Here is a 576,716-nt window from a genome sequence, read left to right as displayed (position 1 = left end):
CCAATCTAGTAACATTCTTTTTCCACAGGAAGACACATTTGCTGTAGCTTCCTCTCACTGCACGTTCCCTGGCCCATCAGCAGAAAATGGAAGATTGCTCAGGGTTTAAGCATGAACAGGAGACCAAGGTGTGGTACCATTAAAGCATAAAGAGTCCCTAATGGCACTTTTCCTCCTCCAATATTTTGATACATTGGCATCATAAGGTGTAGTGTGCTTCCGGCATGTGTGTAAAATGAGAATTAAAATGTATGAAACTGAAAGAACCTGGCAAGCATCAGAGCCAATGCCAGCCCTGTAAAGAAAGAAGGAGGTGACCAAACAAGGAAAAACATTTAATGAGAATGAATCAGCAGTGTCTCCTTATCAGGGGCTAAAGTGCACAGCCATCCTGTGCATTTTTCACTTTAGCAGTGTTCATGAAAGCCCAAGTTTTGTGTTTTCATGAATACTGCCAGGGCACAGGTCAGCCCTCTCTGCCTAATCTATAGGCCCCTGAGGACTAGAAGAGAAGTGGGGGGAGGCATGATCCAGCTACAGAGTGTTGTTTTAAAATAAAACACTCTGTAGCTGGATGTCTGGATTGTGCATGTCTGAGACATGTAGTTCAAGTACCATCTCCTCACACAGGCACAGTCCATTTTATTTAGCAGACATAGGCCCTCATTACAACCCTGGCGGTCGGTATTAAAGCAGCGGTAAAACTGCCAACAGGCCGGCGGAGAAGAAAATGTAATCACGACCATGGCGGAAACCGCCAACAGACAGGCGGAAGACAAGGTTCCGCCCACTGTATTACAACACACCTATCCACCACCTTTTCCGGGGAGGTACCAACGCCATCAAAAGCACAGCAGAAACAGGACTTGGAAAAGAAACCACTCACCTTTTGATACTTTACGAACAACCAGGACGCCATGGAGCCCGAACTACAGGTCCTGCCCATGCTGGTCTACCTCCTCTTGTATCAGGAGCAGCAAAGACGCAGGCGACGACCACGGTGAGTACTGCACCTAGCACACAGGGGAGGGAGGAGGAAAAAGAGAGTGACACACACACGCAACACGCAACACCCCCACCCCCACCCTCACCCACAACAGCATACACACATGTACATGCAGCAACATTACATATACATCCCGTCACTACCTGGAAGAACGCAAGGACAAAAGAAAATGATTGTAACAAGTGTAATCAATAAAAATCAGATAGGCCAAATTCAAATATCAGTATATACAAATATGTACACCAACTACACAAGTCCGGATATTAATGGAATCATTGTCCGTGGATCAGTGTCCCAAAATGCATGGGCGAAGCCCACACAAGATACCTGACTCGAAACGGAGAGAACACTGCAGGGGCATCAGATGGAAAATAAGTAGGCACCTCAGGGGTAGGGGGAGGGGGGCACCTCAGCCGGATGAATGGATGACGCCACTGCTCCACGAGGGGGCTCCATTCCCACTGATTGGTCCTGGGGAGTGCAAAGCCACAGTGTCACAAGTCTCTCCAGTGGGTGGTTTACCCACCGCTGTATCCTGGGGAGTGCAAAGCCACAGTCTCACAAGTCTCTCCAGTGGATGGTTTGCCCACTGCTGTACTCTGGGGAGTGAAAAGCCACAGTCTCACAAGTCTCTCCAGTGGGTGGTTTGCCCACTGCTGTATCCTGGGGAGTGCAAAACCACAGTCTCATAAGTCTCTCCAGTGGGTGGTTTGCCCACTGCTGTATCCTGGGGAGTGCAAAGCCACAGTCTCTCAAGTCTCTTCAGTGGGTGGTTTGCCCACTGCTTTAACCTGGGGAGTGCAAAGCCACAGTCTCTCAAGTGAATAACAGTCTCCACTGGTTCTGGAGGGGGCTTGGTGCCCTGAGTGCTTCATCCTGCCAAGGACTGGGGTAGTGGATGTGATTCTCCACTCGTTCTGGAGGGGGCTTGGTGCCCAGAGTGCTTCATCCTGCTAAGGACTGGGGTAGTGGATGTGATTTTCCACTGGCTCTGAAGGGGTCTTGGTGCCCAGAGTGTTTCACATGCAGTGTGGCTGGTCCCATTCCCTCACCTGGGTGTGTGTGCCACGAGATTGCCTGGGAACAGGTAGCATGATACTCCATGGAGGCAGAGACACACTCCACACTGCTGCGACTTCGACTGCCAACTGCTGGTACAAACAGTGCTGTGAGTCATGCCTCATGTACGCTGGGCAGGGTCCACGGCATCTCCTGCACCCTTGGACGGCTGCCCACTGGGGATGATTGCCATGTCAGCTGTGGTGGCACTGTCTGAGCACGTGGCGGGGCTGGTGGCAGTGGTTGCTGCAGTGTCTGTGGCAGACATGCTGGCGGTGGTGCATGTGTCTTCACCTGGTATGGGACACAGCAGGACGTCTCCTGCAGTCTCGGATGGCTGCCCACTGGGGATGATGCTGGGGACAGTTGGTGAGGCAGCAGACGTGCAGGTGGCGGTGTCCACCGCTGCAGTTGTTGATGTTGTGGTTGACAGAAGGGGTGACTCTGATCCCTTAGCCGGAGCCGCCGTGCCCTGTCCTGACCTGCTCTTCGGCTTGTATCGTCCCTTCACCACCTTTGATGTCGCTGGTGGTGCCTTGCCACTGTCCCCTTTTGGCTTGGAGGAGCCCTTGCTTGCTGGTAGGTGCGGCTTCTCCCTTCGGCATGTGGGCACCTTTTTCATCTTGGCAGGTGGCAGAATGGCCTGCTCCTTGGCCTCGCTAGGTGGCACATTGACAGCCCTGATGGGTGCCCCCGCGATGTGGCCGGACTTGCTGACACCACTGTGCTGGAAGATTTGGTGGCTGAGGTGCTGGGCTGGGCCCTGGAAAGCCTGGCCCTAGGGGAAGGACGGGGGGGGGAGGTGTAGGGAAGAGGTCAATGTTAGCCAGGAAGAGTTTCTTAGACACACTGGGACGGGAAGATGGAGGGGGTTTGGGAGTGGAGGAAGAGGTAGTGGCTGTAGGAGGTGTACGTTTGCGGATTTTGGGTGAAGGTGCATCGGCCAGAGGCTGTTGTGAGGTGGATGGCTGTTGGGTGGGTGTGTGCCTGCGTTTGTGTAGTTTGGGAGGAGGGCTCACAGACACACTGGGAGAGGACACAGGAGATGTGTGAATGGTAGTGAGGGTGGTGAGTGCACGTGAGCGGTGTGTGGTGATGGGCCTGCTGGTGATGGAGGTAGTGGCTGAGGATGTAGTGCATGCAGGTGCTAATGGAGATGAGACAGGGAGGGAGGAGGAGGACGTGGAGGAGGGGTACACAGTGGAGACAGTGGATGTTGGTTTGTCTGCATGGGGATGGTGCTTGTGTGAGTGCCGTGGGATGTGTGGTGCTTATGTTTGCCATGTCCACTCTTGTGTGTTGATGAGTGTGCATGCTGGTCTGATGGTGTGCTTGGGATAGGCTGAGGTACAGGGGATTGGGTGTGGGTGGAGGAAGTTGGAGTGGGGAGGCTGGACACAGGGACAATGGCTGCCATCAGTTCTGAGGCCAGAGCCTGAAATGCTCTCTGTTGGGCCACCTGGCCAGAATGAATGCCCTCAAGGTATGCATTTGTTTGCTGCAAATGCCTCTCAGCACCCTGGATGGCATTCAAAATGGTAGATTGCCCAACAGTGAGGGTTCTCAGGAGGTCAATAGCCTCCTCACTGAGGGCAGCAGGGCTGACTGGGGCAGGGGCTGAGGTGCCTGGGTCGAAGGAGGAGATACCCACCCTCCTGGGTCAGCGGGCACAGGAAATTCGATGAGGGGCTGCTGGGAGGGCAGTGCTGGTAGGGAGGGTGGTGACTGTACCTGTTGATGCGGTGGGCACAGAGGTGCCCACCACCGCAAGGGAGCTCCCATCAGAGGAGGAGTCGCTGTCGCTGGTGTCTGCTCCTGTCCCCGTCGTGGAGCTCCCCTCGCCCTCCGTCCCACAGTAGCCTTCGGACTCCTGTTACTTCACCCTCCAGGGTCATGTGGGATGCAGCTCCCTCCTGCTCCAGTGCCACTGCTCCTCCGCCAGATGATGCTAATGCACGCAAGGACAGGGTGACAAAACAAAAAGAGGGGCAAAGACAGAAGAGACACATTGTCAATGCATGCAACACCACTACCGTTGGCAGACACAACACACAGGGAGCAGCCCTATGCACTAAGCCATGCACTGACATGGCAGGGGAAAAGCACGTGCCCATAGGGGACTCTGTCGAGAACCATATTATGGACAGCTGGAAGCCATAGGAGCCTGACTAGGTGTAGAGGGCAAATACCTCCTTTGGGTTTGGACAGGGAATGAAGCTGCAAATCAATGGATCTACCTTTGCACGTCTGCCCTGGCCTAGGGGAACCCAGAGCCCACCTCCCCCACCAAGACACATCCTAATGCGCACAGAGTCAGCTGAATGAGAGTGTACTCACCCCCTTGTGGCTGTTGTGATGCCCTCAAGCTCCCATCCAACTCCGTATATGCCACCGCAAGGATCCCTTACATCAGGGGGTCATGGTGCAACATGCACCCCTTCCGTGTTGGGAGGCCATCCCCAGCTGGGCCTCCGCCGTCTTCTTAGTCCAGCGGCGCAGGTCCTCCTGCAGTGGGTGCTCCGTCTATGGTAGACCCCCAGGGTCTGCACTGCCTTGGCGATGGCACGCCAAATCCCCTTCTTCTGGTGGGTGCTGACCTAGAGGAAAAGTGAAGTTATAATGGATGTTACTCTCCTGTACAGTTATTCTCACACATTGGCCACAAACCTCCCACCCTGGCCCAGACATACATACACACACCATCCTCACATGCTGGCCAGTCCCCCCGTCTCTTCCATCCACAACACTTCATACAATCATGTGCCATCCACCAGGCACACAGTTTACTCACCTGTTTGTCTGGAGGACCGTAGAGTAGCATGTACTGGGGGGCGGGGGGGCCCCATCGACCAGTTTATCTAACTTCTCTACAGTGAAGGCAGGGGCCAATGGTCACTCGAGCCATTGTAGCTTCCAGACACAGGTGACAGCAGCACTTGCAGTGTAGGTCCTCTCCTGTTTAAGGTCAGGTATCAAGTGAGGGAACTGATAGAAAATGGGGGTCACGTCCGCGGCGGTGCGTACCGTCACCGCTGGAGTACATCGTCATTGGCTCCTGGAACCCATAGGGCCGAATGATAACCAATGCTGAATTGCGCCGCGGTCTTCGACCGCCTACCGTGACGGTGTACAACGCCAGCGCAGTTACCTCCTTTCCCCTTGTCCCACCTTACAGGTCAGACAGCCGCCATTTCAGGGTGCCAGATGGCAGGCCAAATAACTGTGTCACACCTATTTAGGCCATGACTACGGACAGACAAAGACACAGAAAGAATATTTCACTATTGTGCTAAACAGCCTTGTGAAACCTATGTGTTGTATGACCCTCTGCTCACCCTTCTCCTCCATAGGGCACGCCCGCTGGGGCAGGTGATGAGATGGTGGCATCCTCTGGTGTACAGACCCCTGGTGGACCTGTCGACAATGGAAGACAGACACATAATTATCACTTACAGACTTGATCGTTTAACAATCCAGGAACTGTGTGCCCAGTGGAGCCTGACCTGATGCTAGCTATCCGCCATCCCACAGGAATACCCCCTCTAGTGCAGGTCCTGTCTGTACTCCATTTCCTGGCCAGTGGGTCTTTTCAAACAACAGTAGCCATGGCATCAGGGGTGTCCCAGCCAATGTCCTCAAACGTGTTGTCCAGAGTGTTATCTGCCCTGCTGAAACACATGCGCAGCTACATCGTTTTCCCTCAGGTGGAGGATTTGGGCACAATGAAAGGTGACTTTTATGCCCTGGGACATATCCCCAAAATCATTGGTGCCATTGATGGCACACATGTGGCATTTGTCCCCCCATCCAGGAATGAGCAGGTATACATAACCCGGAAAAGCTACCATTCTATGAATGTGGTGTGTTTGGCAGACCAGTACATCTCCCATGTGAATGCCAAGTATCCTGGCTCAGTGCATGACGCCTACATTTTGAGGAATAGCAGTATCCCTTATGTGATAGGGGCAACTCCAGAGGCACCGTGTGTGGCTAATAGTTGAGCATAAAGTCCCCACACAGTTTCATTTGCTGTCTGGGTATGGGAGATTCCCTAATGTTTGGAGGATGTCTAACAGTTGTCCCTCAATCTTTGCAGGTGACTCTGGTTACCCTAACCTGTCATGGCTACTTACCCCAGTGAGGAATCCCTGGACAAGGGCAGAGGAATGCTACAATGAGGCACAAGGGCGAACTAGGAGGATAATAGAGCGCACCATCGGCCTCCTGAAGGCCAGATTCCGGTGCCTCCATCTGACAGGTGGATCCCTATACTACTCAATGAAGAAGGTGTGCCAGATCATCGGGCCTGCTGTATGTTGCACAACCTGGCATTGCGACACCAGGTGCCTTTTCTGCAGGAGGATGGGCCTGATGGTGGTCTTGTGGCAGCTATGGAGCCTCTGGACAGTGAAGAAGAGGAGGCAGAAGAAGAAGATGTAGACAACCGAAAAACATCATCACGCAATACTTCCAGTGAGACACAGGTAAGAGGATGGAACTGCTTCCCACATCTCATACTATTGTAGGACCTAGCATAAATCTGCCTTTTTAGCTCGGTGTATGGACCCTGACTTGTCACAAGTGAACAAGTACATTGACATTGCTATATTTCAAAGATGTTGCAATTACACATTTGTGAAAGCACAGACTGACTCCAGATTGTTTTATGATTCAAGGGTGTTTATTTCTGTGCTAATAAGTGGAGGGGGGTGTGGAATGGGCTGGGTTGATGGTGGAGGAATGTCCATGGCAGAGTCCAGTCTCCTGGTCTCACAGGTGCATTGTCCAATGGGGCATAGGAAGGGGGGCAATGGCAGTTCAAGGTGGACAGGGTGACAAAGTGGGACAGAAGGGTGACATTCAGGAGGGTCTTATTTCCTGCTGGGGGTCTTGACAATGTTCTCTGTCTCGTTCCTGGATCGCAGGGACCATTTGTGGGGTGGTTCTCCTTCTGCAGGGGGTGGGATGCTGGTGGCCTGTCGTTCCTGTGGCAGTGCCTCCTGTCCACTAGAGCCGGCGGAGTTACAGGGTTGCTCATCGTCCAGGATAGTGTCAGGGGCCCGTTTGTGTCCCACTGTGTCCCTCATGGTGTTGACAGGTCTGCCAGCACCCTGCAATGGTGACCAGGGTGGTGTTAATGGACTTCAAGTCCTCCCTGATCCCCAGGTAGTGTTCCTCTTGCAGCCGCTGCGTCTCCTGAAACTTGGCCAGTACCGTGCCCATGGTCTCCTGGGAATGGTGGTATGCTCCCATGATGTTGGAGAGTGCCTCCTGGAGTGTCGGTTCCCTGGGCCTGTTCTCCCCCTGTCGCACAACAGTCCTCCCAGCTTCCCTGTTATCCTGTGCCTCTGTCCCCTGAACTGTGTGCCCACTGCCACTGACCCCAGGTCCCTGATTTTCTTGGGTTGGTGGGCTTGCCTGGGTTCCCTGTAGTGGTGGACACACTGCTGATTGACGTGTCCTGGGGACAGAGGGATGTGCCTGCTGGGTGGGTGCTGTGGTGGTGTTTCCTGAGGGGGGGGTCTGTGGTGGCTTGGGACAGTGGCAGGGGAACCAACTGTCCAGAGGTCCCTGATGGGCCAGGCTGGTCAACCTGATCCAGGCGTGCAGAGCAGCTGTCATCATTGTGGACCTCTTCTGTGGGGGGAGTGGATATGTCTGGGACCTCCTGTCCGGTGACATTGGGTATGGGTTCTGCTGGGGTGTAAATGCATAGTTTTAGTATCTGTGTGTGCCATCTTGTGCATTGGGTGAGGTACCCTCTACTCCTGTGCTTGCATCATTGTGTTTGCCCTTTTGTGATAGTTGGTTTGGGGTCTGTGTGGGTATCTGTACTGGACATGCTTTATTGACGGTGGTCCATGCATAGGTGTTGAATGCAGGGCCTTGGTATTGAGATGTGTGGGTTGTGATAGTGGGACATATGTAAGATGATGGAGTGATGGGAGTGAGAGTAAGGGCGGGGTATGTGATGCCATGCAGGTGGGGTGGGGGGATATGGTAATAAAGATTTGACTTACCAGAGTCCAGTCCTCCTGCTACTCCTGCGAGGCCCTCAGGATGCAGTATTGCCAAGACTTGCTCCTCCCATGTTGTTAGTTGTGGGGGAGGAAGTGGGAGTCCACCGCCAGTCCTCTGTACAGCAATCTGGTGTCTTGATACCACAGAACGCACCTTCCCCTGTAAGTCGTTCCACCTCTTCCTGATGTCATCCTGTGTTCTTGGATGCTGTCCCACTGCATTGATCCTGTCGACGATTCTCCGCCATAGCTCCATCTTCCTTGCAATGGAGGTGTGCTGCACCTGTGATCCGAAAAGCTGTGGCTCTACCCCGGATGATTTCCTCCACCATGACCCTGAGCTCCTCCTCTGAAAACCTGGGGTGTCTTTGAGGTGCCTTGATGTGGTGTGGGTGATGTGTGAGGTGCTGTCTGTTGTGATGTGTGGGGGGATGTGTTGGTGTGTGTTGTTTGAGGTGTGTGGATGTTGTATGGGTGATGGTGTTGTGTGTCTGTGGATGCTGGTGTTGTGTTTGCTAATCTCTCTCTCTGGGCTTCTTCCAAATTTGTTCATTGTAAGGGTTTGTGGGTAATGTGGGTGTGTGTTTTATAGTGTTGTGGGTGTGTGGGTGTGGTGTGTGTATGTGAATCAGGTGTTTATATTTGGAATTGTCCAATGTGGTTGTGTTTTGTAAATGTGTGTGTATTTTGAGCGCGGCGGTGTGTATCGCCAATGGATTACCACGGTTGACAGACCGCCGCGTTGATTCGTGGGTCGTGATAGTGTGGGTGTATTCTTGTTGGCGTGATGGTATAGGTTTTGGTATCGCCAGTTTATCACTGACCTTTGGTGTGGCGGACTTGTGTGGGTGTATGTATTGTGGCAGATTCCGAGATGTGGGTTATAATACCTGTAACGGAATTCCGCCGGCGAAACAGTATGTTTGCGGTCTTCAGTAAATTGGATTTACCGCCGGGGTTGAAATGAGGGCCATACTGTGCATACCTCAGGCAGCACAGTAGAACTGATAAAATGTGGCTGTCAAGGCGCACATCAAAGTTTCCTTGAAGCTAATGAAAATTCACAGTGGCAGCAGGGTCCGAAGCACTCTTCCAGCTTCTTTTAAGGCTGTGCTTCCAGTCCTATCATGAAGATGTGTGAGAGCTTATGTTGGGTCTTCCTCTTTTCCATCCTGCCCTTGCTGCTACATCTGGCTCTTCATTGGGAATTGTAGGTGCTGGTTCCAATGCCCAGCACCAGATTTCTGATCTGCGACTGTCATGTAGCCTCTGAGTTGCCAGCTAAGTAAGCAAAGTAAGTAAAAAAATGTATTTCTTTATGCATGTGTGTATATGTTTGTGAGTGATTGAGAGTGAATGGAATTGAGTGGAAGTGTGTGTGAGTGTTTGAAAGTGTCAATGAGAGTGAAAGTGAGTGAGAATTTAAGTTTGTAGGAATGAGTGAAAGTGAGTACGAGGAAGTGAGTGAAGGAGTATGAGTGTGTTTGAATGAGTTACTGATTGGAGGTTTTGAGTGGGAGTGGAAGTGAGTCGGGGTGTAGCTATCAATGGTGCAGCAGGTGCAGTTGCACCAGGGGCAGAGTCAGTAAGTTTATGTGTATGTAAGTCTGCTAGTAACTGAAAATGAGAACCAGTGAGTATGAGTAACGTTTTTTGTGAGTAACAGGTAGTGGGAGTGAGAATGAATGTGAATGAGCAAGTGAGAGAATGTGAGTTAGAGTGAATGAGGGCAAAGAGAACAAATGTGAGCAGGACTGAGTGCAAGTAAGGCAAATAAAAAAAAAAATGGAGTGAACTCCTGGCTGGTTTTACACCGACCACTTTCAAAGATCACCAGCCTCCACTAGAACAAATCCCACAGCAAGAAGTACTCCCCTATATATGAGATGGCCCAACTACTGCTGACCATTCAGAGAAATTTAAATCTTGGTCAACGTTGTAAAGAATGACTCCGGTATAGAGACAAGAACAATGTTTAATGAGAACAGCCCAAAGTTAGAGACCCTACCACAGAGAAGCAGAAGGCCAACTGCTGCAGATCATATAGAACAATTAACACCAAAGAAAGAATGACAAGATGTTTCATGTCAAGAGCGATGAAAGAAGCAAGCTCTGACTGGAGATGTTTAAGAGATGTCAGCATACAAAGATGCATTCAGAAGTACATTCCTCAACCATGGCTAAGGGTGACGCAATGGGGTCAACATCTCTACATAGCCTGAAACAAACAACCACAGCTGTAACCCAGAATGGAGTTTTGCTGTAACTTAGCATGGGGTGATACCAGGCACCCACTGATTTCAGCTGTTTGTGTCACATTTTTAGAATGGAGCTTCAAGCTGATGCTAAGTGAGAAGATTAAATTAGGACAATTGTGATAAATCTTCACGTTCTTTTTCATGCCGTTCGCTATAAAATATGTACATAATTTGCACTATTTATTAACCATCATCCCTGAGAACAGAGACGTTTGAAAGCATGGGCAAAATGAGCAATTACCCAGGCCCCCTATCTTCCAAGGGCTCCACCACCCCATAACGTGAGAGGGACAATCAAAATTCCTGGCATAGTAATGTTGCTCATAAATCAAAACAGCTTTCTTTTCTACTTTAACAGAAGAGACATTTAAGAGCAGATTTTCTAAGGGTTTGCGCTGGGGGCAAAGTCATGCAAAGTGACACAAAGTATTACAAACTCTTGCAGTGGTATTTACATAACAATGCAAAAGCACCCTTTTCTCAGTAAAAATAACTCTTTGTGCTTCTTTGCGCCACTTCATCCCAGTGCTAACCAGGTATTACAGCAGTGGATTAGGGCAAGCACCCATATGACATAAAGCTGAATCTACTAAGATATTTAGACCAGACTTTGGGTCACAAAATAATGCCTACTTAAAATAGTCGCTAGCATAGATAAATTCATTTCTACAAACATATCAATCAATCAATCTAGATTTGTGAAGCGCACCTTGTCACCCAAGGTTCTGAGACTGTAGCTGCCTAGCTTAGTCTAACAGACAGGTCTTGAGTCCTTTCCTGAATTTCAAAAGGGTGGAGGAGATTCTCAGGTGAAGTGGAGGTCGTTCCATGATCTTGTCACCAGGAAGGAGAAAGAATGTCCTCTGCTGTTGCTCCAGCTGTTGCTCCAGCGCATGCGGGGGATATGTGTGAGGGCAAGGGATGCAGAGCACAGGAGTCTGGGGGATTAGTGGAATTTCAGGCAGTGGTTGAGGTGTGCTGGTCCCTGGTTGTGAAGAGCTCTGTAGGTGTGGATCATCATCTTGAATTGGCATCTCTTCTGGACAGGGTGCCAATGGGGCTTCCTGGGGTGGGAGGTGATGTAGGTCAGTTTAGGGAGGTTGAGGATGATTCTAGCCGCTGAGTTCTGTATGGTTTGTAGTCTCTTCAGCTGTGTGGAGATTCTGATGTAGAGTGTGTTTCCGTAGTCTAGTCGGCTTGTAACCAGGACGTGGGTGACGTTTCATCTAGTGTTGATGGGGAGCCAAATGAACATTTTACAGGGCATGCAAAGCTTTAGGAAGCAGGCAGTGGAGACTACAGTGATCTGGTTTTCATGGGGAGCTTGTTATGCAGTATGATGCCGAGGTTGTGAGCGTGGTCAGTTGAGGAGGGTGCAGGTCCAAGTTTTGTAGGCCACAAGGAATCTTTTCAAGGGGGTGTGCTGTTTCCAAAGATCAGCACTTCCAACTTGTCCATACTGAATTTTAGACAGTTGCTTTTCATCCATTTGGCCATGTCTGTCATTATTTCATACATTTCAAGTGTGCTGCTCTGTACAACACATATACAGTGAGTGGAATGTCCAAGTATTTGTCTAGGCATAGGATTTAGTACTGGATGATAGGCTTCCAGTACAAATCCTATGGTAGACAGCACACAAACAATACTGCACCATAAGGCAAATGTTGTGAACGGTGACAGGTAGCCTGATTGTGCACCAGCACAGGGGTAATGTGCAGCAGCAGACCATTTGTTTATTATATTTCTTTATTAAATTACAAATCCAACCAGTCTATCTATAGGATCTGTCAATTGCCCAGTATAACAGAAACAATCTCAGGTGCAGCGGTATAGAATTATAGCCTTTGGATAGTATGAAAACCAATAAACCAATAAACAATAAATCATATTCCATGCACAGGTACATTCAATAACTGATACATGTATGTATCATGTATCATGTAATGGCCTAATACAAACCTCCTGAGCCAATAAGGACCTCAAAAAGCTATAATAAAGTAAAGCAAATGTAATTAAGTGGCCAGACCTTGAATCGTAGACCACAGTTATCAGACCGCGGGGTGTGCCACTTTTAATAAATGTGGTGCTGTACAAATTTTTCCCTCTTGTACAACTCAGTGCAGCTTGGTCTGCCCATCAGTAACCCTTGCACTCTCAACTAGTTGGTACCATTCAAATGCTTTCTTCACCTCTTCTACCTTAATCCGCTCTCTTACTCTCTGCTTTTCTATGTAACTTCATCCTCTCTCTAACATAATCCCTTCTTCCTTGTGTATCTTCATCCTCTCTCTAGCTCAACTCTCTCAGCCTCATCTTATTTAACCTCACCTCTCTCTCTTAACATACCCAATATACCTCACTAAACTTCATCCCTCACTGTCTCGCATCTCATTACCCTGCCCTCCCCTCTAGCGCTCCATGTGCCTACATTTATACCTATTACTATCAATCATCTTTTTCTTTTTCAACTCTCTGGCTACCTCATACTCACTCTGTATCTCACTGCAATCATTCCATCTGACCTCCCCGTATTTCTCTTCACTTTTCACCCACCCTCACTTCTATCTTTACCTCACCTATCTATCTCTATCTCTCCATGTCTCTACTACTTTACTTCTCTCCACCTCTCTCTCAGTCCTTTCTCTAACTCACAACTTGCCCTCACCTGTATATCTAATTTCTCTCCCTACGTCACATCTCCCTCACTACCTCACCTCTCTGTACTCATTGTTCCTATCTCTCAATACCTACCCCTGGTCCTGGGGGGTTGTGGTTCCTGGGGCCCTAAAAGACTAAGGGAGGGGGCTGACTGGGGTCCCTCTCCTTCATCTCCTGAGAATAGTGTCCCCAGGGCCTATTAAGGTTCAAGGAAGTGGGGCGCATGTCCCCTTCCCTTAATTTACAGAACTGTTCAAGGGGAAAGGGGTCCTGTGGCCTCTTCGAGCCTGGGGAGGGGGGACCACATGCCCCCTCCAAAAAAAGAGCATTTTTTGTCATTGCTCCTGCCCCTCAGGCCTTGGCTCACCCCACCAGCAGGTAGAGGGTCAGGGTATCCCTACCCTGCCCTCTTATGTTTTTTAAAAACTTTTTTTCTAGGACTCTAGCTGAAGTCCGAATCCTAAGATGGCTGCTTCCACATCCTTGCTGATGTGGTGGCAGGCTATTAGACCTCACCATGAGATTTGTTGGCCCTGCGGATCTTCCGTAGTGTGATAAATACAAACTATTTGAGCATTAATTGCTCACAAACTTCTGACCAGGTTTTCAGCAAATCAACAAAAGCACTCTTTCTAAACCAAGATCTAGCTTTCTGCCAAATTTGGTGTAAATCCTTTCAGTGATTTGAGCTGCAGCTGTCTCTAAAGTTATTATGGAAAAAGGATAGGAGAAAACATGTTTTGGAACCCCCTTTTTTTGCCCCCCCCCGCTTAAAGGATCACCGCAAAACTTCCAGGAAGGAGTTAATGTGAATTTTGTTTGGATAGTATTCTAAAGATTCATTAGACGTATCATAGATATAAGCAAACCAAAAAATGCATTTCCTATGGAAAAATGATCCTAACTATAACTACCTAGTGGAAACTGCCACTGAGTAACATAGATATACATATTGTTTTAAACAATTGATACTCAAATTACTGAGTGAGAGTCGCAAGCGGCCCTCCTGCTTTCACCTGCAGTGCCCTGGTCAACAGTAGCAATGGACTGCTGTTTGCTCGACTCAGCACTACAATAAAAATATGTTAAATGAACAGGCAAGCATCTTTTTTAAAGGTTAATTGGTATTAAAGAAAGAAAGTAACTAGGGAGTCCTGCACTGCTTAACTTGAGCAACACCTTCATTATTAAAGACATTTTGCAGGAAAAGTGCAAAAATATAACAAAGTCTTTTCAAAATTAAAAAAATGTTTAATTAACATGCAGAACCTTTTCACCTTAGTACAGCAGATTACCTAAGTGCATTGGGAAGTATTAAGATATAGATTAAAATTGTTAGTTTTCAAACATTAATTTAGAAACATTAATACTTGCTCCCACCCTGACAACAAGGCCAATATTGAACTGAAGAGGCAAGTCAAGTACTATGTGCACTCACGGTGGCTTTGGTTACTATCACACATAAACATTATAGTTTAATAAATTAAACACAGGAGAAGGTTTTGTACAGCTTACATCCTAAAGTCATGTATTTCATGTTTCTCCTATATGAGATAAAGGAAGAAAATGGAGGGAAAGTGAATTAGAGTTTGGTAAAGTGAGGAAGCGGGGATTAATCCAAGGCTTTTAGGTTTCACATTGTTCAATTCAGCCACCAGATGTATATGCTTCACTTACTCTACTCCCACTTTACCACCACCCTGCTGGCATCAATGCGGCCTTCGGGTACATCACAAATGGAAACTTTTGGCCTCAGGGAAAATGTTTGGAAGTACCCATGTTTTAAATGAACAAAACAACTTAAATCCTTCAGTTATAACGCTCTCAAGTAACTATTACTTGTGCCCTAAAGTGACTATTGCTTGCACACCCATGATACACAGTTTTACCATCCATTATGTTATTTCAAAGGTTACAGTGATGATATCAGTGATGACATAAAACATATCATAAGGGATGTAATATGGGAAGTAATTAGCGGACCATGGTGCAGGCACAAATTATTGTAACTTTAGGGCACAAGTTGTAGTTACTTGAGTGAATGTAAGTGGTTTTGTTAGTTTCAAATGGTATGTTTTAACTGACATTTTCACCTAACTATAACGTCCTTTTAACCTTTAACCTTTGTTTTTTCAGTGAATTTCTGTAGTTTTTTTTAAATGAAAAGTAAGATATTATTACCATACCAAACTAAAACATGACTATAATCTTCATTTTTTAGGGAATTTCTAGGTTTTATTTAACGTAAATTTATATTTTCTTACCATATGTAGTGCCAACCCTACTCCATATATGGCTTTGGCACTCCCTGTGGCATGCATGGCCAACTATAAGGGGTGGCATTTTAAATAAGGCAGAGCTACTGACTTTGCCAAGTTTCAGAACAAAATATACAATGTGGGGCCACTGGCTTTATGAAGGGGTTAGAATATCAATATAAATAAGGCATATATATTGTCTTTGTAAAAAAATAAACAATAATTATTAGGAAATGTACATATCATTAACTCACACAGTTCAATATTTAATAAAAGTGGCTGTTATTAAAAAATGTAATAAAACTTTAATAAAGCAATGAACACGTCTTTGAGTCTTTTTTAAACATTTATCAAGCTACAAAACATAGAGCTCCAGACAGGAGTGGTTTAAAATAGGGTAAGCAGTCCTCGAGTCATGGATTTAATGATCCAGGAGACGTAATGCTTTTTGTAATGTTTCGGGGGGCTGCTGCACTACCTGCAGCCCTCCACGGCATTAAGAAAATGTGTGGTGTTGCCCCTGCACCTCCTAGGACCACTACCATTTTCATTTTTTGAAATTTATATTTATAGACACCAATATCTTCATTTATTTGTTAAGGGCTGAGGGAGGAGCCCCAGGGCCGCAACAGATTTTCCAGCTCACATACCAGCACCCATCTTGGATGCCAACAGGCTCTGGCAATTATTATTATTTATATTTTTTAATATTGTATAGGGGGTATATGCCCCCTCTCTGGGAGCCAGTACTTACCATGGGGACCACATCTACCAGGCCGTATTCTTTTTCAAGGGGAGGGAGTGAGCAAACTCTCTCCCCAAGCCAATACTAACCCCAGGGACCTAATCCATCTGGGCCTAAAGTGAGTGCCTCAGGGCCCCCGTGGGCTCTCCAGTTCTCCTGCATGCACCCATCATGTTTATGAGGGAGCAGCTTTGCTCCCACCCAGCAGGAGCAGGTTATTTCCTTGGTTCCTGCTGGGGAAACAAAATCTAAGTTTCCCACCCCACAAGCATGGCTAGGGAAAAATGTGTGAACCCAACTGGCCAGAGCATTTTTGCAGCTCCCACTAGATGCATTAGGGAAACATAATTTCGCTGGCTGTGCTCTCCTGGGCAGTGAAACAGTGCCCCTGGGTTGGGATCCCTGGGACACAGCAATGGAGCCAGCCCCACGGGATGATGTCCCCCGGGCCTCAGAGAGGCTTGGGGATGCCAGCTACTCACTCCCACTCCCCAGCAAATAAATATTGTCCTGGGGATGGAGTCCCCAAGTCCTTGGTGAGGCTTGGGAAGGGGGTAGAACACCCCTACCTTTTAAAGGAATTCTGATCCTATGGGAAGGGGGCCCCAGGGCTTTTGGGGACCAAGGAGGGCCTGCATGCCGCCCTCCCCTTTAATTTGGCATTGGCCCTGGGGGATTGGGTACTTGGGGCCCCAGAGAAGCTTGGAGAAGGAGGGCAGTGTGGCCCCTTCCCCATTATTTTAGCTCTGTCTTGGGGGCTCAGTTCCCCGGGGCTTCAGAGAGGCTTGGGGAGAGGGACCACTCACCACCCTCCCCTATGAACGTATTTCCAACTGTCCCCCAGGCCCACCCCAGAGAGAGGTATTTATTTGAAGTACTTTCTTAAAAAACAAATTCCACAAAATCATGGCTTCAATTACTACAGATTATTTCACTGAAAAAAACATTTTTGACCCCAGGGTGGGTCCCTCTGGGACCCCCTGCCACTCTTACCCTGGTTCTTATATCTTTTTTCTAATTTTTTTTTAAGACAGGGACTGAGTCCAGAGTCCTAAGATGACTGCCGCCACATTATGAGCTCTGTTGGCTCTGTGGATATCTATATATCTATCCAGCTCACGGCCTAAACTAACTATAACTTGTGCCCCTGCCATACATATTTTTTCTTCAAAGATTTGACTTCTAATGTTTCATTTACATTTTTAGTGACGTTATAAAAGTTGACATGAGTGCTGTAATATCGGGGGTAATTAGCAGTGCATAGCAAGGGCGTGAGTTATATTTACCTTAGGCCGTAAGTTATAGTTACTTGAAATAACTCTAACTATAACTGCTGAATTTCTCTGGTTTTGTCCGAGTAAATTCAGAACCTAACTATAACATCCCTGTAACCTTTGTTTTCTTAAGTGAATTTCTATTTTATAACTATAAAGTCCATGTAACCTTTGGTTCCCGGGGCCCGGGGGGCCGTGCGGCCCCACCACATACTATTTGATTTAAGCACTAGGGAGGTAGCGTTCCCCAGGGCATAAATAAGCCCAGTATGGGGACCGCCCCATGTGCTCCCTCTTTTATTTTTGATATGCCCCCTGGACCTGGCCCACCCATGGGATTTAGTAAAACAAGCGCTGGACATCGTGCTTGTTTTTTTTTTTTTATTGCAGTGCATCAGCAGCATCGTCCCAAATTCGCAGCAAAATTTTGTTTTAAAAAGTGCTTTTTTGCTGTGGTGGGATCCCTCTGAGACCCCGGCACCAGAACTGAAGCTGGTTGAAGTGTTGGCAGCCAATCAGATCTCTGCACGAGTATCTGCGAAGCCTTCACACCTCTAGATATCTATATTTATTTTTCTTTTAATATCTCAAAAACTACTGAACTGATTTATAACAAACAACAAAAAGGCTTCCATTCTGCCAAATTCAGTGTAATTCCGTTCAGCAGTTCGGGCTATAGTTGTGCTCAAAATCCCTGAGGAAATTATAATGGGAAAAACACTTTCTTTTAACCCTACCTTTTTCTTGACCCCTGCTTGATGGATCACCCTGAAACATCTCATGTACAACAAGATTCTCAGGAACACTTTTTTTTTGAAAATTTTATGAAGAGTCGCCAAATGGCACCAAAGATATAGGCAAATCATAAAACACTTTTACAATGGAAAAATGCCATAACTATAACTAACTACTTGCGACCCCCAGTAGATAATGTATATTTTTTAAATTAAAACACCAAAGATTTAAGATAGGTTATAGTTAGGAAACCATAAAACCTAATATATTATTTCTATACAAAACCAACTTGACCTACATAAGCATTAGAAACTCAAACGTTACACTCATAACTTTATATTTATAACTTACAGTTATACGTTACGCCCCACCAAAAACATAATATAACTCACACACCTCCATACAGAGTGATGTCAACTTGAAGGCAAGAAAAAATTAAATATAACTCAGCCCTCTACCATGCACAGTCTTCTCATAAATAATGTCATTTGAGATGTTATGAGTGTTGTTCTGAATGCTATGATTTAACATGTTATAAGTGATGTAATATGAAAGAATATAAGCAATGCATGTGGAAGGTGTGATGTCTGGCTAGCAATATAACATTCTGGGCTTCATTACGAGTTTGGTGGTCTGACGTTAAGACCGCCGCAGTGGCGGCCGCCAAAAATCTGCCTTGTTGGGGGGTCATCCGACTGCCGTATTAAGAGATACACAGCTCAGACCGCCAAAAAACAACCAATTTCCCGAAACCTCCAGGACTCTGGCAGACGGAGAAAAGGCAGTCCGACCAACAACACTGCCAGCCCGAGAAAAATCTACCGATCTAATGACGATACAACAAATCACAAGAGCGGTTCTTCCATGGGCGAAAACCATTGGCGGTTCAAACTGCGGTGGTCTGAACTCACATCCGTCAGAACTTCTACACTACATTGGATAGTATTAATACCCCACACATTCACACACCCGACACACCTAAACACTGCGCTATAAAACACACCCCTACCCAACCCACAATCCTTTGCAACCAGAATGCCACTCACAGCCAGAGAGTAGACAAAAAAAAACAAGCTAAACAATCAATAGGCACCCCTCACATTTCACTCTGCACTCATCCCACACTTGCACAACATACACAATTTTCCAACCCACACAATACCCAACAACCATCACCCACTCACATCACAGCACCCACACCTCATCACTAACATTTTTCCATCCTTTTTTCACTACTTTGCCGTCTTTACCACCACTATCATGTCCCTACAAAAACATCCACATTTCACTGATGATGATTTGAGGGTCATGGTGACCGAAATTGTCAGGGTAGAGCCATATCTATTTGGATCACAGGTCCAGCAAACATCAATAGCCAGGAAAATGGAGTTGTGGCAAAGGATTGTTGGCAGGGTGAATGCTGTAGGTAGTTGCCCACACACAAAGGAGGACATCAGGAAGAGGTGGAATGACCTCAGGGGGAAGGTACTTTCCATGGCATCCAGTCAGCAGCTGGTGGTCCTCACGACTGGCGGTGGGCCCTCACCTCCTCCCCCACTGTTCACATCATTGGAGGAGAAGGTCTTGGACATCCTGCATCCTGAGGGCCTGACAGGAGTACCTGGGGAAGTGGAGTCGGGTAAGTAACAACAACATTCATGTCACCAAACAGTTTAGTCATGCATGCTCACTGATCTCTTTTCCTCACCCTAACACCCAAACCACCCACCATCCTCTTTCCAAATCTTCAAATACTCCTCTCTGCATGCCACTTGTCAAGTGAACTCACCTTGGGCCACAGTGTTTGGGAAGGGCATGTGAAGTACTTGAAACTGCCAGCACTACAACTCCCAGAAGGCACTGTTCCACCATTAACACAACCAGAACAGTGCACCAAATTTGAAATGTCTTGTGTGTGAAACTAACAAGCAAAGTAATCCATCCTGAATGGTCCACCATTTAACAGTACATGGCAATGACAGCTGTGGAATGGCCCACTACCAGTACCCTTACAAGCAAATCATAGCTACAGCTGTGTCCCATACCAAACTGGCCTCTGAGAAAGCTACCTAATAATGTCATATACTCACCTGGGGGGGGACAACTAAATGGCAAACTGGATGCACTTGCAGTACATCCAGACAGAGGTCCAGGTCAAATTGTAACTCCTATATTGTGTGTCAGCTCTGATACCATTGTGCATCGCTCAGCTTCTAGTTCTACTAGGAGAGAAATGTACATTGTCATGTCTTCACTCAGACAAGATATGAGGGTATCAGCAGCCATCTAAACAACAACATACTCCAAGGGCTTGGAGCATGCTGTATGCAATTGCAAATCCCTGTGTCCCACATTGCACTAACTCCGAATTAGTAGCAGTTGTCATTGTCATTTCAGGGGATCATGTAATGGCAATGTGTGTATCTCACATACCAGGTTTAGTTGCCTAATGTATACATCACTAGTTGCATCACTTAGCTGTGTGTTCCACCTCTCCTACACGTAACCTTGCCATCCCCAGCATGGAGAGGACACCAGAGACTGACACTACACCTCTGGATGAAGGCCCCAGTGAGGAAAACACTCCTGGATGTTTTGACACTGAGGAAAAAGCTGGCCCATCAAGGACACCAGGTCAGTCAACAACTGTCAGCCTCACCCTACCCACAACGACTCCTCCCAGCCCTGTTGCAACCACAACACAGGCAACCATCGCCCCCAAACCTGTGTCCCAAGGACATTCTCTTCCATTGTGTGCCCCAGTACAGGTATCTGAGTCTCCTAATGTCACCCCTGACAATGACGGTCCTGCCAACAGTGGGAGCAGGTTGCCTGGGAGGGATGGTGTGGGCCAGAAGATGGGGGCTTCAAGGGTCACAACTGACCAGAAGACAATCTTCCAAGTCTTGGGAGCCTACCACAATTTGCAAGGCATGATGGGCCAGATGTTGGCCATGATGAGGGAGATCCAACAGCTGCAGAAGGACAACCACCAGGGAACCATGCAGCAGTGGCAGGCCCAAAATGCCATCCTAGCATCCACTGCTGGGGTGCTGAGGGACATGAACACTACTCTGAGTAGGTGTGGCCCCCAACATTAGGTCCCTTCCAATAGCAATGAGACATCAGGCCCTTCTACATCTGTGGCTGCCAGTGGATTTGGGGTCCTGCCAGGTGAAGGGATTGCCTCAGGCACCCACCCTCTGTAGCAGATGAACCCCCCCTCAAACGTGGACGTCCACCAAGTCATCCAGGAGGCGCAGATGCCAAGACCAAAGCCACTGCCAGGAAGTGAATCTCTCCTGATTGGTTCCCCTTGTGTCACTGATACACCCTGTTGAGTGTTTTGAAACCTAACTCCATTTTCCTTTGGTGCAAGGACACTGGACTTGTGTTTCCAAATGATGTAGCAGCTACCCTGATGATTTCATCCACCATGACTGAACCCTTCACTATTAACTTTATGTTATTTCTGTTTGAAATCACTCATTTTGTTGTGCGCTCCACAATAAATACCACTTAATCACATATCCTGTATCAGCCATATACAACTGTCATGTATGATAACTATTATAGCAAAATGTTACTCTCAAATGTTAAACCTTTGTCATGGTCAATACACACGTACTGGATAACCAAGATACATATTGCATTGGGATTGTAACATAGACATGACACAAATCACCTGTATTGTACATCTCCACATATTTATTTTTGAGAATGGCAATCAGCACATAGCGAAGTACTGCGGTGGAAATCAGTATTTCTGCTTAGGTGTCATTCACTACCAACCCACAGAATACAGAAGTTATGGACATGTCAGTCATTCACCATCCCAGGAGGCAGACAGACTGGTTCCATTTATCATCAGCTAAAGCCTTATCACATACCCACACCTTAGCTTCAAAATAACCATAGCCCATGAAACAGACAGAGGTCAGTACTAATCTCCCCAGTCATGGAACCTTACAATTACCATGGTTTGGTATCTGTAGGCTTGCCACTCCCGTATGTCAGTCTTCAGACACATGCACATTGGTCTGCAATGAGGAAATACACCGACATCTATGCACAAGTTAGTACACATACAACACAAATCATAATGATGGTTGAGAGTGTAGATACCACATCATGGCATGTATTAGACATAAATGGGCATACACATGCCACCATTAGAGCCACCTGCAATACCTAACGGGTCTTTTTTGTGAGAAAGGACACTTCCATCCCACTGTCCTGACAGTCTGGCCATAGAACACACACACCACAAATCTCATGCTAAACACTACCTGTGTAATCCATGTCCACTTCTCATGTCAGTCTGCAAATCTCATCTGCCTGTCTGAGATTGCCAAATGAGGATGAGCCAAACAGCCAATCTGAAAATCTGTGATTGACTAAGATTAGGTATAGACCAGAGTGGAACACATGCATCACATTGTCAATGCATAACTACAAATGTGACTTTGAATGTGCATTTACAAAACAATAGACTCTATAAATAACAGTTCTGTACACAACTCCAAGTAACAATCTGCATTTATATCTGAGTCATGGGTTTTTGAGCCTCTTAAGACCTCACTGATGGTGGTAAATAGAACATTACCTGGCATGCATAACCTAAACAACACTCCAAGGAATCACATTTGTAATATCTTATCACATACCTTGAGTCAGTTAGAGTTCTGATTGATGACATCTGCCCTGATGTCTCCAGCTTTACGCTCACCATGCTCATCCTTACTTGGCAAATCTGCATTCCCACTCACAGGATCTGATGGCTCCCCCTTATATGCTATTAATGGTATCTGTCAGCAGGCAACAATTATTTGACATACCTTGTAGGGTAAGTAGTGGAGGTCTCCTCCAGACTTGTCTATGCTGCAAAATCTTGCCTTCAGGAGCCCAAAAGTCCGCTCCACAACACGCCTTGTCCTCCTTTTGGCCTCACTGAAGCGGACTCCACCTGGCGTGGTTGGGTATCTCACTAGTGTCAATAACCAAGGACGATTTGGGTAGCCAGAGTCCCCTGTAAGGTAGAGTTACACCAAACAAACTTAAATCTTGGACATCCAACTATATGGTTGCAGGACAAAAGGTACAAACACACATGACAGATACGACTTACCAACAAGTCAGGCCCTCTCTGTGTATAGTGGTGTCATCAGCAGTGGGATATTGCTGTTACACATGATGAATTGTGGACTGATCCTGCATAGCTTGCACAAACTTATGAAATGTGTAGGTCAGCCAAACATTACACTTGGATGTTTATGGAGTGGAAGTTTTTCCTGTTCCTATAACTGTTCATTAGCACTTGGGGGATCCAAGGCTACATGTGTGCCATCTATGGCTCCAACCACATGTGGAATGTGTCCAAAAGCATAAAAATCTGCCTTCACATGGGCCAAATCCTCACATTGGGGGAAGTCTGATGTAGCTGTCCAGATGTTTCAACAATGCAGAAAGCACACCCTTCACAACCAGACTGGACATGGGCTAAGACATCCCTGTAGTTAGGGCCACTGTATTCTAAAAGGACGCAGTTGCCAGGAAGTGCAGCCTTGACATGACTTGAACAATGGGAGTTATGCTTTTGGGACTGTGAATGGCAGGCATCAGATCTGGCTCCAACTGACGACATAGATCCATAATTGTATGCCTATTCAAGCAATATATTTGGATAACATGTCTCTCCTCCATGTTCTGCAGATCTCCTAGTGGACTGTACACTGGAGGTTGTCTTGGTCTCCTCAGGACAGGGTAACTATGTGGGGCAACACCAGAATGTATGTGAATGGAACGCACCAGGAACCGTGGTGGCTTTCGGTTGAGGTCACCAGCTCCTTGAGACCCTCACGGGTGCGTAGCTGCGCTTTATGAGCATTGATTGATGCATTGATTGAATGACTCAGTCCATACATCATAAGTATGATCACACCAACGCCACACATATATCTAAATCATGTCTTGAAACAGTGAATATGTGGTACTCAGCACATAGCTAGGCAAAATATGAAGGTGTGCTGTATTCAAATCCCCTAAACTGTTGCATGTTCTCTAAATGGAAATACATGTTACTGACAGTGAAAGTTACATCAACGTAGTTGACATGTAACACATATTTGTTGCACCTATACTGTCTTCAGATTGACATTAGTATGGTGACAACACTGTTGCTTGTACAAGACCCAAAATACCTCATTTTACTTCCTGTACTAATGACATGCACACTGATACTTGTAAACAGTAAGTCAGCACTTAACATATTATTATAGATATGCGTTTTCAGTAAATGTTGTAACTTTCATTACTTCATCGTACATATATGAGCCCTAAAATGGCAGCTGCCTGACCTACTGTACAGGACATCAGGAAGTGACCTGACTCCGATGTTGTCATGGCAGTAGGCGGTTACAACCGAGGTGGACATTGCCTTTGGAACACATTGCTGCTTTGGTGGATTAGGGCCAATGGTGATGTCTGCCGGCAGTGATGGTCCTGCATGTGGCGGATGTCACCGCCATCTTCTGCAAAATTCCTCACTTGACTCCTGACACTGTTGCCAGCAAAACCTCCACTACCTGTGCTACTTTGTACTGCCTCTGGGATCAATCATGCCACATCCTGCAGGTGATAAGGCCCATACCTTCTGCCGGAAGAGCTAAACAGGCTTGTGGAGGAGGTCTTACCCGGGTATATAGACAGCTGTTTGGTGCACCGGAGGAGCAGGTGAGTCCAATACAATACCAATGGGTGAAAGGTAGAATGTATGATGATGTAGACGAAATGTGCAGGAATGGAGGATTGAGCTATCATGTGTGGGTAGATGGACATGTGCACATGTGCATAGAAAGACTGTTACCTCTAATACATAGTAGGTAGTGTGTGATGTATGTACCCTGATCCACAAATGTTCATTACAACAGTAACATCAATGTCGGTGTGACAAATAGTTGTAGAGATATACCATTTTAAGGGCATTCTTGTGGCCTAGTCATAGGTTTTTAGCCAAAACCTGGTACTGGTTATGCATGTTGTATGCCAAATTCACTTCACACATGGCCTGACTGCACATGGTGACTTGAAAAAGATGTTGAAGTCTGAGGAAGGGTATGTTTGGCTACTTGCACTAACTTGACTTTTCCCCCTACTTGTTTTGGGATGGAACATGTGGACATCACTTTCTCCTCTTGTCTGTGTCATCCATGCAGGACAATGCCCATCAGAAAAAGGGGATCTGGCGTTCCATCGGCAAGAAATTGCAGACCCTGGGGGTCCACAGCCAGCAGAGCACCCACTGTAGGAAGCGGTGGGAAGACCTGAGACGCTGGGCCCGGAAGACTGCAGAGGCCCAGCTGGGGATGTTCTCCCAAGGAGGTGCCTGTCGGACCTTGACCCCCCTAATGGCCTGCATATTTGCAGTGGCCTATGCTGAGTTGGACGGGCGATTGAGGGCAGCACAGCAGCCACAAGGGATTAAGTACTGACTACACTCATTTACATCCCTCTGCCAGGTCAGTGTGTGATGTGAAAGACTGAGCTGTGACAATGTGGTAAGTGCAAAAGGTAAAATGTCTCCTAGGAACACCTAGATGACCAGTCCTCAACATTGATACATAGGTGTGCACACAGTATTGTGCATAGGACATATTACTCACCTACAGCATCCCCTCTGTATGGCAGCATATGATGATGCACATGGGACTGTGTCATATGTGTACCACTATGCTGCTCTTCATACCCTGCTGGTTGATCCTTGCCACCTACAAATCCATATTCCCAATATCCTGATGGTAAGTTGTCCTGGTCTTTGCCCTCTGTCCATTTCAGTGCCCCTTGATCCATCTCTATGTGCAAGATAGAGTCTGACAAGTTGAAAACAGTCCTACTATTCCTGAGGTTTCCAATGAGTGTCAACTTATTGTGTGGCTGCGATCTCAATCTGACATTTCACATGCCACACTTACTCAGACCCGTTAGGAGGTGTCCCCATTAGTAAATGAGGAGTATACATTGGCACCTGTGAGGTTTCATCAGAATGGACATCCTGCATGTAGGAAACCATGGTGATATAACTAGACTCCTAGTGCAACCCACATCATTGATATGAGAGCTCAGAATATTTGTACCATGTACATATTCTATGGGTGCTCAGTAGCTTCCTATTCCAATGTGTTGTGGACATACTAAATAGGGCCCAACATCTTATTAATAGGTACCATCTACACTGGTTTTTGCCAACATCGTGTGTACATTGTTAGGTTCTGCCATATGCCAACATTGTGATGCACTTTAAACATACTTGCTTTTGCTATTGTGGAGATGTTCTGAGGGCTTTTGTATGGACTCCTATTGTTTGTACTGACTTAATTGTGTTGCAGGTGTGGTAGTACACCTTCACATGTTGGTGGAATGGTATGTGTAGTCAGTCATTTGGCTTGCCTCAAAGTATATGTCTCTATCATGTTAAGGTCAGAAGTGTGTTATGGCATTCTAATATTCATATTCAGGTGTCAGATTGCTCATGTCTGAAGTGTGGTAAGTGATGTTTCAATTTAAACAATAGGCTTTTGATGTTGGCACTCATCATGATTAGTTGTACTGTGTGTGGCCTTCATCCACATGACAGGTGTCCATTGTATTTAAGGTGTTGGTATGGTGCCTGGGGTTGGCGGTGGGTAAATCGTGTGGGCTAAGTAGTCCCCTATTAGTGTACATGACTTTGTTTACAGGTGGAGAGTGACTAAGATGAGTAGATCAACAAAGTATGTATCATCATTTCCTACATGACCATTGGGACATGTGTTGATGATGTGTTAAGACTCTATCATACTCCAATTTGTGAAAAGGCAAATATAGTTGGTGCATGTTTACAAATGTCTATTGTGAAGGTTGTGGACCCTGTGACATGAAATTATTTTGGCTTGTATGCAACATGCTGTCTTGAGTTTGACTTATGATACGGTTCCTTTCCTGATACAGTACATTGGCTAATAATGTAGGTATGTGTGGATTTTGTGTATTTGATATGTTGAAATGATTGTTTCCAGTATTTCCCATAGCTTGGTTGTTGGTTGACTACATTGCTGTGGATGGGGACTCAGACTCATGTTTGCAAGTCAGGTTGTCATGGACTGGTTATCGTGATAGCTCTACTGATATGATGGTATAGTAGGTGTGCGATAGGTGGCTTAGCTGGTGTGTGACATTGTAATGTAGGGGTGTAGATGGTATCTAGTAGTGACATGATGTTGGCACTTACCTGATTCTACCTTGGGTGTAGTATAAGTGGTTGTAATGTGATTGATGTGTACAGTGTGATGTTAGTGTTTAAAAAGAGTATGATGATCCTACCATTCTTTTTGTTTTCCAGCATCTGCATCAACAGGCAAAGGAGATGGGGCGCAGCCAAGTGGGAAAACTGATGGCAATGGGATCTCATGTCATGATACCACCGACACCGAGGGACCCAGTTGTCCAGAGGGCAAGGGGAGTGCCACGGGGGAGACAGGATCCATGTCATCATCTTAGGAATCGTCCTCCAGTGGACATTTGCTAGCGGTGACGGACCCATCTAGGACCACCCCAGCACCATCTCTGTCCACCCCCCCACTTTCTACCACCGCCCTCCCTGTAGCTCCCCACCCAGTTGGCCTTGCCTGCTCAACCATGAGGATGGGTGTCTCCTTTGCTGCAGGCACCTCTGCCCCAGCCCCTGTTATCCCTGCTACCCTCAGTGGGGGGGCTATTGACCTCCTGAGATCTATCTCTGTGGGTCAGTCGACCATTGTGAATGCCATCCAGGGACTGGCAACTCAAATCCAACAGAGTATTGCATTCCCAGAGGGCATTCACTGCGCACTGGTTGGCCTACAGAGATTCTTTTAGGCTCCGACCTCTACACTGATGGGAGCCAGTCACCCTTTGTCTACAGCCCCACCTCCACCTTTCTCTTCCCAATTCCAAACCCCTCTTCCCATATCCAGCCAAATCACACAAACAGACAGCCATGCATCCACCTCAACGTCCAAGGGTAGCTCAGACAGGCATAAGCACCACAAAACACACCACCTGTATGCACACAAGCAACATTCAGATGAACACTCAGCAACAGTCACAATGACCCTGACACCCCCACTGCCCCCAGCATCACAGACAGCACACCTGACACACCTGCAGACACCACACCAACAGCCACAGATCCAGCCACTACACCTATCCTACCCACAGACAGACCCACAGCAGACCCTCAGACATCCACCCCAGTCACCACACCAGCAGACACCACAACCACTGACACTCCTACATGCAGCACATCCTCCATACCCGCAGTCACCACTCCAACAGACAGTCACACACCTGCACTGCATCTCCCAGCACCTCCACCCCACCTCATCACAAGTCACATAAATGCCCTCACTCACCCACTCAACAGACACCCAGTATCCACAAGCATACCTCCCACAAACATGCACCCAAGACATCCACACCAACACCACATACAACCCTTTTGCTATGACTGTCTCCATCTGTCTAAAAAAGCTTTCCTTCAGAGTTTCCCCTTTTCCCTACTCCTCTCCCCATTGAGACCCTTAAACAATCAGTTTCCCTCCCCAAGTCTGTCCCTGCCACCTTCAAAGGCTCCCCTACCCCCCCCTGCAAGAACCCATGCCCCTCCCCTGCCAAGAAGTCTACCCCTCCCAAGAAAAGCCAACCCTCCCCCAAGCCCAAACCTAAAGCCCCCTCCCATACCACATCCCAAAGGCTCCCCTTCCAAACCTAAGCCGAAACCCCCCAACACCCTCCCCAGATAATCCCTGAGGTGCCTGCTTGCCCCCTTGATTTCCCTACCTGTGGAGGTTACATGGCAGTCAGGAGTCAAGTTCGGGGCACCCTTATGTGCATTGTGTGCAAATATGCTTTTGACTATGGACTGGCTTCTGGCCTCTGACTTTACCATTACAAAAGTATTGATATATATTAACCAACCTGTTGTTGGTTTTGAGGTTACATCTTTGTCATGCATTTCTTTTCCTAGTGTAGAGTTGTTCCTGGCTGACCTTGGTTGTGTGTCAGTATTTGTGTGTGTGTGGTGCATGTGCTACCTGTATTGTTTGGGCAGTATGTGAGGTTGAGCGCAGTGCATTCGTCCCCCAGTGATAGGGTGTGTGTTGTGTCATGGGCATGTGTCTGTTCGAAGCAATTTGTTGTCATGCTTTTGAGTGGTGTTTTTGTTGACATGTGTTTGTTGCTGTGTGGGGTAGTTTTGTATGCTTTGACTGTGTGCGTGTGTGTGTTCGTGCATGGTATGATAGATATGATGTGCTGTGTGTGATGTGTATGTGGATTGGTAACTTGTATGCTTGTGTGATAGTGTGTGTTTGTTCCCTGTTGGTTGTGGGCTGTGTTGTATGTGTGATGTGTCCCTGGGTAGTGTCTACTGTGAGTGCTTGCCAACGTATTGACGACAGAGTGGTTATGGCGTTATTGTGGTGTGTTATAGTGTTATGTGTTATTGTGTGTGACTGGGCCTGTGCTGTGTTTCCGTGCGTAAGTGTGTGCTTTTGATTTGTGTGTGTGTTGGCTGTAGTGTGTACTGTGTATGTGCGGGTGTGTGTGTGGCTGTATGTGAGTGTGCGTCAGTGTGTAGTAGCGTGTGGTTGTCGCCCTCACACCCCCTTCCCGATGGTATATTGTGTGAGTGGACAACATACAACAGTTATAGGTAAGTGTGTGAACTTATGGTTGCTGTTGGCGGCGGCTAAGACTCCGTAGTCTTTGTGCATGCTAGAGCAGCGGCATGACGTCTAGTTCTGGTTCCATAGTGGCTCCGGACGAGTATGGCTTCCAGAAGGTGAGTGTCTCCTTTTATGCAGTTTGTTTCTGCCTGGGATTCCATGGTGGTGCAACCATGGCGGAAACCTTGTCAGTGTGCTCCCTCGTAATCTGTCCGGCGGAAATAGGGTCTCTGCTGCCCTGCAAGTGCCTTCCGTTGTCTGTTGCAGTCTGATGGCAGTGGCGGTGCCGGCTGTGCTTTGGCCTTATTCTGTTAGGAATACTGCCATGGTCATAATTTGGTGGTTTTCTCCGCCAGCCTGTTGGCGGTATGACTGTCACCACCAACATGGTGGTCCTGGGACCACCAAACTTGTAATGAGGCCCTAAATTGTTTGGCGCTGTTCTTTTCCTAAGTGAGCGTTCTTCCCGGCTGTAACTGAATGGAAGATTATACATTGTTCATTGTTTAATGGCAAGCCACTGCGACTTATTTTGCTGCATCGCATAGGGTCTGGCAGTTATGTGGTATCGGTCCGATATATATATATAACTAGATAGATAGATAGATAGAAGTATATATATACATATATATATATATATATATATATATATATATATATATATATATATATATATATATATATATTCCAAACCAAATTGCTCGTAGCGGGGCGAAATACCGGTGGGGGGTGGAGCGCCAACCGACAGAACTAGTCAGTAAACAATAGTCAAAATTCCGTATTTCCAACAATATGAGAGGAGCACTGACTCGGATGGTGCGGTAGTGAAGATTTTAATACAAAGATACCGTGTTTCGGCCTTGTTCACATGATTTGTAAACTTCATTCCCAGTGATTTAAATGTTACATAAACATAAAAAGTGGACAATACAAAACATAAATGATGGACAAAACATGGCCATGACAGAATGGTAAAGCTCTATTCAATATGATCGATGCTATAGCATTTTTTCCTGTATGTTTATTAGATATGATAAATACTATCATTTTTACATATATATCAGACCTTTTGTATGAGCGTGACATTAGTGTGGAGCTTATACATATGTATTGATATTATCCTGCCTATTGCACTAAGTTCAAACGTTACATAGTTAACTCGTCAATGAGAAATACTGGTACTGCATAAAATTTATAGTCACATGGTGGGCCTCATATTGGTACCAATGTCGCATGTGCTAAGAATTCATTAGCAGACTACCCTCAAGGGGCCATACACCATATGTTAATAACTTTGCTGTATCCTCACAAATCCAGCCCATACCCCATAATGGTACCAGTCTATAATGGTATGAACCCACAAATATATACATGAATACATAAACTGTACACTCCTATTGCATTAGAGTTCAATGATTCTCTACATTCTACAAATTTCTAGGGTTACATGATTTTAGTCCACCTACTGTTACTCTACAGAGTCCTAGAAGGTAATTCCTCCATCCACTCATTGTGTTAGATTAATGTCTTTCTCATAGATCGAGTCAAACTACCAGAATTACCACTTTTGTTACATAGAACAGTTACTATATAGCCACGCTGCATGTCTTTCCCATCTTTTTAAATCCATAAATACATCCAAATATGTTATTAACAGTGATCTAAACCAAACACAAAGTGTAACTTCAATGAAGTGTAGTGATACATTTACAAATACTATCATCAAAAAAACTTATGAGGCAATGGAAGGAAACAACAAGGGAGGGGGAAGGAGAGAAGGAGAGAGGAAAGGGAGGAAGAAATCTAAAAAAATATATCTGTTGGCAAATCTAATACATCATAATCACATCTTATTTCTGTAAATGTACACTTAATTCCTCGTCCATATTGAGACCTCTAGGTCTCTTAGTTTCCAACGTATTAGTTGCCATAAATGCCTGGACCGCTTACGACGCCCGATGCGGAAAGTTCACTCACCCGGAAAGTTTAGGTCACTACTGCTCTGAATACTAGTATTGCCGGCAGGGGGAACGTGTCTATTATGGCGAGGGGTGGCTGTGTTTTCGAGAATGTTTTCAAGGTGGATTTGGTTTATGACTTCATCAATTCGTTATTAACTCATAATTTTGTGATGATGGAAGATATTGACAATTTGTGCAAAGCATCTGCACAAGCTTTGTTTAATGTGAACTGCACTGGGGCAGTGGGACAGTCTAAATTGACCAGTGATAGACACGATTTGCATGAGCTGTTAAGAAAACTGGAAAAAGTAGGCAGAGCAGAAATATCAAATAGGTGGGAGGCAACTTGACTTCAAATTTACATCAAGAAAGGAGTGGTTCTTAGTGGTTTATGAATATACATCATGACTTCCTATGAACCCCATATGGGTTCTCAACAAAGCGGTCAAACGTGTTTCTAGTATAAATAGGGAAACCATTCTTTTGGATAATAAAACACTGACAGTGGATATTACTAAAAGAGTTATCACTACATATAATGGCAACTCAAAGGAGATCAGACGGATACTGACTAAACATTGGGGAATTCTCAAAAGTGATCCCACTATTGGGAAGGAAGTTGTTCTTCTGTCTCTCTGGCCTCTTTGGGTTCTTGAAGTTTCACTGGTTGAGATTGTATGTAGAGAAATTCCAGTGAATTCTTCTAACTATGATGAGAGGGAACAGGTACACCTACCTTTGGAGAACCCATTTCTCGGTTCTTGGTGGAGGGTTTTGACCGAGGACCCTTTGAAAAGAGGGATTAAGAGTTAATGGTCCATAGTTACTAGAAATGAGTCGCAATCTACAAGTGTAGTTGAAAATGGCAGCAGCCCTAGTGTACAGCAATGGCTTTGTTTATAATGTGCAAGTTGCACTGTACAATGGGGTTTGATGCAAATGTCACTAGCGCCCATATACCATATTGCTGCTTTTGAGATAACATGGGCCCTAGTCCTGTGGACCTTGCATCTACAGCTCACTATGCTTCTTTGGTTGGCTCAAAGTATCCTAATATCATCTCTTCAGGCAGCTTATCTCTGTTGGCTTGGAAAGACTCTTTTTGGAATTCAACCCACTGCCATCGGTGTTACGTACTGCGCTGGACTTCTCACCTCTGGATACCGGGTTGGCGAATACACCAAGTCTTCTACAGGTTCTGGATACTCCCAGATAAGGGCGACCCCTTCTAGTAGCCAGGGTGCCGCTTGACAGGCTATGCCAAAGCAGACCGTACCCTCCAGAAGGAGTCCCAGAGGGAAAAAAAAAGAACACTGGGGAAAAAAACTCAAACAGGAACTCCTGAAGAAAAACAAGAAAGAACAGGACTAAACAACAGGAAACAAAAATAGGCAAAAATCCCCCAAGGCAAAAAGCAGGAACAAAGAACAGGCAAAAATCTCCCATGGCAAAAAGCAGGAACAAAGAACAGGCAAAAATCTCCCAAGGCAAAAAGCAGGAACAAAGAACAGGAGCCAACAGCACAACCAGAAGGAAGTGTTTACAACGCAAGGTGGAACAAGACTGACTGACTTATATACTGAGAAAAGGGAAGTGACATCACAGGAAAAGGAAAGAACACCATCTTGAATTGGGAAGAGCCCATAGACCAGTATAGGAAAAAGAAAGTAGTATAAAAGAAAAACAGAGCATGCTGGGACAAAAACACAAAGAAGACAAGATGGACACAACATGGACAGAGACAGGTAAAAAGACCAGACAAACCCACCAACCACAAAAAGAAGAAAAAAAAAAGGCTACAGGTAAGTGTAGCGCGACCGGGAGCGAAATATATGCTTCCCAGAATGTGTAGTCAAAAAACGCGGGGAACGGCGCTCCGAATATCGGTAGCGTGTATCATCCGCGAGGACAGAAAGAGACGCCGCGTCTGAGCGCGGCGTTACAATGGGACTCTGGATTTGTCACTTCTCTCAGTTGCTCTGTTGGCACTTCAGTTCCTAGTAATACAGTTGTGGCTCTCTTAATGTCAACCACTTTGGTTGGGTAAGGAGTGATCTGTTGAGATGAGAATTTGTTCCCAATAAAGCTAATTTATTAGGAAACATGGGCCACGGATTGTGTGTATAGGCAAGGTTTTTTTTCCTTCACTAAAAATGCCATGCAGTCTTCTATGGGCAGGGCAATAGGGGGTTTATGCACCTGGGTCAAGATGACTGAGGTGGGCAAAGTAAAGGAGATCGCTGTTGACTCCCGTGACATTTTGGCAATAACAATACTGCCAAACTCGGGCACTCCCGTGTTATGTATTAACATCTACAATAGACCAGGCCCTTCTAATTATCAGTCAGCTACCATAGATCTCCTGCACAATCTCGTATTTGACTTTCTCTCTAAATATCGTATTATCATTGCAGGCGATCTTAATGCGCAAATTGAATTTGACTTGGCTTTTGCCGAGTCAACAAAGGTCGAAGACGAAGTGTGGAATATTCCTCCTTTTTTAATCCAATCAGCGTCGTCTATTGCTTCTTGCAGGGTGATGCAGATAACAGATCTTGCAGTAATCCATGTCCTTCGCTTCGGAAACGGCCGATTTCCTGCTGACAATCCTGCTAGACCAACTTTTTTTAGGGGCCTCTACAGCAGTATTTTGGACTATGTCATTTTTGACCTATGGGTTTGGCATTATATAATTGACGTGGACCATGCCCCTCTACAAATTGTATTTAATGCAACTCTTTTTGCAGGACCTCCGCCGCTTTTTGCTTCTAACGCTCACGATCTTTTGAAATTGTCTAGTAATAGGCGCTCCGTGAGATGGGCTTCGTTTCAGAAGTCCAATCTGTTAAACGACAAACTGCGCGCCTTAGTGTCTAGGCATCAGCTTTCAATGATTATATTGTATTATCCCCACCGGAAGTCATGTCTTCCCATGTGGCTCTTTTCGTGGCTCTTAAGGAGCTTTTTATTAAATCTGCTATGAATCGAAGGAACTCCTCTATTGCACCTAACTGCAAATGGTTTGATAAGAGATGTCGTGAGGCCAAGAGCCTCTTGACTAAAGCGCTAAAGACAAAGAATCAGGAAGCCATTGTAAGTGCAAGAAGAATTTATGTCTCCACTTGCAAATTATGCAAACGCAAGCATGAGGAAAGTCTATGGGAAGATCTGGTTGAGGCGGCCAGGACCCGTGATTTTAAACTCTTTTGGCTCTTGGTTTCACGCAGAGACCCAGACCTTCCACTAACTCCAGAGTGCCATATTTCTGCTGACACCTGGCTTACTCATTTTAAGGAACTGTATGGCTCTTCGCCGGAAATTGTTGACACCAACTCTGTAGATTTTTCAATGTGTCGCTCTGTGGTGCCTCCCTTTACTTTAAAAGAAACAGAGTTGGCAATTTGTGCCCAAAAATCAGGGAAGGCTCCTGGACCAGACGGTATCCCTTCGGACTTGTACAAATCAGACTTGCCCACATGGTCCCGGTATATCAATAGGATATCGAACATTGCCTTGGCGACTAGGTCTTATCCGGATTCCTGGAAGGAGGCAACAATTATGCCCATTCATAAGAAAGGAGAGAAAAGTCTCCCAGGAAATTATAGACCCATTAGCTTACTAGATAATTTGCAAAAAATATTCTGCTCTCAGCTGCTAGGCAGACTGAAACTCTAGATAGCGAAAAATCAGGCATTAAGCCATCTTCAGGCAGGATTCAGGTACAAGGTCAGTACCATCGACCAGGTCTTCCGCTTTATTACTATAAAGTGGAAGATCGTAGATGTAGACCACGGCCACATATTTGTGGCCTTTGTCGATTTGAAATCCTCTTTTGACCTTGTCCCGCACCCCAAGCTGTGGGAGATTATGAGCAATGCTGGAGTCCCGGGCTCCATGATTAATATAATTAAAGATCTTTACTCTGGCAACTGTGCCAAAGTATGATGGGGCCCGGCAGGTGATCTGACTCCAGCATTCCCCACAGCCCGTGGTGTGAGGCAGGGTTGAGTTCTTGCGCCTATCCTGTTTCTTCTATTTATTAATGCTTGTATTCCATATCTTTTAGATTGTCCTGGTGATACCCCCAGTATGGGTGGGCAGAAGTTCCCATGCCTTTTATTTGCCAATGACACATTGCTACTTTCTCGATCAGCTATGGGTCTTTCAAGTCTGCTTTCAAGGTTCTTGGAGTTCTGCAAGGGCCACGGTTTGGAAATCAACTCAGCAAAAATGAAATACATGGTGTTTGGGGACAAAAAGAAGAAAATAAAGAGAGCTGTATATTTAGAAGGAGTTTCCTTGGATAGAGTGGGCACTTTTGATTATCTAGGCATAAAACTAGAAGACTCACATTTCTGGCATGCTCATCATCAGAAATCACTAATGTGCCTGAAGCAAAGGGCGGGTGGCATTGTGAGATGTGCTAGCAGTTCCCCCAGTGTTGCTATGACTCCTGCTCTCAAAAGATATAAATCCCAAGCCGGGGGGGGGGGGGCTCTGTATGGTGCGGAGCTGTGGGGCCATTGCAACTTGGTAAATTTGGCTAGGGTGGAAAATCAGTTTTTGAAGAGGTTGTTAAAAGTTCCTTCTAGCACTCCATCTTTGCGCATTCGAATGGACTTAAATCTTTTTTCAATTAATCAGATTGCTGCCTTAAGGCCTCTCTTGTTTTGGATTCGGTTATGGTCATCAGATGCCCTCATTCCATTCAGATGTGGGCTTCACAATTTGATCGCCCCCTACCCCAATACTAAAATCAACTGTTGTGTGTATGTTGAACGGTCCCTAACGCACCTTGGTTTGGGGTCCTATTGGAAGGATCCCTCTTCCATTCCCAAAAACGCGTGCAGTCATTGAAGGACGCTTTTTGTCTCAAAGTTCAAACTGCCCAATTTGCTGAGGTTGTACCGTTGTCTATGTCTGATAGCTACTTGCAATATAAATGTCACTATGAGTTTGAGCCCTTCATGGATGCTGCACTTTCTCCATCTGCGCGCGTCCTTTTTATCAGATTTAGAATAGGGTCCCTCCCTCTGTGTTCTTTAACTTACAAATGGCCTAATTCCATTAATGGGTCTAAATTATGTCCGATGGGATGCAAGAATGAAGAGTCTGTTTTACATGTTCTTTTTCAATGTCGTGCATATGACAAACAGAGGGCTTCTTGGATCAATCCTCTATGCAAACAAATGGGTTTTAGGAGTTGTTTACATGCCGAGAGAATTTTTAAATCTGATCCATCTGTACACATAGCCTATCCAGTGGCAAAATTCCTTGAATCAATTTGGCGTATCAGATTAGCGACTTTAAAGAATAAGACTGGGTAGCGGCCTTTTAGACTTAGATCTTTTTATGTATATTTATTGTACTTTGGCGTATGATATTAGTTGACATTCTGTGGTACTAGAGGCGTTGTTTTTATATTATCAGTTACAATTGGTCTTTGGGAATTGTTTATCTGCCAAGAGAACCTCTCCATACTTGATTTATCTGCTTATATAGTCCATCACGTGGTAAAAAATAAAATTGGGATCTACTATGACACTTTAGATTAGTGATTCAAAAATAAGATTGGATGGCTGTTTTTTAGATTCTGACTTCCTCAAGTATATTTATTGTACCCTGGTGTATGATATCAGCTGACACTTTATGGGTTCAGAGGTGTTGTTTTTTATTTTATCGGAGAAAGAAACATTTTATATTTATTCTGCTATGGTTTTAACTTCTTTTCTAAAAAACTTTTTTACTTATCTTACTGTGGTTTTTTTATAATCTCTTTTATATATTGTTATGTATTGTACTTTTATGGTATGTTTTTCTTACTGAAATAAAGTAAATGAATGAATGAATGAAGCTAATTTATTGTTTCAGGAATCTGCATTTTTTTTGTTCACTGTGAGGTTACTGTGGATAAGTTGTTGAAACAGGTTCCTCAGACAAAAGTGATGGTCTTCGATTAATACTCATGAATCAGGATATCATCATTCCAATTTATCACAGTGCCCATCCCTGCGAACACTTAATGTGTTTTCAAAAACCTCATCAGCTTTATTGGGTGGGCCTGTGCCCCCTTTTGTGGAGTGAACAGCTTTGACAAAGTTGCTTCCTGCAGGACCCACACCAGCTCCCTTTGGTGGGTCAGTTACCTCCATGCTGGAAGCTGCCACTGCACTGCTCACAGGTTTTTCCTTTTACTTCTTGTCCCATGGTCTTGGTATTCAGCTCCTTTTTGGCTATTGTGTCTACAGTCCCCTCCTTAATTGGCTTGGAAAAAGCCATTTTCATATGGTCGCTTAAGCTTCAGATGGTTTCAGGGTAGCAAAATAGTATCATGAGAAGAAAGTGAATCAAACACTAGGCTAGGAAGAAAATTGTATCTTATTGTATTAGGCACTTATAGAGCACATAGCTACCATAGGGCATCCCAGCGCTATAGTGTACTACACATTACACAGTGTTGAGGATGTTAAACATCTGCCATCAGAGCATGGCGATCAACAAGATTGTGCGAACAGCCAAGTCTTTAGCTGTTTGTGGAATGGCAATTCCAGTTCTGTAGTCCGCAAGATAGAGGGCATAGAATTTCATAGATTGGAAACATTACACCGTAAAGATCGGCTGCGCCTTCTCATTCTGTGGATTGGTGAAACCATAGCTAGGCAGGCGTTGGAAGAACGCAAGCGTTTTGTAAGGATATAAGAAGTGATCCATGCATTCCCAATCTTAGGACCCATCTGGGTGAGTGATCTGCGAGCAATGAACAGGGATTTAAATTTGATTCTTATTGCATTGTATGAGGCACTTATAGAGCACATAACTACCATTGCTTACATTGCACCACTTTGTAAACCCTTGCACCACATTATGCCTGCGCCATGCATAATGTATGCAAGGGAAGCGTTCCAATGCAGGAAGGCCTGAAAAAATGGCACAGTGAAATTTACAATATTTCACTGCACCATTTTTTCCATCATTTTTTATGCCTGCTCAGAGCAGGCGTTAAAATGGCGCACCCATTTTGGTAAATGGGCCTCCCTTTGCTTTGCTGCACTAGCATCAACATTTTTGATGACAGTGCAGCAAAGTGCCACAATATCTTCAAAAATGTTGACGCTATTGTCTTAACGACCCCCATGGTGTGCTGTGTTGTAAATATGGCACATCCATGGTGTCGTAAGGTGGGGCATGGCGACGCAAGAAAAGTGGTGCATCGGGACTGATGCACCACTTTCTTGTACATATGCCTCTAAGAAACCTATGAGCTTGATTTTATTATTTGTCAACCAAGAATGGGCTTCTTTAAGAATGGGGGCTTGCTCTCAGATTCAGTACGTCCGTTTGCATTCATTTCTAAGATTCTGTGTATCCATTTACTTTTATTGGAGTTAATGCTACAATAACCAATGACAACAACCACGCTGGTGGAGGCTTCTTGCCAGACAAAATTGGTAATTGAATTATCTTAGTACCATAATGCTGAAATTTACAAGGATTAAAACTAAAGAAAAAGTGGTAGCATTTAATTTTAGAGTCACGTATAGCATTGTCATCATGTTCATTCAATCGAACATGCGTGCAAGCAACCTCATTTGGGCCTCATTTACGAGGCCCTGGTGCCACACTGCGCCACCAGAGCTTCATTTTGTTTTTTTCTCCGGTGGCGCAGTGTACCAGCCCAAATTTACAAGGCCTGGCAAAGCCAGTTAGCGTGGCTTTTCATGGCCTGGTAAATATGAATCCCTTTCACGAATAACACTGCGTGAAAGGGTCGTTCTATGGGTATTGCTGGGGTGGTGGTAGGGGGATGCTAAGGGACGCAGGAAAATCTGCCTCTATGTGCCATGGAGAACTGTTTTGTAAGTCCAATACTTCCATGGCGTTGTTAGAGGGGCACAGGGCAGCGTGAGAAAACTGATGCATCGATAACGATGTGGCAGTTTCTTGTAAATGAGGCTGTATGTGTGCTGCATCCTGCAGCACACACAGAAAGAGGAAAACACCTTGTGTGATTGTTTTTGTGCAGGAAGCTGTCCCTTCCTGCACAAAAACAAGCATCCCTGCAATGCAGGCATCCTTGCATCGTCGTGTAAGAGTACCTGCGTTAGTGCTAGGCAGCAATTTGTGCACCAGTGCAGGGGGAAAGGACAAAAATGCGCCGCATCTTGTGTGTACAGTGTATTTCTGCACTTTCCTGGTGGTGCAGGGTTGTGCAGCAGGGCACTTGCTGTGCCGCCCTGCACCACGGGCCTTGTAAATGAGGACCCAAGTGTGTGACTACAAGAAAGTGCCCTCCCAGGCCAGCCCAGACCACATAAGCTCGAATCCACCCTAAGTCAGAGTAAATTTAGAAGTATGAATGTTTTATGCATCAGCATGTTTGCATGTAATGATAGATATGTGATGAAATTTGACTTGGATGGTGTGGGTACACTAAAAGTGTACTGTTTGGTTTTGCATTATTCAGGAGTGTGGGGTGATTGCACCGTATATCTTTATAACAAGTTACTATTTTTGTAAAAACCAAATTAAATAGTATCACGATTCAAGTTAATTTTAGTGTGTGTTCCTTGTCCATTACATTTCTCCGGAAGGTTATCCAAAAGAAGCAATTTAATAGGTAAGAGAGCTTTAGGTTGCATGTGTGTGCATGGCATGAGTGTTATAACCAAGCAGGGAGTGCAGTAGCCATGTACAAGTGTGCTGACTTATATGGGCTTTTAAAGTGGTGGAAATATGTTGGCTTAAATTCTTTAGATTGATGAATCATTGAATTTCATCCAGGTTCCACATTCTTTCTGTTTTTACCTATATCCAAGATACTCAATAAATAAAGTTAGTTCTTGTGAGTACACCCTGAAATATGTTTATTTTTACTCTCGATCTTTGCTTAAACCCAGTATATATTTATCTAAGAACTTCCAATAGTGGTTGAGTCCACAAGTGTGGTATCCACATACCCCGGTGTGGCCAGGTCACCTTTAATGAAGTGTGACATGATCATTTGTGGGTCAGATGACCTTTCCAAAATCTTTGATTTTCTGCTGGATAAAAACTTAACAAGACCAAATAGGTCTCCCCTTGACACCTTTTTTAACCTCGTCATTGGCTGTGTGTTTTCATACAATTAAGAAGATATGCTTAGGTTTCTTTCCTCTTTCTCTCCCTATCTGAATTTAGTTCGGGGACTGGTCTAATGTTAGGGTGTCTGAGTGATTTTCCTGTTTCTCATAGCACTAGCTGCCTTAACCTTTCAGAGACACAGCTCTGTTTAAATTGTGTTTGTATCTCATTAGCTTCCTCGGGCAAGGTACATGTGCTAGCAAGCTCTTGGAGATGTGTGGAATTCATGCATGGATTCTTCCTAGTTTCTATTTGGCTTGTCGGAAAAGAAAATCCTCGTAAACAGCATTGGTGAGGGAGTGAAGTAAGCATCCAGGAACGCTACCTGGATATCAAGAGTTAAAGGAGGCTCTACCTTAACTATGCTATGGGACAGCTTATAAAAGTGCTCACCGGCTAGATGCAGAAACATGCCTGTTTGTCTTTCAGGAGGGATGGCAGGTGCTTGCAAAGTACATTCTGCGCATGTCTAGCTACAGTCTTCTTTTTGCCACCTGCGATGATGTGGTGCCCAGTAGTTCAAAAGGAGAAACAGTTGGTGTGGAGGAGATAGTGGAGATATGTGAGAGCTGTGGTGGGAGGGGAATGAGCATCTTGCCAGCATTATAGCTGTGGTCCTTAGGAATCCTCTGCGAGCGTTCATGTGTTTAACCTACTGAAGTACCAGAAAGGCTGAACTGATCCTGGGGTGATGCTCTGCTCTTAGTGGTGCGTAGCGGAAACCATGCTTGTGACTTGCCAGCATTTTTTCCCTTCAGGCCGTAGCTCATTCTTCTGCCTATATGAGTGTCAATTTAGGGCAGCCATGCCAAGGCAGAGATTTATTTGGTAGCTGGCAGCGCATTGCTGATGACACTAGTTGGGCCATACATGGTGGGTGACAGGGAGCCAGGTTCCTTGGTGCTTATTGGTGGCGAGAGCAGGCTCGGTACTGGAGTCTTGTCGGGGTGCCAGCATGAGGCACCCCATCCTGGTTGCTAGTGTGATGTCGGTCAGCTCCTGTTCCTTAGCATGGGTGCAAGCAATGCAGCGGAATACAATTTAGAAGGGGCTCGCTCTCAGGTCACAGTGTTCAGCTTGCCAAGACTGAACACCTTCCAGATCTCGAACAGTCCTTTTTATTATTTTTATTTTCTCCACGTCATTAGACGCAACCAATGGTCATTACTGTCATTGGGGAGCATAGGGTAAAGGTGGGCATGTCTGTGTTGTCTCTGGTATGTGACACCACACGCCGCATCATGTTTATTATTCGCCTATGTTGCACCATTCTTAGATGTGGGACAGTCCGTACAGACCGCCCTACAAGAGACCAGCCATGGTAAAAGCATCAATCAAATTGAGCACAACAGGACAACTGTTTATTAGCTGTTCAGAGGTGGTGTGTTCTTAAATACAGAAAATGGCGTTTTCATTAGGATTCTCGATATTTTAGTCAAAAGAGAGAAGAGACACCTGTATTTTTTAACTTCTTGAGACAGGAAGGTGAGACTTTTATTCGCAACAACGGCCTGCAACTGCGCTTGCCACTTGAGCTGGTGAGAATCAATGTACATTAAAATGCAGTTTGAAGTTAAGCAACACACAATGATGCCTCAGGGAGGAGCACTGCAAATACAAATAAGGATGCTGAGAGAAGACGTGGCGTGCTGTGTGTAAACGTGAATCATCTTTTCCAAATTATCGGTCTGCTCTTTGTACCCGTCAGTGTTGCACTGAATATTTTGCCAGTTTCTTTCACGATTAAAAATTCTTCAGAAGGTCGTGGCTAATTGGATGACTGATGCTCCAGCCATAGCATTATTAACAGAAGACAGGTGAAGGGAAGTATTTGTTTTTTAGGAACACAGAGGGTTCTGCCCCCCCATCTGCCATTACTGCAGACCTAGCCCTGAACGTATCCACTTAGTACTAATTTAACCCTAAAATTCCCACCTCCTTCCAGGCCATTGCAGACATTGTCTCCAGTCCTGGAATATTGTGTGATAGTCCATTGCATTGTTGGCGTCCTAGCCCTCTCTTACTTCCATTAAACTAACTAGAATAACACACCTGAAATTACATATTTAGAGATGAAAAGTTCAGGCCTGGAACCAGTGTCTATAATAACCTGGAGTTTAGTCACTCGAACTCTAATCAGCGCTTGCCTTTAATTTTACCATACCTACCTATTTTTCCTTTAACTTTACCCAAACCCTCATAGCTACCACTGACTCTTTCCTACCTTCATTTGAGGTGATGGTGTTGACGAAAAGGTAAGTGATAACGTGACGGTCAAACAATGTAATGTAAATTTACCGCAAAGAAGCACTCTGGCTCACTGAACAGCTCTGCAGGTTGAAGCTAAAAAGGACACTGGACCCTCACCCAGTCATAGTGGTGATGCTTCATCATAGCGCCTGGCCATCATCCAAGACCCTCACCCAAGACCAAAGTCCATGAGGCTTCTGTTCGTGTGTATGAGCTCCCTGACATTGTCTCTCCTTGGAATTGGCTAAATCCTGATGATGCTAATGGTCTCTTGGTACCAAAGATTTAAAATATATTGTGGTAGGCAAATTGATCATTTTATTGTTATCTCCGTAATACATGAGTAAATCCCACAAGGATTGCCAGAATCCTCAGTGTTTTAGGGCTGTAGTCGGCATGTTTCTGATTTAACTATATCATGGCTATTCCTTAAGACTGGGGCCCCTCCGTATTCCAAATTCTGTCGGCTCTGACATAGGCAATATTATGAGGGTGGGGAAAGCAGAGAAACAAAATCAATGCTCCTGTTGCTAGAGTAAACAGGTAGTGTTCTCCAGATCAGTTAACCAGTAATGCTAAGTCAGGCTGCATGTGAGAGGCAACAGAGGGGATGTGACAGCGACAGAATTGCCTGGTATGACTCATTCCTCCCAGTGTCTCGTCTCTCTTATAGAGGTAGAAGACTTTGGTAATGTTGGTCGTGAATGGGGCCACAGCGAGGCTTAAGGTAATGAGTTTTCTCTGGTTTATTCACTTAGTTGTAGGCATTTATTGAAGGACAAGAAGATTGAATTCTTGGACTGTACTGACACCATGCACCAGGGGTGGCAAACAAATTGCACTGCAGAGCTTGGGTCTAGAAAGAGCTGAAGATGGTGCAGTGCTTTATACAACATTGCAGAAGACGGATATTAGTTCGATGAAGGTCCATAGAGGTGCTGATAACGCAATCTCAAACTTCACTTTGGTCTCCGCGGTAGTGATTCAGTCATGGAAATATGCGTTTTTTGCCCAGGTGCCGGCAGAACCACACCAATGGGAATGGTTCTGACATCTAATACAGTGAGATAGTGATTTGAATTTAATTCACTAACTCTTAATAGTCGTGTCCTTTGGTTTTATGTGGCAGAGAGCAGGAGTGTGCTTTTGGTTTTCCTTTCTGTCACTTTTGTTTAATCTCCGAATCTAGAAAGGATCGCATTGGTTGACGGTAGTTGTGACTTGACCTCTCAGGTGGGCTAAAATATTCGTTTGTGTTGCCAGTGGTGGGTGATTCTTGGCTGTGAGAATTTTCATTAGTCTATCTTGGTTGATTATTTTCCAATTTCTGCCCAGATGGTTACCTGTGGACGTTGTAATGTTGAGGCTCTGACAGCCTCAACACTTTATTGCGCGGTGCGCGACACTCAATAAACTCACGCAACACAGTTGGTTATCTGTTGGTGTCGGCGTGGTCAGATGAGGCCGCACACACTCGCTCGTCAGCCGCACGGATCCCTGTGCCTAGCTGCAAGCGTCTCCGTCTGCCCATCGACCACGCCCACGGTTTATTTATAGCTCCGGGGCGAAGCCTCGGAGCAAACCAAAACACTTCAATCAAGAGGTGGAATCCCTCCGGAACATTTGGGGATTCCACCACAAAACTACATGCACTAAACAACTCCCCCTAGCATTGAACATGGTGTCGAAAGGTCGGTTCCGTCACCGACCCGCGACACCACATTCCTCCCCAAAAATGAAAAACACCAGAAAATTCAAAACAAACTGTTCACTAGTCACACAAGCAAAATAGATGGGGAAGGATTACTGCACAAATTATATCGGGCAGACCCTGAACGACTAGACAACAAATCCGGATCACGTCCCCAGCTACCGGCTCATCCAGAACAGAAACCGGATAATCTTCACGTCGCTCCTGAGACCTAGAAACAGGGCTGTCCGTTCCGGGCACCACAGACAACAGACCACCAGCATCAGCATCACGAAAGTCCTCTCCAACACTGTCTCCAGAAGGGTAGAATCATTTAAACAAAGATACGTTGCAAGTCACGGTCTCATTCCCACATCGGGCCACCACAGCCGACCCATTTCGTTGTACGACCAACCATGGGTCAGTACCAAACGGCGTGCGAAACTTGCTTCCTGGCAGAACTTGTTTCAGTAACACTTGATCACCCACTCGAAGATCCGACGGGACAGCTTGATGAGCACGACTGGCCCTTTGATTAGACATACGCCTTTTCTCCTGTACCACGTCACGAGACACAGCGGGAGGAACCCACGAAAAGTGATGAGGAATGGCATCTATAGACGCTCTCCCAAACGCAAGAAGAGTAGGTGCCCTGTTCGTGGTGGACTGTGGCGTTTGCCTATAATTCCTCAAAAATGAAAATATAGCATAATCCACAGTCTGACCACCAGCCACAGCGATCCGGATCACCTTGTTCAGAGTCCTCATGAATCTTTCTACCTCACCGTTAGCTTGTGGCCAACGTGGGGTAATACGGCGGTGTCGTGTGCCAGCTAAATTAAAATACTCAGTGAGCTCCTTACTTTGGAATGGAGGTCCATTGTCGGTCTTTATTTCCGATATGAGACCATGGGTAGCCATGGCTTTCTCTAAACCAGAAATCACAACCTCAGCCGTTAGGGCAGGAATAATCTCCACTTCAGGATACTTTGAAAAATCATCGATAAGAACCATGGTGTGGCGACCATCGGGCAAACTTCCGAAATCCAGACTAGCTGAAACCCATGGCCCAACTGGGGATGGCTCAGTTTCAATTGGATTGGGTCTACTCGGTTCACCAGTGGCCTGACACCACCTGCAAGACTTCACCACAGACTCCACTTGTTCATCTATAAGAGGAAACCCCACTTTCGATCGGAGACGACTCTTTGTTTTGACCATTCCTTGGTGACCATTATGGGCCAACTCAATCGCTCTGGCAGTAAGGGAGGACGTAATGACCAATCGATTTCCTCTCAAAATGCACCCCTCAGGATCAGTGGTAAGCTCATCCCTCACATTGTACAGACTTCCAATTATGCGCTGGGAATCGTTGGTCAATAGAGACAGTTGTCCCTTAAGGCGGAGCCACTAGTTGTTCTCCATGGCCACCAGAACTTTCTGTAGACACTCATCATTCTTGGTTGCTTGTACAATTTCACTCACAGTCATCGGTATCGGCCTGGACCTGTCTGTCACATATCTAACGTATTCCTCGGTCTCTTGTGCCTCCTCAATTTCTACAGCAGATGCAGGGCGGGGATGTCTTGACAAATAGTCCGCCGGATTTTCAGACCCCGGACGGTATTCCAACTGGCATCGATAATCTTGTAGTTGTAGCATCCACTTCTCGATCCGGGGCAGAGGTTTGGAAGCAGTGCCATTGAAGAGAGGGAGCAGTGGCTTGTGGTCGGTAGTTACAAGAAAAGGACGACCATATACATAGATATGAAAATGCTTGCCGCCCCAGTGCACCGCTATCACTTCCTTTTCTATCTGCGAATAACGCTGTTCAGTCTCAGTCAACGATCGGCTGGCATAGGCAACCGGGAACCACATCCTGCCGGGGTTTTCTTGTAGCAATACAGCCCCCAATCCTTTCGGCCCAGCGTCCACAGCGATTTTAGTACTTCGTTTTGGATCGAAATATTTCAAAATAGTGTCACTGGAAAGTGCATCTTTGATGGCCTCAAATGCACATTGCTCAGGGACCTCCCACCGCCATGGCTCAGAGGCTTTGGTGAGATTCCTTAACGGCTGCGTGAGATTAGACAAATCCTTAATGAACCGGCCACAGTAATTTACCATTCCTAGAAAGCTCCTCACTTCTGTAATATTAGTGGGAGGGGCCGCCTTCTTAATGTCATTGACTTTGGCCGGATCTGGAGCTACTCCACTCGCGGAGAACGTGTAACCAAAAAATTGGATCTTGTCCTTTAGAAACTCACACTTGTCACGGTGAAGTGTGAGTCCCGACTCCCTGGTACGTTGTAGGACCTTCTGTAGTCGTGAATGGTGTTCGGCAATGGTGGGTGCATTTACTAAGATGTCGTCACTGACATTAATAGTTCCAGGCAATCCAATTAGCAGTTCCTGAATCACGTTTTGGAAAATCTCGGCAGCACTGGACAACCCGAAGCTCAGCCTTTTATACCTCCGGAGCCCCACATGTGTAGAGAAAGTTGTGATGTACCGGGATTCTTTGGCCAACACCAATTGGTGGTATCCGGACCTGAGATCCAGTTTGGAGAACCAGCGTGACTCACTGAGTTCCCCCAGAATGTCGTCAATCGTCAGTGTGAAATGCCTCTCCCGTTTGATGGCAGCATTAGGGAGGCGCATGTCCACACAGATTCTCACTTCGCCCGGCTGTTTGGGCTTCCTCGCTACCACAATGGGGGAAACCCAAGGAGTGGGTCCGGATACCTTCTCGATGATCCCAGCTCTATCTAAATTTTCCAATTCTCTCTCCACTTGGGGTCAAAGGTGGAACGCCACTCATCGATGATGAAGAGCTACCGGTTGTACCGTGTTATCAATGTGGAGCTTAATTTCTCGGCCCCGGAGGCACCCAATTCCTTTGAATACATCTTCATACCGTGCCACCAGCTCAGATATTGACTCTTGATGAATGCTGAACGCAAATGTTACAATTGCCAATTCTTCTGCAGCTTTACAGCCTAACAGCATCCCGGTTCCTCCCTCAGTCACATAGATTTTCGCTGAGGTGGACTGCGATCCATGGGTGAGAGTAGTTCGGAACATACCTCTCAAAGCCAAAGGAGTGCTCTGCCCATAAGCGTATACCTTGATGTTTGTCTTGATTAGTGCGGGAGTCGGCACCATCCGATAGTATTCCTCGGTAGCTAACAGGTTTATGGACGCTCCCGTGTCCACTACTGCAACAACCTCGTGTTCGCCCATCATGATTTGGCACTTTGGAAGTGAAGCTTGTTGAGGGTTAGTAGGTTTGACAACAAACAGGGAGTGGACAACATGAACCATTGTTTCATCATCATCCATGTCACTCCCCCGCTCCAATTTCTCTGTAGAAGTCTCTTCGACCGTGACGTTGACGGACACACTGGCAGCTCCCCTAGATCGGCAAACCTTTGCGAAATGATTCATCTTTCCGCAGCCAGAGCATACCTTTCCTCTTGCTGGACACTCAGATGACCTGTGTGGCACCCCCCACAGTACCCACATTGCCTCGTTCGGGCTTTATTAAGCCTTGGTCTGGGTCTGTTCACAGGTGCAGTGACTGCATTGATCACTTCTTCCTTTATGGGTCGTTGCAAGGCAGCCTCCATGTGCGACGCCCTGGCTCTCAACAGCTCTTTCGTGCGCCCTAATTGTAATATACCGGGCAGAGATTTTCCATATTCCTCTAGGATGCGCTCTCTAAGCCTTAGGGATGCACGCCCTTGGATCAACTGTCCTCTCACCTCTTCCGTTTCATCATTAAATCTGCACGTGCTTGCCAATTCTCTTAGTCTCTGGTGGAATGCATCCAACGACTCTTCTATTTGTTGCCTCGCTTGTCTGAATATGAACCTTTCATAGTCAGTGTTGACCATAGGATCGAAATGCCTATTGAGTGCCGCTATCAGCGTTGCATGTGTGTTGGGTGCGGTTTCCACCAAGTTTTTTGATATCTTGTACATATCTTTCCCTCCTATATGAATGTGCAGTGCACGCTTCTGGTCATCTTCTACTTTGGTGGCCTCAAAAAATAGGAGTACTCTTTCCACCCATTCTTTCCACTTAGGGGCTTGGGTGGATGGGGCTCCTTCCACAATGAATGGCTCTACTGGAGGTATTGCAGACATAATGTTTAGTTGTGCTGAGGGGCAATGTTTACCTTCCTACTGTTGTGTAGGTAACAAACAAGAATAGTCTGGTGACAGAGTTTACAGGGCACAGCTTGTAATCTACTCCCTCTTTTCGTGTTGCTTGAGGCTGCACGATTATTTTTTTCTTTATTTTTGTTATTTTAGTTTTAAAAAAAAATTATTTTTCTTTTTTTTTTGTTTTTGACCTTTGTCTTCAGCCCAGAGGGGGTTTTTCTTGTGTCTGTGATCCAGTGCTCACCTGGATCACTCTCTGAGCAACTGGTAAGAAGCAGAAACGGCACGAGCACCGTGTAATCCATGTCCGCCGCTCTGTTGCACCTGTTGGAGGCACAAATCTAGTTGCTTGTGTCTTTATTTAGTTTGCCTGGACACGTGCACCCGCCGCATGAGCACCGCGTTCTGACGCGCGGCTGCCGCGGGCACACCCAGGGGCGTGGGGCGACACACCCTCATCGCCAATGTAATGTTGAGGCTCTGACAGCCTCAACACTTTATTGCGCGGTGCGCGAGGCTCAATAAACTCACGCGACACAGTTGGTTATCTGTTGGTGTCGGCATGGTCAGATGAGGCCGCACGCACTCGCTCGTCAGCCGCACGGATCCCTGTGCCTAGCTGCGAGCGTCTCTGTCTGCCCATCGACCACGCCCATGGTTTATTTATAGCTCTGGGGCGAAGCCTCGGAGCAAACCAAAACACTTCAATCAAGAGGTGGAATCCCTCCGGAACATCCGGGGATTCCACCACAAAACTACATGCACTAAACAACTCCCCCTAGCATTGAACATGGTGTCGAAAGGTCGGTTCCGTCACCGACCCGCGACACCACAGATGTGAGGAAAAATAACGATAACAAAAGAAAGGAATTAAAAAATAGATTTGGTATGTCCATTCCATAGTTCGCCTGCGGTGTCAGTTGCTCACAGTTAGGCCCATATTTATACTTTTTTTGCGCCACATCTGCTGATTTTTTTATGCAAAAGCGGCGCAAACGTACAAAGTACAATTATATTTTGTAAGTTTGTGCCGCTTTTGCGTCAAAAAAATGACGTAAAGGTGGCGCTAACTTTTGATAAATCAGACCCTTAGTATTTTTCGCTCAAGATTTTTAATTCTTTTAGTGATGATAAGGAGAGCATTTTACCAGTAATTCCAGCTGTGGTCAATTTTACTTGATGCAGTAAACTCTGACCACTACATCTGCCCGGGAAGTAAAAATGAGGTAAAGCAATGTCGTAGCCAGTAGGTCTCACTTTTCAGATAAATCAGCTTTGCCAATGTTGTTAGCAATATGTCACCGTATATTCATTGTATATTTTATTTTTTCTAAAACTTGTAAACTGCCTTTGCTTTGCTGCAGATTTTGTGATGTAATTCAAATTGACAATATTAAATATTGATAGAGCCTAGAGGTCTCATCTCTGAAAGGCTAAACTATTGGGACTACCAATGCTTGTATGGTACATGTGAGCTAAGGCTCATTTAAGTGACCGGGTGAGTTATGGTTCTTGCAGGGTGTTCATAATGGGGCATGATTGAAAGCTCTGGAGCTGAGTCTCAAGGCAGTGTGAGTCAGTGGACCAGAATAGTGTTCAAATTATATGCCCATTCAATCCTTGGTGCCTCTCTCGCGCAGTGAAGGTCAACAACAAACTCATTATTATTTTTTAATGTTCAGCTAACAACAAACACTCACAAAGCCAACAGGTCTAGCTTGTTTGAGGCATATGTTTGTTGTTGTGTGATATGTCTGGATGCAATAGCAGAAATCTCACAAAAATACATTTGAACTCTGGTCAGACAGCAAGATATGTGAAGCACAGGATTATAGTTCACATGTTTCAATCCAGCTCCTTAATTACTTAGGCAATGGCCCTATTCATTGTTTTTCCACTTGAAGAACTGTGATCCACAAGAGGCTCTTGCCTACAGGTAGCTAAGAAGAGTTTAGTAGGTGAGACCTAAAAGGTGTGATGTTGTAAAACTGTGGAGTAAAAACTCAAATTTATGTAGCAGAAAGGAGTTACTGTTTAGCTCTTCTGAAGCACTTACTCTACGGCAGCTCTGGGAGGGCAGGAGCACATCTGGTGCTACATATCAGACGGGTGGTGGGTTCACATGCATTTCAGTGAAAGAAAGCCAAGGTTCTGACCTCCACCACTGTCATACCTCAGGCCATGAAGTAGGTTCCCTGGGCTCCTGATGCCACTTACCCCTTTAGACCTGGTGCTGCAGTAGTTGTTTTTATTAGTTTTTTTCTTTCTTCATTTTATAAGTCTTATTTAGCACAAACTCGACTCGAAGGTATTGGAGTGCTTTACACAAGCACCAGTTACATTATACAAGGTCATATTCATTTTCTTTTGGCATGGGCAGATATTAAGTGATTTGCCCAGAATCAAAGGATGTTGAGCCAGCGCTGAGACTTGAATCTGGTTTCCCAGTTCCAAAGTTGGCAGTTCTCACCGCAACACCCACATCCTTCCCCTGCAAAGTTGATCCAAAAGTCCAGCAGGTCGTTTGCTCCCAAAGGACCAAGGAAGCTATCCAGATAGCCTCAGCTCCTCTGGGAGTAAATTACCATGGATGGCGGACAAAATTTGTGAAAGCTTGTATTGAACTCAGAGCCTTGAGAATTTTTAGTAATCACTCTGCCAACAGACTACATGCCCTGCACTCTGTGTTCTCTCTCAAAGGACATAATTAAAGCAAGCAAAATGCATGAGTTTCACAGTGTGTGGAAGGAGATTGTTTTTCTTTAGTACATCTGCATGTGTGCAGCAGCTAGGTTAGAAATTGCTTGCTGTTACTAAGGTATACAAAAAAGTGACAGCTGGGATGTTTGAATTAATCTCAGCCACTGGTAGTTGCTCTGGGCTGCATTCGGGTCCATCTTTATTTTGCACAAGATGCTACCTCAGTTTAGACCCAGCCATGTGTAAATCAGTCTTGACCCTGTTGCAATGGGAACTGTCCAGTCCAAACTGCCAGGCCAGGTCCTGCCTGAACGGGTACACAAGCAACTCAGGACCCATTTTACCCTAGTTAGGGCACAATAGCTAGATATAGCTTGATTCCATTGACACAATATGCGCTGGATCCATGTCTGGGAATACCCATCTCGCTTAGTGTGACAAACTAAATTATACATAAATGCGATTGATGTATGCTTGAATTAATCTCAGCTGCTGATAATTACACATCCCAGGGTCACATCTCAATCTATCATTATTTTGCACAGCATGCCACCAACGTTTGGACCCAGCCATATGCAAATCCATTTTGTCCCTGCTCTAATGGGAACAGTCCAGACTGACAGTCAGGCCAGGTTCTCACTGAACCAGAGCACAAGTAACTCAGAACCAGTTCCTCCCTAGTTAGAGCTCATCAGCCAGGTATAGCTTGGTTCCAGTGACACAGTGTGCACTGGACCAGCACCTGGGCTTACCCGTCCTAATTAGGGCAGCACACTAAAATATACAAGAAAGGTTGTGGGGTTGAAACAAGACAGCAGGCACAGGGAGCAAAGTGAGGGAAGGAAAGGGGGAAAGGGAGAAACACAGGAAAGAGGTAGCAATGTAGAGTGTAGGAGCAGAAGCTATACAGAGGGCAGGAGGGCTGAATCAAAAAGGAAGTGGAGTAGTGGATGCAACAGTAAGGCAGACGCAGCAACACAGTGGTGCGGGTGGACGAACCAACATGGAGGACATGGGGCAAAATCATGGTGGACGAGGATAGGGGAATAAACAGGTGGGCAATAGGAAGAAACATGGGCTCTTGTGTGGGGAGAAGCAAACTAACAGGGAGAATAATGTAGAGCTTGGTGGGGCACGGAAAGTAAACATGCAAGAGAGCAATGTGGAGCAGGGGAAGGAAAAGCGCACTGGTCAGAAAGCAACATGGGGGAGGAAGTACATGAGGGTGAGTGTATCACAGAGAGGAATAGGAAGAAGTGCACAAGCAAGAGAAAGCAACATGGAGCACAGTGTAGAGGACAGGAGTACTTAAGGGAGACAGCTGGAAAACATATGCACATTTGTGGAGTACCTAAACAAAAAGTAAAAAATGGCACCTGAAAAATGAGCAGTGGAAGGACACAATTAATGCGTCCATGTTCCGGGAGAGGAACAAAAGCAAGAAGAGGAAGTAAAGCCCCCGTAAGCTAATGAATAAGACGCAAGAAATGACAGTGGCAATAAAGTTAACCTGTGGTACGCACTGAGTGGACTCTGCTCACTGTAAGCTGACAGTACATCTTGCAATAGACTGTGCATGCACTGTCTAGAAGGCAAGCATAAAAAGTAGTATGCAGCAGTGTCCAAAGTATTAAAAGGACAAGTACATGAGTGTTGCCTGTTGTGCACCTTTGCGAAACAATGCACTGCTTTATGCATTACATTAGTTTCCCATAGTCGGATGCTGCATTCTGCTTTAGAGGCAATGTGCATCATCCACAGAGCTGTCCAGAGGAAAGGCCCACAGTTCCTACAAGTTCAATATTACAGATTCTCTTAAAACACAACACTACCATCAATACTAGAACCTCGTCTTATTATTCCTTATTACAGGAAATAGAGCACTGGTGGAAAAACATTCCGAGTACAGCCACCAAAACGTTTGAATTCCTTTCCAGTTAAGACACAAAGCATGCAATTTCAACTGAAGTTCAGAAAGAAATACAGAGCTCTTCCCTTCACAAAGATGTATAATTTACCTGGTACCCTTGCATCATATTCAAAACCATTCGTGGTCAGAACAGTACTCCAAAATGTTACAGGAAGGACCACAAGTGGACATTGCCAGAGCTAGCTGTAATCAGTTCCAGACTAGGCAACATTTACTCACTTAGTCCTAATAAAACAATCTGTCTTGGCTGCCTGTACCCTTGCTTTTTCTACTGATTGCTGCCTGTACCCCTTGCTTCTTTTATTGATTGCTTCTTGAACCTGCAATCAATAACCCACAGGACACAATTATAGTTTAAGGAAGCCACCACCAACCTACCTACAACCAGCCTCTCGACACCAAAGAGGACATACATCCAATGCATGATGAGAGCTACAATATTAATCCTAATATCTTGGATGAATTTAATGCAGCCCATCCCTTCAGTTCTTGGCAGTGTACAAGAGCTACAGAGTAGGTGTCTTAACTGCTATATCTAGCCCAGGGCGTGGGTTGATGGAACAGTAATCCCGAAAAACTCCATAGGAGACCAGTAAAATAACTCGTAAGAGCAGAATAATGTAAATTGCACATACTCAATCTTTTGCCTATTCTCCATTATCCTGGTAAGGCATGACAGGATAAGGGCACCACTCTAGTAGCTTCCACATGAGACCAAAATGATTTCCATATCATCCATGGTGTACCATGCTACTCAGATATATGAATGCTCATATATATGAATGTATGTATGTGGTGTTTCTACAGTGCCTATCTAGCCAATAGGTAGTGGAACACTGTAGATGTTCAAAGACAATTAAACATTCAACAAATCATAGGTTGATAGGCGGCTGGTTCCTGGATGGTTAATGCATTGTGATGTAGTTTTCTTTCAACAGTGCATTTTTCATTATTTTCTAAATTGGAGTACCATGATGAGGGGGGCATGATTGATACGCAGATGTTGTTCCAGATCCATGGTGTATTAATGGAAAAAGCTTGCTCCTTTGTTGTATTCTTTTTTATAGTTCTTAGTCTGCAGTTTTTTCATATTTCTTCAGACCTTTAATGAGACATGCATCATTGTGTGGGATGCCCTTAAGGCGTGCCAATGCAGAATCTGAGAGGCCCTCGATCAGTGCATTACCAGCATCCAGATGCCAAAGCAAAAGGGCTTGAACAGCAGTTCTGGAATTGTTTTTGTTCTAGGAGGAACGGTTTTACTTCATCTAAAAGAAAGAGCTGGTACCAAGTCAGTGTTATTTTCTTGCAATGTGTTTCTGGAGGTTGGTATCTAATGTGGAATTAGGTAGTTTGCTATTCAGTGAAAGTTGGGGTGTGAAGCCATCAAAGATCATGACAAGTTTGCTCTATGATCTGTTTGTTTTTCTTGGCAAATAACAATAATTCTGTCTTGTGTGAGTTGAGCTTCATGTAGCCACTGGACAGGTAGGTCTAGATGATGTGCAGGCAGTGTTTGTGGAATCAGATTTCTGAAGCAGAGGCGACTTTCAAGTAGTTGAGTATCATCAGTATATTGGTGAATTTTGATGTTGGTATCTGTAATTAGAGACTCAAGTGGCTCCACAGAGAGGCTGAAGATGACAAGCAGTATGAGACCGTGAGGGTCTCTGCAAGTGATATGGTTCTTTTGAGACCTGGAGGTTCCAATGTGAACAACTAGTGTTGGTTAGAAAGGTAGGAGATGAATCAATTAAAGTAATTACACTGTGAAAGAGACACTGGTGGCAAGTAGGTACTGGCTATGTAGTTTTTTCATTCATATTTCAATTTCTCTAGCTTAGCTGTGCTTGATTTTTCATAAGTGTGTTGAAAAATACTTCAGTTGAGAAAATTCAACAAAACTGCAAAATGATATGTAGTAGCAACAGGTCGGCTGTCTGGCTGAAGGGAGAAGTCCTGGGTATCTTTTTTGTTTTCTGGAACGTGTTAGTGAAACAGCAGCAGTTCACAGAAACCAATTCCACGCCCACCGTGCCATAAATCAATGAGGCTTTTATTTCATACAGGTGTTGGCCCAAGCTTTCAGATGAGAGGACGACCATCATTGCAAAAAATCTCACTGTGAGACTTTTTTAATGGTAAAATGAGCAGCAGCATGTGGGAAGACTGTTTTAATATTCCACCTGCAGGGCAATCAAATTCTGCACACAGCCTAATATAACCTCTAAATGATTACCCATTTGACTAGATGGTCATGAGTGGAGTTGACAGGAACAGAGTCTCCTTGATCTTAGATGGAATCCACAAGGGAAAGAAACAATAATGTCTCGCTGGGAATATTGCGTCAGTGCATTCTCATAGGGCCACTATGCAGAAGAGAAAACATTGGCACTGGTCTTGGGTTACTTAGCTGAGAACGATGATCTTTAGCTCCTTCCCAAATTCTGGGAGGGGGCAGCTCCACGGGAAGGGCCTGCCATGGAACTGTAGCCAAAGCCCAAAGGAAGAAAGACTGGCAACTGTGTATTTTGCTATTGGGACATCAGATATGCAGGAGAACTCTTTTGAACTGTGGAAGCTCCTGGAGGTAAGGTTACCCTGGGCCTGATAGTGTAGATTATTGTAAGTATTACTTACAATACTTACCACCTTGAACAGAATATGGTCAGCCACAGGGCTTCAGTGCAAGGATCGCCATATTGTGACATGATCTTGTCATTTCAGCACTGGGATTGCCATAACTAAAACATTTTCTTACCTGGAACAAACAATGTATCTTTGAATTGGGTGTAATATATAGCATTCTGGGTCGAAACATGATGTATGATTCACTTATCATTAAAATCTGATTGGTGGTTGTTATTGTTAAGAGACTAAAATGGATTTTTGCTAACGTACTTGGAAAAAGCAGCAACTAACTACTGACACTTTCTTGGTGGTCGTTTTTATCTCAGTCAAAAAACATTCCTTTTTTTTAGTAGCAGCGGTGAATTGGAGACCAGAAATCTGCGAGCTTAAGAGAAATAGGGCAGATTTTATTCAAGGTGGGTGGACTGCTATTCCACCATAGGGATGAAGTGAATTACTCTGTCCCCATGGTGGAGAAGCCTCATACCTAATTTATAAATGACTACCAAGAAGGCAGTCATTTATAAATGCATTGCCAGGAACAGCTATGATGGCAGTTGCTGTCAATGCATATTACTCTGTGCCATAGGGATGTGGCAGCAGGCCGCATCCCTAAAGAACAGAGCAATCCCTGTTTCTTTTCAAAACGAAAGTCCTGAAACTGGATTTTCATTTGAAAAGAAAAGATTCTCCCCTCACCATGGGAGTCTTCACACGTGGTGCAAGGAGCACTATAATAATTTTACTGTTCCTTACCTCCAGGTATTACCTGGCACTAGGAAATAGTAAAGAAATCACTACGGCCCATATTTATACTTTTTGACGCTAAACTGCGCTAACGCAGTTTAGCGTCAAAAAATTTAGCGCCGTCTAACGCCATTCTGAAGCGCCATGCGGGCGCCGTATTTATGGAATGGCGTTAGCCGGCGCAAGCAGACCGGCGCTGCCTGGTGTGCGTGGAAAAAAACCACGTAGACCAGGCAGCGCCGGCGTAGGGGGAAAATGACGTTAGGGCGTCTTAAAATGGGGCAAGTCAGGTTGCGTCGAAAAAATCGTCGTAACCCGACTTGCGCCATTTTTTTACGACGCCCATCCCCCATCAACATGACTCCTATCATTGTAAAGATAGGAGTCATGCCCCCTTGCCCAATGGCCATGCCCAGGGGACTTATGTCCCCTGGGCATGGTCATTGGGCATAGTGGCATGTAGGGGGGCACAAATCAGGCCCCCCTATGCCACAAAAAATAAAAATAAAAATACTTACCTGAACTTACCTTAATGTCCATGGGATGGGTCCCTCCGTCCTTGGGTGTCCTCCTGGGGTGGGCAAGGGTGGCAGGGGGGGTCCCTGGGGGCAGGGGAGGGCACTCTGGGCTCATTTTGAGCCCACTTGTCCCTTAACGCCATCCCTGACCCAGGCGTTAAAAAGCGGCGCAAATGCGCCGTTTTTGGCCACGCCCACTCCCGGGCGTCTCTTTTGCCCGGGAGTATAAATACCACGTAAAGGCCTGGGAGTCATTTTTTAAGACGGGAACGCCTCCCTTGCATATCATTAACGCAAGGAAGGGGTTCACGCTAAAAAATGACGCACACTCCGGGCACTTTGGCGCCCGAAGCGTCTAACGCCAGAGTATAAATATGGCGTTAGTTGGCGTTAGTTCTGCGTCAAATTTGCGTCGAAAAAAACGACGCAAATTCGGCGCAACCAGAGTATAAATATGGCCCTACATGTCCACCCATTCAAATGTGACAGACAGGCATGTAGACTTTTCTCTGACGGCACTTAGGGCCATATGTACTAAAGCATCTTCCCATAGACACAGAATGGGTAAAGTCCTTTGATACAGCTGTCCCTTAATTCCCAGGGTCATCGGAATAGTCTGGCCACAGCGGAGACTGAAGTTCCACCCGAATTTAAATCGGGTGGGTGGGCCTTCACATTGGCAGTATGTATACTTCATCGCCATTGCAACAGAGTATGAACACATTACTTTACATATCTGGCCCATAGTTTTGGATCTGCCCTTGGCTTTAAAATGATGAGTTCAATTTTGGAATTGTTAAATAGCACAAAATATTCAGTCATCTATTGCTGGATCATAGGCAGAGTTATCTAAATCTCTACAAGGAGAAAGATCCTCTAAAAATGACACTTAGAACTCAATGTCATCAGCATAGGAGGGAGCACGCATTTAAGTATCCTCTATTTGTGGGCTCAGGGGAACACCCATTCTGCACCCACGGAATGTCTACCACCAAGAAATGTAACACAACGCAGTGCAAGCTGCCACATTGCGTTACATGTCTTCACAAAGCCACACAAGGCCACACAAATCAGGTCTTGCATAAATTGTAAATCGCAAGCAAGCCTTTGTGATGCTGTGAGTCACCTTGTGTGACGCAAGGGCTTAGTAAATCTACTCCATAATCTGTACATCGTTCGTTTACGCCCCTCTATATGTTCTGGATATGCCTCCACTATGTAAAATGCTGGTCTTTTAAGTGCTGTACAAAAACTATTGAATAAATAAATTAGAAATAAATAGTAATTTACGTATTTGAACTTTGTCTATGTGATTCATGCAGCAGTACAAAAAATACTTTTTCATGGGAAATTATGTGAACATTGGAGATACGTTTATTCACAGATTTTCTAGGGCCGCAACGTTTCTGTCTTTGATGTGAATGCACAAGTGAGTAGTATTGTTCAAAGAGAATGGTCTACAGTGATATCACAAACGCAGGTGCACTCTAACAAATGAGCATATCATTGACCTATGAAATTTAATTTGGGCAATGGTGATGTCCTCTAACCACACTAATCACAGGCTCATACTTCATAGTAAATCTCAAAGGGATGATCAACAGTTTTCTCATAGGCACAGGTATGTATGATGTTTCACTGGCTCTGGCCCATCCTTTTGGCATTTCTGTCCTACTGTTTCATTTGATAATCTTCTAATTTCTCTATAGGCCAAACTGCTTTATTTATTTTATTTATTTGCAGATTTATGTAGCTCAAACTTGGCCCAAAGACATTGGAGCACTTTACAACAGTACAAGATTACGTTACAAAAAGTCATATTCACATTTTTTGGGCACAGGGAAATTAAATGGCATATTTGTGAGCCTCTCGCACTGCCAGAGCATCACTTTTTGTGATGCTCTGGTGGCGCAGACTACAAAATCAAAACTAGGTGGCCATGCAAAGCCACTTTGCGTGCCCTTGACTTGCCTCATAGATCTGGATTAAGGCAAGGAAGCGTAAATCGCTGTGTTGCTTTACTCTGCACTTGGGAGGAGTTCCATGGGCGTTGCGGTGGATGTTCCCACACAACACCCATGGTTTTTTATGCTTCCCCACATTCTTGCCCTTTCACTTTGGCATAGGACAATGCCAAAACCCCATAAATGAGGGCCTAAATGACTTGCCCAGAATCGCAGAATGTTGAACCAGCACCAGGTCTCGAACTAGTTCCAAAGTCAGCATCTCTGGCTATTAGGCCACATCTGCTTGGCCGGCTCTGTCAAACTCCATCAAATGCACCACGAGCACTCTTGAGTTCTTTATAGGTCAAGGAGGGCACATGATTTCTTGTTACTTGGCACTAGCTACTTGGCAGTGCATTTGTCTGTCTCATTTCCAAGTCTCCCACTTTATTGAATCTTATTTAAATGCATCTTTGCTAAAAGCAAGATGCCTACTGCGCCCTCGGAGTGCTGTCTGGGATCCCAGTTCTGTCGTCTTTGTTCCTTGTAGCACTGAGCAGACCAGACTAATGCATCTGAATTACATTCCCTTCCCAGCCTGACTGGACGAATGGGGAGAGGCACAATTTTTCCTTAACCAGGTTACCTGTGCGGGATCTTGTTCATGATGCAGAATTACAAGTTTAGCTATACAGGTTTTATTAGTTAAAAGGTTAACAACACTATGGGCCAGATTACGACCTTGATGGAGGGGATTACTCCGTCCCAAATGTGATGGATACCCTGTCCGCCGTGTTACAAGTTCCATAGGATATAAAGGAACTTGTAATACGGCATGCAGGATTTCCATCACATTTGTGCTGGAGTAATCCCCTCCGCCAAGGTCGTAATCAGACCCTATATTTTATGTATTGGCATCTGTACCTCCTTTTCTTGCTGCATTGTGTGTTAGCCAGATAAAAAGACTGAAATATCCCTTGGATTTTGAAAATCACTAAGGACTCAGTTGACCATGCACTGGAACAAAGCCGAGGACTGAGGGCCATATTTATAGGCCCCTTAGCACCACAGGAGCGTCACTTTTTGTGATGCTCCTGTGCGCTAAGCCCAGTGGTGTATTTACAAGGTGGCATTAAGCCACTTTTTCTGGCTTAACGCCACCTTGTAAATACAGTCCCTTCCCACGCAGCACTGTGGCACTTCATGGAAGTGGCGTGCAATGGGTGTTGCTGTGGGCGTGCCACAGCAGCACCCATTGCATTTTGACGCTGCGTCAGAATTATGAAATTTCGTAAACCTGAGGCAGCGCCAAGAGACATGCATCCACAGGGAAAGTGACTGCTGGTCTCTAGAACTGACATGGGCACGAACTGGGGATAACAGGTGCAGGTTTGCAAAGGTTTTTTACTCTCATTCCTTAAGTGATGCTTCATGGCACAGACTGCAGCGTCAATCACTTGTAAAGCTTGAATAGCATTTTGGTCTCAAACTTGTGAGTTCAGACATGCTTAATGTGTAAAAATAAAGTGAGTGTCAGGGTCCAATGTAATTCTCAAGAGTCCATTATTGCATGCACAATCTACTGCCTCTGCTGCCAAATTGCATTGCCAGATACTAACTATGACTCTCCTAAGGGTGCAACAATTTGGACTACTCCAGCACCCTCTACCCAAAGTTGTAAGAATAGTTTGCACACCCTGGTATCATTCATTTTAACATATATTTGTTAAACACTCTGCTAATCTGTTCACTTGAAAAATAAACAGTCCATCCATGTAGTTGCATTACCGAGCGCCAAGATGATAGGACAGGACTGTGAATAGTATTTATACCTCTAGATGTCTGTAAATCTAGATCTACTAAATTAACAATGTATAACTTTACATGGTTTTGCTCGTTAAATGAAGCTTTGTGAAAGTTAATGGCAAGGCAGAATATCTCATGATTATCCCACATGTGAAACATACAATTTTCTTGCAATTACACATTTTGTGTTGTTTAGGCTTGAAGGATTGGCATTGCATACAAATTTGTACTTGAGCGTATATCTGTTGCAAGACACTGTTTGCTTGCCTTTGCGCCTGTGCTATAACACATACCAACCTATCAAAACTGTATTTTTGTATGAGTGTGCAACCAGGGGCAGTTCCTTTCTTAGGGTGTCACTTCCCTGATATTTTTGACACCTCTAGCCCTAAATTATTTTAAGTAGATGTGACTACAAATGTTTAGTTAGCCCGCTGCTGTCAGCTGTTAGCCGTGGGCCAGTTCCTCCTTCCAAGCCTCAGTGCATGCCGCAGACCTGAGGGGAGAGGGCTCAGAATAGGATTGACACAGCACAGAGGAGACAGAGCTCTGCTCAGCAACAGGCAGTCCATAACGAAGTGCTCATGTTGGGCTGGACTGCTGCCTTTTCCTGGGCAGCCCAACATGCGCACTGTCAATAAGTCTCAACTACACAGTTAATGGAGCCTGGGGGATCAAAGCCGTAGTCCCCCGGTCTCCAAATGAGCGGTGCGTTCGCTTGCCTAGGCCAAGCCTGGTGCTGCTCTCATGCTGTGTTGACAGCAATGGAGCAGCGGCTGGATTGGCTAAAAGTCAGGTAACTAGGGACTATGGTTCAGATTGCAGAGGCAGCATGGGGGGTAGGAGGCTCAGTTTGTGGAAGGGAGCAATGGGAACATTGATGACAAATCACTGTATAGATTTATTATGAAGCCATGCAGTGATTGGATATTCTGCCCTTGCTGTTCAGTCTCTCTCTCCCTCCTCTCTTCGTGCGCCTTGCCAGTAAGAGCATTCCAGATAAGGGAGCATGGAGAGGGAGTCAAGACATACGTCGACAAGAGACCACACCTCAAGACCTCGTGGACTTATCTTTCAAGCCTGAGTCAAGCGAGGCCTCCTCGAGGCTGGGCCTCGCACAGTCAGTCACAACTACTAACAATTGATTTAAATTGCCTTGCTGCTGGTGATCAGTGTCTGGTGAGTATAATTTGTGACAATTTAAATTAATTAGCTTTAAAAAAATTGCTGTAGCTCGGCTATGATTATATAATGCACTAGAGCGCTCCCTGAGTTAATCCGGACGATGGGCCATGCCCGCCTGCATTTTGGAACTGCTAGAAAGAGTTAGAGAGGTGTCCACTCTGAATTTGGTGTATTTCCACTGTTACTGAGGGGGCACACAATGTCTAGAACACCTATGAGTGGGAGCGGGCACTTTGGTCACCTCAAATGGGCCTATGTGAGTTTTCAACCACTTGTTTGAGATCATCATCTCAAACATGTAAATTAATTTTGTCTGTTTTGTTTAGGTTTACCCACTGATATTCCAACCCCTAAGTGAGAGGCCTATATACGTGGTGTAGGAAACCACATACATGAAAATATTTGGTACTTTGACCCAGAATTAAGAGGGCATAGCGCCATTGCAATGCCACATTAGCGTCATTTTTTGTGTTAATGTGGTGTTGGAAGGTCATAACTGCCACGCCGTCTTTACAAAGTAGCACAATGCCAGGCATAATGTATTTAAGGAGGGGGTGTTCCGGCACTAGGGGGGTGAAAAAATGGCACCAAGAAATCTAACAGATTACTTTGCGTCATTTTTATCACCATTTTTAATGCCTGCTATGAGCAGGCATTAAAGGAAGGCTCCCATTGTTTTCAATGGGCCTCTGGGGGCTTTGCTGGATTAGCGTCAACATTTTTTACTCTAATCTTGCAAAGCGCCGAACTAGCATAAAAAATTATGACACTAGTACCACTGACTATCCCCATGGTGCGCCGTATTTTAAATATGGCGCACACATGGTGGCGTTAGGGGGGCACTAAGGGCTGCAAAAAAAGTGGTGCTGCACTAAATGCAGCGCCACTTTTCATAAATCTGCCCCTTATTATTTTACAAATTAAGAAGAACTGGTGTAAATGTCTACTCACATTGTTGATTCTGTGAACCAGGATTGCGACATCTGCCTTGAAGTTATCTATTTTGTGCACCCACCTTTCATGTAGGTGTGCATAAAGACTTTGTGAATCATGCACGTGTCATTGGGAACATATTAGATTTTTTTTTTGCAGTGGCTGTCCTGTGCCCCGTAGTGGGAGCTTTTTCTGTGGGGGAGGGAAATGTGCAACAACAGGGGGGCCATCAGAGGACTGGGAGCTCGAGCTACTGGGCAGGGGGAACAGGACCTTCCTTTTCCAGAACATGGTGTGGAGCAGGAGGAGGCATCCGGAATGCCAGTCCCTGGATGGCATTCAATATGCTTGACTGCCCTACAAAGATGGATCTCAGTGAGGGCAGCAGGGCTGACTGGGGCAGTGGCTGAGGTGCCTGTGGCAAAGGAGACACCCACCCTCCTGGGTTAGCAGGCACGGGCAACTGGGTGGGGGGCTACTGGGAGGGCGGTGCTGATACGGGGTTGCGGAAGATAATGTAGCTGGGGTGGTCCCAGAGGGGTCCGCTACCACCACGGAGCTTCCATCGGAGGAGGAATCAGAGACTGTTGTTGTAGCTCCTGTCTCCTCTGTGGTTCTCCCCTTGCCCTCCAACCCACTGGTCCCCTCGGCGTTGGTGGACACTGCATTTCCCCAACTCGCCAGTGCCCCTGCTTCTTCGCCAGATGATGCTAATGCACACAAGGACAGGATGAGAAAAGGAGAGAGGGGGAGAAAGAAAGGAAGCACAGGGTCAATTACAGCAATAACAGCACATATGGCATACACACCACAATGACTCACTGGAATCAACACTGTGCAGTAACAACCACAATACCAAGCCATTGCCTGGGAGCAACAGCAGAAATTAACTCAGACACTGCTATCTCCACACTTACTGGGACTCACTAAGCCATGTCTGCCATGAGATATCAGCTACTTGCCAATACCAAATGTACATACCACGCACTATTAATAAGCAGGACTCTACAAGATTAGCTACATGGGCCTATTGGGCCATACACTGACTAGAACCTTGCACCCAAACACCATGCAGGCATCAGGAAATAATTCCATACAGTGTGTACTCATCCTCTTCTGGCTGCTGTGCTGCCTTCAAGCTCCCATCTAACTCCGGTTTGGCAAACTAGCAGTATGCCTGCCATTAGGGGTGTCAGGGTCCGACAGGCACCCCTTCCTCGTTGGGAGGACATCCCCAGCTGGGCCTCCGCAGTCTTCCAGGCCCAGCGTCACAGGTTCTCCCACCACTTTCTGCAGTGGATGCTCCACCGGATATGTACCCACAGGGTCTGCACGTCCTTGGTGATGGCACGCCATAACCCTTTCTTCTGATGAGCACTGACTTGCATAGGGAACACAGACAAAAGGACACCATGAACTCCACACCACATTCTGTTACAGCAATGGTTACATACTGCATAGATCTCACATTAACCTTACACATTACTCATACCTCTGTGTACACATTGCATGCAGCAAAAACTAAACTTACTGAATGACACACTGCCTGCACACACATACATCTACATACAGCCATGTTGCATCTAAAGTACCCAGAAGGTGCTCACCTGTTGATCTGGAGGCCCATACAACTGTCCATACAAGGGTAGGACCCCGTCCACAAGCTTCTCCAGTTACTCAGATGTGAAGGCTGGGGCTCTATCCCCTGTAGCACGGGCCATTGTGGGTTCCAGACACAGGACACAGCAGCACATGCAGTGGAGGTGTTGATGTGGTGAAAGTTATTAATCAAGTGAAGTGAGATACAGAAAATGTCAGTCACGTCCACGCTGGTGAACACCGTCACCGCCAGCAGTGGTCATAATTGGCCCTTGTGCTCCATAGACTTCAATGTTGACCATTGAGGAGCTGAATGGCAGTGCAGACCACCCTCTGCATTGGTGGTAAATGCCGGCGGAGTGAGGTCACTTCCACCTGTCCCTGCATGCAGGACAGGTGGTTGACATGTCCTGATGCAGGTACTCATGGTGGTCAATTTAATGTGCGTCGTAGATACTGAAGGTCAACACCAAGACAATTCCAGTCTGCTACATACTTTGTTTTGGTTGTAGACTATGGCACACCAATTAGATCTCATACCAGTGCTCTGTTTGCAGATTAGTAGTTGACAGAACATGTACAATGGGATGCAACAAATCATGACACACGAGTCCGACTACATCTGTGAGACACAATGGCAAATGAAAAGTATGTATTTTTGAGGAAGTCTATTTGCATGTAGAGGACACCAGTTCAAATTACAATCATCGTTTGCGTGAATTGGATGTGACTGCTCTGTGTACTGTGATATTGTGTGTCCTTCCTTTCTGTTGTCACACACTTCTGATGTTTGGTTTACTTAGATACCAACCACTGCGGAGGAGGAGGCAAGCACCTGTGTGCAGACCCCTATTCGACTTGGCTACACTGGACAAATGCCACATTATAATCACCTATCGTCTGGACAGGACCACAGTTACTGAACTGTGTCAACAATTGGAGCCAGATCTAATTCCTGCTACTCATAGCACCACAGCAATACCCCATGAAGTACAGGTAATGTCAGTGCTCCACTTCCTAGCCAGTGACTGTGGGCTTGGCTGCAGGTATGTCACAGCCAATGTTTTCAAATGTGCTGTTAAGAGTTTTGCCTGCCTTGCTGAAACACCTGAGCAGCTATATCTCACTCCCCCACAGTGATGATTTGCCCACTGTGAAGGCTGCATTCTACACCATAGGACACATACCACATGTGATTGGGCCCGTTGACGGGACCCATGTTGCCTTAGTCCCTCTCAGGACAAATGAACAGGTCTACACAAATAGGAAGAGTTACCATTCAAAAACTTTCCAGATGGTGTGCCTTGCTGATCAGTTCACTTCCCATGTTGCTGCCAAGATTCCAGGATCTGCCCATGATGCCTATGTATTGAGGAATAGCAGAGCCCCACAGGTAATGGCACATCTACAGAAAGAGAGAAAGAGAGAGAGAGAGAGAGAGCGAGAGAGAGAGAGAGAGAGAGAGAGGCTCATAGGTGAGCTTGAGGTTTCAGGGGCTTATGTTGCTCTACTTCCTTTACTTCTCAATTTAATGTCACTAATGGCTTCCCTTTTTGAAGATCTTGGTGTGGTCACTACTGTGAGCTCATGTGATGCCTACAGACTGCTTTCACACAGTTTGGTGGATGGTGACTTGTGGCATGCTCTCACACTGGTTATGTGTACCCCAAACTGACTGTCCATTGGATGGCTTCACACTTTACATAACATTTGCACAGGATAATAAAGGTCAAGACATTGCATTTTGTTGCAATTATATCACAGAACCTTCAATTGTGTTTAAGTGGGTTTATAGAATTGACAAAAAGGAAGGGATGGTGCAATAGAGTGGGGTGATGGTGGACAACATCTTCAGTGTAGTGGCCCAGTTGGTTTGTAGCACAGGTCCAGTATGCATGGGGCCATAGGAAAAGGTGCAATGGCAGTCCAAAGTAAACAAGGTGTCTCAGTGGAACACAAGGGAGACATTTAGGAGGGTCTCACTTCCTGACAGTGATGTGGGTCTTGGCTACAGTCTCTGGTGTCTGTCTTGGTTGCAGGGAATGTTTGCTGGGTGGTTCTTCTGCTGCAGAGGCAGGGGTGCTGGTGGCCTGCGAGTCCTGTGACAGGTCCTCCTCTCCCCTAACTGCAGCAGATGGGGAGGGCAGGTCAGTACACTGGATAGTGGAAGGAGCCCACTGGTGTGTTGTGTACTCACACATGATGTTAGCCATGTAGCTCAGCACCCCTGCAATGGAGGCCATGTTGGCATTTAAGATCTGCAACTGCTGCAAGACCTCCTGGTGGTGTTCCCCCTGCAGCCTCTGGTTCTCCTGCAAGATGGTAAACACCTGGCTCATCCTGTCCGGGGATTTCTGGTACACTCCCAGGACATGTGAGAGTGCCTCCTGGGCAGTTGGTTCCCTGGTTTGGCCTACCCCTTGGAGCACAGGTATCCTCCCACTGGCCCTGGCCCCCTCTGCATGTGTCCTCTGAACTGTGTGCCCACTCCCACTGACACCAGGACCTTTATCGTCTTGCCTCTGTGGTGTTGACTCTGTCCCTGTATAGGTGGGCAACCTGTTGAATGTTGTGTCCTAGGGACAGAGGTTTGGGGACGTTAGGTGTCTGCTGTGGTATTGTAGTCCAATGTGGGGTGCCCTGTGGTAGACTGGGTGTTGGCTGTGGTGTTGATTGACCAGTGGTCCCAGATGCGCCAGGGAGATTATCCAGACATCCAGAGTTGTTGTCATCACTGGAGCCTTCTTCTGGTGGGGGACTGGATTGATGTGGCACATGCTGGCCGCTGACATTAGCTGGGGTACCTGTGGACATGTATAAGATTTGTTACAGTCATTGTCAGTTACATATTCAGCATTTCTGGCTTTCCCTGTGGGATGGGTGTTGTCCTTTCACCTTTGGTTTGTGTATGATGACGGATTGTGCTACATGCTGCCCATGCATTACTGTTGTGTGTACATGCTGAGCTTGGAGGGGTGTGCTTGCAGTGAGTAGGACATGAAGGGGTACACAGTTGAGAGTGGCTATGGGGGTGGTTCTCTATTTGGGATGGAGTGGGGTGAAGGTGGTCAGGGTGACAGGGTGACATGCCATGCAGGTATTGGTGGTGGTGGGGTAATAATGGTGACTTACCAGTGTCTAGCCCTCCAGTGATCCCAGTGAGGCCCTCGGGATGCAGGATAGCCAAGACTTTCTCCTCCCATGTTGTCAACTGTGGAGGGAGGAGGTGGGGGTCCACCGCCAGTCTTCATGATGGCAATGTGGTGCCTGGATGCCATTGCACGCACGTTCCCCCGTAGGTCGTTCCACCTCTTTCTTATGTCATCCCTTGTGCATGGATAAGTCCCCACAGAGTTCACCTTGTCTACGATTCTCTGCCATAGCTCCATCTTCCGGGAAATGGATATCTGCTGAACCTGTGCACCGAACAGCTGTGGCTCTACCCTTGCGATTTCTTCCACCATCACCCACAACTCCTCATCAGTGAAACAGGGGTTCTTTTGTGGAGACATGGCTGTTGTGTAGTGTTTATGTTCTGTAGAGAGTGTTAGGTGTTGGGGTGTGGTGTTTCCGGTGTGTGATGCGTTACGGGTGTATTAGTGGATGTGGTTTGTGTGTGCAGTTATGTAAATGTTTGGGCTGGCAACGTATAGCTAGATTTTGGCATTTGCAAAGAATTGGGATTGTGTGGGGGGTGTTTTATAGTGCTGTTGGTGTGTGTATGCGGTGTGTGTATGTGTGTCAGGTGTGGGTTTTTCAACCTGGCCAATGTTGGGTTACGTTGGTGTGGCCAAATCGACCGCAACAGTCCACCCCGCCAATGGGTAACCACCATTGAGTGACCGCTATGGTGATTCGTGGTCATTATTTGGAGGGTGGTGTGTTGCAGGTGTGGCGGGGAGGGTGGAGGGACTGACTGTTTTTCACCTTTGTTCGATCTGGCGGGATTGTTGTTTTGGCTGCTTTCTGATGGTTTTGTGTTTGTGTTATAAAATGGTTAGGTGGATTGCTGCCTCTGCGGCGGTCTGTTGACGGCGTCACCACGGCGTTCTTCTGAAAAGACAGCCAAAGTCATAATGAGGGCGTAAGTGATTTGCTCAGAATTACAGGATGTTGAGCCGGCGCTGAGACTTGAACTTGGTTCCCCAGCTCCAAAGTCTGCAGCTATGGCCAGTGCCCAGTGGCCATTACGCCACACCCTCTCCCAGAATTAGTCTTACTTTGTAATGATCTGTGATAAAGTACATGCATCGAATGAAACAAATCCATCAGAATGTTATTAGAAGTTTGTTAAAAAGGTGAAATAATTCATAGCAATGCTAAAATGTTATTCTTTCCTTCTCAGTTATGGATGATCTCCCTTTACGTTGGGCGCTAAACCCCATGCCAAAATGCACACCTTTTCCTGGAGAAACAATTTTAATAGCTGTAAGCCTTTCAACATCAGCTTCTGAGTGAGTGTCAATTAAAGAAAGGTTAGCAAAGTGTGTTTATTTCAACTGAATGATATTTAATTCACCTGCTAAACTTTCAACATGACCCAGGCAGGAAAGGAAATTTGTCTCAGCTACCTCAAAAAACCTTCTCCAAAATATTGTCACTCAACATAATTGTCTCATGGCAACAACAGTATTATTGAAATCGTGCCAATATGGTCTTACTTAGGAACCCACTGTAAATGTTATGAGGTAGTTCTGCTGTCCTTTTTTATGTATAGCAATTCACTATTGCAATTCATTATTGGGTTTTGAGGAAGCATAAAATAAATGTTTGTCAAAATATTTTTATGATATCTTTAACGGGCAAATCCCACGTATTGTAGTAATTGCAAGGTAAGGCTGGGTAAATGAAAAACAGACTTATGAAGGGACCACTGAGTAATTTACCAATCATTGTCTTTCCTTTCTTTCTCTGTCTTGATAATTGGTTTGAAATTCTATCAAAACAAGCTCGCGAGGTGAGCTATTGCTCTTGTATTTCATTTGCAATAAACAAGAAAAAAGCCCCTTTTAACAGGGACCAACCAAAAGGAAGGTCCTTTTTTGCAGTTTTTACGTGACAAGATCTTATCTCGAATTTCTACCATACAATCAAAACTTCGCTGCAGGCAGAAGTGTTAAGTTATCTGATTACAGTCTGAGCATTACCTGCCTCAACTCCCAACTCTTAAACCTCTCCTGCTCCCCAACCCTTCTAGCTCCCCCGGCTCCTGCAACTCTCCTGCTCTGTACCACTCCCTCCAGGCCCCCCAGCCCCAGCCCCCCACCTGCTCGCTACCCCTTCAGCCTTTTACACCTCAGCCTGCATCAAACATGATGATGATGATTTTGCTGGCTCAGCGAGATAATGCAGAAACTAGAGGGAAGGTGATGGAAAAGACGAGGGGGTAAGTAGACAAGGGAGAGTGAACAGAAAAGAGAGTGGCTACATGGATCATAAAGGGAGAGGAGAAAATACAGAGAGGAGAGGAGGAAGCAAACTGGGAGAGAAACATTAGAGGTGAACAGGATGAGGGAGAGCTGAGGAAAGGGACAAGAAAAGGGCAAGAAAGTGAGACATTGGATGGAGAAAGAGGGGGAAACTGGTGTTGCTACATCTGTAGTTTTGTAAAGGTTTGACAACACTTGTCAACTCATAAATCATGAAAAGGAAGCCATATTGAAGTGAACTGGAATACTGCTGCAAGTAACTCTCAAATACATTATGTCCCTCTTTTTTTCACTACTTCCTTATGTCATCTGGAAGTTGCCTGTCTTATTTTGTGTGACACATATATTTACTGCCGATTGCATCGCCCTGAAGTTATTAGACCCATTCTCAATAATCTGAGTACTGCTCATCATCTTGATGTTATGCGTCTTGCTCTGCGGCATGTATGCACCTTCTATCAGCCCTCAGAATGTGTCCTTATCTCTGATAACTGTGTGCTCTACATACCCTAATGACTTGTGCCCTGCTTTCAGTTGCATGCACTGTGTCCTACCCTGATGCCGCATGCTTCCAGTGTGCAGTATATGTGTATAATTTCCCTGACTTTGGCCCTCCTGCATATGTTGCAGTCTTTCACTATAATGTTGGGTGTCCTGATTGACCCTATTCCTGCACGGTTTATTCTCCTGATGTCTTGGGCTCTACACTGTCTTATGGTAAATGGGTTCTTTTAACCACTGTGAGCACTGAGATCATTTCGGTCTGTGGGTGTGTGCACTTCATGTGCTTTCTATTACTCCAACGTCATTTGCCCTGCTCTACTGTACATGAGTACTGTTAATACGATGATGCAATTTTTTCTGCCACCATGCCTATGTTTATGCTGATGTTGTTTGTCCATATCTTCGTTTTATAAGCCTTGCAGGATTTCTTGCATATCCAACAGTTTTCAGGACACAAAAAAGTGCCAAGATAATGCTGACAATCAAAGTACCTGGTGGAGAGAGATCAGGGTTTTGTCTGGTGGCAGTTTTAACTCATCTAAGGTAGCGCAGAGGGCTAATACATCTGCTGCAAAGAACGTGCACTCTGCAGATCAAAGAGCAGTGTTTTATGTTGCTTAGTGTCTCCTCTCATTGTGTCTAGCCAGATAGATCACAATAACTTGTATTTCATTTGTAAAGGTATATCAATAAATAGAGAAATCTGTGAGATATTCATCAGTTATCTTAAAGTTGGTTATAAAGTTCTGTGGTTATACTGAATAATCAGCTATCTACATTATTTTCATATAAAATCTATGTATTGTCATAACTACACATTTGACAATTGCCTTATTAACCTTCTTGCTTCCTCAAATTTGCTTGAAAATGCACCATTTGCCCATTATTTTTTTAAGTTTTCACGAGAGGGAAACCCCCCAATCCCTCTCTTATGATGGTTGGACTCATTCACTTCGCTCACTCGCCACAGATCACTCATCTCAAACTTTTCTGCCCTACCGCTTTCAAATGTCACCAGCCGCCACTGTGAAACGTTTTATATATAAGGCACTACATATTTTTTCTCCTTACAGCACTTCAGAATTTTCAAACACTGAGCTGCATGATTTTCAATAAATGTCGACAGCAGTGTTCAGAGGTGAAGGCGCTGCTAATATCTTACCTGATTTCAACAACAGCCCCTGTCTCACAACTTCAGAATGCAAAATGAATCGCTTATTTTTAGCATTTTCAGATTATCAATGATTGTCTTTTCCTTACAAAGGAGATTGCATTTACGAAGATGGATTCTGACAAGCTCATGAGATTTTTTTCCAATGTTGCTCTCTTTACTAAGGGAGCAAATCTTAAAACTATATAGCAGGCGAGAAGTCTGGTTTAAGTACTCTTTTCAGGTTGAGCAAAAATCAGAAAAACCTACCTATTTTTAGAAGAATTCTCCTGCATCGCAGTTTTTGCTGGAAAAAGGTTTGCCTGCATATGAAGTTTTGCGAAGGTGATAATCTTTGCAACTTCATGAAACTTGACATTGAAAATTACAATTTTGATAACACTTACACATACAAAACTGAAGCTGGCCCAAGTGAGACAATTTGACTTCTGGGCTCTTAACTTATAAATCATGGTCTGTATTTATTTTATTTCCGGAGAAATGCAGATGTGAGGAGCAGAGTGGGTGTGACTGTGAGATTATCAGCGTTTATGGGATATTCAGCACGAAAGATTGAGAAGGAGAGGTGTGGGAGCAGGGAAAGGACAATTAAAGATCATGTATTTATTTGCAAGTGAACCATTGCTGTCAGGAAAATAATATGGAAGCTACGTAGACTACAACAGTCAAGAGTTATTGTGGGTGATATATGTTGGCTGGCACCGGGACTCGAACCTGGATCCTCAGTTGCAAAGTCGGGAGTCGCTGCCTGAACGCGATAGCATGAGGATTTTTAATGTGGAAATCATGTACTAACTCTAGTAGGATGCGATGTACTACCATATGGCCTTAGGTAAATGTGATGGTGCAGTGCTAAATATAGCAGGTTTCACAAGGCAGGCAGCTCGTTTTGGAGGGGCCCGCGGAGATGAGATGCGCTCTAGTCTCCGTGGGCATATTCGGGACAGAAGGGAAGTGACATGGGGGAGTAGGGCAGGATATTAGGTAAGCGGGGTGGGTCTTAGGTAGGGAATAAAAGGTGGCGCGGGGGAGGGCTCTGCCTCTTCCGTGCCAAAACTAGTTAGGGAAAGTTTGGTGTAGGGAGTTTCTTTTGGGCAAGGAGTCGCAACCTGGCGGTAAAGGCCCGTTTTTGCTGCAGGCTACCTTGGCTGACGCGGTTGCGCACCCAGCAACTAACTGGAGCACGGTGAGTGTAGCAGGGGGGGCCCGTGTCAGGGCCTCGGCGTCAGGCGTTTTTGAATTTAGGTAAGCGGCGCCCGCGCCGCTTCCGCGTCAGCGCCATGGCAACAAGCCATGACGCTGAGGCTGTTCGGGCCGCGCTTCGCCTGCTCGGTGAAGCCGGCCGTGCCGACCTCCTCAGGCCTGGCGTGCTCGACCAGGCCTGGGTTGGCATGGTGCGGCCGACGCGTAAAGCGGCGAGCCGGGTAGCGGCTGCAGTTGCCGCGTGTTCTTCGACCGAAACGTCCCCCGAGAGGGGGGGGGCAAAAAGAGTAAAAAAGGCGGCGGGGTAGGGCGTGCAGCGTGCCCAGTACCACGGCAACCCAGGCAAGGGTTAGCGCTGAGAGGATGACGGAGGAGACGGAGAAGGCGGGGCAAGGGGAAGTGAGAGAGGGTGGGGAGGAACAGGCCCAAGAGGGCCTCACAAATGTGGCAGAGAGCACGGGGCAGGGCCCAATGATGGTTACTGGGGAGGGGACATCCGCTGATAAGGATCAGGACTGGGCCCCTCTGGACCTGTCATTCCAAGGGGAGGGGTCCGAGCACAGTCAGGGCCCTGGGGCCCCATGGAAAAAAAAAGGTGAAGACAAAAGCCAGGTTAAAAAGCTGGCAGAGCAGGCTAAAAGGGGCGAACAGACAGGCCAGGAAAGGGAAATTCGGGGCCAAGATGGGCATACTGGGGCAAAAGAAAAAGGGAGAGGCACAGCAGGCCAGATGGGACCAGAGTGGGATGACTGAGTTAGAAGCCAGGATAAAAGAGCAGCGCCGAGTAGTGGCGGAAACAGAGGAGCGGTGGGCCCAGTTGTGTAGGGACAGGGAGGAGGCAGGGAGGCGAGTGAGGCAGTGGGGGGAGACAGCAGTGGGGATGGAGGCCAAGAGCCCACAGTATACAGACAGGGGGCCCGGCAGTTGGGTTTGGGTGCCACAGGCAGGTGCAGGAAGGGGGCAGGAGGCTAAGGCGGCCGAAGGGAGTTATGGCACGGAAGGCCCCATGGCGCACACGGTCACACCGGGCAAGGACATACAATGCCAGTAGCAGAGGCTGGCGGAAAAATGCCGAAGCCGGCGGGGCGCAGCACGGCCCCAGAACGCTGGTCAGAAGCACTAGAGGGGTCACCGGCGGCCTTCTCTACACCGAAGGAACGAAGAGAACGCAAAGGTGGTATGCGCCATAAGGAACGGGAAGATTTTTCCACGAATATGATGCGTTTGAATGAGAATACGGGCCGCACAGGGGAAATGACTGAAGGGGAAGTGCTGGAATTTGATTATGAGGAGGATGTAAAGGAATGGGAAGAGGGAGAAATCCGCGATTTAGAGGCGCACAGAACACAGGGGAGAGTACAAGGGCGCAAGTGCGGCGCAACCCCTGTTTCTGCTTCTGTTTTAGAGGATCCCATGAAAGGTGGCAGCCAACGGGAGACACAGCGCGGCTCGGCCCGAGGCCGGGGGGCAAGAAATGTGGCCAGGCCCCTGGCGGGGCTAGGCGGAGGTAAGGGGCAATGGTGGTCGGTGTGGGGGAATAATCCAGGACAGGGCGAGACACACACGAGCAAGTCCATAGGAGTGGGGGACTTTTCAGTGCATGACAAGGTGGAAGGGACAGAGAAAAAGGGAGGTGAGGAAGGTTCAGCAAAAGCATTCTTGACGTCAGCGGCCAAGGAGACTGGCAAGGAGACGGCAGAGGGGGCCACTGGGGTGGAAGACAAAGAGGGGGGGGAAGCCACAAGAAGAGGCTTCCGTACATGGGCCTTGCCATGCCTTTGGGATCACACATAGCAGAAAAAACAAAGGCCAAAATTTGGAGACACAAATACGTAGACGTTTTCAAGCTGCTACATAGGGATATTCAGGTGAAAGAGGGCTCAAAAGAGGAGGAATAGGAGCTAGCGCACAGACCCAGTGTGCCAATAACGATGGACAATTGGACATCAGCCTTTCTGATTTTCGCTAGCATATACTGCGAGAAGTTCCCGGACAGGGCCATTGCACTTTTCAAATATATGGATATCATAAGGAAGGCTCAGATGCACTTTGGGGGCTTCGCGTGGCTCAGCTACGACGAAGAATTCAGGGCCAGGGTGAGCATTAATCCAGACAAGCCCTGGGGGGACGTGGACCCAGAATTGTGGATGCAGTGGATGGCATCCGCACAGTCCACGGCATCTACGCACACCGCAAGTGGCTTGCCGGTAATATATAAGCCTTTTCAGGCACGTCCCGCCCAGGGAGGGGCGGGAGGGGGGCAGCGACCCCCGGTATCCACAACAGGTGCGTGTTGGAACTACAATAAAGGTTTCTGTTCCAGACAGCTCTGTAAATTCAAACATGACTGCTCCAAGTGCGGGGGTCGTCATCCGGTCACACAATGTTTTACGCTCTCCAGCCCAGCCGAGCAATGGAGAGTGTCCAAAGGCAGAGGCATGCAGGGCAATCCTGCGACAAAGGGCTCCTACTCCAATTAGGCTGAGGGCTCTCTTGCCATGGTTAAAAAGATATCCGGATACCGACGCAGCTTGCAAGCTAGAGTGGGGTTTTAAGAAGGGCTTTCCGGTAGGTTACCAAGGCCCGCGTTCAAGGAGATGGGCAGATAACCTGCGGTCTGCCAAGGAGATGCCACGAATGGTGCGCATGAAAGTGGATAAAGAAGTGGCATTGGGCAGAATTGCCGGGCCTTACTATGAGTGGCCAAGTGCACGGCTGATGATATCACCTTTGGGAGTGGTGCCCAAAAAGGCACCTGGTGAGTTTCGATTGATACACCATTTATCCTGGCCAGAGGGTACCTCCGTTAAGGATTTCATTGCGCCCGAGGACACGAGAGTGGTGTATGCCTCGGTGGATGATGCCATCAAATTGGTCAGAGGGTGCGGCAGGCACGCCGAACTGGCGAAGTGCGATATTCAATCAGCTTTTAGGTTGCTGCCAATACATCCGGATGATTTTGATTTACTAGGAATGCAATTCGAGGGCACCATATATGTAGACAGGGTGCTTCCCATGGGGTGTGCAGTGTCCTGTGCACTTTTTGAAACCTTTAGTACCTTCATTCAGTGGGTCTTTGTTAAGCTGAGCGGTCACCGGACAGTGACGCACTATTTGGACGATTTCCTTTTTGTAGGAAATGCCACTTCAGGTGACTGCGCAAGGGCACTCACACTGTTTCAAAACCTGGCAGAGGATTTTGGGGTGCCCCTGGCTCCGGAAAAAACGGAAGGGCCACAGTCAGTTTTAACCTTTTTAGGCATAGAACTGGACACTGACACCATGGTGGCGAGATTGCCGAGACCCAAGGTGCAAGAGATGCTGGAATTTTTGGGCGCAATAAAAGTACTCCACAAGATCGACCTACGGTCAGCACAGAAGCTGTTAGGCTATCTTAATTTTGCGTGCAGGGTCGTCAGGGGAGGCAGGACTTTTTGCAGGCGTTTAGGGCTAGCCATGTCAGGGGCGGTGCTGCCGCACCACAGGATACGCGTCTCAGTAGGTGTGAGGGAGGATATTAAAGTCTGAGAAACATTTTTGGCAGATTTCAACGGCGTGCCCATGTTTTTCTGCAACACCAACACGGTTTGGCAAGTGCTAATTTTTTCAGATGCGGCAGGGGCCTCTGGTTTCGGGCTTTTCTGGGACGGGAGGTGGTGTGCCGAAACATGGCCGACACAGTGGATGCAACAGGGGAGGAGCATTGCGTTTCTGGAGTTTTTCCCCCTCTTGGTGGCCTTGGCGGTGTGGGGACACGAGTTAGCAAATAGAACAGTGCTGTTCCAGGTAGACAACATGACTGTAGTGGAGTTAGTGAACAGGCAGAAGGCGAGGGATCTCAGGGTTTTGCGTTTGTTGCGTCAGTTCATGCTCCTTTGCCTATCGCTGAATGTAATGTTTAAAGCGGCGCACATACCTGGGGTGTACAATGAGATTGCGGATTCCCTGTCTCGTTCACAGTGGCAGCAGTTTCGCACTTTGGCGCCAGGAGCAGAGCGGAGCAAGACCAAGGTCCCAGCAGACATTTGGGAGTGGGGGGCGTGATGATCACGGGACTGGTTGAGATGTCCCTAGCGGAATCCACCCGGCGGAGTTACAGGCTGGCATGGTTGGATTTTCAATCCTTTGTGTCCTGTCACGGTCATTTTTGGTCTCAGAGAGCGGAGGCGTTAGAGTTACGCGCGTTGCGTTTTGTTTTAGCACTAATCGAGAGAGGTTTATCACCGGCAACCATAGGTGCCAAACTGGCGGGGGTGTCCTTTTATGGGAATCTCTTTTTTGGGTGTGACCCAGCTCGTAACGATTTGTTGGGGAAAATGTTAAAAGGATGGGGAAAGGTTAGGTTGAGTACAACTAGACCAGCTAGAGAACCTATCACTTTTGAATTGTTACTAGAGCTGCTACATGTGTTGCCGGTCTGTTGTACTGACGACTGGGAGCTGGCTTTATTTAGACTATGCATGGTTTGGATGTTTTTTGGGGCTTTTAGAGTTTCTGAGTTGTTGGGGGTAGGTAAGGACGTTGAAGTGAAAGTTAATGAGGTATATCTGCACAGGCACCGTGTGGGGATCTGGCTCAGGCGCTCAAAGACAGATCAGTTAGGTAGGGGAAAATGGGTATGGTTGGACAGAGGCGGCAATCAGGCCGCATGTCCCGTAACAGAGTGGAGGCAATTTCAAGGGGTACGGCGTTCGAAGGAAGAGAATGGGGTTTTCAGGCACGAGTCAGGGGCGAAGCTTACTAGTTTTCAACTGCTTCAGGTGTTGCATATGGCGCTTAGGCGAACAGGGCGGCAGGCTATGGATTTTGGCACTCACTCGTTCAGGATTGGGGCGGCGATGGCTGCGGCGCACCTGGGTTGGGACTGGGCTAAAATCAAGGCCATAGGGAGATGGAAGTCTAGGTGCTGCGAACGTTACGTGAGGCCTTAGTGATTGTTAGGAGTAGGTTACATACAGGAGGGCAATTAAAAGAAGGAGGGTTGAGGGGGGGGGTTTGGCAGAGAAGAGATGTTTTTTGTTACAGCTCTTTTTCTTTTCAGGGTGCGTGTATGGACCACAGAGGGACAAGGCGACCACATGGCTGGTTGGACACTCATTTATACATTGGGCGGCAAAGTTCACGGAAAGACAGATTTACGGACGGGCTTTAGGGCTGCCAAGTGATAAACACGAAGTTATCTGGTGGGGAAAAAGCGGCATGAGATGGGGGAATCTGCTGCCGTTCATCACGTCAACCATGCCGAGCTGGGGCTGTCCAGACTTACTGTTGATTCATCTCGGGCGAATGACCTCGTGAAATTGTCAGGAATTGTTTTGTTGCAGCACATGCAGAGAGATCTGGAACTACTTAAGCAGAAGCTGCACGGTACTTGCCTGGTTTGGACTGAATTTGTGCCCAGAAGGGCTAGGAGAGGGGCATGGAGCCATAGAGCGGGCTCGCAAAAAGCTCAATAGGGCCATGAGGGTTTTCTGCTGGTCACAGGGTATAAAGGTGTTGAAGCATGGGGACATCAAAGAACAGGAGGTGGGTCTTTTCCGTGATGACGGAGTGCATCTATCACAGTTGGGGAGTGCTTATTATTTGACGGAATTGAGACTTCTGGTAGGAGATCTGTGGGGAGGAGAGATGTAGTTAGAGGGGCAGAGGAAAGTTTAAAAAAAAAAAAAAGAGAGAAAGGGGACACGAAGAAAACAAATGAGTGTGGGGCAGCACAACGCCAAATGGGTTGTGCTGGATGGCAGTAGATAGGGGAGGGTGGAGAGTCAGGTGCGGGCTTGGCCACCCTTCCAGGAGAAAAAGAACAAGGAAAAGGATCACAGCGTGGGGGATGCACGAAACAACTAGGGCATGAAAAGAAAAGGGGAGTGCTTAGCGGAAAAAGGGGGGGGTTTGAAGTAGAAAGATGAGCGGGAAAGGTTTAAAGGGGGGATCTGTTAAAGTTGGGGTATGCGTTTAAAGTTTAAAGATGTTATTTGTTACAATCCTGTCCTAATGAATGACCTTTTACACTTACGACTGGTGTCACTGGTATATGTCCCGATATCGCAGCGCTGGGTTATGTGAATTTTAATAAATCGGACTCTGAGGCAAAAGTCAGTACTGGCGAGACCCTGCCGCGATTCTAATAACTGCGTCAAAATTGCCGGTAATGGTGATATTATCGCAGATGTAGCTGTAAATGGGACACATATTTACTCATTAAAAGTGCGAACTTATTATCTGTGTGGTGCTGGTGAAAACTGGCTAAGATGCGTGCAGCGAAGTGGCATTCCAGCTTGTCGAGAAGCAAAAATAGAACTGCTTTTCTATAAAAAGAAAACATCGTGTTAAATGTGTGGATACCCACTTAAACCACATCTGCACATTTTTTTACACAAGACAATCTCTAGATATTGGCCCTAGTATTTAAATAAGGTGTACATTTGTAAGTAAGGATATGCAGAAATGTCAGTGCATGACAGGTTGTGACCGAACTCGCAAGTGTCTTAGGGCCATGAGTGAGTAGGTAATCCACTTTACGGTTTTGCTTTACTTTATGTGACGCACAGTCCTGATGTATGTAATGGGGTTAAAAAAGGACTACAAGTCCCAGAATGCAGGAAACATGAGCGCGCCGTTGTCAGGGATCTGCATAGTTACTTTACCCGGAAATAAATGGGATAGCACGGGGTTTAGGAGAGGAGGGCCACTCTGTTGTAGTTATGGTCAGACCGAGAAGCAAAGGTCGAAGTGGGCGGGATCTATTGGGAATGACCTTCCAGAGCTTTTTAATTTTGCAAAACCAGTTCCCATACCTTTTGTTACAAAAAAAAACGCTCCTGTACGATTAAAGTTGTCCCAGGGGTGATGTTGGTGGGTGGGTGGGGGCTTCTCCTAGAAGCGGAAGGACAGAGAATTAAATTACAACATGACTTCTCACCTGGTTGCCTGTTACCTGAAAGAAATAGAATCGTGTGAATTGATTACTCAGCAAATGTAAAGGCTGCTTACATATTTACAGGGTTTTCTATCTCAGCTGAGGCCCCAACCACTATATATAAACGTCACTATTGCCTTGTACAACAACTAGGGTTCAATCCTCTGACTCTTTGGTTGAGCACACAGACATCTGCAGTGAACCAGCTGAGCTTTCGTAATGTAAAAGAGCGCATTACCTACCGATTAGTTTAACTTGATTTTATATTTAAGGTGAGTGTGTTATATGTTATTTGTAGGTACCTGAAGGTGAAAGCCCAACAAAATTGTTGCATAATAGTTTGTACTTTTTAGCCAAATCTTTGAATGTGACCCTATACCCAGTGACTCGTCTTCATTGCCTCAAGATCACAGCCCCCATACTTTTTACGTGCACCCTCAGCCTTAGCTTTCAAGGCAGTTTTTGAATACTGAAAGAGAAGCTGTAACCCATTGATCCAAAAAATAGGAACAGCATGTAGATGGAGTATAATAAATGTGTGAACATTTCTTTAGTGGCTAGTGCTTTCTTATATTTAAAGACGTACAGAAAGCTGAATTGGATGGCAAGATAGTGGAGCACAATTAAGTTAGAAACCCATGCTCCAGGAAGCAAAGTGGCCAGTGAGGAAAACCAGAGGCAGGCCAGTTTCTCTGAAAATCCACTAGAGCTTCCTGTCTTGTTCCTTGACAGTTAAGGATGTGCAGGAGACAAACCCCTTCTGAATATCAGCCTCTGAGGATTTTGACTTAGGAGGAAGACTAAGGACCAGATTTACAAGGCCCTATCGCCACCGGAGTATCACTTTTTGCGACCCTCCAATGGTGCTAACCACTGCTCCATACTTACAAGGAGGTGTAACGCCACTTTTTGTGGCGTTACACCTCCTTGTAAATATAGGCCCCTCCAACGCTGTTTTCTGCATCAGAGGGGCATGCAATGGGCGTTACAGTGGGCATTCTATCTCAACACCCATTGTTTTTGACGCTGTCCCAAATTTACGAGAAATCACAAATCTGTGGCAGCACCGAAAACTAACGCAACCCTCGGGGTGGCGTTACCATGGCAAAACGAGGAGGAATGCTTTTATTCTTCCTTGTTGTTTCGCTATTGATATGTGTGCTGCATTATGCATCACACATAGAAGAAACAAAATACCATGAATGATTGTTTATATGCAGGAAGGTGCCCCTTCCAGCACATAAACAATCATTAAAAAATGACACTTTAGTACTTCTACGTATGGTGCATTCTGGAGCACATATAGAAGTGCCAAATCGCCATTGTAGATTGTTTATGTCCAGGAAGAGATACCATCTTGAACATAAACAATCACTCCCCTCAACGCAGACACCCTTTGACTATGGTAGAAGGATGCCTGCATTGCCCCAGGCACCTTAATTTAGAGTGGCACAGGGGGAAACATAGGGTTGCGCTGTATTTTAGTGAATATGGCGCAGCCCTGCATTTCAAAGCGTGACGCTACTGATTTTGTCGCCACAGTACGCTGCGCCAGTTTCTTGTAAATCTGGCCCTAGGATTGACCAAATAAGATCTGCCACACCTTTGTCTTGCTCTTCTCTGTGCAAAACAAACAACAGGGTAAGTCTTCTTTCATCACATTGTCTCTTTTTCACCCTGACATCTATCACTACTAAAAATGAAAATGGAAGTTGTCTGGGAGGAGTTCCTAGGTCTGAAGGATGCCTCCTTCTGTCAACTAGAAAGAGCAAGGATCTTTAAGATCTAGGAAAAGTATTGGCTTGCATGGAGGAGTGAGGATATATGGATAACATGACCTGCTCGTATGTTATCATGGCAGCAACTGACAAAGCACTTTCTCTCACGCCTCAAAATGTGTAGGGTGCCAGTCTGGCTAAGGTCTGAGTCACTACCCATGTCACTCTGACAGTTGGCGACAATTACAAAATAATCACTGGCAATGCTAAAAGGCCTGGCTTTAAAGGAATGTTGCATGGTAATGTGCTAGATTACAAGCAAATAGCATGGGAATAGATATTTATTTGAGTGCAAGCAAAGAACTGTATGATAATATTTGTGTTGGGTAAAAGGTCAGGTAACAGTTGTACTTACAAGCCAGACCTGACTATCCATGTAGGTTAATGACTGCTCTCCTCAGACCCATGCTGCTTCCAGAGAAAAAACACTTAAATTATCTAGTTATCTTAGACATTTGAATAGCATTCCAATGCCTCGTGTGTACGACTGAAAGTTAAAGCTGATTCAGATGGATAAACAAAATGATCACAACTACGTTGAGGGCAAGCACATTTTTGTGAAAGCACACAACTCTGCCCAATCAAAAGATGTATTACCCAATATGTGGGCCCTCTCTAGTGATCTTCTCATAAATGGCTGGTGACAGCTGCATTCTACAGCCAGACTACAAAAGGTTGTCTAACAACTCTATCCTTAATTCATGACTTTTGCCTCAGCCTTCGTTCTTGACTTGTCTTGCAACCTATAACTCCATCTCTATGTTCCTGACACTTTCCATTTTGTTGCTAGGTGAGGTAACTGACTTTTACAGCCTCACCTATGTCTATCTCTTCTCTCTCTCTCTCTCTCTCTCTCTCTTTATATATATATATATATATATCTGTTTCTCTCTCTTTCTCTCACTCGCTCTCTCTATCCCTCTCTCAACTCACCTTTCTCTCTTCCTTGTCTCTCTTTACCTCTCTCTCAGTCTCAGCATTATCTCTACCTCACATCCCTCTCTCTCTCTGCCCCGTTTTTCTGCCTCATATCTCTCTCTATCTCGTTTGTCTAATCCATCTGTCTCTCTCTTAGTTTACCTTACCATTTTTGGTAATTTACTTTCCTCTCTTTCTATCAGTTGTTCCAGCTACCTCAGCTCTCTCATTACCTTACTTCTTTCTTGCTACCTCTCCTTACCTATTTCTACCTCGGTTTCTTTATGTCATTGCCACCTCTCCACCCTAATTTATCTTTGCACTTCTTTCCCTATTCTAACTCACCCTCTCTACCTCTCTACAACTCACCTGCTCTTCCACTGTGTGTTAGCATCCCCTCTGTTTCTGCATCACCTCCTTCTACTTCACCTCTTTTATCTCAACGTTGTATCTCTCCCATCTAACTTGAACGCCTCTCACATCACCTTTCTTGCCCCCTTAATGCTCTGTTTACCATATTTGCTTTTTCTTCTGATTCCCCCCTTCTCTCTAGCTCAAAGCTCTCCTTCTGTACATTGCCTCTCGTTGTAGTTCTGTTGCTACCTCAACTCTTCAAATGTCTACCTCTAGTTCACTCTGTCTGTCTTTAACTCGCTTCTTTGTACCTTACTTCTCTCCACCTCGCCTATCTCGTCACTTCATCTCGATCTCCCTTCTCCCTGTGCTTCATCTGAATAGCGGTACTGTTCCCTTTAACACTCCATCCTTCTCATGTCCCCTTTCCTAGCAGAGAAGAGGACTCACAGAAAATAGAAAGGATTGTCACACGTCAGCAGACGAAAATGCAACATGAAATATTGTTGTAGCAAGAAAAAACATCTATATTCAAGAAGTGACTTTGCCAATGCTTGTTCGTTTTTCTGTGCTCCTGTTCACAAATGTTGAAAAAGTTAATTTATGTTTTTTGGTATTTCAAGCGCTTGAATAGCTGAGAATGGGTAATGCATTTTTTCCAAATAAGGAGCCCCAAAATATGTTTTGCCCCACTCCCCAAAAATCTTTAACATGGCACTGCTCATTTGTGGGACACACAACCTCCCATCTGTGCTAGGTTAAGGGACCTCATTCAATTCTTCTTTAGGAGTAGCTCCTGCTGCCTAGATCATGTAAAGCCACCCGTTCTTCTGTAATTAAACCAAGACCTTTATGAGTATTAACATTTATTGTAACTTGCTGTTATCCAGGCGGCTACTTACTGTTCCAGAGCCTTGAAGCTGCCTTTTGAATTTTGCATTGGACATATGGGAAGAGAACTCGCAGCCACCTGGTTCCAAGAGATGCAAGCATACAGAGGGGAGGTGCCAACATGCCCCTAGTCCTGGAACTGAATGAAAGCATCAGCCTGACTGGCAACAATTTCAGAAAACAGCAAGTAACTTATTTAAAAACATGAAGACCACAAAGAACAATACATTGGTCCATGTGACCCTAATATATGAATATCCCCATCGGATAGTTTCTGCCTCCTCAATGCTTGGGCTAGTTTTGATTAACTCTATGGGTGAAATTCAGTTTATTTAGGCAGAAATAAACAAATTATTTGACTGATCAACCAAAATACAAATCACAATAGCCCATAAGTATATGCTTTAGTTCCCTTTAAGAACATGTAACCTGTGTGCTGTCGGATCGGGGTTTTGAGTGGAAATCATAGCTTTGTCATTTGATTGTGTATATTGTTTGTTTCTCTGTTGATCAACCACCTGGATAGAACTTGTAAGCACATTTATAAATAAAGCAGCTCTTATCTGCCTTTTGCATTTGCTCCTGTGCGCCCAAAGCCCTTCTTGCATTTCGCACATTTTAGCTAACATTTGCAATTAAGCTGCATCATTCAAATGTAGCGTGCCTGACCCTTCTAGCTGTACAGGTAATGCCCCACTGTGGAGAAGCCACTCCTCCTTTTACCTGAACCTAGGTGCACAAGATGGGTTTCAGATGTCTTTGTCACCTACTTTACTCCTCTTATTTGGTCCTGTCTTCTGCAACCTCCTCTCATGGAGTTGCTTGTGCTGTCGTTTTCAAAAGGCTCCCTGGGTTTTAGGAATCACCAACAGAAGAAGACAATTGTCTGCAACATAATACATAAAGGGATAGCTCTGTGCTCATGATTGGGTGGCATTCTTGTCTTTGTCGATTCTCTGTTTCTTAATTCAATGGCTTCCTTCCCATTCTTGTGTTTGTCCTGCCCCTGGAGCATTGCTGCTTTATGTTACTTCTGATTGGATGAGTTCTATCGTTCCAATGCTGACATCCAGGGACTCTTTTATTTTTCTTGGAGAAGTGCTTGAGAGCATATGTCTTCTTTCTTTCCTCTCTCCCAATTTGCTTGTTCCCCTAACCAGCCCCGTCCCTCTTTTTTCTTTCTGTTTTGACCCCTCTGCTCATTTTACATTTTTAGTTTTAAACTTTAAGGGGCATATTTATGAAAAGTGGTGCATCATGTCATGATGCACCACTTTTCTTGCGCCCCATTGCGCCCCCCCTAACGCCACCATGTGTGTGCCGTATTTATGATATGGCGCACCATGGTGCACGTTAGGGAACTAGCATCAGAAATGTTGACGCTAGTTTGGCACTTTGCAGGTTCAGTACCAAAAATTATGACGATAATCTTGCAAAGTGAAAGGAGGCCTGTTCAAAACAATGGAAACTTCATTTTAAGCCCTGCCTTAAGCAAGTGTTAAAATTATGCTAAATGATGCTAAAAATGACGCAGTGGAATCTCATAGATTCCACTGCGCTATTTTTCTGGGCCTCCTAATGCCGGAACGCCTCGCTTGCTTATATTATGCCTTGCGCAGGCATATTGTGGTGCAAGGGTTTACAAAGTGGTGCAATGTGTGCATTACACCACTTTGTAAATATGGCACAGCGTTTTTGCCGACCTAACGCCACATTAGCATTAAAAAAATGACGCTAATGTGGAGGAAAGTGGCGCAAGAGGCTTCTTAAATCTGGCTCTATGTGATTTTTTGTTTTAGGGCTTCCTCCCTGTGTGCTTTATCTTTCCCCTCCCCAATTGTTGGATGCTGTCTTGCTTCTACCCGTCCCACTCCCCTTTTTTAATTGTTTTATTTCTTTACTTACAGCTTAACAGCTGCAAAGTGCTACTGTGCTGCTCACTGTCTTTTCTGCATCAAAATGTCTGCCGGTTCTTCACAATGAAACCTTTTTAGGATGATCACTGTCTACACATTTACATGCGCGTGCGTCATGAAGCACCAGAAACCATTTTGCATTTTTTGTCATTACAAAATGGCTGAGAGCCATTTTAAAATGGAAATGTTAAAGCTAAAAATAAAGTGTGCAGAGTGTCTGCGGAAAAAACAATGGTAAAGCCACATGGTTGGCACTCCCCTTTAAAAAGTGACATCCAATGGCTTTGCCAGTGCTTATTTCACACAGCTCGGAAATGAGTCCTCACTTACCTGCCTCTTTCAACGTTAGGTGGGATTGTTATATAACAGGAATGGGCAGTATACTGGTAGTACATTCAGTCGTACATCTTTGCCTATTACTACTTTGCATTTTTTAAATAGTTGCATTGAACCTTGTTTGTTCTTTCCACCAACAGTGATTAGTCTTGATTCTAGAATCGAATTAGTAGTGTTTTCTTACTCCTAAACATTTACAATGCTTTTTCATTGGACTGCATTAATAGGAGTTCCGTGTTCCTAGAAAGTTGATTTTGTTGAGTAGTAAGTATAATTTTCTAATTGTATTACTATAAATAAATAAGATTGTTGGATGTACCAGTCCTCCACATGGTAATGGATGTGCTACCTGCGGAGTGCCTCACGTAGACTAATGTCTCTATTGCTGTTTTTTGTTATCATAGGCAAACACGGATCAGGCATGTGTGCCAATACATAGGCCTGTCTCATGGAATGGGGACTCATAGTGGTGGAAGGCTACTACCTTCACTAGGAGTTAAACAGCAAGAGCACGGTGGTGGCAGCATACCATGTAATGATCAGTAGGAGTGAGCAGGTCCTCTATAACCTGTGTCACTGGTGGGAGGCCAACAGGCTCACTCATTCAAAATTCTGCTGCTGTGTACTAAAGTCTTCCCATGTCCTACATCTTGGTTGATGTGAAGTCTTGCGCAGCTACGCCAGGTGTGTGCCTGGGAAGAGAGCAGTACAGGGATAATGCAGCACTGTGAAGTGCATGCCTGTTAAAATGCATGTACTGGTGTATGTCTGCCTATGAGTGATACCGTACATGAAGTATGTAGTACTATGCACTGTGTGTATGTTAAATGCATGCACTGGATGGAATGTGTGCCTGTGAGTGGTACAGTACATGAAGGATACAGTGCTGTGCAGTTTGTGTATGTTAAATGCATGTGCACGGAGTATGTGTACCTGTAAATGGTACAATACATGACAGACTCTTGGTTCGATTTTGGGAGATCCATGCCTGTATGTTGAAATATGGAGAGAAGGTACAGAAATATCCCGAGACAAATGTGTGCGTGTTGCTGCATTCCCGTAAGCAGGGTAGGGCACACTGAAGAGGGGAGAGCCAGGCTTCCCCCGTACACTTCAAATCATGCTCATTGATTCAGAAAGAAGTTACATGGAAGTGGCCTGAGTACATCTAAGGAAGTAGATGCTGCTGATAAGGGAATCAGAAAGAGCAGGGCTGAGGCCCTGCCCTAACTTATGATACACATATCACTGTGTCTGACATCCAGGTATGAACTCTTGTCACTCTCATGGTCTGTGTTGTGGGGCAGTCAGATCTGGAGTCGCTCCAGCTGAGACAGGCTGCTTTCAAAAGGAAGAGAGAGCAAAGCGGTGAGCACTTCAAAAGGAAAGCAAATCCACAACCTAAACTTCAAAGACTCAGACTATAATTCACATTTGGTGTCTGGAAATTGACTAAAAGTGGAGGTTCAGACCTCAAATATTGTCATCTGCCAAGCAGCCAGATGGGCTCTGTGAGAAGGTGAAGCTCTTTAAGACTGCTGCCTGTGACTAGGACCGGGGAACAATGCCTGCTAGTCTTCCTGCTGGGTGAGGGGACATCACCCAATGATTCCAAAACCAAGTGTCCTGGAGCCTAGAGCACCAGAGCCTACCTGCATGCCAAAACCAGTGTGCCCTGTGAGGAAGAGGAGAGCTTTGGAAGGAGCGAAGGCTAGTGGGGTGCCCTCTGGAGTGGACTCCCTTTGCAAGGTGTGAGGAGACTGCTGCTGCACTGATCGGGTTGTTGCTCACGTGCAGGATGAAGTCATCTGCCCTTGTTTGCCAGGAGGAGGGCCACCATAAAGTGAGCCATGTGCATTTCTGCACTGATTTGGGTAAAGCCCATGTGTAGTAAGGAGCCGGTGCTCCTGTATTCCAGGAGAGGCCGACGATGAGGACTACAATGTGCTGAATGTGCCAGACCTTGTACAGTTAGGCTACGGTGACCGTTATGCCAGAGGGGGTCAACAGAACCAGGAGGACATGGAACCTGGTCAGAGTCATTGCCGGAGAAGTGAGGTCGCCATGGGGACCCCTGCATACCTGCACTGGGACAAAGGATCCGTAGTGCAGCATCCATCCTCACCCCCTGCCTCCATCCTCACCCCCAACATGGGACAGACCAGAGGCTTAATTTGCATGGAGGAGCCACAGTGAACCTTGCGACTGAGTGTGAGAAACTCTGTGACCACCGTGTGCGGCCCGCTTGGACTACATGCAGTCAACTCTCCTGAATCAGCTCCTGCTGCTCCAGCACCCGCGGAAGGAGTGCGCTGAGGCACTCCTGTCATTCTGATCCTGCAGGTATGGGTAAGACTGATTTTGGGTAAGTCAGCCCCAGGAGAATATGCTTGCTAGATAACGCTGCAGCACTGGAACACTGTTGACTTTAATATGGAGTCAGATTGGACTCTTGAGACTCGGACTACTACTAGGGCTTACCTTGGATGTTGCCTATAGTGAATGGAGAATAGCCACTATTGCTATGAGTGAAGAGGGAGTGGAACACATGAAAGTGCTGTGAAACACTGGAGCCCTGACCTCAGGGGAACTGTGTAGTTGTATGTGAAAGTCATAATGTCATAATTACCTTTGTGTTATTAGTGGTAAAATAAAATACTTCTCATTTTCAATAAAAGTGTGTATTTGTGTGGGCAATCATTTATTGCTGATGCTGAGTGTATTTTGAGTTGTAAGCCTGTGTTCACCCCCCTGTATATACCCCACCTTCGAGGGACCCTTGGACTGCTTGGATCACGCTATTCCTGAGAGTCAAGTGCTGAAGGGGTACTTGACCCAGTTGCTCTAGTAGGTCAGGCCCCATGGCCTTGTGAAACAAGTTCTGACAGAGTATACTAATTAGCTAAACAACAAACAAGCAACAAGTTGAAAGTTTCCTTAGCTGTTTTCTGAAATGTGATTGTTGTAACTCCAATGGTAATTCTATATGTTGGGTTATTATGAAACTATAAGAGAATTGCTCTATATGTATGAATGTCATCATACCTCTGGCTTTAGGCAGGCTGACAGAACTCACTATTGACTCTGGCTTCGTCTTCCAGGCCAGTCTAGAGTGTAAGAGGCTGAGGAGTCTGTGCATTGTACAGGAAAAGGATCCATGCACTCTGGTTCATCTGGCCCAAAACCACAGAGATCACAGCCCACCCATCTGAAGAGAGTTCATTGTAATGGCTATAGTTCTCGTATAGGTCATGCCTTCATAGAGGACCCAGGTACTGATAGTGTTGCCTGAAGTTGTGTAAGGGCAGGGGTATACTACTTTGAATATCATCACAAGGTAGTCTAGTGAATCCACTGATTTGTTGCATAAAAGACTGATTTCATCACATCCGTTGGTGTGGTGGACTGCTGACTTCACTGTAATAATGTAGAAAGGAGGAAAAAGCTCAGAAGTAGTGCCCAAACCCTACTGTATTGTAAAGTCTGTCTTTCACAGGAGCTGCCTGTTCCTACAGAAGGTACGGAATATACAATAGTGTTTCTGAGGGCACTGCCAGAAGTGGTTCTCCTTCTTTTGCTGGTGCACCTAGAGTAAAGCCTTAAGATTGCTGCACCATCTTTGGAAGGTCTGACTAGACACCACAATGGGCACTGGTGAAGATTGACTGAGGGATGACTGAGGGGTGTCCTTGGAAGAAGGGCGTCTCCGCATGACACATTTCTCAAGGCAACCACCAGTGCCTCATTGCTGGGAAACCAGAGACCACTGACTCCCTAAAAAACGGTGTGCCATCCACAGTTTATCATCATAAATTGTTTTTTAGGAGAGCTCTGCTGCTATGACATATTGGCTTATACTTGTTCTTTGTTTTTCTTCCACCTGCCACCAGAGAGGGTACTCCGTGGAAGTCTACAGGTGTTTACTTCAATCCATATGGACTGGCAATCTACCTGAGATATTCTCAGAAAGTGACTCACACTCAGAACGCTTCTCAGTTTTTCCACAGCTCTAAGGCTCGGACTGTGTGGGACCCAGTAAGTGTTCCTGGAGAGTCATGGTTCCAACATACCCCATGTTTTATCCCACCTATGATGTCACCTTTCTGTCTTGAGCTATTACCTGAAGTTCTTCTGTCGCATCTACTCCACTTGTCAGGCTCCTCTTCCGTTACCAAAGGCCCCAACCCTAATCATTTCTCATTCCTTCAATAGAGCTAGCCTGATCTGTGATCCCAGGCACATCCTTGCTTTGGCTTCATTACTGGGCCAGAGACAAGGTTGCTCACTTCACAAGTTCAGCCTTTCATCAACTCAGCCACTGTAGATGGACCCAGACTTTACGGACTTCCTCAAATCCACTTCATGTAGTAACTTATGCTGTACTTTTCTACAAGCGACACAATTGTTGTCAACAAGGTGCTTGTGCATCAGAAAAGAAAGTGCCATGTTTTGTGGATGTTTTCCACAGGTCCACCAGTTCCACCATATTTCTTCCTTTCAGAATTCTTCTTACTAAAGTGGTTGCAGCAAGTTCCTCTCTCTCGGAAACCATTACCTTGGGTATTGAGGCTCCCTAGCTTCACACATTCAGCACCAGGATCAGAAATACCATGGGGGTTCTATTCTGACAGCATCTGAAACATGGGGATTCTGTTTTTTGGCAGGTGTCGTAAACGTAGAAGTGGAAAGGCATCTAGAACTGTCGATGGACTAGTATACAGGCCATTGCATCTGCAAAGCCAGTTTGGATGAGGCCGAGTGTTTCATGTAGGATGAAAAACTGTCCGCTGTATCATCAGTGGGAGATTTCAGAACTGAGGACTGGGAAAACCTGCCCCTGCAGTGCCAGTTGAGCCACCGTACCACCTCTAACTGACAGAGCCCAGAGGTAAGCAGCTGTGTCATCTTAAGAATTTGGGCCCCCGGGCTAGACATATTTTGAGGGCCTCTATGAGGAACAAAAGCCTGCGTGACACCAAACAATAGTAAATTATATATTAAACTTTAACAAGTTTGCAATAACAATTTAAATGCGTCCTAGGAGGGGCCCCAAAACTATTCAAGATGGTAAGGGTTAGGAGAACAGAGTCAGAGGTAGAGAGACTCAGAGAGAAGAGACGTTCAGATAGGGAAATAGAAAATGAACGTTCACTTTCGCAGAGGGCCCCTTGGAAAGTGGGGTCCATGTCTTGAAATGTCTGTGGTAAGCAGAAGGCATCCCACTTAGTGGAGACGGTGGACTCATACTGATTGCCAAGCTTCTCCAGAAATCCTCTCAGTGAAATGTATATTCCTATGTAACTTCAAGTAGCTTTAACAATCCGTAGATAAACGTTATTATTTTCACTGTAGGTTCCCATTCTTTCCTCTCCATCTCTCTTGGGTGATATCAGTTGTATAATTGTAGGACCAGGCGTAATTGCAATTACCCTGGAGTAATCAGAATAATTTCCATAGTTCTGTGTTGCTTTTTGAGGCAGACTTACCGATAATTACTTGATTACGCAAGTTATGCCCATCCCTGCATAATTGGCGATGTAACATAGCTCCAATTTTCAAAGAATATACTTTCCTCAAAGCACTTCTCTATGCCCACGTTTCACCAGTGCTTTCATCGTAGCATCATAACACTAATATTTCCATAACATTTTATTTTTTGTTTACCATTGTGTTTTTGTACTTCAGGAAGTGCAATAAAATGTGTTTATTTGTAATGGGTATGCGTCTGCTGTCACTCATTATCCCACCTCTGACAGTCATGGGAGTGCTGATAATGTATGTCTAGGACTTTAGCATTTGCTTCTGAACCTACAGTTTCACACTTCCTAACAGGTGCAAACACTCATCAAGTCTTTTGACAAAGTTAAAGGCAATATATTCAACCCATTAAAACTTGGCAATGAGAGTGAGATTGGCAAAGAGGGGTGGATAGCATGGGAAGAGATGCTACAACAGTTTATATGGTTACTTCAGGACTTGACTCTTAATTGCTAACACGTCTCAGTTCCCGGAATTGGTAATACCCACACTAGGATGTTTTTCACAGTAAGAGGTAAGACGAGCTTTGCTGAACAGGCCCCAACACTCCCTAGCAGCCTCCATCAGCCAATCAGAGCTCACCCTTGATGAAGCTGAAATGAAGGTTTTACATTTATTAGCGCATAAACGTAGTGTGAAATAATCATGTGTGACTTTAACCGAACTAATAAAGATTGTACGGGGACAAAATGTGCCCTCAGAGTAGTTTGCCAACATTTATAAGCGTGCTTTATATAACGTGGTGTATTAGAATTGCACTAATCCGACATAATCGTAAACGTGTGCTATGATTTGCTTGTTTGAACTGTTTTAGCTTAGGTTAGCGCAGGTTTCGGCCTAGTTGCCTGGTCTCACGGGTTAGATGCTCGTATTTTTCCAATGTGCTATTAAACGTGTATTTTTGCTTGAAGCTGTACTTTTCCACTGAGATCGTTCACATGCTTATCTTAAGGTTTCGTGCCAGCCTGGCATACTTCTCTCTTTACTCCAAGGTCAATCTGCAGGTGCGGACAATGGAAGCTCTGAAAGTGAGTTAATTGGTATAAAATGTTGCAACTTGCGTACTCGTCTCCAAGGATAATGTATGCTTAAGTAAAAGCTTGAGAACTGTTGTTTTTGATTGGACAATTTGAAGCTAACCTATGAACCCTCCAATGGAAGACCCTACTGGATTTGAACTGTTGTCTATTTAAACCAGGTGCACGAGAAGAAAGTAGCTATTACCAGCCCGATACCCGCCATTTTGCAGGACATTGCAGCTATTATGGCCCACTTTGCTGCGACGCCATTTTGAGAGACTTTGATGCTTTCTCTAATCGAGAGAAAGAGACTTAAATGATTCTTACCCTAGAGACTTTAACTTTGATCCCTTTGCATGAAGTAGTAGTTTTACCTTGCCGCCGTGAGGCAATTGCCCCGTCCACCCCTGCCCCTTTGCCCCGTCCCATGCTGATCGAGAAACGGTACCTGTGAGACGAAGACTTCCTTGAATGCTGATTGAAATTGGTAAATATGAAAGGAAATTGTACGATTGCATTGTGTTTCTTTTAGGTAACCAACTGCTGATTTTGATAAGAGCCCTAGTTAGGAGTTTTCTAAATTAATGTTGCTAAATTGTTTTTGCATGAAGTCCCACATGCCAATGCTAATTTGAGGTTAGATGAGGATTCCTTTTGTCGCACGATGCAATTTGAGACCTTGTTACGCTGACTAAATGTATGCAATTAGCCCATTACAGATTATAGTTTTAGTGATTTGCATTGCTATCATCGAATGCCTTGTTATTCAAATGCTGCATAGATTGCACCTGTTTCGCCGTTACGGACAGCTATTAATGTTCATATATGTTTATCATTTGGTGTTGAGACACATCTATATTGTGCTAGCTTTGTTAATATAGGGAAATAAATTCACTAACTTTGAATAAATTGGTGTGGTTATTCCTGACTGAAAGGTCAGGGTTCGCCGAAAATGTATTCTGGATTAATTGTTAAATGTTATGTTGATCAGGGCATTGCTTATGTTCGTTATTGATTATTGATTCGAGTAAATTGACTGATTAAGGGTGGAGAGGGTCCCACTTAGCCAAAAGATTCATCGGCCTAAAGAGCTTCCAAAGTACCGGTAAATTACTAGTACGGAACGCTCTATCAGTAGATGGTAGCAGAGGACGGTTTCGCCTTTTGGGACCCCGTACTCTTAAAGTACATGGTGTTGAATTAACGGTTACGCCCTTTGAGACCCCACTCGAGAAGTTGAATTAGATTTTTCTGGGGTAAAATAGATTGACAGAATGATGATGGGCTAGGTCCACCGCGACTTTCCCGGGATCTCGGAGCTTGCGAATGAAGAGAATGGAGGTGTGAGATCAGCGTTGGCGGTACTAGTGATGGTATGAGTGAAGTTAGGGTTTTGCGCTTGCACAGCTTATTGCCGCAGATTGTGTGAGAAGGTTGCGAGGATTTTAGAGAATAGCGGAGGTGCGACTCCGAGTGTAGAAGTAGGGAAGTCGTCGAACTTCATAGAAATAGCGGAGGTGCGACTCCGAGTGTGAGAGTAGGGAAGTCGTCGAACTTCATGTGCATGTGGCGCTTCGTGCATAAAAAGGTCCACGTGGTTGTTGTTGTTGAGACGGGCCCTGCGAGGTCAAGAGACTCCGGAGTATGTTGTTTTATGTTGTGGTCTGGGCGGTTTAGTAGGTTGATCGGGCGTGGTCAACAAGTCGGTACGTGTGTTAAGGGAGTGAAAGAAACTTCGACTTCGGGCTTTGACAAATTCTAAGTGCACTAGAATAGATCACTGACAAGTTGAGAGCAGAGTCTGCGGGTCAGATTTGCTTGCGAACGTGGGGACCGAGAAAGATGGAATAACTGCCGAGGCTAGTGAAAAATCCCTAAGGTCCTGAAGCGGTTGTGTTACCCTTCCTGTAGTAAACCGACAGATCTGTTTTATATTTTTGGTAGCTCGCGATACATGCAAGAAGTTGTTACGAAAAGAGCTGAGTGAAGGAGGACTAGCCGCGAGGCTTTGTCAGCCGCAGTGTGTGTGAGTGTGACGTCACTAGGAGCCGCGCTGGGATAGGTTGGTTGCAGAGAAGGGTCGTGCACGGATTGGACGCAGTCCGTGGGGCTCGATTGGAAGGGGAAAGGCAAGCGAAGAGTATTCCGGGAATTAAAGTCACCTATTGATTACAAACTTTGTGAAATAAAAGACGAGAAAATGAAATTTTTTAAAGCATTCAAGAGTGCGATGAAGGGGGAGTCTTACATTAAAGCGAGGGTAGGAGAAGAGACGCCGCCCGAAGGTACACCAGCTTACATTGTAATGGAGGAAAAGGGGGTAGCTCCGTGCCTTTGGCTAAAGCAATGGCACAAGCTGACAGAGAAACATGGGAGCGTAGCGTTCCCGATCCATGGGACATTCAATATAAGGATCCTAGAGAATTTGAGATTCGCGATGTACGACATGAAGGTGCCTCCAAGGCCAGCCCAGTTTGAGGCTCTAGCAATTTGGGAACTAATGGCTAGACAGCAACAGCAAAATAAGTTCGAGACCAGGATAAGAAAGGTAGAAAAGACACTAGCGGACGCTAGGTGGGATAATGCACAGAAGGTGTGGAGGTCAGATGTATTGCAGGGGATAAAATTGTTTCCCGCAATTACTAAGGAAGAAGAGGAGACAGGTAAGAAAGCTACCTGTAAGACAAACAGGAGGTGTTCCAAGGATAGAGAGGACGAGGAAAAGTTGAGAAGAGAAGAGGAGTTAGAGGATGAGGAGTTAATAATGCAATTGCTGAACGACCGTCCACCACCTTATGCGGAGAGTGGACAAGGTCCAAGTACCAGTTCAGCCCCTCCGGCACCGGTACAGAACAGTGAAACCCAGAGTTCAGGAGCATCATCGGGATCTAAGGACCCGAGTTTACTGTTCACCCCGCAGATACCACAGGTTAGGAGAATATATCCAGATGTGCCCATACTGAAACCAGCAGAAAATTATCAGCCGCAGATCCCAAGATACTACAGCAGTGACAACAGTACGGGAATGATTCTAGATCCAGCCGCAATGGGAGGACAGAATGGTCACAACCCAACACTGGCACAAGCTGAATCAACCCAGTTTTTGATGCCTCAAAAGCAGATGCAGGGGGGAACAGCACATGCTCAAATGACGGGGAGTCAGATGGGCATGCCGGCAATGATGACCCATAGTGTGGGAATGAACATGTCCCAGAACATGGGAAATGGACAGAACCCAGACGCGATATCACTACCCATTACTGTAGGTCCACCGGTACCTTTGTACAGTCAGCCTAACTTAGGAATGAGCGGTCAGGGATCAATGCTGCAGAGTGGGACAGAAAGGAGGTGCATAGAAAACACTCCAGGGATAACTCCGATAGCGGCTCAGCCAACCGGATCTGGGTCCTTGATGGAGTTTAGTCCCATATGTGCTCAGTCAACGCTGGTGAGGTCGAGTCCCCCACTGATAATACCTCTAACATCGAACACTGAAAAGTTGCCGCAACCATCAATGGCAGTCGATGTGAATGCTACACTGATGGGGCTGAATGCGCAACAGCTGTCACAGTGGTTCAACAGTCTGAATTCCACACAAAGTTCAGCCAATGGGAAGGGAGAAGATTATCTGAATAGGGTCAGGTTAAACATGGAAGCGCAAGAATTGGTGGAAGGGACTATGGGTGTGAATAGGTTAGAGTCCTACTCGGAAGAAGAGCTGAGGTATCTATGTCCCAGGATTACGAAGGAAGTGAACAAGGTACATAGAAGCTTGCAAGAAATAGCTGACAAAAACGGGGTTGATATAGACAAGACAAAACACTTGAGCAGGAGCTACAGATTGGATTTTGGGACCACAGACTTTGAACACATGAGGTCAGCAGGCATGAAGGCGCACCTTAGAGAATTGCTGCAGAGTGCACAAGTGTGGAGGTGTTTAGACAAGTGGGAAAGCAGGTGGGTAAAGAGAAAGGAAAAGAGGAGGGACAGTGCTACAGAGCACAATGAGAAAAGACCACAGAGTAGCGAGGCAGTAACCATGTTACCAATGAGGGAGACAGCAGGGGGAAAATTAATACATGTACCATGGCACAGAAGCGACATTCAGTCTTTTACGGATGATTTTCCCAAACTGAGAGAGAAACCGATTGAATGGTATCAACAGACTGACAGGTTTGTGAAGCTTGCAAAATGTCTTTGGGAAGACCTGAACACCCTCTTTGAGATTGTGATTCCGGCAGATTTGTGGGAGGATTGCAAAAGACCTGTAGGTTGGCCGACAAGTGAACCGGAGAGAGACAGGGATACGGGTGCACCATCACCTATGGTGATGAGCTTGTACTATAAGGTGATTGAGCATTTGAAGACGAAGGTTGCCGCGAAAAATGTGGATTGGCAGAAGATTGATCGAACTGCCCAAGAGGCTAAAGAGTCGATTCATAGCTACTATGAGAGGTTGTTGAAGGCGTTCAAGAACTACAGTGGCACGGAAACAATAGAGGCGAAGGACATGCTTCATTTTGTGTTTAGATTTGTAGAAGGGCTGAGACCAGAGATAAGTCAGATGATAAAGTCACATTTGATTTGTTGGCAGTCGAAACCTATTGATGAAGTGTTGAATTATGCGAAATACTGTAGCGACGAAATTGAAGTGAAACAGAAAAGGTTGAAAGAGAAAGTGATGATGATGCAGCTTAAGGCAGCTCAGACAGGTTTGCAAGGTCTGCAAGGGTTGCAAAGGTTCCAACAACAGGTACCGCAGCCGCAGTTGCAGGGAAATATGGCGTTTCAGCCACAGGCGAGAGGCAGAGACAGAGGAGGTTTTGTGAATAATGGTCCGGATTTGAACACTGTTGTGAATGGTGTGCAGGCATTGAAAAAGGTGATGCCGTGTCATGTGTGCGGAATTGTCGGTCATTGGAAACGCGAGTGTCCGATGGTGGTGCAGGAAGGTGCAGGTGTTGGTCAGCAAAACAATGATGTCAATGCATTTCAGACAATGAGGGGACCGAAAATGAGAGGTCCAACCCCAAATTTTCAGACCGTAAATCAGTTGCAGGGATTACAACCTATGCAGCCGCAGCAGATGCAGATGCCTCGTATGCAGGTGACGCAAATGCAGCCAATGCAACAGCAGTTTCCCATGTTACCTAATCAGCAAATGCAAATACCTTTGGCACCAATGAGTCAGCAGCAAGTGATGGTTCCTCCACAGGTCTCGGGTCAGGTAATGAGTACAAATGGCACCGTACAACAGTTCCCACTACACAGTGAGAGTGGAATAAACAATGTGTGGGAGAGTGAAAGTTCAGGAGAAGAAGGAGATTGTGTGCTTGCAGCATCCTTGGAAGTTGATCAAAAGGGTCCGTACGTGGAGGGAAGAGTAATGGGTCATCGTGTCTCATTCTTGGTTGACACTGGAGCCACACATTCAACTGTTAAGAGCATTGAAGTACCAAATTTGCCACTCTCAGGAAGGACAGTTCAAGTGGTGGGAGTAGCAAACAGGCACCTGACAAACCCAATTTCAGATCCGGTACCAGTCAGCATTGGTAACTATCAAGGGTTACACCAATTTGTGGTATGTGACTCAAGCCCGATAGCACTGTTAGGGAGAGACCTATTGTGTAAATTGGGTTGTTCGATTATGTGTTTGAACGAGGGAATAAAAATACAGACGAGCAGTGATGGGGAAGAAGAGGACAGTGTAGAGGGGGATGAGATGGAAACTGTCGATGAAGTTTATCCTCTGATTTGTCTGTTCCCGATGATAACTGAAGAAGATATTCCAGCTGAATTACGGGAAACAGTCGGAAAGGAAGTGTGCGATATGACAGGGAAAGAGGTGGGATTGATGAAAGGAGTGGAACCAATGAAAGTGACTGTAAAGCCCAATGCAACCTTTCCCCAGACCCCACAATACCACATGGCACAAGACACCCTTATGAAAGTTGCCCAACTCATTGACGAATTTGTAAAACAGGGAGTACTGAAAGAAGTGTTAAGCAGTCCATGTAATTCACCAATCATGGGACTAATAAAGCCGAGTGGAAAGGTCCGACTCGTGCAGGACTTGAGGAAAATAAATGACATCATAGTCAAATTCTGCCCTGTAGTACCAAATCCAGCTGTGATAATGTTCCAGGTCCCTTGCGATGCCGAGTGGTTCTCAGTCATCGACTTGTCACAAGCATTCTTTTCGGTGCCTCTTCATGAGGACAGCCAATTTCTCTTTTGTTTCAAATTCTTAGACAGAGTGTACATTTGGTGTCGAATTCCTCAAGGGTTTTCTGAGTCACCGTCAATATTCAATCAGATTCTAAAGAAAGACTTGGAAGCATTAGAATTGCCATTCGAGTCAACCCTAGTACAGTACATCGATGACTTACTGATTGCATCAAAGACAGAAAGTGGCTGCACAGCCGATACCATTGCTCTGTTGAACCATTTGGGAAGGAATGGACATAAGGTGTCTCCTTCCAAATTGCAGTTCTGTCAGAAGAAAGTGAAATACTTGGGTCACCAGATAGAGAAAGGGTCACGGAGAATAATGAAGGAAAGAATAACAAGTGTACCTCAAATGAGTCCACCAAAGACAAGGAGGGAGGTGAGGAAGTTTTTGGGAATGGTGGGCTATTGTCGCCAGTGGATTCCCAACTTCTCGACTCTAGCAAAGCCTTTACTGAAATTGACCCAGAAGGACGCATTGGATGAAATTGAGCTGAAATGAGACGAGATGGATGCTTTCATTGAGTTGAAAGAATGCATGTGCAGGGCTCCAGCTTTAGGTATGCCTGACTACACAAAGCCTTTCACATTGTTTTGTCATGAACGTGATGCATGTTCTTTGTCTGTCTTGACTCAAGCCCATGGTGGCATAAACAGACCAGTAGCATATTTTTCAGCTACTTTGGATCCGGTCGCAGCAGCACTTCCAGGGTGTTTGCGCGCCGTAGCAGCAGTTGGTATCAGCCTCACTCAGAGTGAAGGAATAGTGATGGGACACCCAGTAACAGTCATGGTCCCTCACTCAGTTGAGATACTTTTGACCCGCTCCCGAACGCAACACATGACTGGAGCAAGACTCACAAGGTATGAAACGATAATTCTGGGCTCACCGAATGTGCAGCTGAAAAGGTGCACTACGTTGAATCCAGCAACTTTGCTCCCTGGAGAAATTGCTGAAATTGAGAACGCTGAAGACGTCGAGCATGACTGCCTTCAGGTGACTGAATTTTGCACAAAACCTCGACCTGACATTAAGGATACTAAGCTTGATGAAAATGACCAAATTGTTTTCGTTGATGGTTCATGTCTAAGAGATGGGATGGGAATTTTGAAAGCAGGATATGCTGTATGTACTGTAACAGGTGTCTTGGAAGCGGGGTGGCTTCAAGGAGTCTATTCTGCACAAGTAGCAGAACTTGTAGCCCTTACAAGAGCATGTCAACTGTCTGCATTGATGAAAGTCACCATTTACACTGATAGTCAGTACGGGTTTGGGATTGTGCACGACTTTGGACAACTATGGTCACAGAGAGGTTTCCTGACTTCTTCAGGATCCCCAGTGAAAAATGGGGAAAGGATAAGGGAACTGTTACACGCCATTCAAATGCCAGCCGAAGTTGCAGTGGTAAAGTGTAGTGCTCATACGAAAGGACAAGACTATGTTTCTCTGGGAAATGCATATGCGGATCAAGTCGCAAGATTTTGTGCCTTGAACTGTATATTACTCAGAGATGAATGGAATTCGATAAGTGAACCAGAACTCGAACCAGCTGAAGCATTTGCCTTGAAGGTCGTAGATACAATAGATTAATTAAAAGCATTACAGAATAACGTCAGGGAGGATGAAAGAGATTCCTGGATTAAATCACAATGTATAAAGAGACCAGACGAGTTATGGGTTTCAAATGAGGGAAAATTTGTTTTGCCAGATAGTCTCTTATCACAGCTTGCGCGGTTCTATCATGGGCAAGCTCACCTAGGGAGAGATGCCATGATAAGATTGTTCAAAACTGATTGGTTTAACCCCAGATTTCGTCAAGCTGCAGAAGCAGTTTGCCATCGATGTGTCACTTGCCAGCAGATGAACCCAGGGAAGGGAACAGTTGTGAACGCGAGCCACATTGGCAGGGCCAGCGGCCCGTTTAGTCGAATGCAGATGGACTTCATTGAGATGCCTGTGCATGGAGGTCTGAAGTATGTGTTGGTGATTGTGTGCATTTTTAGTCACTGGATTGAGGCATACCCCACACGTAGAAATGACAGCCTTACAGTTGCAAAGCTATTGTTGAGGGAGTTAATACCACGTTTCGGATTCCCGATCTCTTTAGAATCAGATAGGGGAAGTCACTTCAATAACGAGGTGATAAAGTAACTTTGCGCAGCACTGAACATTGAGCAAAAACTGCATTGTAGCTATCGCCCTGAAGCCTCAGGACTGGTGGAGCAAATGAATGGTACACTGAAATCAAGAATGGCGAAAATATGTGCATCGACAAATTTGAAATGGCCTGACGCATTGCCCTTGGTGCTAATGTCAATGAGAAACACCCCTGATAGAAAGACTGGATTGTCTCCGCACGAAATTCTCATGGGCAGGGCTATGAGACTTCCTGCAGTTCCCGCAAACGCGCTTTTGAATATTACGGATGATATGGTGTTAGACTACTGCAAGGGTCTGGCTGACGTGGTTCGCTCTTTCTCTCACCAGGTGGAAGCAACCACCTTGCCACCGATCCAAGGTCCAGGACACGCACTGAAAGCAGGTGACTGGGTCGTGGTAAAGAAGCACGTGAGGAAGTCGTGTCTGGAACCCCGTTGGAAAGGCCCTTTCCAAGTGATTCTGACAACAACTACCGCTGTGAAGTGTGCGGGGGTTCCCAACTGGATTCACGCCAGTCACACAAAGAAAGTGTTGTGTCCCACAGATGAGGAAGTTGAAGCGCTGAAACTACCAGTACCTGATAAAACAGTGCTGAGCGCTGAGACAGAGCAAAATAAAACTGAAAGCGAACAGGCAGAAACGGAAGAGAGAGAGATATTCTCTGAGGACGAAGAGACCAACTCGCTTGGGGGAGACCAAGGAGAAAGTTCAGACAGCGACGAAGCAGCTGAAGGTGACAAAGAACCTGAAGCAGCTGAAGGTAGCAAAGAGCCTGAAGCAGCTGAAGGTGACAAAGAGCCTGAAGCAGCTGAAAGTGATAAAGAATGTGAAGAAAGTAACTGTGACGAAGGGCTCGAAAGAGGTGAAAAAGCAGGAGAGCCTGATCAGAGGAGGGCTTTCCCAGAAGCAGACGATAGAGAAAAAGAAAAGGAGAACGTGATTGATTCCCCAGAAGGAGGGGACAAGACAGAACAGAACAAAACAGTTCAAGTTTCCCCAGAAAAGATTGCAGGTCCATCGAATGGACATGGTGCAAAGAGGAGACTAAGTATATCACCAATAAAACAAAGGACTAAAGAAAGTTTGAACGACGGAGAAAGGCCAAAAGTGAAAGAGAAAAGAAAGGAAGTGACTGTCGTGGTACCATCCTCAACTGAAGGAAAAGACTTGGCCAAAGAGGAAAGTACCAGCGAAGCAGAGTCGAAAAGAGAAGCAAAATTGAAAAGGAAAAGGATACCGAACAGAAGGTATTCCGGTCCTGAATGGGCATATGTAGTTCATGACGATTGGACTGACGAATTTGTATCTCTTAGCCTCGAGAACGAAGAAGAAGAGATACCAATAGAAAAGAAAAGTTTTATGGACTCTGTTGATTGAAAGGGTGATAAATGACATTGCTTGCTACAATATAACGTGATACAAACAACCAGTTGAGACATTGCTAAACCAGATGAGACACTTGCTGAACTGATAAAAGACTGAGTTATTGCCGAATTGAGACAAATGCTGCTAACCGATAAGTGACTGGCCTCCTGGAGGAGACGGTGTGAACATTGCGCTCGCTCAGCTTTGTAACTGAATTGCTAAATAGTTTCTTTTACAGGTGCTTCTAGCTCTCTGATTCTATACAGATCATGACGCAAAATAGTAGAAAGAAATATTGTAAATATGCGTGTATAGGCTTGATAATTGCATGTGTACTAATAATAATGGCAATAGTGCTTACAATGCATGGAAAGGATGAGGATGAGAGAATTGATGCTTCTACTTTTGCTCCTGTTACTGTCACTGAACTAACTGCACTGAAAAGACTAGAATTAGATGAGAGACACTTGCATGATAAGAAAGAGCTTTCATATAATGTTTTCTATCGCTTGCTAACAGAATATGTTGAGACTATGGATGCGAAAGATTGTTATGTGTGTACACAGATACCGACATCGGTAAAGGAAGGGGTGACTTATCACCACATGCCTCTTACATACGGGATTACATGTAGTATAGTAATGTCTAGGTTTTATGGTCAAACTAACATACAGTATTTTTACTCAAATTATGATGTTACCTTTGCATATGTTCCTATAATAGCGCAGCTAAGCCAGATTGCTAAAGATTGGGATGCTAAAATAATGAGGGAATTTTTCGAGCCAATGCAACCTTTTGAAACGGCTCACGCTCATAGGGAAAACCTTACCTGCTCGCTCTCTGCAGTAGAAATAAGCTTTTTAGATCACACAGATGATAGAAGGGCACAAATGAATGCGAAATTAGAAAAAGAATTACATAAGAGGACTTCAGTAGACAATTATGAAAATAATTATGAGAATAGCTTTAGATGCTTGGCATGTAGGGAAATTTTGTATATATCGAGGTGAATCCTATTATGACAATATTTTCGTAGGAGCGAGTGAGTGTAAACATACGTTTATCTTTAAGGCCAAATGGACATTCATGATGAACGGACTTGACCCTGTCATTCCAGGTATATATTACATTTGTGGGTATAATGCCTATTATCGTCTTCCAAAGGGTTGGTGGGGAAGATGTTATTTGGGTATAGTGTTCCCAAAGGTTTATCAACTGGATGACCTATCGATGATTCAAAAGACATCTGGATCCCATCGTATCCAGAAAAGAGAGACCGCAGCTGCTGTGGTGGGAGATATATTTGGAGCCATGATTCCTTCATTAGGAGTTGTGTTGAATTCCATCAAAATAAGAAAATTGTCTACTATAGTGGATAACATGTTGACAAAGTTTTCAGGTGCTATAATCCTGATAGATGCTGAACTTGCAGCGGAAAGAGCTATGACTCTTCAAAATAGGCTTGCTTTAGACATTCTTTTAGCAAAGGATGGCGGCGTTTGCAAAATGCTTGGTGCACGACACTGTTGTACGTATATTCCAGACAATAGTGTGAAGATTAAAACAATGCTTGCTAATCTAACAAAAGAAAGTGCAGACTTGAAGGAACTGAAAGAACCAGGAGTGTGGGAGAAGGTTGGAAAAGGACTTGCTTCAGTGGGAAATTGGATTGGGGGAATTTGGAATGGAATATTACTGAAAATAATACAAGGAATATTAATAGTACTAATTTGCATATTTGGAATTTGGGGAATAAAAAGGGGAATAATAATGATTATGGAAAGAATTAGAAGAAGGAAGGAAGAGAAAATGATGAAAAGAATGGCAGAAGAATACAAAGCGAAAACTAGGGGAATTAAAAGGAAAAGAGAACTGACAGAATTTTAGTGGAATAAAATTTGTGGGCATGATTTGGTGTGATGACAAGTAGTCATCAGAGGAGGGATTGATGAAGCTGAAATGAAGGTTTTACATTTATTAGCGCATAAACGTAGTGTGAAATAATCATGTGTGACTTTAACCGAACTAATAAAGATTGTACGGGGACAAAATGTGCCCTCAGAGTAGTTTGCCAACATTTATAAGCGTGCTTTATATAACGTGGTGTATTAGAATTGCACTAATCCGACATAATCGTAAACGTGTGCTATGATTTGCTTGTTTGAAATGTTTTAGCTTAGCATTACTTTAGTGCAGGTTTCGGCCTAGTTGCCTGGTCTCACGGGTTAGATGCTCGTATTTTTCCAATGTGCTATTAAACGTGTATTTTTGCTTGAAGCTGTACTTTTCCACTGAGATCGTTCACATGCTTATCTTAAGGTTTCGTGCCAGCCTGGCATACTTCTCTCTTTACTCCAAGGTCAATCTGCAGGTGCGGACAATGGAAGCTCTGAAAGTGAGTTAATTGGTATAAAATGTTGCAACTTGCGTACTCGTCTCCAAGGATAATGTATGCTTAAGTAAAAGCTTGAGAACTGTTGTTTTTGATTGGACAATTGGAAGCTAACCTATGAACCCTCCAATGGAAGACCCTACTGGATTTGAACTGTTGTCTATTTAAACCAGGTGCACGAGAAGAAAGTAGCCATTACAAGCCCGATACCCGCCATTTTGCAGGACATTGCAGCTATTATGGCCCACTTTGCTGCGACGCCATTTTGAGAGACTTTGATGCTTTCTCTAATCGAGAGAAAGAGACTTAAATGATTCTTACCCTAGAGACTTTAACTTTGATCCCTTTGCATGAAGTAGTAGTTTTACCTTGCCGCCGTGAGGCAATTGCCCCGTCCACCCCTGCCCCTTTGCCCCGTCCCATGCTGATCGAGAAACGGTACCTGTGAGACGAAGACTTCCTTAAATGCTGATTGAAATTGGTAAATATGAAAGGAAATTGTACGATTGCATTGTGTTTCTTTTAGGTAACCAACTGCTGATTTTGATAAAAGCCCTAGTTAGGAGTTTTCTAAATTAATGTTGCTAAATTGTTTTTGCATGAAGTCCCACATGCCGATGCTAATTTGAGGTTAGATGAGGATTCCTTTTGTCGCACGATGCAATTTGAGACCTTGTTACGCTGACTAAATGTATGCAATTAGCCCATTACAGATTATAGTTTTAGTGATTTGCATTGCTATCATCGAATGCCTTGTTATTCAAATGCTGCATAGATTGCACCTGTTTCGCCGTTACGGACAGCTATTAATGTTCATATATGTTTATCATTTGGTGTTGAGACACATCTATATTGTGCTAGCTTTGTTAATATAGGGAAATAAATTCACTAACTTTGAATAAATTGGTGTGGTTATTCCTGACTGAAAGGTCAGGGTTCGCCGAAAATGTATTCTGGATTAATTGTTAAATGTTATGTTGATCAGGGCATTGCTTATGTTCGTTATTGATTATTGATTCAAGTAAATTGACTGATTAAGGGTGGAGAGGGTCCCACTTAGCCAAAAGATTCATCGGCCTAAAGAGCTTCCAAAGTACCGGTAAATTACTAGTACGGAACGCTCTATCACCCTATCCTCAAATTCTTCCATAGCTCATGAACACCATAGCTTGACCTAGCCCCACCTGCTCTCCTCTCTACCTAGCTACATCTTCTTTGACTCTGCTGGCAGCCTGGCCCACAATCCCTCCACTCTCTGTTCTAGACACCTTCCCCAGCACACGTCTCCAGGAGATCATGATAAACTCATTCAGCCAGTAATACGGATACTTTGATTCTTGGCACTTCAGAGCTACACAACTGTGACAGGCATGAAACTGTGGCAATTGGGTACTGAGAGCATAAATAAGAGTAGATAAAACCTCTAGCATCATATGTGAATTGTGTTCTATAATATGCTCTGAAATGACGACTGCCCCGTGCGTATAGTTCGGAGGCCTATTACTTTAGCAAACTTCAATTGCCCTCAAATTCACAAGAACATAACTCATTATAATCCGCTCACATGATGGCCCTTTGTTCAATCAAATATTTCCTCTATCGCTTTCACATCACAGCTTCTGCCCAGCATAGAAAATCAGCAACATGTGCCCACAGAAAAGTGGTACTTGTTGCAAATGACACTCTGAAAAACATTTTATTCTCAACACAACTTTAGTGAATAGTAAACACTTTCCTAATAGCCTATAAAATATATGTATCTATATATATTATATATATATTTATTGTCTCAAATGTCTGTTCTCTTTGAATTATCCCAGCCAAAGTTGTATCCTGTCATTTGGTAAAATTTTAAGTTGAATGGCCTGTAGAACTCATGTAGTCTCTGTACCACTTCCTGATCAATGTTAGGATGCGTTCTGCCTTTTGTTTTGCCCAGACAGTGGGGTTTGCTGCTTCCTTCTGCTTTTTTTAGGCATGGGAAGCCCTTTGTCTTGTTGAAATAGAAGTGTTTGTCTGTGATTATCCTCTTGAGGCCCAAGAAGTCCTGCACACGGCCAAGTTCCCCCGACGGATCCGTGATGAGTCTCTCCCCACTCACAAAGAGAATATTTCTGATAGGAATACTCAAAAGCCAGTTCTCCAGATATTTTGCATAGATACCAATCTGGATGGCACTCCATGAGGTGTTAATAAGGCCTCTAGTCCTGTTCTTGAAGGCCAGGTTCTCAAATGGGGGGATGTCGGGCCGTTTGGATAAGGTCTGGGTGTAATCTGATATTGCTCTAGTCACGGGGTCCCGAACCACCACAATAAGCCTAGTTTCATTTGACATGGCAGAGATACGAGCAGGGGCATCCTTTGTCACAAAGTAGCTTGGGGTCTTCTCCATGGTGATCTGTCCATCCAGGGTCTTTGGCATCAAGTCTCTGTTAAAAAAACAAAAACACAAAGGAACACAGTGTTAGTCTAGAATGTGAAAATAATTACAACATTCTCTTCAGTTCTGTGTGCTATAGTATTACGTTATTTCTTGAGACTTGTGTTATGTGAATTGGAGGAAATTATTTGTGGTTTAGACATAAACTACACTTTTGCATTTTGAGATCACAGATTTGACACATTTTTGAAAAACATATCTCCCAAAGTGACCCTTTAGTAATCTAGGGTGTCTGCATGTTAACCAAATTCTCAAAAGTTTGTATATCTTTCAATATCGTAAGAATATGATCAATATATAGAGGAACTGTATATCTTTCAATTTCGCAGCAGTCATCGAGACTTCATGTGACTTAGACGCCTTGGGGCAATTGAGGCTACGGATGCTGTGCATGTGATCCAGATATTCCCATTCTAGAAACATGTTGAAGGTAAGGTGAACCGAATAAACCTATTGTTTGGCAACCCTTTTGTGGTCCTCAAACTGCTCAGAAATCAAGAATTTGATGCCAGACACTTCCACTTGGTCCACTTTCTTCAGGAATGAATGACTATTCTGGCATTTCAAACCCTAGAGATATTTTAATTGGCTCTTTTAAACCTATATGAAGACAACTCTTTTCTAAATATGAAGGATATAGCAATTCATTGTGACTACTCATAGCACATTTTGCAAAATACTCATATACATTCTCAAATAGATCCTCATATATATCTATCTATCTATCTATATATATATATATATATATATATATATAGATATATATATTCTGCACTAGTATGAAATTAATAATGGGTTATGTCCATATATGTTTTGTTTATCTAGTAGCAGAAGTACTGGAGAGACATGTATGCCCTTTTAACCTTCTTCTATTTCTAAATCCTGCAAATTATGTAAATACAAACCATTCTATTGTATTATTTTTATGTTTTTAGGCACTAAAGAGATAGCATGTTATGAAAGGCCTTGCACTCATTCAGATAATTAAAAGCAGATCTCTATCAGTGTTTCAAAACACAGTAAAAACTTTACAACTTCTATACTATGGTAACTGGCTTATTAACAAGATATAAAACCAAAGCAGTGGTCTATGTATTTCATATTTGTCTATAAGCGTACATTATATTTTCAGAGCTGGGTCATATAAAATATGCACTATCACTAATCAATATAGCCCTGAGGAAAACATGAGCCCTTAACTGCATTCAAATGTGTATGTTATAATTTTCCTACATCTATTGCTTTATGGAGCTTGTCAGTAAAGAGCATGCCTTGCCCATGCCACAGCTGCATTTAAATGATTATTCTTAGAAACCCCCTAGCCATCCAGAGCTTTCTTAGAAAGAGTTGTGCTGACTCCCAAATATTCAACTCTAATTGCCCCAGCGATCCAGTCTTTCGCTACTGATTCACTGGACTGAGAAAGGAATGGAAAATAACCCCAAAATGTATTCCTGCATACATCCTAAGGCACTGATGGGGTGCCTGATCCCTTTCACCTAAAAGAGGCTCAAATCTGACAGGCAATGCGGTGTCAAAGAAACAGAATAGATCTGTGAGTTTCCCGGACATGCAGATGTCTATTAGGACCATCAATACTGATGGGAACCTTGACTGCCCCCCCACCATTTGACCTAAGTGAGTGATGTCCCCAGTGCTGGCATCAACCTAAATGTTCTAGGGTCGGTCACTATAAGCACTCCATCCCTTCGCTGAAACTCCTAGAAGAGGGACACGAAAGAATATTCCCTCTTAGTCATCCACAGGACTCCACTGACTCTCCAATGAGAATATTCATATCAAGTTGGTGGCTAAGGGAGGCAGTAAAGAATATCAGTCTAAGGCGTTATACTGTCCAATACTTTGTTGTGTGTCACTGAACCATTACAGCTAATGCATTTATCTGTGTCTCTTGAGACTCACAAAAATCCAAACTTAAACAAAATACATATGGTCCTTTAGCAGTCTCTCAAGGCCACAAGTTGCAACGGGTAGGCAGTGCTGCTTTGTAGCCACCCATCTCTTGCTTGGTCATAATTTTTTTAATGATTAGTGGGGATGTTAGCTTTCAGCAGGGCACCATTTCATTTTTAGAATGTTGGCAAATTTAACCCACCATTTCGAAGTCTCGACTTCACTGGTCTTTATGTGTGAAGCTTAAACTTTACTCAGTTCCATCAGATGGTCTGGATGACTATATTCCACAGACACAGAGGTCGTTACGAGTTGCTCAGATTCAGGACGTTTAGCACACACCTTTTATACAGCCCAGGTAGTGTAACTCAAGATCCTGCCCTGATAGGGGCAGCAATATATGCTCTCCCCTGTGGTCCTCATTCCACTTTTGGAGGGGGTGGAAATAGATGTTACTAGGGGATACATCCTTACTCTTCTATTTGGAGATTTAAACAAGGTAAGGGTGTTCTACTGTGTCAACAATTAAAAATGATGTGGTGCAATAGTGTATTTTCTGTCGATAGAAACTGTTCTCTTCCAGCTCACTTATGTCTCGCTGCCCCTAATTTTCTCTGCATACCACTGCCTCTGACCTCACGGCCCAGCAAATTGAATAAAGTGCCTCCAAACCTTGGCCCTTCACGGCATGGTTGGGGCTTCATTAGAGTAGAGAGCGCTGGAAAATAAACCACTTGGCGTGTTTCAATAATTACCCGCCAGCACAGTTTGAAGGCACCTCTCGCACAGCCAATAACATCTGGCGGGAAAAGCTGTTAAAACAGGTTGGAGGAATGAAAGTCATTCATCAAAACCGAGTGAATTGTGAGACTGCAAACGAGGTACGTTTGATTTGCTATGGTAAGGGAAAAACCAATAAGACCCTTCAAAACTCTTGCTCTTACGCATGCGCCTTGTGTGCGCATCTGTTCCTATACATGGAGGGCTGGTTGAATTGCACCGATTTTGGATCGTTTTAAAGAAAAAGCAAAGCACGCCAATAAATGATTTTTAGTTAATTTCCGCATCTTGAAAGTGTAGAGTTGAGAGACCTAAATTGAAGCTGAAATTTAATCTCAACAGGATCAAACTGCAACATATCTGTATTAAATTCTATAGTATGTTTTTTTTCACTGATAAAGAGAGAACAGTAGTATGAAACACTGAATTTCGCAGGAGGTTACTTTGCTGCCACAAATCAATAACATTAGGTAATCAAACATTAGGTAATCAGGGTACCAGCAGTGAGAATAACCTCTTCAATCTTTTGTGGGGACATTCTTCTCATTCACAGTCTTTTCTTTGTAAAATCCAGGACATCTATGGTGGTTCGTTTCCAACAGTATTTTTTTGACAGTCGAGTCCATTTGGTCTAACTGTTTTCCAATGTCTTTCTTATGGTTCATAGTTTATAAAACTGGTTACAAATCTATTTACATACATGCTGGTCAAAGTATTACTTCCTCATTATTATTCTTTGATAGAGGCCTCAGCAGTCACGAAGGAGCAGCTTCTAGCTTGCCAGGGGCTCATTCCTGCTATTTAAGAGACTCCCCATCCACAAGCAATCTATCTCAGTCATTCCAGAAGAGGGAGGCCCATTCTCAGCTCCTCTGGTAATGTCCCTCTAAGATCTCCTCAAGCTTCCCATAGTTCAGCTGCATTCTCCAGGAACACGTGCCTCCTCATAAGCAATTGTACTCAGTCCTGTCCAACCATTGAAGGAGCTTTGTGATTGGTTGTACACTATAGCATACACCACAACTACATCAAAATATTGCTACACAGAATCGACTACATCAAAATTACCACTACTGAGATTACTACTACTGAGGATGAAACTAACTCTAAAAGCTAAGGACCGGAGTTAACAGAAAATTCTGGTGCACGGCACCAAAATTTGGCAGCATTACGCACCATCACTTTCAAAAGACAGGGATGCGCCGTATTTACTAGAATATGGCACATCCCTGTATTTCCCACTGCGCCAGGGCTAAATTTAATGCCATACACCAACGCAGCAACCCTTGCACCATAGTGCAAAGAGGGCTGCATTGAGGGGGAGGTTGTTTTTGCACAGGAAGGAACACCTTACTGCACACAAACAATCTTAAATGGGGATTTGCTCTTTCTATGTCAGCTGCAGAGTGCAGTTGACATAGAAAGAGCAAAAAATGAGGAGAAATGAAAACATTTATCCTCGTTGCGCCATTCTAATGCACCCTTGGGGTAGTGTTAGATTTTAGTTGCAGCCTCAGGTTTGCAAAAACTTGTAAATCTGAGGCAGCATCAAATGCAATGGGTGTTGCTGTGGCATGCCCACAGCAACACCCATTGCACGCCCCTTCCACCTAAAGTGCTGCATCTGAAGGGGCCTTATTTACAAGGTGGTGTTATGCCACAAAAAGTGGCTTAACGCCACCTTGTAAATACGGCATAGGGCATTGCGCCAAAGGAGCGTCACCAAAATTGACGCACCCGTGGCGCTAGGGGCTCTTAAATATGCCTGCAAATGCAAGTGTGAATGTACTAATTGAAAGCCTGTCCCTAAACCTTAAACAAAAACTTACCAACCATAAATGTAACTGCAAGTCTAACGCTAAGCTTTTCCAATAACTAGCCCTACACTAAGAATAAGACTAAGGGCTAACTATAAACGTTATACAAGGCCTAAACCTAAGTGATGATTTCAAAGTAGTGGTATCTAGGTAGTGGCACACCAATCTGGTGGATTGTTAGTAGTTGGAGTGCATGGCTCTAAAGTACAAAAGAAAAGTCCCAAAGTAGGTGAGATTGTGCGGCAGACATCGAGGCGCTTACTCTGACTGCTGAAAAAAAGTAAAAGAGTCAGCAAACTCCCGGACCCCATGTTCCACCTTCGAGATTGCTTCGCACCTATGGTTTTTCTTACTGGATCTCTGCCTCTGCGTGACCTTAAAAAATGACTGCAGCATCCAGGAAGAGCAAAACGAAAAAACTTTGCAAGCACGCAAAGACCTACATGTACTGGCTCCATGAGTACAGACAGTAAACAAACATAGCAAAATAGTTTATTTAAAAAAAGAAACACTGATATTGAGAACTCACTAGCAGCTCATCTGGGTTGCTGAAATATTTTGTATTCAGAGAAATCCTGCATCCGCAAGGAATCAGAACATGTATAAAAAAATGACTTAAAGACATAATAGCAGCCACTACTACAACATATCTGATGTTAAACAAAAACAACTATACGGTAAGTCCACAAGAAGCTGAATTCCTTTCAGACTCATTGAGGAACCAGTATAGAGTAGAGGTAAATCACCCTGAAAAGTTTTGCCGCCAAAATGCACGAGTAACAGTTGCCCGGCACGGCCTATGTAAACACACCAGCCTAATCAATGATATATTTCAGTAATCAGTAACACAATGCAGATATTTATACACACAGAGATCAGCCCTGGTGTCAATTTTTCATAAGCAACCAAGTACAACCAGCCTCCAGTGCTCACCTTAAGTACGTATTTTATTTTAATTTAATTATGGTTTTGTTAAGCAGGGACTAGGCAGTAAAGTAAATAAATTGAAGATCATGAAACATTTGTATATATCTTTATATATTTCTATCTGGCGAATACTAACTCAGTTGCCATAACTTGTAGACTAGTAAATATATACCATTACATTTATCACAATGACAAAAATAACCCTTGTCCACTTTTCCTGTTCAACCTATCTGCAGCATTCAACACCGTAGAACATCCAGCATTGATCCACACTCTAAATGCCTTCCAGGGCTTCAGTTGCACAATCCTATAATGGTTCACATCCTATTTCATCAACCAACTACTCGTTCAGATAGGAGCTACCAGATCTAGGACTCTGCCTGTCACCTGCATAGTCCCCAGGACTCCATCCTGTCACTTATCATTTAAAACCTTTCTGTGCAATCCTTGTGAGCCATCCTTGCAGACTGCAACATCATGATCCAGCAATATGCTGATGACACACCAACACTATCTCTAAATTTCCTTAACCCATAATCTACAGACACTAAACCTGTCCCCAGTGCATCCAAACTTGGATGTCAACAAATTACCTGATGCAAACTACAGGAAGATCGAAGTACCCCTGTTTGCCAACAAGGACAAACATTCTCTGATTCAGTCATAGCTAACTTAAACTTAACAGCTTTCTCATCCCAATTGACAGAACAACCACAGTTCCACAAATTCATCCTCAACTTGAACCTCTCACTGCAGCCTTCACCACATATTGACCCTGCCAGTGTTGCTATTAGCATAGCAGCACAACTAATGACCATCACATTCCTACAAGTGTGACATTTCAGACTATTCCACGCCCCAAAACTATAAGAATGGCTTGGACAGCAGGTGTTAGCCATTGTAATATATATTTAATCAATAAACAACTTGTTGTTATCTCTAAGTTAGGTAGACAGCACTAGCATGTGGCAAACCACTGCCTCAAATTAAGCACTCCCCCCAGGACATGCAACAACATCCCCTCCAGCACCAACTCATTTACAAGTCTGGAAGAAACCGAAAACTCACCTTTTCAAGGAACACTAACTAAGGCTGACTCCTACTCCCTCCAGTAACTATATGTCCTCCTTCTTTCATGCAGTTCTAAAAGTGCTATACTTTCACAGTTTCAATAAGCTATAGCGCATTAAGTATCTTTATGGGCAGTCTGACTGGCTGTTACTAACTAGGCTAAATAGCTTATGCAGTATTTTATGTATATCTAATGTGCTAACGCTGACTTGATTGCAATAATGTACAATTTTCCTAAGTTCATAAGCATCAATTATGTGGCTTATGGTCCATCTTTACATCACTTAGGACATATTTCAGCATATTGCTTAGGTATGTAGAAGAAGGCGCCACTGAAATAAAAGAAAACCATTTATTTAGGTCAGCTTCATAACAGTTGCCACATTACAGTTACCAGAACCAGGGAGATGATCTGGTGGTAATCCAATGACGCTTTTCACAAGCTCACTCCCGCACTGGTATACAGAAAGAAAACAAATGTTACCTCTTGTCCCTAGGTATCAATTCCAGGGCAATCCCTAATTAACCTTCTGTTAATATTGCTAGAAAATACATATTGCTTATCTTTACCAGCACGATAAAGCATTGTTGGATTCTCAAATTAACAGACATACCAGAAGAATAATCCAAAGCAAAGGTTCCTGATACCAAACCTGCCCTATGATTCCATTTTGACAAAAAAAGTAATTTAAGAGTAATTCTTAATATTTCACTAACTCACTGTCCAAAACGATCAATTTAAAAAAGGGAGCGAGATGTTGATCTCTGGACTCAGCAGTATGCAACATATGATGCTCCAGGTAATACACATTTCAGTGACGAACAGATTGAAAATTCGGTAAACAAAAGTTGTGAAAAGTTGATCAAAAACAGATCTCATGTTAACATTTACAACGTGTGCTTAATCACACATAAGAGAGATTTTATCAAAATATAAGGCTATGCTCCATGAAAAAGCCTTTTGGACTCTGATATAGTGTAAAGGTGATTCTTCTGCATTGAAGAGGTCGAAGAAGTTGAAAATTGAGATGGCCAGTTAAGCACACCTTATGAGTAAGACTGGAGGAGTGAGTAAGAAACGACTTTTTATAAATTTAAAACATGTTCTACTAACTGTAGAAATGCCAACCTTCTTGAGAAGTTAGACTGCCGAAAAGGTACATATTGACTTCAATTGACTGGATAGTCCAGTTTCACTCAAACATTTTAACAACTTTACTAGACACCTGCAAACAGTAAAGGGCTGATTTAAGAACAGAGGTGCTGCACCCAGTGCAGTGCCACTTTCTTTGAGCTCCTTAGCGCCCCCCTACTGCCACCATGGTTGCACCATATTAAAATGGTGGAAGGTAGGGGAAATAGCATCAGAGTTCCTGACGCTACTGATGTAATCTGCAGGAGTTGCACAAAAATGTTGGCTCTATTCCTGCAGAGTACACAGGGGCCCATTGTATTCAATGGAATGCCCCCTTCTAACGCATGCTCTGAGCAGGCGTTAAAAGTGCAGAAAAAAAATGGGGCAAGGAAATCTCCTAGATTTCCTTGTCCCATTTTTTCAGCTCCCTTAATGGGAGAACACCCCCTTGCATACGTGATGCCTGGCACAGGCATGATGTAGCGCAAGGGTTTACAAAGTGGTGCAATGCATGCATTATGCCAATCTGTAAATATGACGCGCATAAAAAGCCACTTTAGCGCCACCTTAGCTGCAAAAAATGACGCTATAGTGGCGCTGAAGTGGCCCTAGGGCCTCTTAAATCAGGCCCTAGGTTTCATAGAGGACACAGTAGTTTGGAAAAGGCAGGCATGTTGGAACTTGCTGCATTGCCCAGCCATTTTGTAACACAATGGAGTCCCCTGTGCTTCCTCTGAAGAAGAGATCTCTAGCAGACACATTGTCCTTATTACGTAGCACAACATACAGACATAAGTGCTAATGAAAAGTGCTGGCATACCTTTAAAGCATATTGAACTGAGTGGAGATATGTTCTGTGGGATGTGATGGGAACTCCACCGCCTCAAGCCTACCAATTGCCATTTTGGATTTTAGCTTACAAAGTGCTATAGATATATGCTGGTAGAAACAGGCACAGTATCTGCAGCAAAGTGTAGTGAAGTACAAGTGGTGACGTTTTGGAGATTACTTTAGGGCCAGCCGCCAGTGGTGTGCTTCATTCCATTTTTTGGTGACTGGTTTAGGGCCACCCACCAATAGTATGTTTTATTCCCTTTTAAAAGCCACTTGCTTGACTACTTTGTATCAAGGGTACTCTACTTTAAAGAAACCTTGCTAGATATTTGCATCTCCTTTGAATGGATTGAGCTGCCTGACATCCAGAAAGTCTTGTAGATCTTCATGTGGAACTTCCAACCTTGGCTGACCTGCTTCTTCTAGGTAATAGTGTGCATTTACTGACCAATATTAATCTGGACAATATGCAGCTTAGTGCTTTTCCAGCTAGACAATCTGCAGGAAATGCTGTAAGATCTGCTCACCTTAGAGTCTTCCTTGGATACCACCTTTAGATTGGTATTGATGATTTTCTACATAACTCTTTATGGGTGTGTAGGTGTAGTCCTTCAGTGAAAAAAAGCTCCTCCTCAAATCTGACTGGAAGTTCAAGAATGTCTGTGTGAGAAATGGCCTCTTTTTGACATGGTTAGCCCCCACTTTTTGCCTGATGTATGATGTAGCCTAGACATTTGTAGTGACCAGGGCCCCTGCTACCCAGGTTCCCTGGACCAGAGCGCTTTCCCTAAAACTGTGGTGATGCACTGGCACAATTGGATAAATTTTTAGCTACCACTATAAATCCCTAGTAAAAGGTTTTAGGTACCCAGGGCATGGGGTGATAGGGTAGGCCTCTGACGGCAGCACCACTGATTGTGCAACCCTCTAGGGCCATGCATTCTGATGCCCCCATCACTGCCATTGGAGGCTGGGTGTCCTGGTGCAAACCTAAAACACAAACCTGACATGGCACACTGCCTGTGGGCCCTGTCCACCATACACTGCATATACTATGTGTAAGACACCCCTCTATCAAGCCTTCCAGCCCTAAGGCAGGGTACTTTATCATATGTGCGGACATAGCAGCATGAGCAATATGCCCCCACAGTGTCCTTGCTAAACCTAGGACATAGAGAGTGAACAAAGCAGCCATTTTAATACATGCGCAAGACACTGGTCAACACAAGTTTCCCAGCTACATGATGGCCACTCTGAACCCTGGGTTGTTTGGACTCAAACAACTCAGAATGATAGTCGAAACTGGTACCAGTATTGGATTTATCCTAAATGTACCCAGGGCGCACCTTAGATGTGCCCCCTTCAAAAGGTAGCTACCCTGGCATAGTTGCTGACTAGTTCTATCCAGCCTGTCACCTCCAGACACCCAATCTACAAACCTTGAGGTGGTACCCGCCTCTCTGGTTTGTAGACCAATGCCCTTCCTGGGTGGAGGTGCTAACACCCCCTCCTTCATGAATGTGCACTGCCCTAGCGGCGAGCTTCCAAGGTCTTACTGCCTTTGAAACTCGAACCCCAGGCCTGGTGCTAGCAGCAGATGGTCACGCCTTGGCACACACCCACTTTTATCCAGGGCAAAGGAGGGGAAACTACACAAATAGAAGGAGGAGTGGCCCCACCTGGCATGCACCAGCCCTAAGGTGTTGCCTGTGTGGCGCCATTTCATTTTCCTCCATCTTGGATGGTAAGAAAATAGCTAATCAGGGATAGGGAAATGACCCTTTCCACAGGAAGTGGTCACTATAGTGGGTGTAGCTACTCAAAGGTAGGTGTCCCACTGGGCACTGCCAGGTTCCCCCTAAAACACCCACTAAATTCAGTATTAAGTGGGCACCCCTAGACCAGGTAATCAGATTTGATGGACAAAAGAAGACCAGCACCAAGAAGATCCAAAGCACGAGAACTGTGGATCTGCTGCAACAAAGAAAAGGCACCAAACCCTGCTAACTGCACCCATGACCCGACAATCAGCGCTGAGGAGCTGCTGGACAACTGGAAAAACTCTAAAGGACTGCAGAGGACCTCCAGGCTTCACATATCACCAAAGAACTTCCTCCAAAGTGGAGGTACCACTGTACAACAGCAAGAAACCAGCAAGCAAGTGAGGGTCACTTCACTGGCCAGCTGCTAACTCCCAAGCCAGAAGTCACAGCTGGACCCGATGATACACCAACAACCAAAAGGACAAACCCTGCAAGTGTGCCATGTTTGGTGGCACTGTGCCTTCCAGTGGTCAAGCCATGCCAATATCCTGGGTATTGGTCAGCTGACCTTGGTGACTAAGAAAACAAGCACACCTGGGGCTGAAAAAGGACCAGGAGGAATCCCAAGTCAAGGGACTTTAGAAACATCCTGGACCTCCTACCAGATTGCCCTTGTTCTCCTGCAAAAGACCCTTGAACCATCTTACCTCCTGCTCCAGAAGGCATCTATGCTCACTGCTCCTTGCTCACCGATTCGCTCTGCACCTGGCCGTTATGTGCCCTGCAGCACAGAACCTTCTGTGCCCAAAGGGTTCCCCACCCCTTTCAACCTCAAGACTCTAAGGGGACCTGGAGTAGTCCCGGAGTAGTCCCCACAGTGGCCCTGCTGCAGCTCCAGAGACCTTTCACACCTGCTCCTTTCACAGGGAACTGCTTGAACTTCTCCAGCTGTCACCACGCTCCAGCTGGCACAGTGTGCCTACCGACAACATCGACCAACCTGCAAAAGAAGAACTCGGTAAACTAACTGTACAATTTTATATGTACTTTTAAAGGTGATAGTACGTAATAAGCACAAAAGACAATTTTTGTTAAAATTCAAAAATTAATCTCTCAAAAAGTACTTAACCAATTTTGATAATCATGGCCTTAAAAATTACATAAAAATCTGACGTATTTTTATAAATTGGTCTTGAGTTATTCTCTTGGAACCTTATGAGGCATATAACAATCACCAATCAAGGAGACTCTGCAATCTGTACCAAATTCATACTGGAAAAAGTTCCAGTGCAGAGAAACCTAGGTTTCTGGTGGCCCGGAACAAAATAGATAATCCCCCAGATGAAGAAGAAAATGATGCACATATGGTGGATGAAGATCCTGTGGATAATGGGGATGCGGGTGGTTCCTCTTTTACCAAAAGCTCTAGAGTACTCACAGAAACAGACCTGGACATTGCTAGGCTGAGCAAGAGACTGGCCTTAGAGAGTCATCTCTTGAAAATAGAGAAACAGAGATAAGAGTTGGGCCTAGGACCCATTTCTGGTGACAGCATACAAGTGTTGAGGGACAAATCTTTCAACCTTCAACTCCCAAAAGGAGTTGTCCCTTCCTTCACTGAAGGGGATGATATAGTAAAATGGTTTTCTGCCTTTGAAAGAGCCTGCTTTGGGTGGGAAATTGAGAAAAAACATTGGGGCACAGTATTGTGGGAGTTATTCTCAAAAAAATGGAGGGATAGGCTCTTGACACTGAATGAGGTAGATTTTAAAACATACGACCTCATGAAGGGTACCCGGATTGAGGGCTCTGGATTTACAATTGAAGAGTACCGAATAAAGTTCAGGGAGGCACGAAAAACCCAGAGCCAAACCTGGGTAGACGTTGTGGACTATTCAGCAAAAATGTTGGGTGGTTAACTGGAAACAAGGTACAAGATTATGTTGGCTGTATAACCTGTTCATGAAAGAGAATCTGCTGAGTAATAATTTCAGTGATAGGCTACATCAATATCTGGTAGACCTGGGTCCACTTTTCCCTTAAGAATTGGGGTGGAAGGCAGACCATTGGGTCAAAACAAGGGTGACCAAAGCTACCACTGGTGGGGCAGACCGAAAGAAAGAGGCCAAAAAGCCCCTCCCCCCCAAGGGAAAGATGGGAACCAAGGCAAAAATAACAAAGCGTCTGCTCAAGGCCCACAAAAACCTGCACAAGAGGGTAGGCCTAGAGACTTCTCACAGTCTATGGGTGGGTATAAAGTAGACACTTTGATCCCAAGAAGGCTTGGTGCCATGACTGCAAAACTAGAGGACACCAAACTAGAGACTCTAGCTGTGAAAACAAAAAGAACGTCTCTAGTCAATCTACAGCAAATGCAGTTGCCAATCTACAGATGGGATCGGAGGTGTGGCCTGTCCATGTCAGTGACCCCACAGAGGCAACATTAGTCACTGTGGATGTGGTGGAATTGACTTTGAGTAATGGGTAGAAAGTGGAAGAACTGGTGCACTCAAATCAGTTCCAGGTAGAAAAGTCCTATTCTGTCACCAATGCTGACAATGAGGCAAAGCTCCATCCATGGCTATGGTAACCTTTGATTGGGGGGGGAGTAGTAGGGCAAAAAGAGGTGGTTGTGTCCTCATCCATCCCCATTAGATTGCCTGCTTGGCAAGATTGCCTGCTTGGAAATTACCTTGTTCCTTCCCCCTGGGTTGATGTAGAACTAGAGACCCATGCAGCAAAGCTAGGGATCCCTGAGTGGACATGTGTCAAGACAAGGGCACAAAGCAAACTTCACAAAGAAAAAGGAGAGATAGATCCGGAAATAGTGGACAAGCCTCCCAAGAGAAAAGGCACGAAGACCGGACCAGCTTCAAAACAGATCCCAAAACAGGATCCCTTCTCTCAGAAGGAGGAGTCAAGCTTCATGGAGGGAACTTAGCCTGAAGATCTTGGGCCTTACCACCCAGAGCTCTTGGGGCAAGGGGGACCCTCCATGGAAGATCTGTGCCAGGGGCAGAGGACCTGCCCCACTCTTGAAGGCCTGAGCCAGCAAGCTGCACAGGAAGAGTTAGGGAATGTCAGTGGTACCCAGAGGGTTTATTGGGAGGAGGCACTCCTGTACACTGAGGCCAGAGACCTCAAACCTGGTGCAACCAGGAGGGTGGTATTGCCCCAGCAGTTCAGATAATTCCTCCTCACTCTAGCCCATAACATCCACTAGCTGGACATCTGGGCCACAATAAAACGTGGGGTAGGTGAGTTAACCACTTTTATTGGCCAAGAATGTCCCAAAAAGTGAGGACTTTTGTCAGTCCTGCCCCACCTGCCAGGCCAGTGGCAAAGCAGGGGGGGCACTTAAATGCCCGCTTTATGCCACTACCTCTGGTTGGGGTACCCTTTCAAAGGGTAGGGGTGGGCATTGTTGGCCTTGACCCTCAAACAGCATCAGGACACAGATTCATACTAGTGGTAGTGGATCATGCCACTAGGTATCCTGAGGTTATACCACTTAGGACCATTACTGCACCTGTAGTTGCCAAAGCCGTCCTGGGTATCTTCACTAAGGTAGGGTTCCCTAAGGAGGAAGTATCAGACAGAAGTTCAAACTTTATATCTACATACTTAAAACACATGTTAAAGGAATGTGGTGTGACCCATTAGTTCACCACCCCATTGCATCCTCTGGTTGGTTGAGAGATTTAACCAGACCCTCAAAGGCATGATTGGAGGACTCCCTGAAAATCTCAGAAGGAGATGGGATATCCTGCTTCCTTGCTTGCTGTTTGCCAACAGGGAAGTGCCACAAAAGGGAGTATGTTTCTCTCCATTTGAACTTTTGTTTGGGCACCCTGTTAGGGGACCACTAAGTCTTGTTAGGGAAGGCTGGGAGAAGCCTTTCAAAGAGCGCAAGCAAGATATTGTAGACTATGGCCCTCATTACAACCCTGGCGATTGGTTTAAAAGTGGCAGTAATACCACCAACAGGCTGGCGGTAATTACTGCCAAATTATGACCATGCGGATAGATCTCAGATAGACAGCCACTTTACCACATCAACTGCCAGGGCGGAAACAACAAGCACCACGGCGGTAGACGCCTACAGGCAGGCGGAAGTCAATGTTCCGCCCACTATAATATGACATGACAAACCTGCACCTTTTCCAGGGCAGTACCAATGACATCAAAAGCCTAGCGGGAACACTGCACAGAAGGGAAAGCACTCACCACTGGAGACACAGGGAACAATCACGCCGCCATGGAGCCCGAGCTGCATGTCTTCCCCAGGATCTTCTACGTGCTGCTCCACCACGAACACCAACCGGCGACAGTGAGTACAGCTGCCTAGCACACAAGAGAGGGGGGGAGGAAAAAGAGAGTGACACGCACAACACATACACACCCCCAACACCATACACACAATCAGCTGCAGTAATAAAACATATTTACCCTGTACCTCGGATGAATAATGCAAGGACAAAACGATTTTGAAAAAGCGAATGTAATGCTCAAGATAAATAATTTAGGCAAGACAATAGATATATACAAATGTACAAAAAAAAGGACACAGCCCAGTCCACAATGTTCATAGGCCACATGGCCACAGGCCAAATTCCAAGGCCACACATGGCACCAGCCTCAGCACGGAGAGAACACTGCAGGGGATTCAGTTGGGATATAGGCAGGCACCTCAGGGGGATGGGAGAATGGGGGCACCTCAGCCGGATGATGGAACTAGACCACTGGTCCTGGAGGGGGCAACATGCCCTGTGCTTGATCCTGGGGAGTGCAAGGCCACAGTCTCTCAAGTGGGTGACTTGCCCACATGCTCTGGAGGGGGCAATATGCCCTGTGCTTGATCCTGGGGAATGATAGGCCACAGTCTCTCAAGTGGGTGACTTGCCCACATGCTCTGGAGGGGGTACCATGCCCTGTGCTTGGTCCTGTGGAATGATAGGCCACAGTCTCTCAAGTGAGTGACTTTCCCACTTGCTCTGGATATGGCAGCATGCCCTGTGCTTTGTCCTGGGGAGTGCAAGGCCACAGTCACTCAAGTGGATGTCTTCCCCACTGGTTCTGGAGGGGGCATCATGCCCTGTGCTCTTGATCCTGGGGAGGCAAGGATAGGTGGGTGTCTTCACTACTGGTTCTGGAGGGGGCATCATGCCCTGTGCTCTTGATCCTGGGGAGTTCAAGGTCACAGTCTCTCAGGTGGGTGTCATACCCACTGGATTTGCAGGGGGGCAGGCCGCACAGCAGCCCATGGAGGCAGGATTACATACCGTCCACCTGCAGTGATGCTACTGCTGGTGGGGGGAGGCTCTAGCCCATCCCCTGCAGCCTCGGATGGCTGCTCAATGGTGGTGGTGGTGCTGCTGCTGCTGGTGGGGGGAGGCTCCAGCCCTTCCCCTGTAGCCTCAGACGGCTGCCCACTCATGGTGGTGGGAGGCTCCAGCCCATCCCCTGCAGCCTCGGACAGCTGCAAAACCATGGTTGGTGGTGGTGGGGGCTCCATTAGTGTTCCTGCCCCAGGCCCCAGGACCCTTGTCCTTCCTGCCTCCTGGTGCTGGCTCCTTGCTCTTCCTAGCAGTAGCTGGGGCAGGCTCCTTGGTCTTCCTGGCAGCATCTGGGGCAGGCTCCTTGGTCTTCCTTGCAGCAGCTTGGGCAGGCTCCTTACCCTTTAGGCTGCCTGGTGCAGGTTCCTTCACCCTCGGGACATGTGCCCTGGATCCTTTCTCAACATGAGTGGATGTGGTGACTACTGGGCCCGTGGACTGGGTGGCTGAGGTGCTTGGCTGGGCTTTTGCCACCCTGGCCGGACATGCAGGATGGGGGGAGGGGTAGGGAAGAGGTCAATGGTGTATAGGAAATGTTTTTTAGGGACATTGGGGCTTTAAGAGGGAGAAGGTTTGGGAGTAGGGGAAGAGGGAGTGGATGTAGGACGTGTCTGTTTGCTGATTTTGGGTGCAGGTGCATGGGCTGGATGCTGTTGTGAGGTGGATGGCTGTGCGGTGTCTGAGTGCTTGTGTTTGTGTACCTTGGGAGGGTGGGGAACAGACACAGTGGGAGAGGACAAAGGGGACGTGTGCATGGCTGTTGTGGAGGTGTCTGCCAGTGAGGTGTGTGTTCTGCTAAGTGTGGTGGTGATGCTGGTGGTGGGTGGTGATGTAGTGCATTCAGGTGTGAGTGTAGACAGAACTGGGAGGGATGTGGAGGATACCACCCTACCATGCGTAAGTTGAAATGATGGGCGCTGCATTCACCCCCTAGGGGCTGCTGTGATGCCCTCAAGTGCCCATCCAGCTCTGGATAGGCCACCACCAGTATGCGGGCCATCAGAGGGGTCAGGGTTCGACGGGCACCCCTTCCTCGTTGGGAGGCCATCCCCATCTGGGCCTCCACCGTCTTACGTGCCCAGCATTTCAGGTCCTCCCACCGTTTCCGACAGTGGGTCCTTGCCTCCTGCCATAGACCACCAAGGTATACAAGTCCTTGGCGATGGCACGCCATATGCCCTTCTTTTGATGGGCGCTGACCTGCAGAGGAAATACACACAGGAAAAAAGTATTAGTCAGACAGTCCTGTCTGTTACACTTATGGCCCACCATACCCCTTCACATCACCATTTCCACACACATGGCCCAGCACACAACCTATACGCCACCCAGGGGACATCCACCCACCCCACGAGGCCTTCACACACCACTCAATGTATTCATGCCACATGCATCTTGCCTACAGTGTACTCACCTGTTGGTCTGGAGGCCAATACAGCAGTCCGTACTGGGGTAGGACCCCATCCACCAGTCTCTCCAACTCCACCAAAGTGAAAGCAGGGGCTGTTTCCCCAGTCACACGAGCCATGGTAGGTTCCAGACACAGGTCACAGCAGCACATGCAGTGCAGGTCCTCTCCTGTTGAAGGTCAGGTAGCAAGTGAGTGGTCAGATAGAAAATGGCGGTTATTTCCACAGCGGTGCATACCGTCACTGCGGGTGTACATCACCATTGGCCACTGTAACCCATAGGGCCCAATTATAACCAATGAGGAGATGCACAGTGGTTCCCGACCGCCTCCCGCAACGGCGCACAACATCAGCTGAATTACCTCACTTCCACCTGTCCCTCCACACAGGACATGCGGATGCCATTTAAAGGGGGGTGGTGGGGATGGCCTTGGATAATTACTGCGTCACTGTTTAGATTTGGACATACAGGACAATTCTCACTGCCCATTACAAGTTGACAGCATGCATTGTACTGTTGTAGCCCCATTGTTCAGTTTGTGACCGGCTCCTCACTCTTTTGCCCCATAGATTGCTACAGCTGCAGATGAATAGGAGATGGAGACATACCCCCGTGTACAGACCCCTGGTGGACTTGGCAACAATGGAGGACAGGCACATCATCCTGACCTATAGACTGGACAGGGCCACAATCATAGAGCTGTGTGCCACTGTGTCACTCCACTGGGATCCCCCCTCTTGTGCAAGTTCTATCAGTGCTCCATTTAATGCCAACTGGTTCTTTGCAAGTGACAGTGGGCTTGGCAGCAGGAATGTCATAGCCAATGTTCTCAATAGTGCTGACTAGAGCGTTGTCTGCCTGATTAAACACATGTGCAGCTGCACTGTATTTCTCCAGGTGGAAGATTTGGCCACAGTGAAGGCTGACTTCTATGCAATGGGACATATCCCCAACATAATTGCTGCGATTGATGGAACACATATTGCATTTGCCCCGCCCTTGTCAAAATGAGCAGGTGTTTAGAAATCGTAAGTTTCCACTCAATGAATGTGCAGATGGTGTGCTTGGTGGACCAGTACATGTCCCACGTCAATGCTAAGTATCTTGGGTCGGTGCATGATGCCTTTGTCCTGAGGAACAGCAGCATCCCAAATGTGATGGGCCAACTACAGAGGCATAGGGTGTGGCTAATATGTGAGCCCTGGTTCCCACCCAGTATATGTTGGTGTATGGGTATGGTGTGGGCCATATGGGATAGTGTGTGGCTAAATGTTGTCCCTCAATATTTGCGGTTGACTCTGGTTACCCCAACCTATCTTGGCTGCTGGCCCCTGTGAGGAGTGCCAGGACAAGAGCAGAAGAACGTTACAATGAGGTACATGACCGAACCAGAAGGATCATTGAAAGAATCTTTGGCCTCTTCTAACAAGTGGATCCCTCTAGTACTCACTCAAGAAGGTCTGCCAGATAATAGTGGCATGATGCATGTTGCACAACCTTGCCCTGAGACGCCATGCACCTTTTCTGCAGGAGGAGGAGGCTGGAGATGCCCGTGTGGCAGCAGTGGACCCTGTGGACAGTGAGGATGAAGAGGCAGAGGATGAAGATGAGGGCAACAGAACAGCAGTGATCAGACAATACTTCCAATGACACACAGGTAATGCAGTGTTACTTCACATGTTATTGTTATCATTTTAAATTTCTTTGGCACTGGCATGCTCTTATTTCCCACTTCCATGCCCACTTACTGTACCATTTGGCAATTCATTTTACAGATGTTGGTGCCTCACAATAGCTCCTGGTGTGATCACTGCAGCCAGCTACAGGTCATTCATATGCGCTCATTTACTGTACAGTTGAATTGCAATGTCTGTACTTGGTTAAACTAATACATACTTTAAAAATGTGACATACTCCATAGTTTTTCCAAGGGTGATTATTGAAGTTATTGAGGGGCAAGTGCAATGGGATGGGGTGATGATGGAGGAAATTCCATGGTATAGTTCCAGTCTGTAACACAGGTGCATTGTCCATGGGGACATAGGAAGGGGTGCAATGGCAGTTCAAGGTGGACAGGGTGACAGAGTGGGACACAAGGGTGACAATCAGGAGAGTCTCATTTCCTGGCAGGGGTCTTGGCAATAGTCTCTGGTTTCTGCCTGGATCGCAGGGAACGTTAGTGGGATGGTTCCTCTTCTGCAGGGGGAGGGGTGGTAGTGGCCTGTGAGTCCTGTGGTGGGGTCCCCTGTCCACTAGCGACAGCAGAAGTGGAAGGCAGTTCAGATGTCTGTCTAGTGGCAGGGACCCGCTGTTGTGTGACTGCTTCCCTCATACTATTGACCATGTCTGCCAGCACCCCTGCTATGGCAGGGTGATGTTGATGGCCTCCAAGTCCTCCCTGATCCCCTGGTACTGTTCCTCCTGCAGCCGCCTGTTCTCCTGCACATTGTCCAGGATCTGGCCCATCGTGTCCTGGGAATGCTGGTATGCTCCCAGGATATCTTCAAGTGCCTCATGGAGAGTTGGTTCCATGGGCATGTCCTCCCCCTGACACACATCAGTCCTCTTAGTTTCCCTGTTGGCCTGTGCCAAGGTACCTGTGGGGATGTAAATGACCTGTGTGTGACATATTGTGCATCAGTGGCTTGCCGTCTTTGGTTGTATTTGCCCTGGCAGCTTTCACTTGTGTAAGTTGGTATGTGGTGGGCTAGCTGATTCTCTCTAGTGTGCATGCTTTAGTGACAGGTGTCCATGCAGGGCTGTGAGTGGTGTCCATGCAGTGGAGTGAGATGTGATGGTGGGGTGTGTGGGAGGTGGTGGAGTGATGGGAGTGAGGGTGAAGGTATGTGATGGCATGCAGGATATGTGGGGAGTAGTAGTAGAGAGTTGACTTACCAGAGTCCAGTCCTCCTCCTACTCTGACCAGGCCCTCAGGATGTATAATTGCCAAGACTTGCTCCTCCCATGCTGTTAGTTGTGGGGGAGGAGGTGTGGGTCCACCTCCAGTCCTCTGTACAGCGAGTTGGTGTCTTTCTGCAATGGAATGTACCTTCCCCCATAGGTTGTTCCACCTCTTCCTGATGTCATCCCTAGTTCTGAGGTGCTGTCCCACGGCATTGACCCTGTCTACAATCCTCTGTCATAGCTCCATCTTCCTAGCTATCGATATCTGCTGCACCTGGGCTCCAAATAGCTGAGGCTCTACCCTGATGATTTCCTCCACCATGGCCCTTAGCTCCTCCTCTGTGAATCGGGGTGTCTTTGTTGTGCCATGGGTGTTGTGTGAGGTGTGTAGGTGAGGGTGTGTTGGGTAATGTGTTGGGGTGTGTAATGTGGGGTACGTGAGTGGTTTATAGGTGTGAGTAGCGTGTGGCTCTGGTTGTGTCAGTAGTCTTGCTGTCTCTCTCTGGTGGCAATTGTTTGTATTCGTAAATGGTTGTGGGTAATGTTGTGTGTTTTATAGCGATGTGAGTGGGTGGGTGTGGTATGTGTATGGGTGTCAGGTGTGTGTTGTTTGAGTTGTCCAATGTGGTGTTGTTTTGTATGTGTGTGTGTATTTTGAGCACGGCGATGGTTTACCGCCATTGAATGTCTGCTGTGGTGATTCGTGGGTCATAATGTGATGGGCGCTGTTCTGTTGGCCTAACGGTGTGGGTTTGGATACTGCCAGTTTATCACTGACCTTTAGTGTGGCGGAATTGTGTATGTGGCTGAATAGTGACGGATTGGTGTGTGTGTGTCATAATAACGGATATCTGCTGCGGCAGTGGTATGTTGGCAGCAGTCAGTGTGGCAGTAAGAGGGATTTACCATCAATGTCATAATGAGGGCCTATGTGCTTGGCCTACATTCAAGGATGGCTGAGTACATGTAGAAAGCCAGCAAAAATCTTCAGGCCAGCTGGGAGCTGCAAAAGCTCTGGTATAACCAGAAAGCTGCTGTGGTGGAGTTCCAACCAGGGAAGAAAGTTAGGGTGTTGGAGCCTGTTGCTGCAAAGCCCTCCAGGACAAATGGTCTGGGCCCCATCCCATACTTAAGAGAAAAGGGGTGGTCACTTATCTAGTTGACCTAGGCAGTTACTACAAAAACCCAAAACGAACCATACGTCAACTGCCTAAAACCCTATTATGATAGAGCTGATGTGACCATGCTTATGGTTACGAATGAGGGACAGGAGGATGAGAGTGAGCCTCTCCCTGATCTCCTCTATATCAACCCACAAGGTGGTTCTGTGGCTGGAGTGGTGTTATCAGACACCCTCACAGAACAACAGCAAGCTGATTGAAGGCAAGTCCTCAACCGGTATGCTGAGCTGTTCTCTCTGACAGACAAACTGGTGTACCATGATATGGACACTAGTGACAGCTTGCCTGTCAAGAACAAGATTTACAGACAGTCAGACCATGTCAGAGAGAGTACTTAAGCAGAAGTTAAAAATATGCTGGATTTGGGTGTCATTGAATCCTCAGAGAGTCCCTGGGCTAGCCCAGTAGTTTTAGTCCTCAAACCTCACTCCAAAGGAGAGAAAATGGAAATTAGGTTTTGTGTGTACTAAAGAGGCCTCAATTCTGTTACAAAATCTGATGCTCACCCAATTCCAAGAGCTGATGACTGCTCATAGACAGACTAAGGGTGGCCAGATATCAGAGTACTTTTGATTTAACATCTGGGTACTGGCAGATTTCTTGACCCCAGGAGCAAAGAGAAGTCAGCATTTTCCGTTCCTAGTGTGCATCATTAGTTCACTATTATGCCCTTTTGATAAAAAAAAAACACCTTCCACCTTCCAGAGGTTGGTTTACCAAGCACTTGCTGGACTAGAAACTTTTAGTGCAGCTTGTCTATAGTTCCACCTGGCAGGACCACCTGATCCACCTAAGGAAGGTCATTGAGGCTCTGCAGAAGACAGGCCTCACTATCAAGGCCAGTAAGTGACAGATAGGGCAAGGAAAATGTGTTTACTTGGGTCACCTGGTGGATGGAGGCCAAGTACAATCCCTCCAACCCAGGATTCAGACTATTCAGGCTTGGGAAGCTCCCACAACCCAGACACAAGTCAGGGCATTCCTTGGCTTGACTGGGTACTATAGCAGATTTGCGAAGGATTATGGCAGTATAGTTGCCCCCATCACAGAACTAACAACTAAATTAGAGCATTAGGTGATTTAGTTTTTACGCCTGTAAACCAACTTGTTGTTGCCTGGACCCCTGCACATTGTGCCTAGCTTTGCACACTACATAGAGAGCCAGCCTCCTACAGTCTGCACTCATGGATGTGTATCTCTGACTCTGTTCTCTGGCGGACACTTTGAAACATTTTTCAAATGTTTAGGTTTCACATAGATACTAATGTAGCTATTTTCTCCATAGATTTCTATTGGTTTATTTTTATTATGGCTTAAAAAGTAATTATTTGTATCACTTTCTTTCATTTTAGCTTCATTGATTGTATCATATTTATCTTTTTTTCTTGAACTTGGTGTAGATCTTTAAGTTCTTTGGTTGATGCATGTCTTTCTGTTAGTCAGCAGTGTTTTACATAACACTTTGCACATTTTATTTGAGAAGCAACCTACTGCCCTAGCTTAACCAGCTATGATGAACGAAGCTACCGTCCAGGAAACCTGTTGCCTGTATGGAAAAGAGTGCTGGACATTCCCCAAAAGAACAGTATGTCACAAGACTTTAGTAGGCAGTACTGTAAGCATTGAGATGTGTGTTGCACAGTCTAACAGTAGAAATGTCAGTTTTATTGAGAAGTTATACAATTTCAAAAGGAAGCTTTCACTAGGGTAGCAAACGTGAATGTGCACAAACGCATGGCAGGGCAGGGACACTTCTCACCGGCAGAAACTAGAGCAAATTATGAAGGCGTGTTTTCATGGTTAAGTTGAATGTTAATTAAGAGCAAAATCTTCCTTATCGCTAATCAAAACCCCAGTATGGAGTCGAAAGCTTCCATAACCAAGTATTTCACCAAATGGGGAAGAAACAAATTTAATCTTTTACAAATATTTCTCTGTCATCCACGTTTTTCCGAATCCGACTGATTTTAAGTCCACAGATCCCATACCTTTTAACAACGGGATTTGTTTGAATACGGACAGCAGTTTAGAACGATTTAGAGGTCTCTCTTCCCCATATTGCTGATGTCAAAAACACTTGGGCTCTTCCTCTAATGGAGGAGTGTCCATGTCTTGAGATGTTAGTCTCAAGCCATTGGGATCATCAATTATCCTATTGATTCCAACACACTTCTGAACCAAAAACTCCTGAAGTACATATTCAAAGTTATGCTTCTCCCAGTTGCTACTATTCGCATTGAAACGGAGTTCCAACATCATAGAGACTTTAGACTGTTTAATTGTCTCATCCGCATATTGTGTTACTCTTAAATGGTGCCCTGCTTACTCATGGCAACATTCGCCTTTGCTTTGTAGCCCAACAAAGGACCCGGTCCAAGACCAGAAGGAGAGACACTCTCAGTGCTTCATTGGACCTCTTTTTGCTTTATTTATTTTTATTAATTTTTTAATCCTCTTTTCCCTTTGTTTTCTTTAACAAGAGAATTTGAAGGGTTACCATGAATAAGTAGAGGAAAGGGAATAACCGGTGCCTCCACGGAGACCACCCCTGAGTGAGCAGATACAGCGACCAGAGCAGAGCAACAGAAGGACACAGGCAGGGCTAAGACACAAGCTCAACTGCCCACTTCCGGGGCATGATCCTGCAGAGAAGGAACTGCACATAAGTAGACATCAACCTCTGAAGATCACTTGTTATAAGAAATATGTACCCACCTACCACTAGTTGAACAGGAAGATACAGACATAATTGAGTGCAGAGGCTCATCACACCTCTGGAAGATGGTGCCACTGGCAGTGCTTCCCTATTGATGGCTGCAACACTGTGACATTGTTACTTTAGTAATAAGACCCACACGTTTTAGGTAACTTACACTAGTGATCTCTGGCAACAATTAAGGCGAATCAAGCATGAAGTGGCCAGAGCCTTAAACCGGGGGAAGGCCCCAGACCAAAGTGCGCAAAATGGCCACTGCTGTCTCTTGGCTTGAAAATAACAAGAGCACAAAGGATTCATAAAGTGATGAAGAACAAGAAGCACCAAAGGAGTTCGGAAAGTGGGGAACAAGGGGCAAGGAGATGCCAAGGAAGAATGTTGAGAAAAGGGGTCATGGTCTTAATTAATGCGCAGCACATTAGTATGGTTTGAATCACCCAATCAGTGTACAACAAAGAATGGAGAAGTGCAGAAAAAATGCCACCCTCTGCCTAGAAGGCAGGAATCTTCCACTTCGAGATAATTGAATTTACCAATCACACAAACCCTTCCCCCACCACCAAACAGTGCATACAAAGAGCATGATCAGCAAGGTAGCAAGTCGCAGGGGAGCAGCAGTAAAGAGTTATGAGATGCTTCAGAAAAGAGACCCCCATGGTCATAAAAGGGCCAGCTGCAAAGGAAGAGGATGGCTTACCTCTCAAAGCAGAGCCCGCACTCTCAGCCCAAGCCTGCATTGAGGCAATTTTGTTAGATGGTGAAATGGGAGTTCATGCCTGTGAGGGCCTTGAGTGCTCGTTTAACCAGGAACATGAAAATAAATGATTAGGTTGTGCAGAAAATTCTATTTAATGCATTCCGTTCCACAACAGAATTGCTTAGAATCTGGAGTTTCCTCACACAAGCACCTCCTATACTGCCTGCAGATCACTTCCAAAAGCACACCTGAGGCATTGTTGCAGGTTATTAGCTTCTTTGCACTATTGCAATAATCCAAGAACCAGTGATAAATCCCCATCTGCCAATTCGACCTTCATAACCCAAGTACCCCTAAAACGGCTAATGACCAGCAGCGCCACTGCACAGAACCTGCTCCTCTATCAGATGCTGTGTTCACTCTGAAAAAAATGCTATCAGTGAAAATGCAAACCTTGAAACACCTCAACAGGTCATTTACATGACAAAGTGAAACACTTGTCAGCTGTATCTCCATCTTGTTTATAAGGGATAAAAAATCCCACCATACTAATACGTTGTGGAAGGCAGCTAACCACTCATAGATTCATGTTTATTCTTCTACTACCCGTGAAACTGATGATGAATAAATAAACTCGGGAGTGCTATCATCTTCTACAATAGTGCCTTACAGGTGTAACTTTCATCCTTTTTTCTTGGATGGCAGTCGGCTCCCATTGGGGCTGAAAAGAATGAACAAAGACCTCTTATTCACCACATCGTCAGACAAGTACCCCTAAGGCAATTACATATCACTGGTTAAGGGTGTATAGTGGAATGTAGGCAGCAGAAATATTGTGCTACAAGAATATTGCAGCAAACATATTATGAAAGTAGGTGCTGATTTGTAAGTATATATTTACTATTCTTAACTGTATATCTACGAAACTTGAGGATATAAATAACTTGACAATATAAATGTATCGCCCACAAGGGAGTAACCAGAAAACAAAATTCAGTCCAACGTGAGGTGGAAGGAGTTTTCCAGTGTAGGAACCTTTCTGGGAACCACCAAACTCCCTTTGAGATGTCTCAATGCTCACTTCCGGGCTGCTTCATTAATATGTGTCACTAGTGATGTCACACATACATCCTTAGGATGTCTCAGGTCCATCTAAGAATCAAACTGATTGGAGGGGGCTAAGAGCAGGTATTCTACCCCAGCTCCTCCCTAGCCATGCCTACCAGCTCGAGCCACTTTTTTCTGTAGGTGGGAGGGGGATGGCAAAGAGGATAGGAGGAACTACCTAACTCCTCCCACCCTCAATCCCACTACCCTCTACCACCTCACCAATTAAATAAACAAACCAGAAGGTGGAGTTGCAAAGAGATGCACTAGCATTATTCCTACTAAATAATCACCATTTTTGGGGGGAAACAAATGCTATAGATCTGACGTCATGTTCCGTGCAATCTTGCTCATGCAGTGAAAGAAGTGGCTCCAGAAAAGATTATTGCCTCCAACAACACACCTCTCAGGTAATGCGCAACGCATAAAGATCATAGCCTTACACTTACAGAGCCCTTATGTGGTAAGAATGATCAGCTTCAAAAACTGCAAATTGAGCAGGTGAACGCAACTGTAGAGTTGAACAAAGTACAATACGCTGCGGGGTCAGGCCACACTCACCAGATACAAATACATCTATTGTCCCTTAGAACTCAAGTGAGTGGTTCTGAAGGAGAGATACTGTTAAATACACACAAATACAGCATGAGGCAATTTTCAAGAGTGCCCCGATTATTCCCGGGGACAGGACACTTGTGAAGGTCATCACGGGGATTGACGCTATTTTTATTTTACTTATAAAGAGATATCTGAAGTGAATGAACCTTTATTGATAACGTAGGCTTAAAGGCACTACTAGATGTCACCCAAAGTGACAAAGATCTAGAAAGATTACTCACGTACCTGAAAGCAGCTGAATGGTAGACGCTGTTGGAGGAAGCCACACAAACTTCAGCCATGGTGACATCGCTAGACAGAACTTTAACCCTGGCTCTCACTAAGGAAGACTTGCTAGACTCAATAAAATAATTTAAACAAGTGCCTCAAGAGGAACTCAAAATTGATACGGAAAAAAACACTACAGTGCCCGCTTAAGGACCTAGGAGAGAAAACAAGAGGACATTAGAGATCAGGTTTGTAAACATCAACGCTCGATCCCAGCAAGCATAAAGATAATTGGAACTAGCTGTTCTAGAGCAAAGACCTGGAAAAAAAGAACCAGGATGGAAAATCTAAGTTTTAAAGTCCTAAGTGCAAAAAGAGCATTAGAGGCCTAATGAAGGAAGTGAAGGCACTGATGTGCTCTCATTCATACAGGGACTTTGTGTGTCAGTATTGAATGACTTAGATCTAAGGGTGACAATAGACTTTGCCCAATAGACATAGTAGGCACAAAGACTCCCCCAAACAGACTCTAGACCTCGAGACGTGACTGTGGAATTTCTTGTCTTCTCTGAATGAGAGGAAGTTTTTAAAGCCTCCAGATATCATTTAGAAATAGTGTTTCAAGATAGGAAATGTGACATCTTCCAAGATATCACTCAAACTACACTTCAACGATGAGAACTCAAACCCATCACAGACCGCCTATGAAAGGAGCAAACACAGATGGCTTTACCCTTCTGGCTTAGTGTTTAATTATGAAGGTAAAACATGCCAGGAGGAAATTAAGGAAGAAGCAGCTAAAATCATACAAACCGAAGAGAACAGAGATCAGACGTGAATAATCACTCTCAACAGGAGAAAGAACAATGCAACTCACCCAACACTAGGCTAACACCAAATTTTAAAATAAAGTCTTAAACAGGAACAAGGAATCCTGACAAATAAACATTACCCTCATCCAAACTATACTGCTTGCACTGAAGGTGTATTATAGCCCCTGCCAAAAGGGAGGAATACACTGCCTGTATCCAATAATTAAAACCCTTTAAGGAGCTAAGATCCAATGAGAGGTAGATGGAAACATGCTGATCTTGAAGTAGGCTGGGTGGGTATGGGTGTAGGTAATGTGTCCATACTTGAGTCAAGCACATCAGGTACCCCCTGGGAGAGATCCCAGAGCTAAACGTAGGAGACGTGGGAGGGAGGAGTTTCTCCAGAGTGACTCAGAAGTTAACATCAACTTTTAACTCAGTTAAATGTCTGTTTAAGTCTAAGTTTGGGGGGTAGGGGATTCCTGGTCAAACCATAGGTTCACACATTGTAAACTAAACACACAAGATTACTTTCATGATTTCATTTAAAAAAATGAGAGAATTAGTTCTCTAGCATCGTCATATATGAGATTCACATCACTTAATGTTAAAGGGTTGATTGTGCCTACTAAGGTATCTGCCTGTTGGTCATACCTAAGCACCTCAAAGCTAGATGTCATATGCATGTAGAAAACGCACTTAAAAAGAACTGACCAAACTAGAATGAGAAATAGACTATAACCCACTGCATATTAAGCTTCAGCACATTCTACAATATGGTGTGGATTTTTTTTATGATAAAAGAGCTCTTCTTCATAAGTGAAAACAAGGAATTAGAGGGTAGACATTTCATATTTAGAGGCTATCCAAATACTAAAGTAATAATCTTTGCTAGCATCTATGTTCCCAACATGGCACAAGATACCTTGTTGGGAATTTCCTTGAGATACCAGCTACCTTTGCAAGAGGGGGAAATTGTTCTTATGAGTGACATTAATGCTTTATGCTATCCGCAAAAAGATAGTAAGCGTTAGGCGAGTGAAGGCTTCTCCTCTCATAATAAGAAAAAATTGGACGAGATGGAGCTGCCAGATGTGTGGCGGAAACTCCAACTGGCACATTTCACTCACATGTGCATCAATCAAAATCATGTATTCACTACGCCTTGGTCAGTAATGCCTTAGCTTCAGATACGATTGCAGCAGAGATAGGCTTCATATCAGTCTCAGATCACACACTCATTCATTTAGATTTACAAATTTCCAAAGATACCCACTGATCAACGTGGAGATCCATTCGTACTGCAATATATACTTTTTAGAGAAGAGCTTACACAATATATTGAGAACTCTTTTCTACTAAAAAGAAATTCCTAGATATTAATTTACACAACAGTGTGGGATGCTTTTAAGGTGCCCACCGAAGGAAACTCATGATCGGAGAGATTTGTGAGTTAGGGAAAGAATTGAGATTAGTAGAAAAATCATATAATAGATCCCCCTTATTGGTGACAAAGCTCTGATTACTGACAATCAGATGCAATTTACGTTTGGCATATACTAATGAGCAGGCATGACTTCACTACACAAAGCCAAACGTATACAATGGCAGATAAAGAAGGGACTGCTCTAACCCAATTATTGCGTACCAAGAGAGGGAAGAATACATGGAGAAATAATGTCTATGCAGGGGGTTCCTTCCTCTGGTAGGAGATCAAGATGAGCTAGTGAAGTTCCATAAATTTTATGTGACGCTATCTAAAAAACTCAAACTTTCATCAAGCATACAACAATTTTATGTAGATGGTGCTCAGCTATTCAAGATTACTCCCCTACAGTGGGAAACTTTGATGGCCCCAATTAATGAAGAAGAAGTTAAAAAGGCAATGGCTAATTAGAAGCATATTACGGCACACCGAAGCTACATGGATTTTTAGGAATTTTTTATAAAATATTATGTTCTAAGCTTAGCCTAGAGTTAACAACCTTGTTCAATTATTGTGCTGAGAAAGGTGGAATTACAGCTCCTATGTAGGAGGCATTTATTGTAGTTGTTCCCAAACCTGGTGAAGATAAACAACACTGTGCACCATATAGACCAATCGCATTGCCTTAATATTGATGTCACGATATACTCCAAAGCCCTAGTCTCCCAGAGTGGATTTACATTAAATGGATGTATATCAAAAGAAATTAGATTTGAGGGGTGTATAAGGTAGGTTGGTCCTCTGTTAGCACGTCTGACCTTAATAAGTAAACTTACAAGGGGATGCGAATAGGTCGATGAACCTTTTGACTCGCAATTAAGATGTTCTTACTATAGCTCCAGTACATAATCAATAAGCAATATCAATAATCAACAATAATCAATAATAGTATTAATCAAGAGTCAGTAATTGTCACGCACCATGACATTTTGGTCATGAATAACCACAACTTTTAGTAAAAGTTAGAATATTTATTTGCCTATATTAGCAATGCTAAGGTCATGTAGATTAATCTCAAATCAAATGAAACACATACAAAAACAATAATGGCTGCCCAAAGCGGTGGAAGAATCGTAATCTAATCAAAACTTGAACTACAACACATTCTAAAATTATGGTGAAAATCAGTAACAAGTCAACTACGTTGAAGTAATTTCATACATTAAGTTTAGCAGAGAAATTCATCAAGCATTAATCCCTATTATCATGATTTCATTGGTAAGGATCCTTAACTAACATCAGTTTAGCATTAGCATGTTGGGCTTCATGCAAAACAATTTAGTAACACAAATTTGGAAAAACATTTAACTATGGCTCCATCAAAACAGTGCAGTTGGTACCTAGAAAGAAAAAGCAAATATGCATAATAATCAACAGACTAGGTCAAAATACCTATCCTCAGAGTGGATCAGCAAGCAGAGTCATTCTTCGTCCTCAGGACATCAGTCGATCAGCAAGGCATCAAGATTCAGCATCAAAGTTCAGGAAACGCAAAGTCTCTAAGCATTAAAGTTAAGCACGTCTCTTGTCAAGACGCCTAAGGAATATTGACATTTTGGCCAGCAAGAAAATGGGCAACGCAAAGTGCAAGAGCAGAATGTCTGTCTCTTCTCAGTGTAGTCTCATTAAGTCAAACATGCTACAACTACGTCCCAAATGCCTATTGGTCAGTTGATCGCATGTTCACACTTTGTCCAATAAAACTAAAATTCCAAATCTATGAATTCTACTATTACTCTGTTCACATGTTGTTGATTGGTTAGTCTTGGAATGTCCTCATCATCCGGCTTGTCAGGTAACAATATTGTTGCAGCTTCCACTCTAGTCAGTATCTCCATTGTTCTCCTCCTGAGAAAGTCAGTCTCATACACATTACACATAAAATGTTACATTAATAGGAACATCATCTTCTAGCAGTCGGGTCTCATGAGAAAGCTTCCATTATGAGCACATTTAAACAATACAATAGAAATCACAGTTTAACTCTCAAGGACAGACATTTTATTAAACGTTAAGAAATACAGGTTTAACATGAGGCCTGGCAAGTAGGCCAAGACACTCGCTAAAGTTAAGGCCTACAATTAATAAAGCTAGAGCAAAATGCATAACTCTTAATATGGTGCACTGCTCCATTAATCTAATGAATGCTCAATATTTCATATTATTAAATCATTGATTAGTACATTTCGTTAACATTGGTGGCCATTCTTCGTGATCACATTTTCAAATGCATGCATTATTTGTCTACGTTATTTTATTTTGTACACAAACTTATTTATTAATTAAAACACCTGCACTAGCAATCTGTCCCCGCCTGCTGTTTGCTTTAAGCATAGACTCTTTCACCTGTCATGTGCAAAGCTGTCCCGAGATTGAAGGGATCCACCTTGGGCAAGTTGAGCAAAAAATGATATAGTATGCACATGATTTACTCCAACCCCTCTGTACTCCCATAGAAGTTTCGCCTGGTGCTGACTCAAGAACTACACGAAGCTGAAGAAATAGTGGACTATAAAATACATTTGGGGGAATAGGAGATTTAAAATCTATCATTAGGTGAGAAAAAGAAGAAGAGACTGGTCGAAGAGCTTCCCTTTAGATGGACACAGAGACAGATCAAATAGTTAGGAATAAATATCAATCCTAGGATACATATCGTATTTAAAGCAAACTACCCACCCTTACTGGATACTAATAACTTCCTTGGGGGATGGTCAACACTGTTCTTATCATAGACAGAAAACAATTAAAACAACTAAGATGAACATTCTCCCAAAGCTTCCAGACCCTACGAGTCCCACTATATACTGGTAATGATGTATGTTGTTATATTTATTTATTTTTGTGATAATAATAAAATTCAATATTTAGTGTAAGTGACTTTAATATTATTTTTGCGCAAGAATAAGCAAGTATACTGAGTACTGTGATTGGTGTGTGGGTGTTCTCGCCTTTCTACAAGTATCCTGGAGGATCTTATTTGTTTACGGTCTAATTAATCCCATGCCAGAAGGGCATAGGGTGCTGACACACAGCATCACTCGTGTGAGCAATATTTGAAGACTATAGCCTGTGCATTGCATCATTATTTGCTTTATAAATGTAATTGTTTTGTTCGGGAGCTAGTGCTGATACTCTGACTGGTATTTCATTCTAAAGGACAATGGTCCCTAATAAAACAAAATCCATAAAATTATATACAAATGGTGTTTTAACCAAAGGACAACAAAATGAAAGAAGCATTGAAAACAGAGTCACAGTGGGTGCTTAGTACAGAAATGTGCTTGGTACTCTCTTATAAGTGATACAAACAAGTGATAAATCTTGATCAGTATGAGTATCAATAGAACAAGGATTGCACAGCCAGTTAATGTAATACAGAGCCAACAGGGTCAGTGTTTACAGTTGACAGCATTTCAGTCCCTGGGAGAATCTCAGGATCATCATCATCGGGGCTCCAAAAAAAGTGGAGCCCAAGGAAGAACTGAAACAATAAATAATACATAATACAGACTTGAAAATAAAGCAGAGATTTAAAAGGAGTAAAAAGACTGGAAATGAGGCATATTTTCATAGTTACATAAAGGATTGAGGTATCTTACTCCCTTGATGGCGGGTGCAAATCATACTAAATGCAGAAAAATGAAAAGACAGAAAAGTAAAATGAATAGGGTTATACACGTGCTGAAGTGATGAAGGAGAGTACCCAATAACTAGGGTGACCTTGGAGGGGAACCCAGAGAATGCGAGGAAGTAATGGTTGAAGGTCTTGCATTCCCTAGAAAGCATGCGTAAATCACACTAACATGGGAAAAGCAGAAAAACACAATAAATAAGGATATATTCATGGTGGGGGCAAGAAAGGAGATTGCCTAGGAAATTAGCTCACTTTAGAAATGGGACTCGAAGTCCCAGAGGAAATGGTGCCAGGAAGTATAACCAAGGGAGTGGCCTGTAACGAAATGGGCCAGAAAATAATCAAAATATATTACATGGAATGTCAGGAAGAAAAAAGAACAAAGCAGCAGGGGTAAAGGTTGCATACCTGTTAAGTGACCACTGAGTGTGTGGGCTGGAACAATGTGAAGCCCAGAACTGCGGAGGTCGATTGAGGAATAGATGGTCTGCTTGACAAGACGTGTGTGTTCTTGACCCAAAATCAAGCGTGTCTGGTAAGATTGAGCTCACATAAATAGAGGAAGAAGTTGGGCGGATGCATGAGCAGGGTCTTCAGGAATTAAAAATAGAAAGAACACAGGGCCAGGGCGGACATCTTAAAACATCTTGAAATAGAAGTCCAACAAGCAAGAAGCAAATTAGGTGGCCATATTGGAAGGGCAATTGAAGGTTATCCAAAGGGTGCAAGCAAGTGCAAGCAACCAAATCAAGAGGAGGTAAAAGCGACCATATTGGTGCGCATGCTCATATGAGAAATAGCAAGATGGGAAAATTGGACAGAAAGAGCATTAAAGAAAACATTTTTGTAAAAGGGAAAGAGAAGAAACAGGAGAGAGAAAAGAAAGTAACGGACCAATTGAAATCCAGTCAGACAAACTCAACCGCAGCTGAATAGCATGTACATTACAGGAAAGACAACAAAGCTATTCAAAGGGAATTATCCTGTAGTTCACTGGAGTGAATAAAAAGTGGCATTTTAATGAGGGGCCTAGAGCAAGTAAAGTCGAGAAATATATACACAGAGGCACACGTGTTGCCTAGCTAATGGAGGAGTGGCCACACTTAAATCCTTATACAAATCACACCCGGTCCTCTTGGCGGTTCAAAGTGTCCATTCTTTTTATTCACCTGAGGTTTTCTTGCTCAGTAGCTGTTCTACACTGCTCCTCATTCAGGAATCATCATGATGCAGATAACCTGTCATCCTACATCGTTCTCAGAGTGTTCATGCTCCCAGAAGTGTGCAACTAATGAGGCAGTGAGCAGCACCTTGCATCTGAGTTGGCTCCTATGTTGGCAAATCCGTAGTTTGATTTTCTCAGTTTTTTTGATCAATGTTCAGCAAGCTACGTGGCACAATATGACTTAAATTACGTTGCTGGAATTACAACCGGAAAGCAATTTAAATAGCATAGTTATGTAGAAATTACTAAATTCCTTAGTTTCAATGGAAAATTGGCACACACTACACTGTCCATATTTGTAACGACCCACCAAAGGCGGCAGTGGTCAGAAAGGGTGAGCAATTGTTTAGCTGCTGAAAGAGCAGCATGGATATGGTGATCTTTCAAATTCTTGCCCATTTGTAGGTGAACATAGGAGGTTCAAATGCAAGATCTTCAGCTGTTAAAACATACTAGTGATTCCTGATACTCTTCGAACTTAAATTTGAGCTAGGATAAAAGGTTGTTACACAAAACAGACTTTGAAATGTAGGTACACTGAGTGGTGCTAACAGGGTCCTATGGGGGCGGGGGGTTCTAACAATACCAGGCTGTTATGGCTGATCATCTCATCAGACATCTGGGGCAGTCACAATGTAATAATGTTAGGGTAAGAACCTCAGCCTAATGAAAGAAGTCTGTCTTGTGTTTGCAATTGTGTCTTAGCCTGAGAAATCAACAATAGAGTTGAACATTTCTCAGGACATGTGAGTGGTAGCTATCATATGCCAAGAGAATGTTTCGTTCAGTGGGCTTTCAATATAAAGTAGTATACAGGTTGACATCTTTAACCCTAACAAGTAAGTCTAGTGAAACAATTTCAGATTGGTAGAAATACATGATAAAGTTTAATCCATTGCAGTTCTGATTTAACGCACGTTGGCATAATAGGAGCGAGGATGAGTTGCCCTTCCAGGTCAAGACGATATTGTCAATATATTGTTTCCATAGGACAATATGTTCTCTAAAGGAATTTGAACTGCTCAAAATGATTCTCTGTTCCAGGTCGTCCATATATAGCATTCTGACATGTTCAGTTTCTGCCTTGATGTTACTGGTCACGTTGATTTGCACCCTGATTAGTGGTGCGGTCCTCTTTAATTGTCAACTTTGAATCCTGCCCATCTGGCAGGCAGTGGTACAGTTTTTCAGTACTATTGCAACAAGTAGGCAGACCCACTTTTGGGTCACCTGTGTTTAATGTTGCCAACTCACTGTGACTCTTTCCAGACATGTTGAGCATGGGAGGGGAAACGATCTATGTGGCTTATTTTAAGTAGCACAACTCCCCTCTTAATGTCAGTTTTTGTTCAACTACATAACTATGAATTGGGGTCATTTAGCTGCTGTGTATGTGCCACCGGAGGCAGGGTGGCAAATTCAGTTTTGGGATGTAGGCATACAGAAAGAACCAAATCATGCGCCACAGAAACTCAATCCAACAATAATGAAGAAGTGGTGTGTTGGTATCTGTCAATCCTGTCATCGCTTGGTAACGCTGGCCAATGAGTTGGCTTGAAAAGTTCAATTTATGTTTATGAAATCCCACAATGCTTTGCTAGAGTGACCTTTCAAACTGTGTTTGAAGCAAACTCAACTCAGCTGAAAGCTTGTGAGTGAACTGTCTTGAAATCTCAATTTTTCAAAAACACAACCTTGGGCCAACTGGAAGGGAGGCGGGAAAAGTAGGTTATTAATGATTTACGTCTGTTCTCTGCTTTGTCGGCGCTGCCTTCCTAGTCTAGGGATTTACAATGCTCGGGCTGCAGAAAGTCTGATTAAATAATTCACTTGACACGCTGGCACCACTTGAAGCAGAGGCCCGGTTGGCACATGCCACTTCATTTATACTGGGCTGGTTTTCCCAGTAAGATGACTGAAGTGTGAATAATTCCCCCGAAGGACCTCGGGGAGGGGGAATTGAGTCTGACGTGACAAGGGGGGAATAAATGCTTTCACTCCATCCACTCAATCAGTCAGAAGCAAAAGCGGATTTCAACAATATATAAATTATTTTTTTGTCTAGGTTAAGAGCTTCCAACAAGAAGAAGGCAGAAGCGTTAAGGGTGGTTCCGAGACTTGAAAAGTGAGATGTGTAAACACCTAGATACAATACAAATGTTTGCGGTTATCAGCTGTTAAGATGGTTTGCTTGACACTAATATGTCCCATGTAGACTTGATAATGGGCAACAGCCCTCCATGTGCGTTTGGCCCTGTAAATATATGTATCTCTCTTACAATACATTGTATGTGTTTGACATAAGCAGACTTGGATGCACCGCCTAAACCCCATTTGTTAGTGAAATAGAAACAAATACATAGGTATTGCATTGTAATTGTATTTATGTTCCCCCTTAATACTCCTGAAGAGTCGTTGAAGCACTTTACAAAAAGCTGCAGTTTGCATTCTACAAGCACAGCTGGGATACATTACCCACTTTTAAAGCACACACATAAAATTGAATTGTTTCTTCAATTTCTTGGGCAATTGGTGCTAATGTTACCAACTCAGTGGCACATTTATGGGTCCTGGTATAACGAAATACCAAGTCAATTCCACTGTGATTTTATATATGGCCTACAGGCTACATACTGATATCTGGTGAGTGTGCTCAACCCACAGTGCTATATTGTAGTTATTGCAATCATTTAGTATGTCTTCAAAGTAACCACTTCATATTTGTAAAAAATGGGCTTATTATTTGGGGTAGGTGACTAACCAACTCAAGGAATAATCACTGCCAGGTAGCATCTACATGAACACACCACAGATGAAGCCCGTAGGTAACGTCTTTTACTCATCAGCATGCAACATTCAACTCAACTCTTAATATCCCAATTACCGTTAAAGACCAAACCCTAACACCTCCCAGATTGATTATGTAATGTTCTCCATAGGTCTGGCCCTCGTCACAGGGTCCTAGCGCTTACAGTTCTAAGACACTACGGGGGTCATTCTAACCCTGGCGGTAAAAACCGCCAGGGCGAATGACCGCGGTAGCACCGCCAACAGGCTGGCGGTGCACCGCTGGGCATTCTGACCGCGGCGGTTCAGCCGCGGCCAGAAACGGAAAGTCGGCGGTGCACCGCCGGCTTTCCGCTGCCCTTGAGAATCCTCCATTGCGGCGGAGCGCGCTCCGCCGCCATGGGGATTCTGACACCCCCTACCGCCATCCTGTTCCTGGCGGGTCTCCCGCCAGGAACAGGATGGCGGTAGGGGGTGCCGCAGGGCCCCTGGGGGCCCCTGCAGTGCCCGTGCCAATGGCATGGGCACTGCAGGGGCCCTCGTAAGAGGGCCCCAAAAAGAATTTCAGTGTCTGCGTAGCAGACACTGAAATTCGCGACAGGTGCTACTGCACCCGTCGCACTCCAGCAACTCCGCCTGCTCCATTCGGAGCCGGCTTCATCGTTGCTGGGTCTTTCCCGCTGTGCTGGCGGGCGGCCTTTTGGCGGTCGCCCGCCAGCACAGCGGGAAAGCCAGAATGGCCGCCGCGGTCTTGTGACCGCGGTGCGGTCATTTGGCGGTAACCGCATGGCGGGCGGCGGTCGCCGCCCGCCGCGGTTAGAATCACCGCCTACATGTCCCCTCTTGTTAAATAAAAAAGATATAAACAAAAGACATGAACAAATAGAAGCATTACATTTCCTCGATCAGCTGTGTAGGTGCTTGCACAGTTCGGCCAGATCATGTGGTATGAGGTACTTGAGCTGTACCCGGGGTGGACCTCAGGTACAGATGTCAGATCAGAGTCTTCAGGTGGAACAGTTTCCTCTGAACCTGTAGGGACTGATGATCAATGAGACAGGTGTCTGAAATGGAGTAAGTCCCTTGTGATGGATTTGGCGGGAAGATGTGCCATTATAATATGTCCTTTTCATGTTACACCTTTTAAAGGTTTACCATCAAACGGAGGATCTGTCTTTCAGTTCCATTTTTGTTTGACAAGAACCATGTTACCCTCATTGAACACGATCTCGCGAGTTTGATGACGTGGATCAGCATTTGGCATAATGCCTGACTCAGATCAAGTCCCCCAATTGATGCAAGTTGAATCACTTGTTTCAAAGTCCCCATAAATCGGTCCACAACAACATTGGCTTGAGGCCACAGCAGTGTGCTTTTCTGATGTTTGATATTAAGGCCGGCTAGAAACTCCTTGAACTCCTTGCTGTTGAACGATGGACCATTGTCAGACTTGAGAATGTCCAGCATGCCCCACACTGCAAATATGTTATCTTGTTGCTCAATGACTTTGTCTTGAGTTGTGGATGACATGTCTTCTACCAGAAGGAACTGGGAATGCTTGTCAATGACCATCATTAGTGGCGTCCATTTCCCAAAGGCCCATAGAAGTTAATGGCGTTTCCTTCCCAAGCATGCCAGGTAGATTGGACATTGTCAGGGGATGCTGGGTCACCTCGGGAGACAAGCAGTTGCATAAATGGCACTCCTTTAGTTCCCTCTCCACGTCCCACTCCATGGGGTACAATACCACAATGGTCTTCATGAGTGAGTTCAAAAACTTGCTGTCACAAACTTGCAGTTATGACAATGCAGGATCCTCTTAGTACAATCCCTTCTTTAGTGACAGACAGTTCATCTTGGACATTGTGATATTTTTTTTAATTCAACATTGTCACTTAAAGATCGGACACTGTTTCCATGACTGGGTTGAAATAAGGTCTTAAAGGGCACACATGTCCTCATCACCATTGGTAGTGGCAATTATCTGCTCAGTGGGGAGAGCTGCAGGCATGCTGAATTTTACAAAGAAGTTGCTGCACTCCTCAGCAGTTTTCGATGTTGAACTGTGCCGCTGTAGGGGTACTCGAGAAAAATAACCTGCAGGGTTTTTATTCTTGTCTGGCTTGTTCACAACTGTATAGTCATACTCTTATAGACGCATCCTCCACCTTTCAATGCGAGGGGGCATCTTGGCTTTCGGATTGCCAAAAATGGTGAATACCTACTGGTGGTCAGGGATGATTGTGAAATGCTTTCCAAACAGAAAAACATGAAAAGGTTCACAGGTCCATACCACTGCCAAACTCTCCTTTTCTGTCTGAGAAAAGGCATGTTCTGTGTCAGACAAACTTAAATCATCTGAACTCAACATTTCATTTTATCAGGTCTTACATAGGGGCACTCACTGTGGCAAAGTAGTTACAAAGGTACCTCAAATAATAGTTGGCATTGCCCAAAAAGGACTGTACCATGGTGACATCTTTTGGAGGACTGGTGGCTGCCAGTGCTCAAACTTTGTCATGATCAGGAGTCATTCCTACATCAGAAAGTACATATCCAAAAAACTTCAGCTTTGTTTTGTGAAATTCACATTCACATTTTTCACCTAGTTGAGTTGAGAGATGGACCATCTAACACCTTCATGGAGGATCATATTTGGTTTGCACACCATGAAATTATTGTTTCATGCAAGTCCCTCCAGAGCTGCCTGACAAAACTCTGACCTTTTTCTTTAATTTATATGAAAATTGGGCTGTAAAACACACAATATGGCCCCATGTTTTCAAATAATTCTCAGAGGAGAGAACACCCATGAGAACATTTTGGGGCCAATTGCGACAGGGAGGCTGCTACCTTACTGGCGACCTCCCCACCAGCCCCATTACAACTTTCCAACTGGGCTGACGGACGAAAACAAAGGATTTCTGCCCGCCAAACCAGTGGGAAAATGGTGGCAGCATTGTTGCCGGCTTACAGGGAAACACCCGGAACAACGACTCCGAAACCACAAAGTCGTGAAAAATGAAAGCGAAACAGCGCTTTCGTTTTTCACTACTTCCTGGTTTTCGTACCTTAACCACGCATGTCTGAACCACGTACATGCGTGGTTAAGGTACAGAAGAAGGGAGTCGGAGTCGACGCGGTGAAGGAGAAGGTAAGTTGGGCTGGAACTGGGGCTGTTTTTTTGGGGGGGTGCGGTGGGGTGGGGGGCTCGTGGTGATTAGGGTTTAGGGGTAGGGAGGGTCAAGGTTTAGGTTTAACGGGTGGGTTGGGGTGTTTAGGTTTAAGGGGCAGAGTGGGGACTTGGGGTATTTTTAGTTTTTGCGGTGGGGTGGGGGGCTGGGTGTGATTAGGGTTTGGGGGAGGAGGGTCAGGCATTAGGTTTAAGGGGTGGGTTGGGGGGTTGGGGTGTTTTGGTTTTAGGGGTGGGGTGGGAACTCGGGGTATTTTTTGTTTTTGGGGTGGTGTGGGGGCTGGGGTGATTAGGATTTGGGGTGAGGGGGAGTCAGGGTTTAGGTTTAAGGGATGGGTTGGGGATTGGGGTGGTTTAGGTTTTAGGGGAGGGGGTTGGGGTTGTGGTCATTTTGGGGGTGGGGGGTTGGGGTAGTTGTGGGGATGGGGGGGGCCGCAGTATTTTTTGGGCGTGGGGGGCTAGGGAGGAAGCATGCTGGAACTGTGTATGCTGATCACTAATGCCTTTACCAGGAATGCGTTTACAACGAAAAATCATTGTAAACGCATTCGTGGTAAAGGCATTAGTGATAAGAATTAGGTCGTTGTTCCGACCTCGTTGTTGAGCCATGGGTGCTTGAAGCACTCGTGGTTCCGACATATAACCCGGCTTACAATCGAGCTGCCGGCAATGCTGCCGCCTGCAGGTGACACCAGCACCCACAAAATGAGCACTGTCTGCTGGGCAGGGAGACCCCTGCACTGCCCATGCCATGGGCATGGGCAATGCAGGAGCCCCCCTTGGGCCCCCTGCCCCTGTTCTCTGCCAGCCTTTTCATGGCGGAAGCTGGCAGAGAACCTGGTTGTAATCAGAAGGGTGGACTGAGTTCAGCACCACCCTGGCTGATTACAACCTGTATCCTCATCAACCCGTCGGGAACATTGTTCCCGGCGGAGACAGTGGGCGTTTGGTGGTCCGACCCCCAGGCTCTTAATTTGGAGGTCAGACCGCCAAACTGGCAGCAGTCATGACAGCCACTGCCAGTCTGTTGACTGCCAGACTCATAATGAGGCCCTTAGTCTCACTATTCTCATTCATTGACTTAAATTTCATTAAGCTATGTATGTCCACACCCAGATGGCCAGTGGCTTCCTCGTGTGACCAAGCACCATATTATTCAAATGGTATGGATCCTTTATGTTGATGGTCAAATATCAATGATGGTTAATATTGAAGTCTTCTATTGTGTGTACAATTATGTTGAAGTCTTGAATACCAGAGTAAGTATATTGTTTTTCTTTTTTTTTAACAATAACATCAACGTTTTAAATATCTACTACATTAATAATCATGGTTTTTAGCATTGTTTCAGGTGTTGGTTTTTGTAAAAATGTTTAATTTGTTGTATTATCTTATTCTTTAATAATGTTCTTTTGACATTTTCTTAATCTTTTTAATTTTGTTATTTTAATGTTTTAGTGTTGTTGCATTTTATTTGAGTTTTGAGTGGAAAGTTTTGTAAATTAATGTTTTAAATGTATTTCTATTGATCATTTTTTTCTTTTTATATGTTGATACAAGCGTAAAACATATATGTTTTTAAGTTTAATGTTATTTATTTTTGGGATGTTGGGTTTTATAGGGTTTTGAGTGAGGAGTATTAAAACATATTTTTTAATGTAGTTATATTTTAATAATACTTTCACATTTACTTGCTAGCATTCTTTTTATGTGGTCTAGGTTTTGGTTTGTTGCATTTTGTTGGAATTTTAGGTGGGCATTTTCTTTTAAATGTATACATCTAAATTTTGTTTCAGATATTTGTGTATATTTTTAATATATTTTTTCAATTTGTAATAAAACATCTTTAGTTTAAGAACTGTGTTTCTGTTTTTTTTATTTGTTTTATTTGTTTTTTTTAGCTTTTGTATGTCTTAAAAGTGTAAAATAAATTAAAAGAATGAAATTGGGTTAATCTAAATTTGTATGCCAGATGTTATTACATTTATTAAAATATTTGTAATAGGTTTTATCATTTTACATATTTAACTTTGCTATTTTTTACTTTACAAAGTAATACATTGTTATTGTTTTTTTATATAATGTTTAAAAACACATTTTCCCTTTTCCGCTTTCATTGCTTAATTTGGACTGGAAATGGGAACGGTAAATCTGACACATCACCCAAACCCCAAGAATAATTCTTTTTGTGGCTACAATCATTAGAAAACTGTATTTTTGCAAACGAAAAACACAAATAAGTTCATGTAGCAATAGAATGCTACTGGGTTGTTATATAGATTGGCAGTAAGTCATATTATTCTACTTGTTTATAATATAATGCACTGGTAATTTCTTTGGTCTATTGAAACTTTAGATTCATGCTCAGATTGATGTATGCAATTGGGAGTTTACCTGAGATAGGGACTTGGCAAACGTAAAGAGGGAACAGGCAGCAAAATCATCCTTTCCTTGACAAGTGCATCCCTTGGTTAAGTAGTTGTTAGACTAGGGGTTTTCTTTAAGGGGCAGTCTGTAGATATGGGGTGTTATTATGTTGATTTTAACCTATGTCTTGTGAGTGTTAATTGTTTAATGCAAAGTACTTTGCAGCTAAAGTTTGTGTCTGCAAATAGACGAGTTTTCAGATGTTGCTTAGGCCAGAGGATGGTTGCTCAGGCAGTGCTCAAGTGTTCTTCTAATGACCTATGTCCCCTTTTGTACTTGGTATTTTTGTGTCTTCTGATTGTTGCTCGAGGTTTGGTGCAGTTGTAGAATCTGATAGAGCTGATGTCTTTCGAAATACACATCCCTGTTTTCCTTGTAAATGTATCTGCTTTCTTCTCACTATGGGCCTCATTTACTAAGAATTGGGGCAGTGGGTGCTGTGCCAAATTTGGCAGGGCTGCACTGCATCACTTCTGAAATTCAGGGATACTGCCATGTTTAATACAATATGGCGCACCCCTTGTTTGCACACAGGCACCCTTGCATCATCGTGCAAGGGTGCCTACTTTGCAGGGACTCATTGTTTATGTGCAGGAAGGTGCCTCTTCCTGCACATAAACAATCAATAATGGTGATTTGCTAGGCCTATGTGGGCTACACAATGCAGCACATATAGGAGTAGCAAATCGTCATTATTTAATGATAGTTTAGGTGATAATTTCACATAAACAATATTAAATGTGTTTTACTCTTCCTATGTGTGGTGCAGAATGCAGCACTCATAGGAAAAGCAAAAACAAGGAGAAATAAATGTATTCCTCCTCATTGCGCCATGCTAATGCCATCCCTGGTGTGGCATTTGTTTGTGGCCCTGCCTCAGGTTACGAATCCTTGTAAATCGCAATGCATTGAGTGTTGCACTGGAATACCCAAAGCAATATCCATTGCACACCCCTTTCACACAAAGTGATGCGTGTATGCATGTGAAGGGGTCATATTTATAAAGCGTCGTTAAGTCACAGAAAGTGGCTTAACGACGCTTCGTAAATATAGGTCAGGGCATTGCGCCACTGGAACGTCAGTAAAAGTGACGTTCCGGTTGTGCAATGCCCTTGTAAATGAGGGCCTCTGTTTTCTCTTATTTTCTTACAGACCTCCAAATTTTTTGTAGTCTTACACCTTTTGTCTGACATGTGTCAGTCTAGTATTGTATGTGTTATGTTACGTTATGTTATATTGTGTTGTTGTTAGAAATTGGGTCTCTAGTTGGCAGAAGTTTGCACCCTGTCCAAGTACAGACCAGAATCCTAGTCAGGGTAAGTAAGATACACACTAAAAGTTTACCTGTGCTCACCCTTTGGTAGCTTGGCACAGAGCAGTCAGGCTAAACTAAAGAGGTCATGTATAAAGTATTTGTGCACACACACAGTAACACAGTGAAAACATCACAAAAGGATGGCACACCAATTTAAAAAACAGCCAATATTTATCTGAGTCAAACAAGACCAAAACGACAAAATCCAACATATATAAAACAAGTTATGATTTTAAAGATTAAATCAAAATGCAGTGCTTGGAAGTCAATGGAGCCGATTACGAGTTTGGCGCTCATAAGTCCTCCACACTCACATTGGCAGTCGGACGGCCACGGCTGTGGCCGTCCGACTGCCACATTACTAAGTTGGTGGGCATACCGGTCAACGTACCGCCATACCTGCCAGGATCAGTGATCCACCATGAAAAGCCTGGCGGAGAACAAGTGCAGGTGTCCCCCTCCCCAACACTTTTGAAATGAGCACTGTCTGCATTTCAAGGGTGCTGCTGCACCCTAAGTGTGACAGAATTGCCGCAGGCTCAATTATGAGCCGGGAACAATGCTGCTACACCGTTCCCACTGGGCTGACCCGCGGAAACCTTGGTTTCTGCCGGTCAGATCATTGGAAAAGTTGTATTGGAGCCGGTGGGAGACCTCCAGCACTGAGGCAGCTTCCTCATCGGGAGTTTGGCGGATGGATGTTTCCGTCCGCCAAACTCTCAATGACCCCAAACCCAAACGTTCAGCCCGACCGTGATGGAGCGTGGTCTAGGTGCAGGAGTCATGCAGGCCCACTGACAGAACCTTGGTGGCGTCGATGCTTGGGGATCCAATTAAAAGTATTGCGTTTTTCTTGAGATGTGCCGGTACTCCCCCTCTCAAAATAAAAAAGTGCTGGTACTCAGTACCGGACAGTACCGGCCCATTTAAAGCACTGGGTATCAGCATATGACCGCCACGAGGTCTGATGCATTTAATAATTAGTAGACAGATTCAGCAGATTGCTGTAGAGTTAGGTTCATTAGGGACAAGAGACAACTTGGGGTGCTGCGTTCACTTTCTTCACGCCTTAGGCTACCCCTTGCACGGATTGCCTCAGGATGCTGCCATATGAGAGTACTTGGAACATTAACTTGGTCTTCACAACTCTAACAATATATTTTACTCATTGCCTGACTGCCAAGGTCACTCACTGTATTTTGAATATTTAGCGCTGCCAACCTGTAGGCAGGAATTTGTTTCTTTCTACGCCAAAACTAGGGATGTCATGCTGCTCAACACACTGAGATAGCAATGTTCCACTTCATCCAAAATACTGATGACCTGGCAACGTGGACTGAAGCACCAGAGAACATCATGCAGTTTCCTGGAGCCACTCATCTGTCATAGAGCTAGGGCTGCCACCTGGCCCACAGAGCCTGCGGGATCTGGCCCCAGGCCTAGGGTGAGTCATGGGCCTCCTGTGCACGGGGCATGAACGTTTGGAAGAATACAGAGCTTTACAGACCGACTCCAGCAGACACAGACTTCCATTGTGTGGGCGTTCCTGGAGAACAAGCAACCACAAATATAATTATTGGAAAAAACGCATTCCATGCTGCCAGAAGAACTGACTCCATTATTTAAATCTTTGCGGCTATTTTGCATCCTGTGCAGTTAGTTGCCTGCCTCTCTTAATAAACAGGCTGGCCGTCCGAGGGATTAACGTGACTCTGCTCGTTTGTGGGCTTTCTTGCGAGTTGCTTTCTTGTCTGCGTGGTTCTCCTCCATGCAGTGAAGTGCCATGCATTCCTGGTAGTATGAAAAAGCGGGCTCCTTTCAAGAGGAGTGAAGCTTTCTTTCCACCTCAGTCGAGCAGAGTGGCCAGGTTGGCTTCTAGCCAAGTTCTTCCCCAATTTTCCCCTTCAGGGTAATTGCGGAAGACGTCTTTCCTGACATGGCCTTGCGATGCACACTTTGTGGCATCACTCAAGAGATCATTACTGTCCCCTGGGCAAGATCGTCTTCCTTTCTGAACGGCAAAGCGGTGTCTCTTTCTAGTGATTGTGGAGAGTTGATTCGATTCATTAATGGAAAATTGGACACACTATAGGAGTCTTAGCCACTGCCGGTTGGGCTGCGTGGCTCAAAGAACTAGATGAACACTGCCACCCCCTCCGCATTCCTGGACCGACTCAAAAGAAAACATAATTGGGGCTAAAAATAATAAATCTCTAAGACTGCTAACAGATTCTTGCATTCGTGGACCCAGGAAAGGAAGAGGCCTTCTCTCTGTACAGAGCACCAAGCTATGGATCCTCTTTCAGTCCATGAATTTGTTTCTCATTTGGCATCCAGTGAATCCATAAAAACTTGACTTTTCCCTCTGCGGTTTGGGACCTTTTAGCCTTGAGAATGTTCGCAGTTTGAACTTACTATAATTACACAATAAATAACTGGACAGAACAAAGCACAACATAACAGAATTAAAGGGGTGGTAGTAGTATACAGATCGCATCTCCTAATTATGATTTAATAAAGGGCAAAGTACAAGCAACAGCAGTAGGTACTGAGGTTGGTGATAATGTAGTCACAGGTATCCTACCCAATATACCATCCTTAGTGAGACCAAGCCCACTGGGTTAGAATGTCAATATTGGTACCACAGCACACATGTAAATGAGTTCACTTATCAATATAAAGGTAGTCAACACCAATTTGAGTTGATTATAGTCCAGAAATCCAAGTTTATTAGTAGTACTTCAATTATTAATATACTTCAGAGTACAATACATAATCTAGACAGGAAGTCAACATGTGTTTCATCATAACAAGTGACTTTTTCTACCCTGAAAAACTTATAGATAAGGTTTAAATACACATAAGGACTGGAATAATCTTATTATTACATATGTTTACATGTGAGAAGGTTGTAGTACTAGACCACTCATGCCAAGAAGTGAACAGAGAAAGTACTAGCAGAATACTCAATGTGGCAAGTAATATGGGAGAGCGGAAGGTGTTCACAATAAAAGTGTTATCAAGGGAAGGCCCACCACTTAATAGTGGGACCACCAAACATGAAAGACTTGTAAAGAGAGTATAATGTGCAACAAACCTAAAGACATTAGATAAACTCCAAGTGTCTATCAAGGAATATAATAGGCTTGCCTAAGAGAACCACATCATACATCCAGCACAAGTAATCTTGGTTGAGCCCTATGTGTGGATCAATTGTTGTTAAAGGTGAAAAGGGGAGAAAAACACCTAATGGAATCATATGTAGTGATTTTTTTAAAACTTTGTTTATTGACATTTTCCAAAGCATTACATCTCATGGTCAATATTCATATGGTGTAGTAATAATTTCATACACATAATCAGCATTATTAGCTCCCGGCTGTCACTGCAGTGGGATAATGCCCATAGCAGGTAAAATCAACAATTCAGGATCAATCATATAACATGTATACGCCCGCACATCATAACAGAGAGGATGCCATATCAGAGATTAAAGACACAATATTGTCCCATTTTAATGAATCAGAACTTTAAACAAAACTCTAAACATTCCGCCTGTGGGTCTTATCCTTGCAGGAGTTCATATGGTAAATCGTGTTGGGGGGAGGGTTCCAGATTGGGGAGCTATCGCTTTGTGTCAGAATAGTCTCTAGTATTAGAGAGTGTCCACTCTAGCTGGGTGTGATGGGTTTTCAAAGTCTGCACGTGTAGCTAACACACATAGCAGTAATGCACAACCGGTGGGCACCACTCATCTGTCGCCACTGTTGGACGTGCAAATGTGCACCTGTAGGGTGTCTGCTACGTGTGTCCCTCTCTTGGGGTCTCATCTACTCAGGAGTGGGGTCTAGGTCTATCAAGGGTGTTCTCACTATAGCTTCTGTTTCTCTGTCCTTATCCTACTCCCATGACTCCCACACCTCCAGCACCTCAGACCACAGAGAGGCAATGGGGCACATACACCCCGTACTTCCTCCCTTCTCAATGCACGTGCCTCTGCCTGTGCCCACTTCGTCACACCTCACTGCCAGTCCTCTAGTGCCGTGCCCTCAGGGGATTTCCGGGCAATGGCTATCCTGCGTCTGGTTAGCACCAACGCCAGGTCCAGAAACCTGTTGCCAACCTTCTGAGGGGTTGGTCTAGGGCATAATCCTAACAGACAGAGAGAGGGGCCAGTTGTCAATTGCCGATTCAAAGTATCCCCTAGTAGTCCCAGAACCTTAAGCCAGACCTACAGTACACCAGGGCACTTCCATGTCATGTGGTCAAAATCTGGGTCCGGAGCGTTGCATCTTGGGCATCCCATGGGTTCCCCTTCGTATATAGTTCTGAGCCTGTGTGGTGTTAAGTATGTCCTGTGAAAGCAGTTATGTTGGAGGTATTTAAAACATGAGTTACGAGAAACCTTGTGAGTGCAAGCAGTATTCTCTGCCACTCAGAATCTGTTATCTCCTTACCCAGGGTCACCTCCCATCTGGATCTCAACTCTCACAACAACCTCAGGGTGAGTTCGTTTAGGGCTCTATAAAGCCAGATGACTGAATGGGAACCTTCGCCCATTGACACTAGGAGCTGAAGTACTCTGTGCACGTCAGGTCCTGCATTCACTGTGTTCCACAGGCCCCGTACAGTGTGTGCCATTGCAATGTAGGTAAGGAATTGTCCAACTGGCGAGCTGGTCTCAGCAGTGAGGTCCTCAAATGGGACTAGAACACAATCCTGGAAGCAATCCCCCAATGTCACCATTTCAGTCCAGGACTTCAGCTGGCACGTCGTGAGGTACGCCCACCAACAGCAGCTCAGGCGCATATGGGACTCCTACAACAGTATGCCTCAAGCCACGTCTCCAGCAGGTCAGGGCCACTGTCAGGAGGGCACCTGGGTCCGGGATGGAAACCCCATAATTGAGCATTTTAGCTAATAGTAGGTCACCACTAATCTTCCAAGGTGGTATATCCAGGTCTGAGAGATTCCTGCCCACCAGCCATTTCGCAATCCAATGTAGCTGGGCCACCAGATAGTATAATTCGAAGTCTGGCACTCCCAGCCTGCACTCGTCGGTAGGATGACGAAGTGTGGATAGGGACATCCGCTGCCGGCTGCCGTCCCAAAGTAATTCCCTAAGGAGGGCATCAAGGTCCCTGAACCAGCATACTGGAATGGACACTAGAAGGATAGTAAAAAAAAATTATAACTGGGGTAGCATAATCATTTTAGACAGTGACACCCGAGCCATCAGGGGAAGCTTAAAGGAGAGCCAGAATGCCACAGTGGATTTCAAAGATCTGAATGCTTTACGTAAGTTACCATCCCGAAAGTCCCGGGGATCGTGGAATATTTGCATCGCCAAGTATTTAAATGTGTTGGGGCACCAGGGAATATTGGGGGGGCAGGTGGTGGGATGGACTGCATTCGCAAGCAGCAGAAACACACATGTTTTTTTCCTATTCACCTTTAAGCCAGAGGGACCTCCAAACTCCTCAAGTATTTGTAAAGCCCAGGGGTTACTTGTTGTCCCATCCCACAGGTAAACTAACAAGTCATCCGCATACAATGAGATAACATGATTAGCGTCACCGCTCAGCACCCCTCGGCCATGCCCCTGCTGTTGGAACTGTGCCGCGAGGTGCTCAATGGCTATAGCAAACAGAAGGGGGGAAAGGGGTTAGCCCTACCTAGTACGACAGAATATGCTGTAGGCCTCAGTTATCACCTTGCCTGTCCTCACCCTTGCCACTGGAGAATTAAACAGTAACTCCACCCATCACACCCATCGGTCACTTAATCACATACGGACCATCACCCCCCACAGATAGTCCCATCTCAATGAGTCAAATGCTTTATCCAAGTTGACTGCCAGGAGCATAGCATTGGGGTGCTGCAGGTTCCAGGGGACGTGCAAGAACAAGTGCAGCTGTTTAAGATTCAGTGAGGTGCTGCATGCAGGAATAAAACTATCTTAGTCGTCATGTATTAGCTGAGAGATGTGGGGGAGCAGTCGATTAGACATGATCTTGCTCAATATCTTGAAGTCGCAATTCAACATGGATAATGGCCGGAAATTGGTCACCGAAGCCTCTTTAGATTTAATTTTGGGCAAGGGGACCACCAGCGCCTCCCTCATTGTCTCTGGAAGAATGCCCCTTAGCTTGCACCCTGTTCATTGTCTCTTTCATGTATCTCCCTTTCTGGTCGGGTAAGATCTTGCTCAAGGGATCGCCGGTTTCCTTCAGTCTGGCTTATACAGTGTCCCTGTGTCACTACTTTTAAAGTCTCCCACTCTATACGCTGGGATGCAGTGGACTCACTGTTAATGGTTAAATGCTCTGTTAAGTGTAACCTGAGAGAGTCTCTAAAGGCCCCATCCTCCAGTGCCACCAGCTGGAGCTGCCAAATGGGGATTGGGGTCTATTGCTTGCGCAGCACCAGGTTAACAAAGGACTGTGGTCGGACAGTGTGCGCCCCAAATATTCGGTATGCACTACATCAGGGCTTAGAGATTTAGAGCACACAAATTAGTCTACTCTAGTGTGCAGGCAGTGGAGGCCCGAATAATAGGAGTAATCCCTATCTTCAGGGGGCTGGGTTTGCCAGATGTCCTTCATACCCCAGTGTGCTACCCGGTCTACCAGTCCCTTCGAAGTCTTGTGAGCCACAGTTCCAGGCAGAAGAGGTGTAGAGCGTTCCGTTTCAGTGTCAAGGGTACAATTAAAGTCCCCACCCAGCTGTAGCTGCCCCCCCTGGCAATCTAGCCATCTGGCCCAAGAGGGCATGTAAAAACAGGACTTGGTTGGGTGCTTAAATACATCCCAGGGTCACGTGCCTCCCATGTAATCTTCCCTCCACTAGTACATATCGGCCATCCTGGTCTACATCTGTGGTAATAACTTCGGAAGGGACCCCTGCCCGCACCCATATCAGTGTGCCCCATGCAAATGCAGAGTATGTAGTGGTGTATATCTTGCCCTTCCACCTGCGCCACAGATGGTCAGCCTTGCGCGCAGTAATGTGTGTTTCTTGGAGTAGTGCTATGTAGACCCCTCTCCTTCAAAGATATTCCAGGACCTTCTGACGTCTAGCAATGGTCCCCATTCCTCAAGTATTCCACGTCACTATTTTATAATCAACCATAATGGTGAACTGTGGTCAATGCGGGGAATATTTCCCCCAGACAGAGGCCCTCCAGCGCCAACCATACCCTCCTACTGCCTCCTACAATATTCAACCCCACAGGCGCAATCTGACAGTTCAACAACAGGACCCAACTCCCACATCCCAGGGCAAACCCGCAAGTGCCAGATGCCCAAACCATGAAGGTTAAACTGAACAGTCAAAACAAGTCATGTAGTAATCTCGCCGTCAGCTAGATGGTTTGGCAAGAATCGAGGGGGAAGGCATAGCCATCTCAGCCCGTTGATTTAAGAAAGGCCCCCTTCAAGGGCCCCTTACAGAGTCTATGATGGCGGAGTCTGGGTCATACTAATTTGTCTGCACTTTGGGGAGTCACTACCGGGATCTCCTCCGTGTGGTGCGAGTCTGAGTGAGAAGAGGGTGCCCGCCGATTGGTGTCTTCCCCGCTGGAGTGTCATCTGTCAATTTAGTGCTCTGCAGTGTTGCCGCTGCTTTCAGGGACGCGTTCCTATCCATATTGTTCTGCACTGGGGTAGGCCTTAGTCCCCGCCGTGGATGGTCCAGAGGCGATCAGTACCTCCTGCACCCTCGCCGGGACTCTTTGTCAGTTCGAGAGGTGTGGTCTGTTCCTTTCTCCACAGTTCCAGCCAGGCCCATGCCTCCTCTGGTGTTTGATAGAAGCGTGTGTGGCCTTCAACCATGACCCTTAGTCTGGTGGGAAATAGGAGCGTGTATTGAATGCCTTCCTTTCAGAATCAGAACACTCACTTCACCTCCATGTATGAGGCCCATCAGGCTTGGACGTCAGCAGAAAAGTCCAGGAACAGGGTCACCAGGCCACAGCCCACCTTCAAAGGTCCGGCTCCCCACGCACTCTGCAAGAACACATCTCTGCCTCTGTAATGCAGCAGTTTTGCCACCACTGTATGGGGCCCGGGGCCAGCGGTCTAGACAGCACTCTGTGTGCCTGCTCTAACGCAAAAAATGGAGTGAGCTGTGTCAGTGCTACTTCCATCTTCATCTACTGCTCCAGGTAGTACACAATGACAGTCCCCTCAGTGCCCTCCAGGAGGCCAATGATGTGCACATTGTTCCTTCGGTTACGGCCTTCTGCATCCTCGGCCCTGCGTTCCAGCCGATGGATGTGATCAGTAAACTGCACTAGTTGAGCTTTCATGTCTTGATGTGATGGGTTCTGGTCAGTTAGTGCAGTTTCAGTGTTCCAAACCATACCAGCTAATTTCAAGTGGTCAGCTCTCAGGAGGCCCAATTCAATGGAGATCAGGTCAATTTTGCACTGGAGTGTTGTTTTTAGTGTCCTCAATGGCCATGGATAGGGTTCCTCACATCTGACTAATCCATCCTGCTCACCTGGTGCTGACCTTGTGATTTAGCTCTTTGTCTGCCTTTGGTAGTCATCAGCGGTGAAGCCAGGAGCTCCCAAGGGGACCCCCATTCCAGCCCCCGTTGGGTCAGTTAACGTCTCTTTGCCCCCAGGACCTCCAGCCACAGGACAGCTAAGCCAAGAGCACCCAAATAAGCACTGCCGCGAACAAGGCCCCAGCGAGTCCACTGTTCCTCTCTATCACCGTCCCAACTGGTAATGACAGTTCTTGTATCCAGTATACCTGGACTCGACTATAGGGTAATGGCAATAGATGTGGTCCAGGTGCAGGCCCCCCTCGCGGACATTCGCTGACCCACCCATTTAGAAAGGAAGAATAAGGGGGAGGGCCGTCTGCCACCAATGTTGGCTGCCATGCTTGAGAATGCGTTTTTGCATTGTGGGGGGGGGGGGGGGAGTGGTCAGGTGACCACTACATCAGACGGCTCCTCGGGGCCTTAGGGTCTCCTATCGCAGTCCTGCAGCCTCTCGGTTGGTGAGTCTGTGCAGGCTATCACTCACCTGGTCACCTGCCCTCTGCCACTCTAGACTTCCCTGTCCAGTGAGGGGCCTTTGTCGCCAACCTTTCATATGACCACCTTCCTGTCCCCCGCCGCCGTCTTGAATCACAGCTGCTCACCTGTAATCCTCCTCTGGCCTGTGAATCAGGAAGGCCGCCCTCAGCCATGTGGCCCCAACTGGAGGCCCTCAGCATCACCACAGGTCTCCTTGCACACTGGTCAGGCTCCCCACTCATCCGCAGCACCACTCCCAGTATCAATGAAGGCAGCCGGGGGGAAGACGGGAGGCTCCGGTCTCCCGAAATAAGCCCTGTTGAGTCCAAACTGGGGCCCCCAGGGATGGAGCCAGGCCGCAGAACCACACGTGCCTCCATTCCACCTTGTCAGTCCAGCTCGGCCCGGCCCGTGGGAATACCCCATCGGGAGTCAGCTGGGCCCCTCAGCAAGGCCTTCGCCCTGACCCAGCCACGTTTGCCTGCCTCGCGGACCGTCCGCCCGGCCTGGCCCTCCACTCCAGCGCCGCTGTCCCTCAGTGTCTCCAGCCTCGCCCACTTCTCCACTCTCCTCTGCCTTCGAGTGGGGCCAGGATCAGAGCCCTGAGAGGGTACTAAACTAACCTTGGTGTTCCTTCTCTTACTTCTTGGAGGGCTTACTATTTTTGTTTACTTACTATGTAGAATGTTTACTCTGACTAACGATATATGTACATGTACATGGATTCTGTGATTTGGTTCTGATCTCCTCTCTCATTAAGGAACAACAGCCCCCATTATGACATTGGCGGTAAATGCCACTTACCGCCATGGTGACGGCTGCCAACATACCAGCACTGTGGCGAATATCCGTTCCCCATATTATGACACACACACACACCAATCCGACAGAATACAGCCACATACACAAATCTGCCAGCCCAAAGGTCAGTGGAAAAGTGGCAGTCCCAACACCCATACCGTTACGCCAACCAAACAACACCCATCACATTATAACCCTCGAATCACCACAGCGGACATTCAACTGCGGTAAACCATTGGCGGTACACACCGCCACGCTCAGAATGGACATCCACATACAAAACAACATTACATTGGCCAATACCAAAAACACACACCTGACATTCATACACACCCCACACCCACCCACCCACAGCACTATAAAACACACACCCACAGTACCCACAACCCATTACGAATACAAATTATTGCCAGGAAACTGACACCAAGACCACTGCGACAACTAGACACACACACACCACTTACACCCATACATCTCTCACACACTCCACATCACACACCCCACCACATTACTCAACACACTCTCACCAACACACACCACACAGCACCCATGTCCCCACAAAGGCACACCCGTTTCACTGAGGAGGAGTTAAGGGTCATGGTGGAGGAAATTGTCAGGGTAGAGCAACAGCTGTTTGGAGCACAGGTACAGCAGATATCCATTGCAAGGAAGATGGGGCTATGGCAGAGAATCGTGGACAGGCTGAACGCCGTGGGACAACAGCCAAGATGACATCAAGAAGAGATGGAATGACCTACGGGGGAAGGTACGTTCCATAGCTGCAAGGCACCAGCTCGCCATACAGAGGACTGGTGGTGGACCCCCACCTCCTCCCTCACAGCTCACAGCATGTGAAAAGCAAGTATTGGCAATCCTGCATCCTGAGGGACTCACTGGAGTAGCCGTAGGACTGGACACTGGTGAGTCAACATTTACTACTTATCACCCCCCGTACTTGCATGCCATCTCACACCCTCACCTTCACTCCCATCACTCCACTCCATCCCACACACTACACCAACGCAGATGACTAACCCCAATGCCAAGCTCTGCATGTTATACCAATACATGGACAGCCCTCCCAGCCCAGCATGGACACCCATCACAAAAGTATGCACAGCATAGGGGAACTAACAATCCCACAATACATCACCATACACAAGCAAAAGGTGGTAGGGCAACACCAACGATAGAGGGGAAGCCAGGGATGTACAATATCTCACACACATGAAGCATAATGTATCACGTACATCCCCACAGGTGCCCCAGCCAATGTCAATGGAGAGGAGGTGCCATGACTATCCAGTCATCCAACAGACGATGCCCCCAGTGATGACAGTAACTCTGGACTTCTGGATCTGGATGACCTACCTGTCCCATCAGGTCACCCAAGCCCACTTACAGTCCACCACAGAGTCTCCCCCTTTAGTGTCCAACACCACAGCACCCACCCAGCGTCCCCACACATTTGTCCCCAGGACACGTCAATCAGCAGTGTGACCACCTGTACAGGGACCCCAGGCCACACCTTGCCTCCAAGACAATCAGGGACCTTGGTTCAGTGGCAGCGGACACACTGTTCAGGGGACAGAGGCACAGGCCAACAGGGACACTGGGATGCCTGCTGTGCACCAGGGGGAGGACAGGACGAAGGAACCGACTCTCCAAGAGGCACTCACCGTCATCCTGGGAGCCTACCAACATTCCCAGGACACGATGGACCAGATCCTTGACAATGTGCAGGAGAACAGGCGGCTGCAGGAGGGACAGTATCAGTGGATCAGGGAGGACTTGCAGGCCATTAACACCACCCTGATCTCCATAGCAGGAGTGCTTGCAGACATGGCCAACATCATGATGGAGGCAACAGCACAGCAACAGGCCCCTGCCAATAGCCAATCCATTCACCAGCCCTCCACTTCTACTGCAGCTAGTGGGCAGGAGGCCCCGTCACAGGACCCACAGGCCACCAGCACCCCTCCCCCTGCAGAAGGTGAACCACCACGCAAATGTTCCCTGCGACCCAGACAGAAGCCAGAGACACTTGCCAAGACCACCACCAGGAAATTAGACTCTCCTGATTGTCCCCCTTGTGTCCAACTCAGTCACCTTGCCCACTTGGAACTACCGTTGCTCCCCTTCCTATGGCCCCTTGGACACTGCACCTGTGCTACAAACAGACTGGACAATACCCTGGACTTTCCTCCATCATCACCCCATTCCATTGCACTTTCCCCTCAATTTATGAGCACTACAATAAACACCCTTGAACACAACTTGACTACTAGTATTTTCTGTATTGAAAATGTGTATTTATGGAAACAGTCACTTCTAGTGCAAATGAACTGTACACTGTGAGAGCATAGAAATAGTGACCTGTAGCTGGCTGTAGTGAGCACACCAGTACACAGTTGTAATATCACCAACATCTGTAAAATGACAAACCATAGGTGACAGTAAGTTGAGATACAAAGGAAGTTAATGCCATCATGCTACAGCCACACAGAGTACACCAATAGTCATAGAAATGTGCAGTTGCACTGTCTCACCTGTGTGTCATTGGGAATACTGACGGATAACTGTGGTTCTGTTGTCCTCATCTTCATCCTCTGCATCTTCATCCTCACTGTCATCAGGGTCTACTGCTGCCACAGGGGCATCTCCAGTCTCCTCCTCCTGCAGAAAAGGTACATGGCGTCTGAGGGCCAATTTGTGCAACATGCAGCATCCCACTACTATCTGGCAGACCTTCTTGGGTGAGTAGCACAGGAATCCACCTGTCAGATGGAGGCACCTGAACCTGGCCTTCAGGAGGCTGGATGTCCTCTTGATGATCCGTCTGGTTTGCCCATGTGCCTCATTATAATGTTCCTCTGCCTTTGTCCTGGCATTCCTCACAGGGGTTGGCAGCCACAATATGTTTGGGTAGCCAGAGTCACCTGCAAGTATTGAGGGAGCACATTTAGCCTCACACAATCCTTTGGGGTTAACATCTAGCATACACGCGGAAAGGCACAGATTGATTCTGAAGTGAATCTCAGCCGCTCCGCCTGGGGAGATTCTCCCATCTGGAGGCGGGTCTGCAGTTTTCCAAGTAATATAACTAACAAAACGCTGCGTTAAGCAGTCTCGGTTGCTCGAATTAGACACAGAGCGGTTCCCGACTTCCAGTGGCAGACACCAGTTTTTTGTTTTAACGTGGCAGTTCTGGACATAGAACACAGATAAAACCATCAATAGAGGCGATGTAGCCCCCCGATAGTCCTGATGAGGCCCTGATTGATGAGGCCGAAACGCGTTGACATACACAGTGGCGAGATTGTGTTCTTTAATCGGGGTCAGCTTCATAAAAAATCACCTAATATGCACTACAAGGGCCCAACAAGAAACATATAGGCACTTGTAAGTTGCTTGTCCGTGAACTTTTCAATCATCGCAATTCAGTGGGTTACATCTACAAAATGTGACATTGTGACCACGAGTACTCTATAAAGAAAGGTTGATGGGCACAACCCCCTACTGACGATATGGTCAGCTTTGAGATTATTAAAAACTAGAAGCTGTCCAATGTCGATTCTAGAAGTGACTAGAATTAGATATATGTAATGTCTTTTGTTGTGTAAAAAATTGTTTCTGTAAATATTTTGGATATTTCATTGTATATATATATTTTTTGTAAATATGTCGTATTTTGTACAATACATTTATGAGCCATCGTTCTGCCTTGCACTCAACTATTTGAATTAAAATGTTGGAAAGTAAATAATCCATGAAGACAGTAATGAGCACTGTTTGTCAAAAATATTAATTTAATTCATCCATACCGTCAGACCACGTTTTGCTCATTTATTGGTATTGAACCCAGGTCAGGTGAGGGTTATCGGGTTTCCTCTTTTTTTACATAATTCCTCAGAACAAAGGCATCATGCACTGACCCAGGATACTTAGCATTGACGTGGGAGATGTAGTGGTCCGCCAGGCACACTATCTGCACATTCGGTGAGTGGAAACTCTTACGATTCCTGAACACCTGTTCATTCTGGCGGGGGGGGTACAAACGCAATATGTGTACCGTCAATCGCCCCAATAATATTAGGGATGTGTCCCATTGCATAGGGTTTGGCCTTCACAGTGGCCAATTCTTCCACCTGGGGGAAAGAAATGTAGCTGCACATGTGTTTTACCAGGGCAGACAGCACTCTTGCCAAAACGATTGAGAACATTGGCTGTGACATTCCTGCTGCCAGACCACTGTCAGTTGGCAAGAAATGGAGCACTGATAGCACTTGCACAAGAGGGGGGATCCCAGTTGGATGACGGATAGATGAGATCAGATCTGGATGCAATTGTGCACACAGGTCTCTGACTGTGGCCCTGTCCAGTCTACAGGCGAGTATAATGTGCCTGTCCTTCAGTACAGCTAAGTCTACCGGGGGTCTGTACACGGGGGTATGTCTCCACCTCCTATTCATCCACAGTGGTAGGTGTCTAAGGGACACAAGAGTAAGTAGCCTGTCACAATTTGAAAAAAGGAACCACAACTGCAGTCTACTTGGTGCACTAATGTAATGTGACAGTGTTAATGGCGAGGTATGTGCCAATCTAATCTGTCACGCAGTTAATGTCGATATGCCTGTTCCCCACCTAACCTGAAATGGCCCCCGCCTGTCCTGTATGTAGGGACAGGTGGAAGTGAGGTAACTCCGCCGAACTTGGGCATTGTGGTGGAAGGCAGTCTTGCACCGCCATACAATTCCTCATTGGATAATATGAGGCTCTATGGACGACAGAGGAAGCTGCATCCCACAGGACCTAGGAGGCAGAGTCCACTGACGCCGAGGGGACCAGCGGAACAGAGGGCGAGGGGAGCCAGGAGGTGACAACACAGACTAGGATACATCCTTCGATGGAAGCTCCCTGGTGGTGGTGGACACCTCTTTGACCACCCCAGCTGCAGGTATAGCCGCCATCCCTGTACCAGCCCAGCCCTCCCAGTAGCCCCTCAGCAAGTTGCCCGTGCCCGCTCACCCAGGAGGGTGGGCATCTCCTTTGCCCCAGGCACATCAGGCCCTGCCCCAGTGAGCCCTGCTGCCTTGAGTGAGCAGGCTATTGACCTTCTGAGATCCATCTCTGTAGGGCAATCAACCATTGTGAATGCCATTCAGGGGCTGGCATCCCAGATGCAGCAATGCAATGTATTCCTGGAGGGCATTCACGGTGGATTGGCGGCCCAACAGAGATCGATTCAGGCTCTGAGCTCCTCTCTGATGGCAGCCATTGTCCCTGTTTCTGCCACCCCACTCCAACTACCACTTCCCAGTCCCATTCTCCCCAACCCAACCCAGGCACGCATACAGACGAGCATGCACACAAGACAACACCCAAGAGTGGCACAGGCAAACACAGGCACCACACTTCATCCCACAGCACTCACGCAAACCCCATACAGTTGCAGACACAACAACATCCACTGCCTCCACTGTCTCCCCCTCCTCCTCCTCCACCTCCCTCCCAGTCACATCCACACTCAAACCTGCATGCCCTAAATCAACATGCACCACCAGCATCACCACACCAAGCAGCATACACACCTCACTAGCAGACACCTCCACAACATCCATGCACGCGTCTCCTCTGTCCTCTCCCACCCTGTCTGTCCCCCCTCCTATCGGACACAAATGCAAGCACTCATACACCCAACAGCCATCCACCTCACATCAGCACACTGCCCATGCACCTGCACCCAAATCCAGGAGACATGCACCTCCTACAACCACTCACTCAACCTCCATTCCCATCCATCCCCCTCCTCCCGCCCCACCGTCCCTTAGAAGTTTTTCCTTGCCCAACTTGACCTCTTCCCTCTCCCCTCCCCGCCTGCCTGTCACAGCAGTGTCCCAAACACTACTCGTGGTGGGAAGGATACCACACCTCCAGGCAAGAAGGGGAAGGAGCCTGCACCTCCATCCAAGAAGGGGAAGGAGCCTGCACCTCCAGGCAAGAAGGGGAAGGAGCCTGCACCTCCATCCAAGAATGGGAAGAAGCCTGTACCTCCAGGCAAGATGGGGAAGGAGCCTGCACCTCCATCCAAAAAGGGGAAGAAGCCATCAACCCCTGCCAGGAAGGGTAAGGAATCCACACCCGATGTCATGGGAGGGACGAAGCCCTCTACTCCAGCGGAGGCTGTCAGGGTGACACCTCCACCACCGCCAGCAGTCACTGGGCCCCCACCGCCAATTGAGGAAGTACAGCCATCACCACCTGCAGAGGCTGCCCAGGAGGCACCTCCATCTGCCACCACACTGCAGCCATCACCACCTCATGAGGCTGCCCAGGAGGCACCTCCATCTGACACCACACTGCAGCCATCACCACCTCCAGAGGCTGCCCAGGAGGCAACCCCATCTGCCACCAACGTGCAGCCATCACCACCAGCGGACCCCATGTAGGCCACCCTCCAGAACCAGTGGGCAAGTCACCCACCTGAGAGACTGTGGCCTTGCACTCCCCGGGACAGAGCAATGGGCATGTTTCCCCATCCAGAACCAGTGGGCAAGTCACCCACTTGAGAGACTGTGGCCTTGCACTCCCCAGGACAGAGCAATGGGCATAGAGACCCCTCCAGAACCAGTGGGCTTGTTCCCGAATCCGGCTGAGGTGCCCCCCCTCTTGAGGTGCCTGCCCACTTGCAAATTGATGCCCTTGCAGATTTCTATCCGGATCAAGTCAGGGTTCCAGTTGGGCCTTAGACTGTGCCCTGTGGCCACGTGGGCCTTTTGAACATTGGACTGGGCAGTGTCCATTTGTGTACATGTTTACATATCTGTTTCATGGACAATTCAATAATTTAATTGCTGATCATATTAATACATTCACTTTGGTGCATTCCTCTTGTCCTTGCATTATTCTGCCGTGTATCGGGTGCAAATAGTTTTTCGTGTGCAGCTGGTTGTGTGTATGGTGTGTGTGTGTCGGGTGTGTGTTGTGCGTGTGTGTGTGTGTGTCACTCTCTTTTTCCTCCCTCTCTCCCTTATGTGCTAGGCGGCTGTACTCACCATCGTCGTCTTCAACGGCGTTGGTGTTCCAGATGCAGCATAACATAGAAGATCATCGGGAAAACTTGCAGTTTGTGTTCCATGGTGGCGTTCTTCTTCCCTGTGTGTCCGATGGTGAGTCATTTCTCTTCAGTGATGTGTTTCCACCAGGCTTTTGATGGCGTTAGTACCACCCCGGAAAAGGTGGCGGTTTACTGTGTCATTATATGGTGGGCGGTACTTTGTTTCCACCTGGCTGTTGGCGCTACTTCTGTGGTGAGTGTTGTTTCCGACCTGGCGGTTGATGTGGTACTGCTGTCTATGGGAGTTATCACCGCCATAGTCATAATTTGGCGGCAGTTACCGCCAGCCTGTTGTCGGTCTTACCGCCACTTTATCACTCACCAGCAGGGTCATAATGAGGTCCAAAATCTTTTCAGTCTTTCTATTTGTACGGTTGGCTGGTAAACTTTGTGAGTCATTCTTCTGTTTTACATTTAAATCGAAAGATGGCAGCGTTGGGACTTGAACGCAGACTTGTGTGCTCCAGGTAGCTCAGGCTCACTTAAAATATAGACCTTGGTTTCCCTCTTTCATCTTTTTCTAGGGCCCTTTTTCACTAGTGCTAAGGTACCACATTGATTTAATTAATTTTGTAACGCTCACCACTACAATATGGCTGCTGGGGACACCTCTGGTGAGTCCTCTCTCTATGTCTACTGTTACATGCACATTTAAACGGTAGGCTCATCGGCCTCCTGGGGTTTACTTTGGATGTGGAAGCAGATGCAAGCGGTTTGAGACACTGCAGGTAATTTTTACAGTTGGGGAACCTATTCTATTAAGGATGGTTATATCTAATTACCTATCCTATTTTTACAGATCCAGCTTGTCAAGGCTTTTTCTAACTAATGTGGAGGCCTTTAGTCCACTACTAAGAGGTAGACTTGCTTTACATGCACTGCTGGCTCCTTAGTGTAATGGCTCTTACTTATACAGCCACTATCGCTATCTTGTTCATTTGTTACACTGTTGACCTCCCTTCGGGGGCTTTCTGCGTATTTTACACACTTTTTACTTTTGATATATCGCTAAGTGGGACATATTTAGAAGTTTGTTGCATGGCACTGTGGGCACGTGCATGAGCACGTTGAGGCATGTCTACAGCCTAATTATTACTATACCACGAACATGTCACGGCACACTTAACAAGCTGACGGCTTGGCCTCCTGCATGTTACTGCGGACATGTTTGTGACCACGTTGAGGCATTTAATCTCCACCTTATTTCTTTCTATACCACAAACATGTCTCTCTATAAGGATCCTGAATACTTATTTTACTATGCTGCGATTACTCACCATTTGTTTTATTTAATTTTGGATTACGAATTTCCGTTATTCACTAGGATCACCAAATTGCTGGTTTACAGTGCTACTCTTTACTCCAACACACTTCTTAGCACTCTATTGCACGCGCATCAGGATTACAAGCTTATTTTACTGTGTGACTTGATACAAATATTCATCCCTCCTCCTGCTTTTAAACCTAGCTAAGCTAAATAGTGTATCTTGCTTTTTAGTATCTTCAAATGACATATATTGCACTCAGCTATAACATACCGGGATTGCACTTGTTGGCACACTGTTGTGCAGGCCTCAAGACTACAGGTTTATCTTACAATGTGACTTGATATAAATTATGAATTCTGTCTTTTGCTACTAAAGCCGGTTAGGCTATTTAGTTTATCTTGCTTTTTAGTGACTTCAGCTCACATGAATTCCACTCAGCTATAACGGACACAGATTCTAGGAAGTACATTATTTTTCTAATTTAGTCTACCCTTTGACCTCAGTACCCTGCTATATTTACACAGGTTAGTTGTACCCCAATTGACTTTACCAGTGCCACCCATCACCATACTCCTTATCACTGAATACTATTACATTAGGGCCCATATTTATACTTCATTTCGCTGCATTTGCGTCATGTTTTTGACGCAAAAGCAGCGCAAACTTACAAAATACGATTATATTTTGCAAGTTTGCGCCGCTTTTGAGTAAAAAAATTACGCAAATGCGGTGGAAAAAATATATAAATATGGTGTTTTTCTCCCTTTTTCTCCTATAGTAACAATTGATCCACACGTAGGGATCAACCTATATTACTCACTATGGATGTATGACATGGTTCTCTTAGGCAAGTCTATTATATTACTTAATAAACACTAGGAGTTTATCTGATCTCTTTGGGTTTGTTGCACAATACACTCTCTTTACGAGTCTGTTATGTTTGATACTTTCACTATTTGGTGATGGACCTTCCACTGAGATCACTCTTGTTGTGAATACCTTACGCTCTCCCTTATTGCTTGGCACATTGAGTATTCTGGCAGTACATTCTCTGTTCACTTCTTGGCATGAAAAGTCTGTTACTACAGCCTTCTCCCATGTAAACTTAAGTAAAAAAAAGACCATTCCAGTCTTTATGTGAATTTAACCTTATCTATACGTTTACAGGCTTGAAAATGTCACTTGCGACAAAACACATGTTGGCTGCCTTTTCAGATGATGTATCATACTCTGAAGTACATTAAGAATCGAACTACTACTGAATAAACCTTGGATTTCTGGGCTATAATCGACTCAACTTGATGCTAACTGCCTTCTCATAGAAACGTGAACTGACTGGCATGTGTGCTGTGGTACAAATACTGAGAAGCACAACATAAAATAAAATAAAATAACATACAATAACCCCTTCTTACAATCGCTTGTCCTGCACCTGCTTGAGCCAGACAACATAGTGGACTTTGTGACTCCTCATTATGCTGTCCCCGTTGCACATGATTTGTTTCTATACAGCAATATCTTGCCTTAAGGGGTTATATTACTATTTCTGTAACAACTGGGCTTGGGAATGGCTGGTAAGGGTGGGGCACAGAAATTACATAATATTTGTTTGACTCTTTTGTAGACTTGTCAGTCTTTCGTGGGTACCAGAAATTCCTCCTTTGTGCCACAGGGTAGTTGCCTCTGTGCAACGACCATCTTGAATTGTTTCAGATCCTCATTGGAAGCCATTGCAGATGGTGGAGGATGAGAGTAATGTGCATACAGCTAATCTTCTGCCTCAATTGAAATTGGAAGAGCTCTTTTACCTGAATCTATTGATGAGCAACACAAATGCAACAGAAGTAGGTGTGCAAGTTGGAAATCCCTTTACGTGGTAACAACCATTTTTTGTCATAGTCTCAACCATGAAGGCTGTGGTTAAAAGATAAATGGGACTTTTGTATCATGGACATAGACAGGGGCTCTACTGCTGTCATTAATTATACTGCAACCTTTACTCAAGCTACTGCCAGATCTGAGATGTTTGGCATGAGGGTTCTAGACCTCTGTGTCATCGGAATGTTTATGATATTTTATATAATGTCCTTGATATCCTTGATTAACTCTAAATTAATATGTTGAATAATAAGTTAAATATCCTAGCCCAGTGGTTCCCAACCTTTTGCCTTCTGTGGACCCCCACTTTATCATTACTTGATCCCAGGGACCCCCACTGAATCATTATTGGAACCTGGGTCCCCCCCCCCTCCTACTGAGTCATTACTTGAAGGCGGGGATCCCTGCATAAACATTGTAGATAATTTGAAACACAAAACAATACACAAAAAATTGAGAAACAAGAATTCATGAAACACATACACAACTGTTAACACATTTTATTTAATTTGCAAACAAATATAAATAATAAAAATAAAAATATATATTTTTATAGGAAGATGCGAAGTTTTCTAAATTCAGTTGAAGCCACACATTGTCCATACTATTTTGATGCACCTGCACTGCTCCCATGAACCATTCTGAGGATACTAATTTAATTTTTAGCCTCCAATTTCAAATTTGTGAGATTTACAGTATGTTTTAAAATATTTCCATTGTACATTGAGCCACTTTGTTTATATACACTTTATTCATCTGTTAATATTATTTAACTTACCAAGGCATCGCAGACCCCCTGATGAGGCTTCGCAGACCCCAAGGGGTCCCCGGGCCACAGCCACAACTATCCTAGCCTATGTGGCCACAAAGGCTATAGTCCCTTTACCTCACAGAATAGTCTGTGGACCCAAACCTGAGTCCTACCCAGTAGGAAGGAAGACAAACTTTACAGGACAGGGGCCCCAAACCCTGCCAGGCACTACAGGGCATGTGCTGCTGAGTAGTGTAATAAGGCAAGTGCAGGATCCTTCTATTTGTCCATGCATTGATGAAGATCACGCACTTTACACACTGAAGCAGACCACACCCAGCCCCAAAGCCCATGTTAGTAGTATCATAGAAACCTTAAGCCTGACCACCACTCCAGAGCTGAAATGTGAGCTTTAGAATATTTTCTAAATCGAGAAGAGTGGATGTTGCATAATCATTTCTCACATTGTACATTAGAGGACAAGTCATAAATGATTTTCCAAAGCATCCCAGAACAATCCTTTTTAATTAAGTTTGCTGTACAATGATACCAGAATGTAATCCATTGTCCCAAAGGACTTTTTTCAGGAAGATATGCTGACAGTGTCAAAGTCACATATGGACATTCAATCCATGAACCCAAATGTTGGCCAAGAGCACACAGAAACACATGATGTTTCCATGATAAGCAGTGTCCCTGGTCCTGCCATTGAATAGGCAGTGAACATCAGGGCAAGACCAATTGCAATTCTAAAATGTTTTTTTAACCCACGAACTGTAGGATTCGGCTGGATGAATTCTAATGTGCAAATGTTATCCTTGCTTTGTTCATTCATTTTCCACTCAATGATAAACAACGAGAATATTGATTAGAAGATGCTGGACTTCAATGCGTATGGTGTAAGGTTTATTAATTTACCACAAAGAGACTGCCTAAGGGAACAATGATGATGCAACAATTATTCTGGAAATGATCAATGATAACAAATAGGAATACTGTTCAAATGAGGGTGCCCTGGAGTGATGATCATTGCAGGATGAAATGGAGTGGAGTGGTGAAGATGTCTGGATTAGTCAGGAAATGCTCAATGCTAACTAATAAGAACTCTGTTCAAAGGACGTTAGCATTATTCGTTAAATGATGAAGGATAACCTACACTGCTCAGAAGAGGCTGGCCTGGAGTGGTGATGTTGCTGCTATGGTTCATGAAATGCTTAATATTTACCAGTGGTAGCACTGTTCAGAGGAGAATGGACTGGAATGGTGATAATTCTGGGATTTTTCATCACATTCTGAAAGGAAGCTCACAATAGGCCGGTCTGGAGTAATGTAGGGATCGCTCATTAAATACTCAATGATAACCAGTAAGCACACAGCTCACAATAGGCTGGCTTGGAGCAGTGACGATGCTGGGATTATTATTAGATGCCCAATGATAATCATGGGAGCACTTCCCTGATATAAAAGAGGGGCTTCTTGATTCTTTTAAGGCTGTAACATGGGACACTACTCCACAGCCTCCTCGCCCCAGCTCAGCTGCAAAAGAAGGAAGGATGAGTTTCACAGCTCTGATGCTTCACACCTATTAATGCAGAGACATTGTAGCGTATTTTGCCTGTAAAAAAGTTACCTTAACTAGTATTTGTTTAGTGTGTTCACTTTTATGTGACTTGTTTTCCTCTAACTTCGTTTAAGGAGGCATTTTTTATATTAGAAGGTTCCTCACTCCCATACCGTATGCAGAGATAGGTTTGACTTCGAAAGTGCACTGGTAGAAGGATGCCAGAGTGAAATCAGAGATTAACAGCTCTCTGTCCAGAGTGCCCACACTACAACACCATTCTTGGAACCCTGAGCCCACCCCGCTGAGAAGACATTGCTCACTCCACGGAAGTGCGCAGAGAATACAATAGGATTTTTGCCAAATAACACTATTAAAACAGTATTAAGGGGACGAACTAACTAGGCAAAGTTCACATTTTAAAATAAAGTTATGTTGTACTGCCCCTTTAGCTCTGCCACCACAGTATGGCGATTCGCCCTCTCAGGTGTTCCAATAGAAGTTGGAAAATTGTTGCTTTTGTGATGCTGTGCTGAGCACACACAGTTCAAGAGGAAATACAAAAAGCCATGCAGGTCTGCAACCAGAAGAGGCAGCCAGATTTGCTTTTTTTTTTTTTTTAAAGATACTTTAAGGGAGTAAAATAACTATTTTTATTTTGACAGAGTGGGGTCAAAGTGGGGCTATCCCTCCAGGTACATCGGTTCCAGATCTCTGAGCTGGGCATCGTGGATTTTACCAAAGAGGACAGTTTGATTTGCATAAATGCCTCCATCTGTTTCAGGCACTGGTCTGCCATATTTCTGGGTCTTGGACAAAAACATTAGAAAAATGATTTAAAAATAACAAATCAATACAGTATAATGGAGCAACTTGCTATACAATTTCCATAGTTTACAGTTAAACATAAACAGTGCCATTTTCATCTAGTATTTTATTCAAGTAGTTAGAATAGGTCATAATTGGAGCCCAAGGGACCAATGCAGATTTCACTATGAGCTAATGGACATTTTGTCAGCAGACCATTGACTGAAAGTGTTCCATCACAAATAAGAAGAGATGAGTCTCAGAAATCGGCTCCGGAAGGATGACAGCTCTCAGTAGGATCCAATTTCCTTCTTCGGGGTGCACGTTTAAAACACTTTAAACAAACAAACAAAAATTAATATAAATATTTGAAAATACCGCGCAAATGCCCGGACTGTGGGTGTCCCACAATCTTCCTATCTGCACCTCAGCATGTGACCCCCTGGGCAAGGTTAGAGGAAGGACTGCCATGGCTCCATAACGCGAGCACGTGGCACAAGTCTCATCCGCCATTTCACGGCACCTCGGAGAGTTCACAGTTTATTTTCAAATCTCGGCTAGGTTTCTTTGCACAGGCTTTGCCTGATCTTGGTTTGCTTCCCTGCTCTACTACGCCTCTGTTCCATCTTGCTTTAAGTGTGACATTGCCTGATGGCTGACACATACTTTGGCCGACTGCCAGATATACATGCGGAAGAAACGAACCCGAAAACACGGATACCTTGACAGCCCTTGGTTTCTAAAGCCTTAACGATGAAGTGCAAACTCTGAGGCTTTCCCCAACTGACTTCATGTTCCACGAACAGTATTACCGCTCTTTGTTATTGTGAGTGTTTTTATAGGAGTGCCAAAGGCTAGATAGTCCCACAAAATCTGTCCAAACACGTTCACATCTAAGTGACCCCAGGCCCTTGCGTCTCTGATGTGTCTCCCTTCAACATTCTGAGTGAGTTGAAAACAATCTGGCAATTGTACTTCATATGATTGGCAACAGCGTAAAAGGTGGTACATGATGGCATCTGTAACTCCTGAATTTACAGTAGATAAAAAGTAGGCTGTCAGCAAGACTGATGAAAAGGTCTTTACAGTGTAGGGGAAATTATTTTTCCTGTCTGCCCCCTCCCCTAGGTACTAGGCTGCATTTGAAACGTGGTACAGTCTCGCACATTGTGCGGGTGGTGTCCTCAGTGTCTTGATAGAATGGCCTTAAGTTAACACCATCCCTGCATTCTGCAGGACAAGAATGTGGCAGACTGGATGCTGCAACAGCACAAAGCACGTTTTGTATTTGCAATGCATATTAATGAGAAAGGTTTCCTTTGGGATCACACCCATGAAAATTGTGCAATTAAATATGTAGTGCACAGATATGGACTTGAGGTTGGGCATAGAAAGAGGCACTTTTATTGTAATCCAATGTGTTTCTGGGCCAGGCTCAGGTCAGCATGGTGCTGAGAGACTGTTGTGATGATCTAGCACTCACAAACATTTACTTGGGGCAAAAACGTATAGTCTGGTATGTGCCCGAGGGACACAACGAAACTGTGGTTTTCCCAAGGAGAAAGAGTAGGGTGAGGGGTTATGGGGATGGGAAAATTAATGCATATTTTCCAAAGATTCCTAGAAAATGATTCATTTCAAATCATTTTTGTACATTTTAAATTCTGATACCTGAGGGTTATAAGACCAAAAATAGATACAGAATATTTTGTTCATTTTAATTGCCTGCCCCTCTACCCATACTCACTAATCCTGCCCCACTGTTCTCATGACCACAGTTTCCTTACCTTTTTGTATGCACCTCTGCTGCCCTCTCAGTTAAACCAGGGATGCCTATGAGCAGGGATGCCTTGCTGAAGGTACAAGCTGAACTTGCTGTTGAAATAAAGCCAAAATCCAGAAAAGCATGAACAGCATTCCTTTGCAACATTGTTTGTACAGCTTTTCCTATTCTCGGGCTTTGTTTCTATAGTAATTTCAGCTTGTTTTATGAGCAGGGCAGTCTTGCCCATAAAACAAGGTGAACTAACTTTAGAAACAAAGCCCAGAATCACAAACTTATGCTGCTTGGCTGGCAGAATGAACAAAAAAACAGACCTCAAGCAGCTTTATCTGCGGCAACCAGGGGTTCAAAAGGGAGCTCTGCGGGCCTCAAGGAAAGGTCTGCCGGGCTGCCAGCGGCCCGAGAGCCATACTTTGAGTACCACTGACCTAGCATGAATGTAAGCCGATCTACACAGAATGAGCATCTTGTGCAGAATCCAATACTTTTTTTCAAATATTATACAGAAACCACTATGTTTGGAAAAATATGTAAAATCAATTCACTTCCCACAGACAAACCAAACAGAATATACATTGTGCTGTTTTAACATATTGTGAAAGCTAGTCGTTACATGGAAGCTGAAGTTCCATTTATCACGTACACAACTGATGAATATCTCGTAGAGTCTGTAGAAAATACAAAGTCAATATAAATGATTTTAGTTAAATATAATTGTGAAATGAGGTGTATCTCTTCCTAGAAGAATTAATGTATTCTGATCTGTTAATCTAAGTTTGAGTGGGCCAGTTGCCAAAATGTAGATACATTTATGGTCATCCCCAATGTCCTCACCAGTTCCTTTGTTTTCCTATTGCATTTCAATTGAATTTATTTGTTTATTTATACTTTTTGTGACTTTGGTAATTACCATAAAGCAATTGGTCACTTATAACAGACACTTAGGGCCTGATTACGAGTCTGGCGGTCGGGTCACGGTGAAGAGACCACTTCGGACCACCAGACCATTTACAGGTTTTCCACTGGGGTGACTGAATCCAAGTCCAATTTCGTCACACTGGGGGGCAGTCCAGCACCATTCCGACTGTGCTGGGCAGGAGGGCCCCTGCACTGACCATGCCATGGGCATACAGACACAAATGATGGACGGAATGGAGAATTATTCAAACATTCACCCCCAGTCACAGATTTGGGTTTAATCCATCAATTCTTTTGCTCACCATGCCACCCCAGTTTGGATCCAGCCGTGTGCAAATCAGTCTTGACCCTATTCACCATGGGAACAGTCCAGCCCGAACTGCCAGGCCAGGTCGCCCCTGGACCGGAAACAAGCATCCTGGGACCGGCTTCAGCCAGACTAGCTTGAATCCAGTGGCACAGTGGGACCCACGTCTGGGCATATTCAGTGCACTTTTGGCGACAAAAGCAAACAAACACAAATGATGGACAGAATGCAGAATGGGGAACAGGGTCAAGACTGATTTGCATATGGCTGGGTCCAAACTGGAATGGCATGGTGAGCAAAAAAAAACTGATGGATTAAACCCAGATCTGTGACTGGGAGTGAATGTTTGATTTGGTCTACATTCCGTCGATCAACTGTTCTTTTTGTAATTGTTGCCCCAAGTGGGAAGGGTATGCCTAGACGTGGGTCCTGTGCTCACTATACCACCACATTCAAGCTAGCCTGCCTAAAGAGGGGTAATACTCTGAAACTGTTCCCAGGATGCTTGTTTCTGGTCCAGGGAGGACCTGGCCCGGCAGTTCAGACTGGACTGTTCCCATGGGGAACAGGGTCAAGACTGATTTGTATAAGGCTGGGTCCAAAATGGAATAGCATGGTGAGCAAAAAAAACTGATGGATTAAACCCAGATCTGTGACTGAGAGTGAATGTTTTATTTGGTCTACTTTCCATTCATCAACTGTTATTTTTGCATGCCATGGGCATAGGCAGTGCAGGAGCACCCCTGTGGCCCCAGCACACCCTTACCACCAGCCTTTCCATGTTGAGGTGACCGCAATGGAAAGGCTGGCGGTAAGGTGAGTTTTAACCAGCCAAACGGCACTGAGTTCAGTGACGCCGTGGCTGAGTACAACTCAGACTGCTATCACCCCATCGGGACAATGTTCCCAGCGGGAATTATGGTCCCCTGGCTGTCTGACTGCCAGAGTTGTAATGTGGTGGTCGGACTGCCACAGTTGCTTTGTCCGACCGTCACCACAAGTATGGCGGTCCTCAGACCACCAGACTTGTAATTGGGCCCTTAATATACATCCTGATTACGTTATCAGAGCTTAAAGTCTTTAGATGCCTTCTGAAGATGAGAACCTAAGAGAGGTGCCTCATTTGCAAGAGCAGTGAATTTGAGACAATTTATGACCGAGAGACAAAGGTTCTGCCCACCTGACAGGCTTTTCTTATCCTTGAAGCTGGAGCTGGTCTGCCTTGATATATTGTGAACGTTTTTGGAATTATATTGCATGAGATTGCCCAGCACAGGCCTAATGGTGAACGCTTAAAACAGAATCTGTCAGTGTGTGCCCTTGAATAAAATGACACACTAATGTTTGGGGACCAACTTGTATTTACTATGAAAATCTTGTCTTTTGGGGAAAATATTTGTTTTTATAACAACTACATGCTTTTTGTTTGGTTACCTAAAACTAACATTATTTGTAAGTAAAATGTGTACATTTTATGAAAGCTACAAGGTCATGTTGGAGGGACAAATTACCGAATTTCTCAAAAATATTTAAAACTGATATTGAATAATAATTTGTATGTCATATTGTTGGTTTCCTTGGTGTGAGGCAATACTTACTGCTATGGATGTTATTTTACACCCTATGTAGAGGCATTTTATTTGCCATGTTCAGACTTTGCTTGTTCGGATAAAACAAGGACATCCCAGTGAAAGATTTCTGGTCATCCTTTAACAAGAACCAACAATTTCTCATCTTTGAGTGACCACTCAAACGTGTCCACCATTATCATGTGTCTCCTGCCTCAAAGTTTCCCTGGACTTGTCCAAGTCATGCAAAAGGTTGAGCTATGGGGCTAGAATTAAATTCCTTTAAATAGTTATCTGCAGCTATTTCTTTAATGATCAGGAGTACATCAGAAGCATGCCATGCTGGGATTGGCTGAAGAGGACCACACAGGTAGAAAGTTATTCTATAGGCATCCAGGAGTATGGACAGAACTACTGAATTGCAGGATGGTCATAGCAAGGAAACCTTAAGGGGATGAAGCACACGAGTAGTAGGAGAAGGCACTGATGAGAGATGCACACAAAGGCCAAGGAATTGGCAGAGGTTCTACTCAAAAAGTGGGACCTCCCAGAGTGGCCTAGGCACTGCCATCTCCACATCAAGTGCAACGCTCATTCACAGCCAAAGCTCTGTCCACAGCACCACAATATCAATCTCATGTTCAAAATGCCCCTGCCCACACAGGCTGTTAGTGCACTAAGGGGTCCAAAGTCTATGAACAAATGAGCACTTACCCGGCAGCAAACAAAGACAGCACCAGAGTGTCTCTCTCAGAGCCGTACAGGCACCTTCACAGTCAGGGCTCCACCAAACAACAGGGCCGTTCAATGTGCCTTTGTTTACTAAAGTTCTGTGTAAAAATATCACATAAATATATTAATGGGGTACAACAAAGATTTCTTATGATTTTTTTTTTATGTGGTCTTCGGAGGGAGGCCTCCACTGGTAGATAGTATATCCTTATCTTTTTAAGGTGCTGTGTCTCATATTATAGCTCACAGTCATCATTATTGCTGGTGTCTTGGTCAGCTGTGATTAGGAACAGGCAAGGCATGATTTGTCCCCAGTTTTTGACCAGAATCCTCTGCTCTACATTCTCTTGGCAGGTTGATGGAGGTTGTTAAAATCTAGGCTGTCATTTAGTGCGAACATTATTCATTGACATTTGAAAATAATTGAAAACTCTGCTAATTTCCCAGGATTTCTAGTCCTTGTACCTTCTTCTTTTTCTGTTGGCTCCTCTGTGATTTTAATGGTCTTCTTGAAAATGCAGCTGTCATCAGACAATTATGTGAACATTGCTAGAAAGAGGCTTTGGGGCTGCCCACATGTTGGGAGCTAGTAGTACATGTTTGGATTTGGCAGAAGTTGTGTGCTTCCACAAAAAAGTGCTTACCCTCAACATAGCTGTGATAATTTTGTCTATGTATTCAGCTGTGAATGCTTGAACTTTTAGGGGCACACACATGACATTGGAATGCTATTAAAGTGCCATAGATAACTAGATAATTTCTGTTGTTTTTCTCTGGCAGCAGCACAGATGTGAGGAGGGCAGTCATTAACCCACGTGAATTTTTAGGTTTGACTGGACAGTGCAACTCTCACTTGACCTTTTAACGAACACCAATAATATTCTATTTTTTTTTTGCTTCCACACAAATACATATCTACTCCCATGCTACTTACTTGCAATGCTTAACATTACTATATAAAATTATTTTAAAGCCATACTTTTTGGCGTTGCCAGTGCTTGCTCTATCTAAGTTTCAGGTTGCAGAGATCAGACTCACCTAAACAAAAACAATCCGTAAGTAATCCTGCATAGAGAGGCTAGGCAATTTCTGACCAGTCTCAGGGTGCTGAGAGATAAAGCTGTCACGTGACGAGCCTGCCACAAGCATTCACTTTGTTTATAGCTCCACCAAAGAGTCCCTATATTACACTCTCAACCACTGAGGCGTCATCATACGTTTCCACACTTGACAGAGACATGAAGCAGTGCAAGCCTCATACATGGTAAGTAGGCATTAAAAAAGTGTCAGAAGAAGCAGACCTGCTCTGCAAATACTGCAACCCAGTTACAATTAAATCATTCATCTAAATTTTTGGTGTATCCAGCCCAAAAAAATTGTAACCCAATTCTTTGGAAAATTGTGACTAAACGCCAGCCTTTCAAGAAATTTTACAAATGGGCTTCACATCTGACGAGGTGGCATCATCATCTTTTCGCATCAATCAAGACATCTGATCGCAGTTTCAGAGCAAGTAGCACAGCCACGGCACAATTGTCGGATTATTCAATAATCAAGCAGGACCATAGGCTGATTGCCATACATGTGGAATCTATAAAATGTTGTCTTCCCTTTCCAATGTGGGTTGCATTCTCACAGCAACCACAAGCACTAACTCCTGCATGCATCCTCAATTGAATCCAGATTGTGTTCCCCTCACAGTAGCAAACCTTGTTTTCACTTAAGGTATTGCCATGACGTGCACTCACAAACTGTCTTACAAACAGTATGAGGAAAAATGTATGCCTATAGCGAAATAACTGTGTGAGTATAGTGTTGTTTAGTAATGTAGACACTGAAGAGTAGCTGAAGTTTAGTTTCTTATCCCTCACTGTCTTTCGGGAACGAAACTCCCTGAGCACTTTACCCACCCAGTTTAAGGCCTGTAACCTTCATCATTGCAAATGTGGCCCTTCCCATGTATGTTTGTATTTACGTAGCACTGCATAAAATCACAAACCTAATTAGAGAGCAGTGGAGCACCTAAGAAGAGGTGTAAGCCCTGAGGCATTATTTATTTATAACTGATTAAAGGGGAATACCTCTTTCTCCTGAGGTTTTTCATTAGATCCAGTGGTAGGGGAGAAGATTATGTGAGCAAGACTGAAACATTTCACTGAGGAGCTATGGAGTGAATAAGGGGTAGCAGGCAGAAAAAAAAGTCATTTTGAGGTCTAAGGTCATATGATGTAGGAAAAACATTCTTTGAGTTGCTTCTGATGGCCTGTCCAATGAATACCCCTAGGTAGCTACATGGCCTGCATTCCTGACATCAACCAGAAGGTGCAGAGAAGCACTTTTCACCTTCTGGAGCTGAAACAGATTCCTGGTGAAAGCCATGGAGAAAGAAAATCTGAGTACTCTGGGTATGAGGCTACAGGGAAACTAGATACCAAAATCTAAAGATTAACAAAACGCAAAGGCAAGACTGGTGGTAGAAAGTGGAGCTGGAAGTAACTGACCTTCATCACATAATTTAAGGCAGTACTCTGAGATCTGTGTCAAAAAATGTACCTGTGCTCCATGGAGGGTTATGAAATCAGACTGACTCGACGTTCTAATTTCTTGCTGTCACTTTATTGACGTCATATTTGGATAGGTCACCATCCAATAGAACACCAGTACCCCCCGAAGAAGCTATGGCCGAATAACACAACTGAACAAAACCTCGAGTTTACATTGCTCTTTCGTGCGGTTTACTAAGCACATGCTTCATCGGCAGCATAAAACTCCGCCATTGTAATTGCGCGGGAAAAGACGCGTGGTGAAAGGGAAATCTAAATGGAATTATGTTCAACTGCAAGTCCTAGTTTCCTATTTATTTGGGTTTATACTGTTATTCTTTCTTGTGTGTCTCTTTGTGAAATCTGAACACTTGTTAATTAGTTATCCAACACATGCCTGCATTTCTATATGAACCTGAACACGACTTTTTGCAATTGAGTAGTATCATGGTAAAATCTGTACTACACAGCACTACAACAGTGCTGTAAATAAGCTAATTCATATTATTGCTGTAACAGTTGCTGAAGCAGGTGTCTTAATTAGAAATTATTAATGAATGTTTGTATATTTTGGATAAATGAATTACGTAGAAAATGAAATAAACTAGAAAAATAAGGCATACATTTGAAATTGTGACCTCGGAAAATGGCCACCAATGTTCACGAAATGTACTAATTAATGATTAATACTGATGAAATATTGAAAATGTATTAGAATAATGTAGTAATATGTCATATTTAGTGTTATGAAATTATGCTCTAGCTTATTAATTGTAGGCCTTAATTTAGCAAGTGTCTTGGCCTAGTTTGCCAGGCTTCATGTACAAGCTGTGTTTCTTAGCGCGTTAGTAAAATGCTGATGGAGTGAATTAAACTGTGAAAAGTCCATTGTCTTATTAAAAGTGCTTAACCGAAGCTTTCTGTGGCAATCGACGAACAGGAGATGAAGTCTCTAATAATGTATCGACTTGTGTGTATCGACTGCGATATTGAGAGAAGAAAAGACTCAAGATTCTGCCATTGGGCTCATACTCTCTGACTGAGAGCCTGATGCTTTGCTGATCAATTGATGACCTGACAACGAAGACTGATTCTGCTTGCTGACCCATACCCTGGATAGGTAGATATGACAATGTGACTGAATTGCATTTTGTGCCTTTTCTTTCTAGGTACCAACTGCGCTGTTTTGATAGTTCCATAGCCAGATGTTTCCTAAATTTGTGTCTAAATTGTTTTGCATGAAGCCCAACATGCTGATGCTAATCTGGATTAGATGAGAGTATTCACATGACGACTGACGAATTACAGGGACTAATGTTTTGACTAAATATTTTTCTGAAATTCTATGTATGCCATATCCTTGTTACAGCTGACTCTGCTATTGATTTGCACTGTTGCCTTGGAATGTGTTGTGATTCAAGACTTTATTAGATTGCGTTTCCTTCGCTGCTTTGGTCAACCAGTATTGTTTTTTATATGTGTTTCATTTGATATTGAGATTAATCTACATGACTTTAGCATTGTTAAACTTTACTAAAGGTGTGGTTATTCATGGCTGAAAGGTTATGGTGCGTGATACTTACTGGCTCTATTGATTATTGATTTATTGATTGCTAATGATTGTTGATTATTGTGTATTGACTCTTGTTCATGAAATTGGGCTATGGCAAGAACATTTTAGACGAGTTAAAAGGTCCATCGACCTAGTCACGTCCCCTTGTAAGTTTACTTATTAAGATCAGACGCGCTAGCACAGTCATCTCAATCATGTTTTATGCTAGTTGTAAAGTAGTGTATACTGCTGAGGCCCCTCTGAAATCCCCAGAATTGTCTAAAAACCAGTAAGAATGATTTAATACCATAACTACTCAGAGATGTTTAAGGTGAAGTATTGAGTCTTCTTAAATTGTCGTCTTGGAGCAGAAACTCTACAATTAAATGTGAGTTTTATAAAGTTGCATGAGATATGAACACATATACCCATACTTCCTTGACAGAAATGTAGTGGCGTAATCCATACAAAGCAAGATTCTAAATGTGCACCCAATCGACATCATTTGTAGTAATTTAAAGGGCTGTGATTATTGTGCTTTCAATTTAAGATGTATTTACAGTATGGTGACTATTTACTTCCTTTACAAAGGTTTAAAACCTTAAATGTGCTTTGGTGAGCATATATTCTGAAGATTGTGTTGTGTATTGCTTGTTTATTGCAATACCATGCATGTCTTTACATTTATGAGGGCTTTCTAGATCTGAGTTGCCTGATGGCTACACAAAGCCCAACCTTATGTGCCAGGAGACTCTCTATGAGGTCTGTGATTCCCTTTGCACTAGCTGTAGAAAGAAGTAAGTGGTGCTTGCACATGGAAGCAATTTGTGTCGCTGATAGGGCTTTCTTAAAGAGGGGCTCATCACAGGCTCACGCTGGCCCATATCTGGAGAAAGCTATCCTAGAAGCTGGTTAGAAGAACTTGTGGGTGTCCCATGTCACTGTGAATCACCTTTAGCTAGTTAGAGTTATCATTTCAACTTGCAAATTGGATCACAGGGCTTATGACAGATACTGTGAAAAGGTAACAGCCATCTTAGTAAAATAGAAAATCGTTAAAGTAAAGTATTTTTAAGTTACAATGTTTTTTTACTTTAAAGTTAGAAAACTGGTTTACCCTCGGAATAAGGTGACAGAAGATATATTTTAGGTTTGTGAGTTTGGTCAAATTTAACAATTGCAGTTTAGGTTTTCCAATAGGTGTGGGTGGTTCCTGCAAAATATTTCAAAAGTGATTTGTCAATATACAACCTTAAATTATTTTGTGTACATATTGAGCAAATTGCCTGATCAGCTTAATAAAGATAACATTGGGGTGTTTCAGGAAATGACGCAGGTGACTGACCAAGAGTTGAGTGTGAGGAGTTTTACAAAAAGCCTTCAACAGGTTATGAAAAGTGGTAGTTTTTTGCAAAAAGACACATTCTGTTGTTTCAATCAAAAACATTTATTATAAAAAATTAAGAGACACGGAGAGAGATGTCCAGAGCTGTATGTGAGAATCTGCACCAGTGGAGCAAGAAAAGGAGACCTATATTATTAATTACTTAGGCCCTCATTACAACCCCGGCGGTCGGTGTTAAAGCAGCGGTAATACCGCCAACAGGCCGGCGGAAAAAAAATGGAATCACGACCATGGCGGAAACTGCCAACATAGACAGCCACTTTAACACTCGAACCGCCACGGCGGTAGAAACAAACTCTGCGGCGGTAACCGCCAACAGACAGGCAGAAGACAATGTACTGCCCACACTATTACAAGAGGCCTATCCGACACCTTTTCCGGGGCGGTACCAACGCGATCAAAAGCACGGCAGAAACAGGAATTGGAACAGAAACCACTCACCTGTCGACACCCAACGGGGAACCAGGACGTCATGGAGCTCGAACTACAGGTCCTGCCCATGCTGCTCTTCCTCCTCTTGTATCAGGAGCAGGAAAGACGCCGTCGACGACCACGGTGAGTACTGCACCTACAACACAGGTGAGGGTGGGAGGGAAAAGAGAGTGACACAGGCACGCAACACGCAATACCCCCACCCGCACCCTCACCCACAACACCATACATACAAATATGTGCAGCAACATTACATATACACCCCTGGAAGAACGCAAGGACAAAAGGAAATGGTTGTAACAAGTGTAATCCTGTGAGACCAAGAGACTGGACTCTGCAATGGACATTCCTCTACCAGGGTTGTAATGAGGGACTTAGTGTCTCACTATCGCATAGCTCCATGATGGCTAATGAGAACAAGGTCTTACTAGTAATAAAAGAACTGAAACAACCAGATGGATTATCAGCCAAAACTTAGTAACATCAGAACAGGAAAAACAAAAGCCAACAGATAAGAAGACCTCAGTACACCATAAAATGATATTAGCCAAATATTATAATATGGAAAGTTGTTACCAGTAAACAACTGCTTAGTATTCTCTGAAGCAAAACAAACATTTTCTCACCTCATCAGCACACATGAAAAGTAGTTACCATAAAAATAGCAAAACCATCATCCAACCAACCATTGTAGCAGCTAGCTACTAGAAGAACAACCATCTAGCAAAGTTAAATCTATCCCCACATCTTTATTTTGAAGGTGCTGATAATTGTAACAAGGATTGAAAAAGCCACTAGGGCTCTCCTTTGTGACCTGTTGGCTTTGACAACTGGTCTTAGACGCAAAGCACAGCATCTGTGATACTGTGCAGCATGGCTAAAGTTAAAAAAGAAGCCTTTGACAAAACCACCATTTTATAGGCATGTGCAAAGTGCATGCAGGAGCCTACAGAGTGGCAAAGGCATTTTTTTCTTTTAGTTAACAAATCAAGTTTGATGAGAAGGTGGGTGAGAGGAAGGAACATGGAGGAGACTGGAAGCAATGGGGAAGCAGCACACAGAGGTGTAGCTTGGACAGTAGCTTTGGAGGGTGTTAGCTTCAAATTCCCCAACATTCATGCTGGTATCTCATGGTCTAAATACATTGTATGAGAAGCAGGGCTTGAGGGGGCTTAAGGGACAGAGGAAATTGAGAGCAGTGCAGTTTAGGGTTACTTAAAAGACAATGGCCCTCATTACAACCCTGGCGGTCGGTGATAAAGTGGCGGTAATACCGCCAACAGGCTGGCGGTAACTACTGCCAAATTATGACCAGGGCGGAAACATCTCCGGAAGACAGCCAATGTACCACACTGACTGCCAGGGTGGAAACAACAGCCACCACTGTGGGAGCCGCCTACAGCCAGGCGGAAGTCAATGCTCCGTCCACCATATTATGACATGCCAACCCAACACCTTTTCCACGGCGGTACCAACGATATCAAAAGCCTGGTGGAAACAGAGCTCAGAAGTGAAAGGACTCACCATTGGAGACACAGGGAAGAACCACACCGCCATGGAGCCGGAACTGCATGTCTTTCCCATGATCTTCTACGTTCTTCTCCACCACGAACACCAACGCCGCCGAAAATGACGACAGTGAGTACAGCCGCCTAGCCCACAAGGGAGGGGGGAGGAAAACGATAGTGACACACACAAGCACCACCCCCCCAACACAATACACACAATCAGCTGCATTATAAAAACAATCTTATCCCGTAACTCAGATGAATAATGCATGGACAAAATGATTTTGAAAAAGTGAATGTAATGAGATCAACACTGCATGAAAAAAAAGATAGGCAAGATAAAAGAAATATACATCTGCACACAGCCCAGTCCACAATGTTTGTAGGCCACATGACCGCAGGCCAAAGTCCAAGGCCACACATGTCACCTGCATCAACACGGAGAAAACACTGCAGGGCCATCAGTTGGTAAGTAGGCAGGTACCTCAGGGGATGGGGGGCACCTCAGCCGGGAGATGGAATAAGACCACTGGTTCCTGGAGGGGGCAACATGCCATGTGCTTGGTCCTGGGGAGTGCAAGGCCACAGTCTCTCAAGTGGGTGACTTGCCCACTGGTTCTGGAGGGGGCAACATGCCCTGTGCTTGGTCCTGGGGAGTGCAAGGCCACAGTCTCTCAAGTGGGTGTCATACCCACTGGTTCTGGAGGGGGCTTCGTGCCCTGTGCTCTTGATCTTGGGGAATGTTGGGCATGTGGGTGTCATACCCACTGGTTCTGAAGGGGGCCTCGTGCCCTGTGCTCTTGATCTTGGGGAGTGTTGGGCATGTGGGTTTCTTACCCACTGGTTCTGGAGGGGGCCTCGTTCCCTGTGCTCTTGATCCTGGGGAGTGTTGGGCATGTAGGTGTCTTACCCACTGGTTCTGGATGGGACCTCATGCCCTGTGCTCTTGATCCTGGGGAGTGTTGGGCATGTGGGTGTCATACCCACTCGTTCTGGAGGGGGCATCCTGCCCTGTGCTCTTGATTCTGGGGAGTGCAAGGTCACAGTCTCTCAGGTGGGTGTCATACCCACTGGATTTGCAGGTGGCAGGCCGCACAGCAGCCCATAGAGGCAGGATTACATACCGTCCGCCGAAGGTGACGGCTGCTCAGTGGAGGTGGTGGTGCCGCTTGAGGGGGGGAGGCTCCTGTCCATCCCCTGCAACCTCGGACAGCTGCTCAGTGGAGGTGGTGGTGCTGCTGGGGGGGTGAGGCTCCTCCCCATCCCCTGCAACCTCAGGTGGCTGCTCAGTGGAGGTGGTGGTCCTGCTGGGAGGGAGGCTCCTGCCCCTCCCCTGCAACCTTGGATGGCTGCACAACCATGGTTGGTGGTAGGGGCTCTGTCACGGTTCCTGCCCAGGCCCCCTTGGTCTTCCTGCCTGCTGGTGCAGGGTCCTTTTGTCTTCCTGGCAGCTGGGGCAGGCTCCTTTCCCTTCTTGTCTGCTGGTGCAGGCTCCTTTGTCTTCTTGGCAGCTGGGGCAGGCTCCTTTCCCTTCTTGCCTGCTGGTGCATGCTCCTTTGTCTTTCTGCCAGCTGGGGCAGGCTCCTTTCCCTTGAGGCTGCCTGGTGCAGGCTCCTTCACCTCCTAGACATGTGGCCTGGATCCTTTTCCACCATGAGTGGGTATGGTGATGAATGGGCCCGTGGACTGGGTAGCTGAGGTGCACTGGCTGGGTTCTTCTAAACCTGTCAATACGTGTCTGTGCTCCTGGGTGAGTGGGCATGGGCAACACGATGAGGGGCTGCTGTGAGGGCGGTGCTGATACGGTGGTAGCTGTAGCTGGGGTGGTCACAGAAGTGTCCGCCACCACCAGGGAGCTTCCATCGAAGGACGTATCTGTGTCAGAACTGTCCCCTCCAGTCCCTGCAATGGTGCCCCCCTCGCCCTCTGTCCCACTGGTGCCCTCAGTGTCGGTGAACTCTGCCTCCTGGGTCCTGTAGGATGCAGCTTCCTCCGTCGCCAGTGCCTCTGCTCCTCCACCAGATGATGCTAATGCAAATAAGGACAGGATGACAAAACAAAAGGGGGGGGGAGAGACAAAGGATACACTTGGTCAATGGCTGCACCAACACCATTGTTGGCATACACAGCACCTTCACACACAGGAAACAGGCCTACACAATATGCCATAGCACTACCAGAGAAATAGTTAGCAGCCAAGGCATGGGGAGGGGCACACACCGCCAAATGAAGCACATCTGGGACCCACGCACCCCTAACCAATAGTGGATGCCTACGAGCTAAGTAGCAAGATGTGTCCTTTGAACCCTAGCCACTAGGGGGCCAATGCTGCAATAGGCGGTCAGTATGCGGGCCATGGGGGGGTCAGGGTTCGACGGGCTCGACGGGCACCCCTTCCTCATTGGAAGGTTATCCTCACCTGGGCCTCCGTGATCTTCCGTGCCCAGTGTCTCAGGTCCTCCCACCATTTGCGACAATGGGTGCTCTGCCTGCCTTAGACCTCCAGGGTCCGCACGTCCTTGGCGATGGCATGCCATATACCCTTCTTTTGATGGGCACCAACCTGCAGAGGCAATGCACAAAGGAAAATAGATTTAGACAAACAGTCCTGCCTGTTACAATTATGGCCCACCATGCCCCGCCGCATCACCACTTAGAAGCACATGGCCCAGCACACAACCTATACACCACCCAGAGGACATCCACCCACCTCCCTTACACAAGGCCTTCACACACACCACTCCATGCATTCATGTCACATGCATCGTGCCCACAGTGTATTCACCTGTTGGGCAGGAGGCCCTTACAGCAGTTGATACTGGGGTAGGACCCCATCCACCAGTCTCTCCAGCTCCTCTGAAGTGAAGGCTGGGGCCCTTTCCCAGGTCACACAGGCCATGGTAGGTTCCAGACACAGGTCACAGCAGCACATGCAGTGTAGGTCCTCTCCTGTGGAAGATCAGGTAGCAAGTGAGGGATCAGGTAGAAAATGGTAGTCACGTCTGTGGCGGTGCATACCGTCACCACTGGCGTAGATCACCATTGGCCACTGTAACCCCTAGGGCTCAATGTTAACCAATGAGGAGTAGCATGGCTGTTCCCGACAGCCTCCCGCAACAGCGCACAACATCAGCGGAATTACCTAATTTCCACCTGTCCCTCCACACAGGACAGGCAGACGCCATTTCAGGGGGTGGGGGACAGGCCCTGGAAAATTGCTGCGTCACTGGTGAAATTAAGACATACTGGAAAAATCACACTTACCCATTACAAGTTAACAGCATGCAAATTTCTGTTGTAGCTCCATTGTTCAGTTTGTGACCGGCTCCTCTCTTTTGCCCCATAGATTCCTACTGCTGCGGCTGAATAGTAGATGGAGACATCCCCTGTGTACAGAGTCCTGGTGGACTTGGCAACACTGGAGGACAGGCACATTATCCTCACCTATAGACTGGACAGGGCCACAACCACAGAGCTGTGTGCCCAATTGGAGCCTGGCCTGATATCTGCTATCTGTCACCCCACTGGGATCCCCCCTCTTATGCAAGTGCTATCAGTTCTCCATTTCCTGGCATCTGGCTCTTTCCAAGTGACAGTGGGCTTGGCAGCAGGAATGTCACAGCCAGTGTTCTCAATAGTGCTGACAAGAGTGTTGACTACCCTGATTAAACACATGTGCAGCTACATTGTATTTCCCCAGGTTGAAGATTTGGCCACAGTGAATAACGAGTTGTATGCAGTGGGACGTATCCCCAACATATTTGGGGCGATTGATGGAACACATATTGCATTTGGTCCCCCCCGTCAGAATGAACAGAAATCGTAAGCATTTCCACTCTATGAATGTACAGATGGTTTGTTTGGCGGACCTTTACATCTCCCACGTCAATGCTAAGTATCCTGGGTTGGTGCATGATGCCTTTGTCCTATGGAATAGCAGCATCCCAAATGTGATGGGCCAACTACAGAGGCACAGGGTGTGGCTAATAGGTGAGCCCTTGCTCCCACCCAGTATATGTTGGTGTGTGGCTAATAGGTGAGCCCTGGCTCCCACCCAGTATATGTTGGTGTATGGGTATGGTGCTGGCCATATAGGATAGTGTGTGGCTAAATGTTGTCCCTCAATATTTGTAAGTGACTTTGGTTACCCAAACCTATCATGGCTGCTGACCCCTGTGAGGAATGCCAGGACAAGGGCAGAAGAACGTTATAATGAGGCACATGGGTGAACCAGAAGGATAATAGAAAAAACCTTTGGCCTCCTGAAGGCCAGGTTCCGGTGCCTCCATCTCACAGGTGGATCCCTGTGCTACTCACCCAAGAAGGTCTGCCAGATAGTGGTGGCATGCTTGAAGTTGCATAACCTGGCCCTCAGACGCCATGTCCTATTCCTGCAGGAGGAGGAGGCTGGAGATGCCCGTGTGCCAGCAGTGGACAGTGTGGACAGTGAGGATGAGGAGGCAGAGGATTAGGATGAGGACAATAGAACATTAGTGATCAGACAATACTTCCAATGACACACAGGTAGGACAGTTTTACTTCACATTTCAATGACATTTGTTTGACTTTCTGTGGCACTGGATGCTGATATTTCCACTTCAATGTCCACTTACTGTTCCCTCTGGCAATTAATTTTGCAGATGTTGGTGACCTCACATATACTCCTGGTGTGATCCCTGCAGCCAGCTAAAGGTTATTAATTTATGCTCATTTTCTGTACAGTTCAAGTGCAATGTTTGTACCTGTTTCAATGAATGCATAATTGAAAATATGACATACTCCAGACTTCTTTTTTCCAAAGGTGTTTATTGAAGTGCTAAAATATAGAGGGGCAAGTGCAATGGGATGGGGTGATGATGGAGGAAAGGCCAGGGTGTTGTTCCAGTCTGTTTGTAGCACAGGTACATTGTCCATGGGGACATAAGAAGGGGAGCAATGGCAGTTCAAGGTGGACAGGGTGACAGAGTAGGACACAAGGGTGACAATCAAGTGAGTCTCATTTCCTGGCGGGGTCTTTGCAAATGTCTCTGGCTTCTGTCTGGACGCAGGGAACGTTTGCGGGGTTCTCCTTTTGCAGGTGTAGAGGTGCTGGTGGCCTATGAGTCCTCCTGGAGTGTCGGTTCCCTGGGTCTGTCCTCCCCCTGGCACACAGCACTCCTCCCAGTTTCCCTGTTGTCCTGTGCCTCTGTCTCCTGAACCGTGTGCCCACTGACCCCAGGTCCTTGATTGTCTTGGGTGCGAGTTGTGGCCTGGGGTCCATGTAGAAGTGGACCCACTGCTGATTGACGTGTCCTGGGGATAGAGGTGTGGGTACGCTGGGTGGGTGCTGTAGTGGTGTTTCCTGATGGGGGAGGCTCTGTGGTGGTGTGTGACTGGGCCTGGGTAACCAGCTGTTCAGAGGTCCCTGATGGGCCAGGTTGGTCATCCAGATCCTGAGGACCAGAGTTGCTGTCATCACTGTGGGCCTCTTCAGTTGGGGGACTGGATATTGCTGGAATTGGCTGGGATACCTGTGGGGATGTAAATGTTGTGTTATGGTTTCTGTGTCTGACATATTGTGCATCTGTGGCTCTCACTCTTTGGTTGTATTTGCCCTGGCAGCTTTCACTTGTGTTTGTTGGTGTGTGGTGGGATTGTTAGTTCTCTAAGGTGTGCATGCTTTAGTGATGAGTGTCCATCCATGGCTGAGTGGTGTCCATACATTGGTAGAGCATGCAGGGCTTGGCATTGCGATAGGTTGGGATAGGTGAGGTGTGATGGTGGGTTGTGTGGGAGGTGGCGGAGTGATGGGAGTGAGGGTGAGGGTGGGTGTATGTGATGGCATGCAGGTAGGTGGGGTAGTAGTAGTGGAGAGTTAACTTACCAGAGTCCAGTCCTCCTCCTACTCCGGCCAGGTCCTCAGGATGCAGGATTGCTAAGACTTGCTCCTCCCATGCTATTAGTTGTGGGGGAGGAGGTTGGGGTGCACCGCCAGTCCTCTGTACAGAGAGCTGGTGTCTTGTTGCAATGGAATGTACCTTTCCCCCGTAGGTTGTTCCAACTCTTGCTGCTGTCATCCCTAGTTCTTGGGTGCTGTCCCACGGCGTTGACCCTGTCCATGATTCTCCGCCATAGCTCCATCTTCCTAGCTATCGATATCTGCTGCACCTGTGCCGCAAAATAACTGTAGCTCTACCCTGATAATTTTCTCCACCATGACCCTTAGCTCCTCCTCTGTGAAGCGGGGGTGTCTTTGTGGTGCCGTGGTTGTTGTGTGAGGTGTGTAGGTGAGGGTGTGTTGGGTAAAGTGTTTGGGGTGTGTGATGTGGGGTGCATGAGTGGTGTCCAGGTGTGTTTAGTGTGTGGCTCTGGTTCTGTCTGTGGTCTTGATGTCTCTCTGCTGGCAATTGTTTGTAATGGTAAAGGGTTGTGGGTAATGTGGGTGTCTGTTTTATAGTGGTGTGTGTTTGTGGTGTGTGTGGTGTGTGTATGGGTGTCAGGTGTGTGTTGGTTGAATTGTCCAATGTGGTGTTGTTTTGTTTGTGTGTGTCCATTTTGAGCGCAGCGGTATGTACCGCTAATGGTTTACCGCCGTTGAATGTCCACTATGGTGATTCGTGGGATAATGTGATGAGTGTTGTTCTGTTGGCGTAACAGTGTGGGTTTTGATACCACCAGTTTATCACTGACATTTGGTGTGGCGAATTTGTGTCTGTTGCTGACAGATTGGTGTCTGTGTGTCATAATATGGTGAACGGGTGCCTGCTGCAGCAGTGGTAAGTTGGCGGCAGTCAGCGTGGCGTTAAGTGGGATTTACCGCCAATGTCATAATGAGGGCCAATATGTTGTAAAATAACGAACAGTTTTAAGAACTTCAAAAAAGAGAGACAGAGGGGGTCATTCTGACCCCGGCGGTCTAAGACCGCCGGGGCCAGGGTCGGCGGGAGCACCGCCGACAGGCCGGCGGTGCCCCGCAGGGCATTCTGACCGCGGCGGTTCGGCCGCGGTCAGAAGAGGCAAACCGGCGGTCTCCCGCCGGTTTACCGCTGCCCTTAGAATCCCCCATGGCGGCGCAGCTTGCTGCGCCGCCATGGGGGATTCTGACACCCCCTACCGCCATCCTGTTCCTGGCGGTTCGCCCGCCAGGAACAGGATGGCGGTAGGGGGTGCCGCGGGTGCCGCGCGGCCTGCCGTGCCGTGCCGTGCCGTGCCCGTAAGAGGGCCCCGCAAAGTATTTCAGTGTTTGCTAAGCAGACACTGAAATACGCGACGGGTGCAACTGCACCCGTCGCACCCCTGCAACTCCGCCGGCTCAATTCTGAGCCGGCGTCCTCGTTGCAGGGGCATTTCCTCTGGGCCGGCGGGCGCTCTTTTGGAGAGTGCCCGCCGGCCCAGAGGAAATGTTTAAATGGCCGCCGCGGTCTTTTGACCGCGGTGCGGTCATTCAACGGCGGTACCTTGGCGGACGGCCTCCGCCGTCCGCCATGGTCATAATCAGGCCCAGAGTGTTTGTGTTTTTGTTTGTGTGTGCATGTAAAACTCCTAGGTGAAATCTGACAGTCACTTCACCATACCCGACTGAAAGCACCTATACCCAACTATTTCCTAGAGAATCAATTTATTAGGGGTGGTGTAACACTCCAAACAGCGCCCCCCCCCCAGAAGCTACACCCCTTGCAAAACCGGGTAGCACGTGTCAAAGCAATATAGAAGGGAAGGCAAAAACAACAGGGGAGAGAGGACACAAAAGCAACAGTGGTGAGGACAAGACCGATAACAACACAGTAGTTAGAGGAAAACAACATAGAGGACACTGGCGGGGAAAGCAATGGGGAGAAGTATAAAAGCAAGAGGGAGGGGGCAAGGAGAAGCAGTGGGGAAATAGAGAGCAACACAAAGTGCAGCAATAGAGACGTACATGCAGCGTCGACTTTAGAACGGTGTTACTGGTGCATCCACTCTTGGCACTGACCTCAGGAGAGGCGCTGTGTTCAGAAATATGTTTTGGCTTTAATAGCACCTGTAACATGCACACACAAACAACAACACACACACTCTGTCTCTATTTTAGCTTATGTGTCCAACAGTTTCAGGCAACCATAAAAACGTCAAGATAACGAAGGTTATTAATGTGTCTGCTGGAGAGAACTGAAGTTTTGTCTAGTGGCAGTTTTGACTCATCAGAAGTAGTGCAGAGGGATATGCCTGCTACAAAGAACATGTACCATGCAAATTACAGAATGCTAATCCTTACTGTTTGGTATAACATTTCCTATAAAATGATTCACATGCGTAAAATTAATTTCCTCTGTATAATGCGTGTGTGGTGTAATGTGCTCTGACACCCTAGGGCTGGTATGAATAGCACCATAAAAAAAAGAAATGCATGTGAGAAAGGGGCTGTTGGGAGATGAGTGCCACTATTGAAAGGTGGTAGTGAGGGTATGCGTGGAGATGCAGTTTATTTGGAGCAGGGGTGCCAAAAACGTTTTTCACACCAGGTGCCTCTAGCTCTTAAACTGGCCCTGCATACATGAGGAAAATGCCTTGAAAACACATACAGTCAAATAGAGTGCTTAACAAAAAAAAAGGAAAAAGAAGCGCTTGAAAAGCAAGCAGTGGAAGCAACAATGCCAGCAGATTATAACAATGCAATTCTCCATGGGAGGTACAAACACAGATTGACAACATGGGACACAAATAAAAAGCAGGCAACAAGAGTAACAAGAAATGTTCATCAATGGTAAGCAATGGGCAGGCCCCAAGCTCCATTGTGTGTTTGATAATCCACCACATGCCTCATAACAAACGGTGCAATCCCTGCCTAGTTAGCTCAGCCTTAAAATGCTTAACACAAAAGAATGCCTTATGCAATCTACCCAGACAGAGTAAACTTTTACAGGCAGCGCAATTAAAATGTGTTCTGTTGCTCATCTATTAAAAATATATTTTACTAGTTTTACACATATTGCACTTTCTTTTCCTTATAAAAAACGAAAACACCATATGCATAATATCCCCACAGTGGTTCATTTGTGTCTGTGATTGCAGGTGGTGGGGACTGCCATGCATTCTTTTTAGGGTTGTGCGATCAAGCGCTCTGTCCCTATTGTAATCTTTCTTTGGGCTTTTAACCACGCCCATGTCACACCTGTTACTTTCATTGGTTTGTGGGCTTGCCTTTTAAAATCCACTTGATTTCATTAGTGAAAGGCATCCATACGTCATGCCTTTTCCAGTGTTTATCAATCATTCAATCAATCAAATAATTTCTTAAGCGCACTACTCACCCGGTAGGGTCTCAAGGCATTGGGAGGGGTGGTGGGGATGCCGATTTCTGCTCAAAAAGCCATGTTAAGGTGTTTTCTGAAGGTAAGGAGGTCCTGGGTCTTGCATTGGTTGGTGGGGAGGGAGTTCCAGGTCTTGGCGGTGAGGTGGGAAAATGATCTACCGCAGGAGTTGGTGCGTTGGATGCGGGGGACTGTAGCGAGGGCGAGGTCGGCGGAGCGGAGCTGTCAGGTTGGTATGTGGAAGTTTACTCGTACGTTGAGGCAGGCCATTCCAGTGTTGTGGAGGGCTTTGTGAGCGTGGATGAGGACTTTGAAAATGATCCTTTTGTTGATGGGCAACCAGTGTAGGGATCTGAGGTGGGTGGATATGTCTTTGTGGCGAGAGAGGTTGAGGATGAGACGTGCAGCTGCGTTCTGGATTCGCTGGAGTTTTCTTTGAATCTTGTCTGTGGTCCCTGCATGGAGGGCTTTGCCGTAGTCCAGTCTGCTGCTAATGAAAGCCTGGGTGACTGTTCTTCTTGTTTCTAAAGGAATCCATTTGAAAGTCTTGCGTAGCATGCACAGGGTGTTGAAGCAGGAGGATGATATGGCGTTGATTTGCTAGGTCATAGAGAGAGATGAGTCCAGAACGATGCCAAGGTTGCGTGGGTGGGTGGTGGATGCTGGGGGTGGTCCGAGGGTGGTCCGAGGGTGGTGGGCCACCAGGAGTCGTTCCATGCTGTCTTGTTGGGGCCGAAGATGATGATCTCTGTTCTGTTTGAGTTTAATTTGAGGTGGCTTGCTGTCATCCATTTGGCGATGTCGAGGAGTCCGGCGTGCAGGTTAATCCTGGTGGTGGCTGGGTTCTTGGTGAGGGAGATAATGAGCTGGGTGTCATCGGTGTTTGAAATGATGGTGATGCCGTGGGGGCAGAGGATGTTGGCGAGAGGAGCCATGTAGATGTTAAAGCGGGTGGGGCTGAGGGAGGATCCTTGGGGGACCCCACAGATGATCTTGGTGGCTGTAGATCAGAAAGGAGGAAGGCAAACTCTTTGGGTTCTTTCGGGGAGGAAGGAGTTGAGCCAGTCCAGGGCCTTGTGGCGAATTCCAGCGTCAAAAAGGCGTGCGTGGAGGGTTTGGTGGCATACAGTGTCAAAAGCTGCAGAGAGGTCTAGGAGGATGAGGGCGACGGTCTCGCCATTGTGCACTCTGGTCCTGATGTCGTCTGTGCAGGCGATGAGGGCGGTCTCAGTGCTGTGGTTCTTGCAGGATCCAGGCTAGGAGGCATTGAGTATGTTGTTTTCTTCTAAGAAGCGAGACAGTTGTGCGTTTTAGTATCTTCTAAGTGACCTTTGCAGGGAAAGGGAGAAGAGAGATGGGTCGGTAGTTTGTGAGGTCTTCCGGGTCTGCTTTGGGTTTTTTGAGAAGAGCATTGACTTCGGCGTGTTTCCAAATGTCTGGGAAGGTTGCGGTGTCGAAGGAACTGTTGATGATGGCACGGAGCTGGGGAGCGATGATTTGGCTGTCCTTGTGAAAATGTGGTGGGGGCAAGGGTCTGTTGGGGAGCCCGAGTGGATAGAGTTCATGGTTTTGCCAATTTCTTTGTCGTTGGTGGGGGTCCAGGTGTTTAGTTGGTTGGTGCTGCAGGGTGTTGTGGTGTTGGTTGTGTCGATGGTGGTGATGGTGAGTGCTGATGATGTGAAGCTGTTGTGTATGTCTGCAATTTTGTGGTGGATGTAGTTGGAGAGAGAGTTGCAGAGGTCCTGGGGGTGCGGGGGGTCGAGGGTGCTGGATTTGGGCTTTGTGAGTTCTTTGACAATGGCAAAGAGTTCCTTGCTGTTGTGTGTGCTGTTGTCTATGCGTTCTTTGTAGAAGGACCGTTTGGTGGTCCGGATGAGTTGGTGGTGTTTGCGCATGGCTGTTTTGAGGGCGGGGAAATTGCACATTGAGGGTTCTATGCGCCTGGCTTTCTCAATTATTTTGCATTCTTGTTTGGAAGCCTGGAGTTCTGTGGTGAACCAGGGGGCGGTCTTGATGGTGCGGGTGTTGTTGTTTGTTTTCAAAGGGGTGAGGGAGTCTGCACAGGTTACTAGCCATTGTATGAGGTTGTGGGCGGCGGTGTTGGGGTCATTGGTGATGGGAGGGGGAGCTTGTGTGAGGTTGGAGATCAGGTATTCTTTGGAGATCTTGTTCCACTTGTGGTAGGGTGTGGTGTGTTGTTGATGGTGGGTTTCATGAAGGAGAAGCGGACGCAGTGGTGGTCAGTCCAGTGGAGTTTGGTGGTGTGAGTGAAGGTGATGTGGCTGCTGGAGGTGAAAATGGCATCTAGCATGTGTCCTGCTGAGTGGGTGGGTGAGGTGACCAGTTGCTTGATGCCGAGGTTCGTGAGGTTGTCCAGTAGGGCTGTGGAGTTGCAGTTGTCGGTACTTTCCAGGTGAAAGTTGTGGTCACCAAGGAGTATGTAGTCTGTGCAGGTGAGGGAGTGGGAGCTGATGGTATCTGCGATGGAATCACAGAAAGGGGGGCAGGGGCCTGGTGGTCTGTAGATGAGGGTTCCTCTAAGGGTGGTGTTGGCGTTGATGTGTATTTGAAAGTGTAGGTGTTCTGCGTTGTCTAGGGTGTCGTTGGTGTTGGTGGAAATTTTGATGTTCTGTTTGTGTATTATGGCGAAAGCTCCGCCTGGTTTGTTGATGCGGTCTCTACGGGTGATTTTGTAACCTTCTAGGGTGGCTATGGCGATGTCAGGTTCTGATGAGGGGTTTATCCATGTTTCAGTGAGGAAGGCGATGTCAGGAGAGTTTGTGGTGAGCAGGTCCCAAAGCTCTTTAGCCCTCCTCCAGCGCACTGGCCAACTACTGAAAACACACGAGGCTCCATGTTTTCAGCCTGGTTTCTGCACTACTTTATCTTTTTATTTTCTACTCAGCGCAATCGTGCTGTGTTTTACATAGCACGATCGCGCCCGTTTTTTGGTTTTCAAGTTCAGCGTGATCTTACTGGGTTTTACATAGCACAATTGCGGTCGTTTTTTTCCTTTCAATTTATGGGGCAAGAAAAGTCCACTCAGGAGTTTACAATGCTAATAGCTCTAACTCAAGCGAATGCCAGACCCGTTGCATTGCAAATGCTTGTTTTTCATCATCCGAATTTGACCCAGACTAAGAGAGAAAAAAGGCAGAAAAGGGCAAAAGAATATGGTAGAGAAAAATAGAAAAAAGTGTGTCAAAGGTAGCGAACAGAGATGCAAAAGAACCTACATGAATGAGCTAAAGACAAGGGGTGTGCAGGGTGGTGGAGAAAAGAGACATGGAATGGGATCAACACAAGGTGGCTTTGGCATTTCGCTGCTCTGGCATCCCTCATTCCCGGTGGCTGGCTCCCAAGAAAAACCTTTGGCCTTTGAAATTCCCTTACGTTTTCTGTGATGTAATTTGGAACACATCAGTGAAACAGAGCTGCATAGCAGACCACACCATAGGTGTTTCTTGAAATTTAAATAAATGTTTTACCCCCACTTAGGAGTCAGTTTTCACATTTGGCCAAGACAGATTCAGGGCCCATTAGCGATCCTTTGTGCCTGTAAACTAAGCACACCGCCCCTATAAACAAAGGGTTTTTAAAATATGCGACATAAATGTATTCCTTTGCAGACAGGTTCATACATTCACGATAATTTTGTAAATCTAGACACTCAGGGTCGGGTGGAGGTAATGATGGCGATAGGAGGAGGCCTGCCACAGCGGCGCGCATTGTTGATGTGGGCCTCCCGGCAGGAGCGCATGTAAATACGTCTTTATCAGCGGCATCTCAGTCAGTGACATTAGCCTTGTATGTGAAGGAACAGCATGATACACGAGGTGCTGCTCCGGGGCCGTATCATCCATGGCGGCAGGCGACTCCAGGTTAATAAAAATGAAACCATCCCTTCGCTGGCAGGATTATCAGCCCTTTGCATACTGTGGCGCTGAGAGATAAAAAAAAACACATTCACTTCGCTGCAGTGAATAAACATTACAGTAAGTATTGTTTCAGGCTCTTTTCTGATTGGTTGCTTGGAGATGCAGTACTGAAAGGGGATGTTACGGTGAGGCTTGTGGCGGGGCGCGAGGGGGGCATTGTTTGAAGGAATTCAACACTTTAGCTGATACCACAATGGATTTGGCACTGGCTTCTACCTTCATGAGGTCCATACCAATGGGTATCCCAGACCCGCCAGCTTTTTAGAGCCACTGAAATCTCAGAAAGTATCCTTACTTCGGGACACATCAGTATCATCCCATGGCTTCCTGTTATGTGAAAAGTTGCCTTTCAGAATTTCGGATTTAACATGGAGGATCAGTCAAAATGTCCTGCCAGTGACGTAACGGAAGATTATGCCACCCCCAATCTTCTACCCACCCACAGAATGTGAAAGGCGCCCCTGAGTTTACCATATCTCACAGGATATTCCTCTGGTTGAATAGGGACCCCTTAAGAATTGCCCCCTTCCCCCGAAAGTTTGGACCCTCTCCGCCCCCCTTGTGCCTCATAGCTGTAGATGACTGAGTTATTTCCCTACCTTCTGTGATTTACTCCTACTGCACACACTAGGGCTGATTTTGCAGCTTCTATCTGGTGCTCTGCTGCCCCCTGCTGGTGGTGCATCTGGCTTACCTTGCCTTATGGAGGCGCAGGATCAATGTAGCTCACCACAACCAGTGGTCACAATAAGTTTGGTATTCCATGCACCCGTTAGCCTCCTGCAGCCCTTACAGGATCCTATACCAGAAGGATGGGGGAGCAGGGAAAACGAATCAAAGTCAACATCTGCCTGCTGTCGAAAAGAATCACCCAGCAGCCAAGACCAGTGAGACTAAACTCAATATGTTGACATATCTAACGACTCTTCAAGGTCAATTTCTTCATCACACGGTCTTAAATTTCCACTGGCAGGCAATCCAGTCTCGCTGCATCCAGGAAACCTCCAGCCCGCGGGCGGCATGGTACAATGACCAGATTGTTGGTGGTGTTGCCATCTTTTGGGTTCTCTGTGCGCATAAGGCGTACAGAGTCTTCTGCAGGAGTCGAGAGATTTACACCCCCGCTACCCGAAACACTCCAGGACATAACTAAAACCACACTTTTCAGTGTTTAGCATATTTCCGTAGCTCACTGACTAACTCACCCCTCCCTACAACCTCTCTTTTGCTGCAGAACTATTGGTTCTTCCTCCAACCTGCATTCTCCATGAACAAAACTCTTACTCTGCATCCCTGCGTCCCCTGATGCAAGCATATTTGCTGCTATTTACTGGCTTGGCAGCCAGCTCCATTAGTATGTAAAAGATCATAATACAATAGAAACAGTGTTTAATTTATTGTATTCGTAGGCTTGCGTGGCTGTGGCCATCCTTTGTTAATGACTCGGCCCCAACCCTAAAGTCATTTCTGATAAGGCAATCTGTTGAAAATGTACCTGAGATTTGCTCGACTGAACCCAAGCCCCACTGTTATGTGCATAAGAGGCTCCGCCCTATTTGGAAATGTCCAGATTTCCCTGAAGTCTGTGCCTTTCACATGCGTCCTTTGATTTTCCAAACGAATCAATTGGTAGGGAATCGCCTTGCGGGTTTCCCAGCAGTCTGTGATTTATTACTGTGACTGCATATGCTTTTACTATAGCACCGTAGAAACCTGAAAACACCTCTTGCACTTATGTAGTAACTTGCATATGTGACAAGGTTTGCATGAGAATGGGGGGAGATCAGCGCATATTTTAATGAAAAATTTCATACTGCCCTTTAATATCAACGTAGAGCTATAAAGATCTTAGAAATCCATGAAATCCTTGCTCTCCTATTTTGAATCTTATGAACATGTTTTGCTATGTAAATGCACTGTGTGTCATTCAATAAAGGCAGAGCCCTTTTAAGAGTGAAACAGCGCTCCAGCGGCCCTCTTTCCAAGGTTACACTCCATCAACAAATGCAATCAACCATTCATCAGAGAGACAAGATCAGCCTTCACAAAACAGCTCAAAAACACCAGCCTTCCTTTGATCCCACCACTTTCAAGCAACTTTCCGTAGTAAAACTCACACTCTTGCATCTCTTGGCGGAGCCACAGATGAAGTTAGCATCCTGCCCTCATTTATTATAAACAAATCTTTACAAAAACATTCAAAACTTTTACTTTGCTAAGTTCAGCTTCTGTCTTGAAAGTTTCGGGGTGATCCGTCAAGTGGGGGGCCGAGAAAAAGGGGGTCCCAAAATGCATTTTCCTCATTCATTTTTTTTTTTTTTTTAATAGGACCTTTAGACACCCCTACAGCCTGAACCAGTGAATGGAACTACACCAAATTTGGCACAAAGCTAGATTCTGTTCCATGGAATGCTCAGGGCCAGCTCCTGCTATGTCCTGGGGTGCCCACCCCCGGGACATAGTTGTTTGCTGTGGCTAGGCTGCAGCTTTGCAGCTGCAGCCTAGCCACAGCAAACATTCCACTGTTTGACAGCGGGACCTCTAAAGCAGGTCCCGCTTTTAAACAGCAGAGCGTTCACCTCTGTTTCCTGCATGGGTGCAGGGGACAGAGATGAAATACTTCAGGGAGCAAGGAGCTGCTGTTCAAAGCAGCTCTGTGCTTGATGAAGGAATAGCACTGCAAGGGGGGCCTTAAGGCTTCCCCCGCAGTGCCAGATAGCCCATAAGGGCTTTTTAGTTAAAAGAAATATTTAAAATAAAAATAAAATAATAAATAAATAGGGACCGTGGGGGTGCACTTGAGAGCCCAGAAAGCCCATAAAGGGATAAAACAAATATGGGAAAAACCCCAAACCATAGCTCAGTGTGAAGGTTGTAGACCTTCACACAGAGCATTGGGGGGGGGGGGGTGAGTCCAGCTGGACTCTTTATTTTTTTAACAGTTTATTATTCTTTTTAAAAATAACAAATATATTTTTGATTTTAAATTGTAAAAAAAAAAAAGTGCAATTCTAAGTATATTAGACATCAAACCCTAAAAAAACTATCTCTCTCCTTCACTTTCTCTCTTTCTGTCTTTCAGTCAATTTCTCCTACTCAGACACCCACTTGGGCACTCACACACCCACTCACAGACCCACTGAAACACTGGTGCACCCACTCACAGACCCACTCAGACCCTCAAGCACTCACTCACAGCCCCAGTCACAAACACACTCCAGCAGTAACGCATCCATTCTCACACCCAGACAGACACTCTCACTCCCAGGGTCACCCTCTCACAAGTATCCTCACACCCAGGGAGGCAGACCATTCGGCTGAGCATGGCGCGGTTGGGTAGTTATAGGGGTTGGCTGCAGGGCTATGGTCAACCCCAGCCACGTACGGCTAAAGGCCATGTGTGGCACAGGATTGGGCGGTTATCAGGGGTTGGCCACAGGACCTAGCCACAGGCCACTCCCTTCGGTCAACCCCCGACCATGCGTGGCTGTGGTTGGATTAACGTATAGTAATTAAAATTACTTTACGTTAAAAAAACACATAGAAATTCACTGAAAAAAACAAAGGTTACAGGGATGTTATAGTTAGGTTCTGAATTTACTCATACAAAACCAAAGAAATTCAGCAGTTACAGTTAGAGTTATTTGAAGTAACTATAACTTGGAGCTAAATTAACTATAACTCATGCCCTCGCCATGCACTGCTAATTTCTCCAGATATTACAGCACTCATGACAACTTCTATAACGTCATTATTAAAAATATAAATGAAACATTAGAAGTTTAATTATTGAAGAAACAATTATGCATGGTGGGGTCACAAGATATAGTTACCTCAGGGCACAAGTTGTAGTTACTTGAAATAAATTTACCTATAAGTGTTGAATTTCTATGGTTTTGTACGAGTAAATTCAGAACCTAAATATAACATCCCTGTAACCATTGTTTTTTTCAGTGAAAAAAAAAAAAAGAAATATATATATATATATTCACTGAAAAGAAATAAGTTTCAAGTGACATTATTGTTCAAGGGGACTATCTCAGTGAGGACATTAATGTGTTGAACTAAAAAAGCACATAAATTCATCAGTTATAGTGGGTAGAGCTAACAATAACTTGCGCCCCCGCCATGCACGGCTTATGACCTCACATATGGCATAATTCGTGACATATTCTATCATATCATTTGTGACATCACTTATGAAATATCAAATGACAGTATTGATACCACTGATGACATAATTGATGACATCATCCAAGCTTCTTTTGTGCACATTACTCTATAAAACACCATAACAGTAGAAGTCTGAAAGTATGTACAAAATGGCTCTGAAAAACTGAAGGATCAGTAATGCCATCACACATACAAAGTTACTACAGCTAGGAGATTTGTGTTATGGGCAGCATTGACCCTATACCATACACGTCATGGGTAGCTGCGTTCACTTTAACAACAACCACAGATAGACCCCTACTGCACATGGTGGTCGATCAGTATGACTGTTCGGAGGGAGAAAACCAAGGCCCGAATTTCAGAAAAGTGGTGCTGCACCTAGTGCAGCACCACTTTTCATGTGCCCCTTAGCTCCCGCTTACCGCCACAATGTGTGCACCGTATTTAATATACGGCGCACCATGGCGCATGGTAGGGGCAATAGTGTAAAAAATGTTGACACTGTTGATGTGCTGTGCAGTATTAGCGCCAACATTTTGGCGCTAAGCCTGCAGTGTACATAGGGGCCCATTCAAAACAATGGTATGCCCCCTTTTAATGCCTACTCATTGCAGGCATTAAAAATAGCCACTAAAATTGGTGCAGTAGAATCTCTTAGCCCTGCAGGCTTCCAACCTCATACTGTGTACTCCCTTTCATTACAAGTGGCATGGGGTTGGCCAGAGTCCTGACTCTCTGCAGGCAGTCACCTGGAGGCAGCCAACCTCACGCTGCATACTACTTTTGATCGTGCAGGGTGAAGGGTTAGCCACATGGCTTCTGCTGCAGACAGGCTCTGGTTCCAATTCCCCTCAGGCAGCCAACCCCATGCTGCGAGCAGCCACTGGCCATGCACAGCGAGGGTTGATCACAGAGCTTGGTCTGCCACCAGACTCTGTATCCAACCCTCCCACAGGCTGCCAACCCCATACTGGGCACAGCCTTTGCTGTGACCAGCATAGGGTTGGCCTTTGGGCCTCACGGCCCCCATCTCCAGAGCCAAATTTAATAAAAAGGAGAGAGGAATGCACAGCCCCTGTCCCTGGGTCACATTAGGCCACAGGTATCCCATCCCATACCCCGGGGCCATACCAACAAAAGCGGGGTGGGGGCATGTGGCCCTCTCCTCAAGTCTCATTAGGACCCAGGGACCCAATTGCCCAGGGCCTTATTATATTTTAAAGAGGACAGAGGCATGTGGTCCCCCTCTCTGAGCTTTATTAGACCCTGGGAACCCCAAACCCCAGAAATTAAGTTAAAGGGGAGGGGCTGTGTGGCTGCCCTCCCTGAGCTGTTTACAGCCCCAGGGACCCTGTCCCTTGGGGCCCAATACACTGTTTAAGGTGGGTGCCCTAGTGCCCACCCAGAGCTCAAAGTATATTGCATGGGGAGGGGCCCATGTGCCCCGGATGAGCCTTTCAGAGGCTCTGGTGACCCCATACCCCATGGATGTGTTTTTGTAAAGTGGAGGGGACTGCATGTTCTCCCTCCCAGAGCCTTATTAAGCCCTGGGGCCCCATCACCAAGGGCCAAGGCCAGCACTCCCCTGCTGTTGCATCGCTCTTTCCAGTCTGCTGCCTTGTTCTTATTACCTTCACCATTTTGCTGAGTGTTTTCTGCTTCATTTTTGCTGCATTCTCCCTCCTTTCCCCCGTTTCCCCTATTTTCCCTCCTTTCTCCCATTTTTCTGAGTGCTTTCTCCTGCTTTTTACCTCCTTTCCCTGTTAATTTCTTTTTTCCCCATTGCTGCTCCTGCCTGTCGCCCATTTTCCTGCTTCCCACCTAGCCCCGCCCACTGCCTCCAGCGCCTCTCCCTCCTCCCAGGACCTACTTAATGGAGGCCACAGAGCGACCCCTATTGAGCAGGTCCTAGGCAATCTCTCCTCTGCTGCATTGCTCTCTCCTGTTTGCTGCCTTGTTCTCAGTACCTTTTCCTCCTCTCCCGAAGCTTTCCTGAGTGCTTATTCCTGCTTTCTGCCTCATTTTCACTACTTTCTCTCTCCTTTCCCTCCATTTTCTGAGTGCTTTCTCCTGATTTCTGCCTCGTTTTCATTGCTTTCTCCCTCCTTTCCCCCATTTTCTTCGGAATGCTTTCTACTGTTTTCTGTCTCCTTTCCCTTGTTTGTCTGGGTGCTTTCTCCTGCTTTCTCCCCCCTTTCCCCAATTTGTCTGGATGCTTTTTCCTGCGTTCTGCCCCATTTTCACAGTTTTCTACCTTCTTTCCCTCCGTTTTTCTGAGTGTTTTCTCATGCGCTCTTCCTCATTTTTGCTGTTTTCTCCCTCCTTTACCCCGTTTCCCCCATTTTCCCTCCTTTCACACCTGTTTTTCTGAGTACTTTCTCCTGCTTTTTGCCTAATTTCTTTCTCTGGTTATTCCTTTTTTCCCCATTGCTGCTGCTGCCTGCCGCTCGTTTTACCACCTCCTGCCTAGCCCTGCCCACCACCTCCCACCCACAAAGATACGCCACTGCTGACCTTTGAGCCTTGGACCTTGGATGCACCAACAACCACTGCTACCGCTCATTTCCTCATACCACTAGAGGACATTCTCTTGTCAGCACTGCTGCCCCATTTTCAGCACCAAAGCAACCAAGGCATCTGACACATCAACTGAGGCCACCTCAACACAACTGCAGTACATGCTACTCAATACACATTCACTAGTTAAACATGCCCCCAAGGTCTGGGACATGATCTCACCCCGGACATCTTCTTTCTCACAGAAACCTGGCTCAACCCCCCTCCATACCAGGCATTGCCACCGCCTTCCTCGAAGGTTACAAGATATCACATCAGGACTGAACCAAAAAGCACGGAGGTGGAATCGCCATCATCTACAGGGACACCATATGCTGCACGACAAATACCCTGATGACCCGACACCAATAATGGAACACCTCAACTTCCAACTCCACATAGATGGAAAAAGAACCATTAGAAGCACCCTTGCCTACAGAGCTTCAGGACAACGCCCCAGCTTCTCCAATGCCATACTGTAACTCATCACCCAGCAAGCAATCAATGCCAAACAATATATATCCCTAGGGGACCTCAACTTCCACCTTGACGACCCCAGTGACGCCAGCTCCACTGACCTCCTGGAAAGCTCGAGCAACATCAGCCTCAAGGAGCTCATCACCTACCCTGCCCACATCGCAGGACACATGATCGACCCCATCTTCACCTCTAACCACAGAGTCAGGTGCATCCACACCACTCACCTGGTCTGACCGCCACAACGTACACTTCACCATTTCCAGACCCACATACCCCGGCACCGTGCCCACCAAATTCACACAAAGAAAATGGAAAAAGGAATCAGAAGACCAGTGGAATGACACTCTCCATTTGACCCCTGACCTGGTTTGAGGTCAGGAACCACTCTGTGCGACAAGCAGCTCCACCGGACTGCCCTCGTACTCCCGACCCGCCCTCGCTGCTAACACGAGTTTGAGGCCCTCCACCACCCACAGGCACCCGCCTGCGCCTCATCCCTTGTGCCTAGTGGTAGGCATAAGTATTGTTGGTCTTGTCTTTTTGTGTATTTTGTGACTGTTGTGCCGTTTTTCTCTACTTTTGCCTTTTAGCTTTCTCTTGTGCCTTTCTCTTGTGCCTTTTCTTGTGCCTCTTATTGTGCCTTTTCTCGTGCTCGGGCTTCTCTGCCCGTTTCTGGTCCTGCCTGATTTCTGCTGATGCGTCCCCTGCGGCCCAGCCCCCTTCGCGCCCCAATTCGCCACTCCCTCCCGCCTCCCAGCTGCTCCTCCCTCCCACCTCCCCTTCTTAATGGTGGCCGCTGCATGGCCGAGCAGCTGACGTGCCGCTGGGGCGCCAGAGGCACGCCAATTGCAAGCCCGTCTGCGCCCGTCCGTGCCTGGACCGCACCCAGCACCCGTCCCCCTGGCCCACGCACCCCCGCACCTCTAGACGCCTCTACACCTCAGCGGAGTTCCACGCTCTCAACCCCAGCCGGCCCACCGCCTGCACGCAGGCTGATCCCAGGCACACCCACGGACGCTTCGCCTGTAGCTCATGCCGCTTCTCCTGCAACCAAACCAACAACCACCACAACAACGCCAGACACCCCAACCACCTCAGCTGCATCCTACTAAACACCCGCTCCGTCCACAAGCACGCCATCGAGTACTGGGACCTGCTCACGACAGTCTCCCCTGACATCGCCTTCCTCACTGAAACATGGATGAACTCCTCATCTGAACCAGACATCCCCATAGCCGTCCCGGAGGGCTACAAGATCACCCAAAGAGACCCTATCAACAAACCAGGAGGAGGAATCGCCATGGTACACAGAAGCTCCATCGGGATCTCCACCAACACCAATGACACCCTGAATGCCGCAGACCACCTACACTTTCAGATACACATCAACGCCAACACCACCCTGAGAGGAACTGTCGTCTACAGACCACCAGGCTCCCGCCCCCAATTCTGCGACACCATCAATGACGCAATCAGCTCCCACGCCCTCGCCTTCCCGGACTACCTGCTCTTCGGGACCTACATTTCCACCTGGAGAGCTCCAGCGACCACAACTCCATTGCCTTATTGGACAACCTCGCAAACCTCGGCCTCAAGCAACTGGCCACCTCGCCCACCCACTCAGCCGGGCACACACTTGATGCCATATTCTCCTCCAGCAGCCACATCACCTTCACTCACACTACCGAACTCCATTGGACCGACCACCACTGCGTTAATTTTTCCTTCGCAAAGCCCACCACAAACAACAGCCGATACCTCCCCGCAAGTGGAACAAGATCTCCAAGGAACAACTGATCTCCATCCTCACCCAAACCCCACCACCCAAAACCATCGACCCCAACACCGCCGTCCTCAAACTCAAACGATGGCTCAACGACTGCACCAACACCCTCGCTCCACTCAAGAAAACCAACAACACCCGCATCAGCAAGAAAGCTCCCTGGTTCACTGCAGAACTTCAGGCCTCCAAAGTGAATGCCGGAAATCTGAGAAAACCTGGCGCCAAGAACAATCAGAGAGCAACTTCACCGCCCTCAAATCAGCCATGCGTAAACACCACCAGCTCATCCGGACCACCAAAAGATCCTTCTACAGAAAGCGGATAAGCAATAATGCACACAACAGCAAGGGACTATTCAACATCATCAAGGAACTCACCAACCCCAAAGAATGCTCCATCGATCCTCTCCGCTCACAGGACCTCTGCGACTCCCTCTCCATCTACTTCCACCACAAGATCGCAGACATACACAAAAGCTTTGCAACGCCGTACCCCACCATCACCACCACTGACATGGTCAACCCCATCGCACCCTACACTACCAACACACTGAGCGCCTGGACCTCCACCAATGATGAAGAAACCACCAAAACCATGAGCACCATCCACTCCGGCCCTCCCACAGACCCCTACGCTCACCACGTCTTCAATAAGGCCAGCCAAATCATCGCTCCCCAACTCCGGACCATCAGCAACAACTCCTTCGAGAACGCTATCTTTCCGGAAAGCTGGAAACACGTAGAAATCAACGCCTTGTTCAAAAAACCCAAAGCCGACCTGAAGACCTCAAACACTACCGACCTATCTCCCTACTCCCCTTCCCAGCAAAGGTCATAGAGAAGATAGCCAACAACCAATTTTCCCGCTTCATGGAGGACAACAGCCTACTCGACGTCTCCCAGTCTGGATTCGGCAAAAACCACAGCACGGAGACCGCCCTCATCGCCTGCACCGACAACATCAGGACCAGGCTTGACAAAGGTGAAACCGTGGCCCTCATCCTTTTTGACCTTTCCGCAGCATTCAACGCCATATGCCACCAAACCCTCTGCACACGCCTCTTCGACATCGGAATTCACCACAAAGCCCTGGACTGGCTCACCTCCTTCCTCTCCGAAAGAACACAAAGAGTTCGCCTCCCCCCCTTCCAGTCACAGGCCACCAAGACCATATTTTGAGTCTCCCAGGGATCCTCACTCAGCCCAACCCTCTTCAATATCTACATGACTCCGCTCGCCTGCATCATCTGACCCCATGGACTCAACATCATATCCTACGCTGACAACACCCAGCTCATCCTCTCTCTCACAAGAAACCCCACAACCGCCAAGAACAACCTCCACACCGGACTTCTCACCATCGCTAACTGGATGACAGCAAGCCACCACAAGCTGAACTCAGAAAAAAATGAAATCATCATCTTCGGACCCAAGAAGTTAGAATGGGATGACTCCTGGTGGCTAGCCACCCTGGGGCCGCCCCGACACCCACCTCCCACTCACGCAATCTTGGCTTCATTCTCGACTCTTCTCTCTCCATGACCCAGCAAGTCAATGCCATATCATCCTCATGCTTTTACACCCTTCATATGCTCCGCAAGACCTTCAGGTGGATTCCCGTAGAAACCAGAAGAACAGTCACCCACGCCCTCGTCTCCAGCAGACTGGACTACGGCAACGCCCTCTACACAGGAACTACGGCTAAGCTCCAGAGAAAACTCCAGCGCATCCAGAATGCCTCAGCACGTCTCATCCTCAACCTCCCTCGTCACGAACACATCTCAGGCCACCTCAGAGACCTCCACTGACTCCCCATCAACAAAAGGATTATCTTCAAAATACTCGCTCACAAAGCCCTCCATGACACCGGACCAGCCTACCTCAACGATCGACTTAACTTCCACATCCCGAAACGCCAGCTCCGCTCCGCCGACCTCACCCTCGCAACAGTCCCTCGCATTCGCCACACCACATCCGGCGACAGGTCCTTCTCCCACCTCGCCACCAAAACCTGGAACTCCCTCTCCACCAACCTATGCAAGACCCAGGACTTCCTGTCCTTCAGAAAGCACCTCAAGACCTGGCTCTTTGAGCAGTAGCACCCCTTCTCCCTCCCACCCCAGCGCCTTGAGACCCTACCGGGTGAGTAGCGCGCTCAACAAATTGATTGATTGATTGATCCATTCCCACCTCCCACACTCTGCACACAACCCTGAACAAGCAGCAAATAGCTTCTCTCAGTGGATTACAGAATGCTCCGATGCCATCACCCCAACCAAGAAAGCCAAGGTCAAAGAACAGAGCAAAAAAGCAAGCTGGTTCACCGAGGAACTGCACTCGTCCAAATGCAACTGCCGACAACTTGAAAGGAAGTGGTGCATCAGCAAAAAAACAGAAGACCAAACCATCTTTAGGACGGCCCGCAAACAGTACCACTGCCTCCTGAAAGAAACCAAGAAGAATGCACTAGCAGATCGCATCAAAGCAAGCACAAAACACAGCAAAGAACTCTTTGCCATCGTGAAGGAGTTCACCAATCCCACAGCCACAGAGAATGACATCACTCCCTGCCAGGAACTGTACGACACCCTTGCAGACTTCTTCCTCAACAAGATCTCAGCTATCTACAAAAACGTCAAACGCCAACCCTCTACCACAGACAGCATCAACCAGCTCACATGCACAAACACAAACCCTGAATACCTTCTCACCCACTGGGAACTTCTCGCCGTACAAGACACTATCTCCATCATGAGCTCAGTACACTCTGGAGCACCCATGGACCCTTGCCTCTACCACTTCTTTAGCTTCGGAAGCAAGACAATCAGCAATGAGCTCAGGAAGGTCCTGAATACCTCCATCATGAGGCCTCCTTCCAGGAGGTCTGGAAACACGCTGAAGTGAGGCCCCTTCCAAAAACCATCCACCGACTAAATCGAATTGAAGAACTACCAGCCCATCTCTCTGCTCCCCTATCCAGCAAAAGTCCTCAAAAAATGATCAACCAGCAACTCACCCGACAACTAGAAGATCAAACCCTTACAATCTGGATTTTGAGCTAACCACAGCACCGAGGCAGCCTTGATTGCAGCCACAGATGACATCAGAGCCCTCTTGGACTGTGGAGAAACAGCAGCTCTCATCCTCCTGGACCTGCCGCCATGTTTGACACCATCTCCCACCACATCCTGATCAACAGGCTCCACCATATTGGGATTCAAGGAAACACCCTCAAATGGATCACCTTGTACCTCATCCACAGAACCCAAAGGATCGGTCTCCCAGGGTTCACCTCAGAGTCCAAGAAGATCATGTGTGGAATTCCCCAAGATCGTCCCTCAGTCTGACCCTCTTCAACACCTACATTAATCCCCTGGCCATCATTATCAGATCACACAGATTCAACATCATCTCCTACACCAGAGGTCTTCAAACTTTTTGATGCCGAGACCTCCCTGTCAAATGTTTTTAGGGTTAAGGACCCACTTTTAGACAAAAAAATTCTAGAAACTGGTTATCATCAACAAACAAACAGTTAGCACAGTACTGTAAGACAGTGCATGTCTGCATGACTTAAAGGTGGGGTGCCCCTCTCATTAAAAAACACAAATATAGGGTTCAGTGTAGCCCAAAATGAAGTCAATGGTTGTGTACTGTCAATGAGGCATGCACCAAACTGGAGGCACAGTCAGCAATGTGAAAAAGTAACATAACTGCCTTTTTACCGCCTGGGCTGAGTGAGTTTCAGGTGTGACGAGACTGCTGCAGCCAGCGCAGCTGAGCCCTCAGGCCAGTGCCACTAGTGCCAGTTATATTGTGACAAGTGAACTGTACTCACTGAGGCTTCAGTGCAGTGTGCAGTGCAGTGCTCCAATTCTTGTCAAGGTCCCACCATCTACACAGGAATGGACAGCCAGGCCAACCAGCTGTCAAAGTGCATCAAAAAATAATGGAACTGTGTTGCTGCATGCAGTAGGGGTAGTATCAGTGAGCGTGGGGTTGGGGCCACAGGTGTGGCTAAAAACAAAATATTCTGTACATATTTTAGGTCTTTCACTGTCAGGTAGCTACATATAAAATAATAGGCAGCTTAAATGAAAAACAAATTTTAAAAAAGTCATTACTCGTTGAGAAATGCACTGTATTGCTTTATGAAAGCTCTGTAGAGATCTATGTGTAACCAGAGAGCCACAGAATTAAGTCTTGGTTGGTGCAGTGGAGAGCAGTAACTTGTGTAATTTTAGCACTACGAGGTCACAGCCTATTACATAAAGCACTTTAAATATGTAAGTCATTATGTTATACTTCCATTACACACAGTATAAAATAGAGTGCTGCAACATCCCTTAAACGTCTTACGATAAAACAATGCTTCCAAAATATAGACTTTAGTAATACCCAGACTGATCGTAGTGCAATTTCTTTTTACATAGCTGCCTTTTCACCACCTCCTCAGGGGTAGTAAGCACTATGTAAATACAATTACAATTAAAAGCAAACACTTCACTGCTCAGGTGTTAACTCTTTGAACTGCCACTCAAAAAGAATAAATCTTTGTTATCACAAAGCTTCTAGTGATTCGATCAATTAAAGCCATTAATGGCTCCCAAGAATCATTTACATTGGCAGAGTACTCTTTACATTTGCAGATTAACTCATAGCGCACATTTGCACCTCTTTCATCCAAGCAGGCACCCTGCCAGGAAGTTGTTTAGTTGTCTGCCCAGCTTTGGTTTCATATCACGGGACAACCTTTGAATGACACTTCAGATGAAGCATTTAAACTATCGGAATGAACTGTCTGGGGACGGTTGTCTTTTTCTGAAAAGTAGGGGAACAGTTTTCCATGAATCCTTTTTGCGCAGATAAAAAAGCCTGGGAATGCTGGTCCCCTTCCCATGACCCCAAGCCCCTCCTGGCAGTTGCGCCCTACAGACTGAAGACCTCTGTCCTACACCAACGACTCACAGTTCATCCTCTCACTGACCGAAGATCCCTCCACCACAAAAGCTAAGATCTATAGGTGCATGATGAACATAGCAGACTGAATGAAGGACAATTGTCTCAAACTCACCAGAAAAGCGAAAGTCCTCATCTTTTGGAGCAACATCTTGCCATGGACTGGCACATAGTAACCCACAGAGCTTGGCACACCCCATGCCCCAACAGACCACAACTGCGACCTCGGCATCATCCTGGATAGCAAGCTATCCATTAAAAAACAAGTCAACACAGTCTCATTCGTCTTCTTCCACACCCTTCGCATGCTCCAGAAGGTTTTCAGGTGGCTCCCAGCAAACACCAGAAGGACTGTCACCCTGGCCCTCATCACCAGCATACTGGACTACAGAAACACATTCTGCTGAGAAATCATAGCATGCCTTCCTGAAGAGACTCCAGACAATATAGAACTCAGTGGCAACACTCATATGCAACCCCCTATAGGATACACATCACACCCCATCTCAAAAAAACACACTGACTCCTGATTCAGAAGAAATGCCAGTTCAAGATGCTGACCTAACCTCATACGTAAATATATATATTTAGGTGACAGCACAGAGGGAGACAACAGAAAAGCACCATATCTTGCACATACAGCACATTTCTCTCCTTTCCCTGTGACACATGCCAGCATAATATGACACTTGTTGCACCTCCCTGTCCCGTGGACAGCATCATTGAGACCCTTTATGGCTAAAACACATAATTTACAACCTTGTACTGTTTATAATGTCCTAAAATAATTTCCTAAAATATTAAGTATATATATATATATATATATATATATATATATATATATATATATATATATATATATATATATATATATATATATATATATATATATAAAACTTTCAACACCTCTCTGCCCATAGCTCTGTTAATATATTTGTATCTGTATCATATACACATTTAGCACTCTTACTTCCAAACAGAGCTTGCTTTGAAATTCATAGTTTTAGTAACATAACTGATAACAGCTTCTGTTGACAGGTAAAATACTATCACAATATCATTTTGGCTGTTGTCTTTCTATAACAATGAATTCTGGGAATAAGAATGGTATATCACTCTTACTCCAAGCAACTAGTAATGGAACATAGTGTTCCTCAGCAACTTTACACTCTGCATCCACTCTTATCTGTATTAAACATATACACAAAATAAACACAAAGGCTTTTTAAAGCCACCCAATACCTCAAACACTCTTTAAATGAAAAAGAAAATCTGATTTATTTATTTTTTACATTTCAGAGTTGCGATTCTGTCTCGGATTCACAAACCAAAAGTATATATTCAATGCACAACGCCACTATATTGTTCATGTTTCTCTTTCACATTTCTTCATATCACAATACATTTCTTAAAACATCAGTGGAAGTCTAATGGAGTCTCTAAATGGATGTATGAGTGCTTGAGTGGGTCTAAAAACAGTGTGTGACATTCTGAGTGGATCTGTGAATGCATGACTGAGACTCTGACTTGGTCTGCGAGTGGATGAGGGAAAGTCTGACTAGGTTTGTGAATGGGTGTGTGAATGTCTGAGTAGGACTTTGAGTAGATGTTTGAGTGGGTCTGTGAGTGAGTGTATGAGTATGTGAGTGAATCTGTGAGTAGGTGCATAATGGTCTCAGTAGATCTGTGAATGTGTGCATCAGGGTGTGAGTGGGCCTGTAAGTGGATGCATAAATGTCTCAGTGATTCAGTCAGTGAGTGGATGATTGTGTGTGAGTGGGTACATGAGGGTTTGAGTAGTTCTGTGACTGGGTGCATCAGTGTCTGAGTGGGTGTGTTATTGGGTGCATGAGAGTCTGAGTGGGACTGTGAGTGGGTGCATCAAGATCTGAGTTGGTCTATGAGTGGGTGCATGAGGATGTCATTGGGACTCTTAATGTGTGCATAAGAGTCTGAGTGAGTCTGTGAATGGATGCATGAGGGTCTCAGTGGGCACATCACTGTGTGGGTGGGTCTCTAAGTGGCTACATGAGGATTTGAGTTGTGCTGTGAGTCATTGCATCAGCGCCTGATTGGATCTGTGATTGGGTGCATGAGGATCTGAGTGGGACTATAAGTGGGTGCATCAGGGTCTGAGTTGATCTATGAGTGGGTGCGTTGCAGTCTGAGTGGATATGGCAATGGGTGAGTGCATCAGTGTATGAGTGGGGCTATGACTGTGCATAGGAGTCTGAGTGGGTGTGTGAGTGGGTGAATCAGTGTCTGAGTGGGTGTGTGACTGAGTGCATAAAGGTCTGAGTGAGACTGTGAGTGGGTGTGTCAGTGTCTGAGTGGATCTCTGAGTGGGCGCGTAAGGGTCTGAATGGGTCTGGGAGTGGGTAGATGAGCATCTGAGTGGGTCTGTAAGTGGGTGTGTGAGAGTGTCACTCAGTCTACTAGTGAGTGTATGAGGATCTGAGTGGATGTTCGAGTGGAAGCATCAGTGTCTGAGTGTGTGAGTGGGTGCATGAGGTTTTGAGTGGATCCATGAGTGGGTGCATCAGTGTATGAGTGGATCTGTAAGTGGCTTCATGACTCTCAGAGTGGGTCTGTGAGGGGGTGTATGGGTTTCTGACTGGGTGTGTGAGTGGGTGCATTAGTGTCTGAGTATGTGTGTGAGTGAGTGCATTAGGGTCTGAGTGGGACTCTGAATCACAGCATAAAGGTGGGTGCATTAGTGTCCGAGGGGGTCGGAGAATGGCTGCATGAGGGTCTGATTGGGACTCTGAGTGACTGCATGAGGGTCTGAGTGGGTATGTGAGAAGATGCATGAGTGTCTCAGTGGGCCTGCGAGTGGGTGCATCATTGTGTGTAGAATGGGTCTGTGAGATGGTGCATGAGTGTCTCAGTGGGTCTGTGAGTGGGTGTGTGAGTGTCTGCATGGGTCTATGACTGGGTGCACGACTGTCTCAGTGGGTCTGTGAGTGGGTGTGTGAGTGTCTGACTGTTTCTTCCAGTGGCTGTATGATGTCACTGTGTCTGTGAGTGGCTGCATGAGTGTGCCAGTGGGTCAGTGAGTGTATGTATGAGTGACTCAGTGGGTCTCTGAGTGGGTGTGCAAGTGTCTGTCTGTGTCTGTGGATGGGTGTGTGAGTGTCTGAGGGGGTCTGTAAGTGACTGCATGATTGTCAGAATGGGTATTGAGTGGGTACATGAGTGGGTCGGTGAGTGGATGCATGACAGTCAGAGTGGGTCTGTGAGTGGGTGCATGACAGTCAGAGTGGGTCTGTGAGTGGATACATAAGTGTCTGAGTGGGTCTGTGAGTGGGTACACGATGGTCAGAGTGGGTCTCTGAGTGGGTGCATGAGTGTTTGAGTGTGCCTGTGAGTGGGTGAATAACAGTCACAGTGGGTCTGTGAGTGGATGTATTAGTGCCTGAGTGGGTCTTTGAGTGGGTTAGTGAGGGTCTCTGTGGGTCTCTCAGTGAGTACATGAGTGTCTGAGTGGGTCTGAGAGTGGATGCATATGGGTGTCAGTGGGTCAGTGAGTGGGTGTATGAGTGACTGAGTGGGTCTCTGAGTGGGTGTACAAGTGTCTTTCAGGGTCTGTGGATGGGTGTGTGTCGGTGGGTCTGTCAGTAGGTGCATGAGTATGTGGGTCAATGTGTTTTTTTTTTTTTTGTTTGCCCCAGGCTTCGTGACTCTGTTGCGGCCTTACATGGGGAGGCCACTCTGAGAGCCATGACGGAGTCGTGACTTTAAGATCCTGAAACTCATAAGGGGTCCCTCAGACACTCATTGGTGAACCTCATGGGTCAGAGTCCCTCTACCCTGACCCCTTCTATTATTTACAGCTCCTATTTCCATTCCCCGGCCCATGATCTGGTTCATGAGATGGTGGCTGCAACTTTCTCCACAGGTTGCGATCAGCCAATCACAATACTACCATATGTCTTTCAGAGCCACAGCGTTCCGCTCAGAGCCGCAACAGATCCGCCTCCCTATATATACAAATTTGGATTTCCTTTAATTTCTCTAAATCTACAGAACATATATACACCAAATAACAAAAAGTCCTCTTTCTGGACCAAGAGCTATCTCTCTGCAAAATCTGATGTAATTTCGTCCAGTAGTTTCAGCACTATCGCTGTTCAAAATCCCATGGAAAAATGAGTAGGTTTAGGGAACCCCCCTCTTTCTCAGCCCCGACCCGCTTGACGGATCACCCTGAAACTTTTCAGACCGCAGCTGAAGTGACCACCATTGTGTTTTTGTAAAGTTTCGAAGTTTCGTGAAGATTCATCAAATAGCGCCAAAGTTATTAGCAAAACAAAAAACGCTTTTTATATAGAAGCTATGACCTAACTATAACTACCAGTGGCGACTGCCACTAGGTTGTTTATATATATATATATATATATATATATATATAGCTATGTTTTGCTAATTACTTTGGTGCTGTCTGATGAATCTTCACAAAATTTTCAACCTAGTTTCCCACTCACTCAGCTGCTGGAACGTTTCGGGTGATTCGTCAAGGGGGGACCGAGGAAAAAAGTGGGGGTCATACTCTCCATACAATTTCCATAGGAATTTTACACATGACTACAGCCCGAACTGCTAGATGGAACTGCACCAAATGTGGCAGAAAGCTAGATCTCGGTACCAAACTATCTCTTTTTGTAATTTGGTGTGATTCTGTTCAGTAGATTTGTAGTTATTAAAGAAAAAAGATTTACATGTATCCAGAGATGCGATTCCACATGCCAACAGCAATGCTGTCATTGGCTGGCCGCAACCTGACAGAAAAGCTACAGCTCCCGTTTTGTCTATCGCCACTTGGTCTGGGCAAGAAATTGCCAAACCATTTTTCTTGGGCGCACGAAGTTCCGCTGATCCTTCCTGTGTTCAGTGTGGCCCCCCTGTGTGAATCTGTGACAGATCCATGGATACATGCGCCAATTTAAAAAATCATACTACCACTCACAGACCCACTCACACACCCATCCACACACAAACACACCCACTCACGCACTCACAAAACCACTATCACACCCAGTCACACACCCAGAAAGTAACTCACACAACCACTCACACAGCCATACAACCACTCACACACCCACTCACAGATCCACAAAACCACTTGCACACCCACTCACAGGCCCACACAGCCACTCATACACCCACTCAAACACCTACTCACACACTCACTCATACACCCACACAACTACTCATAGGCCCACAGAGTGGGGTTGGCTGCATATAGGGGGGTTGGCTGCAGGCCCTGCGACCAACCCACCCACTGCGCAGTTGGATTAAAATAATGTAGTCATATATTACTGTACATTAAAAAAAATAGAAATTCACTGAAAAAACAAAGGTTACAGTAATGTTATAGTTAGGAAACAGAATCAAAAACACCTTAGAAAATCACTAAAATATTAAGGGGTATACTTAAGAGCCCCTAGCGCCATTCCAATGCCACATTAAGGTCATTTTTTTTATGCTAATATGGCATTAGAAGGACAAAAACGCCACGCCATATTTACAAATGCATGCATTGCGTCACTTTGTAACCCTTTGTGCTACATTATGCCTGCACCAAGCATAATGTATGCAAAGGGGGGACCAAAAAATGGTGCAAGGAAATCTATGAGATATGTGAGAAAGGTGGAGATGCACAAATATGCCTCTAGAGGTTACAGGGACGTTATAATTAGCTTCAGGTACAAACATAACAGATTAGATATCTGAAGTTATGGTTATACTTATCTCAAGAAACTATAACTCGTGCCCTAAGGTAACTATGACTCACACCCTCACAATGCACTGCTGATTACCTCACATATTGCATCAGGCATGACATCTTCTATGACATCATTGATAATATCACTGCAACATTTTCTATAGAAATATTTATGAGAAAAATGTGTTTGGCAGGGGCGCAAGTTATAGTTACCTTAGGACCTGAGTTATAGTGTCTTGAGATAATTATAACTGTAACTACTGAATTTCTATGGATGTGCACATGTAACATTTTAACTATAACATCCCTGTAACCTTTGTTTTTTTAGTGAACGTATGTATGTGTATGCATATATATATGCACACACACACATATGTGTTTAAAAATATGTATATATTTTTTTTCAAAGATACGGAGATAGAGTGTTAAGAATAGTAAATCCATACTTACGTGTTTGATATTTTGTCCCTTGATATTCTATTCACAACATTGTGACTCTTTCATATTCTGCCTTGTATATTCCATACCACAATTCTACAAATGCTTCAGGCGAGACGAAAGGAAGGAAAATAATTGTTTTGGATAGTGGTAGTGGTGGGTGGGCTGAGGGGTCTTTCGTATGAATGCTTTTCAGCAGATTTAGCAAAAAAAATGCATTTGAGAAAAATGGTGCCACATGTCATCACACAAGGGAAATGGGGTTGAGCATGTTCATCTCTGTGTACTGATGAACCCAAGTACTGTGGCAGCTTCCAACCGCTGAGGGTCATTACTCCCATCCCAGCTCTGCTGATGTCCTTCACTGGACACAATAGAAGGAAATGGCCGTGAGCCCAGCATCTGCTGACCAGGCAATTCTGGTCTTAAAGGTCCTATCAGAAGGAAACTGCAGGCACATTCTTACTACATATAGTCTCAAAGTCCAAGGTAGATCTTTTGACTATGATCAGCTTGTAATCATTCAGGTAAGCTCAGCCAATTAAAAGCAGCTGTTGAAATAAATTATAAGTGAGATAGTATAGAACCCACACCATTCTCCTTATGATATACAGCTAGTTTCGAGTTTCATTTCCTCCATTTTATATGTTCTTTTGCTGTTGAGTTATACAAATACTTCAGATGTTCACCTAACAAGAAAATCTGCACGTAGTGAGCATCACGTGTGCCCTGCAGCTTTCTCTCTCTCCCTCTCACACACATACACACACACACTACCGGGGAGTAGCTTTAGGGGAGGGGGCGTATGTCAGGTATGACAAGGTGTCTGTGGAATTTCACCAGGACTTTTTACACAAAAGGCAAAAACCCACACCCATACTCCCTCTTGTTTGGAGAGACTTCAAAAATGTAAGCTATTTCACAAAATGATGCACTTTCTCTCACCTAGAACCCCTACCAGTACGCATTCCGCTCCCTTTCGGCTACCCCTTATGCCCTTATTATGCCAACATGATTGTTGGGAAATCTGAAGATCGCCCCCCACCATACTTACTGACCAACCTACGCCCCTGTACACACAAATACACACGTCTCCCTCTCTCTTCCTGTGGTGCAGCAGGTGGGGACTATGGCACTGACCAGGCAGGAGTGTGGATAGTGGGGTTTTTCGGTCCTGCAGGATTGGAGGAAACATTTTCACTCACGCCCCTACCGTTCCTGGCTGCTCACTGAGTTAGTTCCTCGTGTATGTTGGGGCCCTCACAATTTCATGATAATAAGACTAAGAGTTCAGTTGATTCGCTCGCACACCGTGACTGTTTTCAGCATATCACACAATTACACCAGCGGAAAGTTAGGGTGTGTGAAGATTTGACCCTAATCTGGCAAGCAGGGGGAACTGCCATGGTCAAAATAGGACTGTGTGGGTGTCTGGTTTGTGGAACATCACTCAACGCATAAACGCATACAGGTCTGGCTGGAGAATGGGGAGTGATAATGTTGCCTACTCATGTTGTACACCACAGATAGATTTGTTTCTCGATATTTTAAAACAGATGTTTTTATTACTTAAATCAATGGAACTTATTGCAGCGATTTCGGAGGAAAGATTGAGTACACTTCACTGACATGTCAACGTGCAACATTTAGGTTAGACACAGATCTTTGCTATGCGCAATGATCCCGCTGAGCTATCCTCCTGCCGGTAATACCGTTCATAAGCCACGGTGTCCCAGATAACATTAAAAAACAACTGAACCCCACACAGTGTGTTGAGTGCTGAGCTGGAGTTAGAAATAAGGAATAACACGGATGGAATTCAGAGCCTAAGTAAAGACAGAGGTAGTAGTAAAGAGGCAGGCCCTTAAGGACAGGCAATCTGACTCAGAAGTGAAGAGTGAGGTGAAGCAGAGATGTTGATTATGACAGACCGAAGGCCAAGCTGCTAATCAGTGGAGCTCGGTTGCCTGCCTTTATGGACTTCAAAGAGCACCTCTGTTGTCAGAGATGACTGTCCAGTAAAACCCTAAAGCGGCCTTTCGGAACGGATGGCCCACATCCATTTCTATTCCCACCTTGGAACATCCATGCATGTGCTACCTCACTACAATGTCTTAAAATGTAAACTTGAAGTGAACCATGGTACTGTTCATGATTTGATGAACCTGATACCAGCCACACATGGCATCAGCTGGCCTGTCCTGCCCACCAAGTCAAGAATAAACTACCTGCAAAGGGCCTACTCACCTCAATACATGTTCTTGATGAATACCCTGCGGCTAAGAGGAGGCAATCAGGTACAAAGCAGGAGGCAGCGCAAATATGGCAGGGATTCTTCATCGATAAGAAAGGCTGAATCCCATGCTGTGGCACCAGTCCCTTACTGCATGCCCCACTGACTGTGACTCTTACTGACCCATGGCTGGCACTTATGAAAACTGCACTGTCAATACCTGTGTTATCATGTATGTGATTGTGAATTGGAAAATGTAATAAAAGAGATTTAAGAATTTCTATCTAGGCCTTGCGCCTAAGCCCCATTGCTGCACACAACCAAAGGCCATGCACGGCGGAGGTTTGGGCGCCCACATCAAGGGTGGGTGCAAGTCTTGGCTGGAGGCCATGGCGCCCTTGCCATCTACTGCTTGTATCCTGACATATTACATCATGCATGACATGTTCAACCACTGCATTGATAACATGACATCTGAAATGACATCACTGATAACAACACTGTGCATAGCAGAGGTTTGAGTTATAGTTACTGAGTGCACACGTTTTAGTTACTGGAGATAACTATAACCAATGAATTTCCGTGATGTTTTTGCAAATTTAAAATAGTATGTTTTAACTGACATTTTCACCTAACTTTAACGTCCCTTTAAGCTTTGCTTTTTTAAGTCTAAGCCTACCAGACAGCTGTGCTGTCTGGTATGCTAACAACAAATTGGGGACATTCATAAAGCTTCCCTGGGATTGCATTCCACCTATTGCTTACCACTGGCTTTGTGATTTCTAACTCACACTTGCTTGCTTTCTATTTTCTGGCTCTATTTGTTTTAGGCTGTCGAGCTTGAGTTCACCCCTTCTGTTGCCCAAACACTATTTACTGTCTTCTTCCATCAGTACCAGATTTCTGGAAACAGGTCTTTGAATCTTGTTGTTATCTTTGTCACATTTGCTGTGCATTCAGATACAGAGATACAATATCAGTCTGCCTTCCAGGGAGCTTGGTGTTTACTTTTCTTTCTCTGACTTCAAAGTGAGAGAATTTATGTGACAATCATGCTGGCAACTGGGTGACTGCTTGAGTAAAGCTGTATGATGGCATATTTTTCTTGCACACAACAAAATTGAAATGTCTGTAAATGAACTGTGCAAATATTTCAGAATATATCAGATTTAAAAAAACATAAATAAAGCACATTTTTGGTCATTTTGAAGTGTGGTGGGAACAAATATTTGAATACGATGAAAACAAATCAATACACTAGGTGATGTCTATTCCACACATTATCATTTGTGTGCTGCATACTTTTATCAGTAAAATTGTAGGTCTGGGCAAATGTAATGGTCATTTCAATTGAAGATGTGTTGTCTGTAATGGCAGTGTGCTACAGCATCATGCATATTCCACTCTACACCACTTCACTCTATGCCTCTCTACCGCACTCTTTGCCAATGCACTCTACCCTACACTACTCTACTATGCACCACCACCCTCTTTGCCACTGCATTCTACACCACTCCACTGTGCACCACTTTACTGTGCAGCACAGCTCTCTAAGCCACTGCACTCCACTCTGTACCACTCCATTCTATGCCAGTGCACCCTATGCTAATCTGTTCTACGCCACACTAATCTACTCTGTACTCTACGCCATTGTACTCTATCATGCACCACTCCTGCCTACTCTTAAACAATCAACTCCACTGCACTCGGTGCTATTGCACTCAGTGCCACTCCACTCTGCGCCATTACACTCTACTCCACACCACACCATTCCACTCCATTGCACTCTACACCACTTTACTCAGAACTAATGCACTCTGTGCCACTGCACTCTTTGCCAATCGATTCCACATTACTGCATTCCATTCCACTATATTCTCTACTCTACAACACTTTATTCCACTTCATCCTACACCATTGTACTCTGCATCACTGCACTCTATGCCACTCTATTCTACTGTGCACCACTGTACTCTAAACCACAGCTCTCTACACAACTCTATTCTGCACCACTCTATGCCACTGCACTCTAAATCAATGCACTCTATGCTACTCTACTATACACCACTGAACTCTCTGACAGTCTACTCGGCAACACTTCACTTTCTGCCATTGAACTCTATGCCACTGAGCTCTACACCACTGCTCTGGAATACTCTACTTTGCACTACTCTGTGCCACTGCACTCTGCAAGACTACACTCACCGCCACTAAACTGAAAGTCACTCTACTGTGCACTTCTGCATTCTGTGCTACTGCACACTACAGCATTCTACACCATTGCGCTCTATGTCACTGCACTCTAGGCCACTGTCTTCTACTCTGCGCGGCTATACTCTACACTACCACTCTCTGCATCACTCTATTCTATGCCACTGCACTCTACTCTGCAGCACTGAACTCTAAGCCACTCTACTGCACTCTACACCAGTGCACTCCATGCCACTACACTCAGCATCACTCCACACCACTCTTATCTATTCTGCATCTCTGCATTTCATGCCACTGCATTCTACACCACTGTACTTTTTCCCACTGCACTCTAATCTACACCTCTGCACTCTACCCTGCACCAGTCTACTGTACCCTGAACCACTCCACTCTGTCCCACTCCACTTTATGATACACTACTCCACTAAACAATACTCCACGGCCGTCCACTCTATGACACTACTCCCTCCACAACACTCCACTCTATTCTACACCACTCTAGTCCAATCCATAACACTCCACTCCACTCTCTTTTATCCCACTGACTTTTAGCCACACTGAACAGCAGCCATGTTGGTGTACAACATGGCTAAAACATATTGGCAGATCCGATAGCTCAAGCATATGCAAGACCTATTGGGTTTGCCAATGCTTGTTCAGTGAATTGTTTTATAATGAGAGAGAGATTGTAATGTCTGTAAAAAACGTTTCAATTATTTTCTTATTACTGGTGGGTTCTAACATCAAAACTGACTTGTAGTAAAAAAAAACACTTCACTTGTAGCTTAAAATAACTTATTAAAACCAAGTACTGGCATCTAAGTGTCAGACAGCATGTAATGTGCTGTTGCTCCGATGGCATTGACAAAACTGCAGATTTCACCTAAACCCCTCCCACGACTTCCCTCCCGAGATGTCACAGCCGGACAGATCAGGGGACACCGCTGGGTAGAACCTGTGTGAAGCTGGAAGATTTCAGCATGCCACTCACCTCCCTCACCCAGCCTGCCAAGTCACTACAGCACCGGGGGTGCTAGCAACACTGCAGACAGTACATGTTGGAGCAGAAAAACGCCTGTAACATACTGCTCGCCTCCCCTTCACGGTCTACCACAACTTTGCAACATTGAAGGCGGGGCCATGATCAGATGCTGTGTGGGACCTGCCGGAAACTATTCCTAGGAAACACCACTCATCTCCTTCTCGCAGACTACATGGACAAGCGCTGCTGCTACCTATTTATTTGTTACACGTGAGCTGCTGGGCACCCTACAAAGAAAAATGCACAAAATAGATGAGGGGAAGTAGATTTTCATTCATGTCAGGTGACACCATTAAACAAACCTATATTTTAATCCTCCAACCTGTGGCGGCTGGTGGAACTTGAAAAGGGTGGGGTGTCTCTTTATGTTTTTAACATGTGGGAGCTTTTCATTTGAGTGCATCATTTATATCAGGATACTGAGTGTCATTTATTAAAACTGTGAATGAATGCCTCTCACTTTAGTGATATTAACTGATGTACTAAAGTGGAACGCTCCTACATGTTAAAAGCTTACAAGAGATTAGAGCACTTTTGTTCAGGGTGGGTGCATCCCGAATTCACATATTTAAAAGTGTTCTCTTATATGCTTTTAACATGCAGGAGCGTATCACTTTACTACTCAGGCTATGCCATTATATTGAGAGGCATTTATTATAACTATTAATAAATGCTTTCACTATAGCGTTATTAACTGATTTACTAAAGTGAAACGCCCATGCATGTTAGAAGCATACAAGATACTAGAGCACTTTTAAATTTATCACTTCAGGATGCACACATCCTGAGCTCACATATTTAAAAGTGCTCTCTCATATGCGTTTAACACGCATGTGCGTTTCACTTTAGTAATCAATTTATAATACTATATTGAGAGGCACTTGTTAACAGTTATAAAAAATGCCTCTCGATATAGTGATATAAACCATTGGCCTAAAGTAAAATCGCCAGCATGATAAAAGCACACAAAAGGAACACTTTTAAATAAATGAGTTCTGGATGTGTGCTCTGCCAGCTTGTGGTTTGTTTTTAATGTTTCTAAAATAGTAAAAACGAACCACAGGCTGCCAGGCATGGTCGAAGGCCTCTACCCCCTCCTCCCATTTACCTGGAAAATCCTGCTCTGGAACATGCATGCAGCCTGCACCAGGGTGTGTTGCTGTTCCAGTATAGGATGGGAGGCTGGAGGGTGCCAAGCGTGCCCTCTCAGCCTCCGGTGCAAAAGCATGCATGTTACTCTAGGTTACAGAGTGAAATGACTCTGTGACCTCGAGTCACATGCCTGCTGTCTTTGACAGGCTGCAAACAACACCGTTTCCGATCATGTGGTGACGGGTTGGGAAAGAGTGTTGTTTACTGCCCGTTAAAGTGATTGACAGGCAGTCCAGGGAATACAGGTCTTAAGCCATAGACACCTAGGACTGCCTGTAAATATGATGCTGCTGGCGTCACGAATGGAAGGTCTCTTCAGAAACCAGAACATTGCAGGCTTGGGCTGGCGCTAGGGCAGCTCTTAGCCTGCATAGGCTTTTTTTTAAAAAAGGAAATTACTGAGGTGAAGGACACATGCTCACCATAGCTTGTGTTCCACTCATAAGTGCCTGGCTGCCTGACTCTCATGCAGCAAGTGCGAGAGTCAGCCAGGCACTTAAATAACCTCCCACTGGCTTAAAGCCCTTATTTGATTAAAACAAAATAACTTATGTTGATGGTAATTTCTCTTTTTGATATTATCATCCACATAATGTGAAAAAAACGAGGTGGGTGGCCCCCTGGCACCCTTGTTGGAGTGTGAACTTTAAAATCAATATTAATATGAAAAGCTTGTAATATAAAGTATAATGAAGCCGCATAGAAAATGTGACAATGTAGTACTAATGTATGCGTTTGAAATGTGCCGACGGGGAGTGGTCACCAATGTATACAATGATTAATGAAACTGACTAATAATGATTTAATGATGTACTAATGTATGATTTTGTATTAACATTAAGAGTTATGTATTAGGGTTATGCTAAATTAATCACTAGGCCTTAGTTAGCAAGGGTCTGGGCCTAGCTGTCTGGTCTCATATTAATTGTGTTTTCCTAACGTGCAATGTGCTGCTTTCCTGAAGGACACAAAGCTGTACTTTTCCAGAAGCTAGAGATATGTGTGTAGCTGTAGTAAATTCTTTCTCATGGGACCCGACTTGCTCAAGGAGACATTCTTGCCGAATGCAACAGTGTAATTCGCAACAGGTGCAAGGTCGCCTGGACTAGGAGACGACAATGGAACTACTGACTGGAGCGACAAGTGTAACTTTTCTTACCTGACATTCCACCCGTTGAAAATGTCAATCACAGGAACCAATCAACTGCATGAGAACTGTCGTAGGTGAAAATTCTAGTAAGGTGTGTGACGGATTATTGGACAGAGATAATGATGCACCAAATATTCCCCAATGGGAAATTAGAGACTTGTTCGACAACTTTGATATAACGACGTGACCCAAGGAGAAATCAGCCATTCCTAGCCATTACTTTGCCACTCCTGAAGTCATTCTTTGCCATTCTGAGAGACTTTGCCTTTGGCTGTCTGATACCTTAATCCATCCTCATCCTACTCTTTGCATGTTATGCACTTCTCCTCCTTATGAGGGAAGAGTCTTTTCTTGCTATGCCCTACTGAGACTTACCTGTTTTATCCTGGCTGATGGCGAATCGACTGATGTCCTGAAGACGAAGACTGAAGCCGGTTGCTGACTCATTCGGATGGGTAACTATCTGATTATAAATTGTAATTGTCTGTTTGCCTTTTCTTTCTAGGTACCAACTGCTCTTTTGATAGAGACCATAGTTAGATGTTTTCCAAATTCATGTTGCCAAATTGTTTTGCATGAAGCCCAACATGCCAATGCTAATTCGAAGTTAGTTAAGGAGTTCATTAATATCAGGTGCAAATGGACAAATGACTGAATTCTTGCTTTGTTGAATGTTGTACTAATGAAACTCTGCTAAAGTTGACTCATGTTAATGTCGTACTTTATTCTAATGTTCATGATCTATGCTTTGATAAAGTTTTGCTCGAGCTGCAAAATTATAGTAGTTTTGATGTGCTTGCTATTGTTGAGACGAATAAACATGATACTAGATTGTAACTAATAGGGACTAAATATCCTAACTCGTACTAAATTTTGTGTGGTTATTCATGGCTGAAAGGTCATGGTGCGTTTGTTGTATTGATCTATATTAAAGGTTATTGATTAACTAGGTTGAGTAGTTATCGTGCATATTGATGAGGTTATTGATCTATTGATTGTGATGTCAAAAGAGATCTCGTCCTGGGAAGTCCCCAAATGTGGTCAAAAGGTTAATTGGCCTAGACGTGTCTCCTTGTAAGTTTACTTATCAAGGTTCTGATGCGTTAGCACCCTCTAGTGGCAATCGCTGCTGCCAACATCCGTTTGTATTCTGGGAGTCATAGTTTTTATTTGAACTGTATCGCTAGACCATACTTGTCCCCGGAGACATTTTAAGGCATGCACCAAGTGAGCAATTTCGAAGGACTCCCACCTTCCAAGGGACCCCTTAGAAAAGTGAACTTTCTGCCTACTAACACTTTGGCTATTCTGTTCTCTCTCTAAACATCTCTCCCTCTCTGCCTACATCTACCTCTAACCCATTGTCAACTTAAGGGTTTTTGGGTCCCGGGCAAGACATATTTCAACTGTATTTTTGTGGCCCTGTTGATGTGTAACATGTAATTCAGTACTGTTTGTCATCATGTCAGCTTGCGTTAGCACTACATGGGTACTAAAATTCATATTTGTTTCAAATAGTGGCCCTTAAAATATGTTTTGCCCGGAGCCCCCAAACTATGTATTGCCTGTGGACCCCAAAATCTTTAAGATGAATCAGCTTGTCACAAGATTGTGGGTGCTATTTCCTTACACCGAAGGCGAAATGGAAGTGTCACTCAATACACAGGGCTATCACACAGCTTTAGGTGTCAACATTAGAAGGAGTAACATACCCTGAACTCTAGTTAACAAGGATATGGCAAGTAATCTCGGACTACTGTGACCTTGTAAAGGCACTTGTATTGTGGCATCCTGACCCTATAAGGTCGCATAGCTTATTTAGTGGCTTTCAGTATTCTTGTAATGCACACTTGTCCCATGTACAATAGCATATGCTGGAAAAGATTAATCTCACACAGGAGCCAGTAAGGAGTGTAGCTTCGGGGATGGGGTTACACCCCTAATAAAAATGTATTCTATGGTAAATAGCTGGGTACAGGTGCTTTCTGTCGGGTATGGTGAGGTATCTGTAGGTGTTCAACCTGTATTTTTACATACCCACACTAACACAAAAAACTCTCTGATCACCGCCTTAAAACTTTATTAATTTAAAAACGATTGTGTATTAAGTACCTCAAACAATCTGCACTTGTTGGACCTGGCCCTTTTTGCAGGGCTATCTTCAAATATTTTGCCTTCTTCCTCATATTTTCTTCTGACCTGTTTTTGTTGGCTTTAAGACTCTGGGCACTTTACCACTGCTAACCAGTGCTAAAGTGCATATGGTCCCTGTCTAAATTGTATTGATGATTGGTATATCCATGGCTGGCATATTTGATTCACTAGTAAGTCCCTAGTAAAGTGCACTATGTGAGTCCAGGGCCTGTAAATCAAATGCTACTAGTGGGCCTGCAGCACTGATTGTGTCACCCACATGAGTAGCCCTGTAAAAATGTCTTAGACCTGCCACTGCATTGTCTGTGTGTGCAGTTGTGAACTGACCTTTCCACCTGGTAAGTGTCCCCACTTGCCAGGCCTAAGTCTTCCCTTTTATTACATTTAAGACACCCCTAAAGTAGGCCCAAGGCAGCCCCGTGGGCAGGGAGCAGTGTATTTAAAAGATAGGACATGTAGTGGTGTGAAACACGTTTTTTACTATTGCAAGGCCCATCTCTCCCATTGGGTAACCTGGGGATTGCCTTGAAAAGTGTAATTTCCCATTGGGAGCTGATTGAGATATGGAGTTTGGGGTTTCTGAACTCACAATTTCAAAATACATCTTTTGGTGAAATTACTTTTTGAATTGTAAGTTTGAAAATGCCACTTTTAGAAAGTGGGCGTTTTCTTGCTTAGCCACTCTGTGCCTCTGCCAGTCTACTGAATACACATCTGGTCAGGATGACAGTTGGGCTGTTTGTGCATTCACTCTAGACAGTCACATAAAGAGAGCTAAGGTGTGCCCTGCATATCCTGATGGCCCATCATCAGGCTGATGGGTCTTCCTGAGTGTGAGTGGTGGGACGAGCTCACACTTGTACCTGAATAGGGCTGTGCCTATCCTCACATGGGTATAAGTACTGGATCTCTGACCCCATATATTTAAAACACTTCTGGACTGAGGATATTCTGCCAGAAAAATGAGGTGGATGCTATGGGAATGACTGACACACTGCCTGTTGCTTTGTTTTGCTGGTCTGCTACTTGCTGCTTCTGTCTTTGGAGTGAAAGGACTGGACTTTGCTTTTTACATCCTGCTTCAAAAGGTTCTCCAAGGGCTTAGACTGAGCTTGGCTCCTGTTAAGAAGTCTCATTGACATCAAAGACTACATCTACCAGTGTATGGACTCTTCTGCTGAGAGTGCTGACTTGCCAAGTGGTGCCAACTCCAGTCCATGGGCCCGTGAAAGCTCAAGCTGGTGATCTGAAGGAGAAAATCCACACATTAACACACTGCGCTGGAAGAATCAATGCAATGCCTGCCTGCGGCTGAAAAATTGATGCAGTGATTGCGCCGTGACTGGAGCATTGATGCAGCACTTGCTCCACGGCTGGAGAATCGACGCAGTGCCTGTCTCATGGCTGCAGAATCTGTGCAGCGCCTGCAGTCCTGCAGCACATCTAGATTTTCCATGCATCATCCCCGGGCACCAATTTCTCACTGTCCCCGCACCACAGTAAGGAACCAAGGTTGCGTGTCACAAATCGACATATCACCTTTCCTGTGAGGAAAGAATCGACACATCACTTTCCCTGTCAGTAAGGAACCAACACATCATCTCACCTCTGAGAAAAGTATTGACGCATCAACTCCCCTGTGCAGTGAGGAACTGACGCATTGCTTTGCTTGTCTGGCACCTCACCTCCCCTGTGGCACTTATGGTCTTTGTTTCCGACTCATCCCAGGTACTTTGTGCTAAAGAATACATTCTTTGATTCCTATGGATTAGGACTTGCTTAAACTTTTAAAATGTGACATCTTAATTTGGGTATGTTGGATTTTTATAGTTTTGGTCTTTTTTACTCAGATAAATGTTGGTTATTTTTCCAAACTGGCGTGGAGTACTTTTGTAGTGTTTTCACTGTGTTACTGTGTCTGTGTGTGTGTGTGTGTGTGTCTGTATGTGTGTAAATACTTTACACATTGCCTCTCAGAGAAGCCTGACTGCTTGAGGAAAGCTACCAAGGGGGTGAGCAGTGGTTATCTTAGCTATGTATCTCCCTTACCATAGAGTGAGGGTCCCTATTTGGAAATGGTACAAACCACTGCCAACTAGAGAGCCCATTTCAAACAGCACTCCTATCTCTTCCCACTGTCTCTTAAGCCCCCCTGCTGTCCTGCTTCTCATAATGTATTTTAACAAGATATGTCAGCGTGACTGTTGTGAAATCTGAAGCCTACCATCTCCCCCTCCCTGTAATATTTACCAAAAGCTGGGCTCACATCATATTCACTACCCTGGTTTTAACTCAAATTTGTTTAGGTTTTTTTGCTACCGTTTCGGTGCTTAACGGAGCAATGGATAATCAACTCTTCTTCCAGTGTTAGTATGGTAAATTCAGCCACAGCGCTGCTGCCGGAAAGTGACAAGTTCAACACACTAGTCCTGCTGCTGCAGTAATCAGACAGTTTATTCTCTGTCCCACACGGTTCCTTGTTTATTTATCCTTGACCTCTAGAAAGAGTAAACCTGTCTACAGAGGCACTGGGGTATTGTATATAACCTACCTGAGAGATTTATCGACGTTTTGAAGCTGATGCTCAGCACGGCAGCAGGATTCCATTAGATGTGATTGGCTGATAGCGTTCGGTGAGGAGATACTGACTCGCCCAGGTGGAAAGTTACTGATGAGGTACATCTTGAATACGAGGGATTTAAGGCTTTACAGGCACTTCACAGATCTCGATAGCGCATATTTTTAGTGTGCTTACCGTCACGTTTGTCCACACATATTTTATTCTGCATAGAATCCACCCTTCTGTTCCAATATTATTTTTTAATGAACATTTGGCGACATTATTTATTAGGCTTCAGCTTGCAGTGAGAATTGGTTATTAAATTAGGCCCTTCACCCGGAGCTAGGCAGAGATTCCTCTGAAGAGAGTTCCAAAACCCCCAGTGTAAAGCAGAAGGCTTGCCTCGAGGCCTTTACCTTCTTAACACCGGGAGTGTTGAGTCTGAGATCATATAGTTATTAGTGGAAATGATGAGCTTTTCTTTGGGATACCTGTGCTGTTGTCAGTAGCAGACTGGTAGAGAGGTAGCATAAATTGAAAGGCATACGAAAATCAAGTTACTGAGTAAAAATGAGCAAGGATGCCATACAGTTAGATCTCTTGGCCCACCGGAGGCAGTAAGGTGGTATTGGAACGTATTTTGGAGAGGAACAAAAGAACTACTTGATGGTGCAACAAGAACTGCAGTCACGCAGTCACTGGATCAAGTCTAAAAGTCACAGAGGCGAAATATAGCACTGATAATGCGTCCCTCTCATTTGGGAAAAGCGCCCGCCCCGCAGTGGGGGGGCGCGTCCCGTTAGGAGACGGGGCCTCCAAGGCCCTGGGGCACTCCCCCCCTTTCCTTCTGCCGGGGTGCCGGAGTTCGGCCGGATTTCGGCCCTGGCGCCTCGCGAGGCGTTAGGGCGGAAGTCAATCCTGCAGGGGGCATGACGTGGGGCCGGCGTTCGCCGGTTCCGGCCGGCGCATACTGGTGGGGGGCTATTTAAAGGCCCCCCCAAGAGGGCTAGACCTTCTTTTCCTGTGTGCGGCGGCGGGACCTGGCGTGCGGCCCGCGATTGTGCGCCAGCATGACTGCACTCACATCTCATGTGTAATTGCACAGCTTACACGAGCCCCTCCCTTCTCGAGCCTTGGGGCTCCTTTCCCTGCCCAATGCAAGCCTAGCGGGGGGCATAGCAAACCCTCGCTGGGTCAATTGCAGGTTGTCTCTCTCTCCCTCATCTTAGCGGGTCGTCTCTCTCTCGCCCTGTCGCTGGAACCCCTGTGGTCCCACTCCCTAGGAGGCCTGTTCCGGCCAGAACCCTATGATGCTTCAGCAACATTCTGCTGGGACCACGGCAAGCAGCTGCTCACTTGACTTATAGGCATCCTGTTGGTGGGCAGTTGAAATCTGTAAGGCAGTAACCCCCATTTCCTGTGGGAGAGGGGTGCACTTCCTCAGCAAAGGTTTTCCTTCACACGGGTGAAGTTGAACGGGTTCGGTATTAGCTCTCTTCAGACAGGGCGGCGGACTCAGGAATAACTGCGGCTCCCAACTGGTTATTTGGCGGTCATTTCTTCAAGGGGCGGATGCCGCGGCGGCAAACGCCGGTATGTTCTCAGGGGAAGCAGGAGCAAGCGGCTAGGGGCCTCCCCCTGTTTGCTGCTGGCGTTGTATGCAGCCGGTGATGCATTGGAAATTGCTATTCTGCTTCGCTTATGTCTCGCTTCTGTTAAACACACTCATGCTTGTTTTCTTCTGTTTCAGTAGCAGGATGGTTTATGAGTGCTCAGTCACTCCTTTGTCTGGCAGGCGGCTTACAGGTTGCCTCCGCTCCGTAAGCCCATGCCGGCAGGGGCTGCGCAGCATACACAGTGGTGATCGTCGGGCTGAGAGTCGCTCACCTACAGCGACTGGTCCTGAAGGTGAAGGGGGGCGGGGGACTTCTGTTCCCAGACCTCTTTGCCGTATACAGGTGAGACTTGGTCAGCCCCCTTTTTTTGGGTGGGGTGGGCGAAGGACCTTTTGGGCCCTGGTCGCCCTTGTGGCGGAAATTGAGATAAAAAATGTGACTAGAAACAATAGGAGGGGTTCCCCAAGGTGGGGCCCCCAGGAGGACATCTGGGATAGGATCCTGAAGTTCTGAGCCAACCAGCGGATGTACACACCAGATCAGGGGGTAAGAGACCTCAGATCGCTGGGGGAGAACATGGGGCTCCAGCTCTTGGCTCCCCCCATTACACCCCAGGGCTGATTGGTGTTTGGAGGGGGGGCGGAACCCGAAACTGGAGGACAAGGTACCGTGTAGTCGGGGTAACCGTCCCTCCTGGGATACAGGTGACACATGGGTCACCTGTGTGGTCCAAATGGTGGTTCAGGACAGGAAGGGATCCTGTTAGATTGGTTATGGTCACAAGAATTTCTCAGTAACATGTAGATAAAAACTGTTTTTCCTGTTGACTAACCTTGCCATGCTTGCTATTTGATGTTTGGCCTATTGAAGTTATGAGTCATTTTGAATTATGTCTTTTGAAATAAAAGATACTTCTTCCAACGAGTAAAGCTTGTCGTCTCGTGTATTCCTGGCGGGGGGAGTATGGGCCGTTTTGGAGGCCTCCGGATCCTAGGGAAAAGCGCCCGCCCCGCAGTGGGGGGGCGCGTCCCGTTAGGAGACGGGGCCTCCAAGGCCCTGGGGCACTCCCCCCCTTTCCTTCTGCCGGGGTGCCGGAGTTCGGCCGGATTTCCGCCCTGGCGCCTCGCGAGGCGTTAGGGCGGAAGTCAATCCTGCAGGGGGCATGACGTGGGGCCGGCGTTCGCCGGTTCCGGCCGGCGCATACTGGTGGGGGGCTATTTAAAGGCCCCCCCAAGAGGGCTAGACCTTCTTTTCCTGTGTGCGGCGGCGGGACCTGGCGTGCGGCCCGCGATTGTCCCACCCACCCTCTCCTTTATGTTTAGTAGTTTGGAAAGAAGTTGGGAAATTGAGATAAAAAATGTGACTAGAAACAATAGGAGGGGTTCCCCAAGGTGGGGCCCCCAGGAGGACATCTGGGATAGGATCCTGAAGTTCTGAGCCAACCAGCGGATGTACACACCAGATCAGGGGGTAAGAGACCTCAGATCGCTGGGGGAGAACATGGGGCTCCAGCTCTTGGCTCCCCCCATTACACCCCAGGGCTGATTGGTGTTTGGAGGGGGGGCGGAACCCGAAACTGGAGGACAAGGTACCGTGTAGTCGGGGTAACCGTCCCTCCTGGGATACAGGTGACACATGGGTCACCTGTGTGGTCCAAATGGTGGTTCAGGACAGGAAGGGATCCTGTCAGATTGGTTATGGTCACAAGAATTTCTCAGTAACATGTAGATAAAAACTGTTTTTCCTGTTGACTAACCTTGCCATGCTTGCTATTTGATGTTTGGCCTATTGAAGTTATGAGTCATTTTGAATTATGTCTTTTGAAATAAAAGATACTTCTTCCAACGAGTAAAGCTTGTCGTCTCGTGTATTCCTGGCGGGGGGAGTATGGGCCGTTTTGGAGGCCTCCGGATCCTATCAAATCGGAGGAAAAGTATCAATGGTTTGCGACTCCAATTGCAGTCACAAACCATTGAGGAGTTACTGTCCCCGAGTTGCAGTAATAACGGACTCCCAAATGGGAATCATAAGAAATGTGTTGAGAGCTTTCAGTGCAATAGACAGTGGCCCAGGAGGCCGTCCCCTGGTCACTCTAGGGTTTTCCCATATGGGAAACTTGTTAAAGGGGCACCAATTTCTTTAAGCAACATGTAATGCTTTAAAAACAAAAAAAAACACATCACATATGGGAATGCAAACACAGGGATTGTGGTATGCTGTTCCTTGCAGGTCGCCTTCCCTGTGTTTGGAGTTACATCAAAGGGCGTCATAAATATTGGCATACTTAATTAATATTCATTAGGCAAGTTCTTCTGTAACTCCCGTTACTGGATATGTTGCAATGTGCCTATTAGTACATGTGTTGCATCGCAAAATCAGAGATCGGTGGCAAACAGTTGGCACACAATTTGTGACCACCCTATTATAAAATCTGGCCCTAAATTGCATACAAATTCCCTGAAACATCTGTCAGTCCCATGTTTTGTTTGTTACCAGTGATCTGTCTATGGCTTTATGGGCTGTGTCTGTTCAAACCAACTGCTTTAAGTTAGAGAAATGTTCAATGATTGGGCCAGCTAAATTATTATAACATAGGCTAATTTAGTATTTTAATGCTAGTCCTGGAATATTTGAGGAAAGCCCAACTTCCCCAGAAATAGTGCAGATAGCTTATATTTACTCCTCTAGCTCCAGTACTGTAATGTTTGCGGGAAATTTACAAATGCTCTAGCTATTTCAGAAAGAGGTTCAAATATTGTTTTTGGCACTGCCAACTATAGCTTCTTTCAGAATAGAGCTGAAGGCAAAAAATAGGAATACCTTCAAAGTATGGTTGGTATAGCCCAGGATTTCCTACGGTCAGATCCAGATCCAGGTCCTTTCTTTGAACAATTGATCAGGGCCCCTAGCCTAAAAAAAAATTCCTTAAATACTTTTGAATCATTAAGACTAGAGACTTGAAACTGACACAATTCTTTATTTTTGCAGAGTTATATTTGTATTGTAAATGTTAAAGTATATTTATATTGATAATCCTGACTGGTCATTCTTATTTATTCTAGTAGTTGTCTTAGAATGTATATGACCAAACCTTTACAGCTTCGACCATAAGGTCAGTCTTGACTGCTCCACCAAGCTACCTCAGAAGGTCAGGGAGGTTTTAGAGGCCACACTTTTTTCCACATCAAAAACTACTACTTCTTCAGTAGTCAGTCGTTATCACGTGAAATCTAAACTTCGACACTGCTTGGTGTTTTTTTCTGCTTCAGGCATCAGAGGAAAGTCCTGATACACATTATTTGGTGGAAACAGGATTGTGTTCTTCAGTTTAGTTTTGGAGATAGGTTTCTACAGATATCTCAGTCACTTTCACTAAGAAGGGGGCTGATGATGGGTCTGAAATTTGAAATATTATTTCATTGAGTTGAGACGTTTTGGGTGGAGGGTAGTGTTGAAGAGTTCTTAAAGTTAAAACAATGAGATAGAGACATAAAACAGTTCTGAGAACAATTGTTCTACTCTATGTCTGCAGTGTGTGGACTGTTGAGATCTCAGAGTGCATGTTTTCAATTTGCACACAGCAAACATCAAAACCAGACCACTGTTGGCAGACTCATTCAGTAGAGGCTGGGGACTAAAGTCTGAGCTCACTCATCCTCCTGAGTTAGTTCGATCTGTGCTGGTAGTGAGGCCTGTTTTAATCTGGCTAGACTAGTGGCACTTTGGCGTATACTATTGCTAGTTAGTGTACCTTCTGATATGTTGTCACTGCTGTTATAAACGTCATTGCGCAATGCTGTTAGTTAGCTACAGTTTTCACAAAAGTGTGCCTATCAGTTATTCAGTTACTGTGGGAGGTATACACAAACAAGCATTGGTAAAGCCAATAAGTCTTGTTTGTGGGTGAGCTATAGGCTTTGTCAATTGATTAGGGGTGGACAATGAGAGAGTGGAGGGAATGGCGTGATCAAAAAACATTATGAAGGGGTCAGCAATGGCTATGTCGTAGCTCTTATTTATTATGGCAGTTTGGAGGGGGACAAGAATAAGCAAGAGGGAAAACAAGGGTCTGGGAGGAGAAAAAAAAAAACTGTGGGAGGAATAAGCAGCACAGCCGGGGGGTTAAAGAGGAATAAGCAACACAGATGATGGTGGGATGGGGATAAGCAATGGGGTGGGAGAAGAATAATCAACACAGACAAAGGGGTGGGAGGGGCAGACACAAGACAGAAAAGGGTGTGGGAGAAAAAGAAGCAACATGAAGGGCTGTGGAAGAAGAAAAAAATAAAATAAAAATCAGCATCTCAATCACAGTGTCAGCAGTGAAAAGACCATAATCCATAAGAAGCAATCAGAAGAGGTAGGGATTCCGGGTTGTGCTGCCCAACTAAAAGGCTATATAAATGAGAGGGACAGTGAAGCCCATGAATGGTAAGTGATGGGCGGGCTCCAAGCCCCTTGTTCAACACAGTATCTTTCACAAGCAAGAGTGCATGCACTAGCCTATGCTCACACAGGCAAGACCTAAAAAGCTAAGTTACACACCGCAAATCCAAACCTTAGCAGTTTCAATAATGAAACCTCTTCTTTGATGTCTTTATATTTTTTAAGGTGCCCAGATTTTGTTTCACCATATGTCTTACACGGGCCACCAATTAAGCACTTACCATGTACCACATGCCACAGGAGAAAAGATATTGAATTTGGATTGCAAGATATGTCTTGAATCAACGTCTCCCATTCCACTCTAGGAAGGGAAAATATATACAAAAAGCCTCGGTGACTACTGATTTGCATAGATCTGAACTAGTTTGCATTTGCAAATTGAAAAACCAGGATGTGTCTCTGATTTGTGTACATCACAGCGGTGAACAAAAAACCATCCTGAAGGACGTTTTGTATAAAGCTTTTTCCTCTGTCTGACAGAAAATGTGGTACTTTGATGGCAGAGCCGGGCCATTGCCATGTGCAGAGCTCAGGAAACCAGGACTGCAAGGAAACAAGACCTTTCGAAGGCCTGCTTTATTTCCACCATTGTGCAATTCACAAAAATTGAGAAAATAATACGGGGGTTAACATTAGTTACTTATTTCTAAATCTGTAGAGCCACTGAGCCCAATTGAAAAAAAAAATCTCAGTTTTGATGTTGTAACATTAATACTCTTTGGAGTACAGTTTCCAGAAAATGAAAACCTCTGGGTGTAAAACTTATACCCTGAGAGCTCACATGCCAATGAAAGATAATGAATTCAAGAAGCTAACCAATAACCTGCGGAATTAAAATACATAAAAAGTATATGCTCTTTACATTGGTTTCTTTAAGGTGTACAGAAAAATACAGCCTCGCCCTGTCCCTACAACCTGTGTGGCTTAAGGCAGGGGTTCCCAACCTGTGGTCTAGGGATATCTGGGGGTCCGCGAAGCCACTCCAGGGGGTCCGCGCCTGCTTAGCAAATAAAATAGTATTAACAGATTAGGTCCCCAGCTTTCAGCAATGACTCAATGGGGGGTCCCTGGATTCCAATAAATATTTATTGGGGGTCCCTGCGTTCCAGTAATGATAATGTGGTGGTCCATAGAAGTGAAAAGGTTTGGAACCACTGGCTTAAGGCATGCCTTCAAGCCAGCTTAAGTACTTTCCTCCCAGTGCCTCACTACTGGTCGTCAACAGCCTTACCTAGCCCGTGGTCTCTATCCTCCTGTTCCTCTCTCAGCTTTGCACATCCTATCTACCCCCACTCAGCATTATAGTATTATTAATTACTATATTAATATTATTCGTGGTAGTACTAGTGGTAGCAGCAGCATTAGTAGTAATAGTAGAAGTAGCAGTATATGAACATTTGTAAAGCACAACGCCCACTCTAAAAGAGTCTCTTGGTGATGTCAAATAAATGCCCATAGACAATCCTTTGTGAAGATCACAAGGACTATTTACCAAGGTATTTTGGGGTAGGTAAAGTAATACATCCTCTTACACGCCTTTGCGACTTAGCCACAACACATCTAAAATGGGAATATTCAACAAATATTCATTTACGATTAGTACAAATAGAAATGCCTCTGCTCTCTGCACTTTTACTAATAGGAAGTTGGACGTTTCGGCCTCTTCATTTGGGCATGCAAGAATACTTAAAACAGTGTTCCTATAGCACTACTTCCCATACCCATAAATGTTTTTGTGAATCAGACCCCAAGATTGTAATTTTCCATAACTTCAGATAACTTGATTTAAATGGATTGCCACAAGAAGGACATTGAATGCGAAGACTCCCTGCACTTGGAAGTCACTGCCACCCTCCACATGTTGTATTTGGTATTGGGAAGCTTATACAGGAAGAGTATAATAGACTTTATAGTGCAGCTAAGTGCACACTTACAAAATGTTTTAAACAAAAAAAAACAGCTTTGAGGGTCAGATTCATAAAAACAAAATGTGGACTAGATGTACCTCTCTGCTGAGACTATGTGGAAACTCCGTGTATTCTGGGCTCCCTTAAATTTGGCATAGGGCCCCAGGAGCAGTCTCTTGGATACAGGGCAGTGGATCAGCTGACGCTATTATAGCAGACACCACAGCTAATTAGCGGCTAGAGTCGCTGCTTAGATCGAGACTGACTGGAACAGCGCCCGGGCTTCTCAAGCACGCAGTACTGTTAGCTCTGAAGTGCCGTCGACGAAACAAGCCTCTTATCCCATTAGATGCATCTTCATTGATTTTCGTACTTTCTGACAAGAAAATCATTGTGGTTTGCGGGCTCCAAGCCTTTCTACACAATCTGGATCTCTGTTTGCTTCTTGCTGAATGCTCTTCGTGTCTACATGCAGGCCGACAGCATGGCTGTCTCCTTGCCTCGTGCCATCAGGACACCGTGTTATTGTTACAAATCGTTATAGAGTGTGTCCATACAACTGGTGAAAGGAAACGTGACTGCAACTTCCAGAACTTCGAGAACGCATTTTGTTGTGGAATGAAATGTGTTACATGACCTCCTCGCGCCATGAAGATAGAGGGCAGCCCTAACTGTGGCAATGGGTTTCAAAGAAGCCCAATAGCAGTCCTATTCTACATAACACTCAGAACTGTGAATGTTAGCAAACATAAGATTATTGCCGAAAAGGGCATTTTGTCAATTCGGAACAAGGGTGTTTGAAAGTTTTCTTACGTAAGAAAAGGTCACTACGCCACTGTAACATTATAGTATTCAAGTTCGGTGCCATGATGGTCACGGCAATGGTAGCTCCGTGATGCCCATGTAGCTAAGATATAATTCACCTCATTCATTTAAGATGGCATGTAGCTGACAATACAACTAAATTATTATGACTGCCCACTAACAGGTGCATGGAGTCAAGGGGCGGGGGAGAAGTATATTACAAGGATGGTGCTGGCTTGATCAAATTACAAGTACAGAGAGACTTACCTACTTTGACCAAATTACACAATAAATTAAAACCCTTGCTTTAGGATCATACAGGTAACCAACACATCAGGCCGAAAACAAAATCACTCAACATTCTCTGCAGTGCAATCACCCTCATGCACTCCAAACGCCCACTCACACAAATACCCCATTAATACCCCAAAACACAGGTGTATGAATTAGGTCCCCAAGATACCAGGCGGATGGACTAACTGATATAGCTGACAGAGGTTAGGTGAATGGCCAAATGACCTGTTTCACCAATGCAACACAGTCCTCAAAAACAACCCTAAAACACGCCACTCACACTTGGTTTGGCTGGCAGATAGCAGTAACCACAGGGGAACCCAACATCCAGCACAACACCACACTACACTCTCTACTCTCACTTTATTGTTCCTGGTCTCTATGTGCACACTCACAACAACAGACATCCACTTCTGCAAAGAAAAGAGCCAAGTGCCCAAGTAGTTCGCAGGGGTGGGCAGTACACAAACCATATATCATAACATAGTGTAACTTAATACAGCAATGTAATTACGGTGGCCTCATTGGAAGGCTTCGTCCATTCCATTGATGTCACTACACAAGCCTCACATTACAACATAAGTCTAATTGTGTTCTCCTCTTGAGAGCCAAGATGTGAAAGTGACGCTCTAAATCATCATAGACGGGACATCCGCTTAGGCAGAAGCAAGAAAAACATGGCCGTGGTGGTCACAGTTAAACTAAAATGCGGTTTTAATTTACAGCAACAATGATGATACCACAGGGCCATACGTTTTATTGTTGTGTGTGTGACTGACGGACTATTGTCATTCAAGGGAACGAACCCTACTTAAGTCCACTTATGAGGGTTTGTAGCTACTCTAGGTGAATTATTGCAATGCGCCTTAGAAGTCGTCAGTGATCTCATAGCTATTCACACTACCTGCGATTGCTCTGCACTCACTATCTCTGCTCAAGAACCATGTCGTCTGACACAATTTAGTGCTACAATACTGTTAGAAATGTTTTCAGTATCCATAGAGGCCATCCTGCTTCTACTGAACATGTGTTCACCTTCTAAAATCAACTTTGCTAGCTTAAGCTCCCCGATCATTGCACCTTCCATTGTGCTTTAAACACACTTCAGTCGTACATTAATTCATTACTTTAATGAAAATATTATATAATAATGAATGCTTCCACATCTGAGACCTGTGGTGACATCAGCAGATGAAATAAAAGTGGAATAATTTTGTGCAGGTGTATGGTAGCTAGTGGGTGAACCTTGAAAAGGTCGGGATTAAATACTGGGGTTATGCAAAGCCCAGAGACTCAAAACCCTGCATATTTTTCAAAATCAATTTAAGTTATGCAAAAAGAGTTGTTAAAAAAATGAGGGACCGTGTTAGTAGCCCTTTGTTCCCACTGCTGCAAGAGATCCATGGCAACATGGTCTGGGCTGGTTGGCAAATGCCCAGTTTCTTTCCTGTTCTGAGCGTTGCCTCTTGCCGAGCCAGATCCTCTGCTGGACTCTTGCATTGGCACACTCCCCACAAACTGTCCCTTGCTGCTACCCTCCTTGGCACCTACCGGGGATTGCAGGACAGGAAAGCAATGCGCCATTTCATGCTAGAGGATGTCTTAGAGATATCATGAACCAGGAAATAGGCACGGAGGGACGCAGTTCTAGTTTTGACTATGCTTCACATAGTTGGGTATAGTCAGTGAAATCAGAAGCCCTCAGAACTTCAGCCTACTACTAGTAGGCCAAAATGTTCAATCTTTCCTACCATCTCCGTGTAATAAAGTGTGATCACATCCCTAGCCATTATTAGCCACAAACTGCATTGAGCTATGAATAGACCTGACACCTCCTGGGGACAGGAGAATGGAAAGGGCGTGAAAAATGAAGATTTCTGTTAGCCTACAAACACTTTAGAAATGAGTACAAATGGTAAGCTTTTCAACACAACTGCCCAAACAAATTGTCCAAACATCTCCAGGCTTCAATTTTGAGGTATCATTCTAGAAATATTCTAATAATACAGGGTCCGCTGATTAAACCTATATCTCTCCGTGGGGTTTTGGTTGTGGGATAGAGATCAGCCCACAAAAATCTTTGAAAAAATGCACCTAATAAGTAGATTTTAAAATACAATTTTATAAATAGTATTTAAAAATCAGTATCTGACAAAAACTCTATCCGCAGAGCAAATACGTATTTGTGTCACTTGAGAAGCAGTGGCTGTCTGATACAGTATACACACTGAACAAATGGAATTTGAAATCCAATGGCAGTTTTAAATACTGTGCCACGACATATGATTTCAAACTCAGCATGCTGGATTGAAGTGAGATGAGCGGTCAGCACACCTTGTCTCTCCGGAGGCTGTGTTTCTGATACATCACCTTGTATTTCATTACTTCATGATATATCTCCGGTGACATGTAATTACACCTACTCCCCAACACACATTAGGTAAAACAGTCTGCTTCTTATTACTATGTAAATTTTCATGGTGAAAGCTACAGGAAGCTGAGAAAAATCTATTTGGAATTTCAGCTATTGTATGAGTTGCTAGCCTGTATTCACATCAGCACAAGCCTTATTTCCAACCCAAACAGCTATGCCTTCATAAACCGACAGCCTGCCTCAGCGACTTAAGGGGTGGCTGCTGACATCCACTGAGAACTGCAGGCCATCGTTTCAAATTCAGACGGCGCCAGCTAGGTTTTCCATCCTTCTAAAGTAAAAAACTGTGTACCAGTTAATTGGGTAGCACCTTTTATATATAGTGCTTAGATATGATGAGCACTGCATTGCTAAGCACTATATAGATCAATCATTTTGAAATGGAATAGGTCTGACCTTCTCTGACCCTGCTTTGAAAGATTTATCCATCGTGACTCTGACCCAATATCCATGAGCACCAACCAGCCAGTAGGTGCTTGGAAAGGAGTGAGCCAGGTTTATGGGGCAAGGGTGGAGTGCAGCAGCAATGATCAAGGAACTCTGGTGCAGGGATTCCTTTTATTTCTATTTTGCTGCAATACCATTAGAAGAGATTCATTTTTAGGGGGTTTATTAGACAGCATCACTCTCTCTGATTGCAAAAAAGATATTGTCCGCTTACCAGATTTTACAGTGGCCTCGCCCACCGCTTACCATTGATTGGCATTATTGTTCCCGTCATTTGCTTACTTTTTATTCAATGGCTTGCCCTCTTCATCTTATGCCTGTCCCTCCACTGGAGCATATCATCTTTACGTGTGTCCTTCCACTGCTTACTTTTACGGAACTACTTTTTCATTTTTGCCTAAGCCCTGGTTGACAGCTCTTTGAGAAGTAGAGTGACGAGCAGCTCGTGGTCAAGCAGTTTCGAAATCTAGGCAGTTTTCCATCCCATGAAAGCTGGACAATCACTGAGCATTCAGTGCAATTCCAATCGCAAAGTAAAACGAAAGAGAAGTTGAATGAGTTGACATGTATTTTTTTAGCTTTGAAAAAGGAACAGTTTCAAAACAGGTTGATTCCCTAACCTAAGATGATTCCAGTTTCTGGGCCAGAATCACAAACTTTTTCCTCACTGATCTCCTGCTGAGGTGCCCAAAGAAGCAATTTGTGAGTGCAGACTCCACATAATACTTAATCGAAAACGAACTGGTGTGATTTTAATCTCACAAATTGCACTTATGAATACAGCAAATCACCTTTGTAAATGCAAAATTTAGTGAAGGGATGTGAGTGGTTTGAGGCGCCTCCTTTCATACCCACACATTCTTAAATAAGTGGGCACCCACAACAAATTTAAGATAGGTTCTTACCCTGGAAACACATGAAAAATTATTAATCAAAGACAGAAGTAAGTTCTGTTCCATGGTGGGCCTCTAATGGGGATCCTCAAAAAAGGAAAATATTTCTCTGTATTAAAAGATGATGGGCAAATGCATTGTTCTACACGATTTAATGATTTGGAACATTCCTGCTGGTGAAATTTCTGCATGATTCTATTTTTTACGTTTGTTTTTCTCCTTGAAATCTGCGATCTTTGAATTTATTTAGAATTCGATAAATGTTGGAAATTGCTTTAAAGATAGGTATAAACCACGTGGAGTACATTTCCTCTTTTGCAAAGCATCTACCAGTGAATCAGGCCTTCAGTTACCCAGAATAGTAAATCTACTCTTGCAAATCCTTGTTTTGGGTGCATATTTGGTACTCAGTGCACAGGGACTTTTGTGTGTAGGACTACGGTATTTAATGCCAAGGTACTGATCACAAATTGGATGAAACAGTATCCCTTGGTGGGGTTTCCACACCTGAATTAGCTGTGTGCTGAAATACCGGTCCCGATTTTAGTGAGCAGACCAGAAAATACAGGTACCAAAATCTCTTTAGGCATGCCCGCACTAAACTTCTCTTTCAGAACAAAGGGAGTGTGTAATCCACCTTCCTCCGTTAGATCTTTTCCTCCCCTGCCCATTGCCACAGCCATTACTACACTGTCCACACTGAATTAGTAATTCCAACCACCAGTTATATTAGCACCTAAATATGTCAAACTCATAAGTAAGGCCCAGGTTGGACAAGATGTTGAAGGGCTGTTGCATCAGTAATTTCTATGCTTTTACTAAAACAAATGCATGAACTCATAACTGAATTCCCTAATGATTATATTTGGGGCAGAGAGAATTGTTGGTCACTTTATAGAATATACCAAGATAGATTATCGCTAGATATCTTATAATACAGTGGTATCCAACCTAGGGTTGTTGACCATGTCTTCTTTAGGATATCTACATAAAATATGCAATAAATATAAATAGTCTACAAAGTGTTTATAATGAAAAGCGAGCATTAACAGGGTTCTGAGTGCCTACACTGAAAACCTGTCCTCCACTAGGTGTATTCTGAAATTCTGGCAAATGGGATAACGTTGAACTTGATGGGTATTATATAAGGGATAAAGTACCTCCTGTCATACGTTATATGAATATTGCAAGTCACTGGGGAGTTCCATAACCATATAGAGGAACAAGGCTGAAGGCAATATCCTTATCATGTGTGCCATAGGGTACTTTATCCCATATAATACATGGTCACATCATCACCTTTTACAAAAAAACACTTAAAACCTTGGTGCACAGCAATTTCATATGAAAGAGAAGGATCCTTGTAAACAGAAACAATACAAATAAAACCTTTATTACAAAATTAAACACATCAAACACCTGTTAGATATTCATTGCAAGTAAGGTTTTTTTTTTTTTAAAGAGATGCAGTAGCTCGGAGTGTGTAGAAACATGCAGAAAGATTCTAGCCTTTTTCTATCTAAGCAGTACAAAAAATAAACATATTCCCTCTACTTGTTTTTGTATGCTATTAAAATAGAATGGGAGAAAGAAAAGAAACACTCCATTTTTGTTGCTTTAAACAGCTGCTTTAGTTATTCTTTGTTACCTGACCTGCCCTGCCTTTCACCAAGGCTGCTGGCTCTGGCAGCAGGCATTGTGACATCAGAACTCGACTGCAATAACCTTATAATAGTTGAGTTTTTATGTCTTTTCTTTATAATCAGCGACTAGTCACCAATTATAAAGAAATTAGAGACATGCTTTTATACTGGGATTACAGAATCCCATGTATTATATCATCTTTCAGTTAAAACAGCAGTTATAAGTGAATGAACAGCACTAAGTGGGTTTGCAGTTGATTTCTTTTGAGGGCTTGCGATTATGGACCATACCAAAAGGTATAGTGGGCTTTGGGCCAGCCCGTTGCTTACCATTTGTTGACTTTGTTGTCACTCCCATTTGCTTGCTTCTTATTCAGTGACTTTCATTGTGTTTGTCCCACCCATTGAGTATAGCTTTTAAACCATCCTTTTGACTGGGTAACTTATATCCTCCCGCTGCTCACAATCAAAGAATTATTTTGTTTCTTTCAGCTCTCTGTGAGATTTTATGTTTTCTTGCTCTTCCTTTGTGTACTGCTCCTTCCCTCAAATAACAACACCCTGCATGCTCTGAGTTGCACCCTTCTCTCCCAATTTCCTTTTGCATTTTTTAACAGATGCAGCGTCTCCCATTTGCTAGCAGATTGCTCCTTTTTTAGAACAAAGCTTAGCAGACATCAGAGCTGTCTGGTTTGCTAATGACATCTCAAGAACATTCAGAAGCTTGGCTTCCCCCGGAATGCATTCTGCCTGTTGCTCACCATTGGCTTTATGGTTTGTAACTCACATTTTCTACCTTTCAATTTGCTGGCTTTATTTGTTTTAGACTGTCCAGGTTTAGCTCATTCCTCTCAAGGAGTAAAGCCTTTTCACACTACCTCCTTTGTATTCTTCAATGAGTGATACTTTCAGTAAACAGCCATGTAAAACGTGTTCTTATCTTGTCACATCTGCTGTGCATTCAAAGACAGAGGTCAAAAGTCAGGCTCTGTCTTCCAGGGAGGTTGGCGTTTACTTTTCTTTCTCTGGCATCAAAGTCAGAGGACTTATGTGACAATCTTGCCGGATACTGAGGGTAGAGAAAAGGGATTTTTCTAGCACACAACATTTAAATTAACTTGCACATATTTCAGACTATATAAGACTTTGAAAAGTACATATGAAGAAAATGTTTTGTTAATTCTGAAATGTGTTAGAAACAAATACTTTAATATGATCAAACAAATAAATAAACTAGGTAATGCCATTTCACACATTATCATTTTTGCACTGTATATGTAAAACGTTATGTCTGTGCAAGTGTAATGGTCATTTTAACTGAAGATGTGTTGTCTGTCATGGCAGAGAGCTGCCACACTCAACGCCTCTCCATTCTACTCTGCACCACTCCAATCCATACCACTGCACCTACTCTGCACCACTCCACTGTACTCTGCACCACTCCACTCCATTCCACTCTGCATCACTTCACTGTAAGCTACCACACTCTATTCCACTTCATGCCTCTGTACTCTGCACCACTCTACTCTATGCCAATGCATTCTACACCACTCTACTTTACACCACTGCACACTTTGCCATTACACTTTACACCACTCCACTCTATTCTGCACAACTCCACTCTGCACCTCTTTGCAACTCCACTCTACGCCACTGCACTCTATGCCAATATACTCTGTCAATGCACTATACTCTGTACCACTCCACTCTATGCCCCAGTACTCCACTACTCAATCCATTGTACGCCACTCTAACCTTCTCTGTCTTACCTCACTCTATGCCATTGCATTTTGCACCGCTTTACGCAATTACTCTACATCACTCTACTCTATGCCACTGCACTCTATCCTGCACCACTCCACTCTACAGCACTTCACTCTAACCTGAATCGCTTCACTCTATGCCACTTTACTGTACTCTGAAACAATCTACTCTATGCCACTGCACTCTACGGCATTGTACTCCATTGTGTGCCACTGAACTTTACGCCACTTTACTCTAAACCACTGCACTCTACTCTGGCCCACTTTAGTCTAACCCACTGTTCTCTATGCCACTCTATGCCTCTGCACACTATGCCACTACACTCTGTGCCACTCTACACCACTGCAGTCTATGATATTCTACTCTGCAACACTGCACTCTCTGCCACAGAACTCTACACCACTTTACTCTGTCCTATTGCACTCTACACCACCACACTCTGCAGCACTCTCCTCTACACCACTCCACTATATACTCTTGTACTCCTCTCTGCAAACTCCACTGTTCGCCACTGCACTCTATGACACTATACTCTACTCTGCACCACTCTACACACTCTACTCTGCACCAGTCTATGCCACTCTACTTTGCACCACTCTATGCCACTGCATTCTATACCATTCTACTCTAATCTGCACCACTCCACTCTGCACCACTGTACTCTACTATGTGACATTCTTAACTATGCCACTGCATTCTATGATGCTGCATTGTATGCCGATGAATTCTATGCCACTGCACTTAAGGCAACTTTACTTTGGAACACACTATGTCAATGCATTCTACACCAGTCCACTCTACTATATGCCACTCCCTTGTACGCAACACTATGGGACTCCAATCTATGCCACTCTACTCTACGACATTCTGCTCCACTCTGTCATTCCACTGTATGACACTATACACCACTCTCCTCTACACCAGTAACTTTTACACATGCTGAACAGAAGCCACGCTGGCGTGCAACATGGCTAAAATACACTGGCAAAACCAATAGTTATTTCATAGGCGAGAGCTATTGGCTTTGCCAATTCTTCTTTCAGATGCACTTTCGTGTATGTTTAAATTTGTTTTTATTAACCGTTCCAAGATTGGCATCTAGGCCTCAAAGATGTTATGACGCATATGTCCGCATGCATCATGCATATGTGTGTGAAGGAATCATTGCACTTTTATTCTCTTTTGCTTTTTTTTTTTACCAGTCCTGAACAGCATAGGCAAAAAACATTGGCCAATAGGTCTAGCAGGTGAGACTTATTGGTATTACCAATCTTTGTTAAGCTTTTTCTCCATGTCGAGAAATGTTCCCCCTTACAGAATGTAGTCCTTGATGCTTTAGTCAGTCACAATAAATTCTTTCCATCCATTACCTATAGCCTGAGTATGTTCCTTATCACATATCCTTTTTTAGTATTTACAACCCACTTTCACGTTTTAAGCGCCTTTGCATTCCTGTTCGCATCTAATTTTTTAACACATGTATTGCCCCTTGAGATTTTTAGGTGAAAAAACAGAATAGTGACCTTCTTTTGCACTATACATTCCCTTCCACCTGTCCTTCCTTTACGAACTATCTATATGGTAAATTAATTTAATTTCTATTCACCCCCAACCCGTCCTGTGCCCTTTCACTTTTGTCTGGATTTGGGCCCATATTTATACTTTTTTGTGCCGCATGTGCATCATTTTTTGACACAAAAGAGGGCAAACTTAAAAAATCCAATTATATTTTGTAAGTTTGCGCCACTTTTGCGCAAAAAATGACACAAATGTGGCGCAAAAAAGTATAAATATGGGCCCTGGTGAGTCCACAAATTATTTGAGCAATTTTATATAGCATGTACATTGCTCCAAGGCGTCAAAGCGCTTTTCAAAGAAAAGAAGCACATTCACATTACAAATAAATTGTAAAACGTTGCACAAGCATTACATAAGGCATAGCAGGTTACAAACGAGTACACAGTTGCACAAATTTCATACAACATTAAATAAATAGTCGACGACGACCCCTCAGCCATTCAGCTCACTGAGGGCTTCGTGCGTTTGGAACGAGGCTGTGGGTCAGTCATATGGAGGCTGGAGCTGCACCCACGTGCGGCTACCCGGAACGCTCCCTTAAGTGCCAGGAAGCTGTTGTCTCGGCAAACCGTGACAAATGAGTGCGGTAGCCAGCCTGGAAACCACAAGTGCACCAATGTGTTCATGGGATTGGCTTTAAAATAGCCACAGTGACCTGGCAGGTCAGGCACTTCCTGCTTGGTAATCACAGGCCGCAGGTCAGGCGCTTCCTGTTTTCTAATCGCAGGCTGTGTTAAGGGGCCTCAGTTTAACCTTACAACAACCAACGCCTCCAGGAGGTTAACCACCAGGAAATGCCTCCTTTATGATCTGCACTAATTAATATTAATCACTTCGTCCAAAGAGTCCATCATGTTCCCAATCAGTTCAGTAAGCAGTGTGTAATTTGGAAGACCCGAGATAATGCCTGGCCGCACTCCAATGGCAGACATAGAAGGTATGTGGAACCATAAATAAACAAATTAAGTCACAGAAAAATAAGACTTCACAAGAGATAAGAATGACAGACCCGTTCAGCTTGACCAATTCCCTGCCCACTCTCAATTTAGGGACAACCACATGGTCTCTGCTTAGTTGTTGCTGGCATTCGCTTGTTTCAGTTCAGTATATGCTGGAATGTATATGGAGGTCCCTATGGCAATGAGGTTGTTTTCAGGTCGAGCATAGAAGTGCGGAAGCGCTGCTTTTCCAACGTGTTATGTATCTGGGCTTTTAACCACGCCCACTGCGCGCCCATCACTATCACTCGTTCATGGGCTTGCCCTTCAAAAATCCTTTGTTTTTGTTGGTAAATGCTTTGTCCCTCCTTGAGGCGGTTTAGTTACCACCTTGGACATCGTCCCTGTTACATGGCTAATTGCACTTTTGCCGATACGTTTGACTGCGAGAGAACTTCTCTTTCCTTTTGTGGGCTGCTTCGCGCTGATGCAGTGGTGCTTACAGTTTACAACGCTAATAGCTCTAACTTGAGCAAATGCAAGACCCATTGCATTGCAAATGCTTGTTTTAAAACTATATTTGGGCTGGAGGATACACTGGCCAGCTGCAGAACTCAAGTGGCCAGCTATTGGTTTACTGGCTGCACGTCATGGGGTCAGAACACCCTGGTGAAGCCCTCATGAGTTGAGGACCCATGATAGTCTCTTACATCACTTGTCTAATTTCAATTTAGGGACACCTACCATGTTGTTACTAATCTTACCACACATGGGAAGATGGCTGCAAATTAGGTCATGATGTGCTGATAATTTCAGGTGTGACCAGATTACTAGAATACCCGGAGCTAATATACTTGCAAACAAAACTCTGCTCATGCGCATCATGAATCACAGGCCCTGACTCAAGCGGGCGGTACGTGATCCACACCTCAAATGATTGGTAGTCAGGAGGAAAAGGGGAGGAGCTGAGGAGCCGAGGAGCTGAGGAAGAGATAGGGTTACTTGCTGGCAAGAGGTCAAGAGAACATCGTGTTCTGAGGCTTGTCCTGGATGGAAGTGGGACATGTAATAGTGTACCGTAATAAATGAGAAGTACGTACATCTACCTGGTGTCTGCGTTCTATCAGGAATGGTGTGGAGAAGAAGAGTGTAACAGTGCTTTCCTTCGGTATCCACTGGCACTATTGAGCAGCCAGGCACACTGAGAAGACATAGGAGAACTGCACACATTTCCCAACCAGTACAGATGCCACTGAGGGACCCCCATTTTGCAAATAAATGATTATGGGCCACAAAGTGACTGTACACATGTTCTTAAACTCTGCGAACTATGCATGAATCTAGATGTTGTGTTTGATCTTCAAGAAGATGCAGCACAATAAGACTTTACAGCATGACATCAGCGGTATGTACTACAGGTCGCCTCACTTCCATGTAGACATCATAGTGCATTTTTCTGCAGCCTAGATATAGGTTCAACGGTGTTCCTCTTGGTATCTTCCTCTTGTTTCCAATCTCTTCAGGTGTAATGGGTAGTCGTGCAGAGGTCAGCAACTCCTGATGTGAGGGGCTTCCCAATCCACCTGTAAGGAATATCAATCACATGTCCAGGGTGGCATCAGAAGTATAGGGATTTGGAAAAATTGGACACAAGCAGTGTGTGAGATGACACTTGCATGAATATAAACCCTCAGTATAGAGGTTTTCAGGTTGAATTAAATTTTTCTGATGTTCTACACTGGGCAGATAGGTAGAATGAATAGTCAACCATGACAGTTCACTGATTATGAAAACCTCAGCCCTGGCTTTCTTCACCAATGAGTACATGAATTGGGGCTTTGCGTCACATACTTACATATGCCTTCATGCAACGTCTTATGAGAGTTTTGTATGCATGGGTTTGAGGCTTTCTTCTTGGGAGTATGTAATGCTGTGGGGCATCAGATAGCATGTGTATGTTGATGATGCAAATAAACGGATGCCTCACTAAATAAGATGCAGTGAGGGCGCAGCATGTATAGCAATATACAATAATCAAGTCAGCACACCTATCATATGTTAAGATTTTATGTGCTGAATTCATGAACACCATATCTCTGGCTTGTGAACGTGTTATTTAGCAGTTCAATGACATTTGGAGAACCTACTAGGTCATAAAATGTGACCTTCCCTGAAGGGGAGGTTGGTGTAAAGGGCAATGTGTATTTTCACAGGGAGCATCACTGAATTCTTGACCCATGTTGAAAAGTTTTGCCCAGGATATTTTTTTGACAAGGTGACAGTACGTTGAAAAAAAGTAATTTGCACAAAAACACAGCATTTCAAGGAGCTTTGCCATTGCAGACACGATGATCTGGATTTTTTGTCTTGTCACGTATAGCAAACTCATTGTTAGGATATGTACGTATGTCACATCCTAGAGCCTTATAAATGTTTTGAACAAATTTAGGGACCCTCTTCCTCCATATGCCTGTAACTTATTATCTTTCTTTTTGTGTCTTTCCATTGTCTGGCAACTATCATTATTATGGGTACTTAGCCTCGTAGCATGGGGCTTCTGATGCTAGCATGCTGGTGAAAGTACTCCTGTGTGACTGGTTTCCATAGACTCTTGGCCCTTTCTTTCATGCAGGTGATGGTGGACTGTGTGCTATTTCCGCACTTACACACTATTTGCACTCACACATTTGTGCTATTCAGGAGGAGTGCTATTTGCGCTATCGGAGCACTTTCCTCTGCATTCATGTGTTATCTTTGAGTATTCTTGTGAATGCAAGTTGCATGTGTATGCCTACTGACAAATTGAAGTCTCCAGTATTGTAATTTCCACTGACATCCTTCCCGTTCCCAAGCCTTAAATGTCCACCTTGGACAGGGCATTTTCTCAGATGCTGTTGACCAGTATTAGAAATTGGACTTTATTATTACTACAGTCATGTAACTTCAGGTTGGGCCCTTTTGATGTCTATCTTGACAGGACAGCTGTCTGAAACCTTATGTGGTCACCTAAAAAGGAGATTTCAGAAGTGCTACAGGGAGGGCTTTGGATCAACCCACATACTGTTTGTCAGGAGTACATGTTTTGGTTGGGCATAAGTTGTGTGGTTCAACAGAAAAAGTGCTTTTCCTCTACATAGCTGTGCTTTTTTTGTTTATCCAACTGCATGAGCCAGCATCCGTATGGCTGCCTAGAGTAGGCATAAAGTGATGGAGCCTGACATTTTAGAGGGTATACATATGGCACTGTTGAAGTGTTTTAGATAAGTAAATAATTATGGTGTTTGGTTTACTCTAACAGTAGCACATATCCCCTTTCCACAATTAACTTTAGACTTCACAGTGAAATGTAGTATTTTAGAGCAGTATGGGATACCCAGGGCTGCAGTAAGCCACATGCATTTTAGGTCTGCCTTGATGTGGCACTGGACCTTAAGTAATCATCAAAAAATTACTTTTAGAGTACTACTGAGAGCGGAGCTTAGGTTTCGCCCACATGTGGGTTTCCTTGTGCAGAGGATTTCAGTGGGCTGAAGTTGTGAGGACCCACGAAAAAGAGTGCTTAAATTGCACTTTTTGGATTGTGGAAATGCTTATGTCAAATTGGTAGCAAGCCAATGATCATGACTATAGGCCTGTTCAGTTTATTGTGAAACATTACGAAAAAGGCAGTAGACCTGAGGTATTTATTGTGAAAATCATATGTTAAAGTAAGTAAGCATTTACGGGTAGATTGTTGCTACTCTCGATTCAAGAACATAAACGGGTATTTTATTATAAGGAATGTTACAATTACCACAGTAGGCAAGGGTTTTGCTATTGAATACCCCCTCTGGCAAACTGTTGGTACAGAAATTTTGCACTGTTAGAATCCTGGTTAGGTCCTGATGGGAGACTGTTAGATGATATAGTATTTTGCTTTGGCAACTGTAATTTGTATACATTTGTAGTTTTATGCCTGTACACCTGAGGGTTGCCTTGTAAGAAAGCTTTCATTCAGTACAGTATGCTTGAGTTGGATATGGTGACACACGAATGATAACACCTATAGGCCTGTGCATAGGGAAACATTATGCCCCTCATTACGAGTCTGGCGGTCACTTGACCACCAGCCTTGCGGTGGCAGTCGGACCGCTGCCAATGCGACGGTCCGAGTGCCACATTATGGCGGTCGTGCCGTGGTTGGACAGCCAGCACCCCCAAGATTAGTTTTCCCAGCAGTATGGCGGTTGTGGCGGTCCTAATCTACCAAGGCAGCTCTGCGAGCAGCGCTGCCCTGGGGATTACGTCTTTGTTCTCCATCAGCAATTGCATGGCCGAAACACCGCCATGAAAAAGCTGGTGGAGAACGGGTGCAGGGTGCCCTAGGGGAGCCCCTGCACTGCACATGCACTTGGCATGGGCAGTGCAGGGGCCCTCCTGGCTAGCACTGTTGCAAGGTTCACTATATGCTTTGCAGACAGTGAACATTGCGAGGGTGCACCCTGCATCCTACAGCATCGCCGCCTGCTCGATTACGAGCTGGAGACAATGCTGTAGGGTGTTTCCCACTAGACCAACGGGTGGAAACTCAGGTTTCCGTCTGCCAACCTTGCGAGAAACACATAATGGGCCCAGTGGGGAGGTAGCCACTATAGCGACAACCTCCCCATCAGACGTTCGGCGGACGGGCAAAACCGTCTGCCAAACTCGTAATCAGGCCCTATGTCTGGTCTGTTTATTATAAAAAGTTATGACAAAGGCAGTAGGCCTTCCTTATTTATTGTAAATAGCATTTATTAAAGCCAATGGGCCTCTAGCAGTGGGTTGTTATCATACTATGCTACAGGCTGTAGGCAAGAATTTGGTTACATTTAATCTCACAAATTACCATCATAGGCAAGTGTTTTGGTGTTGATCACCCCCTCTGACAATCCCTTTGAGCACAAGATGTTCACTGTGGTCATTCTTGTTAGACTTTATTGAGAGGGTCTGTATGTTGTTTTGCAACAGTAATTATATACATTTTTGTAATTTTTTATACCTGTATGCACGATGATTGCTAGTTCATGTGCATTTCATAGGACTTTATTGGTTACTGTGTCATACCAGTGGTAAAGATTATCAAGTCACAGGGAAAAGGTATGTCATTTTCCTTAGGAGTGACCTCTTTATACTGGAAAGTTATGCCAAAGCAAGTAGGCCTGATTTACATATTTTGAAAAGTATATGCTAACGTCAATATGCTTTTAAGGATAAATTGTTATTAGAATGTGCTAATGCTGCCTAGTTGCAGGTATGTTGTATGGTTGTGTGAAATTCTCATAATTTGCTTTCGCTTAGTTACAAAAAAGTTGAGAAAATTGTGCAAAACATGAATCTGCCATTTAGCACAATATGCCAGTTTATGACAACAGGGTGCAGTTTGCACTAAAAATAACAGTGCAAAAAGCACAAATGCAGTGAACAACAACTGCTTGTGTTCTGGTTGTTCATATTCTTCGCTCGCTATTGTGCTATAATTCTGTTGTGAACAGCGACATATTTATGCAATGTGGCATAGTGGCATCCATTCCAGGGATCTCACTTAACAAAAGTAATGCAAAATTCCAAAATTGTACAAATGATGACAGCATAATTTGAAGTTTGCCTGGGCCTAGTATTTTTTGCACAATATTTCGCAGATTACCATAGTAGGAAAATATTCTGATAGCGTTTATCCCCTCTGGCAAACTCTTGGGGTTAAAGATTTCTATTGTAATAATTCTTGACAGAATTTCTTCAGAAGGCCTGGCAGGTTTAGCTGTCTTTCAGAAGCTTATAATAAAAAATCATTGTATTATAAATGTATCCAAATATGAAAAATATATATCCATGTAGATAAATAGAGGGCTATTGGGGCAGCCTTCATCTGCCATAGGTCTCTTTGAATGTCATTTACACCCTGATTCCATCAATGACAGTGTATTGCCTGGGGTAATGGTTCAGTCCACATCAGTCAATGATTCATTTGCTCTGTGAAAGAAGGCAGTTTATGATCCCATGTGCACATCCTTAGAAAATGAATGTGTTTCAGTTTCAGGACTGGTTGGCCAATGCTTTGCTATGTGCTATATTTAGTTTTGTATTTGCAGTCATATGACCACCACATTTAGACTGCTACATGTCTACTATATCCTTTTAATTTATCTTGTATATCTTATTCAGTAAGTTTTATTCTGGCTGGGTCAGAGGGAGAATGCAAGAATGAATCAGTGGATGGATGAATTGAAGTGTGATTGCAACGATGAGTTCACAGAGTATCTTTATGACTTATTGAGTGCTTAACCCCATCAATGAAACTAAAGGCACTAGTTACCTCATTTGCGAGGCCTTTGCGCCATTCATTTTTTTTTAATGCAGTGGTGGTGCTAGCAGTGCTCTACACTGCTCCAGACTTACAAACTGATGCATTGGGCCCAGTGTGTCAGTTTAACCTTTGCATCACCTTATACCTGCGCCAGGTATTGTATGCAGGGAAACAGCCATGCAGAACTGACACAGTGAAATTTACAACATTTCACTGCATCATTCTGCGACTTCACTGCGTCAGAGTTTTACCGCCTACTCAGAGCAGGAATAAAATTGATGCAGGGCTTTTCTCTATGGGGGCCTCCTTGCATTGCAGGATTAGAGCCATTTTTTCAGGTTAGTCCAGCAATGCTTGAGTTTAGTGCTAACAGACACATCAGAATTTCTGATGCATCTGTGAAAACGCGAGCCATGGAGCTCTGTATTGTAAAGTCAGCGCATTCATGCCATTAGGGGATCATTAAATATATATATATAGGTGACAGGAAGGGACAAATCTGATCCTAAGTTAAAAGAACAGTGCTTAGTTCTGTTACTTTTGAGTTAATTTCTTTCTTACATTTATTACCAACAATTTGAAAAAAAAGAAGCTATGATTGTTCAATACATAAAAAAGTAAAAAAACACCACAATAAATAAGCAAACAACACAATAAATGTAAACCCATATAGTTAACACATACACAATAGACTGAACATTATTCACATTACTAACAAATAGTTAAAGGTTAAACAGTCTAGAAAACACACGGAGGGTTATGCCCTACACATTTAGACAGTGGTCACTGTTGTGACACTATACTTGTGATCCACTTATTCTAGCTAAGGTACTGGGCTTTGAGTGCACTTAGATATCCGTAACGCTGTGTATTTCTTTTCACACAGACGTTGTCTAGTGCATCTCAAGTCTTTGAATTGTAGTCCATTATTTACCAAGCCCACACACTTGCTAGGGAAGAAGTCAACGCGTTTCGGCCTACTGATTTAGGGCCTCATCAGGACTGGATAAGGGCAATGTCACCTCTGAACTCTAGGCGAAGGGGGAAGTTGCAGACTGCAATCTTCTAGTGTATTTATAAGCAATTGCTCGGCTTATTTTCAGCTCCAACTGGCGCCGGGTTCTTAACCCAATTATCGCGGGCTTTATCGGCTCGAGTCCACTTTCAATACGGCAGCCAAACTGCAAGCTGTGTTCTTCTTAGTTATTTGGTTGCTAAGCAGCTAGACGCTCTGCGTGGCGCGATCGCGTCTCTAGGTATGTTTCTTAACTGGCTTAATCACCGCACAGCCGACTTTAAATTCACCCTTCTGCTGATCTTGCTGACGCTCAGTTGACCTTCTTGACTGTTCGTGTTTTAGATGTGGCTTCTACCCAGTTGTCTCAGCGCATGAAACTTCCTGCATCATCACGTGCTGTATTTCTCTCCTTCTTGTTTCCCCATTCGCCTCCTGGGAGCCCTGTATTTCTCTCCTTCTTGTTTCCCCATGCGCCTCCTGGAAGCCCTTCAACTTGACCTGGCCCGACTTCTGCTTTGCTCAGTGGCCCCTGTTGAGTGTAGGTTGATCATTAAGCAGTGCAAGAAATCTGACGAATCGGGCCGATGAGTGACTGGAAATGTCACACATAGTGAGGATCCTATGTTCTGTAACTGCTAATGCTGGTTATTCCAATATTTCTAGGATTTCATTGCAAGTGAAATTATCCCTTAGGGTTTTCAGAAACTTGCTGCAGACTGACCTTTAATGTTCTTCTCAGCAGGCAACGGGTTACAGGCTGCAAGCTGTTTAGGACTGTACCTGACTAAGGGTAGTGGGAAGGCCAAGCCAATCACTGTGGAGAGAGCGTGGGTGTCTGACACCACTTAGCTGTCACTTTTGGACAGCTGGGCAGCTTTTATTACTGTTATTACTGAACCCTTTTGCTCTCATTTTGGCCGAATCTTCCAGCCACAGAGCCTCATTGGCGCAGGCCCTCCTGTGATTACTGCCCAAGCCTACTCTGGATGACAGGGCCGCTCTGTCAAAAGTGCTGCCTGTTATCTTGCAGACAGAGCGTTAAAGAGGAACGCTCTATCCCTGAAATAGAAGAAGACAAGAAGGAGATAGTAGTGTGTTACAGAAAAGAAGACAATAGAGGTAAATGAGAGACGGCACAAAATAATAAGTGTGACTGTTTTATGTAGGACCTACTAAATCTCAACGGTGCTTGTATTACTGACCTCAGAGGATGACAGGGAAGAAACTCAAAGCCCACAAGTTGCACATAGATGGGTTGTCATGCGGGGGGATCTTTCCTGACAGTTGAGCTGGCCTGCTTGTGTTGGATAGGATAATAGAACACAGCTGGTGTACTACTGAAGAACATGGGGCATATAACACAGTCTTTGCCCTGGAATGTCCAGCTTACATTTTCTGTCGCTGCAGAACAGGAAATAAGCTGATCACATCATTTAACATCATTCCACCAGCTCGAAAATAGAGACAGCAAAGACAGACATGTTACATAGGCTATTCCAAAGAAGGATGGGTATTTTACTCTAGAATTTGCACTGACCAACCAGTTCAAAATCTTAATTTTCTGTAAGTGCCCTGATCAGTCAGTATGGAAGTCATTTTGCACTGGTCGACAGTGCAAATGCAGGCACGATAGTTCCTAGTAACCACTGCAAAAACTGGTCAGCCTAACACTTGAAATCCGATTCCAGGAGCATTTTAGAACATTATTGCCACTGATTTTGTGATGTCCCTGCCTTTTCCATATCGCTATTTTTTGGTTCCAGTGGCAGCTGTGTTATTATACTCAAATGACCTTTTTCTAAAGGGCGGACAAAATGTGTGCGTTATCTCGTGCTATTGGGTCGATTTTTGCATCCAATTTCGAGCCTTCCCTTTTGCAACAGGAAATGTGGAAAGGGGGCTTTGCACTTGGTTTTACCATATAGTAAGCACTCTCCTTAGTGTACTGTTTTGCCTGCAGTTTCCTTCGGGTATCATGGAACCCATGAATGAAAATCATGGGTCAAACATTGAGGAGCAGAGTTTGTGGTTGGTATGCATCACAGAAGTGACACAAACTAGAGCAAGGTGTGGGATTAGGATTTATTTCCAATACAAAATGTGGTTTGCCCTGGAAAGTAGCATAACGTTATCGAAGGGACTTACCATGAGGGGGACATGGGCGTATCCACACTTCCACCCATGCTTTTTTGACGCAAATCTCTATTTACTTTAAAAAGGTAGATACGGCTCTGCCCCAAAAAAGTGCCCCTCTTCGAGACTGGTGTGACCATTGGAGATTGCACACTTAAAAACTTGGAAAAGTTTTAAAGTTTCTCTTAACCGCATTTCATACAAGAAGGGTAGCCCTCCAGTGCAAAACATATTCTAGACATCGCAGACTGTTGCACTGTGGACCGAGGGTGTGTGTGTGGTGAAAGGCAGGCTGACGAGCACCAGTGCCAGGGGAGAGAGAAACAGCACCATATCTTGGTAGATGTGAAGCTTTTCTGCAATCTTGTGAACATTTTGTGAATTTGGCCCCTAGTTTGCCTAATTTTATAATTATCACATTTTTCGGAATAAATGGAGGATAAAAGGCAGAGTTGGTGATGTCATAACTCAAACCTGTCAGCTGTAGTCCATACACAGGTCTTTGCAGGAGGTATGCAACCGCCTGAGTTTCTTGCTCGATCTCTCAATCGCCGATGCTTCTCTCTTATTCTCAACAGAGGCACAGGCTGTTAGAAAGATGACCCCCCTCCACACACTTCATGGCCCTGTTTAGACTATCAGCAAGTCTAAGAGCCTGCCAACTCCTTGGAGAGAGATGCTAGCTCCTCCCAGTTGAAAACAATGGGCTCCTCTATTGACCTAAACTAAATCATATGGTACCCATTTCAACATGTTTTTCTAAAGCACGCAGAGACACGGCGCGACCCTATATCATCTTAAACCAACATTATTTAAAAATAAATAAATATAGAAGAGCCACTTCTGGTGACCTGGCAGGCTTCCATGGGACTTCCCTCCAGCCCCAGGGCGGTGCAAGGCCTCGCAGCCTTCCTCTCCGAGTTCTTCTTCGCGGAGCTGTATAAATCAACATGAAATACGTATTATCTTGTTCTCTCTCTGCTTCCCCCTGTCTCCTCGGAGAGAAACTAATGCATTTGTCACAGAAAATGGCCCCGTCGCCCATAACTCAGCTTTTAAACAAGCACCTTGGTAATGGCCTGGGCTGCAGGTAGGCGATTCATTTTTCCTGCTAGTAATTGAATCCATTCCTTTTCGATTTTTCGCTGCTTGTTACAAATGAGCCGAGGGGGCCAGAGGGGGAACCTCACAGGATGGAGCCAGTTTCCCATTCCTGATGCTAAGTCTGAAAAAAACAGAGCAAGCCACGGGCATACAGGACCGTGACAAGTCGGCAGAATTCCTGTGAGACCAATGACGGATGTGACTGATTCTGCCCCGGCCACAGTGGCTCTTCAGAGGTTTCCGTCCTGGGGACTATTTTCCCCTAGTTGAGCAGCCCGGTCCAATACCTGCACTTCCTTATCAGCAACTGAGAGAGAAACAAAATAATGTCAGAAGATCCACCAAATTTACAAGGTTTGAGTGCCTTCCTAACATCGAAAATTCACCAAAGCCAGTGCTTTAAATGGGAGAAAAAAGTGCAGGGACTCAACAAATTAGGCTGCTGGTTCGGGGGCGGGGTCAGTGGCCGTGGCTAGGAGGTGGAGCTAGGGATAAACATTTAATGAGATCTAGATGAACTGAAAATGTTTCAATTCTGAAAATATGATTGTGAACTAAACATAGTAGGATCTGGACGGAGTAGTGGTTTTTGGAGTTTGCCAATGAATCCCATTCTTCGCTGTGCACCATTTTACTGTGAGACAATTGCATAATTTTTCTCCTCCCTGATATCCTTCATCTTTCACAGTATCTCTATCTTAGTGGCAGTCTTTTAACTCTCACATTATCTCCATCTTTATGACAGTCTTGCTTCATTTATTCTTCACCCTGCCCGCTCACACGCACAAACATGTACACATTCACACCTCCTTTATCAAGTCCAAAAGCGCCTGAACTCATCACACCGGGAAGATGCGCATCATTCTCTCATTTCACTCTTCTGCCTATTTTCTTCTGACCCATCTGTAAATCTTTTTGTTCTCTTCCCTATGTCCCCTATGTTACCCCTTTTCCCTTTATCCCACTTTCCTCACCTCCAATTTGAGCAAAGGCTGGTAGTCCTATGGAGTTGCAGACACCTCCAGTGGACATGAATATAGGGCCCCCCATTGCATCAATTTCAAGCCCCTCAAAGCCCTGGTTTAACAGATTTGGAGGAATCCTTGTGTACACTGGACAGTTCAAAGCTGCATAAATTAGGGTTGCCACCTGGTTGGTTTTTCACTGGCATGGGTTCTCTGACAAAAGCAGTAACCCACTGAACTATCTAAATGATATGCACTTTTGTAATCTGCATGGTACACATTTCTTTGCAGCAGGCATATGAACCCTCTGCGCTACTTTATGATGAGTCAAAACTTTTATAGATGAAACTCCGATCTCTTGCCAGCAGGCCCATTAATCACAAGAGTTATCTCAACATTTTTATTGTAGCCTGAAAATTTCTGAAGGCAAGTAGTTCCCATGGCGGGTGCTTATGACTCCATAGTATATTTAAAAACAGGGCACCCCCTGTAGTGGTGGCAAGGGTCGCAGCGCCCTAAAGCCTCCTTAACCTGTCTTCTGTGGGACTGCAAGGGAGAAAGACGATTCTCTCCTATGCCCCTCAATGGGCTTGGCTGTATATGTATGATCCTCTTTGTTTGGTGGTGGCATGTGTGCTCACAGATGCAGTGGCAACTAAGGAAGGGAATGGCCATTGGAAACTGCCTCCTTTGAAGTTATTTCCTTCCTTCCTGCCACACTGCAACATCTAGGATGATGTCAGGAGCAATGTTTAATGCAGTGGCTCCTCACAGGAAAAGGGTCATATAGGCACTACAGTAGACACTGCCGTGCATGCTGACATGACCATTTCTCCCAAAACCCAACATGCCCTAGCGAGTCCCTGTACTCTCCTCAGCCCTGGAGAAGTCCCAGTACTCACCATGAAAAGAATCAAAAGTGCTGGTACTCAGTGCCTGTGAGTACTGGCCCATTTAAAGCACTGCCAACAGACTGTTCTCTCTGAAATAGGTTACAGGCCAGGAGACCACAGACATCAGAGTTTAAAAATACCTCTGTGGATCTCGATTCAACAAATGCCTGGGGTAGAACAAGTGATATCAAGCACGCTTCGGTTATTGATGGTGTCAGAGGGTTGCCCCTAGTATCCTCAATGCAACTGAAGGGCAAGGGGTGGAAACCCCAGAAATAAACTTTCTGTGAATGAATAGAATTACGTAAACAATGGCTACTATACCTTTAAATTGGAAGGTGGTAATCCCATTCAATCCCGCCCCTTGTAGCTCTGTGCCCCCTCAGCATTGGCAGTCGGCATGAAATGACACCCATTAATGATAGTAGGACCACATAGTGGGTTTAGACGGGACACTTGAACTGCCATTAAGGGGTCTCTTGAGAGCCCAAGCCACTTCTAGTTTATCCTGTTAATTTCTACGCTTACAGTGGAATTCGACATAGCACTTCTGACAACAAGCCTGTGAAACTGGATAGGAAAGATTCCATCAGGAGGACACTATCATCTGCTGGAGCACGGGAAAGCAACATGCCCTCTACTGCTGAACAACTACTACCATATGGGTCCCTTGCCTCTTTATCTGAGCCAATACACATAATATGAGGAAAAGCATTAAGAGCTCCCATTGGATAAGGGCAGCGTGACACATTCCCACCACATTCCCACCTAATGGGAAATGTGAACATAGCCTCAAAAGAAAGGCATCTTCCAGAGATGTGGACATTTCAGGATCAGAGGGTTGAACCACTTACACAGCTCAGTGAAGATATTTTGTGATACATGAAATTATCTGGCAAGAGAAATAAGAAACTTATCCTGGGTGCCACTATATTTCTGACAAAGGTAAAATATGCAAAAATGTGATGAATGGCATGTTTGAATGAATCTCAGCCGCTAGTAGCCATTTGGAGCGGCATCCCAGTCCATCATTATCTTGCACACCATGCCAACTCAGTTTGAACCCAGCCATATACAAATCAACTTGACCCTGCTCCAATGGGAACAGTCCATCCCGAACTACCAGGCCAGGTCCTTCCTGAACCAGAACACAAGAAAGCTAGCACCATTTTCACCCTAGTTAGGGCTCATCAGCCAGGTATGGCTTGGTTCCAGTGTCACAGTGTGCATAGGGCCCACATCTGGGAATACCGGTTTTACTTAGGACAAAACACTACAATATACAAAAACAATTTGGAAGGAATTCTTGACTCAATCTCAAGCACTGGTATGTACTCTGGCCGCATTGCAGACTATCTTGATTTTGCACACCATGCCATGTCAGTTTGCACTTATAAGAATACTGCTTAAATACAGCAGTAAATCTAGTAGTCAAAAACAAGCATTGGTAAAGACAGTTGGTTCGGCTTGCATTTTGCGTCCTCGCTATTTTTTTAAGCCTGCTACAGTGAAAACAAAACAAACAAAAACAAATGTTTTCTTCATAGAATGACATAAACACATAATGTGTGATGATTCTATATACTTTTGAGGGATAAAATAGTGTCTTGTGCATTGCAATGCAAGGACTCCCTAATAGGTGGAATAATACACAAAACTACTAATATTCCGCAACGACAGGGTAATACTCCTTTGGGATTTAGCCAAAGCTCACTCTATGTATATGCTAAAAAAAACATCAAGCCAGATCTAACAGGGTTTGCTTGCTCTAAGACATAATTTTAACATATATAGTAATATAGCCAGCTACAAACCTGAAACTAGTGATGTTAAATGTAAGATATTCACCCAGTTGCAAGGGAAGACCATAGATGAGGACACAATCTACTTATGGGTATGTAGGATTAACAATTTTCAACCTTTACCTGAAGGACAAGGTGTGTGAATCACCGATCCAAGTTTCTAATCACATTTCTTAGAATAAGTGTCTCACACAACGTTTGAACAAGGTACCAGTCTTTTGTCCTAACTTTTTTGATTACAAAATCCCTTCCTTGACTGTTTTATTTCAACAACATGATATATATAGTGGGTGTTCATGAGCAAAAATGGTTGTGTTTGAAAAATAACCCTGCTGTTTGAAACAGCTGAACAGAGGAAATACACATCATGGCTCTTTACTGTTTTGACCTGCACCCTCATTACGTCTATACATGTGTGATCTGTACATGCACCAGACAGATTCCTACTGCCATATTTAAAATACAATTCAGTATAGAACGACCTCAACAGTGCAAAACCATTTAAAGAGTATAAAAAACTTAGGTGGTCATTCCAACCCTGGCGGTCCATGACCGCCGGGTTGGAGGACCGCGGGAGCACCGCCGACAGGCCGGCGGTGCTCCAATGGGCATTCCGACCGCGGCGGTAAAGCCGCGGTCGGACCGGCAACACTGGCGGTCTCCCGCCAGTGTACCGCCGCCCATTGGAATCCTCCAAGGCGGCGCAGCTAGCTGCGCCGCCGAGGGGATTCCGACCCCCCCTACCGCCATCCAGTTCCCGGCGGTCCGCCCGCCGGGAACCGGATGGCGGTAGGGGGGGTCGCGGGGCCCCTGGGGGCCCCTGCAGTGCCCATGCCACTGGCATGGGCACTGCAGGGGCCCCCGTAAGAGGGCCCCTAAATGTATTTCACTGTCTGCTGCGCAGACAGTGAAATACGCGACGGGTGCAACTGCACCCGTCGCACAGCTTCCACTCCGCCGGCTCGATTCCGAGCCGGCTTCATCGTGGAAGCCTCTTTCCCGCTGGGCTGGTGGGCGGCCTGAAGGCGGCCGCCCGCCAGCCCAGCGGGAATGTCAGAATTACCGCCGCGGTCTTTCGACCGCGGAACGGTAACCTGACGGCGGGACTTTGGCGGGCGGCCTCCGCCGCCCGCCAAGGTCAGAATGAGGGCCTTAGTATTAAATGATTTAAATGTCATCTGAACAGTAGCACCCCATTTCCTGTGATGTGGATTTAAGGCAGGGCCTTTGCTCCTTAAGTACTCACACCCTTCTGGGACTGAGAGGACTGGGGGAACTGTGCCTGCTTCATTTATTCCTATCCATAATGACTTTGCCATGGCGGTGACAATATGGAATGTGATCTGAGCCTTTGTTGGACTTTGACAGAGTTGCCAGGGTTAGGCATTTAGGGACCACTTCGGCTTGTTTCCTGAAGAGGTTGTGTATTGGGAAAGGTTTACGCCTGGGGCAGGAAGTATCAACGTTGGTAGAGGAACTTACTAGTGGGTTCAGTGGCACAAAGCTGCTCATGGACTACATGAGCATATCATGGCAATATTGTTGTCGTTTTCTTTCCTAACTGCAAGATTTGTTGTCTCCTTTACGATTACATTATGGGTCAGGTTCCATGAATACTTGGCTCAGATTGGAAGGGCTTCCTGTACTGCTCTTACGCAGAGGTGCTGTGTTTTTTTTAATGCTGTGATAGGACAGCCTTCGTAGTTTGCACTGCTTCTTCTTGAGTTGTAGTTTGATTTGGCTTCGTTATGGTGGTGCCCAGAGGAGAGTATGCTTTTGAAATGTGAGGTACCCTAGGTCTCTTCATTCTCTTAGGCTGTTAATTCCAGGGAAGCATGGCATTAGCAAAGCCTGGTGAAGTATTTTGTCTTTTCTGGAGCAAAGGTTTTCCACCGCAGGCACTCTCAACTTGTCTGTTTTTCAGCCATAGGAGGTCCTGGCAACAAATGGTTGCCTATCGTGTGACTGATGGATGAAGGTGGTAGGGCACAGATGGGTGGTGTGTATTGGTTGGTGGAGGCTTTGTGCCGGCACATACATGGAGAGGTTTACCAATGGGACCGCTGCGGGGGGGGGGGTTGAGGAACACACAAAGAGCAACTATGCAAGGTGGGTGGGGCAGGGATATGCCTGGAGATGGAAATGTGATGGGGGACTAGAATCAAGCTGCAGCAGTCAACCTGCTTAATTACCATAATTGCCACTGCTGCTCATTTATTATTCACTTTTGCGCCTCTGTGCCCACCCAGGTCACCCTTTTTAAAAAATATTATTGGGGAGGGGAGCACACAGTTCCCCTCACCTGGCCTTTACTACCCCGGGGACTCAATCTTTATTTTAAATAAGGAAAGGGGTACACTGCCCCCCTCCCCAACTCTCCTTGGGCCCCAGCGGGGACCCCTCCCTCCAGTGCCAGAGGTGTGTGCCCCGGCACCCCCCAGGGCACCCACAAACCACTAGTTGGGGACCAGGGGGGAGCCCCGTGGCTCCTAATGCTATGATGGCTCTATGCATGGACATGCATCCATCCTGGGTACATCAGGAACCAACATTGTTCCCACCTGGAGGGAGCAGCTGTTTTCACTTTCTCTGTCCGGATGGGAGTAATAAGAGTTTTCCTGCCCACAAGAGCGTGGGCAGGGAAACATAAGTCTTCTCCTACCCGGTGGGAGCATTTTCGAAGCTCCCACTAGGTGGGAGCAGACTTCTGTCTCTCAAAAACCACTGTGTACTGGGAGTGGGGTCCTCGGGACACAGTGTGTGATCCAGCTCAGAAGATTTTCACCTGTGCACCCCACTAGCCTCAATTTATAGAACCGCCCAAGGGATGGAGTTCCCAGGTCCTTCGCGAGGATCGGGGGTTAGGTGCCCCTCCCCAAAAAAAGATGATTTTGCACCCCCTTGGCCCTAGTGCGCCCTGAGGGGATTTTCATACCAGTACAGGAGCCTCTGCTGTTTGGTTTTTTTTTTTTTACATTTTGCCTCAATTTGTGGATCTTCTGTGAATTTGCAGCAAAAGTTAAAAAAAAAAAAAAAACTTTTGGAGCCCCTGTCGGGGTCCGTCTGGGTTCCCAGTACCAGCCCTAGGGGGTCAGGGTATCCCTACCCTGCTCCCCTATGCCTTTTTTCATGTTTTTTAAGGTCTGAGTTTAGAGTCCTAAGATAGCTGCTGCCACATCCTTTCTGATTTGGGGCTGCCAATCAGACATCACCATGAGATCTGTCGGCTTTGCAAATCCTTTGCAGCATAAAATATACAAATGTTTTGAGACTTAATTGCTCAAAAAGTACTGAACTGATTTACACCAAATCACAAAAAGCACTCTTTCTGGATGGCTGAGTTGTTTGGGATGTAGCTGGCTAAAGTTCCTATGTACAAATAAATGGGAAAAACATGATTTGGAAACACCCTTTTTTCTAGGCCCCCACTTGACTGATCACCCCAAAACCTCCAAGAAAGAGCTCAGGTGAAAAAAAAACATTTTTTTGAAAGTTTCAAGAAGATTGGTCAAACTACACCAAAGATATAGGCAAACCAAAAATTGCATTTTCTATGAAAACAAGAACTGAACTCTAACTACCCAGTGGTGACTGCCACAGGGTTATGTATATATAGATATATTTTTTTTAATTATTTTTTTTTCACTTAAAAAACAAAGATTACAGTGATGTTATAGTTAGGCTCATATTTTAGACGAACAAAACCATAGAAATTCACCAGTTATAGTTAGAATTACCTCAAGTAACTATAACTCATGCCCTAAGGCAACTATAACCCGCGCCCTCGCCATGCACAGTTTTTTCGTCGAAAATTTTACTACAAATATTACAGTGATATTATCAATGATGTTATCAAATATGTCATGAGTGCTGTAATTTGTGGGTTAATTCGCAGTGCATTGCGAGGGTGCCCGCACATTATCACAATATAGCCCCTAGGAGGTCCTGGTCTATGGGGCTGTGGGGGAGGCCATCGGCCTTCCCCCATGATATAAAAAACATTTTTTCCCTGTGGGGTGGTGGTCCCCGGGAGCGGGGAGTCCACGCGGCCCCCTTTTTGATATTTCATTATAGCCCCGGGGAGGTGGTGGTACCTAAAAACATTTTTGCTCTCGGGTGTGGTTCCCTGGGGTGCCGGGGGGTGTGTGGCCCCCGGCTGATATTTCATCATAGCCCCGGGATGTGGTGGTGGTTGCCGGGGCTGTGGGTGTTGGGGGGCACAGAAGGCCACCACCTATTAAAAAGGAAAGAATGCCCCAGGGACCTGGCCCACCTTTGGGCTTATTTAAAAACAAGTACGGGATTCGCAACCTCATCGGAAATTCATAGTAAAAAAAAAATGTTCATGCTTTTTAGCCCTGGGGGTGGAGGGACCCTTTGGGACCCCAGCACCAGAGCTAAGGGGTCAGGGTGTTTGTACCCTGGCCCCTTTTGTATTTTTCATTCTTTTTGGCTGCCAACACTTCAACTGATTCATTTTTTAAGTGTTGTCAGCCAATCAGATTTCAGAGATCGGGGGGGGGGGTGTTGCAACTCCTTTGTGTCCCTATATATACAAATTTGTTTTCCCCTTAATTTCTTAAAAACTACTGAATGGATTTACACCAAAACAAAAAAGGTCGTCGCTTTCTGGACCAGGATCTATCTTTCTGCTAAATTTGGTGTAATTCCGTCCAGTGGTTTTGGTGCTATCGCTGTTCAAAATCCCTAGGGAAAAATGAATGGGGAAAAGTGTTTTGTGACCAACCTTTTTCTCTGCCACCCCTAGACGGATCACCCCGAAACTTTCCAGCCAGCAGCTGACGTGACTGGCAATGTTTTGGAGAAAGTTTTGTTAAGATTCGTCAAGCAACGCCAAAGATATGGGTAAGTAAAAAAAATGCTTTTTTATATAGAAACCATGTCCTAACTATAACTACCTATATTATATATATAAACAAAACACTAACTAAAAAAATATTCTTTTGGCCACAAAAACGCACACATACTGTCATGGTTGTCCAGTGCACTACAGGGAACTACTTTGTGTGAGGATTTGCTCCGTGTGCAAGAGCAGTTAAGTTAGCCAATGGCTCTAGTGCTCTGACCCACTGCCCCTTGCTGTATCCTGTAGTAGATGGAAAAAGTAAATGATGCAATAAAGCAATGGATGAAGACTATATATATATATATGTGTGTATATATATATATATACAGTTTGCCACTGCTACAAATGGTATATATACTGAGCAGTTCTTACAGTTCAGCCACTCTATAACCTCAAAAACAATAATCTCCACCACCAGTCTCCAACTTCAGTGTAAGGGGGTCGACGCTGTGCACCTCATTAACAACAATAAGGGCAGCCTTGTACGGTTCCATCTTTCTCAGTAGGTGGGGAGCACTGGAAGTATGCCTGAATGGTTTCTTAGATTGGGCCCACGTAGACACACCCCGAACCTATTAAAGGAATTTTCGCTGAAATTGAAATAATGATTTGATGATACCACCGGTACAAACACCTTTGGAATGTTGCTGCTATTTTCAGGATTAATATCGTTAGATATTTTAGCACTGGTCTGTTGAGATCAGTGTAGTGGAGAGATTTTCGTATAAAGTTAATTACTTTCAAATGTAACTTATTTTTAATGATTACTCAGAATCTCTGAATTGTTTATGCCTCCAGTCACCAAGACATCTTGTAAGTGACTAACTCATTTACATGACCTTTAGGGCTGTGTTTTGGTGCCTTAGTGCCTATTATGAGTTGTAACAGGGGTTTGGGATGGGGAGGTTGTCAGAGGCCAGGGCTGACCTAAAGCAGGCAGGGAGAAGTGTCACATGCTCCCCTAGTTTTGTAGAAGGGTGTCGTAAAGGTGTCAGACTTGTGCCTGCAGCCACTGGCCATTTGATTTTACTAGGTATATTTCTGCCCATTAAAATCGGCCATGGTGTTCCCACACCTGGTAATCCTGCATGTAGGAAAACTGGGTCACTTACAAACGTTCGAATCACCAAGAGAACACATTTAAATCTCTTAGAGGAGGAGAGGACAGGGGTGTAGCACAGGCCCTTGGAGTCCCTTTGATGCAGGTGTGGTGCCATTTTATGCCAAGGGGGTTACACGTCAATGAAAGTCCATATTGACTGCTCAATGATGGCAATTTCATTACATGTAGTAGAATTTTTAGGGGCTCCTTAACTGGATCCCACATCATTTTCTTCAAATCTTAGGAAGGCACAACAATACGTGAATGTCTTTAGCCATGTAACCCAACAGAGATTGCCAAGTGGATAGAAGGAGCTCATGTTTATTGTGAATGGGGGAAACCAGGTTCTGACCCAGACTCTAACAACCAAGACATGTAACTCACACTGATACTGTTGCCGTTGTAATGCCTCAAAATGCTGTACTTTCTGTTCTGATCGGATTCAATGACTGAAAAGAGGCCCTTTTTTTAAAGATTGGAAATGATTATGTGGTAGAGCCAATGGCATAACTGGATAGACAGTGAATGACAATTGACCTTCATGACATCACAGTAAATAAAGTAAAATGGAATTAAGTCAGGAAGTTTCCATAGGAAAATATATTAGAGAAACTATACAATTAATTATTTGATTATAAACTACACATCGAAAGGAGTGGACAGAATAGGTGATCATCTTCAATCCCATTTGTACTCAGCATAAATCCCATCTTCACCTAACGCTTAACATTAGAAGAATTTGAGGCCAGGTATATGAGTCTAAATAATTGAGTTGATAAAATATTTTTTGGAGAAAAACACACAAAAATGCACACAACTGTATATATCAGATTTGGGACGATCTGTTCTTATGCTGCACAGCCAAGTTTAATGCAGTGCCTGGTAAATTCTGGACTGAGCCATGTTTCCATGATGCAGAGAAAGGCTCATTGGCTTTGATACTTTGCAGACTGATTCAGCTACTGATAATGTGCAGACTGACTAAGCCGTTGAAAATGCTCTGACTTTCTTTCATTAATTTCCATTTTGGCTATTGATAATGTATGATTAAAATAGGTATTGACAACATGTGGACCGATCATGTGCACACTGACTCAGCTATCGATAATGCCCAGAATAAATCTGTGACTGTTAATGCACAGTCTGTCTCTGCTGTCTGTGCACAAAGTAACTCCTATTAGTTCCCTGACCCTTCTTAAATACACACATAATTACTTCAATAATGCCCAGGGCATTCCACTCTTGACAACTGCTCGTCTAACTCGACATGTTACAGGCAGCACATACTTCGAAACTGATTTCCGAATTAACATTGTAGAACATTTAAAAATGCATATTTGTAGTCCATGAACTTAATAAAATACAATATTTCCTTACAAATAATTTTCTACCGGGGTATTTGCAGGCATAGGACAGGAAAGAATACCAAAATTGCCTGTTGTGGGTCTCCAAAAACAATGGATTAAAATGACATCTAAACCGGACATTGCAGGTACACTTTTTCTTCCCTCTGATTGGACCGCCAGTAGCCGTTTTCAGCGCCCAGACGCCCGCGCTCCGGCTCGCACGAGAAAAATGTCTGTTTGCAATATTAAGGCAATCCCCAGCGCCCCCACCTAGCCTGTCGCACATCTGCTTATGAGAAAGATGAATGCGTGTCATAATATTGGGTGATGGGGAGAGGGGCTGATGTATGTGCTGTTAATGGTAGGAATAATCAACCCCTGTAATAAAAACCATGCGTATTTGTCAGGCGCCAAGCGGCGGCGCATTAGCATTCTGTTTCTTCTGGTGCGTTTATCTCCCCGGGCCGTGTCGGGTAAAAAAATTGTGTTTGACAAGTGCCCCCAGATAGAGCCGTGAATAAAAAAAGAGCAAGTGCTCACCCAGACATAATTAAACTGCCAGCGTCGATGGACGCCAATGGCATTGATGTCCTAATGGCGCGAGATAGTTGAGCGCCGCGAAGGCACCGTGGGACGGGGTGAGCGGCGGAGACGACGTTGAGCTTGTGGCGGGCCTCCTTGTTTCTTGGTAAGTGCACCATACATTGGTTTGTATCTTTTGCGGATTGTAAAATCATCTGATGGGCATGTGAGCAGGGCGCTTCTCGAATTTGTAGGTAGGTGAAAAAGAAACGCTAATTATGAAAGTACAAATAGGGCGTTGGGGCTCAAATTAGGAGAGTCGCGTTTTATGCACAAAAATGCATGCAGAAGTAGCTATTCCTCCCGGTATGTGCCAGATAGCGGATTCACCCAAACAATGGGAGTACTGTTTAATCTGTAAATAAAAACGTGAAGGTGCCGAAAGCTCTCCTCCGACCCGCGCGGCTGCTGCAATTAAATGTCAGAGCACTGAGCAGCGTAATCCTGAAGCCATTTTAGGCCTCTTTAATACCTTTACAGCCACTCCCTGCCCCTATAACTCACTCTTGCAGCTTTCTGCTTTCTCCCTTTGTGACGCTTTTTCGTTTTTCCTTTCCTCCGTCTTTCTCATATATATCTTTTGCTCGCATTAAATGCTTAAGGCAGCAAAAATAAGTGTCGGTGCCCCGCCGGAAACCACTAGCTCAAATTAAGCACTGATGGGAGTAAACAGCACATTACATAAAGGCCAGGAAACGTTCCAGTGAGGGGCAGTGAAGTTAGGGCTCAGTTCAGCTCACCTTGAAGTTTAAACATTTATTTTATATACCACCTAACCATGTAACACTTTCTCCAGGGCAGAAGTCCTTAAAAGTGAATTAGGGAGACTGACTAAATTAGGCAGTATACAAGTAACATCATGGTGCATGACATCATAGGGTGACATCACAGCATCACAGGAAGTGACATCACAACCCATGACCTCACAGGAACTGACATCACAGGAAGTGATATCATATCTTAACACTTCACACACGTTTTGCAGGTCTATCATGGGTACATTTGAGCGAATTATGAGATTTAACAAATTAGATTTTGCATCTGGGTTGTGCCAAAAAAGTGACGAAATCTGACACACAATATGGGCCTCAATTTATATATTTATTTTTTTAAAACTCTGTCACAAAACTATTCTGCAAAATTGGTTGTAATGCCTACATTTTCAAATATCTCATGGAGTTAAGGCCCTTGCTGCGCATATCTTTGTGTGCCTTGTAAATCCCAGGTAATTTAGTAAGATAACCTTCGAGGGTAACGCATTTGCTGGAGAGACCTATGTTTTCTCTCCTCGCAGTTTTGAATCACAAGTAGCGTAGAGGGTAAAGTGTATCCTGCAAAGCACATCATGCAAATGACAGATTTTTATTTTATGTAGCTAGGTATATGAGTTACTGCTTTTAACACAGAGATCCCTTTGTTACTCACAATTCATAAATTGCAATCCTAACATAGCAAAGTGAGCTATAAAGGGCATGAGACTCCTACACCTTGTAACCAACACTGTCTTATGTAACACATATTGTACATTTATTTACACATTTATAGGATTTATTGTCAATGTATTTTATGTATGTGTGATGTACAGTACTTTGACATCCTACATTTGGGATGAGTAGCGCTGTAAAAAAATAAAACAAAATAGTGGTACTTAAATTGTTAATTGTGTGAAGACTGGAACAAACCAACACATCTGACATTCTTACAGTGCAGGCATTTCTCACTTTTCTCACATAGGGGGATGGAATAACCTAGAAAGCATGCCGCTCAAGTACTTGTGAAGTGATAACAACAAGCCGTGTGCCTTTGTTTCTCTTTCCTTGCATTTGCATCTAAGTGGGAGGCTCAGATAGCTCACAGTCATGATAGTGAAACAAAAGGAGGCCTAATGGCCCCTTTACCCCCAGGGTGCCTGAGGTGAGCTGGTCTGGTCCTGGCACACAGTTCCCGTGTGCCCGGGACGAGACCAGCTCGTCCTGCACCCAGCTCACAGGGGAGCGCTAGCACTCCCCAGTGGGCCTCCCTTCCACACACCCAGTCGGGGATGGAAGGGGAATCGCTTCTCCTTCCACCCCTGACACCCCCCTCGGCAAGTTGATGACATCAGTGCACTCACAGTGCGCCAACGTCATCTAATTCTGCCGAGGATGCGCTGGAAGCCATTTGCTTCCAGCACGTGGAGAGAGAGGACACAACAATGGTTAGTCCTTCTCTTTGGGTTTTTTTGGGGGGGGAAACAGACACAGTGGGAAAGGAAAGAGTTTTTCCTTTCCCCTGTGCCTGTTTTCAATGGATTCCTGCTCTACGATCGCCCGCGGTCGTGGAGCAGGATTCCACCACTAAGCACCTGGGATCTTCTCTTTGTTTATTTTGGGGAGCGACCCCTTAGGCAAGCGTCGCTCCACTGGGAGCAATATCAAATCTGTGTTTCGCCCCCCTGGGGGCAGATCGGAAGTTTTTTCAGCCGATCTGCCCCCAAGGGTGGGGGGGGGTCAAAACCCACTAGGCCCCAGGGATTGTGTGTTGTGTGTGTGTATTTTGTGTCTTGGGGAGAAATTAGTGTTAGCCATTTCTGCCTATTTCTTTTAGGCCCATCTGTCCCCAAGGAGGGCAGAAGCCACCAAGACGACAAGGAGTGTTTTTTGTTTTGTTTCCCTTTGTTTTTTGTGCTGGGGGCGCCCCCTTGGCAAGGGCCGCCACCCAAAGGGGGGCACAGAGCTATTGGTCATTTCTGTCCCCCCCCCTTGGGGGCAGATCAGCCTATTTTGTTGGGCCCATCTGCCCCAAGGGGGAAAGAATCTACTTAGGCACCAGGGATCGCATGTGTGTGTGTTTTGTGTGGGGGCGGCCCCTTTGGCAAGGGTCGCCCCCAAAGGAGGCACATTACTGATGGCCATTTCTGCCCCCGGGGGCAGATCGGCCTATTTTGTTTTATTTAGGCCCATCTGCCCCCAAGGGGGGCAGAAGCCGCTTAGGCACCGGGGAAAATTTGTAAGTTCTTGGTGGCAGGGTGTTTGTCAACTGGCGAAGTATTTGTACTTGTGATTATAACAGTTTATTTCTTCTCTTTGTTCTAGTTCAAAGCTTTTGCTTCCTTTGCTGTGGATCCTTGCGGTTTTGGCAGGAGTTGTCCTGCAGTTTGCATAGTTGCATGTTTTAGGTAAGTAAAAGCAATTTACTCCAAAGGAGTATTGTTGACATGCATGAATGACATGTTTGTAGGTGGTGTACTAAATGCAGGATTGTGTGTGTAATTGTCCTTAGATTTGTGCACAATGATATTTGTGTTGTCTTATGTCTAATTTGCTTTTCTTTTTTTCTTTTTAGTGGGATATCATTGGTGATTGCTGTGTCTGTGCAGAGTAGTTGCTGGTGAGTATAGCTTTTTCATACAAGTGAGTGGTATAGTTTTTTAATACATAACTCTTTGTGATAAAGCTACACTTTGTTTATTACTTATTTTAGACAGTGCTGGTTGTTGTTGGCAATCCATTTGTTGTTAGAAAGGATCATGGCTAGCCGGAGAGTGACCACTCAGCTGGTTGTTGGCATGCTTTTTGAGTTGTCTTCTGACCATGATTATGAGACTGACTCTGCATCTGAGGCAGAGGAGGAAGTGAGAAATTCTGGCAGTGAGTTTTCTGTCCGAGAGGATTCTTCTGATGAGGAAGTGCAGATGAAGAGCCTGTTTTAGAGTAGGACATTGATGTGCCAAGAGTGCAGCAGCCTGGGGCTGAAGGGTTTCCCATCGGAAGACCTGACACCTGCATTGCCCCAAACATGGAGCAGCCACAGTTACCTGCATTTACTGGTCTCCCCGGGTGTAGAGTCAATACGGAAAACATTTTGCCTGTCAATTTCTTTCACTTGTTTATGGACAATGTCTTTTTGGAAGAGATTGTTGAGCAGACTCATTTGTATGCGGAGCAGTATTTGAGGGACAACGCTGCCAGACTTAGGCCTCAGTCTAGAGCTCCCCAGTGGTTCCCACAAATCTGGAAGAGATGAAAACATTTTTAGGTTTGACTTTTTTGATGGGGTTGATGAGGAAGCGGTCACTGGCTTTTTATTGGTCTACTAGTCCCTTGATGGCACCGGCTATATTTCCTGCAAACATTTTGTTGACAATGCTTTAGCCTTGCCACAAGATCACCCTGATTGTGATCACCTTTTTAAGATTAGGCCTGCCCTTGATCATTTTGTAGATCGGTTTTCAGAGGTGCATGTTCCAGGCAAAGAGATAAGTGTGGACAAGTCTTTGTTCCTGTTCAAGGGGCATTTGGTTTTTAAGAAGTACGTTCCTAGCAAGAGGGCACGGTATGGAATTAAATTGTATATGCTGTCAGAAAGTAGTACAGGATACGTGTATAATTTCCTGGTCTACACTGGTAGGGATTCCAGTATTGACCCCCCTGTTTGTCCGCCCACTTTTGGAGTTACCGAGAAAATTGTGTGGGAACTTGGTAGACGACTGTTTAACAAAGGTCATCATTTGTACATAGATAATTTCTACACTGGAGTGCAGTTGATCAAGGAGTTGTTTAGAGTGGACACTGTTGCTTGTGGCACAATCCGTTCTAACCGGAAAGGCTATACAAGGGAGCTTGTCTGTAAAAAACTTGAGAGGGGACAGTGCAGTGCCTTGTGGAATAATGAGCTGCTAGCTCTGAAATTTTCAGACAGGAGGGATGTGTACATGCTAACTACCATCCATGATGAGAGTACTTCCCTGTGACTGTTTGGGGTCAGGTTGCCGAAGTGCGCAAACCTACATGCATTTTGGACTACAATAAGCACATGGGTGGTGTTAATACAGTAGGTCAGAGGTTGGAACCTTACACTGTTCTTCGTAAGTCTTACGTGTGGTATACAAAGTTGACCCTACATTTATTCCATTTGGCAACTTTTAATGCTTTTATTGTGTTCAAGGATTGTTCACCTGAGTCAAGGATGAACTTTGTTAAATTTCAGGAGTCAGTGATAGAGAGCCTTATTGTGGTGGAACAGGCAAGAGTTCCTAGAGTAGCAGTGGTGGAGGATGTGGCTAGATTGAAACTCGCCACGTTCCAGATAACATTCCTCCCACTCCCAAAAAAGACTTGCTCACTAAGAAATGTAGAGTATGTGCCCGAAGAGGTATCCGGAGGGAGAGCCGGATGCACTGCCCCAATTGACCTTCAAAGACTGGCCGGCTGTTTCAGGAGTTACCACACCCCAAAAAATGTTTGGGACATACTGTGAGCCTAAACTGCTTGTGTTATATTTTCAGATGTTCAGTTTCACATTTCTGTCATGTTTTCATTTAGAGCTTTTGTGTTTGTAGTTATGTACCTATTTTATAATTAGTTAGTGGTTTCTTTGTTGTTTATAAACAAAAAAAAGTGATGGCGGTGTTTGTGGAGTGGCACTTGGCTGGCGGTGTGTGTGGAGTGGCGCATGGCTGGCGGGTTGTGTGGAGTGGCGCTTGGCTGGTGGTGTGTGTGGGGTGGCGCGTGGCTAGCGGTGTGCGTGGAATGGCGCTTGGCTGGCAGTGTGTGTGGAGTGGCGCTCGGCTGGCGGTGCCAGACAAACATCAGTCCACACACTCCCATCAGCGAGTGTGATTGCTGTATCAGGCATGTGGGCGCATGTAGGTGATGGGCCCTTAAGTGGCGCTGTCTGTTGATGCAAGTGTTGTAATGTGCTGGGCCCGTGGTTTGCGGCGTGAATGGTCTTGTGTATGTCATGTATGAAAGGTGTGTGAATAGACTGTAAAGCAGTTGGTGCCTTGACCCGGCTTTACAGCTCAAGAGCTGTGAGTCATTGGTTCATTTTTTGGGCCATTCAGTTATTAACAGTGTATTTCATTTTTCTGAAATGTCTTGTTAATAAAATTTGATCTACTGAACAATATGTGTGGTAAAAATGACAAAACCTGCTCTGCTGTAATCGTGCGTCGCTGCACACCGTGACACGCTTGGTGTCTCAGGTGGGACCCACCGATGATGAAGCATGCCACCAACTTGGTTGGTGGGTGAGGGGTCTTTTTAACAATACCTAAGTGCATTTCTTTTCACAATTTTAGTGTTTGGAACATCACAGAAGTACGTGGACACATCAAAATGATATATTACAAAACTACCTGTGTTTGGGGGGTGGGGACACCTATGTTTTTGGTCCCGGGTGCGGCCTTCATCTAGGGCAACCTACCAAACCCAGACAGTTTTTAAAATTAGACACCCCAAGGAGTCCAGGGAGGTGTGGCTTGCATGGATCCTCCAAAATATCTTACCCAGACTCCTCTGCAAACCTCAAAAGTTGCTTAAAAAAGCATAGTTTCCTCACTTTTCTTTGTAGGATCACCGTTCCAGCACATATTTTCTACTCCCCAGAATTCCCGTCAGTCTCCCAAGTAAAATGGTACCTCACTTGTGTGGGTTCCCAAAGCAGAGTCAGCGTAAAGGAGTATAAAAGAAAATATATGTGCTTATCTACTCGCTGTGCTAACCCCTCAATCTCAACAGGTTTTTGGCCTTTTTCTGTTGAAGGCACCTGGGCCCTCACACAAGAGAGGTATCATTTTTATCAGGAGATTTGGGAGAATGCTAGGTGGAAGGAAATTTGTGTCTCCTCTCAGGTTCCAGAACTTTCTGTCACCGAAATGTGAGGAAAAAGTGTTTTTTTAGCCAAATTTTGAGGTTTGCAATGGATTCTGGGTAAGAAAACAACGCAAGTCACACCTCCCTGGACTCCCTCAGGTGTCTAGTTTTCAGAAATGTTTGGGTTTGGTAGGTTTCCCTATATGGCTGCTGAGCCCAGGACCAAAAACGCAGGTACCGCCCTAAAACTACCACATAGGGTTTTGGGGCATTTCCTTTCGCAGTCCCTAGACCTACCTACAGAAGTGACGTACCATTTTTATCAGGAGACTTTGTGGCTCCTCTCAGATTCCAGAAATTTCTGTCACCGAAATGTAAGGAAAAAGTGTTTTTTTTTAGTCTAATTTTGAGGTTTGCAAAGGATTCTGGGTAACAGAACCTGGTGAGAGCCCACAAGTCACCCCAATCTTGGATTCCCCTAGGCATCTACTTTTCAGAAATGCACAGGTTTGGTAGGTTTCCCTAGGTGCCAGCTGAGCTAGAGGCCAAAATCCACAGCTAGGCACTTTGCAAAAAACAGCTCTGTTTTCTTTGGGAAAATGTGATGTGTCCATGTTGTGTTTTGGGGCATTTCCTGTCGCAAACACTAGGCATAACCACAGAAGTGAGATACCATTTTTATCGGGAGACTTGGGGGAATGCTGGGTGGAAGGAAATTTATGGCTCCTCTCAGATTCCAGAACTTTCTGTCACTGAAGTGAAAGGAAAAGGTGGTTTTTAGGCCACATTTAGAGGTTTGCAAAGGATTCTGGGTAACAGAACCTAGTGAGAGCCCCACAAGTCACCCCATCTTCGATTCCCCTAGGTGTCTAGTTTTAAAAAATGCACAGGTTTGGTAGGTTTCCCTAAGGGCCAGCTGAGCTAGAGGCCAAAATCCACAGCTAGGCACTTTGCAAAAAACAGCTCTGTTTTCTTTGGGAAAATCTGATGTGTCCACGTTGTGTTTTGGGGCAATCCTTGTCGCAGGCACTAGACCTACCCACAGAAGTGAGGTACCATTTTTATCGGGAGACTTGGGGGAATGCTGGGTGGAAGGAAATTTGTGGCTCCTCTTAGATTCCAGAACTTTCTGTCACCAAAATGTGAGAAAAAAGTGTTTTTTTAGCCAGATTTTGAGGTTTGCAAAGGATTCTGGGTAACAGAACCTAGTGAGAGCCCCACAAGTCAACCCATCTTGGATTCCCCTAGGTGTCTAGTTTTCACAAATGCACAGGTTTGGTAGGTTTCCTTAGGTGCCAGCTGAGCTAGAGGCCAAAATCCACGGCTAGGCACTTTGCAAAAAACAGCTCTGTTTTCTTTGGGAAAAGGTGATGTGTCCACATTGTGTTTTGGGGCATCTCCTGTTGCGGGCGCTAGGCCTACCCACACAAGTAAGGTACCATTCTTATCTGGAGACTTGGGGGAACACTGGGTGGAAGGAAATTTGTGGCTCCTCTCAGATTCCAGAACGTTCTGTCACTGAAATGTGAGGAAAAAGTGTTTTTTTGTCCACATGTTGAGGTTTGCAAAGGATTCTGGGTAACAGAACCTGGTGAGAGCCCCCCGAGTCACTGCATCTTGAATTCCTCTAAGTCTCTATTTAAAGAAATGTGCAGGTTGGGAAGGTTTCCATAGGTGCCGGCTGAGCTAGAGGCCAAAATCTACAGCTAGGCACTTTGCAAAAAACACTTCAGATTTTAATGTAAAAATGGGATGTGTCCCTGTTGCGTTTCCTTTCGCGAGCATTAGGCCTACCCACGCAAGTGAGGTACCATTTTTATTGGGAGACTTAAGGGAACACAGAAAAGCAAAACACGTGTTATTGCCCCTTGTCTTTCTCTACAATTTTTCCTTCCAAATGTAAGACAGTGTGTAAACAATACGTCTATTTGAGAAATGCCCTGTAATTCACATGCATGTATGGGCACCCCGTAATTTAGAGATGTGCAAATAAAAAGGTTTCCTTGATACCTATTTTTTAGTCTTTACTTTTCACCAAATGAATTGCTGTATACCCAGTATAGAATGAAAACCCATTGCTAGGTGCAGCTCATTTATTGGCTCTGGGTGCCTATGGTTATTGATGAACCTGCAAGCCCTATATATCACCACAACCAGAAGAATCCAGCAGACGTAACGGTATATTGTTTTCAAAAATCTGACATCGCAGGAAAAAGTTACAGAGTAAAACATTGAGAAAAATGGCTGTTGTTTTCACCTCAATATTTTTTATTTCAGCTGTTATTTTCTGTAAGAAAACCTATACAAATTACCCCTTGCTGAATTCAGAATTTTGTCTACTTTTCAGAAATGTTTAGCTTTCTGGGATCCAGCATTGGTTTCACATCCATTTCTGTCACTAAGTGGAAGGAGGCTGAAAACACAAAAGTAGTAAAAATGGAGTATGTCCCAGTAAAATGCCACAATTGTGTTGAAAAATTGGTTTTCTGATTGAAGTCTGCCTATTCCTGAAAGCTGGGAAGCTTGTGATTTTAGCACCACAAACCCTTTGTTGATGCCATTTTCAGGGAAAGAACCATCAGCCTTCTTCTGCATCCCTTTTTCCCAATTGTTTTGAAAAAAACTACATTTTTGCTGTATTTTGGCTAATTTCTTGGTCTCCTTCAGGGGAACCCACAAACTTTGGGTACCTCTAGAATCCCTAGGATGTTCGGAAAAAAAGACACAAATTTGGCATGGGTAGCTTATGTGGACAAAAAGTTATGAGGGCCTAAGCACGAACTGCCCCAATTAGCCCAAAAAAGGCCTGGCACCTGAGGGGGGAAAAGGCCTGTCAGCAAAGGGGTTAAATTCGGCTTTTGTTTTGGGCCCTGCTGGAGTCTAAAATATGAAAGCCTCCTCGCTGCCTGCATGTTGCTGCTCAAAATGAAAGCAGACAATGTGCAGGCACTGCTAAATGTGTCCCGGTGTCTGAAAATTAAACTGGGACAAGTTCAGCATATTCCAGTGGGGCCCACTTCTTGCAGGGTGTACTCCATCCACCCTGTGAAAATAGAGAGTGGACACTGTGTACCCGCGTATGCCCCCAACTTGTGCCCTGCTTTCCTCACATCACAAGTCTAATCCCATAACCAGCAATATACACCAATAACTAATATCCACTGGATTAACAATTATGGGTTATGGAGCACCATGTTACCCATAAAGTGTCTCGTCTGAGGTAGTAAGCAACACATATATAAATCAGGGGTAGTAAACACTATACAATTCAATTACAATAGAAGAAAGGCTATTGCTCAAGGTACTTCCAGAGTACACCTTGGTGCAGCGGGCGTTCTCCCCAAGGCACGCCACCTCAGCTTTGGCGTTCATCATTCACTTAAGGTGGACTGAGGAGGCTGGAAGATAACGTTCTCCGTGTTATTTTAAGTGCCTCACAATGTCTGTTCATATTCCCTAAACTCGTTCCACTATCTGTCCATGTGCTCCAGTCCTACCTGCCCTTAGGCCCCAAGCACTGCTCACTATCTAATGCCTGCCAAGGTGCCCCAAAGTTCAAACGCTGCCTGCTTCCTGTGCCTCAGACTTTTCATACTGCCTGTACCTCAAGAATCTAACACTGTCTGTAGATTGGGTCGAAAGTCCTTACGCTATTTGCATGTGTGCTCTAATCTCCTAATGCTATACGTCTATACATCAGTCTAAATGTTTGAGTGCTGCCATAGATTTTTCATGTGCAGCGAGCTCCTATCACTGCTTGGCCATGTGTCTTAGCTCCAACAGTGCCTGGCCATGTGCCCCAACCCCAAAATTGCTTTTCTTGTGCTCCAGGCTCCTAACACCGCTTACCCATGTGCCTGAGCTCTATCACAGCCTGTCCATGTTGGCCAAGTTCTTAACCCCATTTGTCCATGTGCCCTAAACTCCTGCCTGTCCTTCTGCCTGCAATCCTCACACAATCAATGTACTCCAAGCTTTTTACATGTTATGCACGTGCCCCAGCTCCCTCAAACTGTACCTGTGTCATAAGCAAGCACACTCTTTTATCAGTCCATGTATCCTAAGCTACTCACTTCATCTCTGTGCCTCAAGCTCTCTGTCTTTGTATCCCAAACTCCTCACACTCATTCCTTACACTCAAAGTTCCTATTATTCTCTGCCTTTGTGACCAAGCTCCTTAGACTGGCCCTTCTTCAGGATGTTTCTTACACAACTCATATCGCAAAAACCTGGAGCAAACAGGGATGACCGCTGCCCGTGTACCATTAGACATAATGGTACTATATACCCCGGCTGGTTTTTCCGTGTGCCCATGCCTCTGGAAATAGAGAAAGGGCCTCATGTTTAAACCAGAGCAATACTTTGATATGGCAGCTGGAGTCTTGTAATGAACCGCAGATTGGACTCAGAAAACTGTTGCTGTGAGTGTCAGTGGATATGGCGGTATTCTCGTTGCCTTAAACAATTAGCAGAGATAAGTGTACAGATGTGGGCAGGGTTATTGTGGATATACACATTTTCAATTTACTCCATTTGAAAAACGTGCACTACCACTTGTGTAACTCTGAAACAACAGGAAACCTATTAACCTCTTGACTTTCTTCCTCTGCTAAGCTCTTTTTTGGGTAAGGGTAGCTCTCATTTAAACCTTAATTAAATTTTTTCCACAAAAGATATCTGCACCAAATGTACGTCATTTCCAACATCATGGGGATTTTAAAGATACCTTGGGTTTGTAGATTCCCCTGGAGGGAGACGAGAATATCACACAAAATAGTTGCATTTTGTTTTTTTTTGTCAGAAAATAAAAAACAATGTATTTTCTAATGATTTCAGCAAAAGGTTTGCTGTGCTGGGGTCACCAGTCTCTTAGCTTTCAGGAACAAGCAGAGTTGTAACAAAAAATCTATTTTTCCCCAATTATTTTGCATTTTTTAGTTTGTTTTTCCTAATTGTTATGCTTTCGGCCTACTGTTTGTGATGATAGCAGGTGTCCCCAAGAAGCTATACATTTCTGAAAACTAAATAAAGTTCTGAAATCAGCAAAAGGTCATTGGTGTAAATCAAGATTCTCCCAAGGAAATGTTCAAATATAGGGTTTATAGGTTATGCAAAAACACGTGAAATCCAGAGCCAACAACTGAGTTATATCTTACAATGATTTTTCAGTGTGTACCAACTATACAGCAATTCATATGGTACAATATTAAGAATAAAAAAATGGGTATGTAGGAAACCTATGTATTTATGAAATGTAATGAGGATACGGAGTTTAGGTGCAGTAGTTATTTGTTCACTTCAGAATTTGTGGTTACCTATACAATCATGAATAGGCGGACATTTTGCAAAAAAAATCTTTTTTTTCTTGAACACTGGCTTACATTAAGTAGCCATAAATGCAGAAAAATCCAATTGGTAGTAACATATCTTTTACTATTCTGTGTTAGTTCATGTGTCCTGATGAAAACATACCCCATTTGTGTGGCGTGGCCTAGTGACTTTGACACAAAATGACCCAAAATGTGACCTAGAGACATCACATTTTACCCCAAAAAATCAATGCTTATTTTACAATGTTGGTAGCAGTGGATTTTGGGGCCTAAGTCAGCCATCACCAAGGGAAATATAAATACCAAGACAATTTTGAAAAACAGTCCTCCAGTGGAGTCCAGGTTAGTGAGACCTGTGGTTCTCATGAGGTTTTATTACCCAGAGTTGCATGGAAACCTCAAACGTTGGCTAAAAACACACATTTTCCTCATATTTCTGTGAGGGAAAAATACTGAATTTGTCGGGATAAACAAGGTTCCATTACCCAGTGTTTCCAAACATCTCCACATAAAAATAGTACCCCACTTGTGTGGGGGGTTGGGGGGGGCTTAGTACCTGTGACAGGAAACACCCAAAACGCAACATGGACAGATCAAACATTTCCACTAAAACCGTCTCTTTTTTGCAATTTAGGTATCTTTGGATGTTCAGCTTGATGGTTGCTGGCACTCTGTTGAACCTACCAAACCAGGATATTTCTGAAAACTAGACAACCGTGGGAGCCCAGGGTGCTGTGATTTGTGTGGATCTCACAAGGTATTTTTACCCAGGAGCCCTTACAAACCTCAAACCATGGCTAAAAAAAACTTTCCTCACATTTCTATGAGGGAAAGTTCCTGAATCAGCTTCTGAATCACAACTTTCCTACCACTCAGCATTTCCACACATCTTCTGGGAAAAATGGTACTCCAATAGTGTGAGTGTGCATAGAACCAATTACAGAAAAGTGCCCAAAACACAATATCAATTTTTTTTCACTCAAACCCAATCCATGTTTTTGCAATTTAGGTAGCTGTGGATATTGCGCCCTAGTACGGCCAGCACCCCAGGAAACCTACCAAACCCGTACCATGCTCAAATCGAGACACCAGGGGGGGTCCAGTGTGATGTGACGTGAGTGAAGCATACAAGGTTTTCTTACCCAGAAAGCACTTGCAAACTTGAAACCTTGGCTAAAACACACATTTTCCTTACACTTCTGTCAGAGAAAGTTCTGGAATCTGCTCCATGTGCTTTTTCCCCAGGTGTCTATGGCGGTGTTTCCCAAATGTTTTAGAACCATGATCCACTTTTTAGTATGGCAAATGTTTGTGACCCACCTAGCATTAATGGATGTGTGCGGGCAGTTTTTTAATGTAACTAAAACATTGTGTGGTAATGCATTGCCATTTTTGATTGAAATGGTCACTATGGTTTCACAGGCATACAATTTTATTGATAAAACTATATTGCACACAAATGATTAGGTGTGGTAATCAGGTTTCAGTGAATATTGTGAATATTTATTATTTGTGCTTCACCAAGTGTCTTGATTTGTTCTGATCCTATTAAAATGTTTGTTTCCTTCATACTTCGGAATTACAAAACAAATGTGCTTCATTTTTGCTTTCCTAATTGCTCAATGTGTACTTTTCATTTACAGGTATGTACATTTTGTTGTGTGTTATGAAAAATGACAGCCTTTCTTTTCACACTCATGTACCACAGCAAGGTTGTCACATAATTCAAATAAGCTGACATTGAAAGATGTCTTTGAAGCACAGCATATGTGGCAAGATAAATACATAATTTAAAGGCATGTTTATTTATTGTTTGGACTTTTGCAATCCACCAAAACTTGGTTCACAACCCACAGTTTAGGAAATACAGGCCTGTTGCCTTTCTAACCTCCTAGTGGGGCACATTGGGGGCAAACTCCCAATACACTTCCCTCGAAGGGGGTAGAAAGACTGTAATGCAGTTTTAGAAGTGGAAGCATGGCTTTAAGCATGATAGGCTGCACCACCCCTTTGTTCTGTTTTTCTTTTAATTGCCCTGGTGTCTAGTGGGCTTTCAGATTGGTGACAAAGTCCCCAGTCGACCCCGTGGGGGCAGAAAGACTGCTGTGCTCTTTTGTGGGTGGGGGCATGTCCCTGACCATGTAGAGACACTCCTATCTCTTCTGTGTATTTCAACTAATCCCTGATATTTAGTGTGCTTCCAGTGGCCACATGCTTCCGGGGTGGGGGGCAATGCCTGATAGACTGATTGTGTTAGGCTGTGGGGGAAGGGAGCACAAGCCCTTGCCAAAGGAGCCGCTCCTGTGAGCGTGTCTGCCCTTATTTGGTCTTTTATAATTTATTCATAAGAGGACGCGTTAGAGGTTCGATAGATCTTTTGACTGCGCTTAATGGAATCACACCATCATTGCTCTCAGCGCTCTCCTCAACCAGATCTAGTGACCACAACATATAAAACAATCAGTTTGTCAAAATCTTGTGTTCGAAAATTTCACGCATCATGACCCATGTGGCTATGCATAACCACACCGTTAGTAAAAGTTAGATAATTTATTTCCCTATATTAACAATACTAACATCACGTATATTAGTCTCATTACACATGATAAACATATATGAATAACACTGGCTGACCAAATCTTCTAAAGAATCTCAATTTAACTAATGCATGTCAAGAGTCACAGTACAAATCAATAGCAAAAATAACTGCGCAATAGAAATGACATACATCTAAAGTGAACAAGATCAATTCTCAGTTAATAGCATTTGCCAGCATTTGGGTTACTCACTAACCCTCAAATTAGACTAGCGTGTTTGGAGTTCATGGAAAAGTAATGTAGTCAAAAGTTAATTTGGAAAACATATAACTATGGCCCTATGAAAATAGTGGCTGTTACCTACAAACTAAAGAACAAAAATCTACAGCAAACAATAGCATTTTGTTATACCTCTCCTTAATGGATCGGCAAGCTGCGACTCTCTTCGTCAGTTGGACATTCATCTGGTCAGTTTATTGGGCAGTGAAAAGGGAATGGTTCACACATGGTGGGCTCTAAGCTATATGGACCATTTAAGTAGCCATTTCTAAGGGGTCAGCATTCACCATTAGCATTTTAAGCAATAAAGTCAAAGTTAGGAAATAAAGAAACCACAAACTGTTCAACTCCCCAAACAGAACTACTACAGAGAAAATCAAAATAGGGAAGAACCCTCTCTCCTCTCTGCGATCAGGCTAATTTAGAATTTCCTAAAGAATCTTCCTACATCGTCATTGGTCAGAAAATCGTATGTTTACAGTTGGTCCAATAAAAACTAAAACCCAAATCTAAGATGTAACTAAACTGTCTTTCACACGTCGATGATTGGCTCTTCTTCTCCTGTTTCCATTGTCAGGCTCGCAAGGTAACTCTTTTGTTGAAATCCATACTCCAGTCAGTGCATCCATTGTTGATTCCTGTGAACATTTCAGTCTCACGCTTCAAGTTAACTTTGTATTGTTTCTAGTACAACATGGTTCTACAAGCAGTTCTCATGAGAAAGTTAGACATCTGCAAATCATTTGGTCAGCACAGCGTGAACAATGAAAGCATTAATTCTCTAGCCTGGTAATACTTTTTCCACCATTTATTAAACATTGCAGCTTGACATGAGGTTTTGCAAACTAGGCCCAAACCTCGCCAACTTATGGCCTAAAGTTAATAAAACAAATATATAACATGAAACTATTAATATGATATACTAATACATTTTTCTTTACATTTGCACAATATCTAATAATAATATGCATTCACTAAAAACATTTATGTTTCTATGGCGGTCACTCAAGTGGGCACATTTTCCAAGTTGCAAATTATTTTATACGTTAGTCTAATTCCATGCAAATTCTTAACCTATAATACATGAAAATCATTAGTAATTAATTCAGCTTTCACACTCCCACTGTCAAAAATCCCTGCTGTCTAGAAGGAGCTCCAGGTGATCACATCCTAATGCAATCTCTTGGTGCTTTGCAGGGAAAGGGAGGGATTGTTGAAAATGGAGTTTCTTAACTTTCCAACAATACCTCCCTTGTGTCACAATTCCCAGGGAGCTCAGAGAAAGGGTCTGTTTTCAGCCCTCCCTGCTTTCCCAGGGAAACCAGGAAATGGTTTGCTAGATGCCAGCCTGCCAATGATGTGATCACGTTACTGACACAATCACTTAATTGCCAGGAGAATCAAACCTTCCTGGGCCGGAGCTGAAGAATCACCCGCTCTGACCTAAGAGAGTTTTACAGAGGGGGTAAGGGGGGCATTAGAGCAGCACACAGCAGCTGCTTCTCCAGTGCGTTGCCTTTGGGTCTGACCTCCACATCCATACCACCCAACTGAAGTGCTATGAACATTAAGGTTACATTCATAGCACCCAAAAAGTTTTTTTTTAAACTGTCTCTAGTTTCCATATTACAGGGACTTTGTGATGCACCTAGTCACCTGTATTGAAGAAATTAGATTGCTGCTCAACTGTAATAACTTTTAACAGTTGAGTTCTGAACTCACAATGCTGAGGGAAAGGGAAGGTCACAGAGCACAATAAAAGATGCAGTTTCAAAAAAGAAAATGAAATGTGGCTTTTCCCTCTTTTGCTCTGTTTTTCTAGATGAACAGTGATAAGCAGAAAGGAGGTATTTATGACACTATGTTTATTTTTCCATGCTTTATGTAATTAAATGAAAGGTAGAGTCTCTGCATGTTTCTACATATTCTGAGAGTGCTCAGGTTTACAAGCATCCTATCTCTTTCATGTGACAGAGCAACATACCAAGGATTTAAGTCTTTTGTTGGAAGGGTGATTATTATAAAAAATAAATTATCCCTGTAGTATATTATAAGGATATTGCAAGTCAGCTCGGAGTTCCATGACCATATAAAGGAACACAACCTTCTGCCTCGTTCCTATATATGGTCCCAGTACTCCTCAGTGACTTGAAGTTTCCTTATAATGTACAGCGGGGGCTACTTTCTTCCATATATTGTTCCACCCATGACACTTTCAACCTAGGCATTACTTTTTGGGTTAGTGTTTCATGCACTTTGTGGGTCAGTGTTTCATGGATAGGTGATAACAGAGTGTGCCTTTCTTGCCTGTCAAGAGTTACAATTATAGGGTGACTCAGAATCTGTCCCTTTAAATAGTCATAAGTAAGATTGATTCTGTAGGAGTTGCTTAAAATCAAAATAGTACAGAATTAGACAAGCGGTGTCAATTGACATTTTATATAGATACTCAAAACTTAAAAATTAAATAGCACATTCATTTGGAGTAATTCACTGTAAGTTAAACACTTATATATTAAGCACCAAATGTAAACATAATCATCACAGGTGCTCCATAGGTTACAAAAACAGAAGTGCAGTGGCACATCGCCCATGAAAATGAATAAGTGATTCCAACACAAATGAAAACCAAAATACAGACAACTGATCAGATTGGATCAGTACATATAAATTCCCAGCAATTAATTTTTGTAGAGTGTCACTGGTTTCATGAAATTTAGCATCCTAGCACATGAATAAAGGTGGCGTCAATGTTGTGACTCGTTGAATCATTTAAAATAAACGGGGTCTTCATCAGGACAAAAACGATGGATAGACCCTGTGCGGTAAAAGGAAACCGATGTCAAACGTGTGTATGATTGTATCTGTGTGTATGGAATATATAAAGATTTCCCTGCTAGAGAGTGCAAAAAACAGACCATACCTACTAAATCATGTAGGTGGAGGCCAGTGAGCAGTTGAAAGTTGAAAGGCAACTGCATATGGTTGCAACTAAATATTTTTGAATTATCTTTAGATGCAGCAATCTCTGCTTACCAAATTGTAGAGAAAAACCGGACTATAGGTGTCACCAGGATCTACCTTCCTAGCACGCTGAGGTTCCCCTAAACACACATTCAATCGTTTTCAATTCGTTTTTATCTAGATACAATCACGGGCATACGGCTGCCTTTGAAAAACCAAAATGAGCTGAGAATTTTTACTGGCCAGTTTTACTGGCCAAAATGTAGAGAAAAGATACAAATGGATCTGTGCGTGTTTTTGCATGCATAGAGAGGCTAGACAAGTTAGCAATATGCCCAATTTGGCTGTTATTAGCTGAATAGCATCACAGACAAGATGCATGGTATCTGTCAGCAGGTTGCAGGCAGGCATCTTCGGACTGTGTCTATAGACACAGCGTTGTCCGTGAACCCGCTTACAGCTCTTCATTTCGTAGCTTTAGATTATGAATGGTGTTCACAGCGAACTGCACATTTTGGGTCACCTTTTTTATATAACGTTATTTTTGTCCACAGACTATCATGGCATTTGTGACTTAGGGCCAGATGTAGCAAGCATTTTGCATGGTGCAAACTGCGAAAATCGCAGTTTGCGCCATGCAAAATGCCCATCGCGATGCACATTCACAATTTGCGAGTCAGTACTGACTCGCAAATTGTGAATGAGACTCACAAATAGTAAGGGGTGTCCCCTTCCTATTTGCTACTCGCAACGCTATGCTAAATTGCTTTGTGACCGCTAATGCGGTCGCAAAGCAATTCGCAGATACCACCAGTGTCACACTGGTGGTAACCCATTCGCAAAAGGGAAGGGGTCCCCATGGGACCCCTTCCCCTTTGTGAATGTTGCCCAAAATGTTTTTTCAGAGCAGGCAGTGGTCCAATGGACCACTGCCTACTCTGAAAAAACGAAACCAGATGGTTTCAGTATTTTTTTTATTTTGCAACTCGTTTTCCTTTAAGGAAAACGGGCTGCAAAATAAAATAAAAAACTGCTTTATTTCAAAAGCAGTCACAGACATGGAGGTCTGCTGTCTTCAGCAGGCCACCATACCTGTGAGCGCAGGGACTCCCTATGGGGTCTCAAAATGCGACCCACCTCATTATTATTAATGAGGTGGGTCTTTGCGACCCCATAGCGAATCGCAGACGGTGTCTGAGACACCGTTCTGCATCCGATTTTGCGATCGGAACTACCTACATCTGGCCCTTTGTTTCACATACGCATTTTTGTAAAATATTTGGTTGACAACCCGCCTTTCCCTACATTTTGGTAAATAGGGATTACTATACTCAGAAGTGACTCACAAACATGCGATATGTCTGAGCCGCTGGGCATGTGTTTGCAGCTTCCTTCCCTTAGAGCACTACCACGGCAATGTTTCTAATGACGAGGCCTGGGTTAAATTATAAAATTACCATGGCGTAGCTTGTGTATTTGTGGGTAAGTTCTTGTTAGGCTTGTTACCTAAAATTCCCCGCAATTCCCACAATTACAGGTTGCATGGACATCACTTCACCAAAATACTAGGGGTAGCGGAAGTGACATCACACTTCATCTTTATTTTCACTCACACATGCTTCCACAAACACATATCCACTCATACATATAGTATCTTTTACATAAGCACACTCTCACCCGCAAGCATGAGCTTTTTTACTTACATCAGCTACCAAGGAGGGTTATATGGCAGTTAATGGTTAATAATATATTATTCACTATTAGTGTAATAAAAAGTGATTGAAAACAAGGAAGTGGAACCCCAAGCAATGTTCATAAGGATGAGCTGCCCCAGTGTTCCTGGCACTTTTGTTTGCCACTACTAAGGCAGGGGTCGCAGAGGCAGTGCCAGGGGTCCCAAAGGGCAAGCTAGGGATCGCAACTGCGACCACTGACGACCCCTAAATGACTTCCATGACATTAGATCACTTTGAGTAATTATGCTGTATTAGCAGTAACAATTTCCAGCAAACTCACGGAAACAATAAAACCTGTGTGGCTGTTGTTCTAAATACTTTTGTTTTTTACACTCTTTTTTTCAGCAGAAAATGCATCCTTGCGTCAAAATTTGCACATTGTGGGAATTTTGCACACCCACACTAATGACCATATCAAATGCTTCCCTTTGAGGCTCCTACTACGAGACTCAAATCAAGGATTATGAAGTAGCGTCCTTTACCGTTATTTTACATCTGTTTTCCGGGTACCCTCAGCATGAGGTACAGACTGGTACTGCCGTCGCCTGTATGCAAATACATGGCCTTCTGCCCTCCTAACCCCCAGTCCCTACCTTTAGACTGTGCTCCCTTCACGAAGCAGGAAATACATCCTTCCTCCTGCCTGTGGAAACGTCCTTCTTTTCTCGTAACACTTCCTTCAGAACTCCTTAAATGCGTTTGTGTCAATTTTATTCCATAGCTCCTGTGCCGTTTCTGCCTAATGTAGGAACTAGAGAGGGATTAGAGGAGTGTCTCGCTTATGCAGCAGGTTAGAGCCTGCAACATGACTCCCTGTGTGATAATGGGAGGTCCTTGCTTTCTAATCAGATTTGGAACCCATCCTATTCAGAACTCCTGCTCTTGTGGGCTCTTGCAGTCTAGCTTCCTAGTCAATTACTTAGGGGCCATTTGTCATCATTTCAATTCCCTTTTGTAATGCCATCTGTCCATAAACATATCTTTGCCTCCAATATGTACCCACCCCCTGGATGCGTTGGTCAAGGACAGGATCAGTCCCTTTTCAGTAAGAAGTTTGCATCACTATGAATTTTGGAAATGACACAGGGTTGAAATTCAGGGCGTGCCTGGTAAGATTTGTGTTATTAACTTGCACTTTTGAGGAGCTTTTCACCTTGGTCGGTTTAAGTGCCATTGTCTAGTACTTGTTAAGAACCCAGTACACAGCACTACATAAAAACCTATTGCATGGTCCTAGCTAAGAACCTTCTGTATAAAGTTGGCTAAGGACACATGTAATGGCTTTGCGTAGGAACACATTATGTTACATGCTAAGACTCTATTGCAATGTAGTGAAAATGAACATATCTAAGGTGCTAGTTGAGAACATATTGTATGGTGTATTCTGTTGGACCTGGCCCTCTTTGCAGGTTTATCACTAAACGTTTTGCCTTCTTCCTCCTATTTTTTCTGACCTGTTCTTGTTGGCTTTATGTCTCTGGTCACTTTACCACTGCTAATCAGTGCTCACATTTATATGCTTTCTGTCTAAATTGTATTGGTGATTGGTTTGTCCATGATTGGCATATTTGATTTACTAGCAAGTCCCTAGTATAGTGTACCAGGTGTGCCCAGGCCCTGTAAATCAAATGCTACTAGTGGGCCTGCAGCACTGATTGTGCCACCCACATGAGTAGCCCTGCAAACGTGCCTCAGGCCTGCAACTGTAGTGTCTGTGTGTGCAGTTTTAAACTGCCATGTCAACCTGAGGCCCCAAACCTTCCCTTTTATTACCTGTAACTCACTTCTAAGGTAGGCCTAAGGCAGCCCCATGGGCAGGGAGCAGTGTATTTAAAATGTTAGGGCATGTACTGGTGTGTTTTACATGTCATGATAGTGAACTCCTGCTAAATTTGTTTTTCACTATTGCAAGGCCTATCTCTCCCACAGGGTAACATGTGGATTGCCTTGAAATTTCTTTCACAAGTAATTTCCCATTGGGGGCAGATAGAGATGTGGAGTTTGGGGTCTCCATCTTTTGCTGAAGTTGGTTTTTGAAATGTAGGTGTGAAAATGCCACTTTTAGAAAGTGGGCATTTTCTTGATTAATTATTCTGTGCCTCTGCCTGTCTGTGGAATACACGTCTGGGTCAGGATGATAGTTGGGCTGTTTGTGCATTGACTCTAGAGAGTCACACAAAGGGAACTGAGGTGTGCCCTGCATATCCTGATGGGTCTTCCTGAGCTACAGTGGTGGGAGGAGCGAACACTTGCACCTGAATAGGGCTTTGCCTGTCCTCACACAAAGCAGTCTCCAACCGCCTGGAGTGTGTCTTGGGCCAAGGAAGACAGGGTCTTGTGCAATACAAAGACTTCTCTTTGAGGTTTGTCTACTTCAAAGACAGAAATGGGTATAAGTACTGGACCTCTGACACCACAGAGTTAGAAGACTTCTGGACTCAGGACATACTGCCAGGAAGAAGAGCCAGATGCTGTAGGATGGACTGCCAATCTGCCTGTTGCTTTGCTGTACAGGCCTGCCTCTTCTGTCCTGGGAGTGAAAGGACTGGACTTTGCTTTCTACATCCTGATTTCCGGGGTTCTCCAAGGGCTTGAACTGAGCTTGCCTTCTGGTAAGAGGTCTCAGGGCCATCAGTGAATTCACCTGCCAACACCTGGGCTCTCTTGTTGAGAATCCTGACTCGCCAAGTGGTCCCAAATCCAGCTCCTGGGCCCTAGGAAGTGAGCTCTAGTGCAAACAAGAAGAAACTAAGAACATCAACTCCTGAGAGACTTCAGAACCGGTGACGCTTTCTGACACCACATGGCTGCCTGCATCGGAGCCATGTTCACCGCTGAGCGCAACAACGGCGACCCCTGCCGCAGGCCAGTGCCATCACAGTGCCTCCGAAGTCCTGCCACAGTGTGAGTCCAGAGTGATGTGTCACTGACGTCTGTGACCCCCGACTCCAACTCGGCTGCAGCACCTGTGGCCCCATAGTGTGATCACGACACCATGAAGTCGACGCCTCACGTCTTGACCTACTGGAGCCATCGACTCCGCCTTCTTGTAAGGAACTGACATCTCGCCGCCAAAGCCACATCACCTCTCCTGCAACCATAAGGAACTGACACCTCACCTCCCTTGCCTATCAGTAAGGAACTGATGCATCACCTCCCCGGTGGCAGTAAGGAACTGATGCTGCACTTGTTTCCAGCGACGCCTCACCTCCCCGACTCTGTGTAACTTCTTTGTTTTCTCATTGTTTTCCAAGGTACTGCAACCGGGGTCTACTGGACTGCATGACTGGCCACACTCTTTCAAGAGTGGCTCCAGACTGTTGGAGACAACTTCGTCAGGATGTTGTGATTGCTCTAGTTAGAGCTATTGTGTTTCTAAGCCCTATACTAAGATTTAATCTTTGAAAATGCATATCTTTACTTGTGTAGGTTGGATTTTTGTTGTTTTGGTATTATTTTATTCAGATAAATATTGGCTATTTTTTTTTTTAACTGGTATGGAGTACTTTTGTGTTTTTTTCATTGTATTTATGTGTGTGTGTGTGTGTGTGTGTGTGTACAAATTCTTTACACATTGCCTCTGAGATAAGCCTGACTGCTTGAGCCAAGCTGCCAAGGGGGCGAGTAGAGGTTATCTTAGCTGTGTGACTCCCTTACCATGACTAGAGTGAGGTTCCCTACTTGGACAGGGTGCAAACCACTGCCAACTAGAGACCCCATTCTAATACGCTCTAACATACATTTTATTGTGTTAGAACATATTCTATGCCATTGGCTAAAATCTCTTTGTATGGTGCTGGCTCAGGATCCTTTCCATGGTGCTGATAAAGAAGGTGTTATTTGCATTGTCTTAGTGTACACTGTATGGAGTTAGAAAGAAAATGTTGTATAGCATTGACTAAGGATCTGTTGAATAGCATTGTCTAAGAACGTACAGTCTAGGTGGCATTAACATCTGGTGGTGGTTAATGGCTATTGACACAGATTGCTCTTCCTCCTACTTAGGTGACGTAATCATGCTTGAAGCTCCGCTATTGCTCTGTTGTTCTTGGGCAAGAAGGATTGCAGAATCAGCCAGACACACTCATGGCCTCTCCTTGAGGCATCAATTCTTCCACCTGTGGTGATCTTGCCACTCGTTTCCGGGATAACAGAACTGAAAGAGCACATGTGAACACACACACATAATTCTGTAAGAGAAAGCTGCACCCAGTGCAGCCTGCAGCTCAACCCTTGAGGCAAGTCGAGCTGATTCAAGCCGAGGAGGTGCACAGTAAGATGGCATGGTAGATTGTGGGAGATCATCATTATATATTGATGCTTAATGAAAAATTAACCTTAAATATGCATAATCATTACTTACATGCATGCTCATGTTATTTTACACCTTGATTTAGTGAAACAAGTGATATATATGCTTTGTTTAATTATATATAGGGTATATATATCTTAACATTGACATAAGTGGGCCTAAGGGCATATCGGCTCCTCCGTTAGGGCGGAGGAGCCTCACCCTCCCTGCCAGCAGCAGCAGCTGCCAAACTTCTACAATACAACGATAATAAACTATGTTTATTATCGTTGTATTGTAGAATGGGCGGGGCCACGGGCTGTGAGGAGCACTGAGGGGGAGTGCTCAGTGCGCATGTATGTTTGGCCGGCCGTCTCAGGCTGGCCAAACATACATGCACACTAAGCTCTGTCCAACCCACACTGCGTTGCCGGGTTGGCGAGAGCAAGCAGACTCTCCCAGTCTGCCTGGGAGCTGCCAGCAGCATGACAGCAGCGTTCCGATTGGCCGCAGGGTAGGCTGGGAGCCTGTGCCTGCGCGGAGGTGGTGGTGGCGGCGGCGGATTCAGGTATTTTTAATTTATTATACATTTTTCTACACCCCCATAAGTACCCTCCCCCCGTGCCGCCTGCCCCCACCACACGCCTTGAGCCGCTCCTGCCTAAGGTCTCAATTCCATCATGGAAAGTGTGCATTCTCTTTTACGTTTCAGGCTCCAGAATCACCGGATCCTCATTTAAATTGGTTTTCTGTTAGCTTACTGTATGAAGGTATATTTGCTACAACTGAGTAATTGGATGGTATTCGTCAGCAGCTGCACAGGATGGGAGGCAGAAGAGGTGAATACTCCTTTGTGTGATAGTGTGAAGGACAAGACAATGGAAGAAGTTGGCATTGTATTATTTGTGAGAAGGTGGCCGACACCCAGTACAGTGGGAGCACTAGTATTTGATTAGTTCTTACATGGTGAGAACCTGTAGAATGTATCACCTGCATGAAATTCATGTTTGAACTATGTGAAGCAGATTTAGTTAGTTAGTATTTGCATCTGTCCACCTTCGCAGGTGGAAGTCTTTTTCCCTCTCTTGAGACCCAGTCCTCCTTATTTTCTGCTCAGAGCTACTCTCGAGAGCAAGTGCATTCCCTCTTATTCTAATCAAAACCTTGATTTGGTTCATCTTTTGATGGTTTATTTGCTGATACTTGCTGATTCAGAACGTTTCTCACTTACACTCAACCTTAGCTTAGCATTAGGGAGTTTTCTTTAATGGGAACAAAATATGCTGTCTATAATAACGTATATTTACATTTGCTTAATTGAATTGCCTTGAATATATTCATACCTGTTGTGTTCGGGCGACTATTGATTTATGCCTGATTGATTCGATTTGAGATTGCAACTGTACTAATTTGCTACTAAACATTCATGGTTTGCAAACGTACTCCACTCTGTCGTTACTGTGGGGCAAAATCTACTTCACTGTAACAGAAATGCTATTGAATTTTTTACTTCAGCCTCAGTTTGAGGAAAAAGTTCATCCTCATGGACACGGCAGAGCTCCATGTTTGCACCAAGTATGTGCAGTGCAGATACCTTCTTTATCTATCCTACTATCAATAGAGAGCACTTCTGGTCTCAAGTGTATTGTTCCGCCGTTACTGCTGCCTGTTTCTAGAGAACTACAAAGCAGAAGCCCTGTGCCAACGTGCTAAAGAGTTAAAATGCTGATGCTAGCATTTGAGACAAAGAACTGTAGAGATTCCGCATTCTTGTAGTCTGATAGTGTGACGACAACTCCAGCTAAAAGTAAACTATTACTTCTCTCTTCCTAATTTTTAACGTGTTGCCTATCTTGAGTTTATTCTGAGCCTAATTAGAGCCCATATCTGACTGACTTCTAATTGTGTCCTGCCAGCTAATATCCGAGTGAAACTCTGATAAAAGTTGAAAGGTTGTAACTTCTGGGAAAAATTACATTTTGCCTTTTTATCATGTGGATAGATGTTTAACAGAACACTTGGTACACTTGGTACAGATGTCATTAGAGATACAGCCCTAACCACTGTATTGCAACTTTGGAAATCCAAAGAATCTAGCTAGTGTCCATTATACTATCAGTTTTTCTCCTACAGAATGCTTTCATATTCGCTAACCTGTGTGAAGAGCAACGACAGTCATTGAATTGAAGTCTCAAACAGTTATTTCAAGAAGATCGGTAAGGGTCATAATGGCCACATTACTGAAATGCCCTGGTGAACTGCTTATAAAATAGGAACAAACCATCTCTACAAACAGCTCACCATCCCTTAAGCTCTAGCTTAATTACTGATTTTTCTAATCACTTATGCAAAAGAAACCAGACATCTTCTATGTCCTCAACTCTGCTTCTTCAGAAGATACTGAAACATCTTCCACCAAGGCCGAAGCATTTGATTATGGAATCAAAGTGAAGTCGATGAGTGCAATGACTTTAACAGGGACATGGCGATGATCATGACAGAGAAGTTTAAAGTTTCCTCAAGTGCTACTGCTCTATCTTTCTCTCAACTGAGCTCCTCCTTTGCTACCGACTAGACTATTCCTGTAGGTTATAGGGAAGAAAAAATTGGAAGCTTTCTTTACCCAGGGCTATCAGCAAGCCAGGAAATAGTGTGGAAGAAACCGAAGCTAGTCAGTAGTGCTCCCTCGCTGTCCTTGATATTCTTGGTTCCTCAACTAGAAGTGGAGGAAAACCTATTCATATAATGGATCAGCATGCTTTATCTATGAATATGTTTATTATTTTGTTGCAGTTAACAATACAAATGTATATTCACGGATCAGCATATTTTGATTACAGCAATGACACACAATTCAAAGAATACTGAGCTCAATTCGTTCCCAATTGCAAAATCTTTAGCAAAAAGCAAAAGCTAGGATCTTGCTTCCTCAATATTAATTGCCACACAATAAGCCATGATGGGACATAAGGCTGAGAGTGTTATAGCTGTTCTATTATGTGCTTCAGTAGTTTTTCCCATGGTTGATATATACTTATTGACATTGTCATCCCCAATAAATCTGCATAAGGCAGTAGCATCCCTTGGCTTGATCAAGCATCCTAAGCCATTGGCAGAAAAGAGCTCTGACAAGCCTACACAATCCTTTGACAAAGAAGGTGGAGGTGAAACCCCTCTATATTTAAGACTAGTAATGTTCACCCCTTGAGAACAGAAGGAGTGAGCGCCACAACTTTCCACCTCTGTCGCAACAACTCTGCCATCTGAGACAAACTCGCCCCCTTCTTCCATCACAAGATCCAGGACATCTACAACAGCTTCGTCCCGGAAAACCCTGGTAACAGAACCTGTGACCGACATCCCCCCATAACCCACCCAGACCATCCAAAGCTGGTCCGCGCTTACCACAGAGGAAACAGTCAACATCATGAACAGCACCCACTCCCGAGCACCCTCGAACCCCTGCCCACATCACATATACATCAGAGCCAGCGCACCTATCGCTCCCGAGCTCTGTAACACAATCAACTGCTCCATCAACAGGAGCACCTTCCCCAAGGACAGAAAACATGCCAAAATATGCCCTCACCTAAAGAAACCTTCAGCCGACTCATCAGAACTAAAGGATTTCTGGCCCATCTCACTACTATCCTACACCGCCAAAGTACTGGCAAAAGCAATCAACGCACAACTACGGAATTTAATGGAGGCCAACAACTCCCTGGACAGCTCCCAGTCCAGCTTCTGCAGCAACCACAACACAGAGACAGCCCTCCTGACAGCCACCGCCGACATCCGATTACTTCTAGACTGCGGCCACACCGCAGCACTCAGACTCCTCAACCTCTCAGCAGCGTCCAACACGTACGGTCTCCCACAGCACTCTGCTCACCAGACTCCACGACATAGGAATCCGCAGAACAGCCTTGGATTGGATCCACTCCTTCCACTCCGTACTCCCGCCCTACACTTCCAGACCCACAGGAGTCAAATGCAGAGTCCCCAAAGGATCCTCACTGAGTCCCACACTGTTCAACGTATACATGGCACCTCTTGCTGCCCTCGTCAGAAGCCACGGTGTGAACATTGTGTCATAGGCTGATGACACACAACTCATCATTTCCCTCACCGAAGACTCGGACACGGCCAAAAGGAACTTCCACTCAGGAATGGGAGCCGTCACCACCTGGATTAGAGAAAGCTGCCTCAAGCTCAACTCCGAAAAGACTGAGTTCATCACCTTCAGAAATGCCACCTCAGCTTGGGATGACTCCTGGTGGCCCACATCCCTCAGCACCCCCCCTGCACCGACTGAGCACACCCATTACTTAGGACTCATCCTCGACTCCTCCCTATCCATGACCCACCAGGTAAACTCTGTTGCCTCCTCCTGCTGGCACACACTCTGCAAAATTTGGAAGATCTTCAGATGGATCCCAGCAGACTGTTGCAGGACAGTCACCCAGGCTTTAGTCACTAGCAAGCTCAACTATGGCAACGCCCTCTAGGCCGGCCCCTCAACTAGGAACATCAAAAAACGTAAACTCATCCATAACGCCGCCACCAGACTCATTCTGGACCTCCCTTGCCCAGAACAACTCTCCCAACACCTGAGGACCCTCCACTGGCTACTGGCCAAGAAGCAAATCACCTTCAAGCTTGTCACCCACACGTACAAGGCCATACAGAATGCAGGACCAGCTTACCTAAACCACTGCGTCTCCTTCCACACCCCGGCCAGATCCCTCTGCTCCACCCAGATGGCCCTGGCCTCTGTCCCTCGCATCCACAAAGACATCACCAGAGGATAATCTTTTACCTACACTGCAGCAAAGAGCTGAACAACCTCCCCCTGTACCTCAGACAAAGCCTGTCACTCACCGTCTTCAGGAAGAACCTCAAGACGTGGCCCTTTGGATGAGGCCCCTCACCCCCAGTGCCTTGAGACCCTCACGGGTGAGTAGCCATGGTTTACAAATATTGATTGAGAGTGATTTGAGATCTCAACTTCCACCAGTAAATAAGTCTCCCTACAATACTGTAGGGAGTCAGTGGAATGATTCCAAAGTTACATACTGCCAAACAGCAAAAGCTGATTTGAGCCTGCACTACGACCATGGAGATCAAGTGGTTGTAAGATAATCTGCAAATCGCTAAACTTTCATGAAGTATTGCATCTGAGGCAAAGCACCTCAGTGTACGAAAGAAAAAGGATAATAGGAACCATCATGACCTGGCTCCATTCAGCACTGAATAGCACAAGGAAAGCCTTGTTGCTCCGGATGCAAACTGCTTATCACTGTGACTGCCCTTCAATTAGCAGCATCTCTGACGTTGAACTAGGAGAGGCAAGTTTGTGTATCATCCTTCCCCTAATGCATGTATAGACAGGGACTTCATTGAGCAACAACTGATCGAGTTTGTTATGGCCTGTTGGGGTAGGAGAGTAAGTGTTTCCAATCTCCATTAGGAGTACTGCAGTTTGCTTGCTTACCCCGTTGTTTAGTCTGTTTATAACAAGGCTGTTTGGGATTACTTTCATACCTAATATTATGTAATCTGAAAATCCCTCTACTTCTATTTGGTGATGATGGTGTCCAGCTCTTATTGACAGAACTTTCTTTCCATGAGTGACTAGCTTTGCTGAGTACTGCATGACAAAATACCTCTCAGCTTTGCAAAGACAAAGTTCCTGGTTATGTAGACCACTTCTTCCCAAGAAGATCATTAATGGTTAACAACATACTTCTGGAAGGCATGAACCACTTTTATTACTGCCAGGTTCGTTCCATAACCATTTGGTAGTCTTAAATTGAACATAGGTATGCTATTTTTTTTTTTACTGATTCTGTATTTCAACAGGACTAAGATTTAAAAGAGTGGCAACATTCAACAAACAGAGGAATATCTGCTATTTCAAAGAGTTGTGGGCTTTGTTGGAAACCCTGATGGACCTATTTGTGGAATATCATATTTTAGCATTTAAACTTAAACACAGTTGCCGGTGGGCTAGGAGTTGATGACATGAGCTCCCACCAAGATCCACGTTGAAGCGTAACAGCTACCTAGATTAATTCTCAAATGATTGTTTCGCCTGTTAGATAGCTATAGCTAGGGAAAGTGAAGCTAGAATAATATGGAGTCTTTGATTGCAAAGGCATCCGCTTCTTGGACCACCTCCAAACCCCTTACTGGAACTAAAGCCTAACGTAGGCATGAGTGGTACGACGAGGAGTGCTGGCAAAGGAAGTGCAAGCTTTCCCATTACACTAATGCTACGCTATCCCAGTACTAATGGAACACATTTTATTGAATTAAGGAAATAATATAAAAAGTTGTTAGTTAAAAAAAACGTTGTGTCTGGCTGAGCCTGTGAGGTGAAACAAGGCAGGCTGACACTTATAAAAATGTTTTAACTTGAAACTTGCATCCCTTGGTTTTCAGGGACTTCAAAATACAATAAACAAGAGCTTGTGCCTGGGTTAACCACTTTAAAGATTTTTTTCCAACCGAGTAGGGCAAACTAAAATATGACATTGTCATTAGCCAGGCACAACACAGTGGTGAATGTAGCATTTATGTAACTCTAATGATCCCCGAAGTAGAAACAGCATTCAAAAGTTGCAAAAAGCTCCAGGCCCCACGCTCGTTCGGTGGGCATGTACCAAGGGGATGCTAATACATAGGTGTCGGTTCTTAGCAAGGTTTTAATGTAGCACTGGCATTCAGTTACAATTGTACCGCTGAACAAGAAGGCCTGTCATGGCAGTCCAGCCAATCATAGGCCACTCCCTTTGCTGACTGGAGCACGCAAGATGTGTACCTGAGTATTATTGAACCGTCTTCAAGATTGGGCTGACTCGGGATCCGTTCCTATAGATGCATAATCTTGCTTTAGAATGTTGGATCAGGAATGTGGCTGTACGCTATTTGGGTAAAAAGTATGTCAAGGAAGTTCCATTCTGGGCTTAAAATCAGTCTTTGTCTGGGTCAGCACACCCAAATTCTGGCTTGTATTAAACCAGCAGAGAATCCAAAAAGAGAGCTGCAGAAACTTTTTACAATGACAAGCTGTGGGGATGTACCAAGGCCAGGGTTTTGCAGGAAATTGTGAAGAATTTGGGACATGGAAATCTTCTAGCACCCTTCTGTTGGAAGCTAAGTTTTCAACCCATTGTTGATATTGTTGCCCTCCGTTCAGGTGTGTGCTGGGTCTGGCTCCACATTAATCCCCAGGCTAGAACACATCTCAGATTGATGTTGGAGATAGCATCCTACGATGGAGCTGCGACAAATCTAACATTTAAAGAAAACCCTTAGGGCACTGCCGTTCAGCCACCTCTGGGATAATTCAACACTGATTTCAGCTGTCTCATTTGACGTATTCAAGGAGTAATTTTGACTTAGCAAGCTTAGAAAAGCGCTGTGTGTCACCAAGTATGGCTCATTAATGTCTGTCTCTCTCATAAAGAAAATATCGGCCTCAAGTCATAATTGGGAGGCAGGGATTCTGTCCTTCCGGTTATGAGTTTTGTAGAAAGACACTGACTGCTCGTAGAAAATGATTTCTACCCATATTTAAAATCTATAGTGCTCAAAGTTCTGTCGACGTACTGGCACTTTGTTTTATAACAGACCAGCCTCCAAAATATTTTTCTGCAGCATCGTACATATATTCCTCATGGTCAATTCCTGCAAGGGTAATTAGTTCCATTAAAAACGATGCTGTATTTTATTGAGTACATGCCCCTGGTTCCATCTTGTGAGTGGAATGCAAGATAGCCAGCGGTACGGGTAGTCTCGTGGGTTATTTCACTATTAATTTAACTTATTGAAGCATTTTAATTCATATAAATAAATTTTAGTTAAGCACCAGCGCCTTTTTAAATGTATTGTTATTATACCCGTATGGCGTATCCTGAGAACATTAAACTTTGCTTGTTAAAGGCTGTATCATTACTTTCTCTTTCTTTACCTGCTGCCGCCATTTTCCCTTCCGTTTTGCTCCTCTACAGGCTTAACAAAGAACCTCTCACTAAATAACTCTCCCCAGCAGTATGCTTTCTGAGTAAGGGAGTCTCTGCGGTACTTCGATTCACCAGATGTAGCAAAGGGTTTTTCCCATTCTGTTTCAATGGGAAAATGTGTTCGTACATATGGTCCAAAATCTCTATAGATTGGCCACGGAATAGGGAATTTAGTTTATGTCAGTTATTTGATTTCTTAATTTTTCAGTGAGCTTTCTACGATCCTACGCGCTGGGTGCTTACCTCACTGCCCATCACCTCCGTTAATTGTGCCCCGTCTGCTCTTGACTACATGATATGTTTGATCGTGCTGGAAGCAGATTCCTCAGACTGATGGTCCCTAGCATCTGGAATAACTCTCCATTACATTTAAGAGCAACCAGTTCCCATCCTGCTTTCTGGAAGGCGCTGATTGTTTTCGCTTTCTCTTCTGAGTTTGCTTTTGTTGTCCCTGACAAGAAACCTATGCTAACCATTGTGCTTTTCTTTTAATACTGTAAAGAAATCCAAGCAGGCTTCCTACCCCAACTCCAGGCCCAACAGAAGAGTAGACATCCTACAAATACCACTTATGGTGAGGTCAGTGTCCATAGTCAGATGCTAGTTCCCCTTTTCTGACTACCAAATTCAGAAAAACAAGTGGGAAAATGATAGGATAGCCAAGAGAAGTAAAAACAGGTTATGCAAAGCAAGCAAGGCTGGTGCTCCCGGAAGTTAACCAAGCAGGATAAAGGCAGTCAAATCACTTTGCATAAACAACCAACCTTCAAATCAGTTTTCCTGAGTTTTGCATAGCAAATACCAAGTCGAGGTGGCAATGGAGCAGGAAGCTTGACACCATAAATGCTACGGAGGGTAGGTTAAATATCTAAACTGCGAGGAATTGGAGAATTAAAGAGATAACAAAACAGATGGAGACTAGAATACTGGTGAAAACAAGACAATGCTGGACACAAGGACACCAACCACGACTGTACCACAAACAGTACAAATTGTGCACACGCTAATTTGTGGTTGCTCAAGGTGTGCTTATGAACATATGCACAGTTTACAAATCTTTGTAAGCAAGAAGAAACGTGGTTCTAAAAAATATGATTCTTGATTAGAAACAATTTAGAATAGGACTTTTCGTCACAAGGTAGAAGCCAGGACTTAGAAGCTGCAGTTGAAGGTAAAAACAATGCTCAATTAAACATTTCCTGGCTTGATATTATCAAAACATCTGTGCTGCCTGGACGCAGTGTCAGCCCAAAACGTACAATTGCAGTTCACGAAAGATGAGATCAAAGGGAACCCCAAGGATCAACCTTTATAAAGCTCCACGATTGGCCTATCACTGTTTGGAGGGAGAACACTGGTAATATAATCTGGGGCTTTCCGATAACAAATTGATGAATTCTGGGAGTTAAGCGTCTTAATTTCCTTCAGTAGAACCAATTAAAGAAACAAATGTAAAGCCAGTGATCTGTTAAATGAAAGCCCAAGTCTGGAACTGTGGTGTCCTCCCAATTTAATGCAACTCTACTCCACTCCAGTTTAATTCCCATTTGTTATACATGCTGCTGCCTTTTGTTACCCCACCTCTTCATTGCTGTGCCTTGTGTGAACTAGTTTAGGTGGCCTAGGACCAGTAGGGGTTAGGGGGCTTCAACTGTGTTAAGTAAGGTCCTTTACCATTGGTGTGCCAGTTATACTGTTACCCTAAACGGAAAATTAAGGATTCCCTAACAGCATGTGACTCTAAAGGTAGTGAGAGCAGTCCAGGCCTCCTTCAGGAAGGTGTTGTGGGTTGAACACTCTGAACTCAAATGCCTATCATTGTCCAATCAGTGGTTTTACTTTTAAAAAGAAAAAGCACTGTAGTAAGCATAGCGCTAAATACCATGCTCAAATATCACACATTACACTTGTCTAAAGAATGTACAATTTGCTAAACTGTATAGCAAATAGATTTTCACACATAAATGTCAGACCTACAGACTTAGTCAACCATTTTCAGTAATCCAAAGGGAAGCTTCGCAGACCTTCATAAACCCTGTCTTTAAAATAAAAGCAGGCCTACTACTCACGTTACTCACTTTGGTAATAACACAGCCACTAACATTTGGTCTCTCACTACAGAGACAAACCTCGCTTTAGACTGACCTAATAACCATATCATATTAACATAAGGTTGACTATTACAGTTCTTACTGTTTTTCGGGCAGACATAAAAATTCATGGCTGACTTACATGGCTCCTACGAGGCCGTTGCAGCAACTATAACAGCTAACCTCAATTTTACTTCTAAGGGAACAGCAAATCCATTATAGCTAATTTGTTTATGGGTTGCCTAGTTACCCTTATGGACTCTACCAAAGTTGCACATTTTCTCTGGCCACAGCGTTGACATACGTTAGGCCCTGGCAAGCAGTAACAGCAGGTAGCCTCCTGCTCCTGGAAGCCTGTTTTTTTTCTTTACAGAGACTTAGAATGGCGCATTTTTTCTCTGCACTGTGGACCATCAGGAGTAAGTGTCTGTCCTCTTCCCTCTTTACTGCTCATTTTGAGTGTCAAGGTTACTCGGAGAAACCGCAGTAAGATTATTCTCCACAAGCTGTCTGCCATTTTGCATGTGGTTTGAAGCATTTTACTCAACAGCATAGCCTCTTTCTTGAGGAAAACTCCTGATGGTTGAAGATCTTTGTCCTTCTTGCATAGCTGCTATCTCCGTTTCTATACAGTGCCCTCTTACAAGGACACACTCCCATCTCCTCTCCCACAGCAAAATGGACTCTTCTCTCGATGCTAAATCTGCCCCACCCTCAGCACTGCAAGAGCTGGAATTCAAACCCTATGTTCAACGGCTAAGTTCAATGCACCTACACTGAATTATGAAGTTGGATGGACCGCGGCTCTAACACAAGTCAACTGTGTAATCTTTGGCAGCTGTGTTTTCAGTTTACTGTCAGTACATCTAGATGAGTTCAGAAACACAGCAGCTATCCCTGATCAAATTTCAGCTGAAGAACATAAATATATGCTCTTCGTGAAGGACACCTTCTGCGCAGTTTCAGGAATCAACTCTCCACTTGAGAGACGTCGGCTTGGCAATCTTGCATGATCCCTGACAATAATTCTAGAGGAAAGACCTCTCCTAATCAATGGTCAAATCCTGGGGTTCATATATCATTTTGCCACCGATTTGATCTCATATTTACAAGGCAAAGCAGGATTTGGAGACACTAAAACTTCTCCAAAACTAAAGTTGGTGCCAAATGCATTCCCTCCACCCCCATGTTGACGTTAAGCCTCCTTCTTTCTAAACAATAGGCTTACGCTGTACGAGCCATCTTGTAATGGCAGTGCCTATTAATATAGCTAAAAGTATGTTGGCCTGTTAGGTTGTTGGCTATTAATGATATCAGCATTTTTGGTTGTGCTCTAGGACCTTCGTACTTTCTAATAGAGATAAAGGTTAACTGCAATCAAGTGATGAAAAGAGATTGCTTAAAGGAGAATTGTCATAATGTTCTCAATTAGGAATGGAGGTAACATGAGTAATTCTCTCAAGCATAATTATTTGGAATTAAGCACAATTATGTAAGAAGCATAATCCAGCATGTTTCACTATTTTCTTTGTGCAAAATGCACCATTGCATCCAAAGTAACCCAGAGGATGCATTTTGCACTAAGAAAGTACCACTAAATGCTACACTACATGAACAGCAGTAATATGCAGCCAGTCTGTCTCCCTTAATTCACTGTTCCTGTGCTTCAGTGTTAGGATTTTTGCCCCAAATTGTTCTTAATTTCTTAAGAAGGCATAATCGTATAATTACAGTGATTTTGCATCACAAGTGTAATGCATAATTACAGAAATTACTTCAATCATGCTGACATAATTAAAACCTCTCCCAGGCCTATTCACAATACTCTCAAGCCACATATAGCTCATCCAAGGGTCCAGGTCCTTTGTACAGGCCCTTAGTCACTAGATAGCTTTGCTGATGACTTCGCAGGGTACATGCTCCTCTTGGAGATGCAGTCTTCCAATAATCCCATTTCTCCATCAGGAACATCCTCTTTTTTCAGGTGGCCTACAGCACTCCATAAAAGGGAGAAATTGTCCAGGTAACTTCAGCTGGTAACGAAGCCAGCTATTCGGGTATCCTTGGCATTGGTCAAAGAGAATCTTGGAGTGTAGAGTTTTGTTGACTTAGATACAGAAAGCCATCTCTAGAGCTGGTTTATTGCAGTGCTTGACATTTAGTTTAGTAGCCACAGACTGCTCAGTCTAACGTCTTTGACACTCAGACTTAGCAGGGTTGAGGGTGAGGAGCTTTCTGTGCCCTGACAAGAAAATCTGAGACAAAGGCACGAAAGAGACAGAGAGACCTTCCAACTCGGGAACTGCACAAAATTGCAGTAACAACTCTGGGGAAGAATGACACAAAATGAGGGAGTGAATGTCCCTCCATTGCAAAGGGACATCTATCTTGCTTATTACTTTAACTGGAGTCAGGTCAAATTCAAACAACGTTGGAAGTATTCCCGTAAAAATCATACTTGTCTGGAAGGCTCTCTCCATCTGTCATCTGGTGCACCATCCCCACACACGGGTTAGAAAATAGAGTCCTGTCCCATACAGTAAAGAACAATAGACATTCTCCCCATAATCCTAATCCACAAATACAACATGCACTTACTGATAGCACTCTCAATAGAAGTCTCCTAAAACTTACTCCAAGTACCTTATCCTCAGCTGTGGTCATCTATCCTTCTAATAAAAGGCGGCCACTATAGGTTGCAGCTCATGATGCAATTTTAACACCTTACAGTGGATGAAACTCAAATAGGGACACTCCTACCTCAGTAGACGTCCAAACAACAGAGAATAAAACACTAACAGGAGTTTTTCACTTGTTGAAACCTATTTTCTTAGCATGAATCATCATTGTTCTTCTTCGCTCCCCTTCAGTTTTTGTCCCTCCTCTCCATGTTGTACCACCCCTCTTCATTTTAGTGTCCTTCCAATTTAGTATTGCCCTACCTCTCTCTGTTGGATTACAGTGACAACCAGCAAGACCTCAATGAGTTGCACGTTTGCCAGTGTCAGATGTGATGCTCTGAGATCACGCATTATCTTCGGTCAAGCCAGACTCAGCCTTTCATTTTCACAAAGTCAGTAAATTGAGTATCATAAAGCGAATTGCAGTAACTTCAGTTTTATACAGCTCTTTCAAGTGACAGGACTGTGGTTTGAAGCACCACATAAAAAGCTAAATATTGTTAGTAATGTCCAAGCCTGCATTGTCTTCCTAGTATCACACCTCTTAATGTTTCACCCAACTTTATCCTCATAGCAGCACTGCCCTCTGTTGCCACATAACAACTCTGAACTTTACTGTGAACATGAATGCACTTGGTTAAATCCATTGCTTTATCACACACATTTTCCACATAAAATATGCACTTTAACGGGTCTGGAATTGAGGAACAGCAAATGGGAAAGGGCTTGGTAATGTTATGACCTGCATTTTTCTGACCTCCGTATCTCAGCATCTAAATACTAGGAATTTTCCAATGAGGCCTTGAATTCCACCCGGATTTACCACTCGGAGTAAAATTTCACCCCTCTTTTTGAGGGCCACAATGCCACAGCACACATTGTTATGCCACCCCATCATGCCATTTGTGCCATATCTCTTGGAGGTATGCCACAGCTTCCGGTGACTTTGCTGTCTCACCTCTCAGAAATGTTCGCCTTTATTCACCTTTACTGTCTGGCCGTGGCCTGTTCCTGAGGGTACGCTCAACACAGAGTCGTACCTTAAACAGAACAACACAAAACTTACTGCTGTAGCAAATGTGTCTGTTTATTTTATTTATTCAAAAGATAAACGCGAATATTCCATAATGATTGAGGCGCAGACATTCGTATATAGTAGCTGCCAATTAAAACTCCAATCAACAAAAGAAACTCTACTTCACACTATTAAACTGCACATATACCATTCATACCTTGCATATCATCTTTAAAAGGAAAACATTAACAAAATGTAACAGACATTCTACAGCACCAAAACTGAGTCATGAAAACACCACCTTTGAATACTAAGCTCTATGCAGTATAGTTGTACAAAATCCAAATGAAGCATGTATCTATGCAATCCCAGCAAGTGGATTTGCGTAATTGACAGGATATATGTTTCTATATGCAGTTAGGCATTATTCATCAGTCATTAGCATAGAGAGGAAAAGAAAGAATACATCATATGAATGCAAACTTTGGTGTCAGTATAAACATAGCGCAGGTGCTGATGCACGTTTCGGTAAAGAGTGGTCAGCCGACCACACACCTTCTTTAGGGCACAGAATGGTAGATTAAAACCGGGGAGAGAGCCCCCAACAAATTTCTGTAGACTACTCAAAAGGAAATGTAGTTCAAGCAGTGGTGGCTGGCAGCTTTAGGAGGGAGTGCGGGAAGAACACACACACACTCATTCTTTCACACACACACACATGCACGCATGCATGCACATCCATTAACAACATTCATAACATTCAAACATGCATGCACACACACCAAACATTCATTTTAAAAGATCACACACACTCATTCTTTCACACGCACGCACATCCATTAACAACACTCATAACATTCAAACATGCATGCACGCACCAAACATTCATTTTAAAAGATAACACACACGCATTCTTACACGCACATCTATTAATAACACTCATAACTTTCAAACATGCACGCACGCACCAAACATTCAATTTAAAAGATCACACTCACACTCATTCTTTCACACACACACGCTCACACGCACATCCATTAACAACACTCATAACATTCAAACATGCACACATGCACCAAACATTCATTGTAAAAGATCGCACACACACACACACTTATCTTCAGCCTCGGAGGTCCCAGGAGGGATGTGACTGCGGCCTTCCCTCATTGGCTGACCTTACGTCCCTGGGAAGGCAGCAGTCCCAGCCTCATCACAGAGTGGGATGGGGTCAGTGAGACTGCTTACCCCACCCAACTCAGTGACAAAGTGTCACTGATTAACACTCACCCTGGGCGTTTCAGGTCTTAAACCTGAACAGCCCAGGTCGAAGTCAATGGGCGACGCTTTCCTCGTCACCCAGGGGAGGGCCTCGAGGTACCTTTGCTGAGCTGAGGAGGTCACGCCCCATAGGAGCTGTGACCTCCTCAGCCCAGCAAAGTTCAGCTCATGCAGCCAGGAGTCTGCGCAAATCGCGCATGTCTGCTCCTCGCTGCCTGACCTGAACTTGAAGAGTGTCTGTCAGGCTGACCTTTGTTCAGCCTGACAGACACTCTTCACGAGTGGCAAAAGGTAGGGGGACGTGGCTCATCCGCCCTAAAGGATGGGCCACGCATGAGTTCAAGTATCCCAAATGGGGTCCTAAGGAGGAAAAAGACCAGATGAATGTATACAATAAATTCCAGGAATGAAGCTTGGGACTGTTCTATTTAACTTTGTTTTGAACATTTATTGGAGGTGGGTTGTTCTTTTCCTTTTTTGGCTTGATTTTCCCTATCCCACTCCATATTGCAATCCGTTCGGGACCCCATAGTTTGTATTAGATTGTTCCTGAATTTATTACATAGAGCCCTTACCATCACACTGACTGCAGTGAAATTACCAGGTAGTGTTCATATTCCTTTAGGTGTGCACAAGGTCATTATTTAAGCAAAAGTATAAATTAAAGTTGTACTAATACCACTAAAGAGAAAGGTTAAAAAACACAATTACCATTAAATGGAAGATACCTTCATAGAAGGGAAGAACTAAGACAACACACCCGGACTAGTTCACTAGCTTGTCTGTTTTCCGCTATTCTTTTGGAATATGTAAAAGTTTTCACTATATTTTTGGAGGCACAAACGTTCGACAACTCTGTTGTTTGCCACACCATTAAACTATTGAAATATTGCCTAATTGCCCTTTTACAACTGTTTGGCGAACCTGTGGCATTTAGAATATTTAGTTGAATACTTTAGTGTATGATACTCCCTTTGGCCCAATTGACTGAGGGAAGAACCCGGTCAAAGGGATTTAAAGGTGATGTAGGCATTGCTTTGTACAGTTACTTAGTGTACTCCTCACTTTCAAAATTCTCCAGACACTACTAACAATTAAACTCACTAGTAACACTATAATTTGGAGGGTGTATAAGTCTGAATATTGCATACAAAAACATAATACAATATAATTGGGTGTAGATTTTCTATTATTAACTGTTATGATCCATGGCGTATCTTCCAGTACTGCTTGGTGGGTGCATGAGCACAGTACTCCACACTCACTTGTGTTGAGATTGTTCTGGGGAAGAAAATGCTGGAAGTAATCCCAGAACATCTGCTCCACTCTGCAAAAGGCTTTGTGTCTGTGGATGACTCACTGCACACCTCACTACACACCTCTGCCCGAATGCAAATACAGTTCCCGTGAGTCCATTAAACTCTCATGTTTTTGGAAATGGAGGCAGCCATCTTGAACTCATCAGATATAAAGTCCCCTAGTGATTCACAGCATCCTTGCTAAGCAATCAATATACTTGAAGTGAGAACATTCAAGAGCCTTGGAGTTTGTGTGACTTTCCTTGACAGTGAGTTTGAAAATTAAGTTTGAACATCGAGAAGTATTCTGCAGATCTGAATCATGTTTTTACATGAACTTTAATCACTTTATTAGTACTGATATGGGGAGACCATGGAGAAATATAGAACTAAATGGTTTTCTGTTAAACTGTTTTTTTCTCTAAACTTTGTGAGGAACCAGACATGAACCTTTTCACCTCCAAAGACTATTGTTATTTCCATCATTATATTATAGATGAGGCAAAAACGAATGTCCGGAAAGTGATCTGGTGGTATCGCCAAGTGATACCGAATGACATTAGATAACAATGAGAGCGACGTCCAGGGGCTATGTATGTAGGACATGTCCAAATAGACCTCCTTGCCCCCAGAGTATCTGAGCATTACATTCAGACGGGCTCACTGAGCAGTGTGCCCAGGGCATCAGGGCATGGCCTATGGAAACAGCCTGTACGTATACCCAGTTACCAATGCTCCAGAAACTCTGTAGGTCTAAGCTCAGGGTTTGGCTATCAAGCTCACCCACGCTTGTGCCTGCCCCAATGTATGCTGGGAACAGGGGATGTCCTACAGCAAGCTACCGTAGCAGCTCTGTGTCCCAGAACCTGTAGTGAATGACGTATGGCATTCCCCAGATGCTCTTGCCAAGGGAATGTCCTATATCCATAACCTGTGGCTACTCCTTTGCTGGACATAGAATTAGGCCATTCCTTGTGCCCAGCACTTTGATATGCAGCACTCATGGTGAATCAGAAGTGGCATTTGGCCATCTTCTGTGTCCAGTACCTCTCTCCACAGTACCCACTGGGTATGACTTTGAGCAGTATCTTTTTTTTATTTGTGCTTTCCAAGAATTCTCTATGGATATTTTTAATCTGAAATTCCACGCTTGGCATCCCCATAACTTTCCCACTTCTATGACCAAAGTTAACCTCACTTTCCAAAGTCAAACGTAATTAATATATTACATTATTTAATGTATTAGGGAGATGCATACTTGAAGTCTATGTTTTATTGCTGAAAACTTCGGTCCAAATTTCTGAGTACAAATCTATTAATCAGGCACACATCCATCTGATATCCATTCACAGTCCTTGTATTTAGTAGTCCATAATGCGTATTTATTGAGTATAGTTAATTTCTCCATGGTATATCTTCTACTATAATTCATCAATATCCATCACCAGCCTCCACGGCCTCCATGCCAGGCCAATACATGTTTCGTCAGGGATATCTCCCACCAGACTTCCTCAGGGATTGTCTTATTTTTAATTCATTTGACAATCTCTGCGTTGGATTTTCTAATCAAGATGTTAGCTCCTAATTCCTTTGGTTCGTTTTATTCCATTAATCTGTTCCTTGTATTTGTTTCCCTGTTTGGCTCGCATCAGAGCAACAGATTAATGGATTAAAACACGTGTTGGCTTGGCATGGAGGCTGTGGAGGCTGGTGATGGATATTGATGAATTATAATATGAATTATAGTAGAAGATATACCATGGAGAAATGAACTATACTCAATAAATACGGATTATAGACTACTAAATACAAGGACTGTGAATGGATATCAGCTGGATGTGTGCCTGAATAATAGATTTGTATTATATCAGCAAAGTTGTTGTTGGTTAGAGGGTGAATTTGGGATTTTACACCTTATTCAGGCTGTTTTGGGAATTAAGGAAGGGAAGCGCCATCATACTCCACAAAAGAAAATCTCCCTACTAGTAAACCAAATTTCATTGTTTTCTTTTCCTGTTATTTGTTTGGTATTATTGTTAATATTGTTTTTATGTATTTATAGCATGTTTATAATGTTTGATTTACTAGTCCTTTTCTTCTGATCTGCCCTTTTAATGTTGGCTTTGGTTGTATTACTGTTCTTTTCCCCTGTTATTTGTTAGGCCATTACTGCTATTCTCGGGTTATAAGGGAGTTGTGACTCTCAGGGGAAATTGGTGTTATAACGATCGAGACTTTCGTACTCAGAGTTTGTTTATTAGGGCTGCAGGAGTGATGGTGAGAAGTGAAGACGATGTTCCTATTTTTATGTTGATGACGCTAGTCCTTTCTTTATTTTCATACTGTTGAGAGTTTTTATAGGAGCTTCCGCGTTCGGTTACCGCGGCCTGCGGACAGACGTTTTGGACGGGAACACCATAGAGGTGATTTTGATAAAGGCAAGCTTAAAGCCTTGGATTTATTGAGCGGTTTTCCGTTTTACTTGATGTCGATATGCATAAACCCTATAATTTGACTGCAAATTTTGAACTGTGTGGGTTACTTCCGTTCACAGTTCATCGGGATAAGGATTGCTGGCACTTATAAAGACCACGGGACTGTTGCACAGACATTGGGGTTTTCTCAACAAGGATCTTAATAAGGCATTACGGATTAATCATTGTCTTTGGGTAAGATGTATTCGAGACTTGGACTTTTTTTCTGGTGTTGGTTGATGTCACTGTTTTTACACATGTTTGTACTATTTGGTCAGACCAGGGCCATGTCGTTAATGAACTATGGATTACTGTAGAAGATGATGGCTTTGCGAATGGTTCATACTCTTTTCTGCAAGGAGGTAATTTGATTGGTGTGGTTTTAATTTTATTTGGTGAGATTACGGGAGCGTGCTGCATGTGGTTTCTGCATGCCCCCTTTTTTGTTCATATATTTTTTTTTAACACGTTTTCATCAATACTTACCACTTTTTGTAGTTTTTACTGGGAGAATTAGCACTAACTGAGTTGACTTTGAATGGTGGAGCCATGATTTATATTGCATGATAATTTCACATGATTCTAATGTTTTTTTCTGTGGGATAAGGTTCTTTGAATTATCCTTTCGTTTCTTCCCTTAATTTTTGCTGGTATGGTCTGTATTTGAGAAAAGATTTTTCTCATGATAATCTTCTCTATAGGTGCACGGGGTTGTGGTTTTTTGGTGGTTATTATTCTTTTTCCTCCTCTTTCTTTTCCTTTTTCTTCTTTGTCTATGAGGTGTTATATAATATTTATGGGCAATTTTACCCATTTTATTCCTCGAGTATTTTGTTTTTCCACTTAAGCGACTTGTTTGTGAAATTTCCAGCCCTGAAGAAGTAGTTGGGATTATTTTCCCATGACGAAACACGTGTTGGCTTGGCTTTGTTTCAAAATATTGTGTGACTCTTTGATGAATGATTTGATGGACTCCAGGTTCAAGGAGGATTTTTCTTCAATAAAATATGGAAATTTGACTACGTAATAAGGACTGATGTTTGGATGCTCATTTTGATTTTGGATTGCTATTTTGTATTACGGTTAATGTAAATTTTCTCATTATTTGTCTGAGTGCCTCACACAGATGTTTATTGTTCGGGGTTTTGATGTAACCTACACGCTTCATTTGCAACAGGGCCAACTCAACTATTCGCTAGAATGCACTACGTGACAGCTCAAATTGTATGCACCTTTCCTTCCTCAATTTGCCTCTTTTCTGCCTTTTTGACTCTGTTGTACCAACGTCTGCAGTTTATTCTTCCTCACTGAACACATTACCATACTTTTATATCAACACCACCACACATTGGTTCATTTTTGCAGTTGGTTGCCTATATTTGGCACCAGCACTCAGTTTTGGGGACCAGGAAATATTTTTTATCGTGAGAATTTGAGTAGAGAATGAGAGCGAGAAAGACAAAAGGAACAGAGTGATAAAAAAGCACTAACAAAGGGAGAAAGGAGGAAAGATAATGAAGCTGCAAGAGAGATATGAATAGACAGGAAGTGTAGGATGGTGGAAGGAAGAGGGATGAAATGAAACAAAGCTGAAGCTGCCTTGGTATTGAGCAGCCCTGCATTCAACAACGCCGACCAAGAGCCTCTAAAGACATTTTGGGTCCTTTCACTATATGCAAATACAAAAAAACAGACCACCACCATGAACAAAATTTGTTGATTGTATACATATACATCTCATATGCAGTGGATTCCCCATATAGGAAAGTCCCTAAATAATATTTTTTAGAAAAAAATATTATAACATTGTAAAAAATGTTTCCAATATGTGTATGCATTGTTTGTATGTGGTGCAATTGAGATGAAAAGATGCCAGTGGTTCTATTTCTTTCCCCTACAAATGAGCAGGAGCTATACCGCCTAATGGACAGAAGGGCCTTGCAGACATGAGGGGAGCATGGGCTAATGAAGAGTCGTGGCCCTGAAGATCAGTGTCAGGAGTCTAGTGGATGAGCTTCAGTGGAATAATGAAGATTTCAGTCCCGAACAATCTTACTGGCAAGATAATCTATAAAAGGCTTCCTTTACCATAAAGTTCTCCTAAAATTAACCTCCTCATACTAACCAGGCAATGCTTCATGAAAGTTTGCAATCCACAAATGAGGGCCACTCTTTTTTGTTGTTGTGCCTGGTCCTACTTTCGGTGCCAGTCCGAATCTGGTTAAAAGGCTCTATTTTGTCTCATTGAATTCAAAGTTGAATGTAAAAGAAATGTACTACTACTTTATCATTTGAGGAACATCAGTACCAGGATACCCTTTCGGGTCATAGTGCGCTTTACATTTACACATAACATAACAAAAGGTAGGTTATCACTGATTATGATATCCAAGTTTCTTATGTCAAGATTGATTGGGGACAGGCATCCCAGAATTTCTACCCATAAAAGCAGGTTAAATAAGGTTTTGTCACCACAAAAATGGCCTCACCCGCTTCAGAAAGTTATGGCATAATCTAACCTATCTCAGTCATAAAAAAGGAAATCAATGACACTATAGTGTTGGCTTGAAATAACAATTGAGTAAGACAATGCAACGAGTACCAGCTAGTACTGGGAAGAAGATGTTGTCCTTGGCTGCTGGTGTGTTGCTGTGTGGGTGATGGTCAGTGTATGTAAGTGCCGTCTCAGAAGTGTGTGTGTGGAGATTTGTTACTGTGTCTTTGTATTGGTGTGTGTTACTTGGTGTGTGCTGTTGTGTACACGTGTTTGTGAATCTCTTTGTTCTGTATTTTGTCAATTAAATATTGCACAATGAGCCATTAGTATGGCAGTGCACAGACATATAGTTTCGGGGTTTCTATCATATAGGCTGAAGTCTCAGCTGGGTTGTGAAGACGGGGTGCCAGTAGGGTAAGGAATAGATGAGATTTAAGCCCAAATTTACTGACATGCACCCCGAGCAAAGAAAAGTAAAATTCGCCTGCGCCGAGTTGACTCCCAGAAATGGATGCCGCATTGTATCAAAGCTACAAATCATTGCCTGGTAACAACATCTGCTTAAATGCACTCGTAAACAGTGTGACAAAGCATCCAGTGCAAATGTCATAGTGCTGCATCATGGAGCAGAAAATAAAATCTCAATAGGAATCTGCCAAACATTTCAAAATGGAGCCTTTTCAATGTGGCATGGGAAGGGAGTTAAAGAAATCAGGACCAATCCAAGAGCTAAGAACCAGAAGAGAATAATGGGAGGAGAGGAAAACTCTGCTTCATAGAGGAGAAGGTGAAAATCCTCATAGCTGATGGGAACTAACACAAGAACAAACCCTATTATTTTATTTGTCGTGTTGTGTATTGTATCGCGACATTTGGGAGATGATTCAGGTAGTGTTAAGGTTGTTGTAGTGGGTGATCATCTGATTTTAAAAAAACATCTTGGCTGATATATTTGAGTACCTTTAATGCTTGCTGTACATTAAACCCCTTTTAACCTTAACCACGTTCAAAACAGTTTTTCCACATTAATATATACATTGTGCAGGTGGGTCACTTTTGCAGTTTACATGCCGGTTTGGTGGCTTAGTGGACTAATGTGTTCCCTATAGGGACCTTTGTTCAACCTTATGGTTACAGGTTCAAATCCCAGCAAGTCCACTCAGCCTTTCATCCTTCTAAGGTCCATAAAATAAGTACCATTAAGTTGAGTACAAATAAACATCTGTTATTCAGCGCCTTGATACCCTCTGGTGATATGTGCGCTTTACAAATAGACATGTTATGTTCACATTAGCACAACAATATACATGAAAAGTAGAATTTTCATAGCTAGTAGCTTTGTCTCCTTTTGACAAATCACTAACAACTTGCAAAGGCAAGAATAGGAGCTTTCATACTGGCAAATTTAGTGCTGACTGTTTGGGAAACAAGGTTGTGTGAGGAGTTCCAGTAATAATGATTTTCATTATAACAACGGCTATTCCTATAGGGAATTCTCTCAAAGAAAACTAAAAGGCATCTAAATGAAAATCCACCATATTTCAAAGGCCACATTTGGTACATTTGCAGTTGTTAAAGTTGAGAAAGGTACATTGTAGCTATACTGTACACATGATCAAGTTGATGTTATATACAAAAGACTGCTTGAGCACTTCATGATAATTCAAAAAGGAAACTAAGCACTTTAATTGGCTGATTATTCAGGGCCTGATTTAGAGTTTGGCAGGGGGCTTACTCCATCACAGACATGATGGATGTCACGCCTGCCCTATTACAATTCCATTATAGCCTATGGTACTTGTAATGCGGTGGACGGAATATCCCTCACATTTGTGACAGAGTAACCTTTCCGCCAAACACTAAATCAGGCCCTTAGTCTTTAAAGCGGAAGTAATTTACTGAAATCACACCCAAAGTAACAATGTACCTAATATCTCAGAGAGCAGCAAAATCGTCTTTCCTCTGCTCCTTCATGTTCCCTCTCATTTTGAGCAATGCCTGCCTTGTGCATTTATAATGCTTCTCCTGATGATTCATTCAGACTCTCCTGATAGCCTTGTCCGAGTGCCCAGGATTCTAGCCCCAAAGCTGGCAAGGGGAGTTGGCAGTGAATACCAAAATACGCACAACAGAGAGTCTCTTAGTTTCCACTGATGTGGAGACTCCGGATTTTTGTTAGAGAAATCTTGGCACACTGACTGGAAGTTTCTGTCCCATCGTTACACCAAAGTTGCAGACAGTAGTTGTATATTGCAACAGTCAGCTCTGAGACCAGTTTCTGAGCAGTTATGCTCCTTTTGCTTATTCCAATCAGACCTGTTTTTTGTTGTAAGGACTTGGTGGGGAAATTTTGTACAGCTGGAAATCTCCAGTCCGGAGAGACTCAAAACAAGGATACAAAAGAATGGAATACTGTCCCACTTAACAAATTGGTAACCTGTAGTAGCTAGCCCTTTCAGTGAACAGTGGGCCTTTAGTTTCACAGTGACTATTTTTCTCTCCTTCACACCTAAAGGTCTTCCAAAGTAAAAAAAAGAATCCCTGGAATGTTAAGGAGTAATCCTACAATTCACCCCTGCTGCTCGGGCCCTCCCAACCTTCCAACTTATGTACCACTTGTAACAAATACAAAATGGATTCCAGTGTGTTTGTGGTCACATGCAACACACACACTTCCTCTACACATGTGTCAGTATACACATGCAATATTTACATCCCACTTGAATGAGTGAAGAATCCATTCAGAGGAAGGACTGGCAATTTAAGTAAGAGGATAGAGGCCAGTAGATTATTATTTCTGGCACTGATAGGTAAAAAGGCCTGCTTGCCACTATGAACTCTGTCACTGCTGCCACTGCCAGTCCTCTACAGCCCAGCGAGTTGACAGTAATCACGCTTGGTAAGGAGGATGTACGTGGGGACCCTCCAGATCACAGATCTCCACTCTGGGTCTCAATCCGTGTCACATAAATTCCTCCTGTGCACATGCATCATTGATATGTCTTGAGGTTTAGGTTAAAGATCTACAGCTTGCTATGATGAGCTCTAGGCATGGGTACATGTTCTCCAGAGCTATGCATGGAACCTTTGTCTGCACTATAGATAAATAATATAATATAATTGAAAAAGTAAAACATGTCTTATCAGTGATGATGCATGAAAGAAAAACTTGTGCTTTTACTCTGGAATCAGAGTGACCTGTTTGCCAGATGCGGTCACTCATTCTTTCCCTCACCCATACAGGATTGCTTAAAAAGAGTATCAATGAGATGAATAATTCTAAGTGGGTAATTTGGGGATATCGACGATGTCCAAGCATTGAAATAAAAAGAGTGGAATAAGCGAATTGCTGTTTGTGATTACAACAATGGTCGGTGAAAGGAATGGTTGGTGAAGAGGGAGGCAGCTCAACACATTACAGTCACATTAAAGTCATGATGAAGGTAAGGCAAGGCACGGTGGTGTAAGAGGGTATTTTGCATGGATACATTAATTCATAAGGTCTCCCTTGTAGGTGGTGTGGTGAAAGTTGGTAGATGATCCATTTCAATACAGGGGTGACACTGAGGAAATGATTCCATCTGGATGAGGCATTGAGTTGAGGCATGGGTGTCTGAGGGTTTGAGGTCTTTGGTGGTTAGATAGTGTTAAACGAGTGAGCAAGGGGAGGCTTGGTGCTTAGTTTATACAAAATGGTTGGAAGAAAGGAAGGGAGGGCTTTGGACAATTTCAATTATTAAGGGAGGAAATGAAAGAGGACTGTTTTGTCGCCTGTACACCACACTGCCTGTGTGCTCTGGACAACCTTGGAGAGGGTCTTGAGAGGCTGAACAGGGCAAAAGCTTACGTTTTAAAACTTAGCACGGAGGCTGTCTCCGGTTGCTAAGGACTGTCTCCTGCGATGATCAGGGTTATAGCTGTTTGATATTGCAGATGTGGTGTACTTTGTAAATATTGAGTAGGTGGTGGTGGGTTGACGTGACAGCTGAGATGATAAAGGCAGAGATACCGGTGTTCTCAAGTAGAGCCCTATGTGACAAGCAAAGGGAAATGGAAGGTACATGGAAAGACAGAAATTGGAATGGGAATGCTGATGTGTGTTTTGTGAGAGGGGTAGTAGTCCTTCTGGTATATTGTGGCATTGATAGTATAGGAAGGTTGTTTTGATGTCAGTAAGAAATCACCTAGAATTAGACCGATTGGTTAAGTAAGTGGAAACTCAGGCACGTTTGGTGTACATAGTATTTAAGGTTATGGCTATGATATGGGGCCAAAGAACCACGCTTGCACGGCGGATCAGCAAGACATCACCTGCCTAGTTAGGTTACTAGCCTAAGCGGTGTCATGAAAGCGGATCAGCCTGTGCAACCTGCTTCCCTCGTGCAATCAAAGGCGCACAGGAGCACCTCCAAGGCTCCGGGCCAACGCAGGCCAATCGCCAACTCCATCAGGTTCATTAAATGGTTAGATTGATCCCATTACATTTCATAACTTTGCTGATCCCAGGAGATTAGGCCACGGGCTAAGACAAAGACTGCGGTTTAAAAACATTGCCATATAATACTGATTACTTTACAAGACAAATCCAGGGCTTTTCCTGCTGGGCTGATTTTCTGCATGTCAAGTCAGATTTTTTCACAAATACACGACTTCGTGTAACTTGAGAGTGTTCTTCGTAAAGTATTGTTAGATTGCTTTTGGGGTTGGTGCCTGAAACTCTTTTATTTAATGGGTGTCCCACTATGTACGATGAGATGCCTTGTGAATGCCTCCCAGTCCCCAGGCATCCTCAAAACCTCAGGAGCCGATTATGACAAGAATAATAAACTACTTTAGAATTAACTTCTACCTGAATCTGGCATAAAATATACTTGTGCTGACCGTATATGAAAGAGTATTTACACAGAATGAATTATTCGTGCTGCCTTTTAGCTACGTTCGTCCAATAAAAATACCATATATGAACATTTATAGCCTTTTTGCTGTCCATTTTTGCAGAATTTCTCTCCAGACGTAAAGTACAATCAGAAAGTGTGTTACATATTGTAATTTAAAACCAGCATGCTCGTGTTTAAATGGATTATGTTAATAAAGGCAGACGGGCATCGCTCAAAGATGTTAGAGTCACAGACACATTTGGTCCCGATTGGAACTTGCCAACAGGATTCACTGTGTCAGCGTTGAGAAGCTGACCGGTCTACTAAGATAGGCAAAGAATGCAAAGAAAGCAATCTTAGGGCCAGATCTACAAGAAACTGGCACAGTGTGGTGCTGTGCCAAAAATAGCAGAACTGTGCTGCGCCAGTTTTGAAATGCAGGGATGCGATGTATTTACAGGAATAAGGCGCACCACTAAGTTTCCCCCTGTGCCGGTGCTAAATTAAGCAGCCAACGCAGGCATCCTTGCACTATAGTGAAAGGGTGTCTGCACTGAGGGGAGTGATTGTTTATGTGCAGAAAGGTATCCCTTTGTGCACACAAACAATCTTCAATGATGATTTGGCACTTCTATGTGTGCTGCATTTTGCAGCACACATAGAAGTAGCAAATTGTCATTATTGAATGATTGTTCACGTGCAGGAAGGGACACCTTCCTGCACATAAACAATTGTTCATGGCCTTCTGCACTTTCTATGTCTGCTGCAGAATGCAGCATACATGGAAAAAGCAAAAAACTAAAAGGAATAAAAGTATTCCTCCTCATTGTGCCATGCTAACGCCACCCCTGGGGTGGCATTAGTTTTTGGTGCTGCCACAGATTTACACCTTCAAGTAAATCTGTGGCAGCGTCAAAAGCAATAGGTGTTGTGGTGGAATGCCCATTGCAACACCCATTGCACACCACTCTGACAAAGAAAACTACGTCGGAGGGAGCCACATTTACAAGGCAGAGTTCAGCCACAAAAAGTGGCTCAGCGCCAACTAGTAAATGTGGTGCACTGCACAGCGCCCCCGGAGCGTCACTAAAAGTGACGCTTCGGTGGCAGTAGGGCCTTGAAAATCTGGCCCTTAAATATAGCACAATCCTGATGGGTTTTTACTCTAAAAATTGTGTGAACTTCTGTTGGATTGCTACAGTCTTCTTTGAGCACATAGGAGCATATTTACAAGCCCCTTGCACCACCTTGCACCACCCTAGGGTTATTTTTTTGATGCTAAGGTGACGTAAGGAGGCCTTTCTCCCATGCCATATTTACAAAGTGGTGCAATTCTTGCATTGCACATCTTTGTAAACCCTTGCGCCATATTATGCCTGTGCCAGGCATAATGTTTGCAAGGGGGATGTTCCGACTCACAGGGAGGCCTGAAAAAATGGTGCAGTGAAATTTTACCACGCCAGTTTTTAAATCATTTTTAAAGCCTGCTCAGAGCAGGCGTTAAAATGACACACCCATTTTAATCAATGGGCCTCCTTGTGCTTTGCTGCACTTGTGTCAGAATGTTATACAATAGTGTATCAAAGTGCCACCATAGCATCAACATTTTTGACTCTATTGTCCTAACAACCGCCATGGTGCACCATATTGTAAATATGGTGCAAGCATGTCGTTAGTTGGGCAGAGGCGACATAAGAAAAGTGGAGCCTTGGGACCAATGCACCACTTTCTTGTAAATATGCCCCTCTGTTCTTAATGCTCACGCTGGAAGTCATGCCTTAAACTTTCTTATTATAATATACATTACAGGAAGTACATCCATCAAAAAATCTGCTCAGCTAGAACACACATAAGTCCTATACTACTTTCAACTTTGCTGCACTGGTATTACGTACACAAACTCCTGGCTTTATAAATTAAAGCCTGTTCATTCATGCAGGAAGCCCCACCATCGGTCCTACTACGATACAGAATGTCCACTTGTAGCTTCATCCTATGACTGATAACTCAGTCTGATTGACCCAGCACCATATTGCTTTAGTATAAAAAAAATAAAAAGTATTGCATTGTGTATGGAATACATGGATGAGATAAAAAAAAAAGTATACTGTTAAGGTGTACTTTTTAGATAGGAAATAGTGCATCATGCATTCCAGTGGAGATGGAAGGATACACTCCCACAGACAACAGACTAAAATACTCCTGTGAGCAGAGCCAAGATGTGGTTTACAGTCTCTCAGGACAATGGCTGAAAGAGATCAAATCAAATCATAAATATTTATAAAGCGCGCTACTCACCCGAGCGGGTCTCAAGGCGCTAGGGGGAAGGGGTTACTGCTGCTCGAAGAGCCAGGTCTTGAGGAGTCTACGGAAAGCGGAGTGGTCCTGGGTGGTCCTGAGGATGGTGGGGAGGGAGTTCCATGTCTTGGCCGCCAGGTAGGAGAAGGACCTCCCACCAGCCTTGGTGCGGCGGATGCGAGGTACGGCTGCGAGAGCGAGGTTGGCGGAGCGAAGAGGACGGGTGGGTGTGTAGAAGCTGAGGCGGCGGTTGAGGAATTCGGGTCCCTTGTTGTGGAGGGCTTTGTGTGCGTGGGTGAGGAGTCGGAAGGTGATCCTTTTGTTGACAGGAAGCCAGTGCAGGTGTCTCAGGTGGGCGGAGATGTGGCTGTTGCGGGGTATGTTGAGGATGAGGCAGGCGGAGGCGTTTTGAATTCGTTGCAGACGTTTCTGGAGTTTAGCGGTGGTTCCTGCATATAGGGTGTTGCCGTAGTCCAGGCGGCTCGTGACGAGGGCGTGGGTCACCGTCTTTCTGGTGTCGGCGGGGATCCATCGGAAGATCTTTCGGAGCATGCGGAGGGTGAGGAAGCAGGAGGATGATACGGCGTTGACTTGTTTGGTCATGGTGAGAAGTGGGTCCAAGATGAAACCGAGGTTGCGTGCGTGGTCTGAGGGGGTCGGTGCGGTGCCAAGGGCCGTGGGCCACCAGGAGTCGTCCCAGGCGGTCGGGGTGTTTCCGAGGATGAGGACTTCCGTTTTGTCTGAGTTCAGTTTCAGACGGCTGAGTTTCATCCAATCTGCGACGTCTTTCATTCCATCTTGCAGGTTGGTCTTGGCGCTGGTGGGGTCCTTGGTGAGGGAAAGTATCAGATGAGTGTCGTCGGCGTAGGAGGTGATGATGATGCTGTGTTTGCGTACGATGTCGGCGAGGGGGCTCATGTAGACATTGAAGAGAGTCGGGCTGAGCGAGGAGCCTTGTGGGACGCCGCAGATGATCTCGGTGGGGTCAGAGCGAAAAGGTGGGAGGTAGACTCTTTGGGAGCGGTTGGAGAGGAAGGAGGTGATCCAGTCCAGGGCCTGTCCTTGGATCCCGGTGGAGCGGAGGCGGGTTATTAGGGTGCGGTGCCAGACGGTGTCGAAGGCAGCCGAGAGGTCGAGGAGGATGAGGGCGACTGTTTCTCCATTGCCCATCAGGGTTCTGATGTCGTCTGTGACTGAGATGAGGGCGGTTTCTGTGCTGTGATTGGCTCGGAATCCGGACTGAGAGGGGTCGAGTAGGCTGTTGTCTTCAAGGAAGTTGGAAAGTTGTTTGTTGACGGTCTTCTCTATGACTTTGGCAGGGAATGGGAGGAGCGAGATGGGGCGGAAGTTCTTCAGGTCGCCTGGGTCCGCCGTAGGTTTTTTCAGTAGGGCGTTGACTTCAGCGTGTTTCCAGCTCTCGGGGAAGGTGGCAGACGAAAACGAGCTGTTGATGATGGTCTGGAGGTGCGGGCGATGATGTCGTCGGCTTTGTTGAAGATGAAGTGTGGACAGGGGTCCGAGGGGGCACCGGAGTGGATGGAGTTCATGGTGGCTTTGGTCTCTTCCGTGTTGATGTGAATCCATGCGTTGAGGGTGATGGCTGGGGTTGTAGGTTCTGTGGTGGTTGGCTGGGTCTGGTGTCCGAAGCTGTTGTGTAGGTCGGTAATCTTACGATGGAAAAATGTGGCGAGGGAGTTGCAGAGGTCTTGTGAGGGCGTGATGGCGTTGGCGATGGCGTTTGGGTTGGAGAGCTGTTTGACGATGTTGAAGAGTTCTCTGCTGTTGTGGCTGTTTTTGTCCAGTCTGTCTGTGAAGAAATTTCTTTTTGCGGCGCGGATCAGTTGGTGGTGTTCGCGGGTAGCGTTCTTGAGGGCAGTCATGTTATCTGCGGTGTGGTCCTTGCGCCAGGCTTTCTCGAGGGTGCGGCAGGTTTTCTTTGATTCCTTAAGGGTGTTGGTGAACCAGAGAGGTTTTTTGGTGTTGGTCTGTCTTGGGAGGCGTCTGAGGGGAGCGAGGTTGTCTGCGCAGTTGGTGATCCAATTCGTGAGGCTGAGGGCTGCGTCGTTGGGGTCGGAGGAGAAGGTGGGTTGGTTGTTGTTGAGAGTGGAGAGAAGCTGTTCCTCTGGGATTTTGTTCCACTGTCAACGTAGGATGGGTTGTGTGTGGAGGTGGCGAGTCTCGTGTCGGAAGGTGAAGTGGACACATCTGTGGTCGGTCCAGTGTAAAGCGGAAGAGTGGCTGAAGGATACGTGGTTGCTGGCGGAGAAGATGGTGTCTAGCGTGTGTCCGGCGATGTGGGTGGGGGTGCTCACCAGTTGCTTGAGGCCGAGGTTGGCGAGGTTGTCGAGCAGGGTGGTGGTGTTGGGGTCGTTGTTCTGTTCCAAGTGGAAGTTGAGGTCACCAAGGAGGATTTAGTCCGGCGAGGCAAGGGCGTGCGGGGAGATGGAAGTCCGTGATGGAGTCGCTGAAGAGGGCGCGTGGTCCAGGGGGTCGGTAGATGAGAGTTCCTCTGAGTGTGGTCCTGGGGTCGGTGTGGATCTGGAAGTGCAGGTGTTCGGCGGCGAGGGGGGTGTCTTCGGTGAAGGTGGTGACGTTGATGGAGTCCTTGAAGACGATGGCGATTCCTCCACCTACTTGGTTGGTGCGGTCTCTCCTTGAAATCTTGTAGCCGTCGGGGATGGCTATGGCGATGTCGGGGGCCGAGGAGGCGTTCATCCAGGTCTCAGTGATGAAGGCGATGTCCGGTGCGGTGGAGTCCTGGAGGTCCCATAGTTCAACGGCGTGCTTGTGGACGGAGCGAGCGTTGATCAGGATGCATTTGAGGTGGTTGATGGCGCGTGGGCTGGCGGGCGTAGTGGTTTCGCGGTGGAAGGTGAGTTTGCAGGTGTGACATGCGAAGGGTCCGTGGGTACGTTTCGGGTTGGCTTGGAAGCAGGTGCTGGAGCGCCCCGGGTTGAGGGCGTGGAGGGTGACGGGGTCGTATCGGTGCTGCGGGGTTTGGGAGTGCTGGTGGCCAGGGGTCATGGCGCTGGGCGCGGTCCAGGCGCGGACAGTCGCAGACGGGCTTGCCTTTGGTGCGCCAGCGGTGCGCGGACGCGCAGCGGCCGCCATAAGAGGGAGGGGGGGAGGAGGGGTCAGCTGGGGGTGGGGGGCGGGAGTGGGCCGACGAATGGGAGCGGGGGCGAGCAGGCGGTGGCGGCGGGAAAGCGGAGGGTGGGGAGGTCAGTTAGAGGGGAGAAAAGATAGGGGACGGGGGGTTAAAGGTGGCGGGGAGTTAGGAAGAAAAGATAGGAAGATAGGGGAGGGGGATTACAGAGGTGGAGGGGAGTGAGGAAGGTCAGAGAGAGGAGAGAAGAGCAGCGAGGAGCAGAAGAACAGAAGAGAGAAGATTCCAGAAGAAGGTAAAGAAGAAGAGGAGCGAGGAGCAGAAGAGAGAAGAGCCAGGGAGAAGGTAAAGAAGAAGAGGAGCAGAAGAGAGAAGAGCCAACGAGAAGGTAAAGAAGAAGAGGAGCAGAAGAGAGAACAGCAAAGGAGAAGGTAAAGAAGAAGAAGAGCAGAAGAGAGAAGAGCCAACGAGAAGGTAAAGAAGAAGAGGAGCAGAAGAGAGAAGAGCCAAGGAGAAGGTAAAGAAGAAGAGGAGCGAGGAGTCCAGAACTGAAGAACAGGGGAGAGAAGAAGAGGAGGAGAGAAGAGTCAAGGAAGTACGAAGTACACACAGAAGAGGAGCACAGAAGAAGGAGCACAGAAGAAGCAGCACAGAAGAAGGAGCACAGAAGAAGGAGCACAGAAGAAGTACACAGAAGAAGGACAAAGAAGAAGAGAGAACACGCAGGACGGGGTGCAAGGAAGGAAGAAGAGCACAGAGGAAGATCACAGATGGAGATTACAGAGGAAGATCACAGATGGAGAGCACAGAGGAAGATCACAGATGGAGAGCACAGAGGAAGATCACAGATGGAGAGCACAGAGGAAGATCACAGATGGAGAGCACAGAGGAAGATCACAGATGGAGAGAGAAGCAGGAGAAGAGGTGAGTAGCGCGGGGCAGGGCGAGGGGCTGGGCGGGGGGAGTACTTACTGTGGTTTCGCAGGGCTTGCTTGGAGGTTTCAGGAGCCTGGGCTGGTGGAGCTGCAGCGGCAGGGGGAGCGACCTACCCTTGGGGGCAGGGATGAGGGGGGGAGGAGGGGTCAGCTGGGGGCGGGGTGCGGGAGTGGGGCGACGAATGGGAGCGGGGGGGCGGGGGCGAGCAGGTGGTCTTCTTTAGAAGATGAGAGCATGATTACCTCCAAGTTAGATGATAGGGACGCATTTGTCATGGGTAGTGGTACAAATCCACAAGACTATATCAACTAGTGCTATCTTTTAAACCCCGTATTGCTTATAAAAAGCCAGACTTCTGCAATACATCCTTTGCCAGATGTGACTGTATGGCAATCCAGGAGTCTGCGACAGAAATGCACCAGATGTCTGCTGCACCTTGGGAAGTGAAGTGTAGGGTGACCAGAATTTTGAAGTAAAAAAACGGGCCATTTCATAAAAATAGAAATAGGACTACAACTCATCAGCACAGAGTTACAGAAGAGGCACTAAAAACATACATAAAATGAAATTTTTAAAGCCAGTTAATTACATTGTTTTCTGTTAACAGCTGCTAACTATCCCTGCTTTGGAAAACAAAGAAAGGCACCACCCTCAGTTCTCAGTCGACCCTCTAAAAACCGGGACATGAGCTAAATTTCCCGAAGTCTGCCGGGATAGCTGATGAAAAACTGGGACTGTCCCAGCAAATCCAGGATACCTGGTCACCTAGTGAAGTGGCACCCTATATCTGGACAAGATGAGCCTGGAGTAGCGCCCTACATAGAGAACTCTCAAGGCCCCTCAAACTGGTCACTCGTCACTTCGTGGGTGCCTTTTGTTCTTCACATCATGATTTGATGATGTATCCATTACTTGTTTTAACCCCTTCCCCGCCACGGACGTAATGGTTACGTCCATGGCAGCGCCCGTGTGGCGCCATGGACGTAACCATTACGTCCTGAATGCTTCCCTCGGGAGAAGCGCTAGCGCTCCTCCCGAGGGCCGCCCCCCCCACCCCCCTAGGTCAGGGCTGACCGGGGAATCCCTTCCCCTTCCACCCCCGACCCCCCCCACCCCCCCCTGTGACGTCAGCGCACGAGCGCGCGCTGATTTGTCACAGGGGCCTCCCTAGTCGCGCTGGAAGCTCTGCTTCCAGCGCGATTGAAAAAGAAATGCAAAAGCATTTCTTTTTCAATCACTTGGGAGGCCCGGAGGGGCTTCAAAGGGAAGGAAAAGTATTTCCTTCCCTTTGAAGTCCCTCCGAGGGTTTCAAAAGCCGGATTGCTTGCAATCCGGCTTTTGAAACCCCACTAGACACCAGGGATTTTTTTTTTTTCCATTGAAATTGACCAAAGGGAGCGCCCCTTGGGCAAGGGTCGCTCCCAGGGGGGGCATTTTTTTGAAAAGGCCTTTTCTGCCCCCAGGGACCATTTTTTTTTTTTTTGTTTCATTTTTTTTTATTGAGGTGGGGAGCGACCCCTTAGGCAAGGGTCGCTCCCCTTGGGGGAAAATTATATTTTGGCCATTTCTGCCCCCCTTGGGGGCAGATTGGCCTATTTTGATGAGGCCAATCTGCCCCCAAGGGGGGTAGAAACCACTAGACACCAGTTTTTATTTTTATTTTTATTATTGTTATTGACAAAAGGGAGCGACCCCTTGGGCAAGGGTCGCTCCCAGGGGGGGCATATTTTTGGGAAGGCCTTTTCTGCCCCCCCGGGGGCAGATCGGCCTACTATTAGGCCGATCTGCCCCCAGGGGGGGCAGAAACCTCTAGGCACCAGGGACCATTTTTTTTTTTTTTCTTTTTTTTTTTTTTGGTGGGGAGCGACCCCTTAGGCAAGGGTCGCTCCCCTTGGGGGAAAATTATATTTTGGCCATTTCTGCCTCCCTTGGGGGCAGATTGGCCTATTTTGATGAGGCCAATCTGCCCCCAAGGGGGGTAGAAACCACTAGACACCAGGGAGTTTTTTCTTTGCGTGAATTTCACGCAAAGGGAGCGACCCCTTAGGCAAGGGTCGCTCCCTGGGGGGGAGGGCAATTTATTTTAGGCCATTTCTGCCCCCAGGGGGGGAAGAAACCTCTAGGCGCCAGGGCAAATTTTTTTTTTGTGTTTTTTTTTTTTTGTTCTTTCTTTTTTTTAGAGATGGGGAGCGACCCATCAGGCAAGGGTCGCTCCCCTGGGGGGCAAATTTTTTTTAGGCCATTTCTGCCCCCCCGGGGGACAGATCGGCCTATTATTAGGCCGAACTGCCCCCCGGGGGGGGGCAGAACACTCTAGGCGCCAGGGCAATTTTTTTTTGTGTGTTTTTTTTTTTTGTTGTTTCTTTTTTTAGAGATGGGGAGCGACCCATCAGGCAAGGGTCGCTCCCCTGGGGGGGCAAATTGTATTTAGACCATTTCTGCCCCCCTGGGGGCAGATTGGCCAATTTTAGGTCAATCTGCCCCCAAGGGGGCAGAAACCACTAGGCACCGGGGATTTGTTTTTTGGCGCCAATGTCACGCAGGGGGAGCGACCCCGTAGGCAAGGGTCGCTCCCGGGGGGGGTGGGGGTTGGGGGGGCAAATTTTTTTTAGGCCATTTCTGCCCCCCCGGGGGACAGATCGGCCTCTTATTAGGCCGAACTGCCCCCCGGGGGGGGGCAGAACACTCTAGGCGCCAGGGCAATTTTTTTTTTTGTGTTTTTTTTTGTTTGTTGTTTCTTTTTTTAGAGATGGGGAGCGACCCATCAGGCAAGGGTCGCTCCCCTGGGGGGGCAAATTGTATTTAGACCATTTCTGCCCCCCTGGGGGCAGATTGGCCAATTTTAGGTCAATCTGCCCCCAAGGGGGCAGAAACCACTAGGCACCGGGGATTTGTTTTTTGGCGCCAATGTCACGCAGGGGGAGCGACCCCGTAGGCAAGGGTCGCTCCCGGGGGGGGGGTGGGGGTTGGGGGGGCAAATTTATTTTAGGCCATTTCTGCCCCGGGGGGGGGGGGGGCAGAAACCTCTAGGCGCCAGGGGAATTTTTCTTTTTTTTCTTTTTTTTTTTCTTTTTTTTTTTTTTTTTTAGAGATGGGGAGCGACCCATCAGGCAAAAGTCGCTCCCCTGGGGGACAAATTGTATTTAGGCCATTTCTGCCCCCCTTGGGGTCAGATTGGCTGAGTTTAGGTCAACCTGCCCCCAAGGGGGCAGAAACCACTAGGCACCGGGGATTTGTTTTTTGGTGCCAATGTCACGCAGGGGGAGCGACCCCGTAGGCAAGGGTCGCTCCCGGCGGGGAAGGGTGGGGGTTGGGGGGGCAAATTTATTTTAGGGCATTTCTGCCCCCCCCCCCCCCTGGGGCCGGCTGAGCTACAGGCCAAACACCACAGGTAGGCACCATGCAAAAAACACCTCTGTTTTCTTTGAAAAAATATGTTGTGTCCACGTTGTGTTTTGGGCCATTTCCTTTTGTGGGCGCTAGGCCTACCCACAGAAGTGATGTACCATTTTTATCGAGAGACTTAGGGGAACGCTGGGTGGAAGGAAATTTGTGGCTCCTCTCAGATTCCAGAACTTTCTGTCACCGAAATGAGAGGAAAAAGTGTTTTTTGGGCCAAATTTTGATGTTTGCAAAGGATTCTGGGTAACATAACCTGGTCAGAGCCCCGCAAGTCACCCCATCTTGGATTCCCCTGGGTTTCTAGTTTTCAAAAATGCACTGGTTTGCTAGGTTTCCTCAGGTGTCGGCTGAGCTACAGGCCAAAATCCACAGGTAGGCACTGCTTTTTATAAAAAAATGTGATGTGTCCACGTTGTGTTTTGGGCCCTTTCCTTTCGTGGGCGCTAGTCCTACCCACACAAGTGATGTATCATTTTTATCGGGAGACTTGGGGGAACGCTGGGTAGAAGAAAATTTGTGGCTCCTCTCAGATTCCAGAACTTTCTGCCACAGAAATGTGAGTAACATGTGTATTTTTAGCCAAATTTTGAGGTTTGCAAAGGATTCTGGGTAACAGAACCTGGTCCGAGCCCCGCAAGTCACCCCTCCTTGGATTCCCCTAGGTCTCTAGTTTTCAGAAATGCACAGGTTTGGTAGGTTTCCCTAGGTGCCGGCTGAGCTAGAGGCCAAAATCTACAGGTAGGCACTTCGCAAAAAACACCTCTGTTTTTTTCCAAAATTTAGGATGTGTCCACGTTGCGCTTTGGGGTGTTTCCTGTCGCCGGCGCTAGGCCTACCCACGCAAGTGAGGTATCATTTTTATCGGGAGACTTGGGGGAACGCTGGGTGGAAGGAAATTTGTAGCTCCTCTCAGATTCCAGAACTTTCTGCCACAGAAATGTGAGTAACATGTGTATTTTTAGCCAAATTTTGAGGTTTGCAAAGGATTCTGGGTAACAGAACCTGGTCCGAGCCCCGCAAGTCACCCCTCCTTGGATTCCCCTAGGTCTCTAGTTTTCAGAAATGCACAGGTTTGGTAGGTTTCCCTAGGTGCCGGCTGAGCTAGAGGCCAAAATCTACAGGTAGGCACTTCGCAAAAAACACCTCTGTTTTTTTACAAAATTTAGGATGTGTCCACGTTGCGCTTTGGGGTGTTTCCTGTCGCCGGCGCTAGGCCTACCCACGCAAGTGAGGTATCATTTTTATCGGGAGACTTGGGGGAACGCTGGGTGGAAGGAAATTTGTAGCTCCTCTCAGATTCCAGAACTTTCTGCCACAGAAATGTGAGTAACATGTGTATTTTTAGCCAAATTTTGAGGTTTGCAAAGGATTCTGGGTAACAGAACCTGGTCCGAGCCCCGCAAGTCACCCCTCCTTGGATTCCCCTAGGTCTCTAGTTTTCAGAAATGCACAGGTTTGGTAGGTTTCCCTAGGTGCCGGCTGAGCTAGAGGCCAAAATCTACAGGTAGGCACTTCGCAAAAAACACCTCTGTTTTTTTCCAAAATTTAGGATGTGTCCACGTTGCGCTTTGGGGTGTTTCCTGTCGCCGGCGCTAGGCCTACCCACGCAAGTGAGGTATCATTTTTATCGGGAGACGTGGGGGAACGCTGGGTGGAAGGAAATTTGTAGCTCCTCTCAGATTCCAGAACTTTCTGCCACAGAAATGTGAGGGACATGTGTTTTTTTAGCCAAATTTTGAGGTTTGCAAAGGATTCTGGGTAACAGAACCTGGTCCGAGCCACACAAGTCACCCCTCCTTGGATTCCCCTAGGTCTCTAGTTTTCAGAAATGCATAGGTTTGGTAGGTTTCCCTAGGTGGCGGCTGAGCTAGAGGCCAAAATCTACAGGTAGTCACTTTGCTAAAAACAGCTCTGTTTTCTGTGATATGTCCACGTTGTGTTTTGGGGCATATCCTGTCGCGGGCGCTAGGCCTACCCACACAAGTGAGGTATCATTTTTATCGGGAGACGTTGGGGAACGCTGGGTGGAAGGAAATTTGTGGCTCCTCTCAGATTCCAGAACTTTCTGCCACAGAAATGTGAGGAACATGTGTTTTTTTAGCCAAATTTTGAGGTTTGCAAAGGATTCTGGGTAACAGAACCTGGTCCGAGCCCTGCAAGTCACCCCTCCTTGGATCCCCCTAGGTCTCTAGTTTTCAGAAATGCACAGGTTTGGTAGGTTTCCCTAGGTGGCGGCTGAGCTAGAGGCCAAAATCTACAGGTAGTCACTTTGCTAAAAACAGCTCTGTTTTCTGTGATATGTCCACGTTGTGTTTTGGGGCATATCCTGTCGCGGGCGCTAGGCCTACCCACACAAGTGAGGTATCATTTTTATCGGGAGACGTGGGGGAACGCTAGGTGGAAGGAAATTTGTGGCTCCTCTCAGATTCCAGAACTTTCTGCCACAGAAATGTGAGGAACATGTGTTTTTTTAGCCAAATTTTGAGGTTTGCAAAGGATTCTGGGTAACCGAACCTGGTCCGAGCCACACAAGTCACCCCCTCCTTGGATTCCCCTAGGTCTCTAGTTTTCAGAAATGCACAGGTTTGGTAGGTTTCCCTAGGTGGCGGCTGAGCTACAGGCCAAAATCTACAGGTAGTCACTTTGCTAAAAACAGCTCTGTTTTCTGTGATGTGTCCAGGTTGTGTTTTGGGGCATATCCTGTCGCGGGCGCTAGGCCTACCCACACAAGTGAGGTATCATTTTTATCGGGAGACGTGGGGGAATGCTGGGTGGAAGGAAATTTGTCGCTCCTCTCAGATTCCAGAACTTTCTGCCACAGAAATGTGTGGAACATGTGTTTTTTTAGCCAAATTTTGAGGTTTGCAAAGGATTCTGGGTAACAGAACCTGGTCCGAGCCACACAAGTCACCCCTCCTTGGATTCCCCTAGGTCTCTAGTTTTCAGAAATGCACAGGTTTGGTAGGTTTCCCTAGGTGGCGGCTGAGCTAGAGGCCAAAATCTACAGGTAGTCACTTTGCTAAAAACAGCTCTGTTTTCTGTGATGTGTCCACGTTGTGTTTTGGGGCATATCCTGTCGCGGGCGCTAGGCCTACCCAAACAAGTGAGGTATCATTTTTATCGGGAGACTTGGGGGAACATAGAATAGCAAAACAAGTGTTATTGCCCCTTGTCTTTCTCTACATTTATTCCTTCCAAATATAGGGGTGTGTGTAAAAAAGACATCTATTTGAGAAATTCCATGTAATTCACGTGCTACTATGGTCACCCCGGAATTCAGAGATGTGCAAATAACCACTGCTCCTCAACACCTTATCTTGTGCCCTTTTTGGAAATGCAAAGGTTTTCTTGATAGCTATTTTTTACTCCTTATATTTCAGCAAATGAATTACTGTATACCCGGTATAGAATGAAAACGCACTGCAGGGTGCAGCTCATTTATTGGCTCTGGGTTCCTCGGGTTCTTGATGAACCTATAAACCCTATATATCCCCGCAACCAGAGGAGTCCAGCAGACGTAACGGTATATTGCTTTCGATAATCTGACATTGCAGGGAAAAGTTACAGAGTAAAAAGTAGAGAAAAATTGATGTTTTTTTCACCTCAATTTCAATATTTTTCTTTTTCAGCTGTTATTTTCTGTAGGAAACCCTTGTAGTATCTACACAAATGACCCCTTGCTGAATTCAGAATTTTGTCTACTTTTCAGAAATGTTTAGGTTTCTGGGATCCAGCATTGGTTTCATGACCATTCCTGTCACTGACTGGAAGGAGGCTGAAAGCACAAAAAATTGCACAAATGGGGTATGCCCCAGTAAAATGCCAAAATTGTGTTGAAAAATTGGGTTTCCGTATTCAAGTCTGCCTGTTCCTGAAAGCTGGGAAGCTGCTGAGTTTAGCACCGCAAACCCTTTGTTGATGCCATTTTCAGGGGAAAAACCACAAGCCTTCTTCTGCAGCCACTTTTTCCAATTGTTTTGAAAAAAACAAAATTTTCCCTGTATTTTGGCCAATTTCTTGGCCTCTTTCAGGGGAACCCACAAAGTCTGGGTACCTCCAGAATCCCTAGGATGTTGGAAAAAAAGGACGCAAATTTGGCTTGGTTAGCTTATGTGGACAAAAAGTTATGCGGGCCTAAGCGCGAACTGCCCCAAATAGGCAAAAAAAGGCCTGGCACAGGAGGGGAAAAGGCCTGGCAGCGAAGTGGTTAAAAAGGAGTTATTGTTTTTTTGAGTCTCTATAAACCTAATCATTGTGATTTGTAGTGCACTTAGTGGGCCAGTGCTGCCAAGGCAGGGCCCTGGCAAAGCAACAGAACACATATTGAATCAATGCTACCAGGCCCTCTAATTCTGCTATTCACTGGCTGAAGGAAAAAATCCTACATTCCTGCATGCCACATGCTAGTGCAGCAGTGTAATGTCCCGAGGTCCCTTTTGTGACAGATGGAGTAAATAACATGTGACTGTTGTTTACAATTGGTGTTCAAGGGCCTAATAATCCCAGCCCCAAGCTATACCTCAATAAAAATATTGTTGTCCAGAGATTTTCAGATTTGATTTGTGGATCATTAGAGAAGTAATTTAGTTTGGGTAGATATTGCTGATTAGGGCAGATATTTTCAAGGATAGCATTTTTAAAAATGGCAGATGTGTTGCAGTGGTGATGTAATATTTCAGGAACCATGAGAACTATTTACTTCATTTTGGTGTCAAAATATAGGTTTTGGGGGTAATGTAGTCTTACAGAGGCAGAAAATAACTCCTCAGAGCAACTCTTCTGCTATTTTCCAAAATGTTGGCTATAATATAGGCAAAAAAGACATATTTAGAAATGAAACAAATAATAATGGTTTTTAATCATTTTATGTAAACACCAAGCGATGTTTATGATCTGAATATGAAAAAAATCATGTTTATCACTTCTGTTTTAGACACATTTTATAGTTCATGTTAGGTTTTTATTCCGGCATTTGCATGTGGTACATCTGCAGCATGTTGAACATTTGAGTAGGGCATATCGACAGGGACATCTTTTTGTAGCACAGGTTTTACAAGTACATGTACGTGTATGTTCTATGAGTAGAGGCTTTAGAAATTTCATAGGTTTTAGCACCTCATCAATATCTTCCCAACCAAATTCATACAGATCTTTCTCTACCTGTGCATGATCCAAAACATTTACACATCTTCTGATCAAGTACGCTTTTTTTAATTTGTCCACACACAGAATATGATGCCGGTGGAAGGTCACTAAGCAGGGCTTATTTCTTGAACTCCCTGCACCGAAGATCATCAAATGTGTGACAGTGAGTTTTCCACACATGCACACGGTATTTTTCTACGTCTTTAAAGTTACATTCTTCTTCTGTCTTGGCAAATCATTTCACAAACATCACAGGTACAGCAGCCAGTTAGAGCTTCAAACTTTGTTTCAATTTTGCACATAGTGTCATCACCTGTAAAATATGTGCCTTGATAAGAACACTGGGCACCTCTATGTCAGGTTTCTTGTATAGAATATGAAGCGTGATTGTCTTTTTTCGCCTGTTCTATAACGTATCCATAACTTTGAAAATCCTTAACTTATGAACATTGCAACAAATCTAAGTAGAACAATAATAACATCTGTGTCATTTGACAGTCCAACTCAATTGGAACATGTGACATAACCCGAAGGTCAGCTTCCTCCAGGTTGATGTTAAGTTCTTGAACAAAATGGCCCATAACTTTTAAATATATCTCTGCAGGCATTAACTCCTCATTGACAATCATTCCACTTGCAATAACTGGAAATTATGTGTTCACTGAAGCATCAGCAATGTTTTGGTGAGTTAACATCTCCAGGTTCATCTGGATTGATGTTGACGACCAGAATTTATCAAGTTGCACAGGTATAGGGAGCGAATTTGTGATGCAGACAAGGTCAATTTTTCCACTTGTAGACATTTGTCTGATTTGCTCAGATTCTTTGACAGATAGCTCAAGATAACTGTCAAAGGCAACGTGCACTTATTGCAAGGTGCATACTAACTTTGATATCCGTAGAACAGTCTGAACGACCTCTCCAAAGATTTGCATGGATGAAATCTTGACCATTTGCAATCATGACATATAGTCCACAACAACAGCAGTTTTCAATGAGGACACCTTTTCAAATTGAAATTCTTCAGGTGAAAGGTTTTGTTTAGCTCTTATACGAGTTTGTGCTTTACTGGTTTGGTTGCAGGATCTCCATCAAATACTGTGTTTGTTGGCAAAAGATCATGTGACAGAATATCCTGATAAATTCACCCCTTTCCTTTGCTACATTCATCTATGCGCTTGCAAAAGTTGTTTTTTGTACCCTGTTTTGTAGTGGCTGGTTAAACAAAATTCTTACTGTAGCAATTAAAGTGTGGAAGTTTAACTTTAGTGATTATGTCAAACAGCTTTTTCTCTTTCAATACAAATCCCTCCTGCTTCAGTTCTATGCATAGTTTTGATCCATGTTCCAGGGTATCTAGAAGATGTGTCTTTAAATCGTTATCCACATATTGTTTGGTCATGAATTTATGTAGTCACAAAGGCTCATTCATTTCAACGGGGCTTCCTTGCTGCTGCAGGAAATGAAGAAGGCTGTCAACATGTTTATTAAAAAATGTTCCCCTCTCTTTACCACAAGTTCATGGTGAGGAACCATTAACTGGACCATTAACTCTAATTTTCTCATCTCTCTGAAAACATTACAAATAGAAAGGACTTCATGGTAAACTAACTGCCATTGAGCAACATATTCACTTTTTCATGTCTGACCAACAATTCCCTTGGAGCTTCTCTGTGATCTCTGGATCATCTGTTCCAGTTTCAAATCTGGAGACACAGCATTGAACCTTCCGTCTCTGTCCTTCACTATAAAATGTCTTTGGATTAATTTTCTGTAGAGGTATGGTTTTTCCACCTCTAGCTTCTTCACTCTTTCCAACTCTCAGGTAGTTTATTCTATCAAATTTGTGAAACACAGTAATCCGTGACACCACAGTCTTCACATGCAGCTCCCAATCACCTTCAAGATCAGCATGTACCAAGTTTTTCACTAGAGCTATCAAGAATAAAATATTTCCCCAATCTTGCAAAGTTCTGATTTTTCTTCACATTCTTTGACAAGCTCTATTAACTTGGTTTTCACGTTTTCTGATTTTGAACTGAGTGTATTGAGCATTGCCTGGCTTTCATTATGTCTTTTGAATAAAGTGCACACTGTGCCTTGTCCATTTCTGAGCTAAGATATGCAAAACGTAATTTGCTGTTTATGTTCAAGAAAGCATTCCAACTCAATGTTTCTATAGACTCAGAAATGATGAGCATACCCTAGAACCAATTAACATAATGAGATCCGCTCATTACTGACTGGACCGTTTTGCTTCCAAAGATTTCAGCCTCACTAAGTGCGTTGCCTATGGCACATCACCTGACTTCCTGCACACCGCATCACAACTTTAACATGTGGGAAAAGCCCATCATTGGATAAAGAGCATCAAACTCTACTGGATTACTCATAAAATGTCAGTTACAATCCAGAAAACACCTTCAGCGCAAACAATTAGCAGGATAGGCTGGCCTTCAAGCTGAGCATGCATATTTTGGATTTTTTTTTACAGCTGGGTATACTATTGCGTAGTTTGTGACTGGAGATGGTATTACTGGTAAAAACCCAACCTTCTTCAGGGGGACAGTATTCTGAGAGATCACAGCATGAATTTCAGCCCACAGAGGAACTGGCTTTTCTTCATCCTTCAGTCCGCACCCAATAAGCAAGATGCAGGGGTGTGGAATTTATTAAAATATCTACTTGTCCACGGGACAGGTTGCTTCTCAAATCTACTTGTCCTGTAAAAAGATCTACTTGTCCCTTTGGTGCCATGTAGTGTGGCGCCAAATTATGGCAGCAATCTCATTATGTAAGAGCTCTGATAATAGCCTCTCTGATTATGCCAGGGCTACTACCATAGTAGGGCTTGAATACTTGCAGTTTCAATCCCTACTGTAGCAATTTCCTTATTTTTCCACCTTTCTGCAGATCTGCATACTGGGGCAGGAGGAAGCAGTAAGCAATAGTTCCAGGGCTGGAATGCCTTTGAGTCTGCAAACCTACTAACTGCATGTTTTAAAGATCTTCACCAGCTTCTCTCTAATATTTTCCCATAATAAGAAAGGTTGGACATTTACTCCTGACAATGGCAGAATTAGAACTTCTTCCAGGGTTGGGAAGAAAGTGGCTGGAGGGAAAATGAACTTGCAAATGCTCAATAGATTTTCACATGAGCAAATCTACACATGCGTATTTACCCATGCTAAAATACAGTTCACAAATATTTTATAGGGGTACGACATATACCATGGGTGCACTTTTGTGACTTTCTTTAAGAATTTGGGGCCACATGTAGGTAGGTTCAGATTTGCGACCCGCAAATTGCGAGTCGCAAATCCGAATGTAGGATGGTGTCCCTGACACAATCTGTGATTCGCAAGGGCTTCGCAAATGCACACCTCATGAATAATCATGAGGTGGGTCGCAATTTGCGACCCCCTTGCGAATGGCGGCCTCACAGGGATGGTGGACTGCTGGAGACAGCAGACCACCATATCTGTGACTGCTTTTCAATAAAGTAGTTTTTTTTTTTTTTTTTTTTGTAATGCAGCCTGTTTTCCTTAAAGGAAAACGAGATGCATTACAAAAACGAAAAATGAAACGTTTTCGTTTCATTTTTTCAGAGCAGGCAGTGGTCCTGCAGACCACTGCCTGCTCTGAAAAAATGTTTACAGTGACATTCACAATGGGGAAGGGGTCCCAGGGGGACCCCTTCCCTTTTGTGAAAGTGTTAGCACCCATTTGAAATGGGTGCAAACTGCAATTGGTTTGCGCCCGCGTTCGCAAAACAATCCTACATTGCACTGCGAGTCGCAATTAGGAAGGGAACACCCCTTCCTAATTGCGAGTCGCAAACCTGTTTTGTGATTCGGTAACCAGGTTACCGAATCGCAAAACTGGGTTTGTGCATCGCAATGTGCTTTTTGCACGTCGCAAACAGCGAAAGTCGCTGTTTGCGACATGCAAAAAGCTACCTACATGTGGGTCTTGGTCCCTAATTAGGTCTGGTGTTAAAGACATTTTGTTTTTATTAAAATTCTATTTCTCTCTCTTTCGGCTGGCTTTACTGTGAGTGATCGCATTCTTCTCTTCCACAAGGAGCATACTGGCACACAAAGTAGTTTTGTTCAGTGTCAGGAACTACAGTGGCAATCAGTGACGTAACGAAACTAGAGGGTGCCCCTTTGCAAAGAACATGGAGGAGCCCCCTCTCCAGACTCATTCAGGGCAGGTGCTGTGCTGAAGGGGCCCCCTGGAGGGTGGCTGCGGGGCCTTTGTTATGCCACTGGTGGCAACGTGTGCTTTTAGAGTTCAAAAACTTTTTTTTTTTTTTTACCAGTGTTTGTTACAATGTTGAGGGCCTGGTAGCTCCCACAACAATAAAGTGTTACAAAAGCCATGTCAAAACAAGACACGCATTGATGAAACTAAAAGACTTATAAAGATATGTCAGATCAGTTGGCTTGGTCAGTGTTTGTTTATTTTCATGCTTCCCATAATCATGTTGAAAATGGTTACACTGATTTTCCATTAGAAATATTTTTGGGAAATACTAGCATGCATCAAAACATTTTACTAAATGAGACCTCATTTGCATCTAATCAGAGAGCATTCTGGGAGCATTATACTTAGCCTCATAGCCTAAACTTTTCAAACATGTGTATACACGTTTTTTTTATTTGTACTGGAACCAACGTCAGTAGTGAAGTGTGACCTTAAAACATTTATTTACAGCACTCACCCTAATAATGAAGGTTTTCAAATAATGAACCATAAATACAAGTTCGAACAGCTTTATCTTTTGGAAACACATTACCTCAACTGTAGAGAGGCTGGCATCACAGTTTTCTTTTTACTGTGATGTAATTTATAAAACATGATTTGGAAAAGACAGTACATTTGCACAGCATAAGCTTGTCAGTTAATGAGATTGTCTTCCACTTCTTTACTTATATCTTCAAAGCCATCATCAATGTTGTCAGCTTCTGTTCTGAACTCAAGACCTTTAGTTTGTAACAGCTTTGCTTTGCTGATATTAAACAATGATGTAAACAATTGTTGAGACAACATCAGGCATTCTTGTTGACTCTGATGATTTGCGGAGTTCTGGGGCATCACAACATTTGTCATTAATTCCAAAATCTAAATCTTTCAGGACGTTTCTTAAAATGTTTCCTGTTGATTTTAGTGCATCCTGTGATCTTATTTTGGCAACAAGAACTTCAGGAGTCAAATCAGCTGAGATCACCTTAAGTAGCTCATGTTTGTTGCTAGACTGGCAAAAACACATTTTGTCATTGTACATTCTCACCAGAAAAACCTTAATTTAATTATTATGGATCAATACACTTTCATCCATGTTGTCCATTATTTATCTGATCTCACTGAGCGTGAACCTATAGCCAGCACTCAAGAGTGCTTTTAAAACTTAATTTGCTTTGTCAAAGAGTGCAAACTTTAACTAAAGGCTGGCGGTTACATTGCTGCTGGGAGCTTATTGTACATTCATATTTTCGAATGTATGCACAAATGCAGTTTGGGTGGTGTTAGAAACGGGGTCTCCAGTTGGCAGTCTGTTTGCACCCTTTCCAAGTAGGGACCCTCACTCTAGTCAGGATAAGGGAGGTACCCACTCAGATAACCCTTGCTTAACCCCTTGGTAGCTTGGCACGAGCAGTCAGGCTTATCCCAGAAGCAATGTGTAAAGCATTTGCACATAACACACAGTAATAAATGAAAACACTACAAAATGACACCACACCAGTTTTAGAACAATAGCCAATATTTATCTGTGTAAAACAAGACCAAAACAATAAAAATCCAACATCCACTGCTAAAGATATGAATTTTGAAAGGTTTAACTTCGAACTACAGGTCCTTGAAGTCAATAGCTCCACCTGGGGCTATCATGGCGTCTTGATCACCAAAACCAACATTTCAGGCTGGACACAATGTCGTGGGCCAGCTACGGTGTCGACAAGACCTGCAACCAGTACTTTGCAGGGTGTCTGGATCATTGCGGGGAGCTCGAAAGAGTGGCGTCGCAGGCGTCGATTCTGGAGTCAGTGCAGGAGTCGTCAAGGCCCTTGAAGTCACACGCGTTGCAGATCGAACTCCGGGCTGATGAAGTCAGGTATGCTGGCGTGGATGATGTCAGGGCTGCGGTGTGAAGTGGGACGGTGCGACGTGCAGGACATGGTGTAGGCATCGGCTCGGTCGTCCAGCAGCCTTGGTGAGTCCAGGGCTGCGGTGTGAAGCAGAGTGGTGTCACTAGGTCATGGTGCAGGGAGCGGCGGCGTCATTGCTGAAGCGCTATCACCAGTAGGCCCAAGTCGGCGGTGTGGCATGGGACTGCTCCGGGTGGCATCTACGGGTCGCGGTGCAGACAGGGACGTCTGTTGACGACACTGGAGTCAACGGTGCTGGCGTTGGTGGACCGGGGCTGTGGTGTGGGACGGGACGGTGCTTCATGCTGCTCACGAGCGGTGTCCACAGGCCACTGTGCAGGCAGCAGCACCGGTGTCAACGGGGATGCCCAGGCTGTGGTGTGAGCTGGCGATGCCGGAGTGTGGGGCCCAGAGGTCGCTGTGTGAGCAGTGGCTCAGTGAAGTCATCCGATGATGGTGTCGTGAGACCAGGATCGCGGTGCGAAGAGGGGCAGTGCAGCTCTGTGCGGCATCGGCAGGTCATGGTGCAGGCCAGTGGCTTCATTGATGGCATAGCAGTGGTTTTTCTTCTTTTACAGCACAGAACACACAGTTCCCAGTGCTGCAGGTCGAGGAAACTGAAGTCTTTGAAATTCCCGAGACTTCCAACAGGAGGCAAGCTCTACTCCAAGCCCTTGGAGAACTTTCTCAAGCAGGATATACAGCAAAGTTCCCCCTTTTAAGGCGGAAGAAGCAACTGTAGGCCAATCCAACAAAGTAACACAGCAAAGGGACAGTATTCCTCCTTTAGCTCTTCAGCTCTTCTCCTTGGCATAGGTTCCTCTTGATGCCAGAAAGATTCTAAAAGTCTGGTGCTTTGGGTCCAAGACTTGTTCTCCTTTCTGCCTTTGAAGTTGGCAAACTTAAAAGCAAAGTCTCAAGTGGTTGTAAGATCCTTCCTTGTCCAGGCCAGGCCTCAGACATACACCAGGGGGTTGGAGACTGCATTGTGTGAGGGCAGGCACAGCCCTTTCAGGTGTGACTGACCACTCCTCCCTCCACTCCAGCTCAGATGGCTCATCAGGCTATGCAGTCAACATCCCAGTTCCCTTTGTGTCACTGTCTAGAGAGAACTCACAACAGCCCAACTGACCCAGATGGGGAATCCACAAACAGGCAGTGTCACAGAATGGTTTCAGCAAGAAAATGCCTACTTTCTAAAAGTGGCCTTTTCAAACGAACAATCTAACAACCAACTTCACTAAAAGATGTATTTTTAAATTGTGAGTCCAGAAACCATAAACTCCATATTTCTATCTGCTCTCAAGGGGAAGCTGTACTTTATCAATATTTAAAGGCAGCCCCCATGTTAATCTGTGAGAGAGATAGGCCTTCCAACAGTGAAAACTGAATTTGGGAGTATTTCACTGTTAGAACATGTAAAACACACCAGTTCATGCCCCCCTTTAGCTGCACCCTGCCAATGCGGCCACCTAGGACCTACCGTAAGGGTGCCTTACATGTATAAAAAGGGAAGGTTTGGGCCTGGCAATTAGGTACACTTGCTAAGTTGAACTGGCAGTTAAAAACTGCACACACAGACACTGCTGTGGCAGGTCTGAGCCATGTTTACCATGCTACTCATGTGAGTGGCACAATCAGTGCTGCAGGCCCGCAGGTAGCATTTGATTTATAGGCCCTGGGCACCTCCAGTGCACTTTACTAGGGACTTACCAGTAAATCAAATATGCCAATCATGGATAAACCAACCAACAGAACCATTTATATAGAGAGCACTTGCACTTTAGCACTGATTAGCAGTGGTAATGTGCGCAGAGACAATAAACCAGCAAAAACAGACCTGAAAAAATAGGAGGAAGAAGGCAAAAAAGTTTAGGGATAACCCTGCAAAATGGGCCATTTCCAACAGGTGGGCATACAAATCCACTACAAATACATTCACCTCACTGTTTAGATTAGCTACTCAGCTGAAAACGTAATCTTGGAAGAAACTAGTTGCAGATAAAAACATGTTTGCCCTTTGAGACTAACATACTGTGTACTTTGTTCTTTTGTCAGTCCCCTTGGCCCTTGTTCTGGCTGAACCATAGATAACACATTGAGGATCCTCTGCTTTCTGATCAGTTGTTGGAGGTGGACGAGGAGTAGCCATCGATCTTCTAAGTGGATGGACATTGGGTTTGGTTATTGTCGCTTTCTCACAAGACTCATATTCTTGTGTGATTCACTGGTTTCTGCTATTTTTGGACAGATTATGTCCAGAATTTGTTTCCATTGTATACAACTTGTAGCACTTGTTGTCACAATGAACCAATATTTGATGATCTTCACCCATCAGTTCCAATCGTTTGTGAACTTTATCTTGCTGTATTTCTGCAGCATCTTGAACTCTCTTCTGTCCAGCCACAGTTGATATTAGCTTTTCTTTCTGATTAGTTTGGCATATAACACATTTTTCTTTGTTAAAGGAGTCCTCATATTTTGTAGTTAGCAACACTCTGTCAGTAGGTAAGGAGCCTCTGCTACCACCTGCTTTGCTCATGTTTATAAATTCAAAACAACAGAAAACCCAAAAAACCAAAAACAATATTAAAATAAACTACCAATATGATGGCTAAAACAGATTGTTATAGCGCCGCCATTTTGGAAAATGGTAGACGGAATGCTCTGAGTAGTTATTTTCTGCCTCTATAAGACTATGTGCCCCTCAAATCCTATGTTTTGACACCAACATTAAGTATATAGGTCTAACGGTTCCTGAAATATTACATCATCACTACACCATTTAAAAAAAAGTTGTCCAGAAAACATCGGCCCGGATTAGCAATGTCTACCCAATCTAAATTACTTCTTCACAAATCAAAATAAAAATAACTAGACAACAATTTTTTTACGAGGTATATCAAGAGGCCTGGGCTGTAAAGAGGAATTTCATTTCAGTCACCTACTTTTAAACTTACTTTTTTTATTGCTTTTGACCCTGATAAATGTGCTCTATAAACTGTTAAGTTAAATTACATAGGCCACACCTTTGTATAGGGTTCCATTTTAGGGCCCCTCTGTCCTTTTCATCCCACTTAAAGCACTGGTGATTTGTGAATATTGAAGATGAAGATTTGCATATATTTTTTACTCGAGGTGCGCGCAGGGTAGTGTTTTCCGGAGGGGTGGCACATAGCTCTCACCACTGACTCTCCGATGTTGGATTGTTTGTGTTCCCATTTAGAGGGGACCTGCCTGGCAGTTTGGACAGGACTGTTCCTATTGGAGCAGAACCAAGATTGATTTGCATAAGGCAGATCTCTATATAGAATGGCAGTGTGGTTTGGAAACAATGGTTTGGAATGTGGCCCTGAGTTATCGTCGGTGGCTGAGATTAATTCAAGCATTTCTTCCATCACCTTGATTTCTTTCATTTCCGAATGTAGACAAACCACCAGGCTTCCTCACTATGTGGGTCAGTTCTGCTCACAGAAGATGATCTGGTTAAAGCGAGGAGCTTTGAGATCATACCAAAGATGTATAGATAGTCACTGCAGTATCAGGCATAGGTGCAGGCCTAGGAAAGGAATGGAAAGGTACAGTATGTAGGGTAACTGATGATATATTGCCTAACTCTCTGCACCCTCCTTTGGGTAGGTACTTACTACATGTGTTGAACACATATATGACCCTGCTCCTTGTCAATAAGGCTAAATTCTAGCTTTGAAAAAATGTAGTTTTGTTAAAGGATGGACTAGTGTGAAGGGAAATCAGGAGACCTCCAAATTGGATAAGCCATTATAAGGCTGTGGTAGAGGCAATTATATGTCATCAACTTGCAATACACTCCTGCCTCTGCGGTTGTCACAGTGGGGTCTGAGCCAATGGAATGTCAGAAACTCATAGTCACTGGTGTGGTCTGAAATCCCCAGATTTTGTTACATACTGTGGCTCGTATTACTAATAGTGTGCAGTTTCCCTGTTTGCGCCACATGCACCTTTAAACAGGTGCACTGGGTGTGAACAGGGAAAGTAATCCCAGTTATGAATGCAGTGCTCTCAGGGCAGCTGCAAACTCGGCCTGACCTGGGGGCAGCGCATTCGAGTGAATAAGGACGTTTCTCTGTGCAGGTGGCAATCTGCCTGCACTTTGAAGAGGGATTAGATATCCTCTTGCAGGGGGGTGCAGTGAGTGACTCTATCCACCTGCAGAGGGATGCTTGATGGGTCCATGGGACCTCCTTTCTCCCTTAGAGGTTGCTGCCCTCAGGGGGTGCACTGGAAGCCCACCAGCTTTTGTGACACACTTTCTGTACACCTCCTAAGCATATGTTTGCCTCTGTGCCCTGTCTGTAATATGGCACGAGTGCGGTAGCAAAATGAATTGCTCATTTGCAATGGGCCACGCCCCCATGCAAATCAGGGAACACCCTCCTAGGATAGAGGTGGTGCTATGTGTGCACCAGTGCCATCCGTATTACAAAAGGGGCAGCACAAGTGTCTGTGGCCACTGTAATAACAAAGTGCTCTAGGGGTGAAAAAGGCAGGTGTAATACGCCCACTCCAACCCGGGGGCACTTCCCATAATCTGCCCCCTGGTCCACTGTGTGCTGAGCGGGGCTGGACAAGGCATCTCTTGATTACAGAAAATAGTTTGAGTGATGAGCAGGAGTGGCTTGGACCATGTTTTTCGGCCAATACTAGACAAAGCAGTAAAGACTTTTTATTTATTTACGTTGCAGATATTTACAATTTGAGATGTAGCGAATTTTGCTTGGGATTTGGTGCTTTTTTGTTAAATGCCAGAATAGGAACACAAATCGCCAAGTTACAAGCCCCTCCTTTACCCTCTAGCCATGCCTTCTCTCTTCTCCTCAAACTTCCTCCCACAATTAGGAGTAATCTGAAGCAGGCTAAGCATAGGTACTAAACGCAATATGAAAAACAAAACTGAAATGAACTGGACAGGAGCCTAATATGTACCACGGCAGGTGTGACCAGGATAACATGAAAATGTGTATTCACTGTGTAACATGTTTATGAAATAGTAATACGTAAAACACCTCTGTAAACATGTACTCTTTTATGGCTCATTTTTTTTAATGCAACAGAGGGTTGATCTATGCCATCTGCAAAACGTCCTGTTCCCTACGAACAGATCGATGTTGAAGTAGAAGGTTGTGAACAACATTTGAGGCCCCGTTTATTAGCCAACACCTGAATTTATAAGCAGGTGTGGCTCCTTTGCAATGGTGAAGGAGCATCGCCCCCCTGGCAAAGCCAAGAGCTAAATGATAAAATGATATTTTTTTATCGTTTTATCTTTTGGCTGCTGGCTCAGCCAACAGCATATGAAGGGAGGGATGGGCTGGGCTGTGAGAGACGAGGGTAGATGAGAGTGCACCTAAGTGCGCATGTGTGTTTGGCCGACCATCTGAGGCCAGCCAAACACACATGCACACTTAGGTTTCTCCAGCCCGGCTGTGTTGAACAGCTGGACTGGAGAAACTCCACAGACTCCAGTGTTGTGTCTGAGCGGCAGTCCAAGACACTCAGACCAATCCTAACACTGCTTTCATGCTATGTTAGCATGAAAGCAGCACCAGGATTGCTGGGGGGGGGGTGCCTGTGCTGGGTGTCCCAGTGAATGCTGGGACACCACATTGAGGGAAGAGGAGTGAGGCAACAGGAGACATGATGGGAAGATGAGAAGAGGTCCTTTTTTTGTTTTTATTTTTTATTCAAACCCCCCTGTCCCTAACCCCCACTCACCCCTCCCCTTGAGATTTGTAGTGGCTTTTGGTGTTTATAAGCCAATCACATGAGCCCAGGTAAACCCTAATACAGCCTAGGTGACCCCACTAAGTACGTAATTTCTGGATTCATACACATAAACCTGTCACATAGAGCTTTGGTAAATACTACTTCTGTGACCTCAAAGGGGGTGGTACTGATAATAATCCTCTTGGCAATACTACTTTTGTGGAGTGTGAAGAGATAATAAAGTTCAGCCACCATGGTCTACTACTTCAGAGAATTTTGGTCACCTCTTTGTAGGCAACCATTTTTTGCAAATTTGTCTCAACCTTGATTCAGGCTCACGGCTATGTCCTGTTTTCAGTGCTCTGAAAAGTTGTGCTTTGTGTGTGTATGTGCTGTTTCTTTCCAAACTTTGTGAACTTCATGATTGTAGTGATTATTCTTAAGTTCACAAAATAGAATAATCTTGCCAAAATAGGTTTTTTATGATAAATTGTGGCACAATCTTACTTTTAGTTATGTTTTCTTGCTTAATGGTAAAAATAGGTTGTGTGACGGAACCACACATACCATTACCACACAGTACCTTTACAACGCAACCCTTACAACACAAATGCCTTTACCACGTATGTCTAAATCCTAAAAATACCCTTGCCACTTAAATACCCTTACCCACCCTAAGCCTTCAAACAAACCTTGCCACCTAAATACCCCAACCCTCTATAAACCCTAAATGTAACCTTGCCATCCAAATACCCTCACCCACCCTAAAAATACTCTTTCCCACCCTAAACCCTAAAAATGCCTTTACCCATATATATGGCACGCATGCAGTGAGCCAGTAAACTTTTAAACAATAACCATGTGGAAACAATAAAATTGAAAGATACGTTAACAGAGAAGAAAGATAAAAGAACACCTCAAAGCTTCATTAAGGATATTGAATACGCTTGCATTGCTGAAATAAATAAATGGTGGGAAATGACCACCCTTCATAAATACATTGAACACAAAAGAATACCTAGAGGGCTCAGAATATTAATCATGCCTACATAGAGTGATCGGGATGAAGATTTTATTAAATTATGACAAAGTGATACCAATGAATCCTCTTTCAAATTAACGCATACTATAATCACCCATGTTGGAGAAAAAATTTGAAAATTGAATATAAAAAATTAAGGAACTAGAACAAGAACTGGGTAAACATCTTGTGAATCAGGATGTTAAGGATGTCTTAGACCATATGGAAAAGAAAGTGAATAAACATGAAGTGGAAAAACTATACTGCATTGATTATGCTAGTGGTCGGATATGCACCTTTGCCAGAAAATGTGATGCCCTAAGAAATAAAGCAATTATGGAGAAAGCAGTGGGATCTGTGGAAAATGTTAAAACTGGAGATAGTCCTGATATAAGCTCAGCTGATGAAATTTACCAATTCCTAGCCTGGATTTTTCTGAGGAGATGTGGTTGATTCAAATCAGTATTCAGCAAAGAGGAATTTAGGTTCCTCCCAAGATGGGCAGACACAGGAAGAGGCAAATCCAGAGGGGCAGAAGACAATGGAAAGGAAAAACGTGGAGACAGAAAGAACAAGAAAACAACTAAGGAGGTCACTAAAGTAGGAAAATTTAGTGATCAATTTATCTTCCAAAGCCCTCTCTGAGACTCAAACAAAACTATTAAAGAAGGGCTTACCTTTTTGCCCAGTTACAGAATTGAACTTACCTAATATATCTAGATTGACTTGTATAAATTTGTGCTGAAGTTAAAACTAAAAAAATATTTCATTAGTAATCCGCCAGCCCCTCAGGAAGAGACCACCAGTAATCACGAATTGTCTTGTATCACTGGAAAAGATCTACCAGCTCTTCGAACACTTATTGATTTGGAGAATGTTTTGAGGTAGGAACCAATGTTTACACCTCCCGAAACAATTGGATATGCAACTTTGTGAGACAGCATGTATCCAAACCTGGAAAGGAGGAAATTGTGGTTTTAAATCTAGATCTACATTTATTCCACACTTTCCAGCAGGCAATAAGATTGATGGGTTCCATGAACCTATCGTAGAGGATATTAATCGCCTGGCATTATAAACAATAGCAAATCCAGAAGGGAAACAACATTTAATTTAACCATGGGTGAACGTAGAGCTATCAAGGAATTGAGAAATTATAATATGCTTGCTATAAAGCCATCTGATAGAGGTAATATTGTTGTTCTTGACTGTCACAAATATGTAGCTGAAGCAGAAAGACAATTAAAAAATAAGCAAAACTATGAACTGCTAAAGGAAGATCCCACGAAAACAGTTATTTGAAATTATCATGAGAAATTATAAGTATGGTGGAATTCGAGTCTTATTGATGACAATGAATATAAATATCTGAAGGTAAATCATCCTATAATTCTCACCATGTGTTTCCTCCCCAAAATGCAGAAAGGTCTGAAAAGTCCTTGCTGCTGTCCAATAGTGAGTTGCATTGGATCAATATTCGAAACCACATTCAGGCTTATTGACATTTCCCTCATGACTATGTAACATTGCTTCCATAATATATCTGGGATTCTATGGATTTTTTAAATACAATCTGTGAAATTTCCTGGCAGGACAACTATTTGTTAGTTACTATTGATGTTACATCACTGTATACATCATTAAGTAATGAGGATGGCATGGCTGCCTGCAAGTACCTCTTATAGGCCAGATCTGTTAGTCACCTGGAGCATGCTGAAAAGCTTCTTGACATGATACTATTTTGCCCTCCACCTAATATCTTTATGTTTAATGGAAAAATTTACTTACAAAAACAGGGTACAGCCATGGGAACTTTATTTGCTCCTACATGTGCAAACCTCCTTATGGGCTACTGGGAAGCAGAGCATGTATGGACAGAGAACATTCAAACTGCATTGCAACGTGTGAAACTCTGGGCCAGATTTATCAATGATATGTTTTTTTATTTGAGAAGGCAATAGAGAAGAGCTTGAAGCCTTCATTCAGACTCAGATCCAGAATGATTTGAACTTGACTTTCACACACAACATTAGCTCTGACCATACTGCTTTCCTTGATATTAAAGTCTTTGTGAATAATGGAAAGATTTGTACAAAAACTCATTGTAAGGCAACGTCATGTAATAGCATTCTCCTTGTGAACAGTGGTCACCCTAAAGCTTTAAAATGGAGCATTCCATGTGGAGAGACGCTTTGGAGCAAGTGGAACTGCTCTGAATTGGTTGACTTAGAGAAACAGACCAACGAGTTGATGGAAAGATTTCTTGAAAGAGGTTACCCCATGGAAATTTTAAAAGATGCGCACAGAAGAGTAAAGAATCAATCAAGAGAAGAGCTGCTAATTATTCGTAAAAAACATTAGATGGAGAAGGTCATATTGGAATGATTATGGACTTCAACAGTAAACATAGAGAACTAAGACAAATATTTTGCAGAAATTGTTAGTGGTAAGATCAAATGACCATCTTAAATCTGTTTTACCGGTACATCCCAATATAACTTTCCATAAAGTGGCATCATTATGGGACCTTTTAACACAATGTAATTTTCTATCTGATGAGACCAGTATGACAAGGACAAATTGGCTTACCAAACCTGGGTTTTGGAAATGCACAAAGTGCAAAGCCTGTGTTAATAGAGTGAACAAGACCACGTACAAAGTATACAATGGGAAAGAAGAAAAAATTAGAGGACATATTGGGGGTTATTCTAACTTTGGAGGAGTGTTAATCCGTCCCAAAAGTGACGGTAAAGTGACGGATATACCACCAGCCGTATTACGAGTTCCATAGGATATAATGGACTCGTAATACGGCTGGTGGTAAATCCGTCACTTTTGGGACGGATTAACACCTCCTCCAAAGTTAGAATAACCCCCATTATCTGTGAATCCAAATTTGTGGTCTATGTCTTGCAATGCCCCTGTGAAGAACTATATGCGGGAAGTACAATAAATAAAACCAAACTCTGTATTTTACAACATTTACAGGCAATCAAGAATCAGGACTTTTCCTACCCAATTGCCAAACATTTTTGGGAACATCACAAGGGAGATATAACTGGTCTCAAATATTATCCTGTTAAATACATCAAACCACATGAGGGGGATGGGGATCGTGAACTGTTGCTGTGAAGGATGGAATCCAGAATGATCATTCTCTTGGGGACAGAGATACCCATGGGTCATAACTCTGCTGGGGGAAGCGCGTCAGGTGGAGGATGCGGCCAGCAGCACCACAGACTTGGGCAGGAGCCCTTTAAATTTGTTTCACGCTCCCGCAACCGCGGGAAGCGCATCAGGTGGAGGTGGCGGCCAGCAGCACCACAGACTGGGGCAGGAGCCCTTTAAATTTGTTTCGCGCTCCCGCATCCGCGGGAAGCGCGTCAGGTGGAGGAGGCGGCCAGCAGCACCACAGACTCGGGCAGGAGCCCTTTAAATTTGTTTCGCGCTCCCGCAACCGCGGGAAGCGCGTCAGGTGGAGGAGGCGGCCAGCAGCATCACAGACTCGGGCAGGAGCCCTTTAAATTTGTTTCGCGCTCCCGCAACTGCGGGACGCGCGCGGGCGGCGCCCGGGCGAAGCCCGGGCCAAGGGCGGCCCGTCTTGCGCCCATCATCGCCCGGTAGAGGCTGGGCTGGGCCACCCCTCTTTCCTCTCCAGTGAAAGGTTGACTATTGTATATTCACTATATATTGGGGATCATTTTGGAGCCTTCTTAGTGAGTCTTAGTGGGTTTTTTAATAATTTAATATTTAAAAAAAAAATTGTCTGTTCTGTTTGTTATTTCATTATTGTAACATTCTGCTAATATGGGCAGGAAAAGAGGTCTGTTAACTGGCCCCATGGGAGGGGGTGGTGGTAGCAGTAGACAGGGAAGTGGTACCACCACATTGGACTCCTTCCTTGCAAGAGCTGTCGGGGTCGTAACAAAGGAGATTGATCTGGCAGAAAGGAGGTTATCAATGGAACTGGAGGACTGGCGTCTGGCCCCAATAGATAGTGGTCCTCGTGAGGTTGTGGATATGGAGGTGACTTATCCAGCGGGAGACCAAGGTACCGCTATGCTTGCTGCTGAACCTGCTCAAATTGAGCAAATAGAGTCTATAGAGGGTTCTGGTGGCCAAGGCCCTTCCAGAAGAAGCAAAAGACTTTTATTATCTTCACCCCCGGCCTGACCCCTGGATAAATGCAGCCCACCCCCAAGGAAAAAAAAGGCCTTAAAGAAATCGATTCCCAATTCGAAAACATCCCCCTTGGAATTCCCTAAGGGTACGAGTAGTGACCCTGCACCTTGCCAGCAGCTGGGTTGTGATGTTACTATTTTTTTGTCAAAATTTCGTGAAATGATCCTGGAGATTTTATCCCCCGTTGTGGCAAAACTATCGGCCATAGAAAAGGCCGTTTCTCTGATATCTGTGCAAGGTAGTCAGGGGAGGCATTGTATTGGTGGATGTGTGGCCCCGCCCAGACGATCCCATCCTTGTGAGGAGTTGCTCCCGCCGGAGGACGCTGCAGGGCCATTGGGGCCTCTGGGCAAACCATCTCAGCTATTGGTTAATTCTGGAAATTCTGGGGGACAGGGCGCTCATGCTGAGATTGCACCGGCTGCACCGACTTCTTTATTAAGGGCGGATAGGACTGTCAATAGGCCTAGCTGTAGTAGGCAGCCTGATCCTGAATTTGTGGTAACAGGGGGGCTGACCAACAGCTGGTTGGGAATAATAATCTGAATCTCCAGACAGCCATGCCTGAATTGACCTGTTTGGATCTCCCTCCAGCTTGTGCCCCTTATGTGGTGGTATTAACGAATGTTCCTGCTCTTTCCCCTGGAGTTACTGAGTCTACGGCTCAACTCATAAACAAGGCTGGATATTGGTTGAGTAAGAATTGTGATTTCTCATGTAAGGATTTCAACGATATTCTGTATGCCAGAAGAATTGGATGGGTTGGGCCCAAAAATAAGGTGGGGGATGATGATTGTATTATTATAAATGTCAGATACCCATCCTTGAGTCAAAGGCTCCTTTCTACCTACCACCCTGCTGTATTTAGACCTGGTACAATTGGCATGGTCCCTTTGGGTTATTTTTATGACCACATGCGATTGAGTGCCGGGGTTTTTCCGGGCTTTGGTAGGTTTCCCCCCCTGGGTCAGAATAGTCACCAGGCAACCAGCAGAAGAACTGTCACTAACAGTAATCTATCCTTGGAAGGGGTGGATTGACAATGTGCCAAGACCCTGGCTATATGGGAAGAGGTGCCCCCACAGTGTAAACTTATCTCATGGAATATTGCGGGCTATGATGCTAAGTTATCCGATAAGGCGTGGATTAGGTGTGTGACGAATTTTGATGTGATCATGCTTCAGGAAACCTGGTCAGAGGGGTTGTCTGTGTGGGATGGGTACAACAGATTTGCAATTCCAGCTGTGAAGTCTCTTGGTGGCCGCTCAAAAGGTGGCTTGGTTACCCTAATTCGCCTCTCTAAGATAGTGGGTGCATTTCAAATTAACTGCAATCACCAAGGTATATTGCTGGTATGGGTAATTTTCTCTAATAATTTTAATATTTTACTGGTTAACTTTTATAATGCTGTATGGGATATGGGATGCCAAATTGGGGCCCTGTTTTCCGTTCTTCAGGTTTTGAAATACAGAATGGAGGAGTTGGGGTTAGAATTCTGTGCTATTGTCTCTGGAGACTTTAATGCTAAACTGGGGAGGCTCAGTACTGTGGTTAATCCCTTTATTCCTGACTGTGAGGATTATTTAGTGGACGGTCTGCAGGACGCCAGAGGCAGGGTTCTAATCAAGGAACTCAGGAAGCTGGGTCTTCTGAATGTGTGTGATATAGAAGCCGCAGGCACTCATCAACTCCCAACTTATGTGGGAAGAGGAGTTGAATCCACTATTGACTATATCTTTATGTCTCCACATATGAAAGCCCTGGTGACTGGGGGGGAGGTGATGGGGGAGAGTTTCAGTGATCACAATCCCCTTATAGTATCCTTTAAACTCCTTGGGGCCCTACGTAATTTGGGGCGAGGTAGGCCGGTAGTAGTGGAGATAAAGGACCAGGGTAGGCGGCTTGGGTGGAAGCAAGTGGATTCCCTGAAAATTGTTGAAAGGGTGGTGGGGAAAAATTTAGATCTATTTATGGACACACTCTTGACGGAGGCCCCTAATCCTAAAACTGTTATGAATGCAATAACAATAGTAAATGCAGCAGTGAGAGATTGCCTTTTTTCAATAAGCAGCCATCCTAGTAAACGTTATTGTGGTTGGTATGACAAGATCTGCTATGATGCAAGGGCAAACCTGAAGATGGCCACTAAGAAACATCCTAGAGATTGGGTCCTCATAAAAGAAGCTGGAATGAAATACAAGAGGGCCCTGAGGGATAGCAAGATTAAACACAAAGATAAAGCCTGGGAAGAGTTAGAACGTGCCATAGCTCTGAAAGATCCTGGCCTGTTTTGGAGAGTGGTAAATAGAGGTTCCTTTGGGCCTTGGCTGTAACATCGCCCCGGAAGCATGGGTAACTCACTTTTGTAGTATCTTTGAGGGTTCTCCCCTAAGAAATAATCAGGAAAATGAGTATGAGATGGCTCCCAACCTAGCAATTAGGTTTTCGCTCCAGGAGGTTATGGATGCGATACAGAGTAGTGCATGCAATAAAGCCCCGGGCCCGGATTCGATCCCTATGGACCTGTATAAAGCGAACCCCCAGTTATGGGCACCTGTTCTCTTGAATGTCCTTAATTCAGCAGTTACTGTGGGTATCCCTGCCTCTTGGAGACTGGCATGTATTGTCCCAGTGTTTAAAAAGGGCGACGGAAATTATCCTAAGTCCTACCGCCCTATTTCTCTACTGGACTCTTCGGTGAAGATTTTGGGATGGATTATTTTAAGGCGCCTGGAGTCCTAGGTGATAGAGAATGATATCTTAAGCCGGGATCAGTATGCTTTCAGGGAAGGCCTTGGCACGCAAGATCAATGTCTTAATCTATTGATGCTGATCGGTAAATACACGCAGGCTAGGAAAGGCACGCTCTATCTTGCTTTTATGGATCTTAGCTGTGCCTTTGATAAGGTGAACCGGTCTATATTATGGGAAAGATTAAATCAGCTAGGGCTGGATTCTAATATTGTAGAGTTGCTCCGATATTTACATTCTGGGACGATTGCTAATGTTAGGGTGGGGTCGAATGGGGAATGCTCAGAGGCCTTTAAGCTTTCAAGGGGTGTGCGCCAGGGGTGTGTTCTGGCTCCTACTTTGTTCCTTCTATATACAAATGGATTGTCTGATTTTCTGAGGAAACATTGTAGGGATGTTCCAAAGGTGAATGGTACTGATATCCCTGTACTTACGTACGCGGATGACGCAGTCCTTATGGCCCGTACTATGAATGGTCTCCGGGAATCAGTTAGAGCTTATGCCTCCTTTTACGTCAGCTTTGGGTTTAGAGGTCAATTTTAAGAAATCTCATTTTATGGTGTGTGGAAGACCTCTGAGTAGAGTGGGGAAGCTAAGGGTGGAGGATCAAATTATTAGTAGGGTCCATGAGTTTCCATATCTAGGGATTATTTTTGATGAGAAAAGATCATGGAAACCTTGTATTGCCAGAAGGGGTGCGCTTTTTCATGCAGTAGTTGGCACAACTTTGGATTTTTCTGTAAGGGTAGGTAGTAAACCCATCAAGCCCTTGCTTGAAATATATAGGCGGAAATGCCTCCCCGTCCTGCTGTATGGTGCTACACTTTGGGAGTATAGGGACTCCCGAGCCCTTACGGTGGAAGAAAATCGGTTTTGTAGAAGGCTATTGGGAGTTGGACAAAGTATCCCTGGTTTCAGCCTCCATTTGGAGCTGGAGCTTGAGTTTGTCCAGGACACCATTCAGTTGGCTCCCCTTCTGCTATGGATTTCAATTTGGACTAATGAGCATGCCACTCTGAATAGGGATATCTTAAAGGATTGTCTGGCTTGTGACAATGTAAAGAATATTCCCTGGCTGATGCACATAAGGAAAATGGCTCATGATTTGGGGCGGCCTGACTTGGTTGATTATCCTGAAGGCCTGACCAGGTGTGATAAGAAATGGGTTAAGGAGAATTTTTTAAAAATCCAGAAGAACAGGAGGGAGGGGGAGGCCTTAGGGAAAAAATCGATCAGGGATTTCATTATGCTAAAGATGTGGGTAGGACCTGAGCGCTATCTCTTAGAGATTAGGGATGTGAGGGAAAGGTCTCTCATAACCCGTTTCCGTTTGGGGATCATTAGAAGTAATTTGTGTTTCCCGTTAGGTCAGTATGGGGACAAATGTATTAGACCCTGCCCCTGTGATGGGGTGTCCCAACAGACCTTGCCCCATTTTACTTTGTTTTGTGTTTTTTATGCACCATTCAGAACTCGTTTTCTATTACCTCTCCTAAAGCCCAAGGGTTTTGTGCAATATCGTCTGGCTTTTATGTGGCTGCAGATGGCCTCAGATGTATCGGTGTGGAAGGGGCTGGGTTCATTCCTGAAGGGAGCTATTACTTGGCGTAACAATGTAGAGTTTTTAGAATGAATCCTTCTATTTTATTGTTTTTACGTATGTGGTTATATATGTTTTTACTCCTGATGGGTGTTCTTATTATTTATGGTTCTATTGCTAATTTTAACAAATGTATTGAAGATTATTTATTGTAATGGATGAATTTTTTCATACCGAATAAAAGTTATTATTATATATAAACTCTGATGCTGATTTGCATGTACATCTTTAATAAGGGATTCACTAGATGTTATATCAGAATTTCCTTTGAATGTTTGGTTTTAATGTTAAGTTGCAGTTTGTAAACTTATGTTACTTTTTTGATCCCATAAGAGGGTATATATCCCCTTTTAATGGAATAGCTTACATGTATTATGCACTTTATCCCTATTCACAATTAATATGTGAAAAAGGTTGGTGTTTGATAGAGGTGTATGCACTTTTTGGTTGATTATTGCAATTTCCCTCGTTAGTGTTACTGCACCAGGCACCATACATCACTGTCTCCTAGTTAACTGTTGGGGAGATCTCTACTTTTGTATTTAGTTTGTCATCTTCATACTTTGGGTTCTCCTTATGTGATTTTTGTCTTTCAGACCTCACTTCAACTTTGGTTTTCGGCTTTGTGAGGATGAATTAATGATTGCACTTTCTTGCAGAATATAAGGTGCACCATAATAACTCTTAAGTACTTTATATTTTATTTATAGAATAATATAGCCTTGCACTTTATGGTTTACTCTCGTATTGAGTTTATCATCTTCAGAAGGTTCTTCTAGTTTGATTCTTGTCTTTTAAACCTCACTTCAACTTTGTATTTCGGCCTTGTGAGGATGAATCTATATCAACTTTGTGTGTAGTTCTGGAATATGCTTATTCACTTCATGGTACTTCAGTGCGATATCTCTGTACATGGCAAGGTTGTACTTTTTGGTCTGATGCACCCATCAATAATCCCTAAGTACTTTAAGTGTCATTTTGTTTGTTTTACCATTAATTTATTAATAGGATGATATAGCCTTGCACAGCGCATGTGCACTTTATGAAACCTCAGAGTAGCAACACTGCATATGGCATGACAGCACTTTATTGCAGAGCTGGATATGTCTGTTAACAACTCTGTGGTAGTTTATGTTCCATTTTGCTAATTCTTTCTATTATAATACTCATAGGATTATTTGACAAATTTCCTTGCTCTCTTGCAGCAATAATTGCACAATTTGGTCCCTGTTTTACTGCATTACCTTGGAAATGATTTGAATAGTGGTTGATAACTTCTCATTAGGAGGTGTCACACTATATAGCTTGTTTAAATAGTAGGATTTCAAGTATTGATTCCCAATACTTTATTGTGATAATCTGATTGTTAAAGTAAAGACTGATCAAATATAGGGATATGCTCTCTTATGTATATGAAATTTTGTTCAAATCATGAAATATACTTGGAATTGCACAAATGGCAAAAGAAAATTTTGGAATCACATCTTCAATGCCATGTGCAGGAGACAAAAGTGCTTAAACACTTAGCAACAATATTGTTTTGTCTGCCATTGATGATATTGGTTATCTGCAAATGTGAAATTTAGCAACATCATTCCTCCATTTTAAATGAAATGTTCTTTATAGTTAGAATATTTTTATATTATTACTGGGAAATTGAAGGAGTTGATGTTTAAAAGAACAGCTTTTTTTGTCTCGTTCATAATTGAATGTAATTTTACTTTATATATAATGGAATGCACAAAATGGTGTTTGCATTGCGGTGGGTAAGACAGAAATTGCATATATATATATATATATATATATATATATATATATATATATATATATATATATATATATATATATATATATATATATATATATTGAAAAGGAGACCCAGCACATCGAAGTGTCCACTGATATCCACAAAATTATCACATTTTTTCAAAAATCACATAATTCAATAGAGTTCTTATGAAAACTTTTTGTTCTTTATTTATCCACAATGACAATATCTAATCCATCATAGCCAACGCGGTTCTTCCTCACGGACTTCTTCAGGGCTATAAAAAATATCCAACTACATAAAATATCAATCAATATAATATTCTATACACATCCTCCACCCATATTAAATATAAAATGTCGTGAAAAAATTAAAATCATCAATAATCACCATCATGGTAATTTTTAATTTTATTAAAGAAATTCAACTAATGACTTAACTTATAGAAAAATATAAATGTTCCCTCTATTTATATTTTTCTATAAGTTAAGTCATTAGTTTAATTTCTTTAGTAAAATTAAAAATTACCATGATGGTGATTATTGATGATTTTCATTTTTTCACTGCATTTTATATTTAATATGGGTGGAGGATGTATATAGAATATTATATTGATTGATATTTTATGTATTTGTATATTTTTTATGGCCCTGAAGAAGTCTGTGAGGACGAAACGCGTTGGCTATGATGGATTAGATATTGTCATTGTGGATAAATAAAGAACAAAAAGTTTTCATAAGAACTCTATTGAATTATGTGATTTTTGAAGAAATTTGATAATTTTGTGGATATCAATGGACACTTCGATGTGCTGGGTCTCCTTTTCAATGTTATGAGCCCATGGCTATTTGAGGTCTAGGGGGTTGGTCCTCACGACCCGTGCACCTCAAAGTGCCATAAATTGCATATATATAATAAAGGAAGAAGGTGCAGTTTCAATTCACCTTGATCCCCATTTTTTGTTTTTATTTAAAGATATATATTTTTATATATATATATATATGTTTTACACTCTTACCTGTGTTATACTTTCATTTTTTAAAGGCATGAGTGGTATAGGTATATGTGTAGTAAACATACATGGTAAAGACATGTGTGGTTAAGGCATTTGCATTGTAATGATTGCATTGTAAAGGTAGTCCATGGTAATAACCACATTGTAATTGCTGTTTCCCATAAAAATACTGCATAAAGCACTATTTAAAAATCAAACTCACTGATATCATCATTATACTTATAATTTCAGACCGTGGTGCAAGTATCCCTAAAAAACATGATTCATTGTTGGTTCGGAAGGGGCATTTCAGTATCCTTGGTGGAAGTACAAGGTGTTTCATTTGCAGATATCTGTAAATTTCCAACTCAGAAGGTTGCTCATACATTTACACATCATTATCATGTCTAAATGAGAGACCCTTTTGATTCCGGAATTAGTGTTGAGGTTCTTGGGTCAATTGTAGAGGTAATTAATTTGAGTGGTCTAGATATATACATCTTAAAGTCACAGGTGCCACACTGATTGAAGAGCTGTAAATTATATTGTGGTCCTAAGGGTAGGGCTGTCTTTGGCAACCTCAGCAGTAAGAACTGGTTCAAAGAAGATGGGTGTGAGATTAAAACCCAGATTTCTGAGTGATGATTACCATTACTCCCAGTCACAGTCTTACTTGCCACAGTTCCTGGAATTCTACCATTGTCTAAAAGTTTGAGAAACTGTGCATTTTTTGAGTGTGTCAAATTGTGTATGTTTTTAGAAATATGAAAGTTTTGGAAAAGCAAGCATATAGCACTAAGGGGCAGATTGACCACTATTTGACACATAGCGAAACAACAAGACAACTTGCACCGTGAAATGCAGATGGCAAGGATGCACCATATCTACTAACATATGGCACAATCCTGCTCTCTCACTGTATTGGCACACTATGGGCCAGAATTAACAGAAAATGACGGAGCGCAAAACTGTGTCAAATTTGGCAGCATCACACACCGTCATTTTCAAAACACAGCGATGCACTGTATTTACTAGAATACGGCGCACCCCTGTGTTTCCCCCAGAACCGGCGCTAAATTTGCTGCTATGCACCAACGCAGCAACCATTGCACCACAGTGCAAGGATGGCTGCGTTGAGGGGGAGATCGTTTTTGTGTACGAAGGAACAACTTCCTGCACAAAAACAATCTTAAATGGCAATTGCTTTTTCTATGTGTGCAACATAATGCAACCCCTGGGGTGGCATTAGATTTTGGTGCTGCCTCAGGTTTTCAAAAACTCGTAAATTTGAAGCAGCATCAAAATGCAATGGGTGTTGCTATGGCACGCCCACAGCAACACCAATTGCACGCCTCTTTCAACCAAAGTGCTTATGTGAAGGGGCCATATTTACAAGGTGAAGTTAAGTCACAAAAAGTGGCTTAACGCATGCCTGTAAATACCGCGCAGGGCATTGTACCACCGGAGCGTCACAAAAAGTGACTCTCAGGGGGTGCTACAGGCTCTTAAATATGCCCCTATGTGTTTCTTAGCAACAATGCAGGCACAATTGTTTTTGTGCAGGAAGGGGCACCTTTCTGCACAAAAACAATCCTTAGGGGTTAATTTCTCTTCCTAAGTGTGATGCAGAATGCATTACACTTAAAAAGAGGAAACAGTGAGGAGAAATAAAGATATTTCTCCTTGTTGAACCTCTAGCATGAAGGCGTACCCTTTTTACACATTCCCAAATTTGATTGTCTTGGTACATCTGGGAATGAGCCAAAAAGATTAGGTGGATGAGTTGGCAAACCAACACTCCACCAATGTAATTCCTTCCTGGTGTGGAGTAACGCAAGGCAGATACTTGTGCTGTCTTGCATTATTCCAGATTTATCAAGCTATGCAGGTCTATGCAAGGTGGCTCTGTGGCTTGGTAATCCGATTTAAAATTGGTTTGCCCTTGCGTCACCCTGCGTGAAACAATGGCAACTCAATCCTTTGATAAATTTGGGTTTAGGTGTGATTTCATGACATTTCTTTCTTTCAAGAAATTTCTTGAACATTTTGCAAATTATGCATATAGCAGGAAATGTGGGTTCATGGCATTATTTTTTCATAAGCATTTAGGAAAATAATAGTTATAGCATGAAATCTACTTCGTGAGCGTTGTTGTTTTTGTTTTTTTTTACACAAAGGCATACCTAATTTTTTAAAAGTCTCAATAAGACTTTTTTTTACACAAGCCAGTCTCCCATGAGTAAAACCTGTGCAAAATATGTTATGTGAAACGTTAAGAAAGTTTTGCAAATTTTGCATAACATGGAATTCGTGAGTTTTAAAAATATTGCCAACAGAATGGACATTTTGCCTCAATCTACCAGAAACACTGTGATTTTGACCTCTGGAGGCCTGTGAATAGTAGTAGTAGGGCCATGGGTAATAGTAATTTGCGCTCTCTGAAGATCAGGCTAGCGTTTTAGGTCAAGCCTACCAGACACCGCAACGTTTCTGGTTGGAAAAGACCTATTGTGGGATTACCAGGTAGATGCAGGGACCTACAGTCTGCCAACTGCTTACCATTGGTTAGCTTTATTGTTACACTAATTTGTGTGCTTTATTTTGCATGGCTTTCCTTGTCCCAGCTTGTCCATCTTGTGTTTGTCCTTTCCTTGGAGCAAAACCTCTTCACTATCTCTGACTGACTAGCTTATATCCTTCAACTGCTCACTTTTAGAGAAATGTTTTTTTTTCTTTTTACCTAAGTGCTCCTAGAGAGTGCATGTGTTTTCCAGTTCTTCCCCTCGTGTGCTTCTCCCTGTCAAATACCCTTTCCTGCATTCCATGTTACTGTCTTCCTCATGTTGCAAGCTCTCTCTCAAGTGCTTCTCCCATGTCCTGTGCGTTGCTGTCCATCATGTGTGGCTTTTCCCCTCCGCACTCAAAGTTGCATCCCCCTCCCCACTCCTCGGTTGCGCTTTATGCCCACCATGTTTTGTTTTTTTAAACTTTTTTGGGGGAGGAGGAAGTGGGCCAGGCAGCAACTGTTACTGGCCCTTCTGTCCTCAGAAAAAACGCATTCCACTACTTCTTTTTCTTTTTTTTACTGATTCCATTCGGATCAGTAAATAAAAACAGGGAACCCATGTCATTTTGTAGGTCCACAAAAGTAATTATAAATCTGCTCTCACATATCATCAGACATGTACTGGCTTTCAAGGTGATGCACCGGCTGTGGCCTCTTCAGAGTGTCTTCAAAGTGTCTTTTTTTAATTTTTAGCAATACTGTACAACATCGCAAAAGGGCATTGACAAAGCCAATCGGTGACAAAGATGACTTATTGGCTTTGCCAATGCTTTTTTCAGCAGAGTTATAGAGGTTGCAGTATGGACATGGGATAGTGAAGACTGACGAGAAAGGGAAGGACTAGTCGTAATGTTAGGGTTATGGCAGAGCAAATTAGTATCCATGTATGAATTTGTGTATTGGCATTAATTTCAATGAGAGACATTTTAGATACTAATGTACAAGTCTAAGACCACCACTAATAATAGTAAAACATATGCTTTAGAAAATACAAATATCCACTTCTGTGTTAAAATCACGCTGAAAATGAAAAAACGCACAAAGCCTCCTAGAAAATCTTAGTGATTTTTCACCAAAAATGGCACTAACACTCAACGATATGGACACAAAGATTGATAGCTAGAACTACACCTAATGTTAGTCATGTTTTAATACGGAGCATCCTCTACCACGGTCTCTCTTTAAAATAAAATACACTATTTAAGCATATTATTTGTCTGTTCCTCTCTGCACTTGGCTTGTACTTGCATGAAAAGGAACAGTGTCATTGGCGATTTCTCTGTATTTCCAGACAATAAAATTAACAAAATACCTCAAACAAACTTGGAATTTATGCAAAAATCTGTATTTAGAAGAGGCAAGATAAAGCTCTGGCCACTGTCGAAGGTGGCACAGGGGAGTTGTGACACCTTATTTCAAGGAATATTCTAAGAGGTTTATGTAGTAGGCAGATGAAGTGTTTTATGTATAGCATGCAGGGGCTTAACTTCAGAGGGGGTGTTTGGGGTGTTACTCCCCCGTCCCCCCAATAAATGTATTTTCTGAGAAATAGTTGGGTTTTGGTGCTTTCAGTCGGGTATGGTGAGATCTATCAGATTTCACCAGAAAGTCTTAAGAACACACACAAAAAAGCACACACACTCTCTTCCTCTCTGCTTTCAAAAATATTGGTTATTTTACAAAGTATTGTGTTTTCTGTGTTAGTACTCCACCATTCCGCATTCCTCCCCCTTTCCACTGCCCCTTAGGCCCCTCTCGGTGCATCCTGCTTGCCTTAGAATTTATTTAAACATGATATGCAAACCTGATTATCGAAAAATCTGAAGCACACCCCGCCCCCTCCCCCAATCGTACTGACCAAGCTATACCCTGGGGTTAACCCATTCACAAATATAACCGCTTTCGTGCAGCTTAAGTATTTGAGGCCTGGCCATGAGGGTAGGTCAAGTGAGGGAGCCTCGGTCTCTTTGTCTTAAAGGAAACACGGTAACTACTAAACGACATCAAATAGGATCATTGTTCTGGCTTCTTTGGCCTAAACGAAGGTATCACAATCTACAGCAAGGGGTATTTCTTTGTGTGAGAAAAGAGGAATTATTAGTAACAAAAATACAATGTTATGAAGTATAAACCGAGACTGCTCAGCTTAAAAGGATGGGAATAACGTGAGCCACCTATAGAAAGATGGAAAAATCAACCTATCAGAATGGAAAAAAGAAACAGGAACATATGCCGGAAAAAAAGAGCGTCTAATATTCAGACGCACACTGATTATCTAACGACTGTGTGTGACTGATTGGTTGCATGCGTGCTTGTGTTTAGAAACCAACTATATACGACCACAAATGAGGATCATGTGAGTGCCTATATACAACCACGAACATAACAAACCAATAACAATCTAAGGTTTATTCAGAGTCTGCTGGTCCATTTGCGGATAGCGTTTCGCAGCTTTTCTCCACCCAGCGCGGTTTCGTGGAAGTATTAGGACAGGTGTCTCTCCTAATGAAGCCCATTCACGGCTCCTTCCTGCCAGTCCGCCAGCTGTGTGATCCTGGCCCTGTGAAGCAGATAATCCGCTCTCGGGTACAATGCAAATTCATGGCTCCAGGACCCTAGCATTGAAGGAGATAATGACGGGTTACTGGAGCAGGGCAGAGTGGGACAGACGTGCACCTGACAACCGGCACAGCTGCTCAGAGAGGGCCTATTGTGGAGCCCCTTCCCTTTCTCCCCCATGGCTATGGCCGCATCCTTCTCCCACAGGTGTGAGATGAAGAGTGGAGGGGATCAATGGCTGGGGTCCTATGATCCCACGTCCTGCACAGGTAGACAGTGATCTCAACACTAGCCTCCCAGCCTCATTAAGGAAGGCTGATGCCATAATTACTCACTGGTAATCTTCATTACCCGCAGACCCTTTCCTCTTTCTTACAATTATTGCTCAAAGGTTGAACCTCCACATCTAGAAAGGAAGATCAGAAGGTTGCTAGAAATATAAGGGTGAGCATAGAGGTGGGACATCATGACAGTGATGAGGGAGGGAAGAGAAGGACAAAGAGCACAGGTGATTACCGGTCAGTAGGGCATTGCCTCTCCAGCTCTCTTCACCACAAGCACTACTCATGAGGCATGCCAAAGCAACATAACTGGACTGCTCAGAAACACCACAAATATTAGTAACATGCTTCACATACCGCTGACTTTCTGCCTTCAATGTGATTGTAGCTGTCACATTTATAAAGAAGATATTTGGTGGAAACCAACATCAAAAAGATCATTTAAAACACTAAAGTTATTTCATTCAACAGCTAAGCCTTGCAGTCCATGGTGTTGTAAAAAGATATTGGATGTTGGAAAAAGTTGTACAGGAGGGCACATGTTTTACTATGCCTGTGTAGTCAGGTGAAGTCAGATTGGTGAAGATGGGTACATTTTCCTAATTTACCCCGTGATACATAGGTGTAGTGAAGGCCCCAAAATCCTTCCACAAATGGTCATTTCCTGCTCCAGAATGTCCTATGGCTGGGACATCCTGCAGCAAAAAATTGATGTTGCAGTGTGTATTCCCGAGCCTCACCACAGTCAGCAGGGTGAAGATGTGGCAGAAGGTTACAGAAGACATTTAGGTGTGGACATAACTCAAGGAGATTCAATCCGTGGATCTCTGCGGAGTTACATGAAAACTCACCGAGATTCTACAGAGTTTCCCCAATAGGTGGAAGAATATACATGTCCGCTACTCACTCTGCAATTTAGCTCCAGTAGCATGAGCAGCTCTAAAAATCAACATGAATGGCACCATGCGGTGCACAAGAGCACGCAGCCAGTCAAGTTGATTTTGCTGACTCTTGAGTAGAGAACCTACTTGAGCAGCAGCAAATCTACTCAAGATGCAGTCATCTGACCATGACCGCTAGTGACTGCCCGCATAGAGACATTTGGTGCTATGGGATGCCAAATCTTGCTTGTATTTCTAGAGCCTCGCGGGAAAAAAATACACCACACAGCAATCAGTGAAATTTGGCTGTAACTCCATGTTACAAGACTAACATGGAAAATCGAAATCCCGCCAATTCTGTGGGTGGAATGAAACACTGCGCCCAACCCTTGAGATGATGTGGCAGTTGGAGGGCCAAAGGTGCAAAGCTGAGATCCTCTGTTGCCCATGCTAGGACTCTGTTACCATGTATTTTACGATTCCCGATGTGCATTTTAGGATTCATAATTTCTCTGGTGCTTTTTTTTAACAAGGGTCTCTAATCCTTAATCTATTATTCTTTTCTTCTGAATCAGAGCGCCTTCTGATGTGCATTGTAGGATTCATCTATTCTCTGGTGCTTTTTCTCATAAGAGTCTATTATCTTTTCCTCTGAATCTTTTTCCTCACAAGAGTCTTTGATGCCAAATCTATGATTCTCTTCCACTGAATCAGAACAGCCTCTCATGTGCATTTTAGAATTCATCTTTTTTTCTGGTGCTTTTTCTCACTGCGCTCTCTGATGCTTAATCTTCTTAGTGCCTATTTTGACCCAGTGGTTTCCTGTGCGGGCATCAGCACTTATTTTTGAAGGCCGGCACTTAGTTTTTTGTATCAGGCATTTGCAGCGAGCAAAGGAAAGACAGAGGAAGAGAAAAACGAAAAAGCATCACAAAGGGACAAAGCAGAAAGCTGCAATAGTGATCTGAAGAGGCAGGGAGTGGCTGTAAATGGATTAAAGAGACCCTTGATGGCTTCAGGATTACGCTGCCCCAGTATTCTGTGCTTGCACATTTAAATGCTGTTTCAAAGGAGAGCTTGGGGCACCCGCACGTTTTTATTTACAAATTAAGCACTGAATCTACTAGTATCTTCCTATGAGTCATAACTCATAAAGACTGAGCATTTTAGGAATCATCTTCTATCTCGAGCTTTGCATCAAGAGGGTCTCTGATGCTTGATCTATTATTCTCTTCCTTTGATTTAGAAAGGCATCTGATGTGCCTTTAACCTTCATCTAATATCTGTTGTTTTGGCACATTTAAATTTCTGTTATGGACATCTGACAAAGCACTCACAATCCCTTCGTTCAGGCAGTCATACCTCAAAATGGTCCCTAAACTGTCCCTGTAACCAGTGCAAAACTACAGTACCCACAAACACCAAAGACAACGACAAAAACATACTTTGACTCCCGGCCTGAGAAGCCTTGGTCCTTAAAGAGTACCCAGGCTCCAAAAGCACTTCTGTTATGCATTTTAGGACTGATCTTATATCTAGTCCTGTGCCTCACAAGAGCCTCTTGTGTCCATTCTACTACTCTGTTCCGATGAGTTGTAAGAGATCTGTAGTGTAGGATTCATCTTCTCTTTGCAACGTTTCCCAAGGGCACACATTGCTTGTTCAATGGCCCCGTAAGCTAATGCGACCATAGAAAAGATAAAAATGCATTATACAAATGCTCATAACATAACATACATAAAACTGTTCAATTCTCCCCTGAGAAACCTCACGTTTTCAGCTCCCTGCGGAACTTGGCATCATTCAAAGCAGACTTCAGCAGATATTGATTAAAAAATGTGTAGTTTTGCTTTCAAATAGTGTGAGCCGAATACAGCAATTCGTGAGCACACATCAGTTAAAGTAAACCACCGAACTCCTGCAGGAGTGATCGACTGGTGTAAAGAGTAGGTGAAGGGCACAAGAATCTCTCCTGCACCTGACACTCTACTGCTTACATGAGTCTTTACTGCTTTGGATTCATAAGGTAAAGAAATGAAATATTTGTCCTTCATTCTTCTTCTCCTAACCCCCCCCCCCCCTCGCTTTTTTTGCGAAAATCCCCTCACTGAACTCCCCGGAGCTGCGCTTCTGCCCTTACCTTCGTCTCGCAGCTTCCAAGGCTGGCATTGCCTTGATTAGCGCTGCAATTTGCTTCTCATTTTTCAGCCGGCGCTAATCAGTTTTGGACTGAGATCTATTGAAAGGCTAATCAAATTGTTGCCGGGGTCCCAAAATCCTAATCAGTTTTGAAAATGTAAATCAGGTCCCGCTGCTCCGAGTTAAAACAGGTTAAGAGAAAGACTAGGGAAAATTGATTTCTCAGCCATCCTTCCAGACACTATGGTGGTTCGACTGAGGATCCCTGGGCTCTTAAGGGGACAGAACACAAAACAGGTAAGGAGTCTGTGTTAAGAATTAAAGGCCAACACAGAGGCAGGTCAATTGCATGGTCTCACTCGACTGGACATTATTGGGGTGCACTGCACTCCCTGCATTGTTAAAACCTGACTGTCATGTACAATCTTGTAGACGTGTGGTGTTGGGTTCCAAATCCTTCACAGACACAAACCCCAAATTTGCGAACCACCCGCACCCCCACCTACAGTCTACAATTGAAATTGTGAACAATTCATCTGCGTGCGCGCGTGCGCACGCGAAAACAAACACACACACACACAAGTGCTGGAACAGTGTTAAGAGTCTGGCTGCTGCCATCAATGTTACAGCGCTGAAGTCATGGGGACTGTGAGGAATCCAAGTGTCACACAAGGAACAAGTGCAGCAAATGCGACATGTCCATCCAGCAAGAGCTGTAACGGTGTAGTATGCAGCTCATACTGCATTTTGGCACAGACTGTCGCAAGTTACTAAAGCATGGTGTGATGCACACTGCAGTTTATAGACAGCACATTTTCCATTGAAATGGCCACTAAATTGTCACAGATATGCGGTCAGTTCTACTGATAAAACTATATAGTGCACAGACATTACTATATATACATTAAATTGGAGTTCAGCAAATATTTATCATTTGCACATCAACAGAAGTGTGTGATTTGTTTTGCTCCTAATAAAATCTTTGTTTTTATCAATACAGAATTATAAAAAATAATGCGTGCTTTCCCAATGGCTAATATATTTTAAAATTATGTACAGTTAATTTACAGGTATTTAAATGGTGTTGCATTCAAAGAAAGTGACATTCTACAGCCTTTCCCTTCATTCCTTGTACCATATCAAGACTTTCATGCAGTTCAATTTACAAAATCCTCTCACTTTGCAGCCAGAAAAAGAAAAGAATACACCAATCTCAATTTTAACAGAATAAGCAAATTAACAGAACACATAGCCTGACATTTGGCCTCTGTCTTTGAACACACAACAAATGTGACAAGAGAACAACAAAATGAAAAGGCTCCTTTATTGCTCATTCACCTTCTGAACTCCAGTACAGTTATTTTGAGGGTGCTGCACCCTCGCATCCCTACTTCTAGCACCTATGCACACACAGAAGAGACATCTAGTGAGGACTTTGTTCAATTAAACTTTCCTGACAATACTACTCATGTTTCTCCAATCCCTGTGATGACGAAAAGTGAATGCCCTACTTTTGTGTTCCTTCACTACAAAGTCTGGGTAATGGATTGACTATTTTAGCAGTGAGTTAGTAGACACATTCTACCAACCCCATTGTTTCTAAGTATTTACATAGACTAATGCCACTAGCCCTATCTCAACCAGTCTTTTGCTACCACATTTATTAGTTGCCCTACTACAGTAGGCACTAATTGATCTTTGCTCATGATGCTCCTACTATGTACATCAGCATTGTGTACATATTGTGTCAGCCTCAATAGTCCTCCTCTGGCGTGCACCATTCAGAATCTGCAAATGCTACTCGTGAAATGTACATCACTTGACCTCTCTTGATGACCTTCAACCACTATACACTGGTCACTGTCTGCTAGTGATGCTACTCAAGCATACATAAGTCCTCATTTTGCTAATATTTGCTAATCATACTTCTTCAGCACACACCAGTTGACCTGTGCTAATGAAGCTTTCCAGTGTCCACCAGTTTGCCTCTCCTTAGCTTACACCTCCAGTGTATAGTAGTGGACCTCTGCTAATGATGCTTTCCAGTGTCCACCAGTTGGCCTCTGCTTAGCTTACACCTCCAGTGTACAGTGGTGAAGCTCTGCTAATGATACTTTCCTTTGTCCACCAGTCAACCTTTGCTTACCTTACTTCTCTAGTGTACACTAGTGGACCTCTGCTAATGATAACTTTCAGTGTACACTAGTGGACCTCTACTAATGATACTTTTCAGTGTACAGTAGTGGAGCTCTGCTAATGATATGTCCCTGTGTCCACCAGTCAGTCTCTGCTTACCTAACTTTTCCAGTCTACACTAGTGGACCTCCACTAATGATACGTTCCATGGTGCACTAGTAGATCTTTGCTAATGATACTTTCCAGTGTATATTAGTAGGCTTCTTCTAATGATACTCTCCTCTGTCCACAAGTCAGTCTATGCTTACTTTACTCCTCCAGTGTACACGAGTGGACCTCAGCTAATGATACAATCCAGTCTATACTAGTGGACTTCTACTAATGATACTTTCCTGTGATCACCAGTGAGCCTCTGATTACCTTACTCCTCCTGTGTACACTAGTGGACTTCTGCTAATGATTCTTTCCTATGTCCACCAGTCAGCTTCTGCTTATCTTACTTCTCCAGTGTACACTAGTGGACCTCGGCTAATGATATTTTCCAGTGTACACTAGTGGATCTTTGCTAATGATACTTTCCAGTGTACACAAGTGGACCTTTCCTAATGATACTTTCCAGTTTTTACTACTGGGCTTCTGCTAATGATACTTTCCTGTCTCCCCAAGTCAGTCTCTGCTTGCCTTACTCCTCCGCACCTCAGCTAATGATACAATCCAGTCTACACCAGTGGACTTCTACTAACAATACTTTCCCGTGTTCACCAGCCAACCTCTACTTAACTTACTCCTCCATTGTACACTAGTGGACCTCTACCAATAATACTTTCTTGTGTCCACCAGTCAGCCTCTGTTTACCTTGCTCCTCCTGTTTACACTAGTGGACCTCTGCTAATGATATGTTCCAGGGTACACTAGTGGGCCTCTGATAATGATTCTTTCCTGTGTCCACCAGTCAGCCTGTGCTTACCTTGCTCCTCCTGTATACACTAGTGGACCTCTGCTAATGATACTTTCCAGTGTACACTAGTCAGCCTCTAATAATGATGCTTTCCAGTGTACACTAGTGGGCCTCTGAAAATGATGCTTTCCTGTGTCCACTAGTCAGCCTCTGCTTACCTTGCTCCTCCTGTATACACTAGTGGACCTCTGCTAATGATACTTTCCAGTGTACACTAGTCAGCCTCTAATAATGATGCTTTCCAGCGTACACTAGTGGGCCTCTGAAAATGATGATTTCCTGTGTCCACTAGTCAGCCTCTGCTTACCTTGTTCCTCCTGTATACACTAGTGGACCTCTGCTAATGATACTTTCCAGTGTACACTAGTCAGCCTCTAATAATGATGCTTTCCAGTGTACACTAGTGGGTCTCTGAAAATGATGCTTTCCTGTGTCCACTAGTCAGCCTCTGCTTACCTTGTTCCTCCTGTATACACTAGTGGACCTCTGCTTATGATTCTTTCCAGTCTATACTAGTGGACCTCTGCTAATTCTACTTTGCAGTGTCCTCCAGTCGGCCTCTGCTTATGACATTTCCTCATATGGGTGTGGCTTCTTCCTGTATGAGGTAGGAGGGCACTAATGCTGAAATCAGGAATGGCTGTGTGAGGGATTAGTGTCTGCAGTCGAATGACGGGATTTCTACCAGCCAGTGCTTCCTGCCTGAGGTAGCGGAACAAGAAGTATCTGAAAGCAGGACAAGTGCCCCACCGGGTTACTTAAGCTTGGTGTACCATAGAGTATCAGTCTTTGTGGCAGGGGTACCGCTCACCTCACAAAACTAAAAAGAAAGACAATGCAGAGTGTAAAGGAGGCATGCATATTAAAATATCATTTAAGTGCTTCAAAAATGATAGTTACAGTATTGAGTAAAATAGTCACCAACGCGAGTTCCTTAATTCTCGACATATAAAAGCCCAAACTTCGTTCTCTCAGAATAGTTCGCAACAAGCTGAATATAGTATACTTCAAATCTTGCGTGAACTAATGTAATTCTTGTGCCTAATCCCTGCTAAGAATGTTTGTATGCCAACTGAAAAAAATGATTCTATTTTTACTGTTGGTGTGACCTAATGCATTCTGGGAGGTTGCGCCATGCCCCCCAGAAGTCAGTATCTCAGATCTGGGCTGCAGTGACCTAGTCTTAGAAATCCATTTTAAAGGAGTCATAAAGCAGTGTGACCTCCTCCTGGAATGATCTCTTATGGCCGGGGTTGTTGACATGAAAGAAAAGGCTCCGAGGTGGGTCCTGCTTTCTTCTTTTATAGAACTATTTAAACCCCTGCAGAGAGGCCAAGTGCTATCTCGCATGTGGAAGAAGACACGAAATTTGACCTCTAGTAAACAGACAGAGGTTGGACTGGAATATTTCTCAGCAATACAAATAGAGTGTTTTTGTTTAGTGGCACCACTCTATGAAGTTTGGGGATCCGGATGTCCTGCGGGCATTGACAGAGAAACCCAATTGCAACCAAGCATGCTAAGGGCGAGGGACTGCCCCGCCAGCTTGTACACGGATCCCAGAACACCCAAAGCCATGTGCATCGGGAGTCCTCGAGACTGAACACACGTTAACACCGACAAGACATGCTCAGACAAATTGTCACCATCGCCACACAGTGCACTGAATACTCATGCTTCGGTTCGAAGGGCTCCACAAACTCTATAACAGAATACCCGCTGTGCCAGGGTCTGCCTCCTTAAACGGTATATTAGCAAGATGCGTGCATGTGTATGTGTGTGTATAGCTAAACAGTGTGTGTCCTCCTCGCACACAGACATATGACACAAACACAGGCAGACTCGCAGCTCACCAGGACTCTTGTAGCCTCTTTGTATGATCAACAGGCACACATACATAGCAATTCACGTATGTAATGCCCAACATATATGTGTCCCCCTGGCGTATTAGGCACACACACTGCTGGAGTCCTATGTAACATCTTGTATGTATGCACGGAGTAGTCCCACACACACACGGGTGTACACACTTTGGCAGGATACACACACACATGCACTTTCCCACAAATACCAAGTTTACCTCTTGGCTCATCAACAAATACAAATGCAGGACATGATAAAACAAACAAAAGAGAAATAAACTCACACACAGCAACTAAAATTGATAGTTTGTCACAACCTATCCCCAGGTACTTTACATATGTTCATACTGTCAAAAGCCCGACTGCCAGTGGTAAAAGAAGGCTATGTTTGAGTTTTATTTTGAAGGTGTGACATTCCACAGACGTTTATCACTGAATTCCAGGGCCTCTGTTTCTGGACGTCGATGAGGGTTTGTAGTGTAGGGCTTGCACTTGATAGCTTGGGATATTGTGTTCAGTCCTCCTGAACAAGTAACTGTGGATGAAATCTTCACCATATTCCAGATCAGACATAATACTCAGGTCACTGCTCAACCATTTCAGGACCTTAAGAGCGAAGATAAAGCAGTCATATTCTGGAGAGCCAATATGAGCCCGATGATACAATTTGGTACACTCAAGGTTAGGAAATAGCTTCATGGAGATGTCAAAACACATCAACGTACAATACTGCAGGCATGATAACACCAGATCCTGCTCTGGGCTTGTTCAGAGAGGGGTCAGATGATAGAAAGAGAGTACAGATGGTGGTGGTTGATTTAATATTACGAGTTTAGCTGTTGCTCACGTTGCACAGTTTCTCCATAGAGCAATGGGCAACATAAAAAGACAGCACCACCAGTGGACTATGGTGTTGTTCAAAATCCATGTAGAAATCTATGTTCTGTTTTATCACTGTTTGGAGAGAGTTTACGGGCCTGACCACATCGAGGCCACATTCCCTTGACTATTACTTTGGTATTAGTATAACTGAAGGAAGTGTTGCAAAGTTGAGCAAAATTCGAAATTGTCCCTTTCAGGAGGCAATTATAGATTTCAGATTTCACTCAAGGCAAAGCTTAGTCCAATTGGCTGCTGCAAGTTGCCAGTTTCCTGTAACTAAATGCCCCACCCAGAAAGTTCAGCACATCCAGCTTCAGGGAAATGTCTGGTGTGTATGTATAGCCGTACTCTGAGGGGACAAAAATGGTAGAGATGGAATAATAGTTATTAGGGATGGCCTATGCCCTGAGAGGTGGTGGTTAAACAGCTGTCACTCATCATTCAAACACTGACTGCCCCCACCACTGCAGATCCTACTGACAGTCACAGCCATAACAGGCAGCAGGAACAACTGCCTACTACTGTGAAGGGCCTATAAAGCTTTGCCTTTTATTAACACTTAGCAAAGTTTCAAATTAAAAAAAAAGAATTTGTAAAGCAATACACTTCCCTGGCTTGTGTAATGATAGACATCATTGCAGTCCTTGTGGTGCTCCAGTAGAACCTGGGTATCTTAAATGACAGGAGAAAGTGAGAACTACAGTCCACTGTGGACCATGGAGCTCTTAAAGACAATTAATAATTATTGGAAATAGCTAGCCCTAGCTTAGGTAACATTGTACACATCACTGGTGGAATATTGTTTCCAGTTCTTGCGTATTTTATCCTGCCTGGTGAGTTATGGAATACTGTATCCTTTTCTGGAGGCCAGATGTGTGGTCTGCTACATCTGGAATATCTTGTCTTGCTTTTTAGGCCACATCTGAAATATTGTGCGTGCCCGGAGGTCAGACCGTCAGAATTATAAAGGCAAATGGGGAGATAGCAGCTATTTGTGGGGGCAAGTTGCTAATTGGTTTCAGTCACGAGTCTATGAGGAGGTGAAAGAGTCTGAAGGTTTATACACTGGAGTAAAAGTGGTACACTCGTGCGAGGGACTTCGAACTCCCAAAGAAAATACAAAAGAGTAAAATCTCACTGTGACTGAAAAGCCACACCCACACGGAACTGGAGGAATGTTCAATGCCCCTTTCAGTATGAAGAGGACCAGGCATCTGCGTCACAAGTAAGAACGTTGGATTGGGAGTGAATTTGCTGCCACTTCCTAGCTTCTGAAATGTCCTCTCCTTTGATGCTCAAAAGCAATTAATTTCTTAAAACTCGGCTATTTAAAACAAGCGCTTTCTTGTGGCAGATAACTTGGAAGTTTCGTAACTGGGCAGTGTGTGGTGGGGGGTGAGATTTTTTGGAAGGGTATTTTGAACAATTATGTTCGATACGGGAGTAAATGATGTACAAGAGGAAAAGATAAATGATTTACCAGTCTGATCAAAGCAGCAGGGGTTGAAGGCTGCCATGAACAACCGAGTCTACCGCACAGACAGAATGTTCCTGCCTCTCATTAGTCATAAAACTCTTTGGTCACATAAGACCAGACACCACCCGCAGTTTTATTTTCGGGGGTTCTAACTCAGCAGAATGGTCCGTGCAAATCAAGGCATTCCAGAAGGTTATAGTGTGGTTTAAGTGACAGTAACTCAGTGGTCCTTCACAAGGGGGTTGTTGCTCACACCAAATACAAGCAAAATTTGGGAAATGGGACACCATATGAAATAGTTCCTAGAATACAGTCATTTTAGGTGCTGGGAAATCTAGCAGTGTCAAAAAACTTTAACATGGCTGGCAGAGGCATACAGAACTGTCGGGTAAACAGAGTCTCTAAAAGGCCAGTATGGCTATGACAGAGTCGGTCACCTGTCTGATTGTGCCATGGGTCCTCAGCTCATCAGAACTACCGGCCTAAATGGAACTCTCCTAATTTGGCAGCAGGCCAGTCTGTCTCCTGATACTAAAAAGTCAAGGGAACAATATACTTACTTTGATCTGAGGTAAATGATGTCTCTTATTTCTATCACAAGTGGCCTCTCAACTCCACTTGGCATGGTAACAGGGATTTTTCGGTGCCACTTGTACTCGAGGCCTGGGACTTCAGTTCAGGGAGTGGGGCATTAATGGGGAGGGATGTGTGACACTATATAAGAGGAGAAAGAGATACATTAATGGCTTGGATAATGGAAAAGCCATTCCCTGCAGCTAGGCAAAGCATGGCCGGGGAATCTGCCTCCTTTCCACACAATGACCATGCAGCAAGTATTAAGATAGTACTTCTGCAGCATCATGTTTGTGATTTTTGTTTCAAATTTATGGTCATTTCAGATTTTCTTTTCCTTCAAGGGTGTTTGTAACTGTTACATTGTTGAGGAAGAAAAAATACTTCACCTTTCCAAAAACCTTGTTAACTTAGCTCAAACTCTGTCCATATAAAGCTATGTAACAAAAGGAGAGGATTTATAGTCACGTTCTAAGGCAGGTATGTACTTTATTGCCACCCCTCAAACGGCATCAAGTAAATACCTCTGAAGAAAGATGCTCTTGAAATGCAACTAGCATGTCTTCATCGGCATTCTGGAATACAACCTCTTTATTTGCTGCTCCCATCCACAGATATGAACAAGTCTTAGTTGATTTTTCAATTTGTAATTATTGTAATTGCGATTTGTAATCATTTGAAGGTTTATGGAGTTCTAAATCTGATCCTTTAGAGATTACCTTAGAATTTGAGAGCCTCATTTTCATACAATTACAAAATGTGTTTTAGATTGCTTCATTATTTATTCTCAGTACTTTTCCTTAGGTACAGTTAAGGTAATGTGGAGGCGTTTGTAATGTCCCAAAATCTGTCTTTTGCAACCTTTAAGGTGGTTTCTGCACTAGTTCACAACTTGGTGAAGTGTTGTGCCTTGCCATATCCACATGAGAATCATGACTTTGAGAACAATTGTTAATTGTTATTTTCAGGATCATTGTGATGACGTAATCTTTATTGGAGTATGACATTCAAAGTGGTGAAGAGCATCTTCTTAGTGAAGATAAAAATGAGGTTGTTCATTTTGTAATGCCATTTTGTAAATCCTCATGGACAGAGATGTCTGATCTACGAATTCACTGTCCACTGCTAAAGAACGGTTAACGTACCAGGCAGTAAATTGAGGATTATAAAATAAGTTTGGAGAAAGACAATGGAAAGGTTCTCGAAGAAGAATGTGCAAAACCTGATGTTGGAGTGAAAGATAATATGTGTGTATATTTTTTAAATTTTTATTATTTGATAGCATGAAACAGACCTCAGATGATCTGAGTGCTGTACACAGGTTGGAAACCTTCACAGCTGTTTTCATATCAGCATGCATCTTTACATTCAAACACACTGATCAAACATATGAATATGCGTGGCAGAGATTTATCATGCTCATAAAGAGGGACTAGCATATGCTTTAAGGATATATCAAGTCTGGATTTGGTCAGGTATGTCATAATACGATCAAATCTTGACCAGCGGTAGCAAGGATTAGGGCATTCCTGGGTGATTTTTCTGTTTATTTCTCTTCTTCGTCTTTGCGAAACAGGGCCAAATGGTGTATTTACAGGGTATTGTTTACCTACAATTGGTATCTACAGCAAAAAACTTTAATAACTTGTTGTGCATGCCAGGAAAGCCTTGTCATATCTACAAAAAAAAAGATGGCAAAATAGTGTTTTTGTGGCATACTTTGCCCTAAAAAGTAGCCAGAGAGCTACGTGTATTGCAAGCAGCTAAAACAGATGATTATGAAATGCCATGTGGTTTGCCATTTTTCAAAATGTACATATCATCTTTTTTTACTTCATTTTTCAATCTTGCTATTTTCAAGCAGATTCTCAATCACATAATAGACATAAAAACAATACGACCGAGATTCTGCTGGTAAGTGGCATAAAAATCAAACGTTATACAACTCTCACAACCACAGGGATAGACAACAAATCAGATCCTTACAGGCTCAGCAACATAGAGCTCACACTGCTCAGGGAAGGCCAGAACTGGAGAAAAACTCAAAATGAAATTAAGAAAGCAGCCCCATGTTGTTCGTATAATTGTTTCACAGCGAGATTTGAGCCCAGTATAGCAGAAGATAGAATTTCAGCCATGTTTGCAGCAGCACTCCACATCTCTTCATTTAGGCATAATATTTAATCTCATATATTTTGTAACTAAACAACTCATTTTAAAAACATACTGTTTTTATGTCTACTAACTGCGACTTCTAACTGCTTCTCTTTCAAAACTGTGGGGACTGAAGCTGACCTTGGAGTAAAAAAGACAGACGACCCTATTAAGATAACTTCTTCCTTCTATTCAAACCACATAGATTGATTAAAGCGACCTCAGAAATAAGTGGAACAAGAGGCAAAGCAAAGCGCCCTTTAATCAAAGAATTTCCACACAAATGGGAAATACCATAAATAGCATTTCACTGTGTATATTTGTACTAAGGAGGGCTGGAACACGTGCTAAACATCGCTGTGGGACAGGCAGGCTTCCCAGGGACTTAGGATCTTCATGTGAAATAATAGGTTACGCCAATAACGCGGAACAGGCGTGACTTAGATGTTAAACTTGGAAGTATTTCATAAACATTTTCCTCTATGACAGGAATAACAGAGTCAATACGGAAAAAGATAGTTACGGCTCAGCTCGCAATAGGGAAATGTCACCTGGGTAAGGTAATTTTAACACAGCCATACAAGACCCCGATGACCAAATCACACATTCATTTATTATAACATTGGCAACGCCCACATTTTGCAAAAAAAGCCTCAGGCACCACCACAATAGTTAGGATTTCCTAACCACATGACGTCGCCGGACTGAATGTTTAATATTAAATGTCTCAAACATCAATATACACCTTGCTTTGAGGGTAGGCATTTATTTTAAAAAATGTGCCATTCGTTCAAGAAGTACATTACATAGTGTTAAAAATATTTCATTTATCTTCATGTATTCCTGTCAATAATTTTACAACACAGATTCTACACGTTCCATTATTTATATTTTATATTTATTTTATAGACTTTTCTTATATAGATAAACAGTACTTAATACAAACATTAGTACATTTTCATTGATGTCGTAGATCTGGGTCATTTCCAGTTTGGGCATTAGTATAGATGTCTGCCCACTCTCTGTTAGTCATGCACGCTCCAGTTGAGATTCCCACCTCCTCTGAGCGGGTGACCTACCCGTGATGCTCTGATTTCGTAAAAATGTGCATATGTCCGATAAAGCATGTTTGTCATTGTGTGCTGTAAAGAGTCACTTTTCAAACGTGGTTAGGGGGTCTACTTGCATCGGTTTGTATCGTAGGGAGCATGACCCAGTGGTGTGTCTAAGTAATGCAAGCATTCTGATTCTGGGATGTGGTGCTTTCTATTATTCAGCAATGTATTGGATTTAAATAATATCTTCTGCTTTTCATCGCTGGTTAATGAACCCGTGGATGGGGCGCACATTTACTATTATTTCATACAGGGCAGAGCAGCAAGGAAACTTGCTGTGCCACGCTGTGTGAAACCGAGCAGAAATACTCTATATTTACAGAGATATGAAGCATTTCTGCTCTCTCTTTGTGCAAGTGCCTATGTGTTGCCTATCGCCCATGTAGGTGCCCCTGCAGCATACTGGGAGGGTGCCTGCATTAGAGGCAAGATTAACGATCCTTAAAGGCATATTCTTCTTTCTATTGGTGCTGCGGAATGCAGTACTTATAGAAAGTGGAAGTAACAAAGAGAAAAAATAAAGCTAGTTCTCCTCCTTACTCTCTATTGTGTAGATACACCATTTTGGCTTAAAGCCAGGTATACAAGCACTGCTTTAAATCGGCCGGAACTGTCCGGCACTGAATACCTGCACTAATTTAATTTGAAAGGCAGAGTAGTGTCAGTACTTCTTCTGCAGTTACATTTAAAACACTGTTTACAAGTCTTTGTAAATATATTTTAACATCAAAATACATGAATGGATGCATGGAAGCACCCATGTAACACGTATTACACGCAAAGTAAAGCAAGGCAACATTATGTACTGTCTTGCGCAACTTTATATTTACTAAACCATGCAAAGTGGTGTTGTGTGGCTTAGTAAATGCCAAAAAGGATTTTGCATCAGGGTTGTGCCACAAAGGGACTCAAACTCACTGCAAAATCATAATAAATCTGGTTCATAATACATAGCTCTCATAAGCTCTGAATTTATGCTGTGCTGCTTGCATTGAAACATTACACTTCAAACAAGCATTGACAAATCCAGTGGTGCTTGCTTTAAGTGTGAGAAAGGTTTTCTCACCCTTGGCTATCAGACAAAACAAGTACAGGATGGTGTAAGGGGAAACATCCCCAACCACGACTCCCGCACAACGAAGTCGTGAACAACGAAAGCGGAACTACGCTTTCGTTAACCATAACTTTGTTGTTCTGTCCCTTAACCACGCATGTGCTGAACAACGCACATGCGTGGTTAAGGCACAGAAGAAGGGAGTCAGCTTTGTTCAAGGATGTGATCAGTAAAGTGGGGCTGGGGCCATTTTAGGGGCGGGGTGGGGGGTCAGGGCATTTTTAGGGGTGGGGGTGGAGGGGTCGCTGTAGTTTTAGGGGCAGGGTGGGGAGTCAGGGTAGTTTAGGTTTTAGGTGGGCTCTAAATAGCAATGTTCATAGATGATTAGGGTCACACACAAACTATTGCATCCCACAGGCCCTTAGGGGTTGTCCTTGTGGCCCTTCACGACGCTTGCACTCAACCACTAACCCTCTGCTGTACTATCTCCAGTGAAGTTGTTAGTCCCTCCTTTCATTATTGACTTATACTGTTCTGTTATCAATCCAACATATGCAGGTTCAGGCAGTGTCGGGTGCACTGTAGAAACATACTACTGTCAGAGTGTACTGGCTCATATCCACCACCCTCTGTCTCAACTTAGCCAAGGTCACCCTGCCTCTACCCAGCTTCGCAGGCAGAAGATAAAACAAGTTAAGACTTAGAGGGAGTCACTGCTGCTCTCTCTTGCGATTGTAAACTTGTACTAACTGACGTGTTATTTTATGAACATGTGTTCAGCAGTCTGTGAAGGACAAGGAGTTAGGTAAGGCTACTCTGCCATCGACAGAAGACTACAGAGTGCTTAGTTCAGTTAGATTCAGCCTTCATGGAAACCATTTTGGAATGTGATTCTTCCCATTTACGCAATAAAATCTTTAGCTGTAGTCATTAATATATACATCCATTTCATACAAATATAGTAATAACAGAGGCATTTGCTTTTTGTTATTAAAAAAGGCTTTGAGCATCATATCACTTGTGAAAAGGTCAGTTTGTTCTTTTTTTATCTACAGTCTCATCCAAGACTCATCCTGGATCTCCCTGGTGGCATCCTCCTCACCCCAACCTCAAAAAAACTCCACGGGCTCCTGGTTCAGCACAGATGCCAGTTCAAGCTCCTCACTCGCACGTTCAAGGCCCTACACGACTCCAAGCCCGCCTACATCAACCACTGCCTGGGATTCTACAAACTCTCCAGACACCTTCACTCCGCCTCCCTTGCACTGGCCCAGACAACACAGCAGAGCTGGAGGTCGCTCCTTCTCCTACCTTGCAGCCAAAGCATGGAACCTGGAATGGGCTCCCCTCGCATCTTTGAACCCCCTCTACTGTACAGGAGTTCGTAGGATGCTGAAATCCTACCTCTACGACTGAGAACCTTGACCCTGCCAGTTACAGAATACCCTCACGGGTGACAAGTCGAGCTCTGCAAGTCAAATGATTGATTGATTGATTACAGTTTGATGTGGAGATGCTTGCAAAAAACTCTAAAAGTGCACATTTACTTTCCTGTTTTTGAGCAAGAGTTCATTGTAGGGATTGAGGCTTAGGTTTATATATCTTTCCAAGACAGTATCATTCCTCAAAAGCCCCCAAGTCATGCCTGAGTATTTGTAATGCGGAAGTTTCTTCTCTGTGTGTAGTTTTCGAGTCTGCGCTGTTGGAATTAAAAACGTGATAATTAGCAACAGCATCTCAGAGGAAAGCCTGCAATCACTGCAGTTGCAAGCAGTGCAAAGAGGGCTGGGTGCTGCAAGTAGGGCAGAGCGGGATGGACTGCAGGCTGTGGACTCACTTCAGGCTGCACAGGACAGAGTCTGTGATTCAGCTAAAGGTCTATAATTGGAAAACCACCACTTTTATTTTGGTGCCCGGGCCCATTTTTGTCCCATTACTAGGTGCAATAAAGTCTGCCATCCCCCTCTTTTAAATTTCATCAGGTCAAGGTGTCATGTTCTTGCAGGTGACGGTGTTAACACCCTGCTCCAAGACAGCACAGACTTCATAGTGGCACCCCTTACTGACATCCTGCATGCTGCAGCATGTCTTATGCAGGGCCTGAAGAAATATGATCACATAACTACCCACCTGATTAGCTCCCTTTACCAGCCAAGACCATCTTCAAAACCAGCTGCATCTTTAACAAAGTCATCAGGGACAGCACAGATGCTTATCTTGAAGACAAGCTCATTATTGCTGGTGATTCTTGGCATACCCGCAGCCAGGACACCATCAGACTGAAAACTGAAAAATGTTACAAAAGGCACCATTCCTTTTACAGCTATGCATCCAAGATCCAGAAGAACATCCCCATATTTATCAGCACTATCAAAAAACTGCTACAATTTAGGAAAGAGTTGAAGGCACATCTCTTTAAAGAACACTACATTGCAATGCATTAACCATTCACCAACTTTCTAACTCTTCTGTCACTCGTTGAATTTATGATTGCCTTTGACCCTCCACAATGCTCTGCTGCCTTTTGGCTAGGTGTATGCTATGGAAATGCCACATATGTGCATACATACACACATACATACATGGATGTCAAACCTCGAGAAACTTAACAGGAAAAAAGGCCTGGTACATATCCAGATGTAGGTTACATGTGTTTAGAACACCAAAATCCACACGTTATGCCTATACGTTTTTAGAGGAAAACCAAAACATATACCTGATTTATCACTTCCTGTAAATTCCAAATACCTGGGTACCGGATTTTACAGGGTGCAATAAATATCTATCCACCATATTATGTACTCTTGTTCGTGGCTTTATGAGTGCAAATCCAATCATGAGAGCAAATTCAACTGGGTGCCTTACAAAATATGATATTGCACTTGTAAATGGATTCAATCAAGCCTAAAATTCTGCCTGTAGGCTGGAAATTTCTATATGAGTGAATCTGTTCACACAAGTGAGTTGTGGGTGTTTTTCAGCATGGAGTTAACTGCAGAAGTATGTGCATAGCCACACCATCACAAGGTTGAGCTTTGGCAGCACATTCCTTCCCTGGATATAGTTGAACATCCACTATCGCCAAGGGCAGGAGCAATTCTGTTTCCAGGGTAGGAGTGGGAAAAGAACATATACAACATTTGTAGGGATTCAGAACAACTATTTCCACTGATCAGAAACAAAACACATTTTTACTGTGAAAGTGCTATTTACTAAATAGGTTCATTATTATCTCTATAAGTACTCATGACATTCTGTGATAGTGGAAGGGCACCAGAAGCACTCCTTGAGCTCTTTCTGAATTCTAGGAAAGTAAGACATGTAACTTATGATTACAAATTAACGACTTTCCATTTAGCTCCTTTGTGAGTATGCTCAGTTTGTGTGCTACTTTTGTGTGCAAAAGCCAGTATGGTAGATAGGATTTTAAGCCGTATTATAATGCTCAGTGTGTCCCAGCGTGTTCGTTTACAATTTATTTGGTTGGAACTCCTAGGTTTTGCTTTAGAAGATGCTATCACACATTTTGTCACATCCATCACATTGATAATTGTGGCTTGGTCTTAGGGTATGTTCACATGAACTCTAGCATTCCCTCTGGATCATTTAAAGGCAAGGGCTGATACACTGAGCAACAGCTGTGATGCATGAGGAGGAGATAAGCTGTTCTTGTTAAAGCTGGTGCTGCTGAAGACGTGCTCTACTACAGGATATCTACAGGGATCAGGGAGGGAAACACAGTGGGACGGGGGTCAAAGGGCCTTTAAATATTTATAGGAGCGAAAAATAGAATCAGTGGAATCCTTAAACTAAACTAAGAATAAGGATAAGTAAAGAAAAGAAGAGACAAGGAAGCATCGTAGAATTAACACAACAACAACATTAAGGAAGATCAGTAATGGTGATGTCAGAAAGAAGTGAATAAATAAAATCCAAATAAATTAAGTAGCAAGTATCAATGAAAAATTAAAGGGAAAGTGCAAGACCACGGAAAAAGAAATCTGGAAGAATGAATGGAAAAGATAAAAAGAAAAAGAAAAAGAAGCGCTTTAACTGCACATTCTAGCATCTTGCTGTGCATGGCTAGTTTGTGCATGTATCCTGAAGTAGCACATAGTGTTTTTTGTAAAAAAAAAAAAAATATTTTTTAAATAAATGAACATAATATGTGATTTAAATCGATACCACAATTGGAATGTGAGAGTTCATGCTCCATCGACCCCCCTCCATCTCAAGACCTCTGCAACTCCCTCGCCACCTTTTTCCGTCGCAAGATGACAGAAATCCACAACAGCTTCAACTCTTCACCCCTCATCACCATCACGGCCACCACCAACCCCGACACACCCAGCCACACCAACCTCTTTCTGTCCTGCACCCACATCAACGACAAGGACACCATCAAAACCATGAGCACCATCTACTCCGGCTCTCCCTCTGACCCCTGCCCCTACCATGTCTTCAACAAAGCAAGCCCCATCATCGCCCCCCAACTCCGTATGATCATCAATAGCTCCTTTGAGACCGCCACCTTCCCAGAGAGCTGGAAGCACGCCGAAGTCAAAACCCTACTGAAGAAACCCAAAGCGGACCCCGAAGACCTCAAGAATTACCAACCTATCTCCCTCCTCCCCTTCTCGGTGAAGGTCATCGAGAAGATCGTCAACGGCCAACTGACCCACTTCCTGGAAGACAACAACATGCTGGACATCTCCCAATCAGGATTCCGTATCATCGCCGCAACTGACGACATCAGGATCATGCTCGACAAAGGCGAAACCGCGGCCCTCATCCTCCTGGACCTCTCGGCTGCCTTTGACACCGTCTGCCACTGCAAAGCTCTTGACGGGATCACGTTCTTCCTCTCCGGCAGAATGCAGAGAGTCTGCCTTCCTCCCTTCCTGCCGGGGGCCACCAAAACCATCTGCGGCGTTCCCCAAGGATCTTCTCTCAGCCCAACTCTTTTGAACATCTACATGGCACCACTCGCCAGCATCGTCCGATCCCACAACCTCAAAATCGTCTCTTACGCCGACGATACCCAGCTGATCCTCTCACTCATCAAGGATCCCACCAAAACCAACCTCCACGACGGACAGCATGCCATCGCCATCTGGATGGAGAAGAGCCGCCTCAAACTCAACACGGGCAAGACAGAGATCTTCATCCTCGGCTCCAACCACTCTGCGTGCAACGACTCCTGGTGGCCAGCCACCCTAGGAACCGCACCTACACCCGCCACCCACGCACACAACCTAGGCTTCATCATAGACTCATCACTCATCATGACCCAGCAAGTCAACACCGTCTCCTCTTCCTGCTTCAACATCCTCCACATGCTTTTCAGATGGATCCCCACCAAAACAAGAAGAACGGTCACCCACGCCCTTGTCAGCAGCAGACTGGACTACAGCAAAGCACTCTACGCAGGAACCACAACCGAGCTCCAGAAGAAACTAAAACGTATACAGAACGCCTCTGCATGCCTCATTCTTAACATCCCTCGCCGCGACCACATCTCAGCCCACCTCAGAGACCTGCACTGGCTTCCTGTCACCAAGAGGATCACCTTCAAACTCCTCATCCACGCTCACAAAGCTCTTAACAGCACAGGCCCAACCTACCTTAACGAGCGACTCACCTTCCACACTCCCACCTGCCAACCCCGCTTCGCCAACCTTGCCCTCGCCATCGTCCCTTGCATCCATCAAACTACAGCTGGCGGCAGATCCTTCTCCCACCTCGCTGCCAAGACCTGGAACACCCTCCCCACCCACCTTCAACAGACCCAGGATCTCCTGACCTTCAGGAAAGCCTCAAGACCTTGTTATTCGAGCAGTAGCAGTCCCGCCCTTCCCCCTCTCAGCACCTTGAGACCCTAGCGGGTGAGTAGCGCACTTTACAAATATTTGATTGATTGATTGATGTTTCTATTACTAATCAGTAATCTTCCTTACCCCGAGTCCTAAACTTCCTGTTCACAGTCCTAACCACATGAAGCGCACCCTTCTAATGAGAGATGCCTCAATTAATATAATTGAGAAGAAAGTGAAATACCAAATGTGACATCCATAATTATCCTTTCCCATTTATTAACTTTTGTTAACCAAGTCCTACTCTTTCCATATGTCCCCTCTTTTCCTCTCTCCAGAAGCCCTGTATACATCAAGCAAATAATTGGGGTCCCTACATGTCGAAGGTGAAGAGGAAGGTAGGGATGATGATTACTAGGAAGACCAGGACTCGGCGTGATGAAGATTACCATTAAGTAAAAGAAACTCACCCCTTCGTTAACCTGTCTTGCTCAATTTTTACAGCATAAGAATATGCAAGGTTGTATCAACTGAAGGTGCCAAGAATAATAAACAAGACCCCAGAGTAATGCAACTACCATAAATATTAATTTAGTGCCTTAATGTCATGCGGATCACAAAATTCCAGTACCAAAAACAATATTATCATCTTTTCCTAACTCTAAACAATACTAAGAAACTAATGTATAAGGATTAGCTCATATGCTTGCTCTACAAATTACTTGTAAGAGAATGTGACCTGCTACTGTTATGGCGCAACAACTTCGTAGATTTCCTGGAATTGCCTCTCCCAAAGACCTAAAAGCTTGAAAGATGGCCTGATGCACACATATACTTAAGGTTTGCTGTGATGGTTTGTTTTGCTTTATCATCAGGGCCATAAGAAGCTAGCACAGCATCAGAACAATGGAAATCTTTGTTCCACTCAAGGTTGATAGGGAAACAGCTAGGAAAAATTGAATGAAATCTCTGGATTCTGCAATGAAAACTGGCAGAAAAACCTCTTGGGAAACATGGAGATGGAATTTTATGGCTGTACCGAGGACCAGGATTTAAAAACTGCCCTATTAGGAAATAAATCTCGGGAAGGGATAACCAATAACTAGGGCCCCCAATTCACCCAATCTTCTGGCAGAAGTTATAACACCTAGGAATGTTAATTTAGCAGATAACCAAGAAAAAGAGGATGTCTTAAAGTTTCAGACAGAGGCCTCTGACGACCCCTAAAAGCAAATATTTTGGGAACCCATGTCTTAAAAACTCTAGAATTTGAAAAGAATCACAGGATCCAGAAACTAAACCCTTTCATTTACATCAAACCTCACAATTGTCCCAGTACTTAACATAACAAACTAATGTGGATTATTCACAAGAAGATTAAATGGCTACTTCTCTTGAGCATCCCTGGAGCTGTAACTCAACTCTCTCAACTTCTACTTTATGAGGTGAAGTCGTGGCATAATCTGTTGAGGGAGGCATGGAAACCTGGGAGGAGATGGGTGTATTGGTAGATGCAAATGTAGTTAATCTGCCTGATGGCAGAAAAGGTCCATCAGAATAATTATCACTGCCCACCCCCTTCCAAAAATGTTCTCGAACACCCTCAGTAGAAAGAGAATGAGGAAACACATAAAGAAAAAATGGTGGCCAAGCCAAAGACATGGTTTACATCTTCCAGGATTCTGGGCAGCATGTCTCTCTGCAAAACTATGCAAAAACAGAAGGGGAACACTGCCCAGGGAGCCAAATAGATCGAACCGTGGATGACCGAAACAGACATTGATCAACTGAAAAGCCTTCAGGCAGGTGATAACACACTGAAGTGGGAAGATCCTGACCGAGCTAGTCTGCCCACATGTTCTCTTCCTGGGAGATAAACCACCTTTAGGAACAAGATTGTCCAGTCAGACCATTGCCGTTCATCCTACAAGTCCAGTAAAAAAAAAACATGCAGGGCTCTCAGAATTGTTAACAGTTCTCTCTTTATTTGGATGTTTAGTGCTTCTCTGAAGGCAACCAGTTCTCTTTCAGTGCCAGTCCTTCTATGGTCGATCCCCACCCTCAAAGGCTGGAATCCATGGTTACTTTGACAGAGAATACAGGAGCTCCTTCTAAAGATTAACCAGGTTTAACTACCACTGAAGGCCTTAGCTATCCTTACTGTTCCTGGAATCAGTTCATCTTAACTCTTTTGCTTGGTAGATCAATGGGACAACAGGTGAAGGAGCAGGGGTTTCAGATGATGACAGGCCCATGGGACAACTTATTTTGTGGCTTCCACAAAGGTTTTACCCTAAACCAATACCTAGCTGAGGCAGAAAGAAGTTCCAGTAGCTGACATAAGTGGATGTGCAAAGAAACTCTTCCCCCACCCCCCAGAGGAAGAGATAACCTATATTTGCATTGTGAAAGGTTCTGATGAAAAGTGTTTCTTGAGCAGGATTGAGCATGGAAGTCATCTTCATCAACAGGCTCCTGTTCAAGGGATTGAAACCCTATCCCTTTATGATGAGGTTGAGAACTTCCTGTAATTGTGCACCTGGTACATTTTTCCCTCTTGCTCCTCATCCAAATCAGGATTTAACAAGGCTTGCTTTGCTAGGGCTTCATATAGTACTGCTAATACCATATCTGATATCATTGATTACAAATCAGCCAAGATAAAGATTATGCCTTCCTCTCCTCCATCCATGGAAGCAGCTTCTACAAGGATATTGTGACTATGTTCTGTTTCTCCTTTTGATTGTGAAGTAGAACTGTGCTATAACAGCGGCTTCCCTAAATATATAGCGTTAATAACCACCCTAGCTATAGTCTTAAGAAACCACAGCTAGAATAACTGAGGAACCTTGTGCAGCCTAATCCCGTTCGCGTGTTCAAATGTTAACACCTCCGTGGAATGGGACATCTTGCTGTGGCAAAGCTCCATATGGTGCAGCAGCCTCAATGCAGTGCTCACCCCCCTTGCAAAGGTTTTTGAACTGGAGGGACCAAAATCCAAGCAGTGCCTCAACTTGCCATTTCACTAAAGCAAAGTGGGATAAAAAGGGACTACAAAAAACAGAAAATAAGAACCCTTACCTTGTGGCATGCTGCCCACTCATCCATCTGGCAGAAGACAGAAACAAAAGCAGAATTTCTGGAAAGTCAGTGAGAGGGTACAGGGAAGAGACAGGGTTTGATCAATAAAAAGGGAAGACAGATTATTGATGTAAGGATTAGTGTTTTGCTTTCTTCCCAATTATATTAATAAGGGTATCTATCTCTGGGAGGCAGGCCTCATGTGGTAAGGGCTGGGACCAGGAAGACAGATAAAGTGGAATGTCATGTTATAAAAGTCTTAAGAGCTTATAGGCACAGCCTGGCAATAGAAGAGCAATGCTTGATGACAGCAGATTATTTACAGAAATATGAAGAGAAAGTAGAAAATATGATCTTATAGTGAAGAGAAGAAAATGGGAGATGGTACTCATTGTACTATGCAGTGGAAATAAAACATGATTTTCTTTGCACCATAAACTCCTTCCGCAGGCCTTCATCCCTAAATCAAGGTGCACGCATAAGTTCTGGGTTACTACATTTCCTCAGAAGAATCCCTGATAAACTTGTACTGTAATTCATATGAATGGCAAAAGAAAGAACATACAGTTTTCCCTCTCAGAGCTGTGCGTTCATTCTCAGAGACCACCAGTATTCCATTTCTAAAGGACATCAGACATAATTAGGCTCCACTTGGTTCATAACACACCCCATAGGTTGTATGCGAAAATATCTGCGATAAGAATATCAACCTGCAACTCCACAATATTGACTATCAGTGTATTGTTAATGTCTGCAGTGTATCGTTAATGTATGCATATATAGGGAAGCATATATTTACTACTTTAACTCCACATTTATTCACCTTGTTGACACATATGAAACTGATATTGTCAATTCAATATAAGTGCAGCTCAATATTTGAACTTCAATATTGTGGTATAACACCTGCCAAGAGTGCTTCTGTCTTTATCTTTCCAAGGATATAGCTCTAATGTGTGCTATGGGTGACCCACATATCATTGGTAATATTAAAGGAGAGGGCATGTATAATGTATTTTTCTCATAATCCTAGGGATCAAGTCTACTGAATGCCAAGTGCAATATTTCTGTTCTCACATCCAAATACTATACTCTTCAGTGTTTGCATACTGATGGAGCCTTTACATGCATGAGAACCTTGCCCATCAATAGTAAAGGGCTGGCCAAATGAGACGTGGCCTATTCATAAAGGTAAATTTACATGCTAGTAAACCTACAGGTACACATTTTCTCTTACACTTTGTACTAAATTCACTACTTTTGGCTATTCAGAATTTCCAAGTACAAATTTACTAAAAAGTGTAGACTTATATGTCTCCACTACTGACACAGGCGTGGAGGCATATTTACAAGTGTAAAGTTACTACAGACAAATAGGGACCCAAAACAGTAGTAAATGACAACCACAAATTTTGCAACATCCTCCCACAGAAAATAATGGAGCCAGGGACCTAAGAAAGAACATTATGGCAAATATTGTTAAATTAAGTTCATTTAGTTCAACGTTTTACTTTAGATCAATGTTTAAAACTGATATATTATTACAAATACATATTTTATGATGAAATAGTTTAATAACCTTTGTTAATGTAAAAACAATTGAAGCTATTTATTTATTAAAATAATGAAATTCATTAAAATGAATTCTAAAGATACATTTTGTAAGTTTTAATACATAATAAATACAAACATTTTATTCAAAGTGTTTTTAAATAAATCTCTGAAACATAATGTTAATATAATTAAATATATTTACATTAATCAAAATTAACATTTTATCATTTCCAAGAATCATTTCTTAGAGAAATACAAACATAAAACAACATCTTTCCCAGACATTTATAAATACAAAAACACAGATCTTTTCCAGATGTACATAATACTCAAATAAATAATATTCCAATTTGTCTAAGTATGTAAAACAATAGTTCATCTTGTGTTAATAAAAATATCCAACATTAGCCATCTCAATGTTTCATACAGCATAAAATCTGGTTAAGGAATTTCAACCATATGTCAATAATGTGACCTATAACAAATCGACTTGTCGTGTTGATCTGGAGGTAAAATCTCAACACTATGTTAAAACACCTTTTTTTTAATTAACTGATTTTACTTTGCAACTGCAATATCAAAAGACAATTACAAATAAAATGTCTCATGCTTCATTATAGTTTCTTACTTCCTAAAGATGGGATGCAGAATCCCTTTCCTTTCACACAAAATAAGAGTGCAAGCTAAGAGAAGATGGCTTATGGAATACTTAATTTTTAGATCACAAGAACAGTTTCTGTTATTTCCCAAAACTCTTTTTCTGTGGCTGAAAATTCTCCAGCTTGGATCAATTCCTAATCGAAGATGAAGAATGATATTTCTTAGATGATTATCTGAGGTGTGGAACCCATACTGAAAAGTCTTATCTGCTCCCAGATATCCAATTAAATGGGCAACTGAAGGTTTCAATGGTACATATGCTTTGTCACCAGCTTTTGAACAATCCCTTTCCCATTCACAGAAGACTCTCTTCAATGTACTAAGTGGCATGGAATCCTCTGTTTCAGAGATGTCAAATATCAGATCTGTGCCTTTGACTACAGACAAGATTAATCATGCGAATTAATTTGAAGATGACATTATGTCCTGGAAGATCAAACAGGAAAGTTTTTTTTTTAAATCATTGCACTGCTTGATGCTATAGACAAACTTTAGGGCACATGACTTGACAAGCAGAGTCCAAGAAATTAGAGCTAACTCAGGCCTTATTGCCTGTAACATCAAATACTTAGGGAGTCCCAGGTGAGTCTTTATACACAGGGTTCCCTCTGATTTCCAGTTGACATGCCAGCCTAATGCAACAAGCTCAGCCCCATATTGTGCCTGCTTGATTACCTTGCCTGCTACTACTTTTATTAGGGGATCTTCTTCTGGGCCCCTATTTCACAGATCAAACCTTTTTCAATGCATTTACAGTCTTTAAATACAATGTTTTTACACTTACCATGTGCCTGTCCCATTTTATATTTCAGGAAACTTTGAGACCTAAATATTTATAGTTGGTGAGCTCTTCTAGAAGAATTCTGTTTAAAAAACAAGTGTATTTCTTTGAGTGGTTAGAAAAAAGTATTTCCTCAACATGTAATGCAGTTTGTCTCACAGTAGTAATAAAGGGCTTGAAGCTTGTACTGCAACCATATAGGAGTGTAATCTCTTAAAACTAAGGGCCTGATTACATCCTTGGTGGATGGGATATTCTGTCACAAATGTGACGGATATCCCACCCACCGTTTTACAAGTTCCTTAGGATACAATGGAACTTGTAATACAGCAGGTGGGATATTTGTCACATTTGTGACGGAATATCCCATCCACCAAGATCGTAATCTGCCCTAAATCATCTGCATACATGTGGCAGTGTGTGTAGACTCCTCTCATTTTGGGGAGAAAAGACTTTTACCTACAGCTGCATGGAGGTCAAAAATGAAAAGACTAAAAAGCAGATGGATTAAAACATACTCCAGTCTTAATCCATTGCCAATAGGTATTTTGTCAGATAGAATACTTGTCCCATTCAAATCTACCTCAATGCAGTTGTTATCATGCCGTTGTTGTATCATGAACACCAAGGGGGTCATTCCGACCCCGGCGGGCGGCGGGCGCTGCCCGCCGGGTGGAAACCGCCAAAACACCGCACCGCGGTCAAATGACCGCGGCGGTGATCACAACTTTCCCGCTGGGCCGGCGGGCGATCTCAAGCAGATCGCCCGCCGGCCCAGCGGGAAAGCCCCAGCAAAGATGAAGCCGGCTCCGAATGGAGCCGGCGGATTTGCTGGGGTGCGACGGGTGCAGTGGCACCCGTCGAGATTTTCAATGTCTGCTTTGCAGACACTGAAAATCTTAATGGGGCCCTGTTAGGGGGCCCCTGCAGTGCCCATGCCAGTGGCATGGGCACTGCAGGGGCCCCCATGGGCCCCAGGACACCCGTTCCCGCGAGCCTCTTCCTGGCGGTGTAAACCGCCAGGAACAGGCTGGCGGGAAGGGGGTCGGAATCCCCATGGCGGCGCTGCATGCAGCGCCGCCATGGAGGATTCCCTGGGGCAGGGGAAAACCGGCGGGAAACCGCCGGTTCCCCTTTTCTGACCGCAGCTTTACCGCCACGGTCAGAATTGCCCCGGAAGCACCGCCAGCCTGTTGGCGGTGCTTCCTCTGCCCTCTGCCCTGGCGGTTACAAACCGCCAGGGTCAGGATGAGGGCCCAAATCTTTTGGAATATTCCAGCTGGCCAACTTTTCACAAAAGAAGCCTTGATTGACCTCAAACACTGTCCGAAACTCAACAAAACAGCAACAAAGTTTGCCCTCCTAGCAGCACTCCAGAGTACAAGACAGTTGTCTATCATAGAATGTTTTGGTCTGAAACCACCCTGTACAGTGGGGATCATTCAAGACATAAAGATCCAAGCCTCAAGGGATATAAGTAGGTGCATAAATTGTAGATGATACACCTAACAAGGAGATTATCTGATATTTGGCCTGATCACTTCTGGAGCCTTTCTTATAGGCAGGCTTTACTACGGTCCTTCACTAAGAATCGGGGATAGCCCCAGTACTTGGGACCCATTTGAGAAAAGGGCTATAGAAACCTACACACCAGAGCAGATTAGATTTATAAAGTACTGCAAGCAGGACATCTGGTCCTCCAGGCAGTGATGTTTTCAAATTAAATATTGATGATATACCAGATTCCTGTAATTGCTTTAAATGAGTGCACTCGGTTTGGTGGACGCTACATTCTCTCTTGACTGGTCAGTCAGTCTATTTATATAATTCGGATATAAAAATGGCCCACTGGGCATCTAAAACGTGGCCCTCCAAACTTGATGGAGAAACTGTGAGAACATGGTATACCATGTGCAGGAAAGGTTTTGAAATATTCTGCACAGTGGCATCCTGCATTTGTTTCCAGTTTGCTGAGCAAAGTCTTTTCCTTTTTTGTATTAACATTGCAGGTATAACTTTTCTGTGGATCTAAATTCTTGCATATAATTTAAGCCATCATGTGCAGATATTCTATGCCTCAATCTATTTAAATCGCTTCACAGTGTTGTATAGCTATAATAGGTTTTAGACACGTTGTTTTAGCTAACTAGGCCTGCCACTATGCACTTTCACCGTATTACATTTTACACAGCATTGCTTTATTATTCTAGCAATAGCCTCATTTGCGGTGCTGTTTTATTTTTCTCTATCTTATTGTCCTTTCGGCTAGGAAAGCATTGTGTTCTTAGTGAGACATGCAGTTCACTTCGTGCTTTCTCCAAGGCTACAGTCCGATAGGGTTGCCGACAAATGTGGTATGCTGTGTCTGCAGCATTGACAGAAACACACACACTCATACATGGGAACTATTTCTTAGAATGTCAGCTGTTTTATTATATAAACACCACTTAGTCCCCGACACGTTAAAGGGAGATTCCAGCCAGATGACCACGACTCTATGCTGATTGCTGCAAGCTTCGATACAGATACTTGCTTAGATGGCTGAGCCCTGAACCGGATGGGGACGGTGACTCTTTAGACCTCAGGCCTCTTCTTCAGGTATGAGGGATGATGTTCTCCCAGCGAGAAACCTGAAGGACAGATTAGGCGTAGTATGCTGTGCTCATACTTAGCGTAGGTGAGAGGCTATACATCCACTCCGCTTTTAGACAGCATGGTAGGACTGTTTCTGTTTTACATTTTTAGTCACATGCCTGCCCCTATTGTTTTTTATTATCCTTGTTATTGCTATGCACCTACTTTTATCTAAAATGCAGATATTTTAATAAATGCTTATCTAAATATATTCTGCCTCTGTTGTCTTTGAGTGAGATCTTGGTAAATGAGAGAACAGGATGTGATCTGATGTACCACGATTCCCTGGGGAGTCTCTTTTACCATGAGCTCAGTTGCCACAATCATCTCGGTCAGAGATGGGGCTCTGCTAGTTAGCCGGAAAGCCTGGATTAGGCTGACAGGTATCACCTGGTGTGGAATTGTACTCAGTACCCACAACCTGGGCGATCCTATCGCCCAAATCCAGTAACCTCATTACCTAATGAGAACCTACGCAACAACAGGCCCCGAGGTTCATTATCAACTCAACCAATACATCTCCCTTCATCCTAACCAAAACTTCCTTTAGGGATTAGGTACTTTTTCAAGAGCATCAATGCTTGATTAATTAACCAAGTATTCCATTAAATACCTTTCTCTCCAGTGTCTGTGAGGCTGTGGAGTTTTAGGCTTCGTATTTGATGGGCTCAGTTCTTTCCTGTACTATGGGTGCAAGATGAAGAGCGGATGTTATAGTATAGCACACTATTCTGATGATTTTGTTTTGGGGGCAGGTCATGATTAGATGAATGTGACAATCTGTGACAGGCTGCTTTATCCTTTCAATGAGACAACAGGTTGATTGGGCAGACCTCTCGCACCAGTGCAATGCGAGTGTCCGAAGACATCTAGGGATTAAGCTAGACAGTAATCTTAAATTCAGGAATCCGAGCTTCTTAAGCATAAAGTGGACAATTTGTGGGATTCTGAGATGCGTTAGTCATTTGCTAAAAAGGTGATGCTTGTGCAGTTGTAAAAGCTGATAGGGCAGCTGACATTTTTTTCTGTGGTCATGAACCTAAGCAGATCATTTCAAGAAGACTGACAAAAGTCACAAAAGAGCTTAAGTAAACAACTCAAGACATCAAATAGATCTGAAGGTCTGGGATGACTTCCTGGTCACAGTCAATTTCAATGGTGTTGGTTAGACGAGACCTTAGAAGGTGCGTAGCAAATCCCTGGAGCCTTAAGCAGATGTTTCATGAAGCAATTTGTTTGGAGCCTCCTCAGAGAGAAGGTGGTTCACAATGAGATGGGTGGTAAGAAGCAGGGATGAAAAATTATTTCAGCTTACTTCTTTCCAATTTGATGGCAGTGACATTTGGGGAATCAGCTGCCAAAAATACATTTGGGGGGGGGGGGGCGGGGGGGTTCAATAGTTGGTCTTTAGTATTGGTGTTGAACAGACACATAGCCAACTGCCCTCATATCATAGATTTGTTAAGGCCTTGAAGTACACTGTTTAAAGGCAAACATTTTTTAACCGATGTTTGGGTTCAGGAATGTAATTGCCATTGTTTTTCTTCTCAGTTCATGCTCAGTGATCAAGAAGACGGTGCTAAATGCAGAAGAAATTCTGCAATTGCTGTGGGGACTTCGGGGGCTAGGTTGACAAGCCATGCCTTGTACTGTCAGTTTCACAGGGGAGGGATTTTCTGATGTTCATATGATTGTAGGTTACAAGTGTGCCCATTATTACATTCCCCTCTCACTACATTGTCACACTCACATCTCTTACCACTGTATCATGTATGTATATCTTATATGTATTTTAGAGCTCAATAGCCCCCCCACTACATCAGCCCTACCCTTTAAATAATTTTAAGATGACAAATGAAATAGTTTTAATTCTTAGTTGTAATTAATTGCAATTTTAATCCTATTTATGTGGTATAAAGGTTTTATTTGTTTACTAGAGATAGCCTAGCCTCCACGTATGTTCAACTGATTTACAATAGAGTTAATATTTGCACTATATACGATCAATTTCTTCTTTGTTTCTTTTATCTAAACCTAGTCTTTATATATATTTTATAATGTTATAATTTCATTTGATTAGGATCATTACCCTATTCATTTGACCTATTTAATTATTTTGGAATTATTTATATTATTAAGCTTATCCTTTAGTTATTAAAATGTATTAATATATTATTTTAATGAAATAACATCGACCACACCTTTAAAAGTATTTAATTACGGTATTTTTCTATAAGCCTAGAGGTTTAATATATTTTATTAATAATGATTAATTACTTTATTTTAAAGGATAACGTTTCTATGCATTTAATTAATTGATAAGTAAGTCAGTTCACTTAACTAAACATAACACCTATTTTATAAATGTATTTATTTAATGTGTGTAGGTGTAATAAATATATCCCGCGGGAACACTTCCAGTATGATGGGTTGGTATAGTAGGCTGAACATCTGGTCTATACAACTTCCGATTGTCCGAACAACGTGAGCCACCAACTCGTGTACCAGGACTATCCACCTCTATGGGAAATTATGTCTTGACAGAGGGATGGACTTTGTTCATAACCAGCCGCCTGCAGGAGCACACGCCTGGCAAACCTTTGTCAGAAAGTGTGAGACAGGCTTTTCCTTGTTTTGAGAAGCTGGACAAGCCATGGTGACTGATGGTTGAAGGAGGGGGATTACTCTTTTTCACAGAATTTGATTTTGAAGCTAACAGTACCTTCTACTGTTTTAATAAATCATAGATTCCCAAACCATGTGGAATTTAGCAGGATGTTTGAGGAATCACCTTCGAGTATAAAAATTAATGTTGAGTTGGCAACTCATCAAAAGGCTTGCATATGCTGCTCAAATCTTGTCCGGACTACGTGTTCCACAGTGGCATGAGTAATGTAACTGCTCGAACCAGCCAGACAAATGGGTTAAGTAAGGTAGCAAGCATGACATTTGCCAATCAGTGATGGTAGTTCGTGAAGGAAGCAGCGATCAGCCAAAGTTGCCTGTTCATGTAGCAGGTTGGAAATGTGCCAATAGAATCTGTTAGTTCAGGCAGGGTAATAGAATATGCCAGTGAACACTGCAGATTCCGGCGGTATGATATGCTGCTTCTGTGCAAGCACCTGACAATGGATTTTCTTCAAGGGGTGTCAGAAAAATACAAAGGCCCACTGGAGGAAAACTATTACTGGTTAGTATTTTGTTTATAATTTGCTGCCATCATCTTCAAAATCATAGCTCTGAAATCAGAATTTGATACTGTTACTCAACTCGGAGGTACTCCTGACACTGACTTCAAAAGTACTAGTACTCAGGCTATACTCACAATATTATGTTTTAAAGCAGTGACCTACAGGTTGAACACAGCCTTTGTACAAGCTTCATTGACCCACTGACCTAACTTATCAGCTAAATGCAGAAGACCGTGAAGGAATAAAGTATCATTGTCAATAAATACATGTAAAGTGCACGATTCACGAACAAATTATAAAGATACGTTAGTAGATTTACAATACTACTTTAATATAGGTATTCTCTTTATTTCAATTCACAACTCTTTTCTGGCATACTCACGGAAAACTGTGACAATTTCAAGTTTCTAGAAGAAGTACTGGAAATCATGTGACCTTTTAAGGTGTTGCATTTGTCCAATACCGAATTGTTCACAGGGAACTTCCCATTGGGGAATGTAAATACCAATGTGCAATTAAATATTTTTGGGGATGTTTTCACTTATGGAAAACATTTCCCTGGTATAGAAACTTAACCCACCTCTCCACCACCAAGTTTGGGATCTTCTATTTCCCCTTTCACCCAGAAGGGGATTTACCCCAGCCACTGGTAGTTGCTCACTGAGGAATCTGTATGAAGGTTCCACAGCTCCAATGTGGACTTTGCTGTTACTTTGGTCCTATAGGTTCATTAAAAGATCTGTAAAGAGCTTCCACAGCTCCAAAGTGGAATTGTTGCTACCTTGGCCCTGTTGGTTCATTGAAGAATCTTGTATTGACAGCTACTATGTGGGCTTTGGTGCTACCTTGGCCCTATAGGGTCGTTGAAAAATATGCATCTAGATTCCAAAGCTCCAATGTGGACTTCGATTCTACCTTGGTCCTAAAGGTTCATTGAAGAATCTGTACTGACATTCCACAGCTCCAATATAGTCTTTGTTTCTACCTTGGTCCTACAGGTTCATTCAAGAATCTGTATGGAGGTTCCACAGTTCCAATGTTGACTTTGTTGGCACCTTGATGCTATAGGTTCATTCAAGAATCGAGGTTCCACAGGTCCAATGTGGCCTTTCTTGTTACCTTGGTCCTGTAGGTTCATTTAAAAATAAAGGAAACCCTTTCCCTCTGATGTCAAATACACACAGCAAAGATTCTTATCCACAGGCGGATTGTGAAGCTATGTATTGTATGTGTGTACAGTATAGTCACAAGTCTTAACAAACATAGCAGTTTTGTCACAATAATGATTTGGGTCAAGCTGTTATTTTCTCAGCGTTTCTACTGTTTACAAAACCTACAAACACAGGGTTGGGGTGTACAGCGGTTTTCTGAAGGCTACTTCTAGACCTGGGCATTAATAATCTCTGAAAGAGGGAGTGGGGGAACTCATGCTTCAAACATGCACTTGTGGAATGGTCACTTTTGGATCTATGGTTCAAGTCTCATACCTTCACCGAGAATAGGGAGACAGACTACTACCATCACCATAGCAACAAGTGACGCATGAAGGTGAAAGACCCTGTTCCCTTGGTGTTAAGGCCTTGGGGTGGTGCACTTGTTTCCATTTGCATTCACCTCTTCCATGAAACTACCAAGGACACTGATGAGACCCTGCTACTAGCGCGGAGTGATACTTGTTGACTTTTTGCTTCAGGTCGGGCAGCTGCTAAGCTGCACTGCCTCAGAGAATCTGGAACTCACTCAGAGCCCGAGGGTGGAGCTCTACATATTACAAACACGATTTGTACTAACCAGCTTTTCCATCACATGCAAAATCTGCTCTGTTTTCTTATTAAAACCTCCCTGTTTTGTTTAGAGCCTTGCTTCCTGCGCGGGAAGGGAGAAGAGCCCTTGGCTGAGTTGCAGCTGGGATTCTTCCACCCTTTTGGCGCATCTCATGACTACTGTCCCATGAGGTCATGACAGTGTAAGATCCTGCCTCATCACTCTAAACTGGATTTTTTCCAGGGTTTTCTTCCTAATACGGAAACATTAAGCAACATGTTGGGGATCGATTAATTAAAATAGTGTCTCTATCCAATCTGTAAAGTAAATGCTTCACTTTATTGGGTTAACCATGATATAGACAAGCAAAAAACCCATCTTACTATAGATGTTATACCTTCTACCGTTCTATCATGCTTAACAATTCTGTGATTGTTACTGTAGGCAAAATAAACTCGACACCAACATCCCAATTGTATATCCTCATAATGTTATTTTTAGTTTATATGACTGGAAAGGTAGTACTGAAGTGTACACAGAGCCTGTAAATCCCAAAGCCAGAATAAAAGATGCACTATTGTAAGTCTCAAATCATGTACCATACAATTGAGCAAAAAATAGAGATGCAATTTAATCCAAAAAGACGTAAGGCTGCATAGCACCATGCCAGGGGCTAAGGAATCTAATACTGTCAGGACTTTCATCCTAAATCAAATCTTACTTGGGCACGTTGATAAAAATAAGTCCCATTCTGGGGCTGTATTATGTCACATTCTGTCAACTATTCATTTCAGGGTAAAGTCACAAACGTTTGTATGCACTTAAAAAGGCATAAACAGTTCTACATTCTGAGGGGCAAAATCTGGATAAGTGAGAATGCAGGTTCTCAAGGTACACTCAGGACAGCAGAACGTCCTGCTGTGTGTCAGATTTTGGACTGCTATTAGATGATGGTTGGGATAAACTGTGCCAGGGGATGGGCATGATCACCTGCAAACACCTACAGGTTTAGCGTGAATTTTCCTTCCCTGGAATCACTAATATACAGAACAGCTTGAAGTACCCAGATGTGCCTCCAGAGTGGGAAGACAAAGGCAGCACCCCCATATTCCAGAGTGGCAAGACAAGAAGATTACCCGGAAATTACAAAAAGGATTGAAATGAAGGATCTACAAAATATTTTCAAGTAGAAGAAACAAAAATATCAAACATGAAAATATTCATTTCCGTCATACTTTGTTGCTTGAAATCTTCACATATCTATAGAAAACTTTTCAACGTTGCCAAGTTCAGATGTTTTACATTGCCTCCACATATGTGTGTAAACAATGTATTTTGCGACTGTTTAGTTCACAAAAAGTTAGCTTACTTTTGCCAGTGTTCACAGAAAACTCTGCGAATGATAAATCTACAATGAAATTCTCTGAAAACATTTTCCTTCTTTACGGGATGTAATTCGAATCAAAATTATCTCGCAATAAGGTGAAAATGATTAGTTTGCAAGTTCCAAGTCAAACCTAGAAACTTCACAAATTGCAAAAACAAAAAAATTTGCAAACCTTTGCTTGCTTTAAAAAATACTTAAGTACTTGGCATACTTTTAAGTCAGACGCCCTCTCCATTTAGTAGAGTACACCACACGAATCTAGTAATAGGCATGCACTCGTGGGAGCCTATAAATGTACAGGAATACTCCCTCGGATATTTGCCAAACGCATAAAATTCTGAAATCAATTTCAAACATATAATAAATCCTGTGGGAGGTGATTTCCGGCTTTGTGAATCGGGATCGTATTGACTAGCAGTAGGTGTGTTCTCAAAGACTGCAGCTTGAAAAGTGTACATAGCAGAACGCACTCTGTCTCCAGCAGTGAACACAGCAGGGCTGGGAGCAGCCCCCACAAGTGGGGTGGTTGGTGCAACTTGCTCAGGTTTCTCATTATCCCATGATTACACAGTGCACAACGTGGGCAGATGCCACTAATCCCACACTCCTGGTGTGCGCTGCCACTCAGGGCAGTGCTTTTCACTAATCCGCTAAATCAGTACAATACAATCAAATGTGGATATTAACCATATCACATAACAGCATTCCTTCTTCTGTGCCAGGAATATTTAGCACAAAACCTTAAGGATAGGAAGCTGACTGTTAAAAAAAATGGTTTATTCGTGACGAAAAATGCAATATACTTGTCTAGTTTTATAGACATTTGGAGGCCAATTGTAAACAGCCTGGGCTAAAGGTTAACGTACGCAATTCCTATGTTGCAAGAGTTTTTATGAAACACATACATATTGGTATGCCTTATGGGTGATAATGTAACCACTGTTTAAATTGGTTGTGTAAAATATATAGTATTTGGGAGTATTCACAGTTTTAGCATATTTTCTCTAATTTAATTTTGCACCATTTTTACTGATTTCATATTAACAGGTAATGGTGCAAACTGTTTTTCTCCAAATTTAACCTAATACGATTTATAGAATGACTATAAGGGGTGCAAAACATGTAGCTCATTACTTTTTAACTATTGTTGATGCTCACACAGTAATGGAGTAAACAACTTTACTGAACTGGTATCCGTGATAGTCATACTTTAAAAGTTAGTAACGTTTGTTTACTCTTTTGTTTATCATTTAATCTACCAAATTATGCAAAATCATTTTGCTCAATTCTTGTCCTGTGGATTATCTTTCTGCACGGCGTAATCACTTCCTTTCTGAGAAGGCAGTAGGGGGATACTTGTCAAATGTTTTCCCCAAAGTAGTTTAAGAAAAACAGTTTGGTTTCTTTAGAAGGTTCCACATTTTAAACTGTTTTTCATCTCTAACTAGGTAGTGACCTGAATTTCCCTTGCTGGTTGAAATAAACAACAGTGGAAACCGCCCGGACCACAAAAGGTCAAAGGATTTTTTTAAACTTTTTAATAGAACACATTTATTCATGAGATATGCAGCCCAGGGAATAGACATTACAATCTGATCCTAAATATTTATGGCTCCTTGTTCTTTTAGCAAAGCCAGGACATAAAAAGAAAAAAGTGGATAAGAGACAATCCAAAATAGACAAGTCAAAAAAGTTAATTCCCCCCCAAAAGTTGCAAAGTAAGTGCCACTCAAGCATAACAAAAGCAATGCAAACTTCACAAGACTAACTTTATGGTACTGGTGCCTGTTGGTGAAGTACTCTGTTTCCTAACGATTTTGTAATGTTTTTAGAAGATATTACTCAAGCGTAGGATTAAGAAAATGCAGCAATTCCACGATCGTTTTCACTCCACAATGTGCCCAGTCTCACTAAACAATTGTCCCAGTCAATGGCGATGGGTTTTGTACATGACTTATTCCCTCCTTCATAAAGTTTGCATACTGGAATTTTAGGCCAAACAGTCCCGATGTCAAAAGTGAAACTACTAGCCCCGGAATGTAACGTGCTGTCGACTACAAAACTAGGGCTGTTTGTAAGTGCCGTGCAAGGCTGTGCTCACTTTATCTTTCCAGAAGTAAGTGTAACTTGCTCCTGAAGAAAAAAAACTTTGCGATCAGACCTTCTTTTTTGCCCAAACCATGCTGAGGAGCTCAGTAGCCATGTACTTAGATCCCCTCCACTGCAGAATTGTGTGACATAGCAATGTCAGCTCTCTGGTCTCAAATGTCCTTTTATGTTGGGAGTTCCAAGGTAATTTACTCTACTCAGAATTATTTTTGGCAATAAGGACCCGGCATTGGGCACACCCTGACAAAATTATAGACATGTGTGCTTGTGAAAAGCAACATGTTTTACACCACTTAACTCAAAAGCTGAGATAATTTGCAAAATGATCTTGAAAAATTTGAGAAAGCGTTGAGAAATCTGTTGACACTATGGAAATTCCAGACATAATGAATACAACATATTGACTCTGAAATGCATATAGGGAAAAGGAATTCTGATGACAGTAATGAGAACTTCCCTCTTTCATGTCTACTAAACCTTCGAAATGATGTTTTTCTAGCGAAAAATGAGCCGCTGACTGTATTTTCAAGTGTTGCTACTTAACAACATGTGCTACGAAATACCTGAAGCAAGGTCTGATTTTCCTTCTTCGAGTAACGCTCGTTCTTTACTCTGACAGCAACTAGACAGCCTGTTCTCTCATAGAGAAAGAGATTCTTGTGAGTTGATTTGGAGCAGATTCTGCTCTGCAAATTTACTTTTCATAAAGGGAGAATTAAGAAGGGAACAATCTTTGCTTTATCTAACAAGAAGATTTAGTTACGGGCACTTTAGAAGGTCCTTTTCAAACTGCGTTGGACACATACCCCTGTGAACGGCCTATGTCTGCACGGAAATCCTCCTCACTGCCTGATTGTAAGACGAATACATGTGGAGGTGTTGTTTTACTCAGTTCCCTCACACTCTGAGTCGAAGTCTCACTTGCTGTGATGGGTCAGCGTGCCCACGAGGCCAAGTGCTGCCGGTATCACAAACACATGTGGAAAGTGAAACCGCGTTTGCATCTTGAAATTAAACAGTTTTAACTGGTTACTGGGAGTCATTGAAGTTAATAAATAACATAGTGCATTCTGCGTCTGTGGTTGATGCTGTGCTGTTTGTTTTAAGCGCCTTACTTATAACAAAAGCTGTTTATAGGTAACCAGAACACAAGAGAATACATTTAAGCAGTGAGATGAAATCACATTAAGCAGGCCATGCGAGTATGGCCCAAGTTGTATTCATCTGTAAAGTGATTCATAATTGAAACTAAGAGACATCAATCAATGTTTTTTATAACACCTTTGTTCTACTGTAGTAGCAACGCCTTTGAACTGAAGTAATACATGTTTGTTTATGTTCAATAGTGCACTTGTCCAAAATAGTGTTTTTATTGGCATACGTGTGAGTATATGCTGGATAATTTAGTTTAGCACGTTTATTGAGTTAACAAGATCGTTATACAAAAATATTATTTATACACTAAATTTAAAATAAGGTGTAATTTACATAAAAAGATTTTTTTTAAACTTCAAAAAAGTATATATATATATATATATATATATATATATATATATATATATATATAAATCCCACAGAGGGGAGAGAGAGGGAGTCATTTATGTTTGAGAGGATGTGTGGGTTACTCAGAAATCGCTTTACCCTTATAAACCAATGAACCAATTCCAAACTCTGAAAACTGAACAGCTGCTCAGTTTAAACTAAATAAATAAAAGCGTATCCATTTTGAATGTGATGAAGATGATATACGATTGCCTCTGAAAAACAAACTTGCTCGCTCCTCCCAACAAGGCTGGGAAAGACGCAGCTCGTCTCCGATTCTTTCCCCGGGCGGGGTGCTGCCACAGTAGGCCTGTGAGGGGCAGTGAAGACACGCGGATGAGAAGGACCCAAGCTCTGTTGCATGAGATGCTCCGAGGATTGGGGGAAACTGAATTTACTGCTCGTAGCTAGTTCACTTCCACGCTCTCTTACATCTTTAAAAAGACAGGCCGCTCAGTTAATGAGTAACACCCCGCAGCTGAAGGGTACTCCGGGCCTAGCCATGATAACACTGGCAACTCTGTCACGTCTCTCCGTGGCGCAGCGCAAAATGAGGGGGGCGCCCAATTCAGAATGTGGTGAGGGGACCTATATCTCCCATACAGCACAGATATTAATTAGCCTTGGTCTGAATGGGGCCCCTTGAAGGGTTGCGGGAAGAGGGGGGGGGGGGGGGGGAGTCGGGTTTGGTCGCCCCGGCACCTCAGGGCCATGTGTCATGCCCCTGAGGTCTCTCACTGTCAGCCTACAACTTCATGTAAAAAAAAGAAAAAAAACATTATTTGAGAAATACAAGATGAATCTCAAGCAGGGCTTTAAATGCGCCTGGTCCCGCAGGTGCTCAGCGCCACCAGTTCTAAAAAGCAGGTGCTGAGACAGGTCCCTATCGGATCTCGGTTTTTCCCCGCACAAACTGAGTGAACAAAAATTCTTAACTCAGCAACAGGACCACTCTTCACTGCCTTTGAAGAGCTTCAGAGAGACTCCTTATAATTATTTCACAGCCTCGTCTTTCAGAACTGAAGCATTTTCAATATTATATACAACAAAGCCATTGTTGTTACATTTGTGTCTTATGCAACTAGCAGCCATAGACAAAACTAATTAGTACTGGCTTGTTTTAAGTGTATTGTCAGCTGTATAATATATCTGGATGTAATGACAGAAAAAAGCAGCAAGACACCAGTCCTGGCACACTGTGCTAAGCACAGGTTTTTAGCTTACGTGTTTTAAGCCACACCCTTAATTACATAGGCCATGCCTCTTTGAGAGGACCCCTCCAATATTTTCTTCCTACTTAAACCCTTGATCTCAGGAGATGCGAAATGCCGGGAGTGCTTGTACTCAGCAGAAATACTGGGTTAGGACGCCTTGCACACATGCTGGACGACGTCACTCCTGTGCATATCAGAAAAGCAGTCTCAGGACATGGAGGCATCAGAAGTGCAGGAAGTGGCCATGCCCACGCGCATGCTAGATATGGTGACTGGAGTAAGGCACAGAGGAGAGGCACCAATTAGAGATCATGCACACACCACAACTGCAGTGAGAGGTCAGGCACACACCAAAAATACTGAGAGACCAAACCAAGAGCACGTCCAGAAAAGCAGGGAGTGGAGGCCAGACACAGTCAAATATGCTGACACTGGTTATGTACTGAGTGGAAACGCTGGATGGGGCGGCCATGGGGACTGCACAAGGGAAGACATGTTGGTAGATGCAATGCAAACCTCACAAATGTATTTCGAGAGGGCATTCACACATGAGTGCAAGCACAAGAAATGCAGGCAGGGGAAGCACACACCAGACGTGTTGGGAGAGGCCTTGCACACATCCGATACACTGGGGACGGAAATTGTACACGCTCCAGAAGAGATGGGAGGGGGCCTTGTACACATCCAACATACCAAGTAAATTAGTTGTACACGCTCCACAAGTGATGGGCAGGGACAAAACAGGAACTCTGCAGATAGAGGCTGTGCAACACCTGCAGTTCTGGATGAGAAGGCAATCTCCACATCGGAGTAACTGGAGAAAAAAGGCACCATGAAGACTCGAAAAAATCTGTGAGGTTAGCAAAGGGAGTCGGGTCGGAGAAGCCTTTAGAGCAGTCTGGCAGTGCAACAAGGTCTGGTCTGGCTTAAGTGCTTGTGGCACCTGGTGTGACAATCTTTATTGACAGTCCCCAATGACCTCCTTCGCCACGATTATCCTACCTATCACCGTCCATCAGTGCCCGCATTTCTCCATAGCCCCTCTCTCACATGTATTCCACTTGTTTCATAGCGCTACTCATCCCAGTAAGGATGTCAGCACACTTTACATCACACACAGATTATGCAGAGACAATGACATACAAGCGTATATCAGTGTACTGGAAATGTTACATTAGACCATGAGGACTACAAAGTGTAGGAGTCACGTGTCATCCATCCTTAGGCAGGATATTTTAAGAGTCCCAGATCTGGAGAAGCACAAACTCTCTGGATTTGAAGTGTAGCACAGTAGTTGGGGTTGACAATCAATAAGAACGTATTTGCACCCAAGCAAACCATTTTTAGCAACCTTAAAATGAACGAAGATGGGGAAAAAAAAAAGTTCTAACCAATGCCTTGTGGTGCAGCTCCTCGATGCAAGTATATAGCTCACTGTACTATAATCAGGATTGTCATTTTTGAACTACAAGTAACAAAAGGATCTCTGTGACAAAAGCAGTAACCCACTGAGTTATCTACATAAAAAACAATTCTGTGATCTGCATGGCCCACCTGCTTTGCAACAGGCACATTAACCCTCTGTTCTGTGTTATAATGAGTCAAAACTGCTCTGTCCAGCATATAACATTAATCAAAGAATTATCTTTAAGGGCATACAAAAAAGTCAGCAGCAGGTGCTTTTAACCCCATAAATTTCAAAACAGTGCCCCAAAATCATCACCAGGTGTGGAAGCCCCATTCGCAACGCCCTAAAGCTAGCTTTGGACTGGTCAGATAGATCAGTAATCGATTTTTATGGCTTTTTTGGATCCCTCACCTCTCCATAGCGCTTTTCTCACGTGGGCTGATTAGTTACTCGTGGTTTCCCAGATATTATTATAAACATCACCTGTGGCAAGCACAAAGATATGTAGCTCCCAAACACTGCAAAAATACCAATACTGTGTGTCTTTACGAGTTCACAAATTGCCCCATCTGCAAACGTGGACACCTTTATTTTCGTGCACGGGCCTGTTTTCACTTTCACTCCAGCCTTGAAAGGGAGTAGCTTCGAAATTTTGGGAGGAGCAGTGAAATATACTAAATATTTGAGAGACAGTGGAGTAGAACAGATGTGAAGGGGTTCAGTGAAATGCTCTCGAAATGCTGGATAAGGGGCAGGGAAGTGCACTGGAAATGCTGAAGAGGCAATTAACTGCATGATATTCGGTGGAGATTTCAAGAATGAGCCAGAGTCTCTCGGGCCCTCTGCCCCCACATAAGCTGCACAGCGTCATGTAACAATTCTGATAGGCATGTTCGCAGTCATTAATGTCCCGTTAATTCATTAATGCCCTCTACATTTTACCAGCTGAACCATTTCAGTGTTGAGCAATTAAACCCCAGTGCATTAAACCGATCATCTATCCCGGCCAATGTTACTTGTTTGAAAGGCAATTAATGTTGTTAATGCCCCCCCTTCTCACCTGGATCAAGTTAACACTTTTTATTTTAGTTTGTTCAGAGACTGGATCGGTGGTCTGAGCTCTGTCAGATCGAACCTACAGGCATTAGTATATTATCCCATTATGGACATTAACTCACCTGTACCAGCTGAAGCCCTTGTCGTAGTTCCTATCGAAGAAATGGGGCTCGGCCCCCACGGCCCGGATGTCGGGGTGCACTCGCAGGAACTCCAGAAGGGCGCGCGTGCCCCCCTTCTTCACCCCGATGATGAGGGCCTGGGGAAGCCTCTGGACGCCCTCCTCCAGTGGGGTGAGGGTGCTGGGTTTCCTCTGTACCCCAGTCCGCCGCAGTGAGCTATGCCGGACTAGGGTCCCCCCTTCCCGTACGTGTGGGGCTGGGCACCTCTCCGTCAGGCAGTACAGGATGGCGAGAGACATGAGCAGGGAGCAGAGGGTCAGTAGGAACCCCCTTGTGAGTGTGCGGGGCAGGGGCTCTGGGGCCAGAGGCGCCATGAGAGCCAGGGACTGGGTACCCCCATTCTAAGAATTCACGTGGGCCATGGCAAGGGTACCTGTTTAATCACCCTCTCTCTTCATCTCTACCTTTAGTTCCATGTATTCATGCAGAGTGCCGCGGTCCTTTCCCCCGAGACCTCAGAAGATGAAGAGACAACGGACCCTTCAGGGAGAGTTAGGGAGTTGTGCACTCAACAAATTCACTGGAGACCCCACCATTCGAGCAAAGACTTCGGGGTTCCAGAGTCCCCAAGAAGGAGATGTTGGGAGTCTGGAACAAAAGTGTTAGTTTTTGCAAAAAAAACTTTACGAGTCCCACGACATTAAGCCTGAACAAGAGTCAAATCATGTTCCAGGTGACTCACAACGTCCAAGCGAGACAGTGCTCTTGACATTGGACAGGATGAGAGAAAGGTGTCAGATTTATTCCAAATAATAGAGAGTATTTCTGAAATGTTAGACTCAAAGAGGCGCGTGAGACTCGCACACAATGAGTGAGCTTGTGCTGCTATGTGAGACTCATATACTAGATGAGTGAGCTTGCGCTCGAACGTGTGAGACTCGTACGCTCAATGTGTAACATTGTGAGACTCGTGCTCGATAAGAGTGAATGGACCTCACGGATCACTGCTGCTCCTGTCACCAGAGTTCCGTATTTCCCCGGGGCACGTGTGAGATGTCAGGGTACAGCTCAAGTGAAAGGCAGGGGAGGGGTTGTGTGCCTCCCTCCGTCCTGCTGCAGAGTTGCTGAAGTTGGGCAGTGAGCTGGGTCCGCTCGCCGCTCCTCCACGGCGCGACTGTATCCTGAGGTATGGAGGGGGAGGGGGCAGCTTTCACTGCAAGACCCCCGGGTCCTCCTGAAGATGTGCCAGCGGTCCTTAGCGCGCCCCTGTTGCCCCCTTCCTCGGAGCGTGATGTACCCACAGGTCCCAAGCCGCCAGCGGCAGCAGCGCACAGGTCCACGGCACCGGAAGAGGTCTCGTGGTTGCTGCTTTCCCTGGTTCCCGAGCTCCGCGTCTCTCCGCTCCCTCCCACGGAGAGAAAGGCAAGGCGCTCACTTCCACCTGCAGCTTACACACTCGCGCAGGGCGGAGCAGCCCCCACCGGCCCCACACCTGTTAGCCGTGCGCCCAGCAGAAGTCTAATCTATATTCAAGCCAAAGGATGTAATTTAAATGTGGGTTACCGTACTCTGTCAGGAGTCCAACATGGTCTCTGTCACTTTAGATCATCAAAAGGATGGGATCCCTCTAGTGTGCTCTCCCACATCCTGCAGATTCCTATGATCCCTATCAGGGTGTGTCTCTCCAGGTATCTCTCAGGGAATCGGCCCTACAGATTACTGTGGGTGTGTGAACCTTGTAGAGCCATCTCACTGGTGGCGCATCCCTAACTTAGGAGGCCCTGGTTGGAGGGGAGCGCATTGGGGACCGTTGAGATTCCCCCCAGGGGAAGCAGATGCCCCTCCAATTGAAGTTCTCACTGCTAAAATCTTGCCCAAGTGTCTGGAAGCGGGGCAGGCACTCTGAATGAAGGGGTTTGCAAGGAGGGAGAGACTTTCTTATGAAATCCCTCTGGGGACAGAGGTGGCCAGGAAGTTGAATTTGGTAACAAGAATAACTAGATCCCGTCTAGCAACAAAAGTGTAAGTTAACCAGAGGTCATGGCTTGGTAATTTAGGGTCTGCACACCTTGACACCCAAGCCAGAGAGAAAGAGGAAAAGAACCAGAACTTTCGGGTAAGATGTGGGCGGGGCTATGGTTCTTGTGGTTCTGCTCTTGCTTTCTAAGGTAGCATTACTCTTCTACGCACACTAATATAAAAAGTAAACATGATAACTGCCATTTTGTAATTCCATCTTCTCAGGCCAGGTAATACTCTGCATACTCCTCACTTCTCACAAGCTTTTCTTATTCCCTCATAGAATTCTGCTGAAGCACAGAAACACAAAGGTACTCTTCCATGGTCCGTGCATGAGCAGCCACTTCTCAAATCTTGAAGCTCTTCAGAAATGCTGTTCTCAGTCGCCAACCACTCAAACCACACAGTGGAGTGACATGCAGTGATGAGGACTCATGCAGAATGTGGCAGGGGCCCCTGGCATTCTCATTTATCAGATATATCCATCGGCCATGGGCTGAAAGTGACCCCCTCCCAAAGGTTGGGGCCCCCTTGTGCCTCAGGGGCCTATATTACCCAGCAAGATCCATGCCAGGTTGGGAATCCTGTTAGAATGCTGCATGAAAATCCCTGAAGGAAGAAGCCTGCCTGCTGAACAGATAAGGAGGTACTGGAGGTATCTGTATGCCTAAAGGAGGACGCTGCCTAGAACAAGAATCCAAAGCACAGTATTCAGGGAAAGATGAGCTGTGCACCAGGGACTTGAAACTGACCTCCTGCAGCTCTGGTGTTTATGGCCAGGGAGTCACCGATGGTCCACACCAAGCCGTCAGTGTCATGACAAGGTGTGAGACCAGACTTTTGGGTTAGGTGGTTGCCTCCCCCAGTCATATTTATTTCACATGCACACAAAAACATTTTGGACATCAAAACTTTACACAGTTACTACATTATTTACATCTTGTCTACAAAGCTGAGTCCATGCCGTGAGCAGGAACAAAAAGACCTGCCCGTTGCCCCGCAGCTCCTTTTAAGGGGCATAATTTGACCTGAGTGACCTCGGAAGCCCATTAGTGGTTCCCGGAAAGTGCCAATGGGGCCAGTCCTTGCCCGCGGCTGACCCCAGGCCCAAGGCCCAGGCTGAGTGCCATAAATATGGAGGTTGCCCCCAGAGTCCCACCATATCACCAACTCGTCAGTGTTGGAAGCCTTTGGAATTTGCGGGGTTACCCAGGTGTAGAAGGACCTTGGCCTCTCAAGCCACACTGAAATCAATAGAGTGGCTGTGGAAATGTGCCAACTAAAACCTTACTTCAAGCACACCGAATGTCATCCTGTGCCGCAGCGTAGAACTGTGACTCACAGTTTCACCTGTGAATCTTAAATTCTTCCCACCAGCAGGCGTGGTGATAAAGATGTGTGGGTATATGGTTGCAACTTTAGTTCCATAACAGCCTTTGATCATCGTACTCTTTGGTATGCCCTCTCATAGAGGAACGCCACTGCTCTATAGGTTGGCTCTTCCACACTGATTTGGATGTTAGGATGCTTAAGCCACTGTAATGTCAATAAAAGGTCATGGAGAATTATGGAGGATCCGATTGTGTGAGGTGACTCCCACTGGCATTTTATTTTTTTGCGCTAGGCAGCTACTCTTACTTCCTGCATTTGCTCTGCAACCACTTCTGGGGTACTGTGGTGTGGTATGGTTACTGCTGAGTGCATAGGAGTGAAGAATGGGAGGTTCCTCTGCAAGTCGCAGATGACTTTCAACAATTGTGCAGTCCATAAAGGTACCAGGGCAACTAGAGAGGGTGAGAAGTAATTAAAAAATATTCACTTATTGTGTGAGCGGCCTTAGATGCATTGGAGTGCTATTAAATACAAGGCCTATTCACAAACTACCCTTTGTCTCCCAAGACCTACTGCTTAAATATACATCTGAGTAAGTCAGTTAGCAATTTCTTAGTGTATGCTCTGACACTATTCTTTGTGTTTAGTTATTGTTATTGTCTATAGAAAATTAAGTATTTTTTCTTATTCAGGTCAAGGTACACACTGGACCGTAATTTATTAACATTACAAGAGAGATTAACGAGTCTCGAATTTCTAACCATTACCACCTCCCAGAGTAAGCTTTGAATAACTCTGTATAGCTTCCTTGAAGGTCTAGTGATAAAGGGATGTACCTGTTGCTAAATTTAGGGTACAAACAGTAAGGTAGTCCATGATGCCAGAAGTGAAAAGCACCCTATTAACCCAATGGGGGCTTGGTAACCCCTATTTGCCCTGTGATCAACACGTACTGTCAATTTTGTAGGGTATCTTCAAGTTTGGATGGTTGCCCATCCATATCCGCTTTTCAAATTCAGAGTAGTTTCTGTTTCCCTTCTGCCCTTAGATTTTTCTCCCCTTTTGGTTTTTCTTGAAGAAACATAAGCTGGCAAGATATTTATTGGTGGTACTTCTTTTTGTTTTTCAGTTTTCTGCATGTCCTCTTTGGCACTTGTCTGGCAGAATTTATTTTCATGCACTCCCTCTCGGTTCTGTATGTACATCTATTTCTTTGCTGTATTTCTTTGTACTTTGGTTCTCTGTTTTAGTACTGGTCAGTACTATTTGAGGATGGAGCTGTCCTGGAAAGAAATCCTCTCATTATACTCTCTGCACTTTTCGCTATTATCAAACCTCATGATCATTGTGCCACTTCACCATTTTGTTTTTCTTAACACCTATTTTACATGTCAATCATTATGTTATATTGCTTATGAAAGTTCTGTTAGACATCTATTAAGGTTGTGTGTGATTTAATGTATTGTTCATAAGGGGAGGACTTATAATTAGCCTCTGCTCAGATGTTAAATAAGTTTTATGTCAATAGGAATGTCATACTTCTCAACTTGCAGCAGCTCTGCTTTACGTCTCTATTGTTCTGATTAAGAGTCCTGTATCCTTTTCCATGTCTTCATTTGTTAAGGACTGAGATGAGGTACCCTTTCCCGACTGAGATACAGAAACGTGTGGGGAGCTGGAGAGATTGGTTCTCAGTGTAATGCCTAGTTTTCCATAGGAGAATTGTGAGTGGTGGCTCTCTCTTTTCTCTTACATTTACCATCCCCCAGAGTGGGGTTTTCAAATTATTTTAAGGGTATGCAAAGTTTTGAAGCCTCACGGATTGCACTTTCTGTGTAATTACTTTGTAAAACTACGGGCTCAGGGTAAAGGGGACAGTTTCCGCTCAGCGGGCATCCATCATGTGATTCACCTGCCCAAGTAGCCCAAAGCTGAACCTCACGTAGTGCATGGCTCTGTGGGCCATTGCTCTTTAGAGCATGATCCCCTGTTGTATGACTATTTCCCTCTTCAGTCTCTGGTTTTTCATTTCACCCAGTGATCCTGGCAATCATACATTCTCCCCGAGAGTCTCCTCTTAAAATGGGCACATACCCCAAAGTGGTGCGCAGAGTTTGAAGGGACCCAAATAGGGCACCCCTCTTAAAGAGAGTGACTTCTGTCCTCACTAACAGGGCTTTGAGGGACTTCTGGTGGTAGCAGTCTGATTGTTAGTGAAGGGTCAGGTCTTTTCTTTTCCTCCTACAAAACCTTTGCATACAAGAATCCCCAGGTAAAAGTCTGAGGTGATAATGCAGTGGTAGTGAAAGTTTTGAGTGTCCCAGCATTTCACCAATGCTAGAGAGCTGATTAGTCAGACCGATAAATAAATAATGGACACTTGACCAATACATTGTTTGGGATTTCCTCATGACCAATGAATGAGCTATGAACAAGCCCAGTTGAAGGGAAATGAATACCAGGGACACAGTTTCAATAGCTGAGTGGGAGTTTGTATCTTCTTTTTTTTTACCTTGACAGATGACCAAGCAACACTATCATATAGCCACAGTGCTGCTTTATGTTGAACTTCCTCACAGAACAAGCAGTGTCTTCAAGAATGTCACTGGCTAGAGGAAAAGGCCAAAGGCATGTAAATCTCCAATACAAGGATGATTATCTTGGAGGAATGGGGGAGAAGTAGAAGAGAGGCTGGAACTCTAACAACCCAACAAGAGTGGTTGAGTACCAGGATGCAGGAAAAACTGCAAGGTCCACTTAGGGTGGTACCAGGGGAAAAATTGCAAGAGCAAAATGCAATCTTCAAGTGATGAAGAGAATGCTGAGAAGAAATAGCAGACCCAGGCTCCTATTGTACTTGGACAAACAGGAAGTAAAGACAAGGAGATCCAAGAAGGGACTTGTAAGAAGAAGGCAAGGGCAAGGATGTACCTGTTAGTAATGCTGATTTAACATGGAAATGAGGCCATCTTTAATTGGGAAAGTAAAAATACCCACTTCCCGTCATATGAGAAAAGAATGACGAGAGGAGCCAACATGAAGGCAATTAATCCAGCATCCATAAAGCAACATGTGATAAATTAGAGGTGGCAAGTTGAAACGACAGCAATAGAATTGTCTGTGTAGGCTACTTTATTGGGAATATCCAGTACTGTGGGAAGAAAACCCTAACCAAAGTGTACGTGCCAGAGAAAGGTGACAACATTTTAGGATGGCCAGTCCAGAAAACCTTAGGGGCAGCTCTTAACTCTAATGCCTCACCACAAATCCATGTTCAAGCGATCCAGAAGAACTGTTTGTACACAAGTTTCCAGAAGCCTTTAGTGGAAAATTAGGATGCCTTAAATCCTACATCAACAAAATAAAGTTCAAACCTAATGCAACCCCTGTTGTATTCAAGGTCGGGAGACCACCAGTGAACATACAAGGTGTGGTGAGAACAGAATTGGAGAAATTATGTGTACAGAATGTCATTGAACTAGTCGAACCCAGGGAGTGGCTAGCTCCCATTGTAGTAGCACGCAAAGCGGACAACAAGGTGATATTGTGTGTAGACTGAAGAGCACTGAACAAGGAAGTAGTGGGTGATAGATTTCCCCTACCCATGATTTCTGAAATGTTAACAGCCTTAAAGGGAGCTGCCGTTTTTTCAACCCTTGATTTAGCTCAGTCTATTACCAAATAGGGTTGCTCCCTGAGTACCAAGCTCTCACTGCTTTCACCATACCTGTACGTGCTTACAGGTTCAACTGTATGCCCTTTGGGCTAGTGACTGCAGCCTCAGTGTTCCAGAGAGCCATGTCATCAATGCTCAAAGACATTCCATGAGTATTATGCTACCAGGATGATGTATTGGTATGTGGGGCAACCTATACAAAACACAACGAGAGGGTTGAGAAAGTACTGGAGAAATGTGAAAAATTTGGGCTCACAGTAAAATCCAACAAGTGCATATTTGCATGTGACGAGATAGCCTACTTGGGGCATAAGATCTCTACAAAGGCATTGAACCAAACAATGACATAATAAACTCTATCATGAATCTGGGCTCTCCAACCAATAAAGATGAACTCTGATAATGCCTTGCCATGGTAGAGTTTCCCAATAAATTCTTAAGAAATTTGCAAACAGAATATTCCAAATTAGGTTGCTAACTAAATCAAAAGTTGAATTCATCTTGGACAGAATGTCAGAAAAGGAATTCCAGGATGTGAAACAATGTCTGAAGAATGCACCAAAGCTGAGCTCCTTTGTCCCAGGAAGAACAGTGATCATAACCACAGATGCCAGCACAAAAGGATCAGGAGTGGTACTTTCCCAAGTTAACAGAAGGAATGAAGTAACTGCCGCCTTCGCATTTAGGTCATTGCATGGAGCAGAGGCAAAGTACTCTGTAATAGAAAATGAAGCCACAGTATTTTTGCCCATGCAAAAGTTCAAGAAATTTGTTTGAGGTAGTGAATTCAAGGTCAAGACTAACCACAACCCGTTGAAAAATCTTTTGCAAGAAAAGGCTTGGACTCCATGTCTACCCACATCAGGAAATGGATTGTCAACCTACAAGAATATACATTTGCAGTTGAATACATCCTTGAGATAAAGAATAAAGTGATGGATTGTCTTTCTAGGCTACCTCCCAACTTTAAGAGTGATAAAGATGATGGAACACCACCTGGCAAGGAAGAAGTAGCCCTATCAAATGTGTGCATGATTTCTGATGGTGCGATAACTGAGGTTGAATGGAAAACAAGCCTTAGAGAGGATGAAACCTTGAAATCTGTCAGACAGTATATATACAAAAGTTGTCTACACAGGAACACTATCAAAGAGGAATTAAAAGCATATTGGTGTATCACAGTCAAACTTGCAGAACTTGATGAATGTCTCTTTATGGGCACCAAACTAATGTCCCCTAGGAGTATGCGAGAAAGACTCATTACTAAAGCACATGAAGGCCATTTTAGTGTGACCAAGACCAAAGAGAGACTTAGAATGGACTTCTGGTGGCCTGGCATGGATGGACATCCAAATTACAAGACTTGTAAGAGAATGTGAACCATGCAATGAGAGTGACAAGATCTTAATCACACCGAAACACCCCATGCATGTACGCAGGCTTCCAGAAAACCCATGGGACGACTTGTCTTTGGATATAATTGGTCCCATAGCTGGGGAAAATGTAACACCATATACAATAGCCTTGTTAGATCTTTACTACAGATGGCCAGAAATCACAATTACATCTGACATGAGCTAAGAGTGTCATAACATTTTTGGCAGACATCTTTGCTTGTGAAGGGCTACCCTCACCTATCCTAACAGACAATGAAATGCAATTTTGCTCTAAAGAAATGCAAACATTCTTGGAAGAGAATGGCATCAACCACCTACACTCAGCACTATACCACCCTGAAAGAAATGGTGCTGTTGAACATTTCAACAAAACCTTGAAGGAAAAGGGATACAATTAGCAAATGTTAATAACCTTGATTGGAAGCCCGAAGTTTTCAAGAGAGTTAGAGAATGTCATCTTGCACCACACCAAAACACTCTGTAAACCCCATTTGAGCTATTGAGAAGGAGAAAACCCAGTTCTCAACTAGTTCCTCCATTGATGAAATGGATAAAAGGAGGGATAGATGTGAACATCAGACAACGCTAGAGACAGCAAGAAATGATACACCAGAAGGACAGAAAAGAAAGATATGATCAAGACAAACATACCAAAAGTTCCATTGTTGACATTGGAGACTGGGTAAACAATAAGAGTCTGATTTAGATGTCAGCGGAGGGAAATACGTCATCACATACATGACGAATATCCCGTTGGCCATATTACGACCCCTTTCTATCCTATGAAGATCGTATTATGGCGGGCGAGATACATGTCATGTTTGTGATGAAGTATTCCATCAACATCTAAATCAGGCCCAAAGTCTCCAAGTGGTTGTGTCAAAGACTCTAAACTTTCAGGAGCAGGAAAGTAGTAAAACTGTTTCACAATGATATGAAAAGACTGACAATAATAGAATATGGAATTTAGGGAAGGTGGCAAAACTCAAACAACCTATGATCAGAGCAGTGCTTGATTTGAGCGGATGGTTTCCGCTGCGGGGCACCTGCAATTATTTTTGAGGGTCAGCACTTATTTTTCTGCATCAGGCATTTACGGTGAGCAAAAGACACACATGGGAAAGACAGAGGAAGAGAAGGAGGGAAAAGCGTCACAAAGGAAAAAACAAAATGCTGCGAGAGTGAGCTGAAGTAATTGGGAGTGGCAGTAAATGGATTAACGGAGGTCTGGACCGCCAAATATTGAAGCCAAAGAGAAACAAGTAGCGGTCCATCGACACACCGCCATTTTTGTAGTTCCGACGACGACGGAGGAGGCCACCCTCAGGCCGGCATAGAGTTCCTATCCGCCCACCAAATAATGAAACGCCATCAGTCCTGGGACGGGAACCACTGCCAGGCAAAGCATGGCGGAAACGAGCAATATAAAAGGAAACACTCATCGGAGATACACAGAACACACCAATGCAGACATGGAGCAAGAGTTGGAGATAGTGCCAGTGCTTCTCCTTGCCATATTCCTCCAGGCCCGTGACCGGCGACGAAGACGACAACGGTACGTACCGCAGCCTAGTACACATGGGAATAAAGGGCACAGTTACACACCCACCGCACCCACCCCGCAATGCACTCCCAACTCCTCCACCATCCCAAGCCATACATACTATAACAAAATGTACTTACCAGACAAAAGCCAACAAATACCTGCACCTATGTACACACCTGTGCACACCACACCCCCACAGTGAAATGCTGAACAATGTCACTATATTGTGCCAACAGCAATTGTGGGCACTCAAGTTTTATTGCAAATAAAAAATGTAATGTCCAAATAAGGCCATTGGCCAGTCCATGGTAAAGTCCCTGAAGGGCAAATATAGCCCAAACCTGACCCCCACATGTGCAAATGGAACTCCACTGGAAAGGGGCATCAATGGGGCAGCCAGGCACCTCAGGGAACAGGGGCAGGGGATGGTGGGGACTCAGGGAGGATCTTGGGCCTAGGTTTGGGAGGTGGAGGGGGTTTGGGCTTGCCCTTGGAAGGAGGGGGAGTAGGCCTGGATGGGGGGAAGAGGGGAGGCAGAGGGACTTGGGGCAACACAGGGCTTCTTCCTCCCTAGGGAAGGGGCACAGGAATGGGAAGGGCGGACTGGGGCGGACCTAGATGATGGAGTGGAGTGGGCAAGGGCACGGGAATGTTTAGAGACAAGACGGAGTGGGCCAGTGGGTTCAAACAGGTCAACATGGGATAGGAAAAGCTTCTTGGGTGCAGATGGAGGGGATCTGGAGCCAGGTCTGGGAGTGGAGGTTGAGAGAGTGCTCATACCAGGTGTAGGTGTGCTGGACGTGGATGCAGGTGCCTGTATATTATGCTTATGTGTGGTGGATGTGTGTGGTGTGGATGGGTGCGAACGTTTGAGTGTTTTGGGAGGAGGGGTGTGGACACAGTGGGAGAAGGCAGGCTGCCAGTGTAGATGGATGTTGTATGGGTGTCTGCAGGTCTGGTGAGTGTGCTGCAGGTGTCTGTGAGTGTTGCAATGGTGAGTGCAGGTGTGGTGTCTGGGGTGCATGGCTGGATGTCAGATGTGGTGACTGCATGAATGGGGGTAGCAGCAGTGACTGAGGGTGCAGTGTGTGTGAGTGTTCATGGTGAGGTGACAGACAGTGGGGGAGGTGGATGTTGTTGTGTGTTCTTTGGTATGTTGGGTGTGTGCCTGCCTGTGGTGGGAAGTGTGGTGCTTGTGTTTGTATGTGTGCTTCTTGTGTGTTGCTCTGAGTGCATGGCTGTCTGTATGTGTGCTTGGGATGGGTGAAGGGAGTGGGGTGCTGGAAGGGGTAGAGGTGGTGGGAGGGGGACGGAAAAAACAGGGACACTGGGTGCCGTCAAAGAGGAGGCCAGAACCTGAGAAGATCTCTGTAGGCCAGACATGACACCGTGAATGCCTTCCAGGTAAGCATTGCTGCATCTGGGATGCTAGACCCTGGATGACATCCACAATGGTTGTCTGCTCTACAGAGATGGTTCTCAGGAGGTCAATAGCCTGTGAGGGCAGTTGGGCTGACTGGGGCAAGGGATGAGGTGCCTGGGACGAAGGAGACACCCACCCTCCTGGGTGAGTGGGCACGGGCAACTCTGTGGGGAGCAAATGGGAGGGCAGTGATGGAATGGGGGGTGGCGGAAGATGACAAAGAATGGGTGGGCCCAGTAGGGTCCGCCACCACTAGGGAGCTGCCATCGGAAGAGGTATCAGAGTCACTACATCCAGTGGTAGTTGCCTCCCCGTGGTTCAACCGCCACCCAACCCTCTAACCCTCAGGTCCCCTTGGCATCAGTAGACTCTGCCTTCTTGGAACCGTGGGCTGCTGCATCCCCACTCGCCAGTGCCTCAGCTCCCTCGCCAGATGATGCTAATGTACACAGGGACACAAGAGCACAGGGGTGGGGAAACAAAACAAAAAGAAGTATGTAAAATCCTGAAATTTTTGTACATTTTGGGTCACAGGCACTCCCACTCAGGTCAGGCACGAACCCTCAGCAGATACAACATACGTCATGAATGTGCCCCTGACTAGTAGGCATGACCCCAGCACATACCATATAACCTTCATGAACCACGACTCTGATACACTGTGTGAAGCACACACATGATAGACCATGCCAAGCCAATGCAATTACAAGTTCATAAGGCCACAATGAATACCAGATGACAAAAAGGGGACCCCTCATAGGCCTACAGACCCTGCCAAAACTAGCTATGACACTATCACAAGGACGTGGAGGGGGGCAGGACTGCAGGGACACACCTGTCTAAGTGCCTGGCACTACAATGCATGCATCCCACTGCACCCAAATACACCCATCAAAGTGGTATCACGACAGTGTTGGTATTCACCCCCTTGTGGCTGCTGTGCTGCCTTCAAGCACCCATCCAAATCTGGATTGGCCACCACCAGAATGCGGGCCATTGGGGGGGGGCCAGGGTCCGACGGGCACCCCTTCCTCGGTGGGAGGCCTTCCCCAGCTGGCCCTCTCCGGTCTTCCTGGTCGAGCGCCTCAGGTCCTCCCACCGTTTCCTGCAGTGGGTGCTCCGCCGGTTGTAGACCCCCAGGGTCCGCACTTCCTTGCCGATGGCTTGCCACAGGCCTTTCTTTTGATGGGCCCTGACCTGCATGGGACGCACAGAGCAAAAAAACAGATGTCAGTGTGGGTGCCATGTACACAAATGCCATGCCCTTTTATACTGACATGGCCCATGTAGACATGCATATGAACATATTATAAGCAGAAAGTGCCAGGCAACCTATGGCTGGGCAGTCACATATCGAACACACATGCATACAGGCATCCGCCACATTCACACATCTAAGGATGACAGATGGCAAATCACCTGCTCCTCTGGTCGCCCATAAGACTTCGCATACGGGGTGGGACCCCGCCCACCAGCTTTTCCAGCTCCTCCGCAGTGAGGCCGGGGCCCGTTCCCCTGTGACACGCGCCATCTCAGGGACCAGAGTCAGGATACAGCAGCACACGCAGTGGAGTACTACCCTTCACATGATGCAGGAGTTATGTTTCAAGGGTCTGTCAAAATGGTGGTAGATACTGCGGCGGTCATGATTGGGCCAGATTCCCAATTGACAACCATGTAATCCAATGATCAGGTGCACAAAGGTGAACACCACCTACCACCATGACGATTGGTCACAATTTTAGGTACAGTGTGACATGGTGCAGACAGTACAGTGTGTTGGATCCCCTCCTGCAAGAAAAGTGGGATTATGATAGTAACTGGCTAATGCATTCACATTCACAATTGATCTCTCATATTGATTAAGGACATATAATTTGAGTGCATAGGTGTATTTATTCAATGTCAATATAAACATAAGCGTTGGGACAGTGAAAGGGAGTGGGCACATGGTGAAAAACATATTCAGGTACATATGCCCAGCTGTTGGTTGCACTGGGGTATAGTCCATGTGGCCATTGGAAGATGGTGTGATGGCAGTGGCATGTCAACAAGGTAGCTCAGTGGAACACAAGGGAGACAGTTCAGGGCAGAGTCACGTCCTGGTGCTGGGCTTGGTCTTGGCTTGTGTTTCAGTGGCATATCTGGGTCTGAGGGCATGTTTGCCAAGTTGCAGCTGGGCTACAGGGGTAGGGATTCTGGTGTCCTGTGAGTCGTCTGGCAGTGCCACCAGTCCAGTGGATGCTGCAGATTTAGATAGCAGGGAGTGTCTTGGCTAGTGGTAGGGGCTTGCAGGTAGGTGGAGGACTCAGGCTGGCTATGATACTGGTGCTGCAGCACCCCTGTAATGGAGGCCATGGTGGCATTGAGCTGTTTCCATTGTTCCATGGCCGCCTGGTGGTGTGCTATCTGCAGCCTTTGATTCTGCTCCAGGGTGGCCAGGATCTGGCCCATCCTGTCCTGGCTATGGTGGTATGCTCCCAGGACCTCAGAAATCACCTCCTGGGCTGCTTCATCCATCCTTTGGCCACCCCCCTGGGCCTCTGATGCCCTCCCACTGGCCCTAGCCCCCTGTGCCTGTGTCCGCTGCACAGGTCTGGCAGTCCCAGTTGCACTGGGCCCTTCATCATACTGCCTGTTGGTGGGTGGAGACTCTGGCCTCTGTCCATGTGGGTAGCCAGTCCATGGCGGGAGACACTGGTGTGGGGTCGTTTGGACAGAGCTGATGATGGTGGCTGAGTGGTAGGGGTGTCAGGCTTCTGGAGGGTGACAGTCCAGGACTGTGCAATGGGCGAGGGATTTCCTCTGTATCTAGACATCCCTCTGCACTCTACTGAGTGGGGCCTTTGCCTTCAGGTGGAGGACTGGCACTCCTTGACGTCTCCACCCGGGTGACATGGGTGGTGATGCTTGAGTGTAAGAAAATAGAGATGTGGGTGTCTTGTACTTTTTTGGCAATTGCTGCACTAGTCTGCACTATTTGATGCTTAGATTCCCCTGTTGTGGCATGTAAGGTCCCTTTGTGTACATCGTGGTGCATTTCTTGTGGGGGGTGGAGGTGCATTGTGGGTGCTGTAGTGGCACAGGGATTCCATGCAGGGGAAGATGACTGTGCACAGGGGGCTGGATGGTGATTTGTTTGGGGTATTCTGGGCATGCAGGGGACTTGGCTGTGGGTATTGTGAACTGGATAGGGGTTGGGTTCCAGGTGGTAGTGAGGGGATGGAGTGATTACAGGTGTGGTGGATGTTAAGATAATGTAGTTGACTTACCCGAGTCCAGTCCTTCTGTGAGTACGGTGAGGCCTTCCGGGTGCAGGATAGCCAGGACCTTCTCCTCCCAGTCGGTGTATTCGGGGGGAGGAGGTGGAGGACCACCACCAGTCTTCTGTACGGCGATGTTGTGCCTGGATGCCAGGGACCACACCTTCTCGCGCAGGTCGTTCCATCTCCTCCTGATGTCCTTCCATGTGCGTGAGTGGTTTCCCACGGCATTGACCTTGTTGATTATCCTCAGCTATAGCTCCATCTTCCTGGCCATGGGTGTCTGCTGCACCAGTGCCCCAAATAGTTGTGGCTCGACCCTGAGTATTTCATCCACCATGGTCCTTAGCTCCCTGTCTGTGAAGCGGGGTGCCATGGTGTGTGTTGTGGGTGGTTGTTTTCAGTGTATTGGTGAGGGTGCTGTTGTGTGGTTGAGTGTGTGGCTTCTGATGGTGTTTGGGGTCTGCATGGGTTTTGGTGGTGTATTTGTGTGTGTGACTTGTGTGATGTTGAGTTCAGTGTATGCGTGTTGTGTTGTAAATATCTGTCGTGCTATTGGCATTGCAAAGGACTGTGGGGTGTGTATGTGTGTGTTTTATAGTGTTGAGATGTGTGTCAGGTGTGTTGGTTTTAAACTTGCCAATGTGTGCATTTGTTGTTGGTGGGTCCCATTGCTGGCCGTGGCGGTCCGTACCGCTAATGGTCATTCGACATTCACTGTTCACCAAGCTGATTTGTGCATCATTATTTGGTGGGCGAAGGATTCGTCTGCATGGCGGTTGCGGGGTGGGATGTACTGCCTTTCAGCCATCGTTGGCCCTGGCGGTGGGTGGACGTTGTAGGATTTTAGGAGGTTTGTCTTTTTGGCATCATTATTCAACGGTGTGCAGTTCACTGACACTGGTGGTCTTTTGTTCACTGTCAGCACGGCGGTCGGCAGTGATTACCGCCAAGTTCATAATGAGGGCCTATATCTGGGATTAAAAGGTTGTTTTCATTTGCGTTTTGTATTCTACAAGTTGTATTTTATACCAAAGTTCACTTATCAGTTTGTATTGTATTCTGCCACAATCAGTTGTGTTTGTACCATATGTTCTACTTCAGGACTACCCCTTCTCCATTCCTTTCCTTTTATGTAGTCAGTGTAGGTCATTTAATCTCTCTCCCTCCTTCCCACCTTTCCTTTCCATTTAACCTTTGCATTTGTTGGGTGAATAAAGGGGGATGTGTGGTACCGTTCTTGATGTTTTCTCCCACTGCCAGTGGTCCCACTTGTTCTTAGTACAGTAGAATGCTCACACCTAACATTCCATCAGCTGTGTTCTGTCAAAGACGGTTCCCCTCAGAGAAAAGCTGTATCTGTGCTGTGGCTGGGGTGTTACGAATAAACATCTTGTTGAGTATACATCCTCCTGTGTTGTTGAGCATCTATCCTTGTTCCAGTCAGCACAATGAAGATTTCTGGTAAATAACCTCGGAGTGGAAAGGGCACCCCTCCTGCTTTCAGCATACTAGTCCTCAAACCTATTCCTTCAGGAGCATCAGAAAAATAGAGACATTTCAAGCTAAGTTTTAAACTCTAGAACACTTTTTATTTTCAGACTTCCAAATTCCCACAGTTCAAGAGGAGGCTTCAGTCTTTTTAAACTGATGCTTTTTTTGCTAATAATTTCCCACAGCCCCCTGGGCGCATCTCTACCGTCTGTACTGGTTGGCATCTTGCAAGCTCCAGGAAGTGTCTTTGAGTTATGACGCACATTTCCAGTCAGGTAAATTCTTTTTCTGCAGTATTATCGCTCCCTTTCCACCCTCAAGTACACATAGCCTCTCTTCTTTTCTTATACATGACTATCCTCCCACATCCCTGTGCCTCGGGTATGTTGGCCAGTGTTAGTGGACTATTACTGCTGTGTGTAGCTAGCAAGTGTCTGTTCATTCCCGTTTCTTGTAGTCAGTGAAGCCTAGTTCATGAAGCTAATGTGAATGATGAGGCAAATCATTTTGAAACAAATGATTATCAAAGGAATTAAGAATAATTGTTGAGGTATTTTTAAAAACAATGCTTGAGTTTGGGTTAGGTTTTATTGATCACGGCTTGGTTCACAATTCACTTCATAGTTCACTATAGCAAACCAGTTCCCATGGTCTATAATGGGTCAATGTTATCCTATGAAAATTTAGCACAATAGAAAGCTCAGAAGTTCTTCTTAGTGCTGGCAATGTTGGACATGCCAGGAATGTCAGGAATGGTAAAGCTAAATTCCCTCACCTCTTGAAAATCATTATAAGACATTGAAAAATAATTTGATGTTTCAGAAAAGCTCCTGATAAAAGCATTGGCTGCACAGCTAAGTGCATGATCTGCATGAACAATAGTTAGGAAGTTCTAATTATGAAATGTCAGATAAAATCTTTAGTTTCTTCATTAGATAATCCTACCCTTTCCAAGCAGGTTCTGAGTTACTGGCCTTGACTTAGATTGTTCTCGGAAGAGGTCAAGATGATGGCCGCACCGGACACGCTCTAAAGAGCTCTGTGGCTGGCCTGGGAATAATCCTGTTGCACCAATAAGCTGCCGCTTTGCCAGTCTTGTCATCAGGAGTGCTCATGGTTGTCCAAGGGAGGACTGCCCCTGAATTAGCAATATCAATGGAGCTGCGGCCGGGCTTTGGCCAAGTGTGGAGTATTGCTGACGTAGCCACGCTGTCTCACGGGGATCGCACAACATGTCATCGGCTGTTGAGTGCGAAGAAACTGGTGAACGGTTTGCCCCCATCCCTCATGGGCGCCCAGAGGGACCCATTGCTGTCTGACAGGAGCAGAGCACCTCATTCCGCTGGAGGGGTTTGGCCTGGTCCCTGTGCATCCTCGTGTGAGCTTGTTGGTGGTGTCGGGCGCCCCAGCATGGAAGTGAGACCAAGTGATCCCCCAGACTTCCTTGGACCGCCTTGGGGGTTTGATTTCTGCCCCTCCGGATGTGTTTCCCCATTGGCTGGATGGCGCCTGTGACCTGTGGACTTTGTACGGGAGTGCCGCATGATGGCATTGTAGACCTGGGTGATCGCAAGGATCCCTCAGCAATGCGGTGTGTCCCCCACTGTTCTGCCTGACAATGAGTACCCTTGGAAGCTTGACTGCCACCTCCTGGAGGGGAGATCCCCGCAGGACTTGGCCCTACTGCTGGTGACTTGATGAGGGTGTACCACACTGAGGCGATGCCTCTGTGGACTGCTAGTGCCGGGCAGCCCTTTTAGATTCCTTGGGCCATCCAGCAACTTAATTTATTGCCCCGGGGTGAGGTCTACTCTGTTTCCTGGGCCCTGTGGGACATCGTGGGGGCATACCGCATTGGGAAACTGACCCTTGTGGGACACAGAGTGATTGTGGAATCTGGTGGAGTGGGGGCACCTCCTACTGCGGATTGACCTGATATCGGACTTTGGCCCCCACTGTGGACGAGACGCATGTGCCCTTTGCTGTTGACATCCCACAAGTGTGCTTGCCAGAGACATCTCTTCTACACAGCGGCTCTGGAGCACAGGGTAGAGGATGCAGAGGCTCTGTAAACTTTGCTTTGTCGGTTTTCTGGCAGGCTGGAGGGCCAGTCGCCTGAACTCTTCATTGAGCACTGGATCAGGGAAACTTTGCCAGCTGCCACTTTGTCTTCCTTGTTTGTGGTGGAAAGAACTTACCGCACCCTTGCTCCTGCTCTGTCGGTGGAGTCTCCTCACTGTGCGTTCATTGCAAAAAATCTGAAGTATAGGGACAGGGAAGCAGTTCTACAAGCTATCCAGCAGGTTGGAGATCCCACATTTGGGAATCATGTAATCTGTATCTTTCCAGACTACATTAGGCAGATACAGCAGTTGCAGCTGTCCTTTTGGGGGTGAAACAAAAACTGAAAGCAGTGGGCCTATGTTACATACTCCTCTACCTGGCCAAATTGAAGGTGCTCCATGCTGATGGTGCACATTTCTTTACTACCCCTGAGGCTGTCTGGGACTAGCTAGAGGTGCGCAGAGAGCATCGGGTCCTTCCCCCAGCCTCTTGCGCCTCTGGAGAATGGACTTTGAATGTCTATTGCTCAGCGATGAAGTGCAGACGGCAAGGAGGTGTAGATAATCAGTCTTCCCATCGTGTGGTGTTCTGCCTTGATAGTGCCCTAGATCTTGAAAGTCAACGATTGGAGTTGCCAGAGGGGAGGGTCCTTGTGGAGGTGGTGACTGGCTCCAGTTCAGGAGACAGTGGTGCTGTTGTGGTGGAAGAGACACTGGCTTCTCAAGGAGATCTGATGCCTTTGTGCTCTGTTAGGACTTTAGGAGGAGATGCCCCGGAGTTGAACGCTGAGCGGGTACTGTTACTGTGGCTGGGGAGCTGCGGGTCTGGACTGTACCTCCAAAAACATGAACTACTCTCGGAACCTATACTTAGCATAAGAACTAGATTGGTGGTTGTGTGGAAGATGAATGTGGACTATATGGTGAGGGCCACCCCATTCCCATCCCCTTTCCCGTGGCCTTGCCAATAAATGTTGGAGAGTGTACATTTTTTAGGGTCTGGGGGATCGTAGCCTTGCTTTGTGTTGTACATGGTGACAATACATTTTTTTTGTGGGTGAGTGTTGAGTGTGTGTGTTAGCTACTGGGTGTGGCGTTGGGAGCTTCCACAGTTGTGGCTGGCACTGGGTGACCACCCCCCCCTCGATACATATAGCTTTGTGTGCTGTGGTTGAGGACGTCATTTGAGTGACTGGTGGTTTTTTGGCGTGACGTACTGTTAACAGGGTGAGATTGCAATGTTTGCAATGTTTGGGGAGGCACCAGTTGTTTACCCGGTAGGTAGGTGGAGTTGTGTTTGGTCCAGAGGGATTTTGAAGGTGGCAGCGGGGATCTTGTGGAGTTGGGGAGCTAGGGGGGAGGCAGGGTGTTGTTGGGGGGGGAGTGATGAGTCAGTCTGATCCCACACTTTAAGTTGGTAAGCTGGAATGTCCGTGGGCTCAATTCCTACAAGAAAAGGTATAGGGTACAGACATATTTATGTAGACCGAAAGTGCTTGTCGTGCTGTTGCAGGAGACACACTTAATAGAGAGTGTGGTACACAAAGTACACTGGAAATGGGGGGGGGGAGCAGCTCTGCCACTTTTTCCAACTATTCCTGTGGGCGGAGGGTTGTAACCTTGTTGGCACTGCAGGTTCCCTTCCAGGTTTGTGGTTTTAAAGCAGACATTGAAGAGACATACCTTATCTTGCATGGCCTTTTGAATGGAGTGGAAGTTTGTCTATTGAATGTCTATGCCCCAAATGTTGTTGATGGTGGTTTTTACCTCGAGTTGGAAAGGGTAATTGCTCCTGTATGTTGGTGTTCCTCTGTTGTGGGCGGGGGATTTCAAATGTCTTACAGCAGCACAGAGGCAGGGCCACGTGGAAGACCTTGAGGTAGAAGAATTACAGAAAGCAGTCAGTGCCACGGCATGCTTTAAGGCCTCAGCCCCAGATGGGATTCCAGTAGAATACTATAATTCGCCTGCTGGCGTCTTGCTGCCCACCTTGCTGGAGACTCTTTGAGAATCCAGACATAATGGTTTGCTGCCACGCTCCATGAGGGAGGCACAAAATGTCATGCTCCCAATGCCAGGTAAGGATCAGTTTGATACCGGAGCTTATCACCTGCGGTCTATGCTGGGGTGGACATTAAGGTCCTGGCAAAGGACCTGGCAGTGCACTTGGGTGGGGTGGTAACCCATATGATACATGACAACTAGTGTGGCTTTATGCCTGGTAGGGTAAAGCAGATGAACATGAGGAGGCTAACCCATGTGCTTCACTCGGTGGTAGGCACTGACCTGACATCTGCGATAGTGGCATTAAACATTGAGAAAGCCTTCGATACTCTCAGCTGGGTTCATCTTGATCTGCCCTATCTGTTACAGCAGATGGGGCTGGGTCCGGTGTACCTTTCATGGATACAGCTGCTTTAAGTCCAACCTCAAGTGTGCATCCGCAATGGGAATGTGGTCTCTAAATGCTTCCCTATTAAGTAGGGCACACAGCAGGGATGCTCCCTGTCCCCTCTCCTTTTCATCTTGGGAATGGAGTCTCTGATGATTAGACTGTACTGAGATATGGCTCGATGGGGTGTGGTGGTGGGGGTCCGTACTCACATCATCTACCTGTAAGCTCAGGACGAGTTACTATACACCACTCACCCGGAGCGATCAGTGACTGCACTACTGGAGATAATGGATGTGTTCAATGAGGTCTCTGGACTACACGTTAAATGCCAGAGGTTGGCACTTGTCCCCCTTGCTGCCCTGGCAGGTGTAGCCGCTGCTGCTGACCTTGTGCCAGGGAACCAGTGGTAGTTTGATCACTTCTGATACTTGGGTATACATGTTGCTCTTTCTGCCAAAGCCAATTACAGCCTGAATATGGGGAGGATCCTTGACCGTCTGGAAGCCTTCATCTGTTTCTGGAATTACCTGCCTCTCTCCATCATGGGCAGAATAACATTGAAGGGGATGGTGGTGCTCAAATGCTGCCTGTATGTACCTCAGATTGTCCTCTGCTTTATGCTGCGGACTACTTCCACCCAGCTGAATAGCCTTCTGGTGCCCTCTAGTATGGGCCAGTAACTGAAGTCAAGTGAAGATGGAAGTGCTGAAATTGGGCGTAGGGCTCAGAGGGCTAGGTCTCCTGGATATATGGATGTCTTACTTTGTGGTCTGCTGCACTATGCTGTGCAGTGGTGTGCAGATGGTCTAAATGGAGAGAAGGGCCTGCTGACAGACTGGGGTGCTGGGGCAGACCTCCCTGGGTGTCTGATGAGGGGATCGAGAGTACCGGATGGTTGTCTGTATTCTCTGACAGGTTGCTAAGGTCTGGGAACAAACTGTCACACATGTGCTTCCTAGGGCCCTATATGCCAGACTCATGTCCCTTAAATGGCTTCCCTATTTCCAGCAGATAGAATCTGGGATGGATCTGATGTAGTGGAATGATGCGGGATGCACCTCAGCAGAGGATTTGTATTTTAATGGAACTTTTCACACACTGGCAGAGGTGATGGATTTCTTTCAATTGCACCCTGACCAATGTGTCTCGGAAGGCATGCGAGGTCTGGGTCAGTTTCCCAGCCAAACCAGAGGAGTCACAGATGCTGTAGCTGCTGCTGGACCTGGGCTCCTTCAGGGGCTTGATCTTCTGTATATATACAAAGCCCTGAAAGCTGACTGCAAGATCGACGTGGAGGGGGTTCCGTAAAAGATGGTTGGGCGATTTACCTGAGCCCCTCACAGATGGTGAGTGGAGGCTGGCCTAAATGAGTTACCGGCGGTCACGTGGGTCCCAGCAGAGACCTCGATTAAACATTGTCTGCTGGAAGTGTTACCGAACCCACAGCATGGGACTCGGATGAAACATAGGTTCATCTTGTTGGTGTTGGTGCTGGCTAAATGATGCATCACAGTGCACTGGACACGTGCTTGTTCTCCCGCGCTGGGCAGTTGGCGGATGCATCTACTCAAATGGAGAGTGCCAGAAGAACAAAGACTGCGAATGGTGGGTGCAGATAAGACTGGGGAGAGAGACCTAAAGGTGTGAAGTGATATGTGAAGCTGTTTGGTAGCTGGGAAGCGACGACTCACCTGATGTGGATTTGGTGATGCCCTTGGCGCACACGTAGAAATGTATCCCGGCCCACTGGTAGTTGTGATTACCAGAGATTGGGGACAGATTAGAGGGTGCAGTACTGCCTCTTCCCATTGGGTTGGACCTTGGTACTCCTTGGGGGTCACTCATTCTCTCTCCCTTCCTTCTCCATGCTTCCCTCTCACTGGGGTGGGGACCTTCCCCCTGACCCCCCACCTTGTCCATGGTTCCCCTCCTAGCGTCCCCTATTGTGGATGGGTCTGGGGGATGGAGACACACTGTTGCTCTATTTCTTGTTATAATGGTACTTTCCCTGATTGTTATTTATTCATTAATTCTGTTCAGGTACATAAAACTAAAAATGTACTTCGGGTGTAACTCCACATGTTGTTTGTTCAAAATGACCCGGGACAGCACTGTAGTGTATTGGACCTGCATTGGATATAGTGGTGGGTCTCCGGCCCCCTCACGTGAAATATTTTTTTCCTAAACTTTACACTTTATTTCCAGGCTCCTTCAGATTGTGTTTTCTTTCATGTTACACCGACATGTGTACTGGACTGTCCTACTGCATACTATGCAACTGCCAAATAAATATGAGTTAAACAAAGATTCTTCTTGGAAGAAGCAGGGTGGAAAAACGAAACAATAAATACATTTATCAGAGTAAAGGAGAAGAGTAGCCAGGAGAGCTAGACACTTTCTGAAGGCTCACATAATCATTAGAATGTTCGATGTCTTTAAGATCATAGGGAAAGATAATTGGGAGCTTACACAAACCTTACATGCTCAGGCTTCAGGCAGCATCAGTGGTAATATCATAAAACCTTTATCAATATGGGTGCTAAATGCCTCTACGCAAATTATGATATAGCAACCATGGCATCACTTGTCCTCTGATACCATAAAAGGAAAGTCAGCAATAGATCTCATAATGATATACTGCTCAAATATCAGATTCAAATATGATTAATAAATGCAGTTATTTTGACTGAAACACCACCTTCATAGATTATGAACACACAGATATTTACCATGAAGGTCCATACTTCCATTTTTGATAAATAGCATAGTTTTTCCAAAAAAAGCTATTTATTGGCAAAACTGCATTGTGGTCCTGAAATGCCAGTTTTTCATTATCATCAAATACAATTTGATTGTCAAACAACAAATTGTCATATTTATCAAGCTCTCACTTTTCCCACTGTGACACAGGCTGAATTTGCCTTTTGTTGCAATTCATCATCATCATCAAATACCACGCATTTTCATCATATGCATTTTGTATCAAACTTATCCAGAATTCAGTCAAAACTAACCATAAATAATCAAGCATGGGACACTACTAATTGAGAAATAGCCATGGGGTTGCTGAGAACACCCACAACATATGTCAGGAATGTGCCTGTTCCTGGAAGGGAGAGCAAGTACTGGATTTAAAAGATAATCCACCAATCTCCCTGCAAGGCCTTTCCAAGAGGCAATATACTTGGAAAAACCTCCTGGATAAACCTGGAACAGGGAACAATGGTTATAAGCCAAGAGAGAGAACACACCTCACCAGTGAGGAAATGTCACAGGAGAATTCTTCTGCGCGTCCAGATGACGTTGGCGGTTTCAGTTTCGAGGCGCAAGTGGCAGAGTGCCAATTAAAATGTATGGATACACACGTGATAGTTTATGTAGGGAAGGCAGTATATACTCACCATCTAATTTAGAAAAGATGGCAATAACGTGCCCCAGAGGCACCAGTAATCCCCATGAGGCCCAGAAGCACATGGTAGGGAGTTTATCAGGAAACCAGCCATAGCAATGAAACCAATCAGTCCAAAGTTCTTTGGCAACAGTATCCAAACTGCAAAAACGCAGTAAAAAATCAAAGCAAAAGGGGATATGTGAACCAGAGAAGGAGCAATACAATAAACATGAAGATGTTATATGGTGATGAACAAAGCGAGATTGGCAGCCATGCAAAATGGAAAATTGTTAGGCGCCATTTTGTTAGTTCAGGGCCCTTTTACATGATCCTCAAGTTACTACACTAGCTCTAACAACTCTGACCTGCAGCTTCCTGTTTTTGACCCGCTGTCTCCCTCTCTCTCTGTGAGTCAGCAGCCAGGAGCTGGACCTCCACATTCATCAGACCCTTCCTAACTTTTGTGTCTTTTTCAGACAGAATCAAAGAGTCTTGCACTTGTGCCTTTTTCCCTATGTTCCCTTCAATGACACTGAATAATACAACATGGATGAGCTACTCTTATGGGCTTTGCTCTCCTGTTTATCTGAAATTTTAAAAAACAACACATTGATGTTTTCTGCAAGATAGTGTGCCACATTATCAACTTTTTTCCCTCTCAAGCAGTGGTGGCCGGTCATTTTATGAGGGAGGGCGGGAAGCAAACTCCCTCATTCATTCACACACGCACGCACATCCATTCACAACACTCATCAACATTCAAACATACACGCACACACCAAACATTCATTTTAAAAAACACACACACTTACCTTCAGCTCGGAGGTCCCAGGAGGGTTGGGACTGCCTTAGGGCATCCAGAGAGGGAAGGCAGCAGCCCAACTTCGTCACAGAGTGGGATGGGGCCAGTGAGACTTCGGACCCCACCCCACTCTGTGACAAGGTGTCACTGATTGATACTCGCTCTGTAGCCCCCGGATTGGAGTCAATTGGTAATGCTTCCCCTCGTCACCGAGGGGGAGGGCCCTGAGGCACTTTTGCTGAGCCGAGGAGGTCACACCCATAGGAGCTGTCACCTCTTCAGCCCAGCAAAGTTCAGCTCAGGCAGCCAGAAGTCTGCGCAAATCGCGCATGTCTCGCTCTTTACTGCCTGAGCTGAACATGAAGAGTGTCTGTCAGGCTGACCTTTGCTCAGCCTGACAGGGACCCTTCTTGAGGGGCAAAAGGTGGGGGGGCGTGGCCCGTCCGCCCTAAAGGATGGGCTGCAGCTGCTCTCAAGGAGTCTTTCCTCTCACCTAAAACACTGCCAGTTTTGAGCTGTACTCAAAAACTGTTCCCTCAACTTTGTTTCACTTAAGCAACTTCTCTTTCACAGGACTCCTATGGTTAGGTAAACTGATTGAAGGTTGTATTGCCTCCTAACTGCATAAACACGTATATATTCAGAAGCATTTAACACCAATGGTCAGATCCTCTAACTCTTGAAGAAACTCACACTCAACCTTATTGATCTTGCCAAATGCTGGCTCATTATGCACCCATCATTCGTTGGCAAGTTCACTGAAACAGCAGCCTATGCACAACTTTAAGATCACATCACCACCACCATATGCTGCATGACTACTAATATGGCATCATATCTTGCAGCAGCGCAGAGACAATTATATTACAAATCATAGACAACACCCTCCTGATACTTCCAGGTCTCTCAGCATCTTCAAAGGTCTTATCATCCCAGCCTCATCCAGACCCCAAGGTCTTGAATAGGATTCTTATCCAACTCAAATCAATTAACTCACATGGGCACCTTCAAGCTACTGCGTCCCCTTTGTTACTAAGCCTTCTTGGGGTTGCTTTTTCAACCTCTGAGGGCAGGTGTCACAAGGAGGCAAATCGGGAATGGAGGGGGGAGGGAGGAGAGAAAAGTCGAGAGAGGAGAGAGAGAAGAGAGAGAGAAGAGAGACAGACAGGGCGTACCCTCTCCATTACACAATGCCCTTGACGCCCTGACCCAGAATACCAGGCTCCTCACCCAGGAGTCTAATCTCCCCATCGGATGCCTCCAGCTGAAGCTGACTGCAAAGACAAACGAAGCAGGCGCTTGATTTTAATCTCTGAAATATTTCTTGTAAAATACATAAAGAGTTCGTTAATGCTGGCAGTGCTGATCCAAGAGCTGCATATTCTCCAGAAATATGCACATTAAGTGTTCTTTTAAAAACCACAAACCGTTTCTGCCTTATGTTCCTGCCATGTTAGAGAGTGTGCCCCCACTTTTTCTCATTAAACTGGAGGGGCTGGAGCTGCTCTCTAGATTTCCAGGACTTATTAAAACTTTGCTTAGACGAGTGATTAGTTAAATTGCATTTCTGTCTGTAGGTACTGAGGGAGCGCCCGAGGGAGGAAGGCAAAAATATTTCAAGTACAGGTCTGCTGATTATTATATTTTTATATTCAATTGGCGGGTCCGATGGCTCGGTCACTAATGTGTGTACTGCAGAAACCTGTGTTAACTGAGGGGCATATTACACTCTGTTTATATCGAATTAACATCAATTGTTTTGAACCTAATTCGGTGCAAAACTAACTCCATATTTATACTTTGTGTGACCCCTTGACCTGCTTTGGGCCAGGAGTACACTTCGGCTCCACCAGCCTGCCTCCGTGCCCCTGACCCTGCCGTTTCTTGCAAGAGAAGTTCGAGGCCCTCCACCACTCGCAGGCACCCGCCTGCGCCTCATCCCTGGTGCCTAATGGTAGGTGTGTCTAGTATACCGTGTATTTCATTCCATTGCTCGTATTTCGTTTTTTGTATTTAGTTTTTCGTTTCTAATACTGTTTTTTCCCTAAACTGTGTCCATTTTGTGCTCTGCTTTGTATTTGCGCTTTAATTGTGCACGTTTTCTTTTCCGGCTCTTGCCGGTTCCTTTAAACTCAGCTGCTGCATCCACTGCGGCCCGCTCCACTCGCGCCCCCATTGGACACTCCTTCCCGTCTCCCGCCTCCCAGCTGCTCCTCCCACCCACCTCCCCTACTTAAAGGTGCCCACTGCGCAGCGCCTAGTCTGACCCCCTGACCTGCTTTGGGCCAGGAGTACACTTCGGCTCCACCAGCCTGCCTCCTTGCCTCTGACCCCGCCATTTGCTGCAAGAGAAGTGTGAGGACCTCCACCACCCGCAGGCACCTGCGCCTCATCCCTGGTGCCTAGTAGTAGGTGTGTCTAGTATACCGTGTATTTCGTTCCATAGCTCGTATTTCATTTTTTTAATTTCGTTTTTCATTTCTAATACTGTTTTCAGCCTAAACTGTATCCATTTTGTGCTCCGCTTTGTATTTGCGCTTTAATTGTGCCCGTTTTCTTTTCCAGCTCTCGCCGGTTCCTTTAAACCAAGCAGCTATGTCCCGTGCGGACCGCCCCGCTAGCACCCCCATTGGACACTCCCTCCCACCTCCCGCCTCCCAGCTGCACCTCCCTCCCACCTCCCCTTCTTAATGGCAGCCGCTGCGCGACACCTAGTGTGACCCCCTGACCTGCTTTGGGCCAGGAGTACACTTCGGCTCCACCAGCCTGCCTCCGTGCCCCTGACCCCACCGTTTGCTGTAAGAGAAGTTCGAGGCCCTCCACCACCCGCAGGCACTCGCCTGCGCCTCATTCCTGGTGCCTAGTGGTAGGCATGTCTAGCATACTGTGTATTTCATTCCATTGTTCGATTTTTGTTTTTGTATTTAGTTTTTCATTTTTAATACTGTTTTTAGCCTAAACTGTATCCATTTTGTGCTCCGCTTTGTATTTGCGCTTTAATTGTGCCCGTTTTCTTTTCCAGCTCTCGCCGGTTCCTTTAAACCCAGCAGCTGTGTCCCCTGCGGCCCACCCCGCTAGCACCCCCATTGGACACTCCCTCCCACCTCCCCTACTTAATGCCGGCCGCTGCGCGGCGACTTATGTGATCCCCTGCCCTGCTTTGGGCCAGGAGTACACTTCCGCTCCACCAGCCTGCCTCCGTGCCCCTGACCCCACCGTTTGCTGTTAGAGAAGTTCGAGGCCCTTCACCACCCACAGGCACCCGCCTGCGCCTCATCCCTGGTCCCTAGTGGTAGGCATGTCTAGTATGCTGTGTATTTCATTCTATAGCTCGTATTTAGGTTTTGTATTTAGTTTTTCGTTTTTAATACTGTTTTTAGCCTAAACTGCGCCCATCTTGTGCTCTGTTTGTATTTGCACTTTAATTGTGCCCATTTTCTTTTCCGGCTCCTGCCGGTTCCTTTAAACCCAGCCGCTTCGTCTCCTGTGTCCCCGCCCCCCTCATTCCTCCATTGGACACTCCCTCCCGCCTCCCAGCTGCTCCTCCCTCCTACCTCTCCTTCTTAATGGTGGCCACTGCGCAGCGCCTAATGTGACCCCCTGACCTGCTTTGGGCCAGGAGTACACTTCGGCTCCACCAGCCTGCCTCCGTGCCCCTGACCCCACCATTTGTTGTAAGAGAAGTTCGAGGCCCTCCACCACCCGCAGGCACCCGCCTGCGCCTCATCCCTGGTGCCTATTGGTAGGCATGTCTAGTATACCGTGTATTTCGTTCCATAGCTCTTATTTCGTTTTTGTATTAAGTTTTTCATTTTTAATACTGTTTTTAGCCTGAACTGTGCCCATTTTGTGCTCCACTTTGTATTTGCCCTGTAATTGTGCCCATTTTCTTTTCCGGCTCTCGCCAGTTCCTTTAAACCCAGCTGCTGCGTCCCCTGCAGCCCCGCCCCCCTCGCGCCCCCATTGGACACTCCCTCCCAGCTGCTCCTCCCTCCCAACTCCCCTTCTTAATGTCGGCCACTGCGCTGCGCCTAGTGTGACCCCCTGACCTGCTTTGGGCCAGGAGTACACTTCGGCTCCACCAGCCTGCCTCCGTGCCCCTGACCCCACAGTTTGCTGTAAGAGAAGTTCGAGGCCCTCCACCACCCGCAGGCACTCGCCTGCGCCTCATCCCTGGTGCCTAGTGGTAGGCATGTCTAGCATACCGTGTATTTCATTCCATAGTTCGATTTTTGTTTTTGTATTTAGTTTTTCATTTTAAATACTGTTTTTAGAGTAAACTGTATCCATTTTGTGCTCCGCTTTGTATTTGCGCTTTAATTGTGCCCGTTTTCTTTTCCAGCTCTCGCCGGTTCCTTTAAACCCAGCAGCTGTGTCCCCTGCGGCCCGCCCCGCTAGCACCCCCATTGGACACTCCCTCCCACCTCCCCTTCTTAATGCCGGCCGCTGCGCGGCGACTAGTGTGACCCCCTGCCCTGCTTTGGGCCAGGAGTACACTTCCGCTCCACCAGCCTGCCTCCGTGCCCCTGACCCCACCGTTTGCTGTAAGAGAAGTTCGAGGCCCTTCACCACCCACAGGCACCCGCCTGCGCCTCATCCCTGGTGCCTAGTGGTAGGCATGTCTAGTATGCTGTGTATTTCATTCTATAGCTCGTATTTAGATTTTGTATTTAGTTTTTCTTTTTTAATACTGTTTTTAGCCTAAACTGTGCCCATCTTGTGCTCTGTTTGTATTTGCACTTTAATTGTGCCCATTTACTTTTCCGGCTCCCGCCGGTTCCTTTACACCCAGTCGCTTCGTCTCCTGTGTCCCCGCCCCCCTCATTCCTCCATTGGACACTCCCTCCCGCCTCCCAGCTGCTCCTCCCTCCTACCTCCCCTTCTTAATGGTGGCCACTGCGCAGCGCCTAATGTGACCCCCTGACCTGCTTTGGGCCAGGAGTACACTTCGGCTCCACCAGCCTGCCTCCGTGCCCCTGACCCCACCGTTTGTTGCAAGAGAAGTTCGAGGCCCTCCACCACCCGCAGGCACCCGCCTGCGCCTCATCCCTGGTGCCTAGTGGTAGGCATGTCTAGTATACAGTGTATTTCATTCCATAGCTCATACTTTGTTTTTGTATTAAGTTTTTCATTTTTAATACTGTTTTTAGCCTAAACTTTGCCCATTTTGTGCTCCACTTTGTATTTGCCCTTTAATTGTGCCTGTTTTCTTTTCCAGATCTCGCCAGTTCCTTTAAACCCAGCTGCTGCGTCCCCTGCAGCCCCGCCCCCCTCACACCCCCAATGGACACTCCCTCCCGCCTCCCAGCTGCTCCTCCCTCCCAACTCCCCTTCTTAATGGCGGCCACCGCGCTGCGCCTAGTGTGACCCCCTGACCTGCTTTGGGCCAGGAGTACACTGCGGCTCCACCAGCCTGCCTCCGTGCCCCTGACCCTTCCGTTTGCTGTAAGAGAAGTTCGAGGCCCTCCACCACCCGCAGGCACCCGCCTGCGTCTCATCCCTGGTGCCTAGTGGTAGGCATGTCTAGTATACAGTGTATTTCATTCCATAGCTCATACTTTGTTTTTGTATTAAGTTTTTCATTTTTAATACTGTTTTTAGCCTAAACTTTGCCCATTTTGTGCTCCACTTTGTATTTGCCCTTTAATTGTGCCTGTTTTCTTTTCCAGATCTCGCCAGTTCCTTTAAACCCAGCTGCTGCGTCCCCTGCAGCCCCGCCCCCCTCACACCCCCAATGGACACTCCCTCCCGCCTCCCAGCTGCTCCTCCCTCCCAACTCCCCTTCTTAATGGCGGCCACCGCGCTGCGCCTAGTGTGACCCCCTGACCTGCTTTGGGCCAGGAGTACACTGCGGCTCCACCAGCCTGCCTCCGTGCCCCTGACCCTTCCGTTTGCTGTAAGAGAAGTTCGAGGCCCTCCACCACCCGCAGGCACCCGCCTGCGTCTCATCCCTGGTGCCTAGTGGTAGGCATGTCTAGTATACAGTGTATTTCATTCCATAGCTCGTATTTTGTTTTTGTATTTAGTTTTTCGTTTTTAATACTGTTTTTAGCCTAAACTGTGCCCATTTTGTGCTCTGCTTTGTATTTGCGCTTTAACTGTGCCCGTTTTCTTTTCCGGCTCTCGCCGGTTCCTTTAAACCCAGCCACTGCGTCCCCTGCGCCCCCACCCCCCTCACGCCTCCATTGGACACTCCCTCCTGCCTCCCAGCTGCTCTTCCGTCCCACCTCCCCTTCTCAATGGCGGCCGCTGCGCGGCACCTAGTGTGACCGCCTGACCTGCTTTTGGCCAGGAGTACACTTCGGCTCCACCAGCCTGCCTCCGTGCCCCTGACCCCGCTGTTTGCTGCAAGAGAAGTTCAAGGCCCTCCACCACCCGCAGGCACCTGCCTGCGCCTCATCCCTGATGCCTAGTGGTAGGTGTGTCTAGTATACCGTGTATTTCGTTCCGTAGCTCGTATTTCATTTTTTGTATTTCATTTTTTGTTTTTAATACTGTTTTTAGCCCAAACTGTGCCCATTTTGTGCTCTGCTTTGTATTTGTACTTTAATTGTGCCTGTTTCTTTTCCAGCTCTCCCCAGTTCCTTTAAACCCAGCTGCTGCGTCCCCTGCGGCCCGCCCCCCTCGCGCCCCCATTGGACACTCCCTCCACCTCCCGCCTCCCAGCTGCTCCTCCCTCCCACCTCCCCTTTTTAATGGCGGCTGCTGCACGGCGCCTAGTGTGACCCCCTGACCTGTTTGGGCCAGGAGTACACTTCCGCTCCACCAGCCTGCCTCCGTCCCCCTGACCTCGCCGTTTGCTGCAAGAGAAGTTCGAGGCCCTCCACCACCCGCAGGCACCTGCAGGCACCCGCCTGCATCTCATCCCTGGTGTCTAGTGGTAGGCGTGTCTAGCATACCGTGTATTTCATTCCATAGCTCTTATTTTGTTTTTGTATTGATACCATCAGCTCCCACGCCCTCACCTCCGCAGTCTACATACTCCTTGGTGACCTCAACTTTCACCTGGAAAGCACCCACAACTGCAACTCCACAGCCCTGCTGGACAACCTCATGAACCTCGGCCTCAAGCAACTTACCCACCCACTCAGCGAGCACACGCTAGACACCATCTTCACCTCCAGGAGCCACATCACCTTCACTCACACCACCGAACTCCACTGGACTGACCACCACTGAGTCCACTTCTCCTTCATGAAACCCACCACCAACAACACACTAAACCCTACCGCAAGTGGAACAAGATCTCCAAAGAACACCTGATCTCCAACCTCGCACAATCTCCACCTCCCATCACCAACGACCCCAACACCGCCGCCCTCAACCTCACACGATGGCTAGAAACATGAGCAGACTCCCTCGCCCCTTTGAAAACAAACAACAACACCCACACCATCAAGATCGCCCCCTGGTTCACCACAGAACTTCAGTCTTCCAAACGAGAATGCCGAAAAATTTAGAAAGCCTGGCACCAAGAACCCTCAATGAGCAACTTCTCCACCCTCAAAACATCCATACGCAAACACCACCAACTCATCCGGACCACCAAACGGTCCTTCTACAAAGAACGCATAGACAGCGATACACACAATAGCAAGGAACTCACCAAACCCAAATCCTGCACCATCGACCCTCCACACTCCCAAGACCTCTGCAACTCCCTCTCCAACTACTTCCATCGCAAAATCGCAGACATACACGACAGCTTCACATCTTCAGCACCCACAGTCACCACCACTGATACAACCAACACCACAACACCCTGCCACACCAACCTACTGAACACCTGGACCCCCACCAACAATGAAGAAATCGGCAAAACCATGAACTCCATCCACTCAGGCTCCCCAACAGACCCTTGCCCCCACCACATTTTCAACAAGGCCAGCCAAATCATCGCTCCCCAGCTCTGTGCTGTCGTCAACAGTTCCTTCCACACTGCAACCTTCCCAGATATTGGAAGCACGCCGAAGTTAACGCTCTTCTCAAAAAAACCAAAGCAGACCCTGAAGACTTCACAAACTACCGACCCATTTCTCTTCTCCCCTTCCCCGCAAAGGTCGCTGAGAAGAGAGTAAACGTACAACTGTCTCGCTTCCTAGGTGAGAACAACATACTCGATGCCTCCCAGCCTGGATTCCGCTAGAACCACAGCACTGAGACCGCCCTCATTGCCTGCACATACGACATCAGGACCAGAGTGGACAAGGGCGAGACTGTCGCCCTCATCCTCCTAGACCTCTCTGCAGCTTTTGACAGTGTATGCCTACCTCTTTTCCAGTCTACAGCCACCAAGATCACCTGTGGGGCCCCCCCAAGGATCCTCCCTCAGCCCCACCCTCTTCAACATCTACATGGCTCCTCTCGCCAACATCATCCGCCCCCACAGCATCACCATCATTTCATATGCTGACGACACCTAGCTCATCATCTCCCTCACTAGGAACTCAGCCAACACCAAGAAGAACCTGCACGCTGGACTCCTCGACATCGCCAAATGGATGACAGCAAGCCACTTCAAATTGAACTCAGACAAAACAGAGATCATCATCTTCGGCCCCAACAAGATAGCATGGAACGACTCCTGGTGGCCCACCACCCTCGGACCACCCCCAGCACCCACCACCCATGCATGCAACCATGGCATTATACTGGACTTGTCTCTCTCCATGACCCAGCAAGTCAACACCATATCATCCTCCTGCTTCAACACCCTTCGCATGCTACGCAAGACTTTCAAATGGATCCCTTTAGAAACAATAAAAACAGTCACCCACGCCCTCATAAGCAGCAGACTAGACTACGGCAACGCCATCTACGCAGGGACCACATCCAAGCTTCAAAGAAAACTCCAGCGAATCCTGAACGCAGCCGCACATCTCATCCTCAACCTCCCTCCCCACAAACACATATCCACCCACCTCAGATCCCTACACTGGCTGACCATCAACAAAAGAATCATTTTCATAATCCTCGTCCACGCTCACAAAGTCCTCCACGACACTGGACCGGCCTACCTCAACGAACGAGTCAACTTCCACATACCAACTCGGCAGCTCCGCCGACCTCGCCTTCGCTACAGTCCCCTGCATCCAACACACCACCTCTGGCGGCAGATCCTTCTCCCGCCTCGCCACCAAGACCTGGAACTCCCTCCCCACCAACCTTCACAAGACCCAGGACCTCATAACCTTCAGAAAGCACCTAAAACATGGCTTTTTGAGCAGGAACAGCCCCCCCCCCTCCCAGCGCCTTGAGACCCTACCGGGTGAGTAGTGCGCTTAAGAAATTATTTTGATTGATTGATACTTTGGTGTTAGACCCGTCTAGCACCAAATTTATGGAGTTAAAGTCATTTTTGGGATGTGGAAACTACCTTGCCTTAATGAGATGCAAAGTAAGCATTCCCGTGCAAAAAGTGACTCTATGGTCTTAACGCCATATTTATACTCCAGTGCAAAAATGGTGCACGGGAGGGAGGAGGGGTCAAAAAATGGGGCAAAGCTTGCTTTGCCCCATTTTTTAATGCCTGGGTCAGGGCAGGCGTTAGGGGACCTGTGGGCCTATTTCCATGGTGAAACACCATGGAATAAGCCTACAGGTGCCCTCCCCAGGCCCCAGGGTCACCCCCACCCACACCAGGGTGGGACACCAGAGGGACAGCGGAGGATCGGGGGACCCCAACCCAGGTAAGTATTTTATTTTTTAAAGTGCCATAGGGGGGCCTGAAATGGGCCCCCATACATGGCAATGGTGCTATAGCCATGCCCAGGGGACCCTGGTCCCCTGTGCTGGCCATTGGGGTGGTGGATATTACTCCTATCTTTTCTAAGACAGGAGTCATGTGGTATGGATGGTTTTGCGTCAGAAAATGACTCTAGGCAAGTTAGAGTCATTTCTTTTAAACTCTAAACTGCTTAACGTCATTTTTTGGTGCAAAACCCCTTTCTTCCATACTGCCAGCCCCACCCGAGTAACGTCATTTATTTTTACACTAGCCTACCCTTTGCACCGGCTTGCACCATTCCATAAATATGGTGCCCGGCTGGTGCACAGAAATGGTGCAAGCAGGTTCAAAACTTTTGGTGCAAAACTGCGTTAGTGCAGTTTTGCACCAAAAAGTATAAATCAGGGCCTGAGTGTTTACACGTTCTTTTCCCACCAGGCCTACTCAGCCCTTCATCCGCCTAAGGTTGATAAAATGAGTATTTTGAGTTAACTAACAATAAACAGTTGTTATTTCAGTTCCAAGTAATATACTGCTAAGCACGTGCATAAAAAGTGAACGGAAGGTTATAAATTAAATTGGTAAAAACGTTTAGAGGGCTCTCTCACTGTTTCATTCCAGCATTTTTTATTTTCTTATTTTTCTTCACAATCGCCTTGTAGTTCCGTTCTTTGCCTGAATAAACGATATGTTGAACCACTGCGGTCAGCAGGAGCGCGAGGACTGCTCGGGGTGACCTGCAAAGCGGAAAGCAAGTGCACACAGCTTCAGAGTTAAAAGCATTTAGAGCACACAAGCTAAGGGAGGAGCACAGAATGTGGGGTGAGATGCTCAGGAGAAGAATCTTAGGGTCACAATTTATTTTGGTCTGTTAACAATGCAAGAAGACCCTCTAGGAAATAAGAGGATTGCTGAGGTACAAAGGGAGCTCTTACTACAAATCCACACCTGTCCAAAGAAGCAATAACCAGAACCACTGGAATGATGTAATTAGGCGCCCCTAGCTTTTACTCATAATTATGGATTTGCCGCCTTTGTCGCATAATCCATAGTCTTCATATTTTAACAAAAAAAGTTTTTTCGCTCAAACAGATCAAAGGTGGCAACTTGTGTTCACCAGCAGTGGAAGTCCCTTTGCAAAAGTTGTGTCTATCCTTCACTTGTGTATTTCTGTATTTGATTGTTAAACTGGCACTAATGAGGCGAACTCTTTGCCCATACAGTTTTTACCATGTGTAAAAATTACAAAGCAGTGAAGTAATGCAATAAAAATATGTCGAGTTATGCCTTAAGATTTGCATTTTCTTGCCCATAATGTAGTTAACCCTGTCACATAATTTGGTGTTCACCTGCTGCATAATAATTCCAGTGGTCTTGGCGAGGTGCTAAGCCCTGTAAGGTAATGCTAACATGGTGGTACCTCTGTTCCATTTCTCGACTTAACTCCATGCTTAAACTGAGCAGCAAGTTTGTGGCAATATGTTTGGAGAACTTCTGGAACCACAAGCATAATTCCAAAACATTTCCCACCTAGGTCACTCCTTAAACAGACTCCCTACTAACCATGCACAACAAACAGACAAGCCTCAGACTCATAAATGGTGAGCATAAACAAACACAACCTTTTCCCACACATCCTGTTTCTTTGCTCCATGCTGAATACTGCACCAAGTTCACAGAGGCACATTGTAGCATCTCTCCGAGCCTCATGCACGACACAAAAATGCTTCCCTCATTGGCCGTTATATAAATCCACAATCTGCCATACACACACAGTAAATGGAATAGTCTATTACTCAACAACTTGAAGCTGACAAGGGCCTCATCAGGGGTGCAAGGTGCTAAACAGTAGGCCTGAGTGACCTAAAATGTTTTATTCTGTCGGCGGATTTGGAGGAATTTGATCGTTCCTCATTACTCTTGTAACACGTAATTACGGATAAATTCCACCACTCTGCTGGTGGAATTAATCTGCAGCAGTTGGTTTCTAAACAGGGCGGAAAGAGGGAGCAGTCCCTCTATGTTTAAAAACCACAGCAGATCAATCCACGGTGGTTTTTAAACATAGAGGGACTGTTCCCAATCCCTGAGTGCAAAATGCATGCTCGCATCCATTCTTAGAAGCGAGGGGGTATTTTGCACATAGAAAATAAACCCAAATGCTCCCGTTCTCCCGTCACTGAATTCCATGGAATCTCGTAGCATTTTTATGGAATTCCGTTCAAATCAAACTCCGCTAGTTCCGCCCACCCCTACCAAACAGATGCTTACATACAACAGCAATGGTACACCTGCGTTCTAGGGCCTTGGCTGGGAGTTTTAGAGGTCACATCCTGAGGAAGATGTTGGTTTATAAAGTGCGCATCTGAAGTCCAGCTCCGTGGGCCACACCTGGATTTTATAACCATCCTAGAAATCACTTTTCAGACATCTCAAGACACAATAGAGACATTGAGCTAACACAATAGTGGATAATAATAGCTGATAATGGGCACATGAATCTTATCCAGTGTGCAATTATGTTGGGGAGGTGGATTAGGTATTGGAATAGCACTTGAATAGTGTGCTATAACTGTGCCAAGGTCTCATAGTGCTTCCACTTAGATGAGTAAAGACCTCTATGTTCCCTGTGCATAGTAGAGTGTGGGCAATGTGGAAACGAGTGTGGTGTTATGGAGTGCTGAGGTCTGTTTTATGGCTTCAGCCATGTGGAGGATAACTTCTAGCTGTACTTTCAATTTTTTTTTATATTAGCAGTTTTTATAGAAGAGACTTGACCCATAAAGTGAAGAAAAGAGAAGTAAGACATATTGTTACATATTTATTTTTACCAGTTTTGTGTGTGCGAGTAATACTTCTATTGTGCTAGCACACACGGTTTAGCTTTGTTTCTGTGGTTCTCATATTAATGAGCTGATCTCTCTTGGAACAGCTGGATCTTTAACACTTCGATGATAATATATTGGCAATAGTTCTGACGTTCCTTTCTTTTTGTCAGTGAAGCCACCAGAAAAGATGGAGGTCAGCGCCGGCATCAGGGCCCTTGGAACCTAGACCATCAACTTCCGCATTGGTCCGCCAACACATGCAGGGAAGATTCGAGCCCTTACTCATCACCAATAAAGAAACAGCACGTCATCTGAAAAGTATAATTTTTTGGGAAGTGTATAGGAACTAACAAGCCAGCAGAGACAGATATTCAAAATCTGAAATGAACCAAAAATATCCAGGAGGCTATATTTTAGTGAAAGATGGCACCTACATCTAAAGAATACAATATATACCCTAATACGGGGATAAAAAAGTAAAAATAAGGGCTGATATTCACATTTCCGTATGAATGCGTTTTTCAATTTTTCCATTATTCACCACTATTCCGAGTAGAATGCCTGGAAAGCTGCACCAGGGGCAGGTTTTCATGAATAATAATGGGAATGTCATGTGACTAATTCTACGGACTCCTGTTCCTGCTGTGAAAAGTTCTAAAAAACAGAGATCCACACAAGGGAAATAGATCCCTCCTGTTCAATAGCACACTTTTATCCTCACCTACACCTCCAGCAAACATGAGGATAATTTGTACCTTCTGAACATGAACTAGAAGTAAGCTACTGACTGCTTCCAGGTTGGAAAGAGGTCGGGAGGAGTTTGGGAATATTCACAAATGTACATGTTTGTGGGAAATCCCAAACGTTCAGCCCGACCCACACTTTGGAAAATCCACTTAACACCCTTGAGTGTGGTGTGCACCCTGAATATCAATCCAAGAAAATTGATGGGAGACAATAACAAGTCCACAATATTGGGAAAAAATATTGACAGTTCAGCCTAGATTTTCTATACCTAACTCCACATATATGTACCTACACAGTATGTATATATCTTCAAAGTACGTAGATATTGAGTTAGGAATAGTAAATCTATACTTTCTGATTTGCACTTTCCTTTCGATATTTCCCCCCCTCGGAATATTCTTCTATCACAGTATTCTGGTGTCAATATTCAGCAGTACATTCTTGTGTGGGAATTACTACTGCATATTTCTCCAACCATTTTACACCCAGCAGGAATCCCTCAGTGGATTCAGTTATAGACTTAAGCATAGAGCCAAAAATACATTTGTTAATAAGGTCTGAAGACAAAGTGGAGGGAGCAAACTAGGAATGAGAAAGGTAATGAAATAGCGTTTGACACATTTGTTCCTAGACCTGGTGCCCAATCCAAGGATTATCCTTCTAGCAGAGATGGCTAAAATAAACCGACGGTAAAGTAGGAGATGAAAAAGGACCTACTGTTGCAAAATGAAGGCAGAGACTTGACAAGTCTGGTGGTCCTTAATCAACTTCAAATTCTATATGTCTATGAATGGTAAGCAAGATCACTTCCTTTAATCCATCGTGCACTACCCCTTCTAGAGCAATTCCAGAAAGTGACAATTCTAAATGTGGCTACAACACCAGCATTGACCCTCACCTCGTCACTTACACCTTTGTGAACATCTGTGAAAAACATTGCAACTTCACAAAGTGGCAAAGTTGTATGCTTCCCCTACATTTGTTTGCGAAGCATGACTTGCGTAATATTTATGTATAATGAAGCATGCATTTACCATTATTGCAATACGGTGAACATGATATGGGATTATACTGAAACGTATTTCACAATGCACAGAAAAGCTTTGCAGAGCCAAAGGTAAACTTAAAACCGGAAACTTTGCAAATAGCGAAAATAGGAAAATTCCGAAATCTTCGCTTAAGTAAAAAAAAATGTGCAAACCACTTGTGCTGATGGGTGGATCAAAGCTTCCTCTCCCATTATGGCCTTCATCGGGACATAACTTCTGCTGTCCAACAACATTTAAAGGAAAGACCCCTGGTGCAGAAGAGGTGATGCATTATGAGAAACCTCATTGGTCCCTGTGACAATTTTATTGCCTTGTAGACATGAAGGCCTGCCTGGGAAATGCCTCTGTGCTCATGAGAGATGCTATGGCTTGCATAAATCATATCTTTTTTCCTGTCAGCCTTTGAGGCTCTTGGTTAGAATAAATTGGATTACGAGTAATATCAGCATGCACAATTGGGTTGTCTCGGAATTACACTGGTCAGAGCAAAGTAAAGTATATTTCCATATAAATCACACTAATTCGTTTGTGTCGCACGCACTGATTTCCACATATAATGCATTAGCATGTTTGCGTATTGCAAATGATATGCACACGGCATCAGTATAGTTACAGTCACAGTGATGAATCAGGCCACGTTTCAAGCCAGGCACAATAATTATTTAGGGCAAAACAGCCCATTTCGAATGCTAAAACTCATCAAGACTGCAGTAAAATGGTAGTGAGTTCTGAAACCCACAAAGAGCTCACGAGGGCCCGAAAAATAATGCTCATCTCAGGTCATCACCAAGACACTTCACAATCAAGTCCCAGGTGTTCACATACCGTGTATTTGTAGAGTGCATGTTCATACGGGGTCTCCTTAGGCTCTCGACAGAGCACTGATGTTTCTTGTTACCAGACACAATGGTATTCGTTTTATTATCCGCAGAATGGTGAATGCATGAGAAGACACACTTGGGCTCATACTTGTTTCTATGGGGGCAAACAGAGATCACTGGAGTGGATGCATTAGGCCAATGATGTACAAGAAGGACAATTTGTGCACCTAATTTTAGTCTTTTCATGATGGGATGGGGAGTAATGTGTGATAACCTTGCTTGCCACCAGTGTTATTGTACAGCACATCATTTGTTTTCCTCTCATGCACATTACTTTAAGTTGAGCATGGATACATGTGTTTTGGGTAAATACAACAGAAGTGAGAAAAAGCAACCTATTCAAAATCTAAAATCAGGCACAAACACTGCTCCCAAATTCCTTTTTCTAGCACCTTCTCCAGGAGGGACACCCGCCAATAACTATGCCACACACAGAGCTGTATATTACATGTCTTTATTTGTCTGTGTGTAACCACAAACTCAACATTCTAAAGCTCCATTCACTTAATAACGTTCACCACAATATAAAACTTATGTCACAGTTTTACGGAGTCCTTCGGGAGCCAAGAGGGTTCCGTCATTCACACCTCACACAAAACTACATCTCCCCCTCTGTTAAAAAAAAGTACAATTTATTTTACAAATTTATACACAATTACAGCTTTTCAATGAGCCTTCGTGGCACTCTGATTACTCGTCCTGATTGTGTCTTCATAAACTTAGAAAAAGTAATAGTAGTGTCCATTATCTACCTTGGTTATGCATGAACAACAGCAGGCCGGGGTTTTTCAGTCTCTACAAGGACATCAGTTTCTGGCAAGTGGGGAGCCACATGTTTGAAATGTGAGGAGTATCATATAATGGGTTTTCACAGGATTTTGGGCTGTCAGTAGGTGTCCTTGCTTGTTACAACATGCAATGGCTCATCATCAAATGGAGCATGAGATTTATGTTTTCTCAGATGACGGACATGCACTCTATCTCCTCTCATGAAAAGGATGTCTTTTGCATGTGGTCGCTTGCCTGCATAGGCCTTCATTTTCTTTTAACGGTCCATGTCTTTGGTACAGGTTTCTTCCCCAGTACTTGATCTTGTCAACAAAATTGAGGTAACTTGGTTATCATTGTTCTCCCGAACATCAGAGTTACAGGGCTTTCATCTATGGTTGAGTGAGGAGCTGATCGGTAAGCTTGGAGAGTAGAATTCAAAACAGTTTTAAGCTCAGGTTTTTTAAATATGGCACAGTAAACAGCTTTCTTTAATGTACTCATCAAATGTTCAAGAAGGCCATTAGCCTGTGGCCAAAGAGGTGTGATTTTCTGATGCTTCACATTGAGATGACTAAGAAAGTCTCTGAATTCTCGACTATTGGAAGGTGGGCCATTGTTGAATTTTAAGATCCCAGGAATACCCATGTCGCAAAGATGCCACCTAATCTCTTGATGACTCTTTCTTGAGCAATAAATGAGATAAATAAGATATCTTCTACCAATTGAAAACAGGAGTATTCATCAACAATCACTATCAGGTGATGTCCAGTGTCAAGAGGACCGAAAAAGTCAACAGTAATTCTTTCCCATGCAGGCTTTGGCAACTCTAACATGCTTTACGTGTGTTATGTGTTTTTCAATGACTGGAAGTTGCATAGTTGACAGGCCTTCCACTCTCTTTCAACTCTTTCATCAAGATGAGGAAATTCAGCTCGGTCTCAAGAGCTCCCTTTGTAGCAACTATTCCACAATGTCCTTCATGGGCCACTTCATTCATCTGTTGTCGCAGACTCTCTCGAATAACAATTCTTGAACCTCTCCAGATAATGCCTTCTTGAGTCACGGGCAGTTCCTCTTTGACATTCTTGAACATTTGACATTCACTGTCACTGGCTAGAGGTCTAATGTGCTGGTTCCAAGATTGATGTGTAATAATGTCTTTCAGTTTTAACATGTCACTATCATGATGCACAGCAGTGATAATTTGCTCAACTGATATGGCAGCTGGTCTGTTTAATTTCATAATTAGGTTTATGCAGTCTTCAGCTGTCTTGGAAGGGTTGCCCTGACACTGGACAGGGACTCTTGAAAAGTAGTTGGCAGGGTTCTGACCTTTCCCTGGATGATGCACAATTGTGTATTTGTACTCTTGTAATTGTAGACCCCAACGTTCAATGTGAGGAGGCATCTTTGATTGTCAAAGGTGGTGATGATCTGTCACAAGCGTAAAAAGTTTTCCGTATCAGCACAAGTAGAAATGTTCACAAGCCAACTCCACTGCAAACTTTCTTTTTCAGGTTGTGAATAAGCATGTTCCGTTTAGGACAAACTTTTGTTTGCGTAGGCCATAATATGTCTTCAAACATTTGAATGTCCGCTGTGCAGTGCAAGGATTGCGTTTAACCCAACGAGGCTAGCATCAGCAACAACCTCTGTATGGAGCTTTGGATCAAAATATGCCATTTCAGTAACACTCTCAATAGCTTGTTTGATTCCCTTAAAGCTTCGCTCACATTCTTGTGACCAATGAAATAAACACATTCTTTTTCATCAAGTTTCTCAATAGAGCACTCACCATGGCAAAGTCTAGTCTTGGCAATTTTACAATACATTTTTTACAAGTCAGTTTTGCTGCTAGAGTTAATATTTCCTGCACTGTAGCTTTGCCACATTGCTTTGCTTTTTAATATGCTTTGAAGTGCAAAATGAGCTTAGATAGGAATCGCAGGTATTTTTTGCACTTTGTTTGGGTTTTATCCATGCCAGCGATCGGAGTGTGTTGGAACTCCGCTCTTCCTTGTCAGCAGCTAGCGCTCTAGCTGTTTTGACGGGACGGCAGCCTTTAATCTTTATTACTATTTAATGCCCTCAATCATGCGGATGCGCCAGTAATTTTACTGTGTTTTTAAAAGCCAATTTTGCTGCTAGTGGTAATATTTCTTGCACCGTCACTTTGCTGCATTGCTTTGCTTATTTAGTTATTTTATATGCTTTGAAGTGTAAAACGAGTTTAGATAGGAATTTCTGGGTTATTTTGGACTTGCTTTGGGTTTTATCCATGGCGGCAATAGGAGTCCGTTAGAGCTCTGCTCTCCCTTTGCAGCCGCTTACGCTGTAGCTGTTTTAAAGGGGGCGGTGCCCTATGACCTTTATTACTATATAATGCCCTAACTCGTGTGAACGAGCAGTGGATGGGCGCAGCAGACACGCTGCTGGTGCGCCAAAGGCAAGCCCATCTCTGCGCCAGGGCTCTGCCTTGCGCCAGGACCCCTTCCAGTTTCCTGCGAATTAGCTACTTCAGGGAAACGTTATTAAAATGTTATCATGTAGGTATTAGAACTACCTGCTCTCCTTCTATTTTTACACATTCACCAGAAGGTTATCGTTGTAAAAACTGTAATTTCACCTGCTGGAGTGAAAAACGGTCAAATGATGCTAAGCCACGACCCAGCATGGCTGTTCAATCCACCAATTTAATTATTTTCTTATCAACGCCCAATCTTTAATTAAACACAAGTATGAGTTTTTTTTAATTTTTAAAATCTTACCACCCTCACTTAGGCCCATATTTATACTATTTTAGCACCGCATTTGCGTCATTTTTTGATGCAAAAACAGCGCAAACTTACAAAATACAGGCCCATATTTATACATTTCTAGCGCTGCATTTGAGTAATTATTTGTATTTTGTAAGTTTGTGCCATTTTTGCGTAAAAATGCGGCGCTAAAAAAGTATGAATATGGGCCACAATGTTTTGTAAGTTTGTACTGTTTTTGCATCAAAAAATGACACAAATGCGGCGCAAAAATAGTATAAATATGGGCCTTAGTAATTTTTACAGAGACATGGGCTGATGAAGTCTACGATCCTGAAGTTGCTGCTGCACTTCCTGTGGGATATGAAGCCAGAATGTTAGATCGGTCACGTAAACATAGATGCAGCATTGCAATAAACTTTTGTGAAACGTTGGAAGTGGCATCTGAATCCCTGCATCTAGCGGATTGCGAGGCGCTTTCATGTACATGTAAACTTACCACCAAGGATATGTTGCATGGTGCATTAATTCATAGATCCCCTGGCACGAAAGTGAAGTTCTTAGATGACGTTTAGTAACTAAATGGAGTAAACAATTCATCACACTAGCTTCACAATACTAGGGGATTTGAACTTCCTTTTAGAGGATGTTGAAAATAGAGAGTCTGCCCTATTAGTGGAAACCTAAGGCTGTTTTAACATGAACCAACTGGTGGAGAGTGGCACTCATAAAGCCGGCCATATATTGGATGGCATTTTCACAAACCACCCTAAACTCAGTGTAAAAACAGTGGTACCCATCACTTGATCAGACCATGCTGCTATGCATTTCAGTCTGGACCTGCCGTCTTCCCAACTCTTAGAAGTTCCAGGTGGGATGGTAAAAAAGAGCCGCAATTGTAACAAATTGAATTATGCTGAGTTTAACGAATGCTTAGAAAGTTCTAGGCTGGTATATCCTGATAATACTAAATGTAAATGGTTACATGATGCAGCCATAGAATTAGTTTAGGAGAAAAAAGTGAAAACATTTAGAAACCACCCCTCAGCGCAATGGTATTCTCCCACTTTAAGAACACAGAAACAGAATTGTCGCAGGCAGAAAAAAATCTGGAGATCTCAGTATAGAGTAGAGTAAACAGTCAAATGTAAAACTGTAACCCATGATTATAAAAATGCATTGTTGAGGAAAAATCTAGGTAAAATACAGAGAGAATCAAGCAGGCTGTTAATTCAACTAAAGAACTTTTTAGAATTGTTCAGTTTTTGGCTAAGCCTAGCTCTTCGATGGGTCTGCCCCCCAGTGAGTCCCTTTATGACAAACTTGTGACCTATTTTAAAGGTAAAGTTATATCAGTCTATGACAAATTCGCACTTATTAGATCCTCTCGCAACCAGACAAAAGAAGTTGGCTCACCTTCGCTATGGGTGGTTGAATTTCACAGTTCCCCCTTTTTGCAGAAAACCAGGTGGACAAACTAACTTTGCATTCCAAGTCCGGTGCCCATTCAGACCCGTTACCACCTAAAGTAATGCACAAGATGGTTCACAAGATAGCACCTGTTATTACAAATTTATTTAATAATGTGCTGGAAAAAGAATGTTTTTCTTTGGAGTGTAAAAAAGCTTCAGTTTTACCATTGTTTAAAAAAAAACTATATTGATCCAGCTGTAGACCAAAACTATCATCCAATATCCTGTCTTTCATTTCCTGCTAAGGTCATAGAAAAATATATCAATAAAACGTTGTCAGATTTTTGGACTAAAAATAAAAATCTGAGCGACTCACAATTTGGTTTTAGATCCAGCCAGAGCTTTGAAACTGCTGTAGTTGCAGAAGAAATCAAACTGATCATGGACAATGATGGGAAGGCTGTAGTGGTCCTGTTAGACCTTTCTTGGGCTTCTGATATGGTGAGTCATGTGGTTCTATGTAAGCAGCTTGCTGAGACTGGGATCACCAGCTCCACTTATGACCTGCGCTCTTCTTTCTTAGAAGATCGTGAGCAGACGGTGACACTCAGGGACTTTAATTCCAAATCTTTTACTCTGCCTTGTGGGGTCCCCCAGGGTTCTTCCCTCTTGGCCCCAGGCTGTTTATTTTGTATGTGTCTCCTTTAGCCAAATGTAGTCGTTCGTTTGGCTTCACTACTATAGCATATGCTGATGATATCCAGCTATGGTTTCAATCTCTGGGAACACTAAAAGAAGTGACAGACCGGTTTAACAACTGTATGCAGCCCATTGAAACATGGATGAAAAGTAATTGTTTAAAACTAAATTCACAAAAAAATAGAAGTCTTTCTCCTTAGTAAAGATTCTGCTTTCTGGAATAAATCTTGGTGGCCCCAATCTTTGGGTGAACCCCCCTGTGCCAGCCCCGAAAGTCAGGAACCTAGGCATTATCTTTGATGCAGAATTTTAATTTGCAGATCAGATCAATAAATTGTAATTATCTTATTTCTTTGTTCTGAAATTCTTAAGGAAAATTGTACCTTTTATTTCTTTGGAGTTATACAAATTGGTGGTCATAGCCCTAGTTTTAGCTAGGACAGACTACTGTAATGCCTTATACTTGTGCATTAATCAGGGACCATAAAGCACTCTATGGAATTGGTCCAGAGTACCTTAAAATGAAATTCACGTAGTGTGTGCTATCAAGACCGCTTTGATCTGCCACAGCCAGAACAGTTCAGAGCGAGCCGGGGAGGTAGTAGTTTTGTTTACACTACTGGTCAGCTCTGGAATAGATTGCCTTTGACACTTAAATGCCAAAAAACTCTAGGCTCCTTTCGCAAGCAGTTGAAAAGATGGTTGTTCACAGAATCTTTACAAAATAATTTTCTAGCTGCTGTAAAATGTAGTATGTTGCTAGCAGCAAGATGCCCAAGTGCATTTGCATGCTTTACAAACTCAAATTAGTGTGTATCTGGAACAGTAACTGGCCATGCCCAAGGAATGAACGTACCATAGAAACATCTGGTGGGAGACTTTCAGTTGATAATGCTTGCACTTTAGCAGAAAAAGGTGTCATCCCCCATCAGAAAAGGTCTGGCTAAATAATTTTAGCTTTGTTTTATTGAATTCACATTTGTCAGCATTCAAAGTTAAACCTGCATCTATCTGTAAATGACACACTTGTTTGAGAGTTTTATCGAGCTCCTTCTGTGTAGCTCCGAAGACTAATATGTCAACACTATGGTTAAAAGCATTTGTGACAGGCTGTATGATACATGGAACATCTTGAAAAATCTCTGCAGCTGTTGACACACCAAAGCTTAATCTTTTATATCGCAACAGACCAACATGTGTAGAAAAGTTTGTAATGTACCTGCAATTCTCCTCAAGTGCCAACTGATGATATCCTTTATTTAAATCAAGGTGAGAGGGAACCTTTCGCACCATGCATTGTGTTATCATGTCAGCAATGTGAGGATCTGGATGTTCTTTTTCAATTGCCTTGTTCGCTTGACACATATCCACACTGATGTGTACAGCTACTTCACTGTCCTTTTTGGGTACTACTACTATGGGGGAAACCCATGGCATTGGACTAGTAGAATGTTCAATGATATCATATTTAAGTTATGACTCAAGTTCCTTTTCTACAGCTTCTTGTAAATGAAATGCAATTCTTCAGTGGCTTTTGCAACAGGATGGACATCCTCATTAGTATGCAATCCTGCTTACATAGTCTTAAGTTTTCCTAACCCATGAAACAAAGAAGAGAACTGACATTATTTTGTGATAAGCATTCATGTTGTAGTTCACTGAGGTCAGTCCCATATCAGCAGCTGTGCTTAAATGGAGTAAACATGCACTTGACACCATACCATGAAGCATATGAATGAGCGCTTGCACCTTTGTCTTCTTGTGTTTCATCGTCGCTACGAATGTACCTTGACTTTTCAATGACGTCCCTTCTGGAACATTCTGGTGGCAATTTTGTCTTCTTGCCAGAACACACTTACTTTTTCCCTTGCCTTGCAAATGGTTCTCCTTCCCACAGCCTTTGCAAATCTCTCCAATGGCGGAACATTTACCTTCGCTTGGAAACACAAATCCACAACTGAAATACAACTTTATTTACTGTGGAGACATCACTTTGTGTCCTTCAGCTTTGAGTTTCTGCCTACTTTTCATGTTCATGACTGACTCACTTTGGACACCTGTGCTTGGGCCACTTCCTAGTGCTGTGGTATGATGACTCTTTTTAATCAGTTCTGGTAAGCATATGATAATTTCTTATATCCAGACTGCTTTGCTTTTAGGCATCTCTTTGTACTTTCTGACACCTGGTTAATCACTGCCTTGCAGTGCTTCTGACTGCAGTGTTATCTTGCAATTTGCTGTCGCTATTTGCTGCTCTTTTAAAACCTGTCTGTATCTGCCTTTAGCATTATCTGTCAGAGTCACCAGATCCTCGGGGTCTGTGCACGTTCCCAACACTTCCATCACAAGGCAGTTCCAATACACTGATTAGATTTCTCACAGAGTCTAATATAGTCCAAGTGGGGAAAAGGGGATTAGGAAGGGAACAGCTGGGAAGGAGACCTGTAAGAAGCAAAAGGTTAAAACACACAACATCAAAATTACATCTCATGAAATCAGTACTATGCTGTGACTCTACGCATTGTCATTCTGAAAACACGAACAACCTAAGAATAGTCTTAAAATGACTAGGCTTTTAGATGACTGAATACCTGTGGGGGAAGCAAGAGAGGTTAGATAAAACTTTCAGATTCAAGTACTTTCTTTAGCATGAGAATCAGGAAACAATCTGAGTAATTTCTGAACCATCATATGAATCTTATTTTAAGAATGCATATCAGGAACACACAGCATTACATCTAAAACTCTGGTCTTTTTGTGTTCTCTCAAAACATTGGAAAGTGAATTGCGCACATTGCAGGTTTTTCATATAAGTATTAAACACCATAGAAGGATTGTGCACCATGAATAACACAACGTAAATTCAAGAAATAAATCACGCGACTTGTCAACTCGAATGCTACCAAGTAAATGGCTTAGAATGGTAGCGCACAGTAAATAACATTAATTAAGCACGAGGAAACAATTGCGCGTCTTGCCGATTCGAAGGCCACCATGTAACTGCCAAAAAATTGTAGCGCACAATGAATAACATGAATTAAACATGAGGAAGGAATCGCACGTCCTGCCGATTTGAATGCCACCATGTAACTACAAGGAATGGTAGCGTACACTGAATATCATGAATTAAACACGAGAAAGGAATTGCGCGTCTTGCCGATTCGAATGCCACCATGTAGCTGCCAAGGAATGGTAGCGCACAATGAATATCAAAGGTTAAGTCACTAGGAAGCGAATCGCGTGTCTTGCCGATTTGAATGCCACCATGTAACTGCCAGGGAATGGTAGCGTAGAATGAATATCATGAATTAATCACAAGCAAAGAATTGTGCGTCTTGCAGATTCGAATGCCACCATGAAACTGCCAAGGAAATGGTAGCGCACAATGAATATCATGAATTACGCAAAAGGAAAGAATTGCGAGTTTTGCCGATTCGAATGCCACCATGAAACTGCCAAGGAAATGGTAGCGTACAATGAACATCAAGGGTTAAATCACTAGGAAACGAATCACCTGTCTTGTTGATTCGAAGGCCACCATGTAACTGCCAAGGAATGATAGCGCACAATGAATATCATGAATTTAGCACAAGGAAAGATTTTGCGTCTTGCCGATTCAAATGCCAGCATGCAAATGCCATGAAAAGTCCAAACGCACATTCACACGCGCAAGAGCAAATTGTTTAGCATAAAGAATTAGGCCCAAGAATTCGAGCATCCTCGATTACGGGGTCGGGAGCCCAGCCCAACCTTTGTCTTACCAACCTGACTCAGGATCACCACTGTAGTATGAAGGGCAGAGGCCTGGAAGATCAAGGTAGGCCACCAGAACAGGAGCTCAGGAAGTTGCTGCTGCTCTGCACTGGGACCTCTGAATAGTGAGCACGTGGAGCTGGGCTGGCTCCCTTTTAAAGAGTCTTGGCCCAGCCCACAACCACACCCAGGCATGCTGCAGGGAAAGCTTCTAGAAGGCCCTGGAAAGGAACCACACCCTGACTCACTCTGAAAGCCTGCAGCAATACATTGCAAATGAACAGGATTTATAAGCACCTTAAGAATGAGTCTTCAGGATTGAATTCTGCAATACAAAAGGTTAAACAATAACATATCAGTACAATGCATAAATTACATTATCTTGAGAGTGTTGGGTTTTTGCATTCTAGTCGCCCGTAGAGCGCGGACTGTACTGGTGTTGACATTATCATTCTGTTGTGATGTGTAGCTTTAGATCAATTGGAATTCTCTTTATGGCTTTACCAGCAGATTCTTGGACAACAATGTGTAGCCATGTGTAGCTTTCTCAGTGAAGCTTTCTGTATCTTTAAATGCTTCACACCGGCTGGAGCTGTGCTTTGACTCCACATATGCCAAATGTTGATACTGCACTTCAACAGAAACGCACGTGGCATGCCCAAGGAGTTTGCTTGGATCACGCCAAACTCTCTGGAAAAGCATTGTTGATCTTCAGGGTACGTATCTCCTATCTCATCACCAGTTGTAGCATCTTTCCCAGCCTGGGTGCCCACCAATAACTACACCATACACAGAGAAGTATATTATACGTCCTTATTCACCTGCGTGTCACCGCGAAGTCAACATTCTAAATGTGCATTCACTTCACCACTTTCTAACACTTACGTCACAGTTCTACGGAGTCCTTCAGGAGCCAAGAGGGTGCCATCATTCACAACTCACACAGCACTACATAATTTTCTGAAGCTCTCAGAATGAGGCTTTATGATTTGAGAAACTTATTATTTCACTGGACAGGTATGCAATAAATCATGGCATAGAAGGAAGTAACATTTGTTTGTCTTTCAAACACCAACATATAGTTCAGTTGACGCAGGTTACACTGGACTGAAAAATAGGTCGGAACATTCCCCCCCCCAAAAAAATGGCCCACTTACACAGATCACATCCTTTTGTGAAACATCACTTGATTTGTATTGGCAGATTCATTCTTTGGAAAAATGTGTGGTATATATAGAATTTTAAAATGAATACTTAATTGCAATCTCAACACCTTACAAAAGGTAGTTGATACCCTCTTCCAATCAAATAAGTCCTGGAATTTGATTATCACATAAATCAGAAATCTGTCACAGAGGGGGAAGGTGTGAGGTTGTAATCTCTGTGATTAGATCCTATAATTATAAAAAAATAGAGAAAAAGCAGCTCTTCCTTGCCTGATTCATAATGGAGGGGTTTCGGATAATAGTACCTGCAATGACAAACAATAAAGTAATAAATTTAACGTATCACTCATAAAACATCTCACACGACACTCAAAAGAAAATATCACCCATAAAAACAAATTACAGACAATGCAAATAAAGTTTATCTTCCTCACAGATGTTTCACTTTTACCTGACGGTTTTATGGTTTGGCTCAAGTTTTCACTGTGTGACTTGCCACCACAGTCCATTGGGAAAGATTATCTGATGCTCGCTCTGGTAATAACAAAGAGGAAAAAACTGTCTACCATGCAAAACAAAATCTAAAACTCTTCAAAACAAATAAAATATAATTTTCTCATACGTCTAGTCTTCTACCTGAAAATATGCAGCTTTTGACCAAAGTGTTTATTGGATCATTCCCACAAGAATCAAGTGAATTTGAAGCAATGGCTCTTGCATTTCTCCTGGTCTCTTTAACGCACTGATTAACAGATGGGAGATGGTTTGTGATTCCAGGCCTACTAATGGAAAGTGAGAATTATAGTATTGAATTGCCACTGAAAGTAGCAGGTATGTGAATTTAATCAAGCAGGCACATAGAACCGGGTTGCAACATACCTGTAGCTGGAATCTGAATATAATTGCATACTTAATTGCAGGTTTAGCATCGTGTAGAAGGTGATAAGTGACCTGCTCCCAACCAGCTGTGCACTAAACATTGATCATTAAACAAATCAGAAATCTCACATAAGGGTGAGATCATATTAAGACATATGAACATAGTGCTTGAAACTCTAGCTTTAATAATGGGAAGAGGTAGGACAGGATGACCTGGAATAGAACCGACAATGATAAACAGGGAACACATGTCCTAAATTCTCACGGGTTCTTCTTTAGCCAAATCACAATGGAGGTGCTTCAGAGAACAGAACATGGTAACAATGAGTAAAGAAACTAAGTTTACTTTTACTCAAAACAAAAATTGTTACAAATTCATATAACAGAAAATTTAGCTCATTCAAATTTTAGTATTATACATGTAAACATAGTTTGAGTTGGTAGCAAAGACTCTCTAACTTAAGTGAATAATTCTCTTTACCCTGAATGTATGTAATTTATGTCTGAGGTGTTCACTGGGCTCTCTCAATCGGGTTAAAGAGACTCTGAAAGAAAATCTGACAAATTTCCCAACTACATATTGTCTAGTTTGCCCACGAAGTCTGATCTTTACCTAAAAGTACACTGCTTTTCTCTAAAGTATTTCACTGGATTATCTCTGAAAGGCTAGAGTGGATTTGAAATATGTGTGGAACCCTGTCATTTCCTGCTTCATAAGGGAGATGTCTTGGAAATTAGACCTTGTAATGACAGAGAAAAGAAATACTGTTTGATTAGTACATACAAAAAGATAACCCAAAAAGCCCAAAATATAATATACTTGCATCTATCATGATTTGTGATATTCTACTTGAAAGTGTGTACCTTCTGCCCAAAGTCCCCACTTGGATATCTGCACAGGACTACATTTACTCTAAGTTACCAGCTCTAGCATTCCTGTAAATATTTCTATGTTCACATTATCTAGTGAGGTCTCACTAGAATTCATCTTGACCTAACAGAGAAAATAAATGATAATAATATGTCACCCGTTGGGGGGGAAATCTCTAGTAAATTGGAAAGCATTGCAAATTTGCACTTGAAGAGCTTCAAAAAAACAAAGCTATCCTTTGTTTGGGTCTGTGTGAGTATGAAAAGGTTTAGGTGAGTGAAAAACAGAAAACAAGTGTGAAGATAAAAGGGGCATGTGGGAGTGAGAGGATGGCGTTAAAAAGAATGTGAGAACAATGTACCACAGGCAAATTGTGAGAAAATAATGTATAAAAGAAGATAGTGATGTGACGGACAGGGTTGGATGTGTCTATGTACGTTTGGTGTGGTAGGAGGCAGTGACAGAGTGAGAAAGAGAGCATGGCGGAGGATTGGTGCAGATTGTTTTTTTGAGAAGGGAGGGTACGTGAAATAAAAAAATGGAAGTGAGAAAAAGGAATGTTAAAAGATTATGGCCCTCATTCTGATATTGGCAGGCGGCGGTTGCCGCCCGCCAGTATCTGGCCGCCGAATGACCGCCCCGTGGTCAAAAGACCGCGGCGGCCATTCCAACTTTCCCGCTGGGCCGGCGGGCGCCCTCCAAAAGAGCGCCCGCCAGCCCAGCGGGAAAGCCCCTACAACAATGAAGCCGGCTCCGAATAGAGCCGGCGGAGTTGCAGGGGTGCGACGGGTGCAGTGGCACCCGTCGCAATTTTCACTGTCTGCTAAGCAGACAGTGAAAATCTTTGTGGGGCCCTGTTAGGGGGCCCCTGCACTGCCCATGCCAGTGGCATGGGCAGTGCAGGGGCCCCCAGGGGACCCACGACACCCGTTCCCACCATCCTGTTGCTGGCGGTAAAAACCGCCAGGAACAGGCTGGCGGGAAGGGGGTCGGAATCCCCATGGCAGCACTGCAAGCAGCGCCGCCATGGAGGATTCCCTGGGCCAGGGGAAAACCGTCGGGAAACCGCCGGTTCCCCTTTTCTGACCGCGGCTTTACCGCCATGGTCAGAATGGCCCTGGAAGCACCGACAGCCTGTTGGCGGTGCTTCCGTGGTCCCCGGCCCTGGTGGTTTGAAACCGCCATGGTCGGAATGACCACCTATGTGTTTAAGAAGAAGAAGAAAACTACATGATAGGAAATTAATTCAAGAGAGGAGGAATGTGAAAGGATGGTTTGTGATAGAGGAGAGGACAAGGGCAATATTTGGATATATTAGGTGGATGCCTCACGGCCACGAGCAGGAAGTGTCATAGTACCAGAATAAGAAGCAAATGTGAAATCCTTGGTAGACAGTGCAACATACAAAAGAATGTGCTTTCCTCTAGGATGGGAAAATCCTTGAACTGGGTATAGGTGATGGAGTGGGAAACAGGAGGAACTAACAGAGAAATTCCCACAAGCTGAACTCTGGCTTGTTGCTTTTACAATTCCCACCCTGGTTTAATGAGGTGAGCAAATAGCCCATGATGTAGACCAATCGACAAACAGCCCATGAAATGCTTAACTAGGAGGATGAAGTGTGCTTGACAGCAAGGAAGGCATAGTGTGGTGTGCGTAGACAACACCAATGGTGCAGGCAACATGGTGGTGAAGGTATCGCACAAAGAGTTTGCATGCACAGAACCCCTTCCTTTGATCTATTTCTGGGTTCACCACCTAGGATTATGTGCCACAGGGTGCATGTTTGCTCTGTAGATGGTCATGGGACACGTATCTGTGCCAATGTGACTGTATTCCTATGATTTGAGTTTCACAGGTTCATGAGTGGAATGGGTTGCAGTGGTAGTGATGTTCCACGTGACTTGACATTGCCTTTACACGAGAGGTGTCACAAGATGTGCTATCTTACCATACCACAAGGCTGCCTAAGAAGTTGCATAATCACAATTCAAAAGTTTCTTAACTGTGAGACATTCACTTAAAAGTGTCTCCTTTTTTAAAAACCTATTCTCATCAACTCTTTGCATAAGGTATTATTAAATTAAATAAAATTATCTGAGAAATCTGGTGCAAAATCTCCACAGTGCATGATCTCTAACCTTACTGCTTCTCCTCCTAGCCAGCAAACCAGTGTTGCAATATGACATATTTTTGACTTTGATCTTTTTTTACACTCATGAATAGTCCCTGATCATCCATTCATTGAAGTGGACAGTTTGAAATCAATAGCTCCAGTAACAGGACACTAGCAGCTATGTAAACTATATTTTTTCTTTCTGGCTCGACTTGAGCAGGAATGGGACTCGATCCTGACTCGTCTCCTCTTACTGGGTTTCTCCTGCCTCTACACTAATGCCATGAGCCCACCGCTTGCCAGATGGCTCTTTGTCCGCAATGCCAACCTGGATGAAATACTGCCCCTCTTCCACTAACTCCAATCGCCCATCTAATGAAAGACAGGGAATCTCATCTGCATTGTTCATTGCTGAGAATGAACGCAGGTGGGCTCGCTATCCAGTGGGGGCCATTCCGTTTCGCGTAAAAAGCATCCATCTTAATTTATGATGATTTCTTTCTTGGTACAATAGGTTGTTTTTTCATGCATTCATCAGACTTCCCTTACATAGACCTTGTTATATCAATTACAAATCTCCATGTGCCTGTATTCATTTATATATATAATATATATATTTAAAATATAAATTCCGCAAAATATAGAAACGTGTTATCTTTGAATTTTTGCTTTGTGAGCAACAGACACATTTTTATCTTTTAGAGGGGGCACAAAGCACAAAACATTTTCAACTTATTACGATAAATGTTACTTGAAACTTGGATGCATAACGCTCAGCCGTTATTGTGTAGGAACATAGCTGTGGGCTAGTACAACTTGGTGCAAAGTTATACATGAAAATGGACTTTGGCTTACAAAGGGACGTTCCTGATCACTATATCTTTACTATATGATTAACAGCATCTTGCAAAAGAGTGCTGCCATTATATGATCATCTTTCATGCACATCAATGCATTGCCATCACAATGCACAGGGCATTGATACATAATTGTAAGACACTATATTGCGTTTGATTATATATAGGATAAAAGTACTTGCTGCTGTACATTATAAAGATATTTACGTCCCCAAGGACTTCATGACTATATAGAGTAACAAAGCCTAAGTAGCAGAATCGTTTTTAATGTATGGCAGAAGGTATTTTATTACTTATCACACATGGTCACACCATCAGCTTTCCCACAAACTGCATAAATCCTTGGTGTGTTGCTCTTTCATATAGAAAATAAGAGTAAAAGCAGAATTTGTACTGTGAAGTTAAACATGCCAAAAAGGAGTTAGTGTTTTTTGAAAAATATATTCTAATCAAATTAATGTCAGTCAGGTTAAAAAGTAAATAAAGTAGAAATGTAGAGACACTGGGGGTGATTCTAATTCTGGCGGGCGGCGGAGGCCGCCCGCCAGAATTCCGCCCCCATAATACCGCTCCGCGGTCAGAAGACCGCAGAGGGTATTATGAGTTTTTCCCTGGGCTGGCGGGCGGTCTCCAAAAGACCGCCCGCCAGCCCAGGGAAAAACTCCCTTCCCACGAGGATGCCGGCTCGTAATCGAGCCGGCGGAGTGGGAAGGTGCGACGGGTGCAGTAGCACCCGTCGCGTATTTCAGTGTCTGCAAGGCAGACACTGAAATACCTTGCGGGGCCCTCTTACGGGGGCCCCTGCCGTGCCCATGCCATTGGCATGGGCACGGCAGGGGCCCCCAGGGGCCCCGCGACCCCCCCCTACCGCCATCCTGTTCATGGCGGCTTTCCCGCCATGAACAGGATGGCGGTAGGGGGGGTCAGAATCCCCCATGGCGGCGCAGCAAGCTGCGCCGCCATGGTGGATTCTGAGGGCAGCGGTAAACCGGCGGGAGACCGCCGGTTTACCCTTTCTGACCGCGGCCAAAGCGCCGCGGTCAGAATGCCCTGCGGGGCACCGCCGGCCTGTCGGCGGTGCTCCCGCCGACCCTCGCCCCGGCGGTCGAAGACCGCTGGGGTTAGAATCAGCCCCACTGTCTTGTAATGACCTATTGATTGGAAAAATAAATATGTTGCCATAACTATCTCCTTTCTGCTGATCACTTTTTTGTTTTAGAAGCACCTAGCAGAAGGAGGAGAAGCCACTTCCTTTTTTCCTTGTTTAAATTATCACTTTCATTATGCTTTATGATCTATCTTTCTTCTTGGCTGATGACACTGGCAGCAGGCAGTGATGTCAGACTTCAGTTGTAATAACGTATTATAGGTGAGAAGCTATGCCATTTTTTTATTGCAGGTGACCAGATACTTCGCAACTCAACTGTAATAAGGAAATTACAGATGGGCTTTTATACGACATTGCAGGCCCCCGTGTATTATATTGAGCTACAATTGTATTGACTCCACTGTGTTGCCTGTCACAACATCATAAGATAAGATATAATTATTACTCTTAACTTCACCTAATTATACATTGGGAGGTCAACATAAGTTAAGATTAGTAAGAGCATACTTACCTTGTAATGCAAGTTAATGTAGTGGACGCCATATTTTTGTCCTGAGATACAACTCATGTGATAGAATGACACCGTTTTCCACAGGCATCCTCTGTTGCTACATAGTAACGGCCTCTGGTGATGATGAGCTCACACCTTCTATTAATAACCTTCTAAGGCGTTAACATGTGTTCTACAAATTATAAATGCCCAGTGAAGGTAGACCCATATGTAACTTTTTGGTGACATTCTGGGTATGCCATGCATAATAGCACCCATCCTTGCCATATTGTGATCGTTCTTAACACCTTTCTGGCTTTTACTGACGTTATAGTGGCCTGTTGTCACCCTATTGTGGCCTTTTCTGGCATTACTCTGGCTATCCCTGGCATACTAATGTTCTAAACAAATGATCTATTAGGCACTCTGTGGGACGACTGCAGGTGTCATAGAAGTGTTGTTGAAAATGTTTGCATATATTTTCTGGGAAAATCTGAAAGCATTTGCTGGGGAATAAGGAATGGATTCTAAACACAGAGGGTTAATTCAGTTCAAACTACTAGCAATAGTCACTAGGGATGATTGAGGGCTTCATTCAAACATTCATAAGATAAGAGAAATTCCATCTGAAGAAGGGGGGAGAGAAAGCCTCAGGCTGAGGCAATATTGGGTCCACCTTTCTAAGGCCAGCATGGCTTAGGAAGAGTCAGCTAGCTGCATGGAGTGCTTGCCCCAGCGCCAGGCCTACTCGTACTCTTCCAAGTCAAACTCAGGCACAGCCATCTTCTGCCACCACTCTTAGAAAAGCCATCTTGGCACTGACTTTGGGGGAAAACCAGTGCATAATTTGTAAATTCAGAGGTGCCGGTGCTGAAAGCCCTTCTCTTAAACACGAGACTGCTGTAATTAAATCTGCCAGCACTGAATACTGAGGCAGCGTAATCCTAAAGCCTTCTCGGGCCTCTTCAATCCAGTTACGGTCACCCCTGCCCCTTCAGCTCATCCTGCAACTTTCTACTTTCTCCCTATATGACGCTTTTTAGTTTTTCCTTCTTCCGTCTTTCCCATATGTGTCTTTTGCTCGCAGAAAATGCTTGAGGCATAAGAATAAGCCCCGGCCCTCACAAATAAGTGCTGGTTCTCAGCACCGGAAACAACAAGCACAAATTAAACACTGGGAAAAACTTATCTAAATTAACTTGTTGCAACATTGTGAATAAATATAAGAGAGACCAGGGTGCCTCCTCATGCAACATCCAACCTGCATCAGAAAGAAAACAAGTTGGAGAAAGAAAACATTGCATTACCGAGAGCTGACCACAAAACAGGATACTAGGGCCCGTATTTATACGTTTTTAGCGCCACATTTGCGTAATTTTTTGACACAAAAGCGGCGCAAACGTACAAAGTACAATTGTATTTTGTAAGTTTACTTTAAAAAGCGGCGCAAATGCTGTGCTAAAAAAGGATAAATATGGGCCTATGTGTTTCAAAGGCCCAGTTTAACCACTCGCATGCCTTGGACGAGGTGACCGTGTCCAAGGTACGGTAGCGCTCCCCCCCCTGTGCTCCCCACCCACCCCCCCTAGGCAGGGATGGAAGGGGAAGCCCTTCCCCTTCCACCCCCAACCCCCCGAGCGCGCTGACAATCACAGAGCCTCCTCCATCGCACTGGAAGCTCAGCTTCCAGTGCGATCGAAAGAGAAATGCTCTGCATTTCTCTTTCCGTCACGTGGGGGAGGCCCAGAGAGGCTTCAAAGGGAAGGAAATGTATTGAAGTCTCTTGCTTGCAATCCGGCTTTTGAAACGCCCACTAGACACCAGGGATTTTTTTTTTTGTGAAATTGTCATAAGGGAGTGACCCCTTGGGCAAGGGTCGCTCCCAGCGGGTGCATTTTTTTGGAAGGCCTTTTCTGCCCCCAGGGGGGGCAGAAACCTCTAGGCACCAGGGATAATTATTTTTTGTTTGTTTGTTTTTTGTTTACTTTTTTGTTTTAGGTGTGGGGAGCGACCCCTTAGGCAAATTATATTTAGGCCATTTCTGTCCCCCTTGGGGGCAGATTGGCCTATTTTGATGAGGCCAATCTGCCCCCAAGGGGGACAGAAACCACTAGACACCATGGAGTTATTTTTTTTAACGTGAATTTCACGCAAGGGGAGTGACCCCTTAGGCAAGGGTCGCTCCCCTGGGGGGGGGGAATTATTTTAGGCCATTTCAGCCCCCCTGGGGAGTAGATCAGCCTATTTTGATTAGGCCGATCTGCCCCCAAGGGGGGCAGAAACCACTAGGCACCGGGGATTTTTTGTGTTTTTTTGTTTTACAGATGGGGAGCGACCCCTTGGACAAGGGTCGCTCCCCTGGAGGGGAAATTGTATTTAGGCCATTTCTGCCCCCTTTGGAGGCAGATCGGCCGATTTTTGCTACGCCAATCTGCCCCCAAGGGGGGGCAGAAACCACTAGGCACCGGGGATTATTTTTTTTGGTGCCAATGTCACGCAGGGGGAGCGACCCCATAGGCAAGGGTCGCTCCCAGGGGGGGGGACAAATTTATTTTAGGCCATTTCGGCCCCCGCCGGGGGCAGATCGGCCTATTGTTATTAGGCCGATCTGCCCACAGGGGGGGGGCAGAAACCTCTAGGCACCAGGGCAAATTTTTTTTGTGTGTTTCTTTTTGTTTGTTTGTTTTTTTAGAGATGGGGAGCGACCCAGTAGGCAAGGGTCGCTCCCCTGGGGGGGCAAATTGTATTTAGACCATTTCTGCCCCCCTTGGGGGCAGATTGGCCGATTTTAGGTCAATCTGCCCCCAAGGGGGCAGAAACCACTAGGCACCTGCGCCAATGTCGGGCAGGGGGAGCGACCCCGTAGGCAAGGGTCACTCCTGCGCTGGGGTTTTGGGGGGGTGGTGGACAAATTTATTTTAGGCCATTTCTGCCCCCCCCTGGGGCCTGCTGAGCTGGAGGCCAAAATCCACAGGTAGGCACTTTGCAAAAAACACCTCTGTTTTCTGTGAAAAAATGTGATGTGTCCACGTTGTGTTTTGGGCCATTTCCTTTCGTGGGCGCTAGGCCTACCCACACAAGTCGGGTACCATTTTTATCGAGAGACTTGGGGGAACACTGGGTGGAAGGAAATTTGTGGCTCCTCTCAGATTCCAGAACTTTCTGTCACCGAAATGAGAGCAAAAAGTGTTTTTTGGGCCAAATTTTGATGTTTGCAAAGGATTCTGGGTAACAGAACCTGGTCAGAGCCCCACAAGTCACCCCATCTTGGATTCCCCTGGGTTTCTAGTTTTCAAAAATTCACTGGTTTGCTAGGTTTCCCCAGGTGCCGGCTGAGCTAGAGGCCAAAATCCACAGGTAGGCACTGTTTTCTATGAAAAAATGTGATGTGTCCACCTTGTGTTTTGGGCCATTTCCTGTCGCGGGCGCTAGGCCTACCCACACAAGTCGGGTACCATTTGTATCGGGAGACTTGGGGGAACGCTGGGTGGAAGGAAATTTGTGGCTCCTTTCAGATTCCAGAACTTTCTGTCACCGAAATGTGAGGAAAATGAGTTTTTTTAGCCAAATGTTGAGGTTTGCAAAGGATTCTGGGTAACAGAACCTGGTCAGAGCCCCACAAGTCACCCCATCTTGGATTCCCCTAGGTCTCTAGTTTTCAAAAATGCACAGGTTTGGTAGGTTTCCCTAGGTGCCGGCTGAGCTAGAGGCCAAAATCTACAGGTAGGCACTTTGCAAAAAACACCTCTGTTTTCTTTAAAAAAATGTGATGCGTCCACATTGTGTTTTGGGGCATTTCCTGTCACGGGCGCCAGGCCTACCCACACAAGTGAGGTATCATTTTTATCGGGAGACTTGGGGGAACGCTCGGTGGAAGGAAATTTGGGGCTTCTCTCTGATTCCAGAACTTTCTGTCACCAAAATGTGAGGAAAATGTGTTTTTTTAGACAAATTTTGAGGTTTGCAAAGGATTCTGGGTAACAGAACCTGGTCAGAGCCCCACAAGTCACCCCATCTTGGATTCCCCTAGGTCTCTAGTTTTAAAAAATGCACTGGTTTGGTAGGTTTCCCTAGGTGCTGGCTGAGCTAGAGGCCAAAATCTACAGGTAGGCACTTTTTTTTCAAACAACACCTCTGTTTTCTTTAAACAAATGTGATATGTCCACGTTGCGTTTTGGGGCATTTCCTGTCACGGGCGCTAGGCCTACCCACACAAGTGAGGTATCATTTTTATCGGGAGACTTGGGGGAAGGCTGGGTGGAAGGACATTTGTGGCTCCTCTCTGATTCCAGAACTTTGTCACCAAAATTTGAGGAAAATGTGTTTTTTTAGCCAAAGTTTGAGGTTTGCAAAGGATTCTGGGTAACAGAACTTGGTCAGAGCCCCAAAAGTCACCCCATCTTAGATTCCCCTAGGTGTCTAGTTTTCAAAAATGCACAGGTTTGGTAGGTTTCCCTAGTTGCCGGCTGAGCCAGAGGCCACAAACTACAGGTAGGCACATTGCAAAAAACACCTCTGTTTTCTTTCCAAAAATGTGTTGTGTCCAAGTTGCATTTTGGGGCGTTTCCTGTAGCGGGCGCTAGGCCTACCCACACAAGTGAGGTATCATTTTTATCGGGAGACTTGGGGGAACATAGATTAGCAAAACAAGTGTTATTGCCCCTTGTCTTTCTCTACATTTTTTCCTTTCAAATATAAGAGAGTGTTAAAAAAGACATCTATTTGAGAAATCCCCTGTAATTCACATACTAGTATGGTCACCCCAGAATTCAGAGATGTGCAAATAACCACTGCTCCTCAACACCTTATCTTGTGCCCATTTTGGAAATACAAAGGTTTTCTTGATAGCTATTTTTTACTCCTTATATTTCAGCAAATGAATTACTGTATACCCGGTATAGAATGAAAATGCACTGCAGGGTGCAGCTCATTTATTGGGTACCTAGGGTTCTTGATGAACCTACAAGCCCTATATATCCCCGCAACCACAGGAGTCCAGCAGACGTAACGGTATATTGCTTTTGAAAATCTGACATTGCAGGAAAAAGTTACAGAGTAAAACGTAGAGAAAAATTATGTTTTTTTCACCTCAATTTCAATATTTTTCTTTTTCAGTTGTTATTTTCTGTAGGAAACCCTTGTAGGATCTACACAAATGACCCCTTGCTGAATTCAGAATTGTGTCTACTTTTCAGAAATGTTTAGGTTTCTGGGATCCAGCATTGGTTTCACGCCCATTTCTGTCACTGACTGGAAGGAGGCTGAAAGCACAAAAAAAAAAAAAAAATTGGTATGTCCCAGTAAAATGCCAAATTGGTGTTGAAAAATTGGGTTTTCTGATTCAAGTCTGCCTGTTCCTGAAAGCTGGGAAGCAGGTGATTTTAGCACCGCAAACCCTTTGTTGATGCCATTTTCAGGGAAAACACCACAAGCCTTCTTCTGCAGCCACTTTTTCCCATTTTTTTAAAAAAAACTAAATTTTCACTGTATTTTGGCTAATTTCTTGGCCTCCTTCAGGGGAACCCACAAAGTCTGGGTACCTCTAGAATCCCTAGGATGTTGGAAAAAAAGGACGCAGACTTGGCTTCGCTAGCTTATGTGGACAAAAAGTTATGAGGGCCTAAGCGCGAACTGCCCCAAATAGGCAAAAAAAGGCCTGGCACAGAAGGGGGGAAAGGCCTGGCAGCGAAGGGGTGAATTACGGAATGCTGGTTATAGACAATCTTCCAGTTAATAGTGTGGTGGGGTAAACTGCATGAGAAGCTTCTCCTCTGAAATTAGTATTTCCAGAAATCAAAGGTGTTTCTTTTCATTACTGCCCAAATCTAAATCAAGCCCAGCACGTGCTCACAGACTAAGAAGTTAAATCTGACATGATATGACAATGTCAACGACAGAAGTGAAAAAGCAAGGAAATAAACACTTTTTTTATTTTTTGAAGACTAGAAATATAATTTTGCACCCCCTGCAAGAGAGTGCAGTAATGTCAAACTATCCTGTGGTAAGACTCAGCGCATGCCTGATGATGCACTACATCAATTTAGCGAACAGGACTCTGAAGCTTTCAGCAGAATTAACATCTTTGTAAAAACTACGCATGGGTGATATTTGATTACGCCAGTGTAATTCAGAAAACTCAAAATTTTCTAATTATGCGAAATTTCACAAAAAAATTTAATACGAGGATTCAGATCATTTTTGTCCTCTGGAGGTTAGTTTGCACATATTATTTCGTATGACTTTCCTACATGACATTTTCACAAACTTTCACTGGGAAAAATGCACAATTTCGGACACCCTCTAGTAACCAGGGAGGAAAATTGAAAGCATGGACTTTCCTAAGAAGTTCCATGAACCATGACCACTGTTTTCTTCCATTCAGTTTCACTACACCACCGGTTATGCACAATTAGGTGTCCTGGCGTCAGAAACAGCAACGGCTGCAGAAAAATACAGACTGTGCGAGAGTAAGGAGTCTACTTTTTTTCTTGCGTAAATATATTAAATAGAAGGTGTGGTTCATCACAGCGAGAGAGAGAAAAGGTGAAATATAGAGCTAGAAAATGGATGAGAGTGAGAAATGGGCAAAGAAAGAAAGTTAAAGAAAAAGTTACAGAAAGGTCCGAGTGAGAAAGAGTTACTACGGGCAATGACCTCAGTCATGCATCCGTTACGCCATATCTCGACTGTCTTCATTTATTTCGATTTTGATATCCTGTTCACTTTTCTTTTTTCCTATTTTAATTGTGACTATTGTAATTTGCGAGCCGGCAACCTTGGAATAAACACACAGAGACCTTACTTGGTTGCCAACACGCATGGAACTGCGTCACCGCAGTTCCTTCTTTATGTTATAACCTCGTGCTTCGTGCCCCTCCCGGACACGCAGAGCACGCTATGCAAACAAGGAGAGCCCGCATGGCTCTCAGCACACTCTTTACATCCCCCCCATGTTTTACTCCACATGGAGAAGGATTAACAGAAAACAAACTTAAACAAAAAAACATAGAAACATTGCCAGACTGAATCCTTCAAAAACCATTAAAAGAAACAATATAAATAACGAAAAATCACTGCAACTCCTTGACACCCCTGTCCCCAGGATTGCAAACGCTGTCTACTTTAACCCCTTCGCTGCCAGGCCTTTTCCCCCTCCTGTGCCAGGCCTTTTTTTGCCTATTTGGGGCAGTTCGCGCTTAGGCCCTCATAACTTTTTGTCCACATAAGCTAACCAAGCCAAATTTGCGTCCTTTTTTTCCAACATCCTAGGGATTCTAGAGGTACCCAGACTTTGTGGGTTCCCTTGAAGGAGGCCAAGAAATTGGCCAAAATACAGTGAAAATTTCGTTTTTTTCAAAAAAATTGGAAAAAGTGGCTGCAGAAGAAGGCTTGTGGATTTCCCCCTGAAAATGGCATCAACAAAGGGTTTGCAGTGCTAAACTCAGCAGCTTCCTAGCTTTCAGGAACAGGCAGACTTGAATCAGAAAACCCAATTTTTCAACACAATTTTGGCATTTTACTGGGGCATACCCCATTTTTGCAATTTTTTTGTGCTTTCAGCCTCCTTCCAGTCAGTGACAGAAATGGGCATGAAACCAATGCTGCATCCCAGAAACCTAACCATTTCTGAAAAGTAGACACAATTCTGAATTCAGCAAGGGGTCATTTGTGTAGATCCTACAAGGGTTTCCTACAGAAAATAACAACTGAAAAAGAAAAATATTGAAATTGAGGTGAAAAAAACATAAATGTTTCTCTACGTTTTACTCTGTAACTTTTCCCTGCAATGTCAGATTATCGAAAGCAATATACCGTTACGTCTGCTGGACTCCTCTGGTTGCGGGGATATATAGGGCTTGTAGGTTCATCAAGAACCCAAGGAACCCAGAGCCAATAAATGAGCTGCACCCTGACGTGCGTTTTCATTCTATACCGGGTATACAGCAATTCATTTGCTGAAATATAAAGAGTAAGAAATTGCTATCAAGAAAACCTTTGCATTTCCAAAAAGGGTACAAGATAAGATGCTGAGGAGCAGTGGTTATTTGCACATCTCTGAATTCCGTGGTGACCATACAAGCATGTGAATTATAGGGAATTTCTCAAATAGATGTCTTTTTTACACACTCTCCTATATTTGGAAGGAAAAAATGTAGAGAAAGACAAGGGGCAATAGCACTTGTTTTGCTAATCTATGTTCCCCCAAGTCTCCCGATAAAAATGATACCTCACTTGCGTGGGTAGGCCTAGCGCCCGCGACAGGAAACACCCCAAAGCGCAAAGTGGACACATCCTAAATTTTGGAAAAAAACAGAGGTGTTTTTTGAGAAGTGCCTACCTGTAGATTTTGGCCTCTAGCTCAGCCGGCACCTAGGGAAACCTACCAAACCTGTGCATTTCTGAAAACTAGAGACCTAGGGGAATCCAAGGAGGGGTGACTTGCGGGGCTCGGACCAGCTTCTGTTACCCAGAATCCTTTGCAAACCTCAAAATTTGGCTAAAAAAACACATGTTCCTCACATTTCTGTGGCAGAAAGTTCTGGAATCTGAGAGGAGCTACAAATTTCCTTCCACCCAGCGTTCCCCCAAGTCTCCCGATAAAAATGATACCTCACTTGCGTGGGTAGGCCTAGCGCCGGCGACAGGAAACACCCCAAAGCGCAACGTGGACACATCCTAAATTTTGGGAAAAAACAGAGGTGTTTTTTGCGAAGTGCCTACCTGTAGATTTTGGCCTCTAGCTCAGCCGGCACCTAGGGAAACCTACCAAACCTGTGCATTTCTGAAAACTAGAGGCCTACGGGAATCCAAGGAGGGCTGACTTGCGGGGCTCGGACCAGGTTCTGTTACCCAGAATCCTTTGCAAACCTCAAAATTTGGCTAAAAAAACACATGTCCCTCACATTTCTGTGGCAGAAAGTTCTGGAATCTGAGAGGAGCTACAAATTTCCTTCCACCCAGCGTTCCCCCAAGTCTCCCGATAAAAATGATACCTCACTTGCGTGGGTAGGCCTAGCGCCGGCGACAGGAAACACCCCAAAGCGCAACGTGGACACATCCTAAATTTTGGAAAAAAACAGAGGTGTTTTTTGCGAAGTGCCTACCTGTAGATTTTGGCCTCTAGCTCAGCCGGCACCTAGGGAAACCTACCAAACCTGTGCATTTCTGAAAACTAGAGACCTAGGGGAATCCAAGGAGGGCTGACTTGCAGGGCTCGGACCAGGTTCTGTTACCCAGAATCCTTTGCAGACCTCAAAATTTGGCTAAAAAAACACATGTCCCTCACATTTCTGTGGCAGAAAGTTCTGGAATCTGAGAGGAGCTACAAATTTCCTTCCCCCCAGCGTTCCCCCAAGTCTCCCGATAAAAATGATACCTCACTTGCGTGGGTAGGCCTAGCGCCGGCGACAGGAAACACCCCAAAGCGCAACGTGGACACATCCTAAATTTTGGAAAAAAACAGAGGGTTTTTTTGCGAAGTGCCTACCTGTAGATTTTGGCCTCTAGCTCAGCCGGCACCTAGGGAAACCTACCAAACCTGTGCATTTCTGAAAACTAGAGACCTAGGGGAATCCAAGGAGGGCTGACTTGCGGGGCTCGGACCAGGTTCTGTTACCCAGAATCCTTTGCAAACCTCAAAATTTGGCTAAAAAAACACATGTCCCTCACATTTCTGTGGCAGAAAGTTCTGGAATCTGAGAGGAGCTACAAATTTCCTTCCACCCAGCGTTCCCCCAAGTCTCCCGATAAAAATGATACCTCACTTGCGTGGGTAGGCCTAGCGCCGGCGACAGGAAACACCCCAAAGCGCAACGTGGACACATCCTAAATTTTGGGAAAAAACAGAGGTGTTTTTTGCGAAGTGCCTACCTGTAGATTTTGGCCTCTAGCTCAGCCGGCACCTAGGGAAACCTACCAAACCTGTGCATTTCTGAAAACTAGAGACCTAGGGGAATCCAAGGAGGGCTGACTTGCGGGGCTCGGACCAGGTTCTGTTACCCAGAATCCTTTGCAAACCTCAAAATTTGGCTAAAAAAACACATTTCCCTCACATTTTTGTGGCAGAAAGTTCTGGAATCTGAGAGGAGCTACAAATTTCCTTCCACCCAGCGTTCCCCCAAGTCTCCCGATAAAAATGATACCTCACTTGCATGGGTAGGCCTAGCGCTGGCGACAGGAAACACCCCAAAGCGCAACGTGGACACATCCTAAATTTTTGAAAAAAACAGAGGTGTTTTTTGCGAAGTGCCTACCTGTAGATTTTGGCCTCTAGCTCAGCCGGCACCTAGGGAAACCTACCAAACCTGTGCATTTCTGAAAACTAGAGACCTAGGGGAATCCAAGGAGGGGTGACTTGCGGGGCTCGGACCAGGTTCTGTTACCCAGAATCCTTTGCAAACCTCAAAATTTGGCTAAAAAAACACATGTCCCTCACATTTTTGTGGCAGAAAGTTCTGGAATCTGAGAGGAGCTACAAATTTCCTTCCACCCAGCGTTCCCCCAAGTCTCCCGATAAAAATGATACCTCACTTGCGTGGGTAGGCCTAGCGCTGGCGACAGGAAACACCCCAAAGCGCAACGTGGACACATCCTAAATTTTGGAAAAAAACAGAGGTGTTTTTTGCGAAGTGCCTACCTGTAGATTTTGGCCTCTAGCTCAGCCGGCACCTAGGGAAACCTACCAAACCTGTGCATTTCTGAAAACTAGAGACCTAGGGGAATCCAAGGAGGGGTGACTTGCGGGGCTCGGATCAGGTTCTGTTACCCAGAATCCTTTGCAAACCTCAAAATTTGGCTAAAAAAACACATGTTCCTCACATTTCTGTGGCAGAAAGTTCTGGAATCTGAGAGGAGCTACAAATTTCCTTCCACCCAGCGTTCCCCCAAGTCTCCCGATAAAAATGATACCTCACTTGCGTGGGTAGGCCTAGCGCCCGCAACAGGAAACGCCCCAAAACGCAACGTGGACACATCCCATTTTTTGAAAGAAAACAGTGCCTACCTGTGGATTTTGGCCTGTAGCTCACCTGGCACCTAGGGAAACCTACCAAACCTGTGCATTTCTGAAAACTAGAGACCTAGGGGAATCCAAGATGGAGTGACTTGCGGGGCTCGGACCAGGTTCTGTTACCCAGAATCCTTTGCAAACCTCAAAATGTGGCTAAAAAAACACATGTTCCTCACATTTCTGTGGCAGAAAGTTCTGGAATCTGATAGGAGCCACAAATTTCCTTCCACCCAGCGTTCCCCTAAGTCTCTCAATAAAAATGGGACCTCACTTCTGTGGGTAGGCCTAGCGCCCACGAAAGGAAATGGCCCAAAACACAACGTGGACAGAACATATTTTTTCACAGAAAACAGAGGTGTTTTTTGCAAAGTGCCTACCTGTGGAGTTTGGCCTCTAGCTCAGCCGGCCCCGGGAGGGGGGGGGCAGAAATGCCCTAAAATAAATCTGCCCCCCCCTCAGCCCCCACTCCCCCCCGGGAGCGACCCTTGCCTACGGGGTCGCTCCCCCTGCGTGACATTGGCGCCAAAAAACAAATCCCCGGTGCCTAGTGGTTTCTGCCCCCTTGGGGGCAGATTGACCTAAAATCGGCCAATCTGCCCCCAAGGGGGGCAGAAATGGCCTAAATACAATTTGCCCCCCAGGGGAGCGACCCTTGCCTGATGGGTCGCTCCCCATCTCGAAAAAAACAAACAAACAAAAAAAAATACACAACAAAAAAATTTGCCCTGGTGCCCTGAGGGTTCTGCCCCCCCCTGGGGGCAGTTCGGCCTAATAATAGGCCGATCTGCCCCCAGGGGGGGCAGAAATGGCCTAAAATAAATTTGCCCCCCCCCCCAGGCCCCACCCCCCCCCCGGGAGCGACCCTTGCCTACGGGGTTGCTCCCCCTGCGTGACATTGGCGCCAAAAAACAAATCCCCGGTGCCTAGTGGTTTCTGCCCCCTTGGGGGCAGATTGACCTAAAATCGGCCAATCTGCCCCCAGGGGGGCAGAAATGGTCTAAATACAATTTGCCCCCCAGGGGAGCGACCCTTGCCTGATGGGTCGCTCCCCATCTCTAAAAAAAGAAACAACAACAAAAAAAAACACAAAAAAAAAATTTGCCCTGGCGCCTAGAGGTGGCCTAAAATAAATTGCCCTCCCCCCCAGGGAGCGACCCTTGCCTAAGGGGTCGCTCCCTTTGCGTGAAATTCACGCAAAGAAAAAATTCCCTGGTGTCTAGTGGTTTCTACCCCCCTTGGGGGCAGATTGGCCTCATCAAAATAGGCCAATCTGCCCCCAAGGGGGGCAGAAATGGCCAAAATATAATTTTCCCCCAAGGGGAGCGACCCTTGCCTAAGGGGTCGCTCCCCACCAAAAAAAAAAAAGAAATGAAATATAAAAAAAAAAAAAAAAATGGTCCCTGGTGCCTAGAGGTTTCTGCCCCCCCTGGGGGCAGAAAAGGCCTTCTCAAAAAAATGCCCCCCCCCTGGGAGCGACCCTTGCCCAAGGGGTCGCTCCCTTTGTGTGTTTCAATAAAAAAAAAAAAAAATCCCTGGTGTCTAGTGGGGTTTCAAAAGCCGGATTGCAAGCAATCCGGCTTTTGAAACCCTCGGAGGGACTTCAAAGGGAAGGAAATACTTTTCCTTCCCTTTGAAGCCCCTCCGGACCTCCCAAGTGATTGAAAAAGAAATGCTTTTGCATTTCTTTTTCAATCGCGCTGGAAGCAGAGCTTCCAGCGCGACTAGGGAGGCCCCTGTGACAAATCAGCGCGCGCTCGCGCGCTGACGTCACAGGGGAGTGTGGGGGGGGTCGGGGGTGGAAGGGGAAGGTCTTCCCCTTCCATCCCGACTTGGGGGGGGAAGGGGGGTGCACGGGGGGCGCGCTAGCGCGCCCCCAAGTTCCCCTGTGCCTAGGATGAGATGATCTCGTCCAAGGCACAGGGGAACTGTAGCCTTGGACGAGATCATCTCGTCCAAGGCACAGAAGGGGTTAAACGTCTGTAAATCTCTTTACGCTGTTGACATCCTTCTCCAACAACTGCTATACCATTACCAGACAGCAACGAAATCCAAGTTACAAACAGTCCATCTGACAGACAAAGTCTTTCAACTGACTGCTCGGTACAGGATTGGGGCGTAAGTCATATCTCGCACTTCTGGTGCGTAAACCTTCATGCTCCGAAGCGCGACCAGGCCGGGTTTATTCAGTCAGCATTGGCCCAGTAAAACTCTCCGTCTCTTTGGCCACTGTTAATGGACCTTCTATGATATCATCTATTTCTCCTTCTTCACCAGCCGACTCCCTCAGGCCAGCTCTCTTAAAATGTGACACATTTCGTGTCCCTCTTTGTCTGCCTCTGGCCGCAGTTATCATTGACCCCTTTACACCAATGACCTCCCACACCTCGGGCTCAAACGGTGTTCTAAACTTTCCTCCTCCTCGCCGACATCTTACTACCACTTGATCTCCTTCTTGAAACCCTCAATACTTCGCTCGTCGTTGGACACTAGCTCTCTGATTAGTAGCTCTTCGTCGTTTTTGAGTGGCTTTAACATCCAACACAGGAGGTTTCCATTTGGGACCTGATGGAATACAGTCACGTGAAGACACTTTGAACATCAAAGAAGAGGGAGCACAACCAGTAGTGCTATGGGGCGTTTGACGATAAGCACTCAGGAACTGGTGCAAACACTGTTCACTGTCTTCCTTCTGCTCCACTCCAATCCTGAGAGCCCGGTTCAGAGTTCGCATGAACCTTTCCACGTCCCCATTCGCCTGAGGCCAGTAAGGCATTATTTTACGATGACGAATTGCCAAACCATCAAGATACGACCTAAACTCTTGCCCCTGGAACGGGGGACCATTGTCAGTTCGAATTTCGTCCGGCAGACCAAACAAGGCAAACGTCTTTTGCAGAACTGGCCGCACATTTTCAAACGCCGTTGACGATACTACCTCAACCACCGGGAACTTAGTATAGGAATCAATCAAAACAGCAGTCAACCTCCCATCTGGAAAGCTCCCAAAGTCCATGCTTACTTTAGCCCAAGGTTTCAGAGTGGCCGGTTCGGTCACCACTGGGCAACTCGGAGGTTCCATCGATGTGATGATACAGGAGTGACACCTCCCTACCATCTCGTCAACCTGACTGCCCATGCCTGGGAACCACACTTTGGCACGTAATCTCGCTTTGGTTTTAGCAGCTCCTTGATGTCCTTGATGAGCCAACTCAATCACTCTGGACCAGAGACATTGTGGAAGCACGATTCTTCTTCCCCTCAGAATCAATCCATCTTTATCGGTAGACAGCTCATCACGCACCTTCCATATGCTTTGCATGGCTATCCTCTGAGCAGGGCAGGACACATGTGTCTTCTCTAGAAAACATTTCCATCTTTTATGGCTCAAAGCTTCCTTGACATGACTAAACATTACATCTTCATGGGTAGCACTTACAATGTCAGTTACGAGAAGAGCATTAGGACACGCCGACTGCACGACCATGCTGACAAAAACCTCAGTACTTTCCTCATCTTGTTCTTGCCGAGCATCCAACACCTGCGGAGAAGGGTGGCGAGACAGATAGTCTGCCGGATTGTTCACACCAGGCCGATAAACAACTGTGAACCTATAGGGTTGAAGGAGAACAGTCCATCGTTCAATTCTCAGAGGTGCAAGACGGGGGCTCCCCGCAAACAATGAAACCAGAGGTTTGTGGTCAGTCACTACCTGAAACTCGTGCCCGTACAAGTACAAATGGAAATGGCGGCATGCCCATCGAATGGCCAGAGCCTCACGCTCAATCTGCGCATACCTGGTTTCAACCGCCGACAACGCCCGACTGGCATATGCAACTGGGATCCACTCTTGATACCTCTGTTCCTGCAAGAGAACGGCTCCAAGCCCAACAGGGCTTGCATCTACCACCACTTCAGTCCTCCTACTGGGGTTGAAGTAGGCCATAGTCGCCTTATCCAGCAATGCATCCTTAATGTCCATAAACGCCTGTTGTGCCTCTGGAGTCCAGTCCCAACGGTGTTGCCCTTTCGTGAGTAGTCGGAGAGGTTCAGACATGGTGGCAAGTTGGGGTATGAACCTTCCACAATACGTGGCCATCCCTAGGAAACTGCGAACTTCCGTGGGATTTTGCGGAACAGGAGCCTGATGGATAGCTTCAACCTTCCGGGGGTCTACTTGCAGACCATCTTTCGAAAATACATAGCCGAAGAACTCTACGGAGGTTTGATAGAAGGCACACTTCTTCTTATGAAGGGATAGCCCTGCTTCAGTCAGCCGTTTCAACGTCGCTCTTAGATGACGATGATGCTCCTCCCTCGTCTTGGAGTGTATCAAGATATCATCGCTTAAGTTGATTACTCCCGGTAGTCCCGACAACGTCTCTCTAATCACATTCTGAAATACTTCAGCGGCTGAAGACACTCCAAAGCTTAGCCTCTTGTATCTTCTCACCCCCACGTGTGTCGAGAAGGTAGTGATGTTCCTGCTTTCGGGGTCTAGTTCCAGCTGATGATACCCCGCATTAAGATCCAACTTTGAGAACCACTGCGCCCCGTTCAGATCAGCAATAATGGCTTCCATTGTGGGCGTTATGTGCCTCTCTCTTCGAATGGCCTTATTTGGCAGGCGCATATCAACACAGAGGCGATTCGCTCCCGGCTGCTTGGCTTTTGGCGCGATCACCAATGGTGACACCCACGGCGTAGGCCCATCCACCTTCTCAATGACACCTTGGTCTTCCAACAGCTGCAGCTCTTTCTCAACGGCAGGTCGCAGATGAAATGGCACCCGATGATGTCTTAGTGCCACCGGAACCACACTGTGGTCTATGTGCAGTTTGATGCGTTTTCCTTTCAGCCGTCCCAACCCCTCAAAGAGCTGCGGGAACTCGTTGAGAAGGCGTTCCACTTGAGTATCGTATACTTGTTGTGCAAAGAACACCAGTTCTAGCTCTTCTGCCGTGTGACACCCTAGCAAAGTGCCGCGATCCCCAGCCACCACATAGAACTTTGCCTCTGTAGATCTGTCCCCACTGCTTACAGCCACCTCCACTATTCCTTTGAGGGGAAGGGGATCTTGCCCTCCATAGTTATATATTTTGGTAGCCGTCGGGGTAAGTGGCGGGGCAGGTACTAATTTTCGGAAAAGAGTTTCATCCATAACATTGACAGATGCCCCGGTGTCAATGAGTACGGAGACAAGCGTGCCATTGACGTGGACGTCACTCATGGGCGGCGGTCTCGTTTTCCGTGGCTTCCCTCCCGTGAAGGATATTACGAAAATGTCCTCTTCTTCGTCTTCCTCAAAGACCGGGCCACTCGCCGCCGCCTGGTCCCTTACCTCCTCCGTACTTTTGGATACAGCTCTCACACTCGTATCTCGTCCTTTCTGCTCTCCTGGCTTATTCCTCCTGGACCTGCACACTTTAGCAAAGTGATTTGGCTTGCCACAGCGGTTGCAGGACTGTCCTTTTGCCGGGCACCCCATGTTCGGTCGGTGTTCATAGCCACAGCTTCCGCAGGCCCTATCACTGGGTTTGGCAGGGTTTATCTTACGCTGTGCTGCCTGACGTGTCTGGATAGCATCCACTTGTTCCTCTTTTACCTGGACTACACGAGACGATGACGCTGCAGCTAACGACTGACCTCTCACGGCCGCCATCGCATCTGCTCGTACCGCAGACAGTTCATGTGACCGTGCAAGAATCAGAATGTCATCAAGGGACATGCCCTGTTGTCGGAGAATAAGCTTTCTCAAGGCATTGGACCGACAGCCTTGGATGATCTGTGCTCGGATCTCCTCTTGTTGGTTGAGTCCTGTGCACGAGCTCACCAGTTTTCTCAGCCTGGCGTAAAACATGTCCATCGACTCGACTTCGGTCTGTTGCGCCTGTCTCAGTTTGAAACGTTCGTAATCCGAGTTAAGTTGAGGATCAAAATGCCTATTCAAAGCAGTTACTGCTGCGTCAAAGTCAGACTTGTCCCCTGTATCAGGGAGAGAATCAAAGAGCTCTTGTAGTTCATCTCCACCCATCAGCAGCATTACAGACCTACGCACTGCCCCATCTGTTTCCCGGGTGGCACAGAAATAATTTTCTAGGCGATTTATCCATAGTCGCCACCTGGGTGCAGCAGTAGCCGGGTCAATCAGTTGGCTAAACGGTGGCAATGAAGTGATTGAGGAGTGGATACTATTGTTTAGCTGTGCTGGGAGTTGAGGATTCCTTGGTGGCGGTGGCGGTGGAGGATTGGCATTGTCTTGTGGTGGGGCACTCATATTTGCACCCTCTCACTCCAGTGATATACAAGAGTTAATGTATGTTTTTTTATTTTTTATTTTTTTTTACCTTCAAATTCTATTTCTTTTATTGAAAGTTCACTCTCTGCTACTAATTCTCTCTTTTTTTTTTCTTGTTTTTCTCAGGCCTTCATCTGCCTTTGCTTTAACGTTTAACGTTGGTCTCTGTGTTTTAACGTGGAGACACGCCTTCCCGGCATCATATTTGGGAGATCCCCGGCCTCGGGGAGGACGCGTGTCAGTTTCCTCTTCTCTCCCACAGCACAGAGACGCTCAGAAGCGGAGCGCTCGGCTGGGAGAGTACGTGCCAATCTCAGCTGCTCTCCGGCAGCGAGGAGACGCCCGGAGGTGGAGCGCTGGACGGAGTTTTGCTCCGTGTCGTGTTGTTTTCGTCTGGGGGTGGGGCGCGGCTCACCGTTTCTGGCTTCCCCGATCGGGAAGCCGACCAGCACTTTCTCTCCGCTCGCGCAGCGGCCGACACCGCACCACGTTTCCACCGGTATGTTATTTCTCCCAGCAGGGGCCTGTCAGTTTCTTGTCGACATTTAGTTTGCTGTGTTTGTCGCGTGACGCCTCGACATCCCGCTCGTCGCCAATGTAATTTGCGAGCCGGCAACCTTGGAATAAACACACAGAGACCTTACTTGGTTGCCAACACGCAACCTTCTTTATTTTATAACCTCGTGCTCCGTGCCCCTCCCGGACACGCAGAGCACGCTATGCAAACAAAGAGAGCCCGCATGGCTCTCAGCACACTCTTTACAACTATCTTTTTGTGATTCAGTTTCTTTTCAATGTGTCGTCTCTAATTCCAAACCTGTTTTCACTTCCTCTTTGGACACCATATCTCTGTCCTCATCTGGACACATTTCCTTTCTACGCCATCATAAACAGAGAATCTCGGTAAGTCATTGTCTCTACTGCTTCTAGGAAATAAACTGCGAGATTCAACCAGGATTCTGGTCCTTAGCCGTCGTTTTTCACACGAAACTTCTAGTGCTTAATTTGGAAAATAATTAATGCCAGTGTCCACAAGACTGCTCAGATGCCAGCTGGGCGCTAGTAAATGTCAGCACAGTGAACACCAAGTCGGCTTAGCATAGGGACACCCCAGGTCTCGACCACCAGACACTCTCTGACCCATAGTGTCAGTTTTGAAGATTCCTGCTTTCTCCTTTCTTGACAGTTTTTCTGCATTTCTCTTAATTTTTCCCATTTGCGTGTGCCTCTCCTTTCTAGCACTCGGGTAGCGCCTGAGGTAGAAAAATAAGTGCTGGTCCCCAAAAACCAGTGCTGTGGCCTCTACCGGCAACCAAGGGCTTAAATTAAGCCCTGGAAAAGATGAGGATTTGTGACAACCGTTAGCATGCACGACGTTTTCCAATAGATGCGAAGTGTGAGGGTTGGCGTGACAATAGATAAAAAACTTTGACTCCCTGAGCTGTGTAACCGTGGTTCGATTTTTGCATGTTCTTTTAGAACTAGTCACTAGAAGTGAGGATGAGAAATGGAGCCCTGCAACAGTAGGTAAAATGCAACCTTACATATGGCTAGAGGTGTGCAAGGTTTTTTTACACAGGAAAAAGCTAGCAAAATTCTCAATTTTCACATTCTAGAATGACGCAGAAAAACACGAGAGGAGGAAAGGTTTAGAAACAGTGCAGAGTGAAACATCACAGGAGAGTGGTGAGATAGGAGGCAATGTGGAGAGATACAGGGGCATATTTACAAGAAACTGGCGTATCAGCTATGATGCACCAAATTTTCTTGTGCCCCCCGTACCCTCTAACGTCACCATGGAAGCATCTTATTTACAATACAGCACACCATTGTGCACATTTGCACAATAGGGTCAACATTTTTGACGCTATTATGGCGCATTGGTCGACTAACGCCAATAATTATGGCACTAGTCCAGAAATGCTTGGGGAGGCCCCTTGAAAATATGACGGGAAAAATGTTTCCTGCCTTGGACAGGCATTAAAAATGACAGGACAAATGCCACAGTGAAATCTTGTAAATGTCACCGCACCATTTTTCTGGGCCTCCTAATGAGGGAACGCCCCCCCTTTCATACATTATGCCTGGTGCAGGCATATTATAGTGCAAGGGTTTACAAAGTGGCATGCATGCATCGCACCACTTTGTAAATCTGGCATGGGGAAAAGGCCTCCCTGACGCCGCCTTAGCGAAAAAAAAAAAAAAAGCACGCAAGGGCGGTGCAATAAGGCACTAGGGGTTGTAAAAATGCCCCACAGGTGGAAATTGAGAGTGCAGTAAACACTGGAATGTAGTGAGGAACACAGGACGAGAGTGAAGGAAAGTGGAGATATTCAAGAAAGACTAACATTGGAGGAAGACAGGGGAAGAATAGAGGAAAGTGAAGAGGTGCAGGGGAGGGAGAGTGAAAACAAGAGAGATTCAGGAGAAAAGGGCAAGAAGGGAAGGGAGAGATACCGTGGGAAATGGAAAAAACACTGTAGAAAAGTGGAGACACAAAGAAAGGCAGCATGATACAGAGGACAAGGAAGAGATGAAGGGGAAGTGGAAAGGAGTGAGAGGTGGAAGGCAGCCTGATACAGAGGACAAGGAACAGATGAAGGGGGAGGAGGTGGGGAGTGAAAGGTGGAAGGCAGCATGATACAGAGGATAAGGAACAGATGAAGGGGGAAGTGGATGGGAGTGAAAGGTGGAAAGCAGCATGATACAGAGGACAAGGAACAGATGAAGGGGGAGGAGGAGAGGAGTGAGAGGTGGAAGGCAGCATGATACAGAGGACAAGGAACAGATGAAGGGGGAAATGGAGAGGAGTGTGAGGTGGAAGGCAGCATGATACAGAGGAAAAGGAACAGATGAAGGGGGAAATGGAGGGGAGTGAAAGGTGGAAGGCAGCATAATACAGAGAACAAGGAAGAGATGTTGGGGTCGTGGATGGTCAGAAACGGATGCTTTGACACGTGGGTGCACCCCAATCATGTCTGTTTGTTACTAACCAACCAGTGATGTGGGGGCCCTATTCCTTATTTAAATGAGGTCCATCACACCCTGGTTATGCCCAGTGACCTTTGAGAGGGGCAGTGACATAACTGAAAGTTTACTTAGCAGTTGTGCTCTAAAATGCCAATTTCTTCGATGAAAGCTTTTCCTCTCATTACAGGACATTTACACATGCCTGTAGATTGCAATTTCTGGACATTACAGGACTTTTTGTGGTTATGAACAACAATGACCACAATATCACATAGTCTAAATTGTAAAGGAATTAAAGAATTAGTGTATTAGTGCCAGTAGGACAGTCTGTGTGCATGCCAAAGAGCACATTAGGCTACTTCACACCGCGTAGCAACATTTTCAGTTTACCAAAACACTCCCACTGCAGGTGTCTGAAGCAGTGAATATCCACATACAACCTGCATCTAAAATGCTATTCGTCCATCCTTCCTACGCGTGATAGAGAGCACCTGGTGGAAGTAGTGCACATCTGCAGGGCTGTATATTACAATATCCTATGCAAAAATATTATGATATGCAGATTGTCCTAAATAATGTTTATAAAAATATCCACCAACATACCATCACCTGGGTGAACTTGCTATGTGTATGTGATGTACCTTTGCTTTTCTGCACTGTTGTCTCAATTGTAAGGAAAGTAATACGATATGGTTATAAAAAAATATCACCCCATTAGGTGCAGATTTTCAGCTATTCTCTCAAATGGGACCATATCTTTGTAACTAATATTTGTTGCACAATATTTATGTCAGGCGTTATTCTGGCAATACTGTATGGCAATACCCATCTGCAATAAGCACAGAATTCTCATGAGTTACCCTTTCATGGCTGTGGACTCTTTATTGATTTACATTATTTACTTATAAAGCACGCACCAGGCCTCGTTAGCACCAGTGCGCTGTACTGTGTTAGTTGCACTACAAGTACACATAGGGATGACAGATAACAGGGTGTCCATTTACATAGTGCAGTGAAGGCGCGAGAGCACAGTAAGCAGGCTTAGCTTCATGAGCCCAGCACAGCAATATACTTTCAATACATATATGGATTCACTACAACAAGACGTTGGTTTAGGTAAAACAGAAAGGGAGTATTAGCACAAGCAAATCAAGCAATAGGCTGAATCGCCTTACAGGGCAACAGGCACACAATAGATATGTTTTTTCTATAACTCTATTTATAACAGATGGTGTTTCCAAAACGTGCAGGTAGGGAACCAGTTATGTAGTGGTGGTGGCAAATTATTTTAAAAGAACTGAAAAGCAGCATATTTTCAATCTAAAAGGAGAGCTCCAGCAGGCAAAATTCAATTTTACTAGGAGCACCACTGAAAATCTTCACATCATTCCTGGCAGCACTTCCAAAGCATAACTGAATGAAGCACGTGGATGTTTCTAAATGTAACTCAGGCGTGTAAGCAGCTGCATTTCCAAAAGCATAACTTTCATTGCAATTCACAGAACAGAATAAGGAATTGTGGGATTTTGTCAACACAGATGAATTTACTCACATTTAAAATACTGCCATACACTCCAACTCACAAACTCTGCTTCAGATACCAAGTGTCAAGGTACACTTAAGCACCAAGTGGCAAAATGTACAAAAGCATTTTTGCAGTACAAAACGGATGATTCGCAGAATCAGGCCATTACTGACTGCAAAAAAGGTTTTCCATATGTAGAGAGCACATATTCTCATGCTGTTATGTTACCGAATCATAATTTGTGTTTAGCGATTCGGTATTTGGAAGGTGCGTGTTTAGGGCATTCCTTCCAAATACCGAATTGCAGTGCTATGTATAAATATTTTGCAACCGTTATATGGTCGCAAAATATTCATTTTTTACTGACACCCTTGGGACTCCTTCCCCTTTGTGAATATTGAAACAGATATTTTTTGAGAGCAGGCAGTGGTCCAAGGGACCTCTGCCTGCCCTTAAAACATGAAACTTAAACTTTTAATTTTTTTTTAAGGAAAATCGGTTGTATTTAAATAGAGATAAGATTACTTTATTAAAAAGCAATCACAGACATGGGGTTCTGTTGACCCAAGCAGGCCACCATCCCTGTGATGGCTGCAGTTCCTAATGTGTTGCAAATTACTATCTATCACATTAATATTCATGAAGTAGGTCTATTGCGACTCCACTAGTAATCTCTATTACCAACTTGTAAATTTGTTTACATTAGGAATTGCAAATTCCTAATTGCAATTCGCAAATAATCGCAATTAGATATTTGCTATTCCTAAATTCTGTATATATGACCCCAAGAACCTACTTCATCCTGTGCTCAAAAACAGACCTTACCTCAAATGCAATACTTCAAAGGCTGGCTTCAATCCTAAACTCGATTTGTGCAGGAATGATGGAAAAGCGACTCCCAGGAAGAGGTATGGCTCATGGTGGTGCTTCCTGCACTTCTGACATGGTCGGGAGAAGGTTGGTGAGATGCACTGGAAAAACTCATTTGAGGGCAGCACCAGAGTGTATATTCCAGAGGAAGCTCCATTACCCTGCAGCCATAACCCCCTGGTGTGGTCATTTAGGGGTCGCAGCTGCGACCCCTGGCTTGACCTTCGCAACCCCTAGCATTGCATTTGTGACCCTGCCCTCAGAGGAGGAAAATTCACTGCCTGAAACACAGGAGCAGCTCATCCTAAGGACATCGGTTGGGGCTGCAAAGCCCTTTTTTGTCATTTTTGTATTACAGTAATAGTGAATGATAACATATTGTTCACTATTAACATAATAAAAATGGAGTACAATTAGATGGAATTTGACCCTCCCTTGCAGTTGTGGCAAATAAAAGTGTTTTTAAATATATGTTGTATGCATACATATAGGTGAGCATGTGTTTATGTGAGAGAGTGTGTATGAATGACTGTGTGCGAGAGGAATCTAAAGGTCAAAAGGCATGTGATGTCACTTCTTCTATCCCTGGCTTTTTGGTTAATTGACGTTTATGGGTGTGGCTGCTGATCAGGTTTGCTGGTTTAAAGGTCCCATTATGAAGATCCCTTTAGTCTATGTTTTCTCCTTTTCTGCACCCTTAGAGATCAGAGGAATCTACCATGCTCACTAGTTTCGGTGTATTAAAAACCCTATGAAAATGCCATTATCGTCTATATTCATTCCACTTTTTTGGATCCTGTTAGTTCTATAGTATGCCTGCATGCCAACATGCTAAATTTCCAGTGTTTTCAATTGTCTGTTGTGCATTCATTCTGCTTGACCATTCTTTTGTACTTACTAGAATAAGTGGGGCCAGGGGTCCTATTCATAGCTCCTCAGGAGTCCCCCATCCCACCTCTACCACTCTGCCAAAGTTGCCTTTGAGATGTTTTATTCCCAGCTATGTTTTTTGTGACGTCTGTGGTGGAATAAGACAGTCTTGGACTTTGCTTTAGCTCTGATGTTGGAAGATGACCAACCTCTGATGCTGTAGACACCTCCTGCCCTGCAGGTTGACTCCTGTTATGATGTGCGATTTGTTACCTTGTAAGTTATTTTTGTAAATGCCTACTGTTCACTTTTATCCCTGCACATTTGGTTATACTTATTCATTGTAATACTGGGGCATCGACCTGTAAACATAGTTAAAAAAGTAATTATTCTTTACCCCAATGTTCAACATGTTATGTGCAGTAAACACAAAGGCTCATCCTATGCTTTCAGATCCCGACCCTAATTCAAACACCAGGGATTCCCTACATTCCAGCACTCACACCCTACTCTAACTACCACAATTCGCCCTACAGACCCTACACCACCTACCATGATTCATCCTACTCTCTGACACCACTCCAGAGGTCATCTACCATGAATGAGCCTGCACTCTGACACCCAGACTGAGGCAAGTCACCATAAGTCTCTCTATGCTTCAAGAGCCAGACCCTACTCCAGCTACCATGATTCATCGTACATGCTGACAACCAAAGGCGGGATGAACTGCCTTGAGCTATACTATGCTCTGACACAAGACCAACTACCATGAGTCACCCAGACTTTACACCACCTACCAGGATTACTCCTACGTTCCTTCACTTAGACTCGAGTTCCGAGTTACCCTAAGCTCTTACACCCAAAGACCTACTTCAAAAATTGTGCTTAGTCGAATGTCCCATAGATGGATAATTCTTTCAGCAGCTCTGGGGAGGTACCTCGAGCAAACTTCCAGAGCAGGTTTGCAAACAACTAAGCGTGTTAAAACTCAGAAAACATTTCAAGAATCATTTGTTCCATCAGCAGAGTTACATCTAAGCACAGTCCAAAAGCTCCCTCTAGCAAGTCGCTTGGGCCGAATTGGGGTTTCCATACTGTACACATACACATCATTCGTCACGCACTCAAAAGACGCAATATTAAATCCAATAGGAGACAGCAAGAACGTCACAGACAGTGAACACTTAGCCAAATAAAGTTAACTCGAATACAATATAAACAGCATATCGCAAAACGTAGCAATACTTAATAACACAAAATCTAAAGAGACAAGAAAAAGATGTTTGTAATTCTTACACATATGTTAAAATGAAACAAAAAAACTCTGGATGCAAAGGAAACATTAATTGAGATTTGTATTGTATTAAAAGAAAGAGATTCCCTAGCTTTTAGCATCTCATAAATCAACAGCCCTTGGCTTTGTAAGAATGCAGACAACACGTCTTCGTTCTTTTCTTCAGCCGGCCAAGCAGATGCTGGGGCAAAGGCATTTATTGTAAGGTGGGTTTCCCTCAGTCCCAGGGAGTTAGTAAAAAATCTGTCTATCCCTGGGTGGCCGTGGAAAGGGCGGTGCAGAGGCATTAATTTAGGTGTGTGTGTGTCTGTCACGAATAAAAGGGGCTTGGCAGTGCATTGTGTCCGGTTCTGGAGGCCACATCCCAGGGGGCGTTCAGACAGATTGGAGACAGTCCAGAGACAAGCAGCCAAATTGGCCCCTGGTTGAAAGTACGCATCCCACGACGGGAAGATCTGGGCTCTATTAATGTGTATACTGGAGAAGAGGGAGAATGGGGATCCTCCGCATACATTGTGTCTTCATATACAGCAATCAAGATAAATAGATAGATAGATGGATGGATGGATAGATGGATGGATGGATAGATAGATAGATAGATAGATAGATAGATAGATAGATAGATAGATAGATAGATAGATAGATAGATAGATAGATAGCATCTCTTGAAAAGCCAATAAATATAAAAAACAAACAAGAAATACATGATGCAAGATTGGGGAGAGGAGGCTCAGAAGTATTGGGGTCAAAGAAGGCATCCCATATGAACAGAAATGAAGAATATTTTAAAGGTTGATAGTGATCATGTTTGCTAATATTTTATTCTACTCTTTAAACACTGGCCTAAATGCTGCCACAGCGTCTCATCCTCGCTAACTTCTTGTCATCAGTCCCCAGTGTCTTCCAGTGTTTAAATTAATCCTCCATTCATAATTAGGTGTAGTGTTTGTTACATTCAGTTAAAATACATTTATACCTCATAGTAACCATGTGAATTTGTCATTTTTAAAAGTATGTTAGTGATTACAATTGTTGAATTGTTGATACATTACAACAATGTATGCCTAGCAAGTATGTACATGAGTGGACTACACAAAGGTAATTTAAAGTACAATTGTGAATCATGCATGCTACACACATGCATTTATAATAAATCTTCATATATCTGTTTTTGTGCTACAACAAGCGCTTTAGATGTTCTACCCCTTGACATTCTAGCACGTTAACACAGTGGTGACACCTGCTCAGATCACTTCTATTTTTACCCTGTGACTCAGACTCCAGACCAGTCAAACAATGCGATTTCTTAGATCTTGTCTACTCAAGAATATTAGATATTACATAAGAATTTAACATTTTTAAAACTGATCTATATGGAATCACACTCTTGAAGGGAACTGTGGAGCCAATTCACAAAAGCATTTATAAGTATGAGAGGTAGTCTTTTACATACACTTATGTGCTTTAGTGAATGGTCCCCAAATGTCCAACTCCTTATGAGCACAGTTTCAAAGAGGAAATAGTCCCTTTTCTTTGTACCAATTCTATGTTAATATTCCCTGAACATAAAAATGTTAATCTGATTTTAGATGTTTTGGGGCCAAGCGACAAAAGCACACATGAGTATGTAGAAGTACTACTTTGTGTACTCCAAAATGCTTTTGTGAATAGGCAACAATAATGTTTTAGCCGTTATTGGCATTTGGAAAGCACACAATCTCCATTGCTTTTGCTAACCCCGGTGTAGGAAACCTGCTTCTTCTGTATGGTCATCCTGGATATTCACCTTTTGCTCAACTTCATACGTTTTGCTGGCTTTAGAACTCTGTACACTTTACCCTTGCTAACCAGTAGTAAAGTGACTGTACTCCCCCTTTAAATGTAGTTTAATTGGCCTATTCCTAGTTGGTACACTTAGCTTGTCCATATGTCACTAATGTATAGTGTATAAAGTGTATCTAGGGCCATTAGTGCACTACTACACGTTCTGTGCCATCCACAACAGTGGCAAAGCAACCATGGCTTCTGGCCTTCCCTTTGTAGGCTGCCTGCCACTGTGGTAAACCAGAAGTGTGAACGGTCAAAATAAAACTTTTTGCACGTAAAAACCTCCCTTTTAAATATTACTATGTCACTCCTACTTAAACCTTATATCAAACAGGGAAGGGGCTATGATGCTTAAAAGTGGAACATGTAGACAATTAATACTTCTGTGTTCCTACAGTGACAAGGCCCATAAAGTTATTTTAACTGTGGCAGGCCTCGCTGTCCTATGGAGAAAATCAGTGTGCAGATTAAAATACTTGGACCCTGATTATAAATGCAGGGCTAAATTCTAATCTCAGAATTATGTGTTGTGTGATAATTATCACACCCTCAGAGCTTCCCCTGATTAATTCCGGCTGGTCGACCCTACTGATATTTGTCAGGGAAAAAATGCCTGGTATCGACAAGTGCATGTAGATTTTCATGCACTGAGCTCCAAAATCCACATATTATTCTACAAAAACTTGCAATCAGAAGATATTTGTCTCACTTGATAAACTCAAACTCTGCGAAGTCGAATTTTATTTGATGCCATAAATATCACACTATTTATGGGCCGCTCATATTGAGGACCTAATATTACTAACTTGTGAAAGAGACCAGCCAGAAAAATAAAGAAATATTTTGAATCATTATTAAACTATTTTTATTAGCTATTAAAAATCCAATTCAAGAATTAGAAAGTAAGAAGTCACTTTAATTTCTCTACTGAAAAAATCAACAGCAGATCCTTCTGTACGGAAGAAATACAGGCCCATTTTACTATTGCCAGATCAAGTTAAATCTTGGAGAAAGCATTAAACAAAAAGGAATTACAAATCCTGAAATGCCATAATCTGCTAGATAATTCCCAAGCCGGTTTTAGGAAATGCCACAGCATGGAATCGGTATTAGTGCCAGTGACTGATGGCATCAGAACCATTTTAGACCATGAAACTCTGTTGCCTTGATATTATTAGACCTCTCTGCAGTGTTTGACATTGTGGCCCTCTACGTGCTAGTGGCCCGGCTATCCATTACAAGCATTAAAATGAATTCTCTTATGCTTCTCAAGACGTTTGACAGAGAATTTAAAAATTGTGGCATGCAAACGGTTTAGGACAAAGCCTTTTTCCCTGCCTTGTGGAGTCCCACAGATGTCTCCCTCTCAGTCCAACATTTTTTAAATCTTTGTGTCCCCATTGGCTTAAGTAGTCTTAAGTAGTACAATCCTAATGGTTCACAGTCTTTTCTTATACTTAATGAACCCTTGGCTGAAAAACTTAAACAGTGTATGTGTGAGGTACACTCATGGAAGATGACACTGTGTCTACAATTAAATGGGGAGAAGACTGAGGTCCTGCTAGTAAGCAATGCTCTAAACACCTGGTCCAACCAGTGGGGGCCTTTTATACTCAGAACTCTGTCTATGCTAGTGGAATCCATACGGAATCTTAGTGTAGTTTTTGATAAAAATTTCTCTTTTGTGGCACACATCAACCAAATGATGGCAATTAATTTTTACGTCAGAGGCTGCTGAAAAAGGGATTTCCTTTTAATTCTCTTTCAGCTTGCAGAACAGTAACCAACCCCCAGCATTGATTACACCCCACTTGGATTACTGTAACCCCTTGTATTTAGGTGTAAATCAAGCTGTGTGCACTAGATTGCAGATTGTACTACATGCAGCTGCTAGACTGATTTTGAATATTCACAGATATCAATCAGTCTCAGAAGCCTTGAAGGATTTACCTGGTTGCTTGATTGCAAATAGTCTATACCTAAGGTTCTCTATTTTGCTCACAGGGTGTTACATGAGACCAGTCCACTGCCATGAAGGCCAGATTTAGATGGCGTGTTCCTAGAAGACCCCGTAGATCATCCGGCAAGAATTATGTTGAAGTTCCCAAAATCCGATGGAGGTGATGGGAAGGGAGGTTGTTTTCCTTCCTCACAGCTAACCTCTGAAATTCCCTATCTATCGAAATTAAAGCGACTGATAGCCATCCTTGTTTATTGGAGGCTTATTAAAACCTCACTTTTTTTCTTTTAAGGGTTGAGTGAATCATTTCCATGCATTCAGGGCAGGCTTCTCCCAGCTCCAAGGTTCCTTCGGGTTAAAGTGTGCCTTAGAAATGTTGTCAGTCAAGGGTGAAGACAGATTTGTAATATATAATAAGGAAAAGTAACTTTTAGAGAATTACCTTTTCCTGCCTGAAGCTCCTGGAATAGGGGTAAACCAAGGGTGGAATGCCTCTCAGGAGCAAACAATAGGCTGACTTGAATTGGCAGAGATGACTGCCCTGAGCTCAACAGAATACTCAGAGTGGGGTCTGTGGGTCTACTTTTGAAAACACAGTGTCAAATCCTGCCTGACAGGTATGTTGAGCCACATGTAACACTTGGGGAACCCTTGAAAGGGAGAGAACAGGATGCCAGGACAATTCTTGTGGATCCCTGTCTGTTTGCTGAAGGATCCTGCTTTTGTCCTACTGGATGTCTTTCTCTGGGTTTGTTGTGAATACAGTGCCTGCTTCGAACTCTAGTTTAGTGTTAGGTGTGGGAGGACATTAGGATTACCATAATACACTCCCCACTCGCACCCCCAGTCTTAGAGCCCAGGTTTAGTGTGGCTGAAGACCTTTAGGATTTGCCCTGTCACATTGCATTTTGAGCCTGGTTTCAGTAAGGTAAGCAGAAACTACTGCAAAACTAGGTAGATCAGGGCCTGGGAACATTTACCCCACTGGTGAGGGGCAGGCCAGGAGTTGCCCCACACACTAGCTAGTGCCAGGCATGAATGTGGCATCCCCAGGCACCCTCTTCAGAACAATTTATGAACCTGCAGAGGATCAGAAGAAAACCGTAGCTGCTGTCTGCAACCTGAGAGCAGCTCTAAAGAACTGGGCCTGTTCTCTCTTGTACCCAGGGCAAAGAAGTGGACTCCAGGGGTCAGCTGTATGACCCCATGTGTAGATAAGGGGGGCAACAAGCTGCAAGAGGCCTTTTCCTGGAAGTGCCCAGCTGACTAGAGGCAGCTGGACCTGAACTGGACCCTACTGTTGGCCTGTGCCTTGCATCCTGTGCATCTCTAAGTGCCTCATCTGAAGTCCAGGGGGCCTTAGAAGTGTACTCCAGTAGTTGATTGGGACTCAAAAATCCATGTCAGTAGGTAAAATCTTTGACCAGGATGAATGTGGTTGGTGTGCAACACGTGCTCCACCGCGGTAGGCCTCAAATTGCACATGGTCTATCATGACTCTTAACTATCACTGGCGCTTTGTGCTTTTCCTACTTAAAACCTTACAAAACCTATTTCTAGTTCCTGTTATTGGATTGTTATCAATTGGTGTCATATTGTTTATTAAATTTTACTTTATTTTCCTAATTTTGTTTGGGTCTTTTATTATTGTGCATGTTGGCTTTATTACTGTTCTTACTGTTCTGGTACTGCAGAAATACTTTGCGCAAGCCCTTAGTTAAGCTTGCTTGCTCCATGCCATAACTACAAGGGGGTAAAGTTTTGGTTAATTTAGTGGCTTTGAGGATTCACACTGACAATGATTCTGATTATTCCTTGAAGCCGGTAGTCATCCACCCCAAATGGTAATGTAATTTCTTACACCACCCATGGCTTTTTAATTGATGCTGAAGTTTTGATGACAAATTAGTGACTGATTGAGATGTGGAGATCAATACATATCTGATAGGTGAATATTTAAACTTCAGTGAATTCTAGGTGAAAGTTCTTGGTGTTTTGTGAGTGAGATGGAGACTGTACCAAATCTGTTATGAATCATCTTGGTTGATATAGATGTCCAATGCCCGGCAAAGTGAAATGTGTAAAAAGCAGCAGGTAGTAACAAGTGCAACTGGATCACATATTAGCTGATCATTGCATCTATGGGCCATGCTAGATGCATTTTGGAGCTCCCTCTTAATGTTTTCTGTTTTCTGTCTGTTTTCAGAAAGACAGTGTGTGGTATTAGAGGCGGACGAGACAGAAAAATAATTTGAGGAGCAATGCCAAAGCCAAGTCTGCAGTCTGGCTTGGCTTTGAGAGCCAAAGCAAGAGGCGAGTTGGCAAAAACAAAAATATCATCATGTTAATCTCTCGTATTCTCTCATTCTCCTATCTACCTTGTCTTTATTCCTCTTCCTCTTTCCTTCTCTTACTAGCTCTCTCTTCCTCTTGGTCTCTTCCTCTCTTTCAGTCACTTTTTTCGGTCTCCATTTTTCTATTTTCTCCTTTTTTTCCTCCTCCATCGGTCTCTGGCCAGCTTACTTGCGATCTTGCTCCCTGTGTCCCACGATCTCTCCTACTGTTTCTCTTCGTTCCAGTCGCTTTGTTTCTTTTTTTGTCTGCCACTCTTTCTCTCTCACTTTCTCCCCCTCTAGCTATCAGCCCCCTATGCTCAATAACTGGATGAGTAAGTTCACTGGTTTGAGACAGATAAATAACTGAGCAGGTTGAGCCCCTGCTACTTTGTGTGTGCTGTCTGAAGGTGCATGGTCTGAATCTCTCCACAAATCTTTCCACCGTCAGCTGTTCATTCATGTGACGCTATTAACAAGTAAAGGAGCCAAGAGAGCTCTCTTGATCAATACACCAATGATACCTAACTATAGAAGCTAGTGTTGAGGTGGAGGGAAATTAGATCAGCTCACTTGCAAGTTACAAGGAGCGTTCACCAGGCACTACCTTCATTTCAATTGTGCCTAGGGTCAGGCTAATAAAATTGTTTTTTAAAAGTAACTCTTCTGTCCTAATCCAGCTGTAATTTACATTCCTGACTTATTAGGAAGAACAGTTTTATTTGCCAAAATCGTAATATTCTATCTTGACTGCTTGTGTCATGTAGGGGTCTGAGAAGCTATCTCAAGCCATGTTTGTTGTTTGTATAGCATCTCTGCTGCTCTTATTCTGTCTCACAGTGCTTGGCAGACACATAAGAGGAGAGTGGAGAGAAGGTCATCAGAGGAAAAAGGAAAGAATGGATGGAAGGTACAGTGACGAGGGAAGAAGGGAAATTGTGTTACATGTGGTTGTTGCTTCCATAGTGTTTAAGGCCAATTTAAAGTGATATTTGGGAACAGGGCTGGGGAGAAGGAGATATTAGAGTAAACAACTGGGTACTGAGAGCAACAGTGAGAATGTAGGGTATAATCAGGAGTGAAAATGAAGGTATGGAGTACTTTAGCAAGGATAAACTGAAACAAAGATATTTGAACAAGCAATATTTTATGAGAAAGGAAACTCCTCCAAAATAGGAAGATTTGAGAAGGATGGTCAGCATTAAAATCCTATTTGATATTTGGTCACAGGTCCTTTTGCAGTGCAGATGGTAAAGCCCAGTTTCCTCCTCCCTCCCCCCATGCTCTAGTCCAGTAGTGGGTAATTCAGTGCACAAAAAGGCACTGGTCCAGGCCCTCCTTACCTTACACAGGTGAAATACCAGAATGAGGAGGGCAAGATTTTGTCTCTTGCCCACAATATCCCTCAGAGCACCGCCAGCAGCACATTGGGCTTTCCTTCACAGTAGTAGTGATAGAGCATATATTTTAGCTCTGCCCCTCGTGTCACTGAAGTCAGCAGACTGTGACAAGTTTCAGTTTAGAACGTTCATAAGTGAAAAACAAAAAAGTAACGTAGAAAGCTGCACTGGCACACATTTAAAATGTGCAATTTGCTAGTATTTCACAGTTTGACATAGGCCTTGTTGTTTAAAGCACACACTAGAAGGTTAACGTTGATGCCAAAATTTAAATTAGACTATAAACTAATAGCCAATGTTCAAACTAATTCTTATATCTTGTGCTTAATGAAAGATAAATGACTTTAAAAATATGGGGAAGTGAGAAAAATGCACTTCTCTGTTAAACCTAATTTACTCCAATAGCAAAGCTTTTCCATTTTAAATGAAACTTATACTGATGAAGTAGTAATAATGATGAATGTATACGTTTGCTTATTTCATGTGTGACCTGACCATGGTAATCAATTGGAACATTTCATGCAGATTTATAGATTGAACTTTGCTCAGATATAGAGCAAATGAGGAGCAGTCATTGTCCTGCCTTGACCTGAGACAGACACTCTCATGATGCTTGCTGACCAGATGCATTGCTAACGAAGATTACCTGAATGCTACATCCCTTGGAGAGGTATCTTACTCTCTGCCAGTTGCCCTTGCCCTTTGAAATGCCCCTTTAGGTTAGACTCTTCACCATGCTGACACTAATTTTATTTTTAGTTTGTGCCCTGTAGACCAAGTTAAATCTTTTTCCAAATTATTTTTGTCCTTTTTGTACATCGTATTTTGCCCACATGTGTTACTCACCACACATGTATGTCTCTAAGTTTGTTAGTTGTAGGGTTGACCTGTGCCCAGCTAATGATTATTCACTTGATTGAATTTGAATTGATTAAATGATTGTGCAATCTGAGCACTGTGTAATTTATGTGACTCAGATATTTCTATTGACTTTCTGTATCATTCTTCTTGAATGCTTAGTTTTATTAATATTAGTATGTTTGAACTTATTTTGTCGCCTTGGGCAACCCTTGGTGATTATGTACCTTTATAACTTGGTTTACATGACTTTGAGCTTATGTTCGTAATAAAGTTTTGAACTATATTCCTGATTAGAGTTTTCCTTCTGTGGTCACATTGGTCATTGTGTCAACATTATTGGGGAGGGGTTGAAGTAATTGTTTATGGTTCACCACACATTTTACTGGGTCAAAAGGTTTGTCGACCTTGATGTGCATTTGATTCCAGCGAAGGATGGAAAATGCGCCCACAGTAGACATTATGCTTGTAGGCTCTGGAAAGCTAAAGAAAGGTACTGCTGCTTGGGTGGCTCAGTCCTTAAGCTGTGTCGAAGGGTGAGCTATGTGCTCTAACTGTCCAGCTAAGCCTTGCTGATCCTTGCATGTGGGGGCACATGGACATCAAGCATCTTTCAGCTTCGATTGGCCGTCTTCCGGGCCACATTTCTCTTGATCACATTGTGTGGCACCACCTTGTCTTGCCAGTTGTTCCAGGCCTTGTCTTACCTAGGAGCAGTTGTCACCCACAAGAAAAACTAAAGGTTAGTAACAGTTTGCGGATCCTTCACACATGCAGATGAGTTAGTAGATTATGCTGGCATCAATGCAGGAACAGCTTGCAGCATAAGGGCAACCTTTCAGCCAGTCACGCTGCAAATGTCCCAGAGTCTGCACATTCCTCCTCTCTATTTTGCACCTCTCTCATCATTCTTGAAATCCCCTGCACAAAGCAGAGGAGGCCAGTGCAATACCATGGACTTTTTAATTTGTATTATATAACTGTACAAAGCAGCTCCTCACACACTGGCCAGACCCTCCTCTAAGGGTTTGAGTGGGATGCAAAAGGTTAGGGTCTCTAAAAAGGATGTGGCCTGAGTAGTTAAGATCATTACTTAAACACAAAGAGAATTTTTGTGATCCCTATAGCATGCCACTCAGTCTTTTGGTACAAGATTAAGATGAATATAAACAGGAACTAAATCACTGACATGTATTAGCTTAACTTTTTTTTACAATAATTCTTCAGAAACCAATCAGTGGTATTTTCTAGTAAAGTTAAGGACATGGTTCTCAACAGAGCTAGGATTAGAAAAGGAAAAAATGCAAAAGTGTAGAAAGAATTATAGGGTAGAAGACAAAATAGAATAAAAGCTTTTGCTTAAAGCCTACAGGAAATCTATCAATATTGCCCAAACATTTTTTTCCACTAATATTAATAATTCAAGCAATCGCCCACATGCATTTTTTTAAATTATTAAATTATTCCTACAACAAAAAGCCTGTAATATGGAGGATTACCCCTCAGTACAACTGTGTAATAGATTTGTCAGATTTCTTTGAAGAAGAACTAAAAAGACTTCAGGCAAGTTGTGGTATTGGTAATCAGAGAACGTTTGAGTGGACACTCCCTTTAAAGATGGTCTCCAAAAATCAATGCTTCCTTTCCCAATTTTAGAAAGATTAGCCTCTACCAATCAGAGAAAGTGTCTAGAAACTGCAAAGAAAAATTCCCTATTGACGCATGTCGTCCACCTAGGGTGTTGGCTAAAGCAATTGAAGTCCTGAATTCAGTGGTTAATGCTTTGTTCAATAATTCTTTAGTTGTAGGTACTGTCCCCACCCTATGGAAACAAGCAAGGATTACACCTCTTCTACAAAAACATTGGCCAACCCTGATATTTTAGCAAATGTTCACCTCCTCTCTATTGCCTTCATTTCTAAGTTGCTGGAAAAACTGGGGAACTCTCAATTGTCTGTATATCTGGAACAATCTGACTTTTACATTCATCACAATCATGGTTCATCCCACAGTACTGTACGGAATTGGCTTTAATGTAAGACTCAGAGCATATAAAGGTAATGTTAGGTAGAGGTGTGCATACTGCCTCGTTCTTTTAGCTTTGCCAGCAGTTTTCAATGCTGTCTCTCGTGCCCTTCTTTTACAAAGATTGGCACAGATGGGTATTTGTAGTCAAGCATTAAAATTGTTTCAGTCCTTCCTATGTGAGATATTTCCACCAATAACACTGTCCCATTGTTCACTAGAAGTAAAAAGCTCCAAATTGGTGTTCCTCAGGGACCATCCCTAAGCCCTGCTCATTTTAATGGATAAATGCCCCCTTGGCTACATTGAAAAAGGGCTTTAGAATTAAAGTGGTGTGTTAAGCAGATAACAAATAGCTAATTGTTTTTATGCATAGAGCATCTGTTTTAGAATCATGTTTCAAAAGTTGCTTGTCCCAGTTTATCAACTGGATCCAGCAGAGTCACTTAAAATGTAACTCAGATAAAACTGAGATTCTTATCTTTGGAAAGCCGAATACGTTTAACATAGAGGGTTGGTGGCCCGGGGGTCTACCCCTCTCGCTTCACGCCTATTAGAAATCTCGGGGTGAAATTTAACTACAATCTTACTTTTCGACAGCAAATTCTCCATCCGACAGGAAGTTATTTTTCTTTATTACGCACTTTGAAGAACTGTGATGAAAAATGCTTTTTGATGACTAGACTTTCAACGTCCTAGTTAGTCTTCAATCTCTCTACTTCTTAAACAGCTGCAGTGGCTACTTGTGCATAAACACATTCAGTTCAAATAAAATGCTTGCCTTGGCACATATAATATTTTATGGCACTAGGCTAAAATACCTAAAAAACAAATTTCGGCATTGCAATCTGAATAGGACTCTTAGATACAGTAAGCCCAGGCTCCTTAAGCTACCTACATTTAGATTAAAAAGAGTGAGAGGTAACTCTTTTTTGTTTCTAGCAGCAAAATCATGGAATGAGCTTCCCCTTTCGTTATTTATGATTAATAATACATTTCAGTTCAGAAAACTTTTAAAAACTTGTCGTATTACTTTTCAGTAATGCTTTCAGAATAATTAATTACCTTGCTCATTGCTTTTAGTGCCACAGTGCCCTTTGGGGCAGCTGTTTGCACTTTACAAATGTAGCCATTCATTCCTTCAATGTACAGCCAGATAGGGACCTAGTTCATTGTCCATTTTTAATTACTGATGAGTCTGAGACAGAAAAAAAGGACCCTACCCACTTAAAGCCCTACCTCACAAGAGAAAGATGCGATAGTGCACAAAAGGGACACAAAGTTTTAAGCTCGAGGATCCAAGAGGGCCTCAGGCTGAGCCAGAGCCAGGCATCTGGCTTGAACCAGGCTCAAGCTTTCTGTGACCCACCTGCTTCTTTGTGGTATTTCCTGGTAGCCACTGCTACTATGTGCATCAAGATGCTCAGCTTTGTACCATACCACATGTTTCTTGTAACTCCTGAGTCTGGTGAAAACCTGAGTGTCCTCTCTAATCAAGATTATAATTTGTATGTGATTATCATATTCCCACTATTTTTTTCCTGTATACTTTTCACCAAGAAAGTTTGGCACAATATGTGCAGAGAAAAGTGCTTGGAATGAGGCGATAAAATGCAGGAATCAGTGTATTAACACAGATTCTGCAGTTATTTCCCATGACTGAGGGTAAAACTCATAACAGGGCGATAATACTGTACCATGTGATAATAACGAACACTGCAACTTGGGAGACCTTCCCTATTTTAAACTTCATCTCAGCTGGTTAAGCACTGAAAAAAGCCACCCTTCATGAATGTTAGAAGGTTGAAGAGAGAAGTTGTGGAACTGCAAACATTATCAATTAGAGATTATGGTCCTCATTAAGAGTTTTGCGGACCAAGGACCGCCATGGTGGAGGTGGAAGTTGCACCGCCGCTGGCCCAGCGGAGAGGACCACCATATTATGACCATTGCGGTCTTCTGAACCGAACACAGCCAATTCCCTGCCAATACCCCCAGTGTGGACGGACCACCATGGACAGCAGTAGGCATCTCCAGACTGGCGGAGACCATGTTTCTGCCGAGTGCATTACGAGGTAGCACAACGTCAGGGTTTCCGCCGGGGTTGCACCGCCACTAAAACCCTGGCAGAAACGAACCACATAAAAGGGGATACTCACCTTCAGGAAGACAGACACATCCTGAGCCACCATGGAGCCAGATCTCGAAGTTTTCCCAATGTTCCTACTCTCACTGCATAAGAAACTGCACTGTAGAAAGAAAGGCAGGACAAGCATGTCAGAATCGACATCAACAGTATGTTGGGTATGATCTATTAAATATGAATATCAATAAATATCACAACTATATACAAGTAAAAGGCCAGTGTCTAGTCCATGTCCGTGTGTTCCGATGGCACATATAGCAGAGTACATCTGCCCCAACTTGGCTCCTGACGGCAAAATATACCTCCACGTGTAAGGGGCATCAAGGGGGCAGGCAGGCACCTCAGGGGTGAGGATGTGGTGGTGGGGAGGGGTTGGGCTTGGGAGTAGGAGTCCTTGGGTTTAGGGTTGGGGGGCTTGCGTTTGGGTTTGGATGGCTCAGCTTTGACTTTGGAAGGGGGACTCTGGATTTGGGAAGGATAGATTTCTTTGCAGGGGGAGGAGCTTGGGATACACGGAGGGCACAGGAGGAGGCAGAGGTGGAAGGGCCAGACTTTGGCAGGGACATAGGGCGCTTCGGGTGGGAGAGAGGCAGGGGGCTGGGTATGCTCAAAAAGGAAATGTTTTTTAGGTTCACAAGGGAGGTCATCGGAAAAGCGTTTGGGAGTGGATGGAGTGGGAGTGGGAGTGGTTGTCAGATGTGTCCTTGTGTGTGTCTTGGGTGCAGGTGTGTGAATGCTATGCATGTGTGTGCTGGTTGTCTGTTGGGTGGGTGAGTGTGGGCATTTAGGTGTCTTGGGAGGAGGGAGGGAGGAGGTGGTGGGAATGGCCATGATGGATGGGTGACTATGCGTTGGGGTGGTGGCTGCAGGTAAGGTGGTTGTGCTGCATGTGGGGGTGTCGGTGGTTGTGGTAAGTGTGGACATGGTGACTAGGGTGAATGTGTGTGGATCAGCTGTTGAGGTGACTGTAGGTATGATGGGAGTAGTGGCTGGCTCAGGAAGTGTTGATGTACTGCTAGCAGGTCAGGGTGGTGTGGTGGCTGTGATGGAGCGGGTGGTGGGGGAGTCCATGCGGGTAGTGGATGTTGTCGTGTCTGCAGGTGTGCGTTGTCTGTGTGCAAGCTGGTGGTGGGTCTTGTGGTCTTTGTGTTTGTCATATGCAACCGTATCTGTTGGAGTGGATGTCTGCGTGTGTGAAAGTGTGCTCCGGATGGGTTTGGGGAGAGGGCATTGGGATTGGGAAGAGGTAGGTGGAGGTGGGACAGTAGACAAATGGACATTGGCTGCCGTCAGGGAGGAGGCCAGACCCTGAAAAGATCCCTGCAGGCCAGACAGGGCACCATGAATGCCTTCCAGAAACACATTGCTCTGTTGCACTTGAGCTGCCAGTCCCTGGATGGCATTCACGATGGTGGTCTGACTCACAGAGATGGACCTAAAGAGGTCAATAGCCTCCTCACTGAGGGCAGCAGAGGTGCCTGCGGCAAAGGAGACACCCACCCTCTTGGGTGAGCAGGCATGGGCAACTGGGTGGGGAGCTACAGGGAGGGCGGTGCTAGTAATGGGGTGGCAGACAAAAATGGTGCTTGGGTGGACCCAGATGGGTCAGCCACCGCCAGGGAGTGTCCACCGGAGGAGGATTCTGAGGATGATGTTGATGATCTGGTCTACCCCGTGGCACTCCCCTCGCCCTCCGTCCCACTGGGTCCCTCGGCCTCGCTGGATTCAGCCTCATGGGTCCCATGGGCTGCTGATTCCCCACTCACCAGATGATGCTGATGCACAAAGGGAGAGAAAGACAGGGGAGGAGGGAGAAAGATAGGTAGGGAAATGGTCAAAACCTAACTCACATAAACATATATGTACATGTACATTTCACTCATTACATCACATGTCAGGGAAGGCCATTGCAATTGCACTCCAAAACTGCCAATACCTATTTCAACCTGCAAAGCTGTAATAGACATGACACACCAGATGTGTACACAAGTAGGAACATGGACATGAAGAGGTAGTGATACTGCATCACACATAGTTTTTGGCAGGGGGTTATGTAATTTCACATGGATTCACAGAGTAGTCACTTCAGAGACCTCCCTGGGCACTTACCACATCTAGTACCATCCCATTATTGTAAGGTCAAGTCCACACAAACTGATATCTACAAGAACTGCACTTGCGGTACCATCTGCCCTCATGTTAGATCGTTTGGCAGTACCCCTTTGTTGTGTTCCTATACATCCATAAACACTATAGGTGACACATGATTGCATAGTCTGCAATCAGCCCAATACTCCTGTACCATTGAGGCCCTTCTTGTGTTGGCAATGTGGAGGCAGACCCACTTACAGTCAATGGCTGCAACTATACCAAACCAATATGTACACTGTTCCAGTAGGAGACAACACAGATGGATTTGCATGTACAGCTCTGATACACTGATTGCGATGGAGCTGCTCAGACACAATGCATAGGTAGTCAAAACAGCCCCAAACAGGGTATGTTTGGGAGTGCACTCCACTGACAGCATTGTCTTGTCACACAAAAACATGGGTTCCCTGGCAGGGTCACCATCGTAGTTATGTTGCTACCAATGTCCACATTTACAGTATGACAGAATTAAGCCACCCATTCCCACAAAGGACCTGTCAACTACAAGATAAGAGTCAGTACTCACCCCCTGGTGGCTGCTGTGCTGCCCTCAAGCACTCCTCTACCTCAGGGTAGGCCACCACCAAAATGTGGGCCATGGAGGGGGCAGGGTCCGATGGGCACCCCTCCCTTGTTAGGAGGACATCCCCAGATGGGCCTCCCCGATCTTCTGGGCCCAGCGTCTCAGGTCCTCACACCGTTTTCTACAATGGGTGCTACGCCGGCGATGGACCCCCAGGGTCCGCACTTGCTTCGCAATGGCATGCCATATCCCCTTCTTCTGATATGCACTGACCTGGATGGGTGACACAGACAGGAGGAGAATGTGATTAGGAGTGGCACAATATCAACAGCATTGGACTACAAACATCAGACACACCACATTGCCATCCACATCCATCCAAACGGGGCACACTCCACATATCCATGCCCCCAGCATACATGCACTCAGGGGCCGGTATGCCTACGCCACTCACTACGACACACACACCTAACACACACTACAATGGCATTGTGCTCACCTGCTCCTCTGGGGCCCCATACAGCTGTCCATATAGGGGTAGGGCCCCTTCCACCAGTTTCTCCAGTTCTTCTTGGGTGAAGGCCAGGGCCCTATCACCTACAGGATGTGGCATGCTGCCACCCAGAGACACGTAGTGGACATGTTGCTTGCAGGAGTGTCAGGAGTCAAGTGAGCTAGATGGCAGAAAATGGCATTCAAGGCCACCGCGCACAGGACCGTCACCGCTGGTGGTGATCCTCATTGGCCCCAACCCCCCATAGACAGCAATTTTAACCACTGAGCAGTTGCACGGCGGTCGCTAACACCTACCGCCATGACGGCATACGCCAGCGGACTTGCATCACTTCCAACTGTCCTGTGCTGCAAGAAAGGTGGCTGCCCTTTTACTTACAGGTAATGGGATTTACCATGATATTTAAGTGTGTCATGAGAGTGAAATGTCCACAATGTTGAGATGGGGCCACTCACCTGAAAAGCAGGATGTCTGCAGGGGCAATGGTATGCCCCCCGACCGCCTGGAACACCCCTCGGCACTTCCTAGTGGACACACAAACCCTGGCAAGTGTCCTAAAGGGAAAGGGGGAGTGGAAGAGAAAGAGACAAAACACTGCCACGTCTTGCCGGTCCAGCTAGGCACCCTGTATCTTTGGGGGGTAGGTCTTTGTTGACAGAGTGATAGTAGAGTTAGTGCACTCAACTTCCTTGAAACTGAATCTCTCTTTCTGATATGGGTACGGGAGCGGTAGAAGAACACCAGGATGCTCCAACACTTTTCTTGGATAATAATAACTGTTGGCACAGTTACTAATACTGCATTACCAAAAACCCAAACTGAGTACCATAACAATAAGTACTGTGAGACTAGGGCTGGCTTCACAGAGATTCAATGTTGTACACCACAATTAGAACTGTGGTTGCACTTATCATGCACAAGAAAGACAAACAAAGGCATTCATTATATCACGTATAACTTTCCTGCATGCATAGGGTTAAACTAAAAGGAACAAAAACAATCCACGAAATACAAATGTCCACTCTGGGTTCAAACAGTTAGGGTAGAACAGTTTGGTTTGGTTTCACTCTGTGTGTGAAAAACCATTCAAAAAGCAAATTCCTCAAACTTGAAACACAGGCATGAATGACACAATTTAAATCCAAGAGTTATGCTATTAGAGAAAGATAAGTCATGTAAATGCTCTTTTAAAATTGCACTGTCACTTTTTGTAGTTCTTGAGCTCAAACAGATTTCCTGAAGGACATTTAGGCAAGTAACTACAATAATAATGTAGAATGTTCAGAAATGCATTTGTCTCTTCAAGATAAGCAGCACTCTGCCAAAATACAAGATCTGAAATACATCAGCTGTTCTAGGAAAGCGCGGCGCTCAAAGAACAAACTCCCTGGAGAATACTAGTCACTTAGCTTCAGTCTTTTCTGGAGTGTTGGAGGAATTCCTGGTGTCAGCTGGTACAGGAACGAAGAAAAGAATTGCCTCAAAAGTCCTGAATATGGGGATGACAGCAGGGGTTGGACTGCCAAATCAGATGTTGAGATCAGGAAGCAAAACAAAGCCAAGCAGGGAGGCATGCTTCACTCTGCTACTTATAGCCAATCAAGAAAGCAGTGGAGATTCCACATGTGGATGAGTCACCACACCCAAAAAGCACATGTCTACACCACACCCAATTAGAAGCACATGTCTACACCTGCTCACATTACCAAACAAGCATTGGTAAAACAAGCATTGATAAAACCAATTGTGTAACACAGCACATTATGTTTACTTAGAAACGTGAAGGTTTAACCAAGACCAGAGATATGATTTAACCCTAATCCCTGGGGATGCTGACAGATAAAGCAGGAGGCACCTTGGGGATTCCTGACACACAATGCTGCACAGGCCCATGTATTATTGGGCACATACATGTGACATTCAACAAGGATGTCACCTGAAGTGCATTTGCCCCTACATGCTGCACTGTAGGCTGTGTTGAACCCTAGATCACTGTCATATCTACATGCACGGTCCGTGCGGGACACATATGTGCACAGGACATGGAACATAACATATGTATAGGGTGGTACAAACAATGTTCAGGGCAATCAGTGGCCAGCACACATGGCATTAATGGCACTCCTACATACACAATGAAGTAACTGTCACCCGTTCAGGCATGTCTGCATTGTTTAGTGCGTCACACAAGATATTGACCTGCTAACATGTTGGGAGTGCTCATCACATGGTACATTTTCTCCTCTTCATTCTAGATACCATGTAATGAGGATGAGGAGATATGCACCTGTGTACCATCCATTAATCAACCTTGCCACCTTGGAAGAGAGACACATCGTGCAGAGATATCGTCTGAATCATGTCACCATCATGGAGCTCTGTACTCAGTTGGAGCCTGATCTACTCCCTGCCATCTGCAATCCCTATGCCATCCCTTCCATGGTCCTAGTTCTGTTGGTGCTGCACTTTCTTGCCAGAGAGTCCTTTCAGGTCACAGTGGGCTGGGCTGCAGGGATGTCACAGCCCATGTTCGGCATTGTGTTGTGGGATATACTGTCAACTTTCCTAAAACACCTGGACAGTTACATCAGGTTTCCCCAACCTGTGGATTTGCCCACTGTGAAGGCTGACTGCTAAGAGCTGGAACACATCCCTCACGTGATTGGTGCAATTGATGGCATCCATAATGCTTTGGTTCCTGCAAGGGTCAGTGAACAGGTCTATTGTAACCGGAAAAACTTTCTCTCCATTAACATGCAGATGGTGTGTTTTGCAGACCAGTACATCTCCCAAATGACTGCCAAGTTTCCAGGATCTGTCCATGATGCCTACATAATATTGAGGGACAGCAATGTGCCACACAAGATGGCATGTCTACAAAGAGAGACGGCTTGGCTCATTGGTAGGTATCTGTGTGGATATGTATCTCTGTTGTTGCACCTGTCACCACTAATTTCCCTGTGCCTGTCCTTGGGTACAAACTGGTCCTGCCTTTAGTCATACAGGTGACTCAGGATGTCCTAACCAGTGAGGTACCCTATCATGGATGCAGAGACATTTTATAATGAGGCCCACGGCATGACGAGACTTGTGATGGAAAGGACTTTTGGCCTACTTAAGGCAAGATTGTGGTGTCTACACGTCTCAGGAGGTGCCCTCCTCTACAGTCCCCAAAAGGTTTGCCAGATCATGGTTGCCTGCTGCATGCTCCACAATCTGGCCTTCAAATGTCAAATCACATTCCTAACAGATGAGGAGATGGCCGCTGGACCAGTGGGTTGTGATGGACACATGGAAAGTGATGAGGAGGCAGATGATGATGGTGCAGCAGAGTCTTGGACGGAGCTAATCAATCAGTATTTCCAATGACATACAGGCATGATATGTATGTAATGTAGCCGGTTAAATATTTGCTCTTGGATTAAATATACAGCACTGCCTGGCCAGGTATATCAGCGAGGGTGTTACTTTGACACCATATGTGGGTGGTGATAGACAACTGAGTTTATGTCAGGAGCATTGTCAGTAGTCTAAACACTGCCATTTGTACCATATGAGTGTTGCTAGTTTGAAATCTGCTGAGGACAGTTCTGTAGTGTGCTGCGTCACGTCATCTCCTGTCCAGAAGCATGTCAAGCTCTGTACAGTGTTTCTTTTCATATCCTAACTGTTGCTTGTGCCTTTCATGGCAAGTTGGGTCTGCTTACAGTTGGTGTTGTGTGAGCCCATTCTAGATGTCAGCTACAGGTTTTTGCAATGTCATTCTTGTGTGTCTTGATAAAGAGGTGTAATGTGATGTGTCCTGTTTCCTTGAGAAAGCACAATGGGCACTGCTATAAATTACTCCATATGTGCATAGGGTAGCACCATGGCCCACATCCTGATCTGTGTCCCTGTGTTGTCCTTTTAACAGATTGGATGACTGGACCTACTCTGGTGTGTGTCTGGACTGCTAACTCTCCTTGAGAAGTCTAATGTGAAATCTCTGGTGGTCTAAGTTCCCGGAGGTGGATGCCTCCCTCTACTGCGATTTGCACTGGCTGTAGGTTGATGGGTGTTATGGCACATGACATTTCAGTTTCCTCACATTTCCACATCATACAATAAAGATACAAATGCATATGCTATGCTCTACAGTGTTTATTGTGCACATAGTGTCATACAGTTGATGAGTAGGGTCATAGTGGATGTTTTAATCAGAGTAGATGACCTAGCAGTAGGTAGTACAGGTTCAGTGTCACAGGGCCATTGGAGATGACAATGATCAGTCAACAGAGTGTGTCAGTGGCACACAAGGGGGAATGTACAGGAGAGGTTCACTCCCTGGCAGTGGTATTGGTCTTGGCATGTGCTCCAGCCAGATGCCTGGATGGAGAACCATTTTTGCAGGGCAGTTCCTCAGCTACAGAGGGAGGGGTGTCAGTGGCCTGTGGGTCTCCCGGCAGGGCCTCCAGTCCACTGGCTAGCACTGACGTAGATGGCTCCGATAAGGAGGTGTCAATGGAAGGGGCCTGCTGGTGGATGGAGGTGGACGCAGGATGTTGGGGAGGTCCCTGAGAACCCCTGCAATGGTGGTCATGGAGGCATTGAGTGCCTGCCACTGCTACATGGCCTCCTGATGGTATTCCTTCTGCAGCCTTTGGTTTTCCCCCAAGATGTTGAGAATTTGGCCCATCTTGTCCTGTGATTGCTGGTATGCTCCAGGACTTGGGAGAAGGCCTCCTGGTCAGTCGGGTCCCTTTGCTGCCCTGTCCTCTGGCCCACAGGTGCCCTCCCACACCCCCTGCCCCCATGTGCCTGTTCCACAGGGGTGGTGTAACCGCCTCTTCCCCACCCTCCTTTGTCCTGGCGGTGTCGGATTTGTGGCTTTTTAGGCTGTTTACTTTCTGTACTTTTAATACGGCAGGTGGGATACCGCAAACACTGGTGGTCTTTTGATGGCCGCCACTGCGGCAGTCTTACCAAAAGACCCATAAACTCGTAATGAGCACCTATGTAATGATTCAAACGTCTCCAGGATTAGAAACTGTCTACATTTATTTCCATACACCTGCGAGTGATTGCTCCTTACTATATTTAGATTAGGTGTTATGTAAAACTTTCTTTTCCTTTTGGTCAATATGAAATAGTCTCTGTTTGAAATTTCCCTTGTGATTAATTCTTAAGCACTCCCTTTGCTTCATTTTTTGGCTTGGTATGTTTTATGAGCTTTTTTTGCTTTGTTTTTATTATTTCCTCTATTGAAGAAACTTGGCATCTCTGGATGTAGCCCTGCAGTATATGATATGCAATCCCCTATTTGCTTTTTTGAATTTGATTTGAGTTCGGGTGGTAATGTTAAAACAATGTTGTATTGACTAGTGTGATTACTTAGGAAAGGGCTATAACAGATATAATATTTTTATGGGTTGTTTATCTTTTATGTTTTAAAATAATTGTTTTTGTAGATGATTCAAATGTATTATCTTTCATTTTTCTCTGTGCCATTGATGTGCTTTTATGATTATCTGTTAACAATCGAATAAAAAGTGACAACAACACTCATTGTGATGCAATATTACCAATACGATTTAACCACCATATTTGAAATGGCAATCTGCATGTCTGTATTGCATCTATATGCAATGTTCTGTCTAACATCTACTGTCAGATGTTGTGGGTGTCCATGGTTGCATACTTTTGGGAACATTGTGGTACCAAACTGTATGGCAATTTGTAAAAGGAAAGAACAGAACTGAAAAGGCTGTGCCAGTGACATTGAGTCACCTGGTAATCACACTGTATTAGCAACCTCATCCACCTGATTGCCCCGACAATTCAAGGAGTACCATACGATTCCAAGGCTTTCATTTACCACATCTTTGCACTTTGTTTGGTTCAGTGATTCTCCGTTCACTATCACACTTTAAAACACTTGTTTGTAACAGGAAAGTCCATAACTGGAAAAAAATGTGGCCCTGGGGTGTGGAGTCATTTGATAACCAAGCTAAACTAACTTTAGGAATACAAATCTCCGGCAGGGTCGGACTGGCCATGTTTTTGGCTGTTAGTTGGCCTATCTCAATTTCTGGTGGCTATTTTTTACTATTTTTCCCAAATATTAAACATACATTGCCTGCACCAAGCACAATCCTTGCAGTCTTTCATACCTTGCAAAAAACTTCTAGTGTCTTCACAAGTTCAAAACTACCCTAATTTACAAACGTAGGCCACCTTTTTAGCTATCTAATTCACAACTGGAGGTTCACTGTTATTTTAGTGCCCAGGCCTAATTTTTGTCCCAGTCCGACCCCTTGATTGTTAGACATGGCTCGCAGGTCTTGGCTTGTGAAACCTGTTCCTAGTTGCCTTTTGCTGAGCGTGCCCTGGGCCGTCTCTAGTCTAGTTGACTTTATGTATCCCTCGTGTCCCGCACGAACAGACTCCAACTGCTGCCGGCCCACCAAGGACGCTCGTCGCCCATGTAAACTTTCAATAAACGAAACACAACAGAAAGAAATGTGCCTTATTCCTTTACAAGCGAACAAGAACGGGACCGAATGGTTCACATCTGCTCGGGCAGGGTGGAATTTGCATGAGAAAAAGGAGTAACTGTTTCAATGGCGCACAGCTCACTGGTTGAGAATGGGGGGCCGGGGCCCCGAATCACAGGCCGTCTTGCTCCTGCCAGATGTCTGGGCACAGGACACAAAAGGCAACACCCACTCCTTTTTCAAGCGGCACGCCCCCTACGGCTCTCGTCGCCCAAGGGGGCTTTAGGACATGCACGCTGTACTCAATGGGTAAACGTAAAACCCGAGGTCATCCGTACTTTTTGAAACCTTTGGCCTTTATTTGTTTGCGTTGAATGGAATTGTGATAGTTTACACGCTTTGGGAAAAGAAGAAACCGCAGAGACCGGCAACACTTTTCACCAGTGTAATTTAGGAAACACCGCACTTTAAATTGTCCTTTGGTGTCTAATTTATAGGTGTTTTTATTGCCCAACATAATTAAATATTAGTGACGTCTGTTAAGACTTAATTAACTTTCACAATATTAACCTGTTTTCAAGTCCTAGAATTTGTGTTGCTGCGCAAAAAGCAATTACTCCATTTTATATATCACTTCATGATAGGTTACTGTGATTAGTGCTGTGCAAAAGTGTTACTGATGTGGCTTCTTTGCACTTGTGTACTTGGCAGGGTTGCACGCTGTTGCGTTATTTTAGGACATCTAAGGAACGTGCGATCTAGGATTTATTCTCTTCACCTGATGCCCCGGAAGCCAACAGTGGGATAGAATAAGTGGTCCTATGTATGTAGGACAATAGATGGTATGATGGTGGGCCTGTGGGAATGCTGATGTACAGTGTCAAGGTGTGTCAGTGTAAGATCACACATAGCCAGTAGGTTGGCATTTGACAGTGGTGGGTGTGTACCAGCAGAGGAGGAGGAAGTTGCAAGGCATGTGGCGTGCTGGAGGAGAAAGGGAGAGGGTAAACTTATTATTGGGTTGAGAGCAAGGCCACAAGGATTATGCAATTTTTTGGGAGGTGCATTTTTCGTGCCGGATAAAAGTGGTGTGGATGATAGTCATCACCATTGCCTCCCGTCCCTCCCTCGCCTTCCTTTTAACCAATGAGGCCTCCCGCCTCCCCCCTAGACCCTCCCTTCCCCTTTCAAAACCCCCCCCCCACCCTTATCCCCTCCTGTTCTTTTGTCTAGCCCACGCTAGACGAATCTCTTTCCCTTTTCTTACCTGCACGGCGGGGCCTGGAGGTCGTCGAAGGAGGCACTCCTCGGGACGCGGAGCTCCGCGAGGAGTGCTACGGCTGGGTCGCGTCTTGAACGAGCAGCATGGCTGCTCGAGAGGCGTGTACTGGGGGCCGGCTGACGGGGTCAGCCGGCCCTCTGTGGCTGGGGCATTGGTTTCCGGGTTTCCGCGCCGCGGAGCCGCGAGGAACCGAGGAACTTCAATTTTGTGATGCTTTTCAGGTAGGACGGGCGTTCTGCCCGTGGTTTTTATGAAAATTTACAAGGATGTTGACCTTTTTAGGGATTGGTGGAGCCCTGTTGGGGGAGGACCAGGGACCTATATATAGGGTAGTTTTTTGGTATGTAAGTCAGTGTTATTTGGTGTTTTACCATGCCTAAAGCTCCAGCAAAGAGACGTAGGATTGTCTCTTCTTCCTCCTCGGAGGAGGGAGGTGAGGATAGCATTGCTCTTCCTGAGAACCCACAGGTACCTGACAGGGGTACTCCCCTCATGTCTAGAGAGGAAGTACAGGATATGATTGAGGTTGCTGTTACCAGGGCACTGCAAGCAGGCGTGGCCAGGTCTGGTCAGTCTAAGCGTGCGCACTCATCGGTAGCGGCAAGGAAATCCTCATCAGAGAGTGAGGATGAGGCCCCATCAACGTCATCTGGGGGGAAATATGTTTCCAGAGAAGAAATGTGGGAAGTGATGGCACATGTTCGGACAATTTGGGTTTCCCAGTGTTTCAACCTACAAACTCGGATTCTCATTTGTTTCCTCAATATCAGACACCTTCGAAGTTTGCCATGCCTTTCCAGGGTCCTGTGAAGGATATGGTATTTCGTGAGTGGAAGGATGTGGAGAAGGCTCAGGTTCCACGATTCCTTCAGAAACTTTACTTACTTGAGGGTGAGGAGGTTTTGCCTCCTTCAATACGCCTGGACTCTATTTTGGCTACTCTAATTGGCAAAACGGCAGTCAATCCGGAGGATTGTGTGCCTACGGATGCCACAGACCGTAAAGTGGATTCGGGTCTTAAGAGGGCTTTTGCTGCGGAGAATCTGGCGCTGAAGGCAGGGATTTATTCTGCTTATGCGTCACAGTCATTGGTTCAAGACTTTGATAAACTGGCGGTAGCGGTACAGGAAGGGGCGGAATGTTCAGAGCTCCTGGCTGGTATGGAGCAGCAGGCCAGATTGTTGGCTGATGTGTCTTCAGATGTGGTCCGTACTTCGGCTCTGGCTTCCGGGTCTTTTATTGGGGCTCGTAGGTCCCTCTGGTTGCGTTCCTGGAAGGCTGATCCAGGGGAAAAGGTGGCCTTGTTGAGACTGCCGTTTGAAGGCCGTAACCTGTTTGGAGAACAATTGCTGTCCATGCTTTCCAAGGCATTTAAGGAGAGGAAGCATGCCTTACCTTATAAAGGGGGTTCTTCTTCGGGTAAAGGGTGGAAGAAGCATTCCAGATCTTCTCCTACTAGGGATGCTAAAACCTTTTCATTTAGGAAACGGCGTTTTCAGCCTCGTTTTTCACCTAAGAAGTCTGCTCCTGCGACCCGGGGTGGTTTCAAGAAGGGGTCCTGACAATCACTGTGGGCCTGGCAGAGGGCCGGTTGGGGGAAGACTGAGTCACTTTCTTTCAGCTTGGGAGGACAGTGTAAATGATCATTGGGTACTAGACATTGTGACCAATGGTTATGTCATAGATTTTGTTGTGGTTCCTCCAGATTCAGGGGTGCGTCCCACACCTCTGCCTTCAGAGGGGTCACGGAGAAGAGCATTATTGGACGGAGTGCAAGACTTACTGGTCAAAGGGGCCATTTCCCGCGTTCCGCTAGACGAACGGGGTCAGGTCGGTCTTGTTTCTTGTACAGAAAGTTTCAGGGGGATTTCGACCTGTGCTCAATCTAAAGGAGGTGAATACCTGGATCAGGACAGTGCATTTCCGCATGCTGTCCATTCAGACTATTTTTCCATTGGTCAGGCAAGGGGACTTTCTGGTGTCACTGGATCTGCAGGATGCTTACCTACACGTGCCTGTGGCAAGATCCTCTCAAAAGTTCCTGAGGTTTGCTGTGGGTCAGGACCATTTTCAGTTTTGCGTTCTGCCTTTCGGTCTAAAATCTTCTCCTCGAATTTTCACAAAGGTGCTGGCTCCTCTAGTGGCTTTGCTTCATTCAGAAGGGGTGTTTCTGCATCCTTATCTAGAAGACATTTTGATTCATGCCCAATCACGAGACCTTTTGCAGAGGTAGGTGGCCCAAGTTCTGGGGGTCCTGCAAAACCACGGGTTTTTAATCAATTGGGAGAAGTCAGACTTAGTGCCGTCCCAGGATCTGGTTTTTCTAGGGGCTCGGTTTCAGACTCTTCTAGGGTTGGTGACTGTGTCAGAAAAAAGGTTGGGTGTACTCCAGGCTTTGGTAAAGAAGGTATTGTTACTGTCTGCTCCCCGAGCTCTTCTATGGTTGCGTCTGCAGGGTCATTTGGCGTCGGTGATATTTCTGGTTCCTTGGGCACGTTTCCATCTCCTGTGCTTGATGACATGGTTCTTGAGAAGGTGGGCTCCAGGGTCCGGTTCTCTGAAGGACAGGGTTCCAGGGTCCGGATTGATTCGCAGAGAGTTGCAATGGTGGTTGGATGCAGACCACCTGAGGGTAGGGGTTTCTTTATCGCCTCTGAGACCCGTGGTGGTGACGACGGATGCCAGCCGCTCCGGTTGGGGGGCATGGATGGGGTCAGCTCAGATTCAGGGGTTTTGGTCCCCTCGGGAGGCGAGTCGGTCATCAAATTGGCGCGAATTGCGGGCAGTATTCCTGGCTCTGGTCCATTTCCAGGATTCCCTGAGGGGGTCGGCGGTTCTGGTTCGCACAGACAACTTAGTGGCCAAGGCTTATGTCAATCGACAAGGGGGGACCAGGTCGAGGGCTCTGTTCAATCTAGTCAGGGAGATTTTTGTGTGGGCTCAGGAGTGGGTTCCCACTCTCAGGGCTACGTACATTCGGGGGTTGGTAAATGTTCGGGCGGATCTACTGAGCAGAGTGATTCCTTCCTCTCAACTTTTCTCTCTCCGGAAGTCTCTGTTTCAGCATCTGGTTCGGCTTTGGGGTCTTCCAGTGCTGGATGTGTTTGCTTCAGTAGGGAATGCGAAAGTGGAACGCTTCTGCTCCCGGTTTCGGTGTCCCCAAGCATGGGAGGTGGACGGGACGTCATGTCCTTGGCCGCAGGGCCTTTTGTATGCGTTCCCTCCTTTTCAACTACTCAGGGCGTTTCTGTTACGAGTGAGGGATCTGGGGTCCAGGGTTATCCTAATTGCGCCACTTTGGCTGAGGGCGAATTGGTTCCCATTGTTGATGCTGATGGCGGAGGGGAGGATGTGGCCTCTGCCTCTTTGTCCGTCTCCCCTGGAGTTTCCCTGCCTCCCAGTGGGGTCGTTGAGGAGGTTACACTTGACGGCTTGGAAGTTGAACGAAGGGGGTTGTCAGATCTAGGGGTGCCGGTGGCTTTGAGTTCTACCTTGCTGGCTTCAAGGAGACGTTCAACTTTGCTTTCTTATGGTAGACAGTGGAAGGTGTTTTCGTCTTGGTGCTTAAGTCGTGAGTTGGATCCTACCTGCGCTTCTATCTTTGAGGTGATGCGGTTCCTGCAGGACGGTGCTCATTTAGGGTTGTCAGTGGCATCTCTTCGGGTACAGTGGGCGGCTATTCAGGCATTCAGAGGACCATGGTCTAATCTTCAGGATGAAGGGCGATTGATGATTAGATTTTTTCAAGGGCTTATTAATTTATTTCCTCGCCCGGTATGGTCTTTTCCTTCATGGGATCTGTCCTTGGTTTTGGATGTGTTGACGGAGACCCCTTTTGAACCATTGGGGGACTGTGATTTGCGACATCTATCTTTGAAGACGTTCTTTTTGGTAGCCATTACTTCGGCTCGTCGGTTGGGGGAATTGGGGGCATTGGCGTGTTCCTTTCCTTTTTGTAAGATTTTTCCCGATAGGGTGGTTCTGGTTCCGGTGCCTTCCTTTATTCCAAAAGTCAATTCTTCGTTCCATTCCAGGCAGGAGGTCATCCTTCCTTCATTTTGTCCGAATCCCTCATCAAGGGAGGAGGTCCGTTTGCATTCGTTGGATGTACGTAGGGTTTTGTTGGAGTATCTGCGGGTGGTGGCTCCTTTTCGTAAAGGGGATTCACTGTTTGTTAATTTTGGTCCGGCTCGCAAAGGTGAGAAACCTTCCACGGCTTCCTTGAGTCGGTGGGTTCGATCTTTAATTCTGTTGGCCTATTCCTTGAAAGAGGTGGTTCCTCCTCTAGGGATTCAGGGGAGATCTACCAGAGGCATGGTGGCTACGGTGGCAGAGCTTCAGGGGACTTCGGTGGTGGAAATTTGCAGGGCCGCCACTTGGGCTTCTCCTTCGACGTTTGTGCGTCATTATAGGCTGTCGGACTTGGGTAGTTTGGAGTCGGTGTTAGGTCACCGGGTCTTATCCTCTATGAGATAATGTTTGGGGATGTTCTTGGTGCAGGATATTAAATAAAGGTCTTGCAACTCGATGTCCGTCTCCTGTGTGTTTTCTTGCTATGTCTCATTGGTTAAAAGGAAGGCGAGGGAGGGACGGGAGGTAATGCTTCCATTTTCTTACGATAATGGCATTACTCCTAGTCCTACTCCCTCGCCTTCCTTTTCCGTTCCCTCCCACCCTCCCGGTACGGACTGTCCGAGTTGCAGCTTGGGCTTGGTTTTTGTACAGGAGGGGATAAGGGTGTGGGGGGGTTTTGAGAGGGGAAGGGAGGGTCTAGGGGGGAGGCGGGAGGCCTCATTGGTTAAAAGGAAGGCGAGGGAGTAGGACTAGGAGTAATGCCATTATCGTAAGAAAATGGAAGCATGTAGTACTCTCACAATACCCCAAAGTTGGTCCTTAGATTTGCACTAATAAATCCTTAGCTCAGTCCTGCCAGTGTGGCAAAGAGCAGTAAGGCTTTATTAGAGGAATGTGTTAAGCTCTGAGGTTCTGGTATCAGGGGTGTCCCTTAAATCCTGGATCTCCTGAAGTTAGGGGTGTGAAGGCTAGTGGCCAACAGGCAGCTATCTCCTGCAGCTAATCCCCCCAGAGGTGACCACATCTGGTGGAGTGGGTCACCTTTTTCTACCCTGAACCCTCTATTATGCCACTCCTAAGATGGCAGAATTCATAAGAGTGGGCTGCTTATTCTAGAGGTGTGGTCAGCCTGCTCAGGTGTACTACCCTGCATATATAATTTCACGCCTGTCCACAAGCAAATGTGCCTGGGGGCAGGGAGTGGTCTGTTTCCTCTTCTGTGGTACAGCACGGATGTCTATTGTGGCAGTGAAGCTTTTGAAGCTCACGGTCATGAAGTGCCAATTCACTAGCCTGGCTGGGGGGGTTTGAGATGTGACCTCCTTCCTGCCTGAACCTTTGTCTCTGACTCCTGGGAGTGTCCTTATTACCTGGCAGGAGGTCAGAACCCTCTTTTGGCAGCAGCAGGCGTCGGAAAGCATGGGCTGACCGACAAAAGCACAAAGAAGTGGGGGAAACAGGTGGGTAACCTATAAGGTGCCACCTGGGTACATGCCAGCCATCCCTTGACACCAAATTTGTGTCAGGGGAGAGAAGGCATGTTGTTTGATACCAAACTCAACATATCTAGGTGGTACCATAATGGAGATAGCAACCCGGTCTGACTTGGTACAAGTCCTGTGTTATCCTATGGACCCGCTGTCACTTATAGTATACATTAATGGAAAGGACACAATAGAGACATAAAGAAATAAAAGCTTGTGCTTCCATGCCTGCACCTTAAATATAATTCAGCCTGCCTCCTGGGCTGCAGAGGACTTTTTTAGGGGTGTCTGACATATATGTAAGGCAGTGCATTGGGCTGCACCACTCATGGGGAGGGCACAGTCAAACTCAAGCATTTTGACTGGTGGAAATAAATAACAAACATTGCTAGTCAGTCACTAAATGGTGTGTTCAGGAATTATTAAACTGCTACTGAAGAGGTGTGTATGTTATTCAGGCAGAATCAATGCCCCCAGTTTGTGGACTTTTATGTATAAGTGTAATTCAGAGTGAGAATGGTGTGTTATACTATAATACAGAGATGTTTAATAAGAGAAAGTGCTCCCACAGGCCTTTATCATGACACAAAATAAACCTAAAACTAAAGACTTGAATAATACAGTAGCGTAAGCCATCAAAATCACACGTGTGAAGGAGACTGATATTTCGTATAGTCAATTATGTAACATACAAAATACTATGAGCTAGCCCTATAACTGACACCATCGTATTACAGACTTGGGCTATGTAAAAAAAAGTATTGGATAAACGAAAGACTTGAAAAGATGATAGAGCAGGATCCTGATCTTAATATTTCACCGCTGATGGATGTAGAACCAGATGTGTGGCATGTACATACTAGGGCAATAGCCCAAACTGTTTAAACATACATGTATGACAACTAATGATAGTCCATCTTAAATTTTGTCACGAAACATCAAACCCAGATATTTTATTGGAACCCTCATTCATTTTTCACTGCTTTTCTGCAAAGATGATTTAGTGCCATGGGTTCAGATTTGGATCTATTTAAAGAGTATCCAGATATTACAGAATACACTCTACACCCCCTGGAAACAAAGATAAAACTTCCAAAAGGAAACAAATGACGCCATCTACAGCAACCATGTAGTACTCCTTCACAATCCGTACAGCTTTAAAAAATGATAAAACCTTGATGTATTTAATAAGGGTGCCAATAATTTAATGATTAGGAGGGGAGAGGGACCTAGTATGAAATAACGAGAAAGCACCCCATTCACTTTGACTGCACCTTTTTACTGTTAGCATAGAACCATAATCATGTAAACAAATACATCTCCCATACTACGTTTCAGCTAAATCAGTTACTGAAATCACCATTATGCATATTAACTAATAACTGATACGTTTCTGCTTCAAGAGCAATCAAGGCTGATGAAGAAATCTGCCCCTTGGCTCTTTCAAAATATGACAGGGGAGTCTAACATTATCACTGCATAATAATAATAATAATAGACCCCATTTGTGATAGGTCAATTTATCTATTGACCTGAATAGTCTATTAGTTAGTATTTTAGCATATATTTTGCAATCCACATTGATTAAAGAAATTGAGTGATAGCCTGAATCTTCTAAACTTCTAGAGGACCTTCCCCTTTTTTGGTAACACACAATATTAATTTATGTTGTCATACTTTCTACCTTACTCCTATGAATGAATTGACTAAGTCACTGTTTGACCAATGTTTGACTATCATTGACTAGCACTGACACTGATTAATGGCTGACCATTAATGATCAGACCCTCGTGAATACCATTTTGCGGTTAGCGTCATTGTCACTTTCTGCTTAGTATTTAGCTGTGTAATCAGAATATAGGTGGTCATTATGACCTCGGCGGTCTTTTTACAAGACCGCCGAGGGACCGCGTGCGGAAGACCGCCAGTAGTGGCGGTTTGCCGCTCGGCGTATTATGACTGTTGGCTGCTCCCCGTCTTTTTTCCGACGGAGAGCCGCCAATAGCCATACTGGCGGGCGGCGGGGAAGTGGAGGTTGCTCCACCTCCACACCACGCCAACAGAACACCGCCCACCGAATCACGTCCTGTGTGGTGTCGGCGGAGCAGCCCCCATGGCTCCCGTCCCCTCCCGGAGGATCGACGGAACAGGTAAGTCAATCGTCCGTTAGGGGAGGGGGGTGGGGGGGTGTTGTGTGGGTGCATGGGGGTGTGCATCTGTGTATGTAGAGGGGGTGTGTGAGTGCGTGCATGCTTGCAGGGGTGTTGCGTGTTAGGGAATGAGTTCGTGTATGTCTGTGGGTATGTCTGTATGGATGTGTGCATGTATGTTTGTATGTGGGTGTGCATGTCTGACTGTGTGTGTGGATGTTGGCATGTATGTCGGTGTGTGTGCGTGTGTGTGTTGGAGGTGCCTGCGTGCATGTCGTGTGTGTGTGAATTATGTGATGTTGGGGGTCGGGGTTGGGAGGGGGGCCCTGCCACCTATGGGGAGTGGCAGGGGTGGTGGGGGGTGTAGGGGAGGGAGCCGGGGTGGGGGAGACCCCTATCAGTGCCAGGGAAGGAATTCCCTGGCACTGATAGTGCTGACCGCCATGGTTTTCATGGTGGTTTCAAACCGCATGAAATCCATGGCAGTCAGCCGGGTCAAAATACCGCCAGCGGTATAGTGATGACGCAGAAAAAGAAGGTCCGACATATATTCATACATACTGTGTAATCAATACATATAATGAAGTGTGATTTTAGTAAAGAAAATAATGTACGAGGGAAATTGTGCCCTCGGGGTAGTTCGCCATCATTGTAAACGAGCTTTATTAATCATGAAGTATTGAAAATGTAATAATCCGTCATAATCGCAAATGTATGCCATGATTTCTTGTTTGAAAACTGTTTTGCTTAGCTTAAATTTAGTACAGGCTTTGGCCTAGTTGCCTGGTTTCAAATTTTAACTGCGTGGTTTTTCCTTGAACTAATGAAACATATATTCTTGCTTGAAGTTGTATTTTTCCAGTAGAGCTGACTGGTACACTTATCTCCAAGGTTTCGTACTAGGCCGGTTTCATCCCCTTTGATACAAGGTCAGTCTCTGCAGGTGCGGACAATGAAGGTACAGATAGTAAAATAATTGGCAAACCATGTTACAATTTGTGTTCCAAGGCTCCAAGGACAGTGTATGCATAAATGAGAGCTAGTAAAAGACAATTTTGATTGGACAATTTGAAGCCAACCTATGAACCCTCCAATGGAAGACCCTGCAGAATTTGGAATGTTTCTTACTTAAACCCACCGGACAAAGAGAAGTCAGCCATTTTCCTCGATGCCAGTTTGAAGCCTGATGCCAGACTCCATTTTGGACGACACCCTGATGCCCTTTTCCCTATCTGAGAGAAAGAGACTTTAAGAATTCTCACCCTAGAGACTTTAACTTTGATTTGCCCCCGTCTTGCCCATGCAGTAACTTTGCCCCATTCTCCTTGCCGCTGCAAGTAAGCTTGCCCTTAACTTTGCCCCTTTGAAATTTGCCCCATGCTGATCAACCGGTACCTGAAGGACGAAGACTTTTCTTGAATGCTGATTGTATTTGGTAAATATGAAAGGATAAATGTATTATGCATTGTGTTTTTCCTTTTAGGTACCAACTGCTAATTTTGATAGAGTCCTAGCTAGAAGTTTCCAAATTTGTGTTGACTAAATTCGTTTTGCATGAAGTCCCACATGCCGATGCTAATTAGAGGTTAGTCGAGGTATTCATTCAATGTACCATGCTAAATTGAAATCTTGTTATGCTGACCAATGTATGCAATTAGTCAAATACAGTTAGTCATATTGGTGATTTGCATTGCGATAACAGAGTGTATCATTATTCAGATTTTACGTAGATTGCGTTTCTTCCGCCGATATGGACAGCTAGTAATGTTCATATACATATATCAATTGGTTTTGAGACATATTTACATTGTGCTAGCTTTGTTAATATAGGGAAATAAATTCACTAACTTTTAATAAACTGGTGTGGTTATTCATGACTGAAAGGTCATGGTGCGCCGAAATACCAACTGTTATTGATTTCTGATGTGCTATATTGATCAATTAATTGAGTATTGATTACCGATTACAATAGTTATTGATTATTGATCTGAGTGACTCGATTATTTGAGGATGAGGAGAACCCGACTCGGTTAAAAGATTCACCGACCTCCAACGTGTCCAGGTACAGGTAATTTATAAGGGCTGGACGCGTTATCAGTAGATGGTAGCAGAGGATGGTTGGTTTTGCCCTTTGGGACCCCATCCGAACAATAGACAGAGTCAAGTTAGAATTTTCTTTGATAAAACAAGTTGGAGAGATGATGATGCCCTAAGTCCCCAATGACTTTCCCGGAATCTCGGAGCTTGCGAATGAGGAACATGGAGGTATGAGAATGGTTTCGGCGTTTCTAGTGACGGTATGAGTGAAGTTAGGGTTTTGCGCTTGCACAGCTTATCGCCGCAGATTAATTGAGAAGTTTGTGAGGATTTTAGGGGGGTTAAAAGATATTAGAGGAGTGTTACTCCAAAGGTGTGAGAGTAGGGAAGTCGTCGAACTTCACGTGTGTGTAGCGCTTTGAGCAGAAAAATTGTCCACGTGGTTGTTGATGTTGAGACAGGCCCTGCGAGGTCAAGAGACTCCGGAGTATGTTGAAAAGTGTATGTGACACTTGTTTGATGTTGTGATCTGGTCAGGTTTAATAGGTTGATCGGGCGTGGTCAACAAGTCGGTATGAATGTTGCAGAGTGAAAGAAAACTTCGACTTTGAGATTTGCCGAATTCTAAAGTGCACTAGAATAGTTCATTGATCAGTTGAGAGTAAAGTTTGCGGGTCAAATTTTGCTTGCGAAAGTGGGAAACCGAGAAAGATGGAATAACTGCTGAGGCTAGTGAAAAATCCCTAAGGTTTCTGAAGCGATTGTATTACCTTTCCTGTAGTAAACCGACAGATCTGTTTTATTCTTTTGGTTAAGTGCTTGCGTTATATTGCAGAAATTAGTTTATGAGTGAAGCCGAATGAAAAGAGGACAAGCCGCGGGACTTTGTTAGCCGCAGTGTGTGAGTGTGACGTCACTAGGAGCCGCGCTGGGATAGGTCGGTTGGTGAGAAGGGTCACGCACGGATTGGACGCAGTCCGTGAAGCACAATTGGAAGGGGAAAGGAAAGCGAAGAGTATTCCGGGAATTAAAGTCGCTTATTGATTACATATTTTAGAAAAACAAAAGACGGAAAGATTAAATTTTTCAAAGCATTTAAGAGTGCCATGAGGGGAGATGTTTATATTAAAGCAAATGTAGGAGAAGAAACACCGCCTGAGGGTACACCAGCTTACATTGTCATTGAAGAAAAGGGTGTAGCGCCATGTCTTTGGTTAAAACAATGGTGCAAATTAACAGAGAAACATGGAAGTGTAGCGTTCCCTATCCATGGATCGTTTAATCTAAGAGTTTTAGAAAATCTGAGATTTGCGCTATACGACATGAAAGTACCTCTAAGACCAGCACAGTTTGAGGCACTAGCAATTTGGGAGCTAATAGCTAGAAACCAACAACAAAAGAAATTTGAGACAAGAATAAGAAAAGTAGAAAAGACACTAGCGGATGCTAGATGGGACAGCACACAAAAGGTTTGGAGATCAGACGTATTGCAGGGGATTAAATTGTTTCCAGCGATTACTGATGAAGCGGAGACGGAAGGAAGGAAAGCCACCTATAAGACAAACAGGAGTCAGTCCAGAGAGAGAGAGAACAATAGAAACTCGAAAAGGGGAGACGAGTCAGATGATGAGGAGTTCATTATACAATTGCTGAATGATCACCCACCACCATACGTGGAAAGCGAAAAAGGCTCAAGCATTAGTACTGCCCCTCCAGAACCAATACAGGGTAATGTAACACCAAATTTGAGAATATCTCAGAGGCCGAGCAGCTTCGACATGCCTTTCTCACCACAAATACCACAGATTCAGAGAATATACCCAGACGTGCCTATATTGAAACCTGCTGATAACTATCAGCCACAGGTTCAAAGGCACTGTTGTGATGAGCATAACGTGGGAATGACTTCTGATTCAATGGCGCAGGGAGGACAAAACTATCAGAGACCGACATTGATTCAAGCTGAATCAACACAGTTCTCGATGCCCCAAAAGCAGACACAAGAAGTGCGAGTAATAGAAAGCCAGTTAGGTATGCCAGCGATGATGAACCGCAATGTGGGGATTAACATGCCACAGAATTCGGGGAACAGACAGAATCCAGACGCAATATCTCTACCTATCACTGTAGGTCCACCAGTACCACTGTACATACAGGCAAATTCAAGCACAAGCGACCAAGGGTTAATGATACAGAATGGGACAGGGAGAAGATGCATAGAAACCACTCCAGAGACAACTCCGATAGCGGCACTGCCAAATGGATCTGGGTCCTTGTCGGAATTTAGTCCAATTCCAATTTGTGCTCCGTCAACCGTAGTAAGGTCACATCCACCACTATTAGTACTGTTAACCTCACAGACTGAAACATTACAGAAACCGTCAGTGGCAGTTGATGTAACTGCTACACTGATGAGACTGAACGCGCAACAGTTAACACAATGGTTCAACAGCCTGAACTCCCCACAGAGTACATCTAGCGGGAAGGGAGAAGAATACCTGAATAAAATAAGGTTGGGTATGGAGGCAGATGAACTGGTAGAGGGAACAATGGGTTTGAACAGATTAGAATCATACACAGAGGATAAACTAAGATACATGTGCCCTAGGATTACAAGAGAAGTGAGCAACATACATAAGAAGTTACAAGAAATCGCAGACAGAAACGAGATCGATATAGGTAAGACTAAACACCTGAGCAGAAGTTACAGGTTAGACTTTGAGACAAAAGATTTTGAACATATGAGATCCGCAGGGATGAAAACACACCTTAAGGAGATACTGCAGAGTGCACAGGTCTGGAGATGTTTAGACAAGTGGGAAAGTAGATGGGTTAAGAAAAAGGACAAAAAGAAAGAAAATACTCTAGAGCGGAATGAGAAAAAACAACAGAATGATGATCTGATAACTATGTTACCAATGAGAGAGACAGCAGGGGGAAAACTTGTACATGTACCATGGCACAGGTGCGATATTCAATCCTTTACGGATGACTTTCCCAAATTGAGAGAGAAGCCGATTGAGTGATATCAACAAACAGATAGATTTGTGAAACTCGCGAAGTGTCTCTGGGAAGACCTGAATACTTTATTTGAAATTGTGGTTCCGGCAGATTTGTGGGAAGATTGTAAAAGAATAGGTTGGCCGACGAGTGAACCAGAGAGAGATAGGGACACAGGTGCGCCATCACCTACGGTAATGAGTTTGTACCACAAGGTGATCGAGCACTTGAAAACCAAGGTTGCGTCGAAAAATGTGGATTGGCAAAGGATTGACAGGACCGCCCAAGAGGTTAAAGAATCTATACACACGTATTATGAGAGGTTGTTGAAAGCGTTTAAAAATTACAGTGGCACGGAAACGATTGAGCCAAAGGACATGCTCCATTTTGTGTTCAGGTTCGTGGAAGGGCTGAGACCCGAAATTAGCCAGATGATTAAGTCACATTTGATTTGTTGGCAGTCAAAGTCGATCGATGAGGTGTTGAATTATGCAAAATACTGCAGTGATGAGATTGAGACAAAGCAGAAAAGACTGAAAGAAAAGGTGATGGTGATGCAGCTTAGAGCAGCTCAGATGGGTTTACAAGGTTTGCAAGGTTTTCAACAACAGATGCCGCAGCAGCAGCAACAGGAAAATGCTATGTTTCAGCCGCAGATGAGAGGCAGAGGCCGAGGAGGTTTTGTGAATAATGGTCCTGATTTGAATACCGTTATGATTCCAAATGGTATACAGGCAATGAAGAAGGTGATGCCATGTCACACGTGCGGAATCGTCGGGCATTGGAAACGGGAGTGCCCAATGATGGTGCAGGAAGGTGTAGGTCAGCAAAACAATGATGTCAGTGCATTCCAGACTATGAGAGGACAAAAATTGAGAGGTCCGAACCAAAATTTTCAAAACAATATAAACCAGATGCAGGGTTTACAACCCATGCAACCGCAACAGGTGCAAATGCCTCGTGCGCAAATGACACAATTGCAGCCAATGCAACAGCAGTTTCCTTTGGTACCTAATCAGCAAATGCAAATACCCTTAGCACCAATGAATCAGCAGCAAGCAATGCTTCCTCAACAGGTCACGGGTCAGGGAATGAGTAAAAATGACACAGTACACCAATTCCCACTACACAGCGAGAATGGAATAAACGATGTATGGGAGAGTGGAAGTTCAGATGAGGAGGAAAATTGTGTGCTTGCAGCATCTTTGGAAGTTGATCAAAAGGGTCCATATGTGGAGGGAAGAGTTATGTGTCATCGCGTTTCATTCTTGGTTGACACAGGAGCTACACGTTCCACTGTTAGGAGCATTGAAGTGCCAAATTTGCCACTTTCAGGGAGGACAGTTCAAGTAGTGGGAGTAGCAAACAGGTACCTGACGAACCCAATCACAGATCCAGTACAAGTCAGAATTGGTAACTATCAAGGGACACATAATTTTGTGGTATGTGACTCAAGCCCGATATCACTGTTAGGGAGAGACCTATTGTGCAAATTGGGATGTTCGATTATGTGTTCGAACGATGGAATTAGAATTCAGACGAGCAGTGATGGGGAAGAAGAGGACAGTGTAGAAGGGGATGAGATGGAGACTGTCGATGAAGAATATCCCCTGATTACCCTTTATCCGATGATCACTGAAGCAGATATTCCTGCTGAGTTACAGGAAACAGTCGGAAAAGAAGTGTGGGATATGACAGGAAAAGAGGTGGGATTGGTGAAAGGAGTGGAACCAGTGAAAGTGACTGTAAAACCCAATGTAACCTTTCCCCAGACCCCACAGTACCATATGGCACAAGACACCCTCATGAAAGTCGCCCAACTCATTGATGAGTTTGTAAAACAGGGAGTACTGAAAGAAGTGTTAAGCAGTCCATATTATTCACCAATTATGGGACTAATAAAGCCAAGTGGAAAGGTCCGAATTGTGCAGGACTTGAGGAAAATAAATGACATAATAATAAAATGTTGCCCTGTAGTACCAAATCCAGCTGTGATAATGTTTCAAGTCCCTTGTGATGCTGAGTGGTTCTCAGTCATCGACTTGTCACAAGCATTCTTTTCGGTGCCTCTTCATGAGGACAGCCAATTTCTCTTTTGTTTCAAATTCTTAGACAGAGTTTACAGTTGGTGTCGAATTCCTCAAGGGTTTTCGGAGTCACCGTCAATTTTCAATCAGATTCTAAAGAAAGATTTGGAAGGGTTAGAATTGCCATTCGAGTCAACCCTAGTACAGTACATTGACGACTTACTGATTGCATCCAAGACAGAAAGTGACTGCACAGCCGACACCATTGCCCTATTGAACCATTTGGGAAGGAATGGACACAAGGTGTCTCCTTCAAAATTACAGTTCTGTCAGAAGAAAGTGAAATATTTGGGTCACCAAATAGAGAAAGGGTCACGGAGAATAATGAAGGAAAGAATAACAAGTGTACTTCAAATGAGTCCCCCAAAGACGAGGAGGGAGGTGAGGAAGTTTTTGGGAATGGTGAGCTACTGTCGCCAATGGATTCCCAACTTCTCAACACTAGCAAAACCTTTACTGAAACTGACCCAGAAGGATGCATTGGATGAAATTGAACTGAAAGGAGAGGAGATGGATGCTTTTATTGAATTGAAAGAATGCATGTGCAGGGCTCCAGCTTTAGGTATGCCTGACTACACAAAGCCTTTCACATTGTTTTGTCATGAACGTGATGCATGTTCCTTGTCTGTATTGACCCAAGCCCATGGTGGCGTAAACAGACCAGTAGCATATTTTTCAGCTACTTTGGATCCGGTCGCAGCAGCACTGCCAGGGTGTTTGCGCGCCGTAGCCGCAGTTGGTATTAGCCTCACTCAGAGTGAAGGAATAGTGATGGGACACCCTTTAACAGTCATGGTCCCTCACTCAGTCGAGATACTTTTGACACGTTCCCGAACACAGCACATGACTGGTGCTAGACTCACAAAGTACGAAACAATAATTCTGGGATCACCTAATGTGCAGCTGAAAAGGTGCACTACGTTGAATCCAGCAACCTTGTTTCCCAGTGAAAATGCTGAAATTGAGAACGCTGAAGACATCGAGCACGACTGTCTTCAGGTGACTGAATTTTGCACCAAACCAAGACCTGATATCAAAGATACCCGATTGGAAGAAAATGATCAAATTATTTTTGTTGATGGTTCATGTTTAAGAGATGCACTGGGTATATTGAAAGCAGGGTACGCTGTATGTACAGTAACAGGTGTTTTGGAAGCATCTTGGCTTCAAGGAGTTTACTCTGCACAGGTAGCAGAATTGGTAGCCCTTACTAGAGCTTGCCAACTCTCTGCATTAATGAAAGTTACCATTTACACTGACAGCCAGTATGGGTTTGGAATAGTGCATGATTTCGGACAATTGTGGTCACAGAGAGGCTTCATGACCTCTTCAGGATGACCAGTGAAAAATGGTGAAAGAATAAAAGAATTGTTACATGCCATCCAACTGCCAGGGTAAGTAGCAGTGGTAAAATGCAGTGCACACTCGAAGGGACAAGACTATGGGGGTTATTCTAACTTTGGAGGAGGTGTTAATCCGTCCCAAAAGTGACGGAAAAGTGACGGATTTACCACCAGCCGTATTACGAGTCCATTTTATCCTATGGAACTCGTAATACGGCTGGTGGTATATCCGTCACTTTACCGTCACTTTTGGGACGGATTAACACTCCTCCAAAGTTAGAATAACCCCCTATGTTTCTCTGGGAAATGGATATGCGGATCAAGTCGCAAGGTTTTGCGCATTGAACTGTATATTGCTTAGGGATGAATGGAATTTGATAAGTGAACCAGAACTCGAACCAAGCAAAATATTTGCTCTAAAGGTGGTAGATACGATGGACGAATTGAAATCCTTACAGAATGATGTCAGTGAGGATGAGAAACTCTCGTGGACCAAATCACAATGTGTAAAGAGACTAGATGAATTATGGGTTTCAAATGAAGAGAAATTTGTTCTTCCAAACAGCCTTTTGACACAGATAGCCAGATTTTACCATGGACAAGCTCATCTTGGGAGGGATGCCATGATTAGATTGTTTAAAACTGATTGGTTTAACCCCAAATTCCGTCAAGTTGCTGAAGCAGTTTGCCACCGTTGCGTCATTTGCCAACAGATGAACGCAGGGAAGGGAACCGTAGTAAATATGAGCCACATTGGAAGAGCAGGGGGTCCATTCAGCACGATGCAAATGGACTTCATTGAGATGCCTGTGCATGGAGGCTTGAAGTATGTGTTGGTGGTTGTGTGCATTTTTAGTCACTGGATTGAAGCATACCCTACACGCAGAAATGACAGTCTCACAGTTGCAAAACTACTCTTGAGAGAGTTAATACCACGTTTTGGATTCCCCATCTCTTTAGAATCAGATAGGGGAAGTCACTTCAATAATGAAGTAATAAAATTGCTTTGTGCAGCACTGAACATTGAGCAAAAGCTGCATTGTAGCTACCTCCCTGAAGCATCAGGTCTAGTGGAGCAAATGAATGGCACATTGAAATTAAGAATGGCGAAAATATGCGCATCAACAATCTTGAAATGGCCTGACGCATTGCCTTTGGTACTAATGTCAATGAGAAACACCCCTGACAGAAAGACTGGACTGTCCCCACACGAGATTCTCATGGGCAGAGCTATGAGACTTCCAGCAGTTCCTGCAAATGCGCTTTTCAATATTACAGATGATATGGTGTTAGACTACTGCAAAGGTCTAGCTGATGTGGTTCGCTCTTTCTCTCACCAGGTGGAGGCAACCACCTTGCCACCGATCCAAGGTCCAGGACACGCCCTGAAAGCAGGTGACTGGGTCGTGATAAAGAAGCACGTGAGGAAGTCGTGTTTGGAACCCCGTTGGAAAGGACCTTTTCAAGTGATTTTGACGACTACCACCGCTGTGAAGTGTGCGGGAGTTCCCAACTGGATTCACGCCAGTCACACAAAGAGGGTGTTGTGTCCTACAGATGAGGAAGTTGAAGCGCTGAAGTTGCCAGTACCTGATAACAAAGTACCAAGCGCTGAGACAGAGCGAAAAAGAACTAGAAGCGAACAGGCAGAAATAGAGGAGCGAGAAATATTCTCTGAGGACGAAGCAACTGATTCACTTGGGGAAGACCAAGGAGGAGCCTCAGAAAGCGACGAAGCAGCTGAAGGTAACAAAGAGCCTGAAGCAGCAGAAAGTGACAAAGAGCCTGAAGAAAGTAACGGTGACAAAGGGCTCGAAACAGGTGAAGAAGCAGGAGAGCCTGATCAGAGGAGGGCTTTCCCAGAAGCAGACGATACAGAAAAAGAAAAGGAAAACCTGATTGACTCCCCAGAAGGAGGGGACAAGGCAGAACAGAACTAAACTGCTCAAACTCCTTCAGAAGAGATTGCAGGTCCATCAAGTGGACACAGTGCAAAAAGAAGACCAAGCATATCGCCAGTAAAATTAAGAACTAGAGAAACGTTGAATGACAGTGAAGGGCCAAGAGTGAAAGAGAAAAGAAAGGAAGTGTCTGTCGTAGTACCAACACCAAGTGAAGAAAAGGACTTGGCCAAAGAGGAAAGTACCAGTGAGAAATAATCAAAGAGAGATGCAAAATTGAAAAGAAAAAGGATACCGAGCAGGATGTATTCCGGTCCGGAGTGGGCATACGTAGCCAATAACGATTGGTCAGACGAATTCGTATCCCTCAGTCTTGAGAACGAAGAGGCAGAACTTCATTTTGGAAATAAAAACTTTATGGACTCTGTTGATTGAAAACACTGATCACCTGATTGACTTTTCAACCGGCTAAGACATTGCTAACTTGATTGACTTTGAAACCGATTTTGAGACAACGCTGCTAACCGATAAGAGACTAAGCTGCTAAAGAAAACTGTGTGAACATTGAACTCGTTCAGCTTTGTAAATACCTGCAAACACGCTTTGATAAAGTGTCTTCAACTTTCTGATTCTATACAGATCATGACTAGCTTCACTACACAGGGGCGTAAGATGAAGTGTTGTAAATACATGTGTATAGGTTTAATAACCGCATGCGTACTAATCATTGTAGCAATAGTTCTTGGAATGCATGGTAAAAATGAGAGTGAGACGAATGATGCTTCTACTTCTAAACCTATTATCGTTACTGAACTAACAGCTCTGAAGAGACTCGAACAAGACGAGAGACACTTGCATGATAAGAAGGAACTTTGATCTAACGTTTTCTATCGCTTACTGAGTGAGTATGTTGAGACCATGGATGCGAAAGATTGTTATGTGTGTACACAAATACCTACCTCAGTAGTGGAAGGGGTAACGTATCATAGCATGCCTCTTACGTATGGAATTACATGTAGTATAATAGCTTCCAGATTTTATGGTCAAAAGGACATTCATTATTTCTACACTAATTACGATGTTACTTTTGCATATGTCCCCATAATAGGGCACCTAAGTAAAATAGCTAGAGATTGGTATGCCAAATTAATGAGGGAATTCTTCGAACCGATGTCACCTTTTCACACAGCTCACGCACATAGAGAGAACCTTACATGCTTGCTTTCACCAGTAGAAATAGAATTTTTAGACCGCACTGATGATAGGAAGAATGAAATGAAGGAGAAATTAGAGAGGGAATTACACGAAAGAACATCTGTAGATAATTATGCTTTTGCTGCAATAAAGACACAAGGGAAAATAGCTTTAGATACATTGCACGTAGGGAGATTTTGTATATATAGAGCTGAATCATATTATGACACAGTTTTTGTGGGAACGAGTGAATGCAAACATACGTATGCATTTAAACCTAAGTGGACGTTCATGCTGAATGGACAAGACCCAGTTATTCCTGGAATATATTATATTTGTGGACTCAACGCCTATTATCGTCTTCCTAAAGGATGGTATGGGAGGTGTTATTTGGGAATAGTGTTCCCAAAGGTTTACCAACTAGACGACTTAAAGAAATTTCCAAGGCTGTCTGAATCTCATCATGTTCAGAAAAGGGAGACAGCTTCTGGTGTGGTAGGAGATATATCTGGAGCATTGATTCCTTCAGTAGGAGTCATATTGAATTCAATCAAAATACGAAAGTTGTCTACTATTGTGGATAACATGTTGACAAAGTTTTCAGGAGCTATAATGCTGATGGATGCTGAACTTGCTGCAGAAAGAGCTATGACTCTTCAAAATCGGCTTGCCTTAGACATTCTTTTAGCAAAGGATGGCGGCGTTTGCAAAATGCTTGGTACACGTCACTGTTGTACATATATACCAGACAGCAGTGGAAAAATTAGAACGATGCTTACAAATTTAACTAAAGAAAGTGTAGATTTAAAGGAATTGAAAGAACCCGGAGTTTGGGAGAAAGTTGGAAAAGGATTTGCTTCTGTGGGAAATTGGCTCAGCAACGTTTGGAACGGATTGTTACTAAAAATAGTAAAGGGAATATTGATAATATTAATTTGTTTATTAGGCTCTTGGGGAATATGGAAAGCTTTCAAAATGTTAAAAGCGAGGAACAAAAGAAAAAGAGAAGAGAAAATAGAGAACAAAATGGTGGAAATATATAGAGAAAAATCAAAAGGGACTAAAAGAAAAAGGGAATTGACTGAAGTGCCAAATTACTATACAGAATTTTAATGGAATAAAATTTGTGGGTAGATTTGATGTGATGACATAATTAGTCATCAGAGGAGGGATTGATGACGCAGAAAAAGAAGGTCCGACATATATTCATACATACCGTGTAATCAATACATATAATGAAGTGTGATTTTAGTAAAGAAAATAATGTACGAGGGAAATTGTGCCCTCGGGGTAGTTCGCCATCATTGTAAATGAGCTTTATTAATCATGAAGTATTAAAAATGTAGTAATCCGTCATAATCGCAAATGTATGTCATGATTTCTTGTTTGAAAACTGTTTTGCTTAGCTTAAATTTAGTACAGGCTTTGGCCTAGTTGCCTGGTTTCAAATTTTAACTGCGTGGTTTTTCCTTGAACTAATGAAACATATATTCTTGCTTGAAGTTGTATTTTTCCAGTAGAGCTGACTGGTACACTTATCTCCAAGGTTTCGTACTAGGCCGGTTTCATCCCCTTTGATACAAGGTCAGTCTCTGCAGGTGTGGACAATGAAGGTACAGATAGTAAAATAATTGGCAAACCATGTTACAATTTGTGTTCCAAGGCTCCAAGGACAGTGTATGCATAAATGAGCACTAGTAAAAGACAATTTTGATTGGACAATTTGAAGCCAACCTATGAACCCTCCAATGGAAGACCCTGCAGAATTTGGAATGTTTCTTACTTAAACCCACCGGACAAAGAGAAGTCAGCCATTTTCCTCGATGCCAGTTTGAAGCCTGATGCCAGACTCCATTTTGGACGACACCCTGATGCCCTTTTCCCTATCTGAGAGAAAGAGACTTTAAGAATTCTCACCCTAGAGACTTTAACTTTGATTTGCCACCGTCTTGCCCATGCAGTAACTTTGCCCCATTCTCCTTGCCGCTGCAAGGAAGCTTGCCCTTAACTTTGCCCCTTTGAAATTTGCCCCATGCTGATCAACCGGTACCTGAAGGATGAAGACTTTTCTTGAATGCTGATTGTATTTGGTAAATATGAAAGGATAAATGTATTATGCATTGTGTTTTTCCTTTTAGGTACCAACTGCTAATTTTGATAGGGTCCTAGCTAGAAGTTTTCCAAATTTGTGTTGACTAAATTTGTTTTGCATGAAGTCCCACATGCCGATGCTAATTAGAGGTTAGTCGAGGTATTCATTCAATGTACCATGCTAAATTGAAATCTTGTTATGCTGACCAATGTATGCAATTAGTCAAATACAGTTAGTCATATTGGTGATTTGCATTGCGATAACAGAGTGTATCATTATTCAGATTTTACGTAGATTGCGTTTCTTCCGCCGATATGGACAGCTAGTAATGTTCATATACATATATCAATTGGTTTTGAGACATATATACATCGTGCTAGCTTTGTTAATATAGGGAAATAAATTCACTAACTTTTAATAAACTGGTGTGGTTATTCATGACTGAAAGGTCATGGTGCGCCGAAATACCAACTGTTATTGATTTCTGATGTGCTATATTGATCTATTAATTGAGTATTGATTACCGATTACAATAGTTATTGATTATTGATCTGAGTGACTCGATTATTTGAGGATGAGGAGAGCCCGACTCGGTTAAAAGATTCACCGACCTCCAACGTGTCCAGGTACAGGTAATTTATAAGGGCTGGACGCGTTATCAATAGTGACGGCCGCCGGGCTGGAGACCAAGGTCTCCAGCCCGGCGGGCGGAACGGAGAACCGGCGGTTGACCATGGCGGTAACCGCCATGGTCATAATACCAAAAAAAAGACCGCCAGCCTGTTGGCGGTATTACCGCCGCTTCTCCGCCTTCCGCCAGGGTCATAATGACCCCCATAGTACTTTTTCTCATTCTAAGTTAAAATCACTGCCTGAACATTGATTTAATAAATATTATTCTGTGTTTCCTTGAGCTCTGAACCCTTAACCCACACTTCTCCTTGAGTAAATCTTCGACTGTTCTGCTGTTGCTACCCTGAAGAAACAAACAACAAAATGGTGGAAGGAATGTTGGAGATAATGTCAGCCACTGGCGATGCATACTCTACATTCCAGCCCACCAGATTTTTTCCTACTATGTCACTCTAAATAGAGACCATTCAAAGAAAAATAATTAGAATGGGGTAGCTGCGGGCTTATAAAGGCTGGTATAAACCTTCTGCTCCAACATTCCAACGTTTGTCTTTCTAATTCTTCCTTTTTAATTTAGAACATTCTTTCCTTATAGCCCTTTTGCTTCTGGCTATACCGGCTGTTAGAGGCCCTCTCCCCTTCCCTGTGGCTCAAGCGTGTAACACGGGTTCAGGGCCTTCAACAACCTATATAGCCCTGACCAGTAAGGCTATAGTCTTTAGCCTGCTCCATTATGATCAAATTACCCCAAACTGCCAGTTCAGACCTCTTCCTGGCTGGTACACAATCAACCCCAGACTGTCACGATCTGAATGCTTCTTACCACTGTTATCTGTCAATCGCGAGGGACCACCTGGTCTCTTGCTGGTTCTGGACTGACCAAGGTAAGGGCGACCCTTTCCAGTAGCCACAGTGCTGAACATAGAGTAACACCAGGCAGAACGTGACCTCCAGAAGGAGTCCCAGAAAAAAAAAACATATCCTGGGAAAAACTTCAGAAGCAAGGAATTCCTGGAAAAGAGGTAAGAAAAAAGAGAAGCGTAATATGAACTGGAAACAGCAAAAACTGTAGACAAGAAAAAACAGGAGAAGTCCAAAAAATCACCAGATACAAGAGCGAGGAGCACCGCCAGAACGGAAGTGTTTGCAATGCAATTAACGGAAGACCAACTGTGCTTATATACTGGCAAACAGGAAGTGACACTCAGGAAGTTCCGAAGACACCATCTTGAATTGGGAAAAGCCACATTAGAGTGAATGGAAAAATAGCCATGGTGTAAAAGAGAAAGCAAAGCATGCAGGGAAGGAAACACAGACTCCTGGGAAAAAGAAAAGATGGCTGGGAAACCACAAACAAAGAGAAAACAAGAAAAAAAAAGACAGAAAAAATAGGTAAGGGAGATTATAAGGGCAAAAGGCGGGTGCAGCGCCCAAAGAAATATGTACCAGTCGCGCTGTGGACCGAAATATAGGCAGCGTCCCGAAACATGGCACAAAACGCAGCCCGCAGCAGAAACGGCCGTCCAGGACACGGACCGCCGATCTGACTGCGGTCCGCAAGTGGGGCACCGCAGGTCCTCACGGCGTCCCACAGACTGGTTGTGGCCTGGTTAGGCTTTGTTTGTCTAAAGAGTGTAATGGTTGCTAAGTTTTGGGCCTCACTGTAAGAAGGCAATAGAGTAACCGAGGAAAATAGCCCCAGTTAGTACTGTGGATCAGGCTAGATACAAATTCTGACAAATTGGGATACCCATGAGAGAACAGGCACATTGCGGTCCAGGACAAGGAAAAAGTTGCATACTATAGGTCTCAGACCATACACCCTTGGTACTGTGGATTTGAATACAAGGCACAGGGTGGAGAACCAGATCACATGATTTGGGCACTGTGAGCAATATTAGTGGGCACAAAAACATGTCTACATTTTGTGCCCAGTTGGTACTGTGGGTATGAGTACTAGACAATACACTGTGTCCAGTCTTTTCAAGACACAGCCATATACCATGCCCTAAGGGTACAGTAGCCATGAGATATGAGAAACGTCCTGCCTCAACCTTGCTTACAGGTACTTTGGGTATTTGTATTTTTGGCATCTGCACTAGGTACAGTTCATAGCATACCATCAGGTGCTGTTCACATGTCCTGTTACTACCATTACCATGGGTTCTTCGACTCAGGCACTGTTGGTGCTGGTACCGGACATCCGCGAATGCCCAAGTGCAGAGACTGAGGGCCTAATTTAAGAAAAGTGGTGCTGGATCAAGTGCAGCGACACTTTTCTTGCTCAGCTTGGTGCCCTCCTAACGCCACCATGTGTGCGCCATATCTAAGATATGGTGCACCATGACGGTTGTTAGGGAACTAGCATCAGAATTTTTGATGCTAGTTCAGAGCTTTGCAGGATTAACGTTAAAAATGTTGATGCTAATCCTGCAATTGCCATTGAAGTCCATTGTAAACAATGGTGTGCCTTCTAGTAACGCCTGCTCCGAACAAGCTTTAAAAGTGCCAAAAAAATGATGCAAAAAAATCTGTTAGATTTGTTTGCGCAGTTTTTTCAGCCACCCTAATAGGGGAACTCCCCCTTTGCATACATTATGCCTGGTGCATGCATAATGTAGTGCAAAGAGTTACAAAGTGGCACACTGCATACATTGCGCCACTTTGTAAATTTGTCGCAGCGATTTTGACCTCGTTGGGCCACATTAGAAAAAAAAAAAAATATGCTAATCTGGTGCAAAGAGGAGCTAGGGGCTCTTAAATCTGCCCCTGAATGTGCTATATAAAGGGCACTGATCATATAGACCATGGACTGTATCGTTAAAGATTTCTTTGTTTGAGCACTATGAGATATCATCACTAATGTTATTGAAGATGTCATTGGTGCAGCCATCAACAATACATGGGGTATGAGCTATGGTTGCCTCGCTCATTATAAAAGACAGATTTCAGTGTTTTTTAGGTTTTGGATGATGACCATAATGGCGCTTCTACAGAATAGTCTGAAATGTATAGATGTTTTACAAAAGTAGTATAGTATGCAGTCTTTCTAGAAAACCCTGCTGTGCCTTTAATAAAGATTTTTATTTTCAGTGAAACAAAAAATATAAACAAATATATATACATTTTGAAATATTTGTTCTCAGCTACATTCAGCTGTCTGGCAGATGTGCACTAGCCTACAGGTCCATTGAGAGCACTTCTGTGGATTCTGGCTCCCATAATGCATAAACAGTTCCACGCTCCAACTCCAGCATGTGTAGAAAGACTATTATTTAGCAAGAAAAGAAAGACATTGAAGGAAGCCAAAAGGAAGAATGTTTGTTTACAACGATCCGCTGCCAAACATGATAATAACATAAAATATTTTAACTGAAAGGCATTTCAGTACAGAATCATTTGGCTGCATGTAGTTTTACTGATGAGGGATGAACTTCCATGTATGAAGGGTCAGAGCAGTGCTCCAAGTGGGCCAAGGTGATCCCTGCCAAAGAATAAAGGATACTGATCCAGGACCCTACGGCGGTCCTCTAGTTTAGTCGTTTATGACTATTGTAGTCCTTTTTGGAATAAAATAATCTACTTGCCCTCTGTCATGCTCATGACTTACAACGCAATATCATTGAAAGTTGCCTTTGGGGTGCATAGTAAAGCCGAGGTGTACACCAGAAGCGAAGGAGCTAGGGGAGATGTGACAAGGAATTGGGCAGCCATGACATAGGTACACCATTGTCAAAGGCTTGAGAGCAGCGATGAAGCCTACTTGGAAATGAGTACAGCTGAGTTGCATAATTTGTCAGAGAGTGCACCCACCACATCTACTACCTAGGATCATTATCAATCAGCACCGTCTACACTCACATCATTGACACCTCCATCACATCCACCACATCTCCTGAACAATGAGAACATGCAGTGGTCAACGCACTCCTCATAAAGCTGATGCCAACCTGAACCAACTTAGGAACTTCTGACCTACCGCTCTTTGGCACTACCTAGCCAAAGTGATCAAGAAGGCCATCAACAAGCAACTCACATCAGACCTCGAGATATGCCACTGACAGGAGAACACACAATCCGGATTCAGAAAGAACCACAGCACCAAAACTGCACTTGTCGCAGCCATCGGTGACATCCGGACCACTAGTGACTGAGAAGAAACAGCTGGCCTCATCCTGCTGGACCTCTCCACAGCATTCAACATAGTCTCCCACAACACAGTCATCAGAAGACTCAACAAGATCTGTGTCCAAGGACCCACACTCATCTGGATCTCTTCCATCCTCAAGGGAGGGAAGAAGCCAAAGAGTCAGACTCCCATCCTTAACATCAGAAAAGAGAAGCCTGATCTACAAGCTGATCCCCAATGATTTTCTCTCAGCCCTACCCTGTTCTCAGTTGTCTGTATCTAAAACCAACATGTCATCTTGATAGACCCTTACCCCCTCAAATCCTCTTACCACCCTTTCCAGAGCTCTTTGGAACACTGAGGCTGCTGATGTGAATCCAAACGGTAGCCTGGCATAGCGGAATGTCCCAAACACCACACTGAAGGCTGTGAGATCTCTGTATGCTTCGTCGAGTTTGATCAGCTGATATGCTGATGTTAGATCAATGGTGGAGAAAACCTTGGCTCCTCCCAAGAACGTCAGCATATCAGAGAACTTGGGTAAAGAATACTTATCCACAATCCATGCTTATTCAATTCTCTCAAGTCTATGCAAAGGCTCAAACTTCGATTAGCTTTCCTGGCTGCGACCACCTGAACCAGCCATTCTGTGCTCCCCACTTCTTCAATTGTTCATCTTCCCTAATTCTAACTTAATTTCCTCTTATACAGCTACTGGTACATTTTGAACCTTTCCACATATCAATTTTGCTCTGTATCTGATGCTTATAATGTCAAAGACAACCAAGTTTCTTCGGAAACACTTGAGGAAAACTTGTTTTCAATTTCTGCACAAATTCATCACATGACTCACTTTGTATGTCCACCTTGATCATCGCAAAATTTATCTTTATCCTAACTGGTGGGGGATTATTCAGATCTAGTGTCACACCAAGATCTCTCTGATGGAACCAGCTAAGGATGCTGTCCCTCTTCTGCAATACAGAAAACTTTGCATTTACATATCTCTATTTGTACTCGATCAAACCCCACAAGTATCCGTACGGTTTACTGGATTCCCCCCCATAGACAAATGGCTTGATGCCCACTCTATTCATCTTGATTTCGTCTCTAAGACTCTTTAGATGTATTTTCTTGGAGACAGTCATGATTTTAGCTTCAGAATCAAAACTAAGTTTTGTATTTTCACCCTCCACGGTTACTACATCTAAATGGCTAGTGCTTTCATTCCCATTTACTTGTAACATATTTTGCCCACACTCAAAATCTGTATCATCCCCACTGTCACAATCACTTTCCTCCTTAGCTTCACAGACCATCCCCTTGAAACCTTTCTCTTTACACATATTGACAAAATGCCCCTCCTTTTTGCAATAGTTGCATGTTGCCTTACTATCAGGACACCCTTTATCATTGGCCATGTGACCAGATTTTCCACATCAAAAACATTTCCCCTGAAAAACATTTCCTTTTTTATTTTTAATGTCATCTTTTATTTTTTCTTGTCCTTTTGATGTGTTTTAACTAAATGAATGGTATCACCCTTTTCTTTTTTACCCTCTTCTTTCTTAATGACTTTAACACATTTCATGGAATGCATTTTTTTTTTTAGCAATTATTAGCACTTCATTCAAGGACGGTTCGTCCTTCTGCTAAAGTTTGTCCCTTTCTTTCTCAATGTTACAGCCCAACCATAATTGGTCTCTTATTCTTTCTTCCAATAAGGAACCAAACTTGCATGAAGAAGCTAGTTTTCTTAATACAGTGACAATGTTCTACTGTTTCCCCTTCTTTTTGATTTCTGCGACCAAAATTATATAGTTATAAAATATTGCTGAGTTTTGGCAAATAATATCTGTCTAGCTTCGCTATGCACATTTCATATTCACTGAGGTCTTCACCAATTAATTCTGGAAGATGGTCAAATACCTCCTCTCCTTCAAGATCCAAACAATGTAAAAGCAGTGTAGTCTTTCTTTCAGAGCTTAACCATGTCCCACAAACTTTAGGGTATCTTTCAAAAACTTTTGCTACTTTTGCCATTTGCCATTTTTCATTTGGTGTTTCACCTGGGGCCACCAGAAAAATGGAGACGCTGTAATATTTGTATAGTTTTCAGATATGTACCCTCTTATAAAATCCTCACACTACGATAGCATGTAACTCTAATTCCTAAAATCATACAATTTGCAATGCAATCACCAATGTCTTTAAATGACATTGAATATGAAGGTAACTAAATAACAAAAAGAACAGAAGATGTGACAAGACTTCATCTCTGGCACCTGACTCATGTGCCCGAGAACCTGAAGTAGAGTAGGGTTAGTTTTCAAAATATTAGTTATATTTTCCAGAAATGTCAGTTTCCCTCAGATTCCACAATTATATGCAGCACTGTTTTCTCCTTAGTTTCAATGTAAAAAAAGACAACCTTACTTTGGAAGATTTCCCACTTCTCTGCTGGTGCCCGCGCTGAGAAGGCTCCATACTCTTCTGTTTAATTCTTTAGTTGTGTGAGAGAGTACATGCTTCTTCATACAGGACCAATTCCAGGAACAATAGACCACCGGGAGTGTCACCAGAACAATTTGACGCCCAGCATGCCCCATGCTCACAGTGATGGACAGACCCTGCATCACTCCCAGCATTCACCACACATAGCATGACTTCCAGAATTCAATGTGTGAAGTCAATGCGTTGAGTCTACCAGCTGTGATGGAATCCGAGGACCAGAGTCTCTATTTTCCTTCAAATGTCCATTCAGCGACAAATCTGTGTCTTGCCACACAAAGTAAGGAGTGCAGATAGGCAGGTAGGTTCAGGGCAGTTCCTGTACTGTCATGGGTCCAGCCATTGAGGGCATGCGGTCTGCCAGTCCTCTGGATGAAAAGCGCTACATAAAAAAAAAAAAAAAAAAAACTACAAAGCTGTCCAAATGCATTACCAGAAATGCTGTGTTGTCTTTTTCCAACAGTATATGGCTGCTTACATCCCAAAAAACACAAAGCTGTCCAAACCAGTTACCAGAAATGCCACTTTGTCTTTTTCCAAGAGTATATAGCTGCTTCCATCCAGGATTTGCTCACACAAAAACAAGCACTCAGCAGTCAAGCTGATAATTGTCCTGTGCCTTGAAAATGCAAAAGACTGGTTGCCCACAAATAGACAGGTTTCAAATTTTAACTATAATATTACATCCAGGGGCTTCTGAAATCAGACATCCACATACAATTGTAGTACTGCCCAAACATCCAGCAATGCAGTTCTTGTGTAATGAGATAAATCCAGGTAGACGGGTGTTGAGAACTTCTGCTAGAACGTATAGGCTTTGGCATCCCATCCTCGTCACCAGTGTGACAGATGGTCAAATCAAAGATCCACACAAGAAATAAGTTGAGTTAGGTTTATTGTTCATGAAAAGGTCCCATCCATCCTCACCCACTCCTTCACAGCTACTGTCCTTGTTTCTCCTCATATATTCTACATGCCCTCATCTCATTCCACTACTATGGTAGCATCAACAGTACAGACTCATATGTACACTAGATAACCTGGATATTACACCCCATCTTCCCCCTCCTCCTCATCCTCCATCCTCCCTATTCCCATCCCCCACTCTCTTCCTCTCTCTGTCTTCCACTGCCCCCAATCCCCTTCTATACCCCTTTCTTTTCTCTGTAATTTTTACCTCTCTAAAACATATTTTATGTTATTTTGTTCTATCATGGAGCCTGCTGACTAGATGAAGTGCATTACTGCACTTTTGACTCTTGGAGGCCCTGCCGGATCCCTGTATGCCTGAGCATAATGTTGCCCACTCTGTGCAAAGTTGATAGACTGGCATGTTTATGGCGCTTTGTCATTATGTCTTGTATGCACAATGTATAATCTAATAAAGTCCATAAAAAATGTTGAAATATTTTTCTAAATGCTACCAAACCGAAAGTATAATTACAAGGTGTATTAATGTAATTCAATGTTTTCCCATGGAAGCAATCACCCATGCCACAGTGCAAATAGCTTTTAGGATTTTTCACTGGAAGGACATGTGGAACATTAAACTTTCACATCTCCTACTTCTAAACACCATGCACCCTGCCCTATGGGCAATAAGGTCTGTCTTAGAGGTGACATTTATATTTATAAGGAAGGTTTAGGCACGTCAAAAGGGTTAATTTTCACAGGTCAAATTTTCAGTTTGAAACTCCACAGCCAGGCTACAATGGAAGGCTTAGAGACTTGCTTGACAGTGCTATCATAGTGGTTCACACAAGTGCCATAGTCCACTTGTACCATTTAGTTTCAGGCCCTTGGTATATTTTGTACCATATACCAGTAGCTTATTGACAATTTAATTAACTAATCAAGTGTATATCAGTTTCACCATTTTGAAAGGTGGAGCACAAACACTTAGCAGGGATAAAGTGCAAAGAGTTCTATAGCCAGTAAAAAAAAGGGTTCAGGAAAAAGGCAAAAATAAAATCCAGAGTGGCCTGTGGTGCACATATATGTTTGTCCTGTGTGGTGAGGCAAAACATTAAAATTCTACAGAGACATGGTCCAAGGGCAACTCGGGAAAGGGCTATGTGAGTCATGCAGGGGGGCTTGATTACAGTGTGTCACTTGAAATAAATATCCACAACACTGTATTCTCTTTGGATTCACCTTTTTTAATGCTTAATTATTACAGAGGCACTTTCCATCGATTTCTTAAAGTGTTCAAAGCTTGCACTGTTCAAGAAAACTTTTTTTGATCCGGAGAACCTTAGAAATATCAGTCTTATTTCACAACTGCTTTTCCAGGTAGCTTCCTTGAAAAATATGCCCAGCGCTTAATTTGAGCCAGTGGTTGCAGTGGGGCCCACCCATACTCATTTTTGAGGACCAGGATTTATTTACCCTCACCAGACATTGGCCAAGAGCAATAGAGGAAAAGGCAACACAGGTTGAAGAAGGAGGAAGAGAATGACCGAAAAACGGTCACAAAAAGAGAACGCAGTAATGAGCTAAGTGGGCAGGGAGTGTTTAATAGTGGATTAAAGAGGCATGAGGTTGATTCCAGACAAAGCAGCCTTTGTCACGAGCCTCTGAGCGGAGCCTTGGGTACAGGCACTTATTCTTTCATAAATTAAGCACTTTTTACTCATTATTAACTCTCATCTTTCTGAGTACAATCTTTTTCAGACCAGTCAATCTGCCATCTGTTCCACCTAACATGTTGTGACAGCCATCGTTCAGGTTATGGAGGAAGCTATGATATGATTCTGCTGGTGTTACTTGATCTATCTATTGCTGGGTTCAAAATAGCTCAAAGACCAATCAAAGCCTGACTCCTGCTTGTACGGAAGATTCCTACCCTTTTACCAGAAGAAATGTGTTATTTTGCCAACAAATCATTCTGAATGGGTTCCTTCAGGTTTTTAGCTAAGTGATCATGTTTTTAGCTAAGTGGAGAATCAACTCAGGACTATGGTGTATATTCATACTCGCTCCTTCAGTGTGTTCAGAAGGGTGTCATGATTGACTGTGTTGAATGCTATGAACAGTGTAAGGAGAATGAGAAGGCATGAATCACCACTGTCCTGTAAGCTGAGTGTGTTGTCAATTATCTGAATAATAGTTGTTTCTCTGCTGCATCCGAATTTGAAACCTGACTGTAAGATTTCCAGCAAGTCAAGGTCAACAACACACTGAGTTGAGCCAAAACACATCATTCTAAAACTTTCCCCAGCAGTGGGGAGTTAGCCACTGGATAGAAATCATTCAGGTCTTCAGGGTCAGCTCCAATTTTCTTCAGGAGTTGTGTGTCTTGACCAAAGAAGATTATACTAGCCTTCAGACGTGCTTTTTTCCAGCAGTACTAGAGATCTGATATGATATTTTCTGTGAGTTCATAAAGTAGTCTGTGCATTAGGCTTTTAGATGAGTATTTAGATAGATTCGAAAAGCAGATAATCTTGAAGGAGGTAGGACCAACGTTTTGGATAGGCAGTTAGTGATTCTCTGGGAGTTTCGTAGTGTACACTTTTTTTTATTTAGGAGACTGTTTACTGTCCCTGGATGATTGTGTAGGGTGGAGAGGAGGGGGTCAATATCCCCTTCAGAAGCAGTCAAAAAACTTAAATGAGTAGGGAGATATAGAGAAAGGGCAGCGAGGAAGCAAGCCAAACATAGCTCAGTGAGATGGTGCCTGCTGGGACCAGGAGTCTACAAGATGGCAGCCCACACCTAATGGGAGTTGCCCATCAACACAGGATGCAGAGTGACTGAAGCAGCACCCCACAGGTCATGGAGTTGCATGAGAGGGCAACAAGTGCAGGACACTGCCTTTTCACTTAGTGCATAGGAGGGGGGGCGTGGTCCACAGGGAGCGGACATTCACACTACCTGAGGATGAGTACACTGTAATCAGTGGGCAAACTGTCAGGTAAAGATGGGCAGCTACTCACAGGCCCCAGAGAAAAATGTGTTACAATTGTCCAAAGATGGGCGGTGGATGCCGAGCTAAGCAGAGGTTGTCATAGGAAGGCCACCATCAACTAGAGGTATCAAGTGCGGATGGAAGTGGAAGTTGCTATGATGTTTCTGGTGCAAGGTCGGAATATGGCAGTAGGGTGGCAGAGTAGCCTCTACGATCCGACTTAGTCATCAGTCCAATTTCCAATTTTCCAGCGTCAAAGGCGGGGGCTAAGAGGGATTTACACAGATTGTGATCCCTTGCCTGAGGAGTTCATCAGAGAGCTCCTGCACCATCTCCCATCTTGACTAATGACTAACCAACTGCTGTTAAGGAGGAGATTGTCATTGACTACTTGAAAGGTTGTGTGCTGCAGTGCAGTCTGTAGCGGAAATGAATGACCTGTAGGTCATGTAGTGAAAATTGAATTCTCAACGACCTTCTGATGAATAGAAGGTGGATGATGGATTGGAAGTTGGTGTGTGTGTCTGGGTCATGCATCGGTTTTATGAGCAGGGGGAGGAACTATCCATTTTGAGGGTGTCAGCAAAGGTTGCTTAACACATACTGTAGAGTTATTGATAATGCTGAGAAGTTATGTGAAGACATCTTTATGAAGAGATACCATGAAGGGTGATGGTAGAAGTTGTCTTTGTAGGAGCTGGTCTTGAGTGCTTCAAGAATTTCAATTCGTTTGATGTACATGCAAAGGTTTGGAAGCCGTCCTTCTGGGGGTAGAGATTGAAGGATTAGGGGTTAAGTGGCTATCTGTTTTATGTTGTTGATGTGGGACTGTTTTTTTTAGCTCAAGCGCACAAGTGCTTTTCGATCTGTTGTAAGTACTTTGCAGGTTTTTAACCACGCCCATCTCACGCTCATCACTTTCACTCATTCCTGGGCTTGCCTTTCAAAAATCCCTTGATGTCATTGGTAAATGCTTTACATTTGTCCCGCCTTGGGACAGTTTTGTTATCGCCTTGCAGACTGACCCTGTAACATGGATTATTGCACGGTTGCCTATATATTTCAAGGTGGGCAAACACATTTTTTCTTTTGTCTCTCCCCTTCGTGCTCCATTGGGGCCATGGTGCTCACACCGTGAACAGTTCAGAACAGTGCAAACTCCATTGGCGCTGGTCACATTGTTCACCCTGTTACCTAATCTCTGAGACGTCTGTGTTGCAGCGGTCGACAGATTGTGAGATTGCATGGTCTGTGAGTTGGTTCCTGCAGGTCTTGAAAGGTGAGATTTGATTCTGTTGGTCGTTTTGTTGATGATTAGTGGTTTTTAGTTAGTGACTTTGTATCAAGTGACAAGGGATCTACAGGGTGATTAAAGTGTTCTGAATTGACACAAATTGAGGCTCATGCACCATCTTGGTTTATCACTATTCTAACTTGAGCAGCTTAAAAACCTTTCAAATACCTACAACATTTGTCTCTCAACTCTATTCCTCTATACTTATTGTGATTATGTTAGGTCGAGAATGAGCAATGTTATTAATAATTATTAAGCTTTTTTAATTATTATTATTTATCATTCCACTTTATTTATTGGTTTCGCGAATCTATGAATTAAAAGAGCGCATTAGATTGACAATTACATTAAAAGTATATTTCCGGGAATCCAAGAATCATAACTGGGTCCAAGTATCATTGCTGGTTTCGAAATAGCTGAAAGACCAATCAAAGTCTGACTTCTGTCTGCACGGAAGATTCCTAGCCTTTCACCAGAAAAAATGTGTTAATGTGTCTGCAGTTCGCAAAAACCGGTTTTCTGCTCTGGTTTGCTCAGAGCTGCTCCTTGTAATGATGCTTCGTTTAGGGAGGACCAGGCCTCCACCTGTTCCAGCTGCAAATGTCCTGTGGTTTGTTTTGGCCAAGGCAGCAGTTCCTTTTTATGGGATAGAGGTCGTGGTAATAATACTGTGTGCTTTGCTGACATGGCCGGCTCTCCGTACCACACACCGCTTCAGGAATTCCGTCGCCACCTCAGACCTGCCATCTGCCTCTCTTCCACCTGTGGGGGCTGCGGAGGAGGATCACGGTTGACTGGGCCAATGCACATCTGTGCGAAAGCCGTCCCAATTGAAAAGTGGGTTAAATTGGGGTGGATAAGGAACGTGCTGCCCTTAGTGGTCTCAGGGGATGGGGTGGTTTTCTTCATAACCACACACTCCAATAAAGTAGGGATTACAGTCTGGAGATGGTAAAGGTCACAGGCCGGTCAGCATCTTCTTAGACGGCAGTGCTAATGCTGATTTCACCTTCTAACAGAGGAGGGAAAGTGTAGACTTGATTTTATTTATGAAAACAATAGATTGCGTTTCGAAATGCGCATGAGAGAGCAAATGAGGGTGTATGTACGTCTGTTTTCAGTGGGTTTTTTAAAAATGGATATTGACGAAGTTGGCTATAGATAGCACTGGTGTTAAGCTTGTTTAAAATTGATCCTTGTTTGGACAAGTGTGACGATTTAAGCACTGTGAAACCTGTATTTTTACACATTTGGAAAAAGCGCGCCATTAAATGAGGTACAATTCTGGTTTGACAAAATTACAACGTTGTGAAACAGAACAAGGACCTAAAAGGATTTGATCATGAGCACACAATTTGGCAAAGGGTGAGAGAGAATTAAAACTCATATCTCCTGGTTTCACAGACAAACAAACAGCCGCAACACCACAGTCCTTCAATGTCTGAAATAGAGTTGCCATCCTTGTTCACGCCAAACATAAACAATGCTATTATTTTTCCAGACACATGGGTGCAGGTGTTTTTACTGATCTGAACAAAGATTTGTTAATATCGCAACACAGCATAGGTCCCCGTGGTGAAGATGTTATCCATTGAATCAAATTAATCTACTCAATCTCAACCAGAGGAGCGCAGTTTTGATGTCAAGATATTGCAACTCACACATGACACGAATACTTGGTGGTGATTACTAGGTCACAGTTTACTTCAATTATTTCATCATCTACATTACAAAATAATTTCCAGTTCAGTAGCCCTCAAGAGATATGACATGATAAATGATGTGATGTGATATGATATATGATATATGATGATATATGATATATGGCATGGTGTGGTGTGATGTGATATGACGTGATATGATTGAAGTGATGTGATATGCTTTAGGCTTAGTGCAACCAGCAAAAGAGAAGACCCTTTGCTGTAGGCTTGTCAGGGAAATTTCGAAATTTAGAAGCAAACCAAACATCAGCAAACTACTTCCACCTGTCCAAATAGGCCTGTGCATGCCTTACCACCGCAACAAACCACATATTTATAAAAACCTGCAAAGTATGACACGCGGCTAATATTAGAAATATGGTAGCAATTACATCAAGAGGGGAGAGCGGATTGAATCTTGGTGGTGGGGTTTGATAGCCTGCTCTGTTGATTCACCCCAGTTCCGAGGGTGCCCTGGGGAGGAAGAGGGCGAACAGTAACAAAATGCAGTAGCATTTGATGAATGGCGGCAGCATCTGATGAATGGTCATGTAGTCTCGATTCTTCCGGTGCATGAGCTCCTTTCTGATTTATGACTTTGTAATCATTTCAGTAAAACGATTTTAATATCCAATATGCTTAGTTCCTTCTGCAGAAACGCGTCTTTTGTGACTCAAAAAGTGTTGAAAGATTCATTAATGGCATACAGGTGTTAGGCGGTGGCAATAAGTGGCACAAACGAGCTGAAAAACAATGGACTGGAGTGCAGCACAGACTCATTACTATTGGTAAGATTCATTTAAGAATTCCATCCATCACTTCTTGTTAGTAGGACTATGACTGAGGTCACACAAAGAGGCACAAACAGAGCTGAGAATAGAGGCTTAGGGTGGTGAAGGACTTCCCTTGAATCCACAAAGAATGTGAGTGGCAGTGCCAGTTTTAATGGAAAAGAGAGGTCAAATATTTGCCTGAAGTCACATAAGGCGAGTGAGTCATGGTTAGAAGAAGTGAAAAATATAATGAGACTTTGAAATGGCTCGTGATCCTCTGGTCATGTTCTTGGCAAAAATGTAAAATGATTGATGAGATGGTGTCCATCTTGCTTCTCTATTTCTGGCACGCCTCAAATATTTCCTCAAAATACAAATGAGCATGTCAGAGTCTGCCACTCAGACGTACGGTAGGAGAGTGGGCAGCCAAATAACCTGCCATAGACTGCCTCAACAGAGGATGCTGCATCACCGGTGATTGATGGGCATGTTGCGAGTTTTCATATTGGACATCAAGTGAGAGAAGTTGTCAAGTCACCTACCAGCCCCTTCAATTGCCTCATCCACAATACGGTGACTGGGCTGACAGCCCCTGAACTTCATCTTTGGATCACCCCTCCTTTGCTACAGCAGATAAATGCTCCTTTCAAACTTTGGTAGGCGGCCAGCACAGCAACAGCTGACACAAGTCAGTGCATGCCTCAAATGCCCCCTGCATCAAAAGATAATCAACAAATATCACTACTCCAACAAATACTCTCATATCTGGAGCCTTAGATAGACACCAGCCTGTGAACCTCTGCATTGACCATGTCAACATGGCCAATTTGTTTGCATAGAGTATTTTAATTGCTGTTCCACTAAAGCATCATAGCAGACATGCTAGAATAGCGAATGTCTCATTTCTCTTTATTGTACACGACTAAATGCTTATAAAGTTATAAATCTCACCAACCAACGAGTTTTACAGTGTTTAGCAGTGTATAAACTTGATATCCTGCTTAGGTTTGTGTTTACTGTGAAAGTTATTTGATAGGATACTTAAAACATGTTTAGGTTTCATTTGTAAATGCACCACTTCTTTAAACATCTCTACAACGAGTTCAGTAATACACATTTTTATCAACATTAAACAGTATAAGGAAATGTATTCCCAGCATATAATATAAAAATAAAGGAAACGATGCAGACAGGCGGGTGGCAATTTTGACGAGGAACGAGGAGAGCACTGTCATAATAAAGGAAAAATAATAATAAAAGAACACATGATGCAGACAGCGACAGTGGAGTAGGGGAGCAGGAGAGCAGAACCCTCTGGTCATTTACCTTCGTGCAATAATATATAATGGAACTGACAGCAGTAGAGGTTAAATTTGCTTGGCAGAAAAAGGAGTATTAGAATTAACTATAGGCAGGTGATTATTTAGAGAGAGGCTCACAGAACTCAGAAGCAGGCACATTGACCCACTGAAATACCTTACCAGCTGCATTGCGTTGCTGGGCATGCCCATAATCTGATTTAGAGCATTGATGCTCAATATTCTGTGAAACCTACCATGGTGAGTATGACATTCATGTGTTTTCATGGTCCACTCTGGTGTAGTTTACTAGCGCAGTGCGTAGTTGTGACAATTGTAGTGTGAAGAAATGCTTCATAACATTTGGGGGCAAATTTAAGAGCCCCTTGTGTCACTTTAGCAACACCTTAGTGTAATTTTTTTAAATGCTAAGGCGGTGCTAAGGTGGCCCTTTCACTGTGCCATAGTTACAAAGTGGTGCAATGCACCCATTGAGCCACTTTGTAAACCCTTGCCCCACATTATGCCTGCGCCAGGCATAATGTATGCAAGGGGGGCGTTCCCCCATTAGGTGGGCCGAAAAAATGGCGCAAGAAAATCTAAGAGATTTCCTTGTGCCATTCTTTTCTGCACTTTTAACACCTGTTTTGAGCAGCCGTTAAAAGGAGGCATACCATTATTTATAATGGGCCCCTATGTACTCTGCAGGAGTAGCACCAACATTTTTGTGCTACCTCTGCAGAGTACATCAATAGCGTAAAAATAAAAAAATTACACTATTGCCCCCTACCCTGTGGCATGGTGTGCTGTATTTTAAATACGACGCACACATGGTGGCGTTAGAGGGTGCTAAGGGCGCAAGGAAAGTGGTGCTGCATCGGCTACAGATTGTTTTGGATTGTAGTGGAGAAAAATGGAGTGGGGTGGGTTAGAGTGGATGGGGTGGGCTGTAAATAATCTTTGCAATTTTGTTTGTCCTGCTGGGCACTTTTTTTGACAGTCACAAGCCTTCTGTTTGCAGGGCGCTAGAAGTTAAAAAGAACAAAATAGTACCTCAATTGAATCAACCAGTACTTGGTCTCTACTCCACACAGAGGAACAGAAATGATGCCAGGCCTTCAGTGATGAATTACGAGGCTGTAAAGAAGAGCACTAAGCAAGCCAACAAATACTAAGCAACAGGTTGGCTCCAAGCCCCTTAATATATACAACAGGTGCATGCACTCGCAGGCCCGACGCTAACAAGCCCTTTGCGGTACACAGCGTGCACTCGCAAGCTTGACTCTAAAAAACACAGGGCTGAAGGGGCGGAGCTTGCCAAGAGCCAAAATAGCCGCATAGGTTGAGAGCTCCTCCGAAAAGACGATCCTGAATAATTGTGGCTCTAAGGGCACATAATTGTGACAGTACGCACCCAGGAAGGGTGTAGAAGAACCCAGCGGACAAGACAAGCCCTCGGGATACTGGCTGCCTGCGACGGGAACGAAGAATGGTGACAAAGGCCTAGCCAGACCTGAGTGTGCCACTAGCCAGTGGAGCCCCCGGTGGAGCGCTGCCCACTGCTGAAATTGGGTGGGCCTGCTGAGTGTGGCAGTGGGAGCCCAGAAGGCAGCGGAGGGGCACAGCAGGGAGAGGAGGCAGCCACGGTGCTGGGTGAGACATGGGAGGCCGCAGCATGGCGTGTGGACTCGCGGTGGCCGGTGGGATGTGCCCCACCCTACAGACATGCCCGAGGAGAAGTCCTCGTCCGAGATCCAGTACGGAAAAAGCAAAGGTGAGTGGGCCCGGTAGTCTGACTCTGAGATCTGGAACAAGCGGGGCTGCAGGGTCCATGGTGTAGGGTGGTGCACGCGGAGTCTCTGGCCCACACGTGCTGGGCTTGACTGGCCCTTGGAAGCGCACATCAAGTGATCGGCTTTCTAGACTAAAGGAGGTGAGCGGACAGAGTGCGTCCCTGCTCCTGGACCTGTAGTACTAGACAGACCTGGGGAGCGGGAAGCACAAACTGCTGATAATCTGGGGAGGCAACCGCAAGTGTCTGAAGGCACATCATCGTTAGAGAAGTGATGAAGCTGAGTGACCAGGGGCACAGTAGAAGGCATACAGAGAGCAGGCCTATCTGAAGGGAGCTCCAGAGAGTTGCTGCGCCCACTCCCCGCTGGATGCAGCTGTAGGACAAGAGTGGGCCACAGAAACCTGGGAGCCCTGATTGTTTAGGGTGCACTGCGGTGGCCTCGCAGACAGGTAATTCAGCTTGGCACTATAGAGGCGTTTTTCCCCACATCTATATCTGACCAGGGGTCACCGTACACGGATGAGGACCGAGACGCATCACCATGGGAAAGTCAGACAGAGTACAGACCAAACTGCAGTTCGTGTCGAGGAAGGCTCTCAGGGTGAGGAGCCAAGTAGTGACTGCACCCGAGGGGGGCTAGAGGGAGCTTCAGGGGAGACTGACGCAGATTTGAAGCAAATTTTGATATCCATGCAACAAAGCCTCACAAAAATTGATGGGAAGATAGATGACCTCACGTATCGGATGGATTGAATGTCGGGCAGGCTAAATGGGCACGCTAAATGTCTAGACCAAGTGGAGCTAAGAGCGTCGGGGCGGAAGATGAGCATAACACGCTAGTGACAGCCCAGAAGAAGGTGAGTAACCTCCTCCTCACATTGCAAGCAAAATCAGAAGACCTGGAGGCCTGCTCCCGCAGGCATAGTGGAGTTGACCCGAATTGACAACATGGGGCTGTATGTGGAGCAGCTGTTGTTCTATCTGCTGGGCTGTGAAAGTTTCTTAGATATGTTTGTGGTGGAGCGGCTGGAACAGAGGATGGCAGCTCCAGCTAAATTGCCTAGTTCTGTTTGACAGGCTGAGGCAATGGTACGGGATACTGGACTCGCTGAATACAACGTCATTTGCCTGGCAGAAATTAATGGGGAGGCAGGCGGGGTCCTTGCTGTACTCACCAACCATTCCTCCGGAGTGGTGCGCTTGGTTCCGATGTCACAGGGGTGGGGTGCGGTTAAAGCACTACAGGATTCGGGCATCATTACTGTGGGGCATATGTTTGAGGAAGGTCATCTATAGAGCTGGGAAGAGGTGCAACGACACAAGGCCAATATCACACCTCTGACTAGGTTCCATTATTATAGAGCATGTGCTGGGATGCTGGAAATATTGTGGGACAATGTCCTCGATCCTCTTCTAGTCCTCGCTCTGAAATTGCTGTTGCAACACTCTGCGCCAGGTCCTGTCATATCGAGACTCTGCTGTAATGCAGGAAGTGCGTAGAGCAGAAGTGTCCAGGGCTCGACTAGCATGGCCGGGGGACCTGGGAACCATTATAGATGACAAGCAATGGGAATATTGTTGTTCGATAACTAAAACCATTTCCCTTAATGGATGTCATAGGCTCATACACTTCAAATACCTCAACCAGGTTTATTATACCCTATCCCCGTTGCACAGGTATAGCCTCAGAGACAACGCAAAGTGCACTAGATGCTCAGAGGATGCAGCCGGATTTCTACATATAGCATGGGCTTGCCATGGCATACAACTTTTCTGGTGGGCGTTCTTCCGAGAGTTGAGTTCCATCACTGATGTGTTGATTGAGCTGGAGCCTATGCTGGCTTTGCTTGGCTATGACAGGTGCCTACCACCCATGACTAGACAATTAATAGCTGTGGGACGTCTCTTGATAAAGAGACGAGTTGCTATGCGCTGGGACAGGGGCGCTTTACCAACGCTAGGGGAGTGGACTAGAGATGACGTATTGCAGTCTGCAGTCAGATACATAAGCAAACTCCTTCCAAGTTGCAGTCACCCATTGGATATCTGGGGCCTCTTCCAGACTTACCTGGAGAGACAAGAGCAGGGACGAAGAATGGGAAGTGCACTCACTGATCAGAAGTCGGAGGCCCCGTGGCACTAGGCTTCTTAGTTGTGATTGGGCGACCAGCCGCGCCCTCACTACTGATAAAGGTCTTGACGAGGGGGAGAAGAGTGCTAATATAGGCAATGGTAAAATGTTATAGATTGTCTGCCTACATTTTATAGCAAAGGACGGGCCGCGCTGCACTGCCTGGGTGGAGCACAGGGCCAAGACAAAAAATAGAGATGTTAGACGCACCATGCATTTAAAGATGCGAAAGAGGTAGTCACCTGTCATGGAGAGGGGTTGGATGCGATGGAAGGCTAAAAGCAGGATTATTGACAAAGTATACTGGTCATTGATGTCTGAATGTTTGTGATGTGTTTGTTATTGTTATTATGCATTAAAAACTTAATGAAAAAAAATACAGGGCCTCATAACGAGGCTGTTGGTCTTCAGACCGCCAGACCCACACTAGTGATCAGGACCACCGCTGCTATGGCGGTCCAGCCGCCACATAAAGACCTTGGCAGTCAGACTGCCAAGGTTCCGCCAGCACCACTGGGATCCATGCTGTGCTGCGCTGCCCTGCAGATTACGACCTTGTCCTCCTCCAGCCTTGAAAAGGCTGACAGAGAACAGGTGCAGGGGGCCTCAGGGGGGCCCCTGCACTGGCCACTCTCTGCAAAGTGCGGATTGCGTTTTAAGACTGTTGCAAGGTCAAGGGAGGATGCTGAAGGACTACATTATGCGGCCACTGGTTCATCCTTCCACTCATAGATCTCCTACACTACATTGTCACCTATCCAGAGAGTGGACCAGGTCTCTGCAAATTCATGGGCCTGCTCTTTAGAAAACCACATATGTTTCCTCGGTTTTAATGGAACAAACAACTTCTGTGTCCCATCAGTGAGCAACAATAGACATAATCTACGTGCAATAGAAACAAATTGAGCTGCTGCTCTCAAGGTAGAATTTCAGACTGCTTGGTAAATCCAGACCTTTAGCTCTAGTGAACATAATACAAAGGACGAGTGGTAGAGAAGAACCATCTCCTAGTTGTTTTGGCAATCTTGAATTGAAAGAGTTAAGTACATGGGAGCACTTAGCCTCTGAAAGAGCATGCATATACATCTGGAAAAATTAGTTTAGATTTAATTGACTCTTCTTGCAGATAGAATGGCCTCTAGTGCCTCTAGTTAAGTTCTAGTTAACCTATATGCCAAAGAGCTCACATTACAGGGAGTCAAGGGCAGTGGCTCTGGAACAATTTTCAGAGAGGGGGTTCTGCTATTAATGTTACATCACTGAAGTCATAGGGATTGTGAAAAATCCAAGAATCACACAAAAAACAAGTGTGGCAAATGTTCAGGACACATTCAGCAGGAGGGCAGTAAGGGTGTGGTATGTAGCCCGTGCTTCATTTTGCAGCACTGGTGAAGTTTAGTTTAGTTTAAGAAATGTATAGAGATCATGGCTACCCGGAGGCTTATCAGCACTAAAAAGGTAAGTCAAAGCCCAGAGCATAAGCCCAAGGGAATATCTATGATGAGAATAAAAATGTCTTAAATTTCTTATGGAAGGGTAGTTCTAAATGTTCTTGAGTTCCAAGGGGAGGGAGTTCCAGAGGTGTGCAGCTTTGACTGAGAAGGAGTTACCTCCCCATATAGTTTTCTTGAAGCGTGGGATATGAGCCAGCAAGGCAGCAGAGGATCTCAGGGGCCTTGCTGGAACGTAGAATGACATGCTTTGCCTAAGGAATTTGGGACCCTTGTTGTGAAGGGCTTTGTGTGTCATACGTAGGGCCTTAAAATGAATCGGCTGCTTTATGGGGAGCCAGTGAAGGGAGGCTAAAGCAGGTTTAGCCGATATATATCTAGGTGTATTCTTGAGTAAATATGCGGCCGTGTTTTGCACAGCCTGCAGTCTCCTTATCACGTAGTCAGGGGAACTGAGAAAAAGGGAATTGCCATAATCTAGGCGAGACAGTATTAAAGCCTGAATAAGAAGTCTTCTGGCAAGAAAAGGTAAGAGATTGAGAATTTTCCCCATAGTTCTTAATAGGCTAAAGCAGGATGAAGCAAACTTTTTGGATTGATGGTCCATCGTGATGTGGGGTTCTAGCCAAAAGCCTAGGCTCTTTATATTGTCTTTAGGGGGCAGAAGATTTTTTAAGCCCTCCAGGAATGATGCCGGAGAATTGAAGAGGGCACTATTGCCCACGATCATTACTTCTGACTTTTCATCATTGAGTTTAAGTTTAGGCTTAGTTATCCATGTAGCTACGTCTGCCAGGCAGGATGAGAGATTTGATTGGGAGGTATTTACGGCATTTAAGAGCATCACTACTAACTGAATATCATCAGCATATGAAACCAAAGAGAGACCATGAGGTTCCACAATTTTGGCCAGAGGAGAAAGATAGAAATTAAAAAAAGTGGGGCTCAATGAGGAGCCCTGGGGAACACCACAAGTGAGAGAACAAGTATTGGATAACAACGAGCGGTTGAGAACTTGAAACATTCTATCTTTCAGGAATGAAGAAAACCAACTTAATACAGTGCCTTCCATTCCTATTGCAGAGAGTCTTTGAAGAAGAGTATTGTGATCAACAGTGTCAAATGCGGCACTGCGATCTAAGATGATAGCTGCTTGTCCACTGCGGTCTAACAGTTGGCGGGCATTTTCCATGGCCGCTAGTAAGGCTGATTCTGTGCTGTGCTGAGGTCTAAATCCCATTTGAGAGGAGTGCAGAAGTTCATGATCTTCAAAGAAGCATGTTAACTGTTTTTTGACATGCTTTTCCATTATCTTAGATAGGATAGGAAGAAGAGCAATAGGTCTATAGTTGCTCAGCTGCATGGGGTAGAGTTTAGGGTTTTTCAATAAAGGTTTACCAACAGCATGTTTCAGAGACTGGGGTATAGAGCCAGAGGTTAAAAAATGATTTAGAATGTTTTTCAATATAGTAGAGATTATGTTGGAGGCCACCGCTAGAATATAAGGTGGAGCGGGGGCTAGGGGCGATCTCGATTTTATACTATGCAAGAAGTTGGTAACAAGAGCCTCAGTCATAGGCTGAAAAACTGAGAGCGAGACCGTTGAGACTTGAGAATCTTTGTGCAGGTATCAATCTATTTCCTGACCGGGAGTGACCGGGAAGGAAGAATAGATGTCAGTGATCTTCTTTTGAAAGAAGTCTGCCAAGTTATTACTGTGAACAATGGAGGCCCCTATGGGAGTGTCAGTGGAAGGACTATGAGTGAGTTCTTTGAAGATCATGAAGATCTCTTTATGGGAATTTGCAGATTGTTCTATTCCGGAACTATAAAATATCGCTTGAGCAGATTTAATTCCATCATGGAAAGCTCTGATAGCTTCTCTATATTGTTTTTTAGAAGCGATGCTGTAACATCTTCTCCACCTTCTTTCTAACTTCTTACACTCCTTTTTTTGTTTAGACAATTGAGATGTAAACTAGGGTTTGGACTTATGGTTAGTCCTTCTAACGACCGTCTTAGCTGGAAGGAGAATATCTAAAGAGGTAGAAATCCAATTATTGAAGTTTTCTACAAGACCGGTGCTGGACTCATCATGGTTGGAAAGTGAAAGGTGAAGAGTGTCCTGCCAATCCCTGGGGTCCAGTTTTGACCATTGATGGGAAGTTGACTTTATGGGAAGTTGGTGGGGAGAAGGAGACCCACTAGGTAGTGGAAATGACAGTAAATAATGATCTGTCCAACTCAGAGGAAGAGGTGTGTGGAAAAGAAAATTTGAGAGGTTGGTGAAGACTAAGTTGATGGTGTGGCCTTTGATATGGGTGGGTCCTGTAATGAGCTAAGTCAGATCTAATGAAGCCACGTTGGAGAGTAGGGATTTGGAAGAGGAGCAGTGTATGTCGTCTACGTGAATGTTGAAGTCTCCAAGTATGGTGAAATTTGAGGTTTTACAAGAAATACCAGCTACAAAGCCTGGCAAGACCTGTAAAAAGCTCCAATAGGGGCCAGGTGGCCGGTAGATGAGTATTCCAGAGAAAGTGAATGTAGCATTAAAGCAAAAAACAGTCTTTCACAGTTGGGATGTCTAGAGGAGTGGTAGAACATTTGATGGAATTCTTGTGGATAATGGCAACACCTCCACCCCTCACGTGGGGTCTATCTAAATGGATTATTGAATAATCCTGAGGTAAGAACATTACCACTTCAGAGGAAGAGTCTTTGTTAAGCCAAGTTTCCGTCAGAAACAGGATATCTGGAAGTCTTCTAGTAATGAAAAAATATGTAAACTGTGCGCTGTACCCAATGTTCATTGGTATTAAAAGAGGGGGGGTAGCAGATCAGAAAGAGGGATCCAGGTGCAGTTGTGACATGCCCAGTTCGCAGAATCAGGAGTGAAAACAGAGTGGACTGTGTCCAGATAAAGACTGTTATAGGCCAACAACTGTTGGCATGAATAAACTAACCTTTTGGAGTCACACCGAGCAGTATATCTGGCCTCTGGTCTCTGCCGGGGACGGACGGGATTGCCTTAGGCACGGTGTGCCGTTTATATTGAGCATCTAAAAGTAGATGCCGGCAACTAGACCGCCTACCAATAAGGTGGACGGGAAAGGAAACGATCGAGTAAAGTAAAAATGGCAGCAAAACAAATGTGGAAAAGGAGCACGAGAAGGCTGGGAAAAAGAGGGGTATCTAATATGCAGGCAGTGAGATGATAATTAACGATTTAGACAGGTAAGATTTAGTGAGATCGCCAATTAAAAATAGAAACAACTAAAGAAATACTGAAGTAGTGCACTTTCATTTACCGACAGCATATTTTCTGCTGAAATGGCCATTGAATTTACACAGATATGCTGTTTTACTGTTAAAACTATACAGCACACAAACGATGATGTGTTGAAATCGTGTTTCAGCAAATATTTATCATTTGAACATCACCAAGTAAAGTGTCTTTATTCGTTGTGATCCTAATAAAATCTTTGTTTCTCCTACAAAGTAAGCCTCTAGTTGGCAGGGGTATGCACTTTGCCAAGTAGGGACACAATCCTAGTCAGGGCAAGTCAGATACACAAGCTAAATTAACCTGTGGTAGCTTGGCACAGAACAGGCAGTGTGAAAAGTATTTGTGCAACACTTAATTACAGTAACACAGTGAAAGACACCACAAAAGCATTAGAAAAATAGAGAATATTTATCCTAATAATAAAACAAGACCAAAACGACAAAAATCCAACTATCCAATCAAGAGAATAACTTTGATCATCAAATAGAGTGAGTCTGAAGCCAGGAATTCATTCACATGTAAGACTCCTCAGAATGTCAGAGGGGAGTTAGTGCTAGTGTGCGAGGGAGCGTCTTTCTTGAGCCGCAAACTGCCTCCGTAAGAATGATGAGCTGTTATACCATTAGGATCTTAAAGAAAGGAAAAATATGCAGACACTCCCTTTACAGAAGTTATGGTAATTGGGAGGGAGTGTGGCAAGGAGCCTTGAGTAGACTGCTTAGACCACCCGAGTCTGAAGTACTGAAGTCAGAGTTGGCGCTCTGTGGTGAAGAAAAGTGAGAGATGCCTCTTTAGGCAGGATTACAGTGGGATTCTTTCTGCGACCATCTCGTTTGCTGGAATCCTGGAGACTCTGACATGTCCTCGGAGCCCAAGGGCAGTGAGACTCCAATGCAGCTCCACAGGTGAGTCCTTCCTCCTTCGGACTTTATTTGGCTGCAGCCAATGTGGGTTGCTGCACCTGGTCCCTGCGGCACAACACCACACCTGGGCACTGCTGCTCTGAAGCCAGAGGGCCTCGCTCCTCTGGCCTGCATCACCAGCAGGGAAAGGAGTTCCGGCACAGCTTCGGAGAGGTGGGGGCACCAGAACCTGCTGATTGGGATTCCGGTAGCCTCACGCACAGGGCCTGCACTCTCTGGTGTGAGTGGGCTGGGCCCAATGTAGATTCATGTGATCAGTGGCCCCAGGGGAAGTTAGGGCACAATACCTTCACTCCCCAAGTCCTTACACACTTGCTCCTGAAAAGGGAGACACGATTTGGTAGTTGTCAACGTACCAAGTGTGGTTGATGAGCAGACAAGGTCTTTGATGTCCCGAAGACCTCGCACCAGAACCGAGGGCAAGCCAGCAAGCCCTTGGAGATTCTTCCGATTCTTGCCTCATGGCTTCTGCTAGTCCCACAATCATGCCCTTCAGGGCTCTGTTGAACCTCTCAACCAACCCATTGGTTTGGTGGTGGTAAGGAGTGGTGAACTGATAGGTCACCCCACACTCCTTCCACATGGCTTTCATCTAGTAAGACATGAAGGTGGTGCCCCAGTCAGAAACAACCTCTTTGGGGAACACCACTTGGGTAAATATCCCCATCAGTGCCCTGGCCACCACAGGCACAGTCAATGTCCTCAAAGGGATAGCCTCCGGGTACTAGGTGGCATGGTCTACTAAGACTAGAACAAATCTGTTGTCCATGGATGTCTTGCGATCCAGGGGCCCCGCAATTTCAATGACTATCCGCTCAAAAGGGGTGCCAACACAGGTAAAGGTTGCAAGGGGGGCTTGCACTTCCCTCCTGCCTGGCAGATCTGACCGGACTTGCAGTATGCAGCTGTGCGATGCCTCATTTGAGGCTATTAAAAGTGGGTGACAAGCCTGTCAAAGGTCTTTTCCTGCCACAAATGACCTGCCAGTGGCACATCATGAGCCACACCCAGTAGGAAGGATTTGTAGCACTGGGGGACCACCAACAAACATGTTGCACCAGGCTCAGGATCCTTAGGCTCACTATATAGGAGTCAATTCTCCCAGTAGATCAGTTGCTTGCCAGGGGTTTCATCAGCTGCCTGGGCTTTGGTCTGCTGCTTAAGACCCACATGAGTGGGGCACTCTCTCTGTGCCTTGCAGAATTCGTTCCTGGTAGGACCCCATTCCTGCTGCCAGTTGGACCGCTCAGGCAGGTTCCCCAGTTTGGCTATGTTCTCCCCTGTAGGTACTGGGATGTCCCCCTCAAGGTCAGCCTCCTCCCAGACTGTAGAAATCTCTAGAGTGGGTTCCCATGCTCCGTATCTTTCCTCTTTTTGTCAGTACCCTGGTCCATGGTTTCAGGCTCCAGGTCCCTATAACCATCCTCTCAGGTTGCCATAGACTGTGTGGCCAGGCACACCCATTCAAGTAACCCCACCATCTCCAAATGTGACCTGAGCTCCACCTCTTTTCAGATGATGTACTCTAGGTCGTTGCCCAGCAGAAAAGCTACAGGCATGGCTGGACTCAAAGCTACCATCAGTAGGCCTGAGACCCCCCCACTCAAAGCGAATCTGAGCCATTTTGTAGTGGATCTCATGGTTGTCAGCAGCAACCACCTGGTAGAGCATGTTAGGGACTACCTGCTCTGAGGACACAAAATGACACCTAACGGTGGTCATACTGGCCATTGTGTCCCTCAAAGCCTCCACTCTCTGCCCATTTATGGTCAACCACTGTCTGTACTTTTTTAGAGTTTTAGTATTATTAGGCATGTGGGCTTTCTGGACCACCTCTCCATCACCCAAGGACACTAAGGTGAACTGTACCTCCTCCCCAGCACTATCCAGGGACCTCTCCTCCATAAGAGCTACACTAGTCAACCCCTGTGGCTACCCACCAGTAGGGGGGCTGTGACCGCTTGGGACACTTGGCATCTCTCTTCGACTGCCCCTCCTGCTGGCATTCGAAGCATTTCACAGGAGCCTCAACTGCAGTGTTGTTCTCAGAGGACCACTTTTTCTTCTTCTCAGAAGGGGGAGAGAAATTGTCTTGCAGAACTGCTTTGGGACCCTTTTCAGAACTCCTTTTTCTTCTTATCGCCCTTTCCTTCTTTTGGTGAGGACCATGCCTTCTATTGGTGTGATCCCCCAGATACCTTCTTATGGACCTGGGTGTTAACCCAAAGGTCTGCTTCCTTAGCACGCTCTCTGGAGTCAGTGAGATTTCTATCCACAAGAAGTTTTGGCGCAGATTTGTAAAGCAAAGATTGAAAAGGTGCTCTGTTGCAAACAAATTGTACAACCCCTGGTGACCTGTTACTCTATTGCCCTATTCCCAGTCATCTAGTGCCTTGCAAAAGGTATTCACACAATCCACCCAGTTCTGTTGTGAAAGGTTTTGACTATCACTGAATTTCTGCCTGTATTTCTCTGGGGTCAGACCAAACATTCTGACCAGAGACTCCTTCATGGTGGGATTCCTGTCCACCTCTGGTAGGGATAAGGAGCATCCCTTCCCTCACTAGGGATGTGTCCCCACAACCCAGCCCCCCCAATATGCTTCAGGGACCTTGTACATACCTAGGGAAATCCCATATGCCTCCAGCCATCTGTCAATGTCCTCCTCCATCACAAATCAGACACCATATTCTTGGGCATGTGTACCTTGGAAGACATAGTAGTATTGCTGCCACCATCCTTGCTGGACTCCACCTGTCTGACCTTGATGTCTAGCTCCTCCAGGCTCAACTTTGAGCCAGCATCATCTTTTTCTGTTCCATAGCCAATCTCCTTTGGTTTGCGTCCATCTCCACAGCCAACTCTTTCTCCTGTGAGGCTCTCTCCTGCTTCAGTTTGAGCTTAGTCATCTCCAATTGGAACTTCCTCTCCTCCCTCCTGTCCTCTGGCTCCTCTAGGGACAGGCCTCTGGATGACACACTGTTCCCTGTCCTGTAACTTGCTCGTCTCCTCTACAGACAGCAGCCCAAGGCCTCCAGTCAAACCCTGATCGAAGTCATCCTCCACATCCTCTTCCTCTTCAGTCTCCTCTGAGATCTCATTTGCTAAGGGATATGTTTCAGAATAGGCTTTCAGTGCCTTTGTAACTATTCCTTTTTGCTCCTTGCAGGCAGCCAAAGACCCTTAAAGAAAACCTTGAGGTGAAGTATCCGTCAAGCTTGGCCCGCTCAAACTCCATTCATGCAGGTGCAGATGCAGACCCGCTAACCAGAGACATGATTTAGATAGAGTAAAAGTAAAAATGCCAAGCAGTGAGAATTGATAAACCAAAAAGAAATGCCAGTTGAGAAGAGCAGAGAAAATATGCCAGTGGGGATAAGAGACAATGAATTCAAATTGTTCTAAGTGCGAGTAGTAGTGTACACCAAATTACTGTAAGGCACTGCACAAATACAAGTCCTATCCTCACCGCTGATCACCAATATTAGAAATTGGCTATCTAGTCCAAGTAGGGACCACAATGCTAGTCAGGGCAAGTCAGATACAAAAGATAAATTAACCTGTGTGTACCCTCTGGTAGCTTGGCATAGGGCAGACACGGTTAACTTAGAAGGCAATGTGAAAAGTATTTGTGCAACACTTAATTACAGTCACATAGTTTGAAAAATAGAGAATATTTATCTTATTAAAACAGGATCAAAAAGGCAGAAATCCAAATATCCATTCAAGAGAATATATTTGGTTATCAAATTGAGTGAGTCTGAAAGCCAGGAATTTATTAACTCATGTAAGACTCCCCAAAAAGTCAGAGAGTGTCCTTGATCAGTGCTAAAGTGCACGGGAGCATCTTTCTTGAGCCACATGCTGCATCAATTAAGAAACAGGAAGGAAAAATATGAGGGCGCTCCCTTGACAGGTGAGGCTGCATTTTCACTGTTCCGAAGAATCGATGGTTCAAATTTAGGTGGGCACAGGGAAAACTCTACCATTAGCCAGATTAAAATAAATATTCAGTCACATTGGGACAGTCATGTTCAACCTCATGTCATTTACACTTCCAACAGGATTTGGCAATAACATAGCAGGATTCAAAATGGTACATCTTTGAGATTAACATTGGGAGATGCAAGGATCACTTGCTCATAACGGGGCAAATAGGCACTGGTTAAGTATTAGGTCTTTGTGTGAGTTAACAGAATTTTCATTGAGTGGGGAATAAAAACATTCAGTATATAGAGGAAATGCTTTAGACAATCCAATGCTCTTCTGCAAAAGCTCTCAAACGGTGTTGCCTCACTTATGGAATGAGGGGTATTATGATAGCAGCTAATCTTGCATCTCAAATATGTATTTGCATTCAGATTAGCAGGGATGGCCCTTTGAACACCCACTTTTATTACTCTGTTTGCCCTTGCCATGAGTCCATTAGAATGTGGAGAATGCAGAGCTACTCTGTAATGAGTTATATTGTTTTCTTTAAGAAAACCACACATCTTTGTCAACCCTAGTTGTGTACCGTTGTCAGAAAACTAAAATTTCCAGTACAGTACTCGACCATCACATCTGTTGCAATTTTTCTCACCGCCTTAAAATATATCCTTTTGGAAAATAGTCAATCAGGACAATAAAATATCTTTATTAACAAGAAAGACAGCTGAAGGGTCTGAAAAAGTCAATGGCTATTTTATCCCATGGTTGTTTAGGCATCCCCATATTAACTAAGGGTGTTTTGTAAAAATGCAAACTATTAGCAGATAATACACATTCACTACATGATTGAATGTATTTGTCTACCATGTTATCCATACCAGGCCATAAATAATGATTAAGCAAAAGTTTTTTATTGGATGTCAAAACCAGATATCCCGCATGAGCAATGGTAATCAATCTCTTCCGCAACTTTTCGAGTGGCACAAACAAACTCCCTCCGAAGACAATTCCAGATTCCACACTCAACTCAGAAAGCACATGTAAAAAAATTCTGATGTTACTACAAACACTTCTAATGTTTCTATGACCACTACTACCAATGTGTCTAATGAGTTCTTGAATATTGGTCATCATTCTTGCATTCCGTCTCAAGAAAACAGCAGAATTGCATCTCTCAACTACATCAAAGGCAGCTACCACACATTTATATAAAATAAATCTCATCAGTTATGTCAATACATTGTACTGTACCAGTAAACATGACAAACAGCACACACATTCAAACTTCCAGGTAGCTATGAGATCTCAAAGTCAAATTCTTGCAATGAAATAATCAATCTAACCAATCTAGAAGATGACTTCCCAATCCCTTTGTCACTCATAAGATACACCAATGGTTTATGATCAGCTAAAGTCTAACGTCTCTGACCCCATAGATATGTTTTGGACCAATTTATAGCCCAAACACAGGTTTATGTTTCTCTTTTATAGTGCTATATTTCAACTCGGCACCCTTGAGTGTGCAAGATATAAAAGCAATGGCCCTTTCTTGCCCATTTATCCTTTGACACAATACAGCCCCTAAACCAAAATCGCTCACATCCAATGTGACCTCACAAGTTTTACCTTGAATAAACTCTCTTCAAAGCATCACATTTTAAAAAGAACATTTTCACATCTTCAAATGCATTTGTTTGTTCCTCTGTCCAACAAAACCTTTCCTTTTTGCGTAGCAAATTTTTTAATGCTTCAACTACAATAGTAAACCCACAAACTTAGCGTAAATACTCGCTGAGTCCCAAAAAGGAACGTAAACTTCCTTATCCTTAGGTGCAAGTACCTCCTTGATTGATCTAGGCAAGTCCTCCTTGGGTTCAATACCTCTCATAGAAATACAGTCACCTAAGTACTCAATCTCACTCACCCTGCAATTGCACTCTTCCTTATGTATGATCATATCACATTCCTGGAGAACTTATAACACCTTTCACAAAATCATATTGTGTTGAGTTATATCTGAGGCAACAATGAGAATGTCATTCTGATATGTCATCACACCAGACAATCCCTTAAACAATTGATCCGTAAGTCTTTGAAAGATGCTAGCCACTAACGTTATCCCAAAAGGGAATCTCAGATATTTAAAAGCCACAAAAGGTGTAATGAATGTTGCTAGATGTGATCTGTCTGTCAGTCTTATCTGATGATACACAGCCTGTAGATCAATGGCTGATCTTGAGCTACTAATTGTTGTGAAGCCATGACTTCCTGTATTTTATTAATCAAGTGGACTGAGTCACACTAGGGGGTTATTCTAACTTTGGAGGAGGTGTTAATCCGTCCCAAAAGTGACGGAAAAGTGACGGATTTACCACCAGCCGTATTACGAGTCCATTATATCCTATGGAACTCGTAATACGGCTGGTGGTATATCCGTCACTTTACCGTCACTTTTGGGACGGATTAACACTCCTCCAAAGTTAGAATAACCCCCTATGTATCTTAAGAACAAGTCTATCTGGAAGTATAAACACTTAAGCAAGAACAAAGAAGCAGGAAAGACAATAAAGCAACTTTAAACATGGAGTGCATATGCTCTTTACCTCAGTCAATGCTGTGCATGTTACCGTGAGCCACGCTCCTTTAAACAGCACATTAGTCAATGGTGTGTGTGTGTCACCGTAAGCCTTCACCAGGCTAGGTAACACATTCCGATGCTTCCCCAAAGGGCGTGCTTATCACCGTATACCTGCACCAGGATCTGTAAAATGCTCTGATGCTCCCACCAGTGGTGTGCGTATTGCACATCAATTAAATCCTTCAAATATTTAGTTAACCCTTCATTCCACCAAGGATTTTCACATTAGTCTAAATGAATGCACATTTAAAATGACTTATCAATGCATCTTTCTATAATCAAACTATTAGTACTTTGGTCAAGTAATGCCTAAACTGTTACATGTAGATGACTTATGTGACATTAGGGACAGTGCTAACATTTCAACTACATCAGGGAGTCATGCTGGGGTGTAGAAAAATGAGGGTTGCCCCTTTTAGCAGGATTACGACAAAGTTCCTTCGGCAGCCATCTTAGGCCCATATTTATACTTTTTTAGCACCGCATTTGCGTCACCTTATGACGCAAAAGAGCCGCAAATGTACAAAATAAAATTGAGGTGCTAAAAAAGTATAAATATGGGCCTTAGTTGCTAGAATACCAGAGACTCAGACGAATCCTCACAGCCTGAGAGCAGAGAGACTCCAAGACGGCCCGCAGGTGAGTCCTTCCTCTTCTGGCATTCCTTTGGTTGCGGGCGATGGGGAACGCCGTGCTTGGTCCTTTTGGCGCAACACCACACTGGTGCTCTGCTGCTCCAATGCTGGCTGACCTCACTCCTCTGGGCCTGCATCACCAGCAGGGGAAGGAGCTCCGGCGTGGCCTCGAGGAGGTGGGGGCACCAAAACTTGCTGATTGTGATTCAGATGGGCTCACACACAGGGCTCATGCTCTCTGGTGTGAGTGGGCTGAGGCCCAATGTAGATCGGCCTGATCAGTTGGCCCGAGGCAAGTTAGTGCACCATACTTTTACTCCACAAGTCCTTGCACACTTGCTCCTGAAAGGGGAGACATGCTCTGGTAGTGGACGATGTACGAGTGTGGTTGATGAGCAGATGAGTTATTTGATGTCCCAGCAGAACTGGGGGCTAGCCAGAAAGTCCTTGGAGACTCATGGGGCAGGGATAGAAAGAATGTTCAGATCTTCTCATGCAGTATAGGCATAGCAGGTAGCAGGCCAACACAACAAAGCAACATCAAGGTGGCAGTCCCTCCTACAGCTCAGCACACAGCAGCAGTAGGCCAACAGAGCAATGCAGAATGGCAGTCCCTCCTGGCAGAACATCGGTCCGTCTTCCTGACAAAGTGCCCTTGTCTCAGTAGAGTTCAGATTTTTAGGGATTTGGGGCCCAGCACTTATGCCCAAAAAGGCCTTTGACGTGGGTGAGATTTCGAAGGGGTTCTCTGAAGTGCACAAGGGTCCCTTTCATCCCAGCCCTGTCTGCCAGGCTGTCTGTAGGGCGTGATCAGTCTTTTGTGTGGAGACAGGACACCACCCATTGAAGTGTGAGTGTGAAGTCCACCCCTTCCCGCTGCCCAGGAAGACACATCAGTATGCAGATGAATGCATTTCAGTGTCCTCTGTTTGTGGCTGTCTAGAGGAAATTCACAAAGTGTAGCTGCCACCAAGCCCAACCCAGACGTGTATTCAGAGAAAGGCTAAGGCACAGAATGGTTTAAGGGAAGAAAATGCGAACTTAAAAGCGGCATTTTCAGACTTACAATTTAAAATCCAACTTCACCATAAGTTGTGATTTTAAATTGTGAGTACCCCCGTGGGGCTGACTGGGGCCTATTTAGAATTGCCTTACATGTAATAAAAAGAAAGGTCTGAGCTGGCAAGGGGACAGACTTGCCAGGTAGGACTGGCAGTGTAGAACTGCACACACAGGCTCTGCAGTGGCAGACCTGAGTCATGTTTAAAGGTGCTACAGTAGTGGGTGGCACAATCAGTGCTGCAGGCCCACTAGTAGCATTTAAATGACTAATCCTGGGCACATGTGGTGTACTTTACTAGCAACTTACAAGTAAATTAAATATGCAAATAGTACAGAAGCCAATGTTACTATGTTTGAGAGGACAAATCACCTGCACTTTAGCATTGGTCAGTAGTGGGAAAGTGCTCAAATTCCTAAAGGCCAGAAAAATAGGTAAAAAAAACAGGAGGTCAGAGGGCAAAAAAATGAGGAGAAACCACACCAAGGATGCCAGATCTAATAGTTTCCATCACACTTCAGAAGTAGAAAAAAATTTGCTTCATTTGTGCTTTCTTTATTGTTGATATATTTTGAAATATATATATGTAGTTTATTAACAGGTGTACAAATGTTGTTGTGTGTTATAAAAAAAACTTGACATTTTGTAGCCTTCCTTTTACTTCCTGTACCCCAGTAAGACTGGCATACAGTTCACTTTTACAAAATCCTCTCACTTTGCAGGCAGAGAAATAAAAGTGAACTGCAGTTTCCAAATAAGCAGTGATTTGACAGAAGACATAGCCAGACATTTCACCTTTGTCTTTGAAGGCGCAGCAAATGTGAGAAGATAAAAACAAAATCTCAACATCCCTTTATTGCACATTCACCTTATGAACTCCAATATGGTTATTTTCGGTAATTAAGGTAATTGAAATTGAAGATGGGGCTTCTGGGGAGAGTAGAGAAGCAAAGTCTTAAACCAGACAGAAAATATGAATGAAAGAATTAGTACGCCCATGCCAGAGACATTTGGATCAGAAAACAGTATTGAAGGTGACTTGATGGATCAATTTCTGAACTCCTGGAATAGGAAGTTAAGCACAAACTATTTTCTCAACCATCTAAAAAAGAAGGGCCATCTTGTGAGAGCCAATGTATTATAATTATGCAGAGCATGTGATATTATGTTTGAAGGAAAAGATGTTGTTTTGGTGAAGAATTTAGAAAATTTACTGATAGACTGAGCTTGACAGTTTACACTTGTGCGACCGTTGTATAGAATAAATGCTCCCACTTTCCTAGGTTATTCAAATCGAACACTGACAAGGCATGCCATGGCCTTTTCTGTGCCAAAAAAGATCAACTTTTGCTTGAGAAACATTCACCCTTTGGCATATGGCACTAAACACACTGGGCTGACAAAATAAATTTACACAAGGGGACACAATCCAGTTTGACAGATGGGACCTCATTGGCCTCACTAGGGTGGGAGACCTTTGGACTCAGGAGAGAATGATCCTGTTTCCTGATCTGCAAAGTGAACATCATCTGGTACCCACTGAAACCTATCTCTATTTACAAATTAGGGATTCACTACAAAAGGAGGAAGAACTCCCCACGCCATTGCCACTAGAGGATAGATTGTTAACTGAACATATGCCTCACAAGGCCATCTGCTTCACCTATTGAAAGTTAATTAATAACTCCCATGATATGCTGGCACACCTACCCGAACAATGGGAGGGCAATCTCAGAGGGTGATGAGTCACCTGAAGCACTGGTGACCCCCAAGAGGTGGCCATTCAAGCTTAGTTTTGCCTAGTGCAACTAAAGATTTTACACAGATGCTACTAAGCATGCACCTCTACGGTAGAGATGGAAAGGGCGGCATCCACACTATGTCACAGAAATTGCAGCCAAATAGGTCCATTCTGCCATATGATTTGAGGCTACCAAATCCAATAGCAATATTGGGAAACTGGGGTTAACTGCCTGAACAATGTCTGTAGGTGGAATATGGCTGCTTCTGCAAAATGGTGCCTCTTGAATATCTGGGAGGCAACTGTACTCACATGCATGGATCAGTTATGGATGAGAGTGGGATTGATGGTGGCCAAGTGCAATATAGCATTTCTGAGGAGAGTGGAACAACTACCAAAGCTGGGGAATTGGGAGCGAGACATGGATTTGTGCATGCTAGCGGAGAGGGTGGTCTAAGAAAGTATGGGCTGCCTGAATAACTGGACCAAGATATGGGGGAAGAGGAATGATTACCGGGGAGATTTATGTACATCCATTGCTAAAGTCAGTAGCAATGCAAGATGCTTGGATCAGAAATGACATAAAGCTGTCTCATGAAGCTTGGAGGTAAGGAAGGGGTTTGGGAAGTTCTAATGGTTGGGAGGAAGTGGATCTTGTCAGGCGTTGTAGCCCTACAATATAGTCTCAGTTGTGCTGTTCTAGTTATTGCATCGGTGAAAGTTATTATAATCACTGGGCTTCCTTGGGCCATCAATTTAATATGGAGCTTGGAAGTGAAAGGTGTTGATGCAAACATTGTTCCTGTAGAATGTATTGTAATGCCCAGATTTTGTTTTCCAAGAGTATCCCAACAAACTCTTGCTCCTCTTCAAGGAGCCTGGAATAATTACAGATTGCTACAGATGAAGTCATTCAGAACAAAAATGATTTTGAAATTAGCAGCTATACATGAAACCTTCTCAAATAAGTGGGCAGCCCTGAAAGTTTGCAAAATGTGAAGTGTGCTCGAAAAAATTGACAAAACCATGCATTTGTAGTTTATGAAATTGAGAAATTATGATTTTGTTTGATTAATCCATTAGAAGAGGGCTGGTGTTTGCCTTGTCACCGGGGCCAGGCAATGTTAGCCGACTCAAAATCACTTACAACCATTAAGTTGAGTCACAACTTACTAGGTTTGAGTGACAGTGCCTATTCATCTCCCAACTACAGAATGATGTCCACCTTGCGCTTCATCACCCATCTTCACCAAGGGATTCATTTTCAACCAGGGTTACCATTGGAGCTTGGATTCTAACATCTGTCCCGAACAGCCTGTGTGTACTTGCAGCTTAGGACCTCCAGTGAAAACAGACTCACACAAGATCCAAGTCCTCTAGCTGTTGTGAAGTATGATCAGTCACTGCTGAAGGTTTTGTCCAGCTGTGCTTTTCTCGTGTGCAAGAGCAATTAATATACAAACTGTATAACAATTCAATGAATTAACACTGTCGAATACGATTTAGTGCATCCATTCAATATGTACTCTAAAGTAATGCAATAAACGGTTTATTACTTTAGACCTGATAGACTTCAGGTTCTCAAGCAGTCTGGTTACATCTATTAGGCTCTCATCCGCAACAGATGACACTTGACAGAGCTTTACGCAGCCTCACAGGCACAAAGAAAGGTATGTGGCAAAGTGACTTCAAAATACTTCAACACAATCCACCCACTAACATACCTCACAGAAACAAAAGACCATCCCACACCCGCTCACTGGAAGTAATGGATAACATGTAACAGATGGGATGCATCAGTTTGATAAACCTCGTATGTTTCAGCAGGCCATATGCATATTTGAGCCCCTATATATCACAATGGAGAGCCCTTCTTGTAAACGCACGTCTCCAACATAGAATCAAAATCATACAGTTGGCAGATGTGTGCACTAAAACAGTACAACAGTCTAATTTCACATGCTAATATCGACAATAACAACCTGAACCTTACACAAAGAAGGCACCATGCATATCAAAGTGATACTCAAAGGAACAAAAATTGCAATGAAATGCCTCCTAACAATAAAAACAATGGACAAACACTGTCCCTTGCACAATGAGTTCAACAGTGAAGCCTTAAGGAACAATCACAGAGACTCAAAACAAGAAATGTCAGAGATCCCCAGCACACTCAGGCATAATAGGAGCATATACTGTTTGTCCCATTAAACTAGTAGTATCTATCACAAACACTACTCTCACCAGTTGCATCATTAAACTGAGCATGTGGAATACCAGACATTGATGTCAGTGCATGTGAAATCTAAAAAGTCAAGAATATTACAAGGCCACACCAATGGCAGAAATGTGGTCTATAAATGTTGATAACAAAGCACAACGTCTATTAATAAGTTCTAAATATTAAGAAAATACATATACAGAACAAATCAAAAATGACTCTTACCCTGTAATCAAGGCCTAGGAGTGTACACCTGCTCGAGAACCAATTCAGCAAGTAGTTCTCACTTTGGGATTGTCTCTCAACCCAACTCCTGGGGACCTGTGAAGGGTTTCATAGAGTTTGAATTCACAGTGGTAAAGAAGGATCCCAACATGTGTTCACACTCCAACCCAAATACCAGTTTTGCTAAATGGGGCCAAGATCACCCCTCTATAGTTTTCCTCTTTGGGCCGTCTGCTATCTTGTCCTTTCTACACCAAAGGACACACCAAATCTCCATAAAGTACTCATTCCAACAGTGTCTGGACTATGTTTAATATTTTCTTTGGCTTCCTCCCAAAGATCTCAAATA

General features: G+C 44.7%; 1 protein-coding gene across 1 annotated transcript; it reads right to left on the bottom strand.

Moving 5' to 3' along the window:
* Positions 1-106,805: 106,805 nt before the first annotated feature.
* LOC138246104 (heparan sulfate glucosamine 3-O-sulfotransferase 3A1-like) lies at positions 106,806-412,890 on the bottom strand. Its single transcript, XM_069200346.1, has 2 exons — positions 411,487-412,890; positions 106,806-107,490 (listed from the first exon to the last, which is right to left on the bottom strand). The coding sequence occupies exons 1-2, from the start codon at positions 411,858-411,860 to the stop codon at positions 106,851-106,853; spliced, it is 1,014 nt and encodes a 337-aa protein (XP_069056447.1). The 5' UTR covers positions 411,861-412,890; the 3' UTR covers positions 106,806-106,850.
* Between the last annotated feature and the right edge of the window lie 163,826 nt (positions 412,891-576,716).

Source organism: Pleurodeles waltl, chromosome 7 (assembly GCF_031143425.1).
Source record: "Pleurodeles waltl isolate 20211129_DDA chromosome 7, aPleWal1.hap1.20221129, whole genome shotgun sequence".
Lineage (NCBI taxonomy): Eukaryota > Metazoa > Chordata > Amphibia > Caudata > Salamandridae > Pleurodeles > Pleurodeles waltl.
The sequence above is the reverse complement of the archived record's forward strand: the minus strand, read 5'-3'. Positions and strand labels throughout refer to the sequence as shown.

What these genes read in the sequence shown, in the direction of transcription:
- LOC138246104 (XM_069200346.1), bottom strand. Translation starts at nt 411,860, where the DNA reads ATGGCGCCTCTGGCCCCAGAGCCCCTGCCCCGCACACTCACAAGGGGG. An exon ending in AAGGGCTTCAGCTGGTACAG is followed by an intron (nt 107,491 to 411,486) that starts GTGAGTTAATGT and finishes TTTTTTTAACAG; the next exon opens with AGACTTGATGCCAAAGACCC.